The sequence below is a fragment of the Erinaceus europaeus genome, chromosome 12, assembly GCF_950295315.1.
Source record: "Erinaceus europaeus chromosome 12, mEriEur2.1, whole genome shotgun sequence".
In the NCBI taxonomy this organism is placed as follows: Eukaryota; Metazoa; Chordata; class Mammalia; order Eulipotyphla; family Erinaceidae; genus Erinaceus; species Erinaceus europaeus.
The window spans coordinates 74,530,888-75,107,603 of NC_080173.1; the positions used below are offsets into that span (position 1 = coordinate 74,530,888).

The 576,716-nt window shown below is 39.8% G+C and overlaps 5 protein-coding genes, 2 long non-coding RNA genes and 1 other non-coding gene across 12 annotated transcripts; 6 read left to right on the top strand and 2 right to left on the bottom strand.

Moving 5' to 3' along the window:
- Positions 1-21,558: 21,558 nt before the first annotated feature.
- NF1 (neurofibromin 1) lies at positions 21,559-339,121 on the bottom strand. 5 transcript variants are annotated; one of them, XM_060203994.1, is made up of 59 exons: positions 338,990-339,121; positions 274,496-274,639; positions 271,649-271,732; positions 269,118-269,308; positions 260,807-260,913; positions 256,766-256,833; positions 256,440-256,515; positions 254,326-254,483; positions 248,807-248,980; positions 248,099-248,221; positions 246,731-246,805; positions 244,868-244,897; positions 240,007-240,138; positions 234,000-234,134; positions 229,249-229,362; positions 219,861-219,940; positions 216,959-217,082; positions 212,927-213,088; positions 209,910-210,159; positions 208,281-208,354; positions 207,988-208,071; positions 205,942-206,382; positions 202,837-202,976; positions 202,287-202,409; positions 201,771-201,854; positions 199,550-199,666; positions 197,822-198,003; positions 197,506-197,717; positions 185,521-185,682; positions 185,308-185,411; positions 175,487-175,622; positions 170,928-170,990; positions 163,054-163,212; positions 162,469-162,566; positions 159,127-159,273; positions 154,180-154,326; positions 148,110-148,220; positions 82,190-82,622; positions 81,191-81,531; positions 75,662-75,864; positions 71,182-71,375; positions 69,676-69,816; positions 69,237-69,516; positions 68,585-68,799; positions 68,007-68,068; positions 66,123-66,237; positions 65,498-65,599; positions 61,802-61,942; positions 57,286-57,412; positions 53,714-53,845; positions 52,481-52,616; positions 50,012-50,169; positions 47,002-47,124; positions 46,231-46,361; positions 45,632-45,732; positions 44,002-44,144; positions 43,405-43,451; positions 41,653-41,869; positions 21,559-25,298 (listed from the first exon to the last, which is right to left on the bottom strand). In XM_060203994.1, the coding sequence occupies exons 1-59, from the start codon at positions 339,047-339,049 to the stop codon at positions 25,156-25,158; spliced, it is 8,556 nt and encodes a 2,851-aa protein (XP_060059977.1). In that variant the 5' UTR covers positions 339,050-339,121; the 3' UTR covers positions 21,559-25,155. The 5 variants fall into 5 exon arrangements, with proteins under 5 accessions (XP_060059977.1, XP_060059976.1, XP_007530872.2 ...); XM_060203993.1 differs by lacking the exon at positions 244,868-244,897 and adding an exon at positions 284,381-284,455 and having other exon boundaries at positions 338,990-339,100; XM_007530810.3 differs by lacking the exon at positions 244,868-244,897.
- On the top strand, positions 93,905-98,575 carry EVI2A (ecotropic viral integration site 2A). Its single transcript, XM_007530807.3, has 2 exons — positions 93,905-94,082; positions 96,901-98,575. The coding sequence occupies exon 2, from the start codon at positions 96,916-96,918 to the stop codon at positions 97,612-97,614; it is 699 nt and encodes a 232-aa protein (XP_007530869.1). The 5' UTR covers positions 93,905-94,082; positions 96,901-96,915; the 3' UTR covers positions 97,615-98,575.
- EVI2B (ecotropic viral integration site 2B) lies at positions 105,429-119,245 on the top strand. The gene is made up of 2 exons (XM_007530829.3): positions 105,429-105,583; positions 117,124-119,245. The coding sequence occupies exon 2, from the start codon at positions 117,140-117,142 to the stop codon at positions 118,433-118,435; it is 1,296 nt and encodes a 431-aa protein (XP_007530891.1). The 5' UTR covers positions 105,429-105,583; positions 117,124-117,139; the 3' UTR covers positions 118,436-119,245.
- Positions 124,125-126,806, top strand: OMG (oligodendrocyte myelin glycoprotein). Its single transcript, XM_007530809.2, has 2 exons — positions 124,125-124,266; positions 125,124-126,806. Exons 1-2 carry the CDS (start codon positions 124,264-124,266, stop codon positions 126,447-126,449), a joined length of 1,329 nt encoding a protein of 442 aa, XP_007530871.1. The 5' UTR covers positions 124,125-124,263; the 3' UTR covers positions 126,450-126,806.
- On the top strand, positions 161,312-161,418 carry LOC132542213 (U6 spliceosomal RNA). Its single transcript, XR_009553319.1, has one exon. It is a non-coding gene; the product is annotated as a U6 spliceosomal RNA (small nuclear RNA).
- On the top strand, positions 338,993-339,916 carry LOC132542007 (uncharacterized). The gene is made up of 2 exons (XR_009553133.1): positions 338,993-339,132; positions 339,342-339,916. It is a non-coding gene; the product is annotated as an uncharacterized LOC132542007 (long non-coding RNA).
- A 78,735-nt stretch (positions 339,917-418,651) lies between these two features.
- LOC132542008 (uncharacterized) lies at positions 418,652-489,658 on the bottom strand. Its single transcript, XR_009553134.1, has 3 exons — positions 489,018-489,658; positions 488,483-488,733; positions 418,652-420,050 (listed from the first exon to the last, which is right to left on the bottom strand). It is a non-coding gene; the product is annotated as an uncharacterized LOC132542008 (long non-coding RNA).
- Positions 489,659-489,792: 134 nt separating this feature from the next.
- WSB1 (WD repeat and SOCS box containing 1) lies at positions 489,793-508,721 on the top strand. Its single transcript, XM_016191535.2, has 10 exons — positions 489,793-489,884; positions 490,073-490,159; positions 496,212-496,380; positions 497,156-497,424; positions 499,385-499,516; positions 501,966-502,066; positions 504,210-504,382; positions 506,152-506,265; positions 506,829-506,936; positions 507,568-508,721. Exons 2-10 carry the CDS (start codon positions 490,120-490,122, stop codon positions 507,725-507,727), a joined length of 1,266 nt encoding a protein of 421 aa, XP_016047021.1. The 5' UTR covers positions 489,793-489,884; positions 490,073-490,119; the 3' UTR covers positions 507,728-508,721.
- Positions 508,722-576,716: the final 67,995 nt, after the last annotated feature.

The window sequence follows — 576,716 nt, forward strand, 5'->3', positions numbered from 1 at the left end:
CACAGATGGTGGGCAACAAACCCTTTAGGCTTACATGAAGTCTACCTTATCTGATATCCCAGAGTTATACCTACTCTTTAGGGAGTAAACACAAAAATCTAATATAATCAATAGAATTGGATATAACAAGTTTGCTATAGAGTGGTTTACATACTAGGGGAGAGATTATTCAATGAAGTACACACTTGAGATGCTTATACACACTCTTCAGATGCTCGTGCTTGGTGTAGCTGTATGCATTATAACCAGTAAATAAGGAAGAGCTGCACAAGCAAGACACATGGCAGAATCTCACTGCAAGATGTACACTGTCAGGGTCGCTTTACAAGCGGTGATGCAGGGCTACAAGTGTTATTTCTGTCTCCCTCTCTACTCCCCCTCTCAATTTCTCTCTGTCTCTATCCAATAATAAAAATTAAAAAAGAAAGATGTACATTGTGTGCCTGTCACTCCATACCTCCTTCCTTTCCCCACTGATGATGTACTGAAGTTTTCCTCTCAACCCAGAGACATGATGGAACTCAGGATCCTGGTATCTGGTCCTGAAACTTAACGCCATTTTACGTTACATAGGGAGTCTAGATCCATCCAGTTCTAGACTCAGCGAGCTTTGGCCTCTTGGGTCTCCAGTCACTCCTCACCCCACCCAGGATATCCCAGCTCTTGCTGCCTGGGGCTCCACCTCCTCTGGCCAACTCCGCTCCTTGCAGATTTCCTGGCAGTGATACTTCTTGGAGGAAGTCTTCCTTGACCACTCCCTCTCTCACTTTGACAACCTCTCCCCTGTACTCCTGTAACAGTCTGTGCAAAGAAGTGGCAGGCACAGACTGTGGAGTTCCCTCCAGATGACAATAAGAGAGGGCCAAGTGAGTTAATGTACGTTAATGTCAGAACAGTGATGCTAGTTAGGTGCTAGTACTGGGATTGTATTTACCACTAGTGTCTCTGGGAAGTAGGTGTGAAAAGTCACACAATGGCCATGAGGTTCCTGAGGATGGGAACTATGTTGTTTCTCCCTTTTTTTTAAATTTTTTAAAATGATTTTATTATACTTATTTATTGGATAGAGATAGCCAGAAGTTGAGAAGGTAGGGAGAGTTAGAGAAGAGAGACAGAGAGACACCTGCAGCACTGCCTCACCACTTGCAAAGCCTTCCCCCTGCAGGTAGGGAATTGAGGCTCAAACTTGGGTCATTGAGCATTGCAACGTGTGCTCAACCAGGTGCACCACCACCTGGCCCCCTTTTAAAATTATTTTTATTTTGTTGGATAGAGACAGCAATAGAGAGGGGAGGGGATAACAGGAGGAGAGAAAAAGAGACACTACAGCACTGCTTCATGGCTCATGGAGATGGGGACCAGGGGCTTGATCCTGGGCCCTTATACATGGCAATATATGTGCACAACCAGGTGTGCCACCACCCAGCCCCTCATCTCTCTTTTGATTTTCCAGTTCTAAGCTCCTAGCACTGTGCCCACCCCACACAACTATGGTACATGTAGGAGCACATTAAGGAAGGTGTGGATAGATAAATAGATGTGGTATGGCAGGCTGGGCAACAGATACCCACATCCTCATCCCTGGAACTTGGGATTCTGTCGTCATACAGTGTCTTTGCAGGTGTGTGTGAGTTAAGGATCTGGAAGTGAGATTATGCTTTAGATGCAGTTGGGTCCTAAATGTAATTACAGGCATCTTCATAAGGGGCAGCTTTGACACAGACATGAGAGAAGGCAATGTGACAGAGATCAGAGGCAGAGATCGGAGTGCTGCAGCCCAGCCCAGAGGATGAAAGAGGTGGCAATGAATCCTCCCTGAGGGTCCCTGGAAGGAGTGCTCTGGGGTTCTTGGATTTCAGGCTTTGGACCTTCAGAACCATGAAAGAATAAGTGTTACTTGAAGTTGATAAACCTGTGACAGTTCGTAGCCAGATGAAACAGAGATACAGAAATTTAAAAAAATCAGCAACAGATAGATATAATATAAATATTGTGGCAGTTACTGAAGATTACTAAGAGCCAGCCACACAGTGCTGGGCACCAAGGTCTACTGCATTCTGAGCTTCATGATTCTGCATATGTGACACCTCTGAGCCTCAGTGTTTCTAATGTGGAGTGAAAGTGAAATTCCTACCTTTCTCAGTGGTCCTGTAGATTTTTAAGCCAAACTTGAAAGCAATACACCTGGTACAGTGCCTTGCATGGTCCTGCCATCTGGCGGTTATCACCTGTGCCCTTAAGGAGAGGCCTAGAGCCAGCCTGCAAGGAAAACGTTTTTCTGGTTTTCATTTACAGACCTTAACCTGTCATCATCCGTGTTGTCTGGAAATGGGGCAAGATTCACACTTTCTCCCTGCTCTCAACCTGCAGTTGTTTTTTTTTTTTTTTAACTATGAATAATTATAACTTTGGAAGGAAGTGGTGTGAACCTGCTTGCCTTCCTCACCTGTTGTTAAAAAAAGTGGGGACAACAGTGACAATGCCCCCAAGCTTGCAGATTTAGCAGCAAAGCAGGACTAGGGGTGCAGGGGTGAGTACGGTGTCCTGAGATCATGTCTTTTCTTGTTGGGAGGGGGCCAGGACCTTTTCTGATCCTCAGAAGGGAGTAGGGCCGGCTGCTGAAGCTCCATCCCAGAGTCTCAGAAGAAGCCCATCACCTTACTCTTGCTACCTGGACTCCAGATCTTCTCATCAGCGGCAGAAAGGGTTCCTAAAATCAACTTCCGGCAGGGGTGCCAGCATTTACCTCCTGGCTCCTCAAGGTTTGGCAAAATGTCTCCAGGAGCCTAGCTGCCACGACTAGCACATTCCCACTGCCAGCCTTCTCTGCTGTCCCTTTCTGCCAAAAAAAAAAAAAAAAAAAAAAAAAAACCTCGCAAGTGGCCTCTATCTATTCCTGTCCTACTATGTGTTCTCCGTTCGCTAAGATACAACAGAACAGTACTACCTGCTGTCACTGTGACACTCTCAGGCTCCATGTGGCATGAGCCTCACTGCCAAGACAAAGGCTCAACATGGAGTCAGCTAAGGAAATGCTGCTTGCCTTACATCTTTCTTGTCTGTAATATCTTCTTTCCATCCTAGCCCCATCATCATTTTTCTTATTTATTTATTTATTTTTAATATTTATTTTATTTATTTATTCCCTTTTGTTGCCCTTGTTGTTTTATTGTTGTAGTTATTATTGTTGTTGTCGTTGTTGGATAGGACAGAGAGAAATGGAGAGAGGAGGGGAAGACAGAGAGGAGGAGAGAAAGATAGACACCTGCAGACCTGCTTCACCGCCTGTGAAGCAACTCCCCTGCAGGTGGGGAGCCGGGGTTCGAACTGGGATCCTTATGCCGGTCCTTGTGCTTTGCGCCACCTGCGCTTAACCCGCTGTGTTACAGCCCGACTCCCCTATTTATTTATTTATTTAATTTATTTTTGCCTCCAGGGTTGTCACTGGGGCTTGGTGCCCACATTACAAACCCACTGCTCCTGGAAGCTAATTTTCCCCTTTTGTTGCCCTTGTTGTTTAAAGAAGCCTTTTCTAACTTCTTTTTTTTTAAAAAAAAAATTTATTTTCCTTTTTGCTGCCCTTGTTGCTTTATTGTTGTAGTTATTATTGTTGTTCTTGATGTCATCATTGTTGGATAGGCCAGAGAGAAATGGAGAGAGGAGGGGAAGAAAGTGATGGGGAGAGAAAGATAGACACCTGCAGACCTGCTTCACTGCTTGTGAAGTGACTTCCCCTGTAGGTAGGGAGCCAGAGGCTTGAACCGGGGGCTTTAACGGGGGCTCGAACCGGGGGCTCAAACTGGGATCCTTACGCCAGTCCTTGCACTTTGCACCATGTGCACTTAACTTGCTGCACTACTGCCCGACTTCCCCATCATCATTTTTCAAATGCCAATTCCTCAAAGAAGCCTACCCTGAGTGAGTACCCTTACTGCACTGCCTACATAGACTCTCCTAGAAAGCTTTCATGATGCCCTGTCCACCTACTGCGCCTTTTCTGGCCACAGTTCCAAGGCCAGGCCCTCTGTCTGCTCCTCAGGACCTCAGGGCTGAAAGGATTATTCTAAGGCCAAGAGAGGAGGCTGACATAAATGTCAGGGTCTCGCTTTCATGCAGAGACTCTAGTATGACTGTGTGCACCTGCACACACAAACATACATGGACTGGGGGTTGGGTGGTAGCGCAGTGGGTTGAGCACACATGGCGCAGAGTGCAAGGACTGGCATAAGGATCCTGGTTCGAACCCTGGAAACCCCACATGCAGGGGAGTTGCTTCACAGGCGGTGAAGCAGGTCTGCAGGTGTCTATCTTTCTCTCTCCCTCTCTGTCCTCCCCTTCTCTCTCCATTTCTCTCTGTCCTGTCCAACAACGACATCAACAACAACAATAATAGTCACAACAAGGTTAAAACAACAAGGGCAACAAAAGGGGAAAAAAATAGCCTCCAGGAGCAGTGGATTCATGGTGCAGGCACCCAGCCCCAGCAATAACCCTGGAAGCAAACAACAACAACAAAATAAAAAAAAACATAGACCTTAATGGACAGAATGATGGTGGCCCAGCAGAACGGAAGACCTCTGGTTCATGGCAGTTCCATCTGAACTTTCTTCCTCCTCAGGGGAGAGCCTTCCTCTGATACACTATTAGCTACCCCTCACTAAGTCCCAGTACATGCAGCCACTGTGCTTTCATCAACCCCTCTGTTGTCTCTAGTAGCCCCATAGGAGGTGCTGTTGCGAATTCTATTTTAAGAGGAGGGGAAGCAGGCACAGAGATATGGTGTCATTTGCCCAATGTCACATAGTAAGGGCACGTGGGAGCTGGTGCTTCAGTCTAGGCTGTCCGTCTCCAGGTGGCTCCCCTCTCCCATTTGTTTACTGGATAGGGATAGCCAGAAATTGAGAGGGAAGGGGGACAGAGAGACAGAGAGACACCTGTAGCCCTGCTTCACCACTTGTGAAATGTTCACCTTGGAGGTGGGGACCAGGGGCTTGAACCCAGGCCCTCACGCATTGTAACATTTGTGCTCAACCAGGTATGCCACCACCGGCCCGTGTCCTCTCTTTATAAAATCTGGTTCCTGTTTCCCTCTCACCCTGACAGCACCAGAGTCTCTCTTCAGAGTGAAAACTTCACCCCAGTTAGGTCTGATCAAGGCCGCTATGTGTCTATACTGGGCTGTGTGATCAAGAGCCAGTGAGTTTCAGGGCTCAGACTCACATGACTCTGAACACACAGGATCCTTGGTTCTGCCAGGCCAAGGACCATTCCTGGGGTTAAACAAGCAGGTGCTCTTATCCCCGACAGGGTGGCAGTTAGTCTGTTCTGCTGGGCACCAGGTGAGCCCAGCCTGGGCTTCCACTGCTTCTTGGGAGAGATGTATCATGGAAAGACCAACAGTCCACGGTTCAGAATTAGACACTGGCTCTGCCACTTACACATTATGTGACCTTGACTAACCACTCAATCTTTTATTTTTATATGTTTACTTATTTTCACTTCTGTTACTTGTTTTTTTATTTTTATTTTTTCATATTTTTAAAAAATTTATTCCCTTTAGTTGCCCTTGTTGTTTATTGTTGTAGTTGTTATTGATGTCATTGTTGGATAAGACAGAGAGAAATGAAGAGGGGAGAGAAAGACAGACACCTGCAGACCTGCTTCACCGCCTGTGAAGCGACTCCCCTGCAGGTGGGGAGCCAGGGCTCGAACCAGGATCCTTAGGCCAGTCCTTGTGCTTTGCGCCACATGCACTTAACCTGCTGTGCTACCGCCTGACTCCCTACTTATTTTTTTATTGTTGTTGTTGATGCTGTCGTTGTTGGATAGGACAGAGAGAAATGGAAAGAGAAGGGGAAGATAGAGAGGGGGAGAGAAAGATAAACACCTGTAGACCTGCTTCACTGCCTGTGAGGTGACCCACCTGTAGGTGGGGAGCTGGGGGCTTGAACCGGGATCCTAATGGGGTCCTTGTGATTCACGCCACATGTGCTTAACCCACTGTGCTACCGTCCGACTCCCTCAGTCTTTTTAATCTTCATGTGCTTATCTGTAAAAGGGGAAAAAAAACTGTAGCTACCTCATACACAAAATAAGGCTTCCTCTCTCCACTGTACCTGGCTCACTACCTTAGATGGCTTTGGTATTCCAGTTTTCTTTCTCATTAATAATAAAAAAAAAACACTATTAGCAAAGTTGAAATTCATGCCACAAGGTGTCTGGGATATATTAGGACTCAGTAAATGGCAAGAGGTGGTACTGCGCTGCCACTTATCATGCTTTCCTCCCTAGGACGCCTCCCTCCAGGGGTTCATACATCCTTTCAGAGAACTTGGAAATGGCTGTGTTTGGCTTGTTTTGGCCAGCAAAGTGGGGGACAGGTGTCACTTCTGTATGGGTATATGAGCCAAAGCACAGTTCTCTGTGGTTTCTTGCCCCCGGTTACCAGACAGGCCATGTCCCCGATAGCAGTGCTTGTCAGCCTGGACCATGAAATAGAGGTGAGTGTGGGGTGGGAACCATCTGTTACTGGGTTCACCCTGACACAGGAGAAAGGAGCCTGATTTCCCTCAAGGGCTGATGATCAGAGACTGGTGGTGGGAGACAGCTGCCCTTCCCCCTTGTTTGATCCAAGCTTACTCCCCGACAGGGTTGTGAGAAGGAAAGTGAGTGCCCAGAAGGACAGTGCCTTTTGATGATAGCTATGACCACAAACTAAGAGGCCTCCTGATACATCTCAAAACTCTTTTTTTTTTTTTTACACGGGAGCTGGGCAGGAGGTCCTGGGGTGACCAGTGGAAAATGTCAGGCATGTGGCTAAGCCTCCTAAGCATAGAAGTAACAACATAAATTCGGGGTGTCTGGTTCTGCTGGATGCACATCTTGCAGGGGAGCCAGACCAGACAAGCCAGATTCACTGAATCCAGGAGCAGAGGCCAACAAACACAGCACACAGAGTGCACCCCAGACAGTCACCTCAGGGTGAAGCTGTCCAGAACAGATCAGGGGACGGGGAAGTAGGGCACCTACCCTCCAGCAAGGGTGGCCCTGGGAAATAAAACAATGAAAAACCACCTCTGTGGGGGCTGACCCAGATCTATTACAACCTCTGCTGTCCAAAGGAGGTTATTAAAATTAAAGATCACACCTTTTTTTTTAATTGAAAATATTTTATTTATTAACAAGAAGGATAGAACAAAGGATAGAACAAAGGAACCAGATATCACTCTGCTACATGTGATCGAACTCAGGACCTCATGCTTGAGAGCCCAGTACTTTATCCACTGCGCCACCTGTCAGACCACCACTCCTCATTTCTTTCTCAGATTCATTCACTTGATAGAAATGTATTAGAAGATACAGCTATATATAAATAGCATAAAAGGACACAAATTATGGTGAGGTCTTGTATGATACAGCAAATTCTAACAATGGGATTTTCAAAGTTAACCCAATTGCCAAATAATTCGGTTATTATCTATTGCCTTCTTAAACCCTAAGACAGCAGGAACCTTCCCCTTTCTCTATAAAACCCATACATCTCCCTCCTTGAACCTCTACGATGGGGCTCACTGCATGCTTCTCTCAAGTCATACCAATTGATACAGCATCTGCTGATCCCAACCTAATAAATTCAATGAGAACCACCTCGGCATGCTTCACTTCGGACTGTGTCCAGAGACATAAGGCATGGAATAACGATCCTGGGTCTATGCTTCCAGGGTAAATAGGGAAGATATCAAGGGAAGGGGTTGGATATGGAGCTCTGGGGGTGGGCATTGTGTGGAAATGTACCCCTCTTATCCCATAGTCTTATCAATAGTTCCATTTTATAAATAAAAATGAACAATACAATAGTGAATTTTTGGTTTCAGTATCTAGACAGGAGTTAGCAACCCACCCCACCTGTATTTGGAACTCTCTAAGAACCAGGTAAAGAATAAGGGATTCAGACTTAAGTTGTCATACACACTCTTCTGACTCATGGTTGGGGAGCTGGGGTAAGATTGATAGGTAGTGAATTCAAGACTCAAGCCCCCCTAGGAGAGATGTAAGCTGGCAAAGGGACACAGAAAACTTTGAGGGGTTTTAAGAGATGATCAGGGTGTCTCTTGGAGGATAAGGTAGGCTCCCTGGGAGGAGATAGTTGGTGTTTGCAGAAGTCATGATGTTCAAGGAGACAGAAACATCCTATTCCTTCGGAGGAGGTGGTGGTGGTTGTATATTTTCTGGGGTTTCACCACCCCAGGTCAACTGGAGAGAGAAGCATGACTTTTTTCTGCTGTAGTTCTCCTATATGGTGTATTGTGTGCTTGAACCTGGGTTGCACATATAGCAAGCAGGTGCCCTCCAAGGTGAGTTATATCACCAGTTTCCTCAGAATTTTTGTTGAGGGGAGAAACTGAAACAAATCTGAATTACTCTAAGCCACTGAGGACTGGGGATATTGCATGTTAGAGCACAGGATTTGCATGCCTGAGGTCCCAAGTTCAATTAATATTACTACCATAAGCCTGAGCTGAGCTCAACAATGCCCTAGTCTGTCTTGCTCGTAAAAATAAGTCTGTTTTTGGTTTTTTTTTTTTTTTTTAAGTTGCTGAGGCTTGGACTCTGCAAGCATGTGGTGTGTGTGTGTGTGTGTGTGTTTATATGTACATGAACAGATGCTCAAAATGAAGGAATTGTGCCTCCAAGCTCCAATGAGTTCTGAAGGTGACAAGCCACTAGGAAGATGTCTAAGGTGCTGCTTGTGGGTTGTAAACCCCCTTGTGTACCTCCCTGCCAAACGTTCAATGAAGTTTTGTGTAACTTGATTCTTTAGTGGGAAGGTGCCAGGAGATGCCATGTGCAGGCCTCTGAATTGTCCGAGCAGTGATGAGGGTGGCTAAGAGAACGTAAGAGGGTACAATCAGTACAGTCTAATGGTCTCCAATGTAGTGGGAGTGGGTAGGAAGTGGGGAAGAATGAAAGGTAATTCCCAGAATTCTATCTCTGTGGAATCATTGGAGGGTGGTGGTGGTATCAGCCACGAGAGGAGCCCAAGAAGAGGTGAAGAACTGCCACTAGATGGTCGGTTATCCAAGTCTAGAGGTGAGGAAGGAGGTGAACTAGAATAGTGTTAGTAAAAGGAGCAGTTGCAGAGTTGATTTTTAGGGTAAAGGTGAAGGCATCTGAGCTGTAGTTGGATACAGGTTCCTGGAGGCCTAAATAATTAAAAATGACTGAAGTCACATGTACATGACCTTCACTTTGTTTTTATACAACTACTACATTTATAGATTCCTTATGGCCCAAGAGCTTCCAGAGAGCAAGGACTATTTCTCACCTACCTATTTAACATCTAAAGCACTTGTCCTACCTGGGGCCCTAGTCTGGGAATCCTTCCCTCGTAGATACGATGGGCCTAGACCTCTTATAGACTCCAGCATCACTGGTCACTTCCATCAGGAATGTAATCATAAGCCCTTTTGTGGGCCTCTCTAGGACCTTACTCTTACTATTTACTAGCAAGGGAGGCTGGGTCAGCCTACTCTGCCACTTGAGGAAAACTGGTCCTGAAATGAGTGCAGCCTAGTATGTTCCCAGATGTGGTCATGGACTGTGAGCTTAAACTGACAGGGACTTGGAGGTTACACAGGCTTCTGTGCTAAATATGAATAGAAATAGGTCCTGGGTCAGATTAATATAGTAAATAGTTAATTGTATTTATATAGTTTGGGAGCTACTCTCTGCCCTGATCCAGCTTTCTAGCCCTATTCTCAATTCTGACACCATCTTCCCAGACAGTATTTTTAGTCTATCTCCATGTCAGTTATCAAGCTTAGGCAAAAATTATTTAAGTCATGGGCCCCTAGGAACATACCTAAAATAGACGTCTTAGGTTCTTTCCACCCTAAGATCCCTATTCTCATCTACTCTGTTTCTATTTTGGGGTTCCTAATTTTTGTTCTACTTCATATCTTACTGCCTTTCAGACATCAAGTTGCTACTATGATTCCATTTTGAACCCCCTGGATCACACCCATGTGTCCTAGAACCTCACCTCTCCAGAGCCCTACTCCATTAGGAAAAGACAGAAACAGGCTGGGGGTGTGGATCAATCTGCGAAAACCCATGTCCAGCAGAGAAGCAATTACAGAAGCCAGAAAGAACTTCCACCTTCTGCACCCCAAATAGAAATTTGGTCCACACCCCCAGAGGAGGAGAAATGTTAAAGAAAGATGATTAGAGGGCTCTAAATCCCAATTCTATTAGGAACCTGAGAGAGAAGAGTTAAAAAAAAAAAAGGGGGGGTAGTCAGGCAGTAGCACAGTGGGTTAAGCGCATGTGGAGCGAAGCACAAGAACCAGAATACGGATCCCGGTTCGAGCCCCCGGCTCCCCACATGCAGGGGAATCACTTCACAGGTGGTGAAGCAGGTCTGCAGGTGTCTATCTTTCTCTCCCCCTCTCTGTCTTCCCCCCCTTTCCATTTCTCTCTCCTATCCAACAACAACGACATCAACAACAACAGTGCAACAACAACTACAACAACAATGAAAAACAACAAGGACAACAAAAGGGAAAATAAATAAATATAAAAAAATTTTTAAAAAGGGGGCGGGGGAGACAGCATAATGGTTATGCAAACAGACTCTCATGCCTGAGGCTCCTAAGTCCCAGGTTCAATCCCCCGCACCACCATAAGCCTGAGCTGAGCAGTGCTCTGGTGTTTCTCTCTCTCTCCTCTCTCTCTTCATGTCTCTCAAAAATAAAATTAATTTAAAAAAATTTTTTTTAATTTTTTTAAAAAAGGAAGGACACTAGGAAGTGGTAAGGGGTTCAGGTATAGGCTGTGAGGGTGATCTGGCTGTGACATGTCACCCCATTGATCGCCAGGGTTGATTTGGCTGATGTGGCTGGCTAGGTGGGTGTCCCCTTCCTCCCTCACCGCCCCATGTGCATCCCTCCTGAAGCTGCATGTTCAGTGGAAGAGGATGGACTTCCCTAGAGATGGGCTGATCTTTGGTTGAGGGTATATGAGTAGCTGCGCTCTCCTGCTAGAACCTTCAAACGAGCTCTCAAGAGGTATAGGTTTAAGTTAGAAAGGAACAGAAGGCAGGACTATAGAAAAATGTGGACACACTTCTGGAGCTGGGGCTACAGAGCAGCAGCAGCTGTGCTTCTCTCTTCTCCTCTCCCAGGTCAACTAGGAATACCAAAGGAGACCACCTGGGACCACAACAAGAGAGAACTAAAATGACTTCAGGAACCCACCAAATCACCGGTGAGTGCAAACACGTGTGGCTCCTGGACAGTGAGGAGCCTAGGGAGAGATTAAGAGGCTGGTAACAGTCCAGCAGTTTACCAGTTGAGACACCACCTCCAGTCTGTTTCACCAACAAGGGGACAGCTGAAAGGAGAGGACTCCCCTGAGACTCACCAAATGCAACTGTGAGTCTCTTGCTACTGCCCTCAGAATCCGGAGCAGTGGAAGGGAGGCCCTGTGCTACCAGGGAACAGAGAACTAATGAGGAAACTCAGGAGAAGATCTATACCTCGGTGGCATAGTGGTGGGGCTGTGAAAGTCTCTTTGCATAACCACTGGATTATCTTTGTCCAGGGTCCTGGAAAACGTCTCAGGCCTTGCTGTAGGGGATTTGTCCTCCCTCGCAAATTTTGAAGGATAGAGTGGGTCGTGCCCATGAAGGGGCGAAGGCCATCCTCCCATCCGTGGGGAAGCGGCGAGAGGCCATCCTCCCATCTGTAGGGAAACAGCGAGAGGCCGTCCTCCCATCTCTTGGTTCAGAATGTTGGCGGCTGGGCCGCTGGAGTTTTCTTTGAGTGTGTTGTCTCTGTATTTTCTTTGTGTGTGTTGTCTCTGTATTCATTATCAGTTTTGTCTTTCTTAAATCCAAAATCATGAGTCAGGCTACTTCGACTCCTCTGACTATGGTCCTGGATAATTTTAGAGAAGTCAAACATAGAGCTGATAATTTGGGTCTAGAGGTAAAACAGGACCGGATGATCACTTATCGTCAAAATGAGTGGCCAACCTTCTCTACCAACTGGCTCCCAGAAGGAACCTGGGACCTGCCTACTATCTATGCTACCAAAGATGTCATCTTCGGACACCCAGGACACTCGGACCAGATCTCTTATATCCTCACTTGGCAGGATCTGGTAGAGAACCCCCCTCCCCCCTTGGCTAATACCTTTTCTTCCTCCACAGGGTTCGTGACCCGCCGTTCTTGCTTTAAAGCATTCTCGTTGTCAGCCTACTGCCCCCTCTGCGCCCCCCTCACTTCCCCCTCCTACCCTATTCTCCAAGGTGGTCCCGAAGAAGACCTCCTAGAGTACCCTCCTCCCTACCAACCTCGACCTCCCCGTCCCACAGGAACACCCGGCAGCAGGCCAGCACCTACGGAGCCCTCCCCATACGAGAGCCCGTACAGCCCAGAGGAGCCCCAATTTGGTGGCCCTGCCCCTTCGGGCCTTAGGACCCCCAAACGAGAATGGCAAACAATTGATGCGATATTGGCCGTTTTCCACTAGTGACCTTTATAATTGGAAAATGCAAAACCCTGTTTTCAGAAAAACCAGTGGCACTCATTGACCTGTTAGATTCTGTTATTTATTACAACTGCCAGTAGCTTTTACAGATTCTTTTTACCATGGAAGAGAGAGAGGAATCTCTCGGAAGCCCGAAAACTTGTGCCTCGGGCGGGCGGGAACCCCACCTTAAACTCAGCCCTGATAGATGCTGGTTTCCCTCTGATAAGACCCACCTGGGATTTTAATTCCCCTGAAGGTAAGGAGAAGCTCCGGGTCTATCACCAGACTCTGATGGGTGGTCTTCAGGCGGCAGCACGCCGACCCACCAATTTGGCCAAGATTACTAGTGTGCAACAGGAAAAGAGAAACCCCAGCTGCCTTCTTAGAAAGATTCATGGAGGCGTATCCAATGTTCACTCCTCTAGATCCAGAAGCTCCAGAAAATAGATAGATTATCAGGCCGCCCCTGATATCTGGAAAAAACTCCAGAAAATAGATAGATTAGCAGATAAGTCTTCACAGGAACTGCTGGAAGTAGCGGAGAAAGTCTTTAACAACCGAGAGACCCCTGAAGAACGCCAGTTATGGACAATGACAGCAGCGAGTGAGCGACAGACTTTCAACCTCACTAAGGCATTGTCGGCAGCTACTGCAGAATGCCCTCAGTGGAAAGGCCGAGAGGCCCACCCTCCCCGAAGGTTTGAAGAGAGCAGAGGTCCATAGGGGGAGGGAGAAAAGAAGCTCCTTAAAGATCAATGTGCATATTGTAAAGAGATGGGTCACTGGGCCAGAGAATGTCAATGTCCAAGAAAAAAAAAGAGACAAAAGGACACTGGGGGCAATAAGACAAAAATCCTAGAACTGGGCGAGCTCAGTGACTAGGGCCGACGCAGTTCAGGTCCCCTCCCCAAAACCAGGGTAACTTTAAAAATAGAGGGGAAACCTGTTAACTTCCTAGTAGATACTACAGACTCGTCCAAGACCTATGGGAAGTAAATAAGAGTGTTGTGGACATACATCCTACAGTACCCAACCCCTACACACTCCTGAGTTCTTTAGATCCTTCCTTCTTCAGCCTCCCCTGAGCACCAAAGGCCCAGCCAATAATTGCCTTTGGTTGACAAGACCCTGAAGCAGGATTCAGCGGACAGCTTCCTTGAACCCAGCTACCTTGCTCCCTGACCCTGAATTAGACTCTCCCTTACATGACTACTCTGAGATTCTGAGCTACACATCTAGCCTCCGGGAAGACCCGAAGGACCAGCCTTTAAAAGGAACAGAAGTGAGCTGGTATACTGATGGGAGCAGCTTCATCAGAGATGGGGTAAGGTATGCTGGGGCCACGGTAACTACTGAACATAAGGCTGTGTGGGCAGCTGCCCTGCCCACTGGGACTTCGGCCCATAAAGCTGAATTAATTGCCCTCACAAAAGTCCTCAACCTGGGAAAAGGGAAAAGACTTAACATCTACACCGACAGCTGTTATGCCTTTGTCACAGCCCACATCTACAGGGCTATATATGGAGAAAGGGGGCTGCTAACAGCTGAAGGTAAAGCTATCAAAAACCAACAAGAAATATTAGACCTGTTAGAGGCTATCTGGATGCCAGATGAGGTGGCCATAATACACTGCCCTGGGCACCAAAAGGGAGAAAGTCCTGTGGCCCAGGGCAACCGCCTAGCAGATACCATAGCCAGACAAGTCCCATTAGAAAGAACTGACGAATTGGCTCTTTGTCTGCCAGACCCTGGAAAGCCCACCCTGCCTGATGGGCCAAAATATACACCAGATGATGAGCTCCAGATAAAAAAGTTACCTCTTGCCGACAAGCGTGGTAACTGGTGGGTAACAGCTGATGGTGAACTCATCTTACTCCAAGCCATGGCCGAACACCTGCTACAGCATATACACAGAACTACCCACCTGGGGTGAAGAAAAATAGCCGAACTTTTGTAAGAAGCCAGCCTGAGAATCCACAACAAGAGCCAACTGATTAAGGAAATAGTTGCAGAATGCAAAGCCTGCAGACTTACAAATGCTAGGATAACAGCAACTAGCTGAACAAGCTAAAACAGTATCAGAACAGGGTAACAAGATAGATGAACTCCAGAAAACAATAGAGGGGAGAGAGAATAGAATAAATGAGGCTGAAGACAGAATTAGCAAGATTGAGGATGAATTAGAGACAACTAAAAAAGATCTCAAAGAGAATAAGAGATACTGAAAACAACAACAGAGACCTATGGGATGACTTCAAAATAAATAATATACGCATTATTGGCTTCCCAGAGGAAGAAAGAGAGGGAGGGGAAGAAAGCATTCTTCAGGACATAATAGCTGAGAACTTCTCTAGTCTAGACAACTTCAAAGACATAAAGTTTCAAGAAGCCCAGAGGGTCCCAAACAGAATTAACCCAGACTGAAAGACACCAACACACATCATATTTAGAATGGAAAAGAATAAGTATAAAGAAAGGATCCTGAAGGCTGCAAGAGAAAAAAAAAAGAGTCACCTGCAGAGGAAAACCCATTAAATTAGCAGCAGACTTCTCCACAGAAACACTACAGGCCAGAAAAAGAATGGCAAGATATCTATCAAGTGCTCAATGAGAAAGGCTTTCAACCAAGACTACTGTATCCTGTCACTCAGACTAGATGGAGGCATAAAAACCTACTCAGAAAAGCAACAGTTGAAAGAGTCAACTATCACCAAGTCTGCTCTGAAAGTTCTGAAAAGTCTCCTATAAACAGACCACCATAAATATGAAATCTGTCAGAACACTCTAAAAGTTTACAAGAAATTGAAAACGACACACATGGACAACTAATCTTTGATAAGGGGGCCCAAAGTATTAAATGGAGGAAGGAGGCTCTCTTCAATAAATAGTGCTGGGAAAACTGGGTTGAAACATGAAGAAGAATGAAACTGAACCACCTTATCTCACCAGAAACAAAATCAACTCCAAATGGATCAAGGACCTGGATGTTAGACCAGAAACTATCAAATACTTAGAGGAAAACATTGGTGGGACACTTTCCCACCTAAACCTCAAGGACATCTTTGATGAAGCTAACCCAATTGCAAGGAAGACTAGAGCAGAAACAAACCAATGGGACAACAACAAATTGAAAAGCTTCTGCACAGCCACAGAAACTATCACACAAAGAGACCCCTCACAGAATGGGAGAAGATCTTCACATGCCATACATCAGACAAGAGACTAATAACCAAACTATACAAAGAGCTCAGCAAACTTAGCAACAAAAAAAGCAAATGACCCCATCCAAAAATGGGCAGAAGATATGAACAAAACATTCACTTCAGAGGAGATCCAAAAGGCTAACAAACATATGAAAAATTTCCCCAGGTTGTTGATTGTCAGAGAAATGCAAATAAAGAGAGTATTGAGATACCACCTCACTCCTGTGAGAATGGCATACATCAAAAAGTACAGTAGCAACAAATGCTGGAGAGGTTGTGGGGACAAAGGAACCCTTCTGCACTGCTGGTGGGAATGTAAATTAGTCCAGCCTCTCTGGAGAGCAGTCTGGAGAACTCTCATAAGGCTAGACATGGACCTTCCTGGGGATATACCCTCTCCCGGGGATATACCCCAAGAATTCCATAATACCCAACCAAAAAGATATGTGTAAACCTATGTTCATAGCAGCACAATTCATAATAGCTAAACCTGGAAGCAACCCAGGTACCCAACAACAGATGAGTGGCTGAGAAAGCTGTGGTATATATGCACAATGGAATACTACATAACTATTAAGAATAATGAACCCACCTTCTCTGACCCATCTTGGATGGAGCTAGAAGAAATTATGTTAAGTGAGCTAAGTCAGAAAGATAAAGATGAGTATGGGATGATCCCACTCATCAACAGAAGTTGAGAAAGAAGAAGAGAAAGGGAAACTAAAAGCAGGATCTGACTAAATTGAGAGTAGAGCACCAAAGTAAAAACCCTGTGGTGAGGGGGAGGGTCGGCATTCAGCTTCCCGGGATGGCCGGGGTGGATGGGTGGGATGGGACAGTCTTTGGTGGTAGGAATGGTGTTTATGTACACTCCTATTAAATTGTAGTCATATAAATCACTATTTAATTAATATGAGAAGGGAAAATTGATTGTATGTCTCAAACTTTTTAAAGCAGACTGAGTCTTTTTTTAAAAAAAAACAGACATTTATTTATTCCCTTTTGTTACCCTTGTTATTTTATTGTTGTAGTTACTATTGTTGTTGATGTTGGATAGGACAGAGAGAAATGGAGAGACAGAGAGGGGGAGAGAAAGATAGATACATGCAGATCTGCTTCACTGCCTGTGAAGTGACTCCCCTGCAGGTGGGGAGCTGGGGGCTTGAACGAGGATCCTTAGGCGGGTCCTTGCACTTTGCGCCATGTGCACTTAACCTGCTGTGCTACCTACCACCCGACTCCCCAGACTGAGTCTTTTTAATACATAGGCTGAGTCTTTGATATGTTGACTTTCTCAAAAGCCTAGACCAGGGAGAACAGAAGCAACCGATGGCACAGCTATATACAAGATGTTGGGTATTATACAGCAAATCCTAACAAAGGGAATTCTCAAAGTTAGCCCAATTACCAAATAATGTGATGATAACAATAACTATCCATTGTCTTCTTGAACCCTAAGACAGCAAGAACTTTACATTTCTACTATAGAGCCTATGTTTCCCCCAGTCCTGGAAACTTAGGGTGGGGTGCACTTTCCTGCATGCTTCTCTCAATTCATATCAAATATTGCATCCACCGATCACAACCTAATAAACACAGTGAGTGCCACCTCAGCATGCTTCACTTCAGACTGTGTCCAGAGACTTCAGGTGTGGAATGACAACCCTTCAGCTTCATTACTTGGGTGAGACCTTTCCTTTCATAGAATTCACTAATTCCATTCCAGTATTCTCTAATTCCACTTCCTAACAAAGTCCCCAAACCTAGATATAGACCAGGTCCCCTGAGATAGAGCATATGTTCACACGTATCCATAAAATAGGGCAAAATATATACCTGAAAGCAAAAGTACACAATAGTCTGCAGTGAGTGCCCCCCAACACTTCATCTGCACTATTCCAGCCTTTAGGTCCATAATTGTTCAGCAATTTGTTTGGCTTTGTATGTTCTCTCTTTTCAGCCACCAGGTTTCAGACACCACCATGATGCCGACCAGACATCCCTGGACAAACGACCCCACCAATGTGTCTTGGAGCTCTTCTTCCCCAGAGACCCACCCTACTAGGGAAAGAGAGAGGCAGACTGGGAGTATGGACTGACCAGTCAACGCCCATGTTCAGTAGGGAAGCAATTACAGAAGCCAGACCTTCCACCTTCTACAACCCACAATGACCTTGGGTCCATAGCTATAAGGGGAGGGGATGTGATATAGAGATCTGGTGGTGGGAATTGTGTGAAGTTGTACCCCTCCTATCCTACGGTTTTGTTAATGTCTCCTTTTTTTTAAGTAAGTAAATTTAAAGAAAGGAAAAAATAAAGAAAAAGACACAAAGAAGTGGAAAGATATTCCATGTTCATGGGTTGGAAGAATTAACATAATCAAACTGGAGGCATCACACTCCCAGATCTCAAGTTGTATTACAGGGCCATTATCATCAAAACTGCTTGGTACTGGAACATGAATAGACACAGTGACCAGTGGAATAGAATTGAGAGCCCAGAAGTAAGCCCCCAAACCTATGGACATCTAATCTTTGACAAAGGGGCCCAGACTATTAAATGGGGGTAAGCAGAGCCTCTTCACCAAATGGTGTTGAAAAAAATGGGTTGAAACATGCAGAAGAATGAAAGTGAACCAAAAGGACGAGAAACACATGAAAAAATGCTCCAAGTCTCTGATTGTCAGAGAAATGCAAATAAAGACAACAATGAGATATCACTTCACTCCTGTGAGAATGTTATACATCAGAAAAGGTAATAGCAGCAAATGCTGGAGAGGGTGTGGGGTCAAAGGAACCCTCCTGCACTGCTGGTGGGAATGCAAATTGGTCCAACCTCTGTGGAGAGCAGTCTAGAGAACTCTCAGAAGGCTAGACATGGACCTACCCTATGACCCTGCAATTCCTCTCCTGGGGATATATCCTAAGGAACCCAACACATCCATCCAAAAAGATCTGTGTACATGTTCTTAGCAAGTTGTGGTATATCTACACAATGGAATACTACTCAGCTATAAAAAATGATGACTTCACTGTTTTCAGCTGATCTTGGATGGACCTTGAAAAATTCATGTTAAGTGAAGTAAGTCAGAAACAGAAGGATGAATATGGGATGATCTCACTCTCAGGCAGAAGTTGAAAGACAAGATCAGAAGAGAAAAACACAAGTAGAACCTGAACTGGAATTGGCATGTTGTACCAAAGTAAAAGACTGTGGGTTGGATAGGGTGGGGGTGGGGTAAATACAGGTCCAAGAAGGATGACAGAGGACCTAGTGGGGGTTGTATTGTTATATGGAGTACTGAGAAATGTATGCATGTACAAACTATTGTTATTTACTGTTGAATGTAAAACAATTCCCCAATAAAGAAATTAAAAAAAAAAAAAAGAGAAAACACAAAGCAGACCTGGATTGGAGTTAGTGTATTGCAGCAAAGTAAAAGACTCTGGGGTGGGTGTGGGGAGAGTTCATGTCCTGGAATAGGATGGCAGAGGACCTAGTGGGGGTTGTATTATCATGTGGAAAAATGAGAAATGTTATGCATGTACAAGCTATTGTATTTACTGTTGAATGTAAAACATTAATCCCCCAATAAAGAAAAAATGGGATATATATATATATATATATATATGCATATATTATTATTATAGAAGTTATAGTCGACCCATATCTGTGATCTTGGGAGAACTACTGGAGTTTCCAATGAAGGGAATGGGGATTTGGAACTCTGGTGTGGGCAAAGTATGAAGTTATATCCCTGCTGTTTTATAATTTTGTGAATCTATAATAAATCATTAGTAAGAAAAACTTAGAAAGAAAAGAACTTGTTCTTACCTTGGGAGACTGGCTGATTCTTCCACAAAATCTAAGTGCAAAGAGGGCAGAGGCCAGTATTTCTTTTTCTGTATCTAAAATGTGTGATACAAAGACTTGGCATAACTATATAAACAATATTTCTTTGAATAACTGAATACTATCAGCTGAAACTATTTCTATGTTGACATTTACTTCTTTCTTTAAGTTGAGCAATACTCTGAATGTCTGAGGAAGGGCCTTACTAAGATTCCAGTAACACTCCCCTATTTTACGTGGAGGAAGTGAGCCCAGTTGGGGGAGTTCTGACCTCTGTACCCTACAAACATCTCTTTATCATGAGTAGCTTGGTTCTTAGCATAAACTATTCCTTTTGGAATAGTAAAAAAAAGAATAAAGGTGATTTGGTCCACAGATAAAATGTATGAAGGTGCTACAGAAACTTTATCAATGCTATGAAATGTTCAGTTTCACATGAAAGAACTTTACAGTTTTCACACATAGTATTACAGAAATTTCTGTCGGAATAAACTTAAAGTGTTGAAGAGAACTATAGAATCCTAACACATGCCTTCTGGCCAATTTTATGGCGTTTTGGCATTTTGGAGGATTGATCATTGAAAAAAAAGTAAAGTCAGCCTATCGCAAAGAACAAAGTCACTCAGCTGGCAGCTCTACAAAAGTATTTGCTGATCCAGGACGTGGCACCTTGAAAGAAACTGAGAAAACAGCAGCGACAGGAAGTCACTCTGATGTGCCCCAATCCTCTCTCCAGAAACAGATCTTAAGTTGTCATATGAAAGACGCCCTTCCCCCCCTCCCCCCACGTAAAAGGTAAGGCACATGGAGAACAACAGGTTTTGCTCAGGGTCCTGTTTCACCACACTTCCTATTTTTTGACCTGCCATACGTTTTCCTCCTAGAAGAACCAGGGCTAATGTTTTCATCTAGACAGATATGGGGGGAGAGACACGTCACAGTATTAGAACTTCTCCTGGTGCTACAGCACTTACACCTGGAGCTTACTTATTGGAGCTTGCAGCACACACACACACACACACACACACACACACACACACACACGACAAGGCATACAGCCTACACAGTGAGTGCTCTCTTCACCCCTAAACAACTTCCTACTTTGGTCTCCAAGGTTATTGTTGAGGCTGGGTGCCAGCACTATGAATCTATTGCTCCTGATGGTCATTTTTAAAAAAATTATTATTAGTGGATAGGACAGAGAGAAATTGAGAAGGGAGGGGAATTTAGAGAGGGGGGGAGAAAGACACACCTGCAGTGACTCTCCTGCAGGTGGGGAGTTGAGGGCTTGAACTGGGATCCTTGCTCTTGTCCTTGTGCTTCGTACTATGTGGTACTATGTGTGCCCCTGCCCTCCCCATCCCAACTTTCTCCTCTTAAATCAAGTTTAGCATAAAAACACACAAGTCGCACTGCTTATGTAGATCTTCATTTTCTTTCTTTTTTAGAAAATGGTTTATTTATTGGATAGACATAGGTAGAGAGAAATTGATGGGGGGGGATAGGTAGACAGACACCTGCAGCATTCATTGCTTCACCACTCATGAAGCTTTTCCCCTGCAGGTAGGGGCCAGGGGTTTGAACCTAGGTCCTTGCACATCGTAACATGTATGCTCTACCAGATGTGCCACCACCCAACCCTGGATCTTCATTTTCTTATGAAGGTTCTCATGTCACAGAAAACTTAAATGAGTATGCCTTTCTCCTTCTTATCTTTGGTAGTTTAATTTTCGGACCCACTCAGAAGCTCTCTCAGTCAAGGAAAACTTATTTCATTCCTGTATATTTTATCAAAATATTTTGAGTTTGGTGAGGTTCTGAAAATAGGTCTTTCGCATAGCAGAAAAGAAAGATCTCTTCAAATGAGTGGAAATGGTCTTAATATTTCAAAAGATGGAGTGGGGTGAGGTGGGATAAAGGAAGGAAACAGAGCCTGATGTATATGAACAAATTAAATAACTCCCCACATCTTAAGAGCAGATTGAATTTACATTTTACTTTAAAAAAAGGGGGGGTTACATACATAGGGATGAATAATGGGGTGGGAAACAATGGTCTGAAATGGATTTCTACAATTTTCCTTACAATGATCAATTTTATCTGTTGGGTAGTATTTTTCCTGCTGGCATATAACTGCTTACAATATTAACAAAGTTGTAGACAAGAGAACTGCTAAAATTCAGGCCCAGATGGAAAGGAGAGAACGTTATCATATACAATGTAAGTTTACAATACACAGCATTTTCTTTAAATGTTGTATCGCAGTTGCAGGAAGGAAGAAGTTAACAATACGCACACAAGAATAATCAAATTTTTGTTATCCATGTACAGCAACTAACTGCTTTACAAAAAAGCAAAATAATACAATATATCATCACATGTATTTACAGTGTAGTAAATATACTTTTCTGTCAAATTTTACACAAACTATTTACAAGTGAATATACTGCATTAAAAAATTGTGTGGCTGACACTAGGAGTGAATTTTTGTATAAGTCCATTGCATAACATTGAATAAGACATGCCTCATTATTCCTGGGGGTGGGGATAGGGATGTGAAAAAAAAACAAAACTCAAAACCCAAAAAGCGAAACCAAAATTGGAAAACCCTAAACTTCACAAAGTAGAGAGAATTTCTGGCTTTTGTTCTGCCCCTCCTCCCCTTCTTACACTCCACAGGGATGGAAGCTGAGGGCTGTAGTCTCCTCACTGATGACATTCAGTAATTAACAGGCATCTAGTGGATGAAAGACAGAGCGCTAACCACTTTCCCCCAGAGGAAATTAGTGAACTATGTTTCAGTGATGTCAAGCAGGGGCACATCCCTGAGATGGCAGTAATGAGTAGATGACAACCAACAAAAAAGGGATGTTGCTTTATTTTATTTTTTTCTCTTTAGTCAGGGGGAACATTCACCATCCCTCCCCTAAATGAGTTAAAATGTTCTTATAGAACTTACATCAAATTATGCAAAAATAGCCAACTTGCTCTGAACTTCCAAATTTCTTGCATAGATTATAAGTATGCAGCCTAAATATGTTTAATTTCTCAGGGAAAGCATACTGGTGAGATACTTATATTCACCTTATGTTGAATGTTAGCTCCTTGGAAAGTTAGATTTTCCTCACAAGTCCCTTAAACAAGGTAAATTTTAAACCTAGTGAATTTTCAAATTTCTAGGGACAAAAAGTACTTTTCCCAGTTCAAAGAAGGCTCAATTCTGATTTGCTAAATGTTGATCATAACTTAAGTTACTATGAGTGAATCCTTTCCATTCATTTCACTGTATGAAATGAACACATTTAAGAAACACCATATCTTGGAAAACTTTTTTCATCTACAGATCAGTATTTTTTAACAGTAAACCTTTGGAAGTTTCCTATTTTGATGGGTAAAGCAAAACAGCAGAAGGACAACCATAGTCATGTCCACTAAACCATCCAAAGAGGAAAAACATGGGACCAAATGAATAAATAAAGGCTCACATCTGCCTTTTATTCCAGGAGCCAAGAAGTTGTAATAGTTATCCCTGGAGCACAGGGCTGTGGGAGAATGAAGATATCCATGGCAGTTTGGCATCCCTGGCACTGGGTTGTTAATGATCTAGTGGTTGTTGGAAAAGTCATGACATGAAGTGTTTTTCCTTTGCAAAAAGGTGTCAAGACTTTTGAAAGCCCCAAATTTCTAAACTTATTTTATGAATCTTAGTTTCTGTATAGTCTCAGTTATCTCGCCATCCAACATTCTGTTCTAGTGCAGCCTCTATAATAGTCATAAGCAGAAGTGTAGTGAATTGCATCGGTCCTTCAATATTTTCCAATAGTTCTATGTTAAAATAACTATCAATACTAATATTTTCCCTTTTATTTTGGCAAGTATTTCTTGTCCCAGGACTGTAAACAAATTAACAAAATTAAATTCTTGTTATTTCTGGATATCAAAAGCAATTTTATTTACATTAACATATTACATTGTTACTGTATGGATAGACGTGAAATGTATATTATTAAAATCAGAACACTTAAATGTACCATTATTTATCGATTTAGCTGTGGAATTTAATTTACTGAAATCCACTCATGAAAACAGCACTACAGGAGAGTTTCCTCCCTTCATTTTTTCCCCTTCCCAATGCTGTTACATCCTAATATATAAAGGGAACCTAGGATGTGGGGGAAAGAATTTTTTTTTTTTGTAATAAATATGGTTTAGTATTACACTGGAGTCTCCAAATAAAATGCTCAATGAAATGAAATTTTGCACACTGCAGGTACCACAAAGAAACTGAGTCTGCATTACTATGGAAATTTTCCAATGCCATCACAATCCATACTATTCGGTATAGCAGCAATTTTTCAGGTCCCCCATAATGTTACTAACCCAGGCTGACCAGTTTTTTTTTTTTCACAGTGATTACATGCAATTCTATTGTATAGAACCCAAATGTTTTGCTAAAAAGATTCTTGATTTTCTTTTAAGGGGGGGGGGAGAAGGAAGATAAAAAACATTTAAAATACAACTTGTCAAAGAAATTTTAGTATTATACAACATACTGTTTTTTTTTTTTGAAATTATTAAACAAAACAAAAACATTGGCTACTCTAAAAGTCACGTACCATTCCATTTGGAGCTAACGCAAAAATGTATGAAAATACCTTCTAGGAACAGTTTTCAACATTTTGTTCATTGATTACCCTGCTCAGAATTATTTAGGAAAAACAGGAGGATAAAAATGTATAATTACTATACTTAGTATAGTTTTGGATTATAAGAACAGCAAATGACAACTCAGCTTATTTCAAGATTAAAAGATAAGCAATTTGAGGAAAAAAGGGGGGAAATTAGTTTGTATGATTGAATTTGGATAAGGCCTCAAAAACCATAGCTTTAATTTGGTAATGTTAAGATATATGTGGTTATGCTTATTTTCCTGTAGTTATTGCTAATACTCAAGTGTTAGTATTTAAGAACCCATTATAAAATACTAAGTCCCTCCGTGCCCCCCACCCCCACCCCAAGTACCTCACCTGTGGCTTTATGGTGTGAAGTCACTGAGGCTTGACCTCTATCATTCCTTCAGGTTTGTAAGGTAAAAAAAAAAGTCCACAGCTAAAAGTCAGATTAAACATACTGGGGTTATAATATTATTTCACCCATAAACCTCTATCTTGAAATGTAGTAAGTAAATAAGACTAACACTTTACTTTGTATGATGAAGAAGGGGGAAACATAGAAGGCAGAGCTCTGTGCAAATGGTTTTCATAGCTGGCCAGTAGTAGCAGTACTCAAGAATTCCTCCTCTCTCACAAATGGGATATTCTCAGTTCAAGTGCTCTGATCTCCCACTTTCTTTAACTAGACATGTCAAAAGGAAAAGGAAAAAAGTTAACGAAAAAGCAGCATTAAACTTAGGCAATGCTTCCAAGAGTTGATCATCTGGCAACATGGCAGACTGGATGGGCTCATTATAAAACATGAAGTGCAGCATCACAGCACGGTGGTAAAGGGGTCACTAGTGAAGAGCCCATGTAAGTTAAGTCTGTTTGAAAAAGGAAAGAAAGAAAGCTTCACACGATCTTCTTAATGCTATTACGTTTGAAACTGCCAGCACTTCTTTGTTTCTGCACTTGGCTTGCGGATCCATGGCGAGTTCTTCCACTGTTACAGTGCCCAGTGGTGGGGGAGAGTTCAACGTTTTCCTTGTCGATTCCTAAAGAGAAAGAGAACAGTCAGTTACTTCCAATCTTGGTGTTAAGCTCCAGGACTGAATACCATGGTTTGAACTGGAGATATAACCTGGTAAATTGTTTTTGCATGTCTTATTTAATGGTGAGTTGCCAGAATGCTTAGAAAGGATCTTGTCACATGAAAACATGTATTTGTTAAGCCAGATTTGTTACCACAGCCGAAAAATAGCAAAAACTGAGAAGTTGCCAGGAAAAGCAAGAGGCAGGCAGGCTTGAGCTGAATGAGAGGCTACTAGCAGCCACCAGGGAAGATGGAACTCCTTTCCTCCAAATCATACCAGAAGCTTCCAGCAGAGGTCAGCTGCTAGCCACACATCCTCATACATCTCCAAACAATACTTTTTAGCTGCAGAAGGTATTGAAATTTTAATTTCAATTAAGAGAAAGACAGATGCCTTTTATTTTTCAAGTTATATATGCATCCTGAGAAACTGAAATTTTTATTGAGAAAATAATATTGAGTTGTTGGAAGAGCTGTGACGTACTTTTGCATTGAAAAACAAAAAAAAATACATTATGACTTTTCTGACAGCCCAATATCTCACAAAGGTCATAGTAGAATTTTCCTGTTAACTTTCTTTTCAACTATGGTAAGTCAATTCATTCTCTGTACCTGAAACAAATGTATTTATTTCTCTCTTGGAGATTAAGCCTCCCCAGACTGAGTTCTACAATAAATTTTATAAATAATACTAGTAACTTCCTCAGAGTAACCAAAAGCAAAAACAAGATATATATTTCCCTTTTTTGTTGCCCTTGTTGTTTTTCATTGTTGTTGTAGTTATAGTTGTTGTTGATGATGTCATTGTTGTTAGACAGGACAGAGAGAAATGGAAAGAGGCAGGGAAGACAAAGATGGGGAGAGAAAGATAGACACCTGCAGACCTGCTTCACCACTTGTGAAGTGACTCCCCTGCAGGTGGGGAGCCGGGGGCTCGAACCGGGATCCTTATACCGGTCCTTGCGCTTTGTGCCACGTGCGATTAACCTGCTGCACTACCACCTGACTCCCAAGATATATAATTTTTTATCCTTCAGATTAGTTAGGAATACAGATTTAGAAGGTAATAAACTGGTTACCATACGGAAGTAGTCACCAGAAGGAGGCATGAAGAAGTATATCAAAATCTAAAGTGCTGACTGACACTTATAAAGAAATATGGTCATAATCTTGGGGCAGGGGGAAATACCTATATTCAAAGAGAGGAAAAAGAGGCTAGAAGAATGTGCCAAAATATGGCATCTCTTGGTGGTATGATTTTTAATATTAAGTCTTATTTATTCTACTTGAATTTTAAACTAAACAATTGCATTTGAGAATCAAAGTATATTTACTGGATAAAAAAGTATCTTAAATCCATATATTCTCTATTTGGATTCATCCTTAAATTCAGTTCAGAGTATAAAGCATCTACAAGCATATGGTTTGATTTATATAGGTTCACCAGAGGTTTGCTGTCTTGCACTTATCAAAAGAACATGAAAATCTGTCATTGTTCATAAAAAATTACATTGGTCTAATATGGTGAAGGAAATTAAAAAATGTCAGCAACACCTTTCTAGGAGCCAAGAATAGTGAATCAACATCTCAATCTACTCAATTCAAAACTGAGTACAAAAATGAATGAAAGAAAACACATCAAAATTTTCACAGAACTTTTCTCTGGGTGACAGAACTAAAGGGAAAAAAAAAAAACAAAACTGAAAGAAGATTGTTTATGACCCCATCAGTGTGCTTTGTGATGTGCTTATGTAGGCATTTAAAAATTGTCTTGAGTATCTCTAACTCAAGTTATGGCTTATCTCACCTCCATTTCCTTCATGAAACGAAGAAATAGATTCCTTGCCAGAACTACTTCCTCCCTCTTCCTTTTCTACCTTTTTTTAAAAATTGGATAGAGACAGCCAGAAATCGAGAGGGAAGGGGGTGATAGAGAGACAGAGAGACACCTGCAATACTACTTCACCACTCACAAAGCTTTCCTCCTGCAGGTGGGGACCAGGGGCTTGAACCTGGGTCCTTGAGCATTGTAACATGTGCCCTCAACCAGGTGTGCCACCACATGGCCCCTCCTTTCTACTCTGTACTTATACCTACTATGCTATATCTATGGTATTACATATTTACATATATATATTTTAAACATATAATTTATATTTATTACAAATTGCTTATCAAAAATTGTGAATATAGATTATTTCCTCTATTAGAAAGCACTTATGGCAAATATTTTGTATTCACTTTTGTTTCTCCTTTAAGATTTAGTTGAAGGGGCCCATGTTCAGCGAGGAAGCAATTACAGAAGCCAGACCTTCTACCTTCTGCAACCCACAATGACCCTGGGTCCATGCTCCCAGAGGGATAGAGAATGGGAAAGCTATCAGGGGAGGGGGTGGGATATGGAGATTGGGCGGTGGGAATTGTGTGGAGTTGTACCCCTCCTACCCTATGGTTTTGTTAATTAATCCTTTCTTAAATAAAAAATAAAAAAAAAAAAAAAGAAGGGGCCAGGCGCTGGCACACCTGGTTAAGCGCTCACATTACAGTGCACAAGGACCCAGGTTAAAGCCCCTGATCCCCACCTGCAAGGGGAATGCTTCACAAGTGGTGAAGTAGAGCTGTGGGTGCCTCTGTCTCTTGCCCTATCTCCCTCTCCCCTCTCAATCTGTCTCTATGCAATAATAAATAAATAAAAAACATCAAAGAAAGATTTAGTTGATATCTTTCCCCATACATATTTATTGAACTAAATGCTTTCATTTCTTAGTATCATGGCTTGTAGCGCAGAGCCAAAAGACATGTTATACATAGATAAATGTGGCATGATAGAGATTCTCAAGTTCTACTTGATAGCAATAACATTTTACTTTAAAAAAATGAAGCTGACATAAAAATCTTGGTTGGTAGTTTTAAAAATCAATTCTACTGTAGTATTATATCTATGCTAAAATACAGCAACTTGAAAAAGCCAAGTTATGAAACAATGATCACAGCAAGTTGGTTCTAGCATTTTAAGTTTCTAAGTAAACATAATTCTCACACTGAGAGTTCTGGCAGCAGTAGTCTTTTTGCCTTCTAAAATTAATTCTAGAAACCTTTCTAGAAGCTGGTAAAGGATTTGATTTCAACATCCTATAGAAAAATCTTCACATTAATAGTGAGACTGCTCAAACAGAGACAGAATCCCTCTTATGTGTTTGTATATGCTATATTTTTAATTAATGAGTAGACCTTGGTGGTGTACTTCTTTTCAAGTTCCTTCTAGGGACTTTTACATTCTGGTCTCTCTTATGCCCCTGATCACTGGGTTCTTGCTTCTGACCATTAGTGAACACAAACGCAACAATCCATGAGGTAGCAGAAACCCTCAAGCAATCATCCAAATGGAATAAAGGTTAAGAAAAAAAATTGCAGTCAGACAGGTAGCCAGTTATAATAAGCATGCAAGGTGGAAAAGGCTAGAAGTTCTCTATAGCAGTGTATTATTTGTAGTGGTTCTTATAAAGATAAAATCCTAAATAAAAGTGCTATTGGCCAAATTTAGTTAACTGATTAAGAGAAGATAATTACGAGATTAAGTTATTTAAGTTACATGCCCCCAAAAGTTACATGTTGCTTAAACATGAGTTAAAAGTTACAAAGTTGCTTAAACATGAGTTCCTTGAAGGCAGGTGTTGGGTTTATTTTGACAACCAGGATTAACACTCTAGTCCAGCATGATGATAGCAAAACACTTAAAAAAAAAATCTACTTTTTTTTTGCCTCCAGGTTTATTGCTGGGGCTCAGTGCCTGCACCATGAATCCACTGCTCCTGGAGGCCATTTCCCCCCTTTTTGTTGCCCTTGGTGTAGCCTTGTTGTGATTATTATTGTTGCTGATGTCATTGTTGTTAGACAGGACAGAGAGAAATGGAGAGAGGAGGGGTAGACAGAAAGGGGGAGAGAAAGAGAGACACCTGCAGACCTGCTTCACTGCCTGTGAAGCGACTCCCCTGCAAGTGGGGAGCCGGGGGCTCCAACCGGGATCCTTATGCCGGTCCTTGCACTTTGTGCCATGTGTGCTTAACCTGCTGCGCTACCTTCCGATCCCCAAAATCTACTTTTTAAATACCAAGATGATCTTCCAAATTGAAATCTATCGTTTTCATGAAATAAAACAGATTTAAAGAAGTACTAGTTGCTCCCAACTTATAGAACTACTAGTAGAACAAATATAGAATATAGTAGAATAAATATAGTAGAATATAGTAGAATATAGTAAGTAGACTAAATATAGAACTACTAGTAGAATAAATCTTTTTTCATTTAAAATTTTTTCTTTATTTATTTATTGGATAGAGATAGCCAGAAGTCGAAAGGAAGGAGAAGACAGAGAAGGAAAGAGACATAGAGAGACACTTGCAGCACTGCTTCACCACTTGCAAAGCTTTCTCCCTGCAGGCAAGGACCGGAGACTCAGTCCTGGGTCCTTGAGCATTGCAACATGTGCGCTCAATAGGTGTGGCACCACCCAGCCCCTTAAAATTAATGCTTACAGGGGGTCTGGTGGTAGCGCAGTGGGTTAAGCGCACATGGTGCAAAGTGCAAGGACCGGCACATGGATCCCGGGTGGAGCCTCCCCCGGCTCCCCACCTGCAGGGAGGTCAATTCACAGGTGGTGAAGCAGGTCTTTCTCCCTCTCTCCATTTCTCTCTATCCTATCCAACACCTAAAGCAGTAATAATAATAATAATAACCACACCAACGATAAAACAAGGGCAACAAAAGGGAAAAAAATAGCCTCCAGGAGCAGTGGATTCATGGTGCAGGCACTGAGCCCCAGCAATAACCCTGGCGGCAAAAGAAAAAAACAATTAATGCTTAAAATGCTGAAGAAAATTGGTTAACTTGTGAGAAGTTACACAACAGAAATAAAAGACTATTGCTAATTGCCACCCTTGCTCCACCATGCACAAGACTGTGAGTAGATTACCAGACTCTACATTGCTTAGTTTGTTACACAGACAACATGGTAAATCTATCAAAAGGCTCATTTGCGGCTAAATGTTAGGAGACCTAGGCTTGAGTTATGGTTGGCCCAGAACTCTTGTTTGGTTCTTATTTGGCAATTAAGGATATAAATAAATTTGCCCATTTCAAAGGGCTGTTAGAAGAATCAGATAATCAATGTGAAGACTTTTTTTTTTTTTTTTGCACATAAATACACAACTTGACACTCTTGATACCTAGGGCTAAAAAGACCAAATGTGGTTTTAAAAACCAGTATATAAGATTTAACTTTTATAATAGATTTTGCACAATTACTGAAGCTAATGCAAATAATCTCAAAATGTAATAAACCTTAGAAGGTAAATATAGTTAGTTCTTTTTAATTTTATTTTAAAAAGATTCATCTACTTATTAATGAGAGAGTGAGAGAGAAAGAACCAAAGTATCACTGTGGCATATGTGATGCTTCGGGTTGAACTCTGGACCTCATGCTTGAGACTGCTCTATAGCCTGTTCTTAGACTTTAGTAAACATACTCACAGAGATTGTTAAATATATCTGTAATTTCTGAATTAGGTATTCCAGAAGGTAACTATAAGAATAAAAAAAAAAGTTCTACTGAAATTTCATTAACTGCTTATGCTCTGGTCTGTCTATAAAATACAGGAAAATAAAGGGGAAAGTCAGATATCTCATTGTTACACATACATGTATCACTTTTTCTTTCTTTTCAGCTAATGGCCATATTCCTCTACCCTCCATTTACTTATTTTTACTATTAGGTGATAAGACTAGATGACCAGATTTAATTTCTAAGGAAATATTGGGGCTGGCTTTACATTTGAGGAAAACAAGTGTTTTCTAAACTAAAAACTTTTCCTCAAGCCACATACCCTGCTCACATTAACTATCCCTAGAGTTTCTGGTCTACCTGTCTGTGCTAGTACAGAGTTGCAATCACCTCTTAGAAGTATTTTTATTAATATTTATTTGTTTCCCCTTTTGTTGCCCTTGTTTTTTTTTTTATTGTTGTAGTTACTACTGTTGTTGTTATTGCATGGTGTAGTACACTCAGACCTTAAAGCAGTGGCATCTAAGTTACTCAGTGCCTACTAAGCTAGACTATGCTGACAGGGGTTGGTGAATCAAGTCTCATGCCATGTGTCCAGGAAAGAGTGCGGGGTAAGCAGTATCTCGTGCAAAAATGATGAAAGTAAAGAGTACCTTGATGAGGGGACAGCTGCATAAAAACTGCTGATTTAGAGCAAGGCAGAGAAGCTTCACAGACAGAATGGAAGAAAACACAAACATGAGTCATGACCATACTACTTTTTAAAAGGATGAAATATGACTAGATACTGGGTAATAATTATGCCTGCTGAATTTTAGATGGAATCTAGCTTTAAATTATAGAACTTTGACTATTACTTTTCTAAAAACTACAATCTAAAAGTGAATGGTAGAACTTATGTTACAGGAGGGTTTTTGCCATCTTTATTATAAATTAAGAATTTTAGTTTATACCAAATTAAACTAATCAATGAGATAAAAAAGAAATAATTCATTTTAAAATTATTCTTTTGGGTCAGGAGAACATATGTCTTGCTGTGTGTGGAGCCATGAGGTCTGAATTCCAGCACCATATGGGAGCATCACAGATGGCACTGGAGGAGTTTCACAGATGGTGGTTTCTCCCTCTCCTGTTTTTCTCTCTCCCTATCCCCTCTCTCTCAAAGAAATAGTGCAAATACTGGGCCTAGAAAACTGAGCAGAGGTGGTACTGCACATGTACATTAATTTTCCTGTATGAGAAAATAAACACAATTCTTCTCTCTTAATACTGGGCAATAACAAAACAAACAAGCAAACAAATAAACAGAAAAAGAAAAGAAGAAAAATGATGAGGAAGAGAATTTAATCAAGAAAATACCAAACAGGGGTGGGGAGTCAGCATAATGGTTCTGCAAAAGATCTTCATGCCTAAAGCTCCAAAGTACCAGGTTCTATCCCCAGCACCACCATAAGCCAGAGCTGTGCTGAGATCTGGTCTTCCTCTCTGTACCTCTCATTAAAATAAAAAGGAAAGTATATAACTACCATTAACTGTTAACCCCATTGATCTGACCTAGGGCCCATGTCTATTCATATTTAGCAAAGAAGGCAGTGTAAGCTCTGCATCCCTGTCAGTCTAAGCTCGCATTCCATGGTCACAGCTAGGAACACTTGAGACTGCACTCACTTCAGGACTAGCCTTACTTAAGTGGCAGAGTATGTTGATCCAGCCTCTCTTCGAAAGTGGGGCAGTTTCTACCACTGTTGTTCTACATTGAGGGCAAGGTCCTATAGAGCTACTCTCTGCCCTGATCCAGCTTTCTAGTCCTGATCTCAACGCTGACACCATCTTTCCAGATAATACTTTTAGCCCATCTGCATATTAGCTGTTGAGCTAAGGCAAAAATTACTAAAGTCATGGGTTCCCTGGGATAGACCTAAAACAGACTTCCTAGCTTCTTCCAACATGAAGACCCCAAATCTCATCTGCTATATTCTTTTTAAAAAGTTTTAAAAAATTATCTTTATTTATTGGAGACAGCCAGAAGCTGAGAGGGAAGGGGGTGGTAGAGACGGGAGAGAGACAGAGAGACACCTGCAGTACTGCTTCACCACTTGCAAAGCTTTCCCCCTGCAGGTGGGGAATGGGGGCTCGAGCCTGGGTCCTTGCACATTGTGACATCTGTGATCAATGAGGAGTGCCACCACCCAGCCCCTCATCTGCTATATTCTTTTTTTAAAAAAATATTTATTTCCTTTTGTTGCACTTGTTTTTTTATTGCTATTGTTGTTGGATAAGACAGACAGAAATGGAGAGAGGAGAGGAAGAAAGAGAGGGGGAGAGAAAGACAGACACCTGTAGACCAGCTTCACCGCTTGTGAAGTGACTCCCCTGCAGGTGGGGAGCCAGGGGCTCGAACCGGGATCCTTCCGCTGGTCCTTGCGCTTAACCCTCTCCTCTACTGCCCGACTCCCTCATCTGTTATATTGTTACCTTGAGGCTCCTGATTATCCAACAATCTGTTCTGCTTTGTATCTTAATGCTTTTCAGCCACCAAGTTGCAGAGGCTAGCATGACACCGACCTGACTTCCCTGGACAGATAATCTCACCAATGTGTCCTTGAACTCTCCTCCCCAGAGCCCTATCCAACTAGGGAAAGAGAGAAACAGACTGGGGGTATGGATCGACCTGTCAACATCCATGTCCAGTGGAGAAGCCAAACTTTCCACTTCTGTACCCTGTTAAGATCTTTGGTACATACTCCTAGGAGGATAAAGAATAGGGAAGCTTCCAATGAAGGGGATGGGATATGGAACTTTAGTGCTGGGAACTGTATGGAATTGTATCCTTCTTATCCCACTATCTTGTTGATCATTATTAAATCACTAATAAAAAATTAGCAGAGATTACAATTACAGAAAATAAAAATACTTTAAATTCAATTCTAAAAAAATACAATAAAAAGGGGGAAAAAAAGAAAACTCCAAAGGCTGGGAGTACCATAAGTAGTTCTCTAAAAAAAGACAAAATCATTTCAGAGATTTTTGTCAGTCCCAAAATAGACATTTGTTTATTCTAATGTCAAGTAGATATTGTAAGCCTGTTAAACATATTAAGGATGCTACCAACTGAGAGCTAAGACTACATTTAGAGCAATGGGTTTGATGAACTAATACTCTGCACAAAGCTGTCAGCACTGTTGTTCTGATGTTTATAATTTCTAGTTGATTCAACCAGCTTTTGGGGTAGGGGGCACTATAATGCAATAGCAGAGTGAGTAATTGACATGTGTACACAGCACCAAAATAAAGTTTGAATTAATTTAAAATAAAACTGAACTTCATAGGTCTTTGCTCTGAAAAAATAAATCATCCCCTAACTGTAAAATAAGCTAATCAAAGCAAAAAATAAGAGGGGCCAGGTGATGGTGCATCTGATTGAGAACATGTATTTCAGTGCACAAGAATCCAGATTGAAGCCCTCAGTTACCCCCTGCAGAGGGAAAGCTTCACAAGTGGTGGAGCAGGTCTGCAGGTGTCTATCTCTCTCTCCCTCTCTGTTTTGCCCTCTCCTCTCAATTTCTCTCTGTCCTATCCAACAACGACAAAAATGGAAAAGATGGCCGCCAGGATTCATGGTGCAGGCATAGAGCCCTAGTGATAACCCTGGAGGAAAAAAAAAAAAGGGGGGTTCTTTGCCTTTTTTTTTTTTAACATTGCTTCAATTTTATCTGTTTATTTATCTATCTATTTATTTATTTTACCAGAGCACTGCTCAGCTTTGGCTTATGGTGGTGCAGGGGACTGAACCTGGGACTCTGAGCCTCAGTCATGAGAATATCTTTGCATAACCACTATGCTATATACCCCTGCCCTGCTTCTTTGCTTTTTTTAATACTTATTTTCTCTTTTGTTACCCTTTTTTAAAATTGTTGTTGTAGTTATTATTGCTTTTGTTCTTGATGTTGTCGTTGTTAAGATAGGACAGAGAGAAATGGAGAGAGGAGGGGAAGACAGAGAGGGGGAGAGAAAGATAGACATCTGTAGACCTGCTTCACTGCTTGCAAAGCGACTCCCCTGCAGGTGGGGAGACAGGGGGGCTCGAAGCAGGATCCGTATGCCGGTCCTTGCGCTGCACGCCATGTGCGTTTAACCCACTGCACTACTGCCCAACTCCCCATTTCTTTGCTTTTTTCTCTGCTTTTTTAAGAATCTAAGAAAAATATGCATGGCTTAATCTTAAGAAAGAAGTGCTGTATACAGCATTTTTAAATGTAGACAGAGTTTATATTCTAGTTTCTTAAAAATATTTGCTTGGTGAGACCAGAGCACTAATCTAACATATCTATTGCTGGGGACTGAACCAGTGGCCTCGCACATACATGTCCTGCACTCTATTGAGCTACTCAATCTCTAGTTTTTAGTAATCGTTCAATTCATGTTCAGCACAGGTATATGAAACTTAATATTAAGTCACAGCCTTATATTTGAAATCTTAGATATTATATATTGTTACAGATTCTCTTCAGAATGCTCTTTTTTAAAATAATTTTTTTTATTATCTTTACTTATTTGATAGAGACAGCCAAAAATTGAGAGGAGTGGGGAGAGACAGAGAGACACCTGCAACCCTGCTTCACCATTTGTGAAATTTTCCCTCTGCAGGTGGGGACGGGGGCTTAAACCTGGGTCCTTGCACACTGTAACATGTGCACTCAACCCAGTGCACCACCACCCAACCCCCAGAATGCTCTTAATGGTGTTTGGGAAAATCTAAAGGAGAAAAATTTATGTTCATTTGATTGAAAGGGCTATTATTAGGATAGGATTCAAAAACCAGATATTTATATATTTGAAGTATGTATTTAAAAATCAATCCCCCTTGTGCTAAGGTGATAAACAAGTAGGCTATGATAATTTGTTGAGAAGAATGAATTTCTAGACATAATTACTATTTGATAATGACTACCACTTCTTCAAAAGCTGCTGATTGATGAATTATCGCCAGAATTTGTACTTAAATAAGAAATAGTATAGAGGATAGGAAGAAGTTAGAAGGTGTTCATGAGTCTCTTATCTGACTTGACAGCAGAGGATGTCAGAAACCAAAGTAAAATTCAGTTTATTAGCAGATTCTGCTAAACACCAAAAATACAGAAAGGAACTTTTGTATTGACATGGAAAATTTACAGCAAAGGGTTGAGCTGTGCACAAGTAGTAATTTTTTATTTTTTACATAAATAAAGAGATTTCACCAGTATGAAGTTCAGTAGAGTAGATGTAAGGTGCTGCTGGGTATGTGATGGCAGATTGTAGTCATATTCCCATTTTAGAGAGTGATAAAGACCTTCTGACTTTTAAACACTCTGCTTATCATTAGACTTCTAGCAGTAGAGCTAGAGAGACATATTGGTATCTAGATAGCTAATTGGCAAAGCTGAAATGCTAGACTAAGTTAGGAATCTGGCTAAAATTCACCATTTCTTTTATCAACAAATTCAGCAATGTAAAAAAAAAAAGCTAATGATTTTGGATTACATGGAGCTATTGACATAAAGCTGTGTACCTAATTATGCTTTTTTTTTTTTTTCCTCCAGGGTCATTGCTGCACCAGGAATCCACCGCTCCTGGAGACCATTTTTCCCCTCTTTTGTTGCCCTTGTTTTTGTAGCCTCCCTGTGGTCATTACCATTGCCATTGTTGATGTCGTTCGCTGTTGGACAGGACAGAGAGAAATGGAGAGAGGAGGGGAAGACAGAGAGGGGGAGAGAAAGAGAGACACACCTGCAAACCTGCTTCATCACCTGTGAAGCAACTCCCCTGCAGGTGGGGAGCCGGGGGCTCAAACCGGGATCCTTAAGCCGGTCCCTGCGCTTTGCGCCACATGCGCTTAACCCACTGCGCCACCGCCCGACCTCCATAAATAAAATATTTTAAAAAGAGAATGGAAGGAGATAGAATAATAGTTATGCAAAGAGAGTTTCATGCCTGAGGCTCCACAATCCCAGTTTCCATCCCCTACACCACCAAAAGCAAGAGCATTTTTGTTTTTTAAAATCTTATTTATTTATGCCTTTTTGTTGCTCTTATTTTATTGTTGCAGTTATTATTGTTGTTGATGTCACTGTTGTTGGATAGGACAGAAAGAAATGGAGAGAGGAGGGGAAGACAGAGGGGGAGAGAAAGATAGACACTTGCAGACCCGCTTCACTGCCGTGAAGTGACTCCCCTGCAGGTGGGGAGCCGGGGGCTCGAACCGGGATCCTTACGACGGTCCTTGCGCTTTGTGCCACATGCGCCTAACCCACTGTGCCACTGCCCGACCCCCTAATTATGTGTTATTAACTATTACAGGAGGTATTCTATATGAGAAAAATAACAAAATCACAATTCTTAGATACACAGATAAATTAGAATCTCTTTGTAGAGATAACTCCACAGTTTGAAGATACAAATGAGTTTTGAGGGAGAATAAAGCTACTATTGAAAAGATAGACCCCTTCTCCTAAAACATGGGAAAATAGCCTGGCAAACTGAAGAACAAGCAATTTATAATTAAGAGACAGGGAATGCTCAACACTGATTCTATTTAATTCATTCTATATTAAAAAAGGGACTGGTCTTACTTACTTCATGAGATAAAGTGAGAGAGAGAAAGACCAGAGTGTCACTCTAGCATGTGACATGCCTAGCTTTCTACTGCTGTATACCTCTTGGGCTGTCATTCTGCTTATTTTTTCCCCCCAAATCATTTTGTTGGGGGTTGGGGTTTATAGTTTAAGATACAGTTGTTGACACATGGGTCCAAGTTCCCATCTTCTGGTGGTGTCTGCAAAACCCTGTCACCCACAACTTAGATTCTTTTCTATAATCATGCAGCAGCATCCCAATGCCCTGACTGCTCCCTCTCATCCACAGAGCCCTTTGCTTTGTACACCACATTTAGTTTCACTTTGTGTAAACTTCAGTTTTCATGGAGAACAGTCAGCCTTCTCTGGAGAATCACTAGAGATGACACCATTGATTTAAAAATTGGAACCTATATACAAAAAGACTTTCATTCCTAAAGCATCAAGTTTCAATACTACCATAACTAGAGCTGAGTAGTATTCTGGTAGAAAAACAACAATAATAAAATAAAAGCTATTGTACAAAATTCAGCCCTGTTCTCAACTACAAAAATCTAGAAGCAACCCAAATTAGAGAACAGACAAGTAAATATTGTGTTCACACAATGAGATATTAGATAAAAATAGAAATTTGGGAGTTGGAGGGTAGCACAGCGGGTTAAGCGTGGCACAAAGTACAAGGACTGGCCTGAAGATGCCGGTTTGAGCCCCTGGCTGCCCACCTGCAGGGGAGTCGCTTCACAGGCGGTGAAGCAGGTCTGCAGGTATCTGTCTTTCTCTCTCCCTCTGTCTTCCTCTCCTCTATTTCTCTCTGTCCTATCCAACAATGACAACATCAATAACAATAATAACTACAACAATAAAAAACAAGGGTAACAAAAATGAATAAATATTAAAAAAATTAAAAAATATATAAATTTGTTCATTACAATGATATGAAGTAAAGAAAGAGAGGAGGGCACAGGCAGAAGTTGAAAAACAAGATCAGAAGAGAAAACACTAAGCAGAACCTGGACTGGAGTTGGTGTATTGCACCAGAGAAAAAGACTGGTGTGTGCGTGTGGGGTGGAGAGAGTACAGGTCCTGGAAAAGGATGACAAAGGACCTAGTGGAGGTTGTATTGTTATGTGGAAAACTGAGAAATGTTATGCATGTACAAACTATTGTATTTACTGTCAAATGTAAAACATTAACCCCTCAATAAAGGGAGAAAAAAAAGAGATTCTTTTCTAATTGTCTGATAGAGAGATATTTTCTAAGGGCCAGGCAGTGGCGCACTGAGTTAAGCACACATAGTACAAAGTGCAAGGAACTGCTAAAGGATCTGGGTTTGAGCCCCTGGCTCCCACCTATGGGGGTCACTTTGGTATCTTAAAAAAAAAAAAAAAAAAAAAGGAACCTAAACCATATATACTATTTTTAATTTTTATAAACAATTTTAAATAAGAGGTTGCAAAGTAGGGCTGTTTTTCCAAGGAAATATTATAGCTGATGTCCAATCAACACATGGACATGAATAACCAACTAGCATGGAACTTTGAACTGATTCCTTTCCTTTCAACCTGGTTATTGTATTATCTCTATTAGTATGCAAAGATGGACAAAAATACCTCAACATTAAAAAAAAAAAAGTCAGTATAAGAATAACTATTCACTTTGATACATTTAACACCACTTTAGTAACCTAGAAGAAAAAAATTTGACCAAAGCGAACCAAACTTCATAAAAGAATCCATTAATTTCTAGTTGCAATTTTAGTTGAACATTATAAACAATTATAAAGGATAAATAACTCAGAAAAAAAGCACTGGTGAACTTAAAGTAGATGGAAGTAATAAATCTGAACAAAAATGAAGGAAAAAGGAAAAGGAAGGGAGGAAAATAATAGGGGGTTGAGGAGACAGCATAATGATTATGCAAAAAAACTTTTGTGTTTAAGGTTCTGATGTCTCAGGTTCAATACTCAGTATCATCATAGACCAGAGCTCTGGCAAATAAATAAACAAATAGATAGGAGCATGTAGAATGGAATGAAAGTGGTACAAGGAACATGGCCTTAGTTCTAGATAAGAATTATGTGAGGGAGTCGGGCTGTAGTGCAGCGGGCTAAGCGCAGGTGGCGCAAAGCACAAGGACCGGCATAAGGATCCCGGTTCGAACCCCGGCTCCCCACCTGCAGGGGAGTCGCTTCACAGGTGGTGAAGCAGGTCTGCAGGTGTCTATCTTTCTCTCCTCCTCTCTGTCTTCCCCTCCCTCTCTCCATTTCTCTCTGTCCTATCCAACAACGACAACAACAATAATAACTACAACAATAAAACAACAAGGGCAACAAAAGGGAATAAATAAATAAAATAAATATTAAAAAAAAAAAAAAAAAAGAATTATGTGATAAAGCAATTGCCTTAGTTTCTCTATACCTAGATCTCCCTATCTGTCTGTACACAGCATTGTGAGCCAGAACCAAATTACCTCTATAGCCTCCCCACAAAACTCAAAAATGCTGATTTTATGGAAGAAAGTGGTGAGGGAAAGAATTTAGTGGCTCAGTATCTAGACATTTCAAGCAAGTTCTCAAGTGATGTTAATGTTGCTGGTCTGAGATTGAGCATTTGGGAAAATACTGTCCAGGAAGTTAGTGAGAGAGATCAACTGAATATAGTTACATAGGATAAAACAAAAAAGTTGGTCAGGTCTTCTCTTTCTTGAAGTGGGTGGGGAGAAACTAACTTGAATAGGCACAGTGAAGTGGCTATACATAAACGATGAGTCAAATAATGTTTCCAATGCTTTTCAAAGTTTTGCTATTGACCAAAGCTTAATAGATGAATACAGTTATTTAATATAGTGGTTTTAAATATAAATTGGGTGTTATGGTTGCCAAATGCTTAGGAATGTTTAAAATTACACATTAAAATGTTCACATAAAACTGTAGGTTCTATTTATGAATCTTGTATGTCATAAAATAATTACGCCATATCATTTGGCTTTTTATTTACTATTATGAGGCGGACCTAGGAGATAGAGCAAGAGAATAGAAAACTACTCTGCTATGTCTTCAAAATGACATTCTCTATTTTTGTTTTTCTTATGGTGCTAGGGATCAAATTCAGGGTCTCACTTATGCAAAGCATATACTCTACCACCTTGCTGACAGCTTATTTTACTTTTAATAAATTTTAGTAAAATTCATGCTAGCTAACTAGTTATATATATGTATACATATATATATTTTTTTTCTTACAGAATTAGGTAACTTGTAAGTGATTATTTTGAGAAAAATCTTAAGCACAAAATCTTTTTACCATTTTAGAAAGATAGCTTTCTGAATAGGAAATAACCATAATGAAAACTTTCCTTTATTATATCCATTACCATCATAACACACAATGACATTAGTTTTATAATGAATAAGACCTTCAGTGTTAAACAGAGTTGTATAAGCACTTCACTTGAACCCTAAATGAACCCAGAGCTCTGTAGATTTTCTATTTTTGCTGTTTTGTTTATCTCAGCCTCAAATAGTATTAAAATACTATTTCTTAGTGTTTTCATCTTAGTTGCACTTTGAAATACTACATTAAAAAAAAAAGAAATACTATATTTTCTCATTTAGACCCAACAGTGATTCCACATTAAGGAATATGCTTATGGGTTTTAGTTACTCGAGATGAATTTTTGTATAGTTATTTACTTACTCCTAGATTTCCAGGCTGATCTATGTATAGCTGAATTGTTACTAGCTGAAGTTAAGTGGCACCTCTACATTTTGTCTATGTTTCGGATATAGTATGCTGTATCAGAAACATAAAAGTTTTTAGGGCAAGGTTAGTATAACTAGTAAGAAAATTGTAATACTGTCCACTTACTATACCTTAGGTTGCTCTTCCTGCCTAGACTATAAACAGTATATTATAATAACTTTGGGACATTATGTGAATACTCTATAGACACTTCACTGTCTAATGCAAGTAGAAAACTTTGTAGAATAACAAAATTCAAGTCAGCTAACAAGGTAAAGGAGAAATGTAAAGTGAATCTCATGATAAAAGGAGCAAAATTTGTTATAAACTAATAACAAGGGAATTCCTAATGTTGGTATATTAATACTATTGCTCAGATTTGTATAAAGATTATATTTACTGACCTGGGGAATGCTGGGAAGTTGCAAGTGAGGTCATGGAATTAGAAAGGTTAAGGTTAGCAGTAATACTAAGCTGGCTCTGCACTGCAGGAGGATAAGGAGATGTGGGTGTCAGGAGGGACTCCTCACTGGTTTCTTCATCAATTCCAGGCAAATACGTGTCAATCAAGGCATCAAGAAACTTAACAATAAGCTCAGCATAGTCTGGGATTTGTGTTTGCTGTAATGGAAAATAGGAAATTATTTTAGCTCCATTCTTTCTCTTATTTTGTAAATACCTTGAAGCCAAAAAAGATTAACTCAACTTTTAATTTTGGGCATAATGTACTTTTTTCCCCCTTTGAATTATAGATCATTAAAAATAAGTTGTGGGGTTGGATGATGGAGCACCTGTCAGAGTGCACACGTTACCATGCATGATGGCATGGGTTCAAATCTATAGTCCCTGTCTGGAGGGGTGAAGCTTTCACAAGTGGTGGAGCAGTGCTCCAGGTGCCTCTTCTGTCTCTTTTCCTTTCCCTTTCTCTGTCTCTGTATCCCACCCTCTATCAAGAAGAAAAGAAAAATGTCCATCAGGAATGGCAGAGCTATGCTGGTACAGTGCCCCAGTGAAAACCCTGGTGGCAAGAAAAAAATAAGTAAAGCGAGAGGGGCCAGGCAGTGATATACTTGCTTGAGTGTGCACATTACCATGCACAAATATCTGAGCTCAAGCCCCTGGACCCCACCTGCAGAGGGAAAGCTTCACAAGTGGTGAAGCAGTGTTGCAGTTGTCTCACTGTTCCTTTCTCTATCCCTCTCCTCTCAGTTTCTCTCTGTCCTATCAAACATAAAAAAAAACCACAATAAATAAAGTTGGTCAAGTAATATTTATAGATTATCATGAGACTTACAACTGGGAGTTTTATTCAAATTAAAGATAAGCCTGAAATTACTGAGAGCCATGCACAAAGACTGATTTCAATCCCAAGACAATACAATCCTCAGGACTGATATTTAGTCAAATTTCCAATACAGAAAACAAGTAAAAAAGCTCAGGGTTAATGGCAATCAAACTACAAAAAAATCTTGCATACTATATTTTTATGACTTCAGACCCATTTTTTAAAATGACAGTAACTGCGTATCAAGAGCTATTCAGATATAACAAAATACCTAATTTATAACATTAGAATGTGGTTGTAGACAACTCATACTGAGTTAGCATATCCTACAACTACTGTGGAACTGTGAGGGAAGAAGTATCAATAGAAGTCTTGCCTTCAAGGAACCTCAATCAATTTGGAAATAGACCATATGTAGATAAAAATAGTGAATACACACTTCTATAGCATGACACTACTGCCAATGAAGTAACAACCTGAATAGGAGTAAATTAGGATGTATTTATAGAAAAATGCACCTAACTCAAACAGGTAGGTTTTAATAATAGGTAATGCTTACTACTACTAGTCACAAGATACTTCAATACATGCAGTAATACCATCAACTTTATCAGGGATGGAGGGCAAAAAGTTTAGAAGTTTATAATAACCTGAAAAATTAAGCTTTAAATGGGTTGTGATTAACTAATTAATAAACATATTAAGTGTGCTGCCTTTTGGGAAAATGTCTTGAGGTAGAAAGCTTCTTATAAAATGGAACATGTGTTTATTATGAATCATCATTCAGTTTGCACCATGTGTTCTACAAAGCAGGAACAATCATATGAATAAAAACTTTTATTCTGCCAATAGAGAAAATGTTTTTTCTTACCTTTGAAAAGGGCCCTGCAAACCTCCATAAGCCATTAAACCCAAAACCTGCAATAAACCAGATATTACTCTTATAATAAGCATGATACTTTAAAAATCTTAACAGGGGCTGGGGAGATAGCTTAAGGGTTCTGCAGAAAACTTTCATGTCTGAGGCTCTGAGGTCCTAGGTTCAATCCTCAGCACCATCATAAACCAGAGCTGAGCAGTGCTCTGGTCTCTCTCTCTCTCTCTCTCCTTGTATCTTTCTCTCAGTGTATCTCTTTCATTAAAATAAATAAATAAATAATAAAAAAATCTTAACAGAAGTTAAATATCATGTAGTTGATGATATATAAAACCTATATACACTGAAAACATTTTTAGGGTATCAAAGCACATACAACTGACTTAAGATATACTCAGTGTAAAACCATATTTCAATTTAATAAATTTGTGTCAGTTATTGAACACATAATTAAAAGTCAGAAAACAGCATATAGTGATAGAAGAATCAACAAGCCTCTCCCTTGTAGAGAATTCTTTAGTGAGTACATCCTGTAATGGTGTACATATTATTAGGTTCATCAACCATCCTCCTCTTTATACGTTTATTTACTTTGCAAATACGATGTTTGATATTGTGGTGGGGATTCTTCATGGTACACCACACTCTGCACAATTCCATGAATTGGATTTAATAAATTTGGATCTTGGCACAATGACAACAGGGTGTTGATCTTAGAGTCCAACAGATTGTGCCTAGAAAATAAAAATAAAAATCAACAAACATTTTAAAGGAAAAATGAATGAAAATATATACTAGAAAACATATTACATATGCCCTAGGAAAACATGACAAAAATCAGGGAGATAAGTGTTTTGCTTTCTGGTACTTCCTCAAAGTTTTCTTTTTTTTTTTTCTTTCTCAGAATTAAAAAAAAAACACCTTATTATTAGATAGAGACAGAGAGAAATTGAGACGGATAGAGAGGGAAAGAGACAGTGAGACACCTGCAGCTCTACTTCACCACTTGTGAAGCTTTCCCATTGTAGGTGGGGACCAGGGACTTGAACCCGGGTTCTTGCACACTGTAATGTGTACACTTAACCAGGTGTACCGCCACCTGCGCTCTATCTAGTTCCTATAATAAATATATGTATTTGAGTTTGTCCTCCCTTCTTCCCTTTCTATCTTTTTGCTACCAAGGTTATCATTTGGATACCACACCTGCATGATTCCTCTGCTCCTGGTGAACTCTTCTGTTTTTAGATAGAAGGAGAAACAAAGAGGGAAAGACACCACAGTACTATTATGCCACTTGTGAAGCTATCCTCTTGCAGGTGCTCCCATATGATGGCCAGGGACCCAATCAAGTCCTTGAACACATGGCAATGTGTACACTCTATTAGGCGAACTATCTCTGGGCCCTAAGTCTGTCTTTATTATTTGCTTTTAGTAGTGAGGAAAAACATGGCAAAAAATAATTTGTCATATTAACTATGTTTGGCACACACACACAAACACACATACTATGATACTATATAGAAAGCCTATATGGGGAGTCAGGCTGTAGTGCAGCGGGCTAAACGCAGGTGGTGCAAAGCACAAGGACCGGCATAAGGATCCCGGTTCAAACCCCGGCTCCCCACCTGCAGGGGAGTCGCTTCACAGGCCGTGAAACAGGTCTGCAGGTGTCTATCTTTCTCTCCTCCTCTCTGTCTTCCCCTCCCTCTCTCCATTTCTCTCTGTCCTATCCAACAACGACAACAACAATAATAACTACAACAATAAAACAACAAGGGCAACAAAAGGGAATAAATAAAATATATATAAAAAAAGAAAGCCTATATTAAGAGTACAATTTTCCAAATTTTTTAAAAGTTATTTAAATTTGAACATGTTGGAGCTAGTAAGATTTTAGCTGTTAAGTGAGAGCTCAATTCATCTCCCAAGTAGGAAGATGATTTTGTTTTGTCACTCAGCTAATGATAAACATACAAACTCTACTTCAAATATGGTAGCTGGATGGTTTGCTCCAAAGTGAGGTGATGCACAATATTTCATGATGAATCATTTGAGAAAAATCAACTCAGGAGGCCAACTAGCCCATGTCAAACCCACTGTCTCTTCATACTTGCTTATATTCCCTTCTTTGTAATCAGTGAACATCACTGGATGACACTTTTCCAAAGCCTTTATAAAGCAATGATAGGTAAGAAAGTAATTCAAAACAAGAGATACTTACACAACAGGAAAAACTTTTGGGAAAACAACACTGGCTTCTGCTAAGTATTCATAAAGAATTCGCTGATCAAATTCATCTGTGGTGTATTTTACCAGTGTAGCCTAGCAAGATAAAAGTAAATAGAAACATTTTTATGTTTGTGGCGGAGTGGTTAACTATTTTGATGATTAAAAAAAAAAAAAAAACTTCGGGAGTTGGGCAGTAGTGCAGTGGGTTAAGCGCAGGTGGCTCAAGGACAGGTGTTAAGGATCCCGGTTCGAGTCCCTGACCCCCCACCTGCAGGGGAGTCGCTTCACAAGCGGTGAAGCAGATCTGCAGGTGTCTATCTTTCTCTCTCCCTCTCTGTCTTCCCCATCTCTCTCCATTTCTCTCTGTCCTATCTAACAACGATGACATTAACAACAATAACTACAACAACAATAATAAAAAAGGCAACAAAAGGGAAAATAAATAAATAAAAATGAACTTTATTTCATGATATAATATTTAAGCATCTCCTAAGAATTGATTGGAATAAATAACTGGGAGGGGGAAAAACATTTAAAAAGTGAAAAAAAAAAAAAAAAAAAAACAACTAAACAAAAACCCCCAAACCTTACAAGAACAGTAAGGAGAAGTGCTTGGATCTTCGGATCAGTAAGTACTTCTTCATCCAAGAGAACATTCGACTCAGACACTGAAACTTTACGTAAGTGTGGGTGCTGTTGTGATGAGGAAATCCTTTGAGTTTCTGCAGTAAGATACAGATTACCAGGATCAGCTTTCCTAATAGAATAGATACCTGGATGCTATGTCACCTAATATATTCAACATCTTTTTAGTTGAAACATAAAATACTGAAATAAACATAAACCCCACCTACACAATATTTTTGCTAGCTACTTATAATTATTATTTTATTATTATTTTTGCCTCCAGGGTTATCACTGCGGTTTGGTGCCTGCACTACTATTCACTGCTCCTGGAGGTCATTTTTTCCATTTTATTGGATAGGATTGAGAGAAATTGAAAGAGGAGGGGAGACAAAGAGGTGGAGAGAAAGACAGACACCTGCAGACTTGTTTCACCACTTGTAAAGTGACCCCCCTGCAGGTAGAAAGCCCAGGGCTGGAACTGGGATCTTTGCACAGGTCCCTGAGTTTCATACTATGTGTACTTAACCTGGTGCGCTACTGCCTGGCCTCCATAATGATTATTTTTTACACAGGTTTCAGGTTATCTGACATTGTAAGGATTGCAAAACTCATCTTTTAAAAAAAGAGCAAATATCTAAAAGACTCCAAGAAATGGTTGGAAAGCACACAGGGGGTTAATGTATCCTCTAACCTCATTTTCAATGATTTAGATAAATTACTAATTTTATTTCTTACCCATTTCATAATCAGTTTCTGCTACTCTCCTCATTTTGGGAGGTGTGGTAATTCCTGATTCCATTTCTTGCCTTTTAGGAGCCTTTGTATCTGATATCAAGTGATCAAAACTTTTCCTTGTTCCTATAAACAAGTTATAGAATATGAGAGTTCATAACCACAATGTCTGTGAATAGGAATATACTAAAAGAAAATGTATGGGCACATGATATTTAAATTTTTACACAAGGGCCCCAAGAAAGTTCAAACTCATTACTCTCACTCAGTCTCTCTTCTTAATTTTCCATCTTCTTAAGGAATTTTGGGTTTTTACTTCCCAATTTCAGGGCAGGATATACCTTATCTATCTACATTAAGCTGAAATTATAATTACTACACTAGAGGTAAACCAAACTCCACCAACAAGTATAGTATTAGATAATTAATACAGAATATACACTGCTCAGTAGCAACCACCAACTATGTCTGAATAGCCTTTTCAATCTAAAAATCTCTGCCTGTACCAAGAATGTCATCATTATGAAAAATTTCCAAATATAGGTAAAAATCAAAATTTCATTTTAATTAAACTGAAAAAAATCTGTGTTCCTGAAATTACTAGATAATAATGCATCAGGTAATAAGTACTATCTAATATACTAATGTTAAAGCATTAAAATTCAGAACTGTTCTTTATATCCCAAGACCTTTCGTCACTCTTCTTTGTGTAATTCTTAAAACAAATCTGGAGAGAGAGCGAGAGAGAACAAGAGAGCGAGAGAGAGAGAGAGCGCATGTGCCACACCAGGGCCTCACGTGGGTGATTATATTGCTTCTGTGCTGAGTTTTTCCTTGTTTTAATTTCATATATATATAGAGAGAGGGAAACAGAGAAAGGAAAGATACCACAACACTACTCCACCATTCATCAAGCTTCTCCTGGTGCTGTCCATGGTGCTCCCTTGTGGTACTAAGGCTTGAACCTGGGTCTTCACACCTGGTAAGGTGTGTGCTCTACCAGATAAGTTATTTCCCCAGGTCCTGGAACATTTTGAACAGTATAATTTTTTTCAAGTCAGAATTGAAGTCAATATAAATCATTTTGGCAACTGAATACTGATAGTAATAATGAAGGAGGATTTAGCAACTAACTCAAAAAGATTTAGTTCAATCTCATGTACCTGTAAACTGAGGAAGTGTGTATCTCAAAGATTAAGATAAAAAAAATGTATCTGGAGCTTAGAAAAAGTAATATAGATAACTAAGACACTTAGGCTTGACTAACTCATTCATAGTTGAAACTATATAGGAGTAAAAAAAATCTCCAAGAAAAATGCACAAACTAGAATAAAAAGGAAAATGAGAAAAAAAGAAAACATAGTGAATAATCTCATGCATTGTGAAATACACTTATTACCTATGAACCTGGGAAAACTATGGTGGTTACCTTTGGAGAGGGTAGGAGTACAGAACTTTGGAGGTGGGAGTGATGTGGAATTATACTCCTATTATATCTCCTATCATGGCAATCTTCTGCAATATAGCTGTAATATTTCTGCAGCTTAACTTACTTCCCAGTTGCTTTTCCTGCCTTTTCTTTATTCATTTTAGCACCATCCCTCCATTTTATGAATGCATACCTTCCTTATCTTGTGTCTACCTGACAAACTTGAAATCTCTAAGTCCTAGATCAAGTTTTACTTTCTCTCTGTAGCTTTTTCTAATTTCTCCAGATTGCTTGCCCTCCTCCAGCCATACTACTTTAATGACATATAAGTCTAGGTCATCAAACTATGAGTGCTTCAGGGCAGACTGTAAATGTGTAATCTTATACATGGGCTGAATGAGTTCAGTATTGCATTCTATCTTGTATTTTGATTCCCCCTCTCCCTCCCAGAGCACCACTCAACTGATTTATGGTGGTGCTGGGGATGGAACCTTGGAACTTGAAGCCTCAGGCATGGAAAGCTCTTTGCATAGCCACTATGTTATCTCCCCAGCCCAGTACTGCATTTTATCTTAGTTTGTTTTTCATTTACTGCTTCCTCAGCATGAAAATCCAGAATTACAGAACAGAAAGTAACCAGGAAACTCCTACATTATTTAGGGCAAAGTTTAAATAGAAAGGAAATCAGACAAAAGGTAACAGAATAACGTGGCAAGTAAAAGTGATTAATATTCATGGCTTCCATGTCTTTTGTGACTTTCAGGCAGATAATTTTTTTTTCATACTTCATTGTTTAATAGCTGATTTCCTTATGAACACAAATATTTTCTCAATATCTAAAAACACTTAAAATATATTTGCATGGATAACTGAAATTCAGTGTACTATATATACAGAATAGTAGTCTCTGAATCATTCCAGTAATTCCAAAACATTCCAGTAATAAAACCCTAATCAAGTTGTGTAAGAGTGCCTTTGCAGTCCTCTATGAAGCAGCAGTATTAGTGAAGTCTCTCATTATTTACTTGTCTCACTTTTGTAAAGGGGAAGGGTCTTACAACATTGTACCCGTACTTCTTATTGACAAATGCTGATAAAACCAAACAATCTTACCATTTAAGAAGCACATCATCTTATAATAATTAAAAAAAATACAGCAATAGAAAAAAAAATCTTACCTTTTTGCTTTTACAAAGAAGAGATGGCCACAGTATCTATCAACAGAGGCCCTGCGTCTGCATGCAGCATGACTCTAGCTTTCCTTTTTTCATGGGTATCTACTGTCTTTCCTATTCCCAACTCCCTGCTGCCTGGCTAAGGCAGAACAAAACCACAAAACCTGGAGAGCCACAGTACTTAGTCTATGAATCAGAATAAAATTGTTCTCATTCTTCTATCCTAATTGATATGACTTAAATGATCCACCAAACTCTCTTATAATTAGCATTAAAAACTGTGTTATATCAAAATAAGGAATCTTTGATAATCTTAAAACAATTTCAAATAATTTCCCAAGAGTGAAAGTATCTGATCATTAAAAAAAAAAAAATTCTAGAAAGTCCAACATAATTTATATGAACTGACCAAGCAACTTCTTAGTGTTGGCCTGAGAAGGCTGCCCCATGTCCAAACTCATGGATTTCCTGGCCCGGGGACTGGTTTGACCCACATTTGGATAGGTGGCTGCAAGATATCCTTCAGAACCTTTGGGAGAGGACCATGGCTGATTCTCCTTTAGTGTCCTGAGAAATTTAAACAAATGAGAATAATTAATGTGACAACAAATACAGCCATTACTTGATCCCCACTGACAGCAAACAATTTTAAAATTGCACAAACCCTTCCCCCTCCCACCCCAGCACTGCTCAGTTTTGGTTTCTGGTAGTGTGGGGGATTGAACCTAGGACTTCAGAGCCTCAGGCATGAGTGTCTTTGCGTAACTATTATGCTTCCTCCCCACCCCCCACGCTGCCACTAGCTTAGAAACACAATGTACTAAGTATCTTCAGAAGTATTGGCTTTCTTGTCATGGTATGACACACAGCAGATACTCATGGAATGCTGACCAGACTTATACTGCATTGATATTTCAATCAGGCAAAATTAAATCTAAGTAGAAAACTGCACGTATGGTTTAAAAACAGAGAAAACCAACTTTTAAAAAAATATATATATTTATTTGATACAGAGAAATTGAGAGGGAAAGGAGACAGAGAGGGGGAGAGACAGAAAGACACTGGCAGCCCTGCTTCAACACTTGTGCTTTCCCCCTGCAGGTGGGGACCTGGGGCTTGAACCTGGGGCCTTGCACACTGTAATGTGAGCACTTAACCAGGTGTGCCACCGCCTGGCCCCAAAAATCAACTTTAATTTATATTTTGACAAGGAAAATAGGTAAACTCACTTTCTCCATTGTATAACAAAAAGGGCACATCTCAAAAAAAAAAAAAAAGCATAATCATAGGAAGGATTGAAGATTACAGAAAACCTAGAAAATTTTGCATAAATTGTTAAAATACCAGCAGAGAACTTTTGAGTTTTTTTAATCAAAAAGTATGACACTAACAAATTAAATGCTATTAGCTTTACAAATACAAGATTACTGTTCAATCTTCACTGTACTTAAAACTTAATGATATTTTCATTTAATTGAAAATACAGAAAAATCCCTAAGTGATGCCATTGTAAGTAGTTTTTCCATGTTACACTGAAAATACATACTTCTCTAAACAACATACAACTATGGGGCATAATTTTTAATCTGTTTAAAATTATATTTACTTTTTATTTCATATAAACAGACGAAGAGTCTTACATGAGAAAGAGAGGGAAGCCCCCAAAGCTCCCAACTCCCCTCCTTCACAAGAAGGGGGTCACTTCACAAGAGGTGAAGCAGGTGTGTAGGTGTCTTTCTCTCCCCCTCTCTACCTTCTCCTCCCCTCTCAATTTCTTTCTGTCCTACCCAGAAAATCAAAAAATGGTCACAGGAGCAGTGGATTTGTAGTGCAGACAACTGAGCCCCAGCGATAATTCTGGAGGCAAAAAAAAAAAAAAAAAAAAAGAGAGAGGCTAGCCAGAATATCATTCTTGTAAATAGGGGGGTTAGGATTAAAACTGGGAGACCCAGGCACAAAAGTTGAGCTTTATTCCTAGTTCACTAGAAAACTTTTAAATAACCTTAATGTGACATAAGCAGATAAAATAGAATTTGGCATATACATATATATACACACACACACACACACATATTTTAAAATCCTGTTTAGCTTAGCTTTTTTTTTATCATTAAGCATGTGATGCTTCTATTTCATATTGTTTTTTTCCCAAATCCTCTCCTGCAACCCTGTACTTTCGAGATCATCTCTTCATTATTCAAATGGGCTGTGCTTACAAGAGATAAACATATTGGACTAGAAGAAAAATAGCTTTCCTAGAGTTAGCCTCCTTTAAATACTATGGATTTTTAAGTTTTGCTCATTTATTCTCATTAATCTTTTAACCTATGCTCTTGGTAAACTTTAATTTTTTAAAAAGACTTGATTATTTTTATGAGGGAGAGATAGAGAAAGACAGAGACCAAAGCACTGCTCAGCTTAGGGACCTGGTGGTTTACAGGAACTAGAGCCTGGAGCCTCTGTCATACAAGTCTGGTGTGCTGCTACTTGACTATCTTTCTGACTCTCGTTCACCATTAATGCTGTGCCAGGGAATGAATTCAGGGTTTTGCCCAAGCACAATACCACTGAGTTGAATTCCAGCTCAATTTTTTTTCTATTCTAGATAGATAACTGCAGAGAGGAGCACAGAGGGAAAGACATCAAAGCACCACCATCCATGGAGTTCTCTTGGTGCCATCCCAGGTGCTGTCATTTGGTACCAGATATTGAACACAGGGCCTGTGGCATGGTAAGACTTGTGCTCTACCTGTTCAGTTACCTCCTGGGTCCCTAAAAATGAGTATTGATTTGCATACCCACATTAGAATATCTTTAGATTCTCCTTTATATTGCCTTCTATTGTAATTATGTAATTAGGGGAGAAAAATTCACTTGCCTATAGCCAGGGTCTCCATGATGGAAAGTGTATGTATCCATAGGGACATTTTCCATAGAAATATCAGTTAGAAGAAGGGACTTTCTGTGCTTTAGGCTACAGCGACTTCGAACTTCCTCGGACACTGTGAGTAAAGCTAAAAGGAAAAAGAAAATCAGACTAAAATTTTTAATAAAACACAAGGGTGACTTACAAAAAGATGTGCTTCTTACAACTCTCTGAAGCCTTTAATCAAGCATACAAAAAGGGATCTAGAAAGTGTGAAGGTTGAGACTATAAGACACTTAAGATAGATTTGTTTATCTTAAAGAGTTCATGATTTGGAGGACTGTATAGTACAAAAATTTGGTAATCTCAACAAACACAAATAACAGGTAGTTCAGGTATAGTGATGTCTACCCCCCGCCCCTTTTCTGTTTTGCAGAGCCAGGACCTTACACATATGCTATGTCACCACTCCTGAGTTGACTTTTTGGTTTCCATTTAGACTGAGAGGGAGACACAGAGAGGGAAAGACCCCTCCCCTACATAGCACCAGAGCTCCCTCCAGAGCTGTGGTACCTCCATGTGGTGCCTTAGTTTCAATCTAGGCTGTGTACATGGCAAGGTGCGCTATCTCTCTGGTCCCTGAAGTCTGTTTCTTAGATAAGGAAAGATACTCTGGGATGCTTATTCATCTGTCAAAGGACAGATGATTCAAACAAACTGTCACACTTAAATCTGCTGGGAATTAGCAATCTCCACTATATGACTATGTTCAAGGACTATATTATACATAAATGCTACGTGAAGAAACATGAACCAGGTAAGAGTAAGCAGAGAAAGTTTAAATGAGGTAAAACAAATGGTATAAAGAATGAATATTAAGAAGGCAGAAAGGTACTTCTAGGCAATGACAAGCAGATTAACTTGAAACATCCATTCATTTGGAGAGGAAATAAACAAGATTTATGAAATTTAAAGAAAGAACAGAAATCAAGAGGGCTGGTTAAGGGTCCAGAACAAGGCATTCAGATTTTACAACTGGTATTAAGGAGTTACTGTAGTGTCTTAAACCAAAGATGACAAAAGGAATACATGGTTTTGGCAAACCTTTCAACATTACAACCACATCACAGGTCTCAACCTTGTACTCCTTACCTTGCCAAGGAAGCAGTTAAAGAGCACCTCTAGGTATATGCATATTTTTGACAGTCCTTAAATATAGATAGAAGATTAATTTTATGTTTTTACCTGCTAAGTAAGCCACACTCTGTGTATTCACCTCAAATTTATCACAATTTCTATGTTTGTTAACCAGTGTTAGCAGTGTATGCAAAATCCTGACTGTTCTTGCAACGATCGCAGGTGAAGGATGCCTGTATCCTACAGAAAATAAAAACAAATAAAAAGTTGAAGTTATTCTTTTACATAGTAACTTTTGAGTTCTTATTTTGTGGCTAGCAGCTATATAAGGAACTAAAGTATAAAGTTGTCCTAGTAGGTGGTACAACTGTAATGCTCTGGACTTCCAAGTACGAGGTCTGGAGTTCTAATTCCTGACAATGAATATATAAGAGTTAATGCGCTAGATTCTGCCTCTCTCTCACATCATAAAATATTAAAAAAAAAAAAAAAAAAAAAGGAAGGAAGGAAGGGAGAGAGAGAAAGAGAAAATTTTGTAAGGGATAACTCCTGCCTTCCAGTGCAGCCATTTGGGTAGGTTAAAACATGCATATGTGTGTAGTGGGTTAAGTGCACGTGGCACGAAGCGCAAGAACTGGTGAAAGGATCCCAGTTCGAGCCCCCGCCTCTCTACCTGCAGGTGAAGCAGGCCTGCAGGTGTCTGTCTTTCTCTCCCCCTTCTGTCATCCTCTCCTCTCTCCATTTCTCTCTGTCCTATCTAACAACAACAACAGCTACAACAATGAAAAACAGCAAGGGCAACAAAAAGGAAAATAAATTTAAAAAACATGCATATGTGACTGACTAATTTTATATAGGATTAAGTACCTAAAACAGAATAATAAATAATATTAGTAAGACAAAATAGTTCCTTGAATTCTAAAAAACACTTCAGCAAAAGGGAAATTAGAAGAGATGATAGCATTTTAGACTTTCTATTCTCTATAGTAGTACAAGGATTAAAAGAAAAAAAATGTAGGGAGTCGGGCGGTAGCACAATGGGTTAAGCATACATGGCGCAAAGCCCAAGGACCTGCATAAGGATCTCGGTTAAAGCCCCCGGCTCCCCACCTGCAGGGGAGTCACTTTACAAGTGGTGAAGCAGGTCTGCAGGTGTCTCTCTTTTTCTCCCCCTCTCTGTCTTCCCCTCCTCTCTCCATTTCTCCCTGTCCTATCCAACAACAATATCAATAATAGCAACAATAACTACAACAAGGGCAACAAAAGGGAATAAATAAATATTTTAAAAAAATGCATTTAAATTCATCTAAAGATAGATTTTTGAAAACAGGATTCTATTGCTTAAATATACAGAGTGAGAAACATCATAACATAGGAAATATACAGCATTAGTGTCCCAAGACCAGGGTTGATAGGATAAACTGAATTTCTGGACAGTTTTTAGTCACTAATTCTATTTTATTTTATTTTTTAATATGGTGCTGAGAGTCAAACCTAAGATTTTGTGCATGCATGACAACAATGACATGCTCCTGGCCAAATTTTCATTTTATATCTTGAGAGAGTGAGGGAGATAGAAAGAGAGAGAGCGTGCAAGCACTTTACCATCCATGGAGTTTCATCTGGTTTTGTTTTTGGTGTTCTCATATGGCTGCTGGAGACCTCATGTAGGGAAATCATGAACTGTACCCATGAATAACATCTCAGGTCTCAATACGACATTATTCTATTATTATTATTTTTTATGGAGGGAGGTAGGAAAAGGTAAGAGCTCTTCTTAGTCCTTGCATATAGAGTCCCAGGAATTGAACCTGAGACAGCAGGCATGCAAGTCCTGTGCTCTATTATTGAACTATCTCACTGCCAATAAATTTCTATTTCATTATTTAACTTTTTTAAAAACAGACATAAAAGAGATACACAGAAAGAGAAGGAAAGAAGAGACAAAGAGACACAGAGAGAAATCACAGCTTGCCCTGCCATCTGTGAGCTGCTTCCAGTGCTAGGTGCCAAGGTGCTCCCATGTGGTGAAATGGTTTGAAACTATATTTTTGTGGTTGGTACATCAGACAGTCTACTAGGTGAGAGGTCTCCTGGCCAATCTTACTGTACTTTAAAAGAGAGGACTTGAACACTGAAAGTATTTGGTATTCATTTAGTTGTAACACAGAATATGCAAACTATATTAGCCCAGTATCTATCTCACCTCTTGGATCTTATAATCTGTAACTTCTGAGCAATACTCATACACTTTAAAGATTAAAACTGTCAGTAATTTTTGTAGAAAATTTAGTTAGTGGTGAAATCAGCTATATGTTTGTACTGGTAAGTACATGTATATCTTAAGATAAAACCTGTGGCAAGCTTCATAATAGGCTAAGAATGATTTGAAATTATACAAAGCAGTAAATTCAAACTCTAGCATGAGTCTCTGTGTGCCCCAATCCAGTGTTATTTAAAACCATTGGTTCAAGGCAAGTACTTATCTCAGGCACTACATTATACTGCTTTTGTATCTGATTCACCATCCAATGCTATTCTTATTAACTGCTATCTTTTGTCATGACTACCCCATAGTAATAAACCAAACCTAACATATGGTGAAATCAGCACTGGGGAGAAAAGCCAGGTCAGAAGTGAAGGAGCTGGCTGTGAGGAATAACTGAAAGCTGGAAGAATGTGGTGGAGGTACCAGAAAGGTGAGGTTCTACAGTATATTACAATGGGACTGATCAACAGTAAGATGGAAATAAACTGAAGACTGGAATCTCCAAGAGATCAAATTTCTAATACAACATTTTACAATATAAATCATTCAAATAACATATATTGACTTGTCTGTTTTATTTTTACAATAAAAAAGACACTTAAGTACTGTTTACTAATAATAATAACTACCAGAAATCTCAGTTCTAGGTAAAGAAAAAAAAAAACCCTCTAGGTAAGAATCAAGTTTTAGCTAGGCTAGTAGCACAGTGGTAGAGTATGTTTCACCTGCATAGCCACCACATAGCAGTACCTAGTGAGCAATGAAGCAGTGCTGTGGTATCTCTTTCTCTCTGCATCTCCCTCCCTCTCCATCTTTGCCTTTTACTCTCTACATGGAGGGGAAAAAAGTCTGCCAGGAACAGTGGAATTATGCAAGTATAATGCTCCAGTGAAGTCTTAGTAGCAAGGAAAAAGAGAAGTAAGTTGTTATTTTTAAAAAGGCAAATTTGCGGGAGTCAGGTGGTAGCGCAGGGGGTTAAGCGCAGGTGGCACAAAGCACAAAGACCAGCGTAAAGATCCCGGTTCAAGCCCCCGGCTCCCCACCTGCAGGGGAGTCGCTTCACAGGCAGTGAAGCAGGTCTGCAGGTGTCTATCTTTCTCTCCCCGTCTTCCCCTCCTCTCTCCATTTCTCTCTGTCCTATTCAACAACAATGACATCAGTAACAACAATAATAACTACAACAATAAAACAACAAGGGCAACAAAAGGGAGTAAATAAATAAGTATTAATAAAAAAAGGCAATTTGCTATAGAAATTATATTACAATTCATATTGAACAAAATATAACCTAAGACAGATACAGTCTGCATTTAAGTAAGATAGCATGAATCAAATTGTTTCAAATAATTGTTAGCCACTGCTGACTTTTTGATAACATTTCATAAAATATTCTGACAAAAGGTCTGTCTACCTTTTAAGAGATGTCCAACCAATGCGAAGTTAAAGTTAGAGTTGAAATTGAGTCCAACAAAATGATCCATTTGCTTGCAGTGCCATTCTAGAGGATTTCGGATTGCCATGAATACTTCTTCTGGACTCTAGACAATGAGACAAGTGGAAGGGAGTTCACACTGGAATTTCTCTTAAAGGCTCATTGATTGGTTTTGGAATTGTGTCAATAACCACAACAAGATAAGTAATTCTTTCAAGTTAACTTTTTTCACTCACTACAGAAAATATTAAGTTTACTACAATCAATGCAAGAGTCAATCATATAAATAATGAAACAAAGGGGTGAGATTGCTATAATTTACAGTGCAAAGAAATGTCCACTTGGATTCTGATGACTTAATTTTTTTTTTTATAGTACTGTTGTTTAAAATAAGACCATCCACTGAATTGTAACTGATAGTTGTGTGCCATGGTTATTTAAAATTCAAGAGAATAAGGAGAATTCTTATTTAACTGAGTGCCTCAGCGTATAATAATGTTAGGTATCTTATTGTACTGAAATCTTTAAAGCAATCCAATGCAGCATTAACTCCATTTTATAGAATCATTCTTTTACTTGTCAAATATTTTTATCATCATGTGTTTTGATGTGCATGATTTTGGGATCTACAAGTAGATCAATAAACTAAGAACTGCTTTTCCAGTGGGGGGTAAACAGCATAATGGTTATGCAAACAGACTCTCATACCTGAGGCAACATAGTCCCAGGTTCAATCCCTGGTACCACCAGAGCTGAGCAGTGCTCAGGTTGAAACAACAAGAAAAACTACTTTTCTTGTTGTTGTGGATTTTACATTCCAGTGTAGGAGAACAAGGCTACTGGAGCTCTAACATCATTGCAAGACTGGCCAGCTCCTCATGGGGCGCAAGCGCTTCCACACTACGATCATCATCTCTGGCATTATGCTATTCCACTGCAGAATACTGTGCCCCAGTATGGTTCCGTAGCCCCCATGTCCACTTGGTTGATTCCAAATTATATTCCTCCATGAGGATAATTTCTGGAACCATCCGTTCCACCCCGGTTCCATGGCTGCCAGTTCTTAGCAACATCGCCCCGCCAGATATTCGTCGGGATGCGGCATCATCTAAGTTCATTTCCCACGTCTACGCTCGACCGGACCTGCCAATATACGCGGATATCTTTGCCCACCCTGTCCAACGCTTGACGTCTCATCACCCAATCTGGTCCCCTACGCCTACACTGAACTTCTCTGTTCCAGTCTCTTGGAAACAGAGCTGGCAGTCAGCTGAGGTAAAGAACAAACACCCCATCACAGACCCCTGCAAGCGTCAACCCGGCTTTGACCTAGCACGTTATGATTGGGCCCTCCTCAATCGCTATCGAACAGGCCATGGCCAGTGCGCCGCTATGTTTCATCGCTGGGGAGCCAGAGACGACCCGAACTGCTCCTGCGGCTCCAGACAGACTATGACCCACATAGTCAACGACTGCCACCTCTCCAGATTCAAAGGAGGTCTCGAAACTTTACATCAGGCTCAACCTGATGCTGTTGACTGGCTACGGAAGAAGGGCAAATGCTAGAAGAAGAATATAATTATCCCAGGATAATAAAGTTTAAATGTTGGTTCCAGAAACTGTCTGACTTAAATTCACTACAGATGCTTTTTTTATATGTGTAAAGTGCACAACTCCACCTCAGAATAAGGAGAGATGGGTAAGAGTTAGGTATTTGCATTTAAAAAAATATGCAATGCTTATATTAGAAGAAAAGACAGAAACAAAGCTTCATTGTGGGATAAATGGTGTCATAAATTGTGGCTCATGCATGTAAGATAATTCACAGCCAGGTAAAGAACCAGACACAAATAATAGTGTGTACATAGTTATACACATTTAAAAGTGTGTCAACCTTATATTATTAAATTAAAAAAGCAAGTTTCAGAATTCTATATGAAGTATGATTACCTATTACCCTACTATATATACAACTTATGTGCTTTAGTCAGTCTTACTAGAAGTGTAATTGATAAAATTGTTAAGATAGTTAAAGTTACATGATGGTATTTTGATATATTGTAAAGGGACTCCCCCCCCCCACAGATTTACCCCTCTCCCTACTTAGTGGTTGGTAGAACATTTAAGTTCTACTTATATTTAGCAAATTTCAAGTATACACTGCAGTGTCAAACTGTACTCATCATATTATACATTAAATCCTCAATCCTTACTCATATTACATGCTGGTGACTTTTAATGTTTTAACTCTGATTCTTCTTATTTTGGGATACTTGAGTCAATACTGACTCCAGCTATTGGGCTGTTTTGAAAAAGAAAAAGCCAAGGCAGGTACTGCTAGAGAAATTGTTCATTTACAAATATTCCCATGTCTGTAAATACGAAAAACCAATAACTAAATATTTCTCTTACACCATTGTTCAATGACAACTCCAGAAAACAAAACAAAACAAAACAAAACAAAACAAAACAACAAGAACAAAAAATGTGGGAAGTGGGAAATAGGGGCTCTAGCACCAAATGAGATGTATAAACAGTAGCAAGCTACTAACATACTCCTTCTTTTTCATGTGTAAAACAGAGGCCTGACTGATAAACTTTGTAGTAGATTCTACTTTTTTTCCTTTTTTTAAAAAATTTTCTTTTAAATATATTTATCTTCCCTTTTGCTGCCCTTGTTGTTTTTCATTGTTGTTGTAGTAATTATTGTTGTTGTTACTGATGTTGTTTTTGTTGGGTAGGACAGAGAGAAATGGAGAGAGGAGGGGAAGACAGAAAGGAGAGAAAGATAAACACCTGCAGACCTGCTTCACCACTTGTGAAGCGACTCCCTTGCAGGTGGGGAGCCGGGGCCTTGAACCTGGATCTTTACTCTGTGCTTTGCACCACCTGCGCTTAACCCGCTGTGCTACCACCGAAACCCCCCCCTCTTTTCTTCTTATCAGCACTGCTCAGTCCAGCTTGTGATGGCAATGGGGACTGAACCTAGGACCTCAGCCATGAAAGTCTTTTGTTGCATAATCATTATGCTATGTCCTGCTCCTTTAACACTACAATTTTATTTCCAGGGGCCAAAGTGTGTGCTTACTGAGCACAAACATTGCCATGCTCAAGGACCCATGCTTAAGCCCCCACCCCCATCCCTACCTGCAGAGGGGAAGCTTCACGAATGATGAAACAGTTCTTTTAGTGTCTCTCTTTCTCCCTCTTCTCTATCTTCCCCTTCTCAAATTTTCTTTCTCTATCCAACAAATAAATACATAAAATATTTTTTAAAGATTTATTTATTTAAAAAGTTTATTTCCATACTTTTCAGTTACTCTTTTTTTTTTGCCTCCAAGGTTATCACTGGGGCTCAGTGCCTGTAACACGAATCCACTGCTCCTGGAGGCCATCTTTTTCCATTTTTGTTGCCCTTGTTGTTATTATTGTTATTGCTGTTGTTGTTGGATAGGACAGAAAGAAATCAAGAGAGATGGGGAAGGCGGGGGGGGGGGGAGGAAGATAGACACCTGCAGACTTGCTTCACTGCTTGTGAAGCAACCCCCGCCCCCATAGGTAGGGGAGCTGGGGGCTCTAACAGGGATCCTTAGCCAGTCCTTGCACTTCGAGCCATGTGCGCTTAACCCGCTACTCTACCTCCTGGCCCACAGCCCATTATTGAGTCTATATTACCCTTGCTAGAATGAACAAATAATGTTTAGAGAGATATCTTCACACTTAAAACCATATTTATATTATTATGCTTCAGTCCAATCATAGCTGTTAATTTTACTTCAAGCAAATCTCTTGATATGCATATACACACCTCTTTTTATCTCTTTTTGGTGCAAGGATCAAATCTTGGGTCTGAGACATGGAAAGCATGAACTCTAATAGTGAATAAAATCCCAATGCCCAGACCCAGCAGAGAAGTAATTACAGAAGCCAGACTTCCTACCTTCTGTAGCCCAAAAAGAATCTTGGTTCACATTCCCAGAGGGGGAGAAATGATAGGGAAAGATGGCTAGAAGGCTCTGAAAGCCAATTCCATAAGGACCCAGAAAGAGAAGAGGAAAAAAGGAAAGACATTTGTAAGTAGTAATAGGTGTAGCTGTGACTTAAAATGGAAGAGAAGGCAGGACCATAAAAAAAAATGAGAAAAATATATAGATAGATAGATAGTTATAGAAATAACAGTCAACACATATCTGTAACCTTTGGAGAACTACTGCAGTTTCCAATAGAGGGAATGGGGACACAGAACTCTCTGGTGGTGGGAATGATGTGGAATTGTACCATTGTTATTTTGTGAATCGTTAATAAAAATTAAATTAAAAAATACAAAGTAAAGTTTAAATTATTTTTGTGAACTGATAAGGAGATAAAGTTACAATAAGCTGCATTATATAGTATTTAAGTTAGCAACTTTATCTGTCTTTTAGAACTAAAACACTAAATGAGGAAGGAGTCTCAAATTTGCATAACCTAGAAATCCTAATGAAAGCTTACTTACCTTGTCATTGAATATCCGGAGGCTGTCTAAGGTGTGCAAGTTTTGTTCAAGAAGTGCAGTGCCTGCTGAATACAAGTTCACCTCATCAAGCTGCAGCACAGCCACAGCTACCCAAAAGAGGGCTTTGTGCAAAGGGGACTCCTGGCAAAGGAGGCATTTTTCACATTAGTAAAATCAAACACAAAATAGTTCTGTTCACATCAAGCACACCATCTCTCCACATTATGTATGCCATCTCTTTTGGAAAAGAGAAATACATAGGTAAGCTTCTTATCTACTCCATGTATATAATTTAAAGACACCATTAAACAAGTTGAAAGCTTACTGTTTCCTTTACTTACGTTGTTTTTCTAAAAGATTTTTGGAAATTACTTAATGAGATAAGTGTTGCATATGAGGGAGTAAAAGAGAAGTCTGGGCACATGTAGCGTGGGAGCTCAAACCAGGAATACCATGCATGCAAGTCTCATGCCCTATCAGTTGAACTATCTCCCCAGCCACATCCCTTGTTTTTCTCCTCCCTGTGTAGTTGGGATTTTGAACCTTATCATGCACTCTCCACACTGAGTCAACTCCATGTTACTCTCCTTGATCTTTTGATTTCAAAATTCAGTCACTAAGTCATTTTGTTTTATCCAAAGTAATCTTTTCTGTATCATCTTATTGCCAATAGATACTTTCTATGCAAGCTTTTTTACATAGAATGTGGATATTATTATTATTTTGCCTTTAATTTCTTTATTTTTTTTATTTATTTGTTATTGAATAGAGACAGAGAGAAATTGAGAGAGAACGGGGAGATAAAGGAAGAGAGGCAGAGAGACACCTGCAGAACTGCTTCACTGCCTATGAAGCGACTCTCCTGCAGGTGGGGAGCCGGGGGCTCAAACTGGGATCCTGACCGGTCCTTGCGCTTTGCGCCACATGCACTTAACCCGCTGTGCTACCGCCCAACTCCTTTTTGCCTTTAATTTCTCCCTAGTATAATCTATGTCTACTACCATCAAAAAAAAGTCTAAGTACTGGTATTATTCAAATTATATTTTCTTAAAAATGCATATTTCCAAACTCCTTTCTTAAGAATATGGAATGTTGTTATTAATCTTACAGCCATTCCTCTCGTTATTCTGAAAAAGGTTTTCCACTTCAAATAAACTGGTCTACTTAACCATTCTCTTTGGGGTTGAGCACTGTCTACTGTCCTTCCATTATCCCAATATTCTTTGCCCATCATATTGCTACATGTTTATTGCTATGATTTTTTTCTTTTTTGACACTAAACTAATTTTTTAAAAAATAGCTGCTTATTTTCATAAGCAGTAGAGATCAAGATCAGAGCACCACTATGCCAAAGACAGTGCTGGAGACTGAACCTGGGACCCTATCTATGCATGTCCGGTACTCTACCCACTGAATCACCTCCTAATTGCTCTAACTTTAGATTTACCCTTTCACTTTTCTTGTCACTCCTAAGAGTACAGAGTCTCTTTCTGCTTTGAATTTTATATATTTATTCTTGGGAACTCTTATTAACAATGTAGTTTATGGAAAATTTATAGACTTCAGAGTTCGACAGCCTTGAATTAGCATGTTTTTGTCTTTTAATATCTTTACGGCTTTGGGCAGGTTACCTAGTCCTTCTGATCCTCATTTCAACTTGTAAAATTTAGATTATATAATTCAATTTAGGGGGGCCAGGCAGTGGTGCACCTGGCTAAGCACACACATTACAGTGTGCAAGGACCTGGGTTCAAGCTCCTGGTCCCCTCCTGCAGCGAGGGGGGAGGCTGCTTCACAAGCAGTGAAGTAGGGCTGCAGGTGTCTCTCTTTCTCTCTCTTTCTCTACCTCCTCCTCCCCTCAATTTCTCTATCTCAATTTCTCTCTGTCTCTATTCAGTAATAAATTAAAAAATATATAATTCAATTTAGAATTATATAATTCCACTTAAATACTTTAGGGTTACAGTGTTTGTACAATATATAATTCAAGTACTAGGAATATGTAAATACCTTTTTCTCTGTATCCTCTTTCAATATTGGATATTATATTGAATTAAGTATAATATTCATTTAAGTTTCAGAGACTGGGTAGTGGAACACCAGTTGAACACACATGTCACCATGCGCTTGGATTCAGGTTCAAGCTCCTGTCCCCACTTGAAAGGGTTAAGCTTCACAAGTGGTGAAGTAGTGCTAGAAATCTCTCTTTTTCTCTCTCCCTCCCTATGTTCCACTCCCCTGCCAATTTCTTTCTGTCCAATCAAATACAAGGGAAAATAAAGCATTAAATATAAATATAAAGAGTCATAGAACTTTGGAGATAGAAGATAATACCATGCCATTATCTGACCTATTTTACACATCTTATCATTATTTTTTTCCAACTGAGGTGCAGCATACGAATTGTGTCAATTATCATCATCATCATCATTATTATATATATATATATATATTTTTTCATTTTTAAAACATCTTATCAATATTAACATGATGTGCAAATATACGAAATTGACTAGCTGGAGGCCAAAGAGTTGAGATGAGCTCAGGCCATCCGAAAACAATGAGATGAGCTCAGACCATCCTAAAACAGCTGCAGGGGGGCTGAGCAGTGGCCCACCAGGTTAAAGCACACATAGTACTAAGTGCAAAAATCTGAGCAAAGATCCCGGTTCAAGCCCTGGCTCCCCACCTGCAGGGGGGTTGCTTCACAAGTGGTGAAACTGATTTGCAGGTGTCTCTCTTTCTCTCTCCCTTTCCATATCCCCCTCCCCTCTGAATTTCTCTCTGTCCTATCTGATAAAAAATATAAAAAAAAGGCTGCCAGGAGCAGTGGGTTTGTAGCGCAGGCACCATGTCCCAGTGATAACCCTGGAGGAGAAAAACAAAAACAAACAAACAAAAAAGAGAACCCAAAACAACTACAGCATCATTTATTTCTTTTAAATATCATTTTCACTGAACACCCAAATTATTTCAATAATCAGCTATATACTTCACCCAGCTTTACATTTCTCCACACTAATAATCATGAACAAACCAACACATTATGTATTTTACTTGCTTTGCTTATTATCTATTTATTCCCCAACTGCCACACTCACCCCAGAATGCAAATTTCAGTTAGGTATTTTACTGGCTTTGTTCTGTATTGTTATCTCTAGCACCTAAAACAGAACTTGACATATTTACTCAATATTCACTATATACAAGAAAAAACATATATAACTATCTTTTCTTTAGGCAAAAAACTTTAAAGTACTTGAAAACATATTATCTATATTTATTCTTCTAATAAATAAAAAAATTAAGATAAGAAGCTACACTTAAACTATAGCTTTTTTGTTAAAATTTTGTCTCTATCCATCTTATATTCCCAGCTCTTTGAAAGAAAATAAAGTAAAACTTAACATCCATATTCAAAATGAACACACTCATTTTCTACATAGTAATTACTTCATTGGGAGTTGGACAGTGGAGCACTGGGTTAAATGCATATAGTACAAAGAGCAAGGACCAAGGTTCAAGCCCCTAGTCCCCACCTGCAGGGGGAAAGTTTCACAAGTGGTGAAGCAGGCCTGCAGGTGTCTCTCTGTCTCTCTACCTCTCTATCACTCCCTCTTCCCTCTCAATTTCTGGCTGTCTCTATCCAATAAATAAAGATAAAAATAAATAAAATATTTTTAAATAAGTAATTACCTTATTAAGAAGTGGTTGTAGTTTTGTTAGTGCTATTACTGTAGCTTCTATCAGAACTTGACTGTTGTAAGTATCAGGTCCTTTTAAGCAACTCTCAAGGGCCTTTTGGAGAAACAGAATTCTTTATTTTACTTTCACTAAAATAAAATCTGAACTTCTAAATTAAGTCTCAGAATCAATCCAGAAACAATTCCTTAGTAATTAAGCATTAGAATTATTTCTAATGCCAGAGTGTCTTGGTACATTGCTTAATGAGTAATGGGATACTACCTTCTAATATTTTCGTATTATATCCTAGTAGAAGTCAGACATTAGTATAGTAATTACACAAACATCAAATTTTACTTAAGATTATATAGTCTCACCATAGTCTAGTGCTTTGAAAACTGATAAAATATTAAAAGATAATAGTTATTGTCTTTAAAGGTCTCCTTACTTCAAAGAACTAATATCCCAATAAAATAACAAAAAGAAAAAGAACTACAATAAGTAATCAAAACCTATTTTAAAGTTTCAGTAAACATCGTATAAAATATTTAGTCAATTAAAAAGTAAAATTCCCTTAGAAAATGCAACATATGCTTAGAACTTAGGAACCACAAATATCTGGGAGAAGAGCAAGTACCTTGCTAAGAATGCGAATAATCTGCTTTATCTGCCCATGAGACACTCGTTTGCTAATACATCCAAAGACAACAAGAGCTCTTGGTTGCAGGGATGGGTTATACTGGAATGCAAACCTGAAATTAAAAGAGTCAAAGATAGGGCACCAAAGTAAAAACCCTGTGGTGAGGGGTAGACATGCAGCTTCCTGGGCTGGTGGGGGTGGGTGGGTGGGATGGGACACAGTCTTTTGGTGGTGGGAATGGTGTTTATGTACACTCCTAGTAAAGTGTAGTCATATAAATCACTAGTTAATTAATATGAGGAGGAAATTAATTGTACGTCTCGAAGTTTTTAAAACACAGACTGAGTCTTTTTAATATATAGGCTGTGTATTTGATATGCGGACTCTCTCAAAAGCCTTGACCAAGTAGATCAGAAGCAACCAATGGCATAGCTATGTACAAGATACTGGGTACTATACAGCAAACACTAACAAAAGGACTTTTCAAAGTTAACCAATTACCAAATAATGTGATGATAACATTAACTATCCATTGTCTTTTTGAACCCTAAGACAGCAGGAACCTCACATCTCTACTACAGAGCCTATATTCCTCCCAGTCCTGGAACCTTAGGATAGGGCCCACTTTCCCACATGACTTTCCCAATCCATATCAAATAATATTGCATCTGCCAATCGCAACCTAATCAATGCAACGACTGCCACCTCAACATGCTTCAGCTCAGACTGTGTCCAGAGACTTCACGTGTGGAATGACAACCCTTCAGCTTCATTACTCGGGTGAGACCTTTCCTTTCATAGTATTCTCTAATTCCATCCCAGGTGGTTCACTTTCTTTTTTTTTTTTTTTTAATATTTATTTTATTTATTCCCTTTTGTTGCCCTTGCTGGTTTTTGTTGTTATTATTGTTATTGTCGTTGTTGGATAGGACAGAGAGAAATGGAGAGAGGAGGGGAAGACAGAGAGGAGGAGAGAAAGATAGACACCTGCAGACCTACTTCACCACCTGTGAAGACTCCCCTGCAGGTGGGGAGCCAGAGCTCGAACCGGGATCCTTATGCCGATCCTTGTGCTTTGCGCCACCTGCGCTTAACCCGCTGCGCTACAGCCCAACTCCCCGGTGGTTCACTTTCTAACAAAGTCCCAAAACCTAGATATAGACCAGGTTCTGTGAGAGAGAGCATATGTTCACACGTATCCATAAACTAGTGCAAAATATATACCTGAAAGCAGAAGTACACTAGAGTTTGCAGTGAGTACCCCCCTAACACTTCCTCTCCACTAGGAATGGACCTTTGGGTCCATGATTGCTCAACAATTTGTTTGGCTTTGTATGTTAACTCTCTTTTCAGCCACCAGGTTCCAGATGCCATCAGGATGCCCGCCAGGCTTCCCTGGACTGAAGACCCCACCAATGTGTCCTGGAGCTCCGCTTCCCCAGAGACCCACCCTACTAGGGAAAGAGAGGCAGACTGGGAGTATGGACCGACCAGTCAACGACCATGTTCAGCGGGGAAGCAATTACAGAAGCCAGACCTTCCACCTTCTGCAACCCACAATGACCCTGGGTCCATGCTCCCAGAGGGATAGAGAATGGGAAAGCTATCAGGGGAGGGGAATGGGATATGGAGATTGGGTGGTGGGAATTGTGTGGAGTTGTACCCCTCCTGGTTTTGTTAATTTATCCTTCCTTAAGTAAAAAATAAATTTTTAAAAAAAATATTTATTAAAAAAAAAGTAAACAGAGAAAAAAAAGAGTCAAAGAACTTATGAAAACCTTTGTGCCTATGTATACACTAAATAATTAAAATATTATCTGAACATATCTATCTTTTCTACAATATGCATATTTCTGTAACTTATAATCATTTGGAACATACCTTTGAGCTAGTTCTGTCCACTGGTCTAGCCATTTGCATGTTGGAATATCTCTCATACATGCCTAAAACAAGAGAATACTCAATATGTTTATGTACATAAATGTTTCTATGAACATTTAATTAACGCTTATTGTAATTTCATTAAATGAATGACTTATGTTATTAAAATACATTCCATAAGGTGGTTTAAGTTTGATTCTTTTTATTTCAAAAATAAATCTCCATCATCTATTTTATCACTTTTTTTTCATTATTTTATTTTTGTAGTAACATGGGTTTTGAGACTATATATATATTTCATATTTCCAATATCATTTTATTGAGGAAATGTTGATTTAAAGGATTTTCGTTGTCATAAGGTTGAATTTCCACATTTCCCCCAGCTAAGTGTCAGAACACTTCACCGCCAATGAAATCAACATCTTATTTCAGCATAGGACTTGGGTACCCAATCTCTCTAGGACTGTTTTTATTTCAGCATTAAGTGCAAAATAACCAAACAAACCAGTATTTCTTCTATACAATACCAGTGAATTTTACAAAATGATCTTAGTTTACTATCATTTTGCTTTACATACTTCCATGATCTCCAACAATGCTTCTGTGACTGTTTCTAAGGATGTCAAAGCAAATGTCTCCCTCTCATAGGAGCCAGGAGAGAATGACCTGTCCCGGTAACTGGAACGAAATGCAATGACAGCTGCTGACTTGACTTTGCTAATACCAAACAGCAAGTAAAATTTGGGTAATGAAAACTCTGTCAAACTGAGTCTTAAAACTTGCTTGGTTTCTTCTGTAAAAGAAAAAAGAAACAAGTAAATATTTTAAAGAGATTCAATTCTTTAAATTTTAAAATACTATATTTAATTTTGAATTTAGAAAATCTGCATATCAGAATTACATGAGCATACTTCCTAACTCAATCCTAGACACACTGTCATAGAATACACTGCTATAGTATATTTATGAATTTGTCCTACTAACGTAATACCGACAATTGTTACTGAGTGTTTAGCTTATGTAATGGCTACAAGAGGCCCCATGACAGTCACAAAAATCTTTCAATAGTTTAACATAAAATAGAATTCATTCTTTTTATTTTTGATAATATTTCTTGGTACTTCTGCATACTTAAATGAGCATAATAAGTAGTAAGATGCTCTAGCCAATCAGGTGATGTAAAATGGAGACAGGAACTGGTGAAACAAAAATTAATTTTCTGGGACTTACCACTAAAATGAAGCTGTGAACATGTACATAGAGAATGAATGATATTAATGACCAATCCATGTGTGGAAGCTCTTAGGGAGAGTGGCCCTGTGGCTACTAGGAAAGTAACAACATGGAAGAGGTAGGGGAGATGAGCGGCTACATCAAGGGAGTTGTTGAAGGACAGCATCAACATGTAGCGAGCTAGGATAGCTATATCGTCCCACATCAGATGTTGTTCTAAAGTAGGAGTTGGAGATAAGCATGTCTTGTCAATAATTTTGCACATTCTTCCAATAACCTGTAAAAAGCAAAATATTTTAAAACACAGGGATTATAAAAGTTTCATAAAAAACTATTTAATGTAAAAATGATTAGTTATATAATAAAACTTATTGACAATAAAAACCATATAATAACCATAATGCCATAAACCAGAAAGCAAAGGCAAAGTGATTACCTTGCTTGAAACCAGTTTTACATTTCCAGAAGCCAATGCTACTGCAGTATCTGCCATCACCTCAGCTTTTATTGATCCCAGGCCACCTGTTGCACTTGTCTTGATGAAACTGTCCAACACAACATCAAGAAGATCTGTAATCTAGTGGTGGAGGGAAAATATGCTTTAGCCACTCTATTAAATTTTAATTTGTGGGTGGGGCAGATAGCATAATGGTTATGCAAACAGACTCTCATGCCTGAGACTCCTAGGTCCCAGGTTCAATCCCCTGCACCACCATAAGCCAGAGCTGAGCAGTGCTCTGGTGTTTCTCTATCTCTGTCTTTGTCTCTCTTTCTTTGCATCTCTCTCAAAAATAAAATAAAATAAAAATTTTAATTTGCAAACACTTGAAAGAGTAGCCCAACCAACTACATGAGGTCTCCAAAATACACTTTATAGAGACCTACCAGGCAATATAATTTATCATAACATATTCATAAAAGGCTGAAAGTTAATCCCTTCAGATTCAGATTGCTATTTAAAATTCAAAAATATTATTATTTTCATTCACTTAAGTACCTCTGTTCTCATCTGAGACAATAACATATGACCAATATGAAAATAATTATTTTAGGGAGTTGGGCGGTAGCGCAGCGGGTTAAGCACACGTGGTGCGAAGCGCAAGGACAGCGTAAGGATCCCGGTTTAAGTCCCCAGCTCCCCACATGCAGGGAAGTCCCTTCACAGGTGGTGAAGCAAGTCTGCAGGTGTCTGTTTTTCTCTCCCCCTCTCTGTCTTCCCCTCCTCTCTCCATTTTTCTCTGTCCTATCTAACAACGACAACAATAATAATTACAACAATAAAAGCAACAAGGGCAACAAAAGGGAAAGTAAATAAATAAAAATTTTAAAAAAGGGAAACAATTATTTAAAATATAAGAAGTACTGAGATGTTTCGTAGTGCTACGAAACTGGCTGCAAGGTCACTTAGAATTTGTTGGAGGATGGTATTGCTTCTTTATGGGATTACATTGGAGAAACAGCAAGATATTTACTAGAAATATTTGTTTTTTTAAAAAAATTTTAAACATTTTATTTATTTACTAATGGGAAAGATAGGAGAGAGAGAGAGAAAGAATTAGACATCACTCTAGTACATGTGCTGGTGGGGACTGAACTTGGGATTTCATTCTTGAGAGTTCAATGCTTTATCTACTGTGTCACCTCCTGGACCACAGAAATATTTCTATTAAAATTCTATTAACTATGATATTTTATAACCATAAATGACATCAGGGCTTTGCAGTTCAATGCTATATAATTATGCTATGGAAAAGAGTGTTTTGATAACTAGTTTTTCTCTTGTCCTGAGACATGTGTCAAAACATTTACAGTTTTGAGCCAAGTCAAGAATGCAGGTATCTGCATACTTTTTGTAAGAGAATGTTTTTCTATATCTATATTCATAGAGCTTAGCACAGTGATTTATACAAAGAGGTGCTAGATAGATATCTGAACTCAATACCTGCCCAAGGCTTCCCCATATTTTTGCTTGAATAGATGGGTACATTTGTTTCTCATTTATGGTCATTGTTATCAGCTTATCAAGAATAGCAGTAACTCTTTGTCGTTTGGCATCATCATTGTGCTTACAAAAGCGGACTAGATTTGATAGCCATGGAGTCATGTATTCCAAACAAAGGTGCTTCAACTCAATACCTGGGTGGAAAATACACACCATTAATAGAGATGATCAATGAAAATTAAATCAACAACTACTTTAAAATAAAGAATTGGAAGGGGGTATAGACTGCTACCTAGAAGTAAGTCTGGAAGAAAAGAAACGAATAACACATTATTTCAAAGTAGATGTTCCCTCTCTGTTGAGCTACATTGATGGCTCTTGATCTTTTTCTATGCATTTGTTGATTTTCTTCCCTCCTTTACTTTTTTATGATAGAGAGAGAAAAATAGGGAGATGTAGAGACACAAATGCAGTATAGCTCTGCCACTCACAAAGCCTCCTTCCTGCAGATGGGGACCAGGGGTTTGAACACTGATCTTTGTTCATGGTGAAGTATGTGTTCTACCAGGTAGACCACTGCCTGACACTTCTACAAGTTACTTTTGATACACTTTTTCTCTTCATCTACAAGAATTATTTGTGACTAGAGATAAGCTTTTTCATATTTGCTACACATATAGTTCCTAGATTTACTTACTTGTTTCCTCCCTCCTCCCCTCCCTCCCTAATGTGGGAATGAACCCAGGGATCCAACATCCAAAATACTATTGAGTTGCCTCCCAAGTTCAAATTTTATTCTGTATTTTTGAGAGAAAGAAGGAATGAGGAAAGAGGGAGAGACATAAAAATACTGTTTCACCATTCATGGATTACCCTTGGTGCTTCCATGTGCAGAAAGGGAATAAAAACCAGGGCCTCATGTCTATTAACATGGAGTCTTATCCACTGAGCTATCTCCTGGTCCCTTTTATTATTTAATTACAGATGCTTTAAAATGTCTCATCATTTCCTGTCTTCATCTGTCATTTATTTTACTTCCTGAGTCCTTTATTCACTCAAATAATTAAATAATATTTTTATTTTCTTTTAAAAATTGGTTCCAGGGCTAGAGAAATAGTACAGTGGTAACACACAGGACTTGCATGGGAGAAGTCCAGGGTCGATCACTAGTGCCAATAACAGCGGTACTCTAGTTAAAGAAAACAAGAAGGTTCTTATCCAAAGGACATTGAAACACTAATTCAAAAGGACATTGCATCCTTATATTCATAGCTGCATTACTCACAATGGCCAAAGGTTGGAAGCAGCCTAAATGCTCATCAACAGATGACTGTGTTGGTATGCTTCTAATTCTGCTTCTAAAACCCCTTCTGTTTCATTTGGTTTAATTCCCCCTGCTTAACACTGTATTCTATTTATATAACCACTGTTAACTAAGCACCAGCATGCCTGCATGGCGTTGGTTTGATCCCACTTAAAGCTGCGGTCTATTTACATAAACCACTGTTAACTAAGCACCACCCTCCCTCCAGGGCATTGGTGGTTCAGTGGTAGAATTCTCACCTGCTCTGCCCCCTCTCCTTGTCACACCCTGATTTTCACCAATCTCTTTTTGCTCCACCCTCTCTACGTCACATCCTGTTTACACCCTATTTGGCAAGCATATATAAGGACAGGATAGTGAGTTTTAGTTTAGTTTAGCTTAGCATGGCTTAGATTGCACTGCATTCCTCATGAATAAAGAGATACTGCATACAGCTCAGCCATGAGTCCCTGGTCCTCTGTCAGTGAAGCTCAGCCCGGCAGACTGGCTAAAGAAATACTACTCTGCAATCAAAAAACATAATATTGTGTCCTTTAGGACAAAATAGAACTGTAGGTGAATATACTTAGCAAAATAAGAGATGAAAGACAGCTACTAGATGGTTACACTCATGTGGAATCTGGAGATCTGATATACATGAACTTGAAAAAAAAAAACAGAAGCAAACAAACTGTAAAACTTGTGAGAACTATGGTGGTTATCCAGGAAGGTGTGGATACAGAACTTTGTGGTGGGTGTGGTGTGGAGCTATACACTATAATCTCACAATCTTGTAACCTACTATTAATCACAAGTAAAGAATTTAATTTAAAAAGGTTTCTTATAGTCAAAAATAAAGTTATAACTCATTTTGGTATCCTGTGGCAAGGGGTGAAGATGAAGACCCAGCTTAATTCATATTCTAACCTCAATTTCTGCAATGATTAAATCTTTCTCCCATTCATTTGTAATATTTCTTTACCAACTGTTTCTCTGAAACTGATCTGATAGCTGATTCTTAAACACCTGTTTAATTTCTCATACTTGGAACATTCTGTCTTAGTTTTCTGCTTTTTTTACTATATTTATTTATTTTCCCTTTTGTTGCTCTTGTTTTTTACTGTTGTTGTAGTTATTATTGCTGTTCTTATTGATGTTGTTGTAGATGGATAGGACAGAGAGAAATGGAGAGAGGAGGGGAAGACAGAGAGGCAGAGAGAAAGACACCTGCAGACCTGCTTCACCGCCTGTGAAGCGACCCCCTGCAAGTTAGGGAACTGGGGCTCTAACTGAGTTTCTTATGCCGGTCCTTGTGCTTTTCTCTGCTTGTTTTTTAAGTGTTTCCTTAGATATTATTTTTCTATGTGATGCCAGGGAATGAATCCATATTGATGAATAGCGTCTGCAGTCCAGTTTTAATCTGCCTATTTTTTTTTTTATTGTGTGTGGGGGGGAGAGGAAGAAAGGAAGAGACACAAAAGCATGGCTCTAGCATCTATCAGATTCTACGGGTGCTGTCCAAGGAACAGGTTCTCCTCTGTGGTACCAGGGAGCAATATCCTGGCGTCTCTTAGTTATTTTTGTGCAGCCAAGTGAAATCTATAATCTTTTATAATTACTTTCTCTCCTCAAACTACTGAGTAATAACTGGAAAATGAAATTGTCATTTTTTGTTTTGTTTTGTCATTTTTTTTTCCCTCCAGGGTTATTGCTGGGCTTGGTGCCTGCACCATGAATCCACCGCTCCTGGAGGCCATTTTGCCCCCTTTTTGTTGCCTTAGTTGTTGCAGCCTCGTTGCGGTTATTATTGCCATTGTTGACATTGCTTTGTTGTTGGATAGGACAGAGAGAAATGGAGAAAGGAGGGGAAGACAGAGAGAGAGGGGGAGAGAAAGATAGACACCTGCAGACCTGCTTCACCTCCCGTGAAGCGACTCCCCTGCAGGTGGGGAGCTGGGGGCTCGAACCGGAATCCTTACGCCGGTCCCTGCGCTTAGCGTTTAACCCACTGCGCCACCGCCCGACCCCCAAAATTGTCATTTTTTAAGTGAAAAAATTTACCAATATCTTTATTACAATCTTCTAGTCCCTGACACAGTTTTTTTTGTATGCACAAGTGCATTTAAGTTTAGTTTTTTCTTTTTTTTAAATTTCTTTTAATCTTTAAAAAAATTTATTAGTTATTTAATATTGATTTACAAAATTACTTGTCAACAAAGGTATAATTCCACAGTTCCCACCACCAGAGTTCTGAATCTCCGATCTCTCCTTTGTAAGTCACTGATGTTCTTTTCCTAAGGTTGCAGAAATGAGATTAACTATCATCTCTACAAATATCTGCCTACAGTTCTACACAATTGCCCCTTTTTCTTCCAGGTCCAGTCCCCCCTTCTCCTCCAAGTCATTCATGACCCTACTACATCCAAATGTCCTTCCCTTTTCCCTCCTCTCTCTCCGGGTCCTGATGGAACTGCAGTTCAGAGCCCTCTTATTCTCTTCCTCCTATCACTTCTCCCTCACTGGGAGTTTGGATCAATATTGGTTTTGGGTGCAGACGGTAGAGGTTCTAGCTTCTGTAATTGCTTCTATGCTGGACATGGGCATTGACAAACACAGTTCTACTTTTCCTTCCTATGAATTAGAGTCTCTGTGAGTTTTAGGTTTCACGTATAAGTAATCTTATGCTTTTTCTGGCTCCCCAAATTTTACTTATATGTTCATTTTATATTTGTTGAGGTATGTTATAGGAATACAGTTTTATACTTCAGTAACTATATATACAACACTACACCACTAGTTATCTAGTTCCATTTATCAACATATCACTGATCTTACCTATCCATTTTACCTACTTTCTTCCCTCTTCCTTGAGGTAGCCATTATTCTGTTTTCAAAATCTAATTGTTTTTGTTTTGTTGAGTTTGTTCATTTGCTTTGTCTTACATATGTAAGTAAAAACAAAGAATTTTTGTCTTTTGAATTCTGACTTATTTCATTTAGTGTAATTTATTGTCTTTTCTTAAACAGCAGAATAATATCCTATTGTGTGTGCATATACTATGTCTTTTTTTAATCCACTTATCTGCTGACTAGCTATTGTAAATGAATATTCTGAAATAAAGTTTTCTCTGAGTATTTTTAGAAACACTGTTAATAATAAAAATTATAATTACTTACTTGATTTGCTAAATCCAGAAATGCACTCTTCCAAAAATTCTAAGGTTAGGTGTGGCTCATTGGCTGCCAGTGTCTTACTAATAGAGACAATAAAAAGGGTGTTGTTGGCAGGGATACATAAACCTGATGTCTCCAGTAACTGACCCTCAATTTTTAAATTAAAGGTACAAGTTAAGGCACACAGAAGATTATAAGCAGCAGACCTAGAAAAAAAAAAACACAAATGAAGCTGTTTTAGAGTTTATTTTTTCTTACAATTCCAAAGTTTCTTCATAACATAAAGCTCATCATTCTATTAAAGTATAATCACGTTTTAAACTTTATGATCAATTAGAGATCATCTGACTTTATGATTAAGCCAAAGTAACTATCATTTGTGATTTTAAAAACCATATGTATATTATATATACGTATGAATGATAAGATAGCAAAGCATTGCTTTACCATGTAGCTCTGAGATTCAAACCCATTGAAAAATCACCTCCCCCACCATGGCAATTTATTTTAAGAGTTATTTTTTTACATAAACAGAAGTAAGATGATCTTAATATATGTCATCACAAGGAGACCTTCATAAAAACAATTTACTGGAACTTAAAACATGAGAAGTTTATGATGCTAAGGTTGATGTATATAGAGAGGCATATGTTTTAAATGAAGCCCAAACTCAAGTTGTGGTTTCTCTTCCTGTTAGACCAGTTATAGTGGAGATTATAAGAAAAGTGAAATGAACTCTCATCAAATCAGAATATTTACATTTTAAGAATTTTTATTATCTATTTTTTATTGCAATGCCATTAAAGCTTTCATATATATTTAAAACTATTTATTTTTTACCAGAGCACTGTTCATCTCTGGCTTATGGTGGTATAGGGTATTGAACCTGGGACTTTGGAGCCTCAGGCATGAAAGTCTCTTTGCATAACCATTGTGCTATCTACTCCAGCCATATATATATATATATATATATATATATATATATATATATATATATGGTTTTTTTTTTTCCCTCTAGGGTTATTGCTGGGCTCGGTGCTAGAGGCCATTTTTCCCCCCTTTTGTTGCCCTTGTTGTTGTAGCCTTGCTGTGGTTATTATTATTGCCATTGTTGATGTCATTTGTTGTTGGACAGGACAGAGAGAAATGGAGAGAGGAGGGGAAGACAGAGAGGGGGAGAGAAAGACAGACACCTGCAGACCTGCTTCAACACCTGTGTAGCAACTCCCCTGCAGGTGGGGTGCCGGGGGCTCGAACCGGGATCCCTAAGCCGGTCCCTGCGCTTTGCGCCACATGCGCTTAACCCACTGCACCACCATCCAACCCCCCAGCCTTATATATTTTTATTAGTGATTTAATATCTACTTACAAAACTATAAGATAACAGGGATATAATTCCATACCTTTCCCACAACCAGAGTGCTGTGTCCCCATTCCCTCCATTGGAAACTGTATTAGTTTTCCCAAGATCACAGACATGGGTTGATTATTTCTATAACTATCTATATTTGCCCATTTTTCCCTATGGTCCTGCTTTCTCTTCCTTTTTAAATCATACCTACTACATCAGTGTCCTTATTTTCTTTTTCCCCCTCCCCTCTTCTCTCTCCAGGTCTTGATGAAATTGGTCATCTTACCTTAACATTTACTCCTCTGGGAGTATAAAGCAAAATTCTTTTTTCTTTTTCTTTTTTTCTTTCTCCAGGGTTATCTCTGGGGCTCAGAGCAGGCATTAAAAATGCACCACTCCTAACAGCCATCTTTTCCATTATTTTAAATAATAATTCTTTTATATCATCTTTATTTATTGGATAGAGACAGCCAGAAATTGAGAGGGATGGGTGAGAGAGAGAGGGAGAAAGAGAGACACCTGGAACACTGCTTCACCACTTGCAAAGCTTTCCCCCTGCAGGTAGGGACCTGGGGCTCAAACCCAGGTCCTTGCATATTGTAACATGTGCACTCAACCAGATGTGCCACCACCTGGCCCCCCCTTTTTTTTAACTGAATAGGACAAGAGAGAAATTGAGAGGGTGGGGAGATAGAGCAGAAAAAGACACCTGCAGACCTACTTCTCCATTTGTAAAGTGATTCCTTGCAAGTGGGGAGTTAGGAGATCCAACCCAGATCCTTGTATAGGTTCTTACATTTAGTACTATGTGCACTTAACTGCCTGGCCCCCGGACCAAAATTCATTGTGGGGTACATAGGTGGAAGGTCTGGCTTTTGTAATTGCTTCTCTACTAGATATGGGTGTTGGTAAATTGAACCATAACCCCAGCTTGTTTATACTTCCCTAGTAGAGAATGTTTACAATTTTCAACCAACATTCACTAAATTTCTTCCTGGTCATCCTAAAATCTGAAGGCTTCCCCCCACTCATAATTAAGCTCCTCTATTTTTCATATATACATATATATATAATTTTTTTTAGTATTTCCATTTTATTTGACTCTACATACTTTTTTTTTTTTTTTTTGTCTCCAGGGTTATTGCTGGGGCTCGGTGCCTGCACTACGAATCCACTGCTCCTGGAGGCTAATTTTTCCTTTTTGTTGCCCTTGTTTATTGTTGTTGTTATTGCTATTGTTGTTGCTGGATAGGACAGAGAAATCTAGAGAGGAGGGGAATACAGAGACGGGGAGAGAAAGACACCTGCAGACCTGCTTCACCGCCTGTGAAGCAACCCCCCTGCAGATGGGGAACCAGGGGCTCGAACCTGGTCCTTATGCAGGTCCATGTGCTTTGTACCATGTGCACTTAACCTGCTGTGCTACCGCCTGGCCCCCATAATTTTATCTATTTATTACTGGATAGACAAGGGAGAGAAATTGAGAGCGAGGGTAGGGTAGAGGAGGAGATATTGAGGGAGAGAGACAGAGACAACTGAAGCCCTGCTTTACCACTTGTTAAGCTTTCCCCTTGCAGGTAGGGAGCAGGGATTTGAACCTGGGTCCCCCTCTATTTTGCTTTTTATTATTAGTGATTTAATTGTTTTTTAAGATTATTAGATAAACACTAAAGAAACAAGAAGAATAAGATATAACCAGGTTCCATTAGAAGCAAAAATCTCCTTAAAAATACCTGAAAACATACTTAAATAGTTTAGAACAGAGTTCAATCAACTGAGACTTAATTTAAAATTTTTTCTTTAAAAAGTATTACACACGCCACGGCACTAATCAGCTCTAGCTTATAATGTTGCTGGGGACTGACTCTGGGATCTCAGAAATTAAAGGCTTAAGTCCCATTTTACTAAAATGAAATATTAGTGTCATTGCTTCTGATTATGAATCTCTTGCTAGTTTCTAGGAATTGTGAGTTATATTTTGGTACTAGCTTTTACTCTGCATATTTTATCAGCTATAAAAATTGAGATTCCTCAAATTTGGTATAGGTATCACAGATTCCTCTGAAAATTAAGTATGTATACAACTCTGTATACTTTCTGGGAGATCATGGATATAATGAGAGATATAATGGAGATCATGGTATAATTTCTGGGAGATCATGGATGTTTAAGGTGAGTGTATAGGGTTTATTCATAAAGACATTTTGTTGTTTTTAATGACACTACAAGGGGTGTCAAGGATCAAATTTGGGGCCTCATGCAGACTCAGCATTCACTCTACCCACAGAGCCACATTTCTATCCCCTTTGTTACCTTTTCTCCCTTTTAAGTAGATGAAAAATAAGAAATCCAAAAAGGTCCACTCATAAAACTTGAGCTATATTTACCCTATGAAAGAGTTTCTCAAGTTGAACATTTCTAGCTGTAAAAATTTTGACAGGGGGTCGGCGGTAGTGCAGTGGGTTAAGAGTATATGGCAAAGTACAAAGACCGGCATAAGGATCCCGGTTCAAGCCCTAGCTCCCCACCTGCAGGGGCAGGTCAGTTCACAAGTGGTGAGGCAGGTCTGCAGGTGTCTTTCTATTCTCGTCTTCCCTGCCTCTCTCCATTTCTCTCTGTCCTATCCAACAACAACAACACCAATAATAATAATAAAACAACAACAAGAGCAATAAGAGTAACACAAATGGGGGAAAAATGGCGTCCAGGAACAGTAGATTTGCAGTGCCGCCAACCAAGCCCCAATAATGGCACCGAGCCCCAGCAACAACCCTGAGCCGCACCCCCCCAAAAAAAATTGGCAGTGCCAAGTTATTTGGAATGAAGAATTGCCCTGATATGAAAATGATAGTCAGGTGAGAAGGGAAAGTGTACAAAGAGACCCTGACAGAAAGAGGCAGGGATGGCAGAAAGAAGTATTCTTTAGTAAGCACAAAAATATTATTAGGTGCTATCTATGCTACCACAGTACTATTTTATATGGTTCTGTGGGTAAATAAGGGGCTTTAAATTTTAAAATGAGGAATCAAGAACTCAGATGCCCAAAATCATATATAGCAGTAGGTCTAGATTTAAACCAAATTTACTGTCTCCACAGACTCTCTTTCCTCATTCATAATCCAATTATTAAATCTGAACAGAGACAATTACATTCTGCTCCGATGACAGCTACATTTGTTTTCAGATTTATTTCAAGAATTTTGTTAAAAGTCACATGGGTGAAGCATGCAATAATGTTTATTATTTAAATTATTTAAAAGTAGGTCTTCCTGTCAAACACTGATTAACATGGAAAAATTTAGAGGACTCAAAGGGGGAAGAAAGTTAATTTAGATATAGACCTAAAATAACAAAAATAGTGGTCTGGGAGGTAGCACAGTGGATAAAGCACTGAACTCTCTCAAGTGTGAGGTCCTAAATTCAATCCCTAGCAGCACATGTGCCACATGTTCTGGTTCTCTTCCCTTCTCTCTTTTATCTAGAAATAAGTAAAATCTTAAAAAATAATAACAAAAACTTCTCTAATTTTGGAAAAAGGTACACACAAACAAAATTGTTGCATTGCTTTGCTTGGTTCAGAGCTTCATGGAGAAAGAGCATCTGTTGATTTAATGTGAATGCTTCTTTTTCAGAATTTCATAGTTCATGTGGCTGCCCATCACTTGATAGGATCACCATGCTGGTTAACCCATATAACATACCTTCTAATTTATATTTAAGATAGAGGGTACTTGTGGCTGGGTGGTGGCACACCTGGTTGTGCGCACATATTACAATGTGCAAGGACCCGGGCTCAAGCCCCCCGAGTCCCCATCTGCAGGAGGAAAGATTCACAAGTGATGAAGCAGGGCTGCAGGTATCTCTCTGTCTGTCTTCCTCTCTATCTCTTTTTAATTTTATTAGTGACTTAATATTTATTTACAAAATTACATGTCAACAGGTGTATACATCTACTCCATTCCCACCACCAGGGTTCTGAATTTTCAGTCTTCCCTTTCCCTCTTGATTTCTGGCTGTCTCTATCCAATATAAAGATAATTTATATATATGTATGTGTATATATATATATATATATCTACATATATATATATACACACACACACTTTAACAGATCATTAAATTATTTTATTTAAAAAAACAAGCAATGCATAAAGTTGAAATAAACATTTTTAAAAACCTACCGCAAACTAGGGTCTGAACTGCCCAAATTAAGCAATGCAATATTGAGCAGTGTCCCAGGAACATCTTTCGGCCGAATCTTGGTGTGTTGGGGAATGGAGTCAGGCTGTGACAGCTCCCAGCGTGTCCGGATGTGAATGATAGACTGGACAATGGCATCACACTCCTGGTGCATGAAGGTGAGTGGTGTACCTTGGTTTGCAATGGTTAAGGTGAACTGGTTCTCATCCACTAGGCAAATCTCTTCAATTTCTGAAGCATAGTAGATATCATTTAGAAAGACTGACTGCCCTAGGACTTTTGTTCTCTCTGCTGAGGTTACTTGAACAGCAGTAGAACCAACCTAGAAAGTGGTGGTGAAGGGAATAAAGTAGAAAAGAATTAAATTCCATTAAGTAGAATATTAAGAGGCTACAAAAAGCAACCAAACAAATAAACAAAAATAACATGCTTGATACTTTTTTTAAGTTACCACATTGCATATTCAAATGTGTTCAATAATTATCATGAGAAATGTTCTCAAAATGATAAAAGAAAAACACTAGCAAAAATCTCAGTCAAAAATCCTATCTACAACTACTAATTTCATTCCAAAGTTTGTGTTTCTCATGCTTCAAAAAAAAAAGGGATTGAAATTGTCAATTTCCCCTTCGATTTGATGGATATGTAATAAACTGCCTTTTTCCCCCCTTCTGCACCCCCCCATTTTTTATTTGTGATTAATAGTAGGTTATAAGATAGTAAGATTACAGTGTATAGTTCCTCACCACACCGACCTCAATAAACTGCCTTCTCAACAATTCTTTTATGCCTCCATTTCAACCTAAAACATAATTGAATGCATACTTCTACTGTCTTCTGCAGGATCCCATAAAAATAGAAAGCTTGGTTTCTCTCCATCAGTTGAAAAACTCCCATGGGAACATTCAAGGAGGCCAGTATATACTCTGATTGGTCAAGAAAGTTAATAAATCATTTATCAAACATGAAGTGAAACTTACTTTAATAGAAACTTTGGTATCTTTGTGAGCTAGCTTGAGAGCATTGTGGAATACTTTTAGGTCCTCTTCTAAAGCCAAGGTGGCAGCAGGTAGTTTCTGTTGTTCATGTTCTATATGCTCAGCCAGTTTCCCAGGACAGTCGATGAAAATCAGCCTTTTGCTGCCTTTCAGGCCAGTTAGTAGTCGCTCGTGATATTTGGTGTATTCCCTGACCCAGGAGTTACAGTTATAGATGTAGACTGCAGAGACATTGTCATAAGCAAAGCCAGGAAAAACAACAAACCACTTCGAGAGAAAGTCCGTTTTGAAGCGATTGCTAGGACCGGTATGGGTAAGGTCCACAACAATTTCATATGGCTTTGCATAATATGGCTTTAATGTCAGTAAGACATGGTATATCAGCAAATCACCATTGATTTGACCAGTTTTGAACCTAATGAAAGTAACAAGAAAAGAGATACAGGTTGTTAGAAGAATTATAAAGCTATACAAATACTATATATTTCATTATTTTTTTTTCTGATTCATTTTCTAAGTTAACAATAATATAGAACAAGTACATAAAGTCTGAATCAATTTTTGAAATGTGTTGTTCTTTAGATATTAAGGAGTAAGACTAAAAGTAAAATGGAAGAAACAAATTTCTGATTCAAAAACCTGGAGCCACAACAATAACAAACTTGCCCATCACAGTTAAGCAAGAAGGCAGACAGTGGACATGGGTTAACTGTTTTCGAACTAAAAAAAATTTCCCAATTGAACAGTTTGTGTGGAAATGACCTACCTGAAGCTCTGAAGTGAATAGAATGGCTTTTTTCAATTCTTTTATCCTATTCTGACTAGAGCGTATGATTTTACAATGATCACATGACTCCAAACAGGACAACCAGGGCCAGAAGCAGTCCAGTCCAGAGTTTAGCTTACACTGTTCAACACTGAGAATTTTTTTTTTTCTTTCTAATGATTACAAGTAAAGAACACCTATTTTTGTAAATAGTTTGGCTCAGAGCTTGGGATGTGAGTCAAAATGTGAAGAAACTAGGGAACTGATCATGGAAACTGAGCTTGACATAAAGGTTCTCCTGGTACAACATTTTCCCATGGAGCATTCAGTTGTGAGAATTAAATTCTATTTTTAGGGCTGGGGAGATAGCATTATGGTTATGCAGTGCTCTGGTAAAATAAATAAATAAATAAATAAATAAAAATATACTTTTGAGTATCTCAAATTAAGTCATATGTTGCTTAAACCAAAAGATTGTTAACCAAGTAAATAGCTAGCATAAGGACCATGAGAAAGTCCTGAAGAACATAGTATTATAATTTCATATCAAGGCAGTCCATATTCTAGACCTGATGATTTTGGTAGTACTACCAAGTAGGTGAATATAAATAGATTCATCTCAAGAGTTTTTAGTCTTGATGGCGGTAGGTAGGATAAAAATGACAAGCTATCTACTGAACATACTCTTTTTTTTATGGGAGGGGGTGATGGTTTACAAAATAAAACATTTAAGAATTTATCCCAATGACAACCTAAATCATTTGCTTTTATGCAAATGTTACACAAACAATGAGACTAAGGGGTTAGGTGGTGGCACACATGGCTAAACTCACATATTACGATGTGCAAGGACGCAGGTTCAAGCCCCTGGTTCCTACTTACAGGGGAAAAGCTTCACAAATGGTGAAGCAGCACTTCAGGTGTCTCTCTGTCTCTTTCCTTCTCCTCCTTTCCTTTCAATTTTTCTGTCTCTATCCAATAATAAATAAAAATAAGACACGAGACCGAAACAGTTATATATAAGTAAAGCAAATGACAAGCTAAATAATTTTAAAATTAGAAATATTTCTAGTTAGTATATAATCACTTAACAAAAGGCTTTCAGAAAAAAAGACTTACTAAGTTAGAGGAGGAAATGACACACAACTATGTAATTGGTGAACTACATAGAGGACGCATGACTGAATCAGGTAGGAGGAGCTTGGAGCTCAACAAGTCAAATAGGTTGTCTCACGGAGGGAGGATAAGAGGGAAAGAAACAGGTAAGTGGAAAGAAATACGTAAGTATTCATTCAACAGTCAGCTACTTTAGTTAGAATGGAGGACTCATGTAGGGAAGTCCAAATAAATAAATTTGGAAAATATATAATAGCTGAATTGTATACGGATCAAACTTGTTCAATTGAAGAGCTCAAATGTTTTCCTAGGAATTAGTATTTACCAAGAGTACATTCTGTAGGGGCATCAGCTTAGAATCAACATTTTTTTTCTTTAACGAAAGAGAAATATGAGGGGTGGAGAGGGAAGGGCAGACAGGTACATGTACACACCACTACTACCACCACCACCACCACCCACCCCAGAACAATGATGAGCTCTAGCTAATGGTGGTGCTAGAGACTGAACTGGGGACTTGAGAACCCCAGGCATGAAATTCTACTGCATGACCATTATCTGTCTCCTCATTCCAGTATCAACTTCTATGCATGATAAAGTGCAGTTCCCTGCTCACACATCAGACCTACAACACATGAATTCATGTAGTCATAGCTGGAAATCTTAAATGTTTTTAAAATAGCCTTCTTATCTCATATTTACAGACAAAAATATTTCTGAATCACTGATGAAAGTGTTAGGGATTTTTTTTTAAAGAAACAAAAAGGTAATGACTGAATCAATTTAATGGCAGTTTAGCCATATACCTTATTATTGTGCTTTTCTTTTTTGATAGTAATTTCAGAATCATTATGTAGTAGCTCAGGAAAGCTACTCTATGCTGTGACTGACTACTGTCAACATTTAGATACCTGGTGCTATAAGTTCCTGACATCTCTTTTACACTAACTTGTGTTGCTGAGGACTTATTCTGATGCAGTCTCCACCCCCAGGTTTTTCTATGCCTCGCTAAATCCTAGAGTGCCCCCTTTCAACCAATCCTGGCCCTACACGTCACCCCTGGTTGTCGCCCAATAAAAAGCCCCCTCACCCCTCCCCTCGCTCTCTCTGGGCTCTCGGCTCTCCCTCTCTGAGGTCTCGCTCCCTGCTCTCCCCCCGTGGTCGGCCATTGCTGGCTGGCTCCACGTGGTCTGAACCAAACCTCCCCCCCATCCTATAATAAAGATCTGTGTACCCCTTTGCTCTGGACGTCCGCTCTCTTCTCCGCGGTGCAGCCCGACACCAGACCACCTCAACAACATCTGGCGCCCATCGTGTTCCGTACCCACACCACGCCCGGCCTGAGGTCTCCGAAACCGCCCAGACACAGGTAAGTGGCATCCGCCCACTTCTGTGGCCCCGCGTTTCCCTCCACTATGGGAAATTTCTCGTTTTATGAGGAGGTGTCCCAGTCATTATCTCTTGACCTGGGACAGATTCCCGCTGTCATAAAAGGTTTAATTTTCGCTACCCCTTGGATTTTTTTAACTGTGGTCGCCACTTTCAAGATATGTAAAACGTGGTATGCCATAAGGATAAGTGACCTTGAGGCTGAGGTACGAGAGTTAAATCACATGTGCTTAAGACTTAGACATCCTAAGCGATCAGCGGCTAAACCCAAGAATTCCGTTCCCACAGACACGCACACGTGTTCGGACGCTCCTCCTCTGACCCCACCCCCTTCCACCTTTCAGGTTTCAGCTCCGCCTGCGTTCCTGAACCCTGCCCCTTCCGTCCCGGTTTCAGCTTCCGTTTCAGCTCCGCCTGAGGCGCCTGCGTTCCTGAACCCCGCCCCTTCCATCCCGGTTTCAGCTCCGCCTGCGTTCCTGAACCCTGCCCCTTCTGTCCCGGTTTCAGCTTCGCCCACGGCCCCTGCCTCCGCGGTTTCAACTCTGCCTGCAGCTTCTGCGTTCCTGAACCCCGCCCCTGCCCCTGCTGTCCCAGTTTCAGCTCCGCCTGCAGCTTCCATTTTCCTGACCCCGCCCCCGGCCCCTGCTGCCGCGGTTTCAGCTCCGCCTGAGGCTTCCTCGTCCCTGACCCCGCCCCCTGCTGATACATCACCATTAAGAGATCTAGTGGCTGAGATACGAGAGCTAAAGGATATTTTTTCAGCATTTAAGGATTTTAAACCATGTGCAGTCCACCCCGGGAGCTCCGTCCCCGTAGATATGCGTTTAGTCTCCCCTGCAGCCACTACAGCAGTTTCTACTGAACTTTCCACTTCTGTAGCTCCCTCTCCCGTGCCACCGGACCAAATCCACACATTCCCAGTAAACTTGGCCCCTTCTAAACAAAACCCTCAGCCGTGGCAGCCATATTCCTCGAAAGAACTTGGAACGCTCAGGCAAGCAGTCAGGGAGGACGGTATGCACTCTCCATGGACCAAGTCCGTTTTGAGAAGCTTTTACCAGCATTTAAATACACCACAAGACTGGAAAGAACTGGCTCGTGCTGCACTCCCAGACCCTCTCTATCTTCAGTGGCAGGCATGTTTCCGCGATGAGTGCTCTAGGCAATCGCAGGAAAATAGTAACAAACAGATAGAATGGAATTCTGATGCTTTGTTTGGAGCAGGAGCTTATGAATCTGGAGCTCAGCAGGCAGAAGCCAGGTTTCCAACTGGTTATTTTGAACAGGTACGCATCTGTGCAACACAAGCATGGGAAAGGGTGACCACACCTGATGTAGATCCATCAGCTCCCATTAACTCTTTTCACCAAGGCTCTGATGAGTCATTGGCGAGCTTCATCTCAAGGGTGAAGAGAAGCTTAGAGAGAAAGGTTTATAATCCTGACGTCCGCACACTACTCCTGCGCTCTATTGTCTGGGAAGGCATGACACCACAATTCCGTCAGGTATGCCTTAATCTTAAACACCTACACCCAGATAATTGGATTCTAGCGACACAGGAGCTTACATCAGGCAATTATGGGACACCCGCTACGACGCAGGTCTATGCAGTTGCCCCACGTAAGCAAAACGGGGCCTGCTTTCAGTGCGGTCGCCAAGGACATTGGCGTAACCAATGTCCTGATAAGTTGCGACCACGCCTCCAGTCAGGGAAACCACGCCTCCAGCCAGAGCAACCCCGCTTTCAGTCAGGGAGCCAGAGACCACGTACTGTTTGTCCAAAATGTCGTAAGGGGTTTCATTGGAAGAGAGATTGTTGGTCCCAATTTCATAAAGATGGTTCGCCCCTGAATGGTACAAATTCGGGGCCTGAGATTTTGTGGACCACTCCTGTTTTAGAACAAGGTCACCCTTCTATGACAGTAAAGATTGGCAATATTCCTTTTAAATTTTTGATTGACACGGGGGCAGCAAAGACGATTTTAAGGCAAGAAGAGGTTCCCCAAGATTGGGAACTCATCCCTGGACCCAGTTTACATGGAATAGGAGGGATGACAAGAGCATTTTGCACACGAGACTCGCTTATGTGGGAAGACCCAGAAGGTTCTACTGGACACTTCCGCCCTTTGGTAGCTAATATTAGCACCAACTTACTGGGCAGGGATCTTCTGGAATGTCTTAATGTTAGGATATCCACAGACGCCTCTGCAGAGCGTAAAACTCATTCCCGCGATACCAGGTCTATTCAGCACCCCCAATACTAAATGCCACTGTTCGTAGCCAAACACCCCGCTTAAGCTGGCTTTCTAATGAGCCTGTCTGGGTGGAACAGTGGCCTTTACCTAGGGATAAGCTAAAAATTTTAAAAGAGCTCGTCCGAGAGCAGTTGTCCTTGGGACACATTCGTCATTCTCGAAGCCCATGGAATACTCCTGTCTTTGTGATTAAAAAGCGCTCGGGAAAATGGCGCCTCCTTCAAGATCTCCGTGCAGTAAATAAAACCATGCAGGTCTGGGGCTCCCCCCAAAGGGGTTTGCCTCTTGCTTCTGCAATTCCCACGGGAATTCCAATCATAGCTATTGATATACAAGATTGTTTTTTCTCTATCCCCTTGCATCCGCGAGATTGTAAACGTTTTGCCTTCTCTGTTCCGTCTATTAATAATGCCAGCCCCGCTGACAGATTTGAATGGGTGGTGCTGCCCCAGGGTATGGCCAATAGTCCTACAATTTGTCAGGAGGCTGTTAAATCTGCCCTTGTCCCATATATTCATAAGGGCCTTAATATTTTTCATTATACAGATGATATTTTAATATGGGGAAAATCAGATACAGATCTCTATGCCTTACGTGATTTTCTCATTCCTGCATTAAAGAAAAGCGGCCTTAATGTAGCCCCTGAGAAGATACAGCTAATCCCTCCAATATCCTTCCTAGGTTCAGAGATTTCTCTAACGCAAATTCGTCCCTTAAAACCTAATGTTACCTTCCCTTCTAACCTTACTCTTGCTTCTTTACAAAGTTTTCTAGGAAATTTAAATTGGCTTAGGCAGTATCTCTATCTGCCCACAAGCTGCCTCCAACCACTGTTTGACCTGTTGAAAGGAAACAAACAGCCCTCTTCAAAACGTAAGTTAACTCCCGAGGCCTCCTTGGCACTGGAAAGGGTTAACCAGGCCGTCCAGGACATGCACCTTGTTCGATTCTCCCCCTCCTCTCCAGTAAACCTTCTAATCTTCAACTCCACCCCCACAGTAGTAGGGGCACTGTGGCAAGACCATGGGGTTCTCGAATGGCTTCACACGCCAGTAGGAGGAGCTCCAAGACTCCTCACTGAGATAGATGCGTTAGCATTCATGGTTCGCCAAGGGAGAAACAGGTCTGTGCAGGTCTTAGGGAAAGAACCGGATTTAATCATTCTGCCCTTTTCTCTCACAGATACAGAGTGGCTTATACGCCATCATTCCCGCTTTGCCATAAGCTTCGTGGGGTTTCCAGGACAAATAGATAACCATTTTCCTTCTAATAAATTGATAGCTTCTTTACCTCTTCTGCCTCTACTAGCACCTAAACTTTTCTCTCGGGATCCCATTCCCTCTGCTCCTACAATCTTTACTGATGGCGGAAAAAGGGGAGCTGCTGCCCTTATATATTACCCAGACAAACAATCTCCTAAACCTCTCTTTACTGAGCTTCCTGATAATTCCCCTCAGTACAAAGAACTTTATGCTGTTTTTCTTGCACTAAAAGCTGTACCAGAATCCTTCAACCTTTTTTCTGACAGTGTGTATACTGTTAACTTACTTCCATGGCTTGCTCGTTCGTATGTGAAAATTGATGACAACCCACTTTCCCCTCTCTTGATTCAAATCGCCTCTATGCTCTGTTCTCGAACCCAACCACTGTATATTCAACACCTTCGTTCCCACAGCCCTCTTCCTGGTTCCCTGTCCGAAGGGAATGCCGCAGTTGACCGCCTTGCCTCCACAGGAACTTTCCCAGTCTCTGTCTCTGATCCTGCTAATTTTCACTCTCTAACCCATGTTAATCTTAAAGGCCTTCAAGCTCGATTCCCTGATGTTCCTGTACCACAGTTAAAACATATCCTTGCTACATGCTCTTCTTGTGCAAATCTCATAAAGACACCTGCTATCCAGACCCTTGGGGTTAACCCCCGAGGTTTAAAAGCTAATGCTATTTGGCAAATTGATGTCACCCACATACCAAACTTTGGCAAACAAAAATATGTGTTTGTCTCAATTGATACCTTTTCTAAATTTATGTGGGCTACAGCTCAGACAGGAGAAAGTGCTAAAAAGCTTGTAAGCCATATGCTCTCTTGTTTTGCCGTTATGGGGGTCCCATTACTTTTGAAAACAGACAATGCACCTATGTTTTCAAGCAAACAATTTAAAGATTTTTGTTCCCTCTGGAATATTACTCATACCACGGGCATTCCCTACAATCCACAGGGACAAGGCATTGTCGAAAGGGCCCATCAAACACTGAAGGCTCAACTAAATAAAGATAAAGGAGGAACATATCCCCCCAATATCCAGCTAGCAAAAGCCTTAACTACGTTAAATCTCTTTAATATTTACAATAACTCAGCCTTACCCCCTATTATTCTTCACTGGCAAACACCATCTACCCTCCCATCTATTAAGGTGAAATGGAGAGACCCACTCGATAAAGTTTGGAAAGGGCCTGACCCATTATTGACCATGGGAAGGGGTTTCGCATGCATTTTCCCTCAAAATTTCTCTAAACCTGTCTGGGTTCCTGCCCGCCATGTCCGACAATACCCGCAGGATGGCGCTGTTATTCCTGAAGAACAAGAAATACTACAAGAGGACCAGATGCAGGATACATCCCAGGACCCGTAATACGACATGGCAGAACCTGCAAATCTGGCTCACAGAGACCTCTCTCCTACCCTTTCCCTGTATGTCTTATGTTATAACTGGCCAGTTGTTTTTGTGAATGAGTGTGTTAAATGACAAAAATTTTTTTCTTTTTTTTTGCATGACCCATCTGCTTGGAGTACTCTAAAAGGTTATTGGCCTTATATAAAAATGCTGGACGCAGCCAAAGTTTCTGGAGACGTCCAGAAACATTCCAAAAAAATTTTTTTCTTTCTCCCTCTTTTGAATTTTATATATAGTATTGGTATATATGTAAGTGTTTAGTCTTAAACTGTGTGACTAATGACAGACTTAAAATTGTTTTTAAATAATGTGTTTTTATAACAAAAGTTCTTTTTCCTCCAGTTTGTTATAACTAAATGTTTATGGGTATGTCTCAAGTTTGGTAACACTAACTTAACGGTCAGAAGTGTAACCCTACAGCTACACTTTTACCAGACAAGGTAAATATTAATTGTTAAGGTAACTTACTATTTAGGTAAAAGTCTAAATGTTCAACGTGACTATTCATTCCCAAAACTAAACTATATAAACTTTATATACAGGACACCTTTGAAGGGCCCCCAAAGGTGCCCTGTAAACTATCTTGTGGAAATTAATCCACAACAGATCTGGCATCAATCTGGCACTGTAAACGTTAAAATCATTGTCACAAATATGCGTTAACTCTCTAAGCAATTTGAGTCTGTTTAAAATACATATTTTAGCTAAAATTGGTCTCAAGATCCTGCGGTAGAGGCTGCTACAGGAGGTCACATTAGATGACCTTTTAATAAATCATAAAGAGATTCTAAACCAATTATAATCATCGAGGTACCAACTATAACAAACCTATAACTTGTTACCAGTTCAAATTAACCACGAGAAGCAGATTGTTTGTGTTTCTTTCACAGGAATCCCGGAAAAACCATCTGAACCCCTGCACACCCTGACGTCACTCACTAGATGGCACGACTACCGTGGCACACCCCCCGAAACCCTAGATGTCACTCAACGTGATCTGAAGAACCTGATACACGAATTCCAAGGACAGAACTTTCTTCATGCCTGGTTACCGTTCCTGCTTCTGACCTGCTTGTTACGTGTTGGCAGTTCCAGCTAGCTATCTACAAAAGAGCAACATTCCAACGGCTGACCTCCCTCATGCAGCGTTGCATCCCCTGCCAATTCCTCCCCTAGCCATCTACTTCGGACTGAGACTTGTATCGGACTTTCTGACATACCCTATATACATTTTACACAATTTTGAAGCAGCTTATTTCCCTTCACGCTGCTGGTTTTTCATAGACTAATCCTGAGTAATTCATAGACTTTACAGACTGTTGCCTTGAGGACTATACAATGCCAAATAGCCCCTCTGTTTGGTGGGTCATGCCTCCTGCCGCCCCCTCATTATGTACCCTTGCCCTTTTCCCCACTCAAGCAGGGAATGTTCCTTTACACACCAATCCTTCCCTTCACACCCCACTGACTTTTACTTCTCCCCTTCGTGTCCCTTCCTATTTTGTTATGTCATTTAGGCTTATGTCCAAAAGGTTTCTGCCCCATGATAGTCTTTTATAGACTTTGTACATCTTATGCAATTACTAGATAGAAAGATAGAAAAGATGTAGAGATACTGTGAAGAGATGGTTGAGCAGGCTGCGCTTAAACCTATGAGATGAGTCTCTCCAGGTAAGTCTCTCTCTCTGAAGAGGGGTTGAGCACAGGAGGACATTTAAATCTCACAAGGTTGGCAGCCATTTAAGCCTTCCCTCCTCCACAGAAAGTCCTACATCTTCCCACCTGAGCATGGCATTCCTCTAAAACATTTAAGCATGCTCCATTTTTCTTTACTGTGTCCATTTAGATATAAAGGGATAGGAGGAGATGTTGCTGAGGACTTATTCTGATGCAGTCTCCACCCCCAGGTTTTTCTATGCCTCGCTAAATCCTAGAGTGCCCCCTTTCAACCAATCCTGGCCCTACACGTCACCCCTGGTTGTCGCCCAATAAAAAGCCCCCTCACCCCTCCCCTCGCTCTCTCTGGGCTCTCGGCTCTCCCTCTCTGAGGTCTCGCTCCCTGCTCTCCCCCCGTGGTCGGCCATTGCTGGCTGGCTCCACGTGGTCTGAACCAAACCTCCCCCCCATCCTATAATAAAGATCTGTGTACCCCTTTGCTCTGGACGTCCGCTCTCTTCTCCGCGGTGCAGCCCGACACCAGACCACCTCAACAACAAACTTGCAAGGGATTAATGCAGTCTACATTTGAGTGGTTTCAATATACTTTTAATTTCACTTACTTGACAGCCTCCACACACACACACACACCCCTCCGCAGCATAGCACTAGTAGACTGTGTGTATCACCTATATTTTAGAAGTGCAAGTGAGATAAACCTCAACACTGTAATTTGAAGCAAAAGAACTCACATAGCAAGAACGTAAAGAAAACACTAGATGTTTTGGCTTAGAATACCTTTAGGGTATGATGGTTTAACTAGATATTCTGATTCTCAAACATCTGAGGTATTACATAAAATTGTTATCTCAATTTTTATTTACAAATGCATGTATAGAAGACCTTATTAAAATTCATGTGTTTGAATACCTTCATGGAAAAAAAAAAGACTGCCTATATATTAAAAGAAAGCAGAGATCATGAGGGGGTACAAATTTGGGGGAGGGGAAATGATGTCCATCTGGCATACTGAATATGAAGTGATGACAGACATTCAAGGTGGAAAATGTGTATGTATATAAACACTAAACTATAAAAAGGCATTTTTCAGCCCCACATATATAAATTGTATTGCTACAATTTGAGAAGACGTGTGTGTGTGTGTGTATCACTGCTTGTTTCTTTTTCTTTACAAAACCTTCAACAAGGATTTGTTAGTAATTTTCTTGAGGGGGTTAATGCTTTACAGTGCAGTCATTGACACATGGGTATAATTTCATTATGTACCAGGACCCCAAGGTTCTCTTCCAGTCCTCCCTTCTCAAGAGTCCCTTTCTGGGGAGGGGGGGTGAAAAAAAAAATAAAAGAGTCCCTTGCTTTGAAGTACTATACCATGCCTGGTTCATGTTTCACTTTGTGCTCTCTCTTCTCTCTTCCTGTCCCTATTTATTGAGTCCCTGCTTATACGTATATCACTCTTTCTACTTTCCAACCAATATCCCAGCTCTGTAACCGATAGCCCAGATCAGTCTGTGGTATAAAAACAAAATCTTTAGAAATAATTTTAATGCTGTAGGGGAAATGCTAGTACATCGTTTTCTGAATAATGTATTAGCATCACTGTGTTTATGTCATTCAGAAGCATATAGCTGGCATATGTAACAAGCATAAATCAAAAGGCCTTAAGAGGCAACATTCCCTGTCTTAGAGGCGGGATTTGTTTCACAAAGCCCCTTGTTATGCCAATAGCCAGCTAAACAAATTGGAGGGCTCCCCCCCCTTTTATTTTAACCTCGTGACATGTGCTTTAGTTTCAGTGGAAAGGAAATGTGTCATCTGTGGTTTGGTTTTAAAAGTGGAGAGCTAGCTGTACATATCCTTTTTACTGCAGATTTACTTTAGGTTCACATTCTCTAATCTATTCTGCTTTAAAGTACTTGGAAATTGTCCTTCAAGACAAGAAACGAAGTGGCTTATTAAAAATCAGGTTATAATCAGATTTTGAACAAGCACTTTGTAAGGTAGGTCAAATATGTGGCTTTTCTTATAACTTCTTCACTCATAACTTTGTACAAATTAGTCTGAGGAAGTACTTTCAAACAGTACCTAAAAGTTTCACTAACATAGGAGGATAAGTGATTAAAATAAGCTGTTTTTGTTCTGTCCTGTCCTATAAAGTAAAATTTAAGTAGAAATGGAAAAAAATTATCAACAACATATAGTTTTCAATTAGGATTAAAGGGGTCTGCGTTTAGACTTCAGAAATAAATGTAACTAAAAACATTTTAGAAATAGATTTCTCATTACTAATGTCCAGGCATTGAAATTTAATTGAAAATGATCAGAAATAAAGAATACTTTTGATAATGTAATCTGGCCTACACGGCATAAATTAGGAAAAGAGAGACAGATCTCTATTCTCGGTATTTATAAGGGTAAGAGAAAGTCACACTTTGTCAACTGTTTGTTTATTTGGAGATGACAGTACATCTGGCAGAAGACAATCAACAGCGAGGCTATTATCTGTCCTGTGGTAAGCACTGTTAAAATGTGTATAAATATTACAATGTATGCTACATTGCTAATGGAATAATATGGCAAGAATAGCCTACTTTAAATTAGTTTAGCATCTAGTACACAAATTCATCCTGGTATAAAAGATAATTTACTAACAAAACTTAAAGTATTTCTTTTTTTTTTTTTTTTTTAAATATTTTATTTTATTTATTTATTCCCTTTTGTTGCCCTTGTTGTTTTTATTGTTGTAGTTATTATTGTTGTTGTCGTCGTTGTTGGATAGGACAGAGAGAAACGGAGAGAGGAGGGGAAGATAGAGAGGGGGACAGAAAGATAGACACCTGCAGACCTGCTTCACCGCCTGTGAAGAGACTCCCCTGCAGGTGGGGAGCCGGGGTTCGAACCGGGATCCTTATGCCGGTCCTTGTGCTTTGCGCCACCTGCGCTTAACCCGCTGCGCTACAGCCCGACTCCCAAAGTATTTCTTTTAGTGAAAGAATCAGACTACAAGATTTATGTTATTCAACTTAAAATGGGAACAGAGCACTCACTATAATAAAGAAATCAGTGCATAATATCTTTAGCTGTTAAAGGTCATAATCCAAAAAGTCATCTGATTGTAATGATTCTAATACTAGTAGTTTTAGAATATTTAATGAAGATTTGTTTATTCTTAGATAAACAGGAAACTTTTCTGAGGTTAGTTGCCCATTAGTATTGTTTATTATAGACTACTTTGGCTAGTATAACTTAACATGCTACATTTATTATGGCCAATTTCAGTATCTTCACAATATAGAAAATACTATCGAATGAAACATAACAGCTAATTCTTAAAAACTCATGATACTCAAAAGCACGGTCATCAGTAGTTATCTGTTTTGCTTTGATAGTAATGTAGGATCTTAGTTCCCTCTTAGATCTACTGAGTCAGAACTACAATTAAAAAACAATCCTATGCACATTCAAGACTGAGGAAAGCATCTATGGAAATACATAGGGCTTATAAAATCAAACATAGGCAGTTGGATTTAGAAAATCTAAGGAGGAGTCTTTACTTCTAATCCCTTCAAATGTATATTAACAATAAAACAGTCTTACAAAAGTAACTTATAAAAACTGGGTTTTTTTATAAGGTTTTTTATAAGGTTTTTTTATATGGGAAAAAATTAATAAAGAATATAAACTTTTGTGACTGAATGTATGTACCTAGAACAGATATGCCAGTTCTATTTTATATCTACTATATGGTGGACAATGAGAACTAAGAACAAACTTGTTGCTTTTTTGTAGGAACTCTAGGAAGCTTAACACCAAAACTGAAATGCAACTCTGCTAGGTTATTAAACGATGATTAAAAAAAGTCTAAACTATTGTTTAATTTTTGAGGTTATTCAGAAGAAAGTTGCTTCATTTTACTTGTACAATCTGATTTTTTTTCAAATTCAGATTCACTTTATTGAGGAAATTTTGATTTACAGGATTTTGCTGTCCATATGTCCCCAACATATATTTCAGCCTTCACATGTACTTAGATATCCTCAACCTCCCCTCATACTTCTTGGTAAAGTCTAATTTTCAGGGTGAGAAAACTGGCAAGCCTATGCTTTTATTAAGTCATGGAATATAGAAGTGAAAAGAGAATCATCACTATAAAATTGCTTTTATAAATACTGGGATTATTTAAGTACCAGCATTATCCTAGACTTCAAGAGAAATGCCCAAGGGTGTAGCGCCTGAAGAACACCATGAATTCCTATTTGATGTCCATTTTCTTTTGGTTGTTAGCAAGGTTCCCATTCCAAGCCCCTCATCACACCCCCAACCCCTACAACAGAGCCTCTGCACTTTCTTTTCATGTCTACAGTAAAATGCTCAAGGTCACATTTCTTCTTTACTCTAAAGATTGACCACACATTGGTTGAAGTGGGGAGTGAGTTTTTGCATGAAAATTCTTAAATGGTTGGGGGGGGGAGAACAAAAGGAACCAAAGAAATAAAAGCAGAACTATCTGAGTCAAAGATGAAGTCCAGCATGCATTAAGAGGGAGGAAACTATACAAAACCATGAAGTTCAGTTCATAATGATTAACAGTTATTTGTAATGCTAACTTCCTTAATCTAGATGCATAATAAAAATTAAATTATCTCTTTATACATAGCCAAACAGAGAAATAATTCCTTGAGAAAAAATACAAACAGGATAGCAAATGTTAGGTATATAGTTGAATCAATACTTTGCTTAGAATACATCAGTTGTCTCTTTTCAACCAGAAGCCACCTTTCTTTGACAAATTAACAAATTATATTGCTATTCTAACAGATTACCAGTATATTCATGGACATGGAACACACAAGACATTACCTGCATCTAGTCTTTTTGATGACAACAGTTTTTCCTTTGTCGCCTGGAATCAAAGCAAACCATACCCATCTACAGGCTAGTAGTACCACTGTCTGGGATCCAGATATTCAAGATAAGACACACAGAAACCAAAATGAAAATGTTAACACAAACTTTACGACCCCTGAAGTACATAAAAAAGGAAGTCCTACAAATATGCCTGAAACAGAAACATCATCTCACATCATATCGTTAAGCTCTAAATCTGAACCGGAACTCTATACATCATTTGCTAGGAACAGTTCTCCAACAGTACAGAGTACCAAAAACACAAGCAAAAGTCACAGTGAAATTTTTAAAAATGATGTCTGTGAAGAAAACCATAATAAAATGGTTATTCTAATTTGCTTAATTATAATTGCAGTACTTTTTCTTATCTGTATCCTTTTATTTCTATCAACGGTGGTTCTGGCAAACAAAGTCTCATCTCTCAGACGATCAAAACAAGCAGGCAAGCGTCAGCCTAGAAGCAATGGTGATTTTCTGGCAAGCAGTGGTCTATGGCCTGCTGAATCAGATACTTGGAAAAGAGCAAAACAGCTCACAGGGCCCAACCTAATGATGCAATCTACTGGAGTGCTCACAGCTACCACGGAAAGAAATGATGAAGGAACTGAAAAACTAACTAACTAATAAAACCTCTAGTGAAGAAAAATGCAAAGTAGCCATGAAAATGTTTATGGAGTAAAAATGAAGTCAATTTGATATTTAATGTCAATGTATTGATATTATGATCTGAAATTTCACATGGCAGTCCTTCAATTTATAATCAAGCAAGTGAGAAATATCTGCTTAATCACTTCACTTGTGTCTTGACACAAAATTTTGAGAAATGGGAGTCTGGCGGTAGCGCAGTGGGTTAAGCGCATGTGGTGCAAAGCGCAAGCAGGTTCGAGCCCCGGCTCCCCACCTGCAGGGGAGTCGATTCACAGGTGGTGAAGTAGGTCTGCAGGTGTCTTTCTCTACCCCTCTCTGTCTTCCTCTCCTCTCTCCATTTCTCTCTGTCCTATCATCCAACAATGATGACATCAAATAACAATAATTATAACAACAATGAAAAACAACAAGGGCAACAAAAGGGAAAATATTTTTTAAAAAAGAATTTTGAGAAATAAAAACAAAAACTAAAAGAATTTGGGGAAGATTTAAAAGATGAGTTGAAAACTAACAGGTAGAAAAGGACAATTAAATAAATATTTTAACCTCTACTAGTCAGATGATTTTTGTCTGAATGCAATTAAACTTGGAAGAGTTTAGTGTCCTTAAAGATAAATATATGCTTCCACATGTAACAGAAGTTGAATTTCTAATGTATACAGTTAAAATGTATAATGCTACTTTCTCTGCTGAATGTTAAGCGGACCCCATACCAGTTCTTCTATCAGCACAGCTAACTTTATGCTATAGGTTTATATCTTTGTATATGGGACATATAAGTGTTTGTCTATAAATATTTAATTAAAATTTTCATTTTGTATAATAAATTAAGACCCAGAATAAAACTGATTATGGATATTTGCATTTACTTCGCTATCTTAGTATACACTGTAAATATCAATGAGAACACAACTGAAATAAATGAGGTTTATAGTTATCCCAGAAGCCTAAGTGAAAATGAAAAGCATGTTTTACTGTTTAAGTACACTTCTTTCCTCTAACTACTGCTTATTAGAGTACAGCATATAGTCAAAGATTAATTCAGTTTTGGGATTAAATGATTATAAGAGAACTGATGAACGACCAATTTTTATTTATTATTCATTGTGACCCAAGCAAAGTGTGTGTGTATGTACGTAGGGGGGCACACAGTCCAATTTGAAAAATGGGACATTTTAGGTAATTATTTAACCTTTATATAGAAACTGGACTCTTGCTATAAAGAATGGTCACAAGGTAGAAGATGTATTTTGTTGTATGTGAGCAGTCAGGTTCAAGACTTGTCATCACATGAGACTAGCTAGAACTAGGGGAAACTGCGCCTGTGGCTCTCTCTCTAGCTCGAAATGAAGAAGTGGTCTGAGAACAGTTAAGACTGAGCATGTGCAGGGTCCTGGCTAAAAGGAGGGGTGAGGGAAGGAGCTCAGATATAATGACTTTATGTCAAGACTTCCAACTTCAACTAACCGCAATACAAAATTGGTTTGAAACACTTTCCAATTACCTACTGAAATCAATATCGGACATGTTAATGATCAAACCACTTTTTAAAAATTTGCTTATCACTGGCACTTGGTGCCTGTACAATTAATCTACTGTTCCCAGTGGCCATTTTCTCTCTCTCCCTCTCTCTCTCCCTCTCCCTCTCTCTCTCCCCTCTCTTCTCTTTGCTAGGACAGAGAGAATTTGAGAGAGGAGGAAACAAAAGGGAAGAGAGAGGAAAAGACATCTGCAGATCTGCTTCACCATTCAATGAAAATTCCTCCCCTTGCAGGTGCAGAGAGGGGCACAAACCCATCCATGTGTGCTACCACCTGCCTGATTTAATATATTTCAACATAATATTACTCTTGGTTAGTGATTCTCATTCTGACTGCATTATCAGAATCACCTGAACAGTTTGAATTTTGCCAATGCATAATTCCCACCATCTCATATCACAAGTGGAATGGCCTTAATTGTAGGCATTGCATTTTTTTTTTTAACCAGAGCACTGCTCAGCTCTGGCCGATGGTGGTGTTGGGGACTGAACCTAGGATTTTGGAGCCTCAGGCATGACAGTCTCTTTGCATAACCATTATGCTTATCCACCTCTGCCACATTGCAATCTTTGTAAAATTCCCTAGATGATACAGCTTTTGGTCATTGAATTCATTTCTTACAATATCTAGATTACATCTTAAAAAGAGAGAAGCAGGGGCTGGGTGGTAGTGCAGCAGGTTAAGTGCACGTGGTGCAAAGTACAAGGACTGGCATAATGATCCTTACTCGAGCCCCTGGTTCCCCACCTGCAGAGGAGTCACCTCACAAGTGGTGAAGCAGGTCTGCAGGTGTCTATCTTTCTCTCCCTCTCTCTGTATTCCCCCCCCCCTCTCCATTTCTCTCTGTCCTATCCTATTGCTGGGGATCGTTACCTGCACTACAAATACACTGCTCCCAGAGGCCATTTTTTCCCTTTCGTTGCCCTTGTTGTTGTTATTGCTGTTTTTGTTATTGTTGGATAGGACAGAGAGAAATCAAGAGAGGAGGGGAGGACAGAGAGGGGGAAAGAAAAACAGACACACCTGCAGACCTGCTTTACCACTTGTGAATCGACCCCCCTCGACAGGTGGGGAGCTGGGGGCTCGAACTGGGATCCTTACACTGGTCCATGCACTTAGCGCCATGTGCGCTTAACCCAGTAGGCCACTGCCCAGCTCCCCCAGGCCATCTTTTAAGGGATTAAGATGCACAAAACTGGAAATGAAAGTGGGAAGAATTCCCATTTTGTATAAGTTAGTATTTTGAAATCATGTACTAGAACATAAAGCTCGCCTTGATTTAATACAGAAATGCCTGTCAGAAGAAATTGAAGTAAATTAGTGTTTTTAAGAAACAAAGCAACTACTTTTATATTCAGCATACAGTTCTTAAACATATCCTCACAAAACAGAAACCTTTTTGAATCTGGGAGGTAGCTCAGAGGTACATGACATCCACGAGTAATACACTGAGTTTGGACTCTTAACACTGTATGGAAATACCACAGATAGCACCAAGGATAAAACCTGGTGGAGTGCAATGGATGGTGAAACAGTGTTGTGGTCTCCAGAATCTCTCTCTCCCTCTCCCTCTCTCTCTTTCTTAAATTACAGAATAAAAATTGGTGGTGTCATGCATGCAGTTCTCCCAGTACTGCATAAGAAAACAAGCCAGAGCAGGTCCATTTCTAGACTGAGAGTTTTCCATACTGCTCTCCAGAGGAGTTCCATCAATTTACATTCCCACAAGCAACATAAAAGAGCTCCTTCACCCCCACAACCTCTCCAACATTTGTTACTGTTCTTTCTGATCTATGACATTCTCACAGGAGTAAGTGGTATCTCATTGTTGTCTCTTTTGCATTTCTCTGATAACCAGTAACTTGGAACTTTTTTCATATGTCTTTTGGACCTCTTGATCTCTTCCTTGGTGAATATTCTGTCCACACCCTCTCCCCACTCAGCAATTCCTCTCCTGGAGATATACCCTAAGGAAAAAAATGCATCCATCCAAAGAGATCTGTATATACATATGCTCAAACAGCACAATTTATATTAGCCCAAAACTTGGAAGCAACCTAGGATCCAACAAAATATGAATGGCTAAGAAAATCATAGGATCGTGGTGCGGGAGGTGGTGCAATGGATAAAGCATTGGACTCTCAAGCATGAGGTCTTGAGTTTAATCCCCAGCAGCACATTTACCAGAGTGATGTCTGGTTCTTTCTGTCTCTCCTATCTTCCTCATCAACAAGTAAATAAAATCTTAAAAAAAGAAAATCATAGCATATATACATAATGGATTATTATTCAAGTTATTAATGATGAAGCCACCTTCCTCACCTCATCATGAATGAAGCTTAAAGGTATGTTAGTGAGATAAACCAGAAAGAGAAGGATGAATACAGGACGATCTCACTTGTGGACAGAACTTAAGAAACAAGAACAGAAAGGAGAAACAAAGTAAAACTGCTGGATCAAAGCAAAGGACTCTGGGGAAGGAAGACAGGGTGAGAGGTAAGAGGGGGAGGGGAAGTTTTCAGGTCCTGGTACAGGATTATGAACATAACTTGGGGGGTTAAAATGTTTCGCAGATACTTATTTTGGTGAGATGAGAAATTGTACCCATGTGCTAACAAGTGTACTGTAAACCATTAAACTCTTAATTACAAACAAAACCAGAAATCTTCTACAGTAGAATACTGAAAAGTCATCAATCACTATTTTAACTATTAAGCTCATACTGTCAGAAAGGTAGTTATGGTAGGTAGCTCATAAATAAGTAGTTTCTTTCTAAAATGATAGGTATTCAAAAATGATAGGGAACAGGTAAGTTACTTTTGAGCTTAGGGTTTAAAAGTTATTTTTGAAAAAGACACTTTTGGTTTTACCCTGGGTATGATGTCAAACACATATAACTCAGGAGTTTAAAATTAAAACTTTATTGCGTTATAGTTATACAACAGCACTTCTTAACAAAAATACTTATTCTTTTTTCATACCAAGCTTTAAGTCTTTACAATCTGCAGCCAGTCTTCTGCAGTGATTGCAGGAAAGCTGGGCATGGTTTAACATTTTTAACATTTACTTACTATAGATGATGCCATGCTAGGTATTTTACATTTATTGCATTTATTTATTTTTTTTTTAAATATTTATTTTATTTATTTATTCCCTTTTGTTGCCCTTGTTGTTTTATCATTGTAGTTATTATTGTTGTTGTCGTTGTTGGATAGGACAGAGAGAAATGGAGAGAGGAGGGGAAGACAGAGAGGAGGAGAGAAAGATAGACACCTGCAGACCTGCTTCACCGCCTGTGAAGCGACTCCCCTGCAGGTGGGGAGCCGGGGTTCAAACCGGAATCCTTCTGCCGGTTCTTGTGCTTTGCGCCACCTGCGCTTAACCCGCTGCGCTACAGCCCGACTCCCTATTGCATTTATTATATGTAATAAACTTATAAATTAGGAGTTATGATCTCCATTTTCCAGATGAGCCAAGCGGCTAGAAGGTGATTTGTCCAAAGAAATTTTTAATGGGACTGGTTCATTTTTCAGTATACATTGCTTAATTTGCTTTAAAAATCTCCAACTTATTTTATTTTAAACTCAGAATTATTCACTTTGCATGTAATGAAAGTGTTGTGGACTTGCACTCGGAAATCATAGTAAAGTATTTAGTCACAAATTTAAGTAATTTTTGTGGTCCGGAATGTGGTTCAATGGATAAGGCATTACACTCTCAAGCATGAGGTCCTGAGTTCCATCCCTAGCAGTATATGTACCAGAGTGATATCTGGCTCTTTCTCTTCTTTCTCATATTAAATAAATAAAACTAAAAAGAAATTGTTTTTTTTTTTCCATTTTATAGGACACAAAGAAATTGAGAGAGATGGGGTAGATAGAAAGGGAGAGAGAAAAACACCTACAGACCTTCTTGACCACAGCCTTCCCCCCTCCCCAACAGGGGCTCCAACCTGGGTCCTTTAACATGGCAATGTCTGCTAAACCAGGCATACTACTGCCTGGCCCCTATACCTGAGTTTTACCTAAACTATGTATGAAGAAATGGCACAGAACCTGTCATATGAGGAATTTATCCAAGTTTAACTGTTTAAGTTAATATGTATTTAGCATTCTTTTTTTTTTTGCTTCCAGGGTTATTGCTGGGACTCAGTGCCTGCACTACGAATCCACTGCTCCTGGAGGCTATTTTTTCCCTTTTGTTGCCCTTGTTGTTTATCGTTGTTGTTACTGCTATTGTTGCTGGACAGGACAGAGAGAAATTGAGAGAGGAGGGGAAGAAAGAGAAGGGGAGAGAAAGATAAGACACCTGCAGACCTACTTCACCACCTGTGAAGCCGACCCCTCTAGAGGTGGGGACCGGGGGCTCAAACCTGGGTCCTTGCGCTTCGTACTATGTGCGCTTAATCTTGTACCCCTGTAGAAGGCTTTTTTTTTTTTTTTTGGTCTCCAGGGTTATCACTGGGACTCCGTGCCTGCACTTGGAATCCACTGCTCCTGGAGGCCATTTTTCCCCCTTTTGTTGCCCTGGTTGTTTATCTTTATTGTTGTTATTACTGTGTTGTTGCTGTCATTGTTGTTGGACAGGACAGTCAGAAGTTGAGAGAAGAGGGGGAAAGAAAGACACCTGCAGACCTGTTTCACCGCTTGTAAAGTGATTCCCCCCCTGCAGGTGGGGAGCCAGGGGCTCGAACTGGGAATGGTCCTTGTGCTTCATGCCTTGTGCACTTAACCTGCTGTGCTACCGCCCGGCCCCCTGCAGCAAGTTTTTAAAGCTACTCAGAAGCCAGAGAAATACTATTACTCACTTGGAGAGTGTGCTGCTTTGCCATGTACACAACCTGGATTTGAGCCCAGACCCCATTGAAATGAAGGAAGCTTCAGTGTTGTGATCTTTTCCTCTGCTTCTATCTAAAATAAACAAATAGATATTTTTTCTTTTTCTTTTGCTTCAGGGTTATCGCTGGGGCTCGGTGCCTGCACTACAAATCCACTGCTCCTGGAGGAGCACTTTTTCCCTTTTTGTCACCCTTGTTGTTATTGCTGTCGTTGTTGGAGAGGACAGAGAGAAATGGAGAGAGGAGAGGAAGACAGAGAGGGGAGAGAAAGACACTTGCAGACCTACTTCACCACCTAGCCCCCTTAACCTTTTTGAATTATTTATTATTTATTTATTTATTTTGAATAGAGACAGAGAAATTGTGAGGAGAGGGGGAAATAGTTCGGGAGAGAGAAAGAGACACATGTAGACCTGCTTCACCACTCATGAAGCTTTCCCCCTGCAGGTGGGGACCAGGGGCTTGAACCTAGATCCTTGTACACTGTACTGTGTGCACTTAACCAAGTGCATCACCACCTGGCCCCAACCTTTTTTTTTTTTTTTTTTTTAATGAGGCTTAGCACTATGTGTGCTTAGCCAGGTGCGCCATTCCCCATTCCCCTGGCGCCCTTTTTTTTTTTTTTTTTGCCATCACGGTTATTGCTGGGGCCCGGTGTCGAATCCAGGGCTCCTAGCAGCCATTTTCTTTTTTCTTTTTCCTACCTTATTATTACTATTAACTTATTTTTTTAATAGGACAGAGAGAAATTGAGAGGCGGAGGGGCAGATAGAGAGGGAGAGATAAAGACAGACACCTGTAGATCTGCTTCACTGTTCCCTGAAGGTAGGGAGTGAGGGCTTGAACCTGGATCCTTATGCATGGGGATATGTGATATGCTTACACAAGTGTGCCATTGCCCAGCCCCTATATTTAATCTTCACAACAGCCTAATAAGGGAAATATACTTTCAGAAGAGGAAATGATGACTCAGAAGTGCAACAATTTGCCTAAGGCCATACAAGTAAACAGAACACATAACTTGCTTTTTTTAAAAAAGAAATTTCTCTCTAAGTGATATCTATTCCACAGAATGTGTTCTCTCTCCAAAGACTTGTAGTCTAAACACTAAGTTACATATCCATATTCCTGGGGAATCTTAAATGTTTACTTAAAAAAAAAAAGTAATATGTTTCTAAAACTTTGTGAAAGCTAAGGAAGTTATCTGCAGGGAGACGGAGGCACAGAGCTTTGATGGTGGGTGAAATGTGTAACTATACTCCTAGAATCTCATAATCTTGTAAATCATTAATAAAACGCAAATAAACATACATAAATCATACAGCTTCAAATTGCATTTCAAATAGTTCTGTTAAAGTAGTACTTCCTTAGTCATTCTGAGGTTTATTGCACTTCCGGAATGAAATATTGATAAACTTCCTCTCTTTCTACAGAAACCATTTCAGTTTGCTAAAGGATGATTTTTAATCTGAATTGAAACCACCCCTTTTGCTTTCTTAGCCAAATGATCAAAATGTTCAGTTAGAACAAGAATTTAAAAATCTCGAAAAAGAAGTGCACAGCTGAGGTAAGAAATTTTCATACAGGCATTCTGGTTTCATCTTTGCTTTATTTAAGATTAAAAACTAAAATGATATAATCTAAATTTAAACTGACAGTCTAAAGATGTCTGTTTAAGGTTTTGTTGCATGGATTCTAAAAATATTCAGTATTAAATCTGCCTTGAAGAAAAATTCTCAACCTATGTGAATACCAATATATTAGACCTTTTAAATTTATTCAATAATGATGTTAAATTTAGTTCTATAAAAGAAATAAACAAAAGTCATGACAGATAAAACAGACAGTTAGTTATAAAAGCAGTTTATATGTCAAAGTTATATGACTGAATCTACAGTCTCCAAGATCTCAACTGTTAAATATTATGATTTGGTTTATATAGAATTTATTTATTTATACTTTAACCAGTACACTGTTCAGCTCTGGCTTCTGGCAGTGATACAGATTACTTTTTTTTTTTTTTCTTTTAATCTCCTTCAGTTTTCATAGTAAGAATGGTCATCTTTGGTTACTTTAAAAATAAATAAAAGGAGGTAAATTGAGGTATTCAGTCATCATCATTATATTTTATTTTTACATAAGTAACATTTTAAGTAACACTGATCACATAAAATATAATTCATTTTTAAAACGTACTAAGACAAAACTGTTATGACAAAATATGTGTATATACATCTATATCAACACTTTATGTCACATACTGCTATTGGGCTGTTGAAAAAAGTCAACGACATATTTTTCTGTGTTTTCCTATGCAAAAATATATAATGACTTTACCAACAGCTCAATGTTTAAACCCTAGTTAGTGACTTAGGAAAAATACCTATAGAGCAAACCATGGAAAATACCTTGTATGCATAAAAGACTAATGAATAAACCTGGCAATTTCAAAGTAAAAATGCTCCAAAATAAAAATGGCAAAAGATTATATATACTTATAATATCACAGAATAATAAGACCATAATGGGTGATAAACTAGATTATAACTTTCTCTTATAGAAGACCAGTTTGGATCTCTTCTACATTATTACAGGACTAAGAGAAAGATGTTATATTTTTCAGATAATACTTACCTAGATGTTTTTAAAGGTCAGTCCTAAATTTATAATTTAATATTACCTGTGCTTTTCATTTAACTCATATGTAACTGTAGTTAGCAGGAAAATAGTAATTCCAAGTTTGAAGCTGGATAAATGCAAATATGAACCCTTTTAATGTCTAATCTTTAAAAATAATTTCAGGGAGTCGGGTGGAAGCGCAGCAGGTTAAGTGCACATGGTGTGAAGCACAAAGACCCACGCAAGGATCCTGGTTCGAGCCCCCCGGCTCCCCACCTGCAGGGGGTTGCTTCACAGGCGGTGAAGCAGTTTTGCAGGTGTCTTTCTCTCCCTCTGTCTTCCCCTCCTCTCTTCATTTCTCTCTGTCCTATCCAACAATAATGGCAATAATAATGACAATAAAACAACAAGGGCAACAAAAGGGGAAAAAACAGCCTCCAGGAGTAATGGATTTATGCTGCAGGCACCAAGCTCCAGCAATAACCCTAGAGGCAAAATAATAATAATAATAATAATATAAAATTTAAAAAATTCACTACTGGGGCCAGGTGGTGACACACCCAGTTCAACACACATAATACTATGCAAAAGGACCTGGGTTTGAGCCCCTGGTTCCCACCTGCAGAGGGAAAGCTTCATGAGTGGTAAAGCAGGGTTGCATGTGGCTCTCTGTCTTTCTCCCTCTCTTCTCCATTTCTCTCTGTCTCTATATAATAAATAAAAAATTAAAAATAATTTCAAATAGGACAGCTTACCAGAAGTGGAGAGTGTCCAGCATCTGAGCAGTATGAAATCATTTGATCTGGCCCTGCCAAGGCAGCTGGAGCTTTTTTCCGTAGTAACATTAAGTGCTCATTTTTAAGTTAATAATTTTATATGGTATGCAAATGACTCTAAAATCCAATGACCCCCTAGCAGAAAAAAGCTTCTCCACCCTTGGTAGGCTAATCATTCAAAATCTCTATAATTGTATTTACATCCTGAAAGGAGAAAAATCGGTTCTCTGGTATTTTATTTTTCTACCTTTCATCCAAGAATACCTCCAAAAAAATATTTACACGTCTTCCAGACAGTTCACATCTCCTCCCCTCACAAAGTATTTCTATTAAATAACTTTACTATGAAAGGCAGTATGGCATATAAAATGGTATGAAACAAAAAGAAATGACTTTGGTGCAAAACTGACAGGCTTTCTATACAGAACTGTGACACTTTGGCAAATTAGTTACCTACATTTTCTCTGTTTCTTTACCTAAAGATAAAGATACTATCATCTTATTCTTTAAAATAGGATTTTTAGCTTTTAGTGGGTACTCAGTAAATGGTAGCTATTACAGATGAAAGATGGACCATTATGTATTTTCTATTATAGGCTAAGATTAATTTCCCTTTCCATTCTTCAAAATGCAAAATTGCTACTTTCTTCCTTTTATGGCTTCATAACATCACCCATTGGAGATATGCTACTACTAAATTTTAATCTCTTATAATGGCATTTGAATTTCCTATCAAAGAAAGTGAAATTCAGATACTAACTTTGATACTGCTACCTACATTTATCTAAGATACACTTTCCAAATCTCGATTCCTTTTTAAAGACAGTTAAATTTATAACATTCAACTTAACAACATAAATTTTAAATGTCTGACTCTGTACTTAATCATATTTACAAAAACAAATCTAAAATGTGGCAATCCTTACTTTATTTTAACTGTTCATTTAAAACAGCTTATGTTTTTCTTTAAACTTTTCTTTTAAATATTTAGGAAATAAACAAAAGATCAAAATAAGTTATTTTAACTTTAAAGTGTCAAACTAACATTATGAACATTGCCATACAGAGTTAGACAAATTTGGGATTTGCCTAGATAGCATACATACAGGTACTCTCTGGAAGGTGAATTGACTGATTTTTTTTTCTTTTAGAAATTATTTAATTCAACATCTTGCTTACAAGCAATGCTACACACACACACACACACACACACACACACACACACACACACACACACACACACACACACTAGTACTGCTCAGCTCTGGTTTATGGTGGTGTGGAGGATTGAACCTGGGAGGCTCAAGCATGAGTGTCTCTTTTTATTTTATTTATTTATTTATTGGGGGATAAATGATTTACAGTTGACAGTAAATACAGTAGTTTGTATATGCATAACATTTCTGTTTTCTATATAACAATACAACCCCCACTAGGTCCTCTGTCATCCTTTTCCAGGACCTGTACTCTCCCCCTGCCACCCACCCCAGAGTCTTTTACTTTTGGTGCAATACGCCAACTCCAGGTTCTACTTGTGTTTTCTCTTCTGATCTTGTCTTTCAACTTCTGCCTGTGAGTGAGATTATCCCATATTTATCCTTCTGTTTCTGACTTATTTCACTTAACATGATTTCTTCAAGCTCCATGAGCATCTCTTTTTATAACCATTATGCTATTTACCCCTGCCCGATAAGATCATATTTTAAAGAAAGATTTCCCCAACCCTCTTAAACTTCCAATTTCAAATATCCAATAGGCTTCCTTAAAAAAACAAAACAAAAAACTCCTATGTTATCTAAGTCATTAAAGTTCCAGCTTAAATTTTTTTGAGAGGCCAGAAAGATAGCTTACCTGACTGGAAGTCAGTTTTGTCATGCATGTGACCCAGGTTTGAGCCCCCATTATATCACGAGTACTACAACACCAAAAGAAAGCTTTCATATTATGATGCTTCTCCCTCTTTCTGTACCTATCAGGGAAAAGTCAAGCTGGAGAGAAGTCCTGGCAAAGACATATTTTGTCTGTCTGTATCTACTATCTATATCTGGGTTTTTTGTAAACTCACCATTTGTCCTACCACTTCTTCTTTCAGTTATTTATCAGTGGTCTAAACTATAGACCTATGTGTCTTTAGCATTTCTTAGTCTTCATTTGACTGCGAACTAAGTAATTCTTCCATAAACTTTTCTGGATCTATCTGTTTTGCCTGCATTCTCAGAACTAAGACTGACTTTTGAGGATACTTACAGCATGATGAAGTAAAATATAGGTGAGTTTGAGAAGAAAGGCTATTCAAGTCCTCTATCTTGAGAAGATAGTTCCTATTTGTTGTTTCCCTGAATCCACAAATAAAGGCCAGCGATACAGAATAGTATTTTGTGGTTGATTTACTTCTGAAGATCTACTTCAACTTCCTCCCCTACCTTCTAATTTTGCCATTTTGAATCTACCATATATTCATGCTAACTATATAACCACTTTTTATTAACTTTCTTTGAAGTGCCACAGTGTTGCACATGTGTGATTCTATGCTTCTAGGACAACTTTTTAAATTTGTTTTTCAGAGAGCAAGAGAAGAGGGAGAGGGGGGTAGAAAACAGAGAGAGAGACAGAGACAGAGACAGAGACAGACAGATATGGTGTCATAGTGCTTAGAACTGGGGGTTTAAACCTGGGCCCCAAGTCCAGCAAAGTGAGGTTCACTGGATGAGTTATGTCCTGGCCCTCTCCATCTTTTTCTTAAATTTTCTTCTTCTTAAACCTTCTTTTAGTTGGTGGCTATGGTCTGAGCACTATTGATCAATAACTTTTTAGTCAAGATACTTTCCCCTGAGTTTATATTGGTTGTTTACTATAGTTTTTGCATTCTTTCTTTTGTTTCATCTTTACCTACATTTTTTCTACCCACTACTTTAATAGATCTTTTTACATTCCTTCTCTGCAGAAACAATGTTGGTAACATAGACACACACACACACTTTAAAAACACTAATATTAAGTAACTTCCTGCAGTAGAAATTATACTTTCTCTAACAGAGTTTCTTCTCTATTATCTTATTTTCTTTATTATCTTTATTTATTTATTTATTTATTGGATAGAGACAGCCAGAAATTGAGAAGGAAGGAGATGATAGAGAGGGAGAGAGAAAGAGAGACACCTGCAGCTCTACTTCACCACTCATAAAACTTTCCCCTTGCAGGTGGAGACCGGGGGCTTGAACCTGGGTCCTTGTGCACTATAATGCCAGGTATGCCACCACCTGGCTACTCTATTATCTTATTTATTCCATTAAATTTTGCTCTTTTTTTCCCTGCTTAATTCTGAATTACCACAGAACTCTAACACAGATTCCATAGCAAGTCTCAGGAAGGCAAACAACTAACTGAAGAATGAGAAAAAGTAGTAGGAAAGGTTAAAAGTGAAAATTGGGTATGATATTACTGTAATCCATATCTGACAAGTGAAAGACCTCATGTACTGGAAGTCCTATAACTAAAGCCTATTGATAAAAGAGGCCACTGACCTATCAGAATTGATCTTACAAGCTAAAATGGGTTTATAATTATGTTCCTGTTACAGTTCTTATTAAAAAGGGGAACCACAGGGTGTGTGTGTGTGTGTGTGCGTGTTTAAAGCAAAGTCACAAAAGAGGAAATTTAAAGAGGTGGTTTTAGTGGCCTCAGGCTTGATCCTTGAACTGCATATTCTAGTGTAGAAATCTGATATCCTATATGTGTGTGTGTGTGTGTGTGTGCATACACACACACCTTATTAAATATTTTCATAGAGTATTAAAACAACTAAAGTGAAACAGAATAATTACACTGTGTAGTGAAGCATATTCATTTCAGGGTAATTTGCAAGATTAGTGAGAAAGACAAATACTTAATGCTCTCACTTATAGGGGGCACTTAAGAAACAAAGAAAGGGCAAACACATGGTGAAACTTGGATTGGGCGTGGTGTATTGCACCAAACTAAGGGATTTAGGGGGTGGGAAGGATAGGAGGGAGTGGAGAGGGTGTTGGGGTCCTGGTACACAATGGTGGTAAATAACACAAGTTTTACAGACACTTGTGACAGGGAGATGAGAAATTGTACTCCTGTGTCAAAAAGTGTACTATGAACCATTATTCTCCCCCAAAAAATGATTTTGGTAGAAAAAACAGTGAGGAGGAGCACCTGGATCATGACCTGCTAGAAGATGATTTAAATCTCCATATATATACCAAATTTCAAATGTTTTCCCTACTTAATTTTTTGCAAAATATATTAGCAGAATTTAACAACTTAACCCTACCTCCTCTGCTTACATTCTGGTAGAAGTATTAGTAGAACAGAAATGAATCAGGAATCTTAATATAGGTTAAATATTTACTGAGCTATGACAATATTGTATAAAAGCAGAAATATAAAAACACAAGGTAGTAGTAAGAACAAATTCTTTGGAAGCTAATGGTCCTGGTTACAAACTCCCAAAGTTTCATTAAGTAGTGATTTAACATTACTTAGTTCATTAGAATTTGTTTCTTTGTAAAGCAAAGACTCTTCCATCTTCCTCATAGAGTCATTTAAAGGCTAAGTGAGATAAAACATGTAAACATACACATATGTATATGTAATACAAAAATGCAATATATATATATATATATATAGTCTTTTAGGTAAGTATTTCTTACCTAGAAATACTTTCTTTGTTCTCTTTTGTCTTCTAGGTTCTCTATAATCTTGTTTGAGGGGGTAAGGATAATAAAATAAAAAGGTGGAAAGTTACATAACAAAAATTTAAACAATTATTTCAGATAAGTATGAGGTACTTACATAAAGATTTATCCAAGAGTATCCAGGGAAATAGCTCAGTTAACAGAATATAGAAATTATGACTGAGACTCCCAGTTCAAGTCCCAGTGCCCCATGTACTAATGGCATCTGGCTTCTTTCTTTCTCTCTGTACTTCATATTAAATAAATAAATAAATAAATAAAATAAGTAAATAAATAAATCTTAAAGAATTATCCAAGCACAGAACTTAGGCACACATTCAAGGGACAACTACTTTGCAATTACATAAGATATTGTATCCTTTGGACAAAACAGACGGAACTTGAGGTGGTTTCACCTATATATGGATTACAGAGAACTGAAATAAATATAAGAACTTGGGAAAAAATAGCAGTCAAACTGTCTCTAAGACATTGTGAGAACTATGGTAGTTATCATTTGGGTGTGTGTGGGGAAATCCCAGAACTTTGGTGACTGCAGTGTGGAACTATTCCTCTGTAACTGTATAATCTTGTAAAGCATCAATATATCACTATTAATTTTTTTGCCTCCAGGATTATTGCTAGGGCTCAGTGCCGGTACTACAAATCCACTGCACTTGACCACCTCCTTTTTCCCATTGGGTCGGATGGAGAGAAATTGAGAGGTGGGGGAGACAGAGAGGGAGAGAGAAAAATAGACACCTACAGACCTGCTTCACCACTTGTGAAATGACCTCCCTGCAGGTGAGGCACGAAATGGGATCCATACACTGGTCCTTGAGCTTTGTACTACGTGTGCTTTACCTGGTGCGTCACTGCCCAGCCCTCCTAATAAAAACACTTTTTAAAGAATCATCCAAGGAACCACAGACAGTAAGAATAAGGGGAATTCAGTAAATGGCTGATCTTTTGGAGCTATGGTCAGTCACAGAGAAAGAACTAGGTCTAAGAAGGGGAATTAAAGCTGAGGTCTGAAAGACATGACAGTTTCAAATAGGTAGTAAGATAGGGAAGGGGTTTTTTTTCTTTTGAAAAAAGAACATTCTCTAGGAGTGTGAAAACAGTCAAGTTAAAAGCGTCTATTCAGGGGAAAACATTATGTTTAGAAAGTATGTAAGATGGGGCTGGGGACATAACACAGCAGCTTATGCAACAGACTTTGACAACTGAGGCACTAGAGGTCCCAGCTTCAATTCCAGACACTACCATAAACTAGAGCTGAGCTGTGCTCTGGCAAAAAAGAAAGTACTTAAGACAGAGAAGAGATTCATTTGCATTTCAATCATGAGATGAGTCTGGACTGGTAAACTTAAAACAGAAAGAAGAAAATTTAATTTTTTTCTTGACAGAAATGGAGAATCTTCAAACAAGGGAAAATAATGTAGTTAGAAATGCTTCTAAACAGAGCAATTCATCAGCAATGCACAAAGAGTTTAAAGGAAAAATGTTTTTAAATTAAGACTTCCACAATCAGAGAAAAATGATCTTTTTTGGCTATATACAATAGGATCTATTACTATGATATATTTATTAATTTAACAGTCAAATAATTATGTTTAACAATATACAAAACAAGCATCCTATGATCAGAACTGAAAAAACATCTTATAACCCCTCACTTTGAAGATAAGGTAATTAAGAACAAAGTAATTATTTCTCATAGATTAGTTAAGTCATAGAAGTATAACTGAAACATAACTTCAAGTTTTAGCTCCTACTATACGTCAAAAAAGCCCCACCTGCTAAACTTGTGCATACACACACACACACACACACACCACAACACACACATATTTTTTTAACCAGGGTTACTACTGGAGCGAGGTGCAGGCACAACTATACTACTGCTCCGAGTGGCTTTTTTTTTCTTTATAAACTAAAAAAAAAAAAAAAAAAAGATACAGAGGGAAATGGAGCAAGAGAAAGAGTTACCCCTGCAAGTCAGGACCAGGGGTTTGAGACCAGGTATTTGAACACAATAACATGTATGGTCTACTGGGTGTGCCACCTTCTTTGGCTATGCCCATATATTGTTCCCATGACACGAATAGCTCATTTGCTTTATTAATTCACACAGATCTCTCAAGATTCAGCTATTTCACTTCTCTGACAAACTTCCCCTGATACATTCCCAAGCTCAGTTTGTTCATTTTTTAAATATTTATTTATTCCCTTTTGTTGCCCTTGTTTTATTATTGTAGTTATTATTGTTGTTGTTATTGATGTCGTCATTGCTGGATAGGACAGAGAGAAATGGAGAGAGGAGGGGGAGACAGATAGGGGGAGACAGAGACAGACACTTGCAGACCTGCTTCACCACTTGTGAAGGGACTCCCTTGTAGGTGGGGTGCCGGGGACTCGAACTGGGATCCTTATGCCAGTCCTTGTGCTTTACTCCATTTGCGCTTAACCCACTAAGCTACTACCGACTCCTCAGTATGTTCTTCTGTAGCTCTCCTGCATTCTTTTATGATAAAACATATGAAATTATTGTAATTATTATTTGTACCACTATAAACCATCTCTTTTTTAACTTGTTATATATTTATTATTTTTTATCTCTCTTCTTTATTTCTCCTGCCTCTCATCTTCTATAAAAAAATATATGGGGAGTCGGGATGTAGCGCAGCAGGTTAAGCGCAGGTGGCGCAAAGCACAAGGACCGGCATAAGGATCCCGGTTCGAACCCCGGCTCCCCACCTGCAGGGGAGTCGCTTCACAGGCGGTGAAGCAGGTCTGCAGGTGTCTATCTTTCTCTCCTCCTCTCTGTCTTCCCCTCCTCTCTCCATTTCTCTCTGTCCTATCCAACAACGACAACAACAATAATAACTACAACAATAAAACAACAAGGGCAACAAAAGGGAGTAAATAAAATAAATATTTAAAAAAATAATAAAATATATATATGATAGGGGATCCAGCAACAGTGCAGTGGGTTAAGTACATATGGCATGAAATGTTAAGACAGGTATAAGGATCCCAGTTTGAGCTCCTGGCTCTCCACCTGTAGGGGAGTTGCTTCACAGGTGGTGAAGCAGGTCTGCAGGTGTTTGTCTTTCTCTCCCCCACCCTCGGTTTCTCTCTGTCCTATCCCACAACAACGACAACTATAAAAATAACAACAACAACAAGGGCAGCAAAATGGGAAATATGAGCAGTGGATTCCTAGTGCAAGCACTGAGCCCCAGCAATAACCCTGGAGGCAAAAAATAAAATAAAATAAAATAACAATAAATGATCACTGAGAGTGAATGAGTCCTGTAGGCATTGAACTCCATCAATAACTTTTGTGGTATGACAAGAAACAAAACAAAACAAAACAGAAAAACACAACAACAACAATGATAAAAACAAATACTTGGTGAGGTAGGTAGTCTCAGTAAGTATTACAGGTGCATGAGGCCCTTTATTGCCTGGTACCACATTAAAAAAAGAGAGAGCGCGTTAGAAACCATTTATAAAACAGAATTTTAGAAAAAAACTGACAAAAGATGGTGTTAGACAATAAATGAGGAGCTGGGTGGTGGCACACCTAGTTGTTACATGTTACAATGAACAAAGACCTGGATTCAAGCCCTTAATCCCCACCTGCAGGGGGAAAGTTTCATAACTGATAAAGCAGGGCTGCAAGTATCTTTCTGTCTCTTTCTCTCTCCCGCACTCCATTTCCTCCCCACTTCTGGCTGTCTCTATCCAATAAATAAATAAAGATAATACCTCAAAAATAAAAAACACATCTTGAAAAACAATAAATGAAAGAAAACAGGAGGACTACTTGACCAACTAAATAGGATTGAGTCCACCAGGTTCAAAATTATTTTGGATTTTTATCTCAAGAACCCCAAATGTTGAGGCCAGGCAGTAGCACACACATTACAGTGCACAAGGACTCAGGTTCAAGCCCCTGATCCCCACCTGCAGGGGGAAAGCTTTATGAGTGGTAAAGCAGGTCTGCAGTTGTCTCTTTCTCTCTTTCCCTCTCTATCTTCCCTTGCCCCCTAAATTTCTCTGTCTCTATCTAATAAGTAAACAAAACATTAAAAAAACATATTTCATATTATGAGTCCTTCATAATATGAAATCCTAATATTAAAACAAGTACTAGATACTGTGGAATCTTTAAAAATTACTAATATTGTATATATTACATGAATAAGAAATTTACAAAGATAGTATCATTACAAAAAACAGGAAAAGTTAGGAAAGGAGTCTTTTGAGATGAAGATGAATTTTGTATTAAATATGCTTAATTTGCTAACAGTGAGATACATACACACCCAAAAAGTCATACAAATGGAGCTAGAGTTACAGAGGTTTGCACTATATGTATATGCTTGAGAATTACAGAATAATAGTGAAAGCTACATTGTTACAGAGTCAAGATTAAAGAAAACTAGGTAAGATAGAACAGTAACTATCAAGCACTTATATTTAGGAAGTAAGAGAAAAAGAGCAAGTAAAATTAACATAAAAAGTGTCTTAAAATAGAGTTACTAAAAAACTAGTAAAGGAATAGTAAATAATATCAACTATTGCACCAAAAAGGGGGGGGGGGGAATTGGGGGATAAGAGCAGAAAGAAAGGACCATTGGATTTTGTGATTGATGGTTCCTGATCTCCACCCAGGGCAGCAAGATCAATACATTTATAGTAGCAAGTGGAGAAAAGAAAATAAAGTATATGGAATCATCATGCAAACTTATGTGTTTGAAAAGTATTCTTGAATTGAAGGGCTGTAATATAATGAAGCTATGTTATATGATCAAGTACAGATCTTACAAAATAATTGAATCATTTCTTATAAGATCCAAGTGCTGTGTGATGAATTAGAGTATATAAATCCTAAATTAGGAATATTAAATATTTTTAAGTACCTACTTACTTTATGTGAGATAACCAAATGATACTCAATTGTCTTTCTTTTATTCATTGTAAAAACCACTGGTAAGGAGAAAACACTCTGAAATGGATTCCAAATATTTCATCTTAATTTTGTTTTGTGGATACCTGAAAAGTACAGTTTTCTCAGACACAGAGGCAATTACAAAAGAGAAGCAGCCACGGTCATATGTCTCACCAAGTTCTCAGAACACAACAGGGAATTTTTTGGGACAAACAACACAATTTGACAATGTTTCTTCTGAACAGTCAACACCACCTGCCAAAACTGTTGAACAACCAATAACAACTACCCTAACACCCTTTGGAAAAACAGCAGCATATACTTCTGGTGGACAATCATTCACCAAACAGCCAATACCAAAGGCCAACACCTCTTCCCAAAGAACAGTACAACCAGTGTTAACCTCTGCCAGGCAAACACCACCAACTGACTACACTTCCAAACAAGTATTGTTGTCTGTCTATTCCTCTTCTAGAAAACCAGCAATATCAACTGATCTTAGTCTATCCACACAGCTAACATCAACTGTCAAAGGTTCACCAAGGAGTACACCAGGATTCATCCTCAAACCTACTATCAAAAACACTTCCTCACAAAAATCAAATTCTAATTCAACAGCTGCCATATTCATTGGTATAATTCTGACTTTTATGTTAATAGCTATAATTGTGATTGTACTATGGAAATGCTTGAGAAAACCAGTTTTAAATGACCAAAACTGGGCAGGAAGGTCTCCATTTGCTGATGGTGAAACTCCTGATATGTGTTTGGATAACATCAGAGAAAATGAAACATCCACAAAACATACATCAATTATTTCTCTTATGGCCTGGAAACCAAGCAAAAGCGCACTTCTAGCAGATGACTTAGAAATTAAATTGTTTGAATCAAGTGAAAATATTGAAGATTCCAACAACTCCAAAGCAGAGAAAATAAAAGATCAAGCAAATGGTACATCAGAGGATAGTGCAGATGGATCAACAATTGGCACTGCTGTTTCTTCTTCGGATGATACAGATTTGCCTCCACCCCCTCCTTCTCTACTTGATTTGGAAGGACAGGAGAGTAACCAGGCTGATGAACCTGCAGTGACAATAGTTCCTCTCATAAATGATTCTACCAATCCTTTACCATCTCCAGACTGTCCCAATCAAGTCTGTGAAGATCATAATTCTGAGTTCAAACAATCATTTCCACCTCCACCTGACTCATTTAATTTACCCTCACCACCAGCAGATATTATGAATAACCAGGAAGACTGCAACAATGACATCCAGAGCCACGAGAGCCCTACTCTTCTTGTTCCGGAGCAAGAACTCAATGAATTTCTGCCACCACCACCTGAAGAACTGTCATAAAAATTATAACCCACTTTTCAGCTTATTTTTTTCTTAAAGGATTCTATCTTTTCATTTCCTTCATATAAAAAAATTGTTAAATGGCAAGTCATAGGCAATTTTTTATTTTTATTCAAGAACTACCTGAAAACTGCTCAGAGTCCAGGTGCATAGTGAAACTTTTCTCTAAATGATAAAACAGAGATCTATTTACTGGTCATAGTATCTAATTTTTTATGTATAAAACATTTTACATATGGGGATGGTATCTATGTCAATAACAACCTTTTTTTAAATAATCAATATATATATATATATATATATATATATATATACACTTAATATTAGCCAGTAGTTTTTTTTCCATAAAGAGCTATGTATAATGTCAATAACTTCACCTTTTAAAAATAATATATATATATATATATACACTTAATATTAGCCAGTAGAGGTTTTTTTTTTTCCATAAAGAACTATGTATAATGTTATCTTGAATAAATAAATTCCAGTTTTCCATTTGTAAGTTTGTGGGATAGGGGAATAAGAAACTCTATCCATATTCCCATTTTAAACAAGACTCTAACATTTAAATTAATATAATATTATATCGGTGTTCTAAGAGTGTTAACTATGAAACATTAAAATGACTGTTAAAGAATACAGAAAATTCTTTTTTTTTTTTTTTTTTTGTGGTGAGGGAGGTTTGCTCAGTGTATTAGATTTTACAAGTGTAATATCCTGGGTTTGATCTCTAACACTGCATATTCCAAAGCAGCGCTCTGGTCTACGTCTCTGTCTCAAGAATGAACAAATAAATCTTTTCAAAATTTCCTTTTTGTTCTCACTGAAAATAGTACAACAAACATATTACACAATACCATACTGGAGAATTGTGTTGGGGATATCTATTCTTAAGAAAAATATAGACCTTTTCCTATCCTGTTGAGTGAATACAAATTTCAAAAATGAGCCTATTTTAAAAAACACATTCTTTTTTTTTCTTTATTGGGGTATTAATGTTTTACAATCGACAGTAAATACAATAGTTTGTACATGCATAATATTTCCCAGTTTTCCACATAACAATACAGCCCCTAAAAGGTTCCCTGCCATAAAAAAGCATATTCTTATATACCTTAAGCACTCAAACAAAATGAAATCTTATAAAGGAAAACACAGACATATACCCAACTATAATAACTTCATTCCCATGAACTCATATTTGTATCAAATTACAGGTGTTTTTCATTTTTTAAAAATTACCTTTATTTATTGGATAGAGACAGACAGGAATCAAGAAGAAAAAGGGTGATTTCAGATGTTTCTTTTTTTATGTATATATATATATATTTTTTTAAATTTATTTTCCCTTTTGTTGCCCTTGTTTTTCATTGTTGCTGTAGTTGTTGTTGATGTTGTCATTGTTGGATAGGACAGAGAGAAATGGAGAGAGGAGGGGAAGACAGAGAGGGGGAGAGAAAGAGAGACACACCTGCAGACCTGCTTCACCGCCTGTGAAGTGGCTCCCCTGCAGGTGGGGAGCTGGAGGCTCGAACTGGGATCCTAACCGATGGTCCCTGCATTTCGTACCACGTGCACTTAACCTGCTGCGCTACCACCCAACTCCCTATATACATATATTTTTTATTGCCTACCAGAGTACTGCTCAGCTCTAGCTTATGGTGATGTGGGGGATTGAAATCTAGGACTATAGAGCCTCAGGCATGAGTCTCCGTGCATAACCATTATGCTATCTACCCCTGCCCTACAGATGTTTTTCAATTTTTTAAAATTATCTTTATTTATTGGATAAAGACAGCCAGAAATCAAGAAGGAAGAGGGTGAGACTATGTATGAGACTATGTATGCTTTTTTGATTTTTAAAAATTATCTTTATTTATTGGATAGAGACAGCCAGAAATCAAGAGGGTAGGGGGTGACAGAGAGGGAGAAAGAGCAACACCTGCAACTCTGCTTCTCCACTTGCAAAGCTGCAGGTGGGGACCGAGACTTCGAACCTGTAACATGTGCACTCAACCAGGTGTGCTATCACTGGTCCAGCTGCTTTTTTTATGCAGAAATCATCTTTTACCCAACAGTTCACAAGTGATAAATCAAACAGTAGGAAATTTAAGTATTCTAGCTAAGATAAATTAGTCTTTGGCTAAGACTTAAAAATTTTTTTTAAAAATTATCTTTATTTGTTAGATAGAGATAGTCAGAAATCTAGAGGGGGGAGTTAGAGAGGGAGAGAGAGATACCTGCAGCCCTGTTTCAACACTCACAAAGTTTTCCCCATGCAGATGGGGGGACTGGGGGCTCAAACCTGGGTCCTTATGCATTGTACCATGTGCACTCAACCAGGTGTGCCACCACCCATCCCCCAACCCCCCGTAAAGACTTTAATAGAGCTTAAACCATTATAATCTTTATTTCATATATAAGAATAGTTATGTAGTAGATTCCTTCTTTAACATTTTTTTTGAATTTTTATTTATCAGAGAGATTGAGAGGGAAGGGGGAGACAGAGAAGGAGAGATACTGCATTGCTCCACCCCTTGTGAGGGGCTTGTACATTGTAACATGTGTACTTAACCAGGTAGCCCAATGCCCAGACCCTTGTAGTATTCCTTTTCATACTTTAGTTTTTTTAAAAAAAATTTTTTATATTTATTTTTCCCTTTTGTTGCCCTTATTGTTTTTATTGTTGTTGTAGTTATTATTGTTGTCATTGATAGGACAAAGAGAAATGGAGGGGGAGACAGAGAGGGGGAGAGAAAGACAGCCAGCCACCTGCAAACCTGTTTCAACGCCTGTGAAGCGACTCCCCTGCAGGTGGGGAGCTGGGGGATTGAACCGGGATCCTTATGCCGGTCCTTATGCTTTGAGCCATGTACGCTTAACCTGCTGCACTATTGCCTGACTCCCCATATTTTTGCTCTTTTTTACCTTTTGAAGGACGAGTATTGGAAAATACAGGAAAAATACCAACTCTCTAGATAAATCAGGAGCTGGTTGGGTCATAATAATTCCTGATTTCTCTGAATGCCACAAGCAACTTTTCTCCTCCTGCTTTTTTGTGGAATAGAAGAACAGATTTCCAACAGCAGCTGGTTTCTGTTTTTAAGAAATTCTCTGCCAATGAGGGAAATAATTCCCAGTTAGGGCATGCAATTTTCCCCCTTTGAGGTCAGTGGAAATGAACAGCCAATCAAGTGCAATCCTTGCTTAATCAGCAGAAAGAAATGCAAGTTAATAAAAGAAATACAAGAAAATGCTTGAACAAGGAAAAATTTACAGAGAAGATAAGGAAACCAGAATACAGAAAAGAAAGCTTATTTTAAATATGGCATGGGGCTGATAACATAATGGTCATACAAAGAGACTTTCATGCCTGAGGCCTCAAAAATTTCAGGTTCAATCCCACTGTGCTACCATGAGCCAGAGCTGAGAGAGGGGCTGTGTATGTATGTGTGTGTGCACGCGTGTGTGTCAAAATATAGCAAAAAGAATTCACACAGAAATTTAAAAAACAACTGTATACCACATACTAGTAATGTGTGTGAGTGTGGGTGTCAAAATATAGCAAAAAGAATTCCCTGGTCCTGATAGTAGTGAGAAAAAAAAAAGTGTCAAGAGTCAGGAAAAAACTTAGGTTTTACTACCGCCTCTAAGCAAGTCACTTAATCTCTCTGGGCCTATTAATAAATGGTCTTCTAGGTGGTTCTAAATCTGGTTAATGTTAATTTGTTGAGAGCATTACTAATATGTCGTATATAGTTGTTTTTTTAATTCCTGTGAATTTCTTTGCATGATACTTCCCTGGGATGGCCTAGAGCTCAAGCCTGGGTCTTCGGTTCTGGTATGGTATGCACTCTACCAGGTCCTATCAGGAGTTATCTCCCAGTCTCTGATATTATTAATTTTAAAACATAATACAAATGGTCATTCACACAGTACCAAAGATGGTAAGACAAAATAATACTTATATTCACTAACCAAAGCAAGTTTCATGAAGAAAAAAATGACCTTTAAGCCTAAAGAGTTAAAACATATTGTGGCCAGGTGGTGGCCCACCTGGTTAAGTGCACATTAGAATGAACAAGGATCCCGCCTCTACCTGCAGGGGGGGAAGCTTTGCAAGTGGTGAAGCATTCTGCAAAGTCTCTCTCTCTATATATATATATATATGTATATATCTCCATCTCCCCCTTCCCTCTGGATTTCTCTCCGTCTCCATCCAATAAATATATATGTTTTTTTTTTTAAAGAGATACAACATGTTTGGACCTGGTAGAGGGCTCAGTAGGTAAAGTACAGGCCTTGCTGTGTGAGACCATAGGTTCTACCCCCAGCACAACATGAGAGTAACCTGGACAGCAACAAAGAAATTCTATGGTTCGTGGAGCTATTCTTTGGTATGTCTCTCCTTTTCTCCCTTCCCTAAAAAATAAGAATATAAATTGGACTGCAGTGGTATAAAAAGTATCATGTATAAAATGTCCTATGTTCATTCACCTAGCACCATACCCATATATACACACACACACTTATTTTACAACATAAACTGAAAATTAAAAGAGCAAGGTAATCATTTTAAAAGTATATGGGGGTAAGGTGGAGTAGGATGGGGTTGGTGCAAGGAGGTACCTTGCAGGCACAAAGTCTTGAGCTAAACACCCAGAATTATATGAGCAACAAAATCAAAACAAACAGAAGACTTCATATTTGGTAGAGAGGTACTCTGATCATATGTACATTCTTTCCTTTCTCACATACATTCTCTCATAAAAAATAAACTGTTCTGAAACAGTGCATGGGGCTGCAGAGACAGCATAATGGTTATGCAAAAAGACTTGAAAGCCTGAGGCTCCAAAGCCCCAGATTCAGTTCCCCACATCATCATAGGCCACTGCTGAGCAGTGCTCTGAAGGGGAGGAGATAAAAGAAAAGAAACTGTATTAGCATAAAGTGCATATCTCATAGGTGCAAGGCCCTGGGTTGAATCCATAGCACTGCATTTAAAGAACAAAACAAACAACCAAATCAACAAAACACCCCCTAGGCTGGGGACATAATGCAGTAGCTGCATAGTGGACTTGTATGTAAGAGGCCTCAGGTTCAAATAAAGGGTTCTTAGCTTATGTGCAGCCTTGGTCAAAATACTCACTTATATGAAAAAGATACACACTAAATAATGATATGTAAGGATTTCTGCAGTTCCTAAAAAGAAAGGTAGACATTTAAGTGGTTGATAAATTTGAAAAGATGACTATATAATAACCACGTTGCTACAGTACATAAAAATTACAGAAACTGTATTAGTTTTTAAAAAAAACTCATGACAATGGTACCATTTCAGGGAAAAAAAATATGAAAAAACAGGAATTAAAATAGTTGAACTAGTAAATATGAAAATCATCCGTCAGGAAGAACCAATTCATTTTCAACATGTGAAAAGAATAAAATACAGGGGCATTAAGCAGAACTACAAATTCTTAATGAGGCAAACACAAACAAATACCAGTGAGTAAGGGCCAGGTCTAATGTAAAGGAGGTAATCTATCTCATAGCAAATTTGATGCACACAGACAGATGAATGCTGTAAGTTAAAAAAAAATTCGTTTCATTTTGTTGCGCATGCACCTCTTGCAATAAATTTGAGTCAGCACCAATGACAGCTCTGCAGTCCTCCTATGTGGTACTGATCAGGTGGTTGCAGAGCTTCAGCTCACAGCAACACAATGCAGCTGAGCACAGCCAGAAGCGGCTCCTACTCTCCAGAACAAGGCGACCTTTAAGCTTAAGTTTCCTGAAGAAAATGAGATGCTGATATTGAAGCTGACACTATGGTAAGCTGTTATTTCAATCAGTAAAAGACTGATTTTAAAATTCTTACTATTTCCTCTTTTTTTTTTTTTTTAAAAAAAGGTCAATGTTAGAATTGAATATATGTTTAATAGCAAGTGCATGCACCAGAAATTTGCTGCAGTGTCTGTGGAGGGATTTTTTCCCCTTTTTAATAGTCATTAGGCTTATAAATAAACATGCTGTTTTCCTTTAGAATTGGCACTTGAATAAATTAAGAAAAATTCACTTTAAAATGTGAAGCTTTACGGTATGATTCTGGTCCAGATTTTTCAAGTGTCTTAAAATGTTTTACAAGGATATATTTATTCTACAAAGATAAATATGAAATTTCAAAGTACTGCTTTAATATCTAAATAAACACTTATACACATACATTGGCTGTTACATTACTGCAGAGATTAAAAAAAAACAAAACACCAAAATAGAGACACGACAGCCATTTTTTCCCCATCTGAGTAAGAAGGGATATTATCAAAATTGGCAGTAGCTTAAGATTTCAACTCTTCAATCTCAGAGAATTCCATTTTATAAAATCCATGCTCCAGGAAGATAAATGAGAATATGGGGGAGGGCAGAAGATAGGGGGCTAGGATGAGATAGAGCCAAATGCAGGAGAGAGTAAGGGCAGAAAGTCTCTCTACCACATAGCCCCAATTGAAGGATTAAACATTTGGACTGTAAATGAAGGGGAGCTTTGTTAGTTTAATCACTGGAACAATTATAAAAGGACTCAACAACAAGGAGGTTTATTGAAAATTTTGCCTAATGCTAACTGACCCGTGCAGATGCCTAAATTGTATTTGCATATTAAAAGAAGGGTGTATCTGTTTGTTTCCAGGCTTTGATGGAATATCAAATATTGAAAATGTCTCCCAGCCTGTTCATGCTTCTGTTTCTCACACCTGGTATTCTATGCATATGTCCTCTCCAATGTATATGCACAGAGAGGAGCAGGCATGTGGATTGTTCAGGCAAAAACTTGACTATATTACCATCTGGACTGCAAGAAAATATTATCCATTTAAATTTGTCTTATAACCATTTTACTGATCTTCATAACCAGTTAACCCAATATACCAATCTGAGGACCCTGGACATTTCAAATAACAGATTTGAAAGTCTGCCGGCCCAGTTGCCTCGGTCCCTGTGGAACATGTCTGCTGCTAACAACAACATTAAGCTGCTTGACAAATCTGATACTGCTTATCAATGGAACCTTAAATATTTGGATGTTTCTAAGAATATGCTGGAGAAGGTTGTTCTCATTAAAAATACACTAAGAAATCTTGAGGTTCTCAACCTCAGTAGTAACAAGCTTTGGACAGTTCCGACCAACATGCCCTCCAAACTACATGTTGTGGATCTATCTAACAATTCCTTGACACAAATCCTTCCAGGAACATTAATAAACCTGACAAATCTCACACATCTTTACCTGCACAACAACAAGTTCACATTCATCCCAGATCAAGCTTTTGATCAAATCTTTCAGTTGCAAGAGATAACTCTTTACAACAACAGGTGGCTATGTGACCAAAACCAAAATATTACTTACTTATTGAAGTGGGTGATGGAAACAAAAGCCCATGTGATAGGGACTCCCTGTTCAAGTCAAATATCATCTTTGAAGGTACATGACATATACCCTACACCTTCTGGATTTACCTCAAGCTTATTCACTGGAAGTGGGATAGAGACTGTAGACACCATCAACTCTCTGAGTATGGCAACACAACCCAAAGTGACCAAAATACCCAAACAATACCGAACAAGGGAAACAACTTTTGGTGTCACTTTAAGCAAAGATACCACCTTTACTAGCACTGACAAGGCTTTTGTGTCCTACCCAGATGATACTTCAACAGAAACGATCAATTCACATGAAGCAGCTGCTGCAACTCTAACTATTCATCTCCAAGAAGGAATGGTTACAAACACAAGCCTCACTAGTTCAACAAAATCATCCCCAACACCCATGACCCTAAGTATTACTAGTGGCATGCCAAATAATTTCTCAGAAATGCCTCAACGAAGCACAACTCTTAATCTACGGAGGGAAGAGACGACAAGTGTAAAACCTCACTTACCTTCTGTGGCAAGTGCTTGGGAAGTGAATGCTTTGCTTCTCTTAATGTTCAATGCTGTGGTCATGGTGGCTGTGTAGGGTCTGAATTTTCTGGAACTACTCAAAGAATTCCTCCCTGATGTATAGCTGGGAATATATGCCCCTATCTAACCAGTGATAAAGCTATATTAAATATCAAGAAAGCCAGTCTTATATTTCTGAAACTGATGTAAATGGGTAATTTGTCTTAAATAAAAGAAGTGCACAATGTCTTGGTACTTGCTGCTATTTTACTGTCTGAAGTAAAACTAATGAGTTTCCTTTTAAAAATGAAATTTTTCTTTTTAAGGCTTCAATACATTGCACAAAATACAAAGCATTTAAACTTTAATATGTACTTATGTATGTTTACACTATCAAACATCTGGGGAAAAAATAAAAGGTCTATGCTCATAACTGTGTCATTTGTTTTCTAGTTACACTAGCTTAATCTAGTTAGTAGAATCAAAACAACCTAACAATTTTTGTCCTAATGTACCCGAATAAAGTATTTAAGGTGAATAAAATGTTGGAGGCATCCTACAACTTTGCTACTAAAGTAAAATTGTGGTTACCACCCAATGAATGGTTCTGTCACATCATTATTCTATACACAAACCATAATTGTTTTAAATCTAAATGATGTCCTGCTTCTGAGGAACTCTTGGCTACTTTACAGATTATATAATGGACAAAAGCTCTTCAAAAAGCTAGAAGATGCTAGGCTTTGCATTTTAATAAGGAAAGTTTGGTGGTTTCATTTTTGCATTTAAGAAGAGTATTAAAAACTCACTGAAAAGCTTTAAAGACCCATAAAGAATTTTTTTGGTACATATTTAGTTGACAATAGAAAAAAAAAGTACTGTTTACAAATAAAAAGTTTTCTATGGACAATGAAAGGGGATTTACCTTTTCCACATCAGAAATTAGAATATGACTTAACTGAATTAAAATAATTTTAGCTCCAAGATAAACTCATGGAAATGTAATAACATGGCTACTGAGGAAAGGGAAAAGGAAAATGGGAAAAGGACGGGACTCATTTAGAGTAACAATCAGTATATGAGAGAACAAGACTAAGGCTAGGTGTAGGGAAGATCTTGACATACCAAATAAAAATACATGAGACTCCAACTAGAAGAAAACTGGGATATTCTGTAAATACCAAAGTAAGCTATCTTATAAATTAGTGAGAAATAGTAATTGCCAAGAGTCAGAAAAAAGAAGTCCGGAAACAAGGGTAGATTAAAATGCAAGGCAGTCTAATTGAAATAAGTGAGTCACAAATGAAGCATTTAATTTTTGAGACATAAATGAGGATCAATTTCAAGTCTTCCTAGAGTTGGGAAAAGTGTACAGAAAAACAAATCTTTGTGCTCCTTCCTAAAACGTTGTAAGATTAAGAAAAGATTTCTTTCTATCTTGAAAATACTTGTTTTTAGAGAGAGAAATATCTTTAAAAAAAAAATTTTCCCTTTTGTTGACTTTGTCTTTTATTGTTGTTGTAATTATTGTTGTTGTTGTTATTGATGTCCTCGCAGTTGGATAGGACAGAGAGAAATAGAGAGAGGAGGGGAAGACAGAGGGGGAAGAGAAAGATAGACACCTGCAGACCTGCTTCACCGCCTGTGAAGCGACACAGGTGGGGAGCTGGGGGCTCAAACTGGGATCCTTATGCCAGTCCTTGCATTTCGCACCACGTGCACTTAACCTGTTGTACTACTGCCCGACTCCTGAGAAATAATAGCTTATGTACTTTTCTTTTCCTTTTAAGGGTCAGACTTATGAAAAATTACTATAAGTTTCAATAAAACAATTCCTTTGCTGTGTTGTTTGGTGTATTTTAGAACACTTTCCTACCCTAGCAAATATAAGTGCTTACCACATTAGAAAATTTTACTACAATAAAAAGGGATTGTTTTCAAAAACTTTAAAATAGTGATTTTAAAAATGCACTATTTATCCAAATGGGCAATGTTCCTAATCTCTCCAATCACTGAGCTAGTAGCTTCACCATCCATGATTGAGTTTAATTTGCTTTGATATTTCCTATTTTATCACACATTTGAGTCTCTTTAAAAACACATATACTGAGTTTCACAGAAAGTAGGGCACTTTGAAGGTGCCAAAAATTCAACATTGTCTTAGAAATCCTCTGGAGAAATTGACAAGAAAGTTAAATGATGGATTATAGCATTAGCAGCATCTACAGTTCATGGCAATCTTTCTGACATGTCTGCAAAATGCATAAGAAAACCCCAGGAAATTTATGATTTCTGGCAATTACATAGACTCCTTAGAAAGAAATTATCTAGCCTTTGGAAGTGGGGGTACTTGGAATCAAATGCAGTATCTCACACATGTGAAGCAAGCACTTTACCACTGAGTTACATTCCTGGCCCTATCTAGCCTTAAAGTAATTACATAATACTTACTTCTAAGGAACTTATGTCTTAAGAATTATTGTCAAAATGTTCACTACTTCCCACCAAGATGATAACTACCATATAACTGTGCTCAGTAAACATTTGAAAATGCATTAGTCCTTAATATCTTTCTCAAAAGCTTTGAAGATACATATCCTCCCATCTATCCATCCATCTTTTGATTTATTCATCCAGCAGGTTGGATTGGTTCTATTTTTACAAGTTTCTCACTAGTCAAGATAATTCAAATAAAAGCATAAACACAAAAGCAAATGCAATAAGGGATAAAGTAGCAGTGAATAGTGTGTGTTATCCTACAAAAGACCTAAATCCTGCCCTGTCTTTTTTTTTTTTTCCTCCAGGGTTATTGCTGGGCTTGGTGGCTCCTGGAGGCCATTTTTTCCCCCAACTTGTTGCCCTTGTTGTTGTAGCCTCATTGTGGTTATTATTGCCATTGTTGACACTGTTCGTTGTTGGATAGGACAGAGAGAAATGGAGAGAGGAGGGGAAGACAGAGAGGGGGAGAGAAAGATAAGACACCTGCAGACCTGCTTCACCGCCTGTGAAGCGACTCCCCTGCAGGTGGGGAGCTGGGGGCTCGAACCCGGGTCCTTACGCCGGTCCCTGCGCTTTGCGCCACATGCGCTTAACCCACTGTGTCACCGCTCGACCCCCGCCCTGTCATTTTTTTAGTGTACAACTCAGGACAAGTCATTTAACTGCTCTTATCACTGTTTTTTTTTTTCCATTTATAAAACAGACTGCCAGACTCTAGTGTTTCTCTCCGAGAACTAAATAGTACAGTCCACATTAAGCCTTATTGCTGTCTTAAACTCCACATTTCAATATGCTGTACTGTTGCTACTACTGTTATCAGTAGTTTATTAAATATGCATATCTATGCCCAAGGTTTTGAGAAATTCCCATCTATGAAAACATCCAAATTCTATGAGATGAGAAATGTTCAATTTGCCCCAGTCTCTACTACTCTAGAATTCAACTTCAGACACCAGTGCAACAGGAACCCAGAAGAAAGTCAAAGTAATATTTATATGTCATAGCAAAACAGCTAAGTATTTTGTATATGTGTAAATAGCTATGGAGAAAGAACAAATATATACTGTTCAAAAATCTTCTGTAACAATGCTCTAAAAAAACAAGTTCCTTTATTTGATACCAAAAATCTCAGAATGTCAATCTAAAATATTTTCTTGCTTAGTCCTTATGAAATTTACTAACTAGCGAAGAAATAATATCACATATTGCAAACTGTTAACCAACATCATATTTAGAGGCAGAAAGTCATATTTCCCTTGTAATTAGTATCAAAACAAGGATGCCTATCATCATTAATTGTTGTTGTTGAATTTATTTATCTACTAATGAGAAAGATAAGAGGAGAAAGAAAGAACCAGACATCACTCTGGTACATGTGCTGCTGGGGACTGAACTCACACTTGAGAATCCAATGCTTTATCCACTGCACCACCTCCTGGACCACCATCATTAATTTTTTTTTTCAGAGGTTGAGAAAATAGTTCAGTTAGTAAGAGTTCTAGATTTACATGTCCAAAACTCTGGTTCAATCCCCAAAGATACATGTACTGGAATGGCCTGTGTCTCTAATATGATGCTCTTTGTATGATTTAAATAATAAAGTTAATCTTAAAAACTGTTTTTAACATTATTTGAGAAATTCCAGGATAAAATCAGAAAACAATAGATAAAATTATGGGAAAGTAAGAAACAAAATAGTTATTGTTAACAGGTGAAATAAATGTCTATTTAAGAATACTTTCCTAAGAATTACTTCAAATAAATGATTATAAAATAAATATGAAAACATTAATGGTCTTTTGTATGCTGATCACAAATACTTAGAAAATTACAGGGAAAATAAACCATTTATGCTAACAAACCAAAATACACAATGTCAAAAACCGTTCTTCACATGAAATGTGCAGAACAAAATAGGAAAAAGATGAAGTATAAAACAAGAGGTGACAATGTTCCCAGTTGTGACCATGAGCTACGAGCTCAGACCAATGGGGGCTTAGAGGTTACACAGGCTCTGGTGCTAAATATATTTATGGGCCCTGGATTAGGTGGATGGAGGTACATAGTTAATTCTACCCACCGAATTTTATCAAGAATAAGTTACTCTCTACCCTAGTCTCTCAATCTTTGTTTTTCTCTCTCATAAACATAAGCAAAATGTATAAGATATAAAAATATGTTATAAATCTGTATATAAAAACATAAAAGGAATACACAAAATATTAGTACTAAATATTTTAGTTAACTATACTTAAAAAATAAAAGATCTGGGTGCCAGGCGGTAGTGCAGTGGGTTAAGCATATATGGTGCAAAGCTCAAGGACCAGTGTAAGGATCCCAGTTTGAGCCCCAGGCTCCCCCCACCTGCAGGGTTTTGCTTCACATGTGGCGAAGTAGGTCTGCAAATGTCTATCTGTCTCTCCCCGTCTTCCCCTCTTCTCTTAATTTCTCTTTGTACTATACAATAACAGCTATAACAACAATAACAATAAAAACAACAAGTGCAACAACAAGAGCAACAAAAATGGGAAAAAATGGACTCCAGGAGCAGAAGATTTATGGTGCAGGCATCAAGCCCCAGCAATAATCGTGGAGGCAAAAAATAAATAAAAAAAAAATAATAATAAAAAAAAATAAAAGACATCTAAGAAAATAACAGCTATTCAAGGGATTTATTGTAAGAAAACAATAGAAGATGCAAAATGAACTATGAATAGGTCAACATCATGCTCAAAGATGAAAAGTTGTATTTCTATTAAAATCAGAATAAAAACAAGGGTACCTATTATCCTATTTTTTAACATTTGGGAAATTTTAGAACAAACCCCAAGAAACAACAGGAGAAATTATAAGCAAACAAGAAACTGATAATTAGTAGGTGAAATAATTGTCTCTTCAATGTATAGATAATTATCATGAAGTAAAATCAAAGATAGAAACATTTTATTTCTTAGAAGCATGTCTATATGCTACTGGATTACTTCATTTCTAAGTGGTAAATTATTGTAAATTATTTGTTGGACTTTGGCCCAACATATCTAATAAATCTGTCCTTAAAAACAAAAACCAACTTCCTTTTAAGGCTCTGTGCCTCACCTGCAAGGAGGAAGCTTCATGAGAGGTGGAGCAGTGTGGCAGTTTTTTTATCTCTCTCTCAATTTTATCTCCCCCCTCTCAATTTCTCTGTCTCTACCAAGAGAAGAGGAGGAGAAAAGGTGTGTGTGTTGGGGGCAGGGGGGTTGGCAACCAAAAGCAGTGAATCTGTCATCCAGGCAGAGCCCTAGTGATAAGTGGTGGCAATAATTAAAAAAATCCAGTGGGGGTTGTATTGTTAAATGGGAATCTGGGGAATGTTATGCATGTACAAACTATTGTATTTACTGTTGAATGTAAAACATTAATTCCCCAATAAAGAAATAAATTATATATAAAAAAAATCCAACAATCTCATAATAAAATCTAAACTTATTTGGCTTACCATATAAGGTCCTGGGTTCCTTTACCCTGTCATCCTAAAACCTTTCCTGCTCTTCCACATAGTTTGATTCAGTGCAGTATCTTTCTGTTTCTCTAATTCACTAAACACATGCTCACTCTATCTACCTACCTCCCTACCTATCTAATCTATATTTCTATCTCTCTTACATCGTCAAGGTTATCGCTGGGCTTGGTGCTAGCTAGTACTACTAATCCATCTAGTGGCCATGTTTTTCCCCTTTCTCTTCTTTTCTATTTTATTGGGTAGGATAGAGAAAAATTGAGAGGGGAGTGGATAGAGAGAAGGCAGATACTCGTAGACTTGCTACACTGTTCATGAAGCTTCTCCCCTGCAGGTGGTGAGTGGGGGGCTCAAACCTGGGTCCCTGTGCATGTCTTGAGCTTACCTGCCTAGCCTCCACCATGCTCTCTCTTTTAGGTTTCTAGAGAAGCTATGTGTCCTCTTTAGTACAGTCCTCTCCCTCTTCTTTCCCTTGCAACCCTTATTCATCTTTCTGATTTCAGTGTAGGTAACATTTTCTCCTAGAAGGTTTTTCTTTCTCTTTCTTTCTTTCTTTCTTTCTTTCTTTCTTTCTTTCTTTCTTTCTTTCTTTCTTTTTTAACCATTTTAATACAAAATTATAAATAAGAATAAGTTAGTATTAAGAGGCAGAAAGATAGCAGCTTGGAGACAACATCTGGCATGAGCTCTGCAAGGAGGCTGCTTTAAACCTGGGAATTTCAGCCACCAAGTTTCAGATGCTACTATGATGCCAATCTGACTTCCCTGGGCAGATGACCCCACCAAAGTGTCCTGGAGCCCCGCCTCCCCAGGCCCCTGCTCCACTAGGAAAAGAAGAGAGACAGGCTGGGAGTATAGATCAACTTGCCAATGCTCATATTCAGTGGGGAAGCAATTACAGAAGCCAGACCTTCCCCCTTCTGCACCCTACAATGATCCTGGGTCCGTATGCCCAGAGGGATAAAGAATAGGAAAGCTTTCAAGAGAGCAGATGGGATACGAAGTTCTGGTGGTGGGAATTGTACCTCTCTTATCCTATGGTCTTGTCAATATTCCCATTTTATAAGTTAAAAAAAAAAAAAAAGAGTGATTATTGCTCAAAGGTATAAGTGATAACTGGTTGGCAAACAACCATCCATAGTCCAAGTGAAAACTCAAAAGTCTTATTCTAATGGCATGTTCTTCAATTAGGTCAAAGTCCTACCTTCACTGATAAATCTTTCCTCTAGACTATGAAGCTGGGTTTTGACCTATTGTTAGAAATTTGGTGTCAGAATAAAATTCAGAAGTCTGATGTGGAATATAGAGAACTGCAAAACATCAATATAAAAAAAAAAGTAGCAAATTTGACTCAGAGACTTTGTGAAAACTAAAGTGGTTATTGTTGGTGAAGGTGGAGGCACAGAACTTTGATGCTGGGTGTGATGTGGAACTGTACCCCTCCCCTGTAATCTTACAACTATATAAACCACATTGAAATCACTAATAAAAGCAACCCCCCCCACAAAAGACAAATCAAAGAAGGGCTAAGAATAAAGAAGGGTTTGGCCTGACTGCTATTTGTCACACAGATATTAATTCTGGGGAGTGACAACAATGGGAAGAACAACCCAGAAGGTTAATTCTGGTACCTGTGAACAATTTAGTACAAGCACATTTATCTATGAAAGTCAGTGAGGTAAGTAGAAACAAATGTCACCTTAACTGTTAATGATGTGTTAAAGAGATTAATTTGTTTCACACTTTGAAAACTGTGGTATACAAAATGAGTTTTACCCCAACATAATTTTATTGAAGAAATAATGGTCTACAGGACAGTTGTTGACACATGGGTACAGTTCCTTATCTCCCTGTGATAGATGTCTGCATGCCACCCCCACCACCAACTTAAGTTTTTCTTTACCATTGTGCAATGGGGTCTCTAATACCCCCTTTAGCCTCCGATCTCCTATTTTCCCAGAATCCTTTGCTCTGCTGAAATAGCATACCCAGCCCAAATTCCACTGTTTTTCTTTTTCCTGTTTCTTAGGTTCTATCTATAGCTGAGATCATCCAGTATACAATTTTCTCCAATTTATTTCACTTAACACAAACTCAATGTAAAAAAAAAAAAAATGAATTTATTAATGATAGAAAGGACAGAGAAAACCAAAGCATCATTATGGCACCCATAATACTAGGGATTGAACAAGGGTCCTCATGGTCCTAAGTCTAGTACTCTAGCCACAGCAACTCCTACCAGGCCAAGAAGCTCAGCTGATTTTAGATCAATAGCCGCAACTTCACCAAGCACGCTTAGAAGCCAGCTGAGACACAAGCTCAATATATCCACTTATCTTTCCTTTAATAAACTGTTTAAGTATTTTTATTTATTATTACTATTGGATAGAGACAGAGAAATTGAGAGGGGGAGAAAAAGAGAGAGACAGAGACACCTGCAGCACTTCTTCACCACTTATAAAGTTTTCCCCCTGCAGGTGGGGACCAGGGGCTTGAACCCATGTCCTTGTGCACTGTCATGTGTGCGCTTAACCAGGTGTGTAACTGTCTGGCCCCCTTCACTTATCTTTTCTATAAAACATGATTTGATATTCTAAATTTTTTAGAAGTCACAGATGAGATTAAAGCACAAAAATTACAGAGACACGCACAATCATGCAATAAAAATAGAAGAACTTCAATGTTCTTGCTCACTAAGTTTGCTGAAAGCACACTGTTATCTAATAAAATAGCATGCAGAACTTGTGTAGTTTGATGGAAAAATATTGTATTTATGGCTTGGGATACTCAAAATAGTGAAGATGTCAGCCCTCCCCAAATTCAGCTACTAGTTAAATAAAGTCATGATCAAAATTCTGACTTTTTAAAATAAAGCATCAAAATCAATCTAAAGTCATATCATTCATACTTAGAGATAGGGAGACACATCACCTATATTTCCCACAGTGCCACAGCACCTCACATGTGGTGCCAGGGCTCAAACCTAAGCAACACACGACAAGGCATGAGCACTATCTAGTGAACTATCTCTCACATCTCTAACACATAATAGTCTTGACTTTTGTTTTTTTAATTTCTTGTCTCTAGAGTTATCACTGGGGCTCAGTGCCTGCACTATGAATCTATTGCTCCTAGAGGCTAGTTTTTCCCTTTTGTTGCCCTTGTTGTTTATCGTTGTTGTTGTTGTCATTATTGTTGTCATCGTTGTTGGACAGGGCAGAGAGAAATGGAGAGAGGAGGAGAAGACAGATAGACACCTGCAGACCTGCTTCACCACCTGTGAAGTGACCCCCCTGCAGGTGGGTAACCGGGGGCTGGAACCGGGACCCTTGTGCAGGTCTTTGCGCTTTGCGCCATGTGCACTTAACCTGCTACACTACCACCTGGCCCCAATAGTTCTGACTTTTAAGGATTACAGCAGATTTAGAAATGGAAGGTAGAATATATCTAGCCTATATTTGTCAACTGAATGACTTTATATTGTTGGCATTATTTCAATGCAATTAAATTTATCAAATAAAATGAAATTTACAGATTCAGATGCCTAAGGGAAGCAATGATTAATCCAACTCTAATTATAAAGTCAGAGATGACATATTCTAAATCAGAAAATGTAGCTTTTTTCTATGAGTTATTTTGTTGCCCATAGTCACAGTTCAAACAAACAACACTTCTGGAAGGCTGAGGGAATTCCAGTGTCTGTCAACTGCCTTCCCTCAACAGAAAATGGACTAAGATATAATTTCCCTCATAAAATATAATATATATAAAAAAAAGATCAAAAAGAAGATTAGGATGCCATATACCACAATAACCACTGGGAAGGCTCTCATTTGCCAACCAAAGCCTTAGTGGCTACTACTGCATCTGAGATATTATGTAGTGTAAGAAAATTGGCACAACCAGTTGTGGATGCTACTATGATTTCACCCTGAACTTCCTGGGCAGATGACCTCACCAATGTGTCCTAGAATCTCACCTCTCCAGAGCCCTACCCCACTAGGGAAAGACAGAAACAGGCTGGGGTATGGATGACCTTCCAGTGCCCATGTCCAATAGAGAGGCAGTTACAGAATGCAGACCTTCCACCTTCTGCACCCCATAAAGAATTTTAGTAAATACTCACAGAGAGATAAATATTAGGGGAAGATAACCAGAAGGCTCTGAACATCCATTCCATCAGGACTCGGAGAGAGAAAAGGGGGAGAGGAAGGACACTCAGAAGTAGCAGGTGTTGACTTAGAAAGGAAAAGAAGGCAGGACCACAGACAAAGTGGATATATATATCCATATCTGTGACCTTGGGAGAACTATTGCAGTTTCCAGTGGAGAGTATGGGAACACAGAACTCTGATGGTGGGAAAGGTGTAGAATTATACCTGTTATCTTATAATTTTGTATGTCAATATTAAATCACTAATAAAACAATTTTTTAAAAAAGTGGCACAGAGCCATATGACATCTATTAGACATCAAATATTCAGCTATATTTTCCTCAATGTGATGACAGAAAGTAAAGAAGTATTTTAAAAATAACTTCATCTATTTATAGTTCTCATGGTTACTCTCTACTACAATGACTACATAAAATCTTTCTTGCTTTAACAAAGTTTACTTGAAGTGTTACAATTCTTCTGAGTCTAAATTTTGAAAAATTACAGGGCAAAACAGGAACTTACGTTTCTTTTTGCATGCTGAAAGCTCTTTAAAGCATCTAAATTGAAACATATCAAGATTAATCAAAATTAACCAAGAAGTCAACTGAAACATATTAACTATGAGTTCACGATAAGATGATTTAAATTTAAAACATAAATGTTACACACAATATGTTTAAGTTTTTGCATTTTCCTCCAATGCAGTGATAGTAATTCATTATGTCCATTCTAATGTGGCGGTTTTCACTGGGAATATCTTTTAGATGTCTCCTTTCAAATAAGAGTCAGTTTCTAAGTCAGAAAAAAATTCAATTTAAACAGAAACAGTATTACTACATGCAGTACTTTATCAAAAAAGTTCAAATATGAAGATCTTCCTGCCACATTAAAAATACTTTAGGCTTTGACTTCCAAAATGTATATACCTAAAATAGGATTAAAAAGAGACAGCATGATTTGAAGTAAATAAAATACCACCAATAGAGATGTTTCTGAATGGAATAATTACCAGCATGTAGTTATTGCGAACTGCTAGTTTTAAATTTTTTCTATATTGTTTCATACAATCAACCTTTCTAGAAACGTCATTACCACTTCAACAAACCTCTTAAATATAATTCATGATCAATTCTTTCTTAAATTATATATATACACTAAAAGAGTTGGTTAAAAACAACTTTTTTATAGCAATAATCACTGTTTTTAGTAGAACATGTCAAGTCATAACCACTAGGATTACTCACTAAGCATCAATCAGTAAATAATCTTTGATGAGTAAATGCCTTCAACTTTTAAAAATACATTTTTAATAAGGAAAGAACCAGAACATCACTTTGGCACATGTCATGCTAGTATCAAACTCAGAGCCCTGTGTTTGTAAACTCTGTACTTTATAGTTATACTGCCTCCTTGGTCACCAAAGTCTTTCTTACATAACACCTAAAGTCATTATACTTCTTTTTTAAACATTACTTTATATATTTTATATACCTTCAATTAAGAACTCCAATTCTAATCACTACAATTCAACTCTCCTTTCCTCAGACATGTGTCTATAATTAAAACTGGTTAGTTTTAACACAATCATTAAATATACAAATAATTAAATACTAGGTTAATTTATTAAATGTTCTAAGAAACAACACATATTTTGCCTGATTCTGGGTATCCAGATGGAAACACTGAAGGTCTGGGAGTTATAAGCCCAAAATATGAGGGTGGGGACTTAGTTCAGCACATCTGAGCACAGGATCTGCATGTCGGATTCCAAAAAAATCATAGATTCAATTCCCAGAACCACCATAAGCCAGAGCCAAGTAGTGCTCTGGTCTTCTCTTTCTGTGTCTCTCTCATAAAAATAACTAATAACTTATTCAAATGCTTTTAAAAATTTCATTATGTGAACAGGAAAAATGACATGCAACCCCATGTTCACTGCAGCATATATATAATGTATTGTGTATTATAATAATATGTTATTATAACTAAGATATAGAAATAGCTTAGGTATTCACTGACAAATGAGTAGATAAAATGTGTAATATATATACAATATATGTATAATGTATGTACTACATATACATCCTTCCCTATACACAAAACACATGTATTATACACATACACATGCAGAATGGAATATTATTCAGTTATAAAAATAAGTGTTGCTGCCCAGGAGGTGTATAGTGGACTGTCAAGTGTTGGACTCTCAAGCTTGAGGTCCCAATATGATACCTGGCAACACATGTACCAATGTGATGCTCTAGTTCACTCTCATATTAACAGGTCAATCTTTTTAAAAAATGAATCTTGCCATTTTCATTAGCATTGCTAGGCTTTGAGGGAATTAAGTAAAATAAACCACTGTATGGTCTTACTGATATGTGGGGTCTTACAAAACAACAACTGACTCAGATATACAGACCACAGACTGGTAGTTGTCAAAGCCCAGGGAAAGGGATAGGCAAAATAGCGTAAAGGTGCTCTAAACGTAAAACCTCCTGTTATAAAGTAAAGGGGATATAAGTACAGTATGGTCACTTCAGTGTTACATATTTGAAAGTTGCTAAGACAGTAAATCTTTTTTGTCTGTTGGGGGAGGGCACAAGAGGGATGTGTGTGTGCTAGAGAATGAATTTAGGGCCTTATTACAAGAAAAGTATACTCTACCACTAAACTCAATTGTCACAAGAGTAAATTGAAAAGTTCATATTATAATAAAAATAATTCTGTAATTATGTGTGGTGAAAGATGTTAACCAGAATTAGCATAGTGATGATTTTACAATGTATGTATACAAATACTTAAGATTTTATACTATGTCCTAAAAGTAACATGTATATCAACTAAATCTCAATTGAAAGGGGAAAATAATATTCAAACATGGTCATCGAAAAGTATTTGTTACTATACACCACAGAAATACCTTAAATAATCTACTTTTAAATACAAATAAAACAAAAATTTTAAAGTTGGAAAAAAAAAAAGAAAAAAGAAAGGGGAGGGGGAAATGACTGCAGGGAGAAGTGGAGTCATCCTTGTGCAAACACTTAGGCCTAGCAATAACCCTGGTGGAAAAAAAGAAAAAAAAAGATATTCTAAAAAGCAAAGACTGCTTCTATTTCAACCTTGAGTGTCACTGACATGCAAGAGAAATTTTAAGTGTTTTTATCAGAGCCAGAAGTCCAAAATAAAAGTTATCAAAGGAAATTATCGCTTCTAGAGTGACTAAATTCCAACTTGAAATTCACAAGAAAATGCTGTAAAATGTATAAGAATAGGCGATTTGTAAATAATATAATTTTTTAAAGTTTGGCAAGAATCAATATACAAAGGTAGAAAATAGCCACTTGATTCATATATTGACATTGTTTGGAGGTTCTAGCAGAGGAGCACAGCTATTGTAGAGGCTCCACCAAAGACCACTATGTCTCATTCAGAGAAATTGTTCTTTTTGATCAAGATTGCAGCTTAAGGACGGATTCACATGCAATAGAGATGGAGGGTGATCCTAGACACATAAGTGGTATGACAGATGTCATAACCAGGTTGCCCTTATATCTAAAACCACTCACAATCTTGATCAAAAAGAACAATGTCAATATAGGTGGTTTAATAAATTTCAAAAACAACTTTAAAAGGCTCAGTATAAAAGTAACATTTTCACATGTGATCCCTTTCTTAAACTAATTTTATAATAATAAAGTGTATTTTGTTTTTTAATAAGTTACTTATTAGAAATTATGTTCCTTTTTTAACATTTAAAAATAATCATGAGCAAAAGTTATCCTGTAAACATAAATACAGATTCTTTAAGAAAAAAAACACTTATAGCTAATATTAATTTGTAATTGATGATTATCACAGAAGGTAAAATAGTATATTCATCTAGCTGGTCAGTCCAGTGAAGAACTCATTAATGTATACATGGATAAGAGAACTAAAAAAAGTAATATTCACTGGATTTTTAAAAAATAAATGAGTATATTTACTCATTTATTTATATTATCCTTTCATAGTATTCTCTAATTCCATCCCAGGTGGTTCACTTTCTAACAAAGTCCCAAAACCTAGATATAGACCCGGTTCTGTGAGAGAGAGCATATGTTCACACATAAACTAGTGCAAAATATATACCTGAAAGCAGAAGTACACTAAAGTTTGCAGTAAGTACCCCCCCAACACTTCCTCTCCACTATTCCAACCTTTGCGTCCATGATTGCTCAACAATTTGTTTGGCTTTGTATGTTAACTCTCTTTTCAGCCACCAGGTTCCAGATGTCATCAGGATGCCGGCCAGGCATCCCTGGAATGAAGACCCCACCAATGTGTCCTGGAGCTCTGCTTCCCCAGACACCCACCCTACTAGGGAAAGAGAGAGGCAGACTGGGAGTATGGACCGACCAGTCAATGCCCATGTTCAGCGGGGAAGCAATTACAGAAGCCGGACCTTCCACCTTCCGCAACCCACAATGACCCTGGGTCCATGCTCCCAGAGGGATAGAGAATGGGAAAGCTATCAGGGGAGGGGATGGGATATGGAGATCGGGTGGTGGGAATTGTGTGGAGTTGTACCCCTCCTACCCTATGGTTTTGTTAATTTATCCTTTCTTAAATAAAAAAAAAAGTAATAATCATTGGATTTTTAAAAAATAAATGAGTATATTTACAAACATAAAAATATATACTTAAAAGAAGTATATATTTAAAGTATATATTTTAAGTATATATATTTCTTTAATATACTAAAGAAAGACTTTAATGCTTTGACATCTGCCAAACACCACTGCTATTGATAGAAGCTGTTTGGAAATCACTTAATAGGTCATCTCCAAAGAACAAAGAGGAAGCCAGTTTAGATCATGTGAATTTCTCACTAGTTACATTTAAACAGAATACAGGCAGTAGGGACCTGATCCTCTGAAGATTAGGCATACTGAAGAACACCTAAATTCTTACTGTCTTCAAAGAAGAAACATCTGAAAGTAATATTGTTATAACAATTCTCAATTACATGTTAGAAATAAAGTATTTTTACCATATATTAGAGATCTAAAATTAACACTGAACCTTTCAAAAAGAGAAAAGAAATGTTTAACTGTTGGGTTGCATCGAAGGGGAGAGAAGAGACCAGGAACTCGTGGCTGAGCAAGAAGGCAATGCAATGCCTTTATTGATCAGAGACAACACCTTTATATCTTTTGAAACGGAAGTGGCAGGTTGGAAAAGGAAATGGCTAGGAGAGGGGGTGGAGAAAAGAAAAGAGCGCAAAGGTAAAAAGCTTCCATAGCAGCTGTTGCCAAGGTTCTAACCAATGGGATAAACCAGTACCCTGCAGGCAGGGCAGGTCTCAGTCAACACAATGATTATGTAAATAGACCACAGCATCAAACAGTGCAGGGGACCTGGCGTAATGACCAACATCACCCCCTTTCTTTTTATCTAATGGCCATAATATCAGGAATGTGGGTTGCTTTGTGAGGCAGGGAGTCTGATAGGAGGAGGCACACCTTTGGGGTTCTATTGTCCCTCCTTGCTCAACCTCTTGTAGAGAGAGAGACTAACAGGATTGTCACACCCCTCAGGTTCAAGCCCTGCCAAGCTCAGCCACATCCTCACAATTTCCCAACATCTCCCTCTTTCTTAATGGCCATATATAAATGGGTCAATGTCTGTAAAAGACTCCATTTCTGTCAGAGGAATAGCAGTGTAGGGGTGAACAGAAACCTGTATCGTGCAGGTATTTCCAAAAAGAACTGGAATAAGACTGGGAGGGACATGTAGGAGAGCAGCAAGAGCCAGTGTGATGTAAAGGGGAGTCCTGATGGGCAAAAGGGGGAGTTTCTTGTCTCTGCGGGCAGGGTCTGCAGGCGAGGAGGGCATTTCCTGCCTCTGGGGACAGGGCCTGCAGGAGGCGGGATATGGTCTACCAAGCAAAGGGGTTATTCGGAGCTGTAGAGTCCCCAAGACACCTGGCTGCAATGTCCATGGACAGCTGCGGGTCAGTCTTTGAGAAACCCAGCAGCGTAAAGGGAAGCTGCTGTAAAGTTGTGTAAAGTGTCTAAGAGGTGTACCAGTAAGTCTGATATAAGTGTCAGTCCAATGCTGACAACCAGGGGAAGAAATGCCAGGGGATGAAACACTGCACGATTATCTCGAATTCCGCTTAGTAAATGAGGACTGTGGAAATCTAATACAAGCCAAAAGCTTGGTAGTACAACAATTTTAGTATACTTATTTATGCAATAGTCAAATCTAATGACTCAGCTCATTGAGACAATTCAACAAGCACATAATGGGATGGTGAAATGCTAATGATTCCGCTTTTCTGTAGAAAGTGAGCTGGAACCACCAAAAGGTGACAGGTGAAGCAAGAAGGGCAGACAGCGATGGGAGAGAGAAAGGCGGTAGGAATGTCCTGTCCTTTGGAGTCTGTGAATCAGGTTCTCCAGATTGTGTCAAGTAACATCATGAGTTTTTTTTTGGGGGGGCAGCTGTAGTTATGGGCGATGTCAGAGGTCAGGGGTCCAAACTGGATTTCTGGGGATTCCGTTTGAGAAGATGCTTCTTCATGTGAAGACTTGACATAGCTGTAATCGCTTACTTGTGAAACAAAACTTGTAATAAGTTAGAAGTTTACTATAATTGATAACTCGATTATTATTATTAGTTTAAGTACCTTTATAATTTTGGAAGTCCTTTCTAGTATGATTCTAAGGTTGTTTAAAAAGTTGAAACTCAATAAATGTGGAAAGGTAAACAGAAGAACCATTGTTAGAAGGCTCAGGCATGAGAATCATTAGCATTTCACCATCCCATTATGTGCTCGTTGAATTGTCTCAATGAGATGAGTCATTAGATTTGACTATTGCATAAATAAGTATACTAAAATTGTTGTACTACCAAGCTTTTGGCTTGTATTAGATTTCCACAGTCCTCATTTACTAAAGAGCATAAGAAAACAGATTCAAGTTCAAACACTACTCACTTTTAAATTTCATTTGTCTTAAAAACTATGAAATTTATCAAACTCGATATATCTCCTGTGCTAGGATGAGGTTTCATTCACCCAGCTGCCCCTCCCTTAAAAATTTAGTTCTTAGATTTGTTTGCCATCCAAATGTTAGACTAAATTTTCATAATAGTTTCAAAACAGAAGAACATGCTGTTCAAACTACCACTCATTAGCCTGTTCCCACTGCTTATTGCTAACATTCTGGGATCATCTTCAGCAATGGCAACCTCGGGTTCTATGATAACTTCAAATACCAGGATAAGTCTAGTAACACTGAATTCAGAGAGAACCTCAAATTTCAAAACAACTCAACATTCAGAATCTATCTAGAAGCCTAAGATGACATCACTGGTAATAGGAATAGTTACAAGCAAAACTATAAATACTACAGAGTGGAGTCAAAACACTGAAACCAATAAACAACATTCATTTTCCCCCCTACATAACATTTTTGCTACTTTATGTGTAACCAGGCTAAAATGGACTTGAATTGTTTGCTTTCCTATCTCAGTTCATCTGCTGAATGAAAAAGCATACAAAGATAATTTCAACTTACTTCTTGTGAAATCGTCATTATTCTAGCTTAATTTTGTTTTTTGCAAATTTTAATTTAACTTAACATGATAATTTTCTTCCTTATAACAACTAAAAAATAAGAGGTGGGGTGAGATAGCATAACGGTCATGGAAAGAGACTCTCATGTGTGAGGATCCATAGTCCTAGCTTCAATCCCAAGTATCGCCATAAGACAGAGCTGAGCAGTGCTCTGGTAAATAATAAAAAAAAAATTTTTTTAATTAAAATAAATAAAAACTAAAAATAAGCCAACTGTCATTTGACTTTCAAATTTCTGAAAAGTTAAAGCTCAGATTTCTATATTGAAGGGTAAGAGGAGAAATTATATTGGTGATGTTTAAGCAAAGTATGCTTCTGTTTGCATTTGTATGTATGTGGTGGGAAGTGGGAGAAAAGATGGCAGCAGATTTAGAGTAGTGCGTGTTGTCTTTGTAGTATTTTACTTAAGACAAAAAAGATTATCTTGGGTTGGGATACAGCTCACTCCATACAACATTTGCTTTCACCATGCACAGGATCCTGTGCTCAATCCCAAAACCTTGTGGAAGCACCATGGTTGACATGAGAGAAACTCCAAGGATACTGTAGTAGTACTGAGATGTCTTTCTTTTCAGTCTCCGCTCTCTTTTCTCATGTGTATTCATGAGAATAGAAAAATGTAAAACCTGGCCTGGAAAGTCACTTAGCAGTGGCATTATGCATTATGCATTTGTGAGGTCCTTGCATCACACACATGCTACCAGGATGACTGCTGGGGCTTTGTGCCTGCAAGATGAATACACCACTCCTGGTGACCAAAATCTTTTTGTAAATCTTTGCTCGTGCTGCCCTTTTTTTTTTTTTCTTATTAAAGAGGGTCAAAAAAAGGTGTCAAGGAATCATATTTCGAGCTTGTTGATCAATACAGAATGTAAGTTTCTGGGTCTGTAGCCTAGTTTTTGGTTTTGTTTTGCCACTAGGGTTATCACTGGGGCTTGGTACATGCATGACAAATTCACCACTCCTGGTGGTTGCATTTTAAAAAAAAATTTTGATAGAGACAGAAATAATGTGATGATAACAATAATTATCCATTGTCTTCTTGAACCCTAAGACAGCAGGAACCTCACATTTCCATTATAGAGCCTATATTTCCCCCAGTCCTGGAACCTTAGGGTGGGGCCCACTTTCCTGCATGCTTCTCTCAATTCACATCAAATAATATTGCACTGTTAACAGTAATACATCAGAAGGCTATTGTGGGGGTCAAATGAAAAATATTCAGTATACATTTTGTTAGAAAGAAAAGCACTGAGTGAATGTTAGCTTTTATTTTTATTACTACTATCACTTAGAAAGCAATTTCCAAATATCACCATATAAATTTATCATACTTTGGATATGGGTAAATAGCATAATGGTTATGCAAAGAGACTCTCTTGCCTGAGGCTCCAAAGTCCCAGGCTCAATCCCCTGAACTACCATAAACCAGAGTTGAGCAGTGCCCTGGTAAAAAAAAAACCAAATAAACAACAACAACAACAGGGTAGGGGTAGAGGTAGACAGCATAATGGTTACATAAAGAGACTCTCATGTCTGAGGCTCTGAAGTCCCAAATTCAATCCCCTGCACGACCAAAAGCCAGAGCTGACCAGTGCTCTGGTGAATAAATTAACAACAACAACAACAAAATCAAACTTATCACATTACTATTTCATGATAAAAATGTTTCATCATATATCAACTTTTCCCTGTTTGAAACACATTATTTTAATTTTTTGCCGTTATAAATAAGGTTGCAATAATTATCCTGTATTTATGTAACTTAGGTATAAATACACAGGAGAAAATGTGAGAAAAAGACCTAAATTGGGTTTAAATTTGGGCTGCATAAATATAAAAATTGAAATTTACATGAGGGGGTCAGTGGTGCTATTTAACATATTGGCAAAAACATTAGATTTCTATAAGAAACTTCCACCAGAAGAAATATTGAAATAAGCAAGAAGTAGCTAGGAACGGGGCACAGCAAGTTGAATGGAGAATTTTCATGCATAGGGTCCCAGGATCTATACTTGGCACTATTTCACTCACATTAAATAAGTCAATAAACCTTTAAAACAACAAGATAGCCTATAAGCAACTATCTAGGAATCAGGAATAACAGTAATGTTGCATTATTATAGTTATAAACTAGTAAGAATCACAATAAGGGCAGGGAGGAAAAAAGACATTTCTAAGGTTCCTAAAATAGCAAATCATTAAGATTTCATTAAAGTCACCAGCCAGGTGGTGGCACACCTAGTAGAGTAAATGCTACCATACTTACAGATTCTGGTTCTTATGTGGGAGGAGGGAAGGAGAGAGAGGGCATGGAGGGAAAGTTCACTGGGCTTCACTGCTCATTCAGATACAGACACATGGAAATAAAGATACCCCTGGTGTATCAAACCTGGGCCATACATATAACAAAGCAGACACACTTCCAGTTGAGCTCTTTTGGCCCGATTGTGGATTTTAAAAAAATATTTATTCCCTTTTGTTACCCTTGTTGTTTTATTGTTGTAGTTATTATTGATGTCGTTGTTTTTGGATAGGACAGAGAAATGGAGAGAGGAGGGGAAGACAGAGAAGGGGAGAGAAAGACAGACACCTGCAGACCTGCTTCACCACTTGTGAAGCGACTCCCCTGCAGGTGGGAAGCAGGGGGCTCAAACAGGGATCCTTACGCCAGTCCTTGCACTTAACCCGCTGTGCTACTGCCCGACTCCCCTTATAGTGGATTTTTACAACTAAGTAAGAGGGTGTTTGTACAATTAACTAACAATCTGGAAAAAGATGCTAATGCCGTTCAGTTTTCCACAGCTCCAGCAGCTGTATCTGCTTTTTTCCCCAGACTGTATTCTGGCTTCTGGCCACCCTATACTAAGGTCTTGAGTTTCCTGTGCTGCTGCTCTGCTCACTGCTCCACGTCCACACTTCAAAATGGCTCTGGCTGCTTTACCCCAGCTGCTGGTATACCTCAGGATTTGAGCTGTCTCTGCCACCTGAATCACACTCCTTGTGTGTGATTCAGGTGATCCTAAAGCTTTATAGGTTGTGCTTGTGAGGTTCCAGGTGTTTTCCAGGTGCTATCTTTCAGGTGTTGTTACTCTTTGGCCAAATCCACCACCCACCTCAGCTTAACCTAACCTTACCTGAGTAATGGAAGACTCTCCCTGCCCCTGCCACACTAACACCATAGTACCACCTGCCCACTGAATAGCAGAAACCACACCCAACAGAAACATGGAAAAAGACACAAAAGTTCAACACCACAAAGATTTTGAAAATATGTCTGAGTTTGGATTCAGAAAGCTAATTATGAAGGCAATATAAAACTCCAACCATAAAAAATATATTCCAATCATAACATACAAATGTCAATTAAAGAACTTGGAGATCTCTTCACCAAAGAGCTAAAATTTCATAGAGAAAACACCAAAAGGAAACCCTGGAATTAAAAGAAACCCTCGATAGCACAAAAGCTCATATAAGAGGACTTATTTCCAGTCTAAACCAGCCTGATGATAGAATAGCAGGACTAGAAGAAAAGGCCACCACACTCTCAAGAGTGCAAAGCAGCTGAAGAAAAGATTATGAAAAAATGAAGCAATTGTTTATAAAACAGAACATTCCATCAGAAGAAAAAATGTCAGTTATTAGAGTGCATAAGGATGAAGAAAAAGAGGAAAAGAGAGCATATTCAAAGAAATTATTACAGAAAACTTCCCATACCTGGGTAATGGTTAAAATATACATATACTGAAAGTTGTACAGTAGCCAAAGCTAACTCCAAACACATGATAGTAAAACTTTCCAAAAGTAAGGACAAGGAAGGAAAGGAAGAAGCCAACTTGGACAGGCAGAACCATCAGGCTTTCACTAGATTTCTCAACACAAACCCAAGAAGAAAAAAGGGACTAGAATGTTATTTTTACAGTACTGAGTCAAGAATTATTAGCCATTTCTTACCTACGTGCAACATAGTAAAAAATTGGATTCCCAGCTTTGGAAGTTCCAGCCTGGTAGAAAATACTTAATGTTTTCAAAGCTTTAAATTCTTCTTTTTCATGTACTTGATGTCTGAAAGAAAACAAGAAAGTAACTCATAGGCTTTATAATACTCACTGCATTATTAAAAAAAAAATCTATCATAATACAAATGACAAAAATGGATAAACTGACAAAATAATTTTAAAAACCCAGGATTGTTGAACACTGTGGTGTGTATTTTTAAAAAATATTTATTTATTTATTCCCTTTTGATGCCCTTGTTTTATTGTTGTAATTATTATTGTTGTTATTGATGTTGTTATTGTTGGATAGGACAGAGAACAGTGGAGAGAGGGGGCTCTAACTGGGATTCCTACGCCAATCCTTGTGATTTGTGCCACATGCGTTTAGCCCACTGCGCTACAGCCCAACTCCTGTGTGTGTATTTTATGTGTTACTCAGCTATAAGAAAATAATGAAATATGGAGCCTATGGTGACTCACCTGGTTTAACATGTGCACTCAAGCAGATGCATCACTGTCCAGTCACAATATGATATTTCTCTTTTATTTTTTTTTAAACTAGAGCCTGCTCAGCTCTGGCTTCTGGTGGTGCAGGGGATTGAATCTGAGACTTTGGAGCCTCAGGCATGAGAGTCTCTTTGCATAACTATTATGCTATCTACCCTGCCCCAACATGAACTTTCTCTATACTAAGTTATATTTCTGAAACACTTTTAGGCATGTTGGATTTTCTCACTGTATCATCTGATTCTCTTAAGTTTTTCTATATATTCCATTTCTTAAAATCTTTGTATATGTATGCTAGGTAAGTTACTCAGAAATTCATTTCCAGTTGTGTATTCAAAAAGTACTTTAGTTTATGGGGGGCAGGGCAGGCGGTAGCGCAACAGGTAAGCACACATGGTGCGAAGATCAAGGACCAGCCTAAGGATACTGGTTTGAGCCCCTGGCTCCCCAACTATATGTGTGTGGGGGTGTTGCTTCACAAACAGTGAAGCAGGTCTGCAGGTGTCTTTCTCTCCCCGTCTTTCTTCCCCCTCCATTTCTCTCTGTCCTATGCAAAAACAATGACATCAATAACAACAATGGTATCTTTCCCCTTCTCTACCTCTCTGTGTCTATAAGAAAAAGTAAAGGTCAGAGTGTTGAAGTCCCAGGGATAACAAAAGTAAAAAATAAAAAGAAACAAACAGAGAGAAATGGAATAAGTTTGTTTGTTTTACTACTTTATTCTTTAAATGTTTTAAATAAAACTACCTGCATGGGAATCAGGAGGTAGCAGCAGGTTAAGTGCACATGGTGCGAAGCACAAGGACCGGTGTAAGGATCCCAGTTCGAGCGAGTGGCTCCCCACCTGCAGGAGAGTTGCTTCATACACACACACACACACACACACACACACACACACACACACACACACATCCTACCTTCATTAAAAAATATGTCTCCTAACAAATCCCTCTCTCCACCATCACTGGTCACTTCCATCAAGAACATCATCATAAGCCCTCCAAAGGGAGGCTGGGTCAAACTATTCTGCCAGTCCAGGAAGACTGGTCCTGGAATGACTTGCCTAGAATGTTCCTAGGTTTGACCATGGACTGCGAACTCAAGACTGACAGGAACTCAGAGTAAGCAGGTTTCTGTGCTAATATAAATATTTAAATGTACAATATTTACTAACTCTTTTAAGATATCAAATAATTAGAGTATTGTGTACAAAGTCTGATTTATACCTAATAAGATTAAAAACAGGCACTTAATGTAATATATATGCAAATATTTAATGTGAATTAATTTCTGAACTTCAGATTCTTGCTTTTTCTTTTTTTCCTTTCTTCTTTCTGTCTCTGGCACATACTATGCACAAAATACTTAATGCACAGCCTCAATGAAAGACTTACAGAGGGTACTATGAAAGGTACTTTAAAGAATGAAGACTCTGGAGGCGGGGGTGAAAAATAGTTCATCAGGTTAGGTGTGTGCTTTGCCATACTTGTGGCCCAAACTGGAATTATAGTATCACATGGGAATACTACAGCGACAATGAAAGATTCAGTGTTATAGGGTCCTTCTTCCTTTTCCTGTCTCGTTTTCATTTTTCCTACCTGAAGGAAAAGGCAGCCTGGAAGCATACAAGGTCCTGGCTATAACACACATAAAAATGAACAAAAGATTCACCCAACTATGTTTGCTGTATCATTACAGAGGGAACTGCCTATCAACAGAGAACAACCATGAACTAAGACCCTCTACGAGATTAAAAACAAATGTCCATAGAAATTATATAGCAGTGCTTCTCTTCTCTCCTCTCCCAAGTCAACTAGGAATAACAAAGGAGACAACCTCGGACCACAACAAGACAGAACTAGAACGACTTCAGGAACCCACCAAATCACCTGTGAGTGCAAACACGTGTGGCGTGGACAGAGAGGAGTATAGGGAGAGATTAAGTGGCTGGTAGCAGTCCGGCAGTTTACCAGTTGAGACACCACCTCCAGTCTGTTTAACCAACAAGGGGATGGCTGAAGCGTAGAGAGGACACCCCTGAGACTCACCAAATGCAACTGTGAGTCTCCACTGCTACTGCCCTCAGAATGTGAAGCAGTGGCAGGGAGGCCCTGTGCTGATACTAGGGGACAGAGAACTAATGAGGAAACTCAATAGAGGATCTATAAGGAAACCATACAAAGGATCAAAGAAAGTAAATGTTGGTTCTTCAAAAGAGTGAAAAAAAATCGACAAAGCTTTTGCCAGACTCACAAAACAAAAAAGGGAGAAGACCCAAATAAATCGGATAGTAAATGAAAGAGGAGATATCACAACATAAGCTGCAGAAATTCAACATATAATGCAAGGCTTCTATGAACAACTATATGCCACCAAGCTAGAGAACCTGGAAGAAATGGATCATTTCTTAAATACCTAGAAACTTCCAAAATTAAGGAAAGAGGAACTAGATAACATGAATAGGCCCATCACAGCTAACGAAATTGAAACAATTATCAAAAACCTTCCCAAAAATCAAAGTTCTGGACCAGATGGTTTCACAAATGAATTCTACAAAACCTTTAAAGAAGAACTAATACGTCTACTTTTAAGAGTCTTCCAGAAGATTGAAGACATTGGAATACTCTCTTCCAGCTTCTATGAAGCCAACATTACTTTGATACCAAAAGCAGACAGGGACACAACCAAAAATGAAAACTACAGACCAATATCTCTGATGAACATAGATGCTAAAATATTGAACAAAATTCTAGCCAACCGGATACAGCAGTATATTAAAAAGATTGTTCATCATGACCAAGTGGGGTTTATCCCACGCATGCAAGGTTGGTTTAATATACGTAAATCAATCAACGTGATCCACCACATCAATAAAAGCAAGACCAAAAAACACATGGTCATATCAACAGATGCAGAGAAAGCCTAATGCCTTTGAGAAAATACAACATCCCTTTATGATCAAAACACTACAAAAAAAATGGGAATAAATGGAAAATTCCTCAAGATAGTGGAGTCTATATATAGCAAACCTACAGCCAACATCATACTCCATGGTGAAAAACTGGAAGCACTTCCCCTCAGATCAGGTACTAGAAGGGTTGCCCACTATCACCATTACTATTCAACATAGTGTTGGAAGTTCTTGCCATAGCAATCAGGCAGGAGCAAGGAATTAAAGGCATACAGATTAGAAGAGAATAAGTCAAACTCTCCCTATTTGCAGAAGACATGATAGTATATATAGAAAAACCTAAGGAATCCAGCAAGAAGCTTTTGGAAATCATCAGGCAATACAGTAAGGTGTCAGGCTACAAAATTAACATTTAAAAGTCAGTGGCATTCCTCTATGCAAACTCTTAAGTTAGAAGAAGTTGAAATACAGAAATCAATTCCTTTTATTATAGCAACAAAAACAATAAAATATCTAGGAATAAACCTAACCAAAGAAGTGAAAGCCTTGTATACTGAAAATTATGAGTCACTACTCAAGGATATTGAAAAAGACACAAAGAAGTGGAAAGATATTCCATGTTCATAGGTTGGAAGAATTAACATCATCAAAATGGATATACTACCCAGATCCATATGCAAATTTAATGCTATTCCCATCAAGATCCCAACCACATTTTTTATGAGAATACAATAAATGCTACAAATGCTTACCTGGAACCAGAAAAGACCTAAAATTGCCAAAACAATCTTGAGAAAAAAGAACAGAACCGGAGGCATCACACTCCCAGATCTCAAATAGTATTACAGGGCCATTGTCATCAAAACTGCTTGTTACTGGAACATTAATAGACACAATGACCAGTGGAATAGAACTGAGAGCCCAGAAGTAAGCCCCCACACATATGGACATCTAATCTTTGACAAAGGTGCCCAGATCATTAAATGGAGAAAGCAGAGTCTCTTCAACAAATGGTGTTGGAAAAAATGGGTTGAAACATGCAGAAGTATGAAACTGAACTACTATATCTCACCAAATACAAAAGTAAATTCCAAGTGGATCAAGGATTTGGATGTTAGACCAGAAACTATCAGATACTTAGAGGAAAAGATTGGCAGAACTTTTTTTCCGCATACATTTTAAAGACATCTTCAATGAAACGAATCCAATTACAAAGAAGACTAAGGCAAGCGTAAACCTATGGGACTACATCAAATTAAAAAGCTTCTTCACAGCAGAAGAAACCACTACCCAAACCAAGAGACCCCTCACAGAATGGGAGAAGATCTTTACATGCCATACATCAGACAAGAGGCTAATAACCAGAATATATAAAGAGCTTGCCAAACTCAACAACAAGAAAACAAATGACCCCATCCAAAAATGGGGGGAGGACTTGGACAGAATATTCACCACAGAAGAGATCCAAAAGGCCAAGAAACACATGAAAAAATGCTCCAAGTCTTTGTCAGAGAAATGCAAATAAAGACAACAATGAGATATCACTTCACTCCTGTGAGAATGTCATACATCAGAAAAGGTAACAGCAGCAAATGCTGGAGAGGGTGTGGTGTCAAAGGAACCCTCCTACACTGCTGGTGGGAATGTCAATTGGTCCAACTTCTGTGGAGAACAGTCTGGAGAACTCTCAGAAGGCTAGACATGGACCTACCCTATGACCCTGCAATTCCTCTCCTAGAGATATATCCAAAGGAACCCAACACACCCATCCAAAAAGATCTGTGTACAAATATGTTCTTAGCAGCAAAATCTCTAATAGCCAAAACCTGGAAGCAACCCAGGTGTCCAGCAACGGATGAATGGCTGAACAAGTTGTGATCTATCTACACAATGGAATACTACTCAGCTATAAAAAATGGTGACCACCATTTTCAGCCGATCTTGGATGGACCTTGAAATTATATAGCAATTTCTGAACCTCTATATAAAAAGTTAGTAACAGTAACTTAGGAGGGGGCTCTCAAAAACTGTTATCATGGTAGAAAGATTTAAGAATTTAAAATCAAGAGATCTATGATTTAGATGCAGAATCTGGAGCAAATTAATAATTCACATTGAGTCATATTTTCCTTATCTATAGTATAAAAATGTTGCCTATCCTCCCTTAGAAGAATTAAATGTAGAAACACCTCAAGCAACATACAAATTACTGTTACATAAGATACTTTTATTTTAAATAGAAATAAACCATTTAACAACATATTTCAAATAATACAGGCTAAAAGAAAAGTATGATTCCAACAGATGACAATGTGATTAGTTAGGTACCTCTTTTCTGATGCTCTTCTCACAAAAATATAAGCATATCTAACAGTGGACTGCTGGCGAACTTTTTTTTTTTTTTAAGATTTTATTTATTAATGAGAAAGATAGGAGGAGAGACAGAAAGAACAGAAATCATTCTGGTACATGTGGGGATTGAACTCAGGACCTCAGGCTTGAGAGTCCGATACTTTATCCACTTTGCCACCTCCTGGAACACTACTGGTGAACTTTGTAGCTCAACCAAAAAGAAAGCAATCATCATTCCAAGGTGGTACTTTACCTGGTCATGAACTCCTCAAATTTTGAGCTAGTGAGGTTAAGGCTGGACCAGTGTGTATCAGCCACAGGCTTGTGTTCTGGAGGACCCAGGTATGCAAGCAGTGTTGCCATCTTATCAAAAGGTCGTCTTCCTACTGCTTTATGGTCTCTAGATAAAGCAAATTACATAGGAAATAAGTAGCAATTTACATTTAGCAGCATATATTTGACTGTTGGTTGCTTCTCTTTTTACTATTAGCTGATAGTTCCTGGTAACTTGAAAGTAGCATCAGAAAAGACCTCAGGGGCTATAAATATGAAACACCTTAGAAAAATGATCAATCCCCAAACCACATATTTTACATACAAATTCCATTTTAAATTCATTATTAAATGGACAATTAGTAAGTCAAATCTACTTTTTGTCAGGGTAAAACAAATCCATTTTGAGAAACAATATTTAGGAATTTAATATATTATCTCAGCATTAGATTTCTATTTAACCAGGGTAAACCAGGATTTTTCAATAATTATTAAACATTTGATACTCCGTAAGAATAACAAGAAACTACTTCATAAGCTTCAAAAATAATTAAACCTGCGATGTTAATTTTGGTGAAGAAATATATAAAGAAGTACTTTTACAAAGTGCCAGTTAAACTGTTATGGCATTTAACAAATAATCATTCCCCAAACCATAAAAAGAATTCATTTCACCCTGAGAAAAAGTGGATTAGAATGTTATTATTTACTTACTTAAATTGTGGTGGGGTACTCTGGTATCACTTGCTCTCTCAATTAAAAAAGTTTTATTCTAATTTAAAGATCTGAAGTTATCAAAGCAAAATGTTAAGCTAAGAGGTAGATATAGATCTGTTATATTATGCTTTCTTTTTGTTATCCTTTTTGTTTTTTTTTTTTTGGTATGTTTGAAATATGTATTTATCTTAAAAGCCAGCTGTTTTTTGTTTGTTTGTTTTAAACCTGGTTGAGCACATGTTGCCTATGTGCAAGGGCTCAAGTTGGAGCCTCCAGTCCCCTACCTGCAAGGGAGAAAATTCACAAGTGGTGAAAACACTACTGCTAGTATGTCTCTTTCTATATTCTACTCTATCTCCCCTTTCTCTCTCAATCTGTTCTGTCCTATCCAAAGTAAATAAAATAAAAATATTCTTTAAAACTAAATTATAAAAAACCTCTCTGTATTCAAACTACACAAACACTCCCATACACACAGCCCATGTCAATCATAAAAGAGAAACGAATGTCTGCACTTACAAATTCCATTTTTTTTTCAGCACCATAGAGATAACGCAACTTTGATTTAGGGCACACATCAGTCTTGCCCATATGTACTTCAACCCATTAAGAAATGGTAAAGTACAGAAAGCTCCCTTTTAAAATCGCCAATATACTAATTATTTAGCCTTAAATTCAAAGTCATCTAATTTTCCTAAGAAGCAGCAAATTATTTTTATTGTTATTTTGAAATAATTTGGAGTTATTTTCACTTTATAGGAAAATTCTTCAAACATAAGGTTCATCATAGAATTGAAAGCATAGACAGTGTTTTGATTATTTAATTAGTAATAAGTAGCTATTATTTAGATTCAGATATAGGGGCTGGTGGTGGCACACCCAGTCAAGCGCAAATAATACCAAATGAAAGTGTCTGCTTCACAAGTGGTGAAGAAGGTCTGTAGGTATCTCTTTGTCTCTCTCCCTCTCTATCACCTCATCCTCTCCAATTTCTCTGTCCTGTCTAATAAAATTAGAAAGGCGGGAGGGAAAAAAAAAAATAAGGTTGCTCAGAGCAGTAGATTCATTGTGCTGGCACTGTCCCAGCGATAACCCTGGAGGAAATAAAAAAAAAAGGGGGGGTGGGGAGGGCAGTGGTACACCCGGTTAAGCACGCACACAGTATGAAGCACAAGGATCCAGGTTTGAGCCCCTGGCTCCTCCACCTGGGAAGGGATGAAGTAGGTCTGCAGGGTCTTTGTCCTTCTTTATCGCTCCCTCCACTCTCAATTTCTGTCCTATCAAAAAAAAAAAAAAAAAAAATGGAAGAAACAGATGCCAGGGGCATTGGATTTGTAGTGCCATTACTGAGCATCAGCAATAACCCTGGAGACAAAAAAAAAAAAAAAAAAAAAGATTCAAATACCAAAATTCACTTGATATTCTAGTCAATTAAATTTATTTATTGGGAGTCGGGTGGTAGTGCAGCAGCTTAAGTGCACATTGGCACGAAGCGCAAGGAGCAGAGTAAGGATTCTGGTTCGAGTCGTAGTGAAGCAGGTCTGCAGGTGTCTTTCTTTCCCCCTGTCTTCCCCTCCTCTCTCCATTTCTCTCGGTGCTATCTAACAACAATGACATCAATAACAAACAATAATAAAAACAACAAGGGCAACAAAAGGGAAAATAGAGACTCTCATGCCTGAGGCTACAAAGTCCCATGGTTAATCACTCCCACACCACCATAAGCCAGAGATGAGTAGTGCTCCATTTAAATATATGTGTGTGTGTGTGTGTGTGTGTGTGTGTGTGTGTGTGTGTGTGTGTGTGTGTTTTGTGTATCCAGGGCCTTAAGTATGCACAATATCATTGCTCCTGGGTCACTATTTCATTCAGGTAGAGAGGAAAAGAAATAACACAGCAGTAAAGTTTCTCCCAGTGGCAGGGCATTCCCACCCAATACTAGTGTGTAAACCTGAGCTACCCACATGAGAAGGTATGTATTCTACCTGATGAGCTCTCTTAATTTTTTTAAAAAATTTTTCATAGTCCTTTACTTTTTTTTTAGTTTTATTTTTTAAAAGTGTCTTTATTTATTTATTGGATAGACAGCTAGAAATTGAGAGAGAAAGGGGTGATGGAGAAGAGAGATGGAGAGACACCTACAACACTGCTTCACCACTCACAAAGCTGCCCCCTGCAGGTGGAGACTGGAGCTCAAACTGGGGTCCTGGTGTATTGTAACAAACCAGGTGTGCCACCACTGGGCACTTAGGAGTTTTCTTTAGTCCCTTGTTAAATGTAAAATTCTCTACTGTCTTGTACATTGTTTGACAGTTTGAAAATCAGAAAAATTCCAAAAGATTAATATGTCATTTTATGCATTAAAAAAAAAGTCTATAGCATCTAGTTAGGCTTGCTGATTATATAACTTAGCCTTTTTTTTTTTTTTTAACATAAAAATACTCAGCTCTTGCTTTTGGTGGTGTAGGGGATGGAAACTGGGATTGTGGAGCCTCAGGCATGAAACTCTCTTTGCATACCTATTATTCTATCTCCTTCCATTCTCTTTTTAAAATATTTTATTTATGGGGGTTGGGCGGTGATGCAGTGGGTTAAGCGCATGTGGCGCAACCGGCGTAAGAATCCCGGTTCGAGCCCCCAGCTCCCCACCTGCAGGGGAATCGCTTCACAGGCAATGAAGCAGGTCTGCAGGTGTCTATCTTTCTCTCCCCCCCTCTGTCTTCCCCTCCTCTCTCCATTTCTCTGTCCTATCCAACAACGAACAACATCAACAATGGCAATAATAATAACCACAATGAGGCTACAACAACAAGGGCAACAAAAGGGGGAAAAAATGGCCTCCAGGAGCGGTGGATTCATGGTGCAGGCACCGAGCCAAGTAGTAACCCTGGAGGGGAAAAAAAAATTATTTATTTATTAAGAAGAAAGATAGGAAAGAGAGAGAAAGAACCAGACATCACTCTGGTACATGTGCTGCCAGGGACTGAATTCAGGACCTCATGGTTGAGAGTCTAGTGCCTTAGCCACTGCACCACCTCCTGCACCACACACTTTTTTTTTCAAGCATCAAAAGGAATCTACCAGAGATGGATCACCTGGTAGAGCACATATCATGCATGAGAAACTGGGTTCAAGCTCCCTGCAATGAAATGTAAGTACATGCACAGAGAAAGCTTCATAAGTGTGGTGCAGTGATGTGGTATCCCTAATCTCTGTTGTTTCTTTCCCCCTCTCTACCTCTCATATATCTTTAAAAAAAGAAGAAGAAAAAGCCCATTGAGAACAGTGGAATTGTAGTTCTTCTGATGGGGAAAAAGAGTCTACATTTCTACCCTTCTTTTTCCAAACCATAATTTCTATCACAAGAATAGATAAAACATGATACAATATTTATAACCAAATACTTTTATAAATATTAGTTTATACTGAGAACTTTCACCAATCAATGGAAAAACAACAGCTAATTCTGGTCAAACCAGACAGAAGGGAAACCTAACAAACAACAGCAAAAAAGAAAAATAAATAAATAAACCCTAACAATCAGTCTACAGATTAAACTATTCCAGGTTGGCTGCACACAATCTCCTCCCCCTTCCTAAATAAAGCAAAAACAAACAATTATAAGAATCAATTATCAAACAAACTCAAGAGATAGAGGAAAGAAAGACAAATTAACCCAAGGAAAAGCAAAGGAGATTATTCTCACAACCCCAGCAGAGGCAGCAATTGGTCCAGAAAGTCAACCACTCAGGTGTAAGTTCCAGCTCCCTTCAAAAAAGAAGAAAGAAAAATCTTGGCTTGGGAAAAAAAGCCCCTCCTCTTTTGGATTAACTCTACAGGAGGACCTCCTTATCTATAACTGGTTCCCTTCCCCCTCTGGCATGGGGGTTTGTTTTGGGGGTGTGGATGGGTGCAGAGGGAAAGAGTAAAAATCAACAGCAGGCCAGCCAATTCCTTGGCTCCTTTGTCCTTTTCAGCCTCCATTTTCCAGCATAAGGGTGGGTTAGAAGGCGCTACCATGGTTCCACTTTGACCTCTCCTGCATATTTCCTTCACCACTGGCCTGGAAATCCTGCCACACTTGAAATTCCCATGTTAAAGTATCCTCCTTGCAGAGCGTATGCCAGGTGTTGTATTCAAGTCGCCATCTTGGCTCTGTCCCACCCCCCATACTAAGAACTTTCAATATCTTCATGACTAAGAAGCTCACCTGTTACTGGAAAGATACTGGCCAATTTTCTCCTGATTGTTCCAGAGTAGACGGTGTAATGCAAGCACATTGCCATCACTGATGAAGGAAAGACTATGATTTACTGCATCACTTGTAGGGCAGTCAGATGCTATATCAAGGAAAAACCTTTAAAAGTGTAAAACCATTAAAATTTTAATAACCAGATATATTTATATCTATATTTGTTAAATTTATATGGAGTAGCTGAGTGAAGTAGCATTACAAATATGGAGATATTTTTAACACAATAACTGATATTAAGCAAAACAAGAACAGACAAGGAGAAAGCTAACTTTTCACTTCTGATCTCTGTCTTTATTTTCAGAGTAGGTTCTGAAGTCACACAGCAACAAGAGTTATGTGAGATTTTGGAGATAAGTCAGCACTTTATAGGTAAGGAAATGGATGCCTAGATAAGAGATCTTGTCTTATCTAGGACAAGATCTCTTCAAATTAATACAGTCTGTTAGGTCAAAACAAGGCTCAGAATCTTTATTCTCTGAACTTTCATACATTGTTTTATCTGCCAGAACACAAATTCTATGCTGACATTTTTTTCTCCAATATATTTGGCTTACAATACAACAACACATCTTAATGGAAAAATCCAATTTTTTAAAATTAAACACTGGGAGCAGTATACAAGTCTATCTTAAACTATGAGTCAGATCAGTTAACACTTCATGAAATGTAACATTATTGAAATAATCATATTTACAAAGCACTTCTCACAAATTATCTCATTTGTTTCTTTGAAGTCAACTTGGGTAGGCAAACATAATATCCCTAGTTTAGAAATCAACTAGCAATTCAGAGAAATAGAGAAACAACCAGTTAATAAATCTAACAGAATTCAAGTTCTAAAATCACGATTTCAACAGTTGTTCACTAATAGACAAAATCTTTTGCGTATTCATTATCTGATTTAAAGAGTATCTCTGTAAGGGGAGAGATAGCATAATGGTTATACAAACAGAATCTCATGCCTAAGTCTCCCAGGTCCAGGTTCAATCCCCCATACCACCATGATCCAGAGCTGAGCTCTGGTTAAAAAACCAACTATATAAGGGAGTTGGGCAGTAGCATAGCTAGCAGGTTAAGCGCAGTGAAGGACCGAAGCTCAAGGACCGGCCTGAGGATCCGGGTTCAAGCCCCCATGCTCCCCACCTGTAGGGGAGTCGCTTCACAAGTGGTAAAGCAGGTTTGTAGGTATCTATCTTCCCCTCCTCTCTCAGTTACTCTCTGTCCTATCCAACAATGACAACAACAATAACTACAACAACAATAAAAACAACATGGGCAGGAGTCTGGCCATTTTGCAGCAGGTTAAGCACACGTGGCGCAAAGCTCAAGGACCAGCGTAAGGATCCCGGTTCGAACCCCCAGCTCCCCACCTGTAGGGGAGTCGCTTCGCAAGCAGTGAAGCAGGTCTGCAGGTGTGGTTCTTTCTCTCCCCCTCTGTCTTCCCCTCCTCTCTCCATCTGTCTCTGTCCTATCCAACAACAACATCAATAATAACTACAATAATAAAAGAACAAGAGCAACAAAAAGGAATAAATAAATATTTTTAAAAGTCTTAAAAACACGGGCAATAGATCTTGGATGGACCTTGAAAAATTCATGTTAAGTGAAATAAGTCAGAAACAGAAGGATGAATATGGTATGATCTCACTCTCAGGCAGAAGTTGAAAAATAAGATCAGAAGAGAAAACACAAATAGAACTTGAACTGGAATTGGCATACTGGAATTGGCGTACTGTACAAATAGAACTTGAACTGGAATTGGCGTACTGTAAAACACAAATAGAACTTGAACTGGAATTGGTGTACTGTAAAATACAAATAGAACTTGAACTGGAATTGGTGTACTGTAAAACACAAATAGAACTTGAACTGGAATTGGCGTACTGCACAATAGAACTTGAACTGGAATTGGTGTACTGAAAATACTCTGGGGTGGTGGTGGGGAGGGGGGAGAGTACAGGTCCAAGAAGGATGACAGAGGACCTAGTGAGGGTTGTATTGTTATATGGAATACTGAGAAATGTTATGCATGTACAAACTATTGTATTTAATGTTGAATGTAAAACATTAATTCCCCAATAAAGAAATAAAAAGGGCAATAAAAACGAAATAAATAAATATTTTTTAAAAAACAACTATAGTGCTCGCTTCGGCAGCACATATACTAAAATTGGAACGATACAGAGAAGATTAGCATGGCCCCTGCGCAAGGATGACACGCAAATTCGTGAAGCGTTCCATATTAAAAAAAAAAAACAAACAACTATATATATATATATATATATATATATATATATATATATATATATATATTTCAAACACAGTTTCAAGTTGAAACATCAGAAATATTCTAACAACAAGGGGACTAAGGGTAGATCATATGTGTTATCGTATTCAAGGATCTAGCTTCAAATCCCCAATCTTCACTTGTTCCAGGGAAATTAAACAAGTGGTGGAACATAGCTACAAATGCCACTCCTCCCTCCCCCCTCCCTCTCCCAAACCTACCTCTCCCCAACCCATCTCTCCCCCTCTATCTAAAAACAAAACACAAAACAAAGATGGCTATAGGGAGTAGTGGTGTCCTCTTGCATGCACTGAGCCTCAGCAATAATCCTGCTGGCTGGGTGGGTATTTATGTATGCACATATGTATATTCTAGAAACAAGCAAAAAAAAAATCTGATTATACACTATCTGTACTCTTTTTAAAAGATTTCTTTTTGTTTTGTACCAGGACTTCATGCTTCACCAAAAAATACTGCTGGACATTTTTTTCTTTTCTTTTTGACTTCAGATAGAGGGGGGGATGATGAGAAGGAGGAGGCTGAAAGGAAGGGAGGAGGGGAGAGAGACACCACACTGTTCCCCTTGTGTTATGCATGGTGCTTCCATGTAGTGCTGTGGGGTTGAACTGGGCTTCAAGCATGGTAACGTGTGTACTTTACCAGGTAAATTATAATCCACCTCCCACAAGCCCTTTGGTTTTAGTTTACACTAAAAGAAGCCTTCCTTTCTTCCTCTCCTCCACACTATACAGCAAATTCAAATTCTTTATTTTAGTAGGTATGTCAAAAGTTCCCCCCAGTTTTCCAAAAAGGAAACCACTACCAAATTGTAAAAATTGTGGTATATTTCATCACTGTATTTTGTAGTAAAAGAAACTTAACCATTTCCATAAGCTAGAGAAGAAATATAAAGCTTACATAAGAGCTTCATGTAAAGAAAGCACATGGACTTCAGTGAAACTGAAAATATACAGGATTCAAGCAATCAACTAAGTAACAGAATGACTTACCTTCGCGCTGCATCAAAATTGCTTTTCACAAAATCATTGAAAGGCCGCATATGTTCTTCCTTTGTGAAGAGAACATGATTGGCAATACTCTGAAGTATCTAAACAGTAAAACAGGATTATCAAAAATCATATTTATTTTAGGAAAGCTACATATTTGTATAGAAGAAAAATGAAGTTTTTGATATGAATTCTACTGGTGGTTAAAATCAAGTATTCCTCATTCTATAAGTAGTGTCATTTCTATTTTTGTCAAATATAAATTATTAAACACATATTTAAATACGCAACATAAGTATTAAAATTTTAGTGTGTTTCAACAGAAAAATCACAATATGTATATTTCAGTCTTCATTTCAGAATTTCCAGAATTAATTACATAGAAGACTTATTTAGAGTAATTTGCTAAAATACTTTAACAAACTAGTAAGACTTTTTATAATAGAAACAGACAAAATAAAAGAGATTCATGTAAGTGAAAGTCATAGAGGCTTTCAAATATGAATTCAAAAGGAAATACAGTGACAAAAAAAACTACAAATTTAGTAGGAAGGAAATTTGAATTAGATTATCAAAATAGTTCTTCACCTTTGACATTAACTTCAATCCCCTTTCAATTCTAGGTGGTGGCTTTTTATCTAAAATCCCTGCTTCATATGGTGAGACAATTGCAGGGTTGATAAATCTTAGGAACATGGCACTTCCTACTGCACCGATGCTGTTCTGAGGGAAACGTTGACTAACCACCTAAAAACAAGCAGTTAAAAATTGAACATATGATTTCAATTAAAACAAGGAAATGGAAAGAAAAGAACTTGGAGGTAAAATTGCACAGAAACTCTTAACAGACCAATCCTTATGAATAACACATTTCTATTTCCTTCTACTTTCAAAACATCAGTAAATTAAGATTTTCCTCATCCTTGCTCTTCAAGATTTTGAAGTAAAGGTTTCCATGAAACAAATTAAAATCTCATGGACTTGTGTGTAAAAGAGACCTAAAAAAAAGTTTCTTCTACAAATTTTGTCATTATTGTTTATACTTCAGATTTAATAAAAGCAGACCAAATTTTCAAACAAAAATTATATTTTTTAATATATATAGAAATGAGCACATTACCAACTATAATAAGTCCAAAACACCCAAGAAACATCCTATACCTAATAGTAAATACTTACATTTTGTTGTACATTAGGTACAACAAAACTTTTTAGACTCCTATCAAAAGAAAAGACTTGCTTACAAGTAACATCACTACTAATTAATTTTTTTTTTCTTTTTCTTATGTTTTTTTTTAACCAGAGCACTGTTCAGCTCTGGCTTATGGTGGTATAGGGGAATTGAACCTGAGATTTTGGAGCCTCAGGCATGAGAGTCTCTTTGCATAACCATTATGTGAATATTTTATAATGTAAACACCTACTTACTATTTAAGCTATGTAGGAAGATTTCTTAGGAACTTAAAAAAAAAGTCCTACCAGCAGACAGAAAAAATACAACCTATAGGGACTTCAAAGGTATCATTCTGTCAAATAAGGATCCAAGAAATGGTTGCCCACAATGAAAAAAAAAAAAAAATATATATATATATATGTAAGCCCATATTTAAAATGTTGAAATTTATTTTCTTTCTATAAAATACTTTCTTCTGAAAGTAAAGTAATAGGTAAACTAGATTGGGAAAAGAATTAAGAAACTCACTCAATTTTCCTATCTTCCACTGCAGTGCTTTCCCGAAAACACGCAAGAACTATTTTATTCTGAAATTTAAGTTTTAACAAATATTATATACTTGTTTATTTGTAATTAATTCTTACATGAAATTTTAATTTCCTCAACTCTTCTTGTTAGGTTTAGCTAACTGCTATTTAAAGAAGTACTGACTACAACAGTGAAGTTCAGCAATCCATTCAGCATTCTGGTACTCTAGGAATACAACTGTATTTCAAAGGATGTTGGGAAAATATGAGAAAATAGGATTTATGTCCAAAACCTCACATAATTCTAGTTTTCTTCACAATGCCTCCACAAAGTATTATTTCCTGTCATGTATTACATATCTGACTGACTCCAGATTAGCTCCAGAAAGAATAAGGATTACTTTAATTTTAATACTCATAGGTCTCTACATTTTAATATGTTCTTATCTACCAACTACAATCTCAAAATGATTTTCCTTTTTTTTTCTTTTTTGCCTCCAGGTTTATCACTGGGGCTCAGTGCCTGCACTACAAATCCACTGCTCCTGAAGATATATATATATATATATATATATATATATATATATATATATATATATATATATATATTTTTTTTTTTTTTTAATTACTTTGAAGTTATTTTTTTAATAGAATTAAGAACAAAAGTCCTAGTGGGGATTGTATTATTATGTGGAAAACTGAGAAATAAAATGCATGTACAAACTATTGTATTTACTGTCAAATGTAAAGCATTAATTCCTCAATAAAGAAATTTAAAAAAAAAACAGAAAAAGAAAAAAGGGCTGGGTGGTGGTGCACCTGGTTGAGCGAACATGGTACAATGCACAAGGACTCAGGTTCAAGCCCCCCGCCCCCACCTGCAAGGGAAAAGTTTCACAAATGGTGAAGTGGGTCTGCAGATGTCTCTCTGTATCTCTCCCTCTCTGTCTCCCCCTTCCCTCTCAATTTCTGGCTGATTCTATCCAATAAATAGAGAAGTGCTCTGGGAAAAAAAAAAAGAAAAAGGAAAAAATTATTTCAAAAAGAAAAAAAAATAGGGGCTGGGTGGTGGCATACCTGGTTGAGTGCACATGTTACAATGCTCAAGGACCTGGGTTCGAGCCCCTGGTCCCCACCTGCAGAGGGAAAGCTTCACAAATGGTGAAGCAGAGCTGCAGGTGTCTGTCTCCTTCCCTCTCTATCTCCTCCTTCCTCTCAACTTCTGGCTATCTCTATCCAATAAATAAATAAAGATAATAAAAAATTTAAAAAATAAACTTTCATGATTCTAATATTGTGTTCAAACTTTTTGGTATAGTAACAGAAAAATGAATGCATACAATCACACAAAGTTCTTCATGCAGTTTCAGCATGTTAACATACCACCACTACTATTGGAGTTCTTTTAGAACTCCCAACTTTTAATATTAAAACAGAATATATCAGCAAAGTTTTTTTTTAACCCTTATAAAGTAAGAAGGTAAAGGATTATAAACTACTTTATACAAACAATCTTGTAAGAAAAAAATAATAACCACAGCATTTCTTATATTTACAAACTATGGTGGTTGAGACCAGACAATGACTCACTCCTGTTGAGCAAACACTCTTTTCTGTTTCTATCCAATAATAAATAAATTAAAAAATTTAAAAAGAAAAACTACTGTATATTTAATGTCAAATAGGTTATTTAATGTAAATAGTGGAGTCTGTAAGATAGCACAAGAGTGAGCTATAATTTCATTTCATAATACTCAATGGCTGTTGTTCCTGTTTAGTTTTATTCCTTGAGAATCTAATTTGGAACCAAAAGACATCTGTATAAAAGATCCAAAAATGGGTCAGTATCGACGTCCCATTACACCAGCAGGGTTTAGTCTCCAGTTATACTTCATGACAGTATTACTTACTGGAGCAAGCTTCAGTGTTATATTCTCATTTGATCTCACTAGAATGGTGAAGCTCAAGTGAAGACAAAATAAAAGGGAAAAAGGAGAGAAAAAGAAAGCAAGAAAAAAAACACTGCAGCCTAGAAAGTAGCACAGTAAAGTTTTGGACTCAAGCATGGAGTCCCAAGTCCAGTCTCTGGCATCACACATACAGAGTTCTGATCCCAACCAATTTCCACTAATAAATCTCTTTTTAAAAATAAACAAAATTTCATTTAAAATCCATTAAAATCTTAAATTTTTTGAAAAACTATAGTTTTCAATAAAAAAACACCATAATTTGGGGTAGGGATAGATAGCATAATGCTTATGAGAAAAGACTGAGGCACCAAAGCCCCAGTGCAAGCCCCCAAACCACCATAAACCAGAGCTGAGCATTGCTCTGGTTTAAAAAACAAAAAATTAGTTAACTTTAAAAAAGAAATTATTTAAAAAAACATAATTTTTTAAATTCTTTTTTAATCTTTATTTATTTGATAGAGACAGCCAGAAATTGAGAGGAAGGGGGAGATAGAGAAGGAGACAGAGACATCTGTAGCACTGCTTTACCACTTGTGAAGCTTTCCCCCACAAGGGCTCAAACCTGAACTGTAACATGCACTCAACCAGGTGCGCCACCACCAGGCCCCTTAAGAAACCATAATTTGGTTTGCAAAGAAACAGTTACTTCCAGGAGTCGAGCAGTAGCACAGCGGGTTAAACGCATGTGGCACAAAGTGCAAGGACCGGCATAAGGATCCTGGTTCGAGCCCTTGGCTTCCCACTTGCAGGGGAGTGATTCACAAGCGGTGAAGCAGGTCTGAAGGTGTCTATCTTTCTCTCCCTCTCTCTGTCTTCCCTCTTCTCTCCATTTCTTTCTGTCCTATCCAACAATGACAACATCAATAACAACAACAATAATTACAACAATGAAGTAAGGGGAACAAAAGGGAATAAATAAATAAATAAGAAACAGTTACTTTCATACATTTTTTTTCAAGTATTTATTTTTGAGATGGAGCAGAAAGCTGTGAAAGTCTATGACTCATATCAATAGTTGATTTATATTTAGTATTAATCAGTCTCAAGATTTAATGAACATCTTGAATTATTTCCCAAAGGGACAGTATTATGAAACAAAAAGTTTCTATGCCTATCTTCCACACCTTAAAAAATACCAGATGGCCTCATTTTTAGGTGAAACAAAAGAAAGAAAAAAAGAAAGGAAGAGAGAAAGAAAGAAAGAAAGAAAGAAAGAAAGAGAAAAGGAAAATATCACATAAAAAACTAGCTATGGTGTACTATAGCAGAGGAAAGTATTCTAAAAGGGGTAGGGGTGGGAGGAAGTTGAGAAGGCATTGGCGAGCCAGTGCATGATGGTGAAAGATACCTGTTAATGGTAGGTGTATGGCATGCAGATACCTATTGTGAGGATATAAGAAACTTACTCAAGAGACAACTGTCTTGTAAAACACTGCAGTTACCCCATTCCACCTCCAAAAAATGGTTGTGGCAGGTAATATACTAGTTCATGTCAAAACTCAGTATCCAGAGCTGTCGAGATAGCTCACTTTGGAGTGCATATCTGCCTTGTCTGACCCAGGTGTAAGCCTGGCCCTCAAAGCACTTGCAAAACTTCTGTGTAAAGGGCCAGGCAATGGTGGCTGAGTACATTTATTATCATACATACACATGAACCCAGGTTCAAGTCCTTGGTCCCCACCTACAGGGAGTCAGCTTTAGAAGTAATGAAGCAGGGAGTCGGGCAATAGCGCTGTGGGTTAAGCGCATGTGGCGCGAAGTGCAAGGACTGGCCTAAGGACCCCAGTTCAAGCCTTGGCTCCCCACCTGAAGGGGAGTCATTTCACAGGCCGTGAAGCAGGTCTGTAGGTGTCTTTCTCTCCCCCTCTCTGTCTTCCCCTCCTCTCTCTTATTTCTCTCTGTCCTAACAACAATGACATCAGTAATAACTACAACAATAATAATAAAAAAACAAGGGCAGGGGGACAGGCGGTGACACACCTGGTTAAGTACACATATTACAGTGTACAAGGACCCAGGTTCAAGCCCTTGGTTCCCACCTGCAGGGGAAAGGAGGGCTGCAAGTGTCTCTTTGTCTCTTCCCCTCTGTATCTCCCCTTCCCCCTCAATTTCCCTCTGTCTCTATCCAATAATAAAAATAAAATAAATAAGGGCAACAAAAGGGAGACTAAATAAATATAATTTCTTTCAAAGCAGTGAAGCAGTGCTTCGTGTGCCCCTCTTTCTCCGTATCTCCTCTCCCATCTCAATTTCTCTGTCCTACCAACATATATTAAAGAGTAAAAAGTAAAATACAGCAAAGAAACTTCTGTCTGGTGGTGTCTCTCTTTCTTGCTCTATCTGAAAAAATCTGCCCAGAGTGCTGAAACCCTAACAATCAAAAATTGAACATAATCCAGTATTTGTACCATAGAAAAACACTATTTCACGTATTATATCATTATGTATCTTACTATTTTTGGAACTAAAATCTGATCAAATATAATCTATATCAATAAAGTTGGCATGTAGCTGGTATCATGAATCGATTCATAAAAAAATATTTTTCTTTCACCACCAATTAATATCAATATAATTTCACCTCATTATAAACAGATATTCAACCACTTTTTTAATCCATAAAAGCCCAATTTGAATTCTGAAGTCATTCAGCATAAAAGGTCAAGTCTTTAAGCTAAAATCAGTTATTAGTCAAATGTCTCCTTGGTAAAAGATGAACTGTAAACTACAAATCAATGTAGTCATAAACTGCACATTAGCAAGATTACTTCCCAGGTTTGATTAATGCAAATGCTCCCTGACTTAGACAATTAACTTCCAAAGGAGACACAACTTTACATTATATGTTAGAACATAAACAAAATTATCTAATAGCTACACAGAATTATTTATCATATACCAGAAATCAGAATGTACTCTCTGTGTTTTATATATTCCAAGCCATGGTAGATACACCTCCAAGTTAATCTTGTTTTAAAAAACAAAAGGCCATTAATTTAAAGTTATAATAACTATACTATCTTCATACCTTGGAATGTTCTGAGAAATATATCTAAAGCTTAACATGTTACTAGGAAACTCGAAAAATAAATTTGAAAATAATGCTAGCAGAGAAAAACAATTTTAGACAAAGTTTTAATAAAGCTATGTCAGCAAGGCTAGAAAACATTCTCAAGAGAAACAGGGAGCGCCTGAATTTTAATCTATGTGAAACAGTACAAATGGTATTAGCATGACATTAAACAATGTTAGACACAGTAAATTAATTTCAACAGTGATGGTGTATGTTAGATCCACATATATACTGAGAATTAGAAGGCTAAAGCATTAGAAAGATTTATTCACTATGCAAGCTCATCCAATCCACTCACTCATGGCTGGCCAAATTTACTTAACATTAAAAAAAGAAAATTTTGAATGAACAAAAAGTTTTTAATTTAATTCTGAATTTCAAACAAATTTACTGTATATATAGAAGATTTACATAAAGACAAGGAATGAAAGATGAAACCAGATGGATACTACTACATTCTGTAGTATACCCTTTAAGTAAGTATACTACCTGCATAATTCCTCAAGGTTTTATTTGCATTCTTCTCTAAAATCATTTAGGTTGTTCAAACAAAGATAGTATTCAATCTGATAAGATTAAGTTATACTAACAGATAATAACAAATTTATAATGGATGCATATTATATTCACTCACTAAAATTTTTCTAAAAAATCATAGCCCCAATAAAGAAAATTTAAGAAAATCAGCTACCACAATTTTCATTTTAAATTTAAGTGAATTAATAAAAGCAATCAGTATATTTCAAATCATGTTTGCAAAATGAGATATTTCTCCACAGAGTTTTCCTTCATTTCAAAGGAACTACTGATATGTTCTCAGTCTCAATAGTTTAAATGATTTTTCCCCTAAGGTAAAAAAAAAAAAATCACCACTAGAATTTTTTATAATATAAGTACAACTAACCAAACACTCACTCAAACTATCTTAAAACTATGAGGTGAGGGGTTAAGGGTGGGGAGGCATGGCACGGCGCACCAAGCTGAGTGCACAAATTATCATGTGCAAGGACCTGTGTTTAAGCCCCCACCTGCAAGGTGGACACTTCACAAGCAAGGAAGCAGGTCTGCATATGTCTTTCTCTCTCTCCCTCTCCCTCTCTACTTCCTCTTCTCTCAAATCTCTCTGTCCTATCAAATAACAAAGAAAGAATAAAAAAAGAAATTTTGGCCACCAGGAGTGGTGGACTCATAGTGCTGGCACCAAGCCCCAGCCATAACCCTGGTGGCAATTTAAAAAATATTAAAAAGTAAAAATTAGCAACTTTTAGGTAAGCTCTAGTTAGAATGTATTGCTTTCCCTTCATATACTTCTCAAAATTAAGAAAAACATTCTAGTCTAGGAAGAGAAATCACTCACATTACCTGCATACCTAGAAGCAAGAACGAAGTCAGCATTTCCTATGGCCTTGAAATTAAGTTCCTTTTGCATTAATTTGTAATTTTAAAAAATAACCAAATAAAATCAGACCAAGGATATCCAAAACAACGAAAGTCCCCAAATGCTTTTGGGGTAAATCAAACCAAAGGAACACAGAGAATGTTTCAATGTAACTTAATTCCAGGGTTAATTGAAATGAAAGCTATTTTGTGCCAGAATTAGTAGAATGATTTTATAGTGAAGGTCAAATAGGCTGAAGTGAAGATGTTCTTAACAAACAGCAAAAGATTTTTTGTTTTGCTTTGAAAGAAACAGCTAATAAAAAGTTCTCCAAACTTACTGATTTTTTGTTTTCCTTTTTTTCTTTTACTGTAGCTTTATTCAGTAGGGAGTGGCAAGTTGCCTACAGAACAGAGATGAGCACAAACAAGTCACAGCACCAACTACATACAGCAACAAAAACAATGTTGGCTTGTACATAAAATTATATGATAAATGTAACACAAATGGAATCAACAAAAAATTAGAAATCAACTGAATTTTGAGGGATGAATTTTATTTATGGATTTTAATTTTTAAGCCAAAGCACTAAATGGAAAGAAATGTTGAAGCAATCATATCTACTATTTCTGGCTATAAATTACAGGAAAAAATTCTCCAAAAGTGAATTTGAATATATTTATTATTTATATTTCAGTTCATTCCTAGCTTTTGATAAAGTTTCTGTGAAGTATTCAGAATAAGTAGAACACACACTGAAACCACTTCTATGTGTCTACTATATTTTTTGCTGGATATGATACTTCTCTGTGTATCCTTCAATTGACTTCAAGTTTGTTTTTTTTCAGTATCTGATATTAAGATCCCACCAGTTAGGAAAAAAAATAATTAAATGACTACATAGAAAATTCAATTTAGAGATTCTGAATTTTAAATCTCTTAAAATCCTAAAATTGCATGCATATATATATATATGTGTGTATATATATATAGTGTATATTTTTTGTTTATTTGCAGGCTACTTCCTGACAAGTTTTTATCAGAGGGGGTTAAAAGCTCTGTAATATTTGGAAAAGAGTGTTATCAGCTCAACTAGAAATAAGCATTAATTGGTATTAATGTGAAGAAACTGCAAAGAAAATTATAGACTAAAACTGTAAGCCTGTTTAAAAATTTTCACATCTTTGATCATTTATCAGAGAAAACTATGAAAAAAATACCAAACCCACAAAGATATATTGGTTTCATCTCTCAGAGGTCCTTCTAGGCCAAAGAATTATTTTCAACTTAAATCAGTGCTGATTAGACTAGATGAGGACAATTTTTTTTTTAATTTTAAGCAGATTCTTTAATTCACCATACATGGAATTTTATTCTAGGAAGTCTGTGCATCCAATACCATAACCCATAATATCTTGAGCATAAAATTAGTTCAATGGTTGTCCATTCATCCATCCATCCATCCATCCATCCATCCATCCATCCATCCATCCATTCGAGTAGTTATTGTGCCCATAATTGCTATCAATAAATATCATTTTAGGCATTGGAAGACAGCAGTATAAATAAGAAGACACAGCTTTATTTTAGGCTACTTATGAAAGCAGGTGTAGAAAAAAAATCATAATAATGCAGTTTTAGATACCTTTTTTAATTATAGTGTGTAACTACCACTTATAGCTTTCATTTTTTTTTGTAAACTACTTCTGCAGATGTTACTGAGAAAATACATTATTTAGGATCATAACTATTAGATAGCTATTAGAATTCTCTCACAGTAACTTAAGGGAATAGCCATCCTGGAAGTTATTTTCTCATTATTCTAAAATTCTTAGGAGGAAAATTAGAAGTATTTTTTTTAAATGCCTTAATTCTAAATCTGACACATGTTCACTGTTGTTTATTCCTATATACTCTTAACCCAGACCAAGAAATAAGGAGGTAAATAAGAAAGAAAGCTACTTAAAGCATGATTCAAGAAAGGATTAATGGCCAACAATAAGAACTCAGGTAGAAAGAGCTAATGTTCCAAGAGAAGTTGACCAACTAGCAGTATATTCATTTAACTTTCTAAAATTTCCCTAGGGGCGGCAATGCAGGAGCCATAAGGAAGGAAGGAAGAATCCACTGGGAGTTGTGGAACCAAAACTTTATTTATATTTTTTAACCAGAACACTGCTCAGTTCTGACTTAATATGGTGCTGGGGATTGAACCTGGGACCTCAGAGCCTCAGCTTGAAAGGCTTTTGCATAACCATTATGCTGTCTCCCCAGCCCAAAACTTTTATTTAGTGTGTGTGTGTGTGTGTGTGTGTGTGTGTGTGTGTGTTTGTGTGTGTGTGTGTGTGTGTGTGGTGTGTGGAGGATTGAACCTGGAACTTTGGAGCCTCAGGCATGAGTCTCTTTGTATAACCATTATGCTATCTACCCCCTGCCCACTTTTATTTATAAATGACCTTTCTCCACAGTACTTTACATTCCAACAAGAGGTTTTTCCAACATTTTAAGACAATATTCTTAAATAATTATGTTAGAATCTTAATAGAATTCTAGTCTGTTATTAAGATAAGATAGAATACTATGAAGTACTTAAAGAAGAACATCATATACTATTTAATAAGCTACCAATTATACCCTTCTGAGATATTTCACTGATCTCTCTTTTACTATAACTATAAAAGCTAGCAAAAATGTGGGGTTGGGGGGTGTTGTTTGTTTTACTAGAGCACTGAATAGCTCTAGTTCTGGCTTGCAGTGATGTATGGAACTGAACCTTGGACTTCAGAACCTCAGACTTGAGAGTCTCTTTGTATAACCATTATACTATCTACCCCTAGCCACAAGAATGCTTTCTTTAAAAAAAAAAAAAAAAAAATTTATTTATTTATTCCCTTTTGTTGCCCTGGTTGTCTTCTTGTTGTAATTATTATTACTGTCGTCGTTGTTGGATAGGACAGAGAGAAATGGAGAGAGGAGGGGAAGACAGAGAGGGGGAGAGAAAGATAGACACCTGCAGACCTGCTTCACCACCTGTGAAGCGACTCCCCTGCAGGTGGGGAGCCGAGGGCTCAAACCGGGATCCTTATGTCAGTCCTTGGGCTTTGCGCCACGTGAGCTTAACCCGCTGCACACCACCCGACTCCCAAGAATGCTTTCTTATGGGTGACTAAGTGGGAGAAAATTTATGCCTTCGTTAAATATCTCCTAGTACTTATTAAGTGGTAAGCACTGTTCTTTTCTCCCTTATCAGAATCACAATCTCAAACTTCATTAATAATATACTTTTTGGGAGTCAAGAGGTAGCACAAGGACCGGTCTAAGGATCCCAGTTCGAGCCCCCGGCTCCTCACCTGTAGGGGAGTCGCTTCACAGGTGGTAAAGCAGGTCTGCAGGTGTCTCTCTTTCTCTCCCCCTCTGTCTTCCCCTCCTCTCTCCATTTCTCTCTGTCCTATCTAACGACAATGACAACATCAGTAACAACAATAACCATAACAACGATGAAAAACAAGGGCAACAAAAGGGAAAATAAAAAGACAAATAAAAACTTAAAAAATAATAATATACTTTTTTTTTCTTTTAAGATGACAATCAAAAAGAATTTTTACTGAAAGCTACTAGATCTTGCAATCAGATAATATCCAGTTAGGGGCCAGGTGGTGGCACAGCTGGTTAAGTGCTCACATTACAGTTAGTATCCAGTCACATTTTAACAGCTAAATATAAGGCATTGCTACTTTAATGGCTGGGGTGGTAGAGTAGTAGCTAGAGCTTTGGACTTCCAAACATGAAGTTACCAAGTTTTCATCACATATTCCAGAGTGATGCTCTGACACACGCCCCACACACCATCATAATAAATGAATCTCTAAAATAACAACTGTCACTTTACATGCCAGCTCTCTGAAAATAAAGCAAAATCATGTTACCTGTTCTGCTCTCTGAAAAGTTATTATTACTGGGACAACCAAGAAATTGACCCACACTGCTTTTTAAATAAATACTATTCATTTGTCGAGTTTTATAAACAGAAAAAAAATCTAATTAGATTTAAAGAAAAATTTGAATGCTCGAGTTAAAGAGAAGCTACTGGGTTTCATATTAAAATTTAATGCATGTTAGTCTTGAATTTATCTAGCTGAAAACATGTGGGACTCCTTCCTTGAGCTATTTTGAAAAGTCAGAGAAAAAGTCATGATAAATTTAGTTTTAATTCTAAGTACTCTTTATCATCTATGTATATGGCAGAAAGTTTTTAATAGAGACAGCAGAAACATCTTTATAAATAGAAATGAGGGAAAATTCACAGAAAGGTCTAAAATAGTATGTTTCTTTTATTTAAACGATTTCACTGATCTTGCTGTTTCTAGGCAACTGAAGGCCTGTGCTAAAACAAATGGCTCAGGATGACTTTGCAAAGAGAAAGACACTAAAGCAGAGGGAGTTGGTAAATAAGTAGCACTTACACAAAATAAACAAAACAGTCTATCCTGGGAAAATGTGACACAAATCTTAAAAACAAAATCATAGATCAGGTATTTCACAATGCAAAAAAGCAAGGAGTAGATTTGCCTCATGTTAAAAAACAAACAAAAACCCAGTAATTTAAGGCAAAATGTAAACTCTCTCCCCCAAAAATAAAAAATCTGCACTAATGCATCCATTTAAAATTCATTTTTAATTATAAGAACGTTTATTATTTTAAAATTATCCTGTTAGAATGCTTACAACTGTCTCAAAAATAACATCTTTTAAAACTCCAGCAACAATTCTTAGTGTTTACTTATCTAATTAGCTTAGTATTATCAACCATTCACTATCAGCAGCTAAATCTCTTTGGACAAAGCATTTTCCTTACTTGAGCTTTGGATTCATCATGGTAATCTCTAACGTTAAGCATACCTGGTATAAACAGTGACACACACTTCGAAGCTGAGGAGGGAATTCTGAGGAGGAACTGATAATGGCATGGAAAAACTTCTCAGTCATCTGAAGGAGGTTCCTCTGGTTTTCCTCAAGGCTTTCTGAGTGTTCTAATCTAAAAGGAAAAAGAAAAAAAAGGTAAAATCAACAAAGCAAAATAAACAACCTTTAAAAGACTTCTAAGAAGTCAACTGGTCAAATGAAATGTGTGAACACTGCTGGCATCCCAATTGGAAAGAAAAAAAAATGTAAAGAAAGACAATTTTGAAAAACGTATATATGGAATCTGCATATTCTATATTCTCACAAATTTAGTATAATATTTTCTTGCCACTCTAGTAGGTAAAAAAGGGAATTCTGTGCTTTTAACTTTTAGTTCTATAACTTCCAGTAAAGTTTGGCATTCTTTCATATACTGTGGCCACTCGGTTTTCCTACATCTTGAGCTGCCTTTCATACCTATTCTAATAGTTTTAACTACTAGGTGTCCCTCCTACCAGTACCTAAGATACAGGCTGCCCCAAATTAACTGAATCTTTTTCTTCCTAATTTTACTGTCTTACTCCTGTGCTACCAATGTTTTCACTGGGCCAGAGCTATCTTGTCACGTCATACCAGCAGCGCTGCTGATGTCTATTATATTCTATTACTACCCACATATTGCCAGTTTTTCAGTATGACCTCTAAAGCTTTGGAGTTGTTTTAAAAGACAGACTTACTAGGCTGATTTTCAGCTTTACCACTTCTTAATTATTATGATCTTAATCAAGATATTTCCGTGTGTATCACTTCTTTTCATCAATGAGACAGAAATTATATGTCTAATTTATGAGGTTTCAATTTTACTCAATGGCTACCAAATCTATAAAGCTTTTCTTGAGCTCCACAACTGACATAATCTGATTCTCTGGACACAGTACTTAACTACTTGTTATAAGGAAACTCAGTACTTAACTACCTGTAATGTGTCTGTTCATCATCCCTGCACTCTTTGAAGAAAGTTTGCACATTAAAATTTAGCAAAATATCTTACTAAGACATATGATGAATAAATGCTTGTCTTCAATCTCTTAATTAGTATTTTTAAATTTCTACATCCATTTACATATTATATAAATGCCTGAGGCACTCAAGTCATCATTCCAGATTCTCTGCAGCACATGTTGTGGTGTGGCATATGGATACAATACAAATTAGGGAATTAATGTAGGTTACAAGGAAAGAAGAATCGCAGAGTTGGTGCATTCTAAAGCAAGAATAGAATTTGCATAGACAAAAAGGGAGAAGAGAGTTGGGGATTATAAAAACAAAAAAGAACTGGCATAGGCAAAAGGAATATTTCAGAAATAAGACATAGGAAATGCAGGCACTTAAATCAATCCAAAAGACATTTATCAAGCATTTACTATTGGCATTTTAGTGCCATGTTCACCATAACTGGCCTTTGACCTTTTCAAAGAGGAGAAAAATAGGTGCACACTAATTAATGAGCATATTATTCCAAGGGTGGAAAAGGCAAACAGTAAACCAGAAAGAAAGAGGATTAGTTTAATAAGGCTGATGGCACTCAGAGAACATCAGTGTCAGAAAATGAACATGAATACATAAAAAATGGAAAAGAGACTGGTTTAAATGTATAAACTACATGTAGGGAATCAGCTAAAAAAAATACAATAGGGATAAAATCTGAACTGTGATGGGTATAGAAGTTTTGTGGTACAAGGGGAAAAAAAGGATTAACAAGTCTAGAAGAAATTCCTTAAAATCTTTACAGTTCTTACCTACTTTGTAGGAACTTTTTTTTTTTTAAAGAAAGGGGATTTATTTTTAAAAAGATTTTTATTTATTTATTAATGAGAAAGACAGTAGGAGAGAGGGAGAGAGAGAGAGAGAGAGAGAACCAGACATCACTTTGGTACATGTGCTACCGAGGATCAAACTTAGGACCTCATGTTTGAGAGTCCAGTGCTTTTTTTTTTTTTTTTTTTTAACCAGAGCACTGTTTAGCTCTGGCTTATGGTGGTGCGGGGGATTGAACCTGGGACTTTGGAGCCTCAGGCATGAGTCTGTTTGCATAACCATTATGCTATCTACCCTCCGCCCTAGAGAGTCCAGTGCTTTATCCACTGTACCTCACGGACCACAGAACTTTTTCTTTTTTTTTTTTTTCTCCTCCAGGTTTACTGCTGGGCTCGGTGCCTGCATCATGAATCCACCGCTCCTGGAGGCCATTTTTTCCCCCTTTTGTTGCCCTTGTTGTAGCCTCGTTGTGGTTATTATTATTGCCATTGTTGATGCTATTCGTTGTTGGATAGGACAGAGAGAAATGGAGAGAGGAGGGGAAGACAGAGAGGGGAAGAGAAAGATAGACACCTGCAGACCTGCTTCACCGCCTGTGAAGCGACTCCCCTGCAGGTGGGGAGCCGGGGGCTCGAACCGGGATCCTTATGCCGGTCCCTGCGCTTTGCGCCACAGGCGCTTAACCCACTGCGCCACTGCCCGACCCCCAACTTTTTCTTTTTTAATTGGGGGGATTAATGGTTTACACTAAATACAGTTGTTAATGCATGTGTAAAGTTTATCGATTTTCTGCAAAACTTTTTAAGACAACAAAGAAGTAGGTATCCTGCAGTCTGTTTCAGGTGTCCCTTTAAAACACCATCTTCTACTCACTGTGTACTCTTCACTCCCACATGACAAAGATTACTTGTAACTATTTCACTAATCTTGATCTATAACAAAGCTATATATTCACTTGTGTGTATAAAATTCTGTTTGATGTTCAAAGAATCATCTTTTTTTATTTTTAGTCCATGTGTGTCCCAGTTTTTAAAGAAAGACATGTTTTTATCAGAGAGAGAGATCATCAAGGAATCAACTTGGCATATATAGATAGCACTGGGGATCAACCACAGTCCTCAGGCATGCAAAGGTAAGATCTAACAGCTGAGTTACCTCCAGCCCAGTTTTCCTGTTTAAAATTTCTTTATTTTTCCTGTGTGTTAGGTTTGTATTGTTATTTGTTCTCTAAACATTTTTTTATATTTTATTTTATTTTTATTATTATTTTGTTTTTGCCTCCAGGATTATTGCTGGGGCTTGGTGCCTGCACTACAAATCTGCTGCTCCTGGAGGCTATTTTTTCCCTTTTGTTGCCTTTGTTGGTTTATCGCTGTTATAGTTATTATTGTTGTTATTGTTGCTATTGCTGTCGTTTTTGGATAGGACAGAGAGAAGTTGAGAGAGGAGGGGAAGACAGAAAAGGAAAGAGAAAGACCTGCTTCACTAGCTGTGAAGCGACCCCCCTGCAGGTGGGGAGCCAGGGACTCAAACTGGGGTCTTTAAGCAGATACTTGCACTTCGCACCTTGTGCACTTAACCCACTGCGCTACCTCCCGACCCCAGAAAGCATAATTTTTAAGAATTCATTCACACACCAATATTTATGAAATGTCAATTATAAGCCAAATACCATGAGAAATCTCAGAGGACATGAAGAATAAAATGTGGGGTAATGCAGCCCAAAAGATGATGTAGCAGTAAAGCACTGGACTTGTAAGCTTGAGACCCTACGTTCAATTTCTGGCTACACATATGTCAATATGATCCTCCAATCTCTCTCCTTTCATAAATATATAGATTCTTTAGATATAGGTTCAGAAGATAGGTCATCCAGTAGAGAACACACCTTTAACTTTTTTTAAATTATTTTTTTAATCAGAGTACTACGCAGCTGTGTTTTATCTTATGGAAGTTGAATCTGGAGTTTTGGAGCCTCATGCATCAAAATCTTTTGGCTATCTCCTCAGCCCCAAAACATGCCTTTCATATGTGAGGGTCTGGATTTGAACACCAGCATCACACTGGAAAGACTATGGCTAACACTGGGAAAGTTCCACAGATGGTGGAACAGAACCATCATATATCCTCCCCCTCCCGTCCCCGAGTAGCAAAGAATGAAAAGGTTGATTTAAATGGAGACTGTTACTGCACAAGAGCAAGTCCCCACACCACATAAAAATCCATAAAGTAATTCATTATAATTAAATGCCACACTGATGATACAGGACACAGAAGATTTTTTTTAATCACTTCCACTGGGGGGTCAATGGTTTGTAGTACAGTTGTTGACACATGAGTCCTATTACTCATCTCCCACCTGAAAGATCTTTGTACAGCATTCTCTCACTCAACTTAGGTCCTTTTCTATCAACAGACATTTCTTTGTTCACATGTATATATGGAAAAGTTTTATGGAAGTGATGGTATTTACTTTTAGTTGGTGGCATCTTCAATTTTATAGATTAATAGTGATCTATAATGTTATGAAATCTTATTAATTGTAGCTTACCACATATATCATAATATTGCAAACCACTTTATTCAAGCAAAATGTGTGCACACATGTGTGTAAACACAACTCACACAACTACCACCAAAGTTTCACTGCCATCACACAAAGACCCTCCCCATTTTCTCTGACAATCACCTTAGTTTTCAGAGTCTAAGAATAAGCTTTTTCCCCTGTTCATAAGTATCAGTATACACTGCATATATGAGTGAAACCATCTGGTAATTAGTTTTTACTTTCATATTAATCTCACTTAGTATAATCTTTTCCAGTTCTATTCATTTGAACCAGGAAGGCCTGAGGACATCTTTTTAAATTTGAGTTGTACTCCATTAAGCATAAATACTACAGTTTTATCCAATCATCTGACAAGTCATGGGAATTAATTCCATACCTTGACTATTGTGAATAGTGCACGATACGTTGCACTATATCTCTTTTATGAAAGGAGAACTAATTGGTAGCTTTAGCATCCAGACAGCATGATGTAGGTCAATAAGCCATTCTGTTTTAATCAATCAAGGGTCTTATCTAGAACTCAAACATGGACAGGACAATATTTTCAGTACTAGTTCTGTATATTTCAGAAACAGTGGAATCTTTTTTAGTAGACAGAGTAGTTTAGTCAACATAAAAAGACAAAATATGCAAAAGTGTTTTTTGAATTTGATTAAAAAACACAGACTCACTACACTGTGTATACTTAATGTATATTTCCAGAATAAATAATAAAGAAGTCACTCCCATTTCAAGTAAGAAGTATAGAGAACATTAGAACTCAACAGAAGAATATGGACAAGTTTAAGAATAACCATTTTATTTTTGTCCCTATAGAAAAACATTGATAAATAGCGCATTAATAGGGATCTAATATTTTAAATTATAAAGTCATTCCCAAAAAGTCCCCTTCTCAAACATCTTCTCTTCTATAACCATATCACTAACATGACTGCATCCTGAAAGAAAGAAACACCATTAGAAATTTTCTGTTTATTCCTCCAAGCATTTTGTGTACAGAAAAGTGAACGCTCAGGGGCCAGGTGGTAGTGCAGCAGATTAAGCTCACATAGCGTGAAGCACAAGGATCGGCTTAAGGATCCCAGTTCGAGCCCCTGGCTCGCCACCTGCAGGGGAGTTGCTTCACGGGTGGTGAAGCAGGTCTGCAGGTGTCTATCTTTCTCTCTCCCGTCTTCTCCTGATTTCTCTCTGTCCTATCCAACAACGACAGCAATAACAACAACAATAGCAGCAGCACTGATAAACAACAAGGACAACAAAAGGGAAAAAACTGCCTCCAGAAGTAGTGCAGGCACCCAGCCCCAGCAATAACCCGGGAGGCAAAAAAAAAAAAAAAAAAAGGAAAAGAAGAAAAGTGAATGCTCAGGCAGGTGGTGGCGCACCTGATTGAACACACGTTACAATGCACAAGGACCTGGGTTCAAGTCCCGTCCCCACCTGCAGGGGGAAAGATTTGTGAGTGGTGAAGCAGAGCTCCAGGTGTCTCTCTCCCTATCTCCCTCTTCCCTCTCGATTTCTGGCTGTCTCTATAAACATAATAAAATTAAAAATAAAAAAAAGAAAGCAGATACAAATATATTTTTCCAGTTCCACTAAAGGGTTTCACCTGTTAGAAAATACTCGCTGGGCTGGTGGTGGCACACTTGATTGAGTGCACATGTTAATAGTGCACAAAGACCAATGTTCGAGCCCCGGACCTACAGGGGAAAACCTCCACAAGTAGTAAAACAGTGTTTCAAGTCTCTCTCTCATCTCCCCCGCCCCTGTCAGCCCTCTCCCTCCCCTCTTCATTTCTGTCTCTATCCAAAGTAAATTAAAGTCTTTTAAAAAAGAGAGAAAATAGAGTGGGTTAAGCGCACGTGGCTCAAAGCGTAAAGACTGGCGTAAGGACCCCAGTTCGAGCCCCAGGTTCCCCACATGCTGGGGAGTCACTCCACAGGCAGTGAAGCAGGTCTACAAGTATCCAGCTTTCTCTCACCTTCTCTGTCTTCCCCTCCTCTCTCCATTTCTCTCTGTCCTATCTAACAACGATGACATCAATAACAACAATAACTACAACAAGAATAAAAAGACAACAAGGGCAACAAAAGGAAAATAAATAATAAAAAAAAGAGAGAAAATACTCAGTTGCTATGATTCCAATTTGGCTTCCTTTCATTATATAGAAAAGCTATACAGTAATCAAATTCAAAGACACCAAATAGTATTAAATTTGAACATATATGCATTTGTATACTATTCTAAATGTTTTAGAAGCATTTGTCTTAGCAAAAAATCTGGCAATATAGATATTATCATTCTCATAACAGAAAATAAAACCTGACTTTAGTGCTCCATGATTTCTCAAGAAAAATAGCAAAGGCTTTGAAAACAGACTACTCACAAATGAATATGGGAGTGGATATAGCCTCTTGAATTAGTGCTTTCATGCCAATTGAATAAATAATTAGAAGTGATACTGCAGGATTGTTTAAGACATTTCCATTTTTTAAATTTAAGATTTACTTATTTGTTAACTTGAGAGGTAGTCTTTCTGGCACATGCTATAAAAGGGGTAAAACTCAGGACCTCATGCATGTAAGTCCAGAGCTCTAACTAATATGCCAACTCCTGGGTCATGTCCATCTTGTTCTTTAAAGGACTTGCCATATGGGTTTCCACAGGGGCTGCACTAGTTTGCATTCCCACCAACTGTGTACCAGATTCCCTTTTTTTCGGCACCCTTTGCCAGAACTTGTTTCCAATCTTTATTTGGGGGTGGGGGTGGGGGTAGGGGAAAGGGGAACATTAAGGGTTAAAGGTTTAATGATTTAAAGTACAGTTACTGGCACATTAGTACACACAAAGAACTCACCAAACTCAGCAACAAAGAAACAAACAAACAACCTCATCTAAAAGTGGGGAGAGGGGAGTCGGATGGTAGCTCAGCAGGTTAAGTGCACGTGGCTCAAAGTGCAAGGACCTGCATGAAGATCCTGGTTCAAGCCCCCGGCTCCCCCACCTGCAGGGGAGTCGCTTCACAAGCAGTGAAGCAGGTCTTCAGGTGTCTATCTTTCTCTCCCCCTCTGTCTTACCCTCCTCTCTCCATTTCTCTCTGTCCTATGTAACAATGATAACATCAACAACAATAACTACAACAACAATAAAAAAACAAAAAATATCTGGTGTGGGGGTGGGTGGGAGGAGAGTATACAGGTCCAAGAAGGATGATAGAGGACCTAGTGGGGGTTGTATTGTTATATGGGAAACTGGGGAATGTTATGCATGTACAAACTATTGTATTTACTGTTGAATGTAAAACATTAATTCCCCAATAAAGAAATTTAAAAAAGAGAAAAAAAATAAGGGCAACAAAAAGGGAAAAATAAATATTAAAAAATCATAATAAATAAATAAATAAAAGTGGGGAGAGGATGTGGACAGATTATTCACCTAAGAAGAGATCCAGGGACCGGGCAGTAGCACATTGGGTTAAGCGCACACTGGGTTCAGTGCATAGTACAGAAGTGCAAGAACTGCACAAGGATCCAGGTTCCAGTCCCCGCCTCCCCATCTGCAGGGAGGTCAGTTTACTAGCAGTCAAGCTGGTCTGCAGGTGTCTATCTTTCTCTCCCTGTATCTCCCCCTACCCTCTCAATTTCTTTGTCCTATCCAATAAAAAATGGCCACCAGGAGCAGTGGATTCGTAGTGCCAGCCTGAGTCCCAGCAATAACCCTAGAGGGAGGGGGGGTGGGAGGGAGAGAGAGAGAGAGAGATCCAAAAGGCCAACAAACAGATGAAAAAAATGTTCTAAGTCACTGATTATCAGAGAAATGCAAATAAAGACGACAATGAGATATACCACGTCACTCCTATGAAAATGTCTTACAATAGGAAAGGACAACAACAAATGTTGGAGAAGTTGTGGAGGTAAAGGAATACTTTTACACTGCTGGTGGGAATGTAAATTGGTTCAACCCCAGGGCCAGGCGGTGGTGCACCTAGTTAAGTACTTGTGTTACCAAACCCAAGGACCAAGGTTCAAACCCCTGGTTCTTACATTAAGGGAGAGAGCTTCACGAGCAATGAGGCAGTGCTGCAGGTGTCTCTCTATCTCTCTCCTCTATCCCCCTTCCCTCTTAAATTCTCAGTCCTATCAAAAAATAATAATAATAATAATAGGGGTTGGGTGGTGGCGCACCTGGTTGAGCGCACATGTTACAATGCGCAAGGACCCAGGTTCAGGTTGCCAGTCCCCATCTGCAGGGGGAAAGCTTTGAGAGTGGTGAAGCAGGGCTGCAGGTGTCTCTCTCTCTCTCTCTACTAACCCATTGCTCTCAGTTTCTGGCTGCTTCTATCCAATATATAAAGATAATAAAAATTTTTAAATAATAATAATAAAGAAAAGAAAGGTCCAAACCTTGTGGAGAGCAGTCTGCAGAACTCTTTAGAAGGCTAGAAATGACCTACACTATTACCTGACAATCCCTCTCCTGGAGATATATCCTAAGGAAACAAACACACCATCCAAAGAGATCTATGAACACAACTGCTTCCCAGCCTTCTGGCTAAGACCAAGTGTGGAGACCTATGTACACCTATGTTCATAGTAGCGCAATTTGTATTAGCCCAAATTTGGATGCAATCCACGTGTACAAGGTAGTTAAGGAAGTTGTGAGATCATATATATTTTTTACTCAGCCATTAAAAATGATGAATTCACCTTCTTCACTTCGTCTTGTATGGAGCTTGAACGAATCATGTTAAATGAGATAAGCTAGAAAAAGAAAGATGAATATGGGATTTGCCACTCAAAAGACAAGAAGTTGAAACAAACACAAAGGAGAACTTGGACTAGAGTGGTAAAAATAAAAACACTCTGGGGTGGGGGTGGTGATCAGATCCTGGAACATGATGGCAGAAAAGGTGGGGCGTTAAAGTGTTATGTGGAAAACTAAGAAATGTTATATATGTACCAACTACTGTATTTTACTGTCAACTGTGAACTATTAATGCCCCCAATTAAAAAAAAAAGAAATACAAAGTCAACTTCTTCACTCTATCTTGGAATTATGTTAAGTAAGATCAGCCAGAAAGAAAAGGATGAATATGGGATGATCTCATTCACTGGGACAGAATTTAAGAAACAAGAATAGAAAGGGCAAACACAAAGTAAACTTAGACCAATGTAGTGTAGGACACTGAATCAAAGGACTCTGGGAAAGGACAGGGAGAGGGGTTGGGGCTGGGAGTTTTGTGGGACTGGTACATGAAGATTCTGATACATGAAGATGAAGAAGGATCTAGGTTTGGGGTGAGATTGCCATACCAATGCCTATCATGGCAAGATGAGAAATTGTACCCATGTGCCAACAACAGTACTGTAAACCATTAGCTTCCCAATTACAAAAAAAAAAAAAAAGAGCAGTTATAGATGAGACACTGACAAACCTGGTAGGATCTACTTCAAAGCTAACATGTTGCCAATCAGAAGATGTGATCACAATACGTAACAATGGATCCAGAAGCTTTTGTAGGTAGGTAGCACCATATACCTAAAGAAATGCACAAGAGGATTATATTATACTCGTTTCATTTATTCTACACTAAAGACATTTTGCTCTATATGTTCTAAACAGAATCATTATTTATTATTATACAAACCTTGAAACAGAAAGTCATTATTTTACTGGCTAAACTGTTGCCTCGAAAAAGAGTCTGCATGGAGTCTGTCAACTCTACTTCCTTAGAAAACATGTTCCAGAGCAACTGGTACAGTAAATGCCGAGAATCAAATAGAGTCACTAGAACTCGAGCTAGTTCATCCTGAGAAAAACAGAGAGGGAAAGTGTTAGTGTGAAAAACGCTATTTTTTTCTTGAGGAAACTGAAAGGCAAATCTTAAATTGACATCATCTACTGAACCAAGGTAAATGGTGACAGACTGCTTTTTTCCTCTACCATGTATCTGTGTACATTTGTCTATAATGATGATTTCTATATCGCTATGGTAGCTGTTAATTCTAAGGATTAACTGTTGAAAGAGGGGTATAGGTATTAGCAAAAGACAACAAAACAGCAGGATCCAGTTCAAATTCTATGACAAAAGGAAAGAAGGCAGAAAAAAGATATCAAAGGGGAGTCGGGCTGTAGCGCAGCGGGTTAAGCGCAGGTGGCGCAAAGCACAAGGACGGGCATAAGGATCCCAGTTCGAATCACGGCTCCCCACCTGCAGGGGAGTTGCTTCACAGGCGGTGAAGCAGGTCTGCAGGTGTCTGTCTTTCCTCCTCTCTGTCTTCCCCTCCTCTCTCCATTTCTCTCTGTCCTATCCAACAACGACAACAACAATAACTACAACAATAAATAAAAAACAACAAGGGCAACAAAAGGGAATAAATAAATAAAATAAATATTTAAAAAATAAAAACAAGGGATTCGACTTCCGGAGGCGGAGCTACGAGCAGCAGATCGCTTTCTCTCCTTTCCTCTCCTCTCCCGGATCAACTAGGAATACCAAAGGAGACCACCCGGACCGAAACAAGACAGGACTAGAATGACCACAGAAACCCAGTAAATCACCCGTGAGTACAAACACGCATGGCTGGTGACAGAGAGGAGAGAGGGGCCTAAGGAGAGATTAAGTGACTGCTAACAGTTCGACAGTTTGTCAGTGGAGACACCACCTCCAGTCTGCTCCACCAACAAGGGGACAGCTGAAGGGAGGAAAGGACTCCCCAGAGACTCAACAAGTACAACTCTGAGTCTCCATTGCTACTACCCTCAGAATCTGGAGCAACAACAGGGAGGGACACCAGGGCACAGAGATCTAACCGGGAAACTCAGGAGAAGACCTATACCTCGGTGGCATAGCTGAAGGGCTGTAAAAGTCTCTTTGCATAACCACTGGATTATCTCTGCCACACCCTGCTTTATCTCTTGGTCAGGAGTCATTGATTAAGCCAAGAAGCCTATTGATAGTTTAAAAGCCCTCAGGCTACCATAGCCTACAGGGGAAAAAAAAAAAAAGGCTTTTACACCACTGAACTCCAACTCAGGGATTGAAAAAACTGTTAACTTATATAAAATGGTTAAAACAACAAGAAAAAATAATGGAGACTCGAACCAGGACAAGAGTCCAGCTAAAAGTCCTCCAGAGGGCGAAGCACAAAACAACGAGTTCAACATCCAAACATTAGCTAAGGAAATAATAACAGGAGTGAGTAAAGAATTTGAAAAAATAGTAATCAGAACTGCAGGAACAACAAATGAGAATATGGAAGAAAATTCTAATTATCTCATGGTTATTAGAGAGCTGAAAGCTGAAATTGCTGAGCTAAGAAGGCAACTAGCTGAACAAGCTAAAACAGTATCAGAGCAGGGCAACAAAATAGATGAACTCCAGAAAGCAGTAGAGGGCAGAGAGAATAGAATCAATGAGGGTGAAGACAGAATTAGCAAGACTGAGGATGAATTAGAGACAACAAAAAAAGAAGTAAGAGATCTCAAAAAGAGATTAAGAGATGCTGAAAACAACAACAGAGTCCTATGGGATGACTTCAAAAGAAACAATATACGCATTATTGGCTTACCAGAGGAAGAAAGAGAAGGGGAGGAAGAAAGCGTTCTCCAGGCCATAATAGCTGAAAATTTCTCTAGTCTAGACAACACCAAAGACATAAAGATTCAAGAAGCCCAGAGGGTCCCAAACAGAATTAACCCAGACCTAAAGACACCAAGACATGTCATACTTAGATTGGAAAGGAATAAGGATAAAGAAAGGATCCTCAAGGCTGCAAGAGAAAAACAAAGAGTCACCTACAAAGGAAAACCCATAAGATTAGCAGCAGACTTCTCCATACAAACACTACAGGCCAGAAGAGAATGGCAAGATATCTATCGAGTGCTCAATGAGAAAGGCTTTCAGCCAAGAATACTATATCCTGCTAGACTGTCATTCAGACTAGATGGAAGCATCAAAACCTTCTCAGACAAGCAACAGTTGAAGGAAGCAACCATCACCAAGCCTGCTTTGAAAGAAGTTCTGAAAGGTTTCCTATAAACAACCAGACCACCACAAATAGAACATATATCAAAACACTCTAAAACTCTACAAGAATGGCGTTAAAATATCTTCAATCTTTGATATCAATAAATGTGAATGGCCTGAATTCACCTATAAAAAGACACAGAGTAGGAAGATGGGTCAGAAAACACAACCCAACAATATGTTGTCTACAGGAAACTCACCTAACGCAACAAGACAAACACAGACTTAAAGTGAAAGGATGGAAAACTATCATTCAAGCCAATGGCCCACAAAAAAGGGCAGGAACAGCTATTCTCATATCTGACATGATAGACTTTGAAATAGATAAGATTAAAAAAGATAGGAATGGACACTACTTAATGCTCAGAGGATCAGTCAATCAAGAGGACTTAACAATTATTAATATCTATGCACCCAATGAGAAGCCATCTAAATACATCAAACTTCTACTGAAAGAGCTACAGCAATATATCAACAGTAACACAATCATAGTAGGGGACTTCAACACCCCACTATCTCAACTTGACAGATCATCCAGGAAGAAAATCAGTAAAGACATAAGGGAGCTAAATGAAGAGATAGATAAACTAGAACTATTGGACATTTTCAGAGTCATTCATCCCAAGAAACTGGAATACACATTTTACTCAAATCCACATGGATCATTCTCAAGGATAGACCATATGTTAGGCCACAAAGACAGCATCAGCCTATTCAAGAGCACTGAAATCATCCCAAGCATCTTCTCAGACCACAGTGGAATTAAACTAACACTTAACAATCAACAAAAGATTAGTAACAGTGCCAAAATGTGGAAGCTCAACAGTACACTTCTTAACAACTTCTGGGTCAAAGAGAAAATCAAGGAAGATATCAAAATGTTTCGAGAGTTCAATGAAAATGACGACACAAGCTATCAAAATATTTGGGACACAGCTAAAGCAGTCCTAAGAGGGAAGTTCATAGCTATACAAGCACACATTAGGAAACAAGAAAAGGCACAAATAAACAGCCTGATTGCACATCTTAAAGACCTAGAAGAAGAACAACAAAGGAACCCTAAAGCAACCAGAAGGACAGAAATTACTAAAGTTAGGGCAGAAATAAATAACATTGAGAATAGGAAAACCATACAAAATATCAATGAAAGTAAATGTTGGTTCTTCGAAAGAGTAAACAAAATCGACAAACCTTTAGCCAGACTCACAAAACAAAAAAGGGAGAAGACCCAAATAAATCGGATAGTAAATGAAAGAGGAGATATCACAACAGACACTGCAGAAATTCAACATATCATGCGAGGCTTCTATGAACAACTATATGCCACCAAGTTAGAGAACCTGGAAGAAATGAATGATTTCCTAGATACCTACCAACTTCCAAAACTAAGTAAAGAGGAAGTGGATAATATGAACAGGCCCATCACAGCTAATGAAATTGAAACAGTTATCAAAAATCTCCCCAAAAATAAAAGTCCTGGACCAGATGGTTTTACAAATGAATTCTACAAAACCTTCAAAGAAGAACTAATACCTCTACTTTTAAAAGTCTTCCAGAAGATTGAAGACACTGGAATACTCCCTGCTAGCTTCTATGAAGCCAACATCACCCTGATACCAAAAGCAGACAGGGACACAACCAAAAAAGAAAACTACAGACCAATATCTCTGATGAACATAGATGCGAAAATATTGAACAAAATTCTAGCCAACCGGATACAGCAGTATATCAAAAAGATTGTTCATCATGACCAAGTGGGGTTTATCCCAGGCATGCAAGGTTGGTTTAATATACGTAAATCAATCAATGTGATCCACCACATCAACAAAAGCAAGACCAAAAACCACATGGTCATATCAATAGATGCAGAGAAAGCCTTTGACAAAATACAACATCCCTTTATGATCAAAACACTACAAAAAATAGGAATAGATGGAAAATTCCTGAAGATAGTGGAGTCTATATATAGCAAACCTACAGCCAACATCATACTCAATGGTGAAAAACTGGAAGCATTTCCCCTCAGATCAGGTACTAGACAGGGCTGCCCACTATCACCATTACTATTCAACATAGTGTTGGAAGTTCTTGCCATAGCAATCAGGCAGGAGCAAGGAATTAAAGGGATACAGATTGGAAGAGAAGAAGTCAAACTCTCCTTATTTGCAGATGACATGATAGTATACATGGAAAAACCTAAGGAATCTAGCAAGAAGCTTTTGGAAATCATCAGGCAATACAGTAATGTGTCAGGCTATAAAATTAACATTCAAAAGTCAGTGGCATTCCTCTATGCAAACACTAAGTTAGAAGAAATTGAAATCCAGAAATCAGTTCCTTTTTCTATAGCAACAAAAACAATAAAATATCTAGGAATAAACCTAACCAAAGAAGTGAAAGACTTGTATACTGAAAATTATGAGTCACTACTCAAAGAAATTGAAAAAGACACAAAGAAGTGGAAAGATATTCCATGCTCATGGGTTGGAAGAATTAACATCATCAAAATGAATATATTACCCAGAGCCATCTACAAATTTAATGCTATCCCCATCAAGATCCCAAGCACATTTTTTAGGAGAATAGAACAAATACTACAAATGTTTATCTGGAACCAGAAAAGACCTAGAATTGCCAAAACAATCTTGAGAAAAAAGAACAGAACCGGAGGCATCACACTGCCAGATCTCAAACTATATTATAGGGCCATTGTCATCAAAACTGCTTGGTACTGGAACATGAACAGACACACTGACCAGTGGAATAGAATTGAGAGCCCAGAAATGAGGCCCCACACCTATGGACATCTAATCTTTGACAAAGGGGCCCAGACTATTACATGGGGAAAGCAGAGTCTCTTCAACAAATGGTGTTGGAAACAATGGGTTGAAACATGCAGAAGAATGAAGCTGAATCACTGTATTTCACCAAATACAAAAGTAAATTCCAAGTGGATCAAGGACTTGGATGTTAGACCAGAAACTATCAGATACTTAGAGGAAAATATTGGAAGAACTTTTTTCCGCATAAATTTTAAAGACATTTTCAATGAAACGAATCCAATTACAAGGAAGACTAAGGCAAGTATAAACCTATGGGACTACATCAAATTAAAAAGCTTCTTCACAGCAAAAGAAACCACTACCCAAATCAAGAGACCCCTCACAGAATGGGAGAAGATCTTTACATGCCATACATCAGATAAGAGTTTAATAACCAACATATATAAAGAGCTTACCAGACTCAACAACAAGACAACAAATAACCCCATCCAAAAATGGGGGGAGGAATTGGACAGAATATTCACCACAGAAGAGATCCAAAAGGCCAAGAAACACATGAAAAAATGCTCCAAGTCTCTGATTGTCAGAGAAATGCAAATCAAGACAACAATGAGATATCACTTCACTCCTGTGAGAATGTCACACATCAGAAAAGGTAACAGCAGCAAATGCTGGAGAGGGTGTGGGGTCAAAGGAACCCTCCTGCACTGCTGGTGGGAATGTCAATTGGTCCAACCTCTGTGGAGAACAGTCTGGAGAACTCTCAGAAGGCTAGAAATGGACCTACCCTATGACCCTGCAATTCCCCTCCTGGGGATATATCCTAAGGAACCCAACACATCCATCCAAAAAGATCTGTGTACACATATGTTCTTGGAAGCACAATTTGTAATAGCCAAAACCTGGAAGCAACCCAGGTGTCCAACAACAGATGAGTGGCTGAGCAAGTTGTGGTATATATACACAATGGAATACTACTCAGCTGTAAAAAATGGTGACTTCACCGTTTTCAGCCGATCTTGGATGGACCTTGAAAAAATCATGTTGAGTGAAATAAGTCAGAAACAGAAGGATGAATATGGGATGATCTCACTCTCAGGCCGAAGTTGAAAAACAAGATTAGAAAAGAAAACACAAGTCGAACCTGAAATGGAATTGGAGTATTACACCAAAATAAAAGACTCTGGGGTGGGTGGGTGGGTCGGGAGAATACAGGTCCATGAAAAATGATGAATGAAATAGTGGGGGTTGTATTGCTAAATGGGAATCTGGGGAATGTTATGCATGTAAAAAAAAAAAAAAAAAAGAAGTAGAAACGCAAAGCAGAAATTGACTGAGTTTGGAGTATGGCACCAAAGTAAGAAAGCAGAAGTATACTAGAGTTTGCAGTGAGTACCTCCCTAATACTTCCTCTCCACTTTTCCAAGCTTTGGGTCCATGATTGCTCAACAATTTGTTTGGCTTTGTATGTTAACTCTCTTTTCAGTCACCAGGTTCCAGGTGTCATCAGGATGCCAGCCAGACTTCCCTGGATTGAAGACACCACCAATGTGTCCTGGAGCTCAGCTTCCCCAGAGACCCATCCTACTAGGGAAAGAGAGAGGCAGACTGGGAGTATGGACCGACCAGTCAACGCCCATGTTCAGTGAGGAGGCAATTACAGAAGCCAGACCTTCTACCTTCTGCAACCCTCAATGACCCTGGGTCCATGCTCCCAGAGGGATAGAGAATGGGAAAGCTATCGGGGGAGGGGGTGGGATATGGAGATTGGGCGGTGGGAATTGTGTGGAGTTGTACCCCTCCTACCCTATGGTTTTGTTAATTAATCCTTTCTTAAATAATAATAAAAAAAACAGTAATAACTACAACAACAATAAAAACAAGGGCAACAAAAAGGAAATAAATATTTTAAAATAATAATAATAAAAAAATAATAAATAAATAAAAACAAAACAAAAAGATATCAAAGAGTTTCGTTTTACAGCCATAGTACATTTATAGACCATTTTCTGACAGGCCTCAGTACCTACACTATGATTCTAATGCTCCCCGTGGCATTTTTTCTTTCTTTTCTGATAGAAACAGAAATACAGGGAGGGAAGGAGGGAGGAGAGAGGCAGAAGAGGAGGGAGGGAGGGTGGGAGGAGGTAGAAGAGGAAGAAAGAGAGGCTTGCAACAATGCTCCACTGCTTGAAATCCCCAGCCCCTACTGGCAGCTTGATCCCAGGTTCTTACACATGGAAAATGTACACTCTACCAGGTGCCTCATCAACCAGTCCCTCACAGACCATTTTCTTGTGACCATCAGAATGAACATGGACTACGCAGAGACACACAAAAATAAAAAGACTACAGAATTTTGAAGAAGACAAGGAAATGATATTGCTGGCCATGACCATGGCATTCAAAACCAAGAGATAAGCAAGATTTACCTATAATGAAGAGATAATTCCTATCTATTATCTTAATATATGATCCTTATAATTCCCCATAGTAAAGCAATTTTTGGCATACACAAGAAAAATTATGATCGTAAATCACTGTTAAACCACACATGCCAGGAAAAGATTTAGAGAACAAGAGAACCATAAAATGATATCCAACCTTTAGGCAGTAACAATAAAGCCAGTCTCATGGCCCATATTTATATGAATTCTTCTGATCACAGGATTATAGTAATCTGATATTTACATAAAAGAAAATAATTTAACAAATCTAGCCACAGATAATCTAGAAGTCTAAAAGACCAAAATACACTAATAATTACAAAATGCATATTTGATCAGATAAATTTATCTTCCACATGTGTGATATCACTGAGTCACCTCTCCATGATAAGACTGAGAGGTAGAGAGGAAGGAGAGATACCACAGCATTCCTTTATTATCTACTATGTTTCTCAGTACTATCTATGGTGCTTCGTGTTCCAGTGTTCAAACCCGAGGCCTGCGCAAGGTAAATCATTTAATTTAAACCATCAGAAATGATGTGCTGGAGCATACATGTTGCCATACTCATGGACTAAGGTTTGAGCCTATAGTTCCCAATTGTAGGCAGGAAGTGTCACGAGTGGTGACACTATTATTTTTCTTTTTTTTAAAAATATTTTATTTATTAATGAGAAAGATAGGAGGAGAGAGAAAGAGCCAGACATCACTCTGGTACATGTGCTGCTGTGGATTGAACTCAGGACCTCATGCTTGAGAGTCTAGTTCCTTAACCACTACACCACCTCCCAGACCACAATTATTATTTTTCTTTAAAAAAAAAAAAAAGGCTTCTGGAAGCAGTGAAATGATGTAGGCAAGTGAGCCCCAGTAATAATCTTGGTGGCAGGAAGGGAGGCAGGCAGGCAATAGTAAGAAAAATAAAATGAATTAAATTTCTTAGATTTAACTATTTTTATTTAAAAAGTTACTGAGTATGTTTACTGCTAATTACAGAGAGATGTTGTAAAGTTAATTCATAATATCATTATGCAAGATATATGAAGATCTGTGAGCTTCTTTCTCTTTCCTTCATTGCACAACATGCAAGAAATCCATAAATTATTGTTCCACTCAAGACAACAAGATGCTGAAGAGATCCAACATTTTAAAACACAGAATGCAGACTGTGGATGGAAAATACAGACTAGCAAGTATAACCAGAAAAAAAGAGAAACCAAAAAGTTTCTACAATAGCACCACCTTGTGGGATACATAATAAAGTCTCTAATCACCAAGCTGTTCAACAGAATTAGAGAGAGTATGGGGGGGCAGCAAAAATACTTTCTAATCTGAAACTTCAAAATGTGCCAGGTTCAATCCCCTACACCACCATAAACCAGAGCTGAGAAATGCTCTTGTCTCTACCTTTCTGTCATTAAAATTAAAAACAGAAATAAATAAATAAATATACAATAGTCAAGGAACTAAACTAAAAATCACAGTAGGCTGTTATCTGACAGAGAAGTCACAATAGCTTTCATTAAGAAATTCAATGAACTAGGGGCCAGGAAGTAGTGCACCTGAAAATTACACATTCCCATGTGCAAAAGTCCTAGGTTCTATTCCTGGGTCCAAACTTCTTGATCAAGAGAACAGTGCTGCAGGTATCTCTCATCTATCTATCTATCTATCTATCTATCTATCTATCTATCTATCTCTTCTTTAACCCTCTATCAAAGTAAAAGGAAAACAATAGTAACTGGGGGGTTAGGGGAAATAGCATTATGGTTACAAAAACAGATTCTTATGCCTGAGGCTCTGAGGTCCCAGGTTAAATTACCTGTATCATTATAAGCCAGAGCTGAGCGATATTCTGGTAAATAAACTGTTTTCTTCCTTTCTCCCATACCCTCTTGGGGGAGGGGTAGATAGCATAATGGTTATGCAAACAGACTATAATGCCTGAAGGCTTCGAAGTCCCAGGTTCAATCCCCTGCACCACTCACTATAAACCAGAGCTGATCAGTGCTCTGGTAAAAAAAATAATAATAATAAAATAAAAAAGGATAACAGTTGTCCATACCCTCTTGATTTGTTTCAAATAATAAACAAACAAACAAAATATCGGCGAGAGAGAGAGAGAGAGAGAGAGAGAGAGAGAGAGAGAGAGATACTGAGCCTGGGACCTCAGAAGCCTCAGATATGAAAGTCCATTGTATAAACCATTATACTGTTTCCTTGGCCCTTGGAATTCATTTTACATGGTTAGAGTTATTTACCCTATGTCAAAATCAGACAGGACATCACAAAAGAAGATAGTTCTAAGCCAGAATTTCTGATAAACACAAATGTAAAAATGCTCAACAACATATTAACTAACCAAATCCAACAGTACAGTAATAGGAGAATAGACTATATCAAGTGGAATTTCTTTCAGAGATATAAGAATAGTTCAACAAAAACTTATTTATAATATATCATACTATGAATTAATAGAATAGATAAAAACCTTATGTCCATCTATATATAGATACAGAAAAAATAATTTCACAAGATAAAATATCCATTCATGACTAAAAGCACTGATAAAATGAGTATAAGAGAAATGCATCCCTAGCATAATAAATAATATCTGTGGCAAACCCATAACTAGTGACCATATTCAGCTGTGAAAGACTGAAAGCTTTGCTCTAAGATCAAGAACAAGACAAAAATGTTCACATAGCACCACTACTATTCAACATAGTATTGAAAGTTCCAGAGCAAAGAAACAAAACTGAAAAAGAAAAATATAAGTTAAAAAAAAGTAAGAAGAAAAGCCATCATTGCTTGTGGATGGCAAATTATTACACAGTGAAAACCTTAAAGACTCCATTAAAAAAAAAAAAACTATTAGAAATAATAAACAAACATAAAAATGTACAACCAATATACAAAAAGCTGTTGATGTTCACATACAAAGTAGAAGAAGGAGAAATTAAAAAATTAACTCCATTTACAACTGCATCTGAAAAAACAAAACAGGTACCCAGGGATAGCATGCCTTGCATTACACAGTCAGGGCTTGCATGCCCCAGCAACACATGGGAGTGCCATAGCACCAGAGAAGTTCCAGTGCTGTAGTGTCTCTATTTCTCTCACTCTTTCTATCTGAAGAAAGAGAAACAGAAAGAAAGAGAGAGAAAAGAAGAAAAAAGTCAACCCAGGAGCAATGAAATTATACATGCACAATGCCCCAGTGCCACAGAATATAAAAATAAGGTACTGAGGAATAAATTAACCAAGGCGATGAAAGATCTGCACACTGAAATTACAGGACACTATTAAAAGAAAAAGAACAAAGAAATGGGTTTCACTGAGGTAGAGAAAGGCTAGGCTGGGTTGTGCACATGGCAAAGCGACTATACAAGTGAGCTATTTTGCTGGTCCTAATACAAAACTTCTACTGAAACAAATATACAGGCACTAATAGATTAACTTATTAGTTATAACATTATACTAGGTAAAATTTTGGTATGATGTAGTTCTTTAACACGAAAAGGAACAATCCCCAAATATTTTAGCATATATTAAAAAATACAATTTTGGAAAAAAAATTAACAGATTATATTATGTCTTTGGTGATTAGAAAGCAGACATCATTATTTAAATATGAGAAAATTATGTATAGTGTATGTAATGAATAATAGAAAAAGAACAGTGAACAAGATGCAATAAACAGATCACCACCAAATGTTAATTCTGGAATGACAATATGATATATGACCCTAATTACCTCATTCAATATGTGATGACAATGATTTATTTTTAATTTTTTTATATATACTTATTTATTTTCCCTTTTGTTGCCCTTGTTTTCTATTGTTGTCATCGTTGTTGGAAAGGATAGAAATGAAGAGAGATGGGGAAGACAGAGAGGGGGAGAGAAAGATAAGACACCTGTAGACCTGCTTCACCACCTGTGAAGCGATTCCCCTGCAGGTGGGGAGCAGGGGTTTGAAATGGGATTCTTGTGCTTTGCGCCACATGCACATAACCTACTGCACTACCGCCCAACTCCCAATTTATTTCTTTAAAAAAACTTTTAAAAAGTTTAAATCAGTGGCTTTAATATTCTTTTATCAGATTGTAAATGGAGTTTTTCAGTAGGCAAAAGAAAACAGAATACCAGTAATGGTTAGGAGCACATACAACTTGACTATAGCCATACCACCTTAGGCCCAATCTCATCTGATCTAAGAACACATACATCTTTACTACAGTTGAAAACCATTCAAATAACATTTTGAAATTTATTTCAAAGTTTTAACAGTTCATTTAATTGAACAAATGTATTTAGAAATATCTGCTGTATGTCAGGCACTCTTTTCTCAACTTAATTCACTACTTACCCATTGGGAACAAGGGACCACATTGGCCAGAGCCATAGCTATAGGGAGTTCTCCCTGATCACCCATCATTGTGACCAACTCCACTAGTCTCTCAAACCGATCTGCCAATACCGTTTCTGCAAGTGTATCAAATTCTGTGCCTTGTTGGAGTATTTTTGTGAGGACTTCCATAAATGTAGCTCTTGTCTGGAGATCTTTGTGATAACCTAAACCTGACATGAAAACACATACAAATTTACTAGGATGTCCTTGTTGAAATTTTACTTATCTTACATGCCAGTTCTTAGGTTCTAGACTAATCTTTCATTTATCTCACCTATGGAGTGCATGAGGCCGCTGTCCACATTAGCATTGAGCAAATTTGACATTGCTAGAACTGTACAATGCCTCAGTGATGCCAGTCTCCGAGACATGCCACGTTTTCTGCCACCAGTTTGTGCACTGTCATCTTCAACTTCACTGCAGTCATTCAGGAGATTCATAAACAATGTGAAATACCTAAGAAACAAAATTTTAAAAAATCCTTACCCTTACACAGGGAACACCAGATATTAGCCTTTAACAGAAAGTTAATCAGACATTCTGACATTATAACATGTGTATCAAAAGAATGGGTCCTGCCTGGTATCTCTACTTCGATTGAGTGTTGGCATAATCAACCAATTAAGTAATTATCAAGTGCTCTGTGTTATATATAATTTCATTCTGACAAAACCAAGTGAGTATATGTTTCATTACATAAGCACCAAATACATGTGCTGTTTCCTAGTAAACACAAAAATCAGTTTTAATGTTTAGTACATAAGAATCAAGGTCCAAATAGTTTAGGTAATGTCTTCTAAAATGGGTTTTACTGGCAATACAAATTCAGTGATATAGGCTGAATTAGATGCCCACATTGCCATGTTTCTCATCAAGGTTCAAGCCCTAGCATCACATGGGAGATACTATTGTAACAGAGAGGCTTAAATGTGGGTGGGAGAAGATAGCATAATTGTTGTGCAAAGACATTCTCGTGCCTGAGGCTCCAAAATCTTAGGTTCAAAAAAAAAAAAAGAGGCTTAGGGGGTCAGGTGGTAGCACAGCGGGTTAAGCGTACAAGGCGCAAAGCGCAAGGACCATGTGAGGATCCCAGTTCAAGTCCTGGGCTCCCCACCTGCGGGGGTGGGGGTGGGTCACTTCATGAGTGGTGAAGCAGGACTGAAGGTGTCTTTCTCTCCCCTTCTGTCTTCCCCTCCCTCATTTCTCTCTGTCCTATCCAACAACAATAGCAATAATAACAACCACCACAATGATGAAACAAAACAAGGGTAACAAAAGGGAAAAAAAGCCTCCAGGAGCAGGGCAGGCACCAAGCCCCAGCAATAACCCTGGAGGCAAAAAAAAACTTAGCTTCATGGTATGTTTCCAGTCTCTTTTTCTTTTCTTCTTCTTCTTATTTATTTTTTTTTAACCATAGCACTGCTCAGTTCTGACTGGTAGTAATGCAGGGAGTTCAACCTGAGACTTTGGAGCTTCAGGCATAAACATTAACCTGTCTACCCGCCATCCCCCTACCTCGGCTCTTTTTCTTTATCAGAATAAAAAAAAGTAGCTTAGAGCTGTAAAATCACTCATGTTCAAGGACTAGTCCCATTTAAAAAAGGGAAAAAAAAAAATTAATGATCAGATTACTACCTTTAAAAACTACACAAAAGTTTTCTTATCCCAAGTCCTGTTATGGGAAATAGTTCTTTTTTTCTTTTTTCTTTTACCAGAGCACTGCTCAGCTCTGGCTTCTGGTGGTGCTGGGGATTGAACTTGGAACTTTGGAGCCTCAGGCATGAGAGTCTCTTTGCATAACCATTATGCTATCTACCCCTACACATGGGAAACATTTCTTCATGTATGCAGAATAGAATTATTTTATGAAACAGCAGCCTATGGCCATAATATCAAAAGAAGTAGGCCCATTTTCTGAATATATTAATGAGTTGCTATTTTGGTTGACTTTATTTTGTTGTTTTTAGGGTTTTGTTTTTTGTTTTTGGCAACTAGAATTTACTTAAGAAATAACTGTGATTTGGCTTCCATCAGTTCCACACCATCTCCTTCTTCAGGCTGCAGTGGAAGACCAGCCAGAAGTGAAACTACTGCTTCCATGCTTGCCTGGTCAAGATCTCTAGAGAAAAAAAAAAGTAAAGACCGTAAGTATTTATATTACTCAACACCATTTTCCTCTCAAATACACCACTTCCAAACAGATAGAAACTTTAGAAACTACCTATTTCATTAAATAAATTATTGGGACAACCTAAATAATTTGAGTTAGTATTACATTTCCTAGAATGCAATAATACTAATACTAATAATGTAAGTACAAAGGAGAAGATAATGATAACTTTGTTCAAAGTAATCTTGGAAAAATGAATACCTTAAACCAACAGCAAGTATTATACAGATAGACCTGGTCAAGCCAAGAAAATAGCTCACTTAGATAGTATGATATTTTGCCATGTATGCAACTCAGGCTTGAGTCTGGCCCCACCACATTGGAGAAAGCTTCAGTACTGCGGTTTGTCTTTCTTTTTGACTGTCTCTAACAATCTATTTGGAAACATTAGCCCAGAGCAGTGAAGCCCAAGTGACATAATAACAATAGTAATAAAACTAGTACTGAACAAATAAACACATTTAAGTGATCAGTTTGTAGTTCATAAGTGTTTAATTATTTTCCTATATATGGCAGTAAGCATTTATCATTACAGCAAACTTAACCAATTAGAAAAGAATTAGACTCCAAATAATTAAGTTCCTAAAATAGCATTTTTATCCTTAAAGAAAAAAACCCAAAGGCTTTATATAATTTTTCTTTAATAATTGTAAACTATGCTTCTTAGCACTAACTTTCCAAACATAACAGTTTCTTATGTATTTTTACTGTTTCCCTTAAAAGAAAAAAAAAAAACAAAGTAAGATTCCTATCTTTAAGTTACTGGATATGTACTCCACTGAATATTACTCCGCAATACTTTTTTTTCATCAAAAAAAAGAGTTTTGTGTCCTTTGGGACAAAATGGATGGGACTGGGGGTAACTGTGCTTAGAGAAAAAAATAAAGAGATGAAAGACAACTACTGGATAGTTGCACTCTAGAGAATTGCTATACATGAATTTGGGGGGGTGTGTGTGGAAAAAACAGAATCAAGTTTGTCCTAAAACTTTGTGAGAACTATAGTGGTTATTTATCTTTAGGAGGTGGGAGGGTGGGGATACAGAATTCTGGTGGTTGTGTGTGATAGGTAACTATACACTGTAATCTTTTTTTTTTAAATCAATATTCTTTTTTTATTTATAAATTTTTATTATGTTTATTTTTTTTGATAGAAACAGCCAGAAATCAAGAGAGAATGAGGTGATAGAGAGGGAGAGAGGCAGAGAGACACCTGCAGCACTGCTTCACCACTTGCAAAGCTTTTCCTCTGCAGATGGGGACCAGGGACTTGATCCCAGGTCCTTGCGCATTGCAATGCATACGCTCAACCAGGTGCGCCTCCACCTGGCCCCGAAAATCAATATTCTTAATGTGGGTGACACCAAAACTCATATGGATCTTTTCCAGAGAAGATATCCCCCCATATGCAGGAAAAAAAAAATTGAGCCTGGTCCTTATAATATTTCTGTAGGGCATATCTTTGTATCCAAATATTTATGTCAGATTTATAGTTTATTTTGCTATAAAATGTCTAAATAGGGCTTGTCCTATGAACCTGATCTAAATAATCAAAAAATAAATCTCAGTAGGATATCACCAAGTGAAGTGCACACATCCCTGTTCACATGTCATGAAAGGGGTTTGAAACACTTAGTCAAACATAAGGAAGGGCAAAAACGCTAGAAGAAGAAGAAAACATAAAGAAAGCCCTCAGGTGGTGCCACACCTGGTTAAGCTCACATGTTACTATGTGCAAGGTTTCAGCCCTTGCAGGGGGGGAACTTTAAGTGCAGTGAAGCTGGTCTGCATCTGCAGGTGTTTCTCTGTCTCTCTCCCTCTCTAACACTGTAATCTTATAGTCTTATAACCCACTATTAATCACAAAAAAAAAGTTAAATAGAATTTTTAAAAATACTAATAACTTTATATAACTCAAATTCAAACTCTTGATGCTCATGATTAGATTCATATAAAAAATTTTACTTTGTTAAGAGTAGAATATGTTAATATTTAATTTAAAATATTTCTTTAATAAAAAATTTTGTTGCTACAGTACTTTTTTTTTTTTTTACCTTGTAAGACATTTTACATCATCATCTGCTGCTTGGTTTGATGTTCCCATAACCCAGTCTGTCAGGTATTCTACCATCTTATTTCTAGAAAATAGCAAATAAATAACAGATAAAAGGAAAGAATAATTAAGTCATATTTAGGATAATTTAGTATTACAAATAAATAACTTAGGTGATGTGACAATTTTATAAGAGAGATACTGCTATCAGAAACTTAATAGAAGAACACAAAAGCAACCTGGTCATTAATTGTTCAGATTATCTCAGCTATGGTGTCATTTGAAACAAAATTAGAATGTTAGTTGAACTATAGCATACTTTTTTTTTTTTTAGTGGGATCATTAGCATGAATACAAAGTGTTCTGGAAATTTTTTAAGACATGAAGAGGAAAATAAACATGTGAAATACTCCTTTCTCACTCTCCCCTTCCAATGACAAACAGAAAGCTAGTATTTTTCTGTTTTCCTTTGGTGTAAGAATTATAAGGCCCCTATTTCATTCACTGGAAAACTCACCTAAATTTCATCTCTTGACAAAACGAAAGGTCATCCCTTCTGGCCATCATTACCTCAACTAATTGACAGAGTTTCGTTTTTATTTGAATTGCATGGACCATATTCCCAAGCACACGAACATATCTATTTAGATATAGAAAAAAAGAATCAGATATAAATAGGAGAAAATGTTCTATATGATTTGATCTCTTAGTAATATGACTAAATATAATTTTTAAATGTATGATTTTTATTTCATTTATATGAGAACAAATGTAATTTTGGTTTAGTTAGTACACCCTAACATGGGTGGAAAAAGGAACAATTTGGGGCCAGGCAGTGGTGCACCTGGTTGAGCGCAATGTTACACTGTGCAAGGACCTGAGCTCAAGTCCCTAGTTCCTACCTGTAAGAGGAAAGCTTCACAAGTGATGAAGCAGTGCTGCAGGTACCTCTCTCTTTCTTTCCTCCCCTTTCCTTCTCAGTTTCTCTGTTTTTATCAAGTTAAGTAATAGATAAAATTAAGAATAACAAATTACAAATATAAATATGTTTCTGTTATATTCCTTACCTGACGAGATTTAACATCATTGTTTCAATGCTAGCTTGCCCCAAATGTTCAGAGCTGCCTTCAGTATGATTATCTAGTAAGTTCTTCATTATAGCTATGGTTTGCTCTACAAATTGAGTGTTAGTGTCAGTCAATAAAACCTATACAAAAAACAAATATATTTTGGAATCAATATATAACAGACACACTTCAAAGTGATAAAGTCACCTGACCTAATGTCATGCCTATGCAGAAATACACCATAGCCATATACCAAGACATTTAGAATCCCAAATTCACGCAGTAGAATTTTAAAAAGAAAATTGATCTGATTAAAGATGAGTCATGGAAATACACTCCATGCTCATGTATTAGGAGACTCTGCATGGCCAAAATGATTATTCTACCTAGAGCCACATACAGATTTAATGCAATCCTCATCAAAGTCCTATCAAATTTCTTTAAAGGATAGAACAAAAGTGCCAAGTTTATCTGAAATCAGAAAATATCTAGGATTGCCAAAGCATCATACAACCAGATTTCAAAATACATTAAAAACTACTGTACTCAAAACTGTCTGGTACTGGAATAAAAACAGACACATAAACTAGTAGAATAGAATCGAGAGCTGAGAAATAAGCCTTCACACCTGTAGACATATAATTTTTGACTGGGTGGCCCAAAACATTAAATGGAGAGAAAGAAGAATCGTTTCAACAGATGGTGTTGGGAAAGCTGGGTTTTTGAGATATGTGGAAGAATAAAAATGGACTGCTACATTTCACCACGCATAGAAGTCAACTCTAAATGTATCAAGGGTTTAGATGTTAAGCCAGAAACCATCAAGTATTTGAAGAAAAACATTGGCAGAACTCTTTTTAATCTAAGGTTTAAAACCATCTTTGACTACTCAAGTTCAACTGCAAGGGGGAAAAAAAACTGCAAGAAGAAAAAAAAAAAAAAAAGCTAAAGCTTCTGCACAGCAAAAGGCACTACCACCACAACAGTGGAGTGGAAAAAGGTTTTCACAATATATATAAAAGAATGAATAACCACAATACATAAAGAACTCACCAAATTTAGCAACAAAAAAACAAACCCATCAAAAAATGGGAAGAGGATAAAGACAGAATCTTTACCAAAGAAGAGCTCCGGGGGCTGGTTGGTGGCGCATCTGGTTAAGCGCACGTGTTACAATGTGCAAGGACCCAGGTTCAAGTCCCTAGTCCCCACCTACAGGGGGGAAAGCTTCACAAGTGGTGAAGCAGTGCTGCAGGTGTCTCTCTGTCTCTCTTCCTCTCTATCCCCCCTTCCCTCTCGATTTCTAGCTGTCTCTATCCAATAAATAAATAAAGATAATAATTAAAACAGAAGAGCACCAAGGGCCAATAGACATGTGATAAAAATGCTCAGTTGTTAATTATCAGAGAAATGCAAATTAAAAACAACAATGAGATACCACTTCACATCATATCATACATTAGAAAGGGTAGTGACAAGGGCCAGGTGGTAGCTCAGCAGGTTAAGCTCACATGGTATGAAGGGCAAGGACCAGTTCTAGCCCCCAACTCCCCACCTGCAGAGGGATCACTTCACAAGTGGTGAAGCAGGTCTGCAGGTGTCTATCTTTCTCTCCCCCTCTCTGTCTTCCCCTTCTCTCTCGATTTGTCTCTGTCCTATCCAACAACAATGACAGTAATAACAACAACAAGGGCACCGAAAGGGAAAATGGCCTCTAGGAGCAGTGGATTCTAGAGGAGACCCAACAACAACCCTGGAGGAAGGAAGAAAAAGAGAGAGAGAGAGAAAGAGGAGGAGGGGGAGAGGGAGTGGGCAGGCAGTGAAAACAAGTGTTGACAGAAGAGACAAAGATGTGGGGGGTAAAAGGAACCTCCTACACTGCCACTGGGAATGCCAATTGATCCAGCTCCTGGGGAAAACAGTCTGAAGATGTCTCAGAACGCTAGAAATGAACCAACTTTTATGACCTGGCAATTCCTCTACTGGTGATATATCCACAGGAAGTAAATACGCCCATGCAAAGAGATCTGTGTACACCTATGTTCATAGCAGCACAATTTGTAATAGTCCAAACCTGGAAGCAACCCAAATGAAAATGACAGATGAAAGGCTAAGAAAGTTGTGGTATATACACAATTGAATACTACTACACTATTAAAAATAGGTCTATGATTGCTCAACAATTTGTTTGGCTTTGTATGTTAACTCTCTTTTCAGCCACCAGGTTCCAGATGCTAGCATAATGCCGACCAGACTTCCCTGGACAGACGATCCCACCAATGTGTCCTGGAGCTCTGCTTCCCCAGAGCCCCACCCTGCTAGGGAAAGAGAGAGGCAGGCTGGGAGTATGGATCCACCTGTCAACACCCATGTTCAGCAGGGAAGCAATTACAGAAGCCAGACCTTCCACCTTCTGCATCCCACAATGACCTTGGGTCCATAACCCCAGACGGATAAAGAATAGGAAAGCTATCAGGGGAGGAGATGAGATACAGAGATCTGATGGTGGGAACTGTGTGGAGTTGTACCCCTCTTACCCTATGGTTTTGTTAATGTCTCCTTTTTTAAATAAATAAAAATAATAATTTTAAAATTGAAAAAAAAATAAAGTCATCTCCACTGCCTCATCTTGGATAGAGCCTAAAAGAATCATGTTAAATGAAATAAGGCAAAATGAGAAGGATGAATACCTGATTATATCATTTGAAGATGGAACTTAAAAAATAAGGACAGAAAAAGAAAACACAAAATAAAACTTGAACTGCATTTAGTATACTGTACCAAAGCAAAGGACTCTTGGGAAAGAAAGGAGGGAAGGGGGAGATGGTGGGGGTTGGGGACCCCGGTGCATAATGGAGGGAGAGGATTTAAGTTGGGGGGTGAGTGTTTTACAGATACCTACTAAGGGAGATGAGAGGTTGTACCCATGTGCCAACAACTACACTGTAAACCATTAACCTTCCCCCACCCCCGCCAATAAAAAAAGAAAATATGAGTAAATGTTCACATCAGTAGCTTATTAACCAAAGAATAAAGTGTTTCATTTTTCAAACAATTTACTTAATTCACAGGGGAGATGAAAAATTAAAGCAGAAAATACATTACCTGGCCTTGAGAGTCAAAAAACTTGCTGATGGTGTTCTTCAATTTGTTAAACAGCATTGGATAAAGAGCAGGACTCAATTCTAGACCCACTAGGTCCTTAACATTGGTCCGTATCTGAAGTCCCACTTTCTCATGGTTACACACCATTAAAGACAGCAGCCGATCCATAAATTTGCTGACAGGTGTATCTGCATTTCCATCTGAGGACATCACTGAAATCATGGAACCCTTTCGTTCACTGATTGGACCCATGGGTGGGCTATACGTTGCTAGGCCAGAATTGCTTCTTTGCTGTAGGCATACTCCCCCAAGGGCACAAAGAAAGCCAGTCATGTTGATCCATTCCTGTAGGGAGTCCGTGTCAGACAAATCTATGGATCCTCCTCCACTCACATGAGACATTCGCCTCTTAACAATGGTCTTATGGAGACTTTCAGCAGCCTAGATATAAAATTGTTATGGAAAGTATGAATTCAATCAGGACTTTCTGAAATACATATCAAATTCCTTTTATATAGCACTTCTTCCATGACAAAAGAGCATGTTTTATATTTAAAAATGCAATTAACCGTAAATATTAAAAAAATTTTTTTAATTATCTTTATTTATTGGATAAAGACAGCCAGAAATCGAGAGGGAAGAGAATGATAGAGAGGGAGAAAGACAGAGAGACACCTGCAGCCATGCTTCACCACTCATGAAGCTTTCCCCCTGCAGGTGGGAACTGGGGGCTTGAACCCAGGTCCCCCTGTGCATTGTAACATGTGCGCTCAACCTGGTGTGTCACCACCTCGCCCCAACCATAAATATTTTAAAAAGTCATGTGTTTGTCATCAACTAAAACCAGAATACATCCATCCTTTAACTTTTTTTTTTTTTTTTTTAAATACCAGAGCACTGCTCAGCTCTGGTTTATGGGGATGTGGGGGAATTGAACTTAGAATTTTTTTAAAAATATTTTTATTTTATTTATTATTGGATAGAGACAGAAATTGAGAAGGGAGGGGTAGGGAGAGAGGGAGAGAAACAGACACCTACAACCCTGCTTCATCACTTGTGAAGCTTTTCCCCTGCAGGTGGGGACCAGGGGCTTGAACTTGGGTCCTTGAACTCTGTAGTGTGTGCTTAACCAGGTGCGCCACCACCTGGCCCCTGAACTTAGAATTTTGAAGCCTCAGGCATGAGAGTCTGTTTGCATAACCATTATGCTATCTACTCGCCTCCCCCTCACATTTCCTTTCTTTTAATATTTCCTTTCTTCTCTCAATCTATAACAGCAACAATAATAACTACAACTATAAAACAACAAGGGAAATAAAAAGGGAATAAATAAATAAGTAAATATTTTTAAAAATCTTTAAAAAAAGAGCCCATCTCCTTTAGCTATTAGTCTCAACTCGCCCACACCACTTAAGTCCTAGACAACCACTATTTTACTTCTTGCCACTGTAGATTTGGCTATTCTGGTGGAGTCATGTACTATGTGATCTTTCGTGTTTGATTTTATTTACTTGGTATTTATTCCCTTTTTATTTCCCTTGTTGTTTTATAGTTGTAGTTATTATTGTTGCTGTTATAGATGTCGTTATTGTTGGATAGAACAGAGAGAAATGGAGAGAAGAGAGGAAGACAGAGAGAGGGAGAGAAAGACACCTGCAGACCTGCTTCACTGCCTGTGAAGCGACTCCCCCACAGGTGGGAAGCTGGGGGCTCAAAACAGGATCCTTAGGCCAATCCTTGCGCTTTGCACCACCGGCGCTTAGCCTGCTGCGCTACTGCCTAACTCCCCATTTTTGTTCTTATTTTTTTCTCAAGATTACCGCCTTCCCCCCGCACCACCAACTTTTATTCTTTTTACCAGAGCACTACTCAGCTCTAGTTCATGCTGGTGTGGGGAACTGAACCTAGGACTTTGGAACTTTGTGAGTCTCTGCATAACCATTATGCTATCTACCCCGAACCTAAGTATCCTTATCAAGAGATTATTTAAGTATGTATCCTTAGCAGATCAATTAATCTACAACAATATCAACTTTACAAACTCACCTGGCCATCTTCCAGTTTGGCTTTTGGATAGTTGAGAATTAATTTTGTAGCTTGTTCCCATTTTGCATGCGTATCTTCCCAAGCCTAAAACAAAGGCAGTTACCACTTGAAAGCAACTTCAAGCCCAGAGCTAACTATCAATCAGCAAGAAACAAGTCTCAAATTTGGTACAATTTGAAAATAAAATATATTTGTTAGAAGCATGTATCTTAAATTTGCTCCAAGCATTACTCCTAGGCACATATGCACTAGAAGAGGTGGGAGCTGGGATATCTTTGCTGATAAGGACGTACCTCAGTGTTTCCTGCAGTAGGATGTTCAATACGTCTTAGTAGAGCCATCACTCTTTTCTGAAGTGCTGTTCTTCCTAAGCAACATAACAGAGATTGACTTACTGCACGCTAAGTGCTAGCCCAACCCCAGAAGCACTGTAGGAGGAGTAGCATACATGTGTCAAATGATAAAGGTGAAGGGCCTGGAAGATAGGTCACACCTTGTTAGGAGAACACACACTATTGTACATGAGGCCCTGGCACCGCATGAGTGAGTACACCACCAATGGCATCAGGGGAGCTCCACGGATGGTGGGCCAGTGTTGTGTATCTCTCCACTCTCTCACTCAACTAAAGAATAAAAAATTTAAAAAGGTGATCAGGAGACCATTCAAAGAGTGAAACTGCTTATGTGCAAAGCCTTGGGCTCAATTCCTTGGTACTGCAAATAAATAAATAAGGTTATTTAAAAAAAATTACAAATCTCAGTGATTCCTCACAGGAATCTAACTTGGACTCCACAATGCTGAAAGCATGAAATAGCTATTCCAACCTATATTTACTCAAAACCTCACAATACATAGTTCACAGAGTAAATAATATAATAGTCTGTTAATTGACAGTAATTTATACTGTTGGTTCCCCTCTCACAAATGTATAGGTAAGAACTCAGTGCATTGCAGAGGAATTGTTTCAAAGGTGCTGAAGCAGGTCTGCAGGTGTCTGTCTTTCTCTCCCCCTTTCTGTCTTCCCCTCCTCTCTCCATTTCTCTCTGTCCTATCTAACAATGACAACAATAACTACAACAATAAAAACAAGGGCAACAAAAGGGAATAAATTTTTTAAAAAAAAGAACTCAGTGCAAAGTTCATTAATTTCACATACTATTTACTTTCACCCTGTCTTGTGCAGAAAAGAATTTCAGAAAAGCCTCTCTACCTCTCCCTCTCTTTATCTCCCCTTTCCCTCTCAATTTCTGACTGTCTATCAAATAAAGAAAGATAAGGAGGGGTGGAGTAGGGGTGGGTAGTGGCGCACCTGGTTGAGTATACATACACATTACAGAGAACAAGAACCCAGGTTTGAGCCCCGGATCCCCATCTGCAGGGGAAAAGCTTTGCGAGTTGTGAAGCAGGGCTGCAGGTCTCGGTCTCTCTCTCTCTCTGTCTCTCTCTCTCCACATATCTCCCCTTTCCCTCTCGATTTCTTTTTCTTTTTTTCCTCCAGGGTTATTTCTGTGGCTCAGTGCCTGAACTATGAATCCACTGCTCCTGGAGGCTATTTTTCCTCATTTTGTTGCCCTTGTTGTTGTGCTTGTTATTGTTGTCATAGCTGTTGTTATTGGTGGATAGGACAGAGAGAAATGAACAGAGGGAGACAGAGAGAAGGAGAGAAAGATAGACACGTGCAGATCTGCTTCACCACCTGCAAAGCGAGCTTCTGCAGGTGGGGAGCCAGGGCTTGAACCAGGTCCCTCTTGATTTTTGACTCTCTCTATCAAATAGATAAAGATAAGGGAAAAAAAAGAATTTCAGAAAAGCTGTAAGTAAACTTACAAAGTAATAATCTTAAAAACATTCCTCCCACAATCAGATACCATATGATTCAACACAGTGAACAACAAAATCAAAACAAAACAAACCACTTCACCTGTTGACATCATATTGCTGACAGAGGCAAATTCCATGAAAGTATTATAGTTGGGCAAAAAGTTGTGAACTGACACTTCATCCACCCCACATCGGATGTCTGCTTCCTCACAGAGGTGACGGAAACAAGACATAGCAACCAAAACAGCTTCAGTGTCAGGGCTCCACAGAAACATGTACAAGGCTACTTCCAGCTTGGTCTGGGCTTGTCGGCATATTGGTGGGGTTCCACTGCATCCGGCTGTACTATCCTGGAAATCAGGGGTGGAAGACATGTACTTTGCAACCTACACAATATTATTCATAAACCTCAACAATGCCACCCAATATGTAATTAATATATTAATTTAAATAATATAGTTATACAATTAACATTAATAACGTGATTCTGCATGTAATACCCCCAAGACCCTTCCGTTTATCATGATAAGATTTTTTTTTTTTTGTACTTCTACAAAACTTTTACTTTTGTATGAGAGTCCCCTTTGCTGGAATATTGAAAGGATAAAAGTGTATATCTAAATGCAAACAGATTCTGCTGTTTTGAGTTGACCACCCTGGAGCCTTCATAAGAGGAATTTTCAAACCTCAAAATGTATGACTATATAAGAATGAGATCATGTGGACCCACACAGCACTACTATTTCAACACAAATAGGCATCATCCAAGTCCAGATTCCATAAATGTAGGCTAAGTTCAACATGAGCACAAGAAAATCTACTGAATTAAAAGTGTAGTGCAGTACCCAGTCATTTATACAATTAAGAGAAGAAGTAGAAAAGGAAACCCTCTCTATCGGTTAGAGGGAAGAGGAGGCTAGGTGGCAGAACACCTGGCTGACAGCACAAAATACAAAGCGCAAGGACCCGGGCTTAAGACCCTGGTCCCCACCTGCAGGGGGAAAGCTTCACAAGAGGTGAGACAGCGCTAAAAGTGACTCTCTGTCTGTTTCCTTCTCTATCTTCCCTATCCTCTCGATTTCTGGCTGTTTCTATCTAGTAAATAAAAATAGTAAATTAAAATAAATAAATAACCAATTGGAGGGAAGAACAAAGTAACTATAACACTTGGTGAAATGAGCACATAAACAAAAACTAAATGCTGCTATGGAAGATAATTCTGATCCTGAATTACACATTCCCAAACATGAGATGGAGAAATACTCATTCACAAACACGCAAATTCTTCAGGTAAAGTAGATAACAGTCAGTGTCATACTGTTAATGTTGCTTTGTTCATTTACAGAAGGTTATTTTGAAAAATAGGAATTACAAGGGGCCATGTGGTGGCACACCTGGTTGAGAGCACGTTATAATGTACAAGGACCTGGGTTCAAACCTCCAAACTCCACCTACAGAAGGAAAGCTACATGAGTGGTGAAGCAGTGCTACAGGTATATCTGTCTCTCTCCCTCTCTGTATTCCCCTTCCTCTCGTTTTCTAGCTGTCTCTATCAAATAAATAAAGATAATAAAAAAAAGTTAAAAAAAAAACCTAGAAATTAAAAAGTGTTGATCTGGAAAATAAATTATTCTGTAATTATTTAATATATTCACTTGTATAAATACAAACAAAAATCACAGAAGTATATAACTATAATATCAAGCAAAAAATTTTTCAGTATGTTGTTAGTTGGTACAACTCTTGCTTTTTTAAAAAGATATTTTTTAAATTAATTAATTTATTTATTTCCTTTTGTTGCCCTTGTTGTTTGTTACAGTTATTATTGTTGTTGTTATTGATGTCGTCGTTATTGGATAGGACAGAGAGAAATGGAGAGAGGAGGGGAAGACAAAGAGGGGGAGAGAAAGACAGACACCTGCAGACCTGCTTTACCACTTGTTAAGTGACTCCCCTACAGGTGGGGAGCCAGGGGCTTGAACTGGGATCCTTTTGCCAATCCTTGCGCTTTGCGGCACCTGTGCTTAACCTGCTGCGCTACAGCCTGACTCCTAGAACTCTTGTTTTTATTGCACAGCACAGGAGCCTCATTCATGAATGGTTCTACTATTCTGGGGCACTTATTTCTTTTCCCTCTCATCCCTCCTTCTTCCCAACCCCCACCCCACCATTTTTATTCATTCTAGAGAGATAGTGAGAAGCAAAGACACCATTACACTTACTCCACTACTAAAGAAACTTCAGGTATGAGCTCTAGCAGGTGAATTATTTCTTAGTCTTAATGTAACTCTCAAACTTCCGTAGGTATGATAGTCTCCCTCCCTTCTTCGCCCCCACTCTGCTTTTTCCCATCAGGTCTCTTTGGGGCTTTCTACCTGCAATACTTCCATTGTGCCTGGTGGACTTAGCCCCCGCCCCCTTCTTTCCTAGATAGAGAGGTAAAGACAGAGAAGAACAGAGAGAGGAGACACTGTAGCACTGCTCTACCACTCTTAAGGCTTTCCCTTGGTGTGGTGCTCCTATGTGGTGGCCATGGGGCTGGAAGCTGGAAATTTGCACAAGGTAAAGTAAACACTCTTACCAGATAAGTACTCTCTCAATCCCCAGATACAATGGTCTTTTTTTTTGTGGAGTAGATGTTTATGATAATTTTAGTTATCAATTACAATTTATAAGGGTCAAATACTTATTCAAATGCTGCTCATACATAACTATTTCATTTTCATAGTGATTCTAGGAAAAAATATAATCATCCCACTTTAAAGTTGAGAAATTGAGTCATAAAGATATTAATCATTTATCTAGAATTCTACAAAGAGTTGTGATAAAACTTGAATCAAAAAAAGTCCTGACACAGTATCATTTTTTTTAGATTTTATTTATTTATTAATAAGAAATATAGGAGGACAGAGAAAGAGCCAGACATCAAGACATCACTCTGGTACATGTGCTATTGGGGACTGAACTCAGGACCACATGCTTGAGAGTCCGATGCTTTATCCACTGCGCCACCTCCAGGACCAGACACCATATCATTTAACTGAAATTACCAAAGTTCATCCAGAAAAAATACAAAGCATGGATTAATAGCAAAAAACTATAGAAGATGGTTCTTACCATGGATGAGTTTCCTTTTGACTTACGGAGAGAAGGCCCTGGAGTACAAGTACGTAGTAACTCTTCATGATCCATAGACATTTGACTGGTATTTCCACTTGAAGGAACTTCACAGCCTACCCCATAAACGAAGAGAAAGTGACAGGAACTTCTATCTGCCTGCTAGAAAAAAAGAAAGAAGCTCTATCAAAGCACTGATAACCAAGAGAAATAAAGGCTTACTGTATCGTGACTTCTCATTAGCTATTATCCTAGAATACACCTCTCCTCCTAACTCCCTCACATTGAGGAACATTATTAGAAACGCAGGAATGCAAAAATGTTTGTTTAGTGTCTTTAAAACTTGATATAGGTGTTTCACATCATCATAAGTGGTAGTAGAGTCCAGAAATATAAATTAAGTATAACATGGACACAAGTAAAACATCAGCACATCAATACAAGTGTATTATTTGAAAAACATAATGCACTTCTCAATTATTAAGACTTTTCTACCACTAGATTTTATCCTGTGTCATGTTGACTCATGAGACTAAATTCCTCTGGACCAGTTTTTTTTTTTTTTTTTTTTGCCTTCAGGGTAATCACTGGAGCTCAGTGCCTGCACTAGGAAGTATTTTTCCCATTTTGTTGCCCTTGTTGCCTGGACCAGTTTTTAACAGTGGCATACATGCTGAGTAAGTTCTAAGAGTGACTGTAGACCACAGTACTATGGATTCATTAGTGAATTATGAATACCTGTACTCTAGAGTTAAGGCTAAGGGTATGGAAACCCTGAGGTCTAATTCTGTCCATTATCTTTGGAATAATGTCAAATTCCACTATACTAATACCCTAAGATAAGGATGTGAATAAATCCAACTCACCATGTTCCTAGTTCTAAAAAGAAAAATTAACAAGTTGAAATGGCAGCACTGGAAATCATTACTTTTAATTCTGACCTTCCTAGGCAGATGACTTCACCAATGTGTGTCTGAACCTTAACTCCCCAGACCCTTGCCCTACCAGGTAAAGACAGAGACAGGTGGGGGTCATGGATCGACCTGCCATCATCTATATCTAAAAGAGAAGCAATTACAGAAGCCAGAACTCCTTCCTTCTGTACCTCAAAAAGAATTTTGGGGGAGTCGGGTGGTAAGTGCAGGTGGCGCAAAGCGCAAGGACTGGGCATAAGGATCCCAGTTCGAGCCCCTGGCTCCCCACCTGCAGGGGAGTCACTTCACAGGTGGTGAAGTAGGTCTGAAGGTGTCTATCTTTCTCTTCTCGTCTCTCCATTTCTCTCTGTCCTATGCAACAACAACATCATCAATAATAACTACAACAATAAAACAATGGCAACAAATGGGAATAAATAAATACTAAAAAGGAAAAAAATAGGGCGGGGGAGATAGCATAATGGTTATGTAAACAGACTCTCATGCCTGAGGCTCCTAAATCCCAGATTCAGTCCCCCGCATCAGCATAAGTCAGAGCTGAGCAGTGCTCTGGTGTTTCTCTCTGTGTCTCTCTCTGCATTTATCTCAAAAAAAAAAATAAAATATTTTTAAAAATTTAAAAAATAATAATTTTGGTTCATGTTTTCAGAGAGGTGAAATATTATGAGAAGAGGCCTCTGAACCCAGTTCCACCAAGACCCACAATGTTTGTGACTTAAAAAATCTTTATTCTTATACCATCACTAAAAAGGAAGAGAATCTAGAAAATACCAAAGGAAGTCAGGCACTATTTCTGTTATCTAAGAGGGAAAAGGAAAAAGGACACCTGGAAGTAGTAATAGGTGTCAGTTGACTTAGAAAGGAGGTGAAGGCAGGGCTGTGGAAGTGAATAAAATAGAGGGGAAAAATAGTCAACTCATATCTATGACCTTGGGAGAACTGCTGCAGTTTCCATTAGAGGGGGATAGGGGCCAAGAATTTTGGTAGTGAAAATGGTGTGGAATTACACCCTTATTAACTTATAATTTTATAAATCATATTAAATCACTAATAAAACAAGAGTTCATATGAGTTTGATAAATATGTCTTATAAAGCTGTAATTCTATAAATGGATAAAGTTCATTAAATTGGGTACCGGGTGGTGGTGCACCTGGGTGAGTGCACATTATAATGCACAAGGATCCAGGTTCGAGCCCCTGTCCCCACCTGCAGGGGAGAAGCTTTGCAAGTGGTGAAGCAGGGCTGCAGGTGTCTCTCTGTCACTCTCCCTCACTATTTCCCCCTTCTCTCTCAATTTCTGGCTGTCTTTATTCAATAAATAAAGATAATTTTTTTTTTTCTTTTTACCAGAGCACTGCTCAGCTCTGGCTTATGGTGGTGTGGGGGATTGAACCTGGGACTTTGGAGGCTCAGCCATGAGAGTCTGTTTGCATAACCATTATGCTATCTACCCTTTGCATTAAAAAATAAAAAAAAAATTCATTAAATCAACTACTCTTAAAACTATTACATATTTAAGAATTTTAGTAGACTAATTATAGAAACTTTATGTTAAAAATTTAGGGCAGGGGTAGATAGCATAATGGTTATGCAAACAGACTCTCATGCCTGAGGCTCCAAAGTCCCAGGTTCAATCCCCTGCACCACCATAAGCCAGAGCTGAACAGTGCTCTGGTTAAAAAAAAAAAAAAAAATTAAGGTCATTTTTTAAAAAAATCTTATTTATTTATGCCTTTTTGTTGCTCTTATTTTATTGTTGTAGTTATTGTTGTTGATGTCACTGTTGTTGGATAGGACAGAGAGAAATGGAGAGAGATGGGGAAGACAGAGAGGGGGAGAGAAAGATAGACACTTGCAGACCTGCTTCACTGCCTGTGAAGAGACTTCCCTGAAGGTGGGGAGCTGGGGGCTTGAACCAGGATCCTTACACCGACCGGTCCTTGCATTTGCGCCACCTGCACTTAACCCACTGCACTACCGCCCAACTCCCTAAGGTCATTTTCTATTCCCCCATAGCCTAGTCAGTATGCTTCAATAGTTTGTTTTTTTTTTTTAAGAGTCCACCACCAGTTGCTGTAGACATTAAAAATTTTTTTTTATATTTTATGTATTTATTAATGAGAAACATAGGAGGAGAGAGAAAGAGCCAGACATCACTCTAGTACATGTGCTGCCAGGGATTGAATTCAGGACCTCATGCTTGAGAGTCTGCTGCTTTATCCACTGTGCTACCTCCTGGACCACTAAAATTTTTAAAAATTTGTTTATTATTGGATAGAGACAGAGAGAAACTGAGAGGAGAGTGGAGATAGATATATGGGGGGGAATAGACAGACACCTGTAGCCCTGCTTTATCACTCCTGAAGCTTTCCCTCTGCAGGTGGGAACCAGGGGATTGAACCTGGGTCCTTGCACATTGTAATGTGAGAACTTAACCAGATGCACCACCACCTAGGCCCTCAAAGTTTTTTCTTTATCCCTAAAGAGGAAGATTCCTGCTATTTCTAGTAAGTAAAATATTTCTGTAAGAAATTTAATAAACTATATTAAGAATCTTAAATCCTTAAACTTCAGTTTTATGACAGATAACATTCTCTGGTATAGTCAAGTCTTAAGATTCACAAATAATGTATAAACTTAAGAGAAGTGATAGAATATGTTCCTCAATTTACTTTGATTATATCAACCCCCAGTCCTCCCCTAAACCTGCCCCAAGAGTCCTGCCTACTCAACTAAAACTTAACAGAACTATGGATTTAAGGCCAAAACCTCAGAATAGCTTTTCAAACATTGATTTATCAGGTGCTCTGAATCTATATACAGCCTTTGAGGACCTTATGGGAAGGAGGAAGTCAACATGACCTATTTTGACTAATAATACATTAACTTCATTTCATTACTATTCCAAATACTTTTCTTATTTATAAATGTTTAATGTTTTATTTATTATTGTATACATACAGAGAGAAATTGAGAGGGGAAGATAAAGAGGAAGAGAGACAAGAGAGACACCTGCAGCCCTGCTTCACCACTCGTGAAGCTTTCCTGCTGTAGGTGGGGAATATTTTTCATTTTTAAAGATATTGTTTTGCTTACCTTGTTTTTAAGAAGAAATTTATTCCTGCAGATCAAAATTTCCCGTAACCATTTGAGAATTTCTGTGCTACTAAGCATTTGGTGACTAGTTAATTTCTTGCAGATGTAAAAAAGCATTTGTGAGCTGCCATAACATAAAGTTTATTGTTACCAGCATTGTCAATTAAAAAAAAAAACAGATAAGATCAATATTTAAGAATAGCAGTTTCTCTAGTAAAGAATACAAGTTTAAAAGAAAGTTAACTTTTATTTTTCCTTACCAGAGCACTGCTTAGCTCTGATTTACGGTGGTGCAGGGGACTGAACCTGGGACTTCAGAGCCTCAGGCAAGAGAGTCTCTTTGCATGGCCATTATGCTATCTACCCCAGGCAAGAAATTTAATTTTCTTTCAAGAATTTGTTTTAGGTAAATAAATAATTATTAAAATGTTAATAGCATGATAACCAAAAAAAAGTCTGTCAGAGGTCAAGTAAAAAATAAATAATAAAAACTTATAAGTCTCAACCTTTCCTAACTCCCTGCTATTTAACCCATGTATCTCATCCAGGCAGAGAGCTCAAGGAAAAATTTATAGATCACATGCACAGCATAGTCTGTATATAAATCCTTTGTTTTAGAGTAAGGGTCTATAAATAATTGTCCACCAACTAAGCCCATCTACTATTTGGTTTTGTAAATAAAGTTTTAGTGAAATAGTCCCCACAAAGCCAAGAATATCTACCAAATGGGAGCTGGACAGTGGTGCACTCAGTTACATGCACACATTACTGTGTGAAAGGACTGAGTTTAAGCCCCAGTTCCCACCAGCAGGAAGGAAGCTTCATGAGTGCTAAAGCAGTGCTGCAGGAGACTCTCTTTCTCTCTTCCCCTCTCAATTTCTCTCTGTCTGTCCTATCAAATAAAAGAAAGAAGAAAAAAAGAAGGAAAAATGGCTGCTGGGAGCAGTGAAAACAGTGTGCAGGCACCAATCCCTAGCAGTAACCCTGATGACAAAAGTAAGTAAGTAAATAAATAAAGTAAAAATAAAATCTTCCAACTGGTCCTTTAAAAAAATATATGTTTCTAATACTGCACTGTCCAACACAGCAGGCATTAACCAACCACACATGACCGCTAAGCACTTGAAATGAGCTTGTCCAAAATGAGATGTGTTGTATAGTTTGAAACACACACCAAACTTTAAATTTAGAATGGAAAAAAAAAAAAAAGAGTAAGACATCTCATTAACAAGTAACATTATAAATTACAAATTGAAATATTATTCCAGATAATCTGGTTGATGGTGGTCTAAGGGACTGAATCTGGGACTCTGGAGCCTCAGGCTTGACAGTCTGTTTGCATAATCATTATGCTATCTATCCCTGCCCTCAAAATAGTTTTTAATTTACTTTATTGGGCTGGCAAATGGCTCACTTAGAGAGGGTGCTGCTTTGGCATATATAAGACCCAGGTTCAACCCCAGCCCTCATAGCACTTCCTTCAGTACTGTGGTCATTTTCACTACCTTCCTGACTGTCTTTATCTCTTAAAAAAAAATAATAATTTTTAACTATTTTAACTTTTTACTTTTTGATGTAATTTTTTTTATGTGGTTAACATAAACTGGCTAGGAGAATACAACTGCAGTCTAGTATTTAACTCAATGCAAGTGACTTTGTGCTTATATCCTTCTACAATAACAAAAGCCAAGGATTACACATTCGGATTTCCTTCACTGTAATGCCTTTGTGCTCATTAAAAGGTACTAATTGGGGATCCCAAAATAATACAATGCATATGGAAAAAAATTTTCTCTTTTTCTTTACCAGAGCACTGCTCAGTTCTGGCTTATGGTGGTGCAAGGGGACTGAACCTGGGACTTTGGAGCCTCAGGCATGAGAGTCTCTTTGCATAACCATTATGCTATCTACCCCCCCACACCTGCCCGCCCCGGGGAAAAAAAAACTTATTTACTTATTTATTTATTTATTTTGCCTCCAGGGTTATGGCTGCGGCTCTGTGCTTGCACTACAAATCTACTGCTCCTGAAGGCTATTTTCCCCCCTTTTTGCTGCCCTTGTTGTTTATTGTTGCTGTTATCATTATTGTTGTTACTGTTGTTGGATAGGACAGAGAGAAATGGAGGAGGGGAAGACAGACAGAGGGAGGGAGGGAAAGGTAGACAGACACCTGCAGACCTGCTTCACTCCTTGTGAAGCAACTCCACTGAAGATGGGGAGCCAGGGGATTGAACCAGGATCCTTATACACTGGTCCTTGCCCTTCATGCCATGTGTGCTTAACCCTCTCGGCCACTGCCTGGCACCCAAAAAAGACTTTCAATCCCAGTTATCACTATAAACCAGAAGAGCAGTGCTCTGACAAAAGAAAGAAAAGAAAAAAAAAAAAAAAGAAAGATGATGAATAGAAAGGAGGAGGAGAAAAGACAAAAAAGGGAAAAGGGGGGAAAGGTGGTTATATAACGTAAGAAATAAATTACAGAATTATCTACATACTTTTGACTTTTAAGCAAATGTTTTATTATTGACTCAGTTACCAAACACTGGTATTATGGAAAAATTATTGAAGTATAAAGCTTTGAAAACTGAGTCATAATATAAAATTTGAACATTATGTTTGTAAATGTGAACTTCAAATAAAAAGATTTGTAACTACAAGGAATCTAAAATAGAAGATTCAACCATGACAATAGTAGTGGCTAGGTACTAAGATTTAGCACAGCTCTCTAAAACATGTTTTCTAAATGCCGTGACAACACCCTTCACTAAAATAAATATTCTAACAGAAAATCTCAATTTCTGAAAGTATAAGTTTGTGGTAAATTGGTTATAAAATACCTTACATTTAAAGACAAAAATAAATATAACATTTTCCAAAGAATTGAAAATTAAAATTCATGTACCTAATCTCCCAAAATGTTTCTACAGGAGCATCAGGGTTCCACAAATCAATGCTATCTAACTGATGAAGAACCAGCAGAGCCTAAATTTTAACAGAAAGAGAAAATTTAAAAAATATTTTTGGTAAACATAACATTTAGGTATTTATTTTACAAATTCTAACAATGTAAGTGATTACAACCAGTCTTAACATATGGAATGGGACAAAAGAAAAAAAAAGTCTGGGAAACCAAGAACTCAACATGCATACAAAGATATAGATATATAATGAAGTCACTTTATTACTAGCATTTTTACTGAAATGGCATAAAAGCACAAATTAAATGATTAATGCATTCAGAACAGCAACATATACATGTATGAAGTGCTTTAAGAAACAAAATTTTAAAAACAGACAAGTCCCACAAACATAAAAAGTGTTCTCTCATTTAACAGTAGGAAAATACAAAGCACAGGGTAGCTAGCATAACGGTTATGCAAACAGATTCTCATGCCTAAAGCTCCAAAGTCACAGGTTCAAGCCCCTGTACCACCATAAGCCAGAGCAGAACAGTACTCTGTTAAAAAATTACATAAATAAATAAATACAAATTAAGTCTACAATGAGGCCACCTAACACCAGTGACGGTCTATAAATAAATAGTGTAAACAAGAGGTTTGAGCACAACACCAAACACAATGGACATAGCTTCACTGCTGTGGTCTCTTTTCCTGTCTGAGGCTATATTTCTTTTTTTTTTTTTTAAGATTTTATTTCTTTATTAATTTGAACGATAGGAGGAGAGAGAAAGAACCAGACATCGAGCAGAAGATCGCTTTCTCTCCTCTCCTCTCCTCTCCTCTCCTCTCCTCTCCTCTCCTCTCCTCTCCCGGATCAACTAGGAATACCAAAGGAGACCACCCGGACCGAAAACAAGACAGGACTATAATGACCACAGGAACCCAGTAAATCACCCGTGAGTACAAACACGCATGGCTGGTGACAGAGAGGAGAGAGGGGCCTAAGGAGAGATTAAGTGACTGCTAACAGTTCGACAGTTTGTCAGTGGAGACACCACCTCCAGTCTGCTCCACCAACAAGGGGACAGCTGAAGGGAGGAAAGGACTCCCCAGAGACTCACCAAGTACAACTCTGAGTCTCCATTGCTACTACCCTCAGAATCTGGAGCAGCAACAGGGAGGGACACCAGGGCACAGAGATCTAACCGGGAAACTCAGGAGAAGACCTATACCTCGGTGGCATAGCTGAAGGGCTGTGAAAGTCTCTTTGCATAACCACTGGATTATCTCTGCCACACCCTGCTTTATCTCTTGGTCAGGAGTCATTGATTAAGCTAAGAAGCCTATTGATAGTTTAAAAGCCCTCAGGCTACCATAGCCTACAGGGGAAAAAAAAAAAAGGCTTTTACACCACTGAACTCCAACTCAGGGATTGAAAAAACTGTTAACTTATATAAAATGGTTAAAACAACAAGAAAAAATAATGGAGACTCGAACCAGGACAAGAGTCCAGCTAAAAGTCCTCCAGAGGGCGAAGCACAAAACAACGAGTTCAACATCCAAACATTAGCTAAGGAAATAATAACAGGAGTGAGTAAAGAATTTGAAAAAATAGTAATCAGAACTGCAGGAACAACAAATGAGAATATGGAAGAAAATTCTAATTATCTCATGGTTATTAGAGAGCTGAAAGCTGAAATTGCTGAGCTAAGAAGGCAACTAGCTGAACAAGCTAAAACAGTATCAGAGCAGGGCAACAAAATAGATGAACTCCAGAAAGCAGTAGAGGGCAGAGAGAATAGAATCAATGAGGCTGAAGACAGAATTAGCAAGATTGAGGATGAATTAGAGACAACTAAAGAAGAAGTAAGAGATCTCAAAAAGAGATTAAGAGATGCTGAAAACAACAACAGAGTCCTATGGGATGACTTCAAAAGAAACAATATACGCATTATTGGCTTACCAGAGGAAGAAAGAGAAGGGGAGGAAGAAAGCGTTCTCCAGGCCATAATAGCTGAAAATTTCTCTAGTCTAGACAACACCAAAGACATAAAGATTCAAGAAGCCCAGAGGGTCCCAAACAGAATTAACCCAGACCTAAAGACACCAAGACATGTCATACTTAGATTGGAAAGGAATAAGGATAAAGAAAGGATCCTCAAGGCTGCAAGAGAAAAACAAAGAGTCACCTACAAAGAAAAACCCATAAGATTAGCAGCAGACTTCTCCATACAAACACTACAGGCCAGAAGAGAATGGCAAGATATCTATCGAGTGCTCAATGAGAAAGGCTTTCAGCCAAGAATACTATATCCTGCTAGATTGTCATTCAGACTAGATGGAAGCATCAAAACCTTCTCAGACAAGCAACAGTTGAAGGAAGCAACCATCACCAATCCTGCCTTGAAAGAAGTTCTGAAAGGTTTCCTATAAACAACCAGACCACCACAAATAGAACATATATCAAAACACTCTAAAACTCTACAAGAATGGCGTTAAAATATCTTCAATCTTTGATATCAATAAATGTGAATGGCCTGAATTCACCTATTAAAAGACACAGAGTAGGAAGATGGATCAGAAAACACAACCCAACAATATGTTGTCTACAGGAAACTCACCTAACGCAACAAGACAAACACAGACTTAAAGTGAAAGGATGGAAAACTATCATTCAAGCCAATGGCCCACAAAAAAGGGCAGGAACAGCTATTCTCATATCTGACATGATAGACTTTAAAATACATAAGATTAAAAAAGATAGGAATGGACACTACTTAATGCTCAGAGGATCAGTCAATCAAGAAGACTTAACAATTATTAATATCTATGCACCCAATGAGAAGCCATCTAAATACATCAAACTTCTACTGAAAGAGCTACAGCAATATATTAACAGTAACACAATCATAGTAGGGGACTTTAACACCCCACTATCTCAACTTGACAGATCATCCAGGAAGAAAATCAGTAAAGACATAAGGGAGCTAAATGAAGAGATAGATAAACTAGAACTATTGGACATTTTCAGAGTCATTCATCCCAAGAAACTGGAATACACATTTTACTCAAATCCACATGGATCATTCTCAAGGATAGACCATATGTTAGGCCACAAAGACAACATCAGCCTATTCAAGAGCACTGAAATCATCCCAAGCATCTTCTCAGACCACAGTGGAATTAAACTAACACTTAACAATCAACAAAAGATTAGTAACAGTGCCAAAATGTGGAAGCTCAACAGTACACTTCTTAACAACTTCTGGGTCAAAGAGGAAATCAAAGAAGAAATCAAAATGTTTCGAGAGTTCAATGAAAATGAAGACACAAGCTATCAAAATATTTGGGACACAGCTAAAGCAGTCCTAAGAGGGAAGTTCATAGCTATACAAGCACACATTAGGAAACGAGAAAAGGCACAAATAAACAGCCTGATTGTACATCTTAAAGACCTAGAAGAAGAACAACAAAGGAACCCTAAAGCAACCAGAAGGACAGAAATTACTAAAGTTAGGGCAGAAATAAATAACACTGAGAATAGGAAAACCATACAAAAGATCAATGAAAGTAAATGTTGGTTCTTCGAAAAAGTAAATAAAATCGACAAACTTTTAGCCAGACTCACAAAACAAAAAAGGGAGAAGACCCAAATAAATCGGATAGTAAATGAAAGAGGAGATATCACAACAGACACTGCAGAAATTCAACATATCATACGAGGCTTCTATGAACAACTATATGCCACCAAGTTAGAGAACCTGGAAGAAATGAATGATTTCCTAGATACCTACCAACTTCCAAAACTAAGTAAAGAGGAAGTGGATAATATGAACAGGCCCATCACAGCTAATGAAATTGAAACAGTTATCAAAAATCTCCCCAAAAATAAAAGTCCTGGACCAGATGGTTTTACAAATGAATTCTACAAAACCTTCAAAGAAGAACTAATACCTCTACTTTTAAAAGTCTTCCAGAAGATTGAAGACACTGGAATACTCCCTGCCAGCTTCTATGAAGCCAACATCACCCTGATACCAAAAGCAGACAGGGACACAACCAAAAAAGAAAACTACAGACCAATATCTCTGATGAACATAGATGCGAAAATATTGAACAAAATTCTAGCCAACCGGATACAGCAGTATATCAAAAAGATTGTTCATCATGACCAAGTGGGGTTTATCCCAGGCATGCAAGGTTGGTTTAATATACGTAAATCAATCAATGTGATCCACCACATCAACAAAAGCAAGACCAAAAACCACATGGTCATATCAATAGATGCAGAGAAAGCCTTTGACAAAATACAACATCCCTTTATGATCAAAACACTACAAAAAATAGGAATAGATGGAAAATTCCTGAAGATAGTGGAGTCTATATATAGCAAACCTACAGCCAACATCATACTCAATGGTGAAAAACTGGAAGCATTTCCCCTCAGATCAGGTACTAGACAGGGCTGCCCACTATCACCATGACTATTCAACATAGTGTTGGAAGTTCTTGCCATAGCAATCAGGCAGGAGCAAGGAATTAAAGGGATACAGATTGGAAGAGAAGAAGTCAAACTCTCCTTATTTGCAGATGACATGATAGTATACATGGAAAAACCTAAGGAATCTAGCAAGAAGCTTTTGGAAATCATCAGGCAATACAGTAATGTGTCAGGCTATAAAATTAACATTCAAAAGTCAGTGGCATTCCTCTATGCAAAACACTAAGTTAGAAGAAATTGAAATCCAGAAATCAGTTCCTTTTTCTATAGCAACAAAAACAATAAAATATCTAGGAATAAACCTAACCAAAGAAGTGAAAGACTTGTATACTGAAAATTATGAGTCACTACTCAAAGAAATTGAAAAAGACACAAAGAAGTGGAAAGATATTCCATGCTCATGGGTTGGAAGAATTAACATCATCAAAATGAATATATTACCCAGAGCCATCTACAAATTTAATGCTATCCCCATCAAGATCCCAAGCACATTTTTTAGGAGAATAGAACAAATACTACAAATGTTTATCTGGAACCAGAAAAGACCTAGAATTGCCAAAACAATCTTGAGAAAAAAGAACAGAACCGGAGGCATCACACTGCCAGATCTCAAACTATATTATAGGGCCATTGTCATCAAAACTGCTTGGTACTGGAACATGAACAGACACACTGACCAGTGGAATAGAATTGAGAGCCCAGAAATGAGGCCCCACACCTATGGACATCTAATCTTTGACAAAGGGGCCCAGACTATTACATGGGGAAAGCAGAGTCTCTTCAACAAATGGTGTTGGAAACAATGGGTTGAAACATGCAGAAGAATGAAGCTGAATCACTGTATTTCACCAAATACAAAAGTAAATTCCAAGTGGATCAAGGACTTGGATGTTAGACCAGAAACTATCAGATACTTAGAGGAAAATATTGGAAGAACTTTTTTCCGCATAAATTTTAAAGACATTTTCAATGAAACGAATCCAATTACAAGGAAGACTAAGGCAAGTATAAACCTATGGGACTACATCAAATTAAAAAGCTTCTTCACAGCAAAAGAAACCACTACCCAAATCAAGAGACCCCTCACAGAATGGGAGAAGATCTTTACATGCCATACATCAGATAAGAGTTTAATAACCAACATATATAAAGAGCTTACCAGACTCAACAACAAGACAACAAATAACCCCATCCAAAAATGGGGGGAGGAATTGGACAGAATATTCACCACAGAAGAGATCCAAAAGGCCAAGAAACACATGAAAAAATGCTCCAAGTCTCTGATTGTCAGAGAAATGCAAATCAAGACAACAATGAGATATCACTTCACTCCTGTGAGAATGTCACACATCAGAAAAGGTAACAGCAGCAAATGCTGGAGAGGGTGTGGGGTCAAAGGAACCCTCCTGCACTGCTGGTGGGAATGTCAATTGGTCCAACCTCTGTGGAGAACAGTCTGGAGAACTCTCAGAAGGCTAGAAATGGACCTACCCTATGACCCTGCAATTCCCCTCCTGGGGATATATCCTAAGGAACCCAACACATCCACCCAAAAAGATCTGTGTACACATATGTTCTTGGCAGCACAATTTGTAATAGCCAAAACCTGGAAGCAACCCAGGTGTCCAACAACAGATGAGTGGCTGAGCAAGTTGTGGTATATATACACAATGGAATACTACTCAGCTGTAAAAAATGGTGACTTCACCGTTTTCAGCCGATCTTGGATGGACCTTGAAAAAATCATGTTGAGTGAAATAAGTCAGAAACAGAAGGATGAATATGGGATGATCTCACTCTCAGGCCGAAGTTGAAAAACAAGATTAGAAAAGAAAACACAAGTCGAACCTGAAATGGAATTGGAGTATTACACCAAAATAAAAGACTCTGGGGTGGGTGGGTGGGTCGGGAGAATACAGGTCCATGAAAAATGATGAATGAAATAGTGGGGGTTGTATTGCTAAATGGGAATCTGGGGAATGTTATGCATGTAAAAAAAAAAAAAAGAAGTAGAAACGCAAAGCAGAAATTGACTGAGTTTGGAGTATGGCACCAAAGTAAGAAAGCAGAAGTATACTAGAGTTTGCAGTGAGTACCTCCCTAATACTTCCTCTCCACTTTTCCAAGCTTTGGGTCCATGATTGCTCAACAATTTGTTTGGCTTTGTATGTTAACTCTCTTTTCAGTCACCAGGTTCCAGGTGTCATCAGGATGCCGGCCAGACTTCCCTGGATTGAAGACCCCACCAATGTGTCCTGGAGCTCAGCTTCCCCAGAGACCCATCCTACTAGGGAAAGAGAGAGGCAGACTGGGAGTATGGACCGACCAGTCAACGCCCATGTTCAGTGAGGAGGCAATTACAGAAGCCAGACCTTCTACCTTCTGCAACCCTCAATGACCCTGGGTCCATGCTCCCAGAGGGATAGAGAATGGGAAAGCTATCGGGGGAGGGGGTGGGATATGGAGATTGGGCGGTGGGAATTGTGTGGAGTTGTACCCCTCCTACCCTATGGTTTTGTTAATTAATCCTTTCTTAAATAAAAAAAAAAAAAAAAAAAAAAAAAAAGAACCAGACATCACTCTGATCACTCTGGCACATGTGCTGCCAGGGATCGAACTCAGGACCTCATGCTTGAGAGTCTAAAGCCTTATCACTGTGCCAACTCTCCCGGACCACTGAGGCTATATTTCAGTCTAAAAAACTCATCTCAGAGCAGTGAAGCTCCAGCAATGACAACAACAAAAACGACTGAAAACAAGTCAGGCAAGGATGTGAAGAAAACAGAACTCTGGTATACTGCTGGTGGGAATATGACTAGTATTGCTCCTACAGAAAAGGTACAGAGATCCCTTAAACATACATGGACATACCTTAAAGTCCTGTAATACCACTCTTAGGCATTTAACCAAAGGACATGAAAACACCAATTCAAAAGGATATATACACTCCTATGGTCACAGCAGTACTATTCATACTAGAGTATGGAATCAAGCTAAATGCCCAATGACAAGTCAATGGATAAAGGAATTACAGGATGGATTGGTAAAAGGCCCATGCCTTGCCATGCATTTGGCCCAACTTCAAGTCCTGGCACCACATGGGAATTCCATGGCACTAAGGATGTTTACCAGATTGAAATATTCTCCTGTTATCAAATATTAAACCACTGTATGGAAAAATTAATTTACACAGTTCCTACCAAATACTATCAAGTGGTCTTTCAAGGAATGCAAGGAATATAACAATTTATAGAATCAATAGAAATAAACGCACAGCCAATGAACATAGCAATGAGTATGGAAACACTATTTTGTAAAGTGAAGCATACAATTTATAATATCAAGTTACACAAATATCTATCAAGTAAGAGTAAACAAAAGAAATACTTTTTAAAAGGAATAGAGATAACTCAAACAGATAACGCACAGCTATGCTGAGCCTCCATACATGAGGTCCAAGGTTCAATCTGTATGACCTCTAACATCATCAAAGAGAGCTCCATCAATAGTTGAATGGTGCCTTGAATGGTGTCTCTATCTCTGTTTCTGTCTCTCTTTCTCTCAGCATATAGAATGGGCATTCTGTCTCTGTCTCTTTCTCTCAACATATAGAATGGGCAAAAAATGGGTGGAACAGGCTGCTTGGTAATTTACTGTATATGTGCAAGCCCTCAATATTCCCAAATGTCTCATGAAGAGGGCTGGGGTGATGGGCTGCACAGGTAAAAGAAACATGAGGCCCCATGTTAGGTACCCAGCATCACTGGAAGCACCATGAACACCACGAAGCAACTACATGGATGTCTCCCTCTCTCTTGGTCCATCCCTTTCTATCTCTCTCCCTTGATGTAGAATAAAAATTTGGGCCAGGAAGGTTGGTCAGCAATATAACATGCATTTAAAGCCCTGGGTTCATCCCCTTTGTTGCAAAAATAAATGTACAGGTTTGTTTTGTAATAGTGCCCAGAAGTCATATTATGTTCGAGATGTTGGTTACAATGAAAAATACATATAGCATGTATTGAAAGATGTGGAGCTAGTGGAGCCTTCATACAAGGATAATGGGACATATAAAAGTCATTTTGGAAATGTCTGGCTATTCTTCAAAAGTTAAGCAGAGTTCCATATCGCCCAGAACTTCCATTCCTATACCTAAAATGATACAGCCACATAAAAACATACACATACCCATAGCATTGTTCACTAATTCATGCTACAATACAATATAGAAACACCTTGAAAATTCTGTCGGGTCAAAGATACTAGACACCAAAGGTCACATATTATAAGATTCTACATATATGAAATATATATATATATGATAAATAAACCAATAGACAAAACAGATAGTTGCCAATGGTTTAAGAGACATGCAGATGAGATGTAAAATGGTTTTTTAAAGAGATAATAAAGATCTTTAATTGTGATAGCTCGAGAATCTACTAATATTCATTGAACTGTACATTTTTTAATTTTTGATTATTTATTTTTATTTTTTTACCAGAGCACTATTCAGCTCTAGTTTATGGTGGTGTGGGGGATTGAAGCTGGGACTTTGGAGGCTCAGGCATGAGAGTCTCTTTGTATAACCATTATACTACCTTCCCTCACCCTACATTTTAAAATATAGAACTTCATATAGTTATGTGAATTATACCCTGCTTTTAAATGAATATAGATTAACACTATTGTTGCTACATGTGATATAAAGCCCAAAAGTACTGAAAACAGCTTATTAATACAAGCATGTCATTTCTACAAATTACATTATCTGACATATACCCATAAACGGCAATTAGAACTCACAGAGAACACTCATCAAAGATATATCAAGAATATTCACAGTTGCAACTTTTCCTTCAAGAGTCTAGGGTTCATTTCCCTCTTACCTCCATTGCTTCCTGAGCAATCTCTGGCATGTGAGACTGAGGAACTAGTTGAATGAGACCTGTAATTAATTCCGCTGTACTGCCTTGGGTTTCAGGCCCCTGTTTTCTTGGGTTCTGATGGGGGGGGGGGTGAGGAGGGAAGGAAAAAAGAAAGAAAATTGAAATTTGACAGAAGCTACGGTGAGAGAAAGAAGAATGCCTGCTAACATTAATTAGACTTCTGAATCAGAAATGAAAATATTATAGAACTAGTGCAGGCTGCTGTAGATTCTTATAAATATACTGGAAAACAATGAATTGCATACTTTTCAGTGGTACATATTACTGCCTATGAATTATATCTCAATAAAAATAGTAATTGTGCATTTAAGCCAAAACTGCACTTGTTAGGGATTTAGTTTACACCTGCAGCTGTTCAATAATGTGAATACAGAGAAAAACACTAATTAAAATAAAAATATTAGTTCATATTTTTCCATTTTAACTGTGATTAATAGTATTAATTTCTCAATAAAAAATTATATCAGAGAATAGGAGATAGTTTACCCAGTAAGACAGATGCTTTACCATGTATAAGAACTTGGATTCATGGGAGTCGGGCGGTAGCGCAGCAGATTAAGCACAGGTGAAGCAAAGCACAAGGACCCGTGTAAGGATCCCGGTTTGAGCCCCCGGCTCCTCATCTGCAGGGGAGTCACTTCAAAAGTGGTGAAGCAGGTCTGCAGGTGCCTGTCTTTCTCTCCCCCTCTCTGTCTTTCCCTCCTCTCTCCATTTCTCTCTGTCCTATCCAACATCATCAATAATTACAACAATAAAACAACAAGGGCAACAGAAGAGAATATTAAAAAGAACTTGGATTCAAACCCTGGTACCACACAGAAGTGCCATGAACAATATCAGAAAAGAGCCCAAATGGTAGACGAGAGCTGTGGTATCTCTCCACTCTTTCACACTCTCTAAAATTCTAATGAGAAAATTTGCCAGGAGAAGACTTCTGAGTAGTAGAATTACATATGTACTAGGCTTAGCACTGTGTTAAAAAGAAGGAACTTTATCAATATTATGAAAGTTAAGTAATTATTTTCAGCAACACTATGCTGGTTAAATATATCTAGTTTGAAACTAGTTTTTACTCTACAAATGATGGTAATCACTGGGGAGAGCATGCACATTGTTATGCTGTCTCCCAGACCAGCATTATATTTTTCTTTGACTTTTTTTATATATAATATTTTATCTTTATTTATTGGATAGAGACAAAGAGAAATTGAGAGAGGAGGGGGAGATAGATAGGAAGAGAAGTAGAAAGACACCTGCAGCCCTGCTTCACCACTTGAGAAGCTTCCCTCCTGCAGGTAGGGACGGGGGCTCAAACCCAGGTCCTTGCACACTGTGATTTGAGTGTGTACCATGACCCAGCCCCTTTCTTTGATTTCTATATTATAGTCATAATAGCTTATCTTAAATGGCTTCTTGCCTACCATTGTTCCCTTATGAAATGCCTGTGTCCTTATATTTCCCTATGCCTATGTTATTCTCTTTTCAGTTGTAATTCCTGTTCCCAGCTATTCTCAATGTCCTAAGGAAGCCTTCTGAAGCATACCACACTTGCCCATTATGTCAGCAACAGGAAAAGAAAAATGTTGACAAGGATGTGGTGAAAATGAAACTGTTACACTACTGGTGGGGATGCAAACTGATGCATCCCCTTTGAAAAACTGTATGAAGTATCCATAACCAAATATAAATGGAAACATATTATGAGCCTGTAATACCACTCCCCAGCATATACCCAAAGGACATGAAAACATTAACTCAAAGAGACATATGTACCCCTATGTTCATATCTGATTTATTTACAATTGGCAAGCAGTGGAAGCAACCTAAATGCAATTGATGAATGACTAAATAAAGTTATAAAATACATATTCAACGGGATACTACTCTGCAATTTAAAAACGATGATACTATATACTTCAGGACAAAATGAATCGAACTGGAGGTGAAACAAGCTGGAGGTGAAAGACAATCACTGGATAATTTTGCCAAACTATCTCTAAGACTTCGTGAGAACGATGGTTGTTCTTATGTGAGTGGGAAGTGCCCACCATAACTTTTCTCAGTGGATGTGGTGTGGAACTATACCTGGTATGATCTTATAATCTGTAAACAATTATTAAATCAGTAACAAAAATAGAAAATAAAATAAAAATACCATGACTGAAATCATCTAATAATTATATGTATATTACAATTTTTGTATTAAATACACTTAACAAATTTAAATGAATCCACTATTTTAACTATGTTGCTATGGGAATAAAGTTGTTTAACCACTGGATGGCAGCAAAGAGAATAATTTAGGGTTTTATTGCCTCCAGGGTTATCGCTGGGGCTCAGTGCCTGCACTACAAATCCACTTCTCCTGGAGGACATTTTTCCCATTTTGTTGCCCTTGTAGTTATTATTGTTACTGTTATCATAGCTGTTGTTGTTGTTGGATAGGACAGAGAGAAATCAAGAGAGGAAAGACAGACACCTGCAGACCTGCTTCAGGGCTTGCAAAGCAACCCCCTGCAGGTGGGGAGCTGGGGACTTGAACCAGGATCCTTACGCCAGCACTTGCACTTTGCACCACCTGCGCTTAACCCGCTGTGCCACTACCCAGCCCCCAATTTAGTTTTTAAGTGACTTCAGCTTGCTAAATTTCATACAAAAATCCACATTTTTTTTTTTAACTCAGGGTGGTTTGAGGTGAAGCAGTGGTGCACCCTTGTGCACACCCATTCTCATGTACACAGATCCAGTTTCAAGCCCCAGTCCCCACGTCCCCAGTGCAGGTGGGAAAGTTTCAGGTGTGACAAAGCAGTGCTGCGGGTGTCTTTCTCTCCCTCTCAATTTCTCTGTATCTATTAAAAGAGGGTGAGAGACAGAGAAATAGAATGGGAGGAAGACAAAGGGAAGGGGGGAGGACAGACACCTGCAGCACTGCTGTACCACTCACAATGCTCGGCCCCTGCAAGTAGGGAAAGAGGCTAAACCCAAGTCCTCACATACAGTAACGGTGTGTGCTCTACATGGTATGCCACCACCCAGCTCTCCATTTTCTTCTTCTAAAAGATTTCTTTTTTGATTTATTTTACTTATTTATTCTGAAAGTGGAAAAGAAGAGACCGATAGAATTGTGACCAGAGTACTAGTAAGCTCTAGCACAAACTGGTGCCAGGTGTAAAACCTGTGGCCTCTGAGAACTCAGATATGCAAGCTGGTGTTCTAACAGGTTGAGCTCTCTCATTAGCCCCAAACATCACCATTTTCATCTTCTCTCCTTGTAAGCCAATCTTTGTTGGCAAAGTCAGTGAAAATAGAAGGTTGATAATAGAAAGGGAAATACAGAAAAGCTAAATTGGTGCTGGGGTGATTCCTCGAAGTTATCACTGAGCTTGAATGACGGAGGCCCCCAGATCCATTCTTGGCACTACCATAAGTCACTGATAAACAGTGCTCTAGAATCTATAAAAATAAGTAAGCATTTTTAAAAGAAAGAAAGCTAGATTATTTGGGCTTGGGAAGTGACATAACAGGTAGGAGCCCTTGTGTGATCAGTTCCCTGGACCTCATTTGCAAGAGTCACCTGGCACTCCAGTTGGTGTCACTGTCTTTCTCTCTCCCTTTCCCTCCCTCCCTCTCTCTCTCTCTCATATAAAATATGGAACCAGGTGATAACTCACTCCGTAGAGCCCATACTTTACTAGGCATGAAGACCCAGGTTCAAGTCCCTAGCTACCACTAGGTAGCACCTTCACAGGGGAAGCTTCATAAGCAGTAGGGCGGTGCTATATTATCTCTCTCTCTCCCTCCCTCTCACTCATATTCTTCCTCTCTCATCTTGTATGGGGGAGGGGGAATGTGATGGTCTGATAGAAGTGGCAGAATTTTACAGGTGCAGAGCCCCATCAAAAAACCTGGCAGCAAGCAACCCATCAATAAATCAGGAAGGAAGGAAGGAAGGAAGGGAGGGAGGGAGGGAGGAAGGAATGGAGAAATGGAGGGAAGGAGGGAGGGAGGGAAGGAGGGAGGGAGGAAAGGAGGGAGGGCTGCTTTGGAAACAGTAACTGGAGATTAACAGTCAGCCATTTAAATACAGGACACACACTGATTTATGATTGCTTCATTACTGCACCTTGATTACATATCATTCCTACAATAAATAATATGGAAACAGATCTCATAAAAGAAGTTTATTTTTAAACATTTTAGTTTAATGCTTTAAAAAAAACTTAATATTTTTTTAAAAATATGATCTAACTATATTAGTAATATTCTCTCCCACCACCCCCACCACCTTTTTTTGTTTTTTTGCCTCCAGGGTTATCACTAGGGCCTTGGTGCTGGTACTAAGAATCCACTGTTCCCAGCTGCCTTCTCCCCTTTAGCCCTTCCTTTTTATTTGACAGGACAGAGAGAAACTGAGAGGAGAGCAGGAAATAGAGAGTAAGAGAGAGAAACACAAATACCTGCAGACCTGCTTCAACACTCATGAAGCATTCCCACTGCAGGCAGGGAGAGGGTATTAGTAATATTCTCTGTAAATTACTTTTCTTTGGAGATTTAGGTTTCATATAGGATCATTAGGTGTTTACTGATCAGTAAGTCTTTACATAACAATTACCTTCTAGGGCTTAGCACTGCAAACTAAACTAATCTAAGTTAGTGTAATAATTTTAAAGTGGTTCATAAAAATTACTTACACAAAGCAAGAGTTTGGGATCTGCATGAATTAGTTTCACCATGGACAAAAGAAGATATTTATAGCTTCTTGTCTCCAGGTCAGTAGGTTTTTCTTTAAATTTAAGGTTTGTTACTTTTTCTTTGAATGTAAGACTCTAAAAAAAAAAAAAAGAAAGAAACACAAAAGTATGGTATTATCTTATTAAGATTCAAATATTACATCCAGAATAACTGCTACTCAACTTTAAAAAATGATTAAAAAACTGAAAAAGTAAGGTGTTTTGTACCACCAAATGTATGGCATAACAGAACAATTAATAGTAAGTATAAGATAACATTAAGAATATGTATTTAATTATTAAATAATATATGGTATATTAAAACCAAAATTTTTCAACATTTATATTACTCTTATGTAACTTAATAAAGTTGAAGTGAAATCTTAAAGTGCAAAAAGTTTACATAAAGCAACTCATGTAACAAACATTTATCATACACACACACACACACACACACAAATACAATTATTTCAGTAAGTGTCATTATCAATTATAAGATGCATGATTATTTCACGAACCAAAGGAAATGAAAAACCACTGTCAACCTCAAGACATGAATCAAATAAGATCTCCTAACTTCAGAAATGTTAACTAAAAATAAAATGTTTCTCAGAACTGATAAAATATACTATAAAGGTATCCAGTCCTTAGTAGTCTAACTACAGCTTTGCTATTTCCCTTAATAGCATTCCATCTCTCTCAAGTTATAGAATCACATGTCTTTTGCCTAAAGAACATTAATAAAAAAAAGAACAGGAAATCTTGGAGATAGTTTAAGTCATAGTGAGTGTGTTTCAATTACACTCATGCTGTGTGATATTATAATCATGAATAATAACAAATCCTACAATCATAATCTGGACCCAAAATAACTTTTCTCAATATTTTTACATTTTTAGCCTCTTCTTTAAAAGGACACAAAAAACATCTATTTTGGCATGCATAACATTATGTGAGCATATACACAAATATATAGCAGGATACACCCATAATAAAATATTCAAATATATAGGATGTATTTAGAAAGTTAAATGCACTACTTATAATACAAAGTATTTTTTCCCTTCATTAATTTTTTTTTTGCCTCCAGGGTTATTGCTGGGGCTCAGTGCCTGAACTACAAATCCACTGCTCCTGTGGATATATATATTTTGAACAGGACAGAGAAATTGAGAAGGGAAGGGAAGATGGAGAGGGAGAGAGAAGGACAGACACCTGCAGACCTGCTTCACCGCTTGTGGAAGTGAACCCCTTTCATGTGGGGAGTCAGGGGCTCAAACCAGGATCCTTGCATGGGTCCTTGAGCATCTTACTATGTGCACTTAACCTGGTATGCCACCCCGGCCCCCCAAAGCAACTATTCTTAACGACTTAAGTGCAAGAAATACAATTGTTATCATATCCAGAGCACTTGTAGTCTTTGAGTAATCAGGTATTAATGTATCCATTAATACTCAAGAATATCATTAAGAAAAATAAATAAAACTTAGAATGTCAGCTTTTATTAGTTGTAATCCTACAACAAATATCTTACCAAATGTACTAATAGATGCTAATTTTATTGTTTGATCTCCATAACTTTTTTTTTTCATGCTGAGTCATGGTAACACTTCAGATCAAGGTAAAATTTTCTTAAACAAATCTACTTACTAATATGTAGCTAAGTGTAACTGGTTTTCCCTAATGTATAGACTTTGCACAGGGCCAGAGAACAAATGGCAAATAAAATAACTATTTATACTTTAGAAATCATTTCCAAAAAGTGGTAACTTAATTATGCCAACTCAGGTTATTAACATAAAATTTAGCTATAGTTTGGCTACCTAATATGAACTATGAGACTTCAAAAATTCTACTCAACTCACAAAAATTAAATGTAAATTGATCAAAGATTTAAATACTAGCTAAAAGTAACTAAACACTTAAGAGGGATAGATTCTTTGATGTGGGTCTCAGAAATTAAGTTTTAATGATACATAAAGCAGAAGTAACATACTAAAAGATACACAAATGTGCTACATCAACTACAAAGGTTCTGCACAGCAAAAGAAATGATCAACAAAATGAAAAGACAATCTGTGGAATGAGAAAAAATATTTTCAAAACATGTATCTGACAAAAAGTTCCTAACAAAATAAAAGAATACAAGCATTTCAATAGCAAAAACAATAATCCAGCTGAAAATGGACACAAGATATTAGTAGACATTTTTTTCCAAATAAGAAATAGAAATGATCAAAAGGTATATGAAAAGAGACATGATGGGAGTTGGGCTGTAGCACAGCAGGTTAAGCGCAAAGCGCAAGGACTGGATCAAGGATCCCGGTTCGAGCCCTGGCTCCCCACCTGCAAGGGGGTCACTTCACAGCAGTGAAGCAGGTCTGCAGGTGTCTATCTTTTTCTCCCCCTCTCTGTCTTCCCCTCCTCTCTCCATTTCTCTCTGTCCTATCCAACAACAACGACAACAATAAAACAACAAGGGCAACAAAAGGGAATAAATAAATAAATAAATATAAAAAAAAGAGACATGATATCAGAGAAATGTAAATCAAAACTACGATGAGTTATCTATCACCTTTAAAAAGACATCAACTGGTGGGAAAAGGAAATCCTAGAGCAATTGGTAGGATTGTGACTGGTAAAGTCTCCTTGGAAAGCAGTATGAGGGCTCCTTAGAACATTAAAAATAGTACCACCATATGATCCAGCACTTCCCACAATAGCCAGGACTAAAAACAACCTATGTGTCCTGTCTATGGATAAAAAAATAAAGAGTAGTGCACTATCTGTGCGTACATGCAGAGGAATATTAATTATCTAGCTAAAAAACAACATTCTGCTATTTACAACAAGGATGAACCTAAGTGCACTATGCAAAGTGAATCAAGCCAAAAACAAATACTGTATGATTTCACCTATGTATGGTATTCTTAACAGAAAGATGAGCCTCGCCATGCATGCAGCCCAGTTTCAAACCACAACACACCACGGGAGTACATGACACCAGAGAATGTTCCCATGCTGTGGGATCTCAGTCTCTTCTGAATGAAAAGTATTGGTCCAGGAGCAGCTAAACTTACATGTACAAGGTCCCCAAAAGAGAACTCATAGAAAAGTATTTGATTTCTAATTTTCAGAGGCAAAAAGAGGGTGGTAAGTAGGTGGAGGTGGGGTAGAAGAAATAGGTTAAAGTAGCCAAAAGATACAAACTTGCAGTTATAAGAAAAACAAAATATGGAGATATAATGTACAGATTGATGACAGTAGTTAACACTATTAATAGTATATCTGAAAGCCGCTAAGTTGGCTACTGAAGTTAAGTGGGAAGTGAATATGAATTTTCTATAAAATTCCATTAGTAGAGGTCATTAGTTTACTGCCAGCAGAGTAAAGAATTTTAAATAAAATGTTCTAAATTAGGAGGCGGGTGGTGGCACACCTGGCTGACTGCACATGTTACAATGCGCAAGGATCCAGGTTTGAGTCCCCAGTCCCCACCTGCAGGGGGAAAGCTTCACGAGTGGTGAAGCAGTGCTACAGGTGTCTCTCTGTCTTTCTTCCTCTCTATCCCCCTTCCCTCTTTATTGTTGGCTGTCTCTATCCAATAAATAAATAAAGATAATAAACAAATAAATAAAATGTTCTAAATTGTAAAAGATACCTGAAGTGAATAAATGTTAAACACCTTATTTCAAGTTATTTTCTACAAAAATATGTAAATAAGTAACACCTACTGCTATTTTTTTAGCTCTAAGTTAGTTATACTTGGATTGAAATTTTCTATTTTTAAATGGATTAAGTATCTGGCATTAAAAAGTCAAAATAGGGGGTCGGGTGGTGGCGCAGTGGGTTAAGCGCATGTGGTGCAAAGCGCAGGGACCGGCCTAAGGATCCCGGTTCGAGCCCCGGCTCCCCACCTGCAGGGGAGTCGCTTCACAGGTGGTGAAACAGGTCTGCAGCTGTCTTTCTCTCCCCCTCTGTCTTCCCCTCCTCTCTCCATTTCTCTCTGTCCTATCCAACAATGAACAATATCAACGATGGCAATAATAATAACCACAACGAAGCTACAACAACAAGGGCAACAAAAAGGGGGAAAAAATGGCCTCCAGGAGCGGTGGATTCATGGTGCAGGCACCGAGCCCAGCAATAAACCTGGAGGGGAAAAAAAAAAGTCAAAATAAATAATAACTTTGTACTTTGTTGAATAAAACATCACAGCTGTGCTTCTTTTGACAATCAAGTGCTAGGTTAAATAATCTCAAAATAGGTGAGAAATAGGACAGAGAGATAGCTTACCAGGTATGGCACCTGCCTTGCAGCCCAGGTTGGAGCCCTGTTACCACACAGAAGTACTATGAAAGTACACGGGGGTGAGGTAGGGGGAAGTGGAGGGAGGGCTCCCTCCCTCTCCCTCTCCCTCTCCCTCACTCCCTTCTTCCCCTCCTTCCCCCTCTCTTTTCTCCCCTTTCCTCCTTCTCCCCCCAGTTTCCCTCTTTGTTTCTATCTGAATAAAAAGCTTGGGAACAATGAATTATACATGTATATGACCCTGGTACTGCAAAATAATAATAATAATAATAATAAATAATAAAACAAATAAATATATGGTATAGTTCTGGCCAAGGAAATAGCTAGCTACACTGGAAGAGTAGAAGAGAACTTGCATGCCTGGAGCTTGCAGTTTGACCTCTAGTGCCACGTGTATTAGAGTAGTGCTCTGGCTTTCCTATTTCATGTGAAGGAAATTAAATATATGGCAAGCTGAGAAGATGACATAATGATTATATCAAAAAAAAAAAACTTTCATGCCTGAAGCTCTGTGCTCCCCGGTTCAATCCCCAGCACTACCATAAGCCAGAACTGAGAAGCTCTCTGGGAGAAAAAAAAATTTCCCCTTTTGCTATACTGTCAATTCAAAATATATGGCATAGCAAACTTGCCCATTTGAACATTCATCCTCAGAAACAATGACCAATGGCTGGAAAAGAATGAACTACAACTATGTAAAATCAAAGTACTGTATTGACTAAGAGAATTTGGGGAAAGAGAAGCATGCACGGAGGAAGCCACTTAAATTTAAAATGTGAAATGAGTAATTTAGTAGATAAAATCAAAGGGTAAAAAAAAACATGCTATGTTTTCACTTGAAATGACATGATGTGACTATAATGGTAACTATACACAGAAAAGTCAAAGAAATCGAAGACTTTTCTGAGGTAGTTACAATGGTTCATACTTACAGCCACAGAAGCCCACTGCCATGCAAAACAGTGACTGGTTGGCATCTGATCATGTGAGCGACAGCAGCCAATAAGAGTAGAAAATAAGAAGCAGAAGACAAAGCACCACCAATCAATGTCAAGAGTTGCCATGTAATACTCTTGCTATACATAAATACCAGAAATGATTTCTACAATCCTGCAACAGTCTATTTAAACTTGTTGCACAGGAGTATTAAAAGTCATATTAAGTGCATTAATGTTAGAATACTTAACTTGAATAGTCATTTTTGTTTCACACAAGCTTCAATCAAGTTTCTACCATTTTCAAAAATCCAAAATACTTCTGCTTAAATATAAAATTTAATCAGTTTTAAAATTTTATTTTTAATCTATGTGCAATATTCAGCACCCACTAAACATTACTATGACCATCTACTCTAACCCAGGAGTTATTCATTTCCAAAAACTGAGAAGTTAAACAAAAATATTTTGATTCATAAAGAAAAACACAAAAGAAAAAATAAGTGGCATTGAGATTTCAACACTTTGTGAGAATTTTTCTTTACCTAAACTCTGACATAATGGAAAATAATGATCATTAACTTGTAATGCAACAATACAGCATACCACCATATTTATAGAAAAAGGACTTATTTGATTTTCTAAAATAATAAACAACAGCAGAAATGAGACACCAAAAAATCAATAGGGAGAAAGTGAAATTCAAAATTTACTACTAATCTTACCGGTGTCATTCGTATTGCTGGGTGTGCTCCACAACCTTGCACTGCTTTATGAAGTGTTTCACCAAACATATTTCGAAGCTCAACTGAGTGGCAATACACAGCATCAATCTTAGGCCACCAATCCAATGCAGACTGGAGGAAGTCAGAAACCATTAAAAAAAAAAAAAAAAGGCAAAAGTGCAAGCTTTCATGAATTATATGCCTAGTTTACCACTGTAGTTTTATGGTTTTTACTATAGTTTTATATTTTACATTTTAGTGAAAAACTTTCTAATACCATGCAAACAAAACAAACCCCATGACTTCTATAGTGTTCAAATAACAGCTTATACCACACACTAAGTCATAGGCCAATACATTTTAATAATAATGAACACCAGATAAATTGCCCAATTCATGAACATGAACAAATGAGTCTGCCTTTCCTCCTAATAATCTGAAAATCAGTCTTGAGGAAGCTAATTCTACATCAATACTTTTAAGTTTAGTTATACATTCCAGGTACATATACATATATGTTTTTTCCCAGGTAAGAATACCGTCAAAGTTTTAAGAGATTAGTAGTTCAACACAAGTGGCCAATCATTACTTAATATGCCTACAAACAGTGATAATTACAACGTAAAATTAGTACATGAGATAAAGCCTTTAGTTAACCTACAATCTAATGTTGATGAGTAACAGTAGCACAATACATGAAAAACTAAGGATCACCATAAATAAATACTAGTTAAAGGTTTTTAAAGAGTGAATTTATACAAACACTTTACTGCTCCAGATTAAACTCTTTAATTTAGTTCTAGCTTATAATACCTATTTTTAAATATATTTGTATTTATTTATTTTAGATAAAAACAGAGAGAAGTTACAAGGCAAAGAGGAGAAAAAAGGGAAGAAGAGAAGGAGAGACAGACTAACAGACATCAAAACACTGCTTCACCACTTACTAAGCTTCCCCCTGCAGGTGGAGACCAGGGACTTGAAACTGGGTCCTTACTGTAATGTGTGCATTCAATTAGGCTCACCACCAGCCAGTCTCACAGTGCCCATTGACAAGGGTAACCTGAACTTTTACTTTAAATGAAATTACCGTATTATAACAGTAACAGTGGAGAAAAATCACAAAAACTGCAAAGTATCTATTATAGAAGACAAAAATGACTGGATAAATTTTCACTATATATGGAGAGTACACATGGTGACTTAAAACTGCTTTCTCAGTATAAGATTGCTACTATTAGAAAATTGAAAGAATAACATGTACTGGCATAGCAAATTGAAAAAAAAAATTGTAGAGGGAAGATTTAATAGTTTCATGTCTTATTCTTAGGCCCCTTCTTATTCTAAATAAATCTAATTAAATTCTTAACATTTAAAATCTTCACTCTCAATTCTCAGGATATAAGGAGAAACATCAAACACCTTTAGGTAAAACTTTAAATTACACACTATTTACTAATAGTAAAATGTAAAATAATTCATCATAAACAATGTGAGTAGTTAAGAAGAAACTCAAAATTATGAGTACTTTCTTTAAATACAAAATGATTGTTTCTGCATTTCTCTCAACTCTTACCTCTGCAACCTAACTGTTGACAAATGACCCACTTCGGTTTATTTAAATAAGTGACTATTTAAAATCTGGTCATTTAGGGGGCCAGGTGGTGGTGTGCCTGGCTAAAAACATGTTACCATGAGCAGGGAACTAGGCTGAAGCCCCCTAATCCCACCCCGTTCCCCACCTGCAAAAGCAACACTTGACGAGTCGTCGACAGATGTCTGTATTTATCTTTCCCTCTCTATCTCCCCCTTACCTCTCAATTTTCTCTGTCCTAGCAAATAAAGTAGAAAGGAAGGGAAAATGCCCACCAACAACAGTGGATTCACAGTGCTGGCACCCAGCCCCAGCAATAATACTGGTGGCAATTTAAAAAAAAAAGTTTTTTTTTAATTTTCCAAAGCATCAATAAAATTGTTTGATTTTCATGTTAACTAATTTATACAGTTTGCATGAATTAGTTTAAAGTAATAAAGGCTGAATAATTACAAAATGCATTCCATAAGGGTTCTCCTTGCTCTTCTGACTCATAAAACCTTGTCAGAAGCTAACAAAGAGATACATGTGTCATATAACATCCTATTAAAATTAATGTCAATATTACAGGTATGGGAGTGTATCATGGTACCAGATTACCTGATTTTGACTTAAGATTTAGTGATTTTCTTCAACTTTTTGTGACACTCATTTTAAAGTTAATACTTTAAAAATAAAATGGATGTTAAAAAGTAGACCTTCAAATACATTTCACCAACTGTATAGTTGGTTAAAAAAAAAAAAAAAAGTAATGTTGAGTAATTACCAAATATGTTCTTTCTGAAACTAGTCATGCCTAAAAAGACTGTTTTTTTTTTCCCCTTGAAAATTGCTAGCATTGGGTAGGGAGATAGCATAATGATTATGCAAAAAAGATTTCTAGGGGCCGACCTGGTGGTGCACCTGGTTGATCACACATGTTACAATGCACAAGGGCCCGGGTTCAAGGCCCTGGTCCTCACCTGCAGAGGGAAAGCTTCACAAGTGGTGAGCAGTGCTGTGTGTGTCTTTCTGTTTCTCTATCACCCCCTTCCCTCCCTATTTCTGGCTATCTCTATTCAATAAATGAATAAAGATAATTTTTAAAAATAACAAAAAGATTTCATGCTTAAGGCTCCAAAGTCCTAGCACAACTTTAAACCAAAGGTGAGCAGTGCTCTTGTTTAAAAAAAGAAAAAGGTTGTTATTGCCAAATAAAAGACAATACTTAAACAATATGAGCAAACTATGGCATTTCTACAAGAGATTAAAGTTTTAAATGGTTTTCATATCATTCATCATGTAAACTATTCATTAGTAAATTCCAACTAAACTGACAGGGTACTAAGCAGAATCTTAAATGCTATATATATCATGCTCCATTGATGACTAAGATATTGGTGTGTGCGTGTGTGGACTAAGATAGTGTGTGTGTGTGTGTGTGTGTGTGTGTGTGTGTGTGTGTGTGTGTGTGTGTTTATTTCCTACCAGGGTTGGTGTGTGTGTATGTGTGTGTGTGTGTTTTGCCAAAGATATTGGGGGGGGGGGGGTGTTTATTTCCTACCAGGGTTGGTGTGTGTGCTGACTAAGATACTGGGTTGGTGGGTGGGTGGGTGTTTATTTCTTCTTCTTTTTTTCCTACCAGGGTTGTCACTGGGGCTTGGTGCCCAAACTATGAATTCATTGCTCCTGGCAGCCATCCCTCCCACTCCCCCTTTTTCCCAATTTTTATTTGATAGGACAGAGAAAAATTGACAAGAGAAGGGGGAGATAGAGGAAGAGAGAGAGAGAGAGAGAGAGAGAGAGAGAGAGAGAGAGAAACACCTACAGTACTGCTTCACTTCTCATGAAGCTTCCCCCTGAAAGTGGAGAGCAGAGGCTCAAACCAGGCCCTGGTGCGTGGTAATGTATGCGCTCAAGCAGTACATCAGTGACTGGCCCTATGTATACTTCTTTAATCTCTATTTTTTTTTTAATTTGTTTGTTTGTTTGTTGGCCTCCAGGGTCATTGCTGGGGCCCCATGCCTGCACTATCAACCTACTACTCCTGGAGGCTATTTTTTTCCCTTTTGGTTGCCCTTGTTGTTTATCGTTGTTGTTGTTGTTGTTATTGTTGTTATAGCTGTTGGATAGGACAGAGAGAAATCAAGAGAGGATGGGAAGACACAGAGGGGGAGACAAAGACACCTGCAGACCTGCTTCAATGCCTTTGAAGCGACCCCTCTGTAGGAGGGGAGCTGGGGGCTCAAACCAGGATCCTCATGCCGGACCCTGTACTTTGCGCCATGTGCACTTAACCCGCTACACTATCTACTGGCCCCAATCTCTAATTTTAACAACATGCCTAATTTAAGAGAGAAGCCTGTAAAGACTAAATATACAATATATACTTTACAATTATAATTCATCTCTTATGGAATGCTGTAACAAGTGTCATTTCATGTACATTTTAGAAATAAAAGTGTATAATAAAATTCAGATCATGAAAACCTAAGAAGAAATACTGGAATATTTTACATTTAAACACAGTACTGAGTGTTATTAATTGTGTGCATATTTTATAAAAGTAAAATGAAAAAAGTAAAATGAATCTCCAAACATCACTACTACTTCTCTATAAAGACACAAAACACATATGTTATATATAAACTTTTATCTTATTTGAGAATGTGGTGGGGGGGAAAAATCTATGAATTGGTTAAAGAACAATGCAAGAAGATAACTGAGTTGTACTGAACCAAGAATCATTTTAAAGGAAATCTTATACCATGAATGAGTTTAAGAGGAGTCCAAATATCTAAGAAAAATTTCACATGATTTCAAGTCAAAATATTTTAATTATTATTCAGTGAGACATATACTCTGCCCCATAAATTGCATACATATTGCATATATATCATAGTCTTTTCCATCAGAAAATATTCAAATTGCTTCAAAGGATTAAAACCAAAGAATTAAAAAAAAAACTAGTAAGAAACAACTTATTTACACTTTAGCATCATCAAGAATTTAACTTAGAAGGTTCTGTAGGGACCCAATTTTATTAACTTTTTCAAGCTATTACACAAGTTAATTATGCATGATGTTTTAAAATTAGTCAACGCAAGTTGATCTTTATAGATTATATATTGACATGACTTCTGGTACAGACACACTCCAACTTCACACATGCAGGATACTTAAGAGTATAAAAGGATGCACAATCACTTCACCATATACACCAAGGCATGCATGAAGTTCCACTCCAGACATGCTTAAAACCCACAAAGGATCAGCTCAACCACTTACAGCAGTGCCAAGTCCATGCTTGAAAGTGCTCTATATAGTCAATTACAGACAAAAATATTTCACAATTAAAGTAACTAGCCACAAAGTACCTACACCTATATATATATATATATATATATGGGTTTACTACATATAAGTATTGAGCTTTAATGGAAAATTATCCACACTTTAATCAATAATTTTTCTTCCTTTCCAAATCATGTCACATGAATAGTTTTAGTACAAAAAGCCAAAAGATTTGGAAAAGCAATACTGTGTTTCTTAATTTTACATAAGCCTGGGGGTAAAAATTATTATTTTTTTTAATGTGCTTCAAATTTACCTCAAAGATACAAAGTTCTAGCTCAATACACTAGAAAAGTAAAGAAAGAAAATTTAAAGCTTTTAATATTAAAAAAAGACCTTATTTGCAAACAGATTCATAAAATTTTGCAGTTTGGATCAACCAGCATGTAGTTTCTCATAATTTCACTAACTGAGAATTAACTTAGGGAAAATATCATTCTCTCTGACATTTTCAATTGTCCCTAATGACTAGAGGTGAGAGGAAGAAAGTGACACAAATGGTTTAATGAAGCAGAATTAAATGTACTCATGTAATGTAAAAAAGCAGTCCTGCACAAAAAATGACTGTGTTGTCCAAAATGCTACTTCCACTGGAAAAAAAATGTTTATCACTAAACAATCTTATTGACAGCTAATTGTCTTCAGCAAGAAATATAAGCATCCAAGGTAAATAAAGGTGAGATATTTTTAAGAGATAGACCTTTAAAATGTAATAATAAATATAAACAGGACAAATATGCCGTAACTAAATATTAGGACAAGAATCCTCTTAAGGGAGAAAATGTTCATTTATAAAAGGTTTAAAGTTAAGCTATAATAAATAACTTAAGAACTTTCAAAGGATGTGGTCCGGGAGGCGGCACAGTGGATACAACACTGGACTCTCAAGCATGAAGTCCCGAGTTCAATCCCCGCCAACACACATACCAGAGTGATGCCTGGTTCTTCTCTCCTATCTTTCTCATTAATAAATCAAATCTTAAAAGAATTTTAAAAAGCCTTCAAAGGATGACTGCTCATAAAAGAACAGAATTTTTAAAATTTATGGTTCAAATCTAACAAAGCTATGCTACCTTTCTACTTGAAGTACATCAGTGTCAAAGGTTTCACGTGCACCTTTAATAAGTTTTTGTTTGATACACTTTTCTATCATGTGTATATCTCTAAAAATGTATTAATGTTCATTTGTTGAGTAAAGCTAAAATTGCAGTTGAATATGCTTTCACCATTTTTTAAACTGTATTCTACTGGGCTACAGTAAGAAATACTAGCTTTTTTCTTTTTTTTTTAAATCAGAGTACCACCACTTAGCTCTGGCTAATGGTAGTGGCAGAGATCAAACTTCAGACTTCTTACTTAAATTCTTAAGCACTGCTTCTTAGCATTTTCCAAGTTCCAATACTTCTACTCTTAACTTAAATGGCAAGGTGACAAAGGAAAAGCTAAAAGTATTTAAATAATATGTGAAAGGCTTTGGGATAGAAATGTCAAATTATATTTTCAATAGCAATGTCCTCAAGAGCTTTTGATTCAAATAAAAATGTTCTACATTTAATTTTTCCAAAAGATGTCATTAATTGCACTTTGCTCAGTAAGGGATATTAGGTTAAGACTAAACATAAATGCTGTAATTGTGCATCAGTTATTAGATGTAAGTACTGAGGAGAAATCTTCTATCATTCATCTAAATTCTGAACCTTTTGTAAGTCAAGAACATCTTAAATAATTTTAAATGAAATTAAATAATTTTAAATGAAAAAAAATTTTAAGTAATTTAGCAATACCTTTTGGACTTACATTGGTGATGATTCGATGGAGTGAATTTACCAGCACATAATGAAAGGTAGAAGGGGAATTCTGAGCCAGGCAAATCTACAGAGACAAAAAAACAAACAAACAAACAACAACAACAAAAAAAAAACCCTGTAGATTATTTCTATGAGGAAAATATTTAGTAATACAAAGTAACAAAATAAAAGCTTTTTAAAAAAATAATGTAAATTTAAGGCCCTGAAATGAATATTAATATAGTTTTGAGGGTCAGGAGACAGCTCACCTAGCAGAGCAAACATCTCACCATGCTTAGTGTCCTATGTTTGACCCTTGGCAGCATGTGGGAGTGCCACATACAGTACCAAAGAACTCCATGAATAATGAAATGATAATGAGATGTTTCTCCTTTTTCTGTCTCCCTGTTGCCCTCTCTAAATAAAAAAAAAAAAAAAAGAAAAATGAAAAATAAAAAAGGTGGTGCACCTGGTAAGCACACACATTACAATGTGCAAAGACCTGGGGGGTTCAAGCCTCTGGACCCCACTTACAAGGGGATAGCTTCATGAGTGGTGAAGCAGGGCTACAGGTATCTCCTCCTCCCCTCAACTTCTTTCTGTCTCTATTCAATAGTAGAAATAAACAGTAGTAGTATCATGTGTTCACAAGGCCCAGAGTTCATACCCCAGCACCGCACTAATGACTGATAGATATGTAAATGGAGCAAAATCAATAAAAGTGCAATGTATCCATCTTTTTCTCTTTTAAAAAACTTTTTTATATTTTGTTTATTTTCCTTTTTGTTGCCCTTGTTGTTTTCTATTGTTTTGTAGTTGTTATTGTTGTTATTGATGTTGTCATTGTTGGATAGGACAGAGAGAAATGGAGAGAGGAGGGGAAGACAGAGAGGGGGAGAGAAAGGTAGACACCTGCAGACCTGCTTCACCGCCAGTGAAGCGACTCCCCTGCAGGTGGGGAGCCGGGGGCTCGAACCTGGACCCTTATGCTGGCCCTTGCACTTTATGCCACATGTGCTTAACCCACTGCGCTATTGCTCCACTCCCTCTTTTTCTTTAAATAAACTTATTTATTTAATTTACATTCCTTCTTTTATTTAATAAGACACAGAAACTGAGAGGGATGGAGGAGCCAGAGAAAGAGAGAACCCTGCAGCACTGCTTCATCATTTGTGAAGTTCCCTCCTGCAGGTGGGTAGTTTGAACTGGTAGTTTGAACATGACTCCCTGATCATTCCTTGGGAATGAATGAGTTAAATTGGGTGCACCAACACCCAGCCCCTTTATTCATCTTACTAATTATTTCACATTTACAAAGAATCAACAGCATCTAGTTAGACTAACAAATTTAGCTAGATAAAAAAGTGAATGTTCTCACCTTAAAGTGTTGGTTATTGTGAGGACTTATACGAAAGCAAGAAACCAGACAATCAATCATCAGATCCACATCTGCAGGCTGACTGCCTCTTGAAAATGGTTTACTTGGATTAAAAAGCAAGTTCTATAAAAATTCCAACAGAAAACAAATGCCTTTAAGTAGTCATGCATTCTCTTTACTAATATTTCATAATATCAACATATCCACATAGATAGCTATAACATTCAGTAGTCAGAAAACACAGAACACTAATATTTTACTGTCGTTCATTAATCTGCAAAAATTGATCCATGAAGGATGATAAATGCCATAGTGGGGGTTGTATTGTTAAATGGGAAACTGGGGAATGTTATGCATGTACAAACTATTGTATTTACTGTTGAATGTAAAACATTAATTCCCCAATAAAGAAATAAATTTAAAATAAAAATTGAACTATGCCACAATTGGTTCCTTTCAGGGCCTAATGTGTTATCTATAATCCAAAAATGAGTATTTATGCTAACTGAATAAACATTCTAAACCACTTTATTTAGCCTCAGGAATATAAAAACAACAAGAGCAAGTCCTATAAATTTATAATTACAGACTCAGGATTGTATTATTAACAATGATTGTCAATGAAAATCTAGTTAACACTTATACTACAAGCTTACTTTTCATTAAACTTTCTTAAAACTTGTAGTAGAGAAATAATAAACACATTACCTTAAGATCAACCACCATGGACTGAACTAGCAGGAAAATTACAGAGTTATCTTCCCAATTGATATAAGTACTTGCTTTGCACAGTTTGACACAAGCAATTGCAGCACTTTCCGTCAGCTGCCTACTTCCTCCATGGCCAGCAAGTGCTTTTCGTAGACTGTCCAGAAACAACTTCTAAAGAATTCAAATATAGCAATGGGACAAGATATGAAGTATCTTAGATTTCAGACTCATCTATTAAGTAGGAAATTATCAGTCACTTAAAAGTGTACTCCTAAATGTACATAATTGATATTTTGATTTTATAACTTAAGTGGCTGTCATCATTGTTTCTCAAATTCCAAAACTTGTTATTTTTCATTTCTTTGTTGATACTTTTAAGAAATGAGTCTTTTTTATAGATTAATTTTTTAAATGTTTTTATTTGTTATTGGCTAGAGACAGAGAGAAATTGAGAAGGAAGGGGGAGAGAAAAAGAGGAAGAAAGACAGAGAGACACCTACAACTCTGCTTTACCACTCATGTAGCTTTCCCTCTGTAGGTGGGGACCAGGGGCTTGAACCCAGGTGCTTGCGCACTACAGTGTGACCACTTAACCAGGTGCACCACCACCTGGTCCCAGAAACAGTCTTTCCTAAACATGATAGCAGACATTTCAATCCTGAATTCAGTCAATTATATTCTTTTTGTGTTACAATCTAAAATATCATACTCTCTTGTCTATGAGCTATATCAAGCTGCATATCCTTATCTAAAACTCCAGGCAATATTAAACTTTCAGCCTTCTAAGAATACACCTTAAGCTGTTTTATTGCTCTAAATTCTATTCCTCGCAAAAGGTTGTCTAGTTTTGTGATTTCAAGTCCCCTTACTAACATATGTCTTTTTTCCCCTTTTCTCATTAATGAAAAGTCTCACATCTCCATCACATGTATTCTCAAATATAAAAATGTCAAAAGTAAAAGAATAAATAAAATGTCAAAAGCTAAAGTAATCCAACAATAGCAGAAAACAGTCATTTCAAGGGCATGAAACAATCTCCAGGAGACACCATATTGTTACACCAACACAAACATTAGTTCAGGGTGAAATATAAATAAACCCTTGGGGTTTATCTACATACTTGAGGTTAATGGGGTGGGGTGCGACTGGCAAAATATCTCACTTAGGCAGTGTACTGTTTTACCATTGTCAGGACCCAGGTCCAAGTTCAGCCTCCACTGTACTGGAAGATGCTTCAGTGTTATGATATCCCCCTCCTCCTTTCCCCTACCCCCTTCTCTCCTTTACCTGAAAAAGTCATTCTAGAGCAGTGCAGCCCCACAGCAAGGAAGGAAGATAGAAAGGAGAATGGGAGAGACAAAGAAAGGATAAAGGCAGAAACCCCCAAAACAACCTTGATCCATACTCCCAACAGGGAAGAAGTGATAGGCTCTGAACTCCAGCTCCATCAGCACCCAGAGAGACAGAAGGAAAAGGAGAGGGACATATGGAGGTAGTTATGGTGTCATGAGTGGCTTGGAGGGGAAGAGAGGATTGGATCAGGAAGAAAAAGGGGGCAATTATGTATAAATGTAGACAGTTGTAGAGATGATGGCTGGCCCATGTCTACAACCTTAGGGGAAATGTGGTGGCTTACAGTGGGAAGACAGAAGATTCAGAACTCTGGTGGTGGGAATAGTATGGATTTAAGCCCCTGTTGACTATATAATTTATTTAATGTAAAATTAAATAAATAAGCAAAGATGAAGACAGAGAGGGAGGCAGGGAAAACACAATGCCCTATAACAAAAGGAAAGTGGCACTTTAGTGGAGGTTGAGGCATGCTGACATACGTTTTGAAGAGAGATGAAATTGTACCTGACAACACACACTTGCAAAACAGCTTTTGCTTAAAAAACAAACAAAAAAAAAAATCCCAACTTTTGAAAACATTTAATAAGTTTAAAGGTGGGACTGGAGGGCACTGCCTTGCTGGATATGTGGTTTACGTTTAAGTAAACCATGGGAGTAAACCACGTTTAAGTAAACCACGTTTAAGTAAACCACGTTTAAGTAACCACATGGGAGTCCACAATACCAGGGAGAACTTTGGTGCAGTGGTGTCTCTTAACTCTAACTTTCATTTTGAATGAAAAGTGACTGATTAAGTAGTCAGGTCACACATGCATGAGGCACTGGCCTCATCAAAAAAACTGTTTCACATAATAAATCTAAACAGATTGAAATCATTAAAAAAATTTATCTTTTGAAACAGGAATGGAACTCAGTAGCAAACACATATGCTTAACATATATGAGGTCTTGGGTTTAATTCCCAGGAATGAAACAACATATCTTTCCTAATGACAATGAAATATAATGGGAAATCAATAGAAAGAAAAGTCACAAATATCAAAATTGTGCAACACAATTGGTCAAAGAAAAAAAGTATCACAAAGAAAGAAAATATCAAGACAAACTGAAGTAAAAACACAACATACCAAATCATCTGGGTTGCAGCAAAAGAAGAGCTATGGGAAGTTTTCATATCTGAAAATTCTTAGATTAAAAAAAGACACATAGGTCCATGGAAAATAATTTAGAGTCTAGAAATAAGCCTTCACCAATATGGACAGTTAATTTATGACAAAGGGATCCATGGGCCAGTAATATAGCTCACTTAGATAGTGTGCTGCTTTGCCATGTGCACAACCCAGGTTCAAGTGGGCTCCCATTGCACTGAAGGAAGCTCAGTGCTATGGTTTCACGTCTCTCTCTTGCACTCTCTCAACAGACACACACACACACACACTCTTCAGAGTATAAAATGGAAAACAGTCTTTTCAATATGTGATTTAGGAAAACTGGGCAGCTACATGCAGAAGGATAAAACAAGTTCCTAACATTCCATTGTGCACAAGGTCAACTCAAAGAATAAGGGAAATTGCACGGCAATTATACAACTTCCATGCCTGAGGCTTAGAGATCACTGCTTCAGTCCCTGACACTAGTATAAGCCAGAGTTGAAAAGTGTAGGAAGGAAAGAGGGAAGGAGGGAAACAATTTAAAATGGATTAAGGACTTAGGGTGGGCAAGACAACACACTTGGATAATGTGTTTGTTTTGTCATGCACATGACCCAGTCTCCACCACAGTGAAGGAAGCAAGGAAGCCTCAGTGTTGTGGTTTATTTCTGTCTATCTGAAAAAAAAAAAAAATGGTCTAGAGAGGTGAAGTCCCAGTGATAAAAAAAATAAAAGATTCAAGACTTGGTATTAGAAATAAAGTCTGATAATTTTGTAAATCAATATTAAATCACTAATAAACTTTTCTTTTAAAAAAAAGGTCAACTGGCAGAGCACTTCATTACGTCTGCTCTGGAGTCTGAGGGGAAGGTAGACAAAAGCAAGAAAAACCAATGAAATAAGTTTAAACTAAAAAGCTTTTGCACAGCAAAAGCAGTCATCACTAAAATAAAGACATCCTACTGAATGGGAGAAAATATTTACATGCCATATATCAGACAAAGAAAGGGCTAATAATCGAAATACATAAAGAACTTACAAAACTCAGCAACAACAAAAGTAACTTCATCAGGAAATAGAATATCTGAGCTAACTCTTCAACCAAAGAAGATAATCGCATAGCAACAGGCATATGAAAAATAATAAATGTCACTTATTATCAGAGGAAAGCAAATCACGACAATAATGAGATACCATCTCACACCTGGGATACACCTATAGAATGACAAACAACAAAAATTAAAGAAACAAGTTCTGGGAATGATATGGGGGCGATGAGAAGGACCCCTTTTACACTGCTGATGGGAATGTAAACTGGTCCAGTTCCTATGGAAAATAGTCTGAAGAATCCTCGAAAATGTTTTCAAAAATAGACCTGTCATAAGATCTGACAATTTCTTTCCTAGGTATCAAAAAAACACTTGTTATCATCATATTTATGCATCATATTTATCATCATATTTATCATCATATTTATCATCATATTTATCATCATATTTATGCATGCCTGTATCTATTTTCCCAGTAAAGAAAAACAAAAAAAAGTCACTTTTTGAAGGGCTCCAAAAACATCCTAACATAAAAAATAGCACCTTCACAACAGAAAAGTAGGAATATATACCTAGATGAAGTAGGACAGATTCATTTACTCTCAAAATGATCAAGTTTATCCATTTACCCATCAGTGCATAAACTCCTGATGGACTATTTCTGCAAAATACTGAATCTTCAGCTGATTATACACATCTCTATCTGCATTCAAGTTAAAGGAGTTCAGTTCACGGTTAGTCAGTTAAAAGTATTTCTCCCGGGAGTCAGGCGATAGCGCAGTGGGTTAAGTGCACGTGGGGCAAAGCGCAAAGGCCGGCTAAGGATCCCGGTTCAAGCCCCCGGCTCCCCACCTGCAGGGGAGTCAATTCACAGGCAGTGAAGCAGGTCTGCAGGTGTCTGTCTTTCTCTCCCCCTCTGTCTTCCCCCCCCATTTCTCTCTGTCCTATCCAACAACAACAACAGCTATGACAACAATAAGAACTACAACAAGCACAGCAACAAGGGCAACAAAAGGGAACAAATAGCCTCCAGGAGCAGTGGATTCGTAGTACAGGCACCAAGCCCCAGCAATAACCCTGGAGGCAAAAAACAATAATAATAAAATTTTTTTTAAATAAGCAAATGGATAAAAATCTATTATCAAAACAAAATGTAAGCAGATATTCAAATAAAACAGCAATACCCAGTTCTTTTTAAGAAATTATAAAAGCCTTTTAGAACTGCTGGGTGCTACACAGCATATTCAGAATAGATGACATATGTGGTATTCCACCTTCCTAATAAAATGCTGTGAAAACTGTTGTGAAGATACTTTAATTATTACTAAGTGAACACACACCAAGTGACAGCCACAAGAATGATGAATCCTAAAAGGGCAACTCTGGCAGTGATCATTACAGAAACTGAAGAAAAGTGTCACTTAGTTTTAACAAGAAAATAAAATTAAGAGACTGATTTAAATCTTTAATGAGTGAAATCACTTTTTCCTTCAAATAAGTCTATGCAGAAATGTTTCTGCTAAGGCCTGTAAGCAAGTCTAAAATAAAAAACAGATTTAAAAAAAAACCTGTAGGGACTAGGTGGTGACACACCCGGTAGAGTGGACATTACCATGTACATGCGCATAGGGTTCAACGGCCCAGTTCCCACTTTGCAGGTGGGGGAGCTTCATGAGTGGTAGAGCAGTGCTGCAGGTCTCTCTCCACTCTCCCTCCTTCTCCTATCAGAAAACCAAAGAAAAGCAGTAGGAAAAAAGGCCACTGGGAGTAGTGGAGCCATGTGGGCATTTAAGGCTCAGTGATAACCTTGATGATAAAAACAAACAAAAGAATTTTAAGATTATAAGTAGAAATGGACCCCAGAAATATCATGCTTGGAATAATAGTCCCAAAGTAATGGATACTTTCAATAAAATAAGCTGCTTCATATCTTGACATAATGGAAATAATTTTACATTCCTCACCTTGTTCATATTGTTCTCATCAACCACATCTTTGGATATATCCTGGATAATTTCTGGACACAATATAAGAAGAATGATCTGTAGTGGCCAAACAGCTGCTTTACGTTTGGTGCTTTCAGCAAAACCATCCACTAAGTCAAAGAGTTTTTCTGCACACTCTAAGTGAAAACGTAAATATCAAATGATATCATTAGATGAGAAAATATATGCCAGTAAATTAAATGTCAGCACTACTCAATAACCCAAATCTTACCTTTTACAAAGATAAACTTGAAAATTCATTTAAACATTATACAAGCTCATTCAAATAAGTAATGTTATAGTGTCTTTTTTAAAAGTCTTTTTTTTTTTAACTATTTTTATTTGAACAGAGAGAAACTGAGTGGGCGGGAGAGCTAGAGAGGGACACAGGGACAGAAAGGCACCTGCAGACCTGCTTCACCATTCATGAAGCTTTCCCCCTGCAGGTAAGGACTAGGGGCTTTAACCCAGCCCCCAATGCTATATTATCGATGCGTCAAAAGAGCTACTATGGTCCCTCTTAGGAAGGATTTTTTTAGAATAGCCAAATCTGTGTTTAGCACTAATGCACAGGATTATGCAAAGTGTAATTACTGTACCCATGAAACAAAGATTGGACACTTTCTCAAAAGGAATTACTAAAGCTCCTCAGGAGTTATCTTCTGCTTTATACTTAAGTCTCAAGAATTCTATGTAAAGAGCTAGAGAGAGAACTCAGTATTAGAGCAAAGGACTTGCATGTTTCATATTCCAGAGGCCTCAGTTTCAATCTCCCACACTGCCATATGCCAGAGTAGAGCTGTGTCTTGGCATGTATCTCTTTCTCTCTCTCTCTCATATTTTCTTTATCTCCTAAAAATAAATAACTCTTTAAAAAAATGCTAGGTGTGGGGGCCCAGAGGTAGTGCAGCAGGTTTCACACACATGGTGTGCAGTACAACGACTGGTATAAAGATCCTGGTTTGAGCCCAAGCTCTCCACCTGCAGAGGGGTGGCTTCACAAGTGAAGTGGGTCTGCAGATGTCTATCTTTCTCTCTCTCTCTATCTTCTCCTCCGTTCTCGATTTCTCTCAGTCCTATCCAACAACAGCAGTAGCAGGAATAATAACAACAATAACAAGGGCAACAAAGTGGAAAAAATGGCCCCCAGGAGCAGTAGATTCATAGTGCAGGCACCCAGCCCCAGCAATAACCTTGGAAGAAAGAAAAGAAAAAAAAAAAAAAAAAAACTATCCCAACACTAATGCTGAAATAAAAAAACTTGTTTAGGGGGCCAGGCAGTAGCGCAGCGGGTTAAGTGCATAGGAGTATCAAGCGTAAGGACTGGTGTTAAGGATCCCGGTTCAGGCCCCTGGCTCCCTCCTGCAATGTAGTCGCTTCACAAGCGGTGAAGTTGGTCTGCAGGTGTCTATCATTCTTTTCTCCTCTCTGTTCTAGCCAACAACAATGAGGGCAATAACAACAATAATAACAACAACAATAAAAAAGGGGGGCAACAAAAGGAAAAAAAATGGCCTCCAGGAGCACTAGATTCACAGTGCAGGCACCAAACCCCAGCAATAAGCCTGGAGGCAAAAAAAAACAACAACAACAAAAAAAAACACTTATTTTTAAAAAGTGTCTTCAATAGTAGGACACAATAGTATATGTGCAAACTCAGGTTTAATCCACAGTATAAAAGTATGAAAACAGAGGTTAGAGTTCCATTTCAAACTTCTTCACATATTTGCTCAAAGGAACGGGAGAGAGTTAAAAGTACCAGACATGTAAAAGGAGACAGTATTTCCTATTTTCCTACTTGACATCAGCTGACAAGATGTGGGAGCATCTTAGTAACAAGAAAAAGAAAATGAAAAAAACAAGGAAAGTGCTCGGTCTTCACGTCCTCTTCAGTGTTTTGTTTTTTAAACCAGAGCATTGCTCAGCTCTGGCTTACGATCGTGTGGGGAATTGAACCTGAAACTCCAGACTCCCAAGCCTGAAAGTCTTTTTTTTTTTTTTTTTTTGCATTACCATAATGTCTCTCTCCCACTCAGGTCTCCTAAATAACGGTTTGAATGAAAAAAAAAAAATTAAGTCAATCTTATCCTTACCAGCCATATCAGTCTGTGGAATCTGGTATAGCTTTGTAAATTCATCTGGATAGTTTTCTACCCAGTTCCAAAATGCCTACAAAAAAATATATATATGTTTTCATATAAAAGCAATGATTTCTTTAATACAGTAAATGAAATGTCAGATGACTCCAATTACATCACAAAGTTCTAATTTCCTTCATAAGAATGCAATGCATTCTTCCTAAAAATCAACTTGAATTACTCAAGCCATGACATTTTTATTCATAATACTAAAATTTACAACATCAGTAAGCCAAAATTAACAAAACTGCAATAGCAATACCTAAGAGATGGTAACTTACCTTTTCCAGGCTATTTATAACTGCTAACTGTGCAATCTTCTTTAGGGCTTTAAATTTAAATGCTGTTTCTGGGGAGGGGAAAGATTTACAATTAACTCTAGAATAATTAGTTAACATAAACACTAGAGAAATAACTTTCCTATTATATGCAATTTTTCCCCAGGTGCGCCGCTATGTTCCATCGCTGGGGAGCCAGAGACGACCCGAACTGCCCCTGCGGCTACAGACAGACTATGACCCACATAGTCAACGACTGCCACCTCTCCAGATTCAAAGGAGGTCTCGAAACTTTACATCAGGCTCAACCTGACGCTGCTGACTGGCTACGGAAGAAGGGCAAACGCTAGAAGAAGAACTGACTACAACGTAAAAGTAAAGTTAATTAACATAAACCAAAAGCTCACAGGTTATGTACACTAAAGGTAACCCTCGATACAAAGCCAATATAACTTCACTTCAAAGGTTGCTATGATTGTCTTATTTTTTTTAATAATCTTGCTCTTTTTCTCTTCACATCTCTTATATACAAATAACTATGTGCTATTTTTCTCATTTTCTGATCATTCTTATTTGAGACTACCAGTTTTGTAATTAATATGATAATGACACATTTGGCTCCTACACCAATGTAAGCAAATTCAAATTTGTCTTTGCACTGTACAAAGACAGATTTAATATACTAATTTCTTTGTAAGCCCATTACTTAGCATGATTCCTTCTTACAGCTTCTCAATAAATGCTGCTAAATTAAATTCAAAACATTACTATTTTTACTGTGCATAATTCAGGAAGCTTCCATCTTTTTCTCCACTGTCATCTAGTTACCTTTTGCTATCATATTTTAAATTGGCTTTATATTTTACATATTCAGTAGCATTTACTCTAAATATAAGATGGAGTTGCATACAATGGGGATAACTCACGCAATAAAAGTCATTTATCTACCCATTCACTTTCTTATAATTTGAAGAACATCATAAAGTAAACATTTCTAGGGAAATTAATCAGTTCTGTCTGTTTTTCCTCAAACACTGTGCAACTCTGGCTTGTAATGGTACAGAGGGTTTAGTGTAAGATCTCAGAGCTTCAGGTATAAATGTTTTCTGCATAACCATTATGCTATCTCCCCTCCAGGAAACTAATATTTTCAACAAATACCATCCATGCATGGGAAGCCTAAATTAGATCTCTAAAATGTCACCGCACAGTTACAAAAAATTATAAAGCCCTAATTATGCCTTTTTAAATTTTGTAGAAAGGGTTCACCATTCAATTCTTTTTTTTTTTAAAGATTTTATTTATTTATTAATGAGAAAGACAGGAGGAGAGAGAGAAAGAACCAGACATCACTCTGGTACATGTGCTGCCAGGGATTGAACTCAGGACCTCATGCTTCAGAGTCCGATGCTTTATCCACTGCGCCACCTCCCAGACCACCTTTTTTTTTTTAAAGAATTTATTTATTGTGGGCTTTATATTAGTTTTTTTTTTTTCTTTAAGATTGTATTTGTTGGAACCCTCCTGCACTGCTGGTGGGAATGTCAATTGGTCCAACCTCTGTGGAGAACAGTCTGGAGAACTCTCAGAAGGCTAGAAATGGACCTACCCTATGACCCTGCAATTCCCCTCCTGGGGATATATCCTAAGGAACCCAACACATCCATCCAAAAAGATCTGTGTACACATAGGTTCTTGGCAGCACAATTTGTAATAGCCAAAACCTGGAAACAACCCAGGTGTCCAACAACAGATGAGTGGCTGAGCAAGTTGTGGTCTATATACACAATGGAATACTACTCAGCTGTAAAAAATGGTGACTTCACCGTTTTCAGCCGATCTTGGATGGACCTTGAAAAAATCATGTTGAGTGAAATAAGTCAGAAACAGAAGGATGAATATGGGATGATCTCACTCTCAGGCCGAAGTTGAAAAACAAGATTAGAAAAGAAAACACAAGTCGAACCTGAAATGGTATTGGAGTATTACACCAAAGTAAAAGACTCTGGGGTGGGTGGGTGGATAAAAAAAAAAATTTTTTTTTAAAATAAAAGATTGTATTTGTTAATGAGAAAGACAGGAGGGGAGAGAGAGAGAGAGTAAAAGAGAAAGAATGAAAGGGAGAGATGGAGGAAGGGAGGAGAGAGGGAGAGAGCGAGCGAGCGAGCTAGAACAAGGGCACCACACATCACTCTGGTACATGTGTTACTGGGGATTGAACTCAGGACCTCATACTTGAGAGTCCAGTGCTTGCCCACTGCGCTATCTTCCGGACCAGCCATTCAATTCCTTAATTTTTCAATGTGGGTGGCACTAAAGTCTTGAAATTTCAACAATTTAAATAGAATTAAGTGATGGTTTATTAAAATAGTTGCTGTTCACTAGCCCAGATCTTCATATAAAAGCTAAAATTATACATTTCCCCTTATTAAAAATACTAAAATGTGACTTTATTACTACTAGCATGTAGAAGATAGTGAGTAACCAAAAATCAAGTTCTCAGCAAGGGTAGCATAGATGGAAAGCAATCTCAGTGTTCACCTATATAAATATAGCCTTTTTACATCTGAGGAAATGTAAGTTAAAATAACTGTTTAGAAAACTAAATGAGGGACCAGATGGTTGTGCCTCTTCCTCCTCAATTTGTTCTGTCTCAAATAAAATAGTTTTTAAAGTTTTTTTTAAAAGAATCAATGTATTCTTGGCTATATGAATTATACATCAATAAGGAAGGAAGGAAGGAAGGAAGGAAGGAAGGAAGGAAGGAAGGAAGGAAGGAAGGAAGGAAGGGAGGGAGGGAGGGAGGAAGGGGAAGGGGGAAGGGGGAAGGGGGAAGGGGGAAGGGGGAAGGGGGAAGGGGGAAGGGGGAAGGGGGAAGGGGGAAGGGGGAAGTGAAGGAGAGGGAGGAAAAGCTATGTGAGGCATTATGAAAATTACCTTGCCAGGGCTGAGAAAACAAGACTTTCATACCTAAGGTTCTGAGGCCCCAGGTTGAATTTCTTACATCAGCTTAAACCAGAACTGGTCTTTCTCTGTGTACTTCTCTCTCATTAAAATAAATTACTTAAAATTAAAAAATAAAAAATGAATGCTATCCAATAACTCAGCTTTAAGAACAAGAAAAACACACTGCCAAACTGTTGAGGTTTACAAAATTACTATAACTAAATTTCCTTTTAAGTTACAGATGAAAACTATTAACAACTTCCTCATATACAAAATAAAATTAAGTATGAAAATAAATGTCATAAGATTTTTTTCACAATCAAATTAGTCAGGAACTATATTACATAAGCCTAAAAAATTATTTTTGTGCAGTGAAATTTTGGTATTTATACTCAGTTTATTAATATTGTTTAATATCTGACATATTCTTTCTCCTCTATCACAAAAAAAAATATTTCAGTTCTTTCTAATAGTTTATTCAATCTATATAATCATGTAGACCATTTCACATATTAGGAGGTGGCGATACTACTGGCATATTCTACCTGGAAGTAAAACTAGGCACTGAAATAGACTGTAATTTTGAAAAATCAGTCAGTCAGCAACAGAGCTGGAAACAGAAATGAGATCTCTAACTTAATTCACCTCCGCTCATAATATCACAACATTCTGGGTCCACTCTGCAATGACACTTTAATATCCCGCAAAACTATCTGCTTTAAGCTGCCTTGGGATAAGTGGTGAGCATGGTTGCCTTCCAAAACTATCTGCTGTTAGCACTTCAGTGACAAAATCAACCTGAAATATACAAAAGTAAATAACAGCACCCTACCACTTCCATTAGTAAAAACAAAAAATATAATTAAGCTAAAGTTTCCAGTAACAGTATTTTAGGAAATTTTCTCTATTGTACTCTTTTTCAAAGATTGTGAATCACTGAGCTATAAGTATTATTAGTCACTTCACAAGGACACATACATTGTAAAAATCCATTTTGATGTTCTGCTTCAGTACAATTTATATAATTTATAGCTTCATAAATACTGTGTTTTTACCCCCTAATTATTAATTTCAGATATAGCATATATATAAACTTACCCTTTAGGAGTCGTTTTAATTTTGCACAATCCACATTGATATACTGCAATAATTCTATATCATGAACATCAACATTGTCTTCTGAACAAACAGTCAATTCCTGTAACCTACAAAGTTTAAAAATAAAAGGTGCTTTAGTATTAGGATATTCCAAAATTCTGATTTGAAAAGATTCTTCTCACACCAATGTTGTCTATAAAATTTGAAGCACATGAATTTGCAAACATCTGAAACACACATGGACTTGCAAAAGAAAAAAAAAAAAAGGAACCAAACTATCTCTAAGACTATGTAAGAACCTGGATGATTATATTTGGGAGGGTCTGGAGAGAGCGCAAGACATTGGTGCTGACTATAGTGTGGAATCTTATAAACCATCTGTAATCTTATAAACCATTAAATCATTAATTAAAAAGAGCCTTCAAGTTGCATGCTGTATCACTATAATCTTATAAACCACCATTAAATCACTAATTAAAAAGAGAAAAAAAGCCACCAAATTGCAGATGCTACCATGATGCCAAACTGACTTCTCTAGGCAGACAATCTCACCAATGTGTCCTGGAACCCCACCTTCCCAGAGACCTACCCAACTAGAGAAAAACAAAAACAGGCTAGGGTTATGGATTGATCTGTCAATAGCCATATCCAGTTAAGAAGCCAGATCTTCCACCCTCTGTTGACCATAAAGATCTTTTGGGATAAAAAAGGGATAAAGAAGGAAACTTCCAATGGAGGAGATGAAATATGGAACTCTGGTTGTGGGAACTATATGGAATTGTAACCTTCTTATCTAACAATCTTGTCAATCATCGTGAAATCACTAATTTTTAAAAAAGAGTAAATATAATGGAACAAATATTTCTTATAAAAATATAAAGGAGTATATCTCATTTAGAAGATGGGGAGGCCAGGCATGCACAAAAACCTGGACTTTACCCCCACTCTCCAACTGCAAGAGGGAAGCTTCCAGCAGTGAAGCAAGTACTATAGGTCTGTCTCTTTCCCTTCCCTCCCCCAATTGCTCTCTTTGTCCTATCAAATAAAGGTGCTAGAGGTGCATACCCTAGGGGAGCGGTCAGTCCATGGTGGTTCAGGCACTGAGGCCCAGCAATAACCCTGGTGGCAACAGAAATGAAGGGAGGAAAGAGGAAGGGCCAGAGGGAGGGAAAATTTGATGAGGGTTGAGGAGACAGCATAATAACTATGCAAAATGACTTTCATGATTGAGGCTCCAAAGTACAAAATCAATCTTCCACACCAACATATAAGCCAAAGCTGAGTAGTAAAACCAAGATCTGGTTAAGGAAAATAAAGGGGGGAGGTGGCTGGGCGGTAGCGCAGCAGGTTAAGCACACGTGGCGCAAAGCACAAGGACCAGAGTAAGGATCCCAGTGCGAGACTCCGGCTCCCCAGCTGCAAGGAGTTGCTTCACAAGTGGTGAAGCAGATCTGCAGGTGTCTATCTTTCTCTCCCTCTTTGTCTTCCGCTCCTCTCTCCATTTCGCTCTGTCCTATCCAACAACGACATCAACAACAACAACAATAACTACAACAATAAAACAAGGGCAACACAAGGGAAAATAATAAAAAAAAATTTTTTAAAGATTAGATGGCTAGTATAGGATAGGATAATGAGGGGAAAAAAACACATGAATCTCCAGTAAGCTTCATAGCATGTGAATTTATCAAGTTATATATATTAAATGTACAATTTTTTAAAAAATTGTTTATATTTATTTTCCCTTTTGTTGCCCTTGTTTTTTTTTTCATTGTTGTTGTTATTGATGTCGTCGTTGTTAGATAGGACAGAAAGAAATGGAGAGAGGAGGGGAAGACAGAGAAGAGAGAAAGATAGACACCTGCAGACCTGCTTCACCACCTATGAAGGGACTCCCCTGCAGGTGGAGAGTCAGGGGCTCAAACCAGGATCCTTACCTGGGTCCTTGCTCTTTGCACCACGTGCACTTAACCCACTGTGCTACGGCCAGACTCCCTTAAACGTACAATTTTTTAAGGAGTCAAAGCATGTTGACAACCTCTGAAGCACAGTGAGAAACACATGTGAAATAATATTCTCTATGCTATTTGTATCTTTTAAATTTTTTCTATAATAGAAAAATTTTAACTCAAGGGAGTCAGACAGTAGTGCAGCAGGTTAAGCACACACGGTGCAAAGCGCAAAGACCTGCATAAGGATCCCAGTTCCCCACCTGCAGGGGAGTCCCTTTACAAGGGGTGAAGCAGGTCTATCGGTGTCCACCTTCCTCTTCTCCTCTCTGTCTTCCCCTCCTCTCTCCATTTCTCTCTGTCCTATCCAACAACAAAAACGACAACAAGAATAACTACAACAATAGGGCAACAAAAGGGAATAAATAGATATTTTTTTAAAAATTTCCCCACACCTATGGACATCTAATCTTTGACAAAGGGGCCCAGATCATTAAATGGAGAAAGCAGAGTCTCTTCAACAAATGGTGTTGGAAACAATGGGTTGAAACATGCAGAAGAATGAAACTGAATCACTGTATTTCACCAAATACAAAAGTGAATTCCAAGGGGATCAAGGACTTGGATGTTAGACCACAAACTATCAGATACTTAGAGGAAAATATTGGCAGAACTCTTTTCCACATACATTTTAAAGACATCTTCAATGAAACGAATCCAATTACAAAGAAGACTAGGACAAGTATAAACCTATGGGACTACATCAAATTAAAAAGCTTCTTCACAGCAAAAGAAACCACTACCCAAACCAAGAGACCCCTCACAGAATGGGAGAAGAACTTTCCATGCCATACATCAGACAAGAGTTTAATAACCAACATATATAAAGAGCTTGCCAAACTCAACAACAAGACAACAAATAACCCCATCCAAAAATGGGGGGAGGACTTGGACAGAATATTCACCACAGAAGAGATCCAAAAGGCCGAGAAACACATGAAAAAATGTTCCAAGTCTCTGAATGTCAGAGAAATGCAAATAAAGGCAAGAATGAGATACCACTTCACTCCTGTGAGAATGTCATACATCTCAAAAGGTAATAGCAGCAAATGCTGGAGAGGGTGTGGGGTCAAAGGAACCCTCCTACACTGCTGGTGGGAATGTCAATTGGTCCAACCTCTGTGGAGAACAGTCTGGAGAACTCTCAGAAGGCTAGAAATGGACCTACCCTATGATCCTGAAATTCCTCTTCTGGGATATATCCTAAGGAAGCCAACACATCCATCCAAAAAGATCTGTGTACACATATGTTCTTGGCAGCACAATTTGTAATAACCAAAACCTGGAAGCAACCCAGGTGTCCAACAGCAGATGAGTGGCTGAGCAAGTTGTGGTCTATATACACAATGGAATACTACTCAGCTGTAAAAAATGGTGACTTCACCATTTTCAGCCGATCTTGGATGGACCTTGAAAAATTCATGTTACGTGAAATAAGTCAGAAACAGAAGGATGAATATGGGATGATCTCACTCTCAAGCAGAAGTTGAAAAACAAGATCAGAAAAAGAAAAAAGAAAAAAAAAGTAGAACCTGAAATTGAACTGGCGTATGGCACCAAAGTAAAAGACTCTGGGGTGGGGGTGGGTGGGTGGGGAGAATATAGGTCCAAGAAGGATGACAGAGGACCTAGTGGGGGTTGTATTGTTATATGGGAAACTGGGGAATGTTATGCATGTACAAACTATTGCATTTACTGTTGAATGTAAAACATTAATTCCCCAATAAAGAAATTTAAAAAAAAAAAGGGCAACAAAAGGAAATAAATAGATATTTAAAAATAAAAAAACAAACAAAAATTTTCAACTCAAATTTCCGAGGCCAAAGATATATATTCTTATTATGTGCACTTAACCTGGTGTGCTACCATCCAGCCCCTCCAGAGATACATTCTATGTGCAGTAGTTATTTTTCAGATGTGAAGCCCTGAGTTCAAGCCCCCCCACCCTCCATACACACGCATATTAAACTACAAATGAAATATGGACACACTTTTATTAGATTCTCTTCACATTAACTAGACTTCAGAAATATGAATAGTACTTTATAATTTTATTTAAAAAAATGAGTAGGTAGCATAATGGTTATACAAACAGATTCTCATGCCTGAGGCTTTGTTGTCCCCAATTCGGTCCCTTGCACCACCATAAACCAGAGTAGAGCAGTGCTCTGGTTAAAAAAAAAAAAGTATTGCACTAAAGTAAAAGACTCTGGGGTGGGGGTAAATGTTGAAGTCCTGGAACATGTTGGCAGAAGAGGAACTGGGGCGGGGGTGGGGGTGGGGTGGAGGGGTAGACTTTTGTGCAGAAAACTGAGAAATTTTACACATGTACAAACTACTATATTTTACTGTTGACTGTAAACCATCAAGACCCCCCAATAAAGAAAAAAGATGAGTAATCCTTTCTTCATTGCACTTTTCACAGTTTATACATGGTCATTTGTTTACAGTCCCTACCTCACTTCCACTTATAAGACAAGAATATTTCTAAGTCAAAATTTAACAAAAACACAGAATTTTAAAGCAACAATTTTACATATATCTAAATAAATATGTTTACAGTTTCCTTCCAATTTTTCTTTCTTTTTTTTTAATTACCAGAGCACTGTTCAGCTCTGGCTTATGGTGGTGCAGGGGACTGAACCTGGGACTTTGGAGCCTCAGGCATGAGAGTCAGTTTGCATAACCATTATGCTATCTACCCCTGCCCCCAATTTTTCAGTTGCAACCACAGAGGTCAGTTTTTCAAAAGCTGGTACTGCTGATCTATAGAACTGTGCTTCCTAAGGACGTATACTCACTATTTCAGTTCATAAGGCAAAAGAGAAAAAAAATAAAAGCAAAACAAAAACCCTTTAAGCAGTAGAAGAGAATTACTAATTTTCATAAATGTAGAGAGAGATGGTTTTTTAAAAGCACAATTATTATATGGTCTTATTTAGAACTATCTCAAATTATAAGCATTCTAGTATATTTTGAAATTGACTGATCATCACACTAAACCTTGCTAAAAATGAAACAATCCTATTTCTTCCTTCCCAATTTCCTCTTTTACTCACTTTAGCTTGCAAATGTATAACTAACATTAAAATTATTCTAGATACTTCCTATCATCAATGAGAGGAAACCTTAGCAGTTCACAATGGGAATGAGAAGGCCCTCAGTACAGATCTATAGGCTGAAAATCCCACAGCTGCTGCAAACAGCCTAGAAATACGGAATACATATTTGGAAATAGGACTTCATAAATTAGTAACACCAACTTTTGAAAAGCTGATTCTTGCGGTTGTGAACAATAGAAGAAAAGTTTAATTCCTTTTATAGTTCAGTTATTTCCACAGGAATAGCATACTTTATTAAGGTTAAAAATATTTCTGAAGTAAAGAAAGCAAGTAAAGAGTAGGCTTAACAAAAGAAAAGAAGTACAAAAATCTCTAAACACCTAGCAAGACTCAGTTAAAATGAATGACAAAAATATATGGAACTAAAGTAAAATGCCACTACTGACTCACCCATCCACCCAGGTCCAGAAATAAAGAGGAAGCTGGAAACCAGGGAATTAAGAGAAGGAAGAGTGAGACAGAGAGAAAGAAGAAAGAGACAGAGACAGGAAGGAGGGGAATAAACCAAAGCATCACTCTGGTATATGCAGCACCATGGATTACATTTGGTTAATTTTTTTATATTTATTTGTTTATTCCCTTTTTGTTGCCCTTGTTTTATTGTTGTAGTTATTTTTGTTGCTACTGATGTCGCTGTTGTTGGATAGGACAGAGAGAAATGGAGAGAGAACAGGAAGACAGAGAGGGGGAGAGAAAGACACCTACAGACCTGCTTCACCGCCTGTGAAGCAACTCCTGCAGGTGGGGAGCCAGGAGCTCGAACCGGGATGCTTACGCTGGTCCTTGCGCTTTGCGCCATGTGCGCTTAACCCGCTGCACTGCCGCCCAACTCCCAGGGATTGATTGCATTTGGGAACTCACTTTATTCACTATGTTACTTCCCAGGCTGCAAAGTACTGATGTTGATTCTAAAAGATAAACATTTACAGAGATCAAGGAGATGGCTCAGCAGATAAAGTGCATGCCTTTATATGTGAATAAGGCCAGCAGTTGGATCTCCAGCACCACGAGGAACACCATGGACAGCATCAAAGATACTTAATGGATGATGGTTGTTACAGGGCTGCTTTAGACAGCTTACTATTACTCAGAAAATGAAATGTTATCACTCATGAAAACTTCATTAAGACATTTTATTTTATTTTATTTTATTGTGTATTACCCAATGTTATAATTCACATTAAGCCATTAAATAAAACTTTTAATTTGCACCAATAATTCTGATGAAAAGTTGAAAAGCCTAGCATTGTGGTAAAAATGTCATTTTTAAATATTTTTCCCTTTTGTTGCCCTTGTTGTTTATTGTCATCATTGTTACTGTTGAATAGGACAGAGAGAAACTGAGAGAGGAGGGGAAGACAGAGAGGGAGAGAAAGACAACTGCAGATCTGCTTCACTGCCTGTGAAGTGAACCCCCTACAAGTGGGGAGCCGGGATCCTCACACCAGTCCTTGTGCTTTGTGCCACGTGTGCTTAGCCTGCTGCGCCACTGCCTGGCTCCCAAGAAAGTCATTTTTTAAAAAAAGATTATAGGACTGATTTTGGAATTACAGAATTCCAATATAGCACAACAACTATAAAAGATTAAAAAGCAGAAAAATAAAAAAATCGAATAGAAATCAGTAATTCACTGCTCACTTATAGGTGGAACTTTATAAAACAAGGACAGAGAGAAAAATACAAAGTTAAACTTGAGCTAGGTCTGATATACTGCACCAAATCAAAGGACTCTGGGGAAGGAGGGAAGAGAGAAAGCTAGAGAGGGGGAGTGAGGGAGAGGGTTTAGGGTCCTGGTGCACAATGGTGAAAAAAGACCTAGGTTGGGGATGAGAGTGTTTTATAGACACCTATCACACGAAGATAAGAAATTAAACCATTAACTTCCCCAATAATATTATAGAAAAATATTAATAATTTCATTTAACTTTTAATTAAAATGGGTTCATTAGTTCATTAAAAAAGAAAAAAATCACTGCTCATGCAATATAGACAAGTTCAAGATATGGGTACCATTAAGTGCTCCATTACTCTGGATGAAGCTTAGATTTCCTGATCACTAAATGAAACCTCCTGTTTGGTCATGGTTAAGGACCTACTTAACTCTACTCCCATGAAAAATGCAGGTTGCTTACATGATGTTGGTTTCAGAGTTGCTTGTTAAAGTTAGAATTACATTCCAAAGACCATTAACAATATTAATTTCTCCACCTACAACACATCACAGTTGATGTTCACATCATTTAAAAATATTAGTTTAAATGTAATTTACCTTTTAAGGCACAACAGTATATTTTATACAGGATTTCATTGCAAAACAGCTAAAACACAAGTATAGGGAAACAGTCAGGTATAATGAAACTAACAGATTCTGAAGCTACCCTGGCTTAGAAAGTAAGAGTTCCTACATTATTTAACCTATCAACTTAATAATTTTTGTGAATACTAGTTTACTTACCTCAAAAAAGTAAAGACTGTCACCTATATTTCCAAAATAGTGATAAAGCAGTACGGCACATGCTGTAAGTGCTCTACAAAGGAGAGTTTTTACAGTTTGTACACTAAAGCAAAACAAAAACAGGCCACTTCCTAGAGAATTCTCTTTGTGATTTACTAACTTCTCCATTCTTACACACCACTGGGATTTTTTTTTTTTTCTTTAGTAACTCAAGTTCTTGTGATAGGAACGGAAATATAAGGTCATTAGAATTATAACTACTTTTATCAATTATTTTGCCTGGCTAATTTCATTGAGAAAGTCAAGCAAGCAGCAAGCAAGGTACTTTAGCAGTCGAGTCCCAGCATAGTGCAAGACCCCAGGTTTGGTCCCCAGAACAGCACATGAGAGAGCAGGGCTCTGGTCTCTCTTTCTTTCTCATAATGAACCTTTTTTAAAAAGTAAGAGTGTGGAGGTGGGGAGAGTGTCAAACCAAAAGCTTAGGGGGAAAAGCCTGCTTATGAATGATTCTTTCCCTAAAATTTGTACTTTCATGTTTTCAATAGTACCTATATTTAATTGTACACACCAATATAACAATATTTCATAATAAAATTTTCAAAGAAACTGATGTATAAAAATTTCTACAAAAGCCCAGTTAAGCTAATTTCTGTCATTTTGTTTTTATACAGACAGACTAAAATTTATATTACTTACAATAATCTTATGTAACTGTACACACTAACCTGGTAGAAATACGACTAAAGACTGCATTGAAGTTGTTGCAGCTGAGAGAAAATAAAACCCCAGAGGCAGAATTCCGAAGTTCGGCTGCATGTTGGTTTCCTTCACGACAGGTGTGAAGAAAGTGGCAGATTTCAGGCAGCAACTGTTTGACTAGCATTGTTTCATCTAATCTCATTGTGTCCTTAGGTTGCTAAAATAAAAATATTCACATGACTCTAAAACTTTCTTAAATTTACAGGAAAACATTATTATTATAAAAATTATCAAAACAACATGGGCAACAAAAGGGAAAATAAATAATAATAAATTTTTTTTTTAATTATCAAACATGTAGGAACTAAAATAGAATTATGAACACTTACATATCCATAATCTGGATTCAACAATTGCTAATATTTAATAATGTTTTCTTTTTTAATATTTTCTTTATTTACTAATGAAAGAGATAGGAGGACAGAGAAAGAACTACAGTATGTGGTCTGGGAGGTGGCACAGTGTGTAAAACAATGGATTCTCAACCATGAGGTACTGAGTTCAATCTCCGGTAGCACATGTACCAGAGTGATGTCTGGTTCTTTCTCATTCTCCACCTGTCTTTCTCATGAATAAATAAATTCCTTTTAAAAAAGAAGGAAGGAAGGAAGGAAGGAAGGAAGGAAGGAAGGAAGGAAGGAAGGAAGGAAGGAAGGAAGGAAGGACAAACGAACTACAGCATGACTCTGGTACATGAACTTGGGATCTCATGTTTAGGAGTCCAATGCTTTATTCACTGTACCTCTTTCCTGACTACTAGCCATACTCACTATATCTATCTGTAGTTAGTCTAATAAAGAGAATGGTCTGTCTTTCATCTTTCAACCACAATTAAATTCCAACTTGTGTGTTACCCTTCCCACTCCTGATTGTTACCTGTTTCTCAAATCCCTACATGAGCCAAGAAACTCATCTTGTTGTGAGTTCTAAATAAACTTTACTCATATTCACAGTCGACTGCTTTATAGCTTCTATTCCTAAATCAAAATAAATGCCTAGGAGGATAATCACTCCTATCTATGGTAGACTGACCAAAACAAACAGATACTACAAAAAAAAATAGGTAAATTACAAGCATCATATTGCTCCACCCCCACACTTTTCAGAATTTCTTAAAAATAAATTATTTTCCAACACAATTTCAATGCAATTGGCATACCAAGGGAAAATAAATAATTCCTTTATATCAACTTAATTCAATCTGTATTCAAGTTTGCTCAACTACTCCAAAAGTCTTTCCTGGTTTTTAATTCACAAGGGTCCAAAAAAGTTTTACAAGTGCAGCATGGTCATTGTTCCTTTAGTCTCCTTGTTTAACAACTATCTCACATAACATTCCAAGCATATCTTTATTTTTCATAGCATTAACTTAAGAAAATAGGCTGCAAATTTCAAGTTACAGTGCTTATTTCTTACTTATAAGTTAGCTAAAAACGAACTGTTTGTAAACTGTTTGTACTTAACTACTTCATATTATCTGTTTTTTTATGTCTGTATTTACATATAAGTGTTCTTAAAATAGAACCTATCAGTAATCACTGTTTTAAAGGAGTTTTATTGTTGTTGTTTTGGTATGTTTGGTGCTTTTGTTCTGTTTTGTCTTGTTTATTTTAATTGCCACCAAGGGAATCGCTGGGGCTTAGTATCTGAAGGACAAATCCACTGCTCCTAGTGGCCTTTTTAAATTTTTTTCTTCCTTCTTGTTTCTGTAGACAGTGAGAAACAGAGAGAAGGGAGAGAGATAGAGTGGAAGAGAGACTCATGTAGCACTGTTCCACTACTCATGAAGCTTTCCCTGCTGCAGGTGGGGACCAGAGGTTTACACCTGGGTCCTTGAGCATAACAATAATGTATGTGCTCTGGTAAAGTGTATGCCATTGCCAGAGAGAGAGAGAGAGTAAAAATTATTTGTTTTTAGTCTAGAGATAGAAATTAATGAGGAGAGAGAGAGACCTGTAGCACTGCTTCACAGCTCATGAAACTTTCCCCTCTGTAGGTGGGGACCAGGGGGCTTGAACCCAGGTCCCTGCACATGTAACATGGTCACTCTATCATGCTTACACCACTGTCTTAGTTTTATTTTTTTAAGATGTCTTTTATACAGACTTAAAAAGTAAAATATCAAAATCAGTTTCACATGAAAAGAAATGCGTACTCTTGGTCTTTGACATCATATTCTTAAACAACTAGGAAATATTACTTTAATAATATCTGTAGCCATTAAATCAAATAGTAACTTTTTCTCATAAAATCTTTTGTAAAAGCATGAAAGAGAAATATTCGACTCAAGTTTCATATTTTACAAGATTAGAAAATAATTTTCTGTTGAAAATTGTTTATGCTACCAGAGCAACTGTGTTTGTATATTCATGCTCATATGTCTTAGACAAAACGCCAATATAACTATTGTTGTTCCCACCTATATACTATGATGCATTAGATCTTGATTGTGAAATGAATTCACAAAATCTGCTTGCTGAAGAATAGATTTGCTTACCCCAGCAAGACATTTTTCCAGTGTATCCAATATAATCAACTGAGAGAGATATAAATTTTTTTCTGCAGCTTCTCCAAATATTCTCTAAAAGAAAAGATATTCAGAACATTAAGGTTAATTGCGTTCCACTAGAAATCAGCACATTAAAGTAAGCAACTACATTGTCAGGAAAGTAAGCACTTATGAATCAAGAAAACCAGTCTTGTATTTTCTCTCTCAAATTAAATTTTTTTTAAACTTACTGTGTCTGATTTTATCCTAATACTTACATAAAATTAATTCTCAGAAAAACCAAAATACTGGCATTAACTAGAGTCTATGTAATAGTAGAAGACAGTTTATATTTTCAAAATAATGAAGGTTTCAAATACTCTTAGATCTTTACCAGGATCTTGAACTGAGCATTTACACACACACTGATGCCACAAAGTAACAGTCTAAAATTTTATATAATGAAATATTGTAGCACCATTATAGTAAACTGTTAGCATTCACTGTCTTTAGACTACTACCATCTGAAAAGAGATGATGGGTTTGGCAATTTAATTTACTTCATAAGCACCAACTGAATGTTAATATCACAATACTAATTCTGCTTTTGTTCTGAAAAAGTTTAAAGGATTAAAATATTTTCAATCTAAGCTGGAGCATGCAAAATTCCACTGTTATGCCCTATACATTGTGCAACGGAAAAGTTACACAAAAAATTCATGTATTTTTGTAAATTATTTTTACATATTTATACAAGATTCTTCTATTCCAGAAAACTTGGAAAGGTTTAATTTTTCCATACAGAAGATTTATTTTTAAGACTAATGAATGCTCGTACTTTCAGTTTGTCAGTTCTATAAATTGGATGGATTTTCTTTTTTTTTTATTTTATTATCTTTATTTATTGGATAGAGACAGTCAGAAATCAAGAGAGAAGGGGGTGATAGAGAGGGAGAGAGACAGAGAGACACCTACAGCCCTGCTTCACCACTTGCAAAGCTTTCCCCCTGCAGGTGGGGACTGGGGGCTTGAACCTGGGTCCTTGCACATTCTAACATGTGGGCTCAACCAGGTGTGCCACCACCCGGCCCCTAAATTGGAGGTATTTTCTAATCAACCATTTAAATGAAACACAACTAAGATTATGTGACTGTGCAAATAAGGCTGATTTTGAAAATCTTACAATGAGAAATCAATCTCACAACTCATTACAGATAAAAGTTATAAAAGCACAATGGTTTGGAGTTAATATCCAGAATAGTTGTTTTGAACTGAACAGAAACAACATTTTTGATAGAAATTGACATAGGGTAAGAATCACCTGAGAGAGGTGAGAGGAATTATATATTCAAAAGTACAGAGAGGGGCCAGGCAGTGGCACACCTGGTTGAATGCACATGTTACACGTGCAAGGACCCAGGTTTGAGCCCCCAACCCCCACCTGCAGGGGGAAACTTTGTAAATGTGAAGCAGTGCTGCAAGTGTCTGTCTCTCGCCCTGTCACCCACTTCCCTCTCGATTTCTGACTGTCTCTATCCTATCAATAAAGATAATAATTTTTTAAACTCATTTAAAAAAATACAGAGAAAGAATAAAATGCCTTGAATCTAGGAAATATAAACTGACTTAAAATAGGTAAAAGGGGGCCAGGCAGTGGCAGACCTGGTTAAGTGAACAGTGTGCTAGGACCCCCAGGCTCAAGCCCCTGGTCCCACCTACAAGGAGAAAGTTTCACAAATGAAGCAGTGCTGCAGGTGTCTCTCTGCCTCTTTATCTTCTCCTCCCCTCTCAACTTCTCTATCTCTATCCAATAATAAATAAAATAAGTATTAAAAAAATAAATATTATAAAAATAGGTTAAAAAAAGAAGTAATTACAAGTGTTTGATAGTGAATGACTACAAATTGATATTTGAGGCAAACTTTTAAACAATGGGTTCTCTAATTACTATGGACTCTGCACGGGTTATAGGAAGAAGAAAAAAGAACATTAATATCTTCATATAATCAACCTCCTATTTTAGGGCTACAAATCATTTATCATTTAGGACACGTCAACTGAATATGCTGATAATAAAATAAGCAGTTATGAAGACATTTTTAACACATTATTATGATCAACTTATACAGCAAAATTTTGCTTTTATACAGCAAAATCTAGGGGTAGGGGTAGGGAAATACTAATTCCAAAAGATGAAAACAGTGTAGCATCACAAATAAAAAGAATTTTCCAAGAAGAATAATCAGCTATTATGAAAACAGATGGCTCTCTGATGGTGGGTAAAGTATTTGGCACATGTTTAGGGAGATGTGACATTGTGTCCCTATGATAACAACTGTCTTGGAAAACATTTCCTTAATGAAAAGGGGGGGCTGGAGAGATAGAATAATGGTTATTTAAAGACTTTCATGCCTGAGGTACTAAAGGTCCCAGGTTCAATACCCAGCAGCACCATAAGCCAGAACTGAGCAGAAGTCTAGTTAAAAAAAAAAAAAAAGAGGAAGGAAGGAAGGAAGGAAGGAAGGAAGGAAGGAAGGAAGGAAGGAGGGAGGGAGGGAGGGAGGGAGGGAGGGAGGGAGGGAGGGAAGGAAGGAAGGAAGGAAGGAAGGAAGGAAGGAAGGAAGGAAGGAAGGAAGGAAGAAAGGAAGGAAGGAGAGGTGGGAGAGTGAATGAAGGAGGAAAAGACAGTAAAATAAAAGTTAAATGGTTATCATTGTTCATCCAAAAAAAAAAAAAGACGAACATTTATACTTTGAATCCACAGAAAATGACTTTCTTGTTTTAAAATACAATACTCCAAATTTTTATATCAAACAAATAAAAAAAATACCCCACAACAGTACCCTAAATACTTACCATATTATTGACATTTTTTAAGATAGTGGTGAGACCACTTATAACCAAAGAAAACTTGTATTTGGAAATATTGATAAGACATTCCTTGTTGTGTTCAGTACTGACTTTGGTATGTGTGTTCTGTTGTCCTGTTTTGATTGGAAGCTGAGGGGGGGAAAAAGACATGTAAAGAAGTTGTACTTAAAAATGACTAAAGTTAATTCTATTTCTCTCTAAAGACCATGACATTTTAGGAACATTTTATCAACTATAGTTACTTATATCTGCATATCAAGTTCCAGTTTTCAATATACAATCACATCTGTAGCTAATCTGTAATACTTTAAAATGTTCAATTTTTGCAGTTTTCTTTCTGGAAGTCGTAAATATCTACCTATGAAATTAAATGCCTATTACTACATTAAAAAGAATGATGAGTCACAAAACTAGAACTATTGTAGCTAAAAATTATTTCAGAGAATATGTGCAAAAAAAGTGTATATCTGTATCTGTTGAACTCAAGAAACAAAAGAATAGGCCAAGAATATCTATGCCCCCAAGAACTATAGTAAAAATTGACAAATAATAGTACAGAGATGTAAACAGCCTACCTTGAGAAAATCTCACCTCGCTAAGATTTATTTAGGAGTAACATAACAAATAAAGCTCATAAAAAAAATTTTAAGAAACCACACCTATGGACATCCAATCTTTGATAAGGGGGCCCAAAGTATTAAATGGAGGAAGGAGGCTCTCTTCAATAAATGGTGCTGGGAAAACTGGGTTGAAACATGAAGAAGAATGAAACTGAACCACCTTATCTCACCAGAAACAAAAATCAACTCCAAATGGATCAAGGACCTGGATGTTAGACCAGAAACTATCAAATACTTAGAGGAAAACATTGGTGGAACACTTTCCCACCTAAACCTCAAGGACATCTTTGATGAAACAAACCTAATTGCAAGGAAGACTAAAGTAGAAACAAACCAATGGGAATACATCAAATTGAAAAGCTTCTGCACAGCCAAAGAAACCATCACACAAACAAAGAGACCCCTCACAGAATGGGAGAAGATCTTCACATGCCATACATCAGACAAGAGACTAATAACCAAACTATACAAAGAGGTTAGCAAACTTAGCGCCAAAAAAGCAAATGACCCCATCCAAAAATGGGCAGAGGATATGAACAAAACAGTCACTTCAGAGGAGATCCAAAAGGCTAACAAACATGAAAAATTGTTCCAGGTCACTGATTGTCAGAGAAATGCAAATAAAGACGACACTGAGATACCACCTCACTCCTGTGAGAATGGCATACATCAAAAAGGACACCAGCCACAAATGCTGGAGAGGCTGTGGGGACAGTGGAACCCTTCTGCACTGCTGGTGGGAATGTATATTGGTCTAGCCTCTGTGGAGAGCAATCTGGAGAACTCTTAAGGCTAGATATGGACCTTCCATATGACCCAGTAATTCCTCTCCTGGGGATAAACCCCAAGGATTCCATAATGCCCAACCAAAAAGATATGTGTACACTTATGTTCATAGCAGCACAATTCATAATAGCTAAAACCTGGAAGCAACCCAGGTGCCCAACAGCAGATGAGTGGCTGAGAAAGCTGTGGTATATATACACAATGGAATGCTACGCAGCTATTTAGAACAATGAACCCACCAAAGTTCTTTGACCCATCTTGGATGGAGCTAAAAGGAATTATGTTAAGTGAGCTAAGTCAGAAAGATAAAGATGAGTATGGGATGATCCCACTCATCAACAGAAGTTGAGAAAGAAGAACAGAAAGGGAAACTAAAAGCAGGATATGACTAAATCTGGAGTAAGGCACCAAAGTAAAAACCCTGGGGTGAGGGTGGATATTCGGCTTCCTGGGACGGTGGGGGCGGGGGTGTGATGGGTGGGATAGGACAGTCTATTGGTGGTGGGAATGGTGTTTATGTACACTCCTATTAAATTGTAGTCATATAAATTACTATTTAATTAATATAAGGGGGAAAATTGATTCTATGTCTCAAACTTTTTAAAGCACAGACTGAATCTTTTTAATACATAGGCTGAATCTTTGATATGTTGACTTTTCCAAAAGCCTAGACCAGGGAGAACAGAAGCAACCGATGGCACAGCTATATACAAGATGCTGGGTATTATACAGCAAATTCTAACAAAGGGACTTTTCAATTAACCCAATTACCCAATAATGTGATGATAACAATAACTATCTATTGTCTTCTTGAACCCTAAGACAGCAGGAATCTCACATTTCCACTATAGAGCCTATATTTCCCCCAGTCCTGGAACTTTAGGGTGGGGTGCACTTTCCTGCATGCTTCTCTCAATTCATATAAAATAATATTGCATCCGCCGATCTCACAACCTAATCAACGCAACAAGTGCCACTTCAGCATGCTTCACTTCAGACTGTGTCCAGAGACTTCAGGTATGGAATGACAACCCTTCAGCTTCATTACTCGGGTGAGACCTTTCCTTTCATAGTATTCTCTAATTCCACTCCAGGTGGTTCACTTCCTAACCAAGTTCCAAAACCTATATATATACCAGGTCTCATGAGAAAGAGCATATGTTCACACGTATCCATAAACTAGGACAAAATATATACCTGAAAGCAAAAGTACACAATAGTCTGTGGTGAGTACCCACCCAACACTTCATCTGCACTATTCCAGCCTTTAGGTCCTTAACTGTTCAACAATTTGTTTGGCTTTGTATGTTTACTCTCTTTTCAGCCACCAGGTTCCAGATGCCAGCATGATGCAACCAGACTTACCAATGTGTCCTGGAGCTCTGTTTCCCCAGAGACCACCCTACTAGCGAAAGAGAGAAAGATTGGGAGTATGGATGGACCAGTCAACACCCATGTTCAGTGGGGAAGTAATTATAGAAGCCAGACCTTCCACCTTCTGCAACCCTGCGTCCATACTCCCAGAGGGATAAAGAATGGGAAAGCTATCAGGGGAGGGGATGGGATACAGAGATCTGGTGGAGGGAATTGTGTGGAGTTGTACCCCTCCTATCCTACGGTTTTGTTAATGTCTCCTTTTTTAAATAAATAAGTTTCAAAAAATTTTAAGATGATCACATTTACACATAATTGCAGGATACTAATTTAGTAATAAGTACTAACAACCAGGAAACAGCACAATTAAAAAAAGGGTGTAAGGACCCAAGTTTGATCCCTAGCACTGCAACTGCATATGCCTAACTTTCCATGCACAAGAAATAAGTATTTTTTAAAGAATTATTAAAGGGGGGGGTAGATGGCATAATGGTTATGCAAAAGAGATTCATGACTGAGGCTCCAAAGCCCCAGGTTCACCATAAGCCAGAAATGAACAGTGCTCTGATAAAAAATTAAAAAATAAAAAGAAGAGGGAGTTGGGCAGTAGCGCAGTGGCTTTAGCACACACACGTGGCGCAAAGCGCAAGAACTGGTGTAAGGATCCCGGTTCGAGCCCCCAGCCTCCCCACCTGCAGGGGAGTCGCTTCACAAGCAGTGAAGCAGGTCTGCAGGTGTCTATCTTTGTCTCTCCTCTCTCCATTTCTCTCTCTTTCCTATCCAACAACAACGACATCGATAACAACAATAGTAACTACAACAATAAAAACAAGGGCAACAAGAAGGAAATATTTAAAAATAAAAAAGAATTATTAAAGGAAAGGTAAGCATTTTTTGGGTTTAACTAATGGAGAACAGAAAATTAAAAAATTGATAATTAAATATAAGGAAACCATTTTATAAACGAAAGGGGGATTTTAGGTTACAATGTAGCTTTTTAATCTCCCCCTGAATCCTTCTGTACTGGTGAATTTCATGTAATAACTTGGCTGAGTCACAGAGACATCTGATCAAACATTAGTTCTAGGTGTTTCTCTGAAAGTGATGAAATGAGTATTGCAGTAAGCTCAGTAAGGCAGTTCTCTCCCCTATTCCCTCTAATGTAAAAGGCCTACATTGTCCAATTCACTGTGAACCTGAATGTAAAAAAATAAAAATAAAAAGATAAAGGGAGGGGAAAAGTGTCCATTTCACTATCAAGTAGGCATTGAAAACCATAAAATTGGTGTGCGCACACATGGTGCCAAACATAAGGACCAGCATAAGGACCTTGGTTCAAGCCCCCAACTCCCCACCTGCAAGGGGGTCACTTCACAGGTGGTGAAGCAGATCTGCAGGTGCCTATCTTTCTCTTCCCATCTTTCCCTCTCTCAATTTCTCTCTGTCCTATCCTATAAAATAATGGAAAAAATGGCCATGGTCCGGGAGGTGGCGCAGTGATAAAGCTTTGGACTCTCAAGCATGAGGTCCCGAGTTCGATCCCCGGAAGCACATGTACCAGAGTGATGTCTGGTTCTTTTTCTCTCCTCCTATCTTTCTCATAAATAGATATTTTAAAATTTTTTATTATCTTTATTTATTGGATAGAGACAGCCAGAGATTGAGAGGCTAGGGGAGATAGAGAGAAAGAAAAAGAGAAACCTACAGCCCTGCTTCACCACTTACAAAGCTTTCCCTCTCTAGATGGGAACTGGGGGCTTGAACCCAGGTCCTGGAGCACTGTAACATTTGCACTTAACCTGGTCCCTAAATAAATAAATCTTTAAAAAAAAATAAATAAAATAAAAAGGAAGGAAAAAAGAAAGAAAAAATGGCCTCCAGGAGCAGTGGATTCACAGTGCCGGCACTGAGCTCCAATGATAAACCTAAAGGCAAAATAATAAATAAATAAATAAATAAATAAATAAATAAATAAATAAATAATAAACAGTGGTCCAGGAGGTGGTACAGTGGATAAAGCATTGGATTCTCAATCATTAGTTCCTGGCAGCACATGTACCAGAGTGATGTCTGGTTCTTTCTCTCCACCTATCTTTCTCATGAATAAATAAATTATTTAAAAAATAAATACACGGGAGTCGGGCTGTAGCGCAGCGGGTTAAGCGCAGGTGGCGCAAAGCACAAGGACTGGCAGAGGGATGGGATCCCGGTTCGAACCCCGGCTCCCCACCTGCAGGGGAGTCGCTTCACAGGCGGTGAAGCAGATCTGCAGGTGTCTATCTTTCTCTCCTCCTGTCTTCCCCTCCTCTCTCCATTTCTCTCTGTCCTATCCAACAACGATGACAACAACAATAATAACTACAACAATAAAACAACAAGGGCAACAAAAGGGAATAAATAAATAAAATAAAATATTAAAAATTAAATTAATTAAATAAATAAATAGACTTCTTCGCTTCTTTTCACCCTAAGATCGCTATCCTAATTTTGGTTCCAGTTTATTAAACATTTTGTCTTACTTTATATCTTACTGCCTTTTTTAGCCACCAAGTAGCAGATGCTACTATGATTCCATGCTGAACTCCTTGGGCAGATGACCTCACCATGGTGTCCCAGAACCTCATATGCACTACTCCACTAAGGAAACAGGCTGGGGATATGGATCAACCTGCCAACACCTACGTCCAGCAGAGAAGCAATTACAGAAGCTAGATCTTCCACGTTCTGCACCCCATAAAGAAGTTTGGTCTAGTTTGGTGGTTGCGGGGTTTGATAGCATAATGGTTATGCAAAGAGACTCTCATGCCTGAGGTTCCAAAATTTCAGGTTCAATCTTCTGTATCACCATAAGCCAGAGCTTATCAGAATTAATTAGAACTTTGGTCCATACTCCCAGAGGAGGAGAAACATTAGGGAAAGATGAATAGAGGGCTCTAAACTTCAATTCCATCAAAACCCAGAGAGAAAAGGAAAAAAAGGAAAGACATTCAGAAGCAGTAATAGATGTAGGTGTGACTTAGGAAGGCAGGTCTATAGGAAAAAAAAGGGCAAATATATATATAAATATAAATAGTTCTAGATTCTAAATAATAGTCAAGCCATATCTGTAATCTTGGGCCAACTACTGCAGTTTCCAGCGGCACACCCACTTAAGCACACATATTAGCATGCACAAGGACCCAGATTTGAGTCCCACTCCCCCACCTACAGGGGGTTCACTTCAGAAGCAGTGAAGCAGATCTGTAGGTATCAATCTTTCTCTTTCCCTCTCTAAATTTCTCTCTGTCCTAATAAAAATAAAAATCAGGGAAAAAATAGCCACCAGGAGTGGTGGATTCATAGTGCCAACTTGGGAGCCCCAGCTACAACCCTGGTGGCAATTTTAAAAAGGGGGGGGCATCAAATAAAAATCAGAATAGGGGCCGAGTGGTGGCACACCTGGTTGAGCGTACATGTTACAATGCACAAGGGCCTGGGTTCGAGCCCCCTGTCCCCACCTGCAGGGGGAAGTTTCATAAGTGGTGAAGCAGCGCTGCAGGTGTCTCTCTGTCTCTCACCCTCTCTATCCATCCCTTCCCTTTTGATTTCTGACTGTCTCTATCCAATCAATAAGTAAAGATAATTAAAAAATATAAGAGAATAAAGAAATCTATCCTGGCCCACATCCCCTCCTACCTATTCAAGAACACTAATTTCTCAAAAAAAATGAGCAACAGAAAAGACTGATCAAATCATATGCCTTTGTTATGAAAAATAGAGAGACAGTAACATTCCTGCAGAAAATGAAAGCATGCCAAAAGACATGTTCACCAACAGATGAACCTGTAATTGCTTCAAAACAAGCCAAGAGAAAGATGAAATAACAAATTGCAATTACAAATAGATATAAGTTGATAAAACACAGAAAAGAATTGGGAAAATATTTTCAGAAATGACAGATTAAACAGAAGATACACAAGTGTGAATAACACAAAAGATGGTGCTCTAAGAAAAAAGATGAAATAGGTGTAACACTGTAAGATGAAAATATTAAAAACTAAGATAGTGAGCATTTACAATGAAGTAACTTCCCAGAGTCATTTTTATTTCATGCTTGATTTTAAAAAGAAAAAGGGAAGAGGCCAAGAGAAAGGAGAGATAGCACTACAATGTTCCACTGTTCTTAAGACACTCCCCCCAGTGCTATCTATGGTGGTCCCATGTAGTACCAGGGTTTGAATCCAGGGTCTTGCACACAGTAAGGTGTACACTCTATCATGTGAACTATCTCTCAAGTCATGAAGGCCATACTTGACACTTCATTTATTCCCTTTATTTTGCTCCCGCTTTAAAATAGGTAAATAGAGATCAGGGAGACAGCTCAGTAGTAGAGTATAAAACCTGCCAGTTAAGGTTTCAGGTTTGATCTCAGACATCACATATGATGGAGCTAAACAGTGCTGTGGTGTCTCTCGCTCTTTTCTCTCATTAAAACAAATATATTTTGTGGTCCAGGAGGTGGCGCAGTGGCTAAGGCATTAGACTCTCAAGCATGCGGTCCTGAGTTTGAATCCCAGCACCACATGTACCAGTTATGTCTGGTTCTTTTTCTCTCCTCCAATCTTTCAATAAATAAATAAATAAATAATCTTTAAAAAACTGAAATACCTAAAACAAGAAAAATATCATCTGCAAATAGTGAGGTTTTGATTTCTTCCCTTCCAATCTATTTTCCCTTGATTCCTTTCTTGTTTCCTGATTACTAAGCTGACCCCAGCCTAACAACCAGTGCCACTTCAGACCGTGTCCAGTGACATCAGGCATGGAATATCTATCCTTCAACATCATTACCCAAGTGAGACCTTTCCTAGCTCACAGGACTCCTTAATTCCAGTTCAGGTGGCGCACTTAACAAAACCTCAAACCTACATATAGACAAGGCCAAGGCATATATGTACGTGTATCCATAAGTTAGGGGAAAATACACACCTTAAAGCAAAAGTGCACAATAATTTGCAGTGAGTCAATAAATGAAACAAATGAGTAGATAGACCTAAAAAGATGACTTAAAGTACCTAATGAAAAAGTTTTATTTAAGATTACTTAGATTTCGATACCCTCCCCACCCACCCCACATTACATGTCCCTCAATCACTCCAAAGCTAGCCTTGTCAGACAAAGTAAGGACTACAAAAGCTGAGTAAGGGCAAGAGACTGGCGTACTTTAATGATGACTTTCTAGTCACTACCAGGTCACCCCATCACCTGGGGCCCTAGTCAGGAAGTCCAGGGATTCCCACATAGACACACATGACGGGCCTAGACCTCTAACAGATCCCTCTCACCACTGTCACTGGTCATCTCCACCAGGAACAATATAATGGATCCCTTTGTGGGCCCCTATAGGACCTTGCCCTCAATGTGGATCAACAATGGTAGAAACTGTCCCATTCTCAGAAGGGAGGTGGGACAACATACTCTACCTACTACCTGAGGTAGATGAGTCCTGAAATCAGTGCAGCCTGGAATGTTCCTAGCTATGACCACAGAATGTGAGCTCAGAACTACAGGGATGCAGAGGTTACATGGGCTCCTATGCTGAAGATGGGGCCCAAATCAAATCAATGGGGTTTACAGTTAACAATACTTACACAATTTCCCCAAATTTGGGAGCTACTCTCTTCCCTGATGCAGCTTTCTATTCCTTTTTCCACCTATGACACCATCTCCCCAGACAATAACCTGGGTCCACCTGCATATTAGATGTCAAGGCGCAGGCAAAATCTAGTAAAGTCTTGGGCCTCTTGGAATATACCTAAATTGACCCACTAGCTTTTTCCAAAAGGGAGACCCCAAATCTTCATCTGCAATATTATTGCCTTTAGGTTCATGATTTTAGGTCAACAATTTTTTCAGTTTTATATCTGAACTCTTTTTCAACCAACAGGTTCCAGATAATGTCATGATGCCAATCTGACTTCCCTGGGCAGACAACCCCACCATGTGTCCTAGAGCCCCACCTGCCCAGACCCCTGCCCCACTAGAGAAAGAGACAGGCTGGGAGTATAGACCGACCTGCCAATGCCCATGTTCAGTGGGGAAGCGATTACAGAAGCCAGACCTTCCACCTTCTGCACCCCACAATGATCCTGGCTCCATATTCCCAAAGGGATAAAGAATAGGAAAACTTTCAAGGGAGGAGATTGGATATGGAATTCTGCTGGTGGGAACTGTGTGGAATTGTACCCCTCTATCCTATAGTCTTGTCAATATTTCCATTTTATAAATAAAAATTAAAAAAAAGAAAATAATCAGGCATGGATAACTAAGTTCTAGTCATTTTCACATGGAAACAGGCTTGCTACAGAGAGGAGTGGAGAATAGTGCCTGCTGGGACTGGGTGGGTAAGTGTGGCTACCTCTGGAATAGTCAGTAAGGATCTCCAATCTCATAAGGGATGATGTTGGTTGTGGTGGTGGTGGTTGTATGTGGGTGGGTGGGTGTAGTGGAGGGAGGTGGGAGGTGGGAGGTGGGAGGTGGGAGGTGGGAGGTGGGAGGTGGTGGTGGTGGTGGTGGTGGTGGTGGTGGTGGTGGTGGTGGTGGTGGTGGTGGTGGTGGTGGTGGTGGTCTGTGTGTGTTTTGCCAGGCAGGAAAGAAAATTTTACTCTGGTACCCCAGGCTCCCATAAAAAACACTACAATCTATGCTGAAAAAAAAAAAAAGCAAGATTTTGAGGTGGTAAACCATCAAGGTTTTTATTAGATAGGGTCAGGGAAAGCACTCTGAAGATATGACACTTGATTAGAGACCTAAATGAAATAAGAGAATGAGGAGTCAAAGAGATCTGAAGAAAAGCACTGAAGATAGTAGTGGCAAGTAAGATGGGTCTGATACTACCTTCAAAATGGCATAGTCAAAGACTAGAAAAGAGGTCAATGTTTCAAGAATAGGTGAAAAAAAATGCAGATCATAAAGAAGCAAAGGTGAGTTAAGTCATTAAACAGTGTATGGGCCATGTTAAGAGCTTTAAATTTGGGGGCTAGGTGATGGTGCACCTGGTTGAGAACATACATTACCAGGCACAAAGACCTGGGTTCAAGCCCCCACTTACCATTTCACAAGTGGTAAAGCAGGTCTTCAGGTGTCTCTCTTTCTCTCTCCTTACATACCCTCCTCCTCTCAATTTCTGTTGTATCAAATAAAATGGAAATTTAAAAAAAATAAAAAAAGGAAAAAGTGACCCCAGGAAAGGGAAGTTCATAGTGTTGGCACCAAGTCCCAGTAACAAAAAAAATTTAAAAAGCTAAAACTTATTTTGAGATTAATGGAGTGACAGATTATATTTCCCAAGTATGATCACAATTATCTCTCACCCTACCTGCTCTCCTACAGCAAGACCTTGCTAGCACCGCAACAAGAACTGAAGTCATTCCATTTCCTTGTATCTAGGCAGGTCTCATAACTGTTCTAACCAATAATACATAGCAGAAGGGACACCATGCTAGTTCCAGGAATGAGCACTTAACTTCATTGAGAAAAAGTTTTGTTTGTTTTGGGGTTTTTGTTTTTTAAAGTACCAGGGATTATACCCAGACCTTCACACTCTATACTATACTCTATACTATACCCAAAACACTCTGAAGAATTAAGATGTTGAGTGGTAGGAAAGGATAAGAATCATGGAAGTACCAGACATATGACTAAAGAAATCATATTGGAAGGGGATTCTTATGTCCCAGCTACTTTAGGCCAACACCGTGAGGAACAGAAAGAACTAACCAGCTAAACTGGTCATGAACTCCTGCCACAAAATAGGTCAAAATAGGTTCTGTAAGAACTTAAGAGTAATCTGTTATGCAGCAACTGATAAGAAAAAGAGAAAAAAGAATATTAAAGGGATGTAATTTCATCCTAGCATCTATAAGACTGCATGATCTGATTTAATTTTTTTTAGCAACAGCCTTCCTACTGTTATACACTAAAAGTTAGCCAAGGCAAGAGATGATGGGAGCTTAAATTGCGTTAAAGAAAACAGAGGTGAATAGTGAGAAGATGTCATAATAGATATGGAACATGGGGGTACTTATTTAAAATGGCAAGGTTCATTTGAAAGAGTATTTGTGAGAATATCAAAGGAATTTTTGAAAAATATAAATAAGAGGCTTGCATTATCAGGTATGGAAATAATTTGTAAGCTCTTACTACATAAATTATAGTCATATATTAGTGTATACATAGTAAATGAACATAGTAACAGCAATATTTCAAATCAGAGGTAAAAGAATCCATTCCTCAATAAAAAACAGTATCAAATCAACTGGCTAATAATTTGAAAATAGCATGTCAAATTTTAAATATATTTAAGTGATATGTATATGTGTAATTAAGCGCTACAATTTTAACAACAAAAAAAACTAGAAAAAATACTAAGTAATTTCATATTATTGGGAAGGGGCAAGTTTTCCCAAGAAAAACAAAGTCTAAAAGTCATGGAAGAAAAAATTGAAAAAGAAAACATTAATACATTTACCAACATAAAAGTGTTTGAATTCTGTAAGAAAAAAAAAAAAGTAGCAGAGAAAAAGAAACATAACAAAAAGAAAGTAAAAGAATATGCAACAGTTAGTGGTGAAAAAGCTTACAAAATTAATTAGTTGCACTAATTACATGTTATAAAATTATTTAATGAGAAGCATTGAAGAAATATGAAGCAATTCACAGATGAGAATAAACACAAAAATATGTTCATTTCAGGAAGGGCTGATAGCATAATGGTTATGCAAAGAGACTCTCGTGCTTGAGGGTCCAAAGTCCCAGGTTCAATCCCCCACACCACTATATGCCAGAGCTGAGCAGTGCTCTGATGTGAAAATAATAATAATAATTTCACTATTTTAAAGTTCAAAGTAAAGTTAGACCATTCTTGTAATGTTCTACATTTCTCCAAAATAAGGTACTACTAGAATACATAATTAGGAAATGATATTGTCTGGAGAAAGTACTTTTAAAATAAAGAAAACTAAGGCCAGGACAAAGCTCACATGGTAAATAAAACACAATTCAACAGGTGCAAAAACCCAGACTTGAGTTCTGTAACCACATAGAAGCACCAAAGACAGATGCGGCATGGATAGTGAGGTAGTACTATGATATCTGTATCTATCTTGCTTTCTCTCCCTTCTATGAAATTTGAATAAATGAAAAAGTCATTCAGGGAACAGCAGAGTCTCACATGTACAAGGCCCTGTCAATACCAAAAATAAATAAATAAAATCTTGAACAAAGCTGTAAAATGAGTGGGGAGCATGTGGCCCATAGGTCATCATTTGGTCTAGCCCTGCCAAGGCGATTGCAGGCAGAATTCAAAATTCAATAAATCTAGAAGCCCTTTTTTTCCCCCTACATTTATTTATTTATTTATTTGGGAATTAATACTTTACATTCGACAGTAAATACAATAGTTTATACATGCATAACATTTCTCAGTTTTCCATAGAACAATACAACCCCCACTAGGTCCTCTATCATCCTTCTTGGACCTGTATTCTCTCTCCCCCCCCCCCCACCCCCTCCCTCACTCCAGAGTCTTTTAATTTGGTGCAATACGCCAATTCCAGTTCAGGTTCTACTTGTGTTTTCTTTTCTGATCTTGTTTTTCAACTTCTGCCTGAGAGTGAGATCATCCCATACCATATTCATCCTTCTGTTTCTGATTTATTTCACTTAACATGAATTTTTCAAGTTCCACCCAAGATCAGCTGAAAACAGTAACATCACCATTTTTGTTTTTGCCTCCAGGGTTATTGCTGGGGTTCAGTGCCTGCATCATGAATCCACTGCTCCTGGAGGCCATTTTTTTCTCCTTTTGTTGCCCTTGATATTGTAGCCTTGTTGTGGTTCTTATTGTTGTTGATGTCGTTCGTTGTTGGATAGGACAGAGAGAAATGGAGAGAGGAGAGTAAGACAGAAGGGGAGAAAGAAAGATAGACACCTGCAGATCTGCTTCACTGCCTGTGAAGATCACTATTTTTTATAGCTGAGTAGTATTCCATTGTGTATATATACCACAACTTGCTCAGCCACTCATCTGTTGTTGGACACCTGGGTTGCTTCCAGGTTTTGGTTATTACAAATTGTGCTGCCAAGAACATATGTGTACACAGATCTGTTTGGATGGGTGTGTTGGGTTCCTTAGGATAAATCCCCAGGAGAGGAATTTCAGGATCATAGGGCAGGTCCATTTCTAGCTTTCTGAGAGTTCTCCAGACTGTTCTCCACAGAGGTTGGACCAATTGACATTCCCACCAGCAGTGTAGGAGGGTTCCTTTGACCCAACACCCTCTCCAGCATTTGCTGTTGTTACCTTTTCTGATGTATGACATTCTCACAAGAGTGAATGGTATCTCGTTGTTGTCTTTGTTTGCCTAGGAGCCCTTTTGTAGCAACATTAAGTGTTAATTATTACTTTGGTAAATGTCTACAGCCTGCAAATAATGTTAGTAAATATCCAAATGACCCTTGGCAGGAAAAAAAATAAAATAAAAGTTACCTGTCCATTTTTTTTTATTATTTTTAAAAATTATCTTTATTAGTAGAGACAGCCAGAAATTGAGAGGGATGGGGATGGTAGGGAGAGAGACAAGTGACACCTGAAACCCTATTTCACCACTCTGTGAAACTTTCCTGTAACATGTGCTTGAGCTCAACCAGGTGCACTACCACCCAGCCCCTACCTGCCCTAGTTTTAAAAGGTAAAGTGACACAAAACTTTCTTTGATGATGGGAGTAGTGGGAGAAAAAAAGACATAGTGATATTATCCACAATATACTTCAGTAGTCATTATATTATAGCAGTAATTTTTGGAATATAAAAACCATAAGTAAAAGATATACTTGAAGTGATACAAAAAAAATTGCTTGTATAAAGGCTTTTTGTTGGAGATATATATATATATATATATATATAGAAATCTATATGTAATTTACTTTTTTTTTTTTTTGCCTACAGTCGCTAGGGCTCAGTACCAGCACTGCAAATCCTCCACTACTGGCAACTATTTTTTGTTTATTTTTTTCATCGTTTTTATTTGATAGGACAGAAATTTCGAGGGATGGGGAGACAGAAGGAGAAAGCTAGACACACCTGCAGACCTGCTTCTCAGCTCGTGAAGGCGTCCCCGCTGCAGGTGGGAAGCAGGGCTCCAACCTGGCTGGGCCTGTGCAGAGGTCCTTGCACATAGTACTATGTGTGCTTAAGGGGGTGTGCCACTGCCCAGCCCCCAGTAATACTTCCTTTGTGGGTTTATTGGTTATTGTCAAACTGTGAACTCCTGAAAAAATTTAAATGAATAATTTTTTAAAAGACAAAAATAAATAATAAAGTGACTGTATCTGAGAAGAATGATATATATATTTTTAAGAATTTATTTATTTATTCATGAGAAAGATAGGAGGAGAGAAAGAACCAGATATCACTCTGGTACATGTGCTACCGGGGATCAAACTCTCGGGACCTCATGGTTAAGAATCCAATGCTTTATCCATTGCACTATCTCTCAGAACAGAATGAGATATTTTTTTCCTATTGAGTTTCTCTTATTTTCAGCTGCCAAGTACTACACTCCCAGTTGTGAGGAGAAAATGTTTTTCCCTTTCACTGGAGGGGTTAATGAATTACAGTGCATTTGTCTATACATCTGTATCATTTCCCAGTTCTCCTCTCAAACTATCCTTTAAGTAAGAAAGATTTTTTTTTAATACTTCCTGCATCTTCTATAGGTGTTTGCCTATTATGACAGAAATGTAAAGTGTCTAGACTAGCTGAGGAAAAAAACTTTAATTATGATATATCTTAAGTTTTAATATTTCAACAAAAAAGGAGGATTTAGAAAGAGAAAAGTATAACATTAGGCAAAGCACTACAAACAATGGACAACTTGTTTCTAGTTGCACTCAGAGAATTCTTCAAAAGGTCACAGGCTAAAATCTTTGCCCCTGTGCAACCAGTTTCTAAAAAGGCCCTTAGACCATGATGGGGGTGGAGATGACATCAAAATTCACTAAATGTAAGTTTTTATCTAAATGAGAAAAAGTCAAGAAAAATCATACTGCAGGAAATATCTACAAATTTAAAAAGCCATAGTAGAGAGAAAAACAAATCTACTTTAGATACCAAGTAACAAACACACATAGGAAAATATTTCAAATAGTTATGCTGGTTATGTTAATACTTACCCTAAAGTGTATTCTGCACCATTAATATGGAATATGGCATTGTAAGAAAAATCATGAAGCATTTTTGCATAGAAAAAACAAAAAAATGTGCCATGACTTTTCTGACATTTCAATATAATGCCTAATGAACCTTAAATGTTTTAACAGTAGATAAAGCACTGGGTTCTTAAGCATAAGATCTCAAATTCAATCTCTAGTATCACATAAGCCAGAGTGGTGCCCTCTGTCTCTCTGCCTCTCGCACACACAGAAACAGGCCTTTTTTTTTTTTTTTAATATATAAGTTTTAACATCAGACCCATGTTATTTGTTCTGGTCCTGCCAAGGCAGGATTCAAAATTCAATATATCTAAGATTAGATATTATTCCTTTGACAGACTAAATGAAAAAGGCAAACCCAAATTAAAGCTGTTTAAGTAAACAACACAGATATAGCTAAACTGCTAGTATATGAAATGACTAAAGCTAGGAAATCAAAAGTTAGGGAAACACATTGATAATATGTTCTGAAATTTAATAGAGAGATCATAAAACACATATTGAAATAATTTTTAGTAAATATATTTGGGAATAGAAAACTAGTAAGGAACCAATCCACTTAATTCCAGTATCATCCTTCTCTATACATTGCTTGCTTTTAAAAAGTTCCTTCCCTTCCTACTATTTTGAATTTATAAATACCCAAGTTTTTTGATACATAGAAGCCCATAACTCACAAGAATCTGTTCATATCAGTCTTGACCGCTAATGAAACTCCCAAATGCTCTTCTCAAATTCTCCAGATTATTTACTGCGGAAGTTGAGGATTTGTGACTGTCAAACATAAAACTTGGATCACATAAAAGATACTCTTTTCAGGAGGTTGGGCAGTAGCACAGAGGTTTAAGTGCTGGTGGAGTGAAGTGCAAGGACTGGAGTAAGGATCCTGGTTAGAGCTCCCAGCTCCCCACCTGCAGGGGAGGGTTGCTTCATAGGTGGTGAAGCAGGTCTGGAGGTGTCTTTCTCTCCCCAGTCTGTCTCCCCTCCTCTCTCCATTTCTCTCTGTACTATCCAACAACCTATCCAACAACGATAAACAAGGGCAACAAAAGGGGAAAAAATAGCTTCCAGGAGCAGTGGAAACATAAAAACTTGGATCACATTGTTCCATAAAAGATACTCTTTTCAGGAGGTTGGGCAGTAGCACAAAGGGTTAAGCGCTGGTGGAATGAAGTGCAAGGACTGGAGTAAGGATCCCAGTTACAGCCCCCAGCTCCCCACCTGCAGGGGAGGGTTGCTTCACAGGTGGTGAAGCAGATCTGCAGGTGTCTTTCTCTCCCCCCCTCTGCCTCCCCTCCTCTCTCCACTTCTCTCAGTCCTATCCAACAACGATAACAATAACAACGATAAACAACAAGGACAACAAAATGGAAAAAAATAGCCTCCAGGAGCAGTGGATTTGTGGTGCAGGCACTGAGCCTCCACAATAACCCTGGAGGCAAAAAAAAAAAAAAAAAGAAGGATGACTCTTTTCCTCTCCTCCTCGTCCCCTTCAGTATAACTCAGTACAAAGTTATCAGGAGAATGTGAGCAAGGTAGACAGGGTGGGATGAAGAGACAAGAGTGTAGAGCCCAGAAAGAATGTTGAACTGTGTTGGGTATCTGCATGGTAGAAAAGGGTCTACCAGAGCCTCAGCAGGTAAGAGACATCCACACAAGGAAGCAGCACAAATTAGGGGAAATGACCCTAAGAGAGGTAAGCAGGAAATCCATATAGGTTGCAGGTAAGAGGATGTGGCAACATGGGGTGTTAGTGGAGCACAAGCAGTGTGAACAGGACATCTGTGCTGGGAACAATGTTTACATAATGCATATAACTATGTTAAGAATAATGAGGGGGTATCCATCTGTGGGGAGCGGGAGCTTCACCAGTGGTAGAGTAGTGCTGCATGCATCTCTCTCCCTATCCTCCCTTCCCTCTTGATTTCTTTTTTTTTAATATTTACTCATTTTCCCTTTTGTTGCCCTTGTTGTTTTATATTATTCTATTTATTATTGTTATTGATATCGTCATTGTTAGATAGGACAGAGAGAAATGGAGAGAGGAGGAGAAGACAGAGAGGGAGAGAGAAAGACAGACACCTGCAGACTTGCTTCACCACCTGTGAAGCGACTTCCTGACTCCCCTACAGATGGGGAGCCAGGGGCTTGAACCAGGATCCTTAAGTGGGTCCTTACACTTCACGGCACATGTGCTTAACCCACTGCACTACCACATGACTCCCCCCTCTCGATTTCTATATCAAATAAATAAATAATTTTTAAAGAAGAATGAGGGGGGCAGGGTGGTGGTGTTACAATGTGTAAGTGTTCCAGCCCCCCACTCCCCACCTGCAGGGGGAAAGCTTTGTAAGTGGTGAAGCAGGGCTGCATCTGTCTCTCTTATCTATCTCTCTATCACCACCACCCCCTTGTCGATGTCTGGCTGTCTCTATCCAATAAAAAATTTAAAGATAATAAAACAATAAAAATAAAAGAAGTAAACATTGACATGAATACACATACCATTCCCTCTATGGAGAGACATTAGAAACAGTGTAACTCAGTAGCAGTAAGTGTACCTAGCACTAAGATCTTGGTTTCTTAAATATGGTTCTCCACTGAAACAAACCAAGATTCCTTAGAGGAATGGCTGCCATACCAAAAAAAAAAAAAAATCAAGAGAAGAAAAAAAGTGCTAAATGCAGAAAGGAGGGAAATACTGAAAGAATAATAAAGGCATGTCATAAAACAGAAATCAGTGGGCCGGACGGGAGCACACGGGTTAAGTGTACATGGCGCAAAGCGCAAGAACTGGCATAGTGTTTAGTCAAGTGGCTAAGCAGGTCTGCAGGTGTCTATCTTTCTCTCTCCCTCTCTGTCTTCCCCTCCTCTCTTGATTTCTCTCTGTCCTATGCAACAACAGCTATGACAACAATAACAATAACAACCACAAGGGCAACAAAATGGAAAAAATAGCCTCCAGGAGCAGTGGATTTGTAGTGCTGGCAACCAGCCCCAATGATAATGGGTCCTGGTGCATTGTAACATGTGCATTAAAGGCCCTGGTTATTATGGTTCATAAGTCAAGGAAATATTGGGGTGACAGAAAAGTTATCATGCACTTTTATACAGAAAAACAGAAAAATTGAGCTGGGGAGACAGCATAATGGTTATGCAATAGAATTTCATGCTTAAAAGGTCCCAGATTCAATTCCTTGTACCAACATAAACCAGAGCTGAGCAGTGCTCTGGTCTTTCTGTGTCTTTCTCTCTGTATCTAACTCTATCTCTCTCTCTCTCATTAAAATAAAATTAAATAAATAAATAAGGGAAGAAAGAAAGGAAAACAGAAAATTTCATCATGTCTTTTCTGACAACCCAATAACTATTCTGGAATGAAAGGAACAAGAGAGACACACAACTAAATACAACCTGTGAATCTGAACTTGAGTCTTTTGATACAATGAACATTATTGGGACAGTGGTACAGCATGATTGAGATCTAATAATTAGATGGTAGTGGTAATGCATATCAATTTTTTTATTCATACTGATGTATCTGGGCAATTTGTTTTAATTTGTAGGAAACAGTAAAGGGCTGGGGTAGATGGCATAATGGTTATGCAAAGCTGACTCCCATGCCTGAGGCTGGCTCCAAAGTCTTAGGTACAATCCCCCACACCACCATAAGCCACAGCTGAACATTGGTTAAAGAAAGAGAGAGAAACAGAGTAAAGTATACAGGGATGACAATGCATTGTATTAGCAACTCATACATAACAAATAACATTCTTTGTGCTCTACTACATTGATATATAAGTTTATGATTGCTTGAAAAGTTTAAACATATTTAATTTTTTTAAAATTCTGATTGAATTCTTATAACAAGTTAAACAATTTAGGGAGAGATAACAAACAATAGGAAGTAAACCAAATAATATTTATAACAGCAATTCAATAGGGAGAAAAATGGCTGAATCGGACATAAATTTAAAAGTGAAGTTAGCATATAATCTACTCACTAAAACTTATATTATGCTCAGTAATAACTCAGCTTTCTAAAATCTGACACTCAAATTCAGGACTCAGGAAGGAAAAATATCACAGAAAAATATATGGTTCATTAGAGCCACATCTATGCCCTAGTTTTAGTCTATATTGGAGGAGGAAGAAAAAAAGGGAGGAAGTTAAAGCACTGTTTCACCATACCCCAAGCTCCCTGGTACCATCCAAAGTGCTCCCATGTGGTAACAAGAATTGAACTCAGGACCTCATGCATGGTAATGCATGTTTTACCCATGAGCCACCTCCTGGATCTACCCTCAGGTATTGTTTTTAAAACAAATGAAACATTTTGATCAATTTGATTTTAAAAAGTCGCACTGACTTAAATTTTAAAATATTTTTTTAATATTTATTTATTTATTGGCTAGAGACTATCAAATTGAGAGGGAAGGGGAAGAAAGAGAAGGAGAAAGACAACTGCAGCCCTTCTTCACCACTTGTGAAGCTTCCCCCCACCCCCACCCCACCCCCAGGGACTGGGGGCTCGAACCTGGGTCCTTGTGCATTGTAGCATGTGCATTCAACCAGGTGTGCCCCACCTGATCCCTTAAAATATTTTTCAAAAAATTATTTAAGTAAAATTATGTTCCAAAAAGACTGCCCAAACTAAACATGTTAGACCTTATCAGGCCAACTTGAAATGAAGTTACACATGTCTAAGTATGACAAACAACATGGCAATTTGTGTGAAGTTTGCAATGTTGAATGCTGATTTTAAATGTATACAAGTAACTGACAGCTCTAGTACACCAAAATAATGTTTATCTATCTATAATATGTCTCAAAATCATGTTAGCTAATATTTAAATTATATCCAATATGAAGTTATTTTCCTAGTAAAATTCACCAAAAAAGTCTTCAATCAAATTTGCAAGACTCCAATCCAGGCCTCTTATGAAGCTGAAATTTTTCTGAATGGCAAAGAATCTATGTGCTATCTAACATGGCATTTAAAATAATTCTATATTCACTGTATGGAAGGAAGATGCTTTCAGACTGAGTTCAAGCACCTGCCACTGTGCTTAGTTTACAACTTTAGTTCAAGCCAGAAAGTAGAGCTATTTATTTAGTCATATGCTAAGGGATATCTGTTGCTATCAAAATGAATGAGACAATTTCATTCACAGAAAAAGACACAGATAAAAATAAATTTAAATTTTTTATGAAGTACTTACTTTTATGAAGTAGAAATCTAGCTTCTAGGCTTAAGAACTATTGACTTTGTACTGAGATGGACTCCCCCAGTCTACTTTAATTATTTCTTCTCCATGTCAAAATGAATTCACTATAGTCAATCAGAAAACTAAAATCAGGGTCTAGCGATAGTAGGTTAAGTGCACATAGTGCGAAAGGCAATGACCCATGCAAAAATCCCAGTTCAGACCCCAGGCTTCCCACCTGCAAGGGGGGTCGCTTCACAAGCAGTGAAGTAGGTTTGCAGGTGTCTTTCTCCTTTTTTTGTTGTTGTTGTTGTTGCTGTTGTTATTGATGTCATCGTTGTTGGATAGGACAGAGAGAAATGGAGAGAGGAGGGGAAGACAGAGAGGGAGAGAGAAAGATAGACACCTTGCAGACCTTCTTCACCACTTGTAAAGCGACTCCCCTGCAGGTAGGGAGCCGGGGGCTCGAACCAGGATCCTTATGCAGGTCCTTGCGCTTTGCGCCACATACGTTTAATACGCTTTGCTACCGCCCGACTCCCTCTTTCTCCCTTTTTAAAAAAATATTTATTATAATTTATTATTGGATAGAGACAGAGAAATAAAGAGGGCTGAGAGGAAGATAGGGAAAGAGATAGACAACTGCAGCCCTGCTTCACCAGTCATGAAGCTTTCCCCCTGCAGATGGGGGTCAGGGGCTTGAACTTGGTTCCTTGTCCACTGAATGTGAGTGCTCATCTAGGTATACCACCACCCAGCCCTTCATATCTCTCTAAAAGGCACAATAATTACAACTGTGTGGATGAGAAAACATACAGAATAGACATATAAAATCATAAACTCAACTAAAAATCAGTTGTAGACAAAGAGTGAAATTTTAAATTTCAGAGTAAGGGGAATGGTTCCATGAGTAGAGAGCAGGATTTTCATACCTAAGGTTTCAAGTTTAAGTACCAACAATGTATAAAGAAAAGCAGTATCAACAGGTGGTTGAATAAGCTATTTGTGATATACCCATGGAATCAAACCAATTAAAACAGTGGGCAGATCTGAACAGAAAGTTCTCTAAGTAACACAAACAGGTGCCCAACAGGCAAAAGAAAGGATGTTCATGGGGCCAGGCAGTAACACACCTGGTTAAGTGTACATGCACAATGACCCAGGTTCAACGCCTGGTCCCCACTTGTAGGGGAAAGCTTCATGAACACTGAAGCAATACTGCAGGTGTCTGTCTGTCCCCCTTTATAGCCCTCTTCCCTCTCAATTTCTCCATCCTATCAAATTAAATAAATAAATAAAATTCTTTTAAAAAGAAATCATTTATTATCATGGGACAGCAAAGCAAAAATCACAAGCTGTCACTTCACACCTGTGAGAATGGCCTATATAAAAAAGTCCAGGTATAAAGAAAAAGTATTCCTTGTTCACTGTTGGCAGAAATGCAAATTGGTGCAGGCTCTATGAAAAAAAGCATAGAAAATCCTCCAATGATTAAAAATAGATCTACCAGGGAGTCGGGCGGAAGTGCAGCAGGTTAAGTGAAGTGCAGCGGGTTAAGTGTACGTGGTGCAAAGTGCAAGGACTGGCATCAGGATCCCAGTTCAAGCCCCCAGCTCCCCACCTGCAGGGGAGTCCCTTCACAGGCTGTGAAGCAGGTCTGCAGGTGTCTATCTTTCTCTCCCCCTCTCTGTCTTCCTCTCCTCTCTCCATTTCTCTCTGTCCAACCCAACAATGACGACATCAACAACAACAACAATAATAACTACAACAATAAAACAACAAGGGCAACAAAAGGGAGTAAATAAAAATTTTTTAAAAAATTTTAAATAGATCTACCACACAGTCAAGCAGTTTCACTTCTAATTATCTATCCAAAAAGATGTAAAAAATATATATGCATCCAAGAAATGGAAATAGCCTAAGTGTCTGTGAACAGATGATTAGATTAAGATGTGCTATGCACTCCTAGGGACAGATCCAAAGGACACAAAAACAGTCATTCAAAAGAAAGTATGCTTCCTCATGTTCACAACTGCACTATTCTTAACAGCCAAACCTAAATACCCAGGGGATATATATTCAATGTAAAACTACTCAGCCATTATAAAGGTAATGGGTATATCCCTAGAAGAGGAATTACTGAGTCATATGGAAGGTCCATGTCTAGCCTTGTGAGAGTTCTCCAGACTGCTCTCCACAGAGGCTGGACCAATTTACATTCCCACCAGCAGTGGGAATTCTGTTCTTCTGTCCCCACAGCCTCTCCAGCATTTGTTGCTGGTGTCCTTTTTGATGTATGCCATTCTCACAGGGATGAGGTGGTATCTCAGTGTTGTCTTTAGTTGCACTTCTCTGACAATCAGCGACCTGAAGCAATTTTTCATGTTTGTTAGCCTCTTGGATCTCTTCTGTAGTGAATGTTCTGTTCATATCCTCTACCCATTTTTGGATGGAGTCATTTGCTTTTTTGGTGCTTCTTCTTCTAGCGTTTGCCCTTCTTCCGTAGCCAGTCAACAGCGTCAGGTTGAGCCTGATGTAAAGTTTCGAGACCTCCTTTGAATCTGGAGAGGTGGCAGTCGTTGACTATGTGGGTCATAGTCTGTCTGTAGCCGTTGGTGCTAAGTTTGCTGAGCTCTTTGTATATTTTGCTCATTAGTCTCTTGTCTGATGTATGACATGTGAAGATCTTCCATTCTGTGAGGGGTCTCTTTGTGTGATGGTTTCTTTGGCTGTGCAGAAGCTTTTCAATTTGATGTAGTCCCATTGATTTGTTTTTGTTTTAGTCTTCCTTGCAATTGGGTTTGTTTCATCAAAGATGTCCTTGAGGTTTAGGTGGGAAACTATTACACCAATGTTTTCCTCTAAGTATTTGATAGTTTCTGGTCTAACATCCAGGTCCTTGATCCATTTGGAGTTGACTTTTGTTTCTAGTGAGATAAAGTGGTTCAGTTTCATTCTTCTGCACGTTTCAACCCAATTTTTCCAGCACCATTTATTGAAGAGAGCCTCCTTCCTCCATTTAATACTTTGGGCTCCCTTATCAAAGATTGGATGTCCATAGGTGTGGGGGTTTAATTCTGGGCTTTCAATTCTGTTCCACTGGTCTGTGTGCCTATTTTGTTCCCATACCAGGCTGTTTTGATGATGATGGCCTTATAATATAGTTTGAGATCTGGGAGTGTGATGCTTCCACTTCTGTTTCTTTTCCTCAAGATAGTTTTGGCAATTCTAGGTGTTTTCTGGTTCCAGATAAATGATTGTAATTTTTGTTCTAGTATAGTCACAGGCCCTTTGGAATAGAACTAAAATAGGACTGCTAACTATTTACAAAAAACAGACCCCCCCCCCAAACTCTTCATCTGCATTATTCCAGACTTTAGGTTCATGATTAGTCAACAATTTGTTTGGCTTTATATGTTAACTGTCTTTTCAGCCACCAGGTTCCAGATGCTACCATGATGTGCCAAACAGACTTCCCTGGGCAGATGGCCCCACCAATGTGTCCTGGAGGCCCACTTCCCCAGAGCCCTGCCCCACTAGGGAAAGAGAAAGAGGCTGGGAGTATAGATCGACCTGTCAACGCCCATGTTCAGTGGGGAAGCAATTACAGAAGCCAGACCTTCAACCTTCTGCATCCCATAATGACCCTGGGTTCATACTCCCAAAGGGATAAAGAATAGGAAAGCTATCAGGGGAGGGGATGAGATGCAGAGTTCTGATGGTGGGAATTGTGTGCAGTTGTATCCCTCTTTTCCTATGGTTTTGTCAATGTTTCCATTTATAAATAAATTAAAAAAAAAAAAAAAAGGAAAGGTGATGGGACAAAAAAGATGAAACAAGTAGTGATTGTACTAAGTGAAATAAAAAGTGGAAGGCAATTACTGAAATGTTTCATTCATATGTGGATTATAAATAAAGCAAACAAACTTAGAAAAATAAGAACAATAACCACCTGTCATTTAGATCCTGTGAATACTCTAGTGGCTATCTAAATGTTATCTAATGTTCACTATAGGAACTTTGGTGGTGGGCGAGGTAGGTCATACACACACTTTACAAAGGTGTGAGGTACTATATTCCTGAGATCTCATAATTTTGCAAATCAATGTTAAAACTAATCATAACAAATATTAAATAATATATAAATGTCTTTTTAAAAGATGTGGTATAGGTGTATTGCACCAAAGTAAAAGACTCTGGGGTGAGGGGGGAGAGTTCAGGTCCTGGAACACAATGGCAGAAGAGGACCTAGAGGGGGCTAAATTGTTATGTGGAAAACTGGGGAATGTGACACATGTACAAACTACTGTATTTTACTGCTGACTGTAAACCATTAATATCCAATTAAAAAAAAGATGTGATAATAGATACACATGGAATACTACTCATCTTGAAAAAAATCAAATCTTGCAGGGGCCAGGTGGTACACTCAGTTAAATGCACATATTATCAAGCACAAGGACCCGGGTTCAAGCCCCTGCTCCCCACCTGCAGAAGGTCTGCAGGTGTCTGTCTTTCTCTCCCTCTCTCTATCTTCCCACACCTCTCTAACAAAAAAAGAAACTAGAAAAGGAGAAAGAAAGAAAAAAGGCCACCAGGAACAGATCTGTCACGCCGGCCCAGAGCCCCAGTGATAACCCTGGTATAAAAATAAATAAATAAATAAAATCTTGCATTTACAACAAGGATAGAATTTGAGGGGATTATGCTATGCAAAATAAGTCAGATGGAGAAAGGCAAATATCAGATTATTTCCCTCATGTGGAATATAAAGAGAGAAAACAAAAGAAGAAAAAAGAAAGCAAAACAACAAGAAAAAGCGTATCATTGGATTCTAACTGTAGAACTGAGATTGCCAGTGAGGGAGAAGATTTGGGAACAAAGCATGGAGTGGGTCCAATGGACCGAGGTGAAGAGTTTATAGTGCTCTGGTGGTGGAAGTGATGTGAAAACATATATTCAAATAAATGTGAATATGTACATATAGCATTGTGGACCAATGTCACTTCAATAATAATAAGTTGCAGTAAGAGAAGTTGCACAACAGCAGAGCACAGAAATTGCAAGTACATGGTCAGAAATCCAATCCTGAGTTCAGTACCCACAGTGTACATACCAGAGTGATGCTTTTATTCTCTCTCTTATTAATAAAGCTTTCAAAAAATAAGTGTCTTTCCATTATTTCTCAGAGTCCACAACTGTGATAAAAAATCAGCATTTGTTATCTGTTCCTTAGAAAAATAATGTCTTTTCCCTCCCCCTTCTGACTACTTTTAAGAGTTTCTCTTTGTCCACAGTTTTCAGCAGTTCTGTGGACATATGCCAAATGTGCATTTTTTTAAATCCTGCTTAGAGTTAGACTACTAAAATCTATAGATTGATGTCTTTCATAAGTCTTGCAGTATGATTTAGCATCATCTAATACTGCCTTTATGTTAGTCCCTCTTCTCTACTTCTGGGCATCCAATTGCACAGTATTTAACTTAACTTCCTACTAATGCCCCCACATTTTCTCTTAGGGTCTATCCTGCTTTTTCCATTATTTCTTTCTCCTATGCTTCAATTGGTTATTTTCCATTTTTTGTTGTTGTTGTTTGTTTTACATACATGCAGGATCTCACTACTCCCAATCACTTTTCCATTCAGAGAACAGAGAAAAGAAACACCACTGCCACAATACCAGGGTTTCCCCAGGTACCATGGCACTCCCATGTGATATCAGGAGTCCAACATAGTGAACTATTCCTCCAACCCAGCCTAGATAGATATACATATAAATATATAGCTTTTTTTTTTTTTGCATAACCATTGTGCTGTCTCCCCAGCCTATAGCTTTTTTTTTTTTATAGCACCAAGGAATGAACCAGGGGCCTAACATATATATATGACACCACATCTCCCCACTTCATTTTTTCACTTTAGAGAGAAGAAGATCAAAGAGAAGGCAAACACAGAAGTACTCTATCATCCATCAGTGTCATCCACAGTGCTCACACGTGGTATCTGTAATCCAGCAGGGCCTTAAACACTGTAAGGTATGTGTTCTGCTGACTAAACTGTGTCACAAATCCCAAATTGGGAGTTATATACTAACTGTAACTAAAAATTCTAAAACCTATTATTATTATGCTGCAATTAGCCTCAAGTTTTTGTTATTGAGGGCTTTTTGTTGTTGTTTTTTTAATGTGCCTGGAACTGTATTAGGTACTGTGACTATAACAATGAGCAAAATCGCTCTGTTCTTACATAATTTAAATAGTATTCATTTAATTGACTTGTTTTCATCTTTTTATTTCCCTAGAACAATGAAGAGTAGAGCAAGGTCCAAATAATCCTGCACCAAATTTTTCTGATTAAATTATTTCTAATTAAGTAAATGAGAAACATAGACAACTAATATTTTGCTCTTGATTCTTAGAATACATTTGATTACATGAATTTCAATTTTCTTTCTTTCTTTTTTTTTTTCTTTTTTTAAGATTTTGTTGTGGTCTGGGAGGTGGTGCAGTGGATAAAGCACTGGACTCTCAAGCATGAGGTCCTGAGTTCAATCCCCAGCAGCACATGTACCAGAGTGATGTCTGGTTCTTTCTCTCTCTCCTCCTATATCTTTCTCATGAATGAATAAATAAAATCTTTTTAAAAAAATCAGTATGTGTATATACTATAGCAAGTCCATTCTTTCCTTCATCAATACAATTAACACCTTTTACCTAATCTACCCACCCTGTTTCCCTGTTTCATTCTAGAACCATTAATTTGATCCTATAGTCTGAACATTTATTTTTTATTATTTTTGTTTGTTGATAGTTTATTACAAGATTATAAGATCACAGAAGCCAGGCAGTAGCACAGTGGATTAAGTGCACATGGCAGGAAGCGCAAGGACCTAAGGCTCTCAGTTGGCTCTGGGGAGGGGGAGGTGTTAGCTTCGCAAAAAAGGTCTGAAGCAGGTCTGCAAGTGTCTATTTTTCTCTTCCCCTCTCTGTCTTCCTGTCCTCTCTCAATTTCTCTCTGTCTTATCCAGCAAACATCAGCAACAATAATAACAATATGGGCAACAAAAGTGGGGGGGTGAGAAATGGCCTCCAGAAGCAGTGGATTCGTGATTCATAGTGCAGGCACTGAACCCCAGCAATAACCTTGGAGGCAAAAAAAAAAAAAAAAAGATTGTAAGATCACAATGTATAGTTCCATATAACATCCACCACCAAAGTTCTGTATCCCCACCCTCCCACCTCCCAAAGATAACCACCGTAGTTCTCCCAGATCTTACAATTTGTTTTCTTCTGTTTTGTTTAGTGCTTTTTTTTGCAAGTTCATGTAAATCAGATCTATAGATGTCTTCCGCCTCTTTATTTCGCTAAGCATAGTCACCTCCAGTCTATACATTTTGTCCCAAAGACACTATCTTCTTTTTTTGATTTCAGAGTAGTATTCCATGGATTATATATCCTATAACTTCTTTAGCCAGTCATCTGATGATGAGCATGGGCATTTAGGCTGTTTCTACTCTTTAGCTATTGTGAGCAATGCAGCTCTATGAACACAGGTGTATATATGTTCCTTCTAATTAGTGTTTGTCCACTGGATAAATGCCTAAGAGTGTATACTTAATTTTTACTTGATTATGGATCAAAGCTTTCTATTTGTCTTTAACTTTTAGAAATTATTCATTTATATTGGCTATTGCAGATGAAAGAATCAAATATTCCAGGACCTGTCTTCCAAGTGAGTTTTCCATTTGCTCTAACAGGTAAAAGGGATAAGAAAAACTGATCATCTCCATCTACTCTGAATTAAACTGACCAGGGCTACTGCCACTTTCACTAGACTCAATTCACCTCTCCTTCAGTCTTTTTCTTTAGTCTGGAATCATCAGCAAATATCAGTAATTCTCTTCTCACCTGCAAAGGGCTCATCCATCCCTAGAATGTTAATTCACCTAGTCCTCATTACATTAATAGCCCTCCAATATTTTTTTTAAGTATGGCATTAAATAATAGGTTTTCCATTTATTTCTTAGTAATAGTACACTTAGTGACCTGTTAAAATAAATACTACCTGGAAGCTTAAGTCTCCTTCCATGTCATACAGCAGTGACTGACAAACCCAGTTATAGATCAAAATGACATTAATATCAAACTGAAAAGTTTCTGCACAGCAAGGGTATGACCAAACTAACAGAAAGACATCTTACAGTGTGGGAGAAGATATTCATATAACATACTTCAAATAAGAGACTAATAACCAAAATTCATAAAGAGCTCAGTAAACTTAGAACAAAGAAAATAACCCTCTAGCTTTCTTGACCTTTTTCCAGTCCTGACATCATCTCCCCAGACAATAAATTGGGTCCACCTGTCAGGCTCAGGCAAAAACTAGTGAAGTCATAGGCCCTTTGGAATATACTTAAAATAGACCTACTAGTTATTTCCAAAATGGAGATCCCAAATCTTCATCTGCAATATTCCAGACATTAAATTCATGATTAGTCAACAATTTGTTCTGCTTTATATCTGAACTCTTTTTCAGCCACCAGGTTCCAGATGCTACCATGATGCCAAACTGACTTCCCTGTGCTGACAACCCCACCAATGTGTCCTAAAGCCCCAGTTCTCTAGATGCCTGCCCCACTAGGAAAAGAGAAAGACAGGCTGGGAATATGGATCAAGCTGGCAATGCCCATTTTCAGCAGGGAAGCAATTACAGAAGCCAGATCTTCCACCATCTGCACCCCATAATGACCCTGGGTCCAAACTCCCAGAGGAATAAAGAACAGGAAAGCTATCAGGGGAGGCCTCGATGGGATACGGAGTTCTGGTGGTGGGAACTGTGTGGAATTGTACCCCTCTTATTCTATGGTCTTGTCAATGTTTCCATTTTATAAATAAATAAACATTTAAAATAAATAAACATTAAAAAGAAAACAAACAACCCCTTGCATCTGCTCTATTTTTACCTTTATGTTCCTGATTATTAAACAATTTTTTCTGCTCTATATCTTACTGCATTTCAAGCCACCAAATTGCAGGTGCTACCATGATGCCAACCTAACTTCCCTGGGCAGACAACCTCATCAATGTGTCCTAGAACCTAACCTCTCCAAAGCCCTGCCCCACTAGAGAAAGACAGAAACAGACTGGGGTTATGGATCCACCTGTCAATACCCATGTCCAGCAAAGAAGCAATTACAGAAGCCAGACCTTCCACCTTCTGCTCCCTATAAAGATCTTTGGTCCATACTCCCAGAGGGATAAAGAATAGGGAAACTTCCAATAGAGGGAAAGGGATATGGAACTCTGCTGGTGGGAGCTGTGTGGAATTGTACCCCTTATCCCACAATCTTGTCAATCATTGTTAAACCAGTAATAATAATATTTTTAAAAGCAGTGGTGAAAAGAAAATGGGATGAGGACATTAACAGAAACCTCAGAGAAGAAGAGATCCAGAGGGTCAACAGACACATGAGAAAATGCTCAAAGTCATTATCAAAGAAGAAATGCAAATAAAGACAACAGTGAGATACCACTTTACACCTGTGAGAAGGTAATACATTAGAAAAGACAGTTAACAACAAATAGGATGTGAAGAAAAAGGGACATACCTGTACTGCTGGTGGGAGTATAAATTAGCCCAACCCTTGGAGAAGACAGTCTGGAGATTTCTCACAACACTAGAAACAGACCTACCATATGACCCAGCAATTTCTCTCCTAGGGATTTATCCAAGGAAACACCCATCAGAATAGACCTATGTATACCTATGTTCATAGCAACACAATTTGTAATCGCCAAAACGTGGAAGCAACTAAGATGTCCAACAACAAATGAATGGTTAAAAAGTCTGTGGTAGGGAGTCGGACAGTAGTAATACCTATAATAATAAAAAACAAGGGCAACAAAAGGGAATATTTTAAAAATCTGTGGTATATACATAATACTACTCAGCTCTCAAAAACAATGATATCATCTTCTCTGCATCACTTTGAATGAAACTGGAAGACGTCATTTTAAGTGAGTTAAGCCAAAATGAGGACAAATACCAAATGATCTCACTTATAAGTGGGACTCAATACTTAGGGATAGGGTGAAAGAAAGCAAAGTGAAACATGAACTGGGCATAATGTATTGCATCAAAGCAAGGAACTCTGGGGAGGGGGTATGGAAGAGTGGAAGGGAACTGTGGTGGCCGGGTGCATAACGCAATTATATTGTTCACAAAAGTCTTAAAATAATGAGGTGATGTTGGGAGTTCAGTATCTGAATAGATACTTAAGAAAAAGGACAAATTAGCAGCAACAAATGCTGGAGAGGATGTGGGGACAGAGGAACCCTTTTACATTGCTGGTGGGAATGTAAATTGGTACAGCCTCTGTGGAGAGCAGTCTGGAAAACTCTCAGAAGGCTAGACATGGACCTTCCATATGATCCAGTAATTCCCCTCCTGGGGTTATACCCCAAGGACTCCATAACACCCAACCAAAAAGAGGTGTGTACTCCTATGTTCATAGCAGCACAATTCATAATAGCTAAAACCTGGAAGCAACCCAGGTGCCCAACAACAGATGAGTGGCTGAGAAAGCTGTGGTATATATACACAATGGAATACTATGCAGCTATCAAAAACAATGAACCCACCTTCTCTGACCCATCTTGGACAGAGCTAGAAGGAATTATGTTAAGTGAACTAAGTCAGAAAGATAAAGATGAGTATGGGATGATCCCACTCATCAACAGAAGCTGACTAAGAAGATCTGAAAGGGAAACTAAAAGCAGGACCTGATCAAATTGTAAGTAGGGTACCAAAGTAAAAACCCAGTGGTGAGGGGTAGACATGCAGCTTCCTGGGCCAGTGGGGGGTGGGAGTGGGTGGGAGGGATGGGTCACAGTCCTTTGGTGGTGGGAATGGTGTTTATGTACACTCCTAGCAAAATATAGGCATATAAACCAGTAGTTAATTAATATGAGAAGGGGAAAATCAATTGTATGTCTCAAAGTTTCTCAAAAGACAAACTGAATCTTTTTAATATATAGGCTATGTATTTGATATGCGGACTCTCTCAAAAGCCTAGACCAAGTAGATTAGAAGCATCCAATAGCACAGCTATATACAAGATACTGGATACTGTACAGCAAACCATAACAAAGGGACTTTTCAAAGTTAACCCAATTAACAAATAATGTGATGATAATATTAACTATTGATTGTCTTTTTGAACCCTAAGACAGCAGGAACCTCACATCTCCACTATAGAGCCCCTACTTCCCCCAGTCCTGGAACCCTTGGATAGGGCCCACTTTCCCGTATGCATCTCCCAATCCAAACCAAATAATATTGCATCCGCCGATCACAACCTAACCAACGCAACGATTGCCACCTCAACATGCTTCACCTCAGACTTCAGAGACTTCACGTGTGGAATGACAACCCTTCAACTTCATTACTCGGGTGAGACCTTTCCTTTTATAGTACATTCTAATTTCATCTCAGGTAGTTCACTTTCTAACAAAGTCCCATAACCTAGATATACACCAGTTTCTGTGAGAGAGAGCTTATGTGCACACGTATCCATAAACTACTGCAAAATATATACCTGAAAGCAGAAGTACACTAGAGTTTGCAGTGAGTACCTCCCTAACACTTCCTCTCCACTATTCCAAGCTTGGGATCCATGATTGCTCAACGAACTACAAAAAAACACCAGTTGAGAGTATATGATAAAAACACCAAGAGGTTTTCTAGCCTTGACATGATCTCCTCAGACAGTGATTTGGATCCACCTGCATATCAGATGTCAGGCTAAAGGGGAAAAAAAAAAAAGTATAGTCATGGGCTCTTTGGAATATAACTAAAATAGGACTGCTAACTATTTACAAAATGGAGACAAACCCCCCCCCCCAACTCTTCATCTGAACTATTCCAGCCTTTAGGTTCATGATTAGTCAACAATTTGTTTGGCTCTATATGTTAACTCTTTTTTCAGCCACCAGGTTCCAGATGCTACCATGATGCCAAACAGACTTCCCTGGGCAGATAACCCCACCAATATCCTAGAGCCCCGCTTCCCCAGAGCCGTGCCCCACTAGGGAAAGAGAGACACAGGCTGGGAGTATGGATCGACCTGCCAATGCCCATGTTCAGTGGGGAAGCAATTACAGAAGACAGATCTTCCACCTTCTGCATCCCATAATGACCCTGGGTCCATACTCTCAGAGGGATAAAGAATAGGAAAGCTAGGGAGTCGGGCGGTAGTGCAGCGAGTTAAGCGCCTGCAGGTGGTGCAAAGCACAAGAACCAATGTAAGGATCCCGGTTCGAGCTCCCAGCTCCCCACCTTCAGGGGAGTCACTTCACAAGCAGGGAAGCAGTTCTGCAGGTGTCTATCTTTCTCTCCCCCTCTCTGTCTTCCCCTCCTCTCTCCATTTCGCTCTGTCCTAACCAACAACAACAACAATAATAACTACAATAAAAGAACAAGGGCAACAAAAGGGAATATTTTTTTTAAAAAATTTTTTTAAAGAATAGGAAAGCTATTAGAGTAGGGGATGGGATACAGAGTTCTGGTGTTGGGAATTGTGTGGAGTTATACCCCTCTTATCCTATGGTTTTTGTCAGTGTTTCCTTTTTATAAATAAAAAACAAAAAGCACCAAAAGGGGGTCCGGGCAGTAACACAACACATTAAGTGCACATGGTGCCAAATACAAGGACCGGTGAGCATAGATGCCTTCCAAAATACTAGGAATCCAAAGTTCTCATAGTTTGACCCCATAGTAACTCACTCTTCAGAAAATTAGGGGTCAAACTCGAGTGTTCTGATTATTAAATCAGTACTGCTTCATATCATAAGGTCAGCCTTAGTTAAGAATAAGTTGTGCTGGAGGCTGGGAAAAAAGCATAATGATTATACAAAAAAGTTTCATGGCTTAAGCTCCAAGAAGCCAGGTTCAATCCAAAGCACCACCAGAATAGACGTGCAGTGCTCCATTACCTGGACCCTGCATCTTTTCCTCTGTATATCTCTTTCATTAAAATAATAAAATATTTTAGGGCCCAAGCAGTAGCGCTCTAGGTTAAGCACACATAGTACGAACACAAAGGCCCACACAAGGATCCTGGTTCAAGGCCCTGGTTCACCACTTGTGGGGGTTGGGGGGGTGTCTCTTCACAAGTGGTGAAGCAGCTCTGCAGGTGTCTTTCTCTCCCTCTCTAGCTTCTTCCCCTCCCCTCTCAATTTCTCTCTAATCCAGTGGAAAAAACTGGACTCCAAGAGTAGTGCTGGCACCAAGCCCCAGAGATAACCCTGGGGGCAAATAACATAATAATAAAGTATAAATATCCATGTTTTAATTATGATAACAAGGATCATCTCAAAATATAAAATAGGTATAGGTTATGGGTGAAATAAAGCTAAGCAGAAGCTGGTAGATGGTTAATGGAAATCATTAACCATTAATTAGGGATCTGGGTTGGAGCAGGCAGTGAAGCAGGTCTGCAGGTGTCTATCTTTCTCTCGCCCTCTCTGTCTTCCCCTCCTCTCTCCATTTCTATTTGTCTTATCTAACAATGACAACATCAGTAACAATAACTACAACAACAATAAAAAATTATAACCATAGTCATCTTATTTTTGTTATCTGCTTAAAATTTTTCATAATGAAGTAAACAAAAACGTGCCGATAAAAATTCTTTGATAAAATTTACTACACTGTTAATCAGATGAATACCAAAAATATGTGCCTAAAGCTCAACATTTCTAAGTCACTTATTTTAAATTTAACATGATACTTCCATTTACAAAAATACTGAAGAAAAGGATAAAATAGTATACCTAAGTACTGACCACCACTGCACCAAAAATAAAACAACTAAGATGATAAGCTGTCTTAAAAATATGCCCTACATGAAATGGCTGAAAAATGAATAATATTTTTGGGGGAGAGAGTGGAACTCCTAGAGAGTATATAAGGTCTGTCTTCAAATATTTTTCCCCACCACCACCACCACAAAGGTTATTGCTGGGGCATTACAAATCAACTGCTCCCAGTGGCCATATTTTCATTTCTTTTTTCTTTCTATTTTATCTTTTTTTTTTAAATTTATTTCTTTATTGGGGAATTAATGTTTTACATTCAACAGTAAATACAATAGTTTGTACATGCATAACATTCCCCAGTTTCCCATTTAACAATACAACCCCCACTATGTCATTTATCCTTCATGGACCTGTATTCTCCCAACCCACCCACCCCAGAGTCTTTTACTTTGGTGCAATACGCCAATTCCATTTCAGGTTCTACATGTGTTTTCTTTTTTTTTTTTTTAAAGATTTCTTTATTTTATTTTATTTTATTTTATTTATTTATTCCCTTTTGTTGCCCTTGTTGTTTTATTGTTGTAGTTATTATTGTTGTTGTCGTTGTTAGATAGGACAGAGAGAAATGGAGAGAGGAGGGGAAGACAGAGATGAAGAGAGAAAGATAGACACCTGCAGACCTGCTTCACCAACTGTGAAGCGACTCCCCTGCAGGTGGGGAGCCGGGGTTCGAACCGGGATCCTTATGCCGGTCCTTGTGCTTTGCTTAACCCGCTGTGCTACAGCCCGACTCCCACTTGTGTTTTCTTTTCTGATCTTGTTTTTCAACTTCTGCCTGAGAGAGAGATCATCCCATATTCATCCTTCTGTTTCTGACTTATTTCACTCAACATGACCTTTTCAAAGTCCATACAAGATCGGCTGAAAACAGTGAAGTCACCATTCTTTACAGCTGAATAGTATTCCATTGTGTATATATACCACAACTTGCTCAGCCACTCATCTGTTGTTGGACACCTGGGTTGCTTCCAGGTTTTGGTTATTACAAATTGTGATGCCAAGAACATATGTGTACACAGATCTCTTTGGATGGATGTGTTGGGTTCCTTAGGATATATCCCCAGGAGAGGAATTGCAGAATCATAGGGTAGGTCCATGTCTAGCCTTCTGAGAGTTCTCCAGACTGTTCTCCACAGAGGCTGGCCCAATTAACATTCCCACCAGCAGTGCAGGTGGGTTCCTTTGACCCCACACCCTCTCCAGCATTTGCTGCTGTTACCTTTTCAGATGTATGACATTCTCACAGGAGTGACGTGATCTCACTGTTGTTTTTATTTGCATTTCTCTGACAATCAGAGACTTGGAGCATTTTTTCATGTGTTTCTAGGCGTTTTGGATCTCGTCAGTGGTGAATATTCTGTCCAAGTCCTCCCCCCATTTTTGGATGGGGTTATTTGTTGTCTTGTTGTTGAGTCTGGCAAGCTCTTTATATATGTTGGTTATTAAACTCTTGTCTGATGTATGGCATGTAAAGATCTTCTCCCATTCTGTGAGGGGTCTCTTGGTTTGGGTAGTGGTTTCTTTTGCTGTGAAGAAGCTTTTTAATTTGATGTAGTCCCATAGGTTTATACTTGCCTTAGTCTTCCTTGTAATTGGATTTGCTTCATTGAAAATGTCTTTAAAATTTATGCGAAAAAGAGTTCTGCCAATATTTTCCTCTAAGTATTTGATAGTTTCTGGTCTAACATCCAAGTCCTTGATCCACTTGGAATTTACTTTTGTATTTGCTGAAATACAGTGATTCAGTTTCATTCTTCCGCATGTTTCAACCCATTGTTTCCAACACCATTTGTTGAAGAGACTCTGCTTTCCCCATGTAATAGTCTGGGCCCCTTTGTCAAAGATTAGATGTCTGTTGTTTTCGCAGGGCTGGCTTCACGGGCGGGTAACAGACGACCAGGGACTCATGGTTGAGCTGTACGCAGTATCTCTTTATTCATGCAGAACGCAGCACAATCTATACCAAGCTAGACTAAACTAACAACTAACTAAAACGAACAATGTTGTCTTTATATATACTTCCCAAGTAGGGTGTGAACAGGATGTGACGCAGAGAGGGTGGAGAGAAAAGTGACTGGTGAAAATTAGGGTATGACAAGGAGAGGGGGCGGAGCAGGTGAGAATTCTACCACTAAACCACCAATGCCCTAGAGGGAAGGTGGTGCTTTATGTAAATGTGAAAGTAATTTATATAAATAGATGGCAGTGGTTATGTAAATAAAATACAGTGGTTATGTAAATAAAATGCAGTGTTAAGCAGGGGGGATTTAAACCAAATGAAACAGAAGGGGTTTTTAAAAGCAAAATTAAAAGATACCAACAGATGTCCATAGGTGTGGGGCCTCATTTCTGGGCTCTCAATTCTATTCCACTGCTCAGTGTGTCTATTCATGTTCCAGTACCAAGCAGTTTTGATGACAATGGCCCTATAATACAGTTTGAGATCTGGGAGTGTGATGCCTCCGGATCTGTTCTTTTTTCTCAAGATTGTTTTGGCAATTCTAGGTCTTTTCTGGTTCCAGATAAACATTTCTAGCATTTGTTCTATTCTCCTAAAAAATGTGCTTGAGATTTTGATGGGGATAGCATTAAATTTGTAGATGGCTATGGGTAATATATTCATTTTGATGATATTAATTTTTCCAACCCATGAACATGGAATATCTTTCCACTTCTTTGTGTCTTTTTCAATTTCTTTGAGTAGTGACTCATAATTTTCAGTATACAAGTCTTTCACTTCCTTGGTTAGATTTACTCCTAGATATTTTATTGTTATAGTAAATGGAATTTATTTCTGGATTTCAATTTCTTCTAACTTAGTGTTTGCATAGAGGAATGCCACTGACTTTTGAATGTTAATTTTGTAGCCTGACACATTACTGTATTGCCTGATGATTTCCAAAAGCTTCTTGCTGGATTCCTTAGGTTTTTCCATATATACTATCATGTCATTTGCAAATAAGGAGAGTTTGACTTCTTCTCTTCCAATCTGTATGCCTTGAATTCCTTGCTCCTGCCTGTTTGCTATTGCAAGAACTTCCAACACTATGTTGAATAGTAATGGTGATAGTGGGCATCCCTGTCTAGTACCTATCTGAGAGGAAATGCTTCCAGTTTTTCACCACTGAGTATGATGTTGGCTGTAGGTTTGCTATATATAGACTCCACTATCATCAGGAATTTTCCATCTATTCCCATTTTTTGTAGTGTTTTGATCATAAAGGGATGTTGTATTTTGTCAAAGGCTTTCTCTGCATCTATTGATATGACCATGTGGTTTTTGGTCTTGCTTTTGTTGATGTGGTGGATCACATTGATTGACTTACGTATATTAAACCAACCTTGCATGCCTGGGATAAACCCCACTTGGTCATGATGAACAATCTTTTTGATATACTGCTGTATCCGGTTGGCTAGAATTTTGTTTAATATTTTCACATCTATGTTCATCAGAGATATTGGTCTGTAGTTTTCTTTTTTGGTTGTGTCCCTGTCTGCTTTTGGTATCAGGGTGATGTTGGCTTCATAGAAGCTGGCAGGGAGTATTCCAGTGTCTTCAATCTTCTGGAAGACTTTTAAAAGTAGAGGTATTAGTTCTTCTTTGAAGGTTTTGTAGAATTCATTTGTAAAACCATCTGGTCCAGGACTTTTATTTTTGGGAAGATTTTTGATAACTGTTTCAATTTCATTAGCTGTGATGGGCCTGTTCATGTTATCCACTTCCTCTTTACTTAGTTTTGGAAGTTGGTAGGTATCTAGGAAATCATTCATTTCTTCCAGGTTCTCTAGCTTGGTGGCATATATTGGTTCATAGAAGCCTCGCATGATATGTTGAATTTCTGCAGTGTCTGTTGTGATATCTCCTCTTTCATTGACTATCCGATTTATTTGGGTCTTCTCCCTTTTTTGTTTTGTGAGTCTGTCTAAATGTTTGTCGATTTTGTTTACTCTTTCGAAGAACCAACATTTACTTTCATTGATCTTTTGTATGGTTTTCCTATTCTCAATGTTATTTATTTCTGCCCTAACTTTAGTGATTTCTGTCCTTCTGGTAGCTTTAGGATTCCTTTGTTGTTCTTCTTCTAGGTCTTTAAGATGTGCAATCAGGCTGTTTATTTGTGCTTTTTCTTGTTTCCTAATGTGTGCTTGTATAGCTATGAACTTCCCTCTTAGGACTGCTTTAGCTGTGTCCCAAATATTTTGATAGCTTGTGTCTTCATTTTCATTGAACTCTCGAAACATTTTGATTTCTTCCTTGATTTCCTCTTTGACCCAGAAGTTGTTAAGAAGTGTACTGTTGAGCTTCCACATTTTGGCACTGTTACTAATCTTTTGTTGATTGTTAAGTGTTAGTTAAATTCCACTGTGGTCTGAGAAGATGCTTGGGATGATTTCAATGCTCTTGAATTGGCTGATGCTGTCTTTGTGGCCTAACATATGGTCTATCCTTGAGAATGACCCATGTGGATTTGAGTAAAATGTGTATTCCAGTTTCTTGGGATGAATGACTCTGAAAATGTCCAATAGTTCTAGTTTATCTATCTCTTCATTTAGCTCCCTTGTGTCTTTATTGATTTTCTGCCTGGATGATCTGTCAAGTTGAGAGAGTGGGGTGTTGAAGTCCCCTACTATGATTGTGTTACTGTTAATATATTGCTGTAGCTCTTTCAGTAGAAGTTTGATGTATTTAGATGGCTTCTCATTGGGTGCATAGATGTTAATAATTGTTAAGTCCTCTTGATTGACTGATCCTCTGAGCATTAAGTAGTGTCCATTCCTATCTTTTTTAATCTTATCTATTTTAAAGTCTATCATGTCAGATATGAGAATAGCTGTTCCTGCCCTTTTTTGTGGGCCATTGGCTTGTATGATAGTTTTCCATCCTTTCACTTGAAGTCTGTGTTTGTCTTGTTGAGTTAGGTGGGTTTCCTGTAGACAGCATATTGTTGGGTTGTGTTTTCTGATCCATCTTCGTACTCTGTGTTTTTTAATAGGTGAATTCAGGCCATTGACATTTATTGATATCAAAGATTGAAGATATTTTAACGCCATTCTTATACAGTTTTAGAGTGTTTTGATATATGTCCTATTTGTGGTGGTCTGATTGTTTATAGAGACCTTTCAGAACTTCTTTCAGGACAGACTTGGTGATAGTTGATTCCTTCAACTGTTGCTTGTCTGAGAAGGTTTTGATGCCTCTATCTAGTCTGAATGACAGTCTAGCAGGATATAGTATTCTTGGCTGAAAGCCTTTCTCATTGAGCACTCGATAGATATCTTGCCATTCTCTTCTGGCCTGTAGTGTTTGCATGGAGAAGTCTGCTGCTAATCTTATGGGTTTTCCTTTGTAGGTGACTCTTTTTTTGTTTTTCTCTTGCAGCCTTGAGGATCCTTTCTTTATCCTTATTCCTTTCCATTCTAAGTATGCTATGTCTTGGTGTCTTTAGGTCTGGGTTAATTCTGTTTGGGACCCTCTGGGCTTCTTGAATCTTTATGTCTTTGATGTTGTCTAGACTAGAGAAGTTTTCAGCTATTATGGCATGGAAAATGCTTTCTTCCTCTCCTTCTCTTTCTTCCTCTGGTATGCCAATAATGCGTATATTGTTTCTTTTGAAGTCATCCCATAGGACTCTGTTGTTGTTTTCAGCATCTCTTAATCTCTTTTTGAGATCTCTTACTTCTTTTTTAGTTGTCTCTAATTCATCCTCAATCTTGCTAATTCTGTCTTCAGCCTCATAGATTCTATTCTCTCTGCCCTCTACTGTTTTCTGGAGTTCATCTATTTTGTTGCCCTGCTCTGATACTGTTTTAGCTTGTTCAGCTAGTTGCCTTCTTAGCTCAGCGATTTCAGCTTTCAGCTCTCTAATAACTATGAGATAATTAGTATTTTCTTCCATATTCTCATTTGTTGTTCCTGCATTTCTGATTACAATTTTTTCAAATTCTTTACTCACTCCTCTTATTATTTCCTTAGCTAATGTTTGGATGTTGAACTCGTTATTTTGTGTTTCACCCTCTGGAGGACTTTTAGCTGGACTCTTGTCCTGGTTCGATTCTCCAATATTTCCTCTTGTTGTTTTAACCATTTTATATATTTTGTTATGAGTTCCCTTTATCAGTACTTTTCAAATTATTGATCACTATTGCCTGGATAGACTTGTGTCTAAGTAAGTTAATTAAAGTGTTCACAGTGGTGGAAGTTAACAGTTGTTTCAATCCCTGAGTTGGAGCTCAGTGGTTTAAAAGCCTCTTTTATTTTCTTCCCTGTAGGCTATGGGAGCCTGAGGGCTTTTAAACTATCAATAGGCTTCTTAGCTTAATCACTGACTCCTGACCAAGAGATAAAGCAGGGTGTGGCAGAGATAATCCAGTGGTTATGCAATGAGACTTTCACAGCCCCTCAGATATGCCACCGAGGTATAGGTCTTCTCCTGAGTTTCCTGGTTAGATCTCTGTCCCCTGGTGTCCCTCCCTGTCACTGCTCCAGATTCTGAGGGTAGTAGCAATGGAGACTCAGAGTTGCACTTGGTGAATCTCTGGGGAGTCCTCTCCTCCCTTAAGCTGTCCCCTTGTTGGTGGAGCAGACTGGAGGTGGTGTCTCTCTCAACTGATAAACTGCTGAACTGTTAGCAGTCACTTAATCTCTCCCTAGGCTCCTCTCTCCTCTCTGTCACCAGTCACACGTGTTTGTACTCACCGGTGATTTAGTGGATTCCAGTCCTGTCTTGTTTCGGTCCTGGGTGGTCTCCTTTGGTATTTCTAGTTGATCCGGGAGAGGAGAGGGGAGGGAAGGGGAGGAGAGGGGAGGGGAGAGGAGGGGAGGGGAGGGGAGGGTAGGGGGAAAGCGATCTGATGCTTGTAGCTCTGCCTCCCTCTATTTTATCTTGATAGGACAGAAAGAAATTGAGAGAGGAGAGGAAGGTAGAGGGAGAGAGAACGATACCTGCAAACCTGCTTCACCACTCCTGAAGTGTCCTCCCCTGAAGGTGGGGAGGAGGGGCTCTAACCCCTTTGCATATGATAACGTGCACTTAACCAGGTGCATCACTATGTGGTCCCCCCAAAAAACATTCTTAAAGGAACAAACTTACTCTGTGAATAACAGAGTACAGAATTAGGAACAATGAACATAAGATTCAAATGGTTCCTCTTCACGTATTTAATATGCTACTCTTGAGTAAATCTTGTCATGCTCAATCAACAATTTTCTATATATTTTCCCCAACATTAAAACTATTTGGATCCAGGCTCACTTCCTCTTCTCCATCACATCTATTACCAGCTTCTGTGTTAAGAGTTGCCTGGCAAAATACATATTGGTTTTCTTTTCTTTTCTTTCTTTTTTCTTTTTTTCCTCCAGGGTTATTGCTGGGCTCGGTGCCTGCACCATGAATCCACTGCTCCTGGAGGCCATTTTTTTCCCCCTTTTGTTGCCCTTGTTGTAGCCTCGTTGTGGTTATTATTGCCATCATTGATGTCGTTCGTTGTTGGATAGGACAGAGAGAAATGGAGAGAGGAGGGGAAGACAGAGGGGGAGAGAAAGACACCTGCAGACCTGCTTCACCGCCTGTGAAGCAACTCCCTGCAGGTGGGAAGCCAGGGGCTCAAACCGGGATCCCTACGCCAGTCCCTGCGCTTTGCGCCACATGCGCTTAACCCACTGCACCCCCGCCCGACCCCCACATATTGGTTTTCTTAAGGAAACTTGAAACATGAGTAATTTTTAGTCTAAGTAAACCCCATACAATATTTGGGAAATATTTACACTACACATTAATTCACTGTTTATCTGAGATTCACTTTTGATTGGCATCCTACACTTTCAATAGTAGGTACACAATTACATGTGACAGCTCCAATGGACCATCTATCCAACATCTGGTCTTCAACCTTTGATCTCCACAATTCCAATGACTATAGCCTCAACAAAATTAACTGACGTCTTAGTACTGACCACTGTTGCTAAATGGTCTTAAACTAGACATCTGTGTTTGCTCACATGTCTACCCTCATTCTGCTCCAACAGTTATAATAAATCAAGTTCCTTCTTCCCTTCTCTACCCCTCAGTCTCTACTTCTACCATCTAAATTTAGATTAGATCTCTATCTTCCTCTACCTCCCATGGTTCTTCATTCCATCTGCCTTGATAATATTCTTCAACCTCTTCCAGTAAAGAATAGTCATTAGAATAAAATTGTACTTCCCCAAAACCTCAAAAAAAGATTTTAAACATCTCAGTATGGTATACAAGAACCTATAAGATTCACAATTCACCTGATACTTCACTTTTTATGACAAGACCTCCTTGGTTCACCAATATGGGGATAAGTGTTCCTCTACACATCCCTATTACACTCTATGTATCTAACAGAATATTTACCAAAACTCTACTGTTTTTCTCCCTTTTAGAGCTTTAGATTCCTTGAGACAAAAAGACGTGTTTTGTCTTTATTTCCCCTGGTTTTAACATAATATTCCAGCAGTTATTACAATGGGTAAGCACTTAAGTGTTTACTGATCCAATATGAGAAACGAGGTAATTTAATGGAAGAGTTTCTAACAATCACAACTCTACAGAATGGTTACTAATAATTACAACTCTACTGCCCTGAGATATAATATGTCTACCTACCCAAAGGGCAAAAGCAAGTTATACATCATTTGTAGCTGCACAAGAAAAAAAAAAATTAAACTAATGTTTTAATGGAACTAGTAAATTTTGTGTGGTACAAACCAAGCAACTATCCTTTAAAAAACTTAAATAGACCTACCATGAAAAGCCTACCCTAGAAAGTTGAGAGTATCATATAAGCTTTTGTACTTTAATCATCTTATTTTCAACCCTGCCTCTTAAGTTAGCCTTATGCTGCTAGAAGTTGATACTATAGGTTCTTACAATATATTCTAGACACATTATATAATGTAGCAATTATTTACTTTAGTCATTATTTTCTTGATAATAAAAATACATGTTCAGTGTAGAAAATTCAAATTTTCTGTGAGGAATGAACACAGGGCCTCACACATACAGGAAACCATTACTGAGAAGCCTCCCCATGCTGATTAATTCATTCTTTTGTTTTAAGGAGGGGGGGTGGGAGGGAAGAGTTCTAAAAGGTGGCAAGGAGAGACATCACAGCAACACTCCACCATCCATGAGTTGCCCACCTCCACCATCAGTGCTGCTCATGGTGCCTCCTTGCTGTACTGGAGCTCAAACTCTGGACTTCATGAATGCTAAGACTTACGTTTTACCAGCACACAGTCGCAAAATTTACATTTAAAGTATTAAAAATAAATACTACATATGTTAAAATTTAAATAAAGAAAATATAATATGGGCAAGCATTCACATATTATGTCAAACAAAATTATAAAACAAGTCTATCTAATTACAATAGCCTAACAATAAAAACTATGGTCAGGAGGACAGTAGAGTAGATAAAGCACTGGGCTGGAAAGCACAAGGTCTCCAATCCCTGGGACACTGGTTTTTCCTCTCCACTCTCTTTTTCTCAGTGATAAATAAATGTTTAAAAATAAAAATTTTAGGAGACTGGGCAGTGGCGCACCAGATTAAATGCACACAGTATGAATAGCAAGGATCCCAGTTAGAGCCCTCAGCTCCCCGCCTACAGGGCAGTCGCTTCACAGGCAGTGAAGGAGGTCTGCAGATGTTTCTCCCTATCCAATAAAAGAAAAAGGAAAAAATTGGCCACCAGGAGCAGTGGATTCATAGTCAGGCACCAAGCCCTAGCAGTTAACCTTGGAGGCTAAAGTAATTAATTAATCAATTAATTAATTAATTAAAATTTTATCTGGTGGTGGGAGCTGTATAGATTGCACCTATTATCTTACAATCTTGTTAATCATTACTAAGACACTAATAAATAAATTAAATTTTAAAGAGCAACTAAAACTTACTGATTTCCTCTTATGTACCAAAAACTGTGCCACATGCTTTACATACACCTCCTATTTTAATCTCACCATCACTTCTTTGAGGTAGGTGCTATTACTGACCCTGTTTGACAAGAAATAAAAGTCTAAAACCAAGTTAAATATCTTGGTCAAAGGTTGGTAAGCAGTAAGAGTATCTAAGTCCCAAGAATTCAAGCCCAGGAAGTCTGATATCAGAATCAGCACACTTAATGGCATAAAAGAAAATTTTAACTATGGTTCTCTAAGTCATGATACAAAAGTATGTTCAAGGGCTGGGAGATAATCTGGCAGCCACCATACCACGCATTGGGCCCTAGTTTTGATGCCCAGCATCTCATGGGGGCACTGCAAGACACTATGGTCAAGCAGTGCTTTGCTGTTTCTCCCCTGCCCGTTTCTTTCCTCTCCTCTCTTCTCTCCTATTCCTCTCTCACTGCAAGAATACACAATTTAAAGTGTGGGAGGAAGGGGGTACCAATTTGTGATCATGCATGTATGAGGTTCAGTCCCTGACTCCACATGAAAAATAAAGTAAAATAAAATAAATGTCAAAATAGAGGTTAAACAGACATCTGTCAGTGCTATTGCAGAAGTGGGTTTAAACAGTCTCAGAGTCCTTCTAAGGACCTGTGACTAATTGGTTACTGGAACTTTTTTCAGATGGCTAGCTCCAAAAAAAAAAAAAAAGAAAGAAACAAAAATAAATCCATTTTAAGAATCATGAAAGTTTTAAATTGTCAGATCATATTTCTCCTGTGTTGCAGATAATGAAGTAGCTCAGAATTCAGTTGATTTATACAACATTACAGAGGTAGCTCATGTCTGGCAGAAATTAGAGAACAGGTTTTCATTGACCTTTACTGCCAGTATTTGACTGAAACTTTTTCTCACTGATTTTTTTTTTTTTTTTGTAGTTTCAGGGGCTTCATCACTTCACTTTGCTGGACCTTTCCAGATAAGAGAGTAGATAACACAGCACTGAAGCTCACCAGGCGTGGTGGCAGTTAACCTGAACATGTATCACACGCATAGCTCTGTGTCAGCTCACACTCATTTCTTTTTTTTTTTTTATTTTTTTTTTTTTATTTAAGAAAGGATTAATTAACAAAACCATAGGGTAGGAGGGGTACAACTCCACACAATTCCCACCGCCCAATCTCCATATCCCACCCCCTCCCCCAATAGCTTTCCCATTCTCTATCCCTCTGGGAGCATGGACCCAGGGTCATTGAGGGTTGCAGAAGGTAGAAGGTCTGGCTTCTGTAATTGCTTCCCCGCTGAACATGGGCGTTGACTGGTCGGTCCATACTCCCAGTCTGCCTCTCTCTTTCCCTAGTAGGATGGGTCTCTGGGGAAGCTGAGCTCCAGGACACATTGGTCACACTCATTTCTTTTTCCTCCAGGGTTATCCCTGCACTACGAATCCTCTGCTCCTGGTGGTCATTTTATTGGACAGGACAGAGAGAAACTGAGAGAGATGGGGAAGACAAAAAAGGAGAGAGAAAAGCAGACACCTGGCAGATCTGCTTCACTGCTCATGAAGCTTCCCCAGCAGATGGGGAGCATGGGGCTCAAACCTGGATCCCTGTGTGGGTCTTTGCACTTTGTACTATGTGTGCTTAACCAAGTGTGCTACCAACTGGCCCCCCACTCATTTTCTACTGCAAATTCAGCTAGTAGGGGTCAAAAACTAAAGCAGAGCAGGAAATACAAACATTTCTTTATTTTCCACCCTTGGTGAAATGCCGAAGGGAGAGGACTTGCCTGGAACATTTCCCCAGCCCTGAGCTGGTATAGAAGTAAAAGGTATCCATCAAACCAAGTTAGAATGATAATCCAAAGCACAAGATCAATGATTTAAGAGTTGCTGTTATGGGGAGAACAGGTCATTAAAATTGTAGGTCCAGTAATTAAACAAGAATAAGAGAGAGCCAGGAGCCCAACAGGACAAGGCATTCAAGGACTATCAAAGTTTGAAAAGTTGATTCAAGAGTCAAGGAAACAGTTCACTTCGATTGTGTGTTGCTTCCTCACATGCTCAGCCCAAAACCCTGCTCCCACTATAGGGAGGGAAGCTTTGGTATTGTAGTCTTGTTCACACTCTATCAAAAGGAAATGGAGGTGGTCCGGGAAGTGGCGCAGTAGCTAAGGCAATAGTCTCAAGCATGAGGTCCCGAGTTCAATCCCCAGCAGCACATGTACCAAAGTGATGGCTGGTTCTTTCTCTCCTCCTATCTTTCTCATGAATAAATAAATAAATTTTTTAAAGTTTTTTTAAAAAAGGAAATGGAAGGGAAGAGTAAAGGGAAAAGGAAGGGGAGAGGAATATGAGAGAGGGAAGGGGAGAGAGGATAATGGAAGGGGGCTGAGGAGGAGAAGGGAAAAAGAGGAGAGGGGAAGGAAAGGGGAGGGAAAGAAGAAGAGGGGAGAAGAGAAGGGAGAGGGAGGGAGGAGAAAGGAAGTGGGAGAGGAGAGAGGAAGTGGGAGAGGAGAAAGGAAGCCGGTGAGGAGAGGGAGAAGGAAGGGAAATCAACTCCTAACTCTCACCTTCAGAATTCAACTCTCCTCATCTCTAAGTCTGCAGTGAGTAAAAGAAAATGTTATAAAGAGGCCAAAGAGATAGCATAGTAGCTATGCAAAAGATTTTCGTATATGAGGTTCCAAGGTATCAGGCTCAACACCTAGCACCACCATAACCAGAACTAAACAGTGCTCTGGCAGAAAGATGGAGGGGGTGGGGGGGAGTAGTATAATGGACTCTTAAACATGAGGTCCCAAGTTTGACCCCTGGCATCACTATGTGCCAGGAGTGATGCTCTGGTTTCCTCTAATTAATAAATCTTTAAAAATAAAAATAAATAAAAACTAACTAGGGTCCAGCAAATAGCATAATAGTTATATAAACAACTTTCATGACTATGATTCCTAGGTCCCAGTTTCAATCCAAGGTACAACCATTAAGCCAGAGGTAAGCAGTGTTTTTGTTAGTCTGTTTTTTGTTTTTAAGTTACTAAAAGGAGAACCAATTTACAGCCTTTTGTAAGGACCAGAGGATCTTTGATAAAATGAAAAGAATGGGACTAAAATCAAAGTTACAGTGTTTAAATTGATGTCTGTTTCTAACACATTACCTGCCATACTCTCACACTTATGTCAGATACTGTTTAAAAAAAAAAACATAAAGAAGCAACATATCTTTTTAGTGAAGAAGCAATAATACATCCCACACTTGACATGTGTGCTATCATTCACAAATTCATTGGATCGACCTTCCCGTGGTGCATCTCGTGAGTACCCATTCATTGGGGAAACTGACGATCCTTCCTAGCCGGGCAAACGCTAGAAGAATTCACAAATTTTAGACCATTTTTGTAAAGTTACTGAAAAGGTACTACTCTAATGATGAACACATTCACACTAGTTTAAACTTATTTAATCAGGTCATATGATTTTAAGTTGCTTTGTCTCTGTACTTTACTTTCTCATGCAGAGTATAACTATCCACCATCAAGTCATAAAGGAGGGATAGAAAAATACTATACAGGATGATAATCATGTTAATACAGTTGATTGCTTAAAGCTTCCTTTCATGTAAAAGATTCACACCTACAAGTCCATAATACATGTAGAGCAGTTACTACACTGATTTATTTTATAGATGAAAACACACAAAAATTAAAAGTTCAGCAAGGTTAAGAGACTTGCTGAGATCATAATGAAAGCTATAGTCAAGAGCTCTTTCTGTTACAGTAAGATTTATCTGTTTAAGAAGAAAAAAAAAACATAGCATATACCAGAATCCTAACCTTTACACTTTCAAGTTCAACACTCTAGCTACTGTACCAATTCCTGGATCACAAGAGTTCTTTCTCTTGTGCACAGTACACTGTCATCACAAATCTGACGTGTTAAGAATGAAACAACCTCATGACCAAATCACTATTTGAACTAACCAAGGAAAATTACAACTACAGAGTCAAGAGTCAACTGAGATTGTTCAGAGCCACAAGATCCCAAAAGGTTATTATTTGGATGTAAAACACTGATAAGAAATAAGTAGACTAGGGATATAGTCTACTGTGGGAGTCTGGCAGTAGCACAGTGGGTTAAGCGCACGTGGCGCAAAGTACAAGGACTGGTGTGAGGATCCCAGTTCAAGCCCCCAGCTCCCCACCTGCAGGGGAGTCACTTCACAGGCAGTGAAGCAGGTCTGCAGGTGTCTATCTTTCTCCCCCTCTGTCTTCCACTCCTCTCTCCATTTCTCTCTGTCCTATCCAACAATGATGACATCAGTAACAGCAACAATAACTACAACAATAAAACAACAAGGGCAACAAAACATAAATAAATAAATATTTTTTTAAAAAAGTAACATGCAAGACTTGTGTGCCTGAGGTACCAGATGTCACAAGTTCAATACCTGGCACTACCATATGTCAGAGTTGAGCTATATTCTGATCTCTATTCCTCTCATGGACATAAACAGACTTTTAAAATCACTTTGGGGAAACTGTTTACAAAACAGTTGTCACATGTATAGTTTCTTATCTCCCTGTGACAGGAGCCTGCAACCAAGCCCACCAACTCCTCCACTGTAATGCACTGGGGTCCTCAAACCCCTTTCAATGTCTTCCCACACAAGAGGCCATAGCTAGTCTAAGCTTCAACCTGTATTTTCCCTTTGTTTCTTAAGTCCTATCTATGAATGAGGTAATCTGGTATCTGTCCTTTTTTTATTATTATTAAATTTTAAAAAGAAAGCTTTTTTTTTTAACTTACTGATTCAAGTTCCATCCAAGATTTAGGGGGAAATTTTTTTTTTTCACTTCTTCTAGCTAAGTAGCAAAACATCTCTTGGAACCACTCATCTACCATTGGACATTTTGTTGTTTCCACATTTTGTGACTATTACAAATATTGCTATTAACATAGGTGTGCACAGCTTTTTTTTTAACTTTTCATTTGATAGGACACAGAGAAATTGAGAGCAGAGGGGGAGATAGGAAGAGATAGACACCTGCATATCAGCTTCACTGCTTGTGAAGCAAACCCCCTGTAGGTAGGGAGCGGGAGGCTGAAACTGGGATCCTTGCGCTGGTTCTTGCGCTTAACCCTATGCACCACTGCCCAGACCCTGGTGTGCAGAGATTTCTTCGAATATGTACTTTTATGTTCTTAGGATAGATGGAGAGGAATTGCCAGAGCGTACAGTAGGTCCATTTCTAATGCTCTAAGGCATTTCCAAACTGTTTCCCATTATGTACTGACCCAACTTACATCCCACCTACCCCCAATGTGTAGAGCGCCGTTTCATCACCTCCAGCTGTAAACCCCAGTGCCACATGGAAAGTGCTTCCTCTGATGATGTGGTGTCTCCCCCTTTCTGTCTCTACCTGAATAAAAATGTGACCTAGAAAGGCTCTTTCTGGTTAAATGCACATGTTACAGTGTGCAATACTCAGGTTTGAGCCCTCAGTCCCCACCTGCAGGGGGAAAGCTTCATGAGTGGTGAAGTAGCACTGCAGGTGTCTCTCTGTCTCTCTCCCTCCCTATCACCCCCTTCCCTCTCAATTTCTGGCTGTGTCTATCCAATAAATAAATAAAGATAATAAAAACAATTTTACTGGACCTAGAACACCCATGTTCAAAATCTGAGTTCCACACAAAAAGATTTAAAAAAAAAAGTAGCACTGGTATGAGAAGTTAACTCACCCAGCAGGATGTGTACCTTACAACACGGGGGTTCCTATATTTGAGCCCTAGTATCACATGGAAGCACTCTAGACAGCAACATGGGAGCTCCATGAGTGGTGCTATGCTCTCTCTCTCTCTCTCTCTCTATCTCTATCTCTCATCTGTCTCTCCCTCTTTAAAAATGAAAGGGTGAGAATATTGGCCTGGGGAAAGCTGCTGAACTGTGTACAAAAGGCACTGGTGTCACATAAAGAAATAAAGGACAGAGGGTAGATAATATAATGGTTATGCAAACAGACTCTCATGCCTGAGGCTCCGAAGTCCCAGGTTCAATCCCCTGCACCACCATAAGCCAGAGCTGAACAGTGCTCTGGTTAAGAAAATTTAAAAAAAGAAATAAAATAAAGTCAAGTCAAGTAAAATAGCAAGAGGTGGGAGAGATGGCACAACAGGTATGCAAAGTGACTTTCAAACCAGAGGCTCCAAAGTCCCAAAAGCAATCTCCCACACTACATAATGCCAGAGCTGAGTAGTGCTCTTGAAAAAAAAATAATAGAAAGGGGCCAGGTGGTGGCCCATCTGGTTGAGTGCACATGGTGCAATGTCCAAGGACTCAGGTTAAAGCCTCCAGTCCCCACCTGCAGGGGGAAAGCTCTATGAGTGAAGCAGGGTTGCAGGTGTGTCTTTGTTTCTCTCCCTCTCTATCTCCCCCTTCCCTCTTGATTTCTGGCTGTCTCTATCCAATAAATAAAGATTTTTAAAAGTTTAAAAAAAAAACACTTTAAAAATAAAAATTAAATATTTTAGGGGCTGGGTGGTGGCATATCTGGTTGAGCGCACATATTACAATGCTCAAGGACCCAGGTTCAAGCCCCCAGTCTCCACCTGCATGAGGAAAGCTGCAAATAGTGAAATGTCGCACGTGTCTCTGTCTCTCTCCCTATCACCCTTTTCCCTCTTGATTTCTGGCTGTGTCTATCCAATAAAGAAAGAAAGAAGAAAAAATTTTTAAACTGATTTTTTTCTTTTTTTTTATTGGGGAATTAATGTTTTACATTCAACAGTAAGTACAATAGTTTGTACATGCATAACATTCCCCAGTTTCCCATATTAACAATACAACCCCCACTAAGTCCTCTGCATCCTTCTTGGACCTGTATTCTCCCCACCCACCCAACCCACCCCAGAGTCTTTTACTTTGGTGCAATACGCCAATTCCATTTCAGGTTCTACTTGTGTTTTCTTTTCTGATCTTGTTTTTCAACTTCTGCCTGAGAGTGAGATCATCCCATATTCATCCTTCTGTTTCTGACTTATTTCACTTAACATGAATTATTCAAGGTCCACCCAAGATCGGCTGAAAATGATGAAGTCACCATTTTTTACAGCTGAGTAGTATTCCATTGTGTATATATACCACAACTTGCTCAGCCACTCATCTGTTGTTGGACACCTGGGTTGCTTCCAGGTTTTGGCTATTACAAATTGTGCTGCCAAGAACATATGTGTACACAGATCTTTTTGGATGGATATGTTGGGTTCCTTAGGATATATCCCCAGGAGAGGAATTGCAGGATCATAGGGTAAGTCCATTTCTAGCCTTCTGAGAGTTCTCCAAACTGTTCTCCACAGAGGTTGGACAATTCACATTCCCACCAGCAGTGTAGGAGGATTCCTTTGATCCCACACCCTCTCCAGCATTTGCTGCTGATACCTTTTCTGATGTATGTATGACATTCTCACAGGAGTGAAGTGGTATCTCATTGTTGTCTTGATTTGCATTTCTCTGACATTCAGAGACTTGGAGCATTTTTTCATGTGTTTCTAGGCCTTTTGGATCTCGTCTGTGGTGAATATTCTGTCCATGTCCTTCTCCCATTTTTGGATGGGGTTATTTGTTGTCTTGTTGTTGAGTTTGGCAAGCCCTTTATATATGTTGGTTATTAAACTCTTATCTGATGTATGGCATGTAAAGATGTTCTCCCATTCTGTGAGGGATCTCTTGGTTTGGGTAGTAGTTTCTTTTGCTGTGAAGAAGCTTTTTAATTTGATGTAGTCCCATAGGTTTATACTTGCCTTAGTCTTCTTTGTAATTGGATTCGTTTCATTGAAGATGTCTTTGAAATTTATGTGGAAAAGAGTTCTGCCAGTATTTTCCTCTAAGTATCTGATAGTTTGTGGTAAACTGATTTTAAAAGATAAAAGTTATTTTGAACTGGGGAGGTAGTTCAAAAGCAGAATATTGTCTTATATGAATGGGGTTCTAAATTCAATCCTCAGCACTGAATAAAATAGTGGAGCAGGGCTCTGGCTTGTCTCTCTCTCTCTCTCTCTCTCTCTCTTTCACACACACACACACACACACACACACACAAAACCACTTAGAAAAAGTCCATTGGGGGTTGGGTGGTAACTCAGTGGGTTAAGTGCACATGGCTCAAAGCGCAAAGACCAGCTTAAGGATCCCAGTTTGAGCCCTGGCTCCCCATCTTCAGGGGGGTGACTTCACAAGTGGTGAAGCAGGTCTGCAGATGTCTATCTTTCTCCACCCCACCCCCGTCTCCCCTCCTCACTCGACTTCTATCTCTCCTATCAACAACAACAGCAATGACAACAATAATAATGACAACAATAAGGGCAACAAAGTGGGAAAAAAATGGCCTCCAGGAGCAGTGGATTCATAGTGCAGGCAATGAGCCCCAGTGATAACCCTGGAAGCAAAGAAAAAAAAACCCATTAAAAAAAATTTCTAAAAGTATTAGCAAAACCAACACCCATCTTGAGGGATATGAAAGGGCTGGGAGAAGATTTCATCAGGAAAAATACATTCTCTGAAATTTGAGTAAGACACACAAAATTATAAAATGTGTTAAACCAAGTGTGCCAGAAGGTGAATTTAAAAATATTTACAATTTGGAAGCTTGGATCTCAAGTTATTGCTATTGCAAAGTGATTGTTACCGTTTGTAGTAAAATATGTTAAGTTTTAGAGAATAATTCCAGTTCTTTTAATTTTATTTTAGTTATCTTTATTTACACTGGACAGAGACAGTCAGAAATCAAGAGGGGAAGGGATGACTGAGAGGGGAGAGAGAGAGAGAGAGACACCTGCAACACTGCTTCATCACTTGCAAAGCTTTCCCCCTGCAGGTGGGAATGGGGGTCTCGAACCCCGGTCCTTGCACTGTAACATGTGCGCTCAATCAGGTGCGCCACCACCTGCACCCTCTCCCAATTCTTCATTATAATAGAATGGGGCTCCATATTAGCTTGGAGCTTTCTTATCTCAATAAAAGTTCTTTTATGATAAAGTCAAGGGCTTGAAACTGACTCTCAATCAAAGAATACACTCTATGTCATGAGTATAAAACATGTGAAATAGTCAGATATACAGTATCCTGCATACCTTTAGAGACTTTGAGGACATTCATTTCCAGTTATTTGTATTTTTCTATGTTAAAAAAAGTATCTTTAGTACAACCTCTAACAGTGCCTGCTCTGTTTACCAAAAGCCCACCAGAAAGTTACACATTGCCAAAATCTTAAATGTAATTCAGACATATGTGAAATGCCTTAACTTTTCTTTCTCCACCCCCCACCCCCCACACTAACCCCTCCCCCACCCTAGGGCACTGCTCAGTTCTGGCTTATAATGTTGCTGGGGTTTGAACCTGGGACTCAAAGCTTCAGACCTGAAAGTCTTTTTGCATAACCACTATGCTATCTCCCCAGCCCAACTTTTCTGTTCTTTAAGGTCAAAACAAATTCCATCTCATCTTTCCTCACTCCTTTTTTATCCACTCCCAAGAAAATGGAATACTCTTAAGAGATGTCAGATAATATAAATCAATGCATTTATAAATACAAGTCTACTGTCTGCAAAGAAATAAATAATATATATATATATTAAGATGCCCATATCCTATTTCAATATTGATTTTAAGCCTTTTGTCAGCTTAAGATGACCACAAACCTCCCCTTCTATTTCTCCTATAGAACTTCTCTTTAAACATCCTTTTAAAAATGAAAAGGACTCAGAGTCAATACATGTACAATTTCAGTATGCCTGAGATGATATTTTTCTTTCAGAGAGGCAAAGTAGGAGAGATACCCCTGCAATGGAATTTCCTGTGGTACCAAACTATATCCATGTTAAAATTAATGTGAAATTAATGATACAGAGTGCCCTTCTTTTCATTTATAGGTGTTTATGCAAAGACACCGAAAGAATCTTATGATACCTTCACTATGGTCCCCTGTTAAATGCTGTGCATCTCTAGTGATGTGACTGTTATTTTTGATATTTAGTTATGTATTTTCCATTTAAATATTTCTAAGATTTTTTAAAAATCACTTATGTTTATCCAGTATGCTTATACTAAGAGTAAGTACTAGTAAATGGGCTATTGTTTTATAACAATTTTAAAAAGTCTTCCTATACTTCCCATTCAATCACAAAACTCCCAATTTGAATAAATGGAGGCCTAGGAAACACATATACAAAACATATACTTGAAATCAAGACACTGCTCACTCTTTTTAAAAAATATTTATTTCCTTTTGTTGCCCTTGTTGTTTTATTGCTGTAGTTACTGTTGTTATTGATGTCGTTGTTGGATAGGGCAGAGAGAAATGGAGAGAGGAGGGAAAGACAGAGAGGGAGAAAGAAAGACACCTGCAGACCTGTTTCACCGCTTGTAAAGTGATTCCCCAGAAGGTGGGAAGCCAGAGGCTCGAACCAGGATCCTTATGCTGGATCCTTATGCTGGTCTGCGCACTTTGTGCTACCTGCACTTAACCCACTGCGCTACCACCTGACTCCCACACTTCTCACTCTTAAAACCATGTTGTTCCAGTGTAGCAGTATGGAGTCTAATAGAATGACCACAATATGAAGGTTAAAATAAAATGCCCATAAAGCTCTGAGTAATTTCAAGAACACAGATGCAAAAATAAAGCATGCTTACTGCTACATTCTAATCAACAAATTTTCCTCTAAAGACAAAATTCTCCAATTTAAACTGTTTAAAAAAGGATATTTAAGAAAATACAATCTCCCATTAATCAGAAAGTTGAAAAAAATAGGAATATTTAAAAATCAACAGTAAACAATCCTGCTGGCCCACCTCACAACACTTTTAATAATACTTCCCAAATTTGAAGAGCCATATTATAGGTTTGCCACAAATCTGGTGATAGGGCAAGAAAACAATTCAATTATAGACATTTATGAAATGTTACTTAAGGCTACTCAACATACCATAAGTATTTTGTCAATGAATGCTAAAGTCAGATTTGTATCAGCAAAGGAACCTACTAAAAAATATTCAGAGACTAGTCAATCTCTCTTACTTAGTGAAAACAATTATTTTGAAGCTATACCATTCATAATCTTTCTACAAATATTTTTAAGGTTTATACTGGTAATTTAATAGTGACTTATAGGACTATAAGATAAAGGAGGTATAGTTCCACACACAACCACCACCAAAGTTTGGTTACACACACACACTCACACACACATACCCACACCCACAATAACCACCAAAGTTCTCTCAAGTCTTAGAGGCAAGTTAGCTACATTTTTAAATACAATTATTAATCAGCAAGCTGAAAAGAAAATGTATAAATCTTACATTTGAAAGTTTCAAACTTTTCAAAATGTTTCATATTCACTATCTTACCAAATAACTGTTTTTTTTTTTTTTCTTATGTGAAGATTTACTACTGGGCTAACACAATAGCTCACTTGGATAGTGTGCTACTTTGTCATGAATACAATCCAAGTTTGAGTCTAGCCCTCCCACCACACTGAAGTGATGTGCTGTGGTCTCTTTCACTCTCTCCCTCTCTAAGAGATAAGTAAATGAGTAATGATTTAACAGGAAAAAAAAAAAAAAAACCGGGGGCCAGGCAGTGATATACCCAGTTAAGGACACATAGTGCAAAGCATAAGGATCCTGGTTCGAGCCCCCTGCTACCCCCGCTACAGGTGGGTAACTTCACAAGTACTGAAGCAGATCTGCAGGAGTCTTTCTCCCTCTCTCTTTTTTTTTTTTTTTTTGCCTCCAGGGTTATTGCTGGGTCTCCATTCCACTGCTACTGGAGGCTATTTTTTCCCTTGTGTTGCCCTTATTTATCATTGTTGTTGTTATTGGATAGGTCAGAGAGAAATCAAAGGAGAGAAGACAGAGGGGGAGACACCTACAGACTTGCTTCACTGCTTGTGAAGCGGCCCCCCTGCAGCTGTAGGTGGGGAGCCGGAGGCTCGAACCTGCATTCCTACGCAGGTCCTTGCGTTTCGCAACACATGCGCTTAACCTGTTAACACAACCGCCCAGCCCCTACTCCCTCACTTATCTTCCCCACCTCTCTCAATTCCTCTGTCCTGTCTAATAAAATGGGAAAAAATGGTCGCCAGGAGCAATGGATTCATAGTGCTGAAACCAAACCCCAGCGAGAACCCTGGAGGAAAAAAAAAATTCAGTATCACAGATGTAATTAATCAGGCCGGCAACCTGAATCAAAAAATAATTCTCTGGGGGACTGGCAGTAGCACATGGCATGAAGTCCAATGGCCGGCTTAAGGATCCTGGCTCGAGACCCAACTCCCCATCTGCAGGTGGGTCGCACTTCACCGGTGAAGTGGGTCTGCAAGTGTCTTTCTCTCTCCCTGTCTTTCCCTCCTCTCTGAATTTTCTCTGTCCTATCCAACAACAACAACAGCAGCAATAACAACAGCAACAAAATGGAATAAAAATGGCTGCCAGAAGCAGTGAATTCATAGAGCAGGTATTGAGCCCCAGCAATAACCCTGGAGGCAATAATAATAATAATAATAATAATAGTAATAACCCTGGAGGCAAAAAAAAAATCTTCTTAAAGCTTTTTTTTTAACCCATTCCTGTTCATAACATCATTTAATTTCTAAAAGCCAGACCAGAGGGATAGAGAATGGGAAAGCTATCGGGGAGGGGATGGGATATGGAAATTGGGTGGTGAGAATTGTGTGGAGTTGTACCCCTCCTATCCTATGGTTTTGTTAATGTCTCCTTTCTAAATAAATAAATAAATGTAAATCAGCAAAGTGCAAGGACTGGCTTAAGGATCCCAGTTCAAGCCCCGGATAAGTAAATAAATAAATGTAAATCAGCAAAGTGTAGGCTGGCTTAAGGATCCCAGTTGGAGCCCCGGGTTCCCCACCTACAGGTGAGTCGCTTCATAGGTGGTAAAGCAGGTCTGCGGGTGTCTTTCCCCATCTCTGTCTTTCCCTCCTCTCTATCTCCTGTCTCTGTCCTATCCAACAATGACGACATCAATAACAACAACAATAACTATAACAACAATAAAAACGCCAACAAGGGCAGCAAAAGGGAAAATAAATAAATAAATAAATAATATAAATAAATTTTAAAAAATACTAAATCAGAATTGGTTACTTGCATTTAAAACAAAGTCAACATTGCTATTCCTTTTAGCCAGTCTACCTCAACCAGAAATCATATGAAAAACATTCCATCAATGATATACTGTTTCCTCATAACTATGACTGGCACTAAAGTGACAGAATTCTAACTGCAGTTTCTTGTTTTTCAGAAAGTTTGCAGTCTACTGGATAAAAACACAAAAGAAAACAATGCTAAGCTGTGTTTAATCAACCCTCCTGAGGGGAGAAATCTTACAGGGTGGTACTACAGAACCTCAAGTGACAAGTACACCAGGAAATGAGATTGAAGTGAGTTTAATCTAGAAAGACTTCATGGGGAAAATAAAGCTTAAGCTGGGCATTGAAGGATGTACAGGAATTCTAACACAAAGGAGGAAAGAAAGCACTCAAGCAAGGCCCCGTAAGAGCAAATGCTAAGAAACAGGAATAAGCATGATATTCACAAAAGAGACTAAGACAATCTGTCTGGAACATAGGTGCATGCTGAATAATGAGAAATAGCTTGGTAAATTAAGGGGGATCGGCTCCCAATAGGCAGTTATGGCACAGGGAGAGGATGTTAAAATATTAGAATCATCAGATACTTAAACTAGAAAGTGAACCTTGGAGATTCCCTAATCAACTTTTTCTGACAAATGAGGAAATCTAGAATACACATATCTATCTAATGGCTAGCCAAAGACTAGTGGCAACTAAAAGATCTCATTTAGGAGCCCCCTTTCCATGATAAGTATACTGCCTGGTAGAATCCAGAACGTAAATATGTCCAAGAATCAATGGCAATATCAATAAATAAGGGCCTGCAAGTATACATATAAGAGACTACTGTGTCTTGGGGATTAAAAGAAGATTGGTTTCTGAAAGGTAATGAAACACCACAGTAGCATTATGCTTGAGCAAAAACCACTGTTTTGCCAGAAGGAACGGCAATCCAAGAACGAATCCAAGAAAGCAGTAATCCAGAATGAAACCAGAGACAGAAGCTAGTTTTCAGAGAGTCATAAAGGAAACTGGTGGATTAACAGCAAAGGCAGGAGGTACCTGGCAACAAAAGGGGAAAAAAAGATTAATCCACCAAAGAAAGTTACAGAATCAAGTAAATGTATAAGATGTTTAAAAATATTAAATAAATAAAACAAAATAGACTGGGAGGTTCACAATGGGTATAGTGCTAGACTTGTAGATACGAGGTCCCAAGTTCCAACCCCCAGCATTGCATATACTAGAGTGATACTCTGGTCTCTATCTAGTGAAATGAATAAACCTGTTTTAAAAAGTTAATGGGGGGGGGGGGAGGCTGGGGGTCAGACAGTAGCGCAGCGGGTTAAAAGGAGGTGACACAAAAGCAAGGACCTGTGTAAGAATCAAGGTTCAAGCCCCTGGCTCCACACCTGCAGGGGAATAGCTTCATAGGCAGTGAAGCAGGTTTGCAGGTGTCTTTCTCCCCCCCCCCCCCCCCCCCCCGTCTTCCCCTCCTCTCTCCATTTCTCTCTGTCCTATCCAACAATGATGACAACAATAACTACAATAACAATAAAACAAAAGGGGGGAGTTAATTTGGGGACCAGGTGGTGGCACACCTGGTTGAGCACACATTACAATGAACAAGGACCTGGGTTCAAGGCCCCAGTCCCCACTTGCAGGGGGAAAGCTTTGTGAGTGATGAAGCAGGGCTGCAGGTCTCTCTCTCTCTCTCTCTCTGTTACCCCCTTCCCTCTCAATTTCTGACTGTCTCTATCCAATAAATAAACGATAGCAAATTTTTTTAAATAATTTATTTTTAAAAGTAAATTTGAAAGGAAAAAGGAAAAAGGTCACATAAAGGCTAAATGAAATAGGGGGGCAAGGTGGTGGCACATTCAGTTAAACACACACAGTACTAAGCACAGGGAGCCACATAAGGATCGAAGTTCAAGGCCCCAGCTCCTCACATGCAGGAGGGACTCTTGCCCAGTGGTGAAGCAGGTACCTTATCTTTATCTCTCCTTCTCTATCTCCCTCTCCTCTCTCAATTTCTCTGTCCTAGCCAATAAAAATGAAAAAAAATGGCCACCAGGAGCCATGGATTTGTAGTGGCCCAGTGATATCCCTAAAGGCAAAAAAAGACTAAATTAAATATAGATAAGCTGGGGAGGGGTTGGTGAGAAAGCACAGAAAACTAAGGGCAAGTTGGAAGAATTTTATTTTGCTTATTTTCTTTACCAGAGCACTGCTTAGCTCTGATTTATGGTGGTACTAGGGGTTGAACCTGGGACCTTTGGTGCCTCCAGGAATGAAAGTCTTTTTGCATAACTATTATACTGTCTCCCAGAATTTTTTAAAGATGAGTTTCAGAATAAAGAATATGCATTTTTTAATATTTTATTTATTTACTTATTTATTTTACCAGAGCACTGCTCAGCTCTGGTTTATGGTGGTGCAGAGGATTGAACCTGGGACTTTGGAGCCTCAGGCATGACAGTCTCTTTGCATAATCATTATGCTATCTACCCAATCCACAAATAACATCTTTTTTTTTTAATATTTTACTTATTTACTAGTGAGAAAGATAGGAGGAGAGAGAGAGAGAGAGAAAGAACTAGACATCACTCTGGTACATGTGCTGCCAGGGATTGAACTCAAACCCTCGGACTAGAGAGTCCAACATTTTATCCACTATGCCATTCCCACACCACAAGTAAGCATTTTTTTAATCACTCATCACAAAATACCCCTGGCCAAAAGAGTATTCCTTTCCAACTAGTTATAAGGCCTTGTAAGATTAACAGATTGGGCTTTAAGAACAAAACTAACATTCTGTTAGCCAAAGCAGCTCCAACATTTTATAAATCTGCCCAACAAACATGGCTTGTACCTTCCAAGACACTTGCAAATCAATCATTTTAAACTTTGAGTTTTGCACACCACCACAATGGGATTTTATACCTTGTCAAAGGACATTCCAATTAGCATTTACAAGTCACAATAATTAATATACTACTGCCAAACAAAAAAATCAGTTCTACACTATGTTCTTCAAAGTATTAAGAGCTCAGCAACAGGCAGGCAGTTCACCAGGTAGAGCACACATCCACAGGGACTAATCTGAGCCCCATCGACCACAGAGGAAGTGGAGCTGTACTGTTATATCTTCTCTTCTATCTCTTTCTCTAAGTCTTTCTGTCTCTCACTCTTTTTATCTACAAGGGAAAAAAAAAATCTGGGAGTGGTACAACCATGCAGGCATTGGTGAAAAAAATTGTTTGGGTTTTGTTTGTTTTCACATAACCAGATATAGAAAGTATAACTATTTAAAAAGACATGTTTACAGAAAATAATCTGGGGAATATCTTTTTCAATTTCCTTTTTAAAAAAGAACAAATTAGTCAAATTTTTTAAAAGATTTATTTATTTATGGTAGCGAAAAGGTTCTAATTTGTTAAGTAACTTGGTTAAAGAGCCCCAATTTAAAGCCAAGCCCCGTGAAATATTTGGTGGCAATAATAATAACAAAGTTACACACCTAAAATTTACTGATGTTGACTTTTAACCATACTGTTCAACACCATAAAAGCAGGTTAAGGAGACAGAAGATATAAATTCAGCTCTCTAGCTATCCACCTATTCAACTGCTATTTCCCTAACCAAGGAAGTAATCACTTTTAAAATTAATGAGAATCATTCAATTCAAATAATCTTAAATAGGAGGCCAGGTGGTAGTGCACCCAGTTGAGAGCAAATGTTAGTATGTGCAAGAACCTGGGTTCAAGCCCCCAGTTCCCATATGCTGTGCGGTAGCTCCACAAGCAGTGAAGTGGTACTGCATATGTCTCTCTCTCTCCTCTATCTCCCCTTTCTCAACTTCTGTCTCTATCCAAAAATGCTAATCAAGTGGTCCAGGAGATGACACAGTGAATTAAGCATTGGAGTCCCAAACATGAGGTCCGAGTTCAATCACTGACAGCACATGTAACAGAGTAATGTCTGGTTCTTTCTCTCTCCTCCTCCTATCATTTCTCATGAATAAGTAAATAAAATTTAAAAAAATACTAATTAATCAATAAACAAGGTATTTTTTAAATCATCTTGTCATAAATATTAGATTCAGATACAAGTCACAAAAATTTTATTTTTCCCACTTGGAAACAAGGACTTGAGTTCAAAATGTCAGGATGGAACACTACCACTCCTTTTAATGGGTTATCTACACCAAATTGCTGAGGAATACCCATCAGGATACAATAGGTAATCAGCAGTGGCTAGTAATGAATTTGGACTTCACACACAATAGAAGTCACACCAAAACAGCATTATGATCATAAACAGAGTGGCCATCTTTATACATACACAAGTTATCTGGCTCAACACATGTCTTAGTGTAATAAAAAGGAGCAGCTTAGGCTGGGGAAATAGTGCAGGGATACTATGAGGTCCCAAGGTCAATTATCCCCAGAACCACCCACAGTCAGAACTGAGTGAGCTCTGCTCTAACCACAAGGAAGGAAAAAAAGAAAAGGAAGGAAGGAAGGAAAGAAGGAAGGCCTATATCCAGTGAAACTAAGTATAAGTAATATATACATGTATGATACTTCAGAAAATCAAAATGCCTCTTACACAAATACCTTTCACTACATGCAAAACTATCTCTCCTATTAATAAAAATGTAAGTTCTTCTCTTCTGACTGTACATTGCAAAACTATCTCTCCTATTAATAAAAATGTAAGTTCTTCTCTTCTGACTGTACATTTTAAAGGATCATTAAAACAAACCCTATAAGGTTATTTTTCCAGGGCCAGTGAAATAGCTCACTTGGATAGTGTGCTGTTTTGCCATGTATGTAACCCAGATCCAAGCCTATCATCCATCCACACACTGAAGATGCTGTGGTGTCTCTATCATATATATATATATATGTATATATATATATATATATATATACACACACACACACACATATATATATGATATATATATCCCTGATATTCCAGCAACAGAATAGTTTTCATATTAAGGCTCTTATTACTAGGCCTGCTATGTGACCCTGGAAAGTCATTTAACCTCTCTATGCCCCAGTTTTCACTTTCCTACCACAAGATAAAGTCTAATTTGAACTAAACATATATTACTTCTATGACAAATTAACATATGTAAGTACCTCACTCAAACACTGAAAATCCTTACATTTCACATCTTCCAAGTAGTGAGCTTTAACCTAGGAAGCTTGTAAGGAATAATCTGTCCTATGTATCTTTCCCTTAATTACAAGGTAAGAGATATTTTTAAGTGCTTCTGTTTAAAACTCACTATGTTCCTAATTTTTAACAGATGGTGGTGAATTTGAGTCACAATATATATAACAAAACAAACAACAAAGCCTTTTAACCAGGAGACAAAAATAAGGAAACATTTATTTGCATTACAGGGTATATAATCAAAATCATCACTCTTTTAACATTTAGAGAACTATTCTCCTCTGCATGTGGCAGATAAGTTTAGAGATCAACAGGTAAAAAAGCAAAGAAATAAAATTTAAAAATGCGTAAGAGCCATGGCACGAATCCTTCAAATTCCTTCATGTAGATTATGCTGTCCACAGGCAGTTTTGGAGTTGTGTGTTTTTTAAATCCTTTCAATTACACAGAACACCTTTATATCCATTTTTAAATTTAATAATCCATCAGTAATGCAATCCAAAATATTCAGCAATGTTTTACTTCCTCCGGTAGATTAGTATCAGCACAACTGGTTTAGATGCTAAAGGATAAAAAGAACTCTTTCAAGTTGCATAGTTTTTTTAGTTTATTTTATCAATGTAATTTCTTATCAAGTTTCTTCATTTTAAAGCTTATCTCCACATACCTACAGCCAAATACTTATATCTTTCAGGTAGGTCAGAAACACTGAATTCTGTAAATGTTTATGGATCAAATAAAAGAGCCCCCCCCGTTAATCCTGCTCCCATAGTCATTATATGATTATAAACAATAAATAAATTTTAAAAAGTTCCCTCATCACAGTAAGCCCATGGTAAACTGCATCTGTAAAAAGCATCTCTTTAAACCATGCCCCACTACCAAAGGCAACACAACACACAGTTAAACTACTTCCCAGTGACAAAAGGCTATTTTGTGCCTCCATTCTGCTCAACCCCAGCACTTGGTGTGTGAAACTCATGAAATAAAAAGACACCTCCCGAGTCATGAACTTTTTCTTTTCCACCTCAAATATTCTCAATGAAAAGTTATCTTGTCAACCAAGAGGTGAGAATTAAAAAATAACAACAAAACACAGAATTATCCGCCCCAGGAACACATCCCAGCTGTCTGGGTTCTCCTGTCAGTGGCTGAGAGGCAGTTTCCCACTGGACCTTTCTCCCTGGGTCCTCTAACTCCCCAATATTCTCCCTCAAGAAAGCTACATTCTCAACATTCATATTCTGAGAACGCTGGGGGGGAGGGGGGGGAATAGGAGGAGAAACTGCAAATACCACGGAAGGGGCAAGGAAAGAAATATTTCAGAAACAGGAGGAAACAAGAACCATGGTTTCCATTCCAATGGCAACATAAAAAAAAAATTTTTTTTTTAATTTTAAAAAGCCAATCTAGTCTGACCAGGATATGATGCGGGGAGGAGGGGACGCCCATGTCGGGCATCAAAAAGATGAGCAGTGTGTGTGCTCTGGGAAGCTCGGGGGCAGAAGGGACAGAAAGTAAGAAAGAAGACCTGTGCTCTCCTGCTTTGGGCTCCTCTTCCCCCTCCGAGAGAGGAAGCTGAGGACACTGGGGGAGGGGCGGTACATGCCACCGGTCTCCCACTCGGAGTACACCACACCGGCCCTGGGGTTCCTTCAGTTACTCCTTCCCAGCTACGGGGTGCACGGAGAGAAAAGGAAACCCCTCGTGTTGTGCACCTTCCTTCAAAAGATGATGATAATAATAATAATAATGTCATGTGGGGCTGACTGAATCCAGATGGAGAACCCCCCCTCCCGAAAGCGCCCCCAGGTCACTCATTCCAATGACCAGGGGCGCGGCAGGGATAAAATAAAGGGGATGGAGGGTCCGCAGGGCGCTGGGGGGGGAGGCCCCACCCCCCGACTCAGAAGCGCAGGGAGCCCCGGCTCGTCGCCGTCCCCTCCCTCCTGCCTCCGCACCTCCCCCTCGGCCACCCCGCCGGTCCCCCTTCCTTCCCTCCAGAGCCCCCGGCAGCCGCGGGGGAGGCGGCGGCTCCTTCCTCCCCGCACCCACCGCGTCCCCACCCCCACTCCGCTGCCACCTCCCGCCCGCCACGGGCCCGTTACCTGCTCGTCGAAGCGGCTGACCACGGCCTGGACCCATTCCACCGGCCTGTGCGCGGCCATGTCCTCCCCGCGGCTGGGGAGCGGCGGAGGCACGGGCCGGCCGGCGCCCAGGGCCGGGAAGAGGGCGGGGAGCGGGGGCTGAGGTGAGGGGAGAGGCGCGGAGAGGGGCTGAGGAAGGCAGGCTCCCAACGTTCCCACGGGGGTGGGGACCAGGGCCCTGCGCCCCGCCGGGAGGGGGAGAGGGGAAGGGGGCGTTGGCGAGGAGGTTGGGGGGAGGGGGCCAGGGGAAGGGGACCCGGGGAGGGGAGGGGGCCTCTTGGTCGCTCTCCCCACTAGCGCCGTCTCCCCACAGCCATCACAGTCCGAGACGCCGCCATGACACCCCACCGGAAGTGGGATCCTTTCCACGGCCTGGGGAGAGGGAGCGAGAGCTAGAGACTGAGTGCGGCTGGGAAAGGGGAGGGGGGAAGCGAGAGCGAAGGGGGCCTGCCGCGCATGCGCCCGCGCCGGCCGGTTTCATTAATGAAAAAGCGAGTCCTCCTGGAGGTGACGTCACCTAACTCCTTCGGGCCTGGAGGCGCGCGTCCTACAAGGCCTCCGGGTTCACCTAGACTCTCCACCGAGGATTCGGCCAGCGTGACTCCGAACTGACCCGGGAGCATCTGCTTCATCCCCACCGCCATATCAGACTCCCCCTCCCCCGCCGGCCTCGGGATTTGGATTGCTCCCCAGGTTGGAAGTTAGGGCGCCCTGAGGCTAGCATTTCTTCCAATGCGCTCATCTCCCGCTGCGCCTTGTGGAAGCTGTGCTGAGCCTCTCTTTTCTCACCAAGAATGTGGCATACAACTTTGGGTTCCCAAGCCCTCCCTAGATATTCTAGACTTTTGAGAAGCTGGGAAAAATAAATAAATAATAAAAAGGCCAAAAGAGGCTTACTGCTTTTTTTCTTTATTATTAAATAACCGTTACTAAAATAGACCAAAAGACAAAGTCCTTAGACTTTGAAATCTAGACTTCTGCTGAATTGACAAGAGTCTCTAGTAAATAAAACTTAAACACATTTGATGATAGCAAAATTCAAATTTCACCAATCTCAAAAAGTAGTCAAGACTTCACATACATTATTAGTTCAATAAGTAAGTTCATCGTCTCGTTTTTGTTTTTAACCAGAGCATTGGTCAGTTCTGGCTTATAGTAGTGCTGGGGATTGAACCTGGGTCTTTGGAGCCTCAACATGAGAGTGTCTTTGTACACCATTATGCTATCCTCCCCACCCCCCAACTTGAATCTTTCAACAAACCCTTCGAACAGATGTCAATACCTTCATCAAATTGATAATGATATGTCACAAAAACTTCTGAGACTCCACTAAGTAACAAGAGTTGTAAAGTGGCAGAGTCAGGATACAAATCCAGGTGGTTTAATCCCAAAGATAATAAAACAAAGTTGTGTCTTTTTCTAAAGCAAAGGTGGTCCCTATTCCCCTAGTACCAGAGTTGGAAGTGAGCAGGAAAGTTTTTCAGGAAGGAGATCACAAACAAAACAATAGATTTTGGTTTTTTCTGTGTCCAACATAAGCTTTGAAATAAGTCATTTTTAATTTTTTTTCTTGCCAAGCAGGCTTTTTTTTTTTTTTTTTGCCTCCATGGTTATTGCCAGGGCTCCGTGCCTGCACCACGAATCCACTACTCCTAGAGACCATCTTTTCCCCTTTTGTTGCCCTTGTTTTATCATTGTTATGGTTATTATTGTTGTTGTTATTGCTGTCGTTGGATAGGACAGAAATCGAGAGAGGAGGGGAGAGAGGGGGGAGAGAAAGACACCTGCAGACCTACTTCACCTGTGAAGCGACTCCCTGCAGGTGGGGAGCCAGGGGCTCGAACCGGGAACCCTACAGCAGTCCTTGCATTTTGCGCCATATGCAGTTAACCTGCTGCTCTACCCCTCACTCCCGGCTTTTTTTTTTTTTAATCTTTATTTATTGGATAGAGACAGAAATCAAGGGAAGGGGATGGTAGAGAGAGACACCTGCAGCACTGCCTTATCACTTGTGAAGCTTTCCCCCTGCAGAACCTGGGTCCTTGTGCGCTGTAACATGTGCACTCAACCAGTTGGCCCTTTATATTTTCCACTATACACTTTACTTGGGCTAATGTTAAGAGGAGTTTGCACATTCTGAACTAACATTCAGTTATGCCACATAACTGGGCAACAAGATGGAGCAAAACCAGAAGTTTCCACATATTGTATATATTATGCACTGCCCTAGGCTGTGTTATAGCAATAATTCTACAAAAGTGCCGAAAGAGCTAGTGCACAGATACTATGGTAAACTAAGAAGTAATTCTAGGGTGTCAGGTGTTAGCGCACACAGGGTTAAGCGCACGTGGAGCAAAGCACAAGGACGGGCATAAGGATCCCAGTTCGAGCCCACGGCTCCCCACCCGCAGGACAGTCGCTTCACAGGCAGTGAAGCAGGTCTGCAGGTGTCTTTCCTCCTTTCTGTCTTCCCCTCCTCTCTCCATTTCTCTCTGTCCTATCAAACAACGAACGACATCAACAATGACAATAATGGCCACAACAAGGGCAACAAAAGGGGAAAAAAATGGCCTCCAGGAGCAGTGGATTCATGGTGCAGGCACTGAGCCCCAGCAATAACCCTGGAGGCAAGAAAAAAAAAAGAAGTAAGTCTATCATTTAAAGGATGTCATTGCACTCCAGTCAATTATTGCTATGCAGGAATTTTCATAGTCTCACTAGATCTTCTGTTTACTCAAGAGATAGCAATTTTTTCTGACAGTTTTTTTTTTCCAGTTTTCACATAGTGGCAGCCAGTTCACATTTTTTAATTTTTTAAAATATTTTAATTGTTAATGAGAAAGGAATAGAGAGAGAAAGAACTAGACATCACTCTGGTACATGTGCTGCCAGGTATTGAACCCAGGACCTCATGCTTGAGAGTCCAATGCTTTATCCACTGCGCCACCTCCTGGACCACCATTTTTTAAATATTTATTTATTTAGGATAGGGACAGAAAGAAGTTGAGAAAGAAGGGGAAGACAAGGAGGGAAGAAGAGAGAAAGAGATGGAAAGGCCTGCAGCACTGTTTCACTGCCCATGAAACTTCCCCCTTGCAGGTAAGGACCAGGGACTTGAACTCAGGTCCTTGACCATTCAACACTCAACTAGCTGTGCTACCATCCTGCCCTACCAGTTCAGTTCACATTTTGTTTAAATTTTTTTGTTATCTTTATTTATTAGATAGAGATAGCCAGATATCAAGAGGGAAGGGGAAGATAGAAAGGAAGAGAGGGGGGTCGGGCGGTGGCGCAGTGGGTTAAGTGCATGTGGCGCAAAGCGCAGGAACCGGCGTAAGGATCCCGGTTCGAGCCCCCGGCTCCCCACCTGCAGGGGAGTCGCTTCACAGGCGGTGAAGCAGGTCTGCAGGTGTCTATCTTTCTCTCCCTTTCTCTGTCTTCCCCTCCTCTCTCCATTTCTCTCTGTCCTATCCAACAACGAATTGCGTCAACAAGGGCAATAATAATAACCACAACGAAGCTACAACAAGGGCAACAAAAGGGGGGAAAAAAATGGCCTCCAGGAGCGGTGGATTCATGGTGCAGGCACCGAGCCCAGCAATAACCCTGGAGGAGGGAGAAAAAAAAAAAAAAGGAAGGAAGAGAGACAGACACCTGCATCACTGCTTCACCACTCATAAAGCTTTCCTCCTGCAGGTGGGGACCAGGGGCTTGAACTCCAGTCTATGTGGTTTAACATGTACGCTCAACCAGGTACACCACCACCCGGCCCCATACCAGTTCACATTTTCTAAAACACTGCTTGACCAAATAAAATATATCTGCTATCTGAATTGAACTTAAGAATGTACAGTGTGACTAGCTTTGGCCTAGTACAAGAACATAGGCTTCAGAGAAAAGTAGAATTAGACTTGTATTCTAATATCACCCATGTGACCCTGTCCAACATGTGAGTTTCAGGGAACTACTAATTTCAAACACATCTCTTTTATTTACCCTGGGTTTTGGTCACACAACAATCACTGCCAATTTGTTTTTTCTTCAAGTGTTTTGTTCCAATAGTATTTGCTCCATATGTCCACACTTCTATCTACTGCATACCAAGAAGCACATAGTTCCTCAGGGCCCAAGTGCCCCTTTCCTGGTTGCTGGGAGTGTTAGTGGCCAACAGTTCTCAGTTCAATTCCACTCCAGTAACTGCCCTCAGCAAGAGAGATGCCTCTTGTCAGGTAACTCCACACTCCTGCACTCAGGATCAAGGGCAGGAACACCCTGAAGGGCTCTTTCTACTGCAGAGCCCCCTTAAGGAATCAGCTCCCCAGTGGTCCTTGGGAGATCCTTGTTGTGACTGCATTATATTCAGTGTTTCTTCCTGGTCAATCCTGCTTCTTTCACTCCCATACTGTGTCAGTTTCAAGTGTATTATCTAATAAATTTCCTACTTGCAAATCTCCATCCCAGAGTTGGATTTCCAGAGAATCTGAACTAAGTCAATTAATTGTGAGTGTAGTGTGATCCAGTGGAACTGAATCACCATCTGGCCAGTTGGCAGTGAAGCCTCCAGGTGAAGCCCTGATTGGCCCTAGCATGCTTTAGCTACCCCTCTGTTTGAACTGTTGGCAGTGATGGTAGGATGGGTGGAAGAGATGCAATCTATGAAGCTTTTAAAACATTTTTTATTAGTGGCTTAATATTGACTTACAGAACCATAAGATAATCTTTCCCACCACCAGAGTTCTGTGTTCCCATTCCCTCCATTGGAAACTGCAGTAGTTCTCCCAAGATCATATATATATATATATATATATATATATATATATATATATATATTGACTTTTTTCTTTTTTTTAATTTTTTTTATTATTTTTATTTATTGGATAGAGACCATCAGAAATTGAGAGGGAAGGGGGTGATAGAGAGGGAGAGAGATAGATACCTGCAGCACTGCTTCACCACTTGCAAAGCTTTCCTCCTGCAGGTGGGAACTGGAGGCTTGAACCTGGGTCCTTGCACATTGTAACATGTGCACTCAACCAGGTGTGCCACCACCCGGCCTCCCATTAACTTTTTTCTATGGTCTTCTCTCTCTCTTTTTTTTTTTCCTCCAGGGTTATTGCTGGGCTCAGTGCCTGCACCATGAATCCACCACTCCTGGAGGCCATTTTTTCCCCCTTTTTGTTGCCCTTGTTGTTGTAGCCTCGTTGTGGTTATTATCATTGCCATTGTTGATGTTGTTCATTGTTGGATAGGACAGAGAGAAATGGAGAGAAGAGGGGAAGACAGAGAGGGGGAGAGAAAGATAGACACCTGCAGACCTGCTTCACCGCCTGTGAAGTGACTCCCCTGCAGGTGGGGAGCCGGGGGCTTGAACCAGGATCCCTATGTCGTCCTTGTGCTCTGCGCCACATGCACTTAACCCACTGCACCACCGCCCGACCCCCTCTATGGTCTTTTCTTCTCTTCCCTTCTTTCTTTTTTTTAAAGACATTTTTTTAAATTTTTTATATTTATTTCTTTATTTTCCCTTTTGTTGCCCTTGTTTTTTATTGTTGTTGTAGTTATTGTTGTTATTGATGTCATTGTTGTTAGGACAGAGAGAAATGGAGAGAGGAGGGGAAGACAGAGAGGGGGAGAGAAAGATAGACACCTGCAGACCTGCTTCACCGCCTGTAAAGGGACTCCCCTGCAGGTGGGGAGCCGGGGGCTCCAACTGGGACCCTTGCGCTTAACCTGCTGCGCTACCGCCTGACTCCCCTTCTCTTCCTTTCTAAGTCACACCTACACCTACTACTACTTTCAAGAGTCCCTTCTTTTTTTTTTTTTTTTTTTTCTTTTTCCTCTTTTCTCTTAGCATCCTGATGTAATTGGGATCCAAAGCCCACTGGTCACTTTCCCCTAACATTTCCCTCTGGAAATATGGACCAAAATTATTTTGGGTGCAGAAAGTGGAAGTTCTGGCTTCTGTAATTGCTTCTTCACTGGATATGGATGTTGGCAGGTCTATTCATACCCACAGCAGTTTTAAAATGTGAAAAAACTAGCTATTTAAGAATGATGGGAAGGGGGTAGATAATGGTTACGCAAAAAAAATCTCATGCTTGAGGCTTTCAGAAGCCCCAGGTTCAGACCCCCACAGCACAATAATCCAGAGCTGCTCAGTGCTATGGTAGAAAGGAAAGAAGGAAGGAAGGAAAGAAAGAAAGAAGGAAGGAAGATAGGACTGAATAATTATGGAATAACTCTCTGGAAAGACAAGGAATAGTTAAGGTTTAGGGGAAGGAGTAGATAGCATAATAGTTGTGCAGAGACTCTCATGCCTGAGGCACCATAAACCAGAGCTAATCAGTGCTCTGGAAAAAGCAAAAAAAAAAGTGATAGTTAAGGGCGATTGATTTACCACCAACTAAAAGCTAAGGCTAGGGAGTTGGGCAGCAGTGCAGCGGGTAAAGTGCATGTGACACAAAGTGCAAGGACTGGCCTAAAAATCCCGGTTCCCTGGCTCCCCACCTGCAGGGAAGCGCTTCACAAGTGGTGAAGCAAGTCTGATGGTGTTTTTCTCTCCCTCTCTCTGTCTTCCCCTCCTCTCTCCATTTCTCTCTGTCCTATCAAATACGATGACATCAATAATAACTACAACAACAATAAAAAACAAGGGCAACAAAAGAGAAAATAAATAAATATTTTTAAAAAGCTAAGGATGGAAGGGGAATGACAATGGTGCAACCAATTGAGTGCATATATTACAGTGCACAAGGACTGGGGTTTGAGCCCCTGCACCCTACCTGAAGGGGGGATGCTTCATGAGCAGTGAAGCAGGTCTGCAGGTGTCTCTCTCTCTATCTCCCCTGCAACCTTGATTTCTCTCTGTCCTATCAGATGAAATAAAAAAACGAAAGGAAGGAGGAAAGAAAGAAAAAAAAGAAGGAAGAAAGAAAGAAAGAAAGAAAGAAAGCAAGCTTCTGGGTAGTGCATTTATAGTGCCTGCACCAAGCTCCAGCAGTAACCCTGGTTGCAAAATAAATAAGTGCTAACATATGTCTCCTTAAGCATATAAGTGGAGGAACATAGCAGGAAAGCCTCAGGGCTAGGGCCAGGACTTAATTATAAGAGTAGCAAAAGAGTAGTAGAACTCCCAAAATGGTCAAATTCTCTACTGTTCAAATCCACTATGAAGGGATCAAGGAAATGGCTCACTTGGATAGTGTGTTGCTTTGCCATACTGTATAAAGCCCAGGTTCAAGCCTCCACTGTACTGAAGGAAGTTTTGGTACTGTGGTATTTTGTTTACTTTCTCTCCTTCTACCTCTCTGCCTGCCTGCCTATCTCTATGTAAATAAGAATAAAGAAAGAGAAAAAAGAAAGAAAGTAGCAGTGGCATAGTCTCCTTTGCTACAACATGTTGAGCAAAATCAACCAGAAGGAGTGGGCTAGAAGATGGCATACCTAGTAGAGCAAACATGTCACCATGTGTGAGCACTCAGGCTGAAGCCCTCAGTCCCCAGCTGCAGGAGGGAAGCTTCATAAGCAGTAGTAGTACTTTGTCTCTGCTTTTCCATCTTTCTATCTTTCTCTCTCTCTCAAGGAAAAGCGGGGGAATAGCCACCAGCCTTAATGATAACCCTAGTGACAGAAAAAGAAAAACTAGTTAAATGTTTTAAAAGCCAAAAGGAAAAGGATGAATGCCAGATGATCTCACTCACAGGTGGGACCTAAGAAGCAAAGCAAAGGACAGTACAAGATGAATCCTCAATGGACTGCAGTCTATAAAAGCAGATCTGGTAACTCAGAAGGGGGAAGGAGAGCGCTAAGGGAGAGGCTGGGGACCTAAGTCCCTAGGGTGGAACAGGATGAACAGGAAGAGACTTTGGTGGAGGAAGAAATGTAATGACACCAATCTTAGGGAAATATGGAAATCTACCATGGTGGCAACAATAAACCTGTAGATCAACATTGTCTCAATAAAATGATAGTAAAGTTTAAAAGAAAAGAAATAAAAGGGGGCTGGGTAGTGGCACACCTGGCTGAGTGCAAACATTACAGTGCTCAAGCACTGTGCACAGGTTCAAGCCCCTGGTCCCCACCTGAAGGGGAAAGTTTTGCAAGTGGTGAAGCAGGGCTGCATATGTCTCTGTCTCTCCCTCTCTCTATCTTTCCTTCCTCTGGTTTTCTGACCATCTCTACCCATTAAACAAATAAAGATAATAAAATTTTTTAAAAGAAATAAAAATAGCATCCTCACATTTCTGGTACAGCATTTGAATCACTCACCCTACACACTATGGGTTTGTAGAAGTGCTCCGTCTGCCTTGTTCGAAAATGAAGATAGTGCTAAGGTAGCCAGGATGGCTCAAGAATGGAGAAAGCAGCATCTTATGCTGTGCAAAATCAAGTGGCTTGAGGGCCAGGTGGTGGTGCACCCAGCCAGGTGCACATATCGCCATATGTAAGGACCCAGGTTCGAACCCCAGTCTCCATCTGCAGGGGGAACGCTTCATGAATAATGAAGTAGGTCTTCAGGTGTCTTTTATCTCCCACTCTCTACCTCTCCTATCCTCTCAATTTCTCTCTGTCCTGTCAAATAAAAATAGATAGGAAAAAAAATGGGCGGGGGGCAGACGGTAGCATACAAGGTTACGCGCACATAGTGCATAATCCAAGGATCCAGTTTTGAGGCCCTGGTTCCCCACCTGCAGGGAGGTAGCTTCACAAGTGGTGAAGCAGGTCTGCAGGTGTGTCTATTTTACTTTCCCCTCTCTGTTTTCCCCTCCTCTTTCAATTTCTCTTTATCCTATATAACAAAAAAAAAAAATAAGAGCAAAAACAATGGGGAAAAGATGGCTGCCAGGAGCAGTGGATTCGCAGTGCAGGCACTGAGCCCCAGTGAAAACCCTGAAGGCAAATAAATAAATGGCCTGATTTCATCATGACAAATAGAAGAGAGCAAAAGACGGAGAGAAGTGAGATACTAGACTGTATATTGCATGTGTATCCCAGCAGCTGATTCCATCCTTCCATTTATCACAAGCAATAAGGAATGCACTAGTGAAAGGGAACTTCTGGAGGCATGACCATGGAGTAGGAATGCACTGATGATAGGAACTCTGACCTCACTGAGAATCTCAGTGGCAGCTCTCTGTAAATCAAAGCTGATGAGAGAAGACACTTTCAAAAGTAGCCTCCCTGATAATAGACCTGATAGAATTTTGAAAAAATAGAATTGAGCAGCCTTACCTAGCAAAAGCAAGATTAGAGTAGTAACCAAGGTAGAGCGATCCACAAGGGAGACAGTTTATAGAGCTCTGTCTATCTAGAGAAAATTGGCATGGGCAACAAACAAGCGTTCAATGTGTAGGCCTTTTAAAAGTCAAGCAAGGGGAGTCGGGCTGTAGTGCAGCGGGCTAAGCGCAGGTGGCGCAAAGCACAAAGACTGGCATAAGGATCCCGGTTCGAACCCCGGCTCCCCACCTGCAGGGGAGTCGCTTCATAGGCGGTGAAGCAGGTCTGCAGGTGTCTATCCTTCTCTCCTCCTCTCTGTCTTCCCCTCCCTCTCTCCATTTCTCTCTCTCTGTCCTATCCAACAACAACAACAATAATAAATACAACAATAAAACAACAAGGGCAACAAAAGGGAAAAAATAAATAAAATAAATATAAAAAAAAAGTTTTAAAAAAAAAGTCAAGCAAGACTGAAGAGGAGGCTGAGGGCATCCATCCTAATAAAATGCTATCCCACTTTGCCTGATTTTTGTACCTCAGCCAGTTTTCAGAGTCAGAACCTGATGACTAAAGAAGACAGAGTCCAAAGCTAGTATGTGTAATGAATCCTCTGATCCTCCTTGAATGCATAATTAGAGGAGATGTACTTGGCGTAACTTCACAGTAGTCCTTTAGCCTATAGCATAAGAGCTGCCGAAAGCCAACTGAAAGCTTCTGAAACCATCCCCTATTTACCTTGATATGATTTTTTTTTAATTTAGGGGCCAGGTGGGTGACACATTTGGATGAGTGCACGGTTACCATGTGCAAGGACCTGGGTTCAAGCCCCTGCTCCCCATCTGCAGGAGGAAAGCTTCATGAATGGGGAAGCAGGTCTGCAGGTATTTCTCCTTCACTCTCCCTCCCACTCCCCTCTCAATTTCTCTCTATCCTATCAAATAAAAAATAGAAAAGACCCGGTTCGAGCCCCCAGCTCCCCACCTGCAGGGGAGTCACTTCACAGGTGGTAAAGCAGGTCTACAGGTGTCTATCTTTCTCTCCCCTCTCTGTCTTCCCCTCCTTTCTCCATTTCTCTCTGTCCTATCCAACAAAAACAACAATAACTACAACAATAAAAAACAAGGGCAACAAAAGGGAATAAATAAATAAAAATAAATAGAAAAGAAAATAAAGGAAAAATAGTTGCCATGAGCAGTGGATTCTTAGTGCTGGCACTGAGCCTCAGCGATAACCCTGGTGGAGATATCTATATCTATATCCATATCTATTTTTTAAAGATTTTATTTATTTATTAATGAGAAAGATAGGACGAGAGAGAAAGAACCAGATATCACTCTGGTACATGTGCTGCCGGGGATTGAACTCAGGACCTCATGCTTGAGAGTCATATACTCTATACACTGTGCCACCTCCCAGACCACTATATATCTATATTTTTTATTTAAACCTGCATCCTCTGGAGAATGGCAGGGATTATAGTGTTTATACAAAGCACTCTCTGTGACAAGAGTGAACACAACAAGATCTACTCACCAAGGTTGACCTAGCTACTGATGCTACCAGATCCTCAAAATTCCAATAACGAAGATCAAAATTAAGTCACTAATATGGAACCCCCTTCAAGTATGCCAACCAACCAGTCAATAGCAAATTGATTTCTCCTACCTTGAAAGAAAGAGTAATTTGTCTTAACTGAAATAGTCATTCAGTGTATGGGCTTCTTTTTTTCTGTCTGTAAGGGTTTTTTGAAAAAAATAATTAGACTAGTAGTACTATCTTAAAGCATACAGGATGTCTTACCAGTGGACACAGGAGTCTTTATAACATATCCCTGGACTGAAGGAAACATAAGGCAAAGAGTTGTGTACAGAAGAGGATATATAACCAGATATGGTATCTGTTAGCATACCTCGCTAGCCAGAAAATGTCAGTCTAATTAGGAGATGGTATGTCCATTTAAATGCACAGTTGAAGCCCAGCTTAGATATGATACCCTGAGAAGATAGGGTACTGTTCTCAAATATTATACCATATTGAGTGACCATTAAGTAGTACTATGTCCCTACTAGTTAGGATTCATAGATCAGGAGCTGAGGGGTAGAGGTAGGAGCAACTCCGTTAATGTCATCCCCTGTGATCCACTTTGGGAATTTGTACTTCCCACTCACACAACTCTGGGCTTTTCAGGTCTGTAGATCTTGGTCCCCAGAGGGGGAAATACTTCCACCAGGAGACACAGTCACAGTCTTAAACCATGTCTGCCTCCCTCTGTCTTCAGGCTGCCTATTCTAAGATACTAGTAGACAAGAAAATGAGCCACCATCTTGGCAGTGATAATTGACTCTGATCACAACAAAAAAATAAGGCTGTTGTCACAATGAGAGAGCAGAAGAGAATATGTTTTGGTGATCCTTGTTCAAATCTGATGGTTCATGAACAAGTGCAGCAGCCACATCTGAAAAGGTGTGGTGACTAGGGACTTAGACCCTCACAGGGGTTTGGATTCCTACTATGAAAGCCACTGACAGTAGCAGAAATGCCAACTTACCTAGAAATGGTAGAGAGTAGAGATGTCACAGAAGAGAGATAAGGAGACAATGGCAGGTAGAAAAAAAGGTTTTCATGGTCCAGAAAGTGGCTCAGTAGATAAGTTATTTACCTCTCAAGCATGAGATCTTGAGTTCGGTCCTCAGCAGCACATGTACCAGAGTCATGTCTGGTTCTTTTTCTCTCTCCTCCTATATTTCTCATAAATAAATAAATAAAATCTTTTTAAAAAGGGGGGGAATTCTTTTCAAGGGAGAAGGCCAAAGGCAAGAAGAGAACATGGGCTCAGGGCAAGAGATATATTGGGCTTTTATGGGTGGACATGAGGGTAAGAGAATTGGCACGGCAGTTGTCTGTTTGACAAAAACAAGGGCCAGCTGTCGATGTGGGGGTAGGGAGTCAGTAGGGCCAATGTCTGTTTAACAATAACAAGGACAAGACTCTGTGTTATAGGCATTCCAGAATGGATGAAGGTGGGTTGTGGGTGCAGTTGGGAAATGTGGTGGTGCAGTTGAGAAATATAACTATCGTCTACCGCCATACCACCCTGAACACGCCCAATCTTGTCTGATCTCGAAATATAACTATCTGGAGTCAGTCAGGTCTCTTGACACAGAACTCATCCAACTATAAACTGTCAACAGAAAATCAGTTTTGTTAGCAAGACAGATTCCATGTTGGATCATCATTCTCATCAATGGTCAATTGTGGTGTTAAGATGCAGTGATGTAGGAGACCGGGTGGTAGTGCAGTGGGTTAAGTGCACATGGGATGAAGCACAAGGATGAACACAAGGATCCAGGTTTCAGCCCTTGGCTCCCCACCTGCAGGGGGGTCATTTCACAAGCTGTGAAGTAGGTGTCTATCTTTCTCTCCCCACCCCCTTTCTCTCTCCCTTCTCACCATCCTATATAACAACAGCAATGACAACCCTTAACAATAGCAACAACAAGGGCACAACAAAATGGCGGTAAAAATGGCCTCCAGGAGCAGTGGATTTGTAGTGCAGGCACCAAGCCCCGGTGATAACCCTGGCGGCAAAAAAAAAAAAAAAAAATGCAGTGATGTGGGGGCTGGGTGGTAGTACTCATCATCTTTTAAGTTGTCAGAGAAATGCAAATCAAACCATAGCGAAGTATCACTTCATACCTACTAATATGGTTCTAATACAATAGACAGGCAACAATGTTTACTAGGATGTAGAAAAACCAAAGCCCTTAAACATTGCTTATGGGCACTTTGTAGCCACACTGGAAAGTATTTTGGTAGTTTTTCAATAAGTTAAAGGTAGAGCTATCATGTAACCCAGGAATTCTACTTCTTTTTTTAATGTTTTTTAAAAATATTTATTTATTTATTCCCTTTTATTGCCCTTGTTTTTTTGTTGTTGTTGTTGTAGTTATTACTGTTGTTGTTATTGCTGTCGTTGCTGTTGGATAGGACAAAAAAATGGAGAGAGGAGGAGAAGACAGGGAGGGAGAGAGAAAGATAGACACCTGCAGACCTGCTTCACTGCTTGTGAAGCGACTCCCCTTCAGGTGGGGAGCTGGGGGCTTGAACCAGGATCAGTACTCTGGCCTTTGCGTTTTGTGCCACCTGAGCTTAATCCGCTGCGCTACGCCCAACTCCTGGGATTCCACTTCTAAACATAACCAAGATAAATGGGGGGTATGTAAAAGATCAGTTCATTTATGTGAAATGTACATAACAGACATAGCTATAACTATAAAATGTAAATGAGTGGTTAGTTAATGTAGGTGATGAAAATATCCTAAAATTAAGTGTGGTGAAGAATGTATATATATCATGGTCCAGGAGGTGGTACAGTAGATAAAGCATTGGATTCTCAACCATGAGTTCCCGAGTTTAATCCCTGGCAGCAGATATAGCAGAATGACGTCTGGTTCTTTTTCTGTTTCCTTCCTCATGAATAAATAAATAAATCCATAAAAAGTCTGTATTTATCTGTGAATATACTAAAAAAAAAAAACCTCATTGAATTGTATAGTGTGTGTGTAGGGATCAGACAGTGTCTGATAAATGCATCATGTAAGAAGTGGTATTATGACTACAAGGGCAACAAAATGAGAAAAATGGCCTCCAGGAGCAGTAGATTCATAGTGCAGGCACCGAGTCCCAGCAATAATCCTGGAGGGAAAAAAAAAGAAGTGGTATTATGTGATTAACTTCTTTCACTTAGCATAGTGTTTCCATAGTTCATCCATGTTGTATTCACGTCAACATATCATTCTTTTTTTTTTTTTTGCCTCCAGGGTTATTGCTGGGGCTCAGTGCCTGCACCACAAATCCACTGCTCCTGGAGGCCATTTTTTCTACTTTTGTTGCCCTTGTTGTTTTTTATCATTGTTGTGGTTATTACTATTATTGTTACTGATGTCATTGTTGTTGGATAGGACAGAGAGAAATGGAGAGGAGGGGAAGACAGAGACGGGGAGGGAAAGATAGACACCTGCAGACATTCTTCATCGCCTGTGAAGTGACTCCCCTGCAGATGGGGAGCCGGGAGCTCAAACCAGTATCTTTATGCTGATCCCCGGGCTTTGCGCCATGTGCGCTTAACCAGCTGAGCTACTTCCCGACTCCCACATCATTCTTTTTTTATAGCTGAATAATGTTCAGTGGCAATATAATCAGGTTATGAATCTCTGGAATGTTTCCAGTTTTTTTCTATTGTGGATAATACTTCACAAACATCTATGCACTGATATTGTACATAGAAAGGCGGAAGTACTTTACTAATGAAGGAAACATTTTCCCTTTCATTATTAGCTGACTACATGAGAAATATTCTTGAATCTGTTATAACAAGTCCCAAAGTTACTGTCACAGCCTCTTCTACTGTAGCCCACACTAATGGGAGTAGTAGGAAGATAAGGAGGGAGGCCAGGTGGTGGAGCACTTGGCTATGTGTACACATTTCAGTGTGCAAGAACCTGGTGAACTCAAGCCCCTGGCTAGATTGCAAGTGTCTGTCTCTCTTCCTCTCTCTTTTTTTGATTCCGAGGTTATTGCTGGGGCTCGGTGATTGCACTGAGTCTACTGCTCCTGTGGCCATTTCGATTTTTTTTTTTTAATAGGATGAAGAGAAATTGAGAGGGGAGGAGAAGACAGAGAGGGAGAGAGACACAAAGACACCTGCAGATCTGTTTCACCACTTGTGAAGTAACCCCCCCTGCAGGTGGGGATCCAGGGGCTCAAATGGGGGTCCTTGTGTGGGTCCTTGTACTTTATACTATGTGCGCTTAGCTCTGTGTGCAACTGCCTGGCCTGCCTGTCACTTTCCCTCTCTCTCTTTCCCTCCCCTCTCAATTTCTCTCTGTCTCTGTCCAATAATAAGTAAATGATTAAAAAATAAAGTTCTCAAAATATTTTTTTTTTAAAGAAAGATAATGTGGTATGGTGTAATCCACATTCATCCTTAGCCTAGGCCTGGTGAGACCCTCTCCAACTTTTCTGCTCATTCTACAGGATGTGATTGTCCAAGAACAACTGTCTAAGATCAGATAATGGTTCTGCTGAATCCCTGATCTGATTTAGGAGTTGTCTCCAGAAACAAAGGGAATGAATGAAGGAGATCCTTCGTAGTCACTTCCAATGAAGTAAAGAGGTTTTGCCAGGACTGGGCAATGACATACCTGGTTGAGCACACACATTAACAATTTGCAAGGATCTGGTTCAAGGCCCCAGTCCCCTCCCACAGAGAGAAAGTTTCATGAGCAATGAAGCAGTGCTACAAGTATCTCTTTTGTGGTCTGGGAGGTGGTACAGTGGATAAAGCATCAGACTCTCAAGCATGAGGTCCTGAGTTCAATCCCCGGCAGCACATGTACCAGGGTGATGCCCGGTCTTTTCTCTCTCCTCCTATGTTTCTCATTAATAAATAAACAAAATATGTTTTAAAAGATTTTCTTATTACACCAAAGTAAAATACTCTGGGGTGGGTGGGTGGGTGGGGAGAATACAGGTCCATGAAAAATGATGAATGAAATAGTGGGGGTTGTATTGTTAAATGGGAATCTGGGGAATGTTATGCATGTACAAACTATTGTATTTACTGTTGAATATAAAGCATTAGTTCCCCAATAAAGAAATAAATTATTAAAAAAATAAAAAATAAAAAAAAGATTTTCTGATTTAAAAAAACCTATTTTCTATTTTTAAAAAAGTGTCTCTCTTTGTCTATTTTCCCTCCCCCTCTCAATCTCTCTGTGCTATCACTCTCTCTCACGCACACACACACATACATACATACATACATGCATACATACATACATACATACATACATACATTTTACCAAAAGTTTTACAGTAGAAGATGCTGAGCAAGTGGGACACACAAGATTGCACCTTAGAAGAACCTCTCCTGTCAAATAAGAGAATGTCTATCCCTGTGCTACTTTTCTTTGTGACTGAGAGAATCAAGTTTCCCAAGAGCTTTAACCTTTCCCCTGCTTAATTTCAATTCCCTTTCCAATTGTCCCATATCAATATAACTTTTTTTTTTAATCAGCTCATTCTACAGCAGTTGTAGTGAAGGGGAACAAGACCATCCGCCTTTCCTGTTCCATACTGAGTTCTAGGAAGAGAAGACTAGCTTCTTCTTCTATTGATAGGACAAAGCAGGTATGAATGTGAAGTTAACAGTGGTACTAAGCATAGTTGGGAGCCGTGGAATATAAGTACTTGACCACCAGAAATGCTCATAAGTTGACACCTCCAGATATTTAAGAACAGGGCTTTTACCTATCACTTATTCTCTGTTAGAAGAAACTCACTTCTGGAGGACACATGAATAGTTGGGTCAGAAAATACACAACTCCTGACAACAGAGAAGACAGGAATGCAGGCTTAGGATAAGAGTGCTGTAGAAGCGACATGGGGTGTGGTGAAGTAGCTAGAGCACTGGACTTATAAGCCTGAGGTCCTGAGTACAATAACTGGTGTCACATGTGCCAGAATGATGCTCTGGTTTTTTTCTCTCCCATCTTTTTCTCTGTATGGAGGCCTCGCTGAGACATTGGAAGTTCCAAAAAAATGGAACAAAAAAATGGTTGTTACCAAATTACAAATCCTGGGGGTCGAGCGGTAGCGCAGCAGGTTAAGCGCTCGTGGTACAAAGCACAAGGACCGGCATAAGGATCCCGGTTTGAGCCCCTGGCTCCCCACCTGCAGGGGAGTTGCTTCACAGGCGGTGAAGCAGGTCTGCAGGTGTCTATCTTTCTCTCCCCCTCTCTGTCTTCCCTTCCTCTCTCTATTTCTCTCTGTCCTAACAATGATGACATCAACAACAACAAGAATAATAAGTACAACAACAATAGAACAGGAATAACAAAAGGGAAACATTTTTTTAAAAAGGTTTTTTAAACATATTTATTTTATTTATTTACTCCCTCTTGTTGCCCTTGTTTTATTGTTGTAGTTATTATTGTTGTCGTTGTTGGATAGGACAGAGAGAGAAATGGAGAGAGGAGGGGACAGAGAAGGGGAGAGAAAGACACCTGCAGACCTGCTTCACCACTTGTGAAGCATCTCCTCTGCAGGTGAGGAGCCAGGGCTTGAACCGGGATCCTTATGCCAGTCCTTGTGCTTTGCACCACCTGTGCTTAACCCGCTGCGCTACAGCCTGACTCCCCAAAAAAAAGGTTTTTAAAAAAATTACAAATCCCCAGCTATGTCTTTAACCTTGGTTTTCAGATTACATTTTTTCAAAAATTATCTGTAGAAGTTTCAGATAGAAAAAAAAAAAACCCATCTTTGGCTTTAACTGTATAGTAACAAATGTGTGAATTATTTTGTATATATTGGGTTCTTGGCTGCACAATCAGATGTCAAGTGCAATTTACCTAAAACCAAAAGAGAGTGTGCTAGAAAGAAACTGGTGGGTCACAGAATTAATGAAAAGCTGGATGACTAGTCCCAGGAATCAGGCAGGAACCAGTGGAGGGAGTCAGCAGAAAACCCAGCAAAGGACACATGATATAGGAATGTTACTCATGGCCACAATTATTGACCTGTCCACTACACATGGGCCCTGATGTGAATGCTCTCTGTGTCTTTGCATCACCACTTATTCCATAGTCATCTGCAGCTAGAACATCACATTGGCTAAGCATATCACATGGGAATATTATGGTGCTATAGGCTCCCCGCCCCATCTCTGAAAAAGTCATCCTGGAAGAGTGACACCCCAGTGAGAACAAAACAAACTACAATCAGGAGGAAATCACACTTGTAGAAGATGCTAGTGCCTATGTAACACAATAGACCAGAGCACTGCCAACATGGAGGTTCAAGGGAAGACTCAGTTTATCTAATAATTCAAACTCTCTGTCTAGAGATGATATTTAGGTTAAGAGTATTGTGGTCAGTTACACTTGGCAAGCATGACTCCATTTAAGGAGTTACAAATGTATATTAGCATATCAGAGTTTCTAAGATGTACTATAACAATATACTCACTCCCCTAAAGCAAGAATGAAACACTATAATAATATTACACTAACATGCATTAACAAATAAGCCCCCTCATCATCAAACACTAATTATACACTTTACTAAGAGCTTAGGTAGTCATTTGTGACTAAGTAAATGGTTTGTTTTTGGTCCCTCTATAGCTAACCTGTAGAGAAGGTCCCACAGTGGTAAGAGAAAATTCATGATCCTTATATATTTCTCAGAAAAATAATGATTTCTGGACTAGAGAAACTATATTTTAAAATAAAAGATGATCTGACCTTTAGGTTCATGATTAGTCAACAATTTTTTCTGCTTTATATTTTAACCCTTTTTCAGCCACTAGGTCTCACATGCTACCATGATGCCAACCTGACTTCCCTGGGCAGACGGCCCCACCAATATGTCCTGGAGCCTCACCTCCACGGATCCCTGCCACACTAGGGAATGAGAGACAGACTGGGAGTATGGATCAATCTGCCATTGCTTATGTTCAATGGGGAAACAATTATAGAAGCCAGACCTTCCACCTTCTGCATCCCACAATGACCCTGGGTCCATACTCCTAGAGGGTTAAAGAATAGGAAAGCTATCAGGGGAGGGGATGGTATACGGAGTTCTGGTGATGGGAATTGTGTGGAGTTGTACCCCTCTTATCCTATGGTTTTGTCAGTGTTTCCTTTTTTTTTTTATTTTTTATTTTTTTATTTTTTTTATTATTTCCTTTTTTATAAATAAATGAATAGAATAGAATAGAATAGAATAGAATAGAATAGAATAGAATAGAATAGAATAGAATAGGAAAGCTATCAAAGGAGGAGATTGGATACCGAGTTCTGGCGGTGTGAATTGTGTGGAATTGTACTTTTCTTATCCCATGGTCTTGTCAATATTTCCATTTTATAAATAAATTAAAAAAATAATAAAATAAAAGATGGGACTTTTTTTTTTTAGATGGGATTATTTTAGAGCAGTGGCGTCTTATAAATTCCAGTGTTTATAATCCTCCAGCACAGCATGAGGAACACAGGAGAGCTTCATTAATTAAGATGAGGTGAATTTCTTGAGATTTGTATCAATAATTATGTTACCCTCATCTTATTTTCCTGCCTCATTTTCATGGACACTATCAATTTATACAGCATGCAATCTTGTATCATTAATGTGTTTGTTTTACCAGAGCACTGCTCAGCTCTGGTTTATGGTGATGTGGGGATTGAACCTGGGACTTTGGTATGAGAGTCTCATTGCATAATCATTATACTGCCTACCCCCAGCCTTATCGTTAACTTCTCAAATAAATTTGTAGCAAGCACCCCATCAGTATATAGTGACTATACTTGCTTTTTATAATTTTGATCATAGTCACTATATACTGATGCGGTGCTTGATAAAAATTTATTTGAGGGGTCAGGTGGTGGCACACCTGGTTGAGTGTTATAATGCACAAGGACCCAGGTTCTAGCCATCAGTTGCCACCTGCAGGAGGAAAGCTTTGCAAGTGGTGGAGCAGTGCTGCAGGTGTGTTTCTGTTTCTTTTCTTTTCTATTGCACCCTTCCCTCTCGATTTCTGACTGTCTCTATCCATAAATAAAGATAATTTTTTTTCCCAGGGTTATTGCTGGGGCTCCGTACCTGCACCACGAATCCACTGCTCCTGAAGGCCACCTGTTCCCTTTTGTTGTCTATCGTTGTTGCCATTAATATTATTGTTGTCTTTGTTGTTGGATAGGACAGAGAGAAATTGAGAGAGGAGGGGAAGACAGAGAGGGGGAGACAAAGACACCTGCAAACCTGCTTCACCACCTGTGAAGCGACTGCCCTGCAGGTGGGGTCCTTATGCCGGTCCTTGTACTTTGTGCCACCTGCGCTTAACCCACTGCGCTACCACCCAGCCCCCAAGATAAATTTATTAAACTGTATTTGAGAAGTTAATAAGGGGGCCGGGTGGTGGCGCGCACCCATTTAAGCGCACATAGTACTATGAACTCAAGGATCTGGATTCAAGCCCATGCTCCACACCTACAGGGTGGTTGCTTCAAGATTGGTGAAGTAGGTCTGCAGGTGTCATTCTCCCATCCCATTCAATTTCTCTCTATCCTATCAAATAAAATGGAGGAAGGGGAAGAAGTTAATGATAAGGGTGGGGTAGGTAGCATAATAGTCATGCAAAGAGACTCTCCTGCCTGAGGCTCCAAAGTCCCAGGTTCAGTCCTCTGTACCAACATAAACCAGAGCTGTTGAGTGCTCTGGTAAAAAGAAAAAAGAGGGCAGAGCAGATAGCATAATGGTTATGCAAAGAGATTCTTGTGTGTGAGAAACTGAGGTCTCAGGTTCAACTCCTTGTACCACCATAAGCCAGCGCTGAGCAGTGCTCTGGTGAAAAAATAAATAGATAGATAAGTAAATAAAAAGCATGTGTTGAATAAACGTTTAAAATAAGAAGAGGAAAGGTGTGTGCCATATGAAAGGGAAAGAGTTAAAAAAGAGAAGGGAAATTAGGAAGTGAGACCTCTTTTACATCAATATTGCCATCCCACATATATGTGTCACCAAACATTATGCTGAGTAATTTACAGGCAAAATAGCAATGACTATGAGTCAATTACTAGTAGCTCTGTTTTATAGGTTAGGAAAGTGAAGATTCACTGTAGTAAATTTGAGTCCATAAAGTTTGTGCATTTAACTACTGTGCCAAAAATGTCTTAAAGGAAGATAATATTTTTCTTATGTAAATAGCACAATGGGAAGTAACGTTCTTGACTCAGGAACTAAAAAATATTTGACGTGATCAGAAGTGTGTCAGTAAAACAAATAGAGCAACTATAAACTTCTATGTTTCTTAAGATGTAAAATTATGCTCCATAACATAAAACTACATTCAGGGGGCTTTGAAGTCTTTAAAAATGAAAACACAGGGTGAGGGAGATAATATAACAGTCATGCGAAAGAACCATGCCTGAGGTTCCAAAGTCTCCAGTTCAATCCTCTGTACCACCATAAGCCAGACCTGAACAGTGCTCTTGTGGGGAGAAAAAAAATCGAACCCCCCAAAAAAATCAGACTAAAAATGAAAACACAGAACTATGTTGCACAGAACTTGCATATCTCAAGTTCCAAAGGGACCAGGTTCAATCTCTAAAACTGCCATATGCAAACACTGATCTCTCTTTTTAATTTTTTTTATTATATTAGTTATTAATTAGAGACAGCCAGAAATTGAGAGGGTAGAGGGTGATAGAAAGGGAGAGAGACATGGTTGGGGGTAAATAGCATAATGGTTATGCAAACAGACTCTCATGCCTGAGGCTCCAAAGTCCCAGGTTCAGTCCCCCACACCATCATAAGCCAGAGCTGAACAGTGCTCTGGTGGAAAAAAAAAAAAAAAAAGGAAGAGAGACAGAGAGACACCTGTAACAATGCTTCACCACTGGCAAAGCTTTCCCCCTGCAGGTGGGGACCAGAGACTCAAACCTGGGTCCTTGTGCATTGTATCATGTGCACTCAACCAGATGTGCCACCACCCAGCTCCCCCCTTTTATGAAAGTTTTTTTTAAAGATTTTATTTATTTATTAATGAGAAAGATAGGAGAAGAGAAAGAACCAGACATCACTCTGGTACATGTGCTGCCAGGGATTGAATTTAGGACCTCATGTTTGAGAGTCCAGTGCCATCTCCCAGACCATCTCTGATCTCTCTTACTCCATCTCTCATAAAAATAACCTTGGAGGACAGGCTGTGGCTCACCAGATTGAGCACACATGCAACTATGCACAAAGACCCTAATTTGAGGCCCCGGTCCCCATGTCAGAACACTCCCCCAACTTAAGGTCTTTTCCCACCATCATAACAGGGTACAATTTCATACTGTTCCTGCCACCAGAGTTCTGTGACCCCATTCCTTCCATTGGAAACTGCAGTTGTCCTCCCAAGATCACCTTCCTGGGTGAGCTACATTGCTGGCCTATAATTTTTTCTTTTTTTTTTTAATTGTGTATATGTATGTGTATGGATGAGAGGGGAGGAAGAGGGAGGAAGAGCCAGAGCATTACTCTGGCATATGCAATGCCAGGGATTGACCCAAGACCCCAGGCTTGGTTTTCAGTGCTTAATCTACATTGTGCCATTTCTCAGGTAGCTATTATTCCTGTTTTAGGTCTTTTTCTAGATTAGATTTTCCAGAACCAAAACCTGCAGTCAGAATTTGTGTGCCTACAATTTATTAAGGAAGAACTTCCAGAGAAATCAGCAAAGCAATGGGAAAATAAAAAAATCAGCATGGCTACCCATCCACATAATGATATGTGGGACTATGTGAAAGCTTGGTAGAGCTTAGGGGAGCTCTCCAATCCTTGGATGAAGGTCTGGAAAGACACCCCACTTGTTGGCCTCTCTCCTTATAGAGATGAGCCAAGAGGGAAAAGTCTCTCAGACTCAGTTTCTCCTTGTTAGTCTCTCAAGCTCACAGAAAGCCTACAAGCGTCTCACACTTAGTTCCCCCTGCTAGCATGCCAAATGGTTGCCTGCTTTAGGGTTCACTCAAAGTTCACACATCCACTTCACCTTTTGATCATAAAGGAGAACACACTCTATCATATACCCCAGCAGTGAGACCCCCATATTCTATTTCCTTGTGCCTTTTGATATCTGTGATTTACATCAAGTTTTGTTTTTCTTCTCTACCTCACCTTACTGGTTTAACACCTATGCTTCTCTCAAATACCTTTGGATAATTAACTCGCCTGCATCATGGAGACTAATCATTTTGACCTTTTTTTTTTTTTTCCTCCTCCAGGGTTATTGCTGGGCTCGGTGCCTGCACACCATGAATCCACCGCTCCTGGAGGCCATTTTACCCCCCTTTTGTTGCCCTTGTTGTAGCTTCGTTGTGGTTATTATTATTGCCCTTGTTGACGCAATTCGTTGTTGGATAGGACAGAGAGAAATGGAGAGAGGAGGGGAAGACAGAGAGGGGGAGAGAAAGATAGACACCTGCAGACCTGTTTCACCACCTGTGAAGCGACTTCCCTGCAGGTGGGGAGCCGGGGGCTCGAACCGGGATCCTTACGCTAGTCCCTGCGCTTTGCGCCACATGCGCTTAACCCACTGCGCCACCGCCCGACCCCCTCATTTTGACCTTTATGTATCTCATCAATTCTTGTCATACCAGCCCCCTACCATAGGGGCAAGCTGACCTTTAAGAAACCTGTAATTTCTGACATATGTGAAAAATGTTCTTTGTTTAACTCAGTATAAAGACCTGTACTCTTCTCCAAATAAACGAATGTTCGTACAGAATGTTCCCCGACGCCTCTTTCTGAATTCGCACAGCCACTAGAGCTGGTGAGGGAGGAGGGAGGGTCAGAGCCCCTCCCCCCCCCCATTGGAGCCACTCCATGTCAGCACCAGCAATGATACAGGGAACTAAAAGGCAGGACACCTGAGTTTGCTTCAACCTTAGGTTAGGAGCTCTCACTCCTTGTCAGTAGAGATTCCACTCAGAGCACCCTAAGAAGATGAAAACAAGTAGGTACTTCCCGAACTGTGTCCTCGAAACAGAAGGATGAATATGGGATGATCTCACTCATAGGCAGAAGTTGAAAAAAAAAGATCAGAAGAGAAAACACAAGTAGAACCTGAACTGGAGTTGGTGTGTTGCACCAAAGTAAAAGATTCTGGGGTGGGTGGGTAGGGAGAATACAGGTCCTGGAAAAGGATGACAGAGGACTTAGTGAGGGTTGTACTGTTATGTGGAAAACCCTCTTCCCCCTCCTCTTCCCCCTCTCCTACCCCCTTCTATTCCGTCTTCTCTTCCCCCTCCAAGCAGTGAAGCAGGTCTGCAGGTGTCTATCTCTCTCCCCCCTTCTCTGTCTTCCCCTCCTTTCTCTGTTTCTCTCTGTCCTATCTGGCAACAACAACATCAATAACAACAATAACAATAACCACAACAATGATTAAAAACAACAAGGGAAAAAAAAGGAAAATAAATAAAATATTTAAAATAAATACATAAATAATTATACAATACCTCAGAAAATATTTTTTAAAAATAACTGTATTCTGCCATCTGCAACTAAGAACACAGTAATTATCATAATGGTCAATAAAGTTATGATCAGAATAATTCTATTTACTACAGGGGGAAAGAGTTTATTTGTTACACATGTCCAGACTGCTAAGAGATTTTAAAAAAATAAAAGAAACAACACCAGCATATATAAAAACTTTGCCTGTGTCTTCAAAATGCATTCATCCTAAAAGATACCAAATGACAATAACTTAAAAAATTTTTTTTCTTTGACAGCAGAAAGCCTTTTGTGAGGACCCATCAGAATGAACTGAACTTGAAGCCTTACAGAAAATAGTCCTTATTTGGGTGGTTATGGCAGATGACAGGAGAGCCTACCTGGCTCTTAATAGTGAAAGAGTAGAAGGGTATGCTGGAAAGTCAACTTATGTGTATAAGTGCTTGGCTGAGTGTGGCATATGGTCAATAATACATTCACTTGTAGGATGGCACCCAGAGATGTGCTCAATTATAATGATGAGAATACTTTGAAAGAATTAACAAGAACATTGAGATCTATCTTCAGACATATTTTTAAAGTTATTTATTTTCCCTTTTGTTGCCCTTGTTGTTTTATTGTTGTTGTAGTTGTTATTATTGTTGTTGCTGATGTCGTCATTGTTGGATAGTACTGAGAGAAATGGAAAGAGGAGGAGAAGACAGAGAGGGGGAGAGAAATATAGACACCTGCAGATCTGCTTCACTGCTTGTGAAGTGACTCCGCTGCAGGTGGGGAGCCGGGGTATTGAACCGGGATCCTTCTTAAGCCAGTCCTTGAGCTTTGTGCCACGTGCGCTTAACCGGCTGTGCTACTGCCTGAGCCCCCGAGACAGATTTTTTTATGACTGTTATTGTTGTTTCTTTAAATTTATTTATTGGGGAATTAATGTTTTACATTCGACAGTAAATACAATAGTTTATACGTGCATAACATTTCCCAGCTTTCCATATAACAATACAACCCCCACTAGGTCCTCTGTTATCCTTCTTGGATCCAGACAGATTTTTAATTAATGAAAAATGACTATGTGGTGAGTACAAGTTTGGATGAAGCGTGGCTTTGGTTTTTACTGTGGTTATCATCTGCTTTTGTTCTTGTTTTTTTAATCTTAATATCAAAATCTCCTGACAAATGCTTTTATAATGTTCTCTGAGTATATCTTTACAGACAATTTTCTTGTCATTTGTATTTAATACCTAATTTCATATTATTCCCCCCACTTATGCTATCCTGGAAAAATTAAATGATCTTTTTAGAGCATGAATTATTTATGGTACTAAGTAAATAGGCAGAACCATCAACTGCCTAGGTTACTTGTTTTTCCAAGTAAAAGACACACAAATACTGGAACCTTGCCTTAGTTACAAGGTGTGTTAATTTCCTACTGCTAGTGCAACAAATTATCACAAACTTAGTGATTTAAAATAATGCAAATTTATTATTTTATAGTTCTGGAGGTCAGAAATATGAAGTCAGTTTTAGTCAGACTTACCCAAGTGTCTGCAGAACTGGTTTCTTCAAGAAGCAGCATGGAAGAATCCAACCCTCTGCCTTCTTCAGTTTTCCAGGACAACTTTTTCCTTTTTTTTTTTTTTGCCTCCAGAATTATTGCTGAGGCTTGGTCCCTGCACTAAGAATCCCCTGCTCCTGGAGACTATTTTTGTGATGTATTCTTTTAAAAAAATATTTATTTATTTATTCCCTTTTGTTGCCCTTGTTTTATTGTTGTAGTTATTATTGTTGTCGTCGTTGTTGGATAGGACAGAGAGAAATGGAGAGAGCAGGGGAAGACAGAGAAGGGGAGAAAAAGACACCTGTAGACCTGCTTCACTGCCTGTGAAGTGACTCCCCTGCAGGTGGGGAGCCGGGGGCTCAAACCCGGATCCTTATGCTGGTACTTTTGCTTTGTGCCACCTGCGCTTAACCCGTTGCACTACCACCCGACTCCCCTGGAGGCTATTTTTTTACTCTTTTATTGTCCTTGTTGTTTATCGTTGTTGTTGTTGGATAGATGAGAAATTGAGAGAGAACGGGAAGGGGACAGGAGGTAGACACCTGCAGACCTGCTTTGTCTCTTGTGAAGCGAACCCCCTGCAGGGGGTTCAAACCAGGATCCTTGCACCATTCCTTGCACTTTGGGGCATGTGCGCTTAACCCGCGGAACTACCGCTACCCTGCCCTCCCCCCTTTTACCTTTGGCTGCCATGGTCACATCTGCCACTATTTAACAATGACCCCCCCCTTTTTTTATTCTTTTCTTATAAGGACCACAGAGATTACATTGGGGGGGTGCTGGGTGGTGGTGCACCTGGTTGAGCACACATTTTGCAATATGCAAGGACCCAAGTTCAAGCCCCAAGTCCCCACCTGTAGTCCCTAATACATAAGGACTGGAAATATTTTACTTCGAAAGGGACAAGGAAGCACTCGGGGTGGTTAAATTTCTTTCCAAAAATGGCCTCAAAGTTTGGGCAATAATTTTTTGCTTCTTGATTTAAAAAGTATATATTCATAGGTATTTGTTACAAATGGATTTTAGTTGCCATTCACAAGTTATCCTTAATAGAAAAGAAATTAAAGAGGGTCCAAAATATGTGTGGTCCGGGAGGTGGCGCAGTGGTAAAGCTTTGGACTCTCAAGCATGAGGTCCCGAGTTCCATCCCCTGCAGCACATGTGCCAGAGTGATGTCTGGTTCTTTCTCTCTCCTCCTATCTTTCTCATAAATAAATAAAATCTTAAAAAAAAAAAAAGAATGTCCAAAATATATATATATATTTCAGGCCTGTCATGGTGACCTATAGTTTTTATGCATAGTGCAGGCAAGACTATGCAATGCAAGCCACTAAAGAAAAATCTCCAAGGTCAAAGGCCTTTATGATATTTTAAAATAAAGTAACACTTTGGAATTCCCAGACTTGAGCCATCCATGAAAAATAGTCCTGGGGGGCGGCAGGCGATGGCACAGCGGGTTAAGTGCACATAGTATGAAGCACAAGGACCTGCAAAAGGATCCCAGTTCAAGTCCCCAGCTCCCTACCTGCAGGGGAGTTGCTTCACAAGCGGTAAAGCAGTTCTGTAGGTATCTATCTTTCTCTCTCCCTCTCTATTTCCTCCTCCCCCTTCTCTCTCAATTTCTGTCTTATCAGATATAAATGGGGGGGAAGAATTTTTAAAAAATGGGAGGAAAAAGGGAGTCTGGCGGTAGCGCAGAGGGTTAAGCGCAAGTGGCGCAAAGCACAAGGACAGGCAGAAGGATCCCGGTTAGAGCCTCTGGCTCCCCACCTGCAGGGAAGTCGGCTCCCCACCTGCAGGGAAGTCATTTCACAAGTGGTGAAGCAGGTTTGCAGATGTCTCTCTTTCTCTCCCCCCCTCTATCTTCCCCTCCTCTCTCCATTTCTCTTTGTCTTATCCAACAATGACTACATCAATAACAACAGCAATATTAACTACAACAATAAAAAAAAAAAGGAAAAAAAAAAAAGACCTCCAGAGCAGTGGATTCATAGGCACCAAACTCCAGCGATAACCTTAGAGGCAAAAAAAAAAAAAAAGAAGAAGAAGTCATCTGGTCTCCAGGACACTGAGTTTAATTTAGAAACCATTTGGTCGGAGGCGGAGCTACGAGCAGCAGATCGCTTTCTCTCCTTTCCTCTCCCGGATCAACTAGGAATACCAAAGGAGACCACCCAGACCGAAACAAGACAGGACTAGAATGGCCACAGAAACCCAGTAAATCACCAGTGAGTACAAACACGCGTGGCTGGTGACAGAGAGGAGAGAGGGGCCTAAGGAGAGATTAAGTGACTGCTAACAGTTCAACAGTTTATCAGTGGAGACACCACCTCCAGTCTGCTCCACCAACAAGGGGACAGCTGAAGGGAGGAAAGGACTCCCCAGAGACTCACCAAGTGCAACTCTGAGTCTCCATTGTTACTACCCTCAGAATCTGGAGCAGCAACAGGGAGGGACACCAGGGGACAGAGATCTAACCGGGAAACTCAGGAGAAGACCTATACCTCGGTGGCATAGCTGAGGGGCTGTGAAAGTCTCTTTGCATAACCACTGGATTATCTCTGCCACACCCTGCTTTACCTCTTGGTCAGGAGTCAGTGATAAAGCTAAGAAGCCTATTGACAGTTTAAAAGCCCTCAGGCTCCCATAGCCTACAGGGAAGAAAAAAAAAAGAGGCTTTTAAACCACTAAGCTCCAACTCAGGGATTGAAAAAACTGTTAACTTCCACCACGGTAAACCCTTTAATTAAATTACTTAGACACAAGTCAATCCAGGCAATAGTGATCAATAATTTGAAAAGTACTGATAAAGGAAACTCATAACATAATATATAAAATGGTTAAAACAACAAGAAAAAATATTGGAGACTCAAACCAGGACAAGAGTCCAGCTAAAAGTCCTCCAGAGGGTGAAGCACAAAACAACGAGTTCAACATCCAAACATTAGCTAAGGAAATAATAACAGGAGGGAGTAAAGAATTTGAAAAAATTGTAATCAGAAATGCAGGAACAACAAATGAGAATATGGAAGAAAATTCTAATTATCTCATGGTTATTAGAGAGCTGAAAGCTGAAATCGCTGAGCTAAGAAGGCAACTAGCTGAACAAGCTAAAACAGTATCAGAGCAGGGCAACAAAATAGATGAACTCCAGAAAGCAGTAGAGGGCAGAGAGAATAGAATCTATGAGGCTGAAGACAGAATTGGCAAGAATGAGGATGAATTAGAGACAACTAAAAAAGAAGTAAGAGATCTCAAAAAGAGATTAAGAGATGCTGAAAACAACAACAGAGTCCTATGGGATGACTTCAAAAGAAACAATATACGCATTATTGCCTTACCAGAGGAAGAAAGAGAAGGGGAGGAAGAAAGCATTCTCTAGGCCATAATAGCTGAAAATTTCTCTAGTCTAGACAACACCAAAGACATAAAGATTCAAGAAGCCCAGAGGGTCCCAAACAGAATTAACCCAGACCTAAAGACACAAAGACATGTCATACTTAGAATGGAAAGGAATAAGGATAAAGAAAGGATCCTCAAGGCTGCAAGAGAAAAACAAAGAGTCACCTACAAAGGAAAACCCATAAGATTAGCAGCAGACTTCTCCATGCAAACACTACAGGCCAGAAGAGAATGGCAAGATATCTATCGAGTGCTCAATGAGAAAGGCTTTCAGCCAAGAATACTATATCCTGCTAGACTGTCATTCAGACTAGATGGAGGCATCAAAACCTTCTCAGACAAGCAACAGTTGAAGGAAGCAATCATCACCAAGCCTGCCCTGAAAGAAGTTCTGAAAGGTCTCCTATAAACAACCAGACCACCACAAATAGGACATACATCAAAACACTCTAAAACTGTATAAGAATGGCGTTAAAATATCTTCAATCTTTGATATCAATAAATGTCAATGGCCTGAATTCACCTATTAAAAGACACAGAGTAGGAAGATGGATCAGAAACCACAACCCAACAATATGTTGTCTTCAGGAAACTCACCTAACTCAACAAGACAAACACAGACTTAAAGTGAAAGGACGGAAAATTATCATACAAGCCAATGGCCCACAAAAAAGGGCAGGAACAGCTATTCTCATATCTGACATGATAGACTTTAAAATAGATAAGATTAAAAAAGATAGGAATGGACACTACTTAATGCTCAGAGGAACAGTCAATCAAGAGGACTTAACAATTATTAATATCTATGCACCCAATGAGAAGCCATCTAAACACATCAAACTTCTACTGAAAGAGCTACAGCAATATATTAACAGTAACACAATCATAGTAGGGGACTTCAACACCCCACTATCTCAACTTGACAGATCATCCAGGAAGAAAATCAGTAAAGACATAAGGGAGCTAAATGAAGAGATAGATAAACTAGAACTATTGGACATTTTCAGAGTCATTCATCCCAAGAAACTGGAATACACATTTTACTCAAATCCACATGGATCATTCTCAAGGATAGACCATATATTAAGCCACAAAGACAGCATCAGCCAATTCAAGAGCACTGAAATCATCCTAAGCATCTTCTCAGACCACAGTGGAATTTAACTAACACTTAACAATCAACAAAAGATTAGTAACAGTGCCAAAATGTGGAAGCTCAACAGTACACTTTTTAACAACTTCTGGGTCAAAGAGGAAATCAAGGAAGAAATCAAAATATTTAGAGAGTTCAATGAAAATGAAGACACAAGCTATCAAAATATTTGGGACACAGCTAAAGCAATCCTAAGAGGGAAGTTCATAGCTATACAAGCACACATTAGGAAACAAGAAAAAGCACAAATAAACAGCCTGATTGCACATCTTAAAGACCTAGAAGAAGAACAACAAAGGAATCCTAAAGCAACCAGAAGGACAGAAATCACTAAAGTTAGGGCAGAAATAAATAACATTGAGAATAGGAAAACCATACAAAAGATCAATGAAAGTAAATGTTGGTTCTTCGAAAGAGTAAACAAAATCGACAAACCTTTAGCCAGACTCACAAAACAAAAAAGGGAGAAGACCCAAATAAATCGGATAGTAAATGAAAGAGGAGATATCACAACAGACACTACAGAAATTCAACATATCATGCGAGGCTTCTATGAACAACTATATGCCACCAAGCTAGAGAACCTGGAAGAAATGAATGATTTCCTAGATACCTACCAACTTCCAAAACTAAGTAAAGAGGAAGTGGATAACATGAACAGGCCCATCACAGCTAATGAAATTGAAACAGTTATCAAAAATCTTCCCAAAAATAAAAGTCCTGGACCAGATGGTTTTACAAATGAATTCTACAAAACTTTCAAAGAAGAACTAATACCTCTACTTTTAAAAGTCTTCCAGAAGATTGAAGACACTGGAATACTCCCTGCCAGCTTCTATGAAGCCAACATCACCCTGATACCAAAAGCAGACAGGGACACAACCAAAAAAGAAAACTACAGACCAATATCTCTGATGAACATAGATGCGAAAATATTGAACAAAATTCTAGCCAACCGGATACAGCAGTATATCAAAAAGATTGTTCATCATGACCAAGTGGGGTTTATCCCAGGCATGCAAGGTTGGTTTAATATACGTAAATCAATCAATGTGATCCACCACATTAACAAAAGCAAGACCAAAAACCACATGGTCATATCAATAGATGCAGAGAAAGCCTTTGACAAAATACAACATCCCTTTATGATCAAAACACTACAAAAAATAGGAATAGATGGAAAATTCCTGAAGATAGTGGAGTCTATATATAGCAAACCTAAAGCCAACATCATACTCAATGGTGAAAAACTGGAAGCATTTCCACTCAGATCAGGTACTAGACAGGGCTGCCCACTATCACCATTACTATTCAACATAGTGTTGGAAGTTCTTGCCATAGCAATCAGGCAGGAGCAAGGAATTAAAGGAATACAGATTGGAAGAGAAGAAGTCAAACTCTCCTTATTTGCAAATGACATGATAGTATACATGGAAAAACCTAAGGAATCTAGCAAGAAGCTTTTGGAAATCATCAGGCAATACAGTAATGTGTCAGGCTATAAAATTAACATTCAAAAGTCAGTGGCATTCCTCTATGCAAACACTAAGTTAGAAGAAATTGAAATCCAGAAATCAGTTCCTTTTTCTATAGCAACAAAAACAATAAAATATCTAGGAATAAACCTAACCAAAGAAGTGAAAGACTTGTATACTGAAAATTATGAGTCACTACTCAAAGAAATTGAAAAAGACACAAAGAAGTGGAAAGATATTCCATGCTCATGGGTTGGAAGAATTAACATCATCAAAATGAATATATTACCCAGAGCCATCTATAAATTTAATGCTATCCCCATCAAGATCCCAAGCACATTTTTTAGGAGAATAGAACAAATGCTACAAATGTTTATCTGGAACCAGAAAAGACCTAGAATTGCCAAAACAATCTTGAGAAAAAAGAACAGAACCGGAGGCATCACACTCCCAGATCTCAAACTATATTATAGGGCCATTGTCATCAAAACTGCTTGGTACTGGAACATGAACAGACACACTGACCAGTGGAATAGAATTGAGAGCCCAGAAATGAGGCCCCACACCTATGGACATCTAATCTTTGACAAAGGGGCCCAGACTATTATATGGGGGAAGCAGAGTCTCTTCAACAAATGGTGTTGGAAACAATGGGTTGAAACATGCAGAAGAATGAAGCTGAATCACTGTATTTCACCAAATACAAAAGTAAATTCCAAGTGGATCAAGGACTTGGATGTTAGACCAGAAACTATCAGATACTTAGAGGAAAATATTGGAAGAACTTTTTTCCGCATAAATTTTAAAGACATTTTCAATGAAACGAATCCAATTACAAGGAAGACTAAGGCAAGTATAAACCTATGGGACTACATCAAATTAAAAAGCTTCTTCACAGCAAAAGAAACCACTACCCAAATCAAGAGACCCCTCACAGAATGGGAGAAGATCTTTACATGCCATACATCAGATAAGAGTTTAATAACCAACATATATAAAGAGCTTACCAGACTCAACAACAAGACAACAAATAACCCCATCCAAAAATGGGGGGAGGAATTGGACAGAATATTCACCACAGAAGAGATCCAAAAGGCCGAGAAACACATGAAAAAATGCTCCAAGTCTCTGATTGTCAGAGAAATGCAAATCAAGACAACAATGAGATATCACTTCACTCCTGTGAGAATGTCACACATCAGAAAAGGTAACAGCAGCAAATGCTGGAGAGGGTGTGGGGTCAAAGGAACCCTCCTGCACTGCTGGTGGGAATGTCAATTGGTCCAACCTCTGTGGAGAACAGTCTGGAGAACTCTCAGAAGGCTAGAAATGGACCTACCCTATGATCCTGCAATTCCCCTCCTGGGGATATATCCTAAGGAACCCAACACATCCATCCAAAAAGATCTGTGTACACATATGTTCTTGGCAGCACAATTTGTAATAGCCAAAACCTGGAAACAACCCAGGTGTCCAACAACAGATGAGTGGCTGAGCAAGTTGTGGTATATATACACAATGGAATACTACTCAGCTGTAAAAAATGGTGACTTCACCGTTTTCAGCCGATCTTGGATGGACCTTGAAAAAATCATGTTGAGTGAAATAAGTCAGAGACAGAAGGATGAATATGGGATGATCTCACTCTCAGGCCGAAGTTGAAAAACAAGATTAGAAAAGAAAACACAAGTCAAACCTGAAATGGAATTGGAGTATTACACCAAAGTAAAAGACTCTGGGGTGGGAGGGTGGGTGGGGAGAATACAGGTCCATGAAAAATGATGAATGAAATAGTGGGGTGGTATTGCTAAATGGGAATCTGGGGAATGTTATGCATGTAAAAAAAAAAAAAAAAAGTAGAAACGCAAAGCAGAAATTGACTGAGTTTGGAGTATGGCACCAAAGTAAGAAAGCAGAAGTATACTAGAGTTTGCAGTGAGTACCTCCCTAATACTTCCTCTCCACTTTTCCAAGCTTTGGGTCCATGATTGCTCAACAATTTGTTCGGCTTTGTATGTTAACTCTCTTTTCAGTCACCAGGTTCCAGGTATCATCAGGATACCGGCCAGACTTCCCTGGAGTGAAGACACCACCAATGTGTCCTGGAGCTCAGCTTCCCCAGAGACCCATCCTACTAGGGAAAGAGAGAGGCAGACTGGGAGTATGGACCGACCAGTCAACGCCCATGTTCAGCGAGGAAGCAATTACAGAAGTCAGACCTTCTACCTTCTGCAACCCTCAATGACCCTGGGTCCATGCTCCCAGAGGGATAGAGAATGGGAAAGCTATCGGGGGAGGGGGTGGGATATGGAGATTGGGTGGTGGGAATTGTGTGGAGTTGTACCCCTCCTACCCTATGGTTTTGTTAATTAATCCTTTCTTTAATAAAAAAAATTTTAAAAAAAAATAAAATAAATTAAAAAAAATAATAATAAAAAAAAAAGAGTTTAATAACCAACATATATAAAGAGCTTGCCAGACTCAACAAGACAACAAATAACCCCATCCCAAAATGGGGGGAGGACTTGGACAGAATATTCACCACAGAATAGATCCAAAAGGCCGAGAAACATATGAAAAAATGCTCCAAGTCTCTGATTGTCAGAGAAATGCAAATCAAGACAACAATGAGATATCACTTCACTCCTGTGAGAATGTCATACATCAAAAAGGTAACAGCAGCAAATGCTGGAGAGGGTGTGGGGTCCAAGGAACCCTCCTGCACTGCTGGTGGGAATGTCAATTGGTCCAACCTCTGTGGAGAACAGTCTGGAGAACTCTCAGAAGGCTAGAAATGGACCTACCCTATGACCCTGCAATTCCTCTCCTGGGGATATATCCTAAGGAACCCAACACATCCATCCAAAAAGATCTGTGTACACATATGTTCTTGGCAGCACAACTTGTAATAGCCAAAACCTGGAAGCAACCCAGGTGTCCAACAACAGATGAGTGGCTGAGCAAGTTGTCGTATATATACACAATGGAATACTACTCAGCTGTAAAAAATGGTGACTTCAACGTTTTCAGCCGATCTTGGATGGACCTTGAAAAAATCATGTTGAGTGAAATAAGTCAGAAACAGAAGGATGAATACGGGATGATCTCACTCTCAGGCCGAAGTTGAAAAACAAGATTAGAAAAGAAAACACAAGTCGAACCTGAAATGGAATTGGAGTATTGCACCAAAGTAAAAGACTCTGGGGTGGGTGGGTGGGTGGGGAGAATACAGGTCCATGAAAAATGATGAATGAAATAGTGGGGGTTGTATTGCTAAATGGGAATCTGGGGAATGTTATGCATGTAAAAAAAAAAAGAAGAAGAAGTAGAAACGCAAAGCAGAAATTGACTGAGTTTGGAGTATGGCACCAAAGTAAGAAAGCAGAAGTACACTAGAGTTTGCAGTGAGTACCTCCCTAATACTTCCTCTCCACTTTTCCAAGCTTTGGGTCCAGGATTGCTCAACAATTTGTTTGGCTTTGTATGTTAACTCTCTTTTCAGTCACCAGGTTCCAGATGCCATCAGGATGCCGACCAGACTTCCCTGGATTGAAGACCCCATCAATGTATCCTGGAGCTCAGCTTCCCCAGAGCCCCACCCTACTAGGGAAAGAGAGAGGCAGACTGGGAGTATGGACCGACCAGTCAACGCCCATGTTCAGCGGGGAAGCAATTACAGAAGGCAGACCTTCCACCTTCTGCAACCCTCAATGACCCTGGGTCCATGCTCCCAGAGGGATAGAGAATAGGAAAGCTGTCAGGGGAGGGGGTGGGATATGGAGATTGGGCGGTGGGAATTGTGTGGAGTTGTACCCCTCCTACCCTATGGTTTTGTTAATTAATCCTTTCTTAAATAAAAAAATTAAAAAATAATAAAAAAAAGAAGGGGTCTTAGAAGCATACCAACAGTGGCTGAAAAGAATTAAGATATAAAGCAGAACAACTTGTTAAATAATCAGGAACAAAAGTATAGCAGATGCAATTTGGAGTCTTCATGTTGGAAGGAGCTAGGAATTCTATGTATATTCCAAGGGGCCCATGACTTTACTAATTTTTGACTGAGCCCAACACTGGGAATATGGTGTCAGAGTTGAGGACAGAACTATAAAACTGGATAAGGGAAGAGAAGCTCCCAAATATAGGAAAAGTAGATAGGTACCATTCACTGTAAATGCCATCAATCTGATCTTGGGCCAATGTCTATTCATATTTAGCCCCTGTGCACCCCTGTCAATAAGCATTCTATCATGGTCCTTTACTGGTGGAGGCGACATCATGCCTGCTGTCAGACAAATTCCGAGCAAGCCAGGACTGAACTAAAACTATTCCTCCTTTTTGTATAATGGTGGAGATGATGTCACATCTGTTGCCAGACAAAGTCAGAACAGACTGGAACCTACTGCAGAGTGGGAAATTCTAGACTAAACCGAAGCTATTTGTTTTTAATTACATTGATAATTTGAGGACTTATTGGCAAAAAAAAAAAAAAAGAAAAGAAAAAAGAAATTGGAGTATTACACCAAAGTAAAAGACTCTGGGGTGGGTGGGGAGAATACAGGTCCATGAAAGATGATGAAGGACATAGTGGGGGTTGTATTGTTAAATGGGAATCTGGGGTATGTTAAATAAATAAAAAAAAAGAAACCATTTGATAAATGTTTACTCTCTTGTGGTCCAGGAAGTAGCACAGTGGATAGGGCACTGGACTCTCAAGCATGAGGTCCTTGGTTCAATCTCCGGCAGCACATATACCAGAGTGATGTGTGGTTCTTTCTCTCTCTCTCTCTCTCTCTCTCTCTCTCTCTCACTCTCACTCTCTCTCTCTCTCTCATACCTTTCTCATTAATAGATAAATAAAATCTTTAAAAAAATAAATCAAGGGCCCGGCAGCCTAAGGATCCCAGTTTGAGGGCCCAGTTCCCCACTTGTAGGGGGGTTGTTTCACAGTTGGTGAAGCAGGTCTCTCTTTCTCTCCCCACTCTCTGTCTTCCCCTCCTCTCTCTATTTCTCTGTGTCCTATCGAACAACAACAGCAATAACAGCAATAATAATAACAAAAAAATGATAAACAACAGAGGCAACAAAAGGGAAAAAATAGCCTTCAGGAACAGTGGACTTGTAGTGCAGGCACTGAACCCAAGTGATAACCCTGGAGGCAAAAATAGTAATAATAATAATAAATAAAAACAAATAATAAATCAATGTTTACTCTTACATAGAGAGAGGTAGTCTGGGAAAGGAGGCAGCCAGGAGATGCTTATTTTCTAAGATCTGTTAGCTCTTATTCAGAGTTTCCAACATTCTTCTAACACTTTCTTGACTGCCATGCTCGAACCCCGATCCTTACACCAGTCCTTTCTCTTTGTGCCACTTATGCTTAACCCGTTGATCTACTGCCTGACTCCCAGTTGACCCCAATTTTTATTTCCAGATCCACACAGGGAATCTCAGTGAAGGAGCTCCCACTCCTCTCTGTCTGCACTCCCCAGTCCACAGATACCTTCATCTGGACTCAAAACAGAGCTGCTACTGCTCCCGACATGCCTGGCCCAACTGTATTCACCACACCCTATTTGGCCTTCACAGGGTTTTAGATAGAAACAAACCACAAATCTAGCAGGGGAGTGGCCAGGTTCACTCAGATTCCTAGGGACAGGATGTATCCATGCAGTGCTACTTTATAACCACAGCTTTTCCTAACAAAAATATAAACAAACAAAAAAATTTCTTCTTTTACCTCTGAATCTGGACCCCTCCCCTACATTAAGCTGGGGCCATTTCTCCCCCATTTGGAGCCTTGATGATTTCATGACTGAATTCCTTTAATCAGGAGTGGACCTCCAGAAGAAGTGGATTCATAGTACCTGCACTGAGCCCCAGCCATAACCCCGGAGGCAGGGAAAAAAAATGGGGTGGGTGGTGGTGCACCTGGTTGAGCCAAATGTTACAGTGCACAGGGATCCAGGTTCAAGCCCCCAGTCCCCACCTGCAGGGGTAAAGCTTCACGAGTGGTAAAGCAGAGCTGCAGGTGTCTCTCTGTCTCTCTCCCTATCTCCCCACTCCTCTCAATTTCTGGCTGTCTCTAGCTAATAAAAATAAAAGATAATAATTTTTTTTTTTAATTCCCCAATGTGCTCTCAGTTAAGACATAGGCAAATAAGCTAGGCTGGTTTGTCATATACTGTCACCCTGTATATTATTTATTTTTAACATTTGTTTATTTTATTTGAGAAATAACTTACGGTAGAGCTCTGGTACCCTCTACAGATAATGTGGACAGCACTACATAAGCTCTGTGGATGATGAGGTGATGCTGTGGTATCTCACATAGACTCCTTTTGCCTCTCCCTGTCTCTAACTAAAAAAAAAAAAAAAAATCAAATTGTTTAGATCAATTGTAAAAATTTGGGAGGGGGAGGCGGTGGTACACCTGGTTGACAGTACATATTACAGTACACAAGGACCTGCCTGGGTTCAAGCCCCCAGTCCTCACCTTTAGGGGGAAAGTTGAGAGTGGTGAAGCAGGGCTGCAAGTGTCTCTCTACCTACCCTTTCCTCTTGATTTCTGGCTATCGCTATCCAATAAATAAATAAAGATAATACAAAAACAAAATGGTTTTTGCACTTTGCTGTGCTGGTAGTTTTCTAACTTGAGTGTGCATTAGACTCTCTTTGAGATTTTTCAAATTAATTATATTTCAACCAGCATTATCGCTGGAGCTCAGTGCCAGCACAACAAACCCACAACCACTGCCAGCAGTTATTTTTCCTTTTTTTTTTTTCAAGTATTTTATATTTATTTATTGATTGATTGATTTTTACCAGAGAACTGCTCAACTCTGGCTTATGGTAGTGCAGGGAATTGAACCTGAGAGACTTTGGAGCCTCAAGCATGAGAGTCTCTTTGAAGAACCATTATGCTATCCCCCCTGCCCTCAACTATTTTTTAATTAGATAGAACATATAGAAATTAAGAGGGGAGGGAGAGAAATAGAGGGAGAAAGAGAGATACCTACAGAATTGCTTCACTACTCATGAAGCTTTTCCCCTGCAGGTAGGGAGCAGGGGCTTAAACCTGGGTTCTCATGTATGGTAATGTATGTGCTGTGTGCACCACCACCCAGCCACCTTGAGAATTTTTTTAAAGATTATTTATTTATTTATTTATGAGAAAGACAGGAGGAGAGAGAGAAAGAATCAGACATCACTCTGGTACATGTGCTGTCGGGGATTGAACTCTGGACCTCATGCTTGAGAGTCCAATGCTTTATCTACTGCGCCACCTCCCGGACCACTTGAGATTTTTTTTAGTTGCTTTATTGAAGAAAAGTTGATTTAGAGGACTATTGTCATAGGAGCATAGTTCCACTTCTCTCCAAGCTGGGTGTCAGCACTCTTGACCCTCCACCAAACTGTAATCTTCCTTCACTATAGGACACTGGAGCCCTGTCCCCCCACCTACTACTGCTGAGTCACCTGGAAGAAGTTTTTTTTTCCTCCAGAGTTACTGCTGGGGCTCGGTGCCTGCATTACAAATCCACTGCTTCTCAAGGCCATTTTCCCACTGTTGTTGTTGCTGCTGCTGTTGTTGGATAAGACAGAGAGAAACTGAGAGAAAGACAGACACCTGCAGACCTGCTTCATCCTTGTGAAGTAACCCCTTGTTGGTGGGGAGCTGGGGGCTTGAACTGGGATCCTTGTACTGGTCTTTGCACTTTCTACTATATACATTTAATCCAGTATGCTATGGCCTAGCCCCCACCTGGAGGAATTTTTAAAGATTTATCTATTTAACGTGAGTGACTCACCTCTTTCTTACAGGACATCCTCAGGAGAACCCAGGTAGGAAGGAAGACAATGTAGAAATGGGTGGAACAGGGAGTCGGGCGGTAGCGCAGCAGGTTAAGCGCAGGTGGCGCAAAGCAAAAGGACCGGCATAAGGATCCTGGTTTGAACCCCGGCTCCCCACCTGCAGGGGAGTCGCTTCACAGGTGGTGAAGCAGGTCTGCAGGTGTCTGTCTTTCTCTCCTCCTCTCTGTCTTCCCCTCCTCTCTCCATTTCTCTCTGTCCTATCCAACAATGATAACAACAATAATAACTACAACAATAAAACAACAAGGGCAACAAAAGGGAATAAATAAATAAAATAAATATTAAAAAAAAATGGGTGGAACATGGGGAAGAGAGAGACAGGCTGGAAGTATGGATAAACCTGTCAATGCCCATGTTCAGCAGGGAAGCAATTACAGAAGCCAGACCTTCTACCTTCTGCATCCCACAGTGACCTTGGGTTCATACTCCCAGAGGGTTAAAGAACAGGAAAGCTATCAGGGGAGGGGATGGGATACAGAGTTCTGGTGGTGGGAATTGTGTGAAGTTGTACCCCTCTTATCCTATGGTTTTGTCAGTGTTTCCTTTTTATAAATAAAAAATAAAAAAAAAAGAAATGGGTGGAACAATATTTATTAGTTAAAATTTTTGTATAACTAGGTTTAAAGTTTGTGTCACTAGCCCCAAATCCTCATGGGTGTGCAGCAAGGACAGGCAGCATTTGAAGTAGGTGAAGGTGTGGTCTGGGAGGTGGCACAGTGGATAAAGCATTAGACTCTCAAGCATGAAATGGGTGAAGCGTACTGGACTATGGAAGGGGATTTGTTTTAAGGCAAATGAAGTGCCTCTCTTTTCTTCTCCCCAACATGTGATAATCAGTCTCTAGTCTCTTGACATTCTTCAGTCTAGTATAATATTGCTATTTTAAGTTTATTTTTTTAAGATCTACTTTATTACATAAGAGATTGTGTTTTACCTGAGACAGAGAGGAGGAGGAGGAATAGGAGGAGGAAGAGGAGGAAAAAAAGGAAAGCCAGAGCATCACTCTGGTACATGCTGTTAACACACAAAGCCAAACAAATTGCTGACTAATCATGAACCTAAAGGCTAGACTAGTGCAGATGAAGAGTTGGGGGGTCTCCATTTTGTAGATAGCTAGTAGGCATATTTTAGTTATATTCCAAAGGGCCTGTGGCTATACTGTTTTTTGTTTTTTATTTTCCCTGAGCCTGAAATCTGATATGCAGGTGGATCTAAGTTATTGTCTGGGGAGATGATGTCATGGCTAGAAAAGGACCAGAAAGCTAGATCAGGGAAGAGAGTAGCTCCCAAATATGGGAAAGGTGTATAAATATTGTTGACTGTAAATCCCATCGATTTGATTTGGTCTGGGGCCCATATTCAGCTTAGGAGCCTATGTGACCTCTGCATCCCTGTAGATCTGAACTCACATTCTGTGGTCATGGGTAGGAACATTCCAAGCTGCCCCAATACTGACCCATCTTCCTCAGGTGTAGCTTAGAGTATGTTGTCCATCCTCCCTTAGGAGGATGGAACATTCTCTACTGTTGTTGATCCAAGTTGAGGACAAGGTCTATGGGGGGCCTAAAAAGGGGTCTATTTTGTTGTTCCTGATAGAGATGACTGGTAACAAGGTGAGAGGGATTTATTTGAGGTCTAGGCCCATCATGTCTATTCGGGAATCTCAGGACTAATGGGGTATTTTAGTTATATTCTACAGGGCCCATGACTATATTATTATTATTTTTTTCTGAGCCTGACATCTGATATGCAGATGGACCCAAGTTATTGTCTGGGGAGATGATATCATGGCTGGAAAAAGGACCAGAAAGCTGGATCAGAGAAGATAGTAGCTCCCAAATATGAGAAAGGTGTATAAATACTGTTGATTGTAAACCCATTGATTTGATCTGATCTGAGGCCCATATTCAGCTTAGGAGCCTGTGTGACCTCTGCATCCCTCTAGATCTGAGCTCACATTCTGTGGTCATGAGTAGGAATGTTCCAAGCTGCCCTGATATCAGGACCCATCTTCCTCATGTGGAACACACAGTATGTTATCCATCCTCCCTTAGGAGGATGGAACATTCTCTACTGTTGTTGATCCATGTTACTTTGAGTAAGACAAAGAAAAATTGAGAGAGGAAAGGAGGAGATAAAAGGAGAGGAAAGACAGAGACACCTACAGTACTAGTGAAGCTTACCCCCACTGCAAGTGGGGACCAGAGGCTCAAACCTGGGTTTTTTTTGCATGGTTGGTTATTAAACTCTTTTCATTTTTTGTTAGAAGCCAGAGAAAGAAGGGAAAGGCAAAGAAATGGAGAACATGAGCTGAACGTTTGCCAAAGGCAGGTCAGCCCTTTCCTGTGGTCATTTTTTGGGTGAAAGAAAAACTAAATGAAACCTTGTACCAAGATGGGCCCAAGAAGATAAACAAGCCAAGTATTCTACCCAGACAATGACCTGATTCTCTCTGACCAAGGAAGGTGGGAGCCATAGGAAACCAGACAAATAGCCCCTTCCAATTTCCTTCCGTTTATGCTCTGCTCCTGCAATGCTTTACAGTTTATACCCTCCCCTCTCCTCCCCTCACCCCCACTGCAGCCTCTCCTTCATAGAAGGCGTCTTCACAGTCAGACAACCTCTTATCCAGTGAAATCTTTGAAGGCTATTGGAAACTGCAGTGAGTCTGAATCACTCCTAACCACAACGGCCTTGGAATGACAGAGGGTGTCTGTTTCCAGGGTGTGTTCTAAAGTGGGCTTTTTAGGCCACAGTTTGCTTTCACGTGGTCCCTGCCAACCAGGAACTGAGATTAACAGCTTGCAAAGATCAAATTATTGAACTTCAAAACACTCATGAAAAATTGTTAAAACAAAACAACATCAGAAGTGCAAAGCTGAGGAGGGGAGGGCAGAGGGAGAGGAGATGTGGTTTTACAGGAGCACGTGTGACAAGTGACTTAGCAGTCCAGATGCTGGTAGGCCCAGCGTGAGTCATGGAAGATGTGGATGCCAAAAAAACCTCAGGCAGGCCTGGACCAAGTGGAGCTTCCAGAAAAAGAAAGGTGACGGCTGACTCTACTCTGTGCTGGCCAGACCACCCTGGAGGAGGTTTGGCTCTGTCTGGATGTCTCTTAGTGTCAAAGGAAATGATGCATCCTTAGTGGAATTACCAACATGGGGGGCCGGTGGGGGGTGGGAGTTGCAGGGGCTCAAAACTATGTCAAAAGTTAGAAAAGGGGGCTGGGCAGTAGTGGGGCATTCCAGTTGAATGCACATGTTACCATGCACAAAAACCCAGGTTTGAGCCTCTGGTCCCCACTTGCAGTGGGGGTAAGCTTCACTAGTACTGCAGGTGTCTCTGTCTTTCCTCTCCTTTTATCTCCTCCTTTCCTCTCTCAATTTTTCTTTGTCTTACTCAAAATAAATAATTGAATTAAATACTTAAAATAGAACATATTGGGTTGTTGGAAAAGTCATGACACATTTTTTACATAGAAAAACATAGGGGAGGGGGCTGGGCAGTAGTGCAGCGGATTAAGGGCAGGTGGCGCAAAGCTCAAGGACCATTGTAAGGATCCCATTTCAAGCCCCCAGCTCCCCACCTGCAGGGAGTCACTTCACAGGTGGTGAAGTAAGTCTGCAGGTGTCTGTCTTTCCCTCCTCCTCCTCTCTGTCTTCCCCTCCTCTCTCGATTTCTCTCTGTCCTATCCAGCAACAACAACTATAACAACAATAACAACCACAACAACGGCAACAAAATGGGAAAAATAGCCTCCAGGAGCAGTGGATTTGTAGTGCAGGCACTGAGCCCTAGTGATAACCCTGGAGGCAAAATAAAAATTTTTTAAAAAGAAAGAAAAACATAGGGTGGGGGTAGACAGCATAATGGTTATGCAAACAGACTCTCATGTCTAAGGCTCCAAAATCCCAGGTTTAATCCCTTATACCACCATAATCCAGAGCTGAGCAGTGCTCTCATTTAAAAAAAAGAAGAAGCAAAGAAAATAAGAAAGAAAAAGAAAATAGAAAAATACAACATGACAGGGAGGTGGGGTGGGTAGATTTAATACCTCAAGTTCCCTAACTATAGCCCTAATATTTGCTTTAGTCTAGACATTTAATAACTTAGATCTGCAGGATGATCACACTCTGATAATGGGATTAAATTGTTCAAGGAGCTCTAGAAATGTATTTGCAAATATAGCTCTATAAACATCTAAATCTACTACAACTTTAAGCCAGACAGATCAAGACCATATGGCCCTGTAAGTATCTAAAATACAAAGAGGTTCAGATACCACTAAAAGGGTTAAGGCATAGTGAAGTCAAGTATATTAATATAGATACTAAACATTGGACTATCATAGAAAACAAGTCCCCAACTAACCTGGTTGTAATAATAATTAATTATTGACAGCCTAAGCTCTTTCTAAGACTATAAGAAACACATTGCATTCTCTTTAAGATCCTTATTTCTCCTAGTCCTGGTACCCCTAGGACTATGCCTTTACTTCTTGATAATTCTTTTCTATGATTCCTTACCACCATACCACCTCTGTTGCCTTCAACCAAATTGCTACTGGTGCTGCCACCCTTCATTATGCTGCTACTGAATTCCTACTGTGGACTGTAACCACAGACACCAAACCTGAGAAGTCAGCCTTGCAACTCTTCAAATCTGGTGAGACATGGGATTACCTACATCTACATTAGATGGCACATCATTTAACTAAGTAACAGACACCGGATATAGGCTACAGTTTAGGGTACTGGTTGGTGTACACATATCCATAAGCAAGAGGCAATTATATAACTCAAAGCAAAGTGCTCAGTAATGGCTAGAGTGCCTTAAAAGGACATCATAAATTCTGTAATTGGGGAGTTGGGCAGTGGCGCAGCGGGTTAAGCGCAGGTGGCACAAAGCACAAGGACTGGTGTAAAGATCCCGGTTCAAGCCCCGGCTCCTCACCTGTAGGGGAGTCGCTTTACAAGTGGTGAAGCAGGTCTGCAGGTGTCTGTCTTTCTTTCCCCCCTCTGTCTTCCCCTCCTCTCTCTATTTCTTTCTGGCCTATCCAATAACAATGACATCAATAACCACAACAATGTTAAACAACAAGGGCAACAAAAGGGAAAATTTAAAAAAAAAAAAAAAATATATATATATATATATATATAAATTCTGTAATTGATAGTACTTAGACCAAATTATCTGGGAAACCTAGCAGAAAGGCCCAACGAAGACAGATCCCATAAACCTAATTTTGGCTGGGCTCAACAAATGATACTCAATGTTTAACCAACTGACAGAAAATCTAAGATCATCAGATAAAGAGAGGACTATAAAACTTGGATAAGGGCAAGAGACTGGCCCACTTAATAATGGCCCTTTTGGTCAATATCACACCACCTCATCATCTGGGGCCCTAGACAGGGAATCCTTGGGTTCCCACACACATATGATGGGCCTAGACCTCCAAGGGATCTCTTTCTTCTCCACCACTGGTAACTTGCTTTAGGAACAACATCTTGTGGGCCCTCCCAGGACCTTGTCCTCACCATAAAGCAATGTCGGTAGGGATAGCCCCAGTTTCCAAAGGGAGGCTGGGGTATCATGCCCTGCCACTTGAGAAAGACTGGTTCTGAAATGAGTGCAGCCTGCAATGTTCCCAGCTGTGACTATGAACTGCAAGCTTAGACCAATAGGGACTTAGAGGTTACACAGGCTCTGTTGATAAATACATAAATATAAATATAAATATAAATATAAATATAAATATAAATATAAATATAAATATAAATATAAATATAAATATAAATATAAATGCCCTAAGCCAGATGGATGGAGGTAAATAGTTAATTTTAGCCACAGATTTTTTTTTCTTCAAGAACAGGAGCTCTGCCCTAATCCAACTTTCCACTTTTCTCTACTCTGATACCATTCTCTCAGACAATATTCTTATGTAACTATCATAGTTGTGTGCCTCCAAGAATATGCCTAAAATGGATTTCCTAGCTTTCTTCTACCCTAAAAGCTGTTGGGCTAGCAACTCGAGGGAGAGAGATGACCCAGGAATCAAGCTTGTGGCGGCAAGGCAATAAAAATCTTTATTCATTCAAATGCCCCAGAGTTGGGCGGTAGCACACCTGGTTAAGCCACGCAGTGCAAACTGCAATGGCCAGCGTCTGCCTCCTGGTCTGCATGCGTGCATGCCTCCAGGTCAGAACACAGAAGAGACAAGCCAGAAATGGAAGTGGCTTGACAATACCATACATGGTTAGGAAAGGGGCGGAGAAAGGCAAATGGGGCCCAGGAATGGTATGGACCTCCTGAGCAACTGTTGCTAGGGGTTCAACTGATAGGATTAGCAATACCCTGCGGGGAATTAGGAAGGAGATCTTTAGTCATTTGTAAGACAAAGAAGAAGATTGATATGTAGATAATAAAAGGAATGCAGGGTGGAGCAGGCTTAATGTTTTAAGGAATGCTGGCTCCTGGAGGTGGGAAGATGCAGAGTGTTTTGTGAGGCAGGGAAGTCTGATATGGTGGGTAACCTTTTGAGATTCCTGTGTCCCCCCTTTTGCTCAACCCCTCCGTAGAGAGAGAGAGACTAACAGGACGGACTCACCTCTCAGGTCAAGCCCTGCCAGGCTCCACCACGTCCCCATAATGTCCATATAAAAGCCCTAATCTCATCTGCTCTAATCCTACTTTTTGGTTCCTGTTCATTAACCATTTTGTCTCAACTTAGGTCACACCACCTTCCAGACATCAAGTTACAGCTTCTACCATGACTCCATCCTGACTTCTCTGGGCAGGTGGCCTCTCCAATGTGTCCTGGATCCTCGTACCTCCCCAGCTCTGGTTCACTAGGGAAAGATAGAAATAGGCTGGGAGTATGGATCGACCTGTCAACAACCATGCTCAGTGGAGAAGCAATTAAAAAAACCAGAACTCCTATCTTTCACACCCCAAAAACAACTTTGATCCATACTCCCAATGGGGAAGAGGTGATAGGATGAAGATAAGAGAGCTCTGAACTCCAGCTCCATCAGTACCCAGAGAGACAGAAGGAAAAGAAGAAGGACATGTGGAGGTAGTTATGTTGTCATGAATGGCTTGGAGGGCAAGATAGGATTGAATCAGGAGAAAAAGGGAGCAATTATGTATAAATGTAGACAGACAGTTGTAGAGATTATGGTTGGCCCATGTCTACAACCTTAGGGGAACTGTGATGGATTGCAGTGGGGAGACTGAAGATTCACAACACTGGTGATGGGAATGGTGTGGATTTAAACCCCTTCTGACATGTATTTTTATAAAATAAAAATAAGATAAATTGACTAAAAGAAAAAAAGAAAAAAATGACATGGATGCTTCAGAAAAAAATAGAGTTGGGCAAGAGGGAAAAGGGAATGAATAACCTGGAGAAGAAAGGACTGGGGGTGGGCGGCTCCTGCTTGTGACTTCTGCTTGTTCTCCTTTCTTGTCTGCCTAGTGGGTTCCCAATCATCCCTTGTGTGCAAGTTCCTGCCACCTCTTCTGGGAAGCCCCCCTCCCCCTGCCTCTAAGTAGCACCAGCCATGCCTTCTTAGGAATCCTGTCCTGCTATACCTGGATGTCACAGTCCGTCATGACAGTACCTCTCATGCATCATGACATTGATCCCATTCTATTCATCTTTGCAAACTGTGTGCCAGGCAAGGTGAATATTCTACTAATGTTTGATCAATTGAGCTGTATGGATAAGAAAACTTTCCCCCAATATTCTGACCACAACGAACAGAGATCAGAGTTTTTCCTGTGTCTCTTGAGAAGGTGAATATCATCTCAGAGTTAGATGTGTTAGAGTGCTCTATTGCTACAGAATCTGTCACCCTAAAACTTAGTAGTCTACATAGTAATATTTACTACAAAGTAACATATACTATCTTACACAGTTCATATTGGTCAAAAATTCAGCAGTGGTTGAGAAATTGGTTCTAGTTTGGTTGAAGTTGTAAAGATGCCAGCTTTGGGGGGGGTGGTGGTGGTAGTGGCAGAATACAGCTCACCCGGGAGGACTCATGCCTTGCCATGCACACGGTCTAGGGTATGAGGTTCAACACCACAAGAAAGTACTACATCATCAGGGGAAGCTCCATTACTGTAGTGTATCTCCCTCTTTCTGTTTCTCTCTCTCTTCCTCTCTCTCTGAAGCAAAATAAATAATGGGGCCTGGGTGGTGGTGCACCTGGTTGAACACACATGTTACAATGTGCAAGGACCAGGTTCGAGCCCCCAGTCCCCACCTGCAGGGGGAAACTGTGTGAGTGGTGAAGCAGGCCTGCAGGTGTCTCTCTGTCTCCCTCCCTCTCTATTATCCCTTCAACCAGGTGTGCCACCACCAAGCACCCCCCCCCCTTTTTTTTTTAACCAGAGCACTGATCAGCTTTCGTTTATGGTGATACAGCAGGATTGAACCTGGGACTTTGGATCCTCAGGCATGAAAGTCTCCTTGCATAACCATTATGCTATCTACTATCTACCCTCTGCTCTCTTTATCAGATTTTTGATCCTCTTTCAAAACGTTTAATCTTCAAGCTTGAACAAAGACCTTTACTCCATCAGTTATATGATTTTCTTGCTGTAAGGTATTATGAAGCTTTTCTTTTTTTTTTTTTTTTTCTTCAGGGTTATCACTGGGGCTTGGTGCCAGCACTACAAATCCATTGCACCTGGAGGCCATTTTTCTTTTCCTTTTTTAAATTTTTTTTCCATTTTTTTATTGGATAGGACAGAGAGAAATTGAAAGAGGTAGAGAGATAAGGAGAGAGAGAGAGAAAGATGGACACCTGCAGACCTGCTTTGCTGCTTGTGAAGTGTCCCCGTTGCAGGTAGGAAGTGGGAGTTTGAACCTGGATTCTTTCTTGGCTCCTTGCACATAGTACTATGTGTGCTTAATCAGTTGTGACACCACCTGCCCCCCTGAAACTCTTCTGAAGAAAACTGAATCCAACCCATACCTCTTTGAAAGCTAGTCTCAGATGAAGGGTACGTGGCATAAAGGTTATTCAGAGATTCTCTTTTTTTGTTAACCAGAGCACTGCTCAGCTCTGGCTTATGGTGTGTGGGGAATTGAACCTAGGACTCTGGAGCTTCAGGCACCAGAGTTATTTTGTATAACCATTATGCTATCTGTACCCACCCAGGCAGAGATTCTTATGTCTGAGACTCCAAAGTCCCAGGTTCAGTCCCCTGCACCCATCAGCCAGAGCTGAGCAGTGCTTTAGTTAAAAAAAAAAAAAAAAAAAGGGCCGGCTTAAGGATCCGGTTCGAGCCCCCGTTCCCCACCTGCAGGGGAGTCGCTTCACAAGCGGTGAAGCAGGTAGACTGCAGGTGTCTATCTTTCTCTCTCCCTTTCTGTCTTCCCCCCTCTACTTCTCTCTGTCCTATCCAACAACAATGACATCAATAACAACAATAACCACAACAATGTTAAACAAGGGCAACAAAAGGGAAAAAAAACAACTCGATGTCAAAATGTACAATACACTTTTGTACATGACCAAACTGTGCAAAGTACTCTCTCAGTTCACCCAAGGCCACCACCTAGGTTATTCTCCTGGAAAGAAAAAAAAAAAAAAAAGCAACATGCCAGTCTAGGCTTATTATACAGAGTCACAGCACACCTTACTGACAAGGCAGCCTTATCTATTTGTTTGTTTTCTTAAGATTTACTTATCCATTATTGAGAGAGAGAAGACCAGAACATCACTCTGGCACATGTAGTTCTGGGGATTGAATTTATAGCTTTGAGCTTTTAAGTCCAAAGCTCTTGCCAAAGCACTCCCTCCCCTTCTGCTAGGCCGCCATCTTTAGATTAAAGAATCCTTCTCTGTTTCTTTTTCTTTTTTTTTTAAATATTTTTTTAAAAGTTTTTATGTTATCTTTATATATTTTATTGGATAGAGAAAGCCAGAAATTGAGAGGGGGTAGATAGAGACACCTGCAGCCCTGCTTCATCACTCGTGAAGCTTCCCCCCTGTAGGTGGGGACGGGGACTCAAACCCAGGTCCTTGCACACTGTAACATGTGTGCTCAACCAGGTGTGCCATCACCTAGACCCCCCCTTCTCTGTTTCTATCTGTGATTGAAAGGAGAAAAATTTACTAGGAGTAGTGGAATCACAGAGACGCAAAAAAAAAAAAAAAAATCACCTTAAATGAACACCTATTGAAAACCTACAGAAAGACAGCACATTTAGTTGAGAAATTTCACTCCCTTGTTTAACTTATTTTTTGAGTAATTTAATTTTTTAAAGATTTATTTATTAATTAACAAGAAAGGGGCAGGAGTATATCGCATAATGATTATGTGTAGAAACTCTCATGCCTGAGGCTCCAAAATCCCAGGTTTAGTCCCCTGAACCACCATAAGCCAGAGCTGAGCCTTGCTCTGGTAAAAAAAAAAAAAAAAAAATTAACAGGAGAGAGAGGTGAAATGGAAGAGAACCAGAGTGGGGAGAGAGAGAGAGAGAGAGAGAGAAAGAGAGAGAAAGAGGGAGAGGGAGAGGGAGAGGGAGGGAGAGAGGGAGGGAGGGAGGGAGAGAGAGAGAGAGAGAACCAGAGCAAAACTCTGCTACACAGGATACTGGAGATCAAACCCAGGACCTCATAATGGAGAGTTCATCACTTTATCTGCTACCCCACCTCCTGGGCAGCTCATTTGATTTAACATAGGGGCAGGGGGAGAAAAGAGACAAGAATGTTCATTATCCAGAAACCAGTTCATCATATTTCTGGAGGTCTTTGGCATCATTACACGGATACAGGTTGCTAAGGAAGAGAACCTTTTACTACTAAAAGAATTCATTGCGATTGCCATATTATGCTCCTTTACAGAAACAGATAATGTGGGGCGGGGGGCGGAGCACCTGGTTAAGTGCACACAGTGCGCAAGGATAGTGCAAGGACTCAGGTCTGAGCCCCCACTCCCCACCTGCAGGGGGAACACTTCACGAGAGGTGAAGCAGGTCTGCAAGTGTCTATCTTTCTGTCCCTCTTTGTCTCCCCCTCCCCTCTCAATTTCTCTCTGTCCTATAATAAAAAGGGGGGGGAAGGCCACCAGAAGCAGTAGATTCATAGTGCCACTATGATGGATTCATAGAGCCCCAGCGACTGGAGGCAAGAAAAAATAGATAATGTCTCTTCTCACTAGTGTGGTAAAATGCCAAAAAACTGCATGGGAAGGTGGTGCAACGGGTAAAGCTTTGGACTCTCAGCATGAAGTCCTGCATTTGATCCCTGACATCACATATGCCAGAGTGATGCTTTGGTTTTTCAATCAATCAAAAAAGTGTCAAAACAGTTCCTAAGGAAGTGTGACTCTCAGTTCATCCTTTGCAGTGTAACTATGCTGCTTCTGTACCACCAAAGCCTCAGACATGCTAATGAAACCATCTTGAATCTCCTCACCATTAAGTTACCCCAACTGACATTGAATAGCTCCTGCTAAACATTGTCTGGAACTCTGATTCTCAGAATTCTGAGTAATAAAATTATATGTTTAGGGAGTCAGGCGGTAGCGTAGCGGGTTAAGCGCAGGTGGTGCAAAGCACAAGGACCAGCATAAGGATCCCATATCAAGCCCCCAGCTCCCCACCTGTAGGGGAGTCGCTTCACAAGCGGTGAAACAGGTCTGCAGGTGTCTTTTTTTTCTCTCTCTCTGTCTTCCCCTCCTCTCTCCACCTCTCTCTGTCCTATCCCAACAACGACATCAACAACAACAACAGGGCTGGGGAGACAGCATAATGGTTATGCAAAGAGACTCCCATGACTGAGGCTCCAAGGTCCCAGGTTCAATCCCCAGCACCACCATAAGCCAGAGCTGAGCAGTGCTCTGGTCTCTCTTCCCTCTCTCTCTATCTTTCATTAAAACAAACAAACAAATAAATAAACACAATAGCAATAATAACTACAACAATAAAACAACAAGGGCAACAAAAGGGAATAATTTTTTTTTAAATAAATAAAATGGTATGTTTACTTACTAAGTTTGGGATTAGTTTATTATGTAACATATAACTGACATAGCTGATACAATAAGTAATGGGAAAATATGAATTAGAGTATCATAGTAGCAACAAAAATAATAATGTTTCTTGGAATTAATCTAACACGAATGTACAATGTACTTTTTAAGGATTTATTTATAAATGATAGAGAACCAGGGCATCACTCTGGTACATGTGATGCCAGGGAATGTACTCAAGACCTCATGCTTAAAAGTCCAGCACTTTAGCCACTGAACCACCTCCTGGGATACCACGATGTTTTTTTTTCACGTTGTGAGGGCATCATGTATATGAAATTCTATAGCTCTTGTGCTTTTTTTTTTTTTTTTTTTTTTTTTTTTTTTTTTTTTTTACCAGAGCACTACTCAACTCTGGCTTATGGTGGTACACAAGGGATTGAACATGAACTTTTGGAGCCTCAAACATAAGAGTCATTATGTCAGGTATATTCTTTTGATGCCATGAGATATTGAGTATATTGCAGTTATCCCATGCACAATCTCCAGACCCTCTGGGCAGCAGCCAGATGTCAGAGTTACGGGTGATTGCATGAGGCAATATACCATTAACATCAGTTCAAAACTGTCCTCCCAATAACAACTAGAGAGTCTCTTTATCTGTTCTGGTCTGTATACAAATGAAGTGGGGGTGAAATATAAGGACAACTGTGTTTACTGTTGACTGTAAGCCATTAATCCTCCCAATAAAAAAAAATTTAAGAATATACCTCAATAAAAAGCTGTTCTTTGATGATGTGCCCTGAATTAAGAAGTATGGTTAATTCAACTCTATACCTGAGGTTTCCCAAAATCTACAAAACAAACTAACTGAGAACATAGTAAATTCTGGTGAACCTAGCTTAACAAGTCTAGACATGTCTGAATTTCAGTAGTAGACACAGTTCAAAGTCAAACTGCTTCCATCTCCCTTGCCCACCAGCTACAAATAGAACCAAGTTGCTTTGGGGACTGAAAATAACCTTTGATTGGATATTAGGCACATAGTTGTTATAGTTGGACTCTCATTAGTTCTCAGTTCCCTCAGCTCTCAATTTCCTCATCTGCTAAATAGACTTATTTGTCCTACATAACTCAGAAGGATTTAAAAAGGAAGATCAAAATAGGAGAAAGTATGTGAAAACAATTTGTAAGTTACAAAGCCTTATAAAAGTAAAATCCATCATATTTATTATTTCAAAGGAAGAATTTCCAACTCATCCCAGTCTAGATTTGATTTTTCATCTTTAAACTATTTTATATTTTTAAACGTAAAATATATACTAGGATGTAAGAAGTATTTTTGATTTGTGGGAATAGAGAAGTCTTTAAATTGCACTCTTAAGTGCCATAGTTTGTGTATATGATTTACTTATTTATGTGTTAAACTTCAGATTATGTGTAACAAACTGTCTGTGGTGCAATCCTATTGATTTCCCTACATTAGAAGCTGAATTAAATGTGCATTACTCTGGGGTTGGTCACCATAAAGGAAGCATAAAAAGTTTTGAGGGAGGATAAATGAGGACCATTAAAGCTCTCTAGGTCCTGCCTCCTGCGACCCTTTCCACCCTAGGGAGGCTTTACTGCAAGTTGGTCTCATGCACATCCTTGTCTTAATGCTTCTGCTAATGGTACCTAATGGCAGCTTGGCTACATCACTTGCTTTATAAAGAAAAAACTGCCTTCCCAACCTTGTCTCAGGCTTGTTCTAGAAAAGTAATGGTACTTTTTAATACTCCCCATGTAAACTACAAAATTACTTGGTAAGGTTATTTTTTTATTTTGTCACTGCTTCTAGTGGCCTCCCCCTTTTTTATTATAAGAAAGAGAGAAATTGAGAGGGGAAGGAAAGATAGAGAGGGAAAGAAAGATAGACACCTGCAGACCTTTTTCACTGCTTGTGAAGCATTTCCCCTACAGGTGGGAGCAGAAGCTCGAACCCAAGTCCTTGTGCTTATCCTTACACAATCTTTCATTGCAGAAATGTAGTATTTTTGACCACCACATGCTGACTTAGACCATGCTGTGGCTATGTATGTAATCTCTCTCTTCTTTTCGATAGAGCCAGAATGAAAGAGACCACAGCACCAAAACTTCTTCCTTTACCTTCCTTCCTTCCTTCCTTTCTCCCTCTCTCTCTTTCTTTCTTTCTTTCTTTCTTTCTTTCTTTCTTTCTTTCTTTCTTTCTTTTCTTTCTTTCTCTTTCTTTCTTTTTCTCTTTCTTTCTTTCTTTGTCTCCCTCTCTTTCTTTCTTTCTTTTTCTCTTTCTTTCTTTCTTTCAAGATCTTATTTATTCATGAGAAAGGTAGGAGGAGAGAGAGAAAGAACCAGATTTCACTCTACATGTGCTGCTGGGGATTGAACTCAGGACCTAACACTTGAGAGTCTAATCCTTTATCTATTGTGCCACCTACCAGACCACTACCAAAACTTCTTTCTGTGTGGTGGGGACTGGCCTTAAACTTGGGTGGCATACATGGGAAAGCAGTGCACTATCCAAGAGAGCTATTTTGTTGGCTGATGTGTGCATAATCTCAATTTGCATCACATAAATTTTCTAGCCCCCCTCCCCTACTGAACCATGAAGTCTGTCTGACTCCAAGAATTTGGAATACAAGATTGTCCACCTTCCACCTGTATATCTATCTTGGCTCTTCTAAATGAATCCTCCACGTTACTATAGGTTTTGAAATTTCTATTTCTTTTTATTTATTACTGGTTAGAGACAGAAATTGAGAAGGGAGGGGGAGATAGTGAGGGAGAGAGATATATACCTGCAGCCCTGCTTCACCACTCCTGAAGCTTTCACCTTGCAGATGGGGACCAGGGGCTTGAGCCTGGGTTTATGCGCACTGTGATGTGTGCATTTAAGCAGGGGCACCACTGCCTGGCTCCCTTACTCTTGCTTTTGCAGTTGAGTTCTAGATTAACTTTTTAGGATTATCTTCTTCAGTAAGTTAATTTCTGGCAGCTCTGTCTTAGTGTGGTTTTTCAGTTGGTTTTTGCAGTTTTCTTCTCCATGAAAATATTTCCTGATCTCAAAGGAATGCCTCAGTATGATTCCTGGTTTGGTGCTAGCCAATGTTCCCTTCAGTTTGGAAGGATCAGACATGAAGCAGAAGCTCCACTTGCCAGAGCTCTTCCACATGCAGGAAACCCAGCTGGAAGTGGTTGGGAGGAAAGAAGGACTTTGTTGGAAGGACACTGGGCGAGCTGGCAAGAGTGGAGAGAAGATCGCGGGGATGAGGTCAAGGACCTCACCGAAGTTGGCTTCTTTCTACCAGGCTATATTCTCCATCTCTTCTTTCTCTCTTTCCTCCCGCTCTCAGCCTCACTGGATTCATTTTCTCTTACTGCAGTTGAATTGCTGTCCTCCCTGCCCCCTGGCTAGAAACATGGACATCAGCAACACCAGATTCACATCTTCTCAGCTCTGTAATCCAAGAGGTCAGAAATTTTTCTGACTCTAGAGAGTGACTAATTGGTTTAGCCTGGGTCTCATTCCCAGATCTGTAGCCATTGGGTGAGACCAGCTATCTCAGGGGTTGAGGGAGAGGCCATAGCTCAAGGGCAAAGCATTTGACTGCAAAGGAGTTGAAGTAGGAATGCTGAGAGTAAACAATAACATCCATTTTATACATTTTCTAAAATATATGCACTTCAAGTTAGAAAATTCCTCCTGACTCTTCAGGGTGGTTCTCTTCTTATTTGCATCATCTTTTTTTTTTTTTTTGTAGACAAATGATTTCTCCCTGTAGGTTCACTTGGGCTGGAGCCTCACTGACTGAATGTACTGCCTAGAGCAGCTGTCTACTCAGATGATTTCCTGTTTGGTGTGTTTGCCGGCCCTCACTTCTCCAGATAGAAAATAAGAAGGTTAGGGATAGACAGCATAGTGGTTATGCAAAGAGACTCTCACACCTGAGGCTCCAAAGTCCCAGGTTCAATACCCCCACACCACCATAAACCAGAGCTGAGCAGTGCTCTTGTAAAAAAGAGGTGTTCAGCAGTGCTCTGGTTTAAAAAAAGAGTTAAAAAAATTTTTTTTAATTGCACCAAAATAAAAGATTCTACGGTGGGTGGGTGGGGAGAATACAGATCCAAGAAGGATGACAGAGGACCTAGTGGGGGTTGTATTGTTATATGGGAAACTGGGAAATGTTATGCATGTACTAACTATTGTATTTACTGTTGAATGTAAAACATTAATTCCCCAATAAAGAAATTAAAAATAATTAAAAAAAAAGAAGAAGGTTTCTGTCAGAATTTATTGAGCACCAATATCAGAAATACTTTAATATTAGCCTTTGTGATGTACCTGTTGGGATTGCTTGTTACAAGACCCACCCCAATGGTCTTTAAAAATAAATAATAAAATAACCATCTTTAAGAATAAGGTAGCGGGGAGTTGGGCGGTAGCGCATTGGGTTAAGTGCAAGTGGCACAAAACGCAAGGACTGGTGTAAGTATCCTGGTTTGAGCCCCTGGCTCCCCACCTGCAGTAGAGTCGCTTCACAGATGGTGAAGCAGGTCTAGAGATGTCTTTCTCTTCCTCTCTCTGCCTTCCCCTCCTTTCTCCATTTCTCTCGGTCCTATCCAACAATGATGACATCAATAAAAACAATAATAACTACAACAACAGAAGAGAAAAAAAAACAAGGGCAAAAAAAGGGAATAAATAAATATTAAAAAAAAAAAAAAGAACAAAGTAGAAAGGCCAAGTGACATAGGTAGGTGAGTTGTTGGAATCTCAAGCATGAGGTCCTGAGTTCCACTCCTGGCATTCTATGTGTGAGTGATTCTCTTGTTCTCTCTAATTAGTAAGCTAATAATTTTAAATAAATAAAAAGGATTAAGAACTGGACAAAGAGATGGCAGGGTAAGGTGCCTGCCTTGTTATGCATCTAACTCAGGTTTGAGTATTGACTCCACTTAAGAAAACCACTGACCAGGGGTAATTCTGAGGTTGTGGTCTCTCTTTCTCTCTCCTTCTGTCTCTTTCAATGAAAAAGTGAATTGGAGTTGGTGAAATGACTCATCAAAAATGAAATAAATAAACAAACAGCATTTATGGTTGTGAAGATAGTGGTAGCATATCGAATTTGTACAGATTTGATCTCTAGCACCACCAATACCAAACTAGTGCTTGGTAGATAGATAAATAAAGGTAGGTAGATGAAGACAGATAAACATTTTTTAAAAGATTTTATTTATTTATTCATGCGAAAGATAGAAATGAGAGAGGAAGAACCAGACATAATTCTGGTACATGTACTAATGAGGGGATTGAACTCAGGACCTCATGCTTGAGAGTCCAGGGCTTTACCCACTGAGCCACCTCCCGAACCATGACAGATAAACACTTTAGAAAATTGGAAACATTCATCACTTGGGGGTACTTGAATGTGATATAATCAGGGATCCAGTTCTGATTATTGGAATTCCATAGTGTATCTTCCCCAAATTAGACCCACTTTCTAATAGTATTGGTCGTAAGATTTGTGTACACCTATGTTCATAGCAGCACAATTTATAATAGCTAAAACCTGGAAGCAATCCAGTTGTCCGACAACAGATGAGTGGCTGAGCAAGTTGTGGTGTATATCCACAATGGAATACTACTCAGCTATTACAAATGGTGACTTCACCATTTCTTTTCCTATTCCTTTTTCCTTTTTTCTTTGCAGTTAGAGAGTCAGAGAAAGAGTGGAAGAGATCACAACACTGATGCTTCCTTCAGTGCACTGAGAGGCCAGACTTGAACCTGGACCACACTCATGGCAAAGCAGTCCACTGTTCAAATGAGATATTTGACTCTTAAGCATAAGGTCTCTGACATTACAGATGCCAGAATGATTCTCTGGTTCTCATTCTCTCTCTCCACCTCACTTTTATTAATATATATTTAAATAATATGTAAGGGGAATTGGGGGGTGATGCAACCAGTTAAACATACATATTGTCATGACAAGGACCCAGGTTTTAGCCCCCCTGTCTCCACCTGCAGGGAGGATACTTCACAAGTGGTGAAAAAGGTCTGCAGGTGTCTATCTTTCTCACTATCTCCCTCTCCTCTCTCAATTTCCCTCTGTCCTATCCAATAAAAAAGTAAAAAAAAAAAAAAAAAAAAAGGCTGCCAGTTGCAGTGGATTCATAGTGTTGGTACAGAGCCCCAGTGATAACCCTTGTGACAATAAAAACATTAATATATGGGGGCTGGGCGGTAACACAGTGGATTAAGCGCATATGGCACAAAGCACAAGGACCAGCATAAAGATCCCAGTTCGAGCCCCTGGCTCCCTACCTGCAGAGTGATCACTTCACAGGCTGTGAAGCAGGACTGCAAGTGTCTATCTTTCTTTTTCCCTCTCTGTCTCCCCTCCTCTCTCAATTTCTCTCTTTTTATCCAGCAACAACAACAGCAATGACAATGATAACGAAAACGACAAGGGCAACAAAATGGGAAAAAAATGGTCTTCAGGAGCAGGGGATTCATAGTGCAGGCACCGAGCCCCAGCAATAACCCTGAAGACATATATATATGGAGCTGGGAAGACAGCATTATGGTTATGCAAAAGACTTTCATTTCTGAGGCTTCAAGCTCACAAGTTTAATCCCCAGCACCAGAATAAACCAGAGCTCAGCAGTGCTCTGGTTTCTCTCTGTGGGTTCTCTCTGGATCTCTCTCATGAAAATAAAATATGCAAAAAGAAAAAAAAGACTGGAAAACACACATTATTAAGTAAAAATAAGGGGCTGGGTGGTGGTGCGCCTGGTTGAGTGTACACACTACAGTGCGCAAGGACCCAGGCTCAAGCCCCTGGTCCCCACCTGTAGGGGGAAAGCTCCACAAGTGGTGAAGCAGGGCTGCAGGTGTCTCTCTGTCTCTCTCCCTCTCTATCTCCCCCTTCCCTTTTGATTTCTGGATATCTCTATATAGTAAATAAATAAAGTTAATTAAGAAAGAGTAAAAATGAAAATAAGATAATAAAAAGTTTGCTGCAATCTTCTGAAAGAGCTACCTACCTGGCAGAAGAGACTGTATTTTCTTTTTATTCCAGATAGAGAGAGAGACAGAAGGGAAGGGAAGGGAAGGGAAGGGGAGGGGAGGGGAGGGGAGGGGAGGGGAGGGGAGGGGAGGGGAGGGGAGGAGAGGGGAGGGGAGGGGAGGGGAGGGGAGGGGAGGGGAGGAGAGGAGAGGAGAGGAGAGGAGAGAAGAGAAGAGAAGAGAAGAGAAGAGAAGAGAAGAGAAGAGAAGAGAAGAGAAGAGAAGAGAAGAGAAGAGAAGAGGTACCATAGCAAAACTCCACTGGCTGTGAAACTTCTTTGTGTAGTGCTCTCGCGTGATGGCCCAGGTTCTCATACATGGTAAAGTGTGTGCTACCTCCCAAGCCCAGGCTCTCTCTTCATTCCTTCCTTCCCTCTCTCTCTCTCTCTCTCTCTCTCTCTCTCTCTCTATTATTGGATAGAGACAGAGAGAAATTGGGAAGGGAGAGGATGAGAGGGAAAGAGACAGAGAAACACCTACAGCTCTGCTTCACCACTCATGAAGCTTTTCCCCTGCAGGTGGGGACCAGGGGCTTGAACCTGGGTCCTTGCACACTAATGTGTGTGCTTACCAGGTGCATCATTGACAGCCCCACCCCACCCCCCCTCTGTTTCTATTTAATGATAAGTCATTTCAATACTACAAACTTCAATTTCCTCATAAGTAAATTAAGGGATGAAGGGGCCTGGCAGTTGCACACTGGATTAAGAGCACATAGTACAAAGCGCAAGGACCTGCGAAAGGATCCTAGTTCAAGGCTCCCCCACCCCACCCCCCAGCTCCAGAGGGCATTGCCTCATGAACCACAAAGCAGCAGGTCTGCAGGTGTCTTTCTCTCTCCCTCTCTCCCTCCCCCTCCTCTATCAATTTCACTTTGTCCTATCTAGTAAAAATGAAAAATAAAAAAAAGCGGGAGTTGGGTGGTAGTGCAGCAGGTTAAGTGCACTTGGTACAAAAAGCAAGGACCGCCATAAGGATCCTGGTTCGAGGTCCCGGCTCCCCACCTGTAGGGGAGTCGCTTCACAAGTGGGGAAGCAGGTCTGCACGTGTCTATCTTTCTCTCCCCCTCTCTGTCTTCCCCTCCTCTCTCCATTTCTCTCTGTCCTATCCAACAACAATGACATCAATAACTACAACAATAAAACAAGAAGAGCAACAAAAGAAAATAAATAAATATTTTTTTAAAGAAAAGCCCCTAGGAGCAGTGGATTTGTAGTGCAGGCACCAAGCCCCAGTGATAACTCTGGAATTGATAACCAAATTGAAATTGATAACCAATCAATTAATAAATAATTATTAATTATTTTAATTAAAAATAAAATTAATTAAGGGATGAGATTAGAACTATGTTCTACAAATAGTTTCAACCACAAAAATCATTGCACAAGGGGGCCGGGCAGTAGTACAGCAGGCTAAGTGCACATCGAGTGAAGCACAAGGACCAGCACAAGCATTCCTGTTTGAGCCCCCCACCCCCCCAACTGCCGGGGGTCACTTCAGGAATTGTGAAGCAGGTCTGCAGGTGTCTATCTTTCTCTCCCCCTCTCTGTCTTCCTCTCCTCTCTCCATTTCTCTCTCTCCTATCCAACAACGAATGACATCAACAATAATAATAACCACAACAAGGTTACAACAACAAGGGCAACAAAAAAAGGGAAAAAAATGGCCTCCCGGGGCAGTGGATTCATGGTGCAGGCACTGAGCCCCTGCAATAACCCTGGAGGCCAAAAAAAAAAAAAAATCACTGCACAATAAAAATCTTCCTTGGGAAGATTTTTTAACACCTAAAAATGACAAATGCAGTGCTGCTTTTGCAAAAGGACTTTAAAGCTCCAGAACCCTGCTCTCTTTTCTTTCTCAGTAGTACCCTTTGTGACCTCTGCTCTAATATTGTAATGGGAAAGGGTTACACTTCCTCTGTCTCCAGATGGGCTGGCTTGACTTCATTAACTCAGAGAGGCATCATATACAAAGACCAATTCTTCTTTCGTTTTTTTTTTTAAAGATATTGATTTAAATTTTATTGATTTATTGGATAGAGACAGAGAAACCAAGAGAGAAGGGGAGACAGAGAGGGAAAGAGAAAAAGAGACACCTGCAGCACTGCTTCACTGTTTGTGAAACTTTCTCCCTGCAGGTGGGGACCAGGGGCTTGAATCTGTGTCTGAGCACTGTAACATGTGCACTCACCAGGGTGCACCCCCCCACCCCAAGACTTATTTCTTCTCTTGAAGAAATGTGTCAAGGGTGCTGGCCTTGACACACCCAGTTATGCATACATGTTACCATGCAGAAGGACCCAGGTTGGTCTGAGCCCCTACTCCCCACCTGCAGGGGGGAAGCTTTATGAGCAAGTAAGCAGGGATGCAGGTGTCTTTCTTTCTCTCCCTCGCAATCTCTGCCTCTCTCCTCTCAGTTTTTCTCTTCTATCTAGTAGGAAGAAAGGAAGGAAGAAGGGAAGGAGCAAGGGAGGGAGGAATGGAAGGAAAGAAAGAAGGAAATAAAGCAGGAATCCATTGGGAACTATGGATTTGTTGTGCAGGCACCAAGCCCCAGCAATAACCTTGGTGGCAATTTATGTTGGGCCTTAAAGCCAGGCCCCCTGCTCTGCTTACATAGTCATTGTTTTGCATGAAAGATCCCCACCATGTTATCCCCTCAGGGTATTGCTAATTCAGTTAAAACTATCGCAACAGTTGCTAAGGATGCTTTCACCTTCCCAGCATGCCTTTTGCGTCTCTCCACCCCCTTTCCTAGCCATTTCTGTTTCCAACTTGCCACTTCTGGTTTTTACCCTATAAAACCCACTGCTATTCCAGTTTTGCCCCTTTTTTCTCTTCTTCATCCTGACCTGGAGAAGACCTGGAGAAGGGCTGGTGGGCATAGTGGGAGGTAGCCATTTTGCTAGCTCCACGTGGCCTAAACTGGTGTGCTCACACCCAATTCTGGGGTGTCTGCTTGAATAAAGATTTGCATTCCCACCCCACCACAAGTTCCTGGTCTCTTCTCTCTCCCCCACAACGCAACCCGACATTATTTAAATAAAAGAAAAGTAAAAAAAAAAGAAAAGAAATGGGGAATCGGGTGGTAGCGCAGCGGGTTAAGCGCACGTGGCGCAAAACACAAGGACTTGCATAAGGATCTCGTTCAAGCCCCCAGCTCCCCACCTGCAGGGGAGTCGCTTCACAGGCGGTGAAGCAGGTCTGCAGGTGTCTATCTTTCCCTCCTCCTCTCTGTCTTCCCCTCCTTTCTCCATTTCTCTCTGTCCTATCTAACAACGACAACATCAATAACAACAATAATAACTACAACAACAGTAAAAAGACAATAAGGGCAACAAAAGAGAAAATAAATAAATAAAAAAAAAGAAATGGGCCAAGAAAAAGATTGTGAAATGTTTAAATACACACAATGTACCTAATATGTGGAAAACTAAACACTTGTCTCTCCCCTTGGCCTGTTGTACCAGGTCCTTTGCTAAGGATTTGCACATATGGCCTCAACTATTCTCAAACAAGTTTCTAGGAAGTTACCACTAACGATTTCTATTTTATAGCCGAGGACACTGAAACTCAGAGAGGCTTAGCAACCCACCCATGTTCATGACTCCAAAGATCATGTTCATTGCTGGAATCTTCAAAAACTTTTATCTTCCTGCTTGCGGAATACCTACCAGGAGAGACTACTTTCCTGTTTGTTTATTTATTTCAGATAGAGTGTGAGAAAAAGAGAGAGGGGAGAGAAAAGGCAGAAAGAGAAGGAGAAACACTACAGCTCAGCTCTATTGCTTGTGAAGTTTCTCCTTTGATTGGTGTTCCCATTTGGTGGCCTGTAGTTTCAACTTGGCTCATGTGTGATAAAGTGATTGCTCTACTGGGTTAGTTACCTCCTGACCTTCTGAATACGCCATTTTGTAATTGAGTGGTTTTTAGATAGTCAGATAAACCCATGGAGTCTTACTTTTTTTACCTCTGAAATGAAAGATTTGGATGGTACACTATAAATGTCCACTCTGAAATTCTAATTTTGGTGTGTGTGTGTGTGTGTGTGTGTGTGTGTGTGTGTGTGTGTGTGTGTGTGTGTGTGTTTAGGAGTGCTGGGGCCTGGCCCATGCATTATTCTACCACTTTGAGGCCAATTTTTTTCTCCTTTTGATTTCAGATAGAGATGGAGAGAAACAATGAGAGGAGGAGAGACACCATGCACAGTTCCACATCCACAGACCTTCCTCTGGTGCCGTGTTGATCCCCTATGGTGCTGGAGTTTTTTCCTGGGACTTGGAAGAATTTGAAAGCCATGCAATTCCAAATATTTCCAGTAGAGGTCAGAAGAAATCACTAAAAGGTCTATGATCTTCAGAATCCGTTTCCTGTGTAAATAGTTTTATGGTAGTACTTAGTCTCTGTGTCATTTATCTGATTTTCAAGGGTTGAACCAGACATAAAGCAGTTACTTTTCTTGAATGATTAAAACAGCAATATGTTGTCTGCTTGGGCTTCTCTGTCAAATGTAAGCCATTTTCCAACCATCTAGTGCTTCAGGAGTCAATCACCTGACAGAAGGTGGCTATGATTAATTCCCCAATAATAATAAAAAAAAAAAAATCAGAGAAAAAGAAAAACTTCAAAAAAAAAAAAAACCAAAAAACCAAAAGCAGAGCAGTCAGCATCATCCCATATTCTTCCATCTCAAGATAAGCATTGCTAATAATTTGAAAATCATTTTTACATTTATCCTAAAACGTATCTGTTTCAGCATAGGAATATATTCATATGTAGATTTATTATTATGAAAATCAGATATCACTTTATTTTATAATATTTTTTCATTTCTTAGACCATGATTAATTACATTAATAAATTTTTATATATTCTACACAAAAATTCTGTGGTGCAGATGGACCATAACTTACTTAAGTGAATCAGTGGATAGTCTTTGGTTTGCATATCACAGAAAATGTATGTCAAACTGATTTAAATACAGAGAGATATGCTTTGGTTAAAAAAAAGAAAAAGAAAGTGGCTATGTAAAGACATCTTAGGTGTCTGTATTTCTCTCCTCCTCTCTGTCTTCCCCTCCTCTCTCCATTTCTCTCTGTCCACTATCTAACAATGACATCAATAACTACAACAACAATAAAAAAACAAGGGCAACAAAAGGGGAAATAATTGCACCAAGGTAAAAGACTCTGGGGTAGGGATGGGGGTGGGCGGGTGGGGAGAATACAGGTCCAAGAAGGATGACAGAGGACCTAGTGGGGGTTGTTTTGTTATATGGGAAACCGGGGAATGTTATACATGTACAAACTATTGTATTTACTGTTGAAGGTAAAACATTAATTCCCCAATAAAGAAATTTTAAAAAGGGAAATAAATAAATAAATATAAAAAAATTTAAAAAGTTAAAAATTTAAAGTAGAAACCAGAAAAAAAATTTTTAAGTAAAAAAAAACAAACAAAACTCTTTGAACCAAAAAAATTCCTAAACCCTCTTGATATCCTACTTATTTTGAAAAAGGTTTACTTCAGCAAACTTCTATTATTTGGGGGTTTTACGGCTTATAACATTGTAAGAGTTTAAGATGTACCACATAGTAAATTGATATGGGTAATCTACTGTGAAATGAAAAAAATTTTTGAAAAAAGGTTTACCTACTGTGAAATGAAAAAAATTTTGAAAAAGGTTGAAAAATTTTGAAAAAGGTTTACTTCAGCAAACTTCTATTATTTGGGGGTTTTACGGCATATAACATTGTAAGAGTTTAAGATGTACCACATAGTAAATTGATATGGGTAATCTACTGTGAAATGATTACATAAATAAGATTAGTTAATACATCCATCTCCTCACATGATTACAATTTAAAAAATGTAGGTGCTGGGCCATAACGCAGTGGGTTAAGCGCATGGCGCTAAGTGCAATGACCGGTGTAAGGATCCCGGTTGGAACCCCGGCTCCCCACCTGCAGGGGGTCACATCACAGGCAGTGAAGCAGGACTGCAGATGTCTTTCTCTCCCCCTTCTGTCTGCCGCTCCCCCCTGCCCCCGCATTTCTCTCTGTCCTATCAGACAGCAGCAGCAGCAAGAGCAGCAATGACAATAACAATAGTAACAACAAGGGCAATAAAAATGGGGAAAAAATGGCCTCTGGAAGTAGTGGGTGCAGGCACTAAGCTCCAGCGATAACCCTAGAGGCAAAAATAAATAAGTAAATAAATAATGAAAAATAAATAAAAAAGGAGATGTAAAATACTAAATATTAGGGTGAGGGTAGATAGCATAATGGTTATGCAAACAGATTCTCATACCTAAGGCTCCAAAGTCCCAGGTTCAGTCTCCTGCACCACCAATAGCCAGAGCTGAGCAGTGCTCTGGTAAAATAATAATAACAACAACAATGATAATAATAATAATAAATGTGCATACATTGCAGTATAACAACCATAATAATATTTTTTAATTTTTAACCCTAATAATTATTGCTACTTATTTGTTTTTGAGCTATGATCTCACCTGTGGGCAATGTGACTACTTCTGGCTGCTTTTTCATCCAAAGAGAGAGAAAATACCACGGCACTTGGGCTTCATGCAGTGCCATGGCACATCCCATGTGGTACTGGCCTTCGGACATGTGCTGAGTGCTTGAAAAGGCAGGCCCCCTACCTGGTGAGCTATCTCTTCAGCCCAGCTGCTACTTATTTTAAGGAAGTATAGAGAACACTCTAAGTGCACTAACATTACCTTTCCTGTTTACAGACAAAAAGACTGAACCTTGAAGAGATTGAGCAAGTCCTTGAAATGTGAATTGCTAGTGAATAGTGGCTCCCAGGCACAACGACTGCACAATTGGTGCTCGTAAAATCTTCTGGGTTGGGAGTCGGATAGCGCAGCATATGCCATATAGTCCGGGAAGTGATGCAGTGGATAAAGCATTGGATTCTCAAGCATGAGGTCCTGAGTTCAATCCCTGGCAGAACATGTATCAGAATGATGTCTTGTTCTTTCTCACTCTCCTCTCATCTTTCTCATTAATAAATAAGTAAGTAAAATCTTAAAAAAAAAATGAGTATGCATATGCAGTGTCAGAGATGGAAGCCAGGCCTCAAGCATACAAATTGTGTGACAAAGCAGCACACTGTCCAAGTTTGTTACCTTGTGAGCCCAGCTCTATTTAATTTAATTTAATTTTATTATTTATTTATTTATCCCCTTTTGTTGCCCTTGTTTTAAATTTTAAAAATGCATTTATTAAGTTTAAAGGTTTATTTTATTTATCAACATGAGTGAGCAAAGAGACAGAAAACCAGAGCATCACTCTTGCACATGTGATTCTGGAAATCAAACTTGGGACCTCGTGTTTTCAAGTCCAATGTCTTATCCACTGTGCCACATCCCAGGCTGCTTTAGATTTATTGAGACAGAGAGGGAATTTATTGAGACAAAGAGGGGAGGGAGGGAGGGAGGGAGAGAGAGGGGAGAGAAAGAGAGAGAGAATCAGAGCACTATTCAGCTATTTGGCATAAAGCTCTCTTCTGTTTTAACTAGTTCTGAAATTGGCACCCCAAACTGGATTGGGACAGGTGAAGTGCACATTTTACCATGCTCAAGGATGGGGGTTTAAGGCCCCAGCACTACAAGGGAGCATATGCACAGCACCAAGGGAAAGCTTTATGAATGGTGAAGTTGTGCTGTAATGTCTCTCCTTCTCTCGCTGTCTTTTTCTCCCATTATCCTCCACCCATCTTTCTTCCCTTCTGCCTCAATTTGAAACTATGAATCCACTGTGCAGGCACAAGCCTTGAAGCTAAGGAAAAAAAAAAAAAAAGAGACTGGACTACCTGACATACATTCAGAAGGTCAGATGACTTCATGACCTTCATGACCTGAGGACTCACACCCACCCTTGTTCCTGGTTGCCTTTTGCCTTTAGGACAAACAGTAACTTAAGAAGTATTCAGGGTTAGCCTTGTTTATCCCCAGACGTGTCTCTTAGCCTGCCTCCTACTGTGCAAATACTCTCTAAAACAAAGAAGCAGAGATTGTTTGGAGTAATCATCAACCTCTTTTTAAAAAAAAATTTTATTTATTTATCTTTACCAGAGCATTGCTCAGTTTTTTTTTTTTAAACCAGAGCACTGATCAGCTCTGTTTTTTTTTTTAAGAGAAGAGTTTCCTGCTGTTATCCGGTTGCAGTGTTTTTTTATTTATTTTTATTTTTTTTACTGGGGAATTAATATTTTACATTCAACAGTAAATACAATAGTTTGTACATGCATAACATTCCCCAGTTTCCCATATAACAATACAACCCCACTAGGTCCTTGGTAGCTCTGGTTTATGGTGGTGCGGGGGGATTGAACCTGTGACTCCGGAGCCTCAGCCATGACAGTCTGTTTGCATAACCATTATGCTATCTACCCCTGCATCAACCTCTTCATACCTTAGAACAGTAATAAAGCAGATTCCCCTTTAAGGCAAAGCTGCTGCAACCAAGTTTTGGCTTTTGTGGCACAAGGAAGGAAGGGCCTACTTGTAGGCTACAATTCCCTTAGATTTCTTTATTCCTGAAATTGAAGTTTTGTTTAGACTAAACAACTGGAGTTGGCTTTTCAAAACTCAGATCTTAATTCATTGCCTCCTCCTTATCCTCAGGCTAATTCCGTATGGGTGCTGGGCTGCTAGGCTTCACTGAGGGTGGGGTGGGGCTGAGCAGTAGGGTGAGACCCTGGTAGCCTTCAGTTCCTAGGGCTTGTCTTTTTTTTTTTAATCTTTATCTGTTGGATAGAGACAGTCAGAAATTGAGAGGGAAGGGGGTGATAGAGAGGGAGACAGAGAGACACCTGCAGCGCTGCTTCATGACTGTGAAGCTTTCCCCCTGGGTCTTTGTGTACTGTAACATGTGTGCTCAACCAGGTGCACCACCACCTGGCCCCGATGGGCTTATCTTTTGTTATTGTTGTTTGCTTTTTTTTTTTTTAAGATTCCTTTTTTTTTTGGTGGGGAGAGTGTGGGGAGACAGTATAATAGTTGTGCAGAAGACTTTCATACCTTCCTTTTTTGATTCCTAGATCCCAAATTCCACCTTTCCATGCTCTACCCAGAGCTGTGTAGTGCTCTGGTTCTTCTTCTTCTAGCGTTTGCCCTTCTTCCGTAGCCAGTCAACAGCGTCAGGTTGAGCCTGATGTAAAGTTTCGAGACCTCCTTTGAATCTGGAGAGGTGGCAGTCGTTGACTATGTGGGTCATAGTCTGTCTGTAGCCGCAGGGGCAGTTCGGGTCATCTCTGGCTCCCCAGTGATGGAACATAGCCGCGCACCGGCCATGGCCTGTTCGATAGCGATTGAGGAGGGCCCAATCATTTAACAATTTTTTTTATTATTTTTATTTTATTTTATTTATTTATTCCTTTTTGTTGCCCTTGTTTTTTTTTATTGTTGTAATTATTATTGTTGTTGTCGTTGTTGGATAGGACAGAGAGAAATGGAGAGAGGAGGGGAAGACAGAGAGGAGGAGAGAAAGATAGACACCTGCAGACCTGCTCCACCGCCTGTGAAGCGACTCCCCTTCAGGTGGGGAGCCGGGGGAGGAGGGCCCAATCATAACGTGCTAGGTCAAAGCCGGGTTGACGCTTACAGGGGTCTGTGATGAGGTGTTTGTTCTTTACCTCAGCTGACTGCCAACTCTGTTTCCAAGAGTCTGGAACAGAGAAGTTCAGTGTAGGCATAGGGAACCAGATTGGGTGACGAGACGTCAAGCGTTGGACAGGGTGGGCGAAGATATCTGCGGATATTGGCAGGTCCGGTCGAGCATAGACGTGGGAAATGAACTTAGATGATGCCGCATCCCGACGAATATCTGGCGGGGCGATGTTGCTAAGAACTGGCAGCCATGGAACCGGGGTAGAACGGATGGTTCCAGAAATTATCCTCATGGAGGAATATAAAGTGCTCTGGTAAAGCAAACAAACAAAGCCCAATAGGGCAGGAGTCCATAGCATAATGGCAAAGACTCTCATGCTTGAGGCTCTGAAGTCCTGGGTTCAACTCACCACCACCACCACCACCGCCACCGCCACCGCCACCACCACCACCACCACCACCACCACCACCACCACCACCACCACCACCACCACCACCAGAGCTGAGCAGTGCTCTCCTAATAAAAATAATAAAACAAAATATATGATTTATATTAATTAAGGATATACAGCACGGCAGGGGTAGATGCATAATGGTTATGCAAAGAGACTCTTAGGCCTGATTCTCCAAAGTCCCAGGTTCAGTCCTCTGTACCACCACAAGCCTGAGAGCTGAGCAGTGCTCTGTTTTTTTGTTTGTTTGTTTGTTTGTTTTTTTTTTAAAAAAGACATACATATAGCACATGCAATTCTGGGGATCAAACTAAAGATCTCATGCTTGTAAGTCTAGCTTTCTAGCAACTGTATCACCTTCTGGGACACTCCAGGACCCAGCTTCCTGGAAAGATGGTTCCCTCTAGGGATGGTTTTTGAGAATGGACCAAAGACAGAGAAGGAGCAGCTCCAGTCACTCTGAGCAGGTACCTGGGTGACTCTGTTACTGATTTTATTTCTTTCTTTTTTTAAAACCATAGTACTGTTCAGCTCTGGCCTTTGGTGGTGTGGGAGGATTGAACCTGAGACTTTGGAGCCTCAGGCATGAGAGTCTCTTTTGCATAACCATATGCTATCTACCCTCCGCCCTGTTACTGATTTTCTAAGATTTGCCTCTATCACATTTTTGGAACTGATCTGCTTGCATTTCTAGCCCCACCAAACTGATAGGACATCACTTCATCACAGCTCCTCACTTACAAAACTTACATTCTGATCCTAAAGTCTGGGTGGAGTCCCTGTGGATGAGTTACCTAGCATCCACTTTGTGAGCCTCAAAGGTCATCAAGGACAGTAGCAGCAGTCTTTTTTAAGACTCAAGACTGGAGAGACAGCTCATCGGGTAGAGTACCTGCTTCATCATGTGTGAATCCCAGACTTGAGCCCAGGCAATACACAGGAGATGCCACGGCAATAGGGGGAGCTCCAGTGCTGTGCTTTCTGTTTCTCTCTCTGCATGTAAAACAAGAACAACCTGGGAGTGGTTGACATACATACACACACACACACACACACACACACACACACACGGCCCAGGTTCTTAAAAATAATAATAAATAAGGAAAGAAAAAGAAAAAAAAAAGTCTCCTTTTGGTCCAGAGGTGGCACAGAGGATAAAAGCACTGGATTCTCAACCATGAGGTCCTCAGTTCCATCCCTGGCAGCACATGTACTAGAGTGATCTCTGGTTCTTTCTCTCCTCCTGTTTTTCTCATGAATAAATAAATAAATTCTTTTTTTAAAAAAAGTCTCCTTTGAATAGTTAAGATATTATCTGTCCCACAAAGAGAGTAGTAAAAGTAGCATAACTTGATCGATGGGATCCCAAGACTACATCATTAGGTCTGGTTGGGCTGGCAAGAATGGGGGTAGGTGGGATGGCGGTGTGATGGTGGAGTGTCAGGTGAGAATCTGGCTACCTCATGGCAAATTAAGGGAAGCTACTCATTGTCTAGGAGCTGTGGATCTGTACTGAGCATCAGTATCGCTCACCTAATATCCTTTTGGTGGCTTCCATTATGCCTGGGACAAAGTCCAAGAATAAAGAAAGGTCTGGCGTCCTTCCCTGTCCTAGTCCTTTAGGCTTCCAGCAACTCTACTACCACCTTCCCTGTGCTCTCCCACTCTAATGCTGTTCCCTCTGCTTAAAATTTCTCTTCCCCACTTGACTAACTCTATCCATCTACCAGAAAAGTCAGTCCCCGAGGACCCTTTCTTCTCAGGTCACAACTCCTAAAAAAGTGAATTGCTGCTGAGCTTTCTTACTTGAACTGTAGTTGCAAGTTATTATAGGATAAAGTAAACAAGAATATTTCCATTAAACTGCAGCAGTGTAGTGAGATCCAGACTTGAGGAGCAGGAACTATGTTAAAATGTAACTTCTCCAACTAGACCTTTAATCATGTGAGGACATTTAGAGAATTTTAACAATATAAATGAGAATTTTAACAATATAAAGACTGAGGGAGAGATTTTTTTTAACAATATAAAGACTAAGGGAGGGTGAGGGTAGATTGAATAATGTTTATGTAAATAGACTCATGTCTGAGGCTCCAAAGTCCCAGGTTCAATCCCCCTGCACCACCATAGGTCAGAGCTGAGCAGTGTGCCCTGCTAGGAAAAAAAAAAAAAAAGGACTAAAGGACATGGTACTGCTTAGAGTTGAGTGCATTCCACAATACTGCCTTCCCCCACCACAACAGTGAGGAGGAGGAAGGAAGTCTGCAGAACAATATGAGGACATTAATATCCTTCCTGAAATGCAATTTGTATATTTGTGTCCCCTTCTTGTACTTCCAGTGAGAACTGATGAGTCAGCCTTGGAAGAACAGGTTAGGGACTTGATTACTGCATAGTTCCTGGCTACCACCTATAGAAACCAAAGGACTGAATTAAACAGAAAAAAAAAATATTCAAACCTTAATGGGAAGTGCCTGAGAACTAGCTAAACTCAGTGTTGCACCATCAGGGACATCACCCAATATGAAATCTTTGCGTGTGCCACAGCTAGCCCTGCTGCTCCTGCTGCCAAGCTTTAGGTATGCTGTGTTTCAGCCACCAAGGTTGCCTGCCACCACCAGCCCCCATCCAACTCTGTCACAGGCCTCTGTGGCCAGGCTGAACCACATGTTCAGACTCTTGCTGTGAAAGAGAGGACAGGAAAGGGAAAGTCTATGGGAGGTTAGTAAACATGTTGGAACACAGGACTTGCACGCCCAAGGGCCCAGAGGACCCAGGTTCCATTTCCATTCAGAGCTGAGTGGTGCTTTAGTGTCTCTGTCTCTCTTTTTCTTCCCTTTCCCTCACATAAAAATAAATATAACATCCCTTTATGATCAAAACACTACAAAAAAATGGGAATAGATGGAGAATTCCTGAAGATACACTATATATATATATATATATATATAGAGAGAGAGAGAGAGAGAGAGAGAGAGAGGGAGAGAGAGAGAGAGAGTCTCTATATAGCAAACCTACAGCCAACATCAGACTCAATGGTGAAAAACTGGAAGGATTTTTCCCTCAGATCAGGTACTAGACAGGGCTGCCCACTATCACTATAACTATTCAACATAGTGTTGGAAGTTCTTGTATAGCAATCAGGCAGGAGCAAGCAAGGAATTGAAGGCATACAGATTGGAAGAGAAGAAGTCAAACTCTCCCTATTTGCAGATGACATGATAGTATACATAGAAAAACCTAAGGAATCCAGCAAGAACCTTTTGGAAATCATCAGGCAATACAGTAAGGTGTCAGGCTACAAAATTAACATTCAAAAGTCAGTGGTATTCCTCTATGCAAATACTAAGTTAGAAGAAGTTGAAATCCAGAAATCAATTCCTTTTACTATATCAATAAAACCCATAAAATATCTTTGGTTAGGAATAAACTTAACCAAAGAAGTGAAAGACTTGTATACTGAAAATTATGAGTCTCTACTCAAGGATATTGAAAAAGACACAAAGAAGTGGAAAGATATTCCATATTCATGGGTTGGAAGAACTAACATCATCAAACTGAATATACTATCCAGAGCCATATACAAATTTAATATTATCCCCATCAAGATCCCAACCACATTTTTAGAATAGAACACATGCTACAAATGTTTATCTGGAACCAGAAAAGACCTAGAATTTCCAAAACAATCTTGAGAAGAAAAAACAGAATTGGAGGCAACACACTCCCAGATCTCAAATTGTATTATAGGGCCATTGTCATCAAAACTGCTTGGTACTAGAACATGAATAGACACACTGACCAGTGGAATAGAATTGAGAGCCCAGAAGTAAGCCCCCACACCTATGGACATCTCATCTTTGACAAAGGTGCCCAGACTATTCAATGGGGAAAGCAGAGTCTCTTCAACAAAAGGTATTGGAAAAAATGGGTTGAAACATGCAGAGGGTGGTCCGGGAGGTGGGGAGGTGGGGAGGTGGTAAAGCTTTGGACTCTCTCAAGCATGAGGTTCCAAGTTCGATCCCTGGCAGAGTGATGTCTGGTTCTTTCTCTCTCCTCCTGTCTTTCTCATAAATAAATAAAACCTTAAAAGAAAAAAAAAAAACATACAGAAGAATGAAACTGAACCACTATATTTCACCAAATACAAAAGTAAATTCCAAGTGGATCAAGGACTTGGATGTTAGACCAGAAACTATCAGAAACTTACAGAAAAAGATGGGCAGAACTCTTTTCCACATAAATCTTAAAGACATCTTCATTGAAACAAATCCAGTTACAAAGAAGACTAAGGCAAGCATAAACCTATGGGGCTACATCAAATTAAAAAGCTTCTGCACAGCAAAAGAAACCACTACCCAAACCAAGAGACCCCTCACAGAATGGGAGAAGATCTTTACATGCCATACATCAGACAAGAGACTAATAACCAAAATATATAAAGAACATGCCAAACTCAACAACAAGGCAACAAATAACCCATCCAAAAATGGGGCGAGAACATGGACAGAATATTCACCACAGAAGAGATCCAAAAGGCTGAGAAACACATGAAAAAATGCTCCAAGTCTTTGATTGTCAGAGAAAGGCAAATAAAGACAACAACCCTTCACTCCTGTGAGGGGGTTCAAAGGAACCCTCCTGCACTGCTGGTGGGAATGTAAATTGATCCAATCCCTGTGGAGAGCAATATGGGGAACTCTCAGAAGGCTAGAAATGATGGACCTACCCTATGATCCTACAATTCCTCTCCTGGGGATATATCCTAAGGAACTCAACACACCCATCCAAAAAAATCTGTGTACACATATGTTCTTGGCAGCACAATTTGTAATAGCCAAAACCTGGAAGCAACCCAGGTGTCCAACAACAGATGAGTGGCTGAGCAAGTTGTGGTATATATACAAAATGGAGTACTACTTAGCTATTAAAAATGATGGCTTCACTGTTTTCAGCCCATCTTGGATGGACCTTGAAGAAATGTTAAGTGAAATAAGTCAGAAACAGAAGGATGAATATGGGATGATCTCACTCTCAGGTAGAAGTTGAAAAACAAGATCAGAAGAGAAAACACAAGTAGAACCTGAACTGGAAATTGGTGTATTGCACCAAAGTAAAAGACTCTGGGGTGGATGGGTGGGGAGAATACAGGTCCTAAAATGATGATAGAGGACCTAGTGGGGGGTGTATTGTTATATGGGAAACTGAGATGTTATGCATGTACAAACTATTGTATTTACTGTTGGAACATTAATTCCCCAATAAAGAAATTAAAAAAAAACAAATAAATAGGGCAGAAGGTAGATAACAATGGTTATGCAAACAGACTCTCATGCCTGAGGCTCCAAAGTTGCAAGTTCAATCCCCCCCGCATCACCATAAGCCAGAGCTGAACAGTGTTCTGTTAAAAAAAAAGAAAAAAAAAAAGTCTGGTGGTCGGGGAGGTGGCGCAGTGTCTAAGGCAATAGACTCTCAAGCATGAGGTCCCGGAGTTTGATCCCCGGCAGCACATGTACCAGAGTGATGGTTGGTTCTTTCTCTCCTCCTATCTTTCTCATGAATAAATAAATAAATTCTTTTTAAAAAAAAAGGAAAGAAAGAAATTATTATTTTTATTTTATTTATTTATTTTTTTCCTCCAGGGTTATTGTTGGGCTCGGTGCCTGCACCATGAATCCACTGCTCCTGGAGGCCATTTTTCCCCCTTTTTTGTTGCCCTAGTTGTTGCAGCCTCCTTGCGGTTATTATTGCCATTGTTGACATTGCTTAGTTGTTGGATAGGACAGAGAGAAATGGAGAGAGATGGGGAAGACAGAGAGAGAGGGGAGAGAAAGATAGACACCTGCAGACCTGCTTCACTGCCTGTGAAGCGACTCCCCTGCAGGTGGGGAGCCGGGGGCTCGAACCGGGATCCTTACGCTGGTCCCTGCGCATTGTGCCACGTGCGCTTAACCCACTGCGCCACCGCCCGACCCCCTTATTTTTATTTTTTAAAATATTTATTTATTAATTTTCCCTTTTTGTTGCCCTTGTTGTTATTGATGTCTTCGTTGTTGGATAGAACAGAGAGAAATGGAGAGGGGAGGGGAAGACAAAGGGGGAGAGAAAGACAGACACCTGCAGACCTGCTTTACCACCTGTGAAGCGATTCCCCTGCGGGTGGGGAGCTGGGGGCTTGAACCAGAATCCTTAAGCCGGTCACTTGTGTTTCGCATCACCTGCGCTTAACCCCTGTGCTACCGCCCAACTTCCAGAAATGATTTTTTTTTTAAAGAATTTTAAAGGGAGTCGGGCAGTAGCGCAGCGGGTTAAGCACACATGGTGCAAAGCACAAGGACTGGCAGAAGGATCCCGGTTTCCTCCTACAGAGGAGTCACTTCACAGGCGGTGAAGCAGGTCTTCAGGTGTCTATCTTTCTCTCCCTCTCTCTGTCTTCCCCTCCTCTCTCTATTTCTCTCTGTCCTATACAACAACGATGACATCAATAACAATGACAATAATAACTACAAAAACAATAAAAAGACAACATGGGCAACAAAGGAGAAAATAAATAAAAATTTAAAAAAAAGAACTTTAAGCAGGAAAGGAGAACCCAAACATTTTATTTTTTCTTAATGTTTTTTACTTTTGTTGGGGGATTAACGGTTTATAGTAAATAATAGCTGTTGGAACAAAACCTAGCATTTTCAATTTCTCTATTAGGTGCCTCTTAAACATGGCAGAGTGTCCACTAAACATATGAGGTTCAAATGCTAGGTGGCAGAGAGAGAGAGAGAGATGGATCCATCAATTGGAACTAGGGCACAAAAAAGACGGGGTGGACCTAGGAAGAGGGGACCTCCTCAGTAGAGATGGGGCACAGGTAAGTTTAGTCAGTCAGTGCAATATGACTTTGTCGTGCAGGAAGGTGATGTGGTGGTCTGCGAGGTATAATTCCAACATTTCCTCTGCAACAGGGGAGGAGCTGCCAAATGAAAGTCACATGCTTGGGGAAATTGCAAACACAGGAAAGGAAATTGAGCAATCTCAAGGAGAAATGAAGTCTAACTGTGTTCAAGGAGGAAGGGAAAGAAGGATCATTATGTCTTCTTACCTTGTTTGAGAGATAATTAGAGTGGAGGGGAAGGAGGAGTAAACACAGCAAAGTCTTATGAAGCAGATGCTGTCTTTGCCAGGCAGGCACTGGGCTGTTACTAACATGATCTCCTCTAGCACCAAGATAGGAAGCAACCTGGGAGAAAAAGAAGGGAAAAATGGCACAATTTTGATAAATGAAGAGTTTAAGGGGAAAGACTCCTCTCCACTTGTTTCATCTATGCTGTCACACTGTCCCAGCTTCTCTTACCCTCTGCCAGCCTCTCTTGAGAGGAGATGGCTGAGTTGGGGCAATTTTCTGGGTTTGCATGCCCTAGAGTACAGACTAAGCCCTGCCTCCTGCTTTTCTCCCAGTAAGGGTGGGGTCGCACCACCAGAGGGCAACACTGGGAAAGGCGCTAGCCCAGCAGCAGAGCCCAGAGCTCCAACCTCTCTTAGAATCTGTTGGGTGAGTCTCATTCAGGCTAAGCAGTTAGGAAATTGACTGTCAGTTCACCCTTTCAATCTGACCTTCATCAGTGATGCTAAACTGAAGCAATCTACCTCTAATTTTATGTCCCAATAGTTAAGGACTTAAACTGAATAAATGAGAGTTTTGTTTGTTTGATTTACCAGAGCACTGTTGAACTCTGGTTTATGGTAGTGCTAGGGATTGAACATAGCACCTCAGAGCCTCAGGCAAAAAATCCTTTTGCATAGCCATTATGCAGTCTTCCCAGCTCAGCAAAGATTATCTTTTTATAGAGAAACAAAACAACACTAAACTAGAAAACCCTGGGGTTAAGAGAACAGGACTGAAGACTGATAACCAGTTTCGAGATGTTTTGAAGAAGGCAGAGGAGTGATAACTGAGCAGAGCAGAGCAAAGTAGAGTGAAAGCACTTGTAAAGGGGAATATGAGTGAGAATGTGGTGACTTTCCGGTCTGAATCCCTCAGGGTGTAAGGTTGCAGAGAATTGTCCAGAGAAGTGAAAATAGGGACATTTATGGAAAATCTGTAAATCTACCCCATCCTCAGATTTAAGACAAAATTAGGATCTTGGGGAGACCTCAAACAAATAAAAATAAAACAAATAAAACAAACCTCAAACAAATAAAAAGGAAAACCCTTACAGTCCTGTTGTCTAAGTTCAGGGGCTCCAGCTGGCCGGGCTAGCGTCGCGGTGGTAGACAGAGATGACCAGAGACTTGGGGACACATGGCTGGGCTGAGAAGCTGCAGTTTAATCTTTATTCACGAATGGGCAAATCACCACACCATGTGCTTCCCAATCATTCTCCCTCTGCTGCTGCTGTTGGGACTCTCGATGTCCTTAGCATAGGGGGCAGGGAGAAAGCAGGCCGAAACTAGCAAGGGCCAAACCTTTCTCTCAGAGGTAGGGGGAAGGGGACCAAACCAACACGAAGAATACCAACATATTCCCCCTTTTCTTTTTAACTAAATGACCACAGTATCAGGGGTGTGGGGTGAACAGAAACCTATGTCATACAGGCATTTTCAAAAAAAGAAACTGGCACAAATATGGAAAAACATGTAAGCGGGCAACAAGAACCAGTGTGCTGCCAAGGGAAGGCCTGAGGGGGCCATTTTTTTGCCTCTGTGGGCAAAACTTTATCAGCTTAAAAAAAACATTTCCTGCCTCTGGGGGGCATACTTGCCTCGACAGACATTTCCTAGCATGGGGGGAGGGTGAGGCCTAGAGTCCAAAGGCATGGCTGCAGTCAGTGTTTGAGAAACCCAGCAGCATAAAGGGAAGCCGCTAGTTTTGTGCAAAGTGTCTGAGGTGTACCAGTGAGTCCAATAGAAGTCCAAAGCAGATGTCCACCGAAGAATTGCCAAGGGGTGAATTGTTGTATGTCTGTCTCGATGGGGAATGTCAGCCATCGGAATTCTGCTTTTCTGTAGAGAACTTGACAGCTGCAATTCACTTACTTACGAAACAAAACTTGTAGCAGGTTAGAAGTTTACCACAATTGATAACTCTATCACAATTGGAAGTCTCTTCCAGCATGATTCCAAGGCTATTTAAAGTTCAAACAATAAAATGTGGAAAGGCAAACATGAACCATAGAAAGAAAAAGGCCTCAGGCATGAGAATTATTAGCATGACCATAGCGCAACCTAACGTTTCTAATTGAGAAGGAATTTGAGACTTTTACATATCAACAACGTCTTTTTAACCTTTTGTTACACCCATTCAAGATGGAGACACACCCTAGGTGTGCGCAGGTTTTTTTTTTTTTAGACCAACTTAATTAAAATATATTGATTGTTAACTAATTTTTACCTCAGACTTTAAATGTAAGTTAATTTTATCTTTATGAGAATTACGTTGGGAACCTTTTTCATTTAACTTTGGTAAGAATATAGCCTTAAAGTTACATTCTTAACCTTAAAGTTAATGCTACCAAACTTTAAACACACAGGTAAACATGGTCTTTAATACACAAGGAGAGAAACTTTTGTTACGAAGACATGTCATTTTAAACACGAATTCAGATCTGTACTGTCTTAGCCGTTTGGGGAGTGTGTTGTCCAGTGGTGGCCTCTTGGGCAACTTCACTTCTAGGAATTGTAGGTTGCGACCTCTGGATGAATCTCTGCATATTCTAGCTCGTCTGCCTTCAGACCCGAGCTGGAGATCTCGGCCAGGGGGCCCAGTTTCGGCAGGGAGCCCACGGGGTGGCAGCCAGGATAGGCTGCCGCGGCCCTGCCCCATGGCCCTGCCATGTCGGCCGAGCAGTGTGGAGGGAGCTGGCACCCAATGTCCTGCGCCACGCGATGGAAAGCCGGCTCATGCAGCCTGGCGTTGGGCTCCCATGAGCTGGCGTTGGGCAGAAACCACAGAGTGGTCCAGAGATAAATGTTCCAGAAACAGTGAAACAGTCTCATTAAGAAAGGGCAGAGGCCTTTGGAGATCTCTTCACAAGCAGAAGAGAAGGCCATAGTACATAGGTAGCCAAATTGTCTTCACTTATCTGAGAGATGCGCAGGTTAGGTCCACGTGGGCTCCATTTGTTGTTAATGTTCAGAGGCGCCAGCAGGCCAGGCTAGCTTCGCAGGGTAGACAGAGACGACCAGAGACTCGAGGACACATAGCTGGGCTGAGAAGCTGCAGTTTAATCTTTATTTATGAACGGGCAAATCATCACACCATGTGCTTCCCAATCATTCTCCCTCTGCGGCTGCTGCTGGGACTCTGGGCGTCCTTAGCATAGGGGGCGGGGAGAAAGCGGGGCGCTAAACTAGCAAGGGCCAAACCATTTCTCTCAGAGGTAGGGGGAAGGAGACCAAACCAACACGAAGAATACCAACACAGTCCAACAGTACCACCCCTAAGCATATATCCAAAGGACATGGAGCACTAATTCAAAAGGACATGTGCAACTCTATGTTCATAGATGCACTGCTCACAATAACCAAAAATATAGAAACAACATAAATGCCCAAGGACAGAAGGCATTTCCATGAAATTTTATTTTATTTTAAATATTTCATTTGTTTGTTTATGAGAAGCAGAGGGAGAAAGAGAACACCAAAGCATCATTCTGGCACATGTGATAACAGGAATCAAACTCAGGACCCTATGCTCAAAAGCCCAAAGACTTATTTACTTTGCTGCCTCCCACGCCTCATTTTTTTTTACTCTCTCTCTCTTTTTAATGAATCTTTTTTTTTTATCATTATCCTTATTGAATTGGATAGACACATCCAGCCCTGCTTTACCACTTGCAAAGCTTTCCCCATGCAGATGGGGACCAGAGGCTCAAACCCAGGTCCTTGCGCATAGTAACATGTGCACTCAACCAGGTGTGCCACTGCCTGGTCTCTCTAATTATTCTCTAAATTGAGTTCTAGGGGCTGGGTGTTGGCAAATCAAGATGTGTGTACACATTACAATGCACTAGGAACAAGGCTTGAGCCCCTGCTCCCCACCCTCACAGGGGCAGCTTTGCAGTGGTAAAGCAGGGCTGTCTCTCTGTCGCTCTCATTCTCTCTTCTTAAAAAATATTTATTTTAAGAGCCAGGTAGTAATGCACCTGGTTGAGTGCACATATTATAAGGCAGAAGGAACCAGGTTCAAGCCCTTGGTCCCCCCCACCTGCAGGGGAAGGCTTCATGAGTAGTGAAGCAGGGCTGCAAATGACACTCTGTCTTTCTTCCTATCTCCCCCTCCCCTCTCCATTCCTAACTGTCTCTAGCCAATAAATAAAGATAATACTTTTTAAATATTTATTTTAAAAAATTAATTAATTGATTAATTTTACCAGAGCACTGCTCAACCTCAGCTTATGGAGTTGCGTGAGACTGAATCTGGGACTTTGGAGCCTCAGGCATGAGAGTCTCTTTGCATAACCATTATGCTATCTGCCTCTGCCTTAAATATTTATTTTTTAATTATCTTTATTTATTGGATATAGACAGTCAAAAATTGAAAGGGAAGGGGTGGTAAGGAGGGATAGAGACAGAGAGACACCTGCAACACTGCTTCACTACTTGCAAAGCTTTCTCCCTGCGGAGACTGGGGGCTCGAACCCAAGTCCCTGTGCATTGTAGCATGTGCTCAACCAGGTGTGCCACCACCCAGCCTCTCTCTCATTCTCTATCCACCCCCCACAATTTCTCTGTCCTATCCAATAAAATAAGCAAAATATAAAAATAAGTTCTAGTATATTAGCTTCTGGATGAGCACTGAAAGTTAAATTCAATCTAGTTTAACACTTTCAGTTTACCTCCACACTCCCATCCCCCAGGGTCATGTCTGGCCACATGGTTCTTTTGGAGTCTTGGTTTCACTTTTGGCCCATATTTTCACCATGGCTTCCTAAAACTCCTAGAAACTTATTTCTTCTCCTTCTCCTTCTCTTTCCTCTTCCACCTCCTCCTCCTCTTCCTCCTCCTCCTCTTCCTCCTCCTCCTCTTCCTCCTCTTCTTCTTCTTCTCCTTCTCCTTCTCCTTTTTCTTCTTCTTCTTTTTTCTTACAAAATTATAAGATTTCAGGGGCATAATTTCATATGGACAGTGTAATGTCACCTTTTAAAAATAAAATAAAATAATAAAGTCACCCTCCACCAAAGATCTATGCTCCCACCCTCAGCCACCATAGATCTGACAAAATTCAAGAGGACTGTTTACCATTGCTTTAGCTAAGAGTGAACAAGGTAAAATTGACTGTGTCATATGCCTAATCTTTGAAAGTCACATACCCTCATTTCTGTGATGTCCTGCTGGTGTGTGACTAATACATCAGTCCAGCACCGCCTGCACATGATGTGACTCCCAGCAGGCTAGAATCTAGGGAGTCTTGGAGGCTGACAGCCACACCTTGCTCAAAAACAAACAAACCTTTCAGGGATACTTAACTCAGACACAAACAATTATAAAACGCATACTCTTTGCGCCACTCTGTTAGTCAGAGGGAAACATTACATGTACTGTTTTGCACCTCACCTTTTTCACTTAAAAATACATCTTGGCGATCATTCCACATCAATAGCTAGTGCAAGCCTAGTGCTTATTAGGGCTGACACAGTGCCCCTTTGTAAGGGTGAAGCATAATTAATCTGGTCTGTCTACTTTTCTAGACTGTGTAGGTTGTATGAATAAGTAAATATTTTTAATATATGTTAAAGTTTTTTTTTTTAAAGATTTATGAAAGAGAGAGAACACAGCATCACTGTGACACATGTGTTGTCAGGGATCAAACTCAGGAGCTCATGTTTGAGGGTTTAACACTTTAGGGAGCTGGGTGTTGGCTCACTTGGTAGAGTACACATGTTATCATGTGCTGCAACGTGGGTTCAAGCCCTTAGTCTCCACCTGGAGTGGGGGAGCTTCATGAGGTGTGGAGCAGTGTTGCATGTGTCTCTCTTTCTATCTCCCCTCTCAATTTCTTTCATCTCTATCAAGAAAAAAAAAACTTTAGTGCACATCTCTTGTGTTGCTTTCTTTTTTTCCCCTTTTTTCTTTCCTTTTTCTTTTTTAAAAGGTGGGTTTCTATTCTTATTTTATTTTATTTATTTGCTTTTTTATGTTTTATTATCTTTATTTGTTGGATAGAGACAGCCAGAAATCGAGAGGGAAGGGGTTGATAGAGTGGGAAAGAGACAGAGAGACACCTGCAGCCCTGCTTCACCACTCATTAAGTTTACCACCTACAGGTGGGGACTGGGGGCTTGAACCCAGATCCTTGCTCATTGTAACATGTGCTCTCAAACAGGTACACCACTGCCCAGCCCCCATCTTTTTAAATTTTTTTAGACAGAGACAGAGGATAGAGAGATATAAAAGACACCAAAGCACCAAAGCTTCCTTCAATGTGGTGGAGGCTGGGCTCAAACCTGGGTGGCATACATGCTATTTCTAACCTGCCTATAGGCCACTGAATATAGATTTTTAGACTATTTATTTATTTATTGGATAGAGACAGAAATCGAGATGAAGGGAGAGACAGAAAGGGAAAAAGACAGAAAGACACTTGCAACTCTGCTTCACCACTTGCAAAGCTTTCCCCCTGCAGGTGGGGACTGTGGGCTTAAACCCGGGTCCTTGCACACTGCAGCATGTGCACTCAACTAGGTGTGCCACTACCTGGCCTATGAATATAGATTTTAAAGAGTCAAATCTGGTTCAACCATACCAGTCATGCAGCTTTTGCCAACTTTTTCTAATCTCCTTGAACTTGCAGAGTCTTCACAGGGCAGTGCTTGGTCAGTGCTCTCTTCACTCATTCTAATTCTGATGACTATCTAGAGTCTGTCCCTGCTTTACACAAGTGTTTTCTCATTTCCAGTCTCACACGTTAGTATCTGGCTTCAACTACTGGCTCAGCAATAGAGGATTTCAGCTATAAGAAAGGACTCTGGAGTCTTATCTAGGGGAGCCTTGTGGTGGGTTGTCTTGAACTGCTTTTTCACACTTTGAATTAGCCTAAAGGATCAGCCTGAGCTGTTTGCCTTCCCTGACACTGCCCTAGTTGGCAAAGACTGAGAAGAAATGTCAGTTTCAGAGCACAGACAACCACGGATGTTACCACTGAGCAAACATGAGCTTGCTGGCTGGCTGGAGTCTAATCAACAGGAAGATAAATGGATTAAAGGCAGACAGGAGAGAAAACCTGACTGTGGAAACAGGAAGAAGGCTGGCTGCTGGCTCAATTTGAGGCTTTATTTTTACTAGTTTTATGTACATAAACCAACTTTATTGATATATAATTCATATTCCATGCAATTCTCTCATATTAAATGTATATAATCCAATGGCTTTAACTTCACACAGCAGTTGTGCAACCATCATCACAACAGTTTTTAGAATATTATAATCATCCAAAAAGAAATTCTGGGAGTCGGGCGGTAACACAGCTGGTTAAGTGCAGGTGACACAAAGTGAAAGGACCGACATAAGGATCCTGGTTTGAGCCCCAGGCTCCCTACCTGCAGGGGAGTCACTTCACAAGCGGTGAAGCAGGTCTGCAGGTGTCTCTCTTTTTCTCCCCCCCTCTGTCTTCCCTTCCTCTCTGCATTTCTCTCTGTCCTATCTAACAATTATGACATCAATAACTACAACAATAAAACAACGAAGGCAACAAAAAGGGATAAATAAATAAATATTTAAAAAAAAGAAAGAAAAGAAATTCCACGCCCATTAGCAGTCATTCTTCCAGTTCCAACTCCACCTTGTCAACTCAGTGAAATATTCAAGAGTGACTTGTGTCTTATGCCCAACTTTTGAAGGTCACATGCCATCATTTCTGTGTTGGTGTATAACTAATAAATCAGTCCAATATGGCCTGCACAGGGTGTTACTACCAGGAGGCTAAAATCTAGGGAGACTTGGAGGCTGATACTTGCTCAGACTCAGAAGCAGATGAAACTAGACTACCACTAGTCTATGTCCTCTCAACAAGTCTTCCTACACTGGACACTTCATATAAATGGAAGCTTCTAATGGAGGAGATGGGACATGGACCTCTGGTAGTGGTTGGGAACTGTATGGAACTGTACCCCTGTTAGCCTACATTCTTGCACACATGATTAAATCACTGATACAATTAAAAAAAATGTTCAGTGGAGAAGCAATTACAGAAGCCAGACCTTCTACCCTCTGTACCTCATAATGATCATGGGTCCATCCTCCCAAAGGGATAAACAATACCAAGAACCATATACAAATTTAATGCTATCCCCATCAAGATCCCAAGCACATTTTTTAGGAGGATAGAACAAATGCTACAAATGTTTATCTGGAACCAGAAAAGACCTAGAACTGTCAAAACAATCTTGAGAAGAAAGAACAGAACTGGAGACAACACACTCCCAGATCTCAAATTACATTATAGGGCCATTGTAATCAAAACTGCTTGGAGGGTGGAGGGTAGATACCATAATGGTTATGCAAACAGGCTCTCATGCCTGAGGCTCCAAAGTCCCAGGTTCAATCCCCTATACCACCATAAACCAGAGCTGAACAGTGCTCTGGTTAAAAAAAAGAAAATTTAAAAAAAAAAACTGCTTGGTACTGGAACATGAACAGACACACTGACCAGTGGAATAGAATTGAGAGCCCAGAAGTAAGCCCCCACACCTATGGACATCTAATCTTTGACAAAGGGGCTCAGACTATTAAATGGGGAAAGCAGAGTCTCTTCAACAAATGGTGTTGGAAACAATGGGTTGAAACATGCAGTAGAATGAAACTGAACCACTACATTTCACTAATCACAAAAGTAAATTCCAAGTGGATCAAGGACTTGGATGTTAGACCACAAACTATCAAATACTTAGAGGAAAAGATTGGCAGAACTCTTTTCCACATAAATCTTAAAGACATCTTCATTGAAACAAATCCAATTACAAAGAAGACTAAGGCAAGTATAAACCCATGGGACTACACTAAATTAAAAAGCTTCTTCACAGCAAAAGAAACCACTACCCAGGAGTCTATATATAGCAAACTTACAGCCAACATCATACTCAGTGGTGAAAAACTGGAAGCATTTCCACTCAGATCAGGTACTAGACAGGGATGCCCACTATAACCATTACTATTCAACATAGTGTTGGAAATTCTTGCCATAGCAATCAGGCAGGAGCAAGGAATTAAAGGCATACAGATTGGAAGAGAAGAAGTCAAACTCTCCTTATTTGCAGATGACATGATAGTATACATGGAAAAACCTAAGGAATCCAGCAAGAAGCTTTTGGAAATCATCAGGCAATACAGTAAGGTGTCAGGCTATAAAGTTAACATTCAAAAGTCAGTGGCATTCCTCTATGCAAACACTAAGTTAGAAGAAATTGAAATCCAGAAATCAATTCCATATACTATAGCAACAAAAATAATAAAATATCTAGGAGTAAACCTAGCCAAAGAAGTGAAAGACTTGTATACTGAAAATTATGAGTCACTACTCAAAGAAATTGAAAAAGACACAAAGAAGTGGAAAGATATTCCATGTTCATGGGTTGGAAGAATTAACATCATCAAAATCAATATATTACCCACAGCCATCTATAAATTTAATGCTATCCCCATCAAGATCCCAAGCACATTTTTTAGGAGAATAGAACAAATGCTACAAATGTTTATCTGGAACCAGAAAAGACCTAGAATTGCCAAAACAATCTTGAGAAAAAAGAACAGATCCAGAGGCATCACACTCCCAGATCTCAAACTGTATTATAGGGCCATTGTCATCAAAACTGCTTGGTACTGGAACATGAACAGACACACTGACCAGTGGAATAGAATTGAGAGCCCAGAAATGAGGCCCCACACCTATGGACATCTAATCTTTGACAAAGATGCCCAGACTATTACATGGGGAAAGCAGAGTCTCTTCAACAAATGGTGTTGGAAACAATGGGTTGAAACATGCAGAAGAATGAAACTGAATCACTGTATTTCACTAAATACAAAAGTAAATTCCAAGTGGATCAAGGACTTGGATGTTAGACCACAAACTATCAAATACTTAGAGGAAAAGATTGGCATAACTCTTTTCCTTATAAATTTTAAAGACATTTTCAATGAAACGAATCCAATTACAAAGAAGACTAAGGCAAGTATAAACCTATGGGACTACATCAAATTAAAAAGCTTCTTCACAGCAAAAGAAACCACTACCCAAACCAAGAGACCCCTCACAGAATGGGAGAAGATCTTTACATGCCATACATCAGATAAGAGTTTAATAACCAACATATATAAAGAGTTTGCCAAACTCAACAACAAGACAATAAATGACCCCATCCAAAAATGGGGGGAGGACTTGGACAGAATATTCACCACAGAAGAGATCCAAAAGGCCAAGAAACACATGAAAAATGCTCCAAGTCTCTGAATGTCAGAGAAATGCAAATCAAGACAACAATGAGATATCACTTTACTCCTGTGAGAATGTCATACATCAGAAAAGGTAACAGTAGCAAATGCTGGAGAGGGTGTAGGGTCAAAGGAACCCACCTACACTGCTGATGGGAATTTCAGTTGGTCCAACCTCTGTGGAGAACAGTCTGGAGAACTCTCAGAAGGCTAGAAATGGACCTATCCTATGACCCTGCAATTCCTCTCCTGGGGATATATCCTAAGGAACCCAACACATCCATCCAAAAAGATCTGTGTATACATATGTTCTTGGCATCACAATTTGTAATAGCCAAAACCTGGAAGCAACCCAGGTGTCCAACAACAGATGAGTGGCTGAGCAAGTTGTGGTATATATACACAATGGAATACTACTCAGCTGTAAAAAATGGTGACTTCACTGTTTTCAGCCGATCTTGGATGGACCTTGAAAAAATCATGTTGAGTGAAATAAGTCAGAAACAGAAGGATGAATATGGGATGATCTCACTCTCAGGCAGAAGCTGAAAAACAAGATCAGAAAAGAAAACACAAGTAGAACCTGAAATGGAATTGGCATATTGCACCCAAGTAAAAGACTCTGGGGTGGGTGGGTGGGGAGAATACAGGTCCATGAAGGATGATAAATGAGATAGTGGGGGTTGTATTGTTAAATGGGAATCTGGGGAATGTTATGGATGTACAAACTGTTGTATTTACTGTTGAATGTAAAACATTAATTCCCCAATAAAGAAATAAATTAAAAAAAAAAAAAAACCACTACCCAAACCAAGAGACCCCTCACAGAATGGGAGAAGATCTTTACATGCCATACATCAGACAAGAGTTTAATAACCAACATATATAAAGAGCTTGCCAAACTCAACAACAAGAAAACAAATAACCCCATCCAAAAATGGGGAGAGGACATGGACAGAATATTCACCACAGAAGAGATACAAAAGGCCAAGAAACACATGAATAAAAGCTCCAAATCTTTGATTATCAGAGAAAGGCAAATAAAGGCAACAATGAGATACCACTTCACTCCTGTGAGAATGTCATACATTAGAAAAGGTAACAGCAGCAAATGCTGGAGAGGTATGGGGTCAAAGGAACCCAGGAGGCACTACTGTTGGGAATGTCAATTGGTCCAACCTCTGTGGAGAACAGTCTGGAGAACTCTCAGAAGGCTAGAAATGGACCTACCCTATGACCCTGCAGTTCTTCTCCTGGGGATATATTCTAAGGAACCCAACACACTCATTCAAAAAGATTTGTGTATACCTATGTTCATAGCAGTACAATTTGTAATAGCCAAAACCTGGAAGCATCCCAGGTGTCCAACAACAGATGAGTGGCTGAGCAAGTTGTGGTATATATATATATATATATATATATATATATATATATATATATATATATATATATATATATATATACAATGGAATATTAATCAGCTATTAAAAATGATTACTTCACTGTTTTCAGCTGATCTTGAAAAAATCATGTTAAGTGAAATAAGTCAGAAACAGAAAGATGAATATCGGTTGATCTCACTCTTAGGCAGAAATTGAAAAACTAGATCAGAATAGAAAACACAAGTAGAACCTTAACTGGAGTTGGTGTATTGCACCAAAGTAAAAGACTAGAGTGGGTGGGAGGGGAGAGTACAGGTCCTGGAAAAGGATGGCAGAGGACTTAGTGGGGGTTGTATTGTTATGTGGAAAACTGAGAAATGTTATGCATGTACAAACTATTGTATTTACTGTTGACTGTAAAACATTAATTCCCCAATAAAGAATTAAAAAAAAAAGTATTCTGAAAAGAGCTTAAGGTATAGAAACAGCCATTTTCTTTTCTTTCTTTCCTTTTCTTTTTTTTTTTTTTTTTTTTTTACCAGAGCTTATGATTGTGGGAGGGGGTCATTGAACCTGGGGCTTTGGAGCCTCAGGCATAAGGGTCTCTTTGCATAACCATTATGCTATCTACCCTCTACTCCAAAACAGCCCTTTTCTAACTCCAGTCATTGTAGTCTATCAGGTGAAAACACTGGTGCTGCAGCAGTCACAGGTAGGAGGAAGCTGTCTATATTCTTCCTCCTTCTCTTTCTCTTCTCATTCCTCCTCCTCTCCTCCCTCCTCTCCTTTTTCTTTTCTTTTCTTTTTGCCACCAGGGTTATTGCTGGGGCTCAGAGTGCCTGTACAACTTCACTATTACTGGTGACAATTTTTAAATTTTTTTTATGTAGAGGGAGAGAAACAGAGCTACCTGAGAGGACAAGGCAGTAAGTACACTGAAGATGAGAGAGTAATGTTGAATCTTTAGTGATTCAATTTTGCTGGTGAATTAACTAATTCTGAAGTTTTGTGATCTCTAGAATTCTTGTGATATAGATACCTTTCATTATTGATTAAGCTGTTTTGAGTAGGCATTTCAGTAACTTACATCAGGAAGTTTATTGTCATTTAAAATTACTTTAAAACTTAAAAAGTTTAATCTATTTTATGTTTTATTATGATATAGATAAAGAAATCGGGTGAGGGTTGCAGGGGTGTAGATAACATTATTATGTAAGGAGACACTCCTGCCTGAAGCTCCAAAATACCAGGTTCAAGTCCTTTGCACCACCAAATGCCAGACCTGAGCAGTGTTCTGGTAAAAATAAATAAATAAATAAATAAATAAATAAATAAATAAATAAATAAAAGACAGAAATTGGGTGAGAGTGGGGGAGAGGAAAAATAAGCACCTGCAGCTTGCTCCACTGCTCATAAAGTTTCTCCCCCTGCAAGTGGGAAACAAAGACTCAAACTCTGGTCTTCACAGACGGTGGTAGCTTGTGTACTTTAAAGGTTGCACCACTGCAGGACCCAAGTTTATTATTTTTTGTTGGTATGCATGAGACCCCTTCTGTTTCATTTGGTTTAAATCCCCCCTGCTTAACACTATTCTATTTACATAACCACTGTTAACAAGCACCACCCTCCCTCCAGGGCATTGGTGGTTCAGTGATAGGTTTCTCGCCTGCTCCGCCCCCTCCTTGTCACACTCTAATTTTCACCAGTCATTTTTCTCTCCACCCTCTCTATGTCACATCCTGTTTCCACCCTACTTGGCAAATATATATAAAGACAGCATTGTGAGTTTGAGGGTACCTTGAGTTTAGCTTAGCTCGGCTTAGATTGTGCTGTGTCCTGCATGAATAAAGAGATACTGCCTACAGCTCAACCATGAGTCCCTGGTCGTCTGTTACCCACCCGTGAAGCTAACCCGTCGAAAACAACATAGCCCGGCGAAAACAACAATTTTTAATGAGTGAGAGAGACCCAAGCACTACTCCACTATTTACGGTATTTTATCTTTGTCTTTGCTTTCTTTCTTTCGCTCTCTCCCTTTCTTCCTTCCTTCCTTCCTTCCTTCCTTCCTTTCGCTCTCGCTTTCTTTCTCTCTCTTTCGTTCTTTCCTTTTTTTCTTTTAATGTGCTGAGGGACAAACCCAAGAATTCATGTATACATAACACTTCTTTTTTTGTAATTTTTTTTATCTTTACTTATTAGATAGAGACAGTCAGAAATCAAGAGGGGATAGGTGATAGAGAGGAGGGGAGACAGAAAGACACCTGCAGTCATACTTCATCACTTGCAAAGCATTCCCCTTTGCAGGTGGAGACCAAGGGTTTGAACCTGGGTCCTTGTGCATTGTAACATGCACTTAACCAGGTGCACCATCACCTGGCCCCTACATAACACTTCTGAGCTACCTCCCCAGCCTACTTTTTAGTCTATATTTTTGAGAGAGTGAGACTAAGGGAGAGAAACTGTTCCAACATCCACTTACCTTGATGCTATCAATGGCGCTTCCATGTGATGCTAGGGATTGAACTCAGGGCCTCAATTATGCAAGGCATGCACTCTACTACTGAATAAAATTCCACACTCCAGTATTAGGAAAAATTTACTGACATACTGTGCTCTCTTACTGTAACACACATTTGTTTATCTAGTCAAACCTGGAAGAATTAAATTCACAACCAGTTGGCAACTAGCCTAGGATTTCTAGGAAAACTGTGATTGGTCTACCGGCTTCCAGAGGACAAAGGTCCAGGGGCAATGGGATGTGTTTTGGCACTTAGCGGCTGAAAAAAAAGCACCTGTTTTACACCAAGGTTCAGTTTTTGACGTCATTCACTTAGTTACTCATTAAAAGTATATGGACACTAAGTAAGGTGTAGGAACAAACAAAGACATGAAAATAGAGTGCATCTTCTGGATCTCCTCCCTCCCATTCTCACCAATCCCTTTTTTGGTGACATATCCACCCCTCTTTGCAGGTACAAGTCCTTCTCACCGAGGCTTCTTCACCATTATGCAAATGGTAACCACCTGAGAGGTTGTCTATGGGCTACATGAGGATCCATGTAGACCCTGAGAACTAAGGAATCGGACTGAATGAACTCTTTACTTTGGGATTAACTGTTTCCTGACTCTTCCTACTCTGGCAAATAAGTCAGAAAGAGAGAGACAGGCACACAAATAACAAATAAGGATGAAATGTGCTAATAAACATTTTAACCTTAGTCAATGTGATAGATTAAACCCAGGGCCTCACCTGGGTAAACAGGGCCAGCAAGACAGCTCACTTGGATAGTACACTTTCTTTCTTTCTTTTTGGACAGGACAGAAACTGAGAGGGAGGGGAAAACAGAGTGGGGGAGAGACAGAGAGACACTTGCAGACCTGCTTCACATTTTCTTCAGCCTCCTCATTTCTATGGCACTCGCACCAAGTAGCAGAGGCTCATAGCTTGGTCCTCAAATATACAATGTCTCAGTGTTACTTCATGGCCCCTCCAAGTCACTTAGAAAAGAAAAATCCTGGGGCTGGGTGGTGCACCTGATTGAGTGCAATACCCAGGTTTGAGCCCTTGGTTCCCACCTGTGGGGGGAAGAGAGTGGAGAAGCAGTGTTGCAGGTGTCTCTCCCTCTCTTTTTTTGTATTTTATTTATTTATTTGTTATTATTTTTTGAGAGAGAGAATGACACAGAGAGAAATACCAGAGCACTGCTCAGCTCTGGCTTATGGTGGTACGGGGGATTGAACCTCAATGGACTTAAATGAGCCTCAGGCATGAGAATCTCTTTGCATAACCATTATGCTATCTACCTCCGCCCTGTATCCCTCCCTTTCTATCTCCCCCTTCCCTCCCCATTTCTGGTTGTCTCTACCCAATAAATAAAGATAATAAAAATAATTAAAAAAGAAAAAATTCCCTAGGAGGTGATGCAGTAGGTAAATTACTAGATTCTCAAGTATAAAGTCCTGAGTTCAATCCCTAGCACCTCAGATCTCTCTCTCTCTCCAATAAATAATTTTTTAAAAAGTTTTAGGTGCTGGGGGATATCATAGCAGTAGAATACAGCAGTTGCATGCAAAAGGTCCCAGGTTCAACTCCAGGGCAATCTTCACTGTAGAGCGTGTGGAATTACAATGATGACAAAGACTTTCTATGATCACCTTTAGCTTGTTCCAGTTTCCTATTCCTACTCAGCAAGAGCTCACTTACTTCTTTTTGTATTATGCTCCCCCCCCTTCTTTGCTCAGAGCCTACACTTCTCTTCAAGATAGTTGACTTCTAGCTCCTCTCCTTAGACTATCCTTACATAATACTCCTTCTAATACAACTTCTCTTTTAAAAATATTTAAGTTATTTTATTCTAATGAGAGAGACTAGAGCACTGCTCAGCTTTGGCTTTTGGTAGTGCTGAGGATTGAACCTAGGATATTTCATGCTTCAGGCATGACAGTCTTTTTGCATAACCATTATGTTATTTCCCCAGCCCCCAAGACAACTTCTGATTCTGGTTTATTACTTATTTCTTGATCTTTTTGTTCACCAGATTATCTTGGCTATGCCTAGAAGACTACATTTCCAAAGCTCTGCAAGATAGGTTCTTTAAAATAAAAATAAAAAAATAAAAAAATAAAAACATTTCAATTTCTCATCAATTGTGTATTCAGCTCATAAAATAATTTTTCCGGGAGTCGGGCAGTAACACAGCTGGTTAAGCCCAAGTGGCACAAAGTGCAAGGACCGGCATAAGGATCCCGGTTCGAGCCCCTGGCTTCCCAACTGCACTGAAGTCACTTCACAGGTGGTGAAGCAGGTCTGCAGGTGTCTTTCCCCCTCTCTATCTTCCCCTCCTCTCTCCATTTTTCTCTGTCCTATCTAACAACGATGACAGCAATGATAACTACAACAATAAAACAACAAGGGCAACAAAAGGGAATAAATAAATAAAATAATAAAACACTGGGGAGGTGACTGTACTTTAAAATAATAATAATAATAATAATGATAATAATTTTCCCGGTGGCTGGGCAGTAGTGCAGCAGACCAGGCGGTGCAGCAGGTTAAGCGCACTGGTGCAAAGCTCCAGGACTCACAGTTTAGGATCTTGGCTTGAGCCCCTGGCTCCCCACCCGAAAGGGGGTCGACTTGCAAGAGGTGAAGCAGGTCTGCGGGTGTGTATCTTTCTCTCCTTCTCTCTGTCTTTCTCTCCTCTCTCGATTTTTCTCTGTCTTATCCAACAAGAGCAATGACAACAATAATAACAGGGCAACAAAAATGGAAAAAAATGGCCTCCAGGAGCAGTGGATTCATAGTGCAGGCACTGAGCCCCAGAGATAATCCTGGAAGGAAAAAAAAATTCCTTCCCCAGCACCACACTTTACCTTATTCAGCAGTGTGATTTTCCTTTTGAGTGTCATAGTTTATCCCCTTCATGACACTGAATACTTGCAAGTTCTCATGTTGCTGTTTCTCTTTCCCTGCCTCTTAAAATTAATTAATTTATGTATTTATTCTTTTTTTTTTTTTGCCTCCAGGGTTATCGCTAGCGCTCGGTGCCTGCATTACCAATCCACTGCTCCTGGAGGCCATTTTTCCCGCCATTTTGTTGCCCTTGTTGTTTATCATCGTTGTTGGATAGGATAGAAAGAAATCGAGAGAGGAAGGGGAGACGGAGAGGGGAAGAGAAAGGCACCTGCAGACCTGATTCACCACTTGTGAAGCAACCCCCTGCAGGTGGGGAGCCTGGGCTCGAACAGGGATTCTTGCGCTCGTCCTTGCGCTTCATGCCATGTGTGGTTAAGCCGCTGCGCTACCTCCCGCCCCCCTATTTATTTATTCTTTTTTTTTTTTCCTAGAGCACTAATCAGCTCTGGTTTATGGTGGTACAGGGGATTGAACCTGGGACTTTGAAGCCTCAGGGATGACAGTCTTGTTTGCATAACCATTATGCTATCTACCGGCTCCCCTATTTATTCTTAGCAGAGCACTACTCAACTCTGGTTTATGGTGGTACAGGTTATTGAACCTAGGATTTTAGAGTTTCATGCATGAGAGTCTTTCTGCATAAAAATTGTGTTATCTCCCTGCTCATGCCTTTTTTACCTACAAAAACTTAAAATTTGTCTAAACTTTTATAAGGCCATAAAACAATGTGAAATGATTCTTTAAAAAAATATATATTTCCTTTTAATTATTTATTGTTGGATAGAGACAGAGAAATTGAGAAGGGAGAAGGAGATAGAGTAAGAGAGAAACACCTGCAGCCCTGCTTCACCACTTGTGAAACTTTCCCCCTACAAGTGGGGACCAGGGCCTTGAACTTGCGTCTGTGCACTGTAATGTGAAGCTTAACCAAGTGTACCACTACCTGGCCCCAGATGACTCTCTAGGGATGTCTTTACTGTCTTCCCTTTGCCTTGCAGATTCTGGTCTGATGCTTTCTCCTCTGATCCTCGTTTGAAGATCTGAATCTTCCCTGGATTGAAGACCCCACCAATGTGTCCTGGAGCTCAGCTTCCCCAGAGACCCACCCTACTAGGGAAAGAGAGAGGCAGACTGGGAGTATGGACCGACCAGTCAACGCCCATGTTCAGTGGGGAAGCAATTACAGAAGCCAGACCTTCTACCTTCTGCAACCCTCAACGACCCTGGGTCCATGCTCCCAGAGGGATAGAGAATGGGAAAGCTATCGGGGGAGGGGGTGGGATATGGAGATTGGGTGGTGGGAATTGTGTGGAGTTGTACCCCTCCTACCCTATGGTTTTGTTCATTAATCCTTTCTTAAATAAAAAAATAAAAAAAAATTTAAAAAAAAAGAAGATCTGAATCTTAGCCTGAGAAAAGGAGGAAGGGTTCCAGGGCTCTAAGCTGTAAGCAGGTGTTTGATAATGCACCGAGGTCAATATTCTCAACAGTTAGTTGACTGACCTGGGTCTCAGATCACAGGTAACCAAGTTCATTCTTTTCTTTTTTTACTAGAGCACTGCTCACTGTTCAGCTCTGGCTTATGATGGTGTAGGGGATTGAACCTAGGACTTTGGAGCCTCAGGCATGAGAGTCTCTTTGCATAACCATTATGCTCTCTACCCTCCTCCGGTGACCAAGTTTATTCTATCAACTCAGGAAAGAACTGCCCACCCCAAGGTTGTCACCTGTAATCTTGAGTCTTCTGCACAAGGTTTTTTTTTTTTTTCTTCCAATTTTAAAATATTTTTATTAATTTAGAGAAAAAAGCTACCTGAATCGTTCTTAGCCTGCTGTATCCCATATTTGTAACTTTACATATTTACCACCATTTATCATCTTCAAGCCAAATTCTACTCCTATTGTATGATTTGAATCATATTTGAATTTTTTTTTTTTCAATAAACTGATGAAGTAAGCAAGATTTGCCAGTTCCTGTATTTCCAATTACTAGGAACTTAAATAAAAATCATAGGTTTCAGACATGGCCACCTGCTACATCTTGGAAGTGGCACCTCCTCCCGCCAGGTCTCGGGCTACAGCTCAGGCCTAGCCTGGCCCACTCGAGCCAACAAGTTGTTTTAAAAATGAAAATTATTGAAAGTAGAACACAGCCTGGGAAGTGGTGCAGTGGATGAGGTACTAGATTTTCCAGCATGAGGTCTCAAATTCAGTCCTTGACATCACATGTGCTAGATTAATATTCTGGTTCTTTTCTTTCACTTTCATTAAGTCTTTCTATTCTTTCTTTCTTTATTTATTTTTTCAATCAGAGCACTGCTCAACTCTAGTTTGTGGTGGTGGTGGGGGGGGGGGATTGAACCTGGGACCTTGGAGCCTCAGGCCTGAAAGTCTCTTTGCATAACCATTATGCTATCTACCCTTACCCTCTCTCATTAAGACTTTAAGGGGGGAAAAAAGTGAACTGAAAATAAAACTAACCCGGAACCTATTTTTACTTTTAATTTCCTTTTTTTCTTTTTATTTGGTGGAGTCAGGGGCCTAGTGATTTCACTGGAAGTTCATTCAGAGAAAGAGAGAGCAACCACAGCACTGGAGTTTCTGCTAGTGTCATAGTACTTCCCAGGTGCTGTCAGGGTTATAAGCTTGGTAAGATAGATACCCTATCAGGAAAGTTATCTCTCTAGTCCCTCTTTTAATTTTTATTCTTCCTAATGAGGAGATTTTAGTCAAATTCAGGATTTCTAATTATTCTATGATTCTGCTTTTTGGGATTGGGGGTGGGGGAAGAAGGGTCAGAACATTTCCAAAATCTTCCTTCAGTGTAGACTACCTGCTGCAGCTCAGTAGAAATTGCTTAGCATTTCTGAAATGTAAATTATTTCCTTTTCTAGTTGTAGTATTGATGTTCCTTTACTGTGTTTTATTCCTCTCTTTCAATAATGGGGCTAAGAAGTGAGATGGAATTAGATATAAGCATTCAAAGTCACCATCTTACCCAAAAGTACTGGTAACGCCTTACTTTATTTATTTTTTTTCTCTCTCTTTTATTTTAACCAGAGCATTGCTCAGCTCTGGTTTATGGTGGTACAGCAGATTGAATTTTTTTTTATTTATTATTATTATTTTTTATTTAAGAAAGGATTAATTAACAAAACCATAGGGTAGGAGGGGTACAACTCCACACAATTCCCACCACCCAATCTCCATATCCCACCCCCTCCCCCGATAGCTTTCCCATTCTCTATCCCTCTGGGAGCATGGACCCAGGGTCATTGTGGGTTGCAGAAAGTAGAAGGTCTGGCTTCTGTAATTGCTTCCCCGCTGAACATGGGCGTTGACTGGTTGGTCCATACTCCCAGCCTGTCTCTCTCTCTCCCTAGTAGGATGGGTCTCTGGGGAAGCTGAGCTCCAGGACACATTGGTGGGGTCTTCAATCCAGGGAAGTCTGGCCGACATCCTGATGACACCTGGAACCTGGTGACTGAAAAGAGAGTTAACATACAAAGCCAAACAAATTGTTGAGCAATCATGGACCCAAAGCTTGGAAAAGTGGAGAGGAAGTATTAGGGAGGTACTCACTGCAAACTCTAGTGTACTTCTGCTTTCTTACTTTGGTGCCATACTCCAAACTCAGTCAATTTCTGCTTTGCGTTTCTACTTCTTTTTTTTTTTTTTTTTACATGCATAACATTCCCCAGATTCCCATTTAACAATACAACCCCCACTATTTCATTCATCATTTTTCATGGATCTGTATTCTCCCCACCCACCCACCCACCCACCCCAGAGTCTTTTACTTTGGTGTAATACTCCAATTCCATTTCAGGTTCGACTTGTGTTTTCTTTTCTAATCTTGTTTTTCAACTTCGGCCTGAGAGTGAGATCATCCCGTATTCATCTTTCTGTTTCTGACTTATTTCACTCAACATGATTTTTTCAAGGTCCATCCAAGATCGGCTGAAAACGGTGAAGTCACCATTTTTTACAGCTGAGTAGTATTCCATTGTGTATATATACCACAACTTGCTCAGCCACTCAAGCAGATTGAATTTGGGACTATAGAATCTCAGGCATGAAAGTCTCTTTGCATACCCATTATATTATCTTCCCCTGCCCTTCTCTTTTTCGTTTTTGCCTTCAGTATTATTGCTGGGGCTTAGTGCCAGCACTATGAATCCACTTCTCTTGTTGGCCATTTTTTCCATTTTATTTATTATTATTATTCAAAAGGGCAGAGAGATTTCAGAGAGGAAGGAGAGACAGAGAGGGAGAAATATAGACACCTGCAGACCTGCTTCGCCACTGCCTTTTGTGAAGCTTCCCCCCTGCAGGTGGGGAGCCAGGGGCTCAAACATAGATCCTTGAGCAGGTCCTCACACTTAGTATTATGTGCTCTTAACTGGGTGCAACACTGCCCGGCTCCCCTTAATTTTTATTTTATAATTTATAGGAAAGCTCTTTAGGTTTAAATCATATATTCATAACCTTTTGAGTTTTGAACAAGTCTAGATAAAGAGCCTACTCCAATATACCACCTTAACCTAACTGCTTTTGCACATAGGGGAGCAAAGTACTATTGCCTCTATTATAAAAATATTTATTTCTCGGGGCCAGGTGGTGGTAGACCTGGTTGAGTGAAGATGTTCCAGTGTGCAAGGACCCAGGTTCGGGCCCTGGTCCCTACCTACAGGGGGAGAGCTTCACGAGTGGTGAAGCAGCGCTGCAGATGTCTCTGTCCCTCTCTCCCTCTCTATCATCCCCTTGCCTCTCAATTTCTGGCTGTCTCTATCCAATAAATAAAGATAATTAAAAAAAATATATATTTCTCATGCCTGAGGCTCTGAAGTCCCAGGTACAATTCCCCGAACCACCATATGCCAGAGCTGAGTAGTGTTCTGGTAAAAATAAATAAATATTTACTTATTTATTTATTTGTTTGTTCATTTATGAGAGAAAGAGCAAGAGAGCACATTCCTCAATGTCAGGGACCAGACTTGGGATTTCATGTTTAAGAGTTCAATACTTTATTCACTGTGTCACCTCCCAGGCCACTGCTTCTATTTTTGTTAGGATGACCTTTGGATTTCCTTACTCCTGTTAGGGGAAAAAAATCAACTTAGACAAATCTGAACACTTCCCAAAAATAATACCCTGTTAAAAATTCCTTCTGCTATAGTTTTCTCAGGAAACAAAGCAAGACCTTTCCATTTCCTAGCACGTTCCTCAAAGGTCAAAAGGACAGGGAATTTTTGTAAAGGCATCTTGTTTGTTTTTGTTCTTGTCAGCCATCAGATGCTTTGAGAACACCAGGCTCTAATAAGCAAAATAATCAAAAGAGGGGAAGAGACAGCAGGCACCTTTTAGAGAGGAGGCTCTGCAGCCAGAACATTAACCTGGGGTCTGCTCTGTACCAAGTTACTGTTTTGATAAGTAACCAAAATCCAGAAGAAAAAACAAAGAGCTAATAAACTGAAACATCAGTAGTAGAAATAAAGGTCTTATGATATCCCATTTAGTAAGCAAGGTATCACACATCAGCATTGATGGCAAAGTCCATCATGGAGCGGCTGCATATTTGGGCTAGACAAGTGGAGACTCGTAGTTGATGCAGTTCAGTACAGTTTTTGAATGTATGAGGATTTTCATAGAGCCCGGGCACTAAATATATCAAAGTGGAGAGGCACATTGCTCTCTCTCTCTTTAAATAAAGACATCTTCAAAAAACCAAAGAAACAACAAAATAAAGCAAGTAAGCAAGCAGAGTTTCAGAATTCCACACTGCTACAGACATCAGAGTTCATTTGGGGCTTCTCTATTTTTTTTTAAATTTTTTAAATTATCTTTATTTATTTTTTGGATAGAGACAGCCAGAAATCAATAGGGAAGGGGGAGATAGAGAGGGAAAGAGGCATAGAGATACCTGCAGCATTGCTTTACCACTCGCAAAGCTTCCCCCTTGCAGGTGGGGACCAGGGGCTCAAACCCAGATCCTTGAGCATTGTAACATGCATGCTAAACCAGCTGTGCCACCACCTGGGCCCCATGGGGTTTCTCTAAAGAAGCTTTCTTAGTATTTCCCTTGTAAGTCTCCTTCAGTGTTGCTTAACCTTTATGAGCCTTAATTTCCTCACTAGTCCTAACTGTTCTAACAACATTATTATTTTTATTTTATTTTATTTTTACCAGAGCACTGTACAACTCTGGTTTATAGTGGTGTGGGGGATTAAGCCTGAGATTTCGGAGCCTCAGGCATGAAAGTCTCTTTGCATAACCATTATGCTATCTACCCCCACCTATAACTGTATTATTTGTAAAATATAATTTCATCTTCTTTATATGATTTAGTTAAGCAAATTTGGGAAGTAATTTCTACTTCCCTTGATTGCTTAATTTGCAGAACTGAAGCTACAGTGTGTGTGTCCTAATTAGAGATCTTACCCACCTTTAACCTAAAAGATCATCAAAAGAAAAGAGGGACACTTTAGGATTAATGACATAATTTATCAAAATAAGTCCAATGTAAAGTCTCTGAGAGGTTTTTGTATGCCTCCTCAACATGTTGCATAAGCAAGAGTACTTTGCTTTGTGACCTGTAAGGTGGCCCAGTAGATTACATGTTGGACACTCAAGCCTGAGGTTCCAAGTTTGATCCCCAGCATTGTATGTATTAGAGTGATGTTCTGGTCCTCTCGCTTTCCTCCACCCTCTAAAATAAAATTGCTGGGAGCCAGCCCTGGCAGGTTATTAGGGTGTTTCCTGAAGGAAAAGGGGAGTCGGCGAGAATGGAGTGAGAGACATATCTGCAAGTTCAAATGCAGGAGAGAAGCGTCTACAGTTGACATCATGATCATGCAAGATTATTTTTATTAACATCAAAGATACAGTTGATATTATGCATGATTGTTTTCATTAATCATCAAAACTAACCTTAAACATTATTATTATTATTATTATTATTATTATTAGTAGTAGTAGTAGTATTAGTAGTAGTAGTAGTAGTAGTAGTAGTATGTTTTCCTTAGAAAGTTCCCTTGGTCTGGAACATCCTAATCTTCCCTTGAAAGTTCCCTTGAATTGACCATCTGTGTTTTGACCATCTTCCTGTTCTGACCATCTGTGTAAATCAACACTCCTTCCTGGAACTCAATCTAATAACTTTTCTTCTTAACCCATTCTTGGATGGGTTTAACTAAATCATAGACCAAGCTTTTTATAATATCTAGTAAACTGTCTACCTAGAGAAATCTTCTGTTGAATAAAGTAAGCACACATCATGGAGCTCTTGCGCTGTGGGAAGAACCCATGGTTCTGGTTTTTGGTCTGAGTCCAATTAATTGAGGAACTGCAGTGGTGACAAATAACTCTCTGTAAGCCTTTTAATGAGTGCAGCAGCTTCTGCTTCTAGGCCATTTTTTAGTCTTGTTACATGGCTATGATTGTTGTTACTATGAACTTCCACTGGGGATCTCTTTTTATTGTCCCCAAGTAATATTTGTGTATGTCCAATATAGCCAATAAGTCCTCAAACTATCAATATAATGGAAAACAAAAGGATGAATAGCTTAAGTTTGGTCCAGGACTTCCTGCTCTGCAAGCAGTCCCAGACTGCCCAGACCTTGTCAGACAGCAGACTTGACTTCACCTCCACCATAAAATTAAGTAAAATTATTTTTGCAAAGGAATACTTTAACATATTCTAGAATATCACTTAAATATAATTAAACAGAGGCTGGGTGATGTTGTACCTGGTTGAGTGCACACATTGCAGTGCTCAAGGACCCAGGTTCAATTCCCTGGTCCCACTTGTTGGGGGGGGGAGTTTCATGAGTGGTGAAACAATGCTGCAGGTATTTCTTTTTCTCTCAATTTCTTTATCTCTATCCAAAATGAATAAATCATGGTTAGGTCTTCTCTTCAAAGGAACATGAATAGAACAAATTGTTCAGTACAAAAAAAGTTTTTTTTTTTTTTCTTTTTTTCCTCCAGTGTTATTGCTGGGCTCGGTGCCTGCATCATGAATCCACTGCTCCTGGAGGGCATTTTTTCCCTTTTTGTTGCCCTTGTTGTTGTAGCCTTGTTGTGGTTATTATTATTGCCATTGTTGGCACTACTCGTTGTTGGATAGGACAGAGAGAAATGGAGAGAGGAGGGGAAGACAGAGAGGGGGAGAGAAAGATAGACACCTGCAGACCTGCTTCACTGCTTGTGAAGTGACTCCCCTGCAGGTGGGGAACCGGGGCTCAAACCGGGATCCTTAAGCCAGCACCATGTGCGCTTAACTTGTTGCGCTACCGCCTAACTCCCTAATAGTCTTCATCATAATTTATTTTCTCCTTCTTTTTTTTTTTTAGAAAGTAATCTTTTTAAATATTTTATTTAGCTCTCCTCTCCTCTCCCGGATCAACTAGGAATACCAAAGGAGACCACCCGGGACTGAAGCAAGACAGGACTAGAATGACCACAGAAACCCACTAAATCACCGGTGAGTACAAACATGTGTGACTGGTGACAGAGAGGAGAGAGGAGCCTAGGGAGAGATTAAGTGACCGCTAACAGTTCAGCAGTTTATCAGTTGAGAGAGACACCACCTCCAGTCTGCTCCACCAACAAGGGGACAGCTTAAGGGAGGAGAGGACTCCCCAGAGATTCACCAAGTGCAACTCTGAGTCTCCATTGCTACTACCCTCAGAATCTGGAGCAGTGACAGGGAGGGATACCAGGGGACAGAGATCTAACCAGGAAACTCAGGAGAAGACCTATACCTCGGTGGCATATCTGAGGGGCTGTGAAAGTCTCTTTGCATAACCACTGGATTATCTCTGCCACACCCTGCTTTATCTCTTGGTCAGGAGTCAGTGATTAAGCTAAAAAGCCTATTGATAGTTTAAAAGCCTTCAGGCTCCCATAGCCTACAGGGAAGAAAATAAAAGAGGCTTTTAAACCACTGAGCTCCAACTCAGGGATTGAAACAACTGTTAACTTCCACCACTGTGAACACTTTAATTAACTTACTTAGACACAAGTCAATCCAGGCAATAGTGATCAATAATTTGAAAAGTACTGATAAAGGGAACTCATAACAAAATATATAAAATGGTTAAAACAACAAGAAGAAATATTGGAGAATCAAACCAGGGCAAGAGTCCAGCTAAAAGTCCTCCAGAGGGTGAAGCACAAAATAACGAGTTCAACATCCAAACATTAGCTAAGGAAATAATAAGAGGAGTGAGTAAAGAATTTGAAAAAATTGTAATCAGAAATACAGGAACAACAAATGAGAATATGGAAGAAAATACTAATTATCTCATAGTTATTAGAGAGCTGAAAGCTGAAATCGCTGAATTAAGAATGCAACTAGCTGAACAAGCTAAAACAGTATCAGAGCAGGGCAACAAAATAGATGAACTCCAGAAAACAGTAGAGGGCAGAGAGAATAGAATCTATGAGGCTGAAGACAGAATTAGCAAGATTGAGGATGAATTAGAGACAGCTAAAAAAGAAGTAAGAGATCTCAAAAAGAGATTAAGAGATGCTGAAAACAACAACAGAGTCCTATGGGATGACTTCAAAAGAAACAATATACGCATTATTGGCATACCAGAGGAAGAAAGAGAAGGAGAGGAAGAAAGCATTTTCCATGCCATAATAGCTGAAAACTTCTCTAGTCTAGACAACATCAAAGACATAAAGATTCAAGAAGCCCAGAGGGTCCCAAACAGAATTAACCCAGACCTAAAGACACCAAGACATGTCATACTTAGATTGGAAAGGAATAAGGATAAAGAAAGGATCCTCAAGGCTGCAAGAGAAAAACAAAAAAGAGTCACCTACAAAGGAAAACCCATAAGATTAGCAGCAGACTTCTCCATACAAACACTACAGGCCAGAAGAGAATGGCAAGATATCTATCGAGTGCTCAATGAGAAAGGCTTTCAGCCAAGAATACTATATCCTGCTAGACTGTCATTCAGACTAGATGGAAGCATCAAAACCTTCTCAGACAAGCAACAGTTGAAGGAATCAACTATCACCAAGCCTTCCCTGTAAGAAGTTCTGAAAGGTCTCCTATAAACAACCAGATCACCACAAATAGGACATATATCAAAACACACTAAAACTGTATAAGAATGGCATTAAAATATCTTCAATCTTTGATATCAATAAATGTCAATGGCCTGAATTTACCTATTAAAAAACACAGAGTACGAAGATGGATCAGAAAACACAACCCAACAATATGCTGTCTACAGGAAACCCACCTAACTCAACAAGACAAACACAGACTTCAAGTGAAAGGGTGGAAAACTATCATACAAGCCAATGGCCCACAAAAAAGGGCAGGAACAGCTATTCTCATATCTGACATGATAGACTTTAAAATAGATAAAATTAAAAAAGATAGGAATGGACACTACTTAATGCTCAGAGGATCAGTCAATCAAGAGGACTTAACAATTATTAATATCTATGCACCCAATGAGAAGCCATCTAAATACATCAAACTTCTACTGAAAGAGCTACAGCAATATATTAACAGTAACACAATCATAGTAGGGGACTTCAACATCCTACTCTCTCAACTTGACAGATCATCCAGGCAGAAAATCAATAAAGACATAAGGGAGCTAAATGAAGAGATAGATAAACTAGAACTATTGGACATTTTCAGAGTCATTCATCCCAAGAAACTGGAATATACATTTTACTCAAATCCACATGGGTCATTCTCAAGGATACACCAGATGTTAGGCCACAAAGACAGCATCAGCCAATTCAAGAGCATTGAAATCATCCCAAGCATCTTCTCAGACCACAGTGGAATTAAACTAACACTTAACAATCAACAAAAGATTAGTAACAGTCCCAAAATGTGGAAGCTCAACAGTACACTTCTTAACAACTTCTGGGTCAAAGAGGAAATCAAGGAAGAAATCAAAATGTTTCGAGAGTTCAATGAAAATGAAGACACAAGCTATCAAAATATTTGGGACACAGCTAAAGCAGTCCTAAGAGGGAAGTTCATAGCTATACAAGCACACATTAGGAAACAAGAAAAAGCACAAATAAACAGCCTGATTGCACATCTTAAAGACCTAGAAGAAGAACAACAAAGGAATCCTAAAGCAACCAGAAGGACAGAAATCACTAAAGTTAGGGCAGAAATAAATAACATTGAGAATAGGAAAACCATACAAAAGATCAATGAAAGTAAATGTTGGTTCTTCGAAAGAGTAAACAAAATCGACAAACCTTTAGCCAGACTCACAAAACAAAAAAGGGAGAAGACCCAAATAAATCGGATAGTCAATGAAAGAGGAGATATCACAACAGACACTGCAGAAATTCAACATATCATGAGAGGCTTCTATGAACAACTATATGCCACCAAGCTAGAGAACCTGGAAGAAATGGACGATTTCCTAGATACCTACCAACTTCCAAAAGTAAGTCAAGAGGAAGTGGATAACATGAACAGGCCCATCACAGCTAATGAAATTGAAACAGTTATCAAAAATCTTCCCAAAAATAAAAGTCCTGGACCAGATGGTTTTACAAATGAATTCTACAAAACCTTCAAAGAAGAACTAATACCTCTACTTTTAAAAGTCTTCCAGAAGACTGAAGACACTGGAAGTCCTGCCAGCTTCTATGAAGCCAACATCACCCTGATACCAAAAGCAGACAGGGACACAACCAAAAAAGAAAACTACAGACCAATATCTCTGATGAACATAGATGTGAAAATATTGAACAAAATTCTAGCCAACCTGGGGAAAGCAGAGTCTCTTCAACAAATGGTGTTGGAAACAATGGGTTGAAACATGCAGAAGAATGAAACTGAATCACTGTATCTCACCAAATACAAAAGTAAATTCCAAGTGGATCAAGGACTTGGATGTTAGACCAGAAACTATCAAATACTTAGAGGAAAAGATTGGCATAACTCTTTTCCTTATAAATTTTAAAGACATTTTCAATGAAACGAATCCAATTACAAAGAAGAGTAAGGCAAGTATAAACCTATGGGACTACATCAAATTAAAAAGCTTCTTCACAGCAAAAGAAACCACTACCCAAACCAAGAGACCCCTCACAGAATGGGAGAAGATCTTTACATGCCATACATCAGATAAGAGTTTAATAACCAACATATATAAAGAGCTTGCCAGACTCAACAACAAGACAACAAATAACCCCATCCAAAAATGGGGGGAGGACTTGGACAGAATATTCACCACAGAAGAGATCCAAAAGGCCGAGAAACACAGGAAAAAATGCTCCAAGTCTCTGATTGTCAGAGAAATGCAAATCAAGACAACAATGAGATATTACTTCACTCCTGTGAGAATGTCATACATCAGAAAAGGTTACAGCAGCAAATGCTGGAGAGGGTGTGGGGTCAAAGGAACCCTCCTGCACTGCTGGTGGGAATGTAAATTGGTCCAACCTCTGTGGAGAACAGTTTGGAGAACTCTCAGAAGGCTAGAAATGGACCTACCCTATGACCCTGCAATTCCTCTCCTGGGGATATATCCTAAGGAACCCAACACATCCATCCAAAAAGATCTGTGTACACATATGTTCTTGGCAGCACAATTTGTAATAGCCAAAACCTGGAAGCAACCCAGGTGTCCAACAACAGATGAGTGGCTGAGCAAGTTGTGGTATGTTGTTTTTGACAGGTTATGTTGTTTTTGCAGGGCTGGCTTCTCGGGTGGGTAACAGATGACCAGGGACTCATGGTTGAGCTGTAGGCAGTATCTCTTTATTCATGCAGGACACAGCACAATCTAAGATGAGCTAAGTTAAACTCAAAGTACAGTACTGTAAAACTCACAATGCTGTCTTTATATATACTTCCCAAGTAGGGTGGAAACAGGATGTGACATAGAGAGGGTGGAGAGAAAAGTGACTGGTGAAAATCAGGGTGTGATAAAGAAGGGATCAGGGTGCGACAAGGAGGGGGGTGGAGCAAAAACATATCATGAAACTGGGGATTGAACCAATGCCCTGGAGGGAGGTGCTTGTTAACAGCGGTTATGTAAATAGAATGAAGTGGTTATGTAAATAGAATAGTGTTAAGCAGGGGGGATTTAAACCAAATGAAACAGAAGGGGTCTCATGCATACCAACAGTGGTATATATACACAATGGAATAATACTTAGTTGTAAAAAATGGTGACTTTACCGTTTTCAGCCGATCTTGGATGGACCTTGAAAAAATCATGTTGAGTGAAATAAGTCAGAAACAGAAGGATGAATATGGGATGATCTCACTCTCAGGCAGAAGTTGAAAAACAAGATCAGAAATGAAAACACAAGTAGAACCTGAAATGGAATTGGTGTATTTCACCAAAGTAAAAGACTCTTGGGTGGGTGGGTGGGGAGAATACAGGTCCATGAAGGATGATAAATGACATAGTGGGGGTTGTATTGTTAAATGGGAAACTGGGGAATGTTATCCATGTACAAACTATTGCATTTCCTGTTGAATGTAAAACATTAATTCCCCAATAAAGAAATAAATTTAAAAAAATCAATAAATAATATTTTATTTTATTGTTTATATATTGTTATAGGGAGAGAGAGATCAGAGCACTGCTCAACTCTTCTGGTGGTACTGGGGATTGAATCTAGAATGCAAAGCTTCAGGCATGAAAATCTTGTGTATAACCATTATGCTGGCTTCCCATAATTCATTAAAAATTAATAATATGGGGGCTGGGTGGTGGTTCACCTGGTTAAGCACACACGTTACAGCACACAAGGACCCAAGTTCAAGCCCTCAGTCCCCACCTGCTGGGGAAAACTTCAGAGAGGTGAAGCAGGGCTGTAGGTGTCTCTCTGTCTCTCTTCCTATCTCTCCCTCCTCTCCATATCTGGCTGTCTCTATCCAATAAATAAAAATTTTTAAAAAATTAAAAAATGAATAATATATATGAAATAGAATGAGAGACAGTCTGACTGTCCACTGTGCCACCTAAGTAGCAAATTGTTTAACTTGTTTTTTATGAGCGCATTGCTCAATTTGGGCTTATGGTGATGCTAATGCTTAACCTCCAGTCTTTGGAGTCTCAGGGATGAAAGTCTTCTGCATAATCATTATGCTATCAGTATTTCCCTGACCTTCACCATGATTTCTTTAGTAAAGTTACAATATTATTTTACAACTTTCAATTGTTTGGGATACTATATTGAAAACACTCTTCAATATTAATGTCTTCCAGATAGCTAAATTCTTTTTTTTTAATTTCTTTATTGAGGAATTAATGTTTTACATTCCATGGTAAATACAATAGTTTGTACATGCATAACATTCCCCAGTTTCCCATACACCAGATAGCTAAATTCTTGTAAGGTTAGTTGTTAAAGGCAAAAGTTCAACTGTGGAGGTTGGGCAGTAGTGCAACAGATTAAGCGCACCTGGTGTAAAGCTCAAGGAATGGCTCAAGGATCCTGGTTGGAGCCCTTGCTCCCCACCTGCAGGGGGGTCGCTTTGCAAGTGGTGAAGCAGGCCTGCAGGTATCTATCTTTCTCTCCTCCTCTCTGTCTTCCCTTCTTCTATCCACTGCCAGGGGCTGTGGACTCATTGTACAGGCACCGAGCCCTATCGATAACCCTAGAGGCAAAAAAAAAAAAAAAAAAGTTCAAGTGTTTCCCTACCTGACTATGGGAAATACAAGATTTATTTATTTATTTATTTATTTATTTATTTATTTGCTTATTTATTTTACCGGAGCATTGCTCAGCTCTGGTTTATGGTGGTGATGGGGGCTGAACCTGGGACTTTGGAGCTTCAGGCATAAGAGACTTTTTGCATAACCATTATGCTATCTACCCCTACCCAATACAAGATGTTTTTTTTTTTTTTCTCCTCCAGGGTTATTGCTGGGCTCGGTGCCTGCACTATGAATCCACCGCTCCTGGAGGCCATTTTCCCCCCTTTTGTTGCCCTTGTTGTGATTATTATTATTACCATTGTTGATGTTGTTCGTTGTTGGATAGGACAGAGAGAAATGGAGAGAGGAAGGGAAGACAGAGAGGAGGAGACAAGGATAGACACCTGCAGACCTGCTTCACCACCTGTGAAGCGACTCCCCTGCAGGTGGGGAGCCGGGGGCTCGAACCGGGATCCTTACGCTGGTCCTTGCGCTTTGCGCTACGTGAGCTTAACCCACTCTGCCACCGCCCAACCGCCCCCCATACAAAATTTTTTAAATGGAATAATTTGTATTGAGGGAAAATGATTTGTCAAATATTGAACAGGACTGTCTAAGCCTGGAGATTCTACTATCATGCATTGGGTTTGAAAAGTAAAAATAAAAACAATACAGACAAAAACCATTACTCTGCCTCCCCTTTTTTTTTAGTCCTTTTCCCCAGAACTCCCTGATGATACAAATCACCTGAAGAATGGTGCCTCTTATTCTCAGAATCTGATACTAACAACTTTTAATTCTAAACACCTACCAACACTATTTGAGCATCAGTGTTGTCAATTCAAAAGTCAACTAAGAATGAATACTTTGAAGTATGAGTTGGACAGCAACTGACATTACAGACATGCTTCCTAGAGTTCAGGGAAAATTCTAGGTAAGAAAAACATGCAACTGATTGGTCAGATCCTTCCTCTCTGAGACCACTGATGCAACAAATGAAATGATGTAGCTCTCAGCAGTGCTGAGTTCCAGAGTTTCCTTGCCTCTCTTTGTGTTCTAATTTGGGGTCCCAGAAGTACTTAGAGATTAGCAAATTAGCACAGAATTGAAAACAAATTGTTCCTGCTGGGCAGTACAGATGGAGCCAGTCAGGGAACTGAAGCATGCAGAGGTTCAGCATAGACACTGGAGAGGACTAGGCAGGGACATACTAGGAAAGTTTCTTAGAATAACCCAGAACCCACTCTGATGTCTGCAGCAGTGTGGAATTCTGTTATTCTGTAGCTTACTCCATATGTGCAGTCACATGTGCTCTTCCATCAGGGAGTTTGCCGTGAACTTTGATGTGTGGAACTTACTAAATGGAACATCATCATATATACCTTTATTTCTATCAAATGACACTAAATTTGAGTTTACTGGGAGCAGTGTTTATTTTTCCCCCCTCCTGGAGTCTGCTTAGCAAACAGATGGAACTTTTCCTAATTCAAATCAGCAACATAGTACCGAGCCACATGGCAGCATTTCACAATATTAAACAATACACTCTGCTGGGGGCCAGCCCCAACAGGTTATTAGGGTCAGCCTGAAGGAGGAGGGGCGTCAGCGAAGGATGAAGGATGAGAGATGAGTGAGTTGATGCTGAAACAAGCTCAAGCAGACATCTCTGTCTTACTTAAGCAGAACTTTATTTTTATAGTCTCATAAGGCTTAGATCATTCAAACAAAAATCACCAAGGTATTGATTATTAAAACAAAAATCACCAAGTAAGAACAGCACAGGTAGGGAACACCTCCTGCTTTGTGGAACATTTACATTCCAAGGGCACTTTCTACCCTAGAGATCACATCATCGTTTCTATGTCTTTTGTTTTTCCTGTACCTGTGTGCTAGGCAAATGTCCTATTGATTAAGATTAATATTCTACCTTTTATGCCATTCTCTTGGGCCTGTGCATCAGAAGACAACGGTTTATAGAAAGTTCAAGCTTGTTATGTTTCTAGGGGCCTTAAACAAATTGAGCAGCCCATTTTTCACAAAATCTGTTCCATTGTTTGATCAAGGAGTTTTGTTTTGTTTTGTTCCAAGTTAAACTCTCTAGCTAGAATCCATCTTCTGTGTATGCTCACTATGTGACCTAGGTTCTTGTGTACTATTCCTGCATAAGGAGGTGGGAGCATAGTGGTGGATGGTAGATTAAAAGGCCCATTGTATCTAGGCAGGTACCATAACTTTCCACTAATTATTTATGTAAGGTGGCCCCTCCACTGTGGGAACCACCAATCTTTTTCTGTATTTTAGGGGGAATACTAAAGGAAGTGGTGTAGATAAAGGGGAAAACATTTTTTCCTATTGGGGCCTCCTGAAAAATTCTGCATTACTGATATTGCTTGTTCCATTATGTTCAATCTTATAGAGTGCAGTGCAGGTTTTGTCATTATTTTTGTCATTTGGTAAGGCTCTGAGCCTGGCCATAGGTAAATATTATTAAGACCACATAGAGCTTAATCATGGCAAAAGGCGAGATGGTTTCAGTTTGGCCTGGAGAGTCCAACTGTGCTGAACTTCCTGCAAAGCTGGTACCATGTCAAGCAGCTCGCATGGTGGCGCCTGCGCCAACACTCTACAATTGCAGCTAAATACATAGCATGTGTGCTGTAATACTGCTTCTTTGCAAAGGCCGCTACACAAGAGCTACTCTAGAAGTATGAAAACAGTTAAAAAGATGAAGTTAAATCTTCAAAAATGTTGATAAACATTTCAAATTTAAGTCATTTCCACTTAAAAAACTCTATTTAGAGAGCCCCCGTGAGATGAAGTCCTGGGTTTGATTCCTAGCATTGCATGTGCCAAACTGTTTCTCTGGTTCTCTTTCTTTCTCGTATAAATAAGTCTTTAAAAAGGCGTTCGTATATAGGACTGACATGATAGCTCACCTGAATAGGGTGCCTGCTTTTAAAAAATAAATAAATATTTATTTATTCCCTTTTGTTGCCCTGGGTGCCTGCTTTATCACGTGCATCCAGGTTCAAGGACAGCCCCTACCACAATAGAGAAGGCTTTGGTGCCACACTGTCTTTCTCTCGGTCTCTGTTTCTTATTATTTGCTTACTTTTCACCAGAGCACTTCGCTGCTGTGACTTGCAGTGCGAACCCCAGAAATCTCTGAATTGCACGCAAGCAGCTCTTTTGCATAACCACTGTGCCGGCTTCTTACCCTCTGCCTGTCTCTTTCTATCTGAAAAAAAGTCAGTTCAGAACAGTGAAACCTGGTAACAACAAGAACAAAACACTTTTATATTCATTAATTATCACTAACCTTTTTTTTAAAGATTTTGAAAGTCAGCCTTTATTTATTTTCCCTTTTTGTTGCCCTTGTTGTATCACTAACCTTTTAACGGTAATAGGTAATGTTTAATATTTTAGAAGTAAAACAACTGTCTGGAAGTCATAAAAATTAATTTTCATTTTATTTTTGATAAACTATTCAAAATGTTTATACTGATTATAATTATAGATTTTAATTTTATTAATATTTATTTATTTACTTATTGAATAGAGACAGAAATTAAGAGGGAAGGAGGAGTAAAGAGGAAGAAAGAGGGCAGGGGTAGACAGCATAATGGTTATGCAAAGAGACTCTCATGCCTGAGGCTCCAAAGTCCCAGGTTCAATCCTCTGAACCACCATAAACCAGAGATGAGCAGTGCTCTGGTAAAAAGAGAGAGAGAAAGAGAGAGAAAGAATGGAGACAGAGAGAGGCCGGGTGGTGGTGCACCTGGTAGAGCGCACATTACAGTGCACAAGGTCCCCACCTGCAGGGTGGAAGCTTCACAAGTGGTGAAATCAAAGTGAAGTAGGAATTCTGACAATTTATAGTGAGTCACAGTTAGGTGGCCCTAATGGGCCTTGTGCATGTCTAAGGTATGAAGGAACAGACTTCATGAATAAGCAGAGGAAGACAGCCAACAATAAGCATGAGAGTAATGGAGATGCCACACACATATCAAAACAGTGGGTTTGAGAAAGAATTAAGAGACAAGAAATAGCCTCAGATTCTGCTCAATTTTTTTTTTTCTTCTGGGCATAGGGCTTTGATTTTAGCAACCAAAAGGTCTTTGACTAGAAGAGTAGTTAAATTAACTCCTAATACTCTAATCCTAAATAATCTAAAACTATTAGTGTAAATCCTTCAGAAACTGGGAAGATTGGGAACAGTGAAAATATCTCTTAGACTGACATAGTCATATCTAACCTAGAGATTGTAACTATCTTTTTTTTTTCCTCTCTCACTATTTGGTTTATCTGACTGTTTTGTTCTAATTGTAGGAAAATATTTAAAGGTCAATAGGAAACTCAGGGATATTGCTACTATCATTTCAAGCTTAAATGATCCAAGTCAATTCTGCTGATAGGATCTTAGCTTCTAAACATGTTAGGAAACATAGGGAGTATGTTTGTAGCAGTCTTTGCTTGAATCTGTGTCTACCACTGTACTACTTAGACATTATGGCCATGGAGAGGGGCTAGACAGAAAGGGCCTCTAAAGGTATCCATTCCTTAAATATTCTTTTTAAAAAAATATTTATTTATTTATTTATTCCCTTTTGTTGCCCTTGTTTTATTGTAGTTATTCTTGTCATCGTTGTTGGATAGGACAGAGAGAAATGGAGGGGGGAGACAGAGAGGGAGAGAGAGAGAGAGACCTGCAGACCTGCTTCGCAACTCTCCTCCAGGTGGGGAACTGGGGGCTTGAACCAGGATCCTTATGGTCCTTGCACTTTGCGCCACGTGCGCTTAACCCGCTGCGCTACCGTCTGACTTCCTAGGTATCCATTCTTGAGGGACTGGGTGGTGGTGCACCTGGTTGAGCGCATGTATTACAATTAGAAAGGAACTGGGTTCGAGCCCCAGTCCACACCTGCAGGGGGAAAGCTTTGCAAGTGGTAAAGCAGTGCTACAGGTCTCTCTCTCTCTCACCCCTTCCCTCTTGATTTCTGGCTGTCTATCCAATAAATAAAGATTTTTTTAAAAAGTATCCAATTTCTCTCAGTGTCTGTCTCTCTGCATCTCTCTCAAAAATAAAAATAAACAAACAGTAAAAAAAAAAGAAAACTATTGTATTTACTGTTGAATGTAAAGCATTAATTCCCCAATAAAGAAATAAATTATTAAAAAAAAAAAAAGAAAACAAAAGTATCCATTCTTGAGACTCCATTTACACAAAAGCTTTTGCAAAGAAGCAAACATATTCCCATATCAAAGACAGAGTCTTGAGAAGGTAATGTTGACCTGAGTTAGGAAGAGGGCTTTCCAAACATGCTGAATCAAAAGTGACTCAAAATGAAAGAAAGCACCCCCACCCTCCCAACACACACACACACACACACACACACACACACACACACACACACACACACACACACTGCTTCTAGTAGAACCTCACTTAGTCTTTGGGCACTGTGGGTAGCAGCAATCTTGGACACTCACTCGCTCAGGCTGGGCTAGATTTTGTTTCAAGCTGGTTTACTAGTAGTTTCTGTGTGGATGGCCTCCCTTATTCTTAGTCCTGCATTTAAATTTTGCTTTTTTCACCCCATCCAAAAATGGGGGGAGGACTTGGACAGAATATTCACCACAGAAGAGATCCAAAAGGCCGAGAAACACAGGAAAAAATGCTCCAAGTCTCTGATTGTCAGAGAAATGCAAATCAAGACAACAATGAGATACCACTTCACTCCTGTGAGAATGTCATACATCAGAAAAGGTAACAGTAGCAAATGCTGGAGAGGATGTAGGGTCAAAGGAACCCACCTACACTGCTGATGGGAATGTTAATTGGTCCAACCTCTGTGGAGAACAGTCTGGAGAACTCTCAGAAGGCTAGAAATGGACCTACCCTGTGATCCTGCAATTCCTCTCCTGGGGATATATCCTTAGGAACCCAATACACCCTTCCAAAAAGATCTGTGTACACATATGTTCTTGGCAGCACAATTTGTAATAGCCAAAACCTGGAAGCAACCCAGGTGTCCAACAACAGATGAGTGGCTTAGCAAGTTGTGGTGTATATATACAATGGAATACTACTCATCTATTAAAAATGATGTCTTTACTGTTTTCAGCCGATCTTGGATGGACCTTGAAAAATTCATGTTAAGTGAAATAAGTTAGAAACAGAAGGATGAATATGGGATGATCTCACTCTCAGGCAGAAGTTGAAAAACAAGATCAGAAAAGAAAACACAAGTAGAACCTGAAATGAAATTGGTGTATTTCACCAAAGTAAGAGACTCTGGGGTGGGTGGGTGGGGAGAATACAGGTCCATGAAGGATGATAGAGGACCTAGTGGGGGTTGTATTGTTATATGGGAAACTGGGGAATGTTATGCATGTACAAACTATTGTATTTACTGTTGAATGTAAACACTAATTCCCCCCCCCAAAAAAAAATAATAAAGTTTGCTTTTTTCTTTTTCTTTTTTTTTGGTGCATGTGAAATATATACTCTGCCACTGAGTTACATCCCCAGCCCCTACATTTATCTTATTTTGCACTAGGACCCCCAGCATGTGTGAGTCTGCTACTCCAGCAAACTTTTTTTTTTCTTTTAATTTCAAATATAAGACTGGTGAAATAGTTCACTTGGATAGTGTAATGCTTTGCCACAACATGACTCAAGTTTGAGTCCCCACTGCACTGCTTTGGTGCTATGATCTCATTTTACGCGTTCTCTCTCTCCCTCTCTCTCTCTTTCTCTCTCTCAATTTTTTTTTTTTTTTTTGCCTCCAGGGTTATTGCTGGGGCTTTGTGCCTGCACTATAAATCCACTGCTTCTTCTTCTTTTTTTTTTTTTAACCAGAGCACTGTTCAGCTCTGGCTTATAGTGGTGCGGGGGGATTGAACCTGGGACTTTGGAGCCTCAAGCATGAGAGTCTGTTTGCATAACCATTATGCTATCTAACCTCCACCCTACTGCTTCTGGAGGCTATTTTTTCCCTTTTTTTTTTTTTGTTGCCCTTGTTGAGTATCATTGCTGTTATTATTATTGTTGTTGTTGTCACTGCTGTCATTGTTGTTGGATAGGACAGAGAGAAACCTAGAGAAGAGGGGAAGACAGAGGAGAGAAGAGAAGAGAAGAGAAGAGAAGAGAAGAGAAGAGACACCTGCAGACCTGCTTTGCTGCTTGTGAACCAACCCCCCTGCAGGTGGGGAGCCTGGGGCTCAAACCCGATCTTTATGCCAGTCCTTGCATTTCTCACCACGTGAGCTTAACCCACTGCACTACCACCCGCCCCCCAATTTTTTTATCTTTAGTTATTATTTTTTTTTTATAGAAATAGCCAGAAATTGAGAAGGGGAGATAGAGAGGGAGAGAGACAGAGAGACACCTCCTGCCCTGCTTCACCATTCATGAAGCTTTCCCCTGCAGGTGGGGACCGGCCCTTGCTCACTGTAACATGTGTGCTCAACCAGGTGCACCACCACCTGGCCCTTCTGCCTCTATCAAAAAAAAAAAATTGGGTCCAGGTGGTGGAGCACCTGGTTAAGCGCACACGTTACAATGCAAAGGGTCCCAAGCCCTTGGTCCACACCATCAGGGGGAAAGCTTCACGGGTGGTGAAGCAGGACTGCAGGTGTCTCTTTGTTCTCCCCCTCTTTATTTCCCTCCCCTCTCAATTTCTCTGCATCAAATAAATAAATTTTAAAAATAATTTTAAAAAACTCAGATAGGAGGATTGGGCAATAGCACAGTGGGTTAAGCACACATGCTACAAAGTGCAAGGACCAGCACAAGGATCCCGGTTCTAGCCTCAGGCTCCCTGTCTGCAGGGGGGGTCGCTTCACAGGCAGTGAAGCAGGTCTGCAGGTACCTATCTTTCTCTCCCCCCTCTGTCATCCCCTCCTCTCTCCATTTCTCTCAGTCCTAACAACAAAGACATCAATAACAACAATAGTAATAACCACAACAATGATAAAACAATAAGGGCAACAAAAAAGGGGGTGGGAATAGTCTCCAGGAGCAGTGGATTTGTGGTGCAGGCACCAAGCCCCAGCAATAACCCTGGAGGTAAAAAATAAATAAATAAATAAATAAATAAATAAATAAATAAATAAATAAATTCAGATAGTATGATAGGGAGAGACAGAGAAAGAAAGAGAAACATCAAGCATAACCTCACCATTTCTGGAGCTTTCCCTTATGCATTGTACTTCCACCTAGTGCCAGGGGGGCTCACACCTGAGCCCTCATACAGGGTGGAAGTGAGTATTCTACCCAGTGAGCTATTTCTTGTCCCCAACTCCTACATTTAAACTCTTGTCCAACACAACTACTTTTTATTTGTTTTTAAGCTACTGATATCATGCATATCCCAAATCTTTACTAATCTACCTGTCTCCAACAGGACTTGCTGCTGTGATATCTGGTCTCTCTGCTGCCATTCATGTCTTCCCCCACTCTGTACCTAGCATAATAGCTAGTGGGGATTTAAAAATAAAAAAAGGAAACCTCTTAATATTCCAGTGTCTTCTATTCCCCTTAGCACAAAGCAAACCCCTCAACCTAGTTTACAAACCCTGAATAAACTAGCTCCTGGACCTCTCTGACATAACCTAAGATCTCCTTGTTGGTTTTATTCCATTCACATGAACTTTCTTTGTATTTGTGAAACATCCAAGCTCCTAGGTCCCTCTTCCTTGATTCAAATGCTATCTCTATTGTTGAGCCTTTCTTGACCTCTTGGTCTAAATGCCTTACTTTCTGATGAAGTTACTTTTCATCTCACATGCTCATGTTTCATTTTTTCATTAAGTATGTTACTCTTCAGAATAGCTCACATTTTTCTTTGTTTATTGCTAGTCTCCTTCCAGCACAATCAAAGCTGTACAATAAATGGGTTGAAACATGCAGAAGAATGAAACTGAACCACTGTATTTCACCAAGTACAAAAGTAAATTCCAAGTGGATCAAGGACTTGGATGTTAGACCACAAACTATCAGATACTTAGAAGAAAATATTGGCAGAACTCTTTTCCTTATAAATTTTAAAGACATCTTCAATGAAATGAATCCAATTACAAAGAAGACTAAGGCAAGTATAAACCCATGGGACTATATCAAATTAAAAAGCTTCTTCACAGCAAAAGAAACCACTACCCAAATCAAGAGACCCCTCACAGAATGGGAGAAGATCTTTACATGCCATACATCAGACAAGAGTTTAATAACTAACATATATAAAGAGCTCGCCAAACTCAACAAAAAGACAACAAATAACCCCATCCAAAAATGGGGGGAGGACATGGATAGAATATTTACCACAGAAGAGATCTGAAAGGCCTAGAAGCTTCACCACTGTGCCACCTCTTGGACCATGTGCAGTATAATTTGTAATAGCCAAAACCTGGAAGCAACCCAAGTGTCTAACACAGATGAGTGGCTAAGTAAGTTATGATATATATACACAATAGTATATTACTGTGCTATTAAAAATGATGAATTCACCTTCACCTTATCTTGGATGTAACTTGAAGGAATTATGTTAATTGAGATAAGCAAGGAAAGGAAGGATGAATGTGGGAGGATCTCAGTCATAGAATTTGAAAAACAAGATCAGAAGGGAAAAGATAAAGCAGAACTTACACCAAAGTAATGGACTCTAGGGTGGTGGGGAGTGTTCAGGTCCTGGAAAATGATGATGGAGGACCACCTAGGTGGAGGGTTATGCAGAAAACTGAGAAATGTTACACATGTATATTTTACTGTGAACTGTAAACCATTAATCCCATAATAAAGGAAAAAAAGTTATGGAGGCTGGGTGGTGACACACTGGGTTTGAGCCCCTGGTTCCTCACCTGCAAAGGGATCACTTCACAAGTCCTGAAATAGGCCTGCAGGTGTCTTATCCACCCCACCCCCCCAACCCCCCACCCCGTCTTCCTCTCCTTTCTTGATTTCTCTCTGTCCTATCCAACAACTACAGCAACAGCAATAACAACAACAACAATAAACAACAAGGACAACAAAAGGGGAAAAATTAGCCTCCAGGAGCAGTGGATTCGTAGTGCAGGCACTGAGTCCCAGCAATAGTCCTGGAGGCAAAAAAAAAAAAAAAGAAAGAAAGAAAGAAAGAAAGAAAAGAAAACAGTGTATTAACAGAAGAGGGAAAGGATCCCTTCTTAAAACTACTTAAAACTAAATAATTTACTTACAATTGATATTTAAATATGCCCTACTTTGTGGCTGCTCCCTGATCTACACATTGACACCACCTTTGCATATCATAAAAAGGGAACAGGAGTGAGAACAATAGTGATTTTGGCTTGATTTTTCAAGTCTCCCTCAATAAAATCCCAAATGACAAAGGTGCCAGTATAAATATTTAAACATATTTACACAGCATGTTCTCCTGGAGAAGCACATCTTGTATTTGAGAGAAAAGTCACTTATTAAGTCTATAAAGCTCCAGAGCAAAGATGTCACTTGTAGCACCATAAAAAATAGCAGGCCTCGAACAACAAAATAGATCCCTTTGTGGGCCCCCATAGGACCTTGCCTTCAACTTGGATCAACAATGGTAGAGAATGTTCCATCCTCCTATGGGAGGCTGGACAACATACTCTATGCTACACCTGAGGAAGATAGGTCGATATTGGGGCAGCTTGGAATGTTCCTATTCATGACCACAGAATGTGAGCTCAGATCTACAGGGATGCAGAGGTCGGTCACACAGGCTCCTAAGCTAATTATGGGCCCCAGACCAAATCAAATCGATGATGGGGTTTACAGTCAACAATATTTATACCCCTTTCCCATATTAGGGAACTACTCTCTTCCCTGATCCAGCTTTCTGGTCCTTCTCCCAACCATGACATCATCTCCCCAGACAACAACTTGGATCCACCTGCATATCAGATTTCAGGCTCAGGAAAAAAAACAAACAAACACTAGTATAGCTACAGGCCCTTTGAAATATATCTAAAATACTAGCTATGTACAAAATGGAGGACCCTCCCAACACTTCATTTACACTATTCTCTGTTCCAGTCTCTTGGAAACAGAGTTGGCAGTCAGCTGAGGTAAAGAACAAACACCTCATCACAGTCCCCTGTAAGCGTCAACCCGGCTTTGACCTAGCACGTTATGATTGGGCCCTCCTCAATCACTATCGAACAGGCCATGGCCGGTGCGCTGCTATGTCCCACCGCTGGGGAGCCAGAGACGACCAGAACTGCCCCTGCTGCTACAGACTATGACCCACATAGTCAACGACTGCCACCTCTCCAGATTCAAAGAAGGTCTCGAAACTTTACATCAACCTGACGCTGTTGACTGGCTACGGAAGAAGGGCAAACGCTAGAAGAAGAAGAAACTATTCTAGCCTTTAGGTTCATGATTGTTCAACAATTTGTTTGGCTTTGTATGTTAACTCTCTTTTCAGCCACCAGGTTCCAGATGCTAGCAGGATGCAACCAGACTTCCTCGGACAGACAACCCCACCAATGTGCCTTGGAGCTCTGCTTCCCCAGAGCCCTTCCCCACTAGGTAAAGAGAGATACAGGCTGGGAGTATGGATCAACGTGAGAACGCCCACATTCAGTGGGGAAGCAATTACAGAAGCCAGACCTTCAACATTCTGCATCCCACAATGACCTTGGGTCCATACTCTGAGAGGGGTAAAGAATAGGAAAGCTATCAGGGGAGGGGATGGGATAAAGAGGTCTGGTGGTGGGGATTGTGCGAAGTTGTACCCCTCTTATCCTATGGTTTTGTCAATGTTTCCTTTTTATAAATAAAAAAATTAAATAAAAATAAATAAAATAAAGTAAAAAGAAATGTAGCAGACCTCTAAGATAGTGCCAATGTTAAAATAACTAAGTGTCACAAATTAAAAAGAAAACAATTAGCTAGTAGATCATCTTGAATACAATATTCAACAGTTAGTTCTTGTGAGCACAATGAAACAACTGGAGAAACATAGAGAAAATGTTTGCTACTCTTTTTTTTTTTTCAGTTGGAGATAAGTGGAAACATGGCAATGGCAGAATGTCAGGTTCTTCCTGTTTGCTTGCCTACTTTACCCCTCTCTCTCTCTCTCTCTCTCCAGACTATTATCCTTTTGACTGTTATTTGACTAAACTTTAGTCAAAGACCAGGCTAGCAAGGAAACTATCAAGGAAATAAGATTTGGGTTCCCACACACCCCTTAACCCCAAATGATTTTCCTATATAGATCCCTCCACAAATACACAAACTAGCTTGACCTTTCAGGGAGGGAGACAGACTTGGTCTCTTTCTTTCTTTCTTTCTTTCTTTCTCTCTCTTTCTCTTTCTTCCTTTTTCTTTTTAAGATTTTTCTATTATTATCTTTGTTTATTTATTGGATAGAGGCAGCCAGAAATTGAGCGGGAAGGGAGAGAAAGAGAGAGAGAGAGAGAGAGAGAGACCTACAGTCCTACTTGTGAAGATTTCCCCTGCTGGTGGGGCCTGGGGGCTTGTGTACTGTAATGTGTGCGCAACCAGATGCGCCACTGCCTGGCCCCCCATACTGAGCTTCTTTAGAATATTCTTAGGAGTATACATTAATATTTGTGGGATATTCAGAAATCTCATCCTCAATATGCTTTTTATTCACCAGAGCACTATTCAGCTCTGATTTATAGTGGTGTAGGGGACTGAACCTGGGACTTTGGAGCCTCAGGCATAAAAGTCTCTTTGCATAACCATTATGCTATCTACCACTGCTTGGCAATATGCTTTCTAGTTCACAGTGAAATTATAAATACCGTTGCTATTTCATAACACAACAAATTTGCTTATTAAATTTGACTATCCGGGAGTCAGGAGGTAGTGCAGCGGGTTAAGCGCAAGTGGCGCAAAGCACAAGGACACGCGTAAGGATCCAGGTTCAAGCCCCTGGCTCCCCATCTGCAGGGGAGTCGCTTCACAGGTTGTGAAGCAGGTCTGCAGGTGTCTCTCTCCCCACCTTCCCCTCCTCTCTCCATTTGTCTCTGTCCAATCCAATAACAACGACGTCAATAACTACAACAATAAAATAAGGAGAATAAATAAATAAATATTTAAAAAGTTAAAAAATTCTTTTAAAAATTTGACTATCCATATATATTCTTTCAGGCATTGTAAGTTGTAAAAACAAACTACAAAACACCTCATTTTCAACTACTTTCCACATAAACAGGGACAAATTAAGTGTCTTTGGAAAATAACTCATTTATGAATCTGAAATAATTTTTTGTCGTTAATACTCTTCATACACCATTCTTCAGGAGTGCAGTACATAGATAGATGAAAACATTGATTCTCATAGAAAATATTGATGAAGCTAGAAAATTTATGCAGTAAAGAAATTTTGAGGGGGACTTTCAGGTTCACCGTGTGGAGGTGGAGGTAAGGGTGGGGAAACAGTTCTTTTTTTTTTAATTTTTTTTTATTTTAATTTTTTTATTTAAGAAAGGATTAATTAACAAAACCATAGGGTAGGAGGGGTACAACTCCACACAATTCCCACCGCCCAATCTCCATATCCCACCCCCTCCCCTGATAGCTTTCCTATTCTCTATCCCTCTGGGAGCATGGACCCAGGGTCATTGAGGGTTGCAGAAGGTGGAAGGTCTGGCTTCTGTAATTGCTTCCCCGCTGAACATGGGCGTTGACTGGTCGGTCCATACTCCCAGTCTGCCTCTCTCTTTCCCTAGTAGGGTGTGTCTCTGGGGAAGCTGAGCTCCAGGACACATTGGTGGGGTCTTCAATCCAGGGAAGTCTGGTCGGCATCCTGATGGCATCTGGAACCTGGTGACTGAAAAGAGAGTTAACATACAAAGCCAAACAAATTGTTGAGCAATCCTGGACCCAAAGCTTGGAAAAGTGGAGAGGAAGTATTAGGGAGGTACTCACTGCAAACTCTAGTGTACTTCTGCTTTCTTACTTTGGTGCCATACTCCAAACTCAGTCAATTTCTGCTTTGCGTTTCTACTTCTTTTTTTTTTTTTTTTTTACATGCATAACATTCCCCAGATTCCCATTTAACAATACAACCCCCACTATTTCATTCATCATTTTTCATGGACCTGTATTCTCCCCACCCACCCACCCACCCACCCCAGAGTCTTTTACTTTGGTGTAATACTGCAATTCCATTTCTGGTTCAACTTGTGTTTTCTTTTCTAATCTTGTTTTTCAACTTCGGCCTGAGAGTGAGATCATCCCGTATTCATCCTTCTGTTTCTGACTTATTTCACTCAACATGATTTTTTCAAGGTCCATCCAAGATCGGCTGAAAACGTTGAAGTCACCATTTTTTACAGCCGAGTAGTATTCCATTGTGTATATATACCACAACTTGCTCAGCCACTCATCTGTTGTTGGACACCTGGGTTGCTTCCAGGTTTTGGCTATTACAAATTGTGCTTCCAAGAACATATGTGTACACAGATCTTTTTGGATGGATGTGTTGGGTTCCTTAGGATATATCCCCAGGAGGGGAATTGCAGGGTCATAGGGTAGGTCCATTTCTAGCCTTCTGAGAGTTCTCCAAACTGTTCTCCACAGAGGTTGGACCAATTGATATTCCCACCAGCAGTGCAGGAGGGTTCCTTTGACCCCACACCCTCTCCAGCATTTGCTGTTGTTACCTTTTCTGAATTATGACATTCTCACAGGAGTGAAGTGGTATCTCATTGTTGTCTTGATTTGCATTTCTCTGACAATCAGAGACTTGGAGCATTTTTTCCTGTGTTTCTCGGCCTTTTGGATCTCTTCTGTGGTGAATATTCTGTCCAAGTCCTCCCCCCATTTTTGGATGGGGTTATTTGTTGTCTTGTTGTTGAGTCTGGCAAGCTCTTTATATATGTTGGTTATTAAACTCTTATCTGATGTATGGCATGTAAAGATCTTCTCCCATTCTGTGAGGGGTCTCTTGATTTGGGTAGTGGTTTCTTTTGCTGTGAAGAAGCTTTTTAATTTGATGTAGTCCCATAGGTTTATACTTGCCTTAGTCTTCCTTGTAATTGGATTCGTTTCATTGAAAATGTCTTTAAAATTTATGCGGAAAAAAGTTCTGCCAATATTTTCCTCTAAGTATCTGACAGTTTCTGGTCTAACATCCAAGTCCTTGATCCACTTGGAATTTACTTTTGTATTTGGTGAAATACAGTGATTCAGTTTCATTCTTCTGCATGTTTCAACCCATTGTTTCCAACACCATTTGTTGAAGAGACTCTGCTTTCCCCATGTAATAGTCTGAGCCCCTTTGTCAAAGATTAGATGTCCATACGTGTGGGGCCTCATTTCTGGGCTCTCAATTCTATTCCACTGGTCAGTGTGTCTGTTCATGTTCCAGTACCAAGCAGTTTTGATGACAATGGCCCTATAATACAGTTTGAGATCTGGGAGTGTGATGCCTCCGGTTCTGTTCTTTTTTCTCAAGATTGTTTTGGCAATTCTAGGTCTTTTCTGGTTCCAGATAAACATTTGTAGCATTTGTTCTATTCTCCTAAAAAATGTGCTTGGGATCTTGATGGGGATAGCATCAAATTTGTAGATGGCTCTGGGTAATATATTCATTTTGATGATGTTAATTCTTCCAACCCATGAACATGGAATATCTTTCCACTTCTTTGTGTCTTTTTCAATTTCTTTGAGTAGTGACTCATAATTTTCAGTATACAAGTCTTTCACTTCTTTGGCTAGGTTTACTCCCAGATATTTTATAGTTTTTGTTGCTATAGAAAAAGGAACTGATTTCTGAATTTCAATTTCTTCTAACTTAGTGTTTGCATAGAGGAATGCCACTGACTTTTGAATGTTAATTTTATAGCCTGACACATTACTGTATTGCCTGATGATTTCCAAAAGCTTCTTGCTGGATTCCTTAGGTTTTTCCATGTATACTATCATGTCATCTGCAAATAAGGAGAGTTTGACTTCTTCTCTTCCAATCTGTATGCCTTTAATTCCTTGCTCCTGCCTGATTGCTATGGCAAGAACTTCCAACACTATGTTGAATAGTAATGGTGATAGTGGGCAGCCCTGTCTAGTACCTGATCTGAGGGGAAATGCTTCCAGTTTTTCACCATTGAGTATGATGTTGGCTATAGGTTTGCTATATATAGACTCCACTATCTTCAGGAATTTTCCATCTATTCCTATTTTTTGTAGTGTTTTGATCATAAAGGGATGTTGTATTTTGTCAAAGGCTTTCTCTGCATCTATTGATATGACCGTGTGGTTTTTGGTCTTGCTTTTGTTGATGTGGTGGATCACACTGATTGATTTACGTATATTAAACCAACCTTGCATGCCTGGGATAAACCCCACTTGGTCATGATGAACAATTTTTTTGATATACTGCTGTATCCGGTGGCTAGAATTTTGTTCAATATTTTCGCATCTATGTTCATCAGAGATATTGGTCTGTAGTTTTCTTTTTTGGTTGTGTCCCTGTCTGCTTTTGGTATCAGGGTGATGTTGGCTTCATAGAAGCTGGCAGGGAGTATTCCAGTGTCTTCAATCTTCTGGAAGACTTTTAAAAGTAGAGGTATTAGTTCTTCTTTGAAAGTTTTGTAGAATTCATTTGTAAAACCATCTGGTCCAGGACTTTTATTTTTGGGAAGATTTTTGATAACTGTTTCAATTTCATTAGCTGTGATGGGCCTGTTCATGTTATCCACTTCCTCTTTACTTAGTTTTGGAAGTTGGTAGGTATCTAGGAAATCATTCATTTCTTCCATTTTCTCTAGCTTGGTGGCATATAGTTGTTCATAGAAGCCTCGCATGATATGTTGAATTTCTGCAGTGTCTGTTGTGATTTCTCCTCTTTCATTTACTATCCGATTTATTTGGGTCTTCTCCCTTTTTTGTTTCGTGAGTCTGGCTAAAGGTTTGTCGATTTTATTTACTCTTTCGAAGAACCAACATTTACTTTCATTGATCTTTTGTATGGTTTTCCTATTCTCAATGTTATTTATTTCTGCCCTAACTTTAGTAATTTTTGTCCTTCTGGTTGCTTTAGGATTCCTTTGTTGTTCTTCTTCTAGGTCTTTAAGATGTGCAATCAGGCTGTTTATTTGTGCCTTTTCTTGTTTCCTAATGTGTGCTTGTATAGCTATGAACTTCCCTCTTAGGACTGCTTTAGCTGTGTCCCAAATATTTTGATAGCTTGTGTCTTCATTTTCATTGAACTCTCGAAACATTTTGATTTCTTCCTTGATTTCCTCTTTGACCCAGAAGTTGTTAAGAAGTGTACTGTTGAGCTTCCACATTTTGGGACTGTTACTAATCTTTTGTTGATTGTTAAGTGTTAGTTTAATTCCACTGTGGTCTGAGAAGATGCTTGGGATGATTTCAGTGCTCTTGAATAGGCTGATGCTGTCTTTGTGGCCTAATATATGGTCTATCCTTGAGAATGATCCATGTGGATTTGAGTAAAATGTGTATTCCAGTTTTTTGGGATGAATGACTCTGAAAATGTCCAATAGTTCTAGTTTATCTATCTCTTCATTTAGCTCCCTTATGTCTTTACTGATTTTCTTCCTGGATGATCTGTCAAGTTGAGATAGTGGTGTGTTGAAGTCCCCCACTATGATTGTGTTACTGTTAATATATTGCTGTAGCTCTTTCAGTAGAAGTTTGATGTATTTAGATGGCTTCTCATTGGGTGCATAGATTTTAATAATTGTTAAGTCCTCTTGATTGACTGATCCTCTGAGCATTAAGTAGTGTCCATTCCTATCTTTTTTAATCTTATCTATTTTAAAGTCTATCATGTCAGATATGAGAATAGCTGTTCCTGCCCTTTTTTGTGGGCCATTGGCTTGAATGATAGTTTTCCATCCTTTCACTTTAAGTCTGTGTTTGTCTTGTTGCGTTAGGTGAGTTTCCTGTAGACAACATATTGTTGGGTTGTGTTTTCTGATCCATCTTCCTACTCTGTGTCTTTTAATAGGTGAATTCAGGCCATTGACATTTATTGATATCAAAGATTGAAGATATTTTAACGCCATTCTTGTAGATTTTTAGAGTGTTTTGATATATGTCCTATTTGTGGTGGTCTGGTTGTTTATAGGAGACCTTTCAGAACTTCTTTCAGGGCAGGCTTGGTGATGGTTGCTTCCTTCAACTTTTGCTTGTCTGAGAAGGTTTTGATGCTTCCATCTAGTCTGAATGACAATCTAGCAGGATATAGTATTCTTGGCTGAAAGCCTTTCTCATTGAGCACTCGATAGATATCTTGCCATTCTCTTCTGGCCTAGTGTTTGTATGGAGAAGTCTGCTGCTAATCTTATGGGTTTTCCTTTGTAGGTGACTCTTTGTTTTTCTCTTGCAGCCTTGAGGATCCTTTCTTTATCCTTATTCCTTTCCAATCTAAGTATGACATGTCTTGGTGTCTTTAGGTCTGGGTTAATTCTGTTTGGGACCCTCTGGGCTTCTTGAATCTTTATGTCTTTGGTGTTGTCTAGACTAGAGAAGTTTTCAGCTATTATGGCCTGGAGAACGCTTTCTTCCTCCCCTTCTCTTTCTTCCTCTGGTAAGCCAATAATGCGTATATTGTTTCTTTTGAAGTCATCCCATAGGACTCTGTTGTTGTTTTCAGCATCTCTTAATCTCTTTTTGAGATCTCTTACTTCTTTTTTAGTTGTCTCTAATTCATCCTCAATCTTGCTAATTCTGTCTTCAGCCTCATTGATTCTATTCTCTCTGCCCTCTACTGCTTTCTGGAGTTCATCTATTTTGTTGCCCTGCTCTGATACTGTTTTATCTTGTTCAGCTAGTTGCCTTCTTAGCTCAGCGATTTCAGCTTTCAGCTCTCTAATAACCATGAGATTATTAGAATTTTCTTCCATATTCTCATTTGTTGTTCCTGCATTTCTGATTACAATTTTTTCAAATTCTTTACTCACTCCTGTTATTATTTCCTTGGCTAATGTTTGGATGTTGAACTCGTTGTTTTGTGCTTCACCCTCTGGAGGACTTTTAGCTGGACTCTTGTCCTGGTTCGAGTCTCCAATATTTTTTCTTGTTGTTTTAACCATTTTATATAAGTTAACAGTTTTTTCAATCCCTGAGTTGGAGTTCAGTGGTGTAAAAGCCTTTTTTTTTTTCCCCTGTAGGCTATGGGAGCCTTAGGGCTTTTAAACTATCAATAGGCTTCTTAGCTTAATCACTGACTCCTGACCAAGAGATAAAGCAGGGTGTGGCAGAGATAATCCAGTGGTTATGCAAAGAGACTTTCACAGCCCCTCAGCTATGCCACCGAGGTATAGGTCTTCTCCTGAGTTTCCCGGTTAGATCTCTGTACCCTGGTGTCCCTCCCTGTTGCTGCTCCAGATTCTGAGGGTAGTAGCAATGGAGACTCAGAGTTGTACTTGGTGAGTCTCTGGGGAGTCCTTTCCTCCCTTCAGCTGTCCCCTTGTTGGTGTAGCAGACTGGAGGTGGTGTCTCCACTGACAAACTGTTGAACTGTTAGCAGTCACTTAATCTCTCCTTAGGCTCCTCTCTCCTCTCTGTCACCAGCCACGCGTGTTTGTACTCACGGGTGATTTACTGGGTTTCTGTGGTCATTCTAGTCCTGTCTTGTTTCGGTCCGGGTGGTCTCCTTTGGTATTCCTAGTTGATCCGGGAGAGGAGAGGAGAGGAGAGAAAGCGATCTGCTGCTCGTAGCTCTGCCTCCGGAAGTCCTCGGGGAAACAGTTCTTTGGTGGTGAGAGTAGTATAAAACTATAATCCTATTAATTTATGATCTTATAAATCACTGTTAATTCAATATGTCAGGAAAATAAAATATTTCAAGTTCTAGAACTGCCTATATTTTAGTTTGAGTGTATATTTCTTTTTTTTTATTTCTTTATTGGGGAATTAATGTTTTACATTCAACAGTAAATACATGCATAATATTTTTGTACATGCATAATATTTCCCAGTTTTCCATATAACAATACAACCCCCACTAGGTCCTCTGTTATCCTTCTTGGACCTGTATTCCCCCCCCCCCCACCCATCCCAGAGTATTTTACTTTGGTGCAATACGCCAATTCCAGTTCAGGTTCTACTTGTATTTTCTTTTCTGATTTTGTTTTTCAACTTCTGCCTGTGAGTGAGATCATCCCATATTCATCCTTCTATTTCTGACTTATTTCACTTAACCTGCATTTTTCAAGGTCCATCCAAGATTGGCTGAAAATGGTGAAGTCACCTTTTTTTTTTTTTTTTTACTGCTGAGTAGTATTCCATTGTGTATATATACCACAACTTGCTCATCCACTCATCTGTTGTTGGACACCTGGGTTGCTTCCAGGTTTTGGCTACTACAAATTGTGCTTCCAAGAACATATGTGTACAAAGATATTTTTGGAAGGGTGTGTTGGGTTCCTAAGGATATATCCCCAGGAGAGGAATTGCAGGATCATAGGGTAGGTCCATTGAGTGTATATTTCTTTAGTCTAAGCATTTAATGTCTCAAATTTGTAAACTGATTGAATTCTACTTTGAGCTTAAATTGTTTAAAAAGTTCTAAATAGAGAATCGGGTGGTAGCGCAGTGGGTTAAGCACATGTGGCATGAAGCGTAAGGACCAGTGTAAGGATCCTGGTTCGAACCCCCGGCTCCCCACCTGCAGGGGAGTCCCTTCACAGGCGGTGAGGCAGGTCTGCAGGTGTCTATCTTTCTCTCCCCCTGTCTTCCCCTCCTCTCTCCATTTCTCTCTGTCCTATACAACAATGATGACATCAGTTAACAACAATAATAATAACTACAACAATTTAAAAAAGTACAACAAAAGGGAAATATATATATATATATAGTTCTAAATGGTGATCTTGGAGGTAGATAAAGCATTAGATTCTCAAGCATGAGGTTCTGAGTTTGATTCTCTGGACATGTATCAGAGTGATGTCTGGTTCTATCTCTCCTTCTACCCTTCTAATAAGTAAGTAAATAAATAGATAAATAAATAAATAAAAATTTTTTTTAAAAAGCGGGGGCCCTGTGGGGGCGCACCATAAGCCAGAGCTGAGCAGTGCTCTGGTAAAATAATAATAATAATAGTAATGATAATAATAATATTTTAGTATCTTTATTTGATAGAGACAGCCAGATATTGAGAGGAAGGGGTCGATAGAGAGAAAAAGAAGGGTCAGGCAGTGGCACACCTGATTAAGTACACACACTACACTCCTGGTTAAGTACACACGCTACTGTGTACAAGGACCTGGGTTCAAGCCCCTGGTCCCCATCTGCAGGGGGAAAGCTTCATGAGTGGTAAAGCATGGGCTGCAGGTGTCTCTCTGTCTCTTTCCCTCTCTATCTCCCCTCCCCTCTCAATTTCTGTCTCTATCAATAAATACAATTTTAAAAAGAGAGCAAGAATAAAAGAGAGACACCTCAGCACTGCTTCACCACTTATGAAGCTTTCTCCCTGCAGGTGGGGACTGGAGACTTGAACTTAGGTCCTTGTGCACTGTAATGTGTGCACTCTGCCAGGTGCACCACCACCTGGCCCCTAATATGATAATTTCTTATAAACTTCTAGGAACATTCTAACTCAGAGATATAAAGACATCTAGACTTGTGTATCCATTTTTCTCACTTGTGAGGTACAGTTGCTAGCTGAGAGCATTGTTAAAACTTTAAAAATCTAATGCTAGTATTCTGCTCATACCACACTAATGTCCTAGGGGGGAAAAGTAGAATCAGGAAGGAAGATGAATAAGATATAGCTGTATAAAATTAGGGACACTATTAGACATTTCTGCCCTACCAAAATATTAAAACCAAAAGGAGCTACCTAGAGAATTTTTAAAAAATTATTTATTTATTTATTTATTCAATATCAGAGCACTGCTCAGTTCTGGCTTATGGTGATGCAGGGAACTGAACCTGGTACTTTGTAGCCTCAGGCATGAGAGTCTCTTTACATAACCATTGTTATGTACCCCTGCCCCAGAATTTTTTCTATTACAAGTATGTTATACTAGTATGAAAGTTATTGGCAAAGATTGACTGGGGGTACTTGGAGATTCAGTGTGATTGTAGTGTTTCTTCCCTCCAAATAAATGACTTTAGTCTCTTCTCCAAATAAAAAAAAAAAAGAAAGAAAGTTATTGGCTGCTGTTTTTGTTTTTTTTTTTTCCTCCAGGGTTATGGCTAGGGCTTGGTGCACTACAAATCCACTGCTCCTGGTGACAGAGTAAAATTGAGAGAGGAGGGGATATAGGGTGAGAAAACGACAGTCACCTGCAGGCCTGCTTCACCACTTGCAGGTGGGGAGCCTTCAGCTCGAACCTTGATCCTGAAGCAGGTCTTTGTGCTTAGCACTATGTGTTTAGCTGGGTGTGCCACCACGCCACCCCTTAATTGCTGTTTATTAATGCATATGTTTATATGTGTAAACTATGCTTGTCCAGCTGAACCCTGAGAACATTCTACACTCTTCCACCTAAAATCCCAGCCCACACTGCTGTGTAAGTCCCATGATCTGAAGCTTCTGTTGAAGCATCCAAGCACGAATTCTCAGTCACCTGAAGGCTTGGCCTGGGGTGGGGGTGGGGAGGGTTCTGTAGTAAAAATAGCAAAATAGCAGAGAGGTCCCTCTCCCCCCCAAAAAAAAAAAAGTCAAATGAGGAAAAAAAAAAAAGCTACCTTATAACAGGTTTTCCAAGCTATAATTGACCATCTTGTTATTAGATTTTGGTCAATGAAGAAAAGATAAAAGACAAAGAAATAACGATGGTGATCTTAACTACTCTATGGAACAATAAAGTATTTAACGTCTTTTTCTGGTGGTGGTAGTGAGTTTTGGACATTAATATAATTTACTTTTTCTTTTTTTTAATATTTATTCCCTTTTGTTGCCCTTGTTGTTTTATTGTTACTGATGTCGTTGTTGGATAGGACAGAGAGAAATGGAAAGAGAGATAATGAAGATAGAGATGGGGAGAGAAAGACACCTGCAGACCTGCTTCACCGCCTGTGAAGCAACTCCCCTGCAGGTGGGGAGCCGGGGTCTCGAACTGGGATCATTATGCTGGTCCTTGCACTTTGTGCCATTTGCGCTTAACCTGCTGAGCTACTGCCTCACTCCCTACTTTTTCTTTTTATATTGTGTTCATGCTTAGTTGTGGTTTAATTCGCCCCCCCGTTCTTTATTTATAGGAAAGAGTCATTTTCTTTCTATTCTCATCAAGATAAAGGCTCAGAAATAATGTGGTTGAAGAAGTGGCTCAGCAGGTTGAGTGAAAGCTTTGTGTGTTTTGCATGTGTGAGGTTCTTGTTTCAAACCTAGCATCACATATAACCAAGCAGTGCTCTGGTGTCTCATTAAATGAGTTCTCCCCTCTCCTTCCGTCTTTCTTCTTTTCCTTCCTTCCTTCCTTCCTCTCTTCCTCCTTCTCTCCCTTCCTTTCTTTTTTTTTTATAAATATTTTTAAAATATTTATTTATTTATTCCCTTTTGTTGCCCTTGTTTTATTGTTGTAGTTATTATCGTTGTCATTGTTGTTGGATAGGACAGAGAGAAATGGAGAAGGGAGGGGGAAGACAGAGAGAGAGAGAGATAGACAGACACCTGCAGACCTGCTTCACCGCCTGTGAAGCGACACCCCTGCAGGTGGGGAGCCAGGGCTTGAACCAGGATCCTTATGCGGGTCCTTGTGCTTAGCGCCACCTGCGCTTAACCCGCTGCGCTACAGCCCGACTCCCTCTCCCTTCCTTTCTTCCTTCTCTCTCTCTCAATATTTTATTTATTTATTTAATTTAAAAGATAGGAAGAGAAAGGAGAAAGAACCAGGCGTCACTCTAGTGTATGTGCTGCTGGAAATTAAACTCAGGACCTCATGCTTGAGAGTCCAGTGCTTTATCCACTGTGTCACCTCCTGGACCACTTTCCTTCCTTTTCTCTCCTTCCCTCCCTTTTCTTTATTTTTATAGTTTTTAAAATCATTTAAAAAGTATTTATTTATTCTCTTTTGTTGCCCTTTTCTTTTCTATTCTTTTCGTTATTCTTCCCCTATTTCTGCATTATCCCCATCCCAGCAATCTCGATCATTTCCATCCCTGTCTTCTGCATCTTCCCCACCCCCGCCGTCTCCACCATCTCCATCCCCTCCTTCTGCATCTTCCCCATCCCTGCCATCTCCATTATCTCCATCGCCTCCTTCTGCATCTTCCCCAGCCCCGCCATTTCCATCATCTCCATCCCCGTTTTCTGCATCATCCCCATCCCTGCCATCTCCATCATCTCCATCGCCTCCTTCTGCATCTTCCCCAGCCCCGCCATTTCCATCATCTCCATCCCCTCCTTCTACATCATCCCCATCCCTGCCATCTCCATCATCTACATCCCCTCCTTCTGCATCTTCCCCATCCCTGCCATCTCCATCATCGCCTTCCCCTCCTTCTGCATCATCCCCATCCCCGCCATCTCCATCCCAGTCTTCTGCATCATCCACATCCCCGCCATCTCCATAAACTCCTTCCCCTCCTTCTGCATCTTTCCCATCCCCACCATCTCCATCCCCGTCTTCTGCATCATCCCCATCCCCACCATCTCCATCCTCATCTTCTGCATCATCCCAATCCCTGCCATCTCCATCATCTCCTTCCCCTCCTTCTGCATCATCCCAATCCCTGCCATCTCCATCATCTCCTTCCCCTCCTTCTGCATCATCCCCATTCCCACCATCTCCATCATCAACATGCTCCATCTACCTCAACATACTTCAGCTCAGAATGTGACCAGAGACTTCAGGTGTGGAATAACAACCCTTCAGCTTCATCACTCCGGTGAGACCTTTCCTTTCATAGTATTCTTTAATTCCATCCCAGGTGGTTCACTTTCAAACAAAGTCCCAAAACCTAGATATAGACCAGGTTCTGTTAGAGAGAACATATGTTCAAATGTATCCATAAACTACGGCAAATTATATACCTGAAAGCAGAAGTACACTAGAGTTTGCAGTGAGTACCCCCCAAACACTTCCTCTCCACTATTCCAACTTTTGGGTCCATGATTGCTCAACAATTTGTTTGGTTTTGTATGTTAACTCTCTTTTCAGCCACCAGGTTCCAGATGCCATCAGGATGCCGGCCAGGCTTCCCTGGACTGAAGACCCCACCAATGTGTCCTGGAGCTCCGCTTCCCCAGAGACCCACCCTACTAGGGAAAGAGAGAGGCAGACTGGGAGTATGGACTGACCATTCAATGTCCATGTTCAGCGAGGAAGCAATTACAGAAGCCAGACCTTCCACCTTCTGCAACCCACAATGACCCTGGGTCCATCCTCCCAGATGGATAGAGAATGGGAAAGCTATCAGGGAAGGGGCTGGGATATGGAGATTGGATGGCAGGAATTGTGTGGAGTTGTACCCCTCCTATCCTATGGCTTTGTTAATGTCTCCTTTCTTAAATAAAAAATAAATTAAAAAAAAGAGTTCTGCCAATATTTTCCTCTAACTATCTGATATTTCCTCTAAGTATCTGTGGTCTAACATCCAAGTCCTTGATCCACTTGGAATTTACTTTTGTATTTGGTGAAATACAGTGGTTCAATTTCATTCTTCTGCATGTTTCAACCCATTGTTTCCAACACCATTTGTTGAAGAGATTATGCTTTCCCCATTTAATAGTCTGGGCCCCTTTGTCAAAGATTAGACATCCATAGGTGTTGGGGATCCATCGACTCCTTCTGCATCTTCCCCATCACAGCCATCTCCATCATCTTCATCCACATCTTCTGCATCACCCCCATCACCACCATCTCCATCATATCCATCCCCGACTTCTGCATCATCCCCATCCCTACCATCTCCATCATCGCCATCACCTCTTTCTGCATCTTCCCCATCCCCACCATCTCCATCATCTCCATAGCCTCCTTCTGCATCATGCCCATCCCCACCATCTCCATAATCTCCATCCCTGCCTTCTCCACATCTCCTTCCCCTCCTTCTGCATCTTCCCCATCCCTGCCATCTCTGTCGTATGCTTTACATTGGTTTGTTCTAGCCCTCCCCCGCCAAGAGAATTGGATGAGTCCTGTTAATTTCCCGGGCCTGCTTGGCCCCGCCCCAAGAAACCCCGAGAGAGGGTTCCTGAGTCCAAGAGTTCTTGAGTTCCTGAGTTTGAGAGTGCGAGAGTGCGAGAGTTTCTGAGTTCGAGAGTAAGGGAGAGGGTTCCTGAGTTCCAGAGAAAAAGAAAGAGTGCTTGCGCCAACGCAAAGAGACAGCAGAGTTCTGTTTGGTGATTAGTTTGTCTTAGTTTATGAATCGTGGTTCCTGAATAAAGAAATACAGCTTCCCTGCTCAGCCGTTGTCTCCGCGTCTCTGTTACCTGCCCGTGAAGCTAGCCGGCCCGGCAAGAGCCTACAAATTTTAACAACACATCTCCATCATTTCCATCGCCTCCTTCTGCATCTTTCCCATCCACACCATCTTCATCATCTCCAACACCTTCTTTTTTTAGGTTTTGTTTTTTGTTTAATTTCTTTATTGGGGAATTAATGTTTTACATTCAACAGTAAATACAATAGTTTGTACATGCATAACACCCCCCAGTTTCCCATTTAACAATACAACCCCCACTAGGTCCTCTGTGATACTTCTTGGACCTGTATTCTCCCCACCCACCCAACCCACCCCAGAGTCTTTTACTTTGGTGCGATACACCAATTACATTTCAGGTTCTACTTGTTTTGTGTGTGTGTGTGTGTGTGTGTGTGTGATCTTGTGTTTTGACTTCTGCCTGAGAGTGAGATCATCCCATATTCATCCTTCTGTTTCTGACTTATTTCACTCAACATGATTTTTTTCAAGGTCCATCCAAGATTGGCTGAAAACAGTGACGTCGCCATTTTTTACAGCTGAGTAGTATTCCATTGTGTATATATACCACAACTTGCTCAGCCACTCATCTGTCGTTGGACACCTGGGTTGTTTCCAGGTTTTGGCTATTACAAACAAATTGTGCTTCCAAGAACATATGTGTACACAAATCTTTTTGGATGGATATGTAGGGTTCCTTAGGATATATTCCAGTACTATGCTTCAGGTAATCAATTTGCATGGCTAGATGCTGAATGCTTGGGGTATATAAGAAGGGATACCTGCACATTAAGGAAAATGTGTCATCTTAAGGGTCGTCTCTTTTATTTACTCTGTAACTTGAATGTGTTTTAAAAGACTTTTATTTACATTCTACTTCAGCTACAGTGACATTCCAACTATAGTAGATGACAAAACACCTCTATCACTAGGCACTTTTTTTTTTAAATAAAAATGAAACACTGACAGAACCATAGGATAGGAGGGGTACAACTCCACACAATTCCCACCATCAGAACTGCATATCCCATCCTCTCCCTTGATAGCTTTCCTATTCTTTATCCCTCTGGGATTATGGACCTAGGGTCCTTATGGGATGCAGAAGGTGGGAGGTCTGGCTTCAGTAATTGCTTCCCTGCTGAACATGGGCATTGACAGGTCAATCCATAATCCCAGCCTGTCTCTCTCTTTCCCTAGTGGGGCGGGGATCTGGGGAATCATTTAAGACTAATAAACAGCTTAACATGTCATGTTTGAGAGAGGAGAAAAAAATGAATTTACTCAAAAGTAATTAAATAATTTAAGTTTGACCTGTATTTTATATATTACTGAGACACAAATAAAGGCCATTTTCTTTTAAAATTTCATTCACATAGTGGAAAATATCTTGTTTATTTAAAATATCATGCTTGAGACTAGAAACAGTAAAGTGCATGAGAAGTTTAAAATATAAATTTCAGAAAACTCTTATAGCAGCAAAAAAGCAGAGTAAAGAAAAACTTAACACAGACACAACCTTTTCCTGTTACTGTGCCAAAACTGTCATCAAGGAGCCAACCAATTTTTGCCCCAGAAATTGATATGCCTCAAGTTAAAGATTTTTAAGTGGTCCCTCTCCTGGGCAAAAAAAGAATTCTAACATATTTAAAAAGTATCATCAGTTGCGAATAAACCAGTAGCTTCTTAAATCAACTCTGACAGACAACTGAAAGGTTAAAAGCATAGAATGGCCATTTGGTAACTAGAATCAGGAAAAGTTATCCAAGGCTGTCAACTAATCTTTTTCTCCCTTCCCCCCCAAACCCTTTACATTGTCTCCTCAAAAAACCAAACCCCAAAACCACCTGACATACTTTGGAAATAAATGAAAATTAGTATAGTTTAGTATAGTATAGTTTCCCACCCGCACCCCCAAAACTTTGATTAGGGCCTTTTCATTCACTATTTAACTAACATTTGACAATAATAGCAAAATTCATGGGTTTTTTTTGTTTTTTGTTTTTTAATCAGAAGTTAGGTCTTAAGGGACTCCTTCCCAGCTTGGTTTATTTAAAGATTGGTCTGTAGTTTTGGAGTCCTGTACAGATGAATAATCTTAGTGGCAATCACTTGTTTTTGTTTTGTTTTTGCCAGAGCACTTCTCAGCTCTGGCTTATAGGGTGGGTGGCTAGGGGGGTGGCAAAGGCGGGGTATGGGATGTGTGTGTGTTTTGGTGGGGAGACCTTGGGGACCTTGAAGCCTCAGCTATGAGAGTCTCTTTGTATAACCACTGTGCTACCTGCAACACTATCTCCCCTGCGCAGTGAGAAAGACTCAGAGAAGGGAAATTTCTTCTTATCCTTCTTAATTCTTTCAGGCTGCTGAAGTAATCAAATTAACATCAGACAGATTTATCAGAAAAAGAAAAATTAACATACATGTGAAACATGTGGATTCCAAAGTCAGTAAGGGAGGTAGACAGAATAATGGCTATGCAAACAGACTCTCATGACTGAAGCTCCAAAGTCCCAGGATCAATCCTCCCTCCACCCAACACACACACCATCATAAACCAGTGCTCTAGACTAAATATATATATATATATATATATATATATATATATATACATATATATATGTATATATATATATATATATATATACATATAAAAGATCTGAAATTCCAAAGTCAGTAAGGCAAAAAGGGGGTGGAGAAAATGTATATCTAATGTTAAGAAATGGAACAGGGCCTGGGACTTCATGGAGAGAGGAAGAGGATTCATGACTAGGAAGAGAGTAAGTGTTGGGAAATTGTGCAGATGTGGTCGAACATGGGCAGGGCCCACAAACCATTATATTTCCATGCAAGTATCATTTACAGATCTCCACCACGTTATCCCTTCAGGGTATTGCTAATTCAGCTAAAACCATCGCAATAGTTGCTAAGGATGCTTCCACCTTTACAACATGCCTTTTGCCTCTCTCCACCCCCTTTCCTAGCCAATCCCATCCTGACTTGTCACTTCTGGAATTCTCCCATAAAAGTCTCTCCTGTTTCTGCTTTCACTTTTTTCACTTTTTTTTCACTCTTTTCTCTTTTCTCTTCCACGACCCGACCCAGAGAAGGGCTGGTGGCCATAGTGGGAGGTGGCCATTTTGCTAGCTCCAAGTGGCCTGAACACCTGTGCTCACACCCAATTCTGGGGTGTCCACGTGAATAAAGATTTGCATTCCCGCTCCGCCATGAGTTCCTGGTCTCTTCTCTCTCCCCCGCGATGCAACCTGACAGTGAGTCATGAAGAAGATCAGATTAGATGTATGCTGATATAGATTGTCTTCTCTGACAGAAAAGTTATTTCTGGGCAGGGAGGAGGGGGCTAGTTAGCATAATGATTATACAAAGAGACTCCAAATGAAGCTCCAAAGTCCCAAGTTCAGTACCCTGTACTACCATAAGCCAGAACTGAGCAGTGCTCTGGTAAAAAATAATAATAACTTCAGTGAAGGGCACTAAGTAGTATAAATGCTACAATATATAATCTGTATAGTAATTGGTATCTTGGCAAGGGAAAACAAAAATTATACTTAAAATAAAAGCAACTTTTTAAAGGCAACAATGCTAACCTCTTGACATATAATAGCAATTCTATCAGTAGTGTGATTGAACTTGATTATGTTTATAATTTTTTCAACATTGAAAACAAATTTAGTTCTGCCCTTTTTTCTTAAACTATTTGTGAAAATTTTTGTCTATTCCTTAAAATATGAATACATGATCACAGTAAGTAGAGTTTAATCACAAGATGGAATCATGTAGTATTTAACTATTGACAACCCGAACATATGGAATAAATGTTTGTGCTACTACCTAGATTTGTGTTGAACAGAAACATATTGTGTAATTGGAAAGGTGCATTAGCAGGTGACATTTTAGGATTGATATTTAAAAAAGCTTTATACGTTCCTACTCATGACCACAGAATGCAAACTTAGGTCTACAGGTCACATAGGCTCCTCAGCTGACTATAGTACCCAGATGAGATAAAATTGATGGGGTTTACAGTCAACAATATTCATACATCTTTCCCATATTTGGAAGCTACTTTCTTCCCTGATCCAGCTTTCTGGTCCTTTTTCCAGCCATGACATCATCTCCCCAGACAATAACTTGGATCCATCTGCATATCAGATGTCAGGCTCAGGGAAAAAAAAAAAAAACTAATATAGGCACTGGCCCTTTGGAATATAACTAAAATATGCCTACTAGCTAGCTACAAAACAAAGACCCCCCAATTCTTCATCTGAACTATTCCAGTCTTTAGGTTCATGATTAGTTAACAATTTGTTTGGCACTATATGATAACTCTTTTTCAGCCACCAGATTCCAGATGCTAGCATGATGCCAACCAGACTTCCCTGGACAGACAACCCCACCAATGTGTCCTGGAGCTCTGATTCCCCAGAACCCCGCCCCACTAGGGAAAGAGAAAGACAGGCTGGATTATGGATTGACCTACCAATGTCCATGTTCAGCAGGGAAGCAATTACAGAAGCCAGACCTCCCACCTTCTGCAGCCCATAACGACCCTAGGTCCATATTTCCAGAGGGATAAAGAATAGGAAAGCTATCAAGGGATGGGATGGGATATGGAGTTCTGGTGGTGGGAATTGTGTGGAGTTGTACCCCTCTTATTCTATGGTTTTTGTCAGTGTTTCCTTTCTATAAATAAAAAAATTTTTTTAAAAGCTTTATACCTGTTTATAAATTAGGGGTGAAAAAGCAGGCTTCATTTTTTTCTTACATTTGACCAAAATTGGCTTAAAGTGTTTGTAAATAGATCAAGGGCAGAAGTTCAGAAACTTGCACATTGAAAAATGCAACAGATTAGTAATAGTCCCAAAATGTGGAAGCTCAACAGTACACTTCTTAGCAACCTCTGGGTCAAAGAGTAAATAAAGCAAGAAATCAAAATGTTTCAAGAGTTCAATGAAAATGAAGACAATCTTTGACAAAGGTGCCCAGACTATTAAATGGGGCAAGCAGAGTCTCTTCAACAAATGGTGTTGGAAACAATGGGTTGAACCATGCAGAAGAATGAAACTGAACCACTGTATTTCACCAAATACAAAAGTAAATTCCAAGTGGATCAAGGACTTGGATGTTAGACCAGAAACTATCAGATACTTAGAAGAAAAGATTGGCAGAACTCTTTTCCGCATAAATTTTAAAGACATTTTCAATGAAACGAATCCAATTCCAAAGAAGACTGAGGCAAGTATAAACCTATGGGACTACATCAAATTAAAAAGCTTCTTCACAGCAAAAGAAACCACTACCCAAACCAAGAGACCCCTCACAGAATGGGAGAAGGTCTTTACATGCCATACATCAGATAAGAGTTTAATAACCAACATATATAAAGAGCTTGCCAAGCTCAACAACAAGACAACAAATAACCCCATCCAAAAATGGGGGGAGGACCTGGACAGAATATTCACCACAGAAGAGATCCAAAAAGCCGAGAAACACATGAAAAAATGCTCCAAGTCTCTGATTGTCAGAGAAATGCAAATCAAGACAACAATGAGATATCACCTCACTCCTGTGAGAATGTCATACATCAGAAAAGGTAACAGCAGCAAATGCAGGAGAGGGTGTGGGGTCAAAGGAACCCTCCTACACTGCTGGTGGGAATGTCAATTGGTCCAGCCTCTGTGGAGAACAGTCTGGAGAACTCTCAGAAGGCTAGAAATGGACCTACCCTATGACCCTGCAATTCCTCTCCTGGGGATATATCCTAAGGAACCCAACACATCCATCCAAAAAGATCTGTGTACACATATGTTCTTGGCAGCACAATTTGTAACAGCCAAAACCTGGAAGCAACCCAGGTGTCCAACAACACTCAGATGAGTGGCTGAGCAAGTTGTGGTATATATACACGATGGAATACTACTCAGCTATTAAAAATTGTGACTTCACCGTTTTCAGCCGATCTTGGATGGACCTTGAAAAAATCATGTTGAGTGAAATAAGTCAGAAACAGAAGGATGAATATGGGATGATCTCACTCTCAGGCAGAAGTTGAAAAACAAGATCAGAAAAGAAAACACAAGTAGAACCTGAAATGGAATTGGCGTATTGCACCCAAGTAAAAGACTCTGGGGTGGGTGGGGAGAATACAGGTCCATGAAGGATGATAAATGACATAGTGGGGGTTGTATTGTTAAATGGGAAACTGGGGAATGTTATGCATGTACAAACTATTGTATTTACTGTTGAATGTAAAACATTAATTCCCCAATAAAGAAATAAATTTAAAAAAAAAAAAGAAAAATTCATGTTAAGTGAAATAAGTCAGAAACAGAAGGATGAATATGGGATGATCTCACTCTCAGGCAGAAGTTGAAAAACAAGATCAGAAATGAAAACACAAGTAGAACCTGAAATGTAATTGGCATATCACACCAAAGTAAGACTCTGGGGTGAGTGGGTGGGGAGAATACAGGTCCATGAAGGATGATAGATGACATAGTGGGGGTTGTATTGTTAAATGGGAAACTGAGGAATGTTATGCATGTACAAACTATTGTATTTACTGTTGATTGTAAAACATTAATTCCCCCCCAAAAAAAAAAAAAACAATGATTACCTACACACACACACACAAAAAGAATAGAAAGCTATCAGGGGAGGGGATGGGATAGGAAGATCAGGTGATGGGAATCATGTGGAGTTTTACCTTATGGTTTTGTCAATGTTTCCTTTTTATAAATAAAAAAATTTTTAAAAATGCAACAAATTACTTTGTAGTAGAAAAATGTACTATTCTACACAATGAAATTGAAAACAGCCTATCAGATGAATTTTTAAGTGAACCAGATATTGAAATTATATATATACCTGAAAGTAAAAGCACACAATAGTCTGCAGTGAGTACCCCCCAACACTTCATCTGCACTATTCCAGACTTTAGGTCCATGACTGTTCAACAATTTGTTTGGCTTTGTATGTTAACTCTCTTTTCAGCCACCAGGTTCCAGATGCCAGCATGATGCCAACCAGACTTCCCTGGACAGACTACCTCACCAATGTGTCCTAGAGCTCTCTTTCCCCAGAGCCCCACCCTACTAGGGAAAGAGAGAGGCAGGCTGGGAGTATGGATCAACACGTCAATACCCATGTTCAGCAAGGAAGCAATTACAGAAGCCAGACCTTCCACCTTCTGCATCCCACAATGACCTTGGGTCCATACTCCCAGAGGGTTAAAGAATAGGAAAGCTATCAAGGGAGTGGATGGGATACAGAGATCTGGTAGTGGGAACTGTGTGGAGTTATACCCCTCTTATCCTATGGCTTTGTTAATGTTGCCTTTTTTTAAATAAATAAAAAAATTAATATTAATAAAAGTTATTTCTATTAGTAATCCTACTTTTGGGTACTCCTCCCCTCTCATTTTGATTCCTTTAGGGCAATGTTTAAAAAAAAATTAAAAAGGTGGTCCGGGAGGTAGCTCAGTGGCTAAGGAACTAGACTCTCAAGCATAAGGTCCTGAGTTCGGTCCCTGGCAGCAAATGTACCAGAGTGATGCCTGGCTCTCCCTCTCTGTTGGTATGTTTCATATTGGTTTGCTCCCCTTACCCCTGACCTCTGAGAGAGTTGGTTTGGCCCTTGCTAGTTTCACAGCCCGCTTTCTCCCTGCTTTCTCCCCGCCCCCTATGCTAAGGACATCCAGAGTCCCAGCAGGCTCCGATGGGGAAGCACATGGTGTGGTGATTTCCCCGTTGGTGAATAAAGATTAAACTGCAGCTTCTCAGCCCAGCCGTGTGTCTCCGAGTCTCTGTCTCTGTCTACCGCCACAAAGCTAGCCTGGCCTGCTGGAGCCCCGAACTTAAACAACACCTCTCTACTCCTGTCTTTCTCGTTAATAAATAAATAAAATCTTTAACAAGAAAAAATTAAAAAGGTGGGAGTCGGGAGGTAGCACAGTGGGTTAAGCACAAGTGGCAAAAAGCGCAAGGACAGGCTTAAGGATCCTGGTTCAAGCCTCCAGCTCCCCACCTGCAGGGTAGTCACCTAACAAGCAGTTAAGCAGGATTGCAGGTGTCTCTCTTTCTCTCCCCCTCTGTCTTCCTTTCCTGTCTCCATTTTTCTCTGTCCTATCCAACAACAACAACATCAATAACAACAACAATAACTACAACGATAAAACAAGTGCAACAAAAGGGAATATTAAAAAAAAAATTAAAAGTTGTGTATGTGTCAAAATAGCTCTCTTGAATAATGTATTCATTTACCATGTGTCTCCACTACAGTGGAGGAAGTGTTGATGCTTTGACAGATATATGTGTGTGTGTGTGTGTGTGTGTGTGTGTGTGTGTGTGTGTGTATTTACCAGAGCACTAGAGCACTGTACAGCTCTGGCTTATGGTGGCATGGAGGCTTGAACCTAGGACTTTGGAGCTTCAGGCATGAGAATCTGTTTGCATAACCATTATGCTATGTACCCTCTGCTCAATATATATTTATTTTTTTATTTCAAATGACTTATTTATTCATGAACAAGAGAAGAGAAAGAAAGAGCCAGAGCATCTTTGCACAGATGATATGGGAGACTGAACTTGGGACCTCATATCCACTGTTCTGCTCCCTGTATCACAATTTTTTTTTTTAATTTATAAATGAAGAGAGAGAACCACAGCATCACTCTGGCACATGTACTGCTGGGGACTGAACTCAAGACTTCATACTTGAGGGTCCAACACTTTATTCAATGTACCACAATACATCTTTTTATCTGGAAAACTCAACTTAGAGCAATGAAGCCCCAGTAAGGACAACCACAACAAAAGAAGTAGAAAGGAAAAAAGGGAGGAAGGAAGGAAGGAAGGAATGTTAAAAAGAAAAGGGGGAATTGTCGTATGCTTTACATTGGTTTGTTCTAGCCCTCCCCCGCCAAGAGAATTGGATGAGTCCTGTTAATTTCTCGGGCCTGCTTGGCCCCGCCCCAAGGAACCCCGGGAGAGGGTTCCTGAGTTCGAGAGTGCCAGAGTTCCTGAGTTCCTGAGTTCGAGAGTTTCAGGGTTTCAGAGTAAGAGAGAGTGCCAGAGAGAGAGAGTTCCTGGGTTCCTGAGTTCGGAGAGTTCTAGAGTTGGAGAGTTCCTGAGTTCAAGAGTAAGAGGGAGTGCTTGTGCCGCCGCAAAGAGACAGCAGAGTTCTGTTTGGTGATTAGTTTGTCTTAGTTTATGAATCGTTGTTCCTGAATAAAGAAATACAGCTTCCCTGCCCAGCCGTTGTCTCCGCGTCTCTGTTACCCGCCCGTGAAGCTAGCTGGCCCGGCAAGAGCCTTCCGAAATTTTAACAACAAAGGAAGGAAAGAAGGAAGGAAAGAAGGAAAGAAAGAGGGAAGAAGGCAGAACAGTGGCACACTTGGTTAAGCACACATAATACTAAATGCGAGGACTAAATAAGGATACTAAATAATTAATACTAAATAAGGATCCCAGTTCAAGCCCTGGGCTCCCTACCTGCAAGGTGTCTGCTTCCCAATTGGTGAATCAGGTCTGCAGGTATATATCTTTTTCTCTCCCTCTCTTTTTTTTTTTCCCAAGAATTATTTTTTAAAATTATCTTTATTTATTGGATAGAAACAGCCAGAAATTGAGAAGAAGGGGGAGACAGAGAGAGAGTCAGAGAGACACCTGCAGCCCTGCTTCACCACTTCTTTCCCCCTGCAGGTGGGGACTGGGGGCTTGAACCTGAATCTTTGAGCATTGTAATATGTGCTCTCAAGCAGGTGCACCACCACCTGGCACAAGGATCCCAGTTGGAGCCCCCTGCTCACCAGCCAGCAATTGCTTCCCAAGCAGTGTACCAGGTCTGTGGGTGTCTTTCTTTCTCTCCTTCTATCTTCTCCTCCTCTCTCAATTTCTCTGTTAGCAAAGACAAAGTCAAGTTTACTGTCTGACAAAGTCTGTGTAGACTGAGGCTGTCTGCAAAGTGGGAAGTCTTGGACAAAACCGAAGATACTCATCCTTTTGCTTATGATCACATTGATAATTTGGGGACATATTGGCTAATTTAATCATAAGAACCTTACAGGGGAAGTACATAAAAATAACGATTACAGTATAATAGGACCAAAGATGGCCTAGAAGCAGAATCTACTGCACTCATTAAAAAGCTCACAGAGGAAGAGCTGCTTGCCACCCCAGCAAGTGACTACTATACAACCAAACTGGCTAAATAGATACACGAGAACAAGAACCTTGGGTTCTTCCCACGGCATAAGCTGCCTTGGGTAGCTTATAGAATAGGTGGTAGATTACACTCTCCCCCCAATTGTAAGGGCCCATACCAATTATCCCCACCTACTAAACCCCCCTTCCATTTACAGGCATCTATGATGAATACCTTGGTCATGTGGTGTACTCTAAAGGCAAGCAGGTTGAGGTTAATAAGTTACCATCTATAAAGAAACTAGCAAGGCCCCATTACCCACAAGGTATGTGTTTACCAGGAAATAAAGACAAGCTAAACAAGATAATTTGCTTCACAGAAACTGACCTTTTAGAAACAATAGATGCTTTACAGAAAACTCATGATATTCCAAGAAACTTGCTCAAGAAAAATAGGTTGGGAGTCGGGCAGTAGCAGTAGTGCAGCGGTTAAGCGCAGTGACAAGGAGTGACATAAAGATCCCGGTTCGAGCCCCCAGCTCCCCACCTGCAGGGGAGTCCCTTCACAAATGGTGAAGCAGGTCTGCAGGTGTCTATCTGTCTTCCCCTCCTGTCTCCATTTTTCTCTGTCCTATCCAGCAACAACGACATCAATAACAACAATAATAACTACAACAATAAAACAGCAAGGGCAACAAAAGGGAATAAATAAATAAATATTAAAAAAGAAAAATAGGTTATAAAGGTTATAATAAGAGTTATATTATTAACTGCTAAAATAAGAGATGAATTTTATGATAAACAGTTGTGCAAAGAATTCTGCAAAAATAATGAATTGACACGTATCCAGGTGAAAAAAACGTATAAATAATAAAGCCCTGCAGAAGAGAAAGCAGAGATGGCTCTCTCCTGCTCTTGAAGCAGTTGATGTGTATCTCACCTCATTCTGCATCAATGCCCCTCCTCCTTTCAGGGACCCTAATAACATGCCAGGGTTGGCCCCTGGCACTCTGTCCTATCCAATGACAAAAGTAGTAGTAGTAGCAGCAGCAGTAGCAGCAACAGCAACAACAACAAAATGGATGGGATGGCCTCTAGGAGCAGGGGGTTCATGGTGTAGGTATTGAGCCCCAGCAATAACCCTGGTGGCAAAATAAATATATAGATAGATAGATAGATAGATAGGTAGGATGGTGTCGGGAAATTGTGAGGATGTGGTAGAGCCTGGTGGGGCTTGACCTGAGGAGTGCGTCTGTCTTGTCAGTCTCTCTCTCTAACAAGAGGTTGAGCAAGGAGGGACAGGAGTAACCCCAAAGGTGTGCCCCATCTTATCAGACTCCCTGCCTCACAAAGCACCCTGCATTCCTGATACTATGGCCATTAGATAAAAAGAAAGGGGGAGATGTTGGGAAATTGTGAGGATGTGGTTGGGTTCAGCAGGGCTCACAAAGCACCCTGCATTCCTGATACTATGGCCTATTTACATAATCATTGTTTTGCCTGAAAGATCCTCACCCATTCCATTCCTTTCATCTAGTCTTCTTTCTACCTTCAAGAACCTCTCTGCCTATAGGGTAATATTAATCCTACCAGTTAAAAGCCTCACAACAGTTGCTAAGGAAGTTTCTACCTTCCCAGCCCCCTTTTGCTTTTCTCTGCCCCTTTCCTAGCCATTTCCGTTTTTGACTTGCCACTTCTGGTCTCCCCTTTAAGAAGCCTTGTGCTGCCGGGGACTGAACTTGAAACCTCATGGTCAGGAATCCCATGCTTTATCCACTGCGCCACCTCGCAGACCACTATTTTGTATTTTTTATCAGAGCACTGTTCAGCTCTGGTTTATGGTGGTACAGGGGATTGAAGCTGGGACTATGGAGCCTCAGGCATGAGAGTCTCTTTGTATAACCATTATGCTGGGATGCATTGGATCGACCTTCTCGTGGTGCATCCCGTGAGTACCCATTTATTGGGGAAACTGATGATCCTTCCTAGCCGACTGAATCCACATGGATCCCAGCCACTTTCAAAGCCAGCAACAAGCAGACATCAGGCTCAACCTGACGCTGTTGACTGGCTACGGAAGAAGGGCAAACGCTAGAAGAAGAACCATTATGCTATCTACCCTTGCCCTTGATGATATTTCTTTTTTTTAAATATTTATTTATTTATTTTCCCTTTTGTTGCCCTTGTTGTTTTTCATTATTTTTGTTATTGATGTTGTTGTTGTTAGATAGGACAGAGAGAAATGGAGAGAGGAAGAAAAGACAGAGAGGGGGAGAGAAAGACAGACACCTGCAGACCTGCTTCGCCTATGAAGTGACTCCCCTGCAGGAGAGGAGCCCCCGACTCCCTGGTATTTCTTAAGGTATGACATTAAGAGATGACATGGCAAAATATTAAACTAAGGCCATGGCAGCTGAATTGGGACAGAATGACAGATGTTCACAATAGGTTGAGAGAAAATATATTTTTAAAAGATGTATTGATTCATGAGAAGTGATAGGAGAGAGAGAAAGAACCAGATATCACTCTGGTACATGTGCTGCCGGGGATTGAACTTAGAACCTCATGCTTGAGAGTCCAGTGCCCTATTCACTGTGCCACCTCCCAGACCACAGAGAGAAAATATTAATAGGGCTTGTGGATTGATTAAGGTGAGATTGAAGGAGAGGAGGTCTAAAAAAAACTCAGGCTTGGGTGACTGATGAAGCAAAGCATATAAAAAATGGAGGGGAAAAAATGGAGCAGAGATGGGAGAGGAAGAGAGGATGATGTCTTCAGTTTAAGCGTTAATTAATGCATTTGAATATGAAGTTTTAAAGTCAAATGAGAGGTTAACATAACCCAGGAAGAACACAGGAGAAAATGACTTTAGGCCAATGACAGAACTTTGGAGATCTCAACTTTATGGAATGTCCAGTGGGTAAGACTGCCATTCAGATTTGATATTAAAATACTGAATATACGGTGGAGGGCGCAGGCAGTAAAGCATCAGGTTAAACGCACATGGTGCAAAGCACAGGGATCTAGGTTCAAGACCCAGGTTCCCCATCTGCAGGGGGGTCACTTCACAAGCAATGAAAGAGGTCTGCAGGTGTCTATCTCCCCCCGCCTCACGTCTTCCCCTCATTTCTTAATTTCTCACTGTCCTATCTAACAACAGCAGCAGCAGCAATAACAAGGGCAACAAAAGATAGGAAAAATAGCCTCTAGGAGCAGTGGATTCCTAGTGCAGGTACGGAGCTCTAGGGATAACCCTGGAGGCAAAAGGAAAAAAAATACAGAAAATACAGCTGGCCAGTGGCACATTCAGTTGAAAACACATTACTATATTCAAGTCCCCAGTCCCTATCAGTGAGGGAAAGCTACATAAGAGATGAAGCAGTGCTGCAGGTGTCTCTTCTCTCCATTTCCCCTCCTTTTTCTCTATATTTTTTTTTTAACTAGAGCACTGCTCAGCTCTTGTTTATGGTGGTATGGGGGATCGAAACTGGGACTTTGGAGCCTCAGGCATGAGAGTCCGTTTGCATAACCATTATGCAACCATTATAACCATTACTCTCCTTTCTCAATTTCTGTCTGTTATGTCAAGTAATAAAAGTTGTGTGTGTGTGTGTGTGTGTGTGTATGTTCGTCCATATAGGGGGTCAGAGAGGGTTAACCCTGGCATCACAATGGGAGGAGCTAGCACACATGGGAAGAAGCGCTGGTGCTGTGGTATCTTACTCTCTCAGTCTCTGTCTCTTTTTCTGTATATCTAAATAAAGAAGCTGCTTGGAGTGGTGATGTAATGCATGAAGCTCTGGGTCAGACTGCAGAAAAAGAAAAAAAAGGGAGTCAGGCAGTAGCGCATCGGGTTAAGTGCAAGTGGTGCAATGTGCAAAGACCGGCAGAAGGATCCTGGTTCGAGCCCCCGGCTCCCCACCTGCCAGGGAGTCTCTTCACAAGCGTTGAAGCAGGTCTGCAGGTGTCTATCTTTCTCTCCCTCTCTCTGTCTTCCCCTCCTCTCTCCATTTCTCTCTGTCCTATCCAACAATGAATGACATCAATAACTACAACAATAAAACAACAAGGGTAACAAAAGGGAATAAATAAATAAATAGTGGTCTGGGAGGTGGCACAGTGATAAGGCTTTGTACTCTCAAGCGTGAGGTCCTAAGTTCAATTATTGGCAGCACATATGCCAGAATAATGTCTGGTTCTTTCTCTCTCCTCCTGTATTTTTCATAAATTAAATCTTAAAAAAAACAAATAAATATTAAAAAAAAGAAAAAGAAAAAAGATGAAATGCCAGCTAAGCATTTGTTGTCAAGCTAAGATTCCTTAATGAGAGACAAAGTAACATAGAGCAGGGAGGGCCTGGCTAGTTTCAAATCTAGCACCTGCCACTCATTGTTCTGTGACTACTGTGGAGTTTCTAAGTCTGCAAAACGACTCAGACACTGTTTTTACCATTGCTGGCTATGGGTTAATTCACAAAAGCACTTTCTTGGTATAAATACCATGTGGCATGGACCCAGTAGGCATTAGATATTATCACAAATGACTACAAAAATCATAAAATTATTTTTTTAATAAATATTATTTTATTTTATTTATTCCCTTTTGTTGCCCTTGCTGTTTTTTTTTTATTGTTGTAGTTATTATTGTTGTTGTTGGATAGGACAGAGAGAAATCGAGAGAGGAGGGGAAGACAGAGAGGGGAAGAGAAAAAGAGACACCTGCAGACCTGCTTTACCACTTGTGAAGTGACTCCTCTGAAGGTGGGGATCCGGGGCTCGAACTGGGATCCTTACACTGGTCCTTGCGCTTTGCGCCGTGTGCGCTTTACCCGCTGCGCTACTGCCCGACTCCCATAAAATTACTTTTTTACCCCACTGTCATACTCTGCCAGATGAGAAAAAGGTCAGCAAATCTGTTTGGCTAGCAGGAATTAACGGTGGTGAAGTCAAATATAAAAACACACCAAAATAGTTCACACTTAACTGGTATTTTTTCACGAATCTGTATGGTGTAGTAAATGAAAAAAATAGGTAATAGCATAAAAGTAACAGGGACTGGTAGAAATACTGATATTAAGCAACACATTGGTATTACATTTGTTCTTTTGGTCTAAATATTCAGGAACTAGCTCCAGAGTTTAACATATTTATGTCCTCAGAAAAACGTATGGAGAAGCAGAAGATAACTTACCTGGTAGGGCTGTGCCTTGCAGGGGCTGCACCTTGTCATGTGCAAGGTCAAGGCCCAGGCCAAGGTTGAAGCCCTGGGGGGCTAACATGGAAAGGGGTGGGGTAGAAGTTCCCGAGCAGTGATGTCTCTTCCTCTGGGAGAACAGTAAATTCCAAGGAAAAGTGGAATTTAGAATATGTGAGGCTGCAGTCCAGGAGATGGCACAGTGTATAAAGCACTGGACGCTCAAGCATGTGATCCCGAGTTCGATTCTGAAAGCACATGTACCAGAATGATGTCTGCTTATTTCTCTTTCCTATCTTTCTCATTAAAAAAATAAATATGTGCGGCTCCTGCCATGCAGAAAAATAAGGAGAGGAAGTGTGTAAACTGAATGTAATAACATTTTTTTTCCCTTAGGGAAGGATGATTTTTTTATCTGCTGTTAAAACATTTCATTATGCCAAGAATTATCACTCCCGCCAAGAAAAAGTAGCCGTGACCTTTGTGAGCTCTTATTCAAAGTGGGCTGCACAACCCCCCTGCAGACACATACTTGAAATTCCCAGCCTCGCATTTCCTCCTCGGGAACAGCGCCCAGCCAGCTCACAGAAGGGCCCATTGAGAGGCAGGTCCGTCCTCTGCCACCCGGCCGGGGACGTGACTCGAGGCAGACGCGCTTGTCACCCACCGAGTGCACAGCTGGGGGCCCAGGCCGTGGGTGCCCCGAGGCCTCAAGGCGGTGGGCGCGGCCGGGTGACCCAGAGCGGGCTCAGCAGCAGCCTCGCTCCAACGCCGCCAGGACAAAGGGGTGGGGCCGCCGTCAGGTCCCGGTCTCCCTGTTCCTCAAGCCGGCCACCTCGACGCTTGCTAAAACTGGTGAGATCTGGGGTGCTTAGTGACGCTCCTTCTCATTCCGCCGCCGTCCCCGCTCCCTTCCCACTAGTTTAACATCCAGCTTCCCAGTACACACGGGGGCTGAGGAGGGTGAGTCAAAATATGAAAAGAAAAAAAATTACATATATATTTGGAGGGGGATGTGTTCTTTTGCGTCCAGTTTAAATTCCACGCAAGTCTTTAAACTGTGAGTCATTCGGTAGGAGACAATTCTCTGCCTTTCTCAAAGGCACGAGAACTTTAGCCCTAGCCCACAAGGAAGCGCCTCGGCCTCGGCGCTCTTCCGGTCCCCCCCCTCCCCCTCATCCATTGCTTCAGACGACGCCCGCAAGCGCCCCGCGGCAGGGGTGGGCGCCCAGCTCAGGGCGTCACGTACAGAGCGTCGAGAGGCGGAGCCTCTGGCGACGACGTCATAATACCACGCCCCCAGTCGACCTGATATCACTCGCGCCGCCCGCCATTTTGTCTCTAGTGTCTAGTTTGGAGGCGGCGGGTGCGCACTGGAGCGGTGGTTTTGGGTCCTTAGGTGCGAACCGGGGAACGAAGTCTATTTGTTTGTGTGTGACTTGGTAGTTTGGTCCAAGACCTTCCGCAGCTGTCCCAGGACCGCCGGCAGAAGCTGCAGCGACCGCCCCCGCCCCTCCCCTCTGTCCCTGGGACCGGGAGGGAACGAGCCCTCGTCACGCCCCTCAGCGCTTTCCGTTCCCTTCTCAGTCGTTGCGTCGGCATCGTGTCCCCCGGATTCAGACGGTGCCCCATAGATGGCCAGCTTTCCCCCGAGGGTCAACGAGAAAGAGATCGGTGAGGAGGGGAGCTGCGGGCGAGGGGTGCTGGGGAGCGGCGGGCGGAGAGGCGGGGGCTCCCCGAGGAGAATCGGAGGGAAGAAGGTGGGGAGCCGGGGCCAAGCCGTGTAGCCCGCCGGGCAGGAAGCAGCCGGCGGGTGGGTCGCCCCGATGGAACTGGGGGGGTCCCCGCTGGATGAATGGCCGCTGTGACCCGTCCCCGGCCGACGCGCACCCCACTTGTTCTCTCATCGTGGCTGGACGCGGCGCTGCTACCTCGGTTCTCCAGCTTGGGGAGGGCGGGGCGGTGCTCGGCATGTGGGGGGTCCCCTAAGTCACGTTGACCGTGGTTAAAGTAAACTTGCGTTGTCTGAGCTCTGCTGAAAGGAGGGTCCCTGCGGAGCCGTGGCGACCCAGGTTCGAGCCCAGCCCCCACCGCCCAGGGGGAAGCTTCCGTGCTGTGGTCTTTTCCTCTCCCCTTCCTCTGTTTCTGTCTGCAAAAGTCGACCAGAGCGGTAAGACCTCGGTGAGCTCACACACAAGGAGGAAAAAAAAAAAAAAAGATGAGGGGGGCAGACACAGACACTCGAGTGTACTGACTCTGAAGGAGAGAAAGCAGGCCTTTTTTTTTTTTTTTTTTTTTTTTTAATAATGGTAAGGCGTTGAGCTGGCTGCAGATCTAGGGAGGAGTCTGAGACTTATCTTTCCCACACACACGGGCAGGGAGGGGCATAGTGGATGGGCGGAGCAGCAGCAGAAAGGCTGTTGGACCAGAGAGCAAATTCTGGAAAGGCTGCCTAAAACTCGCCCTGGCTCGCTTATGACTTGGTGGAGTGGTGCGTCATGACCCACTCAGTGGCTCGCTTGAAAGCGAGCAAGTAGCTGGAGTAGATAGCATAATGGTTATGCAGAGGACTGTCAGCCTGGTCCCTCGCTGAGCAGTCACTGGTGCTTGTGCTGTTGGGGGCCTTACGCTTGAGAGTCCAAAGCCTTGTCCACTGTGCCACCCTGTGGACCACTAAATTCTCTCAGTGGTTAAAAAAAATAGCTGGAATGATCTCGGGGGGAGTTGGATCTCGGGGGGAGTGTGTCTGTGTTGTGCATTCATTAGGTACACCTTGACAAGTAATAGTATGCACCTTAAGTACAATTTTTTTTTTAGTTTTTTTGAGGTAACGATGACTAATAACACTTTTTTTTTTTTTTAAACCAGAGCACTGCTCAGCTCTGGTTTATGGTGATGGGGGGGTATTGAACCTGGGACTTTGGAGCCTCAGGCTTAAGGTCCCTTTACATAACCATTATGCTACCTCCCCACCTGACTTTTCTTTTTTTTAACCTTGCTTTAATAACATTTAAGCATAGAGGGAAAACACAGAACTTGTATCTAGTTTTAGGTTTGTTTTGTTTTGTTTTTTGCCTCCAGGGCTATCACTGGGACTCTGTGCCTGCACTAGGAATCCACTGCTCCTGGAGGCGATTTTTCCCCTTTTGTTGCCCATCGTTGTTGTTATTAATTGTTGTTATTGTTGCTGTTGTTGTTGGATAGGACAGAGAAATGGAGAGGAGGGGAGGACAGAGGGGGAGAGAAAGACACCTGCAGACCTGCTTCACTACCCCTGAAGCAACTCCCCCTGAAGGTGGGGAGCTGGGGGCCTAGTTGTTTCTTTTAATAATAAATATTTTTTTAAAAGAATAGTACTTACATTCTGATATCCAATAGAAATTTATTTTCTCTTTTTTTGTTGTTTTTATTGTTGTAGTTGTTATTGATGTCATCATTGTTAAATAGGACAGAGAGAAATGGGGGGGGGGACAGACACCTGCAGACCTGCTTCACCGCCTGTGAAGTGATTCCCCTACATGTGGGCAGCTGGGGGCTCAAACCGGGATCCTTAGGCCCGGGATCCTTAGGCCGGTCCTTGCCCTTTGTGCCATGTGCGCTTAACCCGCTGCTACTGCCTGACTCCCAGAACATTTATTTTCATAGTCCAGTGGGCTTTCCCTCCTGCAACACAAACATTACATATGATGTACTTTTCATTTATCTATGGTTTACTTAACTATGATGAACTATTTTGAGAACTCTGAGCTGCTTTTCTAATATAGCTGTCATCCCTTATTTTCAGTTAAAAAAATTTGTGTGGGGGGGTTAGGTCTCAGTATTATTTCCTGGATATTGTACAAAATTAGCTAAGTGTCAGGTAACTGAAAGAACTTTGGGGCTCTGCAGGGAGGACTGGGTGCCCTGCAGAGAGAGGACTCACAGTTAAATACTAAATATCTCTGTGTAACTTTGTATCAGTGAGGATTCACCGCCCCCCTTGGGTACTATAGTTTCTTGAACTCCTGGAATGAGCACCATGATCCCGTCAATAACTAAAGTCTGAACCTTCAACTTTGGCTCTTTTACAGGCCTCTACTACAAGTCTTCCTGCTTTGAAGTTGCAGGGAGAAATGTGAAGGAGCTAAATCTTCTTTGGTTAGTTCAGAAGTTGCTTAAATGATGTGTAACTCCTGTACAGATCAGTCATTAAGTCATACATTCCTTAGGGTACTAATATCAAACAGTTGCAGGTAAAGTAACAGGGTTATCTTTTATTTCAAAGTACTTCATTACAAAGCCTGTATGTTTGAGGGGCCATTATCTTTTTTTTTTTGCCTCCAGGGTTATTGCTGGGGCTCAGTGCACTGCTCCTGGAGGCCACCATTTCCCTTTTGTTGCCCTTGTTATTGCCATTGCTGTTATTGTTGGACAGGACAGAGAGAAATTAAGAGAGGAGGGGAAGACAGAGTGGGGGAGAGAAAGATAACCTGCAGACCTGCTTCACCACTGGTGAAGGGGTTCCCCTGCAGGTGGGGGGCAGGGGAGCAGTGCTGAAACGAGATCCTTAAGCCACCAGTACTTGGCGGTTTGAGCCATGTGTGCTTAACCCACTGCACTATGGCTTGTCCCCCCCCCCCCCTTTAGGTCTTTCTACTTTCTTGTATTTTCTTTATTTATTGAATAGAGCTAGCCAGCAGTTGAGATGAAAGGAGGTGGTAGAGAGAGACAGAGGCACATGCATAGGGGGTCTGGGGCTTGAACCCTGGTCCTTGTGCATTTGTTGTGCATGCACTTAACTAGGTGTACCACCACCTGGACCCAGGGACCACTCTTAAATGGACTTAATCTCTAAAAGTGCAATGAAGATGAAGAAGATGGGGACCTGTTTCCCTTCTTGAAGCCACGTAAGGAATGGCTGAAAGAACTAGAGATTTTGGCCTGGTGACAAACTTAGTAGTTCGATGCCATGATTTGTATGTATGAATCTCATGTGAAAATGAGATTGTTTTAATTCTCTTTAAGTCAAAATGGATGGGGTAGCAGGGAGGAAGATTTTGAGTCAGTAAGAGGAAAATATCTGACATTAGCTGTAGAAAATAGAATAAGCCTTGTTAGGTATTGATATTTATGGTTATAGAAGAAAATAGTTACCGATTTTACATTTGATTGGGTTTTTTTGGACCAGCTAGTACCTTGATTTCACTGCTACCCATCTGTTCTCATTCAGATAGTGACAGCACGACAACACCCAAGCACCACAGCAGTCCCAATGTCATGGTAACTGCTGCAGCTCTCCCATATGGTGCTGAGGCTTGAACTTGAGCATAGTGCCTTACCTGGAGGGCTATTCTTCTGGCTTTGCCTTTATCTTTTAAAACTATAGGTGATTTGATAATGTATCAAAGAACTGGACAGGGAGTTAATTTAAGTCACCTAAGAATGTGAGGTTATACATACATGTGCTTTCATAATCAGTAAATATTTGCTGAGCACTTGTTGTACTCCAGATGTTATACTAGTCTACAGAAACACACGTTGAAACTGGAAGTGCCATAAGGGACAGGCAATGCTGCACCTGTTTAAGCGCACACATTATAGTGTACAAGATCCCGGATCCAAGCCCCTGGTCTCCTCCTGTAGGGGGAAAGCTTTGCAGATGGTCAAGCAGGTCTGCAGGTGTGTCTCATTCTCTATCCCTCTCTACCTCTTCCTTTCCTCTTAATTTTTCTGTCTTAATCTAATAATAAATAAATACATTTTTAAAAAGAAAGAAATAGAAGTGCCAGTAAATGAGTATTTTGGGATTTATATGTATATTTGCTCCTGCAGTAGAAGTACAAATAAGAATTGAGTTTCGATACATAGGATATATTCAAGTTTACTTACTAGGGAGTTTAAGCAAAAAGGTTAAGAAAGGGAGTCAGGTTGTAGCGCAGCGGGTGAAGCGCAGGTGGAGCAAAGCACAAGGACCAGCATAAGGATCCCGGTTTGAGCCCTGGCTCCCCACCCGCAGGGGAGTCACTTCACAAGCCGTGTAGCAGGTCTGTAGGTGTCTATCTTTCTCCCCCTCTGTCTTCCCGTCCTCTCTCCATTTCTTTCTGTCCTATCCAACAAAATGACAATAAAACAAGGGCAACAAAAGGGAATAAATTAAATACTCAAAAAAAATCTATAAAAAAAGTTCACAAAAAACAGGTTAAGAAATTATTATAGAATTGACCAGACAACCAAACAAAATAGATATTAGGAAAACAAAACTGGTAGTAACTTATAACTGAAAAAGAAATAACAAAACTTAAAAAAAAAATCAAGACCATCCCAAGACAGCATTGGTGATAAAGATCTTTTCTCAAAATGAGTCAATTATAACCAAGTCTGCATGCACAACTTACTGATCATAATTCTTATTAAATATAAATATAGAAGAAAATTAATTTCTATAATTTTATTTTTATCTTGTTGGCTCCAGGTTTATTGCTGGCGCTTGGTGCCTGTACCATGAATCCACTGCTCCTGGAGGCTATTTTTTCCCTTTTTTTGCCTTTTTTTTTTAAATCATTGTACTTATTATTGTTGTTATTGCTGTTATTGATAGGACAGAGAGATGGAGAGAGGAGGGGAAGACAGGGACAGAGAAAGATAGACACCTGCAGACCTGCTTCACCACCTGTAAAGAGCGACCCCCCCCCCCCCCCCGCAGGTGGGGGTCCAGGGGCTTGAACTGGGATCCTTATGTGGGTCCTTGCGCTTTGTACCATGTGTGCTTAACCTGCTGCGCTACTGTCTAACTCCAAAAATAAATTTTCTTTAAAAATATTTTTATTTGTTACTAGATAGAGATGAGAAATTGAGAGGGGAAGGGGAGATAAAAAGGGAGATAGAAACACCTGGCAGCTCTGCTTCACCACTGGTAAAGCTTCCCCCCTGCAGGTGGGGATCTGGTGCCCCACTGAAAAGGCCCCAAAATAAACTTTTTAATGCCAATCATTTATTTTTATTTATTAATGAGAAAAGAGGAGAGAGAGAATCAGACATCAATCACTCTGGTTCACCAGGGATTGAACTCAGGACCTCATACTTGAGAGTCCAGTCCACTGTTCCACCTCTCGGACCACTAAAAATAAATTTCTATGCTCTTGGTATGTTAGGCACTGTTTTGGTTTGAGAAAAAGTGAGCTAGAATATGCCACTCTGGCATAGTCAATGCTGGGGATTGACCTCATACTTCAAAGTCCAATGTTTTATTCATTGTGCTGCCTCCTTGACATCATGAATGCTGAAGTAGTTTTTTTTTTTTAATATTTATTCCATTTTGTTGCCCTTGTTTTATTATTGTAGTTATTATTGACGATGTCATCATTGTTGGATAGGACAGAGAGAAATGGAGAGAGGAGGGGAAGAGAAAGAAAGACACCTGCGGACCTGCTTCACCACCTGTGAAGCGACTCCCCTGCAGGTGGGGAGCCAGGGGCTTGAACCGGGATCCTTATGCTGGTCCTTGCGCTTAGCGTCAGGGGCGCTTAACCCACTGTGCTACCACTCCCTCTTTTTTTTAATGTAAAATTTATTTATAATGGGGCGGGGCGGAAACAAAAAAGCATTGCTCAACTCTAGTGTAAGATGGAACTGAGCTATCCTCTAGCTAAACTCTTTAATAGTATGAAATTTGAGTCTCACAGTAATAAGAGCACAGTGTCAAATTCATTGCTGACCATTATACTTTGTATTTTTATTTTCCTTTTAGTGAGATCACGTACTATAGGTGAACTTTTAGCTCCAGCAGCTCCTTTTGACAAGAAATGTGGCCGTGAAAATTGGACTGTTGCTTTTGCTCCAGATGGTTCATACTTTGCTTGGTCCCAAGGACATCGTACAGTGAAACTTGTTCCATGGTCCCAGTGCCGAAAGAATTTGTAAGAGTCTTTTTTCCCCTTTTTGCATGTTTACATAAAAATATATGTATATTAAAAGTATATTCATATATATATTTATGTATTTATATATATTAAAAAGATATATGTAGTTGAGAGGCACAGTGTGAAGGGAGAGACACCTGCAGCCCTGCATAACCAGTTGCAAAGCTTTTCCCCCTGCAGGTGGGAACCAGGACCTTGAACCTGGGTCCTTTGAGCATGGTTAAATACGCACTTTCAACCAGGTGTATCACCCTACAGAATTATTTTTTTAATGTAGAGTGTAAGCATGAGAATTATCTTGTGCATTTTAAGATGCTTTCTCAGATACTTGCATTTCTTTGTAACTTTTTTCTGTGTATTGAGATTAATTATGCCATAGTAGTAAGTTGTCAGTTTAAAAGATTATCATTAGTAATGACAATAAGTTATTATTTTGTATGTGAAGAGATAGGCAGAGTCCAGACCACTCTGACATAATGGTGCTGGGGACAGACTGCAGGTGCCTCACATGTCTACTCTATTCCACCGTCCATCTCCCAAGGACTCCTAATTGATATCATTGTTTGGGATAAACCTTTTGAGACAAGTATATTATAGATTGCTTTGTTATTGAACTTAGCCTTTCTCAGCTACTAAGAATTCTTTTGATCTGATTTTTTTTCTCTCATCCTTATAGCTAGTAACTTATAAATTTGATTAATAAATGTTTATCATTTAGTATATATAGAGGTCTAGAGGAAATAATAACTTGATTATTAAACTTACTCCCCAGTCTTTTACATGGCACCAAGAATATTGCCAATTCAAGTGGTTTGAAATTGTCAAGACAAAATAGTGATGGTAGTCAGAAAAATAAGCCTCGTGAACATACTATAGACTGTGGAGATATAGTCTGGAGTCTTGCTTTTGGTTCATCAGTTCCAGAAAAGCACAGTCGTTGTGTAAATATAGAATGGCATCGATTCAGATTTGGACAAGATCAACTACTCCTTGCCACAGGGTTAAGCAACGGGCGTATCAAAATATGGGATGCATATACAGGTATGGATTCAATAGTTTTCTTAATTTCATGTGACCAATGCTAGAGTTTATAAAATACTACTGCTCCAGCACATGCCATGTGGAAGATGGAGCCTGGGCCTCACACATGCAAGTCCTGTGCTCTACCACTAAGTCATTTTACAAGCAAACCTGATTATTTTATGATGCAGAGCATTGTTTATAGGCACTGAAATTATGCCCTTGCTGAAAGTAAAAACCAGGAATATTGTTAAGTGGAGAACATGACTTGGTATATTAGACCCTGCATTTACTCTCTGGCACCACAAAAAACAAAACAGATAACCTTTTTTTAAAGCAAGAATTGTTACTGTGACTATGCCTTTATAGTTGGCCTAATTAGCATATTCAGCTAATGATTTTAATTGAGAAAAAATAGTTACCATTTCTTGATAACCCTTAGGAGAATATTACAGCAAGAAGGACATGTTTAAGGAATGTTTAGTTATCAGTTTATAAACTAGTAAGTTCATAATGAGGTGTCTTCTTATACACCTTTTCAGTGATTGATAGCTTAGAGATTTTCAAGATAAGACTGTTTTTCTCCAAATATTTATTTCCTTTTGTTGCCCTTGTTTTATTGTTGTAGTTATTTTTGTTGTTATTGATGTCATGGTCTTTGGATAGGGCAGAGAGAAATGGAGAGAGGAGGGGAAAACAGGGTGAGAAAGATAGACACCTCCAGACCTGCTTCACTGCTTGTGAAGCAACTCCCCTGCAGGTGGAGAGCTGGGGGCTCGAACCAGGATCCTTCTGCTGGTCCTTGGGCTTGGTGCCATGGGCGCTTAACCTGCTGTGCTACCACCTGACTCCTGATAAGACTGGTTTTTAACAATCATTATCTAACCTTTGGAACATTTAAAGTTTAACTAGATGGGGTTGAAGTTTGTACACAAGTTTCTGCTTAGCATATACTACAGAATTTGACAGTTTTAAGATAAGCATTAAAATGATAGGTGCTAATTCAGCAAATGAATGAGGGATAGTAAGTCAGGAAATGTAATTGAACTCTTGGAAAAAATTTTAAGATTTTCATAGAAAACAAAAAAATTTGAATAAATAAAATACATTTTATTGAAATTGGAAATGTAGTTTGCTGAATAAGGTTATCTTTTGGGGAGTTTGGTAAGCCATTAGTAGTCTTAATTTTTTTTTAATTTAAACCAGAGGTTTAAGGTGGTGCAGGGGATTTGAACGTGGAACTATGGAGCCTTAGGCTGAGAGTCTCTTTGCATAACCATTATGCTATCTACCCCTGCCCATAAATACTTTACATACAATACCACTAAACCACCTGGCCCAGTTTTTATTTCGTATTTTCGGAAAGCAAGTGAGAAAGAGATATTAAGACCTTACTTCAACAGCCATGGACTTCTTTTGATGCTGTTTGTGGTGCCAGTGATTGTACTCAGGTCCTGACACAGGCATGTTGCTTTCCTGGCTTCGGTAAATAATGATCTTTAGAGTTAAAAGTAAAGGCTGAGGAATTGTCTCAGTGGTGGAGCACCTGCCTTGCATCCATGAGGCCATTTGATTCAGTCCCCACATCACATGATGGAGTAGGGCACTGGCCTAACTCCCGTTTAAAAGAGGTAAATTGGGCTGGATTTGTTGTATTGCACAAAAGTAAAGGACTCCAGGGTGGGTGGGTGGGTGGGAGGGTTCAGGTCCTGGAACATGATGTCAGGACCTAGAGGGGATGTACAATGTACTGTATTTTATTTTTTGTTAGTGTATTTTATTGTTGACTGTAGACCATTAGTCCCCCCTTCCAAAAAAAAAAAAAAAAAAAAAACGCTAAAAGTAAAGGCATGAATGTGTTACTTTACACTTTCTAAATTAAACTGAAATGCTCAAGTATGTTACTCATTCTTTTAATAGTGAAGAGCCTGTTTTAGATAAAATGTCTTTTCTTCCCCCTCTTCCCTTTGACTGCTTTCAGGAAAACTCCTCCTTAATTTGGTAGACCATACTGAAGTGGTCAGAGACTTAACTTTTGCTCCAGATGGGAGCTTGATCCTTGTGTCAGCCTCAAGAGACAAAACTCTGAGAGTTTGGGACCTGAAAGATGATGGTATGTCTTTTTTTCCTCTCTGAAAAAGTAGCTTTTGACATTATTACTGTATTGGGATCATCTGGGGTATTTGAAATTGAAAGTGGAATATGATCAGATTCCTTTTTCTGCTTAATCTGTTGGTCCATTTCCATGTATAATTCACATAAAGCTATACATTTGACATAGAATTGAAGCCAGTAAGTTACTTTCAGTAAACAGACTGCTGTTATTCAGAAATAGTCACACAAAATTTGAGTCAGCTTTAAGGTTTTATCTTTTTATTTTTTACTGTTTTATCTTTTTATTTTTTAATTTTTTAATTTTATCTTTTTATATCTTTTTATTTATTTTACTTTTTTATCTTATTTTTTTACTTTTTTTTTTTTGTGCTTTGTGCCATAAGTGCTTAACCCACTGTGCTCCCATCCAGCCCCCAGCTTTAAGGTTTTATATGCATATTAGTTTAGTCCTTCTTAGGTAGGGTTGTCTTTCTATTTTCTCTGTGAAAATAGATTTGAAGTAACAAGCAAATAATTTGGTAGTTAACAATTCATATGGATTATTTTATAAACTAATTTTAACATGAATGTTTTTATAAGCATAACAGTATGTTGGGTGAATTAAGTAAGAAATTAACTTATAAAACAAAAGGTTTACCTTCTGATAGGAAGGTAGGTCAGCATCAAGTACTCAGCTTTTTCTAAAAATCTTGATTGGTATGATTACAGATATAGGGAAAGTACCTTCTTTAAGAGGACCTCCTAATTGGCCTCTAGTAAAAGGGATTGTGGTTTAACTAAAACCTTACATTTAAATCAAGTATGCTGGTGGTCTTAACTCAAAATGGAGGTTGACTGGCTTAAAGGTATGACTTAAAGTTGAATATTGTAAGGAAAAGTTCTTTCACATTTGCCTACTGGTTCCAGCTGGCGGATAGTAACCACTGCCAACTAAAAATAAACAATATACTAATATTATCAAACTAACCAGTTACTTCATGTTATCAATTCTCTGCTTGACTAGGTGAAGGATTTTCTTTATTTGCAGAGCCAGGACCTTGGACAAACATTATTGCCTTGGGCTATTTCTTTTCATTCAGAGAGAGCCAAATTTTTTTTAGATATTTATTCCCTTTTGTTTCCCTTGTTTTATTGTTGTAGTTATTATTATTGATGTCCTTGTTGGATAGAACAGAGAGAAATGGAGAGAGGAGGGGAAGACGGGGAGAGAGATAGACACCTGCAGACCTGCTTCACCACCTGTGAAGTGGCTGCCCTGCAGGTAGGGAGCCGGGGGCTTAAACAAAAGTTTTTTTTTTTTTTTTTGAAGTCTTTATTGGATAGAGACAGCCAGAAATCAAGAGGGAAGGGGGCGATAGGGAGAGACAGAGACACCTGCAGCCCTGCTTTACCACTTGCGCAAAGTTTTCCCCCTGTAGATGGGGACCAGGGGCTTGAACCTGAGTCTTTGTACATTCTATTGTGTGCTCTCAACCAGGTGCACCACCACCTGGCCCCAAATTATTTTTTTTTACCAGAGCACTGCTCAGCTCTGGCTTATGGTGGTGCCAAGGACTGAACCTGGGACTTCAAAGCCTCAGGTGAGAGAATCTCTTGGCGTAATCATCATGCTATGTACTAGCAATAGACTTTTCCTAGGTGTCTCAGTACCTGTGGTGCCATATGCATCATGAGGAACATACCCTCTCTAGGATTTTAGCATTTTATTAAATTCTATTCTTTCACATATTAAATTTTTATTCCAACATTTTATGTTTGTTCATGTATTTACGAAGTAGACTTAGTAAAATGTGAGCCCTAAAAGAGCAGGGACTTTTTTTTTACTTACAGTTATATCTTAGTGCTTGGCATGTAATAGGCATTCATCTTCTACATTTGGAGAGTCAACAGGCTATTTAGTCTGTTTCTTTTCTCTTTGTGGTCATTTTTGTAACCCTGGAGATGATAGCAGGGCTTAAAACTTGGGATTCTGGTGGCCAGACATTAGCACACCTGGTTGAGGGCACACAGAATCAATAGACTTTCTAAAGGGCTATAGATGATGGGAACCAGGTGGCAGCCCACTTAGTGTGCACATGTTACCATGTGCAAGACCCCGGTTTTATTCCCTGGGCCCCTGCCTGACAGGCAAAGCTTCACAGGCAGTGAAGTAGTACGGTAGATGTCTCCCTCCCTATCAATCCTCTTTCAAAGAAAATGGAGGTGGAGGGGTTGTGTGGGCACCACACTCCAGCAATAACTCTGGAATAAAATAAAAGGTGGCTTAGTGAATAGTTTTAACTAAACCATTGTCCCACAGCATAAAAAAAGGATTGCTGCAATAAAATTTTGCTATAGTAAGCAGCCATGTTATATCACCAACCCTTGAAATGTTTTGTCATTCTGGCATTTTGAAATACTACACATTTGAATTGGATTCTAGGGTTAACATATGTTTTGTTTTTTAGGAAACATGATGAAAGTATTAAGGGGCCATCAGAACTGGGTGTACAGCTGTGCGTTCTCTCCTGATTCTTCAATGCTGTGTTCAGTGGGAGCCAGTAAAGCAGTATGTATCAAAGTTCTTGTACAGTTATTATGAACTGGATTATTGTAATGTGGCATAATCACTTTAAATCTAAACTGTTGAGCCTGCTCGGTGTCATGAATGTCTTAAATGTATTATATCATGATGGGGAATGAATTGCATGAAAGAGAGTAAATATAGATAACTGTCAAGTGAGGAGTTGGATTGTTTTTAGTTAGAAATAACAAGATAGAGGGTATGTCACATTTAATTTATTTAAGATGTAGGGAAGTTTATGTGGTGTAGACTAAGATCAAATGTCAGGCATTCCCTTGTTATTTTCTAATTTGTTTAGTGTGCTGGCTTAAAAGCTGTGCCCAGCGGGTCCTGGATATTTAACAATAACAACAAAAAGTAACTTGATCTAATAAGAATAAAAATAACTCTCACAAAGTATGTTATAGAATCATAGGTAAAGTTTTATATGATCTGTCTTACATAGCATACTCATGGCAGATTAGGTATAAAGTGGTCTTAAGTGGGTTATGTTTAATAAAATCTTAGTTGTCTACCAGGTTTGAGTTTGTATAGTTAAAAAAGTTGTGTTACCAGTTATTTATGAAAATGATTGGAAACTAAATATATATGATCACAGTAATTTATGATTATGGCAAGGGGGTGGGGGGCTGGTTAAAATGTGCCTCAGTGAGCCAAAGAAGTATATTAAGATGATTGTTAGAATAGTATATTGCTATATTTAGTTAGTTCTTTATTTTAAAATCATAAGACAACAAAGCTAGATGTTGACTTTGCTATTTTAGGCTGTGTGTTTTCCATATGCTTCTTGCTTTCCCTGTCACAGGTGGTGGCAGCAATATTGGTGTGATTGAGGTTATGCTGGCACCACTCGCACAAAGGCGCACAATGGTGTTAGCTGGGCAGAAAGAGTGGCATCTCTGGCTGCCGGGCTGGGGGCGACCTTTACCATAGGATGAAGTAACCTTGCATTCGGCTGCAAGGTGTACTGTACGTACACAGGTGCTGGTCGATGTCCACTTTCTGCTTTTCTTTCTTTCTTTTTAAAAATACTTTTCCCCACAGTGAAACCCGCTGACTCCTCCAGTAAATTTCTTCCAATCTGATGGAATTTGGAGTCTGACATGTGAAACCAATTTAATGTAATGTAATTGGCTTTCAAATGGTTTCTCTGTGCTCTTTTTTGGAATTCTTTGAGGTCTTAAGTCTGGTCCAATTTAAAATTTGCATTTATTTTTCTCAAAATAATACATTGTATCTGTGCAGAGAAAATGTAGCCAAAAGAATGCTTTACTGCAAAAGGAGTGATTGTCTTAGTAGGATTGTTGTTAATCTTCAAGCTCACATTTAATGTAACTGAAGTAAACATTAGAACCCTGTTTAGTGCTGTTCTGCACAGTCCACTGATCTTCAGAATCTAAAATTTTATGTAAACTTGTCCTTAATAATTTAAACATTTTTATATTTAAAATGAATTATTGTCAGTTTGGGAAAAATAAGATTGACAAATCTTGATTAACAGATATGCTATTAATTGTATTTTTATAAATTAGCACTTTCACTTTGTAATGTGGTTTAACATCCGTATTGTTTGCCAACGAAGTTTCATTTGGCTGTGAAAATTCTCTTTGCTTGCAGTATCTGTTTCTCTTCCTAGGCTCACGTTGGTGGTCCAAGCCTATTGTAAACAAGTGATTATCTCAAAGGGAGATGCTACTGGAGTAACAATTTGTTAACCTTACTTTTTCTGTCTGTATACTTTTTTAAAATTTGGTAGTTTCTGGAAAAAAAAAAAGGGGGTTTGTAGTACTTAACCCTATTTATTACTGTATATATAATTAGTTTTGGAATAAAGAATTTCAATATAACTTTGTGGTTAAATTACATTGCCTTTTTACATTTATACATTTATGCTTTTTAAAAAATTAACATTTAACAGAAACATTTGAAATAGAATTTGCATGTCTACTTTAATTAACTTAAAGACTGATTTTAATCTGACTATGACACTGAGCATATTTTAATTATTTATAATTTATAAAATTTAATTTAATATAATCTTAATTAAACTTAGCCATTTTAGTTAAGATGTGTTACTTTGTCCAGTGTGTATTTGAGTGAAGCTATAACATTTGCCTTTTTATTGCAGGTTTTCCTCTGGAATATGGATAGATATACCATGATAAGGAAACTAGAAGGACATCATCATGATGTTGTAGCTTGTGACTTTTCTCCTGATGGAGCATTGCTGGCTACTGCATCTTATGATACTCGAGTATATATCTGGGATCCATATACTGGAGACATTCTGATGGAGTATGGGTAGGTATACCATGAGTTATTTCAGGCTGTAGCTCTTTGTTAGTCAATATATAATTTTTAAGTAGTTAGTAAGGCTAGAATAACTCATACCAGTGGCCAGGTGGATGTTATAATGTACAAGAACCTGGGTTCAAGCCCCCGACCCCTCACATGCAGGAAGAAAACTTCAGGAGGAGTCCTTCCTCTTTTTTTTTTTTTTTTAATAAGATTTTATTTATTTATTTATTTATGAGAAAGATAGGAGAGAGAGAACCAGACATCACTTTGGACATGTGCTGCTGGGGATTAAACATGGGACCTCATGCTTGAGAGTCCAATACTTTATCCAATTGCACCACTTCCTGGACCACTCCCTCTTTTTCTCCCCTTTCTCTCTCTCTTTTTAACATATATATTTTAATTATCTATTTATTGGATAGAGACAGCTATAAATTTAGAGAAAGGGGGAGATAGAGAGGGAGAGAGACAGACAACCTGCAGCTTTGCTTCACCACTTGTGAAGCTTCTCCGCCTGTGAAATGACTCTTCTGCAGGTGGGGAGCCAGGGGCTTGAACTGGGATCCTTATGCCGGTCCTTGAGCTTTGTGCCACCTGCGCTTAACCCACTGTGCTACTGCCCAACTCCCTTAAAATTCTTTTTCTTTTTTTCTTTTGCCCCCATGGTTATTGCTGGGGCTCAGTGCCTGCACTTCAAGTCCACCACTCCTGGAGGCCATTTTTTCCCATTTTTGTTGTTGTTATTATTGGATAGGACAGAGAGAAATCGAGAGGGAGAAAGATAGACACTTGCAGACCTAATTCACCATTTGTGAAGTGACCTACCTGCAGGTGGGGACCTGGGGGCTTGAACCAGGATCCTTATGCCAGTCTGTGCACTTTGTGCCATGTTCGCCATGTACCGATTGGCTTTAAAATACCTAGTCTAGTACCAGCCACCCCCCTGCTTGTTGTTGTCTGCCTCCTCCTAAAGATTCTTTCTTATGAGAGGAAGACCAGAGTGCCCCTTGCTCTCACCTAGGATCATGCTGTCTGTGGGACTAGAGACCTCTGGGGCCTCACTGTTAACACAGTGAGTGAGCTCTTTGGCCCTGGATTTCTCTACATTTTGGTGAGATATAGTTCAGTAGTAGAGCATTTACTTTTTTCTTTTTTTTAATCTTTTATTTTTATTTTTGCCACCAGGGTTGTTACTGGAGTTCATGACAACTATACAAATCCACTGCTCTCAGTGGCCATCCATTTTTCCCTTGCACCCCCCATCTTTTTATTATTACATAGGATGGGGATATATTGAGGGAGGGGAGGAGATAGAAAAAGAGACACTTGCAGATCTGCTTCACCACTCATGAAGTGTCCTCTTGCAGGTGAGGAGTAGGGTCTTCTTGGTAATATGTGTGCTTAACCAGGCATGCCACCTCCTGGCTCCCTAGAGCACATGCTTTGTATGTATGGGGTCCTGGGTTCATTCCCATGCACCCCCCCAAAGAAAATTCTGGGGGCCTGGTGGTGGCACACTAGGTTAAGTGTACATAGTACAAAATGAAGGATCCTGGTTCAAGCCCCCAGCTGCCTACCTACAGGGGTTGGGGGAGTTCACTTCACAAACTAATGAAGCAGGTGTTAAAAAAAAAAAGCAATTTCTTTCACTTAATTTGGACATGCTAGCTCTAGTAGTATTTATTAAGGCCATTTAGACCCTGTTCGCAACTGGGTGGTTTTATTTCTTGAAGTGATTTTCATATCCTCTGAAAATGTGTGTTTGACCACAGGCATATGTTTCCTCCACCTACTCCAATATTTGCTGGAGGAGCAAATGACAGATGGGTGCGGTCTGTATCTTTTAGTCATGATGGACTGCATATTGCAAGCCTTGCTGATGATAAGTAAGTGTTAATTACAGCTCAATTTATCATCTTCTACATATTTTCTTTCATCCTTCTACTTAATGAAAACACAAAGATTTAAAAAATAAAAGCACTTCTGTAGTTTTTCTACATTCTTTCTAGACAATCCCTTGTGGTACTAGTGTAACAATGTTATCCACGTATACTGAAGAAAATGTGTGTCGTTCCCCCCCCCCCCCATTCCTTAGTTACTGTCTTGTTTTTTGTAATAGCTTCAAAGGTTGAAGCAGGACATAAATGATAAGACAGTGATTTGGATTCATTGTAATTGTGACTACAGAGTGAAATGTCATGTTCAGGGAAAGAGATTCTGAGTATTCTGCTTACGTTAAAGGACTTTGTAAATGATAAGTTAAAAATACATGAAAAAGGATGGGATTACTGCTTATGTATTCAAGTGAATTACTGTAATTGCTTGTTGCAGTGATTTACGTGTGTGTTTTGTAGGTCAACACAGGCATATCTTTTTGAACTTGAAAAATTACTTTTTTCTCTTAAACTTACTGCTATATACTCACTGGATGATTTTATTTCTTTTCTAGAATGGTGAGGTTCTGGAAAATTGATGAGGATTATCCAGTACAAGTTGCACCTTTGAGTAATGGTCTTTGCTGTGCCTTTTCTACTGATGGCAGTGTTTTAGCTGCTGGGTAAATAAGTTTTTCTCTTTAAAAATTTTTTTATTATATTTATTGGATAGAGACAGCTAGAAATGGAGAGGGAAGGGGTTGATAGGGAGACAGAGACACCTGCAACATGTGCACTCAACCAGGTGCACCACCACCCAACCCCCAGTTTTTCTCTTTTCTGGAAGTAGTTTAGTATGACTTTTATTCAGGTATTTAACCTGTATTGCCAGTAAGATCTTCATAAGAGATTTTTAATTATCTTTTTTCTCATTGCCCTTGTTTAATTGTTGTAGTTATTATTGTTGTTGATGTTGTTGGATGGGACAGAGAGACATGGAGAGAGGAGGGGAAGCCAGAGAGAAAGACAACTGCAGACAACTGCTTCACCGCCTGTGAAGCAACTCCCCTGCAGGTGGGGAGCCAGAACTCAAACCAGGATCCTTATGCCGATCCTTGTGTGCAACGTGCGCTTAATCCACTGTGCTACTGCCAGACCCCCATAAAAGTTTCTTATACTACTTGTTAAAGAAAAGATCATTGGTTAGGCCCCCTTAGTTTTTAAAGTGCAGTTTCAGGTTATAGTTGTTTGGGCTAGAGGGTATTGAAATACATGTGGTAAATACATTGTGATTTATTGCTTGTTTCTGCTTAGGACACATGATGGCAGTGTCTATTTTTGGGCCACTCCGAGGCAAGTTCCTAGCCTTCAACATTTATGTCGCATGTCAATCCGGAGAGTGATGCCTACCCAAGAAGTTCAGGAGCTGCCAATTCCTTCTAAAGTCTTGGAGTTTCTCTCTTACCGTATTTAAAAGAACTCTGCTTTCCCTGGTAGTAAGGATTGACAGAATACACTTTACAGACCTCAAGCTTTGCTGATTTCTAGTATCTGTTTTTTCAAGGTTTAGATTTATTTAATTTCATACATTCTTCACTGCATTTTGATCAGTTGAACTGTTGAAATATTTATAATCTACAGGAGAAATGTTTCTGAACTATCAAATGTAAATTTTTTCCTGAGAACTGTGAAAATATGTATGTACATATGTATATAGACATGAGCTGCTATGTGTTTGTTGAATGGACCCTTTTGCTTATATAGATTTTTAGTATTGCTTCAGTAGTCCTGCGCTATATATATCTATATATATATGTAGATATATATATGTGTGTGTGTGTGAAGATATATATATATATATATATATATATCTTCATTGTAAAGTGGAAGGGATTTTTTTTTTTTTAATTCTGAGACACTAAGTTAGATGGTAAATGCTGACTTTAAAAACTAAATTGTATCATACAAAGTATGTTGCAGGATGGGAGGACTGTTGGCTTACAAGTTTAAAAAAAAGTTTTGTTTTGAGAAAGAATTCTGTTTCCTTAAGAATCATAAAAAGTAGAACTTAAATGTGATATTCCTAATTAAAAAATAGCCAGGACGTAACTAGAAAAACAGATGTTTACCCTCAGATATTTCTGTGGGCCTTAATTTTGGAAAGTAGCTTGCTACTTTAGTCCAAGTAGTATAAATGATTATAGATTTTAGTCAATTTTAGGGGGGAAATCCATCTAATGTACATTATTGCTGAATATTTTGTTTATACTAAGGGACAGTTACTTCAAAAACTTTTTTCACATGTAACCTATTTCTGCAGTGGATTTAATACTGGTGACTTGTCAAAGAGAAGCAATACAGTTTATCTGCTTTTGCCTTCTTTTTATCTTCATTGCAGATATTAAGAATGTGCATTATGTAAAATGCTTATATTTTTTTTAATTAAAGATCGTTTTTTTAAAAAAAAACTGGTTATTGCACTGCTTCACTACTTGAAAGCTTTCCTCCTCTAAGTGGGGACCAGAGGCTCAAACCTGGGGCCTTACACATTTGTATGCTCAACCAGGTGTACCATCACCAGCCACCCAAATAGTTTGTTTTCTTCCTTCTACTCCCCCCCTCCCTCCCTTCCTTTTTTTCCAACAAAGGGAGAAAGAATGGGGGAAAGAAAGAATATCCTGGGAGTTGGTTGGTGGCGCAGTGGGTTAAGCACACGTGGCGCAAAGCGTAAGGACCAGCGTGAGGATCCCGGTTCGAGCCCCCGGCTCCCCACCTGCAGGGCAGTCGCTTCACAGGTGGTGAAGCAGGTCTGCAGGTGTCTATCTTTCTCTACCCCTCTCTGTCTTCCCCTCCTCTCTCCATTTCTCTCTGTCCTGTCCAACAATGACATCAGCAATAGTAACTATAACAGTAAAAACAAGGAAATAAATATATTTTTTAAAAAGAATGAATATCCTTTCTCTGCCTCTATCTAAACAAGCAAACCACAGGAGAATATCACTCAGCTCTGGTGTTGGGATCAAAACAGACACACACACCCCGACACACACACACACTTGCACACAATTCCTATGCGTTTTCTCACTAGCTCATAAATGCCTCTTATCTTAGAATGCTTTTTGTCTGTCTTGGTTCACTGTAAGATTGGAGCACCACAAGCAAACAAGGATAAACACACATAAGCGGCACACTTAGTTAAGTGATCACATTACAGTGCACAAGGACCCAAGTTCAAGTCCCTAGCCCCACATGCAGGGTGAAAGCTTCACAAGTGGTGAAGCAGGGCTTGCAGGTGTCTTATCTCCCACTCCCCTCTCAATTTCTCTATATATCCAATAATAAATATATTTAAAAACACATAAGGTACTACTTTAGACTTCATGCTTCTTGACTGCAACAGCTTTTATAGCAAATGAGTCTGGGAGGTTGTTGCAATAGCGTTCATTTCAAAAATTTAGAAAAACAGCTGGGCAGTGGCACATCTGATTGAGCACATGTTAACCCATGCACAAGGGCCCAGGTTTAAGCCCCAGTCACCACCTGCAAGGGGGGATCTTTATGAGCTGTGAGCAGTGTTGTAGCTATCTTTCTGTCCCTCTATATCTTATCTCTCAATTTCTGTGCTAGCAAAGAATAAATGAAAAAAAAAATATAAGAGCTCTATAATGAAGAAAAACACTGAATAATAGATTACATCAGCTTTATAGTTTAAAGACCATTGCATACCCTTCACACTAAATTACCAACCAAGTAACACATCAGTCAAGTAAATAGCACCTTTGAAAGACATTTTGAGGATCCTAGTACTGCTTGTTCCTTCCTATGAAAATGCCAAGATGAAGTTGTAGGGTACAAGACAAGTAGAAATATGAGGGAGTTGGGTGGTAGTGCAGCGGGTTAAGCACTTGTGGCATGAAGCGCAAGGACGGGTATAAGGATCCTGGTTTGAGCCCCTGGCTCCCCACCTGCCACAGAGTCACTTCACGGGCAGTGAAGCAGGTCTGCAGATGTCTATCTCTCCCCCTCTCTGTCTTCCCCTCCTCTCTCCATTTCTCTCTGTCCTATCCAACAACAACAACAATAACTACAATAATAAAACAACAAGGGCAACAAAAGGGAATAAATCTGTCTTTCTTCCCCCCCCCCGTCTTCTCCTCTCCATTTCTCTGTCCTATCTAACAACGATGACATCAATAACTACAACAATAAAAAAAAAAGAACCTAGGGCCAGATGTTGGCACACCTGGTTGAGTGCACAAGGACCCAGGTTTGAGCCCCCATTCTCCACCTGCAAGAAGGAAGCTTTGCATGTGGTGTTGCAGGTGTGTCTGTCTCCCTCTCTCACCCTCTCCCCTCTAGATTTCTGGCTGTCTCTATCCAATAAATAAAGATAGTTTTTTTAAAAGATTTTATTTATTAATGAGAAAGGAGAAAAAGAACCAGCTATCACTCTGGTACATGTGCTTCCGGAGAGTGCACTCAGGACTTCATGCTCCAAGAGTCCTATGCTTTATCCATTGCGCCACTTCCCAGACCACAAGATAATAAAAAATGTTTAAAAAAAAAAAAGTGGCTGAGCAGTAGTGCAGTGGGTTAAGCGCACATGGCACAAAATGCAAGGACCACCTGAAAGGAGGGTGGGATGTCTCTTCACAGGCAGTAAAGCACCTCTCTTTGTCTCCTCTCCATTTCTGTCCTATCCAACAATAATGATAAAAATAAGGGCAACAGAAAGGAAAATAACAGAACCTGAGCAGAATTACCTAGTTTTCATAAAATGTGTCACCCACATTTTAGTTTGCTACCTGGCATCTTATGTGTCAGAGTGATGCTCTGGTTTTTTTCTCTCCGTATCTTGTGCTAGTAAATGAAAAAAGCCATTTGTCTGGAAGTGGAAGTTAGACAATGTAATACTTCAGACTGAATTACCAAGGGAAATGTAGCAATCTGGTTTTTAAATTAAACTGCTTCAGTTCTATGCTATAAAGATGTCATTGGAGAGCCAGCAGTAGTATTCAGGTTTTGTTTTTATATTCAGATTTTTTCTTAACTTTTTATTACTTATTTTCCCTTTTGTTGCCCTTGTTTTATTGTTGTCATTGTTATTATTGTTGATGTTGTTATTGAATAGGACAGAGAGAAATGGAGGAGGGGGAGAGAAAGATAGACACCTGCAGACCTGCTTCACCACCTGTGAAGTGACTCCCCTGCAGGTGGGGAAGCCAGGAGCTTGAACTGGGATCTTTACTCTGGTCCTTGTGCTTTGTGCCACATGTGCTTAACCCGCTGCACTATGCCTGACCCCCCGATTTTATTTTTCTCCATGTGCATTTAGCCTGCTGCACTACCTCCCAGCGCCCAAATTTTATTTTTCTATAGCACATTCACTCACTCCTGGCAGTAGTACTTCTAGTTGAGCTCACTTGTTACCATGTACAAGGACACAGGTTCATGCCTCAAGGGGGAAGCTTCATCAATGATGAAGCTGGTGCTTCCTCTTTGCTTTTTATTGCTACCAGGGTTATTGCTGTGCATGGTATTGTGTCCACTCAAATGGGTGTGCCAGTGCTCAGCCCCCTGCCTTTTTTTTTTTTCTTCTTCAATTTATTACTATTTTTTACCAGAGCACTACTCAGTTCTGATTTATAGTGATGTAAAGGATTGAACCTGGGACTTTGAAGCCTCAGGCATGAGAGTTTCTTTGCATCCATTATGCTATCTACCCCATTCTCCTTTATTTGTTTTTGTTTTTTAAGAAAGATATTTTTAATGAGAGAGAAGAGAGAGAAAACCAGAGCATCACTTTTGACACATGTGATGCCAGGGATTGAGCCTAGGGCCTCAAACTTGAGATGGGAGCACTCTCCTCTACCACCTTGCTAATATTTTGTTTATTATTGCAACCAGGTTATTGCTGGCACTCAGTGCCAGCACTATAAACCACTTCTCCTAGAGACAAGTTGAGAGGGGTGTCTAGTGGTATTACCTAGTAATTTCTCTAGGAATTGATGAGCTAGGGGCATGGGTGGTGGTGCACTGGATTAAGCACACAGTACAAAGTACAAGGATCCCAGTTTGAGCCCCCAGCTCCCCATCTGTAGGGGGCTCACTTCACAAGCAGTGGAACAGGTCTTCACGTGACCATCTTTCTCCCTCTCTATCTCTCCCTTCCCCTCTCAATTTTTATCTGTCCTGTCCAAAAAAATCTAAAAAATAAAAGGAATTGATGAAATATATAAATAGGAATTTTGAATGATTATGAAGTCAGTGAACATTCATAAGTGATGTCAGATATTAGTAGATGACAATACCAGAAACAGGTGGTAAGTGAGGTGTGAGGGTGAAAGGATATAACATCTGTGAGCCCTTCCTGAGTAAAAAAAAAAAAAGCAACTGGTTTCACAGTGAATTTCAACAAAAAAATCTTATTAAAGTCTTGTGATTGGGAAAATGCTTAGCTTGTAGAAAGACTAGACTTGTATGCTGAGGCTCCCAGTTTGATCCCTACTGCCACATGGACTAGAGTACTGCTTTGGCTTCTCTCTCATGTAAAACTGTCTCATACTAGATAAAATCAATGTTTTATTTATTTTTTTACCAGAGCACTGCTCAGCTGTGGCTTAAGGTGGATCGAGGGATTGAACCTAGGGACTGAACGACGTTCAATGGAAAATGGAGGCCATTTTTTTCCATCTTGTTGCCCTTGATGTTACTGTTATCACTGCTGCTGTTGTTGGATAGGACAGAGAAATCGAAAGGAAGGGAAGACAGAGAGGGAGAGAAAAATAGACACCTGCAGACCTACTTCACTGCTCATGAAGCATCCTCTTTGCAGATGGGGAGTGGAGGCTCAAAGCCAGGTCTTTGCACTTGGTGATATGTGCACTTAATCGAATGCTCCACTGCCCAGCCCCCATGACTATTTTTTCTAAAGGTAAATACTTACACAGTTTAAAATTTGAGTGGCTTGGGAAATAGCTCAGCAGGAGAAGCACAGGTCTTGCATGCCTGAGGCCCCCAGTTCTTATGTACCATATGGTGCTCTGGCAGATTTCTCTCACATGAGCTATACGGAAAAAAATCAAGATGACAAAAGCATCTTCTATACTTTTCCTTCTCCCAGAAATAACATAGAACCCCCCATCCCTGATTTTCTTTCTGCTTGCTTGCCTCCCTTCCTTTTATCTATTTATCTAGCTTTATTACTGGCTAGAGACAGCCAGAAATCGAGAAGGTAGAGGGAGATAGAGAGAGAGAGACAGACACTTCATTACTCCTGAAGCTCCCCCCCCCAGGGGGGGGGCTTCAACCCAGGTCCTTGTGCATTGTAACATGTGCTCAACTGGGTGTGCCACCACCTGGCACCCCTCAACCCCTGGGTTATTATCAGGACTTAACCACTCTCAACAGATAAAGAGGGAAAGATACAAGATACACCACCAGAGCCTCCTCCAGTGCTATGGCCCATGTGCTAGGTTTGAACTTGAGACCTTATACATACAAGCCCTGTACTCTACCACTATGCCACTTCCTGGGCTACATACAGTCCTTAATTCCTCATTTTGCAAATGAGAGCAGGAAAAAGAGAGAAGAGATCCCATTTGCAGTTTTTCTGTAAAAAGTGGGCCACTGTGGTCTATTTTCTAGGCACTACATAAACACTGGTAAGCCAGGCATTCCAAGGAAAGGTCAAGGCAGAATCTGGTTTAACATCTATAAAATCATCAGTTTAAGAGAATTTTTTTTTTTTTTTTTTTTTTTTTACCAGAAGCTGTTCAGCTCTGGCTTATGGTTGGGGATTGAACTTGGGACTTTGGAGCATCAGGCATGAGAGTCTGTTTGCATAACATTATGCTATCTACCCTCCACAAGAGAGAAATTCTTCACAGGGGGCAGGTGGTGGTGCACCTGGTTGAACACACATGTTACAGTGCGCAAGGACCTGGGTTTGAGCCCCCGGCTCCCACCCACATAGGGAAAGCTTCATGAATGGTGAAGCAGTGCTGCAGGTATCTCTCTATCTCTCTATCTCTCTCCATCTCCCCCATCTCAATTTCTGACTGTCTCTATCAAATAAGCAAGTAAAGATAATAAAATTCAGAAAAGAGATAAATTCTTCATTTAAAGTATTTGCTTTTAAGTACTGGGCTGTCAGAAAAGTCATGACATTTTTCCAAGTTTTTATTTGCAAAAATACATCAGGACTTTACAAGCAACCTACTCCTTTGTTGTGTGTGACTTCAGGAAAGCCTCTTAACCCCTCTAAACTTTCCTTTCCTCTCCTATGAGGTAAATACTATCTTAATACTTAAGACCCTGAGTTATCAGTATTGAATGCTATCAGCTCCCAGTGTATTTGGCATAAAGTCTAGATTGTTACTATCATTCCTTAAAGATAGCATCTCTATAGCAAACAAGGCCCTTTCCCAAAAATAAATTTGAGGCAAGTGGAGAATATTTGTTATGGCAAGTAGTTGTCTAAACTTTTTGTTTTCTTAAAAACAAGACTTTAAAAACAGCCACATTGTGGTCTGGGAGGTGGCACAGTGATAAAGCTTTGTACTCTAAAGCATGAGGTCCCGAGTTTGATCCTCGGCAGCACATGTGCCAGAGTGATGTCTGGTTCTCTCTCTCTCTCCTCCTAGCTTTCTCATAAATAAATAAAATCTTTAAAAAACAAAACAAAACTGGAGTCGGGCTGTAGCGCAGCAGGTTAAGCGCAGGTGGCACAAAGCACAAGGACCGGCATAAGGATCCCGGTTCGAGCCCCGGCTCCCCACCTGCAGGGGAGTCACTTCACAGGTGGTGAAGCAGGTCTGCAGGTGTCTGTCTTTCTCTCCTCCTCTCTGTCTTCCCCTCCTCTCTCCATTTCTCTCTGTCCTATCCAACAACAACAACAATAATAACTACAACAATAAAACAACAAGGGCAACAAAAGGGAATAAATAAAATTTAAAAAAATTAAACAAAACAAAACAGCCACATCCATCTCTAGGCCTCTTGTGAGCAGTCAAATAATTTGGGAACCCAAACCCAGCTTCCCATCAGGCTCTAAAGAGACCAGCCTTTTAACCCAGGGAGGAAGGTAGAATTAGTTGCTAAAGTGGTGGTGGTGAGGGGAACTCCAGCTCTAGGTTGGCCAGGTTCGGGCTGGAATTAGTACTTAGACCAACTCTTGGAAACAGTCTATCAGAGGATGTGGTCTGTCTGCCTCTTCAGTATGTAGACTGCACAGTGTACAAAGTTAGTCATCTTCTATAATGTCACTCCCACTTCTGCACTGGCTGTCCTGGTTTCCCCAGTACCTTATGCCTGCCTCTATCCTAGCACATTGTCACGCACAACTCTTTCATACTCAGATCCTTCATGCATGTGTTCACTCATTCACTCAGTACTCAGAGCATTTGTCATATGCTAGACCATACTGAGTGTTGGGACAAATCAGCTAGCAAGACAAAGTGACTGCTCTCAAGGAATCTCAATCTGGGAAACAAATTGTAAAACACTAAATGGTGCAAAGCGCAAGGACCGGCGTAAGGATCCCGGTTTGAGCTCTGGCTCCCCATCTGCAGGGGAGTCACTTCACAGGTGGTGAAGCAAGTCTGCAGGTGTCTCTCTTTCTCTCCCCCTCTATGTCTTCCCCTCCTCTCCATTTCTCTCTGTCCTATCCAACAGTGCTAACAATAATAACTACAAAAAGAAAAAGTAAAAAGCAAGGGCAACAAAAGGGAATAAATAAATATTTTTTTAAAAACTAAAAGGCTAAGAGAAAGACCATCTCTTAACTATAATGGGTTACATGCAGGATCACTATTAGGGCATTATTCACTGACTTATCACAGTCTCCCTCTCCACGTCTCTCCCCCCCATTTTATCTCTGTTCTATCAAGTAAATAAAAATAAATGCTTAAAAAATTATAAACAAAGTTGTGCTGTGGTCTAGGAGATGGAGCAGTGGATAAAGCACTGGACTGTGAAGCACGAGGTCCTGAGTTCAATACCTGGCAGCACGTGTGCCAGAGTCATATCTGGTTCTTTCTCTCCTATTTTTTTTTTATTTCTTTATTGGGGGATTAATGGTTTACAGTTGACAGTAAAATACAATAGTTTGCTCATGAGTAATATTTCCCACTTTTCCACATAACAATTCAACCCCACTAGGTGGCGCTCTACCATCATAATCCAGGACCCAAACCTCCCTCCCACCCCAGTCTTATTTTGGTGCAATACACCACCTCCAGTCCAAGTTCTGATTACTGTTTTCCCTTCTGATCTTGTTTTCAACTTCTGTCTATGAGTGAGATCATCCCATAATCATCCTTCTCTTTCTGATTTATCTCATTTAACATGATTTATTCAAGCTCCATCCAGGATGGGGTCAAGAGGGTGAATTCACCATTTTTAATAGCTGAGTAGTACTCCATTGTGTATATAGAACATAACTTACTCAGCCACTCATCTGTTGTTGGACACCTGGGTTGCTTCCAGATTTTGTCTACTACAAATAGGAACATAGGTAACACAAATCTTTTTTGGATGGGTATGTTTGGTTCCTTAGGATATATCCCCAGGAGAGGAATTTCAGGGTCATAGGGTAGGTCCACTTCTAGCTTTCTGAGAGTTCTCCAGACTGCTCTCCACAAGGACTGGACTAATTTACATTCCTACCAACAGTGCAGTAGAGTTCCTTTGTCCCACAACCTCTCCAGGATTTTGTTGCTGCTACTTTTTTTTTTCACCAGAGTTGTTGCTCGGGCTTAGTGCCTGCACAACTTCACAACTCCCAACTACCATTTTTCATTCCCTCTTTGATGTATAGAGAGACTCTAGTACTCAAGAAGTTTTCCCCCAAGGATAGTTTCTTCAACAAATGGTGTTGGAAAAATTGGATTGAAACATGCAGAAGAATGAAATTGAACCACTAAATTTCACCAAACACAAGTGTAAACTCCAAATGGATTAAGGACTTAGATATTAGACCAGAAACTGTCAGATACTTAGAGGAAAATATTGATAGAACTTTCTAAATTTAAAAGGCATCTTCAGTGATAAAAATCCAATTTCAAAGAAGACTAAATTAAAAAAAATAAAACAGATAGGACTACATCAAATTAAAAAGCTTCTACACAGCAAAAGAAACCACCACCCAAACAAAGAGACCTCCCACAGAATGGGAGAAGATCTTTACATGCCATACATCAGACAAGAGGCTAAAAACCAGAATATATAGAGCTCACCAAACTCAGCAACAAGAAAACAAATGACCTCATCCAAAAATGGGGAGAGGATATGAACAGAATATTCTCCATAGAAGAGATTCAAAAGGCTAACAAACACATGAAAAAATGCTGCAAGTCATTGATTGTTAGAGAAATGCAAATAAAGACAACAATGATTTACCACTTCACTCCTATGCTTAACCAGGTACTCCCAACTTCAAATACTTGTCACCTGAGTTGGCTGGGGAGTAAATGGAGATTCCCTTTCCTGTCACTTCTTGCTATTGGTCATTGCTAACTAGCTAACTATGCCACAGGACTGACCTAGTTTCCCCGCGGGGCCAGCCAAGCACAAGGAGGCATGTTTGTGTCCAGGGATGGAGCCCAGGGTGATTCAGTGTCACCCACCACAGCCGCCCCCCTCTCTTGAACTTCTCTGGGTGTTGGCTGGGCACCAGTTTAGACTGTGACTCATATCCTAAGGGGAGAAGAAACGGCCTCTTCAGGCTGCCACTACTTCCAGCTGGAGTTGTCTCCTGGGCTGCACCGCCCCCCGGTGGCCATGCCATTTTGGCTAGGAGCAGAGGCCCCTGGTGGCCTCCCCTCCCTGGTGTGTAATTGGAAGATCAACCACACCCCCCCCAAGCCCCCACCCCTCAGTGCTTAGTTTGCACTGGTAAAGAGTCAAAAGGGGTTACTACTTCCCCCAGGGGCCGCGGGCTTCACCCTATGCAAAGCTGTAACAAAGGAAGGGGTTGTTTCTCCAAGCCCTGGGAAAGGGCAGCTTTAGCATCTCAGATCCCCAAGCTTCTAGGGCGGCCTCTCCCACAAAGGGGTGGGTGACACAGGGAGCCACAGTCCCCCTATCTGGAGAGAGAGGAATGCCTTTTGTGTGGAAAATCTGGAGTATGTTCCCGCTTTCTCTATCCCTCCCCCTCCAACCACATGTCTGCTGCATTTTAAAAATAGATGCAAACATCTGCCCTTCTCCTTTTGTGAGTTGCCTAGTCACATCCGTTGCCATTTCTTTCTTTCTTTCTTTTTTTTCTATTTCTCCTCCCCTCTTATTTATAGAAGCTCTTCAAAAAATGTCAGGCCTGTCATAGGTGTTTCAATAAATTTTTTTTTTTAGGCTTAGAAGTTTCTCCTTTGTTTTTGGTGATTTTTTTTGACATATTTTAGGAAAAAAATATTAACAAGAGAGAGAAGCAAGGAGAGAGAGAGAGAGAGAGAGAGAATCAAAGCAATATTTCCAGCACATGTAATGCCAAGGATTGAATTTGGAACTTTATGCTCCTAAGTCCAATACTTCAGCCACTGTGAAACCTTCTGCTGCCACATATACTGCATTAAAGTATTTATTAGGAATTGGGCAGTGGCACACCTGGTTAAGTGTACATAGTATCATGCCCAAGGACCAGAGTTCGAGACCCCCACTCCCCATCTTCAGTGGGGACACTTCATGAGCAGTGAAGCAGGTCTGCAAGTGTCCTATCTTCTGTCCCTCTCTGTCTCCCCCTCTCCTCTCAATTTTTCTCTGTCCTATCAGATAAAATAGAGAAGAAAAGAAAGTGGCTGCCAGAAGCAATGAAAAAAACAAAGGGGGGTAGTATTTACTGATAGAAAAACTCTTGAGACCAGAGCACTAACTCCGGTCATACTACATCTGAGGTGGGGCTGTACCAAATCCTGTGTCATATCCACTCCAACTGCCTCCCATGCCTGCTTCTCCTCACCCCCACACCATGGCTAATTTTACTTTAAAAAATAAAATAAAATGAAAAGATTTATTAGTGAGACAGACAATCAGAGCATCACTCTGGAATATGTAGTACAGGGACCAAACTCAGGCCCTTATGTTTGTAATTCCTGTGACTTCCCTTATTCCCACTATATATATTTAAATGTGGTCTGACCTTTTGATGTTTTTCTTTTTTGATTTTAAAATATTTTATTAATGAGAATAGGAGGAGAGAAAGTACCAGACATCACTCTGGCACATGTGCTGCCAAGAACTGAACTCGGGACCTCATGCTTGAGAGTCCAACACTTTATCCACTGTGCCACCTCCTGGACCACTTGATGTTTTTCTTTATTCTTCATTTGCATTTTACTTATAGGATGATTTCTATCTGAATACCAAGCAGATTTTCCTTACTGTTCTTCTAGCTCTCTATCCTCAGCCCACCCCCAATCTTACTCTTATCTCCTCCTGGTTTACCTTTTAAATGTAACTAGAATTTATTTTGGTATAAAGTTGTGGTCCAGGAGGTGGCATAGTGGATAAAGTGCTTGATTCTCAGGCACAAAGTCCTGAGTTCTCTGGCAATGCATGTACCAGAGTGCTGTCTGGTTCTCTTTCTTCCTCTCCTCCTATCTCTCTTAATATATAAAAATATATATTTTAATATTAAAAACATCTAAACTTAATTTTTTCCTGAATACTTAGCCAACTATATCATTGGATTAAAGTACCATTCATAGACCTTTTTCTTTTAGTTTTTTTGGGAAAAAAATATAGTTTGAGGGGCCCTGTGGTGGTGCACCTGGTTGAGCACATATATCACAATGCACAAGGACGCGGGTTTGAGCCCCCCGGTCTCCACCTGCAGGGGGAAAGCTTTGCAAGTGGTGAAGCAGTGCTACAGGTGTCTCTCTGTCTCTCTCCCTCTCTATCATCCTCTTCCTTCTGGCTGTCCTTATTCAATACATAAAGATTAAGAAAAAATAACTACAACAACAATAAAAAAACAAGGGCAACAAAAGGGAAAATTAAATATATATTTTAAAAATCTAGTTTGAAAAAAAAACCCTCAATTATAGTTTATACTCTTAAGATTGTTTCTGGCCAACTAGGACTCTAACTTTAAAAACTCTGTCAAAAGGTATGAACTTTAAACAAACAAACAAAAAAACTAGACCACTGAACATGGGTTTAGATAATTTATTACCATTATTTTAAGTGCCACTAAAAATAGAGTCTTTTACGGATGAGAAAACATCTGGAAGCATGAAAAATGAATAGGAAATATTTTCCATTAAAGGGCATGCACAGTAAAATTTCTTCTTCTCTTCCTCCTCCTCCTCCCCCTCTTCCTCCTCCTCCTTTTTATTAGAGCACAGCTCAACTCTGGTTTATGGTGGTGTGCTGGATTGAACCTGGGACTTTGGAGCCTTAGGCATGAGTGTCTCTTGATGCTATCTACCCCACCCCACACTAAAAATTCTTATGTTATACAAATCTAAGATATATTATTTATTTATTTGCTATTTTTTACAAATAAAATTCTGTTGCTTTAAAATTTTAATTTTTAAAAAATGATTTTTGTTATTAGTAGTTTGTTACAAGATTATAAGGTTACAGTGTATAGTTCCACACTACACCCACCACCAAAATTCTGTATCCCCCTCCCACCTTCCGAAGATAACCACCATATTTCTTTCAAGTCTTACAGTTTGCTTGCTTCTGTTCTGTTAGTTTTTTTTAAATTATTTATTCCCTTTTGTTGCCCTTGTTGTTTTATTGTTGTTGTTGGATAGAACAGAGAGAAATAGAGAGAGGAGGGGAAGACAGAAAAGGGGAGAGAAAGACTCTTGCAGACCTGCTTCCTTGCCTATGAAACGACCTCCCTGTAGGTGGGGAGCCAGGGGTTCAAACCGGGATCTTTATGCCAGTCATTGCACTTTGCACCACATGCGCTTAACCTGCTGTGCTACCACCAGTTTTTTTTTTTTTTTTTTGGCAAGTTCATGAAAATCAGATCTCCTAGATTTTACATATCAGTGAAACTGGTAGTTGTCTTACTTCACCTAGCATAACCACCTTCACTTCTATTCATTTTGCCCCAAAGGACACAATATCATCTCTATTGAATGCAAAGTAATATTCCATGGAATATATATCCTATAGCTTTTATTATTATTACTATTACTATTATTTATTATTTATTTTATTATTTTTTTGATTTTGCATTTATGTTTGTTGCGATCTTTAACATATACAGAGAAACAGGTGTATTAGTATTTAGGGTCTTTAAACATACAAGTCCGGTCGTCTTTTCAGTTACTGACTCTGCAAAGTTTTTTTTTTTTTTCCCTAATGGGAAAAATGGCTGCGAATTCTCTTACTGCATTATGGTGCAAAATTGGATTTTGCAAAATCCAATTTCTTTTTTTTATTATTTATTTCTTTATTGGGAAATTAATGTTTTACATTCAACAGTAAATACAATAGTTTGTACATGCATAACATTCCCCAGTTTCCCATTTAACAATACAACCCCCACTATGTCATTTATCATCCTTCATGGACCTGTAATCTCCCCACCCACCCCAGACTCTTTTACTTTGGTGAAATACGCCAATTCCATTTCAGGTTCTACTTGTGTTTTTTTTTTCTGATCTTGTTTTTCAACTTCTGCCTGAGAGTGAGATCATCCCATATTCATCCTTCTGTTTCTGACTTATTTCACTCAACATGATTTTTTCAAGGTCCATCCAAGATCAGCTGAAAACGGTGAAGTCACCATTTTTTACAGCTGAGTAGTATTTCATTGTGTATATATACCACAACTTGCTCAGCCACTCATCTGTTGTTGGACACCTGGGTTGCTTCCAGGTTTTGGCTATTACAAACAAATTGTGCTTCCAAGAACATATGTATACACAGATCTTTTTGGATGGATGTATTGGGTTCCTTAGGATATATCCCCAGGAGAGGAATTGCAGGATCATAGGGTAGGTCCATTTCTAGCCTTCTGAGAGTTCTCCAGACTGTTCTCCACAGAGGTTGGACCAATTTGCATTCCCACCAGCAGTGCAGGAGGGTTCCTTTGACCCCACACCCTCTCCAGCATTTGCTGCTGTTACCTTTTCTGATGTATGACATTCTCACAGGAGTGAAGTGGTATCTCATTGTTGTCTTTCTTTGCATTTCTCTGACAATCAGAGACTTGGAGCATTTTTTCTTGTGTTTCTTGGCCTTTTGGATCTCTTCTGTGGTGAATATTCTGTCCAATTCCTCCCCCCATTTTTGGATGGGGTTATTTGTTGTCTTGTTGTTGAGTCTGGCAAGCTCTTTATATATGTTGGTTATTAAACTCTTATCTGATGTACGGCATGTAAAGATCTTCTCCCATTCCGTGAGGGGTTTCTTGGTTTGGGTAGTGATTTCTTTTGCTGTGAAGAAGCTTTTTAATTTGATGTAGTCCCATAGGTTTATACTTGCCTTAGTCTTCTTTGTAATTGGATTTGTTTCATTGAAAATGTCTTTAAAATTTATGTGGAAAAGAGTTCTGCCAGTATTTTCCTCTAAGTATCTGATAGTTTCTGGTCTAACATCCAAGTCCTTGATCCACTTGGAATTTACTTTTGTATTTGGTGAAATACAGTGATTCAGTTTCATTCTTCTGCATGTTTCAACCCATTGTTTCCAACACCATTTGTTGAAGAGACTTTGCTTTCCCCATGTAATAGTCTGGTCCCCTTTGTCAAAGATTAGATGTCCATAGGTGTGGGGCCTCATTTATGGGCTCTCAATTCTATTCCACTGGTCAGTGAGTCTATTCATGTTCCAGTACCAAGCAGTTTTGATGACAGCTGCCCTATAATATAGTTTGAGATGTGGGAGTGTGATACCTCCGGTTCTGTTCTTTTTCCTCAAGATTGTTTTGGCGATTCTAGGTCTTTTCTGGTTCCAGATAAACATTTGTAGCATTTTTTTCTATTCTCCTAAAAAATGTGCTTGGGATCTTGATGGGGATAGCATTATATTTGTAGATGGCTCTGGGTAATATATTCATTATGATGATGTTAATTCTTCCAACCCATGAACATGGAATATCTTTCCACTTCCTTGTGTCTTTTTCAATTTCTTTGAGTAGTGACTCATAATTTTCAGTATACAAGTCTTTTACTTCCTTGGTTAGATTTACTCCTAGATATTTTATTGTTTTTGTTGCTATAGAAAAAGGAACTGATTTCTGGATTTCAATTTCTTCTAACTTAGTGTTTGCATAGAGGAATACCACTGACTTTTGAATGTTAATTTTGTAGCCTGACACCTTACTGTATTGCCTGATGATTTCCAAAAGCTTCTTGCTGGATTCTTTAGGTTTTTCTATGTATACTATCATGTCATCTACAAATAAGGAGAGTTTGACTTCTTCTCTTCCAATCTGTATGCCTTTAATTCCTTGCTCCTGCCTGATTGCTATGGCAAGAACTTCCAACACTATGTTGAATAGTAATGGTGATAGTGGGCATCCCTGTCTAGTACCTGATCTGAGTGGAAATGCTTCCAGTTTTTCACCATTGAGTATGATGTTGGCTGTATGTTTGCTATATATAGATGCCACTATCTTCGGGAATTTTCCATCTATTCCCATTTTTTGTAGTGTTTTGATCATAAACGGATGTTGGATTTTGTCAAAGGCTTTCTCTACATCTATTGATATGACCATGTGGTTTTTGGTCTTGCTTTTGTTGATGTGGTGGATCACATTGATTGATTTACATATATTAAACCAACCTTGCATGCCTGGGATAAACCCCACTTGGTCATGATGAACAATCTTTTTGATATACTGCTGTATCCGGTTGGCTAGAATTTTGTTCAATATTTTTGCATCTATGTTCATCAGAGATATTGGTCTGTAGTTTTCCTTTTTGGTTGTGTCCCTGTCTGCTTTTGGTATCAGGGTGATGTTGGCTTCATAGAAGCTGGAAGGGAGTATTCCAGTGTCTTCAATCTTCTGGAAGACTTTTAAAAGTAGAGGTATTAGTTCTTCTTTGAAGGTTTTGTAGAATTCATTTGTAAAACCATCTAGTCCAGGACTTTTATTTTTGGGGAGATTTTTGATAACTGTTTCAATTTCATTAGCTGTGATGGGCCTGTTCATGTTATCCACTTCCTCTTGACTTAGTTTTGAAAGTTGGTAGGTATCTAGGAAATCGTCCATTTCTTCCAGGTTCTCTAGCTTGGTGGCATATAGTTGTTCATAGAAGCCTCGCATGATATGTTGAATTTCTGCGGTGTCTGTTGTGATATCTCCTCTTTCATTTATTATCCGATTTATTTGGGTCTTCTCCCTTTTTTGTTTTGTGAGTCTGGCTAAAGGTTTGTCAATTTTGTTTACTCTTTCGAAGAACCAACATTTACTTTCATTGATCTTTTGTATGGTTTTCCTATTCTCAATGTTATTTATTTCTGCCCTAACTTTAATGATTTCTGTGCTTCTGGTTGCTTTAGGGTTCCTTTGTTGTTGTTCTTCTTCTAGGTCTTTAAGATGTGCAATCAGGCTGTTTATTTGTGCTTTTTCTTGTTTTCTAATGTGTGCTTGTATAGCTATGAACTTCCCTCTTAGGACTGCTTTAGCTGTGTCCCAAATATTTTGATAGCTTGTGTCTTCATATTCATTGAACTCTCAAAACATTTTGATTTCTTCCTTGATTTCCTCTTTGACCCAGAAGTTGTTAAGAAGTGTACTGTTGGGGGAGAAAGCTTTGCAAGAGGTGAAACAGTACAGCAGGTGTCTATCACCCCCTACCCTTTCAATTTCTGGCTGTCTCTATCCAATAAATAAATAAAGATAATAAAAATTTTGTTTACCTTTATAGAGACAAAGAAGGGAGAGGAAGATAAGAGAAGGGAAAAAACAAGATAACAAAAAAAAAAAAAAAAAAAGAAAACACAAGTAGAACCTGAAATGGAATTGGCGTATTGCACCCAAGTAAAAGACTCTGGGGTGGGTGGGTGGGTGGGGAGAATACAGGTCCATGAAAAATGATGTATGAAATAGTGGGGGTTGTATTGTTAAATGGGAATCTGGGGAATGTTAGGCATGTACAAACTATTGTATTTACTGTTGAATGTAAAGCATTAATTCCCCAATAAAGAAATAAATTTATTTAAAAAAAAAAAAAAGAAGTGTACTGTTGGGAGTCAGGCTGTAGCGCAGCGGGTTACGCGCAGGTGGCGCTAAGCACAAGGACCCACATAAGGATCCTGGTTCAAGCTCTGGCTCCCCACCTGCAGGTGTGTCGCTTCACAAGCGGTGAAACAGGTCTACAGGTGTCTATCTTTCTCTCCCTCTCTCTGTCTTCCCCCTCCCCTCTCCATTTCTCTCTGTCCTAACCAACAACAATGACAACAATAATAACTACAACAATAAAACAACAAGGGCAACAAAAGGGAATAAATAAATAAATATAAAAAAATTTTTAAAAAGAAGTGTGTTGTTGAGCTTCCACATTTTGGGACTGTTACTAATCTTTTGTTGATTGTTAAGTGTTAGTTTAATTCCACTGTGGTCTGAGAAGATGCTTGGGATGATTTCAATGCTCTTGAATTGGCTGATGCTGTCTTTGTGGCCTAACATATGGTCTATCCTTGAGAATGACCCATGTGTATTTGAGTAAAATGTGTATTCCAGTTTCTTGGGATGAATGACTCTGAAAATGTCCAGTAGTTCTAGTTTATCTATCTCTTCATTTAGCTCCCTTATGTCTTTATTGATTATCTGCCTGGATGATCTGTCAAGTTGAGAGAGTGGGGTGTTGAAGTCCCCTACTATGATTGTGTTACTGTTAATATATTGATGTAGCTCTTTCAGTAGAAGTTTGATGTATTTAGATGGCTTCTCATTGGGTGCATCGATGTTAATAATTGTTAAGTCCTCTTGATTGACTGATCCTCTGAGCATTAAGTAGTGTCCATTTCTATCTTTTTTAATCTTATCTATTTTAAAGTCTATCATGTCAGATATGAGAATTGTTGTTCCTGCCCTTTTTTGTGGGCCATTGGCTTGTATGATAGTTTTCCATCCTTTCACTTGAAGTTTGTGTTTGTCTTGTTGAGTTAGGTGAGTTTCCTGTAGACAACATATTGTTGGGTTGTGTTTTCTGATCTATCTTCGTACTCTGTGTTTTTTAATAGGTGAATTCAGGCCATTGACATTTATTGATATCAAAGATTGAAGATATTTTAATGCCATTCTTGTAGAGTTTTAGAGTGTTTTGATATATGTCCTATTTGTGGTGGTCTGGTTGTTTATAGGAGACCTTTCAGAACTTCTTTCAGGGCAGGCTTGGTGATGATTGCTTCCTTCAACTGTTGCTTGTCTGAGAAGGTTTTGATGCCTCTATCTAGTCTGAATGACAGTCTAGCAGGATATAGTATTCTTGGCTGAAAGCCTTTCTCATTGAGCACTCGATAGATATCTTGCCATTCTCTTCTGGCCTGTAGTGTTTGTATGGAGAAGTCTGCTGCTAATCTTATGGGTTTTCCTTTGTAGGTGACTCTTTGTTTTTCTCTTGCAGCCTTGAGGATCCTTTCTTTATCCTTATTCCTTTCCATTCTAAGTATGACATGTCTTTGTGTCTTTAGGTCTGGGTTAATTCTGTTTGGGACCCTCTGGGCTTCTTGAATCTTTATGTCTTTGGTGTTGTCTAGACTAGAGAAGTTTTCAGCTATTATGGCCTGGAAAATGCTTTCTTCCTCTCCTTCTCTTTCTTCCTCTGGTATGCCAATAATGCGTATATTGTTTCTTTTGAAGTCATCCCATAGGACTCTGTTGTTGTTTTCAGCATCTCTTAATCTCTTTTTGAGATCTCTTACTTCTTTTTTAGTTGTCTCTAATTCATCTTCAATCTTGCTAATTCTGTCTTCAGCCTCATAGATTCTATTCTCTCTGCCCTCTACTGTTTTCTGGAGTTCATCTATTTTGTTGCCCTGCTCTGATACTGTTTTATCTTGTTCAGCTAGTTGCCTTCTTAGCTCAGTGATTTCTGCTTTCAGCTCTCTAATAACCATGAGATAATTAGTATTTTCTTCCATATTCTCATTTGTTGTTCCTGTATTTCTGATTACAATTTTTTCAAATTCTTTACTCACTCTTGTTATTATTTCCTTAGCTAATGTTTGGATGTTTAACTCGTTATTTTGTGCTTCACCGTTTGGAGGAATTTTAGCTGGGCTCTTGTCCTGGTTCAATTCTCCAATATTTCTTCTTGTTGTTTTAACCATTTTATATATTATGTTATGAGTTCCCTTTATCAGTACTTTTCAAATTATTCATCACTATTGCCTGGATTGACTTGTGTCTAATTAAAGGATTCACAGTGGCGGAAGTTAACAGTTGTTTCAATAGTATTTAAATCTCTGAGTTGGAGCTCAGTGGTTTAAAAGCCTCTTTTTTTTCTGCCCTGTAGGCTATGGGAGCCTGAGGGCTTTTAAACTATCAATAGGCTTCAGCTTAATTACTGACTCCAGACCAAGAGATAAAGCAAGGTGTGGCAGAGATAATCCAGTGGTTATGGAAAGAGACTTTCACAGCCCCTCAGCTATGCCACCAAGGTATAGGTCTTCTCCTGAGTTTCCCAGTTAGATCTCTGTCCCCTGGTGTCCCTCCCTGTCGCTGCTCCAGATTCTGAGGGTAGTAGCAATGGAGACTCAGAGTTGCACTTGGTGAGTCTCGGGGGAGTCCTCTCCTCCCTTCAGCTGTCCCCTTGTTGGTGGAGCAGACTGGAGATGGTGTCTCAACTGATAAACTGCTGAACTGTTAGCAGTCACTTAATCTCTCCTTAGGCTCCTCTCTCCTCTCTGTCACCAGCCACACGTGTTTGTACTCACTGGTGATTTACTGGGTTCCTGTGGTCATTCTAGTCCTGTCTTGTTTTGGTCCTGGGTGGTCTCCTTTGGTATTCCTAGTTGATCCGGGAGAGGAGAGGAGAGGAGAGGAGAGAAAGCAATCTGCTGCTCGTAGCTCTGCCTCCGGAAGTTGAATCCTATTTATTTATTTTTTACCAGAACATGGATCAGCTCTGGTTCATGGTGCTGTGGGGGACTGAACCTGGGATTTTGGAGCCTCAATCATGAGAGTCTCTTCTTATAACCATTATGTTATCTACCCCTGCCCTATTCCATAGCTTCTTTAGCCAGTCATCTGATAATGGGCAGTTAGGCTGCTTCCACTCTTTGGCTATTGTGAGTAATGCAGTTATGAACACAGGGGTGCATATATCCCTTCTAATTAGTGTTTGAATGTTCACTGGCTAAATTAGAATGGCTAATTTATATACCACCAGTAGTATATATGACTGCCCTTTTTACTATGCTTATATGCTAATATGGAATGTTATCTGTAAAACATATCCCAATTTGAAAGAACATCAACAAAAACCCCATTTCCTTATTCTTTTTAATTTTCAGTTTAGAAGACTATCTAGGCAAGGGAGCTGGCTCTCACATGTTCTGTGTGGTTCACCTATGGCCTTCTTTTTGACTCTTACCTCTACTCCTTATTGATATATTTATTTATATGGAAAGATTATGGCCAGAGTACCATGCTGCAGTTCACAGGCATTTAGTAATTCACAATGCTGAGCAATCATTCTCTCTGTCTTGTTCCAAAGATTTTTTTTTTTTTTGGTCACCTCTGAAAGAGATTCTGTTCCCATTAAGCAATCCCTCTCCATTCTTTTCTCTCCACAATTTGGCAGTCATGGGTCTGTTTTCTGTCTCTATGGACTTAACTATCTTGGATATTTCATGTTAGTTTTTTATGAAAGAACAACAAGGTTACCAAGTAAGTCAAAAGGCATTTATCTGGCAATAACAGAGAATTGAAATTTTGAGTACACATATTTGGGCAGAAATCTAAATCATAACCCAAGGAGAAACAAGTGTCTGAGAATTTCATTGTTTAATTTTTAAAATATATTTTAATTGCTTTACTTTTTTTTTTTTTTTCCAGAGCACTGATCAGTGCTGGCTTATGGTGGGTGGGGGATTGAACCTGGGACTTTGGAGCCTCAGGCATGAGTGTCTCTTTGTGTAAACACTATGCTATCTACCCCCACCCTTTTTAATAAGAGGCAGAGATATTGACAGAGGGGGAGTCAGAGGGGGAGAGAGAGATAGACAGTTGCAGACCTGCTTCAGCATTTGTGAAGTGACCCTCCTGTAGGTGGGGAGTGGGGGGCTAGAAGCAGGATCCTTGCTCAGCTCAGGTCCTTGCACTTTGTACTATGTGCGCTTAACTCGGTGCACCATTACCCGGCCCCCACTCATTTCTTTTTTAATGACAAATTTAGTGTTACTTATTTATTAGATAAAGACAGAGAGAAATTGAGAGGGTAGGGGGAGGTAGAGAGGGGAAAAGACAGAGAGACACCTGGAGACCTGTTTCACCACTCGTGAAGTTTTCCTCCAGCAGGTAGGGACCAGGGGCTTGAACCTGGGTCTTTTTGCATTGTAATGTGTGCACTTAACCAGGTGCACCACTGCTTGGCCCCTCCACCCCCCCATTTAAAAATGATTATATTCTTTTATTTATTTATTTATTCCCTTTTGTTGTCCTTGTTGTTTTATTGTTGTAGTTATCATTGTTGTTGTAATTGTTATTGATGTCGTTGTTGTTGGATAAGACAGAGAGAAATGGAGAGAGGAGGGTAAGACAGAGAGGGGGAGAGAAAGACAGACATCTGCAGACCTGCTTCACTGCCTGTGAAGTGACTCCCCTGCAGGTGGGGAGCTGGGGGCTTGAACCAGGACCCTTATGCTGGTCCCTGCGCTTTGCGCCACATGTACTTAACCCACTGTGCTACCGCCCAAATCCCTCTTTTTTTTTTTTTTTTTTTTTATGATATAGAGACAGCCAGAAATTGAGAGGGAAGGGGGAATCACAGAGAGAGACAGACACCTGTAGCCCTGCTTCACCACTGACAAAGCTTTCCCCCAGCAGGTGGGGACTGAGGACTCAGATCTGGGCGGGTCCTTGTGCATTGTAACATTATGCACTCAACCAGATACACAATCACCTGGCCTCCTAAAATGGTCCTAATCTTTTTTTTATTATTTTTTTACTATCTTTTATTTATTGGATAGATACAGCCAGAAATCAAGGGGGAAGGGAGGGGTAGAGAGAGTGAGAGACAGAGAGACACCTGCAGCACTGTTTCACCACTTGTGAAGCTTTCCCATGCAGATGGGGACTGGAGGCTTGAACCTAAGGTCCTTGTGCATTGTAACATGTGTGCTCAACCAGGTGCACCGCCACCCAGCCCCGGTCCTATTCTTTTTAACTTTCTACATTTATAAAAATGGAATCCTATATTATGTGTTTTTTTGTACATGGTTTCATTCACAATATGTTTTTGAGGTTTGTCTATGTAGCAATATTTCATTCATTTTTTTTGAGGTTTGTTTTCCCTTTACTGGGGGGATTATTCTTTATAGTCAATGGTAAAGTACAATAGTTTTCATTCCTTTTTATGCCTAATTAATATTCCAGTATATGTATGCACTGGGGCCTCAGTGGTAGTGCACCTGGTTAAGCACACATACTGCAATATGCAAGGACCTGGGTTTGAGCCCCTAGTCCCCACCTGCAGGGGGAAAGCTCTGTGAGTGGTGAAACAGTGCTGTAGGTGTCTCTCAGTTTTTCTTTCTCTATCTTACCATTTCCTCTCTATTTCTGGCTGTTTTTATCCAACAGACAAATAAAGATAAAAAATATTTTTAAAAAATTATGTGTGCATTACAATCAGTAAGCTTATCCATTGATGAACATTTGGATTGCTTTCACCTTTTATCTATCAGTAATAATGCTACTATTAACATTCCAAGCATACAGGCTGTATTTTAATGTTTATTTACTTATGAGAGAGGCAGAGAGAGAGAGAGCCAGAACTTCACTCTGGCACAGGGAATGAAGAAGTGGTTGGATTAGGGGAACTGTTTTTTCTTTAAAAGATTTATGGGGCCAGGCAGTGACTACACCTGGTTGAGTGCACCTGTTACAGTGTGCAGGGACCCAGGTTCAAGTCCGTGTTCCCCACCTGCAGGGGGAAAGCTTCACAAATGGTGAAGCATGGCTACAGGTGTCTGTCTCTTTCCCTATTTCCCCCTTTCCTCTCAATTTCTGTCTGTCTTCATTCAATAAACAAAGATAAAAAAATATTCATTTATTGATGAGAGAAGGAAGGGAGGGAGGGGGAGAGAGAGAAAGAGAGAGAGAGAGAGAGAGAGAGAGAGAACCAGAGCATCATCACTCTGGCACATCTGATGCCCAGATTCAAACTCAGGACTTCATGCTTGAGAGTCCAACACTTTGTCCACTGCACCACCTACCTGGAACCCTTTGGGGATTGTTGAATGTCCTGCTGACTCTAAAGATCTAGGGAGAGCTCCTGTTCTGTGATGGGCACACACACACACACACACTGCAGAAAGGAAGTATCTGCATATCTGCAGGGCCCACTTGAGTGACCTCAGGGAGCCTTAGGCCCCAGGTTCAGCTGGCCTTGAAAATCACCAGAAGAATGCATCTGGAAAACATTTCCAGGCCTTTCCCTTTTTTGGCTCCTCCTTTCCTCGCTCACTTTACAAACTTCTGTGGCTGTATTACCAAATCTTGGGATCAGGCCTTCTCTCTCTGTGGTGGAGGCTGACTCTGGGGAGCAATGGACACCCTGAAAGGTCAGCTCTCCCAGTATTTTCTCATCGCTTTCTCTTCTGCTCCTGCCAGATTCTAATAACCACAGAGGAGAAGTAGGCAGCCCCACCATGTTTTACAGGGGTCATAAAACATGGCTCCACCCTCCAGAGTCCGTCAAAACTGGGGTGTAACCACTAACAGATGGAGACAGGGAAGGGAAAGCTTAAAGAGAGGCAAGTGGGAGCAGGGACCGAGATGGTCCTACAGCCTCTGCTCCGGCTCCAGGCCTCAGATTTACAGGCTTGATCTTCTCTCACAGCCTAGCCCTCTCAGGGGCACCAGGATAGAACTAATTTGTCTCCTGTAACTGTGTCTCAGTTCTGACTCTGAGTCTTTTTCCATCAGGCTGGTGGGGAAAAGATAAGACTTCTTTCAGGTGTCGTATCAGTTCTGAGGCTTTGAGGTCCCAGGTTCAATCCCTGGCACCACCATAAACCAGAGCTGAGCAGTGTTCTTTTTCTCTCTCATTAAAATAAATAAATAAAATATTCAGAAGAAGGAGAAGAAGAATGTCTTGGAGAGAGGAGATAGCTCATTCAGCAGGGAATATACTTTATCATACTTGTTGATTTGAGTTTGAGCCCCACATGGGCACACCATATGGGCAATAGAATGGTGCTCTTCCTTCCTTTCTTTCTTTCTTTCTCTCTTGCAGAGCACTGTTTTCTTTTTTTGAAATATTTATTCATTCCCTTTTGTTGCCCTTGTTGCTTTATTATTGTAGTTATTGTTGTTGTTATTGATGTTGTTGTTTTGACGTCATTGCTGTTGGATAGGACAGAGAGAAATGGAGAGAGGAGGGGAAGATGGGGGGAGAAAGATAGACACCTGCAGACCTGCTTCACCACCTGTGAAGAGAACCCCCTGCAGGTGGGGAGTGGGGGCTTGAACTGGGATCCTTACGCTGGTCCTTGTGCTTTGCACCACCTGCGCTTATCCCGCTGCGCTACCACCTGACTCCCGCAGAGCACTGTTTTCTTCTGGCTTATGATGCTGGGGATTGAACCTGGAACTAATGAGCCTCAACCATGAACATCTTTTTGCATAATCATATGCTATCTCTCCTGCCTCAGCACCTCTTTTTTCTCTGTCTCTTTTTTTTCCCTCTCTAAAAACAAAACAAAGAAACAACAACAAAAACGAGTTGATCACGAGTGGTGGAATGGTGTGAGCACCAAGTCCCAGCAACAACTCTGTTGTCAGAAAAAAGAAAAGAAGGGAAAGAAAGGCTACTTCTGCTTCCTTTTCTCTCCCTCTTGACTCTGCTACAACACTGAGGACTGCTTGAATGTGGAAAAGGGAATACAAACATACGGGGAGAAAAGTGGCAAAAATCGAGGTCTCGACGAACTAGATTTGACCACATACCTGGTCGCATTTCACCTACGTCTTTCTGATGTGTCACTTCTAGTGACAGGTAGATTAGATTAAGCAGTTCATGTAGCTAATACATGGCCTTCCCCCACACACATTCAAGTCACATTGTAAAATGAATGTTTACTAGGTCTCTGGACTGGAGCCAAAGCCTAGTGGCTGTCACACAGATTTCTCTGTTTAAACTAAGTCTTCCATGAAAAACCCCAATGAGTCTGAACGCAGCTCAGAACAGTCTCCTTGCTCTATGATGTCCCAGGCCCCAGTGTAGTAGAGATGTAACCAAAAATAGACAAGAAAGCAGATTGAAAGTAGATTTGAAAATAGATTAAGAAAAGTAGATAAATAGAAAAAAAATAAGTAGAAAACAAAGAGAATTGGAATGTCTAAAAACAAGTTAGGGCAGAACTAGGTCAGACTTTTCTGTCATATGTAGAGTGCAATATTCCATCCCCTGAACAACGTACCTGCTAGTTGAATATGTCCTTGTTATTTATGGTGGTGGGTTGCAAAATCCCCTGTAACTGTAACTTCAAAAGCTGACTGCTTTGAATTTTGCTTCCATACTTCCTGGTTTGCTTGCTTGTGCTTCTAGACTTGGAATAGACTTTATAAGACAGTTTAACACAAGATTGGGGGCCGAGCACTTTCTCTGGAGTATTCCAGGCTCTGGCCCACCAGTATAATAAACTTCTCCTCTTTCTGCCCACTTTGGTCTCCATCTTCTTATTGGCTGTAATACCAGGAGCACATTTAGAGAGCTTTGGACTGTGTGGACTCCAGGCTAGCCAAGCTCCCGGGTCCACATTATGACTTCTTAGTGTCTAGCCCAGTGGGTTTACTTTGTTTTAGATAGAGACAAAGGGGGAGTGAAGAGAGAGAGAGAGAGAGAGCAGAGGAGGGCTGGCCAGTGGCACACTGGGTTAAGCGCACATAGTACCAAGCGCAAGGACCCATGCAAGGATCCCGGTTCAAGACCCCGGCAAAGGGGTCACTTCACAAATAGGTCTTTATCTCTCCCTCTCTATCTTCCTCTCCCCTCTCAAATTCTCTCTGATATATAGAGGGAGAGAGAGAGAAAGAGAGGGAGAGAGAGAGAGAGAGGGAGAGGGAGAGAGCGAGAAAGAGAGAGAGAGAGAGACCACAGCACTGAGGCTTCCTTCAATGCAATGGGGACTAGGCCGGAACCCAGGTCTTACACACAGTAAAGCAGCACACTATATAAATCAACTGTTTCGCCGGCCCCAGTGGATTTACTTGGGAGACCACTTTCAGCTTGAGTTCCACTCTTGGATGCCACGTTAGGGCTGGATCCCTGGTTTCCAGATGGGCTTGGAGACCAGCCCACCTCCTGCTGCCCAATCTCTCCACTCCATCCAGCTCAATCAGCTAGGGCTGCATGGGGCCAATTGCTTAAACAACTGTTAATCCTTCTCAGAGATAGATTAATGGGGCCTTTGGGAGAGGCCAGAAGGAATAGGGCTATAATTGGTCCCTTGAGACAATTTTCTTTCTTTCTTTTTTTGCCTCCAGGGTTATTGCTGGGGCTCAGTGCCTGCATCATGAATCCACTGCTCCTGGAGGCCATTTTCCCCCCTTTTGTTGCCGTTGTTGTTGCAGCCTTGTTGTGGTTATTATTGTTGTTGTTGATGTCATTTGTTGTTGGATAGGACAGAGAGAAATGGAGAGAGGAGGGGAAGACAGAGAGGGGGAGAGAAAGATAGACACCTGCAGACCTGCTTCACCGCCTGTGAAGTGACTCCCCTGTAGGTGGGGAGCCGGGGGCTCAAACCAGGATCCCTACGCTGGGTCCTTGCCCTTTGCGCCATGTGCGCTCAACCCACTGCACTACCGCCCAACCCCCTTGAGACAATTTTCTTCTTCTCCTTCTCCTCTTCTTCCTCCTTCTCCTCCTCCTCCTCCTTCTCCTCCTTCTCCTCCTCCTTTTCCTTCTCCTCCTTCTTTTCCTCCTCCTTCCTCCTCTTCTTACCATTTGGCCATCATCTCTTCACTTATGTTGCTGCCATCTTACTCCCTTTTATTCATAAAATTGGTCTTTCAAGTGACATACACAGCTTTCCTTGCTGGTCACTGCATGCACGTGCTCATAGATAAACGTTAGTCCAGTGATTATTGATTTGCAGGTAGCATGTTAAGCAGCAGGGATGCACAGAGATGATACCTCATTTCCTTTACAGCCCACAGCAATAGTTCAGGGCCTGCAGCATATATATCAAATTTATTTTATTTTAATAAGAGACATACAGAGAGAAGGAACGAGAGTGAGAAAGAAAGAAGCCTATGCACCACTCAGCTCTGGTTTATGGTGGAGCTAGGGACTGGGACATCAGGGGCACCGTTATGCTGTCTGCCCAGCCTGCTTCTTGCACTCCTTCCAAGCAGAGCTCACTAGTTTTCCTAAGGACTATGGGTAGCTCCATGTTTCTTTTTCTGTTTTCTTGAAGAGGCAGCCACAGCAGCAGCAACAGCAGTAATAAAAAAGCAACAACAATGATAAACAACAAGGGAAAACAAAAAAAGGAAGAAAAAAAAAAAAAGGCCTCCAGGAGCAGAGGATTTGTGGTGCAGGCACTGAGCCCCAGCAATAACCCTGGAGGCAGAAGAAAAGACATATTTTATTTATTTATTTTAATAAAGTATATACAGAGAAAAATACATATGGAGAGAGAGGGTGGGTGTAGATAGCATAATGGTTATGCAAGGAGGCTCTCATGCCTGAGGCTCCAAAGTCTCTGGTTCAATTCCCTGCGCTACCATAAGAAATAATTGAACAGTGCTCTGGTTAAAAATAAAAGGGGGGGGGGGAGACACAGCAGCATTGTACCACTGCCTGTGAAACTTCCTCCTTGTCTTGGTGGTGTTTCTACACGATCTGGCATTCCATCACAATAAGGCAGGCACTCTCCTGGATGAGCTGTCTCCTGACCCCTACCATCTTTCTTTTGAGAAAAAAAAAAAGTATCCACTCTCATTACTAGTAGAAAGTGTGACCCACAAACAATTGTAATCCAAATCTTTTTATCCTAGGGAAATGAACACATTTTCCTTTCATTTATATAACAAGTACGGGAGCAAATGGACCAAAAATAGCTAAGGCATTTTTGGAGAAAAATAAGGTGGGAGGGCCTTGTCTTACCATGTATGAAGAGGTATTATTAGTAAAAAGACCGTGGGACTATAGGGGAGCCAGAATCTGCCATCCCAAAACACCTTTGGCTGAAGCTTAATTTCCTGGGTAGGTGCATTGACAAAAGATGTTTTCATGTGGACTTCTCTCTGCAGGAACCTCTCCCCCTTGGTACCAGAGAAGATCCAGTTACCTCGGCTTCATGGTGAAACCTATATGCCTTTGCCTGGCTTTCTTTGGCATTTTTCCTAATTGACACTTTCTTTTCTCTTTGTCTTAGCCATGAGGTTTTTTGTTTGTTTGTTTTTTCCTCCTCCTGCTTCCCCCACCAACTTCCATACAGAGACTTTTGCATCTGCCTGATTCCACCACTCCCAGGAGGCTCATTTTTCCTTTTGATTTTCTTTGCAAAAAGGAAGACAAAGAGAGGAGAGAGGATCCGAAGCTTCCTCCCATGCAATGCCTTGGCTAGGCAGGTGCTCTACTGGTTGAACTTTTCCTGCCTCCCTCTTACAAATTGTTTTTAAATTCATATGAAATAGAGTTTCACATGACAGAGGAAGAGAGAGGGAAAGGGAGAGAGAGAGAGAGAGAGAGAGAGAGAGAACCCTAGAGAGAACCACGGATACATTCAACACAGGGATCAAACAGGGAGCCTCCAAATATGTAAGTGTGGTGCTCTAATAGTGGAGAGAGAAATTTCTCCAACCACTTTCTTCCTTTTTTCAGGCTGTATAATAGTCTATCATACATATAGACCACATTTTGTTATCTTTCCAGCTGTTAATGAACATTCACATATGAACTTTTTATATTTTTAAAAATATTTATTTACTAATGAGAAAGATAGGAGACAAGAGAGAAAGAACCAGATGTTACTCTGGTATATGTGCTGCTGGGGATTGAATTCAGGACCTCATGCTTGAGAGTCCGGTGCTTTACCCACTGTACCATCTCCTGGGACACTAAAAAATGCTATTTATATATTCATTTGATGGGAAATAATGAGAGAGAGGGAACTTAAGCATGGTATAGGTTTACTGGGAATTAATCTGGGACCTCATGCAAACAACTCCTGCACTCTAGCTGCTGAGCTACTTCCCTGACTGCAGCTTCCATACAGTAGCTGCCATAAGCATGGGAATACAGATATTTCTAAGTTTCTCCTTTTGGATATGTACCCCAAAGTGCAACTTCTGGATTCTATAGAGATTCTACCTGTGGGGTCAGGAAGTGTCTCACCTGGTAGAGTGCACATGTTACCATGAGCTGCACTTGGGTTCTAACCTTCAGCCACCATGGGAGCACTTGTAAGAAGAAGCTTCATGAATGGTGGGGCAGTGCTCTGGCGTCTCTCCTTTCTACTCTGTCTCTCTATCTTTCTTTGTCTCTCACCTTATATCTAAAATTTTTTTTAAAGGCCTACAGGAGTGATGAAATTCTGCAGGCACCAAACTCCAGTGATAACCTTGATGACAAGAAAAGAATAATAAATTGTACTTTCAATTTCTTGAGAAACTCTACCTCACTTTTTGGCAGTGCTGCCCCTTTTTACTTTTTACTTTTTCTATATCCTTACTAACATTTGCTTAAGAAATAGTAGCCAGGGGATGGGCGGTAGCGCAGAAATTTAAATGCACGTGGTGCGAAGCGCAAGGACCGGCATAAGGATGCCGGTTCAAGCCCTGGCTCCTCACCTGCAGGGGAATCGTTTCACAGGCGGTGAAGCAGGTCTGCAGGTGTCTTATCTTTCTCTCCCCCTCTCTGTCTTCCTGTCCTCTCTCCATTTCTTTGTCTTATCCAACAACAACGACATCAACAACAATAATAACTACTACGACAATAAAAAAACAAGGGCAACAAAAGGGAAAATAAATAATAATAAAAAAATCTTTTAAAAAGAAAAGAAATAGTAGCCATGGGAGTCGGGTGGTAGCGCAGCGGGTTAAGCGCAGGTGGCGCGAAGCGCAAGTACCAGCCTAAGGATACCGGTTCGAGCCCCTGGCTCCTTACCTGCTGGGCAGTCACTTCACAAGCAGTGAGGCAGGTCTGCAGGTGGCTTTCTCTCCCCCTCTGTCTTCCCCTCTTCTCTCCACTTCTCTCTGCCCTATCCAATAACGATGACATCAATAACAGTAATAACTACAACATGGTCAACAAAAGGGAATAAATATTTTTTAAAAAGAAAAACTAATAAAAAAAAGAAAGAAATAGTAGCTGTATTAATAGGTGTGAGATAGTATCTCTCTGTGGGCTTGTTTTACAGTTCCTTAATGCTAGTGCTAGCATTTTCCCATGTAATTCTGGCCATTTGTTTATATATTGGGGAAATGGTTAATTTTTTTGTCCATTTATCAACTGGATTTTCTTTTTTCTTTAATTTTATTTGATAGGAAAGAGAAATTGAGAGGAAAGGGGGATACAGAGAGGTAGAGAAACAGAGACACCTGCTGCGCTCTGCTTCATGGCTTATAGAGCCTCTCCCTGCTAATGGGGCCTGGGGATTTGAACCCATGTCCTTGCTCAGAGTAATGTGCCCCTCAGTGTAAGAATTCATGTATTCAGAATTTTACCCCTTCTCAGATATAGATTGCAAATGCCTCCCCCTTCTATGGATTGCTTTCCCCTCTGTTGATTTTTCCCTTTGATGCTGTGGAGAAAAGGGCTGGCAGAGAAGTCAGACACTGTGGGCCACAGTGGAGTAAGAAAAAATGTTTCAGTCAAAGCAAACAACCTGTACAAACACACATTGGAAGTACGCTGCAAAACAGTCAGTAGTTGAGTCTTGCCAGCGTGTGTGTGAAGAGAGCAGGAAGTGTCAGAGGAGAGGCTGGAGGAACCACATGACAAAGAGGCCTTGTCGTGGGCCAGGCAGCTTGGTAGCTTGGATTTCTATTTTATTATTGGTATTATTTTTAATAGAGCACTGCTTAGCTCTGGCTAATAGTGTTGCTGGGGATTGAGTGTGACACCTAGAAGCCCCAGGCATAAAAGTCTTTCACATATCCATTATGTCCCCTTTTTTGTATCTTATTTTTTTTAATTTATTTATTTAAAAAAGGAGACATTAACAAACCATAGGATAAGAGGGATATAACACCACACAATTCCCACCATCAGATCTCCATATCCCATCCCCTCCCCTGATAGCTTTCCTCTTTTTTTTTTTATTCATGTTTTACATTCAACAGTAAATACAATAGTTTGCACATGCATAACATTCCCCAGTTTCCCATATAACAATACTACCCCCACTAGGTCCTCTGAATACTTCTTGGACCTGTATTCTCCCCACCCACCCACCCCAGAGTCTTTTACTTTGGTGCAATATGCCAGTTCCATTTCAGGTTCTACTTCTGTTTTCTTTTCTGATCTTGCTTTCCAACTTCTGCCTGAGAGTGAGATCATCCCATATTCATCCTTCTGTTTTTGACTTATTTCACTTAACCTGAATTTTTCAAGGTCCATCCAAGATTGGCTGAAAACGGTGAAGTCACCATTTTTAATAGCTGAGTAGTATTCCATTGTGTATATATACCACAACTTGCTCAGCCACTCATCTGTTGTTGGACACCTGGGTTGCTTCTAGGTTTCGGCTATTACAAATTGTGCTGCCAAGAACATATGTGTACACAGATCTGTTTAGATGGGTGTGTTGGGTTCCTTAGGATTCCCCAGGAGAGGAATTGCAGGGTCATAGGGTAGGTCCATTTCTAGCCTTCTGAGAGTTCTCCAGACTGTTCTCCACAGAGGTTGGCCCAATTGACATTCCCACCAGCAGTGTAGGAGGGTTCCTTTGATCCCACACCCTCTCCAGCATTTGCTGCTGTTACCTTTTCTAATGTATGACATTCTCACAGGAGTGAAGTGGTATCTCATTGTTGTCTTTCTTTGCATTTCTCTGACAATCAGAGACTTGGAGCATTTTTTCCTGTGTTTCTTGGCCTTTTGGATCTCTTCTGTGGTGAATATTCTGTCCAAGTCCTCCCCCCCATTTTTGGATGGGGTTATTTGTTGCCTTGTTGTTGAGCTTGGCAAGCTCTTTATATATTTTGGTTATTAAACTCTTGCCTAATGTATGGCATGTAAAGTTCTCCCATTCTGTGAGGGGTCTCTTGGTTTGGGTAGTGGTTTCTTTTGCTGTGAAGAAGCTTTTTAATTTGATGTAGTTCCATAGGTTTATGGGACTTGCCTTAGTCTTCTTTGTAATTGGATTTGTTTCATTGAAGATGTCTTTAAAATGTATGCGGAAAAGAGTTCTGCCAATATTTTCCTGTAAGTATCTGATAGTTTCTGGTCTAACATCCAAGTCCTTGATCCACTTGGAATTTACTTTTGTATTTGGTGAAATACAGTGGTTCAGTTTCATTCTTCTGCATGTTTCAACCCATTGTTTCCAACACTATTTGTTGAAGAGACTCTGGTTTCCCCATTTAATAGTCTGGGCTCCTTTGTCAAAGATTAGATGTCCATAGGTGTGGGGGCTTAGTTCTGGGCTTGCAATTCTATTCCACTGGTCAGTGTGTCTATTCATGCTCCAGTACCAAGCAGTTTTGATGACAATGGCCCTTATTTTTTTTATTATTGTTGTAGTTAGTATTGTTGTTATTGATGTTGTCGTTGTTAGATAGGACAGAGAGAAATGGAGAAAGGAGGGAGAGACAGAGGGGGGAGAGAAAGATAGACACCTGCAGACCTGCTTCACCGCTTATGAAGCGACTCCCCTGCAGGTGGGGAGCCGGGGGCTCAAACCAGGATCCTTATGCCAGTCTTTGTGCTTTGTGCCACGTGCGCTTAACCCATTGCACTAACGCCTAACTCCCCTGCCCCCTCTTTTTAAAAATATTTATTCATTCGTTAAAGACAGAAAAATTGAAAGGGGAGGGGGAGATAAAGAGGGAGAGAGACACCTATAGTACTGTTTCACTGCTTTGAAGCTGCTCCTGCAGTTGGTTAAACCCAGGTCCTTTTGCATGGTAATGTGTGTGCCCTACTGGGTGTGTCACCGCCTGGCCCTTTACTTGGACTTCTTTCTAAAGTGGTGCTTCCGTAAGAGTGGTCCCAGGACCCTGCTTCAGGGTTGTCTATTCAGAGTTTTATTAAGTCAGCCTGAGAGGTGACACAGTCGTTAGAGCACTGGATTTACAAGAATGAGGTTCAGAGTTCCATCTCAGGGATTATGCGTGCCAGAGCTAGCGATGCTCTGGTTCTCTCTCCCACCTTAAAGAAAATATTAAAAATATAAATCTATGTTGCCTATATATGACCCACCTCGAGTGGGGTTTAGGGATCTGGAATTTAACAAGCCCCTGGGATTAGTCTAATGTGTAGTCATAGAGCTGAGGGTACTGGGGAGCCACCCCGGGGTTCAATCAAGCTGTTGTAAAGACGTCCTAGATTGCTGGATAGACTAGAGGGCCTCTTGGCTGGTGTCTGTCCCCGTTTTCCTCCAGATCACCCAGCCTGCAGCCTGGGTGCGACACCCCCACTCAGGCTCTGGGGTCAGGGGCCATACTGGGGGGGCTGAGCAGCCAGGCCCACATTCCTCCCAATTCCTCCCATTGTCCCGGGTTCCTGTGGCCTCGTCTCCGCACTCGCTCCCGGCCACCCCAGGGCCCCGGGGGATGACTCATTTCCTTTCTCCCCAGTGACATAATTCGCGTCCAGTGTGGCGCGTCCAGTGTGGCGGGGCCTGGGTGGCCGGTTCCCTCCCCGTCCTCTCTCGGGATGCGGATGCGGTGCTGCCCTTCTCGACCCGCAGGGGGCGCCCCGAGCCTGCGGCGCCTTCTCAGCCAGAGCCCCACCCCCGGGCGGGCGTGGCCGGGATCGTCTGCACGGGCTGTGGCGGGAGGCCTTATTTTCATCCGCTGGTTTAGGAGTCAAACTCTAAAGGGTCACTGAAAGGAAACTGAGACCCGAGGGTGGGTGTGGGGCGAGCGTGTGTCTTGATCCAAGCATCTTGGCCCAGGTGAAAAGTAGGGGGATCCCAGAGGCTGCGGGCTTCCCACCTACCCGGCCCTCTGCTTTATGGTCCTTTTCCTTTGCATCCTCCATGCTGTTGCCGGTGCAATACTCCTCAACCCTTAAACTAGCAGTCACCCCTGGAAGGAAAGTAACTGAGGGGCAGGGGGAGCACGTGGAACCCGCGGTGGGCGCTCGCTGTGGCTTTGTCAGAAGGTGCACCTCGTCCTGCGCTCTCTGCGCTCCAGTTCGCAATGCTGATGCCTCTCCGTCAAATAAAAAGAATGGACGCATGAAAGATGATGAATGACATAGTGGGGGTTGTATTGTTAAATGGGAATCTGGGGAATGTTATGCATGTACAAACTATTGTATTTACTGTTGAATGTAAAGCATTAATTCCCCAATAAAGAAATAAATTATTAAAACAAAAAAGAATGGACGTTGATTGGTCGGTCCATACTCCCAGTCTGCCTCTCTTTCCTTAGTAGCAACCCACAATGACCCTGGGTCCATGCTCCCAGAGGGATAGAGAATGGGAAAGCTATCAGGGGAGGAGATGGGATATGGTGATTGGGTGGTGGGAATTGTGTGGAGTTGTACCCCTCCTACGCTATGGTTTTGTTAATTTATCCGTTCTTAAAAAACAAATAAAAAAAAAAAGAATGAAAAAAGCCAGCCCAGGAGTGGTGGAACTGTGCATGCACTGGGGGGAAAAAAGTCAAAAGATGCTTGGGCCAAGATGCTTGGATCAAGACACACGCTCGCCACACGCCCACCCTCGGGTCTCAGTTTCCTTTCGGTGACCCTTAAGAGTTTGACTCCTAAACCAGCGGATAAGGCCTCCCGCCACAGCCTGTGCAGACAATCCCGGCCACTTTTTAACCCCCCAGCTCTGGTTTATGGTGCTGCGGGGAATTGAACCTGGGACTTGGAAGCTTCAGGCATGGAAGTCTCTGCATAACCATTATGGTATCTCCCACGTCCCTTCCTTCCTCCATTCATCCCTTCCTCCCTCCCTCCCTTCCTTGCTCTCTCTCCCTCTCTCTTTCTCTCTTTCTCTCTCTCTCTCTCTTTCTTTCTTTCTCTTCTTCCTCTTCCCCCTCTCCTTCTTCCTATTTTCCTTCTTTCTATTCTTCATCTCCTTCTCCTTCTCCTCCTCCCTCTTCTTCTGATAGGATAGAGAGAAGTTGAGAGGGAAAGGGCTGGAGCACGAGAAAGACAAACAACTGCAGCACTGCTCCACTGCTCAGGAAGCTTCCTCCATGCAGGTGCGGGGCACCATGTCCTTGAACCCAGGTCCTTGAACATGGTAATGTGTGCTCTACCACATGAGGCACAGCCCAGCTCCAAGAAGCTGAAGAGATTATGAGAGGTGACCCTGGAGGTCCATTCTAGCTCAATCCACCATCCTATCACTAGAGACTCTTCCTACATCTTTCTTTTTGCTTTAATGGGAGGGGGAATTAATGGTTTACAGTCAACAGTAAAATACAGTAGCTTGTACATGTGTAACAATTTTTAGTTTCCCACTGAACAATTCAACCCCCTCTAGGTTCCTGCATCTTTTAAGATAGTGATTCACATAAACTCCTATTTTTGTCTTCTTAGCTGCCCCGGAAAGGGTGATAGGGATAGAAATTAGTCAGCCGATTTCACAAAAGGGAAGCAGAAGGACATGGAAAATGCTGGGGCTTCCCCATGTAGTCCCCAAAGCACCAACCTTGAACAATGAATTTAGAGTAATCACTTCTATTTATTGGATGATTCCTTGTGTGCCAAAGGCCCACACACTGTCTGTGTCAGTAATCTCGTGAGGTTGGTGTTGAATTTCCATTTCACAGCTGAGGGAACTGAGTTCTGAGGGGTAAAGTGATTCAAGGTCATGCAGCCAGAAAGTGCCCAGGGTGGACTTCAGACCCAGCTCTGAAGACTCTAAAGCCATTGCCCCTACTCTGGTCTCCTGCCACTGTGAGTAAGATCTGGTGCTTCTCTTGATTGGAGCTCAGGTCAGACTGGGAGTGAGGGCCACTTAGCCCCTTCCACCCTCTCTGTTTCTAAACTTGAATTCTTTTGTCCCTCCAATTCTCTACCCACTGATGCTTGAGGAACTGTCTCAGGAGCAGAGCCCCAGTCTATAAAAGGGTTTGGCGTCATCCAAGAAGATGTGTGTATACTTATGTTTATAGCAGCACAAGTGAGATAAGCCAGAAAGAGAAGGGTGAATATAGGATGATCTCACTCATAGAAGTTGAGAAATAAGAACAGAAACACAAAGAAGAGAAACACAAAGCAGGACTTGGACTGGTTTGGTGTATTGCACCAAAGTAAACTACTCTGAGGGGAGAGGGAATTTTCAGGTTCTGGTGCAAGAAGGTGCAGGAGGACCAAGGCTTGGAGTGAGAGTGTTTTGCAGAAAATTGAGAAATGTTACACATGTACCAACAACTGTATTTGCTACAAACTCCCCCCAATTAAAAATAATAATTATGTAAAGAGACTCTGATGCCTGAGGCTCCAGAGTCCCAGGTTCAATCCCTCACACCAACATAAATCAGAACTGAGCAGTGCTCCGGTAAATAAGTAAATAAAACATTAAGAAATAGTAATAGAAGTTTTTTTTTTCCTGAGCCTGACATCTGATATGCAGGTGGACCCAAGTTATTGTCTGGGGAGATGATGTCAGGGCTGGAAAAAGGGCTAGAAAGCTGGTTCAGGGAAGAGAGTAGCTCTCAAATATGGGAAAGGTGTATAAGTATTTTTGACTGTAGAGCACATCGATTTGATCTGGGGCCCATATTAAGTTTAGGAGCCTATGTAACCTTTGCATCCCTATAGATCTGAGCTCACATTCTGTGGTCATGAGTAGGAACATTCCAAGCTGCCCCAATATCAGGACCCATCTTCCTCAGGTGGTAGATAGAATATGTTATCCAGCCTCCCTTCGGAAGATGGAACATTCTCTACCGTTGTTAATCTACATTGAGGACAAGGTCCTTTGGGGACCCACAAGGAAGTCTGTTGCATTATTCTTGATGGAGATGACCAGTGACAATGGAGAGAGGGATCTGCTCGAGGTCTAGGCCCATCATGTCTGTGTAGGAATCTCAGGACTTCCTGACTAGGGTCCCAGCTGATGGGGTGGTCTGATAGTGACTAAAGAGTCATCGTTAAAGTATGCCAGTCTCTTGCCCATATTCAGCTTTTGAAGTCCTTGCTTTGATAAGGTTAGCTTTGGAGTGACTGAGGGAAGTGTAATAGGAAGTAGGTGAGGAGGGTATCTAGGTCTCTCTCTCTCTCTCTCTCTCTCACACACACACACACACACACACACACACACACCACGAGGACACTTGAGACTTACAAAAAGATTCCTATGGGGGGTGGGGTGGGAGTAGATAGCATAATAGTGATGCAAACAAGCTCTCATACCTGAGGCTCCAAAGTCCCAGGTTCAATCCCTGGCACCACCATAACCCAGAGATGAACAGTGCTCTAGTTAAAAAAAAAAAAAAATCGAGGCTGGGTGGTGGCACACCTGGTTGAGTTCACATGTTATAGTGTGCAAGGACCCAGATTTGAACCCCTGATCCCCACCTTCAGGGGAAAGTTTCACGAGTGGTGAAGCAATGCTGCAAGTGTCTCTCTCCCACACTATCTCTCCCTTCCCTCTCAATTTCTGGCTGTCTCTATCCAATAAATAAATAAAGATAAAAAAATCTTCAGGTGGTGGTGCAGCAGGTTAAGTGCAGGTGGTGCAAAGCACAAGGACTGGCGTAAGGATTCCAGTTTGAGCCTCCAGCTCCCCACTTGCAGGGGAGTCACTTCACAGGCGGTGAAGCAGGTCTGCAGGTGTCTATCTTTCTCTGCCCTTCTCTGTCTTCCCTTCCTCTCTCCATTTCTCTCTGTCCTATCCAAAAACAACAGTAATAACTACAACAATAAAACAACAAGGGCAACAAAAGGGAGTAAATAAATAAATAAATATATTTATTTAATTTTATTTATTTTCCTTTTTGTTGCCCTTGCTGTCTTTTTTTATTGTTGTTGTAGTTATTGTTGTTGTTATTGATGTCGTCATTGTTAGATAGGACAGAGAGAAATGGAGAGAGATGGGGAAGACAGAGGGGGAGAGAAAGATAGCCACCTGCAGACCTGCTTCACTGCCTGTGAAGTGACTCCCCTGCAGGTGGGGAGCTGGGGGCTTGAGCCGGAATCCTTATGCCGGTCCTTGCACTTGGCACCACGTGCGCTTAACCTGCTGCACTACTGCCCGAATCCCAAGGGAGTAAATATTAAAAAAAAAAAAAAAAATCCTGGGATCAGCAGATGCAGTGTCATTTGGTATGAATTGAGAGAAGCATGCATGAAAGTGAAGCCCCACCCTAAAGATTCCAGCACTGGGGGAAATATAGACTTTATAGAGGAAGCTGGAGGTTCCTGCTATCTTAGGGTTTAAGAAGGCAATAAATAGTCATTGCTATAATCAAATTATTTGGCAATTGGGTTAACTTTGAAGACCCCATTGTTAGGATTTGCTGTATCATACACATCACCATAATTTATGCCCTTTGACATTATTTATATATAGCTGTGTCTTATAAAGTAATGCCACTGGTTGCTTCTTTTCCCCCTGGCCTAAGCTTTTAGAAAAGTCAGCATTTCAAAAACAAGTCATTATTAGAAATATATTAACAATCTGAGACCGCTGTTAAAATTCAGTCTGGTTACACATTTGATGTCTTAAGTGCTTAGACCGAAGGAATATATACTCAGCCTATGGTCTGTGCATTAAAAGGTTTGAGACATTCAATCAGTTTTTTCCCCTCTCATATTAATTAAATAGTGATTTATATGACTACAAGTTAATAGGAGTGTACGTCAACACCTTTCCCATCACCAAAGAACAGTGTCCCGATCTCCCCCCCTTCCCCAATGAAGCTGAACATCTGCTCTCACCCTCTACCCAGAGATTTAAATTTTTTTATTATCTTTATTTATTTATTAGATAAAGACAGAAATCGAGAGGGAAGGGAGAGATAGAGATAGTGAGAGACAGAGAGACACCTGCAGCACTGCTTCACCACTTGTGAAGCTTTCCCCCTGCAGGTGGGGACTGGGGGCTTGAACCTGGGTCCTTGCACATTGTAACATGTGTGCTCAACCAAGTGTGCCACCACCTGGCCCCCTACCCAGAGATTTTTACTTTGGTGCCTTACTCCAAACGCAGTCATATCTTGCTTTTATGTGTGTGTTTTGTTCGTTTCTTGCTACCAGGGTTATTATTATTTTATTATATTATTGTTATTAATAAGCAGGGCTATTGCTGGGCCTCCATGACTGCACAATTCTATCCCTCTGAGTGGACTACCCCTTCTTTTTTAATTTTATTTATTCATTTAAAAAAATATTTATTTATTTATTTCCTTTTGTTGCCCTTGTTTTATTGTTGTAGTTATTATTGTTGTTAATATTGATGTCAATGTTGTTGGATAGGACAGAGAGAAATGGAGAGAGGAGGAGAAGACAGAGAGGGGGAGAGAAAGACACCTGCAGACCTGCTTCACTGTTTGTGAAGGGACTCCCCTGCAGGTGGAGAGCTGGGGCTCAAACCGGAATCCTTCTTCTTCTAGCATTTGCCCTTCTTCCGTAGCCAGTCAACAGCATCAGGTTGAGCCTGATGTAAAGTTTTGAGACCTCCTTTGAATCTGGAGAGGTGGCAGTCGTTGACTATGTGGGTCATAGTCTGTCTGTAGCAGCAGGGGCAGTTCGGGTCGTCTCTGGCTCCCCAGCGATGGAACATAGCGGCGCACCGGCCATGGCCTGTTCGATAGCGATTAAGGAGGGCCCAATCATAATGTGCTAGGTCAAAGCCGGGTTGACGCTTGCAGGGGTCTGTGATGAGGTGTTTGTTCTTTACCTCAGCTGACTGCCAACTCTGTTTCCAAGAGACTGGAACAGAGAAGTTCAGTGTAGGCATAGGGGACCAGATTGGGTGACGAGACGTCAAGCGTTGGACAGGGTGGGCAAAGATATCCACGTATATTGGCAGGTCCGGTTGAGCGTAGACGTGGGAAATGAACTTAGATGATGCCGCATCCCGACGAATATCTGGCGGGGCGATGTTGCTAAGAACTGGCAGCCATGGAACCGGGGTGGAACGGATGGTTCCAGAAATTATCCTCATGGAGGAATATAATTTGGAATCGACCAAGTGGACATGGGGCTACGGAACCATACTGGGGCACAGTATTCTGCAGTGGAATAGCATAATGCCAGAGATGATGATCGTAGTGTGGAAGCGCTCACGCCCCATGAGGAGCTGGCCAGTCTTGCAATGATGTTATTCCTAGCGCCCGCCTTTGCTGCAGTTTTTATGAGATGTTCGTGAAATGACAGAGTGCGATCGAGAGTAACGCCAAGATAGACTGGCTGGGCTTCATGCCGGATTCTCGTATCGCCAAGCTGTACATTAAGCTCACGCGAGGCCGAGGCATGGTGTAGATGGAAAACAGATGATACCGTTTTTGCAGTGCTAGGGGTTAGTCGCCATTTTTTACAGTAATCAGATATCAGAGACATGTCTTTCGTGAGTGTTTTCTCGAGGATGTCGAACTTGGATGCCTGAGTTGCACAGCAGATGTCATCGGCGTAGATGAACTTCCTTGAAGAAGTTTCTGGGAGGTCATTGATGCTAATGCAGGTCCTTGCATTAGCTCCACCTGCGCTTTACCCGCTGAGCTACTGCCCGACTCCCTTTTATTTTATTTTTTTATATTTAGAGATAGACAGGCAGAGATGAAGAAGGAGAAGGAGAAAGGGAGGGAGATGGAAGGGGGAGAGAGAGAGCGGGAGGGAGGAGACAGGAGACACTATAGCATCATTTCTCTGCTCTTGAAGTTTCTCCCTTGCATAGTGCTCCTGTGTGGCACCTGGGGGCTCAAAACCAGCCTGTTATTCATGGGAAAGTGTATGCAGTGTATGCTCTAGCTGGTGAGCTTATCCCTCACTCCCCTCATGAAGTGTCAACGTATTTCCTCCAGAAGTAAGTGGTCCTCATTGATCCAAGAGAATGCAAGACAGAATCCACCATGTCTTATATGACTAAACTTAGTGGTAACAGATCATCATTTCTGCAGTCTCTTATTTATGATCTAGCTCAACCCTATGCCTTGTGGGAGAGGACTATAGAAGGGCATGAACCCCAAGAAGAGAACATCATTAAGACCATCTTGGAGGTTGGCTACCGTAAGAGGAACGAAGATAATGCTAGAATCAAGAGACTCCAAGGAGCCTTACCAGGGTACCCTGCCTTCCCTACAAGCCAGAGAGCTCACTGACTTCCCATATGCTGAGTTTACACCCTGGTTTTCTCTGCCTGGTAATTCCAGCTGCATCTCAAACATGCTCAACATTGAACTTTTAAATTTCTCCCCAAACTTCAAAGGTTTTCCTACCAAGTGACAACTCCTTCCAATTATCTTTTTAAATATTTTATTTATTTATTTCATGAGAAAGATAGGCAGAGAGAAAGAACCAGACATCACTCTGGTTCATGTGCTGCTGGGGATTGAACTTGGGACCTCATGGTTGAGAATCCAGTGCTTTATCCACTGCACCACCTCATGGACCACACTCCTTCCAATTTTCAGCCTCAAGCTTTGTTATCATTGCTTTGTCTCAGTTGCTGTGCCAGTCCATTAGCAAGTGTTATTAGATATTTATTTATTTATTTATACCAGAGCACTATTTAGCTCTAGCTTATGTGATGCTGAAGACTGAACCCAAGTTGTAGGTGATCAGATCCAAGCTCATGCTTACAGCTCTGGTTGACTACCACTTACCTTAGTGAGAACTTAAGCAGGTCACCTAACCTCCCTGTCCCTTGGCATTTCCCTCTGTAAAGTAGGGAGAGTCGTAATAATCACCCTACAGCACTGTTGTGAAGATGACCTGAACCTGGGAACCAAACTAATGATTGGTACACAGCAGGTCTTCCCCAAGAGAAGAACATCTTTCCTGCTCTCAAATTCTTTCTGCTCTGGTCAGGGGACAATTGTGCATCTAAGATTCTTGGCCTCTGGGATTTTCCAGAAACTGGGTCAAGCTCTTTTATGATTGTCAGTGTTTTTCCACAGTGAAAACTCAATTCTTCTGAGTTCTGCCCCAGAGTCAGAAAAAGCTGCACAAAGATCCCAGGCTGGCCCCTTCCACTGAGGGACTCAATCATGAGAGGAAGGAACACAGAGGACACTTGGTCTGTGACAACCACATCATCCACACACCACATTACAAAAATCACTCTTTATATCTGGAGACACTCTGGAGATTAGTTTGTCTGGAGGCTGCAGACTGGCAGCCAAGTATTGGATAGGACTCAGGAACCTGGCTGTCCTATTTGGCTTGCACCACACTTTGAAAAAAACACACTCTGAATGTCTGTGGATAGTTGGAGAGAACTCAAGTTCCACAGATCTCACTACACCTTAGTATTCATACTCAGCTAGATTCACACTTGTGCTTTTTGTTTGGGCCCCTGAGAGGGCCATACCCACATTTTATGGCTGAGACTCTGTAGGACAGTAATTTTCTGGGGAGTCATCTCAGCTCCCATTACCAAGAATTGTTCTGGAGTTCTACTCAGTCTGCCATTAAAAACATAGCCTGGCATGTCAGCCTGTGGCTTACCTGGTAGAATGTACACATTTTCATGCACAAGGATTTGGGTTCAAGGCCCCAGACACCTCACTTGTACAGGAGAAGCTTCATGAGTGGTGGAGCAGTGCTGCAGGTGTCTCTCCTTTCTCTCTATCTCCCCCTCCCATCCCCTCTCTGTCTCTCACCTTTTACCACAAAGAAAGGGGTGGGGGAAACAGCTCCTGGGAAACAGTGGAGCCGTGCAGACACTGAGCCACAGCAATGACTCTGGTGACATAAATAAATAAATAAATAAATAAATAAATAGAAAAAGCAAACACAGCCTGGTAGAGCTCAGAGAAGAAGAGCTCAGGATTTGCAATCATAAGGTACTGTGTCTGATCCACAGCACTGCAGGTGCCTATATATATGAGCATATGTGTATGCACAGTAATCTGTATCATCTAAAATCACTAAGTCAGGTCTCAGAAGTTGGCTCTACAGTCAAACGCACGAAGTTCTTACATTCGTGAGACCGTGGGTTACATGGAAGCACCATGGACAACACCAAGGGAACTCCATGGATAGCAGGAATGTTGCTTTAGTAGCCTTTTTTTAAAAAAAAATTATTATCTTTATTTTTTGGATAGAGACAGTCAGAAATCAAGAGGGAAGGGGGTAATAGAGAGGGAGAAAGACAGAGAAACACCTGCAGCCCTCCTCTAGCACTCATGAAGCTTTCCCCCTGCAGGTGGGGACTGGGGGCTCAAACCCGGGTCCTTGCGCACTGTAAGTGTGTTCAACTAGGTGCGCCACCACCTGGGCCCTTGGTAGCCTTTATTTTCTCTCAAAAGATAGAATAGAGATTGGGCAGTATTGCACATTCAAGAGGCCCTGAAAGGGGGTAGATAGTAATGGTTATGCAAAGAGACTCTCATGCCTGAGGCTCCAAAGTCTCAGGTTCAACCCCCTGCACCACCTTACACCAGAGCTGAGAAGTGCTCTGGTAAAGAAAAAAAAAAAAAATCAAGAGGCTCTGGGCTGGTTTCTAGGCACTACATAAATAGGTAAATAAGGGGGCCAGATGTAGGCACATCTGGTTGAGTGCATACTTTGCCATGTATGAGGACCCAGGTTCAAACCCATGCAGGTTTGGAATCCCCACCTGCAAGGTCAGGGGCTTCACAAGTGATGAAACAGTGCTGCAGGTGTCTTTCTCTCTCTCTTTTTTAATTCTTATTTTTAATTTTTATTTATTTTTTTAGATTTTATTTATTTATTAATGAGAAAGATAGGAGGAGAGAAAGAAGGAACCATAATTCACTCTGGTACATGTGTTGCCAGGGATTGAACTCAGGACTTCATGCTTGAGAGTACAGTACTTTATTCACTGTGCCACCTCCCGAACCGCTGTTCTTATTTTTTTATTATCTTATTTGTTGGATAGAGACAGCCAGAAGTCAAGAGAGAAGGGGTGATAGAGGGGGAGAGAGACAGAGACACACCTGCAGCACTGCTTCAGCACTCTCAAAGCTTTCCCTCTGCAGGTGGGAACGAGGCTCGAACCTGGGTCCTTGAGCATTGTAACATGTGCGCCCAACCAGGTGTGCCACCACCTGGCCTGGTGTCTTTCTCTTTTCCCCTCTATCTTTTGTTCCCTATCAATTTATCTCTGTCCTATCAAGTTAAAAATAATAAATATTTATAAAAGATAAGTAAAACCATGGAGTCATTTCCAGGTTCCCTCACTTTGGTTCTTGACCCCCCTCCCCGGCCCCCACGCCCTGTATTTTGCACTCACCTCCTAATAAGTTCACTTAGCTATAAGAGGAGGGCGGGGAGTCAGGCTCAATGTTTCCTCTGCCAGGAGCTCAGAAAGAATTTGTTGAATGGATAGCATATCCTCAAGAACAATTTCTGAAGGTGTCTGTGATGGATGATGGTGGCTTGTGTACTACTCAGCTGCTGCATAGCATCAATTGAGTCACTTCCATGATGCGCCTCTAGAGCACCTACTCAGTGTCCCTGGCCCTGCATCACCTCCTTTGAGAAGCCTTCCTGGACTGCCCTTCTGCCGTGCCCTGAGTTGGCCACAGCCACATCTGGACAGCTGCCTCTCAATGTCCCTCTGACTGCATGATGTGTGTGAGTGCAGCCAGGGGAAGAGGCTTTGCTGGTCCTAGCCAGCTGTGAGCATCTTAGGTCAGGGACTATAAATCCCTAGCTCACTTGGCCTGACTGATGTGGTTATCCAAAACATGGGTCCTAGCCTGCGAAGTAGCACAGCGCAGAAAGCATTAAAGCACCGGACTCTCAAGAATTAGGTCCCAAGTTCAGTTCACAGCATTCCATGTGCTAGAGTGATCTTTGACTATACCGTATACCCTGACACTGACTTTCCCTCTTTCTTTCTCATGTGACAGTGGGGCCTGACCGAGGCACACATAGTAGAGAGCATGTGCATCCATGTGTAAGAACTTGGCATCAATGGGAGTTGGGCTGTAGCACAGTGGGTTAAGCGCAGGTGGCGCTAAGCTCAAGGACCGGCGTCAGGATCCCAGTTCGAGCCACCTGCAGGCAGGTCCCTTCACAGGCGGTGAAGCAGGTCTGCAGGTGTCTGTCTTTCTCTCCCCCTCTCTGTCTTCCCCTCCTCTCTCCATTTCTCTCTGTCCTATCCAACAACAATGACATCAATAATAACTAAAACAATAAAACAACAAGGGTAACAAAAGGGAATAAATAAATAAAATAAAATAAATTAAAAAAAAAGAAGAACTTGGGATCAAGGGCCCGAGTGGTGGCACATCTTGTTGAGTGCATATGTTACAATGCACAAGGACCTGAGTTCAAGCCCCTAGTCCTCACCTGCAGGAAGAAAGTTTTGTGAGTGGTTAAGCAGGGCTGCAGATGTCTCTCTGTCTTTTCTTCTCTGTCTCCCCCTTCCTCTCAATTTCTGGCTGTCTCTATCAAGTAAATAAAGATAATTTTTAAAAAACAGTTTATCATGCAAACAGACTCTCATGCCGGAGGCTCCAAAGTCCCAAGTTCGATCCCCCGCACCACCACAAGCCAGAGCTGAACAGTGCTCTGGTTAAAAAATAAATAAAATAAAAATAAAAAGACAAAGATTTATTAAAAACAGTTTAAAATCTTGTTTAAAAATAAATAAATAAATAAATAAAAACTTGGGTTCAAGTCCCATGGTTCCCACCTGCAAGGGGAAAGCTTCATGAGTGGTGAAGCAGTGCTGCAGGTATCTCTATTTTCCCTTCTCTACCTCCCCTTTACTTTCAATTTCTCTCTGTGCTATAAAATAAAAGAGAGAGAGAGAGAAAGGGATGGAGAGAGAGGGAGAGAGAAGGGAAAAGGTAAAGGATCTTGGAAATGTAAATAAGAGTGACTGACTGGGGGTTGGGGGGTGGCACATTGGGTTAAGCACACATAGTGCAAATAGAAAGGATTGGTGCAAGGATCTTGGTTTGCGCCCCCAGCTCCCTACCTGCAGGGAGGTTAATTAGCAAGCAGTGAAGCAGGTCTGCAGGTGTCTACCTTTCTCCCTCTCTATCTCTCCCTGCTGTCCTATCCAGCTACATTAGCAGCAGTAGCAACAACAATGGGGGGGGGGGGGAAGGGCGCCAGGAGCAGTGGATTCCTTGTAGTGCAGGCACCGAGCCCCATCGATAACCCTGGAGGCAAAAAAAAAAAAAAAAAAAAAAACTGAAAGAGAGGAGAGAGATTAATGAATTTCTGTCTTCTGCTCTCTAGCCAGGCAGGGTCTGGCCACTTTAAGGAGCCACTCCTTTGTTGAGGTGTGTCTGCCCACAGAGAAGAGGAACCCTAGGTTGGTGGCTGTGCATGTTGGTCACCTCACCCTAGTCTGACCACAGCTTCATACTCAGCTACTTCTGGTCATGGTTTTTTGTTGTAAACGCTAAGATAGAATGCACATGCCAAGACATCACAAACAATCAGTATAGTTAGATGACTTTTCAAAGTGAACACACAAGGTAAGCAGCTCTCACTCAAATCAAGGCAGAGAACGGGAGCAGGACCCTTATGCCCTCTGCCAGTCCCAACATCTCCAAAGGGAGCCTGCGGGTCTGGCTCTTACCACCACGGATTTTCCTGTCTTATGCTTGCTACAAATACAGTAATAAGTCTCTCTCTCTCTCTTTCTCTCTCTCTCTCTCTCATTCATGTGACCAGGGTTAGCAACTTCCCATTCATAGCAGCCTTTTGATCCCTTACTGAGAGGGAGAAAGAAAGCTACTCGCAGCACTGCTTCACCACTCCTGAAGTTTTCCTTCCGCAAACAGGGACTGGGAGCTTGAACTCAGGTCCTTATACATGGTCTGGTCATGCCTGCTTTACAAGGTGTGTCATGTCACTGCCTGGCCCCTATTCTGTCTCTCTCTCTCTTTTTTTTTTTTTTTAAGACTTATTTATTTCAGGGCCAGGTAGTGACAGAACTGGTTAAGTGCACATATTACCATGCACAAGGACCTGGGGTTCTACTCCCTGGCCCCCACCAGCAAGTCTGCAGATGTCTGTCTCTCTCTCTCTTTCTCCCTCTCTATCCCCCTTCCTTCTCAATTTCCTCTCTGTCGTATCAAATTAAATAAATAAACTTAAAAAAAGATTTGTTAACTTCATGAGATGATAGGTAGATGCCAGAGAAGCACTTTGGTATATATGGTGCCAGAGATTAAACTCAGGACCTTTTTTTAAAAAAAAATTTTTTTTCTTTATTGGGGAATTAATGTTTTTACAGTCGACAGTAAATACAACAGTTTTTACATGCATAACATCTCTCAGTTTTCCATATAACAATACAACCCCCCTCTAGGTCCTCTGTCATCCTTCTTGGACCTGTATTCCCCCCACCCATCCATCCCAGAGTATTTTACTTTGGTGCAATACGCCAATTCCAGTTCAGGTTCTACTTGTGTTTTCTCTTCTGATCTTGTTTTTCAACTTCAAGAAGTGCCTGTAAACTCAGGACCTTCTGCTTGCAATTTATAAGGAAAGGAAGCAGACACTACAGACAGAAAGTGTGTGCTTTTTCACCCAACACAAAAGTAAATTCCAAATGGATCAAGGACTTGGATGTTAGACCACAAACTATCAGATACTTAGAGGAAAATATTGGCAGAACTCTTTTCCACATACATTTTAAAGACATCTTCAATGAAACAAATCCAATTACAAAGACGACTAAGGCAAGTCCCATAAACCTATGGGACTACATCAAATTAAAAAGCTTCTGCACAGCAAAAGAAACCAATACCCAAACAGAGAGACCCCTCATAGAATGGGAGGAGATCTTTACATGCCATACATCAGACAAGAGTTTAATAACCAAAATATATAAAGAGCTTGCCAAACTCAACAACAAGAAAACAAATAACCCCATCCAAAAATGGGGAGAAGACATAGACAGAATATTCACCACAGAAGAGATACAAAAGGCTGAGGAACACATGAAAAAATGCTCCAAGTCTCTGATTGTTAGAGAAATGCAACTAAAGACAACAATGAGATACCCCTTCACTCCTGTGAGAATGTCATACATCAGGAAAGGTAACAGCAGCAAATGCTGGAGAGGTGGTGGGGTCAAAGGAACCCTCCTGCACTGCTGGTGGGAATGTCAATTGGGCCAGCTTCTGTGGAGAACAGTCTGGAGAACCCTCAGAAGGCTAGAAATGGACCTACCCTATGACCCTGCAATTCCTCTCCTGGGGATATATCCTAAGGAACCCAACACACCCATCCAAAAAGATTTGTGTATACCTATGTTCTTGGCAGCACAATTTGTAATAGCCAAAACCTGGAAGCAACCCAGGTGTCCAACAACAGATGAGTGGCTGAGCAAGTTGTGGTATATATACACAATGGAATACCACTCAGCTATCAAAAATGGTGATGTCACCGTTTTCAGCACATCTTGGATGGAGCTTGAAGAAATCATGTTAAATGAAATAAGTCAGAAACAGAAAGATGAATATGGGATGATCTCACTCTCAGGCAGAAATTGAAAAACAAGATCAGAAGAGAAAACACAAGTAGAACCTGAACTGGAGCTGATGTATTGCACCAAAGTAAAAGACTCTGGAGTGGGTGAGGGGTGAGTACAGGTCCAAAAATGATGACAGAGGACCTAGTAGGGGTTGTATTGTTGTGTTGAAAACTGAGAGATGTTATGCATGTACAAACTATTGTATTTACTGTCGAATGTAAAACATTAATCCCCCAATAAGGAAATTAAAAAAGAAAGAAAGAAGGGAAGAGAGAGAGAAAGGAAGAAAGAAGGGAAGAAAGAAAGAAAGAGAAAGAAAAGAAGAATGTGTATTTGCCAGCATCTGAATGAGAGGTCGGATACTCAGTGTGACACCCACGTCCATATGCTGCTGGAATCTGGTGGAACTGCTTTTTGAACAGTCTGTCTGAGAGACAGCTTGATACAGACAGGCTCTTGTAGTCTCTACTTGATGAGACCTTTTAAAATCATAGGACATCAAGATTGTTCTTTCCACAAACAGGCTGCTGTCAGTGGTTCTGAAAAAGCCCAGTGCTTTACTCTTGGCCCTGGCAGTCTTCCATTATCTCTTCTTTACAGAAAAAACAAACAAACAAACAAACAAACAAACAAAAAAACTCCTCTCACTTCCTGTTAGTCCAGCTCTACCCAGGATCACGGGACTCTGGATTGGGTTGTGGGTTTATAGACAGCAGTTTGTCTGCAGCTGAGATGCTTTGTAGAGAATGTTGAGTCACACTCTACATACATAATATTATAGATCAGTGTGTGTGTGTGTGTGACCAGGGAGGTTGTTCAGAACGTAGAGTGAAACCTAATTTTCTGAATCTGCAGAGTTGTTCTTTATCTGTCTGTGCTGACCTCATAAAAAAAACCCTCATGGGAGTTGGGTGGTAGCGCAGCGGGTTAAGCGCACGTGGTGTGAAGTGCAAGAACCAGCATAAAGATCCCAGTAAGAGCCCCCCAGCTCCCCACCTGCAAGGGGGTCGCTTCACAGGTGGTAAGGCAGGTCTGCAGGTGTTTATTTTTCTCTCCCCCTCTCTGTCTTCCCCTCCTCTCTTGTTTCTCCCTGTCCTGTCCAACAACAGCATCAATGGCAACAATAACAATAATGACAACAACGAGCCCAACAAAATGAGAAAAATGGCCTCCAGGAGCAGTGGCTTTGTGGTGCTGGCACCAAGCCCCAGCAATAACCCTGGAGGCAAAAAAAAAAAAAAAAAAAAAAAAGCACACATTACCATGTAGATGGAACTGAGTTCAAGACTCTGATCCCATCTGTAGGGGGAAAGTTTTGCAAGTGGTGAAGCAGTTCTCTCCCTTCTCTTTCTTTCTCTCTTCCCCTCCCTTTTGTCTCTATCAAATAAATACATACATACAGAATTCATTTTAGAAAGCTATTTTTAGAACAGTTTTATTGGGAGGTAACCCACATGCCATACAGTTCATACTTTTCAAGTACATGATTGAGGGCCATATAAATAGGTCACTTGGATAGTGTGCTGCTTTGCCATGTATGTAGCCCAGGCTCCAGCCTGGTTCCCACCACATTGAAGGAAACTAGTGCTGTGGTCTCTCTCTGCCTCTCTGTTTTGCTCTTTCCAGCTGGTGGTGGAGAAAAAAGTGTGCAGTTTAATTATGCGGCTTTTAGTGTATCCAGAGTTATGCAACCATCACCATGACTTTATAATTTTTATCACAACCTAATTATTTTTATTTTATTGTATTATTATTATTTTTTTTTTACTATTTTTTATTCTCACCAGGATTATAGGTGGGGCTCGGTGCCAGCACTACAAATCCACCACTCCTGGCTGCCATTTTTTTACTTTTTACTTTTTATTAGATAAGGCAAAGGAGAAATTGAGAGAGAACAGGGAGACAAAGAGAGGGAGAGAAAGATAGACACCTGTAGGTATGCTTCAGCACTCATGAAGCAGACTCCCGGCAGGTGGGGAACGGGAACTTGAACCTGGGTCCTTGAGCCTAAATGGGTGCGTCAAAGCCCACCCCAACTCAGTCTTTCTTTTTTAATATATTTATTTATAAGAGAGGAGAGAGAACCAGAGCATCATTCTTCCCTATGTAGGACACTTCTCATCTTCCAAAGACAGTGACAGTGGTATCACACTAGAGCAACAGCTACAGCCAGTCCAAATCAGACAGACCACAAGGTGACTGGTTTCACTTGTGTAAGAACAAAAAGACTAGAGGTCACCCCGAAGCATACTAGAATGGAACGAACACACAGCGTACAGGGATGGAACCGGAATGTTATGCTGGAGGGTGCCACAACCTATCCACAGGGCCACCTCCTGTGCTGCCTTTGAAGGCTGTCATTTAAAGACAATTTCAGGACAAGTCACTAAATCTATTTCATCTGACAAAAACTTCAGGAAGGAAGTGAAACTGAGAAAAAACAGGGCTGAGCCAGGGGAAACTTCCTACCAGGGAGACCTGCCCAGTGGGGGTAGGTGTTGCCTAGAGAAGATGAAGAGATTAATGGACTGTCAGTGAAAAATTCACTCACCACTCAGAATGCCCCCCCCTCCTGTGATAGAACTGACATGTAACCCTGAGATCCCTGACATTAATGCTCAGTCTCTTAACTATTAGCCTCAACTGCCTTATCTGTGAAATGAGTAGAGGCAGTGTTAAAAGTCAGTATTTGGGGCTGGGAGGGAGCATAGACTTTTACTTTTTTAAAATATTTTATTTATTTATGAGAAAGATAGGGGGAGAGAGAAAGAACCAGACATCACTCTGGCACATGTGCTGCTGGGGATTGAACTCGGGACCTCATGTTTGAGAGTCCAAAGCTTTACCACTGTGCCACCTCCAGGACCATGGAGCATAGACTTTTATAGAGAATTTCTCTCATCACGTTAAAGATGTTGCACTGTTCTCTAATGTCAACAGTTTCTAAGGCAATCACATTCTGAGAGCAGTATGTACATTTCTCCCTTGGACTACTTTTTAAGAATTTTGAAAAATATCTTTTAATTTACTTTTTATTATCTTTATTGATTGGATAGAGACAGTCAAATCTAGAGGGAATAGGGAGATAGACAGATAGAGACAGAGAGACAGAGAAACACCTGCAGCACCACTTGTGAAGCTTTCTCCCTGCAGGTGAGGACCAGGGACTTGAACCTGGGTCCTCGTGCATTGTAGCATGTGTGCTCAACCAGGTGCACTACCACCTAGCCCTTAGAATTTTTCTTTTTTTTTAAATCTTTTTAAATCTATTTTAAAAAGGAGACATTAACAAAACCATAGGTTAAGAGGGGTACAACTCCACACAATTCCCACCACCAGATCTCCATATCCTATCCCCTCCCCTGATAGCTTTCCTATTCTTTAACCCTCTGGGAGTATGGACCCAAGGTCATTGTGGGATGCAGAAGGTGGAAGGTCTGGCTTCTGTAATTGCTTCCCCGCTGAACATGGGTATTGACAGGTTGAAAGAATTTTTCTTTATCCCTGCTTTTCAGCTCTCAACTTGATATGGTATGAATAAGCATTTTATTTATTTTAATATAGTTATTGTTCAATAGTGATTTACAAAATGATGAGATTACCACACCACACCTACCACCAAAATTCTATGCTTCTGTCCCAACTCCAGTCACCACAGATAGTCCTCAAAAAATCTTAGTCAGTTTGGCTACCTTTTCTTTTCTTTTTTTCCCCAAATTTAAATGATTTAGTTTTCTTTTCTTTTTTAAAATTTCTTTCTTATTTATTGGATAGACATAGCCAGAAATTGTGAGGGAAAGAGACAGAGAGACACCTTCAGACCTATTTTATCATTTGTAAAGTTTTCCCCTTGCAGGTGGGGATGGGGGCTTGAACCTGGGTCCTTGCTCACTATAATGTGTGCACTTAACCTGGTACGTCACTGCCTGGTACCACCACCCGGCCCCAAGTCTTGGATTGCCTTAATAGTGTTTTCTGAGATAAAACTCAGACATTTTTTTTTCAAATCTTTTTGTCCATGTTTTGCTTAAATGTGGTATTAGTTTTCAATATTCTACATATAAGCAAAACCACCTGGTAATTGTCCTTCATCTCCTTACTTTCTTCACTAGGTATGGTGTTTAATCTAAATTTATCCTAGAAGTTGAATGAGCGTTTTGAATTTTCTACTTTACCATATATGAGAATTTGATTCCCACTTTTGGCCATTTTCCCCCTTCTAATACTATATTCTGTCTGATTCTTCTTCTCTTGGGAGTCTAATTAAGTTCTTATTATACCTAAAGACATTATCCAATAAGTACTGACGATGCTGTGATGCTTTTAATTTTTTCCTTAAGATTTATTTTATTTATTATGTTATGAGAGAAAGGGTTTCATGTGAGGCACAGAGAGAGGGAGAAAAGTCAGAGCACCACTCTGATACACACTATGTCGGGCATTGAACTTGAAACCTCAGGCATGTGAAATAGGTAGAAACAGTGTGAAATGTCAGTGTTTGGGACTGTTAGAGAGCATAATTTTTTAAAAATTTATTTATTGAGGGATTAATGGTTTAAAGTCGACAGTAAAATACAATAGTTTGTACATGCGTAACATTTCTCAGTTTCCCACATAACAATTCAACCACCAGTAGGTCCTCCTCTGCCACCATGTTCCACGACCTGAGCCCTCACTCCCATCCCAGCGTTTTACTTTGGTGCAATACACCAAACCCAATCCAAGTTCTGCTTTGTGTGAGAGCAAAAATTTTGTAGACTCCTGTGCTCTACCAGTTAAGTCATTTCTCCAGCCACTATTGAGCTTTTTTTTTTTTTTTTGCCTCCAGGGTTATTGCTGGGGCTCAGTGCCTGCACTAATAATCCACTGCTCCTGGAGGCTACTTTTCCCCAATTTTTGTTGCTATTATTGTTATTGTTGGATAGTACAGAGAGAAGTCTAGAGAGGAGGGGAAGACAGAGAGGGACAGAGACAGACACCTACTACGGTCCTGCTTCACTGCTTGTGAAGCGACCCCCCCCCCACCTTGCAGGTGGGAGAGCCAGGGGCTTGAACCAGGATCCTTAAGTTGGTCCATGTGCCTTGCACCATGTGTGCTTAACCTGCTGCACTACTGCCCCCCTGCTTTTTTTTTTCTAATATTTATTTATTTACTTTATGAGGGAGATACAGAGAAAAAGATACACAAAGAAAAAGACCAGAGTACTGCTCAGTTCTGGTTTATGGTGGTGCTGGGGATTGAACCCGGGACCTCAGAGCCTCAGGCCTGAAAGTCTTTTTTTAAAAAAATTTTTTATATTTATTTATTTTTCCCTTTTGTTGTCCTTTTTTTAAAAATTGCTGTTGTAGTTATTATTGTTGTTGTTATTGATGTCGTTGTTGTTAGGACAGAGAGAAATGGAGAGAGGAAGGGAAGACAGAAAGGGGGGAGAGAAAGACAGACACCTGCAGACCTGCTTCACCGCCTGTGAGGCGACTCCCCTGCAGGTGGCGAGCCTGGCTGGAACTGGGATGCTTATGCTGGTCCTTGTACTTTGCACCACGTGCGCTTAACCCACTGTGCTACCGCCCGACTCCCATGAAAGTCATTAATTGAAAAAAAAAATTTATTTATTTTCCTTTTAGTTGCCCTTGTTGTTTATTGTTGTAGTTATTGTTGTTATTGATGCCACTGTTGTTGGGTAGGACAGAGAGAATGGAGAGAGGAGGGGAAGACAGAAGGGGGAGAGAAACAAAGACAGACACCTGCAGACCTGCTTCACTGCCTGTGAAGTAACTCCCCTGCAGGTGGGGAGCTGGGGGCTGGAACTGGGATTCTTACACCATTCCTTGCACTTTGCGCCACGTGCGCTTCACCTGCTGCTCTACGGTCCGACTCCCTGAAAGTCTTTTATATAACTATTAAGCTGTACCTCCAGCCTCTATTGTGCTTTTCGAACCTTTTTTTCCCACCCTTCTTGTCTGTTCCTCACACTGGGGAGTTTCTATTCTATTTTCATGCTTACTGTCTAGTTTCTCTTCTCCATTCTGTTGTACAGTTTCAACCACTGATATTCTACTCCTGAGTTATCTCGTATAATGTTTATTTCTGCTCTTAAATTTACATTTGTTTCTTGCTCCACTTTCCAATAAGGTTTTCTCTTTCTACTGTCTTCTGTTGGTCTGCTATTTCTTACCTTACTATTTTTCACATAAGACTTTAATTTTAATAAGCTCTAACATGTGGATTTTTTTTCTTTCTTTCATAGGCTATGTTTTTGATGGTGTGTGTTAAAACTCAACACCAAAATCAAGATATTTTAGATTTTCTCATATGTTCTTGTTTAGAAATTTTATAGCTTTGTTTTGAATATTTAGGTTTATGATCACTTTGAGTTTGTTGTAAAAGGAGTAAGGTTTTTTTTTTTTTTTTTTTTGCTTACGGACATCCAACAGTTTCAGTATAATCTGGGCAGATCATTCTTTCTTTTACTCACTGAATTGTTCACTTTTCTTTTTTTTCTTTCTTTTAGGTATTTCTCTTCTTTCTTTTATTTTAAAAGATTTTATTTATTTATTTATTTATTTATTTATTTATTTATTTATGAGATAGGAGGAGGGGGCCAGGCAGTGGTGCACTGGGTACATAGTACAAAGTGGAAAGATCTACACAAAGATCCCAGTTCATCCCCCTGGCTCCCCAACTGCAGGGGGTCACTTCATAATTGGTAAAGCAGGTCTGCAGGTGTCAATCTTTCTCTCCCTCTCTCTATCTCCCCCTCCTTTTTCGACTTCTCTCTAGCCCATCTAATAAAATGGAAAAAACGGCCACCAGGAGCAGTGGATTCTTAGTGCTGGCACCAAGGCCCAGCTATAATCCTAAAGACAAAAAAAAAAAAAAAAAAAAGAAGGAAGGAAGGAGGAGAGAAAGAATCAGACATCACTCTGGTACATGTCCAGCTGGGGACTGAACTCCAGAACTCATGGTTGCTTACCCACTGTGCCACCTCCTGGACCACAGTTGTTCACTTTTCTTGTGTGGATGTTTTACTGCGTTCTTTGTGTTATTTCATTGATCTATGTGTCTATTCCTTTACCAGTACTATCCTATCTTGATTACTATAGCTTTATACTAAGTCTTTAAAAATAATAAAAAAATTATTTATCTATTAATGAGAGAGAAAGGAAGAAGGAGGAGGAGGAGGAAGAGAGAAAAGCAGTAAAAAAAAGGAAAATATGGACACTAGGAGTGGTGGATTCATTGTGTCAAGAGTTGTTATCTGTTGAAGGGTCAGTTCAGTAAGATCTTACTTGGTTATAATGGTAACATGTGTACTCAACCCAGTGTGCCACCACCCAGTCCCTTACTTGGTTATACTGGAAAAGGAAATCAAACAAAGCATAAAGAGAGGTCATATCTTCTAACTCATGACCATCCAGATGGTAAACAAGCCCAGTTAGCTTTTTTTTTTTTTTAAATAATTTATTTCTTTATTAGGGAATTAATGTTTTACATTCAACAGTAAATACAATAGTTTGTACATGCATAACATTCCCCAGATTCCCATTTAACAATACAACCCCCACTATGTCATTCATCATCTTTCATGGACCTATATTCTCCCCATCCACCCACGCACCCCAGAGTCTTTTACTTTGGTGGAATACTCCAATTCCTTTTCAGGTTCGACTTGTGTTTTCTTTTCTAATCTTGTTTTTCAACTTCGGCCTGAGAGTGAGATCATCCCATATTCATCCTTCTGTTTCTGACTTATTTCACTCAACATGATTTTTTCAAGGTCCATCCAAGATAGGCTGAAAACAGTGAAGTCACCATTTTTTACAGCTGAGTAGTATTCCATTGTGTATATATACCACAACTTGCTCAGCCACTCATCTGTTGTTGGACACCTGGGTTGCTTCCAGGTTTTGGCTATTACAAATTGTGCTGCCAAGAACATATGTGTACACAGATCTTTTTGGATGGATGTGTTGGGTTCCTTAGGATATATCCCCAGGAGGGGAATTGCAGGATCATAGGGTAGGTCCATTTCTAACCTTCTGAGAGTTCTCCAGACTGTTCTCCACAGAGGTTGGACCAATTTACATTGCCACCAGCAGTACAGGAGGGTTCCTTTGACCCCACGCCCTCTCCAGCATTTGCTGCTGTTACCTTTTCTGATGTATGACATTCTCACAGGAGTGAAGTGATATCTCATTGTTGTCTTTCTTTGCATTTCTCTGACAATCAGAGACTTGGAGCATTTTTTCATGTGTTTCTCAGCCTTTTGGATCTCTTCTGTGGTGAATATTCTGTCCAAGTCCTCCCCCCATTTTTGGATGGGGTTATTTGTTGTCTTGTTGTTAAGTCTGGCAAGCTCTTTATATATTCTGGTTATTAGCCTCTTGTCTGATGTATGGCATGTAAAGATCTTCTCCCATTCTGTGAGGGGTCTCTTGGTTTGGGTAGTGGTTTCTTTTGCTATGAAGAAGCTTTTTAATTTGATGTAGTCCCATAGGTTTATACTTGCCTTAGTCTTCTTTGTAATTGGATTTGTTTCATTGAAAATGTCTTTAAAATTTATGCGGAAAAAAGTTCTGCCAATATTTTCCTCTAAGTATCTGATAGTTTCTGGTTTAACATCCAAGTCCTTGATCCACTTGGAATTTACTTTTGTATTTGGTGAAATACAGTGATTCAGTTTCATCCTTCTGCATGTTTCAACCCATTGTTTCCAACACCATTTGTTGAAGAGACTCTGCTTTCCCCATGTAATAGTCTGGGCCCCTTTGTCAAAGATTAGATGTCCATACGTGTGGGGCCTCATTTCTGGGCTCTCAATTCTATTCCACTGGTCAGTGTGTCTGTTCATGTTCCAGTACCAAGCAGTTTTGATGACAATGGCCCTATAATACAGTTTGAGATCTGGCAGTGTGATGCCTCCGGTTCTGTTCTTTTTTCTCAAGATTGTTTTGGCAATTCTAGGTCTTTTCTGGTTCCAGATAAACATTTGTAGCATTTGTTCTATTCTCCTAAAAAATGTGCTTGGGATCTTGATGGGGATAGCATTAAATTTGTAGATGGCTCTGGGTAATATATTCATTTTGATGATGTTAATTCTTCCAACCCATGAACATGGAATATCTTTCCACTTCTTTGTGTCTTTTTCAATTTCTTTGAGTAGTGACTCATAATTTTCGGTATACAAGTCTTTCACTTCTTTGGTTAGGTTTACTCCCAGATATTTTATAGTTTTTGTTGCTATAGAAAAAGGAACTGATTTCTGGATTTATCTTAGTGTTTGCATAGAGGAATGCCACTGACTTTTGAATGTTAATTTTATAGCCTGACACATTACTGTATTGCCTGATGATTTCCAAAAGCTTCTTGCTGGATTCCTTAGGTTTTTCCATGTATACTATCATGTCATCTGCAAATAAGGAGAGTTTGACTTCTTCTCTTCCAATCTGTATGCCTTTAATTCCTTGCTCCTGCCTGATTGCTATGGCAAGAACTTCCAACACTATGTTGAATAGTAATGGTGATAGTGGGCATCCCTGTCTAGTACCTGATCTGAGTGGAAATGCTTCCAGTTTTTCACCATTGAGTATGATGTTGGCTGTAGGTTTGCTATATATAGACTCCACTATCTTCAGGAATTTTCCATCTATTCCTATTTTTTGTAGTGTTTTGATCATAAAGGGATGTTGTATTTTGTCAAAGGCTTTCTCTGCATCTATTGATATGACCATGTGGTTTTTGGTCTTGCTTTTGTTGATGTGGTGGATCACATTGATTGATTTATGTATATTAAACCAACTTTGCATGCCTGGGATAAACCCCACTTGGTCATGATGAAAAATCTTTTTGATATACTGCTGTATCCGGTTGGCTAGAATTTTGTTCAATATTTTCGCATCTATGTTCATCAGAGATATTGGTCTGTAGTTTTCTTTTTTGGTTGTGTCCCTGTCTGCTTTTGGTATCAGGGTGATGTTGGCTTCATAGAAGCTGGCAGGGAGTATTCCAGTGTCTTCAATCTTCTGGAAGACTTTTCAAAGTAGAGGTATTAGTTCTTCTTTGAAGGTTTTGTAGAATTCATTTGTAAAACTAGCTGGTCCAGGACTTTTATTTTTGGGGAGATTTTTGAAGACAGTTTCAATTTCATTAGCTGTGATGGGCCTGTTCATGTTATCCACTTCCTCTTTACTTAGTTTTGGAAGTTGGTAGGTATCTAGGAAATCATTCATTTCTTCCAGGTTCTCTAGCTTGGTGGCATATAGTTGTTCATAGAAGCCTCGCATGATATGTTGAATTTCTGCAGTGTCTGTTGTGATATCTCCTCTTTCATTGACTATCCGATTTATTTGGGTCTTCTCCCTTTTTTGTTTTGTGAGTCTGGCTAAAGGCTTGTCGATTTTGTTTACTCTTTCGAAGAACCAACATTTACTTTCGTTGATCTTTTGTATGGTTTTCCTATTCTCAATGTTATTTATTTCTGCCCTAACTTTAGTGATTTCTGTCCTTCTGGTTGCTTTAGGGTTCCTTTGTTGTTGTTCTTCTAGGTCTTTAAGATGTGCAATCAGGCTGTTTATTTGTGCCTTTTCTTGTTTCCTAATGTGTGCTTGTATAGCTATGAACTTCCCTCTTAGGACTGCTTTAGCTGTGTCCCAAATATTTTGATAGCTTGTGTCTTCATTTTCATTGAACTCTCGAAACATTTTGATTTCTTCCTTGATTTCCTCTTTGACCCAGAAGTTGTTAAGAAGTGTACTGTTGAGCTTCTACATTTTGGCACTGTTACTAATCTTTTGTTGATTGTTAAGTGTTAGTTTAATTCCACTGTGGTCTGAGAAGATGCTTGGGATGATTTCAATGCTCTTGAATTGGCTGATGCTGTCTTTGTGGCCTAACATATGGTCTATCCTTGAGAATGATCCATGTGGATTTGAATAAAATGTGTATTCCAGTTTCTTGGGATGAATGACTCTGAAAATGTCCAATAGTTCTAGTTTATCTATCTCTTCATTTAGCTCCCTTATGTCCTTACTGATTTTCTTCCTGGATGATCTGTCAAGTTGAGATAGTGGGGTGCTGAAGTCCCCTACTATGATTGTGTTACTGTTAATATATTGATGTAGCTCTTTCAGTAGAAGTTTGATGTATTTAGATGGCTTCTCATTGGGTGCATCAATGTTAATAATTGTTAAGTCCTCTTGATTGACTGATCCTCTGAGCATTAAGTAGTGTCCATTCCTATCTTTTTTAATCTTATCTATTTTAAAGTCTATCATGTCAGATATGAGAATAGCTGTTCCTGCCCTTTTTTGTGGGCCATTGGCTTGTATGATAGTTTTCCATCCTTTCACTTGAAGTTTGTGTTTGTCTTGTTGAGTTAGGTGAGTTTCCTGTAGACAACATATTGTTGGGTTGTGTTTTCTGATCCATCTTCGTACTCTGTGTTTTTTAATAGGTGAATTCAGGCCATTGACATTTATTGATATCAAAGATTGAAGATATTTTAATGCCATTCTTGTAGAGTTTTAGAGTGTTTTGATATATGTCCTATTTGTGGTCTGGTTGTTTATAGGAGACCTTTCAGAACTTCTTTCAGGGCAGGCTTGGTGATGGTTGCTTCCTTCAACTGTTGCTTGTCTGAGAAGGTTTTGATGCTTCCATCTAGTCTGAATGACAGTCTAGCAGGATATAGTATTCTTAGCTGAAAGCCTTTCTCATTGAGCACTCGATAGATATCTTGACATTCTCTTCTGGCCTGTAGTGTTTGTATGGAGAAGTCTGCTGCTAATCTTATGGGTTTTCCTTTGTAGGTGACTCTTTGTTTTTCTCTTGCAGCCCTGAGGATCCTTTCTTTATCTTTATTCCTTTCCAATCTAAGTATGACACGTCTTGGTGTCTTTAGGTCTGGGTTAATTCTGTTTGGGACCCACTGGGCTTCTTGAATCTTTATGTCTTTGGTGTTGACTAGACTAGAGAAAGTTTCAGCTATTATGGCCTGGAGAATGCTTTCTTCCTCCCCTTCTCTTTCTTCCTCTGGTAAGCCAATAATGCGTATATTGTTTCTTTTGAAGTCATCCCATAGGACTCTGTTGTTGTTTTCAGCATCTCTTAATCTCTTTTTGAGATCTCTTACTTCTTTTTTAGTTGTCTCTAATTCATCCTCAATCTTGCTAATTCTGTCTTCAGCCTCATAGATTCTATTCTCTCTGCCCTCTACTGCTTTCTGGAGTTCATCTATTTTGTTGCCCTGCTCTGATACTGTTTTAGCTTGTTCAGCTAGTTGCATTCTTAGCTCAGCGATTTCAGCTTTCAGCTCTCTAATAACCATGAGATTATTAGAATTTTCTTGCATATTCTCATTTGTTGTTCCTGTATTTCTGATTACAATTTTTTCAAATTCTTTACTCTCTCCTGTTATTATTTCCTTAGCTAATGTTTGGATGTTGAACTCGTTGTTTTGTGCTTCACCCTCTGGAGGACTTTTAGCTGGACTCTTGTCCTGGTTCGAGTCTCCAATATTTTTTCTTGTTGTTTTAACCATTTTATATATTATGTTATGAGTTCCCTTTATCAGTACTTTTCAAATTATTGATCACTATTGCCTGGATTGACTTGTGTCTAAGTAATTTAATTAAAGGGTTTACCGTGGTGGAAGTTAACAGTTTTTTCAATCCCTGAGTTGGAGCTCACCGGTGTAAAAGCCTCTTTGTTTTTCTTCCCTGTAGGCTATGGGAGCCTGAGGGCTTTTAAACTATCAATAGGCTTCTTAGCTTAATCACTGACTCCTGACCAAGAGATAAAGCAGGGTGTGGCAGAGATAATCCAGTGGTTATGCAAAGAGACTTTCACAGCCCCTCAGCTATGCCACTGAGGTATAGGTCTTCTCCTGAGTTTCCCGGTTAGATCTCTGTCCCCTGGTGTCCCTCCCTGTTGCTGCTCCAGATTCTGAGGGTAGTAGCAATGGAGACTCAGAGTTGTACTTGGTGAGTCTCTGGGGAGTCCTTTCCTCCTGTCAGCCATCCCCTTGTTGGTGGAGCAGACTGGAGGTGGTGTGTTCACTGATAAACTGTTGTACTGTTAGCAGTCACTTAATCTCTCCTTAGGCCCCTCTCTCCTCTCTGTCACCAGCCACGCGTGTTTGTACTCACGGGTGATTTACTGGGTTCCTGTGGTCATTCTAGTCCTGTCTTGTTTCGGTCCGGGTGGTCTCCTTTGGTATTCCTAGTTGATCCGGGAGAGGAGAGGAGAGGAGAGAAAGTGATCTGTTGCTCGTAGCTCCACCTCCGGAAGTGGAATCCCAGTTAGCTTTTTTAAAAAATAAATTTTATCATATATATATATGTATATGGAGAGAGATAGAGAAAGAGAAATGGAGACAGACACCACACCACTTCTCAGCTCTGGTACTGGGGATTAATCTGGGAGCTCAGAGTCTCAGGCATGGACATCTTTTGCATAACCATTATGCAACACCCCCGTTCAATCCAGTTAGCTTTAACCTAGCCCTAGCATAAGTATTTTATGGACCCAGCACACTTCTGCTGCACCACTCTGCTAGACAGCATAAACATATTTTAAATAAGTATTTATTTATTTATTTATTTATTTATATTTAGACAGAGAGGCAGGCAGGCAGAGACAAAGAATGAGAGACCATAACATTGAAGCTTCTTTCAATGCAGTGGGGACTGGGCTAGAATTTGAGTAACATTTTTAATTTGCTTATCAGTCATCTACTCCGCATTAACTAACCAAGAGTCCCAGGACATCTTACTGTTTAGGTGACAGGGGTGAGACCTTTCAGTGTCTCTACTTTTCCCTTTGCATAGACATCTATTCAAATGGGGGGGGCTTTGTTTTATTGTCTTTGATATTTTGTACACTTTCTGATTGAGAAAGGATGGTAGTCAAAAGGCTTCAACTTTGTAACTAGAGATACCTGTGTTCCAATTCTGCCTCTGATATGTATATGACCTTAGGTAAGTCATTTCAGTTCCCTCCTCAGCAAATGGAAGAAACAATGACATTAATCTCTAAGGTTATGGTGAAATGAACTTGCAGGGGAAAAAAAGAAGAAAACCAAACCAAAACAAAAAAAGAGAAGCCAAACTATAAACTGTCTCTAAGGCTTTGTGAGAACTCGAACAGTTATTAATGAGGGTTGGAGGGGAATTTTGTAATCTTGTAAACCACTAATAAAAACCTTAAAAAGATAAAATTGGAGTCGGGCAGTAACGCAGTGGGTTAAGCGTTATGCCAGTCGCGAAGTGCAGGGACTGGCATAAGGATCCTGGTTCGAGACCCTTGCTTCCCACCCGCAGGGGAGTCACTTCACAGGTGGTGAAGCAGGTCTGCAGGTGTCTGTCTTTCTCTCCCCCTTTCTTATCTTCCCTTCCTCTCTCCATTTCTCTCTGTCCTATCCAACAACAATGACATCAATAACAACAATAACTACAACAATAATACAAGGGCAACAAAAGGGAATAAATAGATATTTTAAAAAATTATGGTAAAGATCAAGTGAGTTCATATAAAGCTAAAGCATAGGGCCTGACAAGTATCTATCATTAAAATAAATAAAACTGGGGGGTCGGGTGGTACCGCAGCGGGTTAAGCACACATGGCTCAAAGCGCAACAAGGTAAACAAAATGGTAAAAATAGCCTCTAGGAGCAGTGGATTCATAATGTAGGCACCGACCCCAGTGATAACCCTGGAGGCAAAAAGAGAGAGAGAGAGAGAGAGAGAGAGAGAAGGGGAGAAAGGGAGAAAGGGAGAAAGGGAGAAAGGGAGAAAGGGAGAAAGGGAGAAAGGAAGAAAGAAAGGAAGGAAGGAAGAAAGAAAGAAAGAAAGAAAGAAAGAAAGAAAGAAAGAAAGAAAGAAAGAAAAACTAGACTGGGACATCATTCAACACTGTCATGCATGCATATGGTATTCAGTTTATTTTATAAAATTTTTTTTTTTTTTTTTAAGGAGTCTGGGTGAAAATCTATTTTATAAAAATTTAATAAGATTTATTTATTTTTGCCTCCAGGGTTATCTCAGGGTCTCAGTGCCTGCACTATGAACCCACTGCTTCTGGAGGCTATTCTTCCCTTTTGTTGCCCTTGTTGTTGTGGTTATTATTATTATTGTCACTGTTGTTGTTGGATAGGACAGAGAAATAGAAAGAGGATGAGAAGACAGAGGGGGGCAGAGAAAGATAGACACCTGCAGACCTGCTTCACCGCTTGTGAACCGACCCCCCTACATGTAGGGAGCCGGTGGCTGGAACCGGGAGTTTTATTTATTTTAATGATATATATCTAGAGAGATATTTGTCAGGCACTATGCTTTATCTTTATATGTACTCACTTGATCTTCACCATAATTTTGTTTTTTAAAGGTTTTTTATTAGTGGTTTACAAGATTACAAAATTCTCCTCCAACCCTCATTAATAACTGTTTGAGTTCTCACAAAGCCTTAGAGACAGTTTATAGTTTGGCTTCCTTTTATTTTTCCCCTGCAAATTCCTTTCACCATAATCTTAGAGATTAATGTCATTGTTTCTTCCATTTGCTGAGGAGGGAACTGATGTGCACTTAACCTGCCGCACTACTGCTGGCACCCTCCCCCCAGTCTAAATTTCTTATTCTATATCCTTAGAGAGATAGAGACAGAGGAGAAGACGACAGGGAGAGACCCCAATGCTTTGCTCCATTATCTATGAAGGTCCCCTAGATAGGGAGCACTTATTAAATGAGGCCATTCGGGAGACACTGGAGGAGACTGCCCCTTGCAAGCTCTGGGTTCAATATTTGACACTGTAAAAACAAAACAAAACAACAACAACAACAACAAACCATCATAAATGGTGTACGGTGACTTGGTACTTCTCTCTCAGACACACACACACACACACACACACACACACACACACACACACACACACACACACAAATATATATATTTTACCAGAACACTGGTCAGCTCTGGCTGATGGTGGTGCAGGGGATTGAACCTAGGACTTTAGAGCCTCAGGTATGACAGTCTCTTTGCATAACCATTATGCTCTCTACCCCTGCCCCACACATACAAATTTTAAGTTAAAAAAATGAAGATTGTTGATATTTTTTCTACCCTGAGATGAGGGAATATCACAGTGGGATGCTATATGATCTTTTCCCAAGAGGGAGCGTACAACAGGGACCAAAGCCCAGACACTGCTGAGGGGGTGTCAGTTCTGTTAAAGCAGTGCTTCTTCTGCCACCTGGACTCCTGAATCAATGGTGTTTTCAGTCAGAGGAAGTGCCTCACAGGGTGTCCTCATGGGCAGGGATGGCGGTGGGCGGGGGAGGGCTCCCAAGGGCCCAAGAGGAGGGGGAATGTGAGCTCTGGCACAGAATGTGAGCTGGGGAGGAGGTTTGGCTTTTACTTCTCTCCAGTTCAGGTTCTACTTGTTTAAACCATAATTTTTAAAAGTGGGAAAAAAATCTGGTCTCCTGATTCCAACTTACACATACACATACACACATACTTTGTTCTCTATGTGTAATGAGAAGTATGACCTATTTAAAGACTTTTTGTATGCTTATTATTTTATTGTTTGATAGAAACTGTGATAAATTAAGAGGAAGGGACAGGGAGAAAGGGAGACATTTGTAACACAGAAGTGCTACAGAGGCCTCTCTTTTTCCTTCTCTTTTTTTTCTAAAAAAAATTTAAACATTTTTCTTTCTTTCTTTATTGGATAAAGACAGCCAGAAATCAAGAGGGAGTGGAGAGAGAGAGAGAGACACCTGCAATACTGCTTCACCACTCGCAAAGCTTTCCCCCGTAGGTGGGGACCAGGGGCTCGAACCTGAGCCCTTGAGCACTGTAATGTGTGCACTCAGTCAGGTGCGCCACTGTTGGCCTCTCTTTTTCCTTCTCTACCTCTCTTTCCCCTCTCAATCCTATTCTAATTAATTAATTAATTAATTAGTGTGAGACAGTCCCATTGTAAAGTCACTTCTGGGATCTGAGAAAATGTTTAAGGAGCACCTGCTAGGTTCTGGGCCCTGGACCTATCATGATACATTGCCAGCAACTGCCTCTTGAGTATCAGGAAACACTTTTAACCACTTGGCATATAACCATACAAAAGTATTGTGCTGTTAACACCAACTGTAATGTGGTGCCAGTTACTATCACTTCTTGAGCACTTAGAGAAAAAAGATTTATTTATTGATAGAGGGAGAGAACCCGAGTAATCCTCTGGTACATGCAATGCTGGGGATTGAACTTGGGACTCCCTGCTTGAGTCGTGCATTCTACCCACTGTGTCATCTCCTGGGCCACTCATCATCACCAGGCTGCCTTCTGCTGTTTACGTACAGCTTCTATACTCAGCATTTATTCAAGACTCACATTCCTCTAGTGGAACTTAACCCTTCCATCTGCCTTGTAAGATAGGTATTCTTACTCCCCTTGTTTATGATGAGGAAACTGAAGCACACAGCAGTTAATGGCCTCCTCAGTGGCACATGACTAACAAGTGGCAGGTGGAAACTTGAATTTGGGTCTCTGACTAGGAAACCTCAGGTCCTTCCAATATACAGACCTCCTCCAAGGAGGCTAATGCTGAGAAATGCATACTGGATGAGGCCTGGGGGCAAGGGGACAGGGTAGCACTACAGGGTAGTGCTTATATAAAAGGCTTTTATAAATGCCTGAGGCCCTGAGGTCCCATGTCTCTCTCTCTCTCTCTGTCTCTCTCTCTCTCTCTCTATATATATATATATATACATATCTCTTTCATTGAAATAAATATTTAAAGAAAATATGTGTATTGGTGAGTGAGTCAGTGAATGAGGGGATGGGTGGAATTCCCAAATCCTGAGAGGCTAAACAGCTTGTTTAAGGCCACTGAGCCAGACAGCCCCTGAGTGGAGGAGCAGTCATGGCTGTGGTCTCTGTTCAGGTTTTCCTTACAAAATTTCTTGTTACTTGGAACAGAAGTGGCTCCTTTTAGCAACCACTTTGCTCTTGCTCACACCTAGGATAACTGTGGATTCTGATTTCTAGGAAGACTCATTTCCCACTTTTCAGGGAGCCTGGCGAGAAGTCCAGGCTTGGGCATGCCTCTCTCCCTGCAAGCCAGCAGGGTCAGCTGGTCAACCAGAGAGCTAGCTTGTTTGTTTGTTTGTTTGTTTGTTGTTTGTTTTTTCTAGCAGAACACTGCTTAGCTCCGGCTTATGGGGATGCAGAGGCTTGAAGCCTAAGGATATGAGTCTTTTTTGCATAATCATTATGCTATCTCCCCTGCCTTCTTCCGTCCTTCCTTTACAGTCAACAATAAAATACAGTAGTTTGTACATGCATAACATTTCCAAGTTTTCCACATGACAATTCAGCTCCCACTAGGTCCTCCTCTGCCATCCTATTCCAGGACCTGAACTCTCTCCTCCACCACCACCCCAGAGTCTTTTACTCTGGTGCAGTACACCATGTCCAGTCCAAGTTCTGCTTAGTGTTTTCTCTTCTGAACTTGTTTTTCAACTTCTGTCTATGAGTGAGATCATCCTCTAGTCATCCTTCTGTTTCTGACTTATCTCACTTAACATGATTCCTTCAAGCTCCATCCAAGATGGGGTGAAAATGGTGAAATCACCATTTTAAATAGCTGAGTAGTAGTGTATATAGAGGTTTTTTTTACATTATATTTTATTTTAATGAGAGAGAGGAAAATATATATTCCTGAGAAAGAGAGAGAGGGAAGAGAAGAGAGACTAGAGCGCAGCTCAGCTCTGGTTTATGGTGGTGCTGGGGATTGAAGTCGGGGCAGGGAAGCCTCGCTGGTGTGAAAGTTTTTCGTAATCATTATGCAGCCCAAGAGTTCTATTACCTCACTCTGGAGGTTCTTCCAGTTATGGGGCAGTAATTCCTGCTGAGTAGAAAGGTGTCTCCAAGGTCCTTTAGACTGATGGAAGATCATCTCCCCTCCCAAATCTTCTTGAATGTCTCTTCTGTGGTGTGGAGACAGTATGGTGACCTGAGGAAAACAATGACTTGTCTCCTGGTCTCAGTTTATTGATTCCCTGAATGAAGGGGTGGTCTCTGGGGTCTCACTCTATTTCCAGGGCTCTTCATGGATGAACCTACCAGAATCATCTGCCATTCCCACGGCTTCATTCTAGTTTGAAATGGGTGGGGCAGGCAATGCGTGGGGGCCTCCTGCCAGACTCCTGGAGGGTGGGAAATGAGTCAGCAAGGAAATCAGAATTTGCTGTTAATCCAAGCATGAGTAAGGGCACAACAGTTGCCAAAAGAGGTTGCTTCTGCTCCAAGGATCAAGGTTTGTGCTGGAAACCCACACTAAGAGGCCAAGACCGGGGTTCCTTACCTGACTCCTGTTCCATCCACACACCTATAAAACACATGGTCTAATTTCCCCCAAGAAACTGTCCCCTCATCTTCCTTTCTCTTAGACTTTGCCAAAGTGAGTCTTTGTCCTGCTTCCACTTCCTCATCACTTACAATACATCCCAGCCACCTCTTACAATAGATTTCCTGCCCCTGCTCCCCTGTCCCCTTTTAATTTTCATCCCCTGTGACCACTGGGTCACAACTGAACTTTCTGACCACTCCACCC

Coding starts and splice junctions, on each gene's coding strand:
- NF1 (XM_060203993.1), bottom strand. CDS start 339,049: ATGGCCGCGCACAGGCCGGTGGAATGGGTCCAGGCCGTGGTCAGCCGC. Junction 269,309..271,648: donor TGGAAAAATGTCTTGCTGGG/GTAAGCAAATCT, acceptor TTTTTATTTTAG/CAACCTAAGGACACAATGAG. Junction 217,083..219,860: donor GAAACATTTTGGGAGATTAG/GTACATGAATTT, acceptor ATGTTATGGCAG/CTCACAAATGCTTTTTTACA.
- EVI2B (XM_007530829.3), top strand. CDS start 117,140: ATGGATTCCAAATATTTCATCTTAATTTTGTTTTGTGGATACCTGAAA.
- WSB1 (XM_016191535.2), top strand. CDS start 490,120: ATGGCCAGCTTTCCCCCGAGGGTCAACGAGAAAGAGATCG. Junction 496,381..497,155: donor TCCCAGTGCCGAAAGAATTT/GTAAGAGTCTTT, acceptor CTTACTCCCCAG/TCTTTTACATGGCACCAAGA. Junction 499,517..501,965: donor TTGGGACCTGAAAGATGATG/GTATGTCTTTTT, acceptor TTTGTTTTTTAG/GAAACATGATGAAAGTATTA.
- EVI2A (XM_007530807.3), top strand. CDS start 96,916: ATGGACATGGAACACACAAGACATTACCTGCATCTAGTCTTTTTGATG.